Genomic DNA, 576716 nt, shown 5'->3' with positions numbered 1-576716 from the left:
TCCTCTCAAAACAGAAGCTGAAAATTGCAGAAAGGGAAGAAGGTGGTAAACAGCCACCAGACAGCAATCCAACAGTACGTTATCACGAGGAATAAATCATGATGTTCATTTACAGGAAGCTGAGATTTTGGATTTTCCTGTGCTTTTGAATTCAGGTGGCACTCTTCCTGAAAACAGAGCCCTCTCTTTCGAAGAGGATCAGCCCTTTCTCAAAGGTAGAGAAGTAAAGATGTCTACCTATTTCACAGAACCCATCAAAGAGATGCAGCAGCAGTAGCCACAATTAGATGAAAAGTTCCTCCCATAGTAGAAGGTCAGACCACTGTTGGGAAACACAAACAAAATCTTCTACAAACTCAATCATTAATAAAGCAAGTGAAGCTTCAAATATTTTGCAGCCAGTAAAGTGACATTGAACCTAAGATATTTTGGGTTTATACAGTTAGAAAGAGATCATCAATCATTCAGGAAAGATATCTCAGAGCTTCAAAATTAAATTCAGGATCATTGATGCTTCAGGCAAGGTATATGATCCCTCACCTGCTTTGGCAGAAGCCAACTATATGGAACACCTCTTGGCAATGAAGCACAGAGAAAATCAATGTGAACTGGATGCGTTTAAAGAAAATCTTCAATTCCTTTGCAAACTGCTCATTAAGAGGGAATTCAACAATTGCAAGTAGCTAATAAAATGTTATCCTTCAAAAAAAAGAGATCCTTATGTCTAAATTGGATCATGCGAAGATTCAACATGCAGAAATTGTCAACCTGCATAGATGATGTCTGGAGGCTGTGAACAAAAGGCATCAGCCAAACCCCAACTGGAAACACTCAAATTTTTCAGAGGTCAAATGTACAAGACCAACTATTGAGATTCTAGAGATCCAGAATGCCTTGGCAAGGCTTATAGTTGAGCTTCAGAATGAACTTGAATAGATTAATAAGAACTGACACAGTTCTACCTATCTCCACGAGACTACTGAACGAAAAGTCCAGCTGTTATCAGGCCAAATACTACAATCAAGCCTTGCAGGCTGCAGTTAGAAAACTTACAAAAGACTTACATGTTCTCATGCAGTTGACACAACAGGATATATAATCATGGAGGAATATACAGGGCACCAAGATCATGGTTAGCTGAAAAAAGACTTTCCACTAAAGTTAATGAGAGATGACGTAGGTGTCTGACAAAGAAAAGCTGGGGAGAGAGAAAAAGAACCTTCATTACCTTGTTAGGGATAAACTGCAGAATGAGATTGACTGTTCAAATAAGTCAATGAGGGAGGCTTTCAGAGGTCATTGTCTGCACCTCAGTAACCTCTCAATTGGAGCAAGTGTCAAAGTGATATGACTACCCACAGAAACAGAAGTATGAACAAGTCTTCAACTTCTTCAGGAGCGTCTTTATAATGCCCTTTGTTCTTTGTTTCCTCTATTCATTTCAACTGTTGACCATAGGGCAAAGCAAAAGGAAAGATGAGTGAGAAATTAATTTTTTTGACTTCTGTTTCAAGAGGATGTATTCATTCGAGTCCTGAAGTGTTCTGCTTTGATTCAGCTTTTTAACAAGTAGCCTTCACTAATGCTACATTCAAGTCTTCATGAGTGTCACAGCCCAAGAACTGGCCTGTGTCAAAAGCTGGCATTCCATTCAACTAATGTGTTCGCCCACTAAAGAACCAATGAAAGGACATGTTTGTCGCACACATCCTTAAAGAGAACAGAGAACACTGTTGAAGATCAGCCCATGACTGAAAGAGACTTGTAATAGAGACCTATAGAAAAGGTCCTTCAGTCCATCGCATCTGAGCCAGTCAAAAGGAATTGCCAAACTATTCTAATCCCATTTTCTAGCTCATCACCCATAGCCTTGTTTGCCTTGGCTTCTCAAGTGCACATCTAATGGTCTCTAAATGTTATGAGGGTTTCTGCCCCTACAGATAGTGAATTTTGGATTCCCACCACCAGCTGGATGAAAACGTTTATCTTCACATTTCATCTAAAACTCCTGTCCATTACCTTAATTCTGTGCCAACTGTGCCTCCTGATGAAGGGCTTATGCCCGAAACGTCGACTCCCCTGCTCCTTGGATGCTGCTTGACCTGCTGTGCTTTTCCAGCGCCACACTTTTCAACTCTGATCTCCAGCATATGTAATCCTCACTTTCTCTCATTGATTCCTCCACCATGGGAACATTTTTTTTCCTGTCTACCCTATCTATGCCCCTCATAATTTTATGCACCTCAATCATGTGCCCTCTCAATCTCCTCTGCTTGAAGGAAACAACCCCAGGCATTGTAAAACTCTCGAGCTGAGGCAACATCCTGGTAAATCTTCTCTGAACTTCTCCATGGCTATGATAATCCTTCTATAATGTAGATTCCAGAACTGAACACAATACTCTAGCTGTGACATAACCAACATTTTATACAGTTGCAGCATAACCTCCCTGCTCTCAAATTATATGCGTCAGCTAATAAAGTATACCACATGCCTTCTTAATCACTTTATTCAACTGCCCTGGTAATTTAAGGGACCATTGTACATGCACACCAAAGTCCCTCTAGTCTTCAGTACTTCCCAGTGTCCGACCATTCATCATGTATGCCCTTGCCTTGGTTGTCATGCCCAAATGTATCATCCCACACTTACTTGGATTGAATTCCATTTGCCATTGATCAGCCAATCTGACCAGCCTTGGTCAGATATCCACTTGTAATCTAAGTCGCTAATTACTTACTCCTTACTACTTATCACTGCATAATTTTTGTATTATCCACAATCTTACTTAGCAACCCTCCTACAGTCAAATCTAAATCATATGCATAAATCACAAACATCAGGGCCCCAATACTGATCCGAACATTTAGCCTCCACTTTGTGGAGGAAAATGATGGCTAAACGTAAAATCTGGCTGGGACTTGAGTGATCTGAGAGCATTTTAAATCAGAAAATCTATAAATATAAAATGCAAAAAATATGAATGGTAATGCAGTTTAATTAGCACAACTAAAGATAGATTTATTATGAAAATAAGCATTTTTGATCAGAATGCTTCATTCACCTATGAGTAAAATGATTTTAGACAACTCAAAATGATGTTAAAACTTTGTGCAGAACCATTTATTGGTTTCAATTCATGCAGTGGTCAGTTTATTAATAAATTAGAAAGAATGCATTTAAAAGGATTTAAAAGATGCCCTTAGCATCATGTGCTGGAAAGTACTGTTTAATTTTTGGAAACAAAAACAGAAATTGCTGGGAAAACACAAAAGGTATGTTAGCATCAATGGAGAGAAAGCAGAGTTAACGTTTCAGGTCCAGTAACCATTCCAGTGGACCTGAATATTAACCCTACTTTCTCTCCACAAATGCTGCCAGACTTCTTGAGTTTTCCCAGCAATTTCTGTTTGCTTTGAATTTCCATATCTGTGATTCTTTGTTTTTTTAATTTAGTGTTTAATTTTTGGAATCTGTTTAAAGAGCCGCAAGCAGGTACAAATAGCTGAAACATGTTCTGGTGTGAATTCATACAACAGCTGTAGACAGATTTGTAGGTGGGGACTGTTTCAAGTTAGATATTTTTAAATTGATATTGTTGTATGAAGGTGTTAATAATTTAACAAATGCTGGCTTGCTTAAGACCCATTATTTTGGTGAAACATATTAAAAAAAACAGAATTTAACCAAAACTCTAAGGGCTTGAATTTATTCTTGGCCTAAAAGAAGGAAGCTAACAACCTCGCCAGTCTCTACCTTCAGTGCTGACAAACACTTTGAAAAACACCCAGTCACAAATTCTCCTTTTTATCAGGAAATACTCAATGCCACAACACCAGGCAACATGACTTAAGTTAGGAACACATCAATATAGTGATCAAAAATCATGTACTCTGGCCACTTTTAGCTTAGTCCCTCATTGTCTCTGTAACCTCTTCCAGCTCTACAACTCATCCCATCCCATCCACTTGTCCCCCAACTGAACTCTCAGTTTCTCTAATTCTGGCCTCTTGTGCTCTCTTCCAGTTCCAATCTTCCTCCACCCAACAAATGGTAGTCTTTCCTTTAACCATCTGGACCCTATTGCCCCCTTCCTTTTCCTCTCTGGCTTTCTATTTCAGTTAAAACTCAGCTCTTTGATCAAGCTTCCACCGTCCACTTCTCCTAATATTCCTGCTTCGGCTTGTCATCCATATTTGTATGATTAGACTTCTGAAGTACAATGGCGCATTTATCTAGATTAGGAGCAATTGAAAAATACAATTTGCTGTTACTTCCTTTTGTAGCCCTGTTTATAATTGACAAACTTTGCACTTTATTTTCTATTCAGAAAAATTAACATTGACACTCATATACCTTTATTAAGGCATTATCTTCATCAAAAAAGTCTCTGGTGAACATTTTTATTTGATTTTGTCATGCTTTATTGTCTTGTAAGAACAGTCTAAAAGACCAATTGGCAACTAATGTGATCCGCCATTTTGACGGAGCAAATCAGCCATTATCTAAGTAAATGACAGAACAGACCATTCCTACAAAGAAAACGTCCTCTCAAACAATCTGTGTAACTCTGTGCGGTACAGTTCATGTTACTAATTTCCAAACCGAGACACTCAATATTGGCTAATGATCCATCAAAGATGAAATGATTTACAGGATTACAGGCACAGTGTGATTATAGGACAGAAGGAGCCCATCATCCTTGTGCCAGCTCATTGGAAGAACAACATAGCTAATCCAACTCTCCCCACTATCATCTAATTTCACTTCTGTGGTGAGTAAAAATTCCAGCACAATTCATTAGGATTCTATCAGCATAACAAAATATTAGTCTCAGTTCAGATTTCTTACTGATGCACAAATCTTTACTGTGAAGTTTTCAGCACCCCATTGTGATGTACTGAGAGGCCCAGATCTCATACCATATCTCTCCATTAAACCACAGTAGTGCCTTAAGCAGAAGATCTGATCTCCCACTCTGATGTCTGTGCACTGTGATCTCCCTGGTTCTTGTATTGGAATTCACAGGCTTTAAATTCCTATAATTACACGGCAGGCGGCATCTCACCTCCTGTGCTTCACTCCTGTGCAACGTTTGTGACCATCTGGTATGTCTGAGGATAACAACTGTGTGCCTTGACTTAAAGATTAACCTAATTATTCTGGCATTGATCAAATGAGAAAATGAAACTTTATTAGATATGTATGAAGCAGTTATTTAGTTCCGACAATGAGTTGGCAGACAAGTCCATAAATATAAGTTCCTCCGAACGATTGACATTTAAGCATTGGCCTCATGGACTTTCCTTCTTACTGTGGTTCAGTGATTAACATTCTTGTTAACAGAAGCTTGCAGATTCAGTTATCAGTGTGGACAGAAGCCAATAGTCTAGGTCAATGGTCCAGTGTGGCAATGACAAGTGACTGAATTTTCAGAGTGGCTGTCACTCAACTGAGATATCAAATCGAGGTTGTACATATGAGCCTATGAAAACTATTTGAAGAAAGCAGGGATTCTGAATATTGGCAATTCATGGGAGCTGGCTGTGCACAAATTGACTGTGTGTTTGTCTTCAAAAGTGTCATGACCACATTTCATGAATAACCAGTGTTTATAAAGTATGGAAAACCCTCAGGCCATGAAAAGCCTGGACGAAGTATATGTTCTCCCTTTACACAGTTCCCTTGCTTACTCTTTCAGTTCTAGTTTGTTGTGTGAGCTCTGTGCTTGCATCAACAGGAGGATTACAAATGGGAAATCATGACTCATGAACTTGATTGAGTTTTTTGAAAAAGTAACAAAGAGGATGGATGAGGGCAGAGTGGTGGACGTGATCGATATGGACTTCAGTAAGGCATTGGGCAAAGTTCCACATGGGAGATTGGTTAGCAAGGTTATATCTCATGGAATACAGGGAGAACTAGCCATTTGAATACAGAACTGGCTCGAAGGTAGAAAACAAAGGGTGGTGGTGGAGGATTGTTTTTCAGACTGGAGGCCGGTGACCAGTGGAGTGCCACAAGGATCGGTGCTGGGTCCCCTACTTTTTGTCATTTATATAAATGATTTGGATATGAACATAGTAGGTGCAGTTAGTAAGTTTGCAGATGACACCAAAATTGGAGGTGTAGTGGATAGTGAAGAATTGTACCTCAGATTACAACAGGATCTTGATCAGATGGGCCAATGGGCTGAGGAGTGGCAGATGGAGTTTTATTTAGATAAATGCGAGGTGCTGCATTTTGGAAAAGCAAATCTTAGCAAGACTTATACACTTAATGGTAAGATCCAAGGGAGTGTTGCTGAACAAAGACACCTTGAATTGCAGGTTCATAGCTCCTGGAAAGTAGTCACAGGTAGATAGGATCGTGAAGAAGATGTTTCGTATGCTTCCCTTTATTGGTCAGAGCATTGAGTATAGGAGTTGGGAGGTCACGTTGTGGCTGTACAGGACATTGGTTAGGCCATTTTTCGAATATTGTATGCAATTCTGGTCTCCTTCCTATCGGAAAGATGTTGTGAAACGTGAAAGGGTTCAGAAAAAAATTTACAAGGATGTTGCCATGGTTGGAGGATTTGAGCTATAGAGACAGGCTGAATAGGCTAGGGCTGTTTTCCCTGTAGCGTCGAAGGCTGAGGGGTGACCTCATAGGAGTTTATAAAATCATGAGGAGCATGGATAGGGTAAATAGACAAGATCTTTTCCCTGGGGTGGGGTGGGGGTGCAGAACTAGAGGGCATTGGTTTAGGGTGAAAGGGGAAAGATTTAAAAAGGACCTAAGGGGCAACTTTTTCATGCAGAGTGTGGTACATGTATGGAATGAGCTGCCAGAGGAAGTGGTGGAGGGTGGTACAATTGCAACATTTAAAAGGCATTTGTGTGGGTATATGAATAGCAAGTGTTTAGAGAGATATGGGCCAAGTGCTGGCAAATGGGACTAGGTTAGGTTGGGATATCTGGTCAGCATAGATTAGTTGGACCATAGGGTCTGTTTCCGTGCTGTACATCTTTGTGACTCTATGAGTTTATATGGAAATTATAATTTGAAGCTTCACTATATTTAGAGACTCAGGAGTTACCACTGATTGAAAATCTCTTTTATGGCTTCATAGGTTACATCGAGTCAGGCTGCCAACTCTGCTGCCGTTCCCTGGAGTCTCCAGCAATACAAGACTAATCGCTAAGATTCTACTCAGAGCTAAAACCTGGGCAAAATATCCTCGGGCAAGTAAGAAGGGCATTAAAAACTATGCTTTTCAAACTTACTTTCTTTATTAATTAGAAAATTGTTGATGTTGGGCAAAAGTTGTTTAATGGGTTGTAGCTGTGGAGATACAAGGTCATGTGATGAAATCTCAAGCATACACCAAACAAGTTTGCAATCCAAAATCCACTTTTCTAGATCAATAAATCTAATGATGATTCAGATATGCAATTGAAATCAAAACAAAAATTTAGTGACAATAGAACTTCTCCATTTCCCTAGCTCTTTCACCCCAACCAGCATTTCACTCTCCCCACATCATCAGTCTCTCATCTCTCTCTCTCTCTCCTCCCCACCCGTTTTCCCTCTCACTCTTTCCTTTCTCCTTCCTTATTCAAAACATGCTGCCATGTAATTCCCTATGGGATTATGGAAATAAAATAGTATTAGTCTGAAGATCATCAACTGATTTGTGATCAGAATGTCAAGTTGAAATGAAAGCATCTCTGACCTTCACAACCTTTGGAAAGAAATAAACGCCTGAACAGTTATTGCAGATAGCCACTGAAGCAATTGCCAAATTACTACTGACATACAAAAAAGAGTTAACACAACACATCGGTGAATAGTTAGAAGAAGGACCCGCTGCTAGGGGTAACAGGGAATTTACAATGAAGGCGGAGGCCATGCAATTATAATCTGGCCAAGCCCCACTGGACAAAAAGTGATTTGTTTGAAAGCTTCCTCTGCTCTGAGTAAATGTTCATGGTTATGCGCTCCTCAGATAGTGACAGCTTTGCAGATGTCAATCAAATTATCATCTATTTACTATTGATATGGTCATGTCATTTGAAATATTCCCTACGTTTCTGATGAAATTGGAAGCTCAGGTCTGCTGTGGAATTCACTCTGGTTTGCACTAGCTCTCAGGGTTGGGTAAACTGCTCTTTTGCAAATGTCATTGTGTCTGCTTACCATTGCTGGGAGGACAATCATCCTCCTCCCTCCAGCTCAGAGCCAGATGTGAATCTTCCAACTGTCAGGGGAAATGCATGGCAAATTTTAAATCCAGTTTCAAAAAAAAAAGTTGCTTTACACTGGTGCTTCAGGTGCAGGTGGTATAATAAAACAAGCTGAATTTGTTCTTGTTTGACAAAGGGCAGTCTTATTTAACTGCTTCAACAGGACCAGTACTAAGACTGGAAGGAAATTCTTTCTCAATAGCACTGACATTTCAGTTGAAGCACATAAAGGAATTGCAGCTCTCTGAGTAATTAATGAAAGTTTGCATCTCAGTGGCAGTCTTTGAATTATGTGCATGAGAGGGCCCACTGCATTCAATTACATCTCCAAAAGTTAGAGTAAGTCTTCGTTTGAAATCTGTGAGGACTCAGTACAGCACTGCCCCTCTGAAGAATGTGACTGTGTTTGTGTGTGTGTGGGCGTCTTGCTTGATCAGTACCCCATCCACAACTTTAAACATTCACTCCTTCCACCATCAACACACAATGGCAGCAGTGTGTACAGTTTAAAGATTACTCTGCAGCAACTTGCCAAGCATTCTTTGACAGCACCTTCCAAACCACGACCTCTACCACCTAGAAGGACAGTCACATGGGAGCATTACCACCTGAAAGTTCCTTTTCAATTCACAAACCATCCTGACTTAGAACTATAATGCTGCTCTTTCAGCATCACTGGGTGAAACTCCTGAAACCGTGTCTCTGACAGAATTATTTGTGGATGTGTACCACATGGACTGTAGCAATTCAAGAGGGAGTTGGAACCTTCTACTCAACGACAATGAGGAAGAAGCAACAAATGTTTCCTTAGCCAATAATGCTCATATCACAAGAACAAATATAAATAGTCTCAGCAGAATTTAATGCCCTATCCCTTGGTGAGCTGGGGGGACACTTAGGGTGTACTTCACCATTTTCTCAACTTGGCCCCGATTAAACCTCTAGTGAGAAGGCCCTTGATTATCCTTCACACTCCACCACTAGCCGAGCACAAAAGATGTCAATTAAAGCCTTTTTAAGGGCCCTTCCCTACTGCTGCTGCTTTTAACTCAGCAGCGTGCAGGCAGGTCACCATGCAGGACCCAAAAGGTGAACAATTGTCTGTGGGTTTCAGAGTTGGCGGCTGGTTGGTGTACAAAGGCACACAGATGGAGTGACCCAGCACTGGGAAGTGTGTTATGTTGAGACCCTGGCCTTGAAGCTCACTTCACTTCTACCTGTGCCCTCCAACCCCTTCTCTGCAATCCCTCCATCCATATAATCAGTCACTTGCAATCCTACGCTTCTGACTGTCTCAGCAGGGGAAACATGCACCCCAAAGTCCTTGATGAAAGAGATGGTCTGACCGTGCTCAGTTATGTACCTGAGCAGAACATAATTTAATAAGCCTACTTGAAAGTTTCCAAGACAAGGCTCTCACAAGCTATCCATCCAGTTGAGAAGACTCTGCATGAGTGAGTGACAGCATAAGTACATCCAATTGCATGTGCATGAATACTTGTACGTAGTATAGTCTATTTCTTGTTTTAACAGATGGAAATAGTTCCCCATGGAAGAAATTTAATGATGAAATAAATTTGATGTAAATTATAAGAAATTCATACCATGTTTGAGATTGAGCAACTTCAAACTTCAGGAATAAACAAACACTTGAGTTTTTAATAGAGCAACTATATCCGATATAACACCACAAATGTTACAGAAAACTCAAAACATGTCTTCATAATGTTCAGATGAAATATCATCTCTCTTTCTCCATAAATGCTGGTGGCTGCTGAGTATTTCAATCCTTTCCTGTTTCTATTTTTTCATGGAGTTGCATATCTTGATACAAGCAATGAACTGTTATCATCTAATTTTCTTACATTCAAGTGTCTTATACTCGATCTTGCCCTCTGATTTTTCAAGTGCTGGAATTACACACTCAAGTATTGCAATATTCAGGAGCCAGCCTTTTGTATTTCCTAAAATACACTCAAGATCAGCTTCCTTTTAATCCTCTTCTATGAATAAGATGAATTTTAAAAATGGTGGTCAAAACTATGAAGATTTATGACAGAGCAAAAAAGGAAAACTTATCTTTGGTAAAGGAGGAGACAATTTTAAGATAATTGCCAAAAATACCAGCAGAAATGCATTTAAGCAGTTTATTATTTTAATCGATAAGGCACAAGTCAGGAGTGTGATGGAATATTCTCCACTTGCCTGGATGAGTGTAGCATCAACAGCACTCAAGATGCTCAAAACTATCCAGGACAAAGTATCTCACATGATTGGCACCACACTGTTCCTTTCATCACTGACACATAATGGCAGCAGTGTGGATGATCTACCGGATGTATTGCAGAAATCTACCAAGGCTTCTTCAACAGCATGTTCCAAACCCATAATCACTATCATCGAGAAAGACAAGGGCAGCAGATACATGGGTACACCACCACCTACGTGTTCCCCCCCAAGTCAATCACAGACTTTGAAGTATATGACCATGTCTTCAATGTCGCTGCATCAAAATCCTGGAACTCCATCCCTCATGGCATCGTGGATTGACCTACACCAAATGGACTATAGTTGTTCAAGAAGACAACTCAACACTGTCCTTCTCACAGGCAATAAAGGATGGAAAAAATATACTGGTCCAGCCAGTGTAGCCTACATCCCCTGAATTAACATCTTAAAATCTGCAGTGCACACAGAACACAAAGTACTGTACTGAAAGGTTAGTTGAAGCAGATTCAATAACTTCAAAAAGGGATGGGATAAACATTTGAAAATGAAAATGATACAAGACGATGGGGGATAGATCAAGTGGGGGTGGGGGGTGGGGGATGGGGGGGGGGGGGATTATAATGGCCTGAGCACCCTAAACTATTTCAGAGGAAAGATGTTCACATCTGATCATTATTGATTGCTTTCTGTATATGTGCGGAAGTGAATTCCAAGTGTGGATAGGAATGTCAGTAGTTGGTTAGAACCCCTGGTTTAGAACAACATTCAGTTGGACAAGGTGCCCAAAGGTTGTCTTGGAACATTAACATAGAGTTGGCACCTTTAATAACCAAACCTGGCAGAAAAAGTACAAAACAAATGTAACAATCCAAGGAGAATGGGTCCAGACCACTGGGGGAAGATTCTCTCTCTCCATATCAGTTATCCCAAAAGTGGAACAATTTATAAAGAACAACTTTATCACTGAGGGAAATCTTTTCCCAGTATGCCTTCCTATATCAGTGCTCGAGTGTGAAGAGTTCAACTTTGTCCAGGTGTTTTGAACAACCATATAAATCACAATTAATGAATGGCTGTTCCAGTCATACCCTTTCGGAAGTGGGTCAGCACTCCCCAAACGTACTTCACATGGAAGCAGCAAAAAGAGACTTTAATTCAATGAGTCCAATCTCGGCTCAAGTCTGGGTCACCTTGATGAAAGATTCAAGCAGATACCAATCCCCTCTGGGTTTACTCCCAGATGCCTCTGTGTTTCCATTTAGAAGTATTTAACTGTAGCTTAGAATGGGCTGGGAAAACCATCATATTTTCTCCAGGTACAAAGAAGAGAACTCTTTTTGTAAATTGTCATTACACACCATTGATAGTTTAACAATAGATAAAAATACATATGTCTCTGAAAAGCCTAAAATTTACTGGTTAACTAACAGCATTCACAGCCCTACTGAAGTAATTCTATTCAGCTAATATTTCATAATGATTCCAAATTGCACCAAAATATTGTGCCATTTACAATTCAGCACCACTACAGTAAATGATTCTATAAAACTAATATGGAAACCATTAGACCAAACTTTTACTGTTTTCTGTGCTGTACATCTCTATGAATCAAAACACTGAAATATCTTCCTTTTTATGGTGTTTAAAACAATTTCTTCTCGAATTACTTTATTTCTCAGTTCTCTTTTTAAATGCAGGCAAATGAGAAATGACAACAGCATTGCAACATCACCTTACAAAGGGAAAGATGCACATCCATTTGATAATTTAATGTCGCTTCATATAAATGATGCAGTGAAAATCTTTATAATGTGATAATAGAGGGAAATAGTGGAGAAAAGTAATCCTACACTTAAGTGAAGAAAAGAAGTACACTTTCTGATGTGCCACTATGACATAATCACTGCTGCCAATATAATATGGTCTTAGAGCTGCCCTGGATGTTAGCTCATGCAACATAGTCCACGAAGATCAGGTTCTTATTGAAACAGGTGTCTTGAAGTTTATGAATAATGCTAGCAATTTACAGTGTTAAAACGTGACAGACTTATGCATTATCTGGGTTTTGTGCTCACTGATGTTACTGCACATTACATTCACTTAAATGACTGACTGAATGTGCTACACTGATTCCATTGTACTGAGAGTTTGACTGAAGGCGTAACAAATACAGTTATACATGAATGTCACGTGTTGTGATGTCATGTAACTGTCTTGAAGGTACACTATCTGTCTGGTCTGGAATCCTCACAATAACCCAGCACATTACGCTGCTGTGGTAGCAGACTCACCTGAGAATCTGAATCTTTGTGAGATCACGTCCCAGTTAACCACATAATCCAGGCTGACCATACTGATAGAATGCTGCACTGTTAGAAGTGTTATAGTATTGGAAGGCAGTGATCCTATGTAAACATGATTCAAACTGTCATGTGTTTCCATATCAGCCAGACAATCTTGCACTTCCAGGTTAGATATTCTTGCTGACAAATGCTTGGACAATGATGGAATTCGAAAACAATGACATTCAAATTCAATGTCTTTTGACATTGTAAAAGAAAAGAGACAATCTTCAATACAACTTATTTTCTAATGTGTCCAAGTGACAAAGTTAAAGGTTTGTTTTTGTATATTTTCCACAGATATCTGACTGAGGTGGGAATGGATCAAACCAATCCCTTGTTATCAATCCCAATTATCAACATCCTTGTTGCTGTATATCCTGCTAGGTAATAGGCCCAATAAGCAAATATTTGAGAGTGAACTTTTCAATGTGTTTTTACTGAAATATAGCCCAACAATTACAACCATGCAACATTCATATGTGAATGTTTAAATGCTGAATCATTTTTTTCCCATATTTTAACTGAGTCGCTGACTCATTTATCTAAAATTAAACAATTTAAGTAATTCCCTATGTATGAGTGATGAGCTGTCCTAATATTGCACTGATAACTTCTGTTAATATGAACAACACAATGTCTATCAGAACTCAGTATCTTTCAAAAGAGCGTACAACTTGATTAGACAGTAGTTCTGAGATGAAGTACAAAAAACAGCTTTATTGTTTCAATGTTTACTCAGTTATGAAAGATGGCAATGGACATCATCATTAAGCATTGTTTACTTGGGATACTACTGGCACTTGACAAAGCTTCAGAGTCATGAGAGAGGTTTTTATTAAAAACGGAATGTGTTCCATGGATAATCTAATCTGTGTTAGGAAATCACAGCTTCCATTTTACTTCAGTCAATATCTGCTAATTAAACATTTCTTTTAAATAAATATTTACAAAATGCAGGTATCAAATCTACTGAAACTCCATCTTCTTTGCTCATTCTTTAATCCATTCACTTGTTCATTCATTCACCCATTCACCAGCCATTCATAAGAACAGAACAAACAGGAAGAGGAGCAGCTCATTCAAACCTGGTATGTCATTCAATAAGATTACACTTAATAATTTTACTCAAATTGACATTCCTGCACTATCCCAAAATCCCTTGGTTCCTATAGTTTCCAGAAGACCTGTCTATGTCTGTCTCAAATCTATTCAATTACTGAGTATTGGCAACTCTCTGAGGTAGAGAATTCCAAAGATTCACAATATTTTGAGCAAAGATATTTCTCCCCTATCTCAATCCTCAGTGACTGATCCCTTATTGTGAGACGATTCTCCCTATTCTATATTGCCCAACCAGGAGAAACATCCTCCCCACATTTACTCTGTCAAATCCCTTAGGGCTTATGTTTCAGGTCGTGGATTTGTTCACCGAGCTGATGTGTTTTTCTGAAGACGTTTTGTCACTTCCTTAGGTGACACCGTCAGTGCGCCTCAGTGAAGGGTTGGAGGAACAGGCGGCACAGACCACTGGAGGCGTACTGATGATGTCACCTAGCGAGGTGACAAAACTGCAGAAAAACACATCAGCTTGGCAAACGAACCTATATCCTCACGCACAACCCAAGCTACAAATCTTATCAAAAACTCTAAGTTATGCTTCAATGAGACCACTTTCATTTTCTAAACTCAAGAATAAATATCTAATGTACTCAATCTCTCATCAGGCAAGCTGCTCATCTGAAGAATCAGTCTCATTGACTTTCGTTGTTGTCCTCTAAGGCAAGTATGCCCTCTCTTAGCTGACATAATTAAAACTGTACATAGTATTCCAGGTATGGTTTCACAAATGCACTGTACAATTGTAATGAGACTTCTTAACTCTCATATTGTACTCCATTGGTAACAAAAGCTAAACATATCATGTGCTTTCCTATTTAGTTGCTGCACTTGCATATCAAACTTAAATCAAAAGCAAATAATTGCACAAAGATCAGACAGAATGTAAGAAACAACAAATATAGATTAAAATGTTAATAAAGAGAAAAAACTGAGTATGAAAGAAAGCTGGCTTGAAATATTAAAGCTTAAAAATTCTATAGCTATTTAAAAAGTAAGAGACTATTTACAACTTGAGTATAGGTCTTACAGAAAGTGAGTCTGAGGAATTAAAAATAAAATAATTAAGAGATAGCGAATGAATTAAACTTGCATTTTGCATGTAGCATCCGAGAAATAGCTGTAAGTCAGGAAAAGCAAGGGAGAAAGGAACACAAGAAAATTACAATCACCAGGGAAGTGTACTAAGCAAAATTGCTGGGACTACAGGCTGACCAGTCATGAATTCCTAATGGTCCTTGTCCTATGGTCTTAAAAGACGTGGCTAGTGAGGTAATTGATGCTTTAATTCACTATATCTGGGGAATGTTGCATACAAAAAGAAAATAGAGAACACAACTTATCAGATCAGTCATGAGCTTATTGAATGGTGAAGCAGGATCAAGGGGCTGAGTAGCCACATCCACTCCTAACGACTATGCTTGTATTTAACTTTATCATTCCTGTCCAAGGACATCAACGGTCCTACACGAGTGCAAACATTGATGAATCTCTCAATCTTAAAAGTATTACTCTGATTTTCTGTTGTTTTCCCAAAATAGGTAATTTCACATTTTTCAACATTGTGTTGCATCTTCCATATATTTGCCCACTCAATTGATCAGTCTATGAACCCTTTTGCCTTTTTGTGATCATCTTAAGGTTCACTATATTGCCAAACTTTGATTTGTGAATACATTTCGATGTGCTTATTTCAGATTGTTGGTCTATCTTGTTGGTCTACATGTAACTGAACATTTTCTTTTTCTCATTACCAAATTACCTTTTATGTTTATTAACCACCACCAGTAAATCACACATGAGCTCCAACTGAATAGGCTTGGCAAGTACAATGCAAACTATCAAAGGTGAGGGAGAGGCTAAACAAAACTGGAGTTGGAACGGCAGATTGTTGGTCTAAATCATTAATGGCTGAGCCCCAGCATTAATTCCTGTAGTCCCGACTACTTGTAGCCAGCCACTTCAAAAGAGTCTAGTTTATTCCTATTTGGTTTTATAGCTGTTTACCAATCCTCTACCTGTGTTAATATATTACTTCCAATTCTATAAACCCTTATTTTGTGTAATCATCCTTTGAGTGGCACCTCATTGAATCATTTTTGAAAATACAAATCCACCTCATCCACTGGTCTTCCCCTTTTCTATGACCAGAAAAGTCTTAACAGAATTGAGGAGCATTACTTCTTTTTCACAAATCTGTGCTGACTCTGTCCATCATGTTGTGATTCTCAAAGTGCCCGGCTAACACATTGCTCATAATAGATCTAGCATTATATCCAATAATTGATGTTAGGGTACTGTTGTTCCCTGTTTTCTCCAATTAATTTGTGGAATAATAGGTAACCCATTGCAGACATGGTCTGTTCAAGCCAATTCGAGAAAATGAATATCAAGACACTCCATATCCCTGCAGCCAACTCTCTTTGACGGATCAGATTTTTGTTGACAAACCTTGCATTTGGTTTGTACTAGTACTTCTATTTCGTTAATACTGATTTCTTCAAGTTCTTCATTTTCACTGGACTTTGGTTCCCCACATTCTTGGAGGTTTGTACAAAGTTGTGTCATTCTCCACTGAGGTACTGTTACCCTCAGGCACTCCAGTTACTGTTCTGTCCTCAGGTTTGTCCAGGTCTGTATGTGGCATTGTTAGGTGCGGATCTTCAATTAACGTTGTCCTGGCACATTTGGTCTGATTGCCAAAAGTTGATTTGTATGTCTTGTCCACACACATGCATATGATGTGAAGGTGCCGGTGTTGGGGTAGACAGTTAAAAATCACACAACACCAGGTTATAGTCCAACACGTTTATTTGGAAGTACAGCTTTCAGAGCACTGTTACTTCATCAGGTAACTAGTGGGGCAGGTTTATAAGACACAGAATTTATAGCAAAAAAATCACAGTGACATGCAATTAAAAAGATATCTTGAACAAACCTAGATTGCTGTTAAGTCTTTCATCTATATAGTGTAGGAAGACATTCTAGTCTGTGCCACAATGATGACAGGTACCCACTTTTTGGCAGTGGCATAATTCCTCAGCAACATTTCTTGATCTTTTTGGAAAATGCTACACTTGGCTTTCTTCTCTCGTTGTAACACCGAATTCTGTTGTTTCCTGTCAGAAATATATTTTGTCATGGCTGGTTTCAGTAAAGCAAATACCGTGTACAATTGTCTCTTTTCCATGAGAAATGCGGGAGATGTTTGAGTTGTTGAATCGGCCATGTTCTGGTATGTTAACAAAAATCGGTGCAGTCTTTTGAATCATGATTGTTGTTCTCAAATTACCATGAAGAAATGTCTGAACAAACATTCCTGCCAAACCATTTATGACTGGGTGATAGGGAGCTGAATGGATATATTGAATTCTATTCTGCTTTATGTGGTCTGTAAACTCTTGTGATATCAACTGTTGACTATTATCACTAACAAGCTGTTCCTGAAAACCAAATCTCAATATTTAAATTATTTTCTCTGAAGATATTGTCTTCATCAGTACGTCTTCAAGCCATTTAATATGTGCATAAACCATTATGAAAAGCATTCCGTCTTCAAAAGGTCTGGCATAATCAATGTGGATACTTTGCCATGGGCTTTCAGGCCATTTTCTTGAGTGTAATAGTGCCAAAGGAAGTTGATTACAAACACTTGAGCAAGCTGCACATATTCCTACCTTCTCCTCAATTTCATAATCGAGCCCTGGCCATCAAAAAGCCATCACCTTCATTCTGACAATGACACAGTGACCTTTCTATGGTAGATTTAACACACGTTTCCTTAGCTGTGGTGGAACGATGATCGTCATTCCCTATAAGAAATCTCCTGCTTATATATATAGTTCTACCTTCAGTGTGATATACGGCTTTAGTTCTGGGGTTGTACCTGTGATCTTGCCACACAGTACCATGTCCATCACTTTTTATAGAATTAGATCACTTCTACTGTATCAATTCTTAACTTATCCTATCATTACCAGTGTAATCTAGTTATTCAAAGTAGAAAATGTTGACATTAGGGCAGTTTGTAGTTGACTCATTAGTAAAGGTAATCTAGAAGGCTCTTTCCCATGTAAATTGTTTGCCGATATTCAGTTGTACAAGCGTGAGCTAATGACGACAATGCCCAATTCTGCATATGATTCGCTAGTGGAGGAGACATCCCTCTATGAGACCCAAATACTGTGGTCAATAATCTGTGGTCTGTTAGTCAGTAAATTCCAAGTCATACAGTTATTAGTGGAATCATCTAAGGCCAACAATGATTCCTGGAGCTTCTTTCTCTTTCTATCACAGTGCATTCCTGCTTTGTTTAATTATCCTGTTATAAAAGCTGTTGGCTTCTCTTCACCATTGGATAAAGCGTCAAGAACAAATTCACTCAGTGGTGCTTCATACTCTAGTTGCAGTGGTAACTTTGGGTCAAAATGGTCAGGACATCGGACTCAAATCAACATTGTCATCATCAACCACTCATGAAGGAGAATGATTATGCACCTAGGAAATTCCATGTCACAGGCCGTGTCTTCTGTGGGTCCTTGTGTAGCTGATGAGCCTGATCACAAAGCTGAATCTGCAGCCACACATTGGGCAGGTGTTTCTGGAAGGTGGAAATGGTCCTTGGCCTTGAGATCATTGGCATTCCTTTCTCTGGTTCCTTTTCCATACTTCATCTGGCCAATGGGCGTTGAAAGAAATGCATCCCTTCATACAGGAATTTCTTCTTAACAAGAGTCTCCTATGCATTGACATCTACATTGTATTTCTTAAGGAAAACCTTCAGAGAGTCTTAAAATATTTCCTCTGTCCTCCTCTTGTTCGAGTGCCTTCCTTGAGCTCGGTGAAAAAGATTTGCTTTGGTATTGGAACGTAGACATCCAAAACACATGGCTGGCCCAGCAGAGTTGGTTTAGAATGATTATGGCCTCAATGCTGGTGCAGTTAGCTGCTTCAAGGACACTGATGTTATTATGCTTCCCTCCCAGCTGATGCAGAGAATCCAAGTCAAACAGCATAGATGGTACTTCCCAAGGCTCTTAAGATGCCATCAATACATAGTCCAAGTTGCATACCCACACAGAAGAATTAGATGAATGGCTCCCTTATACACAAGGATCTTGGTATCAGCACAGATGTCACAAACATCAAAGACTCTCATTCTTAGGCATTCCTGACTTAAATAAAGCCTTTTTGGCTGGTCCATTTTGGTCTTCCTATTTCCAATTCTTGTTTGGCATAACAAATTGTGCAATAACTTAAGAATAGTTGTCGGATTTGGGACAAATCTGCCATAGTAATGTAGCAACCCAAAAATGATAAGTTAGTTTACATTTTTAGGTGCTGGTGTCTCAACTTTGGCTATTACTTTTGCAAGTAATTACATAGTCCCTTAGTATTAATAACATGGTCTAAATATTTGATGGAAGATAGAATATTTGTCTTTCCTCACTCTTAAGCTATGAACTTCCAGTCTCTGCAGAGTAGCATGCAAATGGTGGTGATGCCCTTTTTCTTTCTTTCCATGACGAAAATATCATCTAGGTAACACTGGACTCCTTCTAATCCACTTAAAATCTGATGTATGACACATTGGATTAATGCATGCAGAAGTGTGATTCCAAATGCAAGTTTCTTGTATTTAAATAGCCCTATATGTGTTATAATTGTTAAATATTTTGGTGACTCAGGATCTACATTCATCTGGGAGGTATGCTTGACTAAGGTCAATTTTACTAAAATGTTGACCTCTAGCTTCTCCACCAAATAGGTCATCAATAAAGAGAAAATGATTTTGTTTAATGCATTGTACCGGATTAGTGGTGACTTTAAAGTCACCACAGATGCATACCAATGTATCTGTATTCATCATTGGTGTGAAAGACACGACTCAAGTATCCCATCTTGACCAGCCTCTCTAAGGACTTTGCAGACAGCGTTAATTTAGCCTTGCAACATTTTGCTCGATTCTCAACATTGATTTTCAATTTGATAGATGTCTTCTCCATGCTTCCCAGATCCCCATTGAAGACAATGGCATATTTATTTAGATCAATCAGCTATGTTCTCCCTCAAAATATTTCAAGTCTGTTGCCTAGATCTCAATTTTTTTCTTATTTTAAAGGTAGATATGAAGTAGATATCTCATGTGTGATGCAGCTGGTCAAACCACTTGGTTTTAAGCTAAACAGAGTTTATTTAAACACTACAGTTGATATGTATACAAAAGAACATGTAATTTAGAATAACTTAACTATCAGAAAATGTAACTGACCCAACACAGCAACTTAACTTAGGAGCTGTTCCAATTCCATAACGTCCCATAAGCATACCCCTTGGTAAAAGATAAATTCAAGCACAGGTTTGTACAGGCAGGAGAGATTTCAGAGAGAAAAATCAGTCAAGAATCATCTGTTGAAGCTTGGAACTTTTCTCTGCACTGCAGCAGCTTGTGCTACAGCTAAAACAGCAACTTCTCACTGTTACAACTAAAACAAACTCGAAAAAACCTTAACTGGGAGAAATGTCCATCCCCTGCTATTTTGAAATAGACATTTTGGCATCTTTACAATCTCTCTTGAAATAAACCAAGGACAAAATAAACTTTTTAAGTGACAGCATCATCACAATTCTCAGAATTTGCTGAGCGACTTATTTCATCCTAGTTGAGTTTGATTTTCTCTAGCCACCTTTTCTCAATAAAGATGTAAAATTTACTTTGATAACATTTAAGAACAAGTCTTCAGTCTGACCATATAACTGAACATTTGCATTGATACAATCTCTTAAAGGCATCACCTCCCATTGTACTTTCTTCATACAATTTTAGACGGATACATTACAATGTGACTCAGCTGCTTCTGAGGACTGCAGATGCTGGAGATTAAAGTCGAGAGTGTGGTGCTAGAAAAACACAGCAGGTCAGGCAGCTGGTCATGCTTCTGATATACATGTATCAATGAAACAGCTGCTTCAGTGTCCATCTCCATTCTTACCCAGTCCGTATTGGTTGGCGTCACCAATAATAGGCAAAAATGAGGACTACAGATGCTGGAGGTTAGAGTCAAGCGTGTGGTGCTGGAAAAGCACAGAAGGTCAGGCAGCGTCCGAGGAGCAGGAAAATCAACATTTCGGGCTTTTGCCCGAAACGTCGATTTTCCTGCTCCTCGGATGCTGCCTGACCTGCTGTGCTTTTCCAGCACCACACTCTCATCATCAATAATAGCCAGTATGTTTAATAACAACTCATCTTCAGACTGAGAGTCTGGGCTTTTCTCATGCCCTCATTGTACCATGTACATTTTGTTCCTATTCTTCAATTTCTGTTCTTTTACTATATCCTTTTTATGTTTCTTCCTCAAACATGCCTGTTCAACATGCCCTTTATGGCTGCAGTTTTTGTATAAGCTTCATATAGCAGCAATTTGCTGCTGTATGATTGTGTTTCCACGGCAATGCAACTTTGAGTTTGCATTGGTCCTCATCTCTCAGCCGCCATTTTGTGAATTCTCAAGTTCAAGTTTAGCTGTTGAGCTTCATGGCTGCTACTTCCATCAATACTGCTATTTGCAATGCTTTCTTTAAGTTGAAGTTCCTTTCTGTCTGTAATCTCTTTTGGATTGTTTCATATTTTAAACCACACACCAGTCTGTTTCTGATAGCAGAATTTAGAAACAACTCAAATGGATGTTAACTCTTTTCAAATTCCTACGAACTGGGAGACAGATTCACAACCATGCTGGTTGCATTTGTGGAAACTGAACCTTTCAGCAATCACTAATGCTTTCTGGTAAAATAAAAGATTCTGCAGGATTCCTAAAATTTCTTCAAGTTTTGGAAACTTGCTTTTCTGTCTGTACCAGCCTTCTTGGGAGGTTAAAAGCTTCTCCCCTCTCTATAAGTGGGTGTGGTGATTGTAACAAGGTCAGCCAGCTGTACATCATACAATATGGGTTCCCTATTTGGGGCTATTAACCTGGGAGCCCTGGCTGACATAAAAAGGAATGCTGACATGCTGATGCCTGACTCTGTATGAGGCAGTAAAACAGACAAGGACTGCTCATGCCCAAATAAAGGGTGACTTGGTGACTGGATATTGGCCTCTGAATTGTAATTTCAGTGGGAATACAGGGGCCACTATATCTGTTTCAACTTTGTTTACTTGAACAAAATAATGAAATCTGTCTATGTGGGAGTTCCAGCTTTCTATATTTTCATCTTATAGTCCCATAACATTTGTTAAGTGCCTGAGTAGCACAGCATACCATGAAAATGTTAGCATTACATAACTTACTGCTGTTTAAAAGTAAGCCGTCTATTTATTCCCAAGTGTACACCCCTAGCTCAAGACGTCCCCTCTATTAGGGTACTTGCTACTCCATGTTTCTTCAGGATGGAGTATGCAGTGAACTTTGTCTGCACTGTTCACCTCTTCCTGGGGTGAATTCTCTTTTTTAATGAAGCAGTGGATTGACTGGTGGATCAAATCAGGTTTATCCTCATCACCAGTTTTGTTCTTAAGTTAATTTCCAAGGAGGACTAGGAGGCCAAAGAATTAAACAGCAGGAGTTTTATTATTGCGGTGTTAACTCTACAGGCTGCAAGGTTAGGCTGTTTGTTCCTCCAAAATTGCTGATGATGTTGTCATTACTTCACATGACTGGTCTCTTAAAGTGATAGTCCACCATACTTACACAAAAACACAACAACTGCTGCTGTACTTATCAATGTCACAAATGATATCCTTTGTAACCATTACAAGATAAACTTTCCCTCCGTATCCTTTTCGACCTGTCTGCATTCTTTGACATGGGTGACCACATAATTCTTTTTCAATGCCTCACTGTGATTTAGATGGCTGGGTTTACAATGTGATTCTATTCTTAACTATTTAACTAAAGCTAAAGAATCACTTAGAATGGTTTTGCATCCTACTCTCACACTCGCATCTCACATTAAGCCACTCCCTATGTCTCAACTAATGTTGGTCTTTAACAATATAATCTGAAATCATGATGTTAGTCTTCACATGCATGCTGACAACATCCATCTCCACACCATCACCACTTCTCTCTACTGAGGATTCCTCCTTTTATGCTAAAATAACAGGCTACTTACCTGACATCAGATGACGATGAGCAAAAATTTCCTCAAATAAATATTGAAAAGGGTGATGCCACTGTTTGCAATCCCTGCTCCATACTCTATTCTCTAAGTACTGCCTCCAACTTCCTTCCACGTAAAGGAAAGTCTGTTAACAAACTTGATGTCACATTTAACTCTTCAAAAAGGTTCCAACTTCATATTCATGCTGTCACTAAGATCGCCTAAGGATTGATTCCATTATTCCCGATTGAGTGGCCTCTACTATCGTTGTGCCATGATTAGTTAGCTCATCCATCCTGAAGCCCTCAGTCTCATCAAGACCAGCTTAAAAAATCTCCAACCTGTTGGACAATTGCAAAGACTGAGGCTCCTGCTCTCTGTGTACCCTTACCTGTCTTCTCTCATGTACACAGTCTTATCCCTGAATACTGGCCAAACTATACAACCCCACTTAAAGGGGTGTGACTGCCTCCAGTACCAAGAATCCATGGACTTTGACCTTTTCCTGATGTGTTGTCGTGTCTGTAGCTCAGCCTTCAGCTCAAACACTTGCCACAGATTTGTTGGCTCTGGACAAAACCAGGAACTCCCACATGCTGCAACTATGACACATCACTGTCCGACCTATCAAAGCAAGAATCAATTCCCGAGGCTGACAAAATATCCAAAAACCTAAGGTGACAAAATACCTCCTTTCTTTGCTCTGCTAACTCCCTTAATCACTTAACTCCTGCAATAAACAGAGAATCACATAAAACAGCATTGCTTTCTGCCCTCAAGCTGTTACCTCTGTCTCCAAGGATCAATCCTTAGAGGTAGTTTCACACTATGTTCAAAAAGGAACATAGTGGTAATTGAGGACAGTATAGTAAAGGGCATGGACACTGTTCTTTGCGGCAACCAGTGCCAGGGTTCAACATGTCTGCTCAGGGCTGGAAAAGAACTTACACTGAGAAAGGATCCAGTCATGGTTGTGCATATAGACACCAATGACATGCCCAGGAAAAAGAATGAATTTCTGTATAGTCAGTATAAGGAGCTAGGTTACATATTAAACAGAATCTCAAGGTCATAATCTCAGCATTATTACCTGAGCCACATGTAAATATGTGTTGGGACAATAGGATCAGAGAAATGACTCAGTTTAAGGGAGGTGGGGAAAGAACAAAAGGGAACCTGAGGAGCAACTGGTTTACATAGAGGGTGGTATTCATATGAAATGAGATGCTGGAGCAAATAATTGAGGTGAGTACAAATCATTGATAAGAAAGGTTTGGAAGGATGTGGAACAAGTGCAAGGAAATGGGTTAGCGTGCATTGACATTTTGGTCAGCATGGACCAGTTTGGACTGAAGGACCTGTATCCATGCTGTTGGACTCTATGAATGCATGGCCACAGTTACAGTTCGAGGGGCACTGGCACTAAGACTCGGGAAAGTGGGATCTGTACTGATGAGACAGACTTCACCTGAACTGTGCTGTGAGAAATGTTTTTGCTGACCCCATACTTAGGCAAGTAGAGAAGATTTTAAACTGAATAGTGGGAGTAAGGAAACTTAAAGAGTCATGGCTAAATAAAGAAAATTATTAATATGTGAAATGACAAATAAACTGTGACAGGAAGGGATAGGGAATGTGAATTTAAGCATCAACCTACATGCAAGACTACAACTTACAAAGACAGTGTAAAAGGACAAAACTGAATGCTCTGTATCTGAATACACAAAGCATTCAAAACAAAATAGATGATGAACTGAGAGCACAATTGGAAATGAAAAAGTAAAGTGAGTTTTGAGAAGATTCGTAGCTCAGGTTGAGGTTCTGGATGTAGGTTTGCTGGCTGAGCTCGCTTTCTATTTATATGTTTGGGTTTTCTTGGGGTTTTTTTCTCCCAAGGAAACCTAAACATAGAAATAGAAAGTGGGCTTCACCACCAGTGCTTCAATCAGAAGCTCACTGAAGATGTTACCTAGTATGCTGATGAAACATCTGAAAATGAACCTCCCAGCTCAGCGAGCAAACCTACATCTAGATGAAAAGGTACAATCTGGTAACTACTACAAAGACAAGCTGCAGAATGTCGTAGATTCTAATCTGAATCTTGAAAAGTACAGGATATTTCGGAACTACAGGAAAACTCTAAGAGACAGACCCACCCTCTGTGGATAAACTGCAAGGAAAAGTATATATTTGTGAAACAACAGGTGGAAAGACAGAAAATTGAATAGAATGTAAAAAATAATAAAAAAGGATCAAAGCATGTAAAATAATTTTTTTTTAAAAAGAGTACGGAAGAAAGCTAGCTAGAAATATAAAAAGATGTAAGAGTTTCTTTAAATACTTCATGAAGAAAACAATTAGTAAAATGAGCTTTGGTCCTGTGGAAAGCAGGCTAGAGAATTAATAGTGGGGAAAAAAGAAAATGGCAGATGAACTGAACAGGTATTTTGCATCAGACATCACTGTAAAGGGGACAAGTAACATACTAGAAAAGCAGTAAATCAGGTGAGGTAAGAGAGGGAGGAACTTCGGAGAATCACAATCACCAGAGATGTGATACGGAATCATTTTCTGGAGCAGCACCTGACAAGAAGCCTGGTCCTCATAGGCCTCATTCTAGGATCTTAAAAAGAATAGTTAGTGAGACAGTTATAGCATAAGTTTTAATTTTCCAAAGCTCCCTTGATTCAAGGATGGCCCCATTAGTTTGGAAGACAGCAAAACAGGATGAAGACAGAAAGCAGGAAACTACAGGCCAGCTAACTTTATATTCATAATAGGGAAAATGCTAGAAGTTATTCTTAAAGAAAGCTACAGCAGAGCATTTGGATAAATTCAAGCTCATCAGGCAGATCAATACAGTTTTGGGAAAGGGAAAACATGTTTGACCAATTTATTTTCTTTGAAGAGGTAACATGTGTTGTAGATTATGGGAACCTGGTGGATGTACTGTACTTGAATTTCCAGATGGCATTTGATAAAGTGCCACATCAGTGGTTACTGTGGAAGATAAAATTGCATTGTGTAGAGGGTATCATAGTGGCACAAATGGAAAACTAGGTGGCTAACTAGAAACAGTAAATATGCATATTTTTCAGGTTGGCATGATGTATTGAGTGGTTTACCACAGGGATCAGTGCTGGGACTTGAACTACTTGAAATTTGTACACTTATCATATTTGCTAATGATACAAAGATAGATTGAAAAGTACGCTGTGAAAAGAACATAATGAGACTACAAAAAGATATAGATAGGCTATATGAGTGGGCAATGATGTGGTAAATGGAATACAATATAGAAAGATTTTGGCAAGAAGAACATCTTCTGAAGAAGAGTCATGTCAGACTCAATAAGTTATCTCCATTGCACTCTCCACAGATGCTGCCAGAATGACCAGGTTTCCCAGCACTTGTTGTTTTATTTGAGATTTCCAACATATGCCCTACTTTATGCTTGTATAAAATCTCATTGGCGAGAGATTACAGAGCTCTGAGGTGTAGAGGGATCTGAGTGTCCTCACACTTGTAGCACTAAGGCTTTGTGTGCAGGTACAGCAAATAATTAGGAAGGTTAACAAATCCTGAGGGGCCTTTATGGGGTAGATGTGGAGAGGATGTTTCCTGCTTTGGGAGAATCTAGAACAAGGGGATTACTGTTTAAAAAAATCATCATTTAAAACAGATGAGGCAAACCTTTTTCTCCCAGAAGGTCACAATACTTTGGAACGATGTTGCTGAAAAAAATGTACAAGGAGAGTCAGAATATTTTAAAGCAGAGATAGATATAGTGTTGTTAAGCAAAGGGTAATCAGTAGTAGGTGAAAATGCCTACCTCAGTGAGATTGCAATCAAATGAACCAGGATCTATATTCTCTCTAACTTTTCCTGGCTCTGCATGAACCTCTCAGGTCTGTGCATAGCACAGAATTTGAAGTCAATGCAGCCACCCAGTGAGAGCCCTCTGACCAGCTGTGCAGCTGTATAGCTTAGAGGGAACAATGGCCACGATCCCACTGAGTAGTGGAGCAAGCTCAAAGAGCTGAATTGCCTACTCGTATGTTCCTATTGCTCGACTTTGTTCATGACTCAGCTCATCTGCTGCCGAAACCCACTGCCTTCATCACTCGATAATTGACAATTGCAATGACTCCTGGCTGATCTCCCACATTCTACCCCATTCATTCAAACCTCTGTTGGCCAAGTGTTAACTCACACTAAGTTCTGTACATCTAATATCCCTGTGCTCACTGACCTACATTGTCTTCCAGACCAGCTCTGCCTTCATTTTAAAATGCTTATCCATTTTCTAAATTTCCTCCATGGCTTCAGCCCTACCTATCAGTGCAACCCCCTCCAACACCACAACTCTGAGATATTTATGTTACTTCGATACCGGCCTCTTGTGCATTCCCAATTACAATTACAAATCCAATGGTGACCATGTCTTCAATCGCACAGGCCCCAAGCTTGGAAAAAGCCTTTATACTTTTCTGCAGTGCTACCTCATTTTCTTCCTTTAAGACACACAACTCCTTGAAACCTATCCCTTTGACCAAGCAAAGGGCATTGTCAGGATGGTATTTGAGTCCAAAGCTGCCTCTCTCGAATTTTTCCTTTTGTAGAGATGTTCAGGGCTAATCTAACCACTGTAATCACTTAAACTGTTTACAATCAGAGGTTAAATCAGCAGCTGGCGCGAGAACATTGTTCTGGCTAAATTGAGCAGAGGATGCTCGTGCATTCTAACAATTGTAAAACAATTAGGTGTCCCCTTTTGAAACTTTGTGATCCCATTAAAGATCAAACGCTATCAAGCCTCCATAATTAGAAGAGGCAATGGTTGATTTAATATATAACTTGATATTAACTTCATGAATTCAGTACAATGTTTAAGCAGTTGGGATTCAATAGGTAGATGCACATGGTGTATTTGAGATCTCACAGCTATTTTTTGATCAACGCTGTTTTGTTCATGAATGGAATGTGAAGTGAAAACATTTCTGATCACCTAGGAACTTTTCCTGAATACTAATGGAACATTAATTTGCATTTGCACTGCACAATTAATGTACTGAAAAACATAATAGTGTTAAACAGACAAAAAGTTGATACTAAGCAACATAGATTAAGTCAATTGACCAAAAACATGATCAATGAAGTAAGTATTAAGAAGTGCCTTATGGAGAGAGAAAGAGAGGGATAGTGAGAGAGAGAGAGAGAGAGAGAGAGAGAGAGAGAGAAGTAGTTATACAGAGAGATTTAGGCACAGAATTCCAGTCCTTAGATCTGAGGCAGTGGAACTATAACCACCAACAGTGGACCAATTAACATAGAGTCATACAAGAGCCAGAATTAAAAGAGCACAGATATGTTGGAGGATTTCAGGCTGGAGGAGATTACAGAAGTAAAAGAGAACAAGGTCACAGAGATTTAAAAGCAAAAATGAAAATCTTAAATCCAAAGCTTTGCTGGGCTTGGAGTCAAGGTAGGTCAGTGGATGCAGATTTAAAGAGTGAGTGGGATACAGTGCTGTAGACACTGAAGCGAGGTCAGCCAGGTGGACCTTAGAATATGAGTTCACTGATTGGAGCTGTTAATCTTGTCCAATCAGGGAGCCCTGGCTGACAGAGTTAAAAAAGAGGTGTGTCAGATATTCTGACAATCTGAAAGCTGCCTTTGAAGGAGTTGGACCAGTTTCAAGGACTTTCTACATGTAAATAAAGGGTGACTTGGTGACGGGATACCAGCCTCTGTGGAGTTATTTTAAGTGCGAGTTAGGGCAAAGGCCACAGAGATTTAGGTGAGCACACATTCATGTTGAATGTGTTGCAAAAGAGAGGCTATGAGAGGATTTGTGAGTCTCAAAATAACAAAAGCATGGACTGACAGTGGGGTGGGTTTTCTTACAAGGAAGCTTGAAACAAATATCATGAAGGGTGTTGACAAGGTGGATGGTAAAAGGCTGTTTATTCTTGTGGGAAAATCTAGAAATAATGGTCATGATTTAAAAATATGGGGTCACTAAGTTAAGACAGAGATATGAAGATATTTTTCCACACAGATGTAGAAACATAGAAATTACAAGCAGGAGTAGGCCATTCAGCCCTTAAAACCTGGTTCTGCCAATTAATATGATCATGGCTGATCCTCTATCTCAATGCCATATTTCAACTTTCTCCCCACACTAGTTGATGCCTTCAAAATTCAAAAGAAGTCTTTCCTGAGCATATTCAGTGGTAGAGAATTCCACAGGCACATTTCCCTTCTAGAACATCTTCCTCATCATAGCCCTAAATGGTACACATCTGAGACTTTGTTCCTTGGTTCTAGACTCCCCAACCAGAGAAAACATCCTCCCTGTATCTTCTTTGTTCAAACAATCATAAGTCTTTTTAATTCTCTCCTTCAAAAGGTGGTGGAAGCAGAGTTGTTGAATATTTTCAAGGCAGAGGTAGATAGATCCTTAATAGGCAAAGGGGTGAAAAGTTATCAGGGGAATGCAGGAATGTAGAATAATCAAATCAGCCATGACCTTATTGAATGGCAGTGCAGGTTTGAACAGCTACATGGCCTATTGTTGTTTTTAATTCATATATTCAGGTGAGCCGCAGCAAGAGTTAAGGTGAGTTGGGTAGTGATATGGAGTTGGAAATAAGCAGTCCTAAGGATGGAGCAATCCAAATCAATGTCTTCTAATTGTCATTGGGCTAGGATCTCTTTGCATTGATAAGGACATTTTTCAGTTTTAATAAAGGATGAGTTGGCTTCTACCCTGCTAAGTTAGAGTAACATTTCTTGTAATCAAGCACACCAACAGGAAAGTTGTTTCTTTTGTGCCAGCTGACTGGAATGGGCATACAGACCAATCAGCCTATGATTAGATGAAGCCCTGAGATAAGACCTATCTTGGCAGACCTCACAAATCTGTCATAATGGAGCTTGACTACACAATGAAACACAAATTATTTTGTTCACATTCTCTTTTCTTCATGAAATATAAACCCATTAGTCATGCACATTTTTCCTTTGATGGGATTTGCCATGAATTTATCGATAAAACGCGTTTTTTGTCAGAAGTAATGAGAATTATTCTATCACGTGCTGGTTCATTAAAAGAAACGTGGCTTCAGATTCAAAACCTAAACAGAGAGATTAAGAGGCATATGAAGCATTGAGTTGGGTCTGAAATGAACACTTCAAATTCATTATTTTGAACAATGCCTGACTGTAGCTATGAAAATCATACAGGAGAGAAAACATGCATTAAATACATGGGATCAGGTCTTGTAATAAGCTACAAATGTACAGGTACTTATAAGTTTCTCTTTTTAAAACAACTGAAATTGGAATTTCCTAAAATTCCATTTTTCTTTCATTTTCTGCTGACACAAAACTCAATTTTGTGATCAACATTCATTTTGAAAACTTTTAAAATCCTTATTGCAATGTTAACACAAAACTGAAATAAAAATAATGAAGTAACGCAAAAAGTTTCATGATTTGGAGGTGCCTGTGTTGGACTGAGGTGTACAAAGTTAAAAATCACACAACACCAGGTTATAGTCCGACAGGTTTATTTAGAAGCACTAGCTTTTGGAGCACTGCTCCTTCATCAGGTGGTTGTGGAGTATAGTGCTTCCAAATAAACCTGTTGGACTACAACCTGGTGTTGTATGATTTTTAACTTCAAAATGTTTCAGAGAGTATGTAACTTTCCCTTATGTCAAAGAATCAGATGGAAAAATAAAGCTTCTCTAACAACCTATACTTATGTAATGTCTATAGTTTGTAATGCATTACAATGTATTTCTGAGGAAAGCAGCAACAATGCTTGATGGATAAATTTGAACTAAAAATGGTTTAAATTCAACAATAAATATCCTAATACACGAATGCAGTGTTAAGTTTCTCCCCTTTCATCTGAACTAAAATGAAATTAAATGGTTGCACAGTATATTCACTTGCTTGCAACGATTTCATAATGGATGTTACAATCCATGCTGGAGAGATGGGAAGGTGGTGGTTGATGTCAAAGGCACTCAGCACCTTCTCACAGGACTGGACATCAGGAAGGGGAGCCCTGATGAGAAACACTCATCTTCCCTTGCTGCTGACCCAATTGCACACCTTTCCCCAATCCCACCCCTTCCCCACATTACCCATCTGGGGCTTGGATTGCTCCATGATAGTGGGTCTTTGGTGCATGCCCTTCCAGCAGGAGCCATGCCCCCCATTGTGGTGCTGCTGAACACAAAGGCTGCTGGTCTTCTATTGGCCTGGAGCTCTCAGTTGGCATGACTTCTGCTCCCAATGCAAAGGCCTTGCCAGTGCCTGATCTTGTTCAGCAAGTCTTCCCGAAAAGAAGCAACACTAATCTCTCAAGAGCCACAGATTAGAGAATGTTGCCAAAGTGATGGGTAATGATCATGGCCTTACCATGACTTAAGTGTGAAGGGAACAACTGGAATATTTTGACATATACTTATCACCTTTAAGCCCAAAGCTATATATCCACTGATAGGCTTTCATGATTAAATTGCACCCTTTTATGTCAAAAAAACTACATTGCCACTCCAACATGTGAATCCAACATTTTTTTCTCCTAGCCTAACATTTTGAAATGTATCTAGGAAGAAGTATCAACAGTAAATTTAAAAGAAATTGCTTTCTGCAAACAAAGTTCTAAACAAAAGCTTATGCATGTAATCCAAGGACATATGCCTAAGTGCACCAAACTCACATGACAACATTGGCTGTTGGCACAATGATGAACAATCAAGCTACAGTCCCAGGACAAAAGCCCACTTCTTTTCTCTCTCTGTACAAGCCCAGTACACTGGCTCAATCATGCTATGCAACCATGCTATTTCACTTTGACCTTGCACGTCAACACCAGATAGCTTTATTTCCTGCATAATAATCTTGCAATTTTAAAAAAAAATTCAGATCCCTCAGTGACCTATCATAATAACAAAGCACATGAAATAAAAACATAAAATGCTGGAATGATGTAGTTGGTCTGGCAGCATCTGAGAAACAGAAAGCACGTGGACCTTACTAAAGAAAGAATATGATACACATTCTTAGACACTGCTGGACATTATAGAATTTGTGTGTGGTCAGTTTTCCATCATAATTCCAAATAAATGGAAAATTCATGGCAATGTCCAGAAAACTGAAGTTTGCATTTGACTTTGACATAAGATCTGGGATCACGCAGCCTCCTGTAAATAGCATTGGGTGGCTCTGCCACACAGTTCCGATGAACAGCCAGTGCCAACTTTGCCTGGAAGTGTTGGAATCTCAGTTAAAGGAGGTGTGTTATAGATAAGTATTATAGGTAAGTACAGATTGAAAACAATAGACAATAGGTGCAGGAGTAGGCCATTCTGCCCTTTGAGCCTGCACCACCATTCAATAGGATCATGGCTGATCATCCTTAATCAGTATCCTGTTTCTGCCTTATCTCCATAACCCTTGATTCCACTATCCTTGAGAACTCTATCCAACTCTTTCTTAAATGAATCCAGAGACTGGGCCTCCACTGCCCTCTGGGGCAGAGCATTCCACACAGCCACCACTCTCTGGATGAAGAAGTTTCTCCTCATCTCTGTCCTAAATGGTCTACCCCGTATTTTTAAACTGTGTCCTCTGGTTCGGCACTCACCCATCAGCGGAAACATGTTTCCTTCCTCCAGACTGTCCAATCCTTTAATAATCTTATATGTCTCAATCAGATCCCCTCTCAGTCTTCTAAACTCAAGGGTATACAAGCCCAGTCGCTCCAGTCTTTCAGCATAAGGTAGTCCCGCCATTCCAGGAATTGACCTCATGAACTTACGCTGTACTCCCTCAATAGCCAGAATATCTTTCCTCAAATTTGGAGACCAGAAATGCACACAGTACTCCAAGTGTGGTCTCACCAGGGCCCTGTACAGCTGCAGAAGAACCTATTTGCTTCTATACTCAATCCCTCTTGTTATAAAGGCCAGCATGCTATTAGCCTGCTTCACTACCTGCTGTATCTGCATGCTGTACCTTGTATTTGTATAAAACTGACCACAAACTTAAAACATTTCAAAGTGTTCTATAGTCATTTAAATGCTTTTGAGGTGCAGACACTGACAGAACGTAAGGAAGCATTGCCCCTAATGTGCATATAGATCTCATAAACAGCATCAAAATAAATAAACAGATCATTTTCTTTCAGGTGATTGCGGGATAAATATTGTTCAGGTCACCATGAAAACTCTTCTACGATTGTGGGAATTGGATCTTCCATTTCACATATTTAACATCAGGAGGGCATCACATTAACACTTTTCCCAAAAGAAGGCCCATTTAAGAGTGCAGCTCTCCCTCTGTACTAATTTTCCCAACTGCAACTATTGCAATGGTGGTGCAGGCTCAAAGGGCAGAATGGCCTACTCCTGCACCTATTGTCTATTGTTTTCAATCTGTACTTACCTATAATACTTACCTATAACACACCTCCTTTAACTGAGATTCCAACACTTCCAGGCAAAGTTCTCTTTGTACTGGTCCTCCAACAGTGCAGTACTCATTCAGCACTGTCCCTTCCACAGTACAGCACTTCCCCAGTTCTCTCCTTCAGCAGCACAACATTGTTTCAGTGTACTGTTTTGCCGATGGTTCAGCATTCCCTCAGTACAGGGAACCCGCCATATCCATGGAATTGTTTTCCGCAGTTTCAGTTACCCATGGTTTACCACAGCCCGAATATATTACAGGGAATGTTCCAGAACCAGGGAGCTGTCAGGAAGGTAAATTTCCCATTTAAATGAATGGGTTCACTCATATCCGTGATTTCGGACTTCAACAGTAGGTGTTGGAACGTATACTCCCCACTCCCGAGCACAAGGGGACTACTATACTACCCTTCCACTGGTGCTGCTCTCCCTCAATACTGAGTCTGAAACACTGCAGCTCTCCTTTAAGACTGTGGATCCTCAGTACTGACTGTCTGATAATGCAGTCCTCCCTCAGCACAGCTCCTCCAACACCTCAACACTCCGGTTTGATCTGTAGATTAACTCCTCCAGAAGACAACTTGCTGAGGGTAAGGTGGAGCATTATAAGAACGAAGATCAAGTGAAGCAGGAAAAGAAATGGAGACAAACTTTCAGGAGCAACCAAAAACAATGCAGAACTCTCCACCAACCTTCACAGTTAACAACATTTAAGGCCTTTGTTTAGGTTAAAGAGACTGTGCACAAGGGTTGGTGCAGCTATCTGCATTTTTCTTATAATTATCCCATGGTAAAAATCCTGTTAGTTGTGCCGCTTAGATAGCAAAAGCATCACTATGCCATCTGGAAGAAGTTTTACAGCCATAGGGAGAAGGCTATTAAAGATGACGCTTATGATAAGCTTCTAACAGAAGGAAAGTTTCTCTGTAGTTACCACAGTCAGACTTGGTACTTTTCTTGATGATGTTTATTGATTATGGCGTCTCTAAGATCTTAGGAAATGCTCTCCTCCTTGCAGATACTCTATAGTACTGACCCCCAAGAATACAGTGCTCCTTTCATCTGTCCCTTCAACAGGACAGTGCTGCCTCAGTTTCTGTGCAGTGATTCACCTTTTTTAGCCCGAGTCTAGTGATAGATTCCTTCAACTTAATCCACATCTACTTCAATGCCATTTGCAAACAGCACAGAATGCCCACTTTTTCTTGATGATTTCAATATTTTAGTTCACTGTGAATTGTTTGTTGGTCTCCTCTTCAGTTACATAATATTTAAACTAATTTTGTATTTATATGCTTCACATTGTTTACTTGTGTTTGTGACTTTAACGACTTTGTGTTATCTTCAGCATCAAATCACTAATGCAAACATAAAACACTAATAGTGCTGACACTATACCCTGGAGTATTCCACTCAACATTTTCTGCCAGTTTGACATTATTCCCCAAATAAGTATCCACAACTTCATATCCTCCAATGATTTCTTGACCACAGCCAGCCTTTACTATCAATATTCACCAATCAATCTTCACCAGGATTTAAATAGTAGCTTCATTGCAGAATTAACTTCTTTGGATGTCTGATCCATTGGTTAAAGAACTGAGTCCTGCTCACGGACATATTGATTCAACAACAACAGCCAAAAATATGCCAAAAACACATCACATGAAAGCCAAATCCCACTCTATCTTGTGTGGGAGTGTGCAAGATTCAGACAAGATGCCTGGTCCTCATATACGATCATGAAAAGAATAATCCCTTGAAATGATTATCACCTGAGATATTGGTTGCTTGGGTTACTGCCAACTCCAGTCAGAGTCATTAACCAACTTTTAATTATCAACGTTGGTTAAAAGTTGATAACAGTTTTTTGTTATCAAAACTGTTAACAGTTTTGATGATTGGGGTCCATATTGATCTTTACAACAGTAGCCTCCTAATCTTATAAAGGTGCTGCTGAACAGAAATTCTATACACATAGGATTACAAAAAGTACAAAAGCAGGCCATTTGGACCAACATGGCTGTGCCAATCTTTATACTTTACATTCACCTCCATCACTCCTTTTCATCTCACTCCATCAACATATCCTTCTATTCCTTTCTCCTTTCTTCCTCATTTTTTAGCTTTCCCTTAACTGCATTTACTCTATCCTAATCATCTTGACTGGTCATTATGGACGCATTCACTACTTCCTTCAGTGAAGATGTTTTTCCTGAATTCAATATTGAATTTACTAATGACTACTTTATGTTTGAGTCTCCCAGACTTTGGTTAACAGCACTAGTGGAAATATTATTGCCCATTCTTTCGTGATTATTGCACATAGTTTCCTTTGCATATTCCAAGTAAACTTAAGGGCCATCCAAAACTTTGTTCGCCATGTCGTAATTCATCAAATCCCACTCATCCATTTTCTTCTGAGATTGCTGACCTACATTGGTTCTCAGTTAAGCATCAGAGCAAATTTAAAACTCTCACTGTTGTTTGCAAATGCCCTGTGAACCTCCACAACCTCCCTGTTACCGTAATCTCCTCCAACCTTGTACCTTACAAGATGTCTGCGCACCTCTAATTCTGACATTATACACTACCCCAGTTTCAATCACATCATCATTGGGGGTCATGTATTCAGTTGCATGAGCCCAAAGCTGTGGAATTTCCCCCCAGTAATTCACCTCCTGTCTACTTCTTTGGTTCTTTAAAGATACTTCTTCAATGCTCCCTTTTTTGGCTATGCTTTTGGTCACCTGCACTCAGATTTTCTCACATGGCTCAGTGGTAAATTCTATTTAATAATGTTTCTGTGAGGCATCTCAGGTTGTTTTGCCACTTTATAAGGCACTAGATAAACACAAGCTGTTGTTGTGTGATTTGTAATTAGCTGTATAGCAGCTTGCTGTGATTTTAACTCCAGATAAAACAGTGGTGTTAAATGTTGTGGATGATTCCACTCAGAAGCAAGTGGGTACAGAGCAATTTCTCACTCAGTCTACAACTCTGAACAAACAGCCACAGTGGCAATCGCAAGAATTTGATTAAAGGAAGCTTTGTATGTTAGAAGGGACAGACTGTGGCTGTAATCACTCTGAATACTCACTGATTACGAAGGGGTTTGGAAGCACTAACATTTTTGCTGGACAAGGCAGCTGAAAGGGTCTCTGTGACTCTTGTACTACAAAGACAAAATCTCTTTCATTTTTATCTGTAGCTGGGAGGCTGTTGCAACATGATGTTTTGCTCTGTGTCACCAGTGTGGGTGTGCTGACTGAATGCCCCTCAGGCACAGCAGATTCAGGCTGTCACATCTAGTCACTGCTTAACAGGTCTAGAACCATACCTGTTTTGACAAGTATCACCCATATTCAGGCTCAGTGCCTGGTCCTGGCAGTAAACACATTAACATCTCAACAGCAGTGACTTTGCAGCAGTTGCCAAGTGGCAAAGATATTTGTTGATGTTGTAGAAACTAGAAGGAGTCAGAAAGCACTGAAGCACTTGAAGGAAACACTGATACTGAGCTTTTCGGGTATTGTTTTTGCTTTGCTATAGATTATTAAAATATTTTTTAAAATTTTTTTGTAATTGTTATTCTAATTGTGGGGCAGGGAGGTTGAAAAACTATACCAGATTCGATCTATTTGGCCAGGTTTAACCAACTGGAGGTGTCACCCGCTCCAAACATTCCGATACCTGATGTTTTTAAAAGGCATTTCCTCCCCCTCTTCTCATCTTGACTGCCAGGAAATTAGAAAAGCTAAGGAAGAACACACTTTAACATTTCACAGAGACAGCAATTGGCACAAATTGGTCAGGCTTCAAATACTTCCACCAAGTTAAGTGCTATGCACCAGGTGGCAGGATATTACTCTTTTTCACTTGGCAATTTATATTTGAGACTATTGGAGGAACTAAGTCAAATTGAACCTATACAAGTTTCCTTTCAAGCAGACATCTTATTTAATGTCATTTTGCAACTGAGTTATAGAGAAGATGAAGGAGGAAATGGAGGATATGGAGGAAATCATCCTTTCCCCTTCCACCCATAATACGTTTGGTGAGTAGATGTATTTTCCACATATCTCTGGACTGAAGTTGGACCCAGTTTCTCTCTAACTGCACTCACTGTGGTCAGATTTTAAATCAAGCTGGATTCACACCACCACTAAAATTCTCTGATGCCATAAATATTGCCACACATGGAAGTAATCCATCAGATTCCAAAATAATTACATTTCTGAAAAATAAAAACTGATTCAAAGTGAAAGATAGTGAACAAAATTGAGAACAGTACTGAAGAAACTTGCTTTTAAGATCCCTGAAAAATCTGCTAAGGCTTCACAAAACTGAAAGTGCATGAAACATATCTCAAAGCGTGGAACTGTGCCATGCAGATTTACTTTCACGATAGCTTTGAAAAAGCTCATGTCCTGTGATTCCCCACAGGGCAGAGTGCTGATCTCAATCGCAACAAGAGGCAAGTCCAGATGCTTTGTCACAAAGATGGTGGGAGGAAAATCATCTGGGCAAATCACGATGGAAAGTGTTAGCTGTGTGTAACATAGCTGGCAGTAACCTAGAGGCCAGCCTCCTGTACACTAAATGAAACCTGGCACAGAGGTGCTTAAAAAAGAATGCGGGGAGAAAGGAAAGCAAGAATAAATAAACAAAAACACAGATTTAGCAAAGGCACCGACAGGGTTACAGGGATTTTAGCAATAAACAATGCTTTAGACTGAAAACGAGAAAACCTGTTTTTACTTTTGTCCATTTTGTCAGGCTGTTTTTATTTTCGGAGAGGGGGGCAGCTTTAAAAATGGCTAGTAACAATTATCACAGCACTCCCATCTGCAGCAGTGGTGGTTTCAGACCTGTAGGCTATAATGAAAGGAGCGAGACATCACTGGATCAGTCCTCTTGGGCCCCATTCCTCCCACAGCATTACAGTGCTGCAGGCAAACTCCGCAACCAGGAGCAGGTGACAATACTGTAAGCCTCTCCTTAACTGTCTGTGTTGCATTAATATTAAGGCCAATAGCAGGGGACACAAATCCCCTGGTAGATCTGAATGCATTCCAAGGTTTCAGACCCACTGAGTGCAGTTAATCCCCTGCAGCTGGAAGTTACTCTCTATCATACTTATCTAATACATTTTTTAAAGGTTACTCACCGGTGACCAATATAACCTCGGTTTAAGTAGTTTTCACCACTTCCTTTTGCACCAACACCCCCCCAGCACCCCCCCACCCACCATCCTTGCAAATGAGACATTTTAACTTGTGGATTTGATCCTTAAGCTTTTAGAAAGCACAGGAATAGATAACAGCACAACTACAGATAATTGTAACACTGAACCGGTGAGTAGCAGAAAGATTTTACAGTTTCTAATGTGGCCATTACAGCGTTCAGACTTCAGAGAGAAAGAGGGGGAGAAAAATAAAAATGAAAACAAGTATGGGAAAGACAGAGAAATGAGAAGATGAAAAAGGGACTGTGGAACTGGACAACTCCACACCATCTTCTCTAACCTTTCAAAGCTTCTCCACACACTTTAATGTCCCATAGTGAGCATTCCATGGCTGACATCATCAGATCAGGTTCCTACTGAAGGGCTTTTGCACAAAACATCGATTTCTCCTGCTCCTCAGATGCTGCCTGACCTGCTGTACTTTTCTAGCACCACACTCTCAACTTTAATTTCCAGCATCTGCAGTCCTCACTCTCGCCTATCATCAGATCACACTCAAATCCTCCATCTCCTCATCCATGAGCATGTCCTTGATGCGTCCGCTGGTATCTTGGGGCCCGCCTGAAATCCTGTTCACAATCACTGAAATCTTTCTCCAAGTTGAGTATTGGTTTGCCATGCTATATTTCTTGCCATTTCTCAACCAAATAGTATGACCTTGGACTCCAGATCTCACTGGACCCCTTTGGCACCTTCTTGTATTTGCTCACATTCTTATATCTCTCTTTGCAAGTTATGATTGGTTATTGCCTGCTGAAGTGTTGCCTCCAAGCCTCATCTTCAGTAGTGATTTCCTCACTGAATTATCCTCTCTAATTCAGTGTTTGCACCAATAGACTTCATTTTGGCAATTTCAGCCAAAAATGTTCTAGCCCCTCTGACAGGAACACAGGGGCTCACAAGGCCATTCACTTACTCAAGAATTTCAGTTCAGTCATGGCTGATCTCTATCTTAACTCCATTTTCTACCACGGTTTCATAACCCTAAACATTGTTACACAACAAAACATTGTCAATCTTAGACATGATATTTAAATTGACCTCTAGCTTCAAAAATATTTTAGGGATGAGAGTTCAAGATTTGTGCTACCCATTGTGTGAAGAAATGCTTCCTGACATCACTAGTGAACAGCCTTATTTCGAATTTTAAGACTATATCCCCTTGTTCAGGACTCTTCCACCAGCAGAAATAGTTTTTCCTCTATTTATCCCTTCAAGGTTCTTTAATCATGTTAAAACCCTCAATTACATCACCCTTTAATCTTCTACATTCTTTTGACTTCTTTGATCTGTTATCCTTTCTGAAAAGCACCTACGCCAACTCTTCCAACTATATGTACAGCCATTCACTTAACCTCGCCATCTCAAAAAATCTCTAACACCAAAAAGGCCATTTCCAACCTCTACATGCTTTATTGTGCTATTAACATGTCTGTCTTCTATAAACTATCTACCATCATCCATGAAAAGCACGATCAACATCCCAATATCTTACCAATATCCCTGACCTTTACCGGTCTTGTCAATAGTCCCTTGCTTGTTTTCCTGATTGCTGTCATCATTCTATTCTTTGCTCATTTAAGTGGACTGTAGTCATTTAAGGAGGTGGGTCACTGCAGGCTTCATGCCCAGTAGGGATGAGCAGCAAATACTGGCCTTGTTGGTGATATCTGTATTTCATGGAGAAGAAAATTCCAAAGACTCAAACCCATTGAGTGAAGAAATGTCTTCTTGCTGCAGTCTGAAATCACCAATTCATTATTTTGAGACTGTGACTCCATGGTTGAGTTTCAGAGTTGACAGTACTTTTTATCGCATCAACCTATTCAAAATAATTGCCCAAACCAAAACCAATTATCAGCTGCATGATAAAAATTCAAAATTTCTAACCACACGAGCATTCAGCCCCTCAAGCATGTTCGACCATTTTAAAGCATGGCTGATTATCTGCTTCAACATTTTCTGAGGCTATCCAGACATCCTTTGCTATCATTACTGATGAGAGATCTAGCCAACTCTATGTTGAATATACTCAATGACTGAGCTTTCCTAGCCGGCTAGGAATTCCAAAGTTTGACTGTCCTCTGTGTGAAGAGATTCCTCCTCACCTCTGTCCCAAATGGCTCTGACACTGTGTTTTCTAGTTCTGAACCCCAAGCCAGAGAGAACACACTTTCTGCATCTAAACCAAACACTTGGCAAATTGCCAAGAGGTAGAAAATATAATTTATATTCTTAATAAATTAAATATACATTATATTGATTTATCAATGAGAAATAATAAAACTAAAAGAGACCTGACTGAATTTTTCTACTTCTTTTAACTTGTTAAGTAAAGTTACTTCTAAAATATTAAATTGAGATCAATGGAATTAAGATAATTTTATCAAATTTTCTAGTGATAAAAATGTTTCTAATAGTACATTCAGAATTATATCATTTTAGCTCTATTAGAAACAATAATGGTCACAACCATGAAAATTCTTCCTCAAACCAAATCATTATCTTTTATCATGATGTAGCTGTACCACTAAAGTAAGCTTGTTTGGAGCACAGTGATTTTTCTTTTATAAATATCATCATTTGAAACTCTAAAGTGTGGCATTTCATTCTCACAATTAAAACATGACTCTTTATTTTTATTAATTTTATTTAGATTCTTTTCACTTCTACACAATCCAACTGGAAATGGCTGGGGGCCACAGGCAAGATGTGTTAAGAGTTGTACTTGTTTCTGTAGCTATGGATATAGGCCCTTGTCCTAGAATCTCCAGCCATGGGAGGGAAGCAGCCTCTCAGCAATACCTTATCAAACCTTTAGAATTTTTCAATCAAATCATCTCTGATTCTTTCAAAATTGAGGGAATTCTGTTCTATTCATTCTTTTAATGAATAGAGAATTTCAGCTATGAAGAAAGATTGGTTGTGCCGAGATGTTTTCTTTGGAGTAGGGACGACTGAAAAGAAGATTTAGTTTTGGTGTGTATGATTATGCGAGGCTGAATTAGATTTAGCAAAGAGGTCACTATACAGCACAAAGATTTAAAGTGGAAGACTAGAGGGGAGATGAGGAATATTTTGTTTTCACCCAGAGGATGGTGAGGATCACTGAAATGATGGTAGAAGCAGAAACCCTCACCATTAGAAATAAATTAGATGTGCACTTGAGATGCTGTAGTCTACTGGACTCTGGACCAAGAATCTGAAGAGGAGATTAGAATGAATAACTCTTTCCACACTGACATGGGTATGACAATCTAACTGTCTTCCCTCTTCTACAAACTGTTCTATGTTTGTATTCATCTTTCCTCATAATTAACTTTCTCATCCCATGAGAATTTATCCCAAACCTCTTAGGGGTTAAGTAAGGAGATTTTTGTTTATGGTTCTAGTAAGATAGCAGTATGGAAACAATATGAATGGCCTCTGTTTTATTTAACTCATTTGTGTATTGTGCATGCTGGCTAGAGTAGATTTATTGCCTGAGAGAAAATGGTGATGTGCTGCCATTTTGAATCATTGCTGTCCTTGGAGTGTAGGTACACTCACAGTGCTGTTACAGAAGGAGTTTGAGGACCTCGAACCAATGACAGTGAAGGAACAGCAATATAGTTCCAGATCAGGATGTTCCAAGCACAGAAAATGCTTGAGAACCTCAGCAAGTCTGGCAGCATATGTGAAGAGAGAAACAGAGTGAACTTTTAGAGTCTGGAATGACTCTTCTTCGTAAATGATTCTGAGAATGTTGACAGTAGGGGGATTCAGTTGTGGTATAGTGACTGAATGTCAAAGGAAGCTGGTTAGATTATTTTTTAAGATAGTCATTGTGTGGCACTTATGTGCCATGGATATTACTTGTCACTTGTCAGTTTAAACCTGGATACTGTTCAGGTCTTTCTGCATATGGATATGAATGCTTCAGTAGCTGAGGTGTCATGAATAGTGTGAACATTGTACAATCATCAGTGAATATTCCCACTTCTGACCATACTATGGAGGGGTGGCCATGCATGGAGAGGCTGAAGGTGATTGGGTCAAAGACACTACCTTGAGGAACTCCTGCAGGAATGTCCTGTAGCTGAGATGATTGACCTTAAATGACCACGAAAACTTTCTTTGTAGTAGGTGTGGCTTCAATCTTTGGAGAGATTTCTCCCTAACTCCAGTTTATCTAAATCTCTTTAATGCCATACTCAATCAAATGTTCCCTCTAAGCTTCTCCAATAGTCTGCTCACAGTGATTGGCAGCTGATGTTGATAGCAGACTCCCAGTTGCTGCGCATGGACCTTGGAAGTTCACACAACTGAAAAAAAAGTTAGAGGGAACATTGGTCTCACCTCACCTCTAGACTTCAGCCCATTTTTTCATATGTATATCAAGACTGTAATGAAGACAAGAATTGAGAGATCTTGGCAGAACCCAAACTGAGCATCAGTAAGCAAGTTATTGCTGAGTAAGTGTTGCTATTAGCGACCACTTCCATGACTGAGATCAACAAGTGGGGCAATAATTGGCTGAATTGGATATGCCCCATGCATGAAACATATCTGGGCAATTTTACATGTTGTCTGGTGTATGCCAGTATCGGGACTGTACTAGAGAAGCTTAGTTAAGGATTCAGCAAGTTCTGCAACATGAGTCTTCTGTACTATTGCTGGAATATTGTTGCGACCCATTGGTTTTGTCATATTAAGTGACCTTCAGTCAGTATTTGCTACCACATGGAATTAATCAAATTGTCTGGACCCTGATATAGATCACCCACTGACATCCACGACTGAAATTGGTTGCATATGATTCAACGTTGTCTTTTAAACTGATGTGTTAGGCTCTACCATCTTGAAAGATGGGGATATTTGTGAAACTCCTCCTAATAGTAGCTTTATTATGCACCTCCATTCATGACTGGTACTGAATTATTTCTGTGGTAAAGTGGGAAGCACATTTTGGTGTCTACTGGGAACCTGTGCAAACATGTCATTGTCTGGAACACAAGACTGCATTTTGCAGTATTGGGTTGGGGGAGGGGCTGGGACTATGAGGTGGAACAAGCAGCTCCCCACCCTGAAAAGATAGTCTGTCAAAAGGCAGTACATTCTGAGGAAATCCGATTCGGCCATTGCCCCCATAATCTGTTATAATGGCACTTGGGAGTGGAAAGGAAGGTAGTGGGCCAAACATCTGAACTATTTTATATGCCCCCCCCCACCTCTGCCAAAACACACTGGAGGAGGCATGTAATATCCAGCCCATAGATGCAGAAATGAACAACATTCTAGAAGGCTCAGACTTTCCTTGTTACATTTTCAAGCAAACTCCTTCTGTAAGATTTTTCAGTTCAAAGGCCCTGGAATAGTATATGCCCATGTCTCAATATTGAGATGTAGAGCAGGCAAGAAAGTGGCCCACTGACAATGCAACTAGACAGTTAGTCTGGTGATTATTTCTGTTCCTGATTGATTATTCATGTCTTACCACAAACTGCTGCAGAGACCAACTGCTGCATCTCAACTTAGATTACATAACAGTGCACCAATAATCTTGGCACACTGTCCAGGAGCCCTTACTGTTCACCCAATTCAAAACCAGACTTGCAAGAGCTTTGAACAGAGCACAACATTTCAGCAGAGAGTTTAAACAGGTTTATTTTGCTCTCATTTTTTCTCCTCAATGTTCCCAACTCTCTTTCTGAACTGATCTTCTACTCCAAACACTGAGGTTCCCATGAGACCTTTGCTAAGAACTTACTGCTCCTTGTTTAGGTGACAACAAAGCCAAATCAAAGTTTTCTATGTCTAATCTAAGTTACTCCTAATGTATAATCACCCACATCAACTAGAAAACTCACCCACAGTTATTATTAGCAAATTAGAATGTCCCAGAAGTAATTGTCAAGAATACTCAAAGCCAAATGGTGGCTCACAGTATAGATAAATATAGTATATAGCAGAAGGTACTTTTAAACAAAAATATTTTCTCAAGTGTTTTGTCAATTCATATCCTAATATGATCTAAGAATTACAAAATCCATTCTTTTCAGAATTTGAGAAATTGAACTGCAAAACACTTAATTGCTCAGTTGTTTTTTTAGAAAAGGCAGTGAGCATACAGTCTTTTTCCATGACTTATATAAATGCATCTTTCAAGCTTTCAACAGCTCTTGATTTTCTTTTCCTAGAATGCAGTGTGTTGGATAGTAGCATCCTAGATTTAGAATTAGGTTTCCATTGAATTATTCAATCCTCGACCACTGTAGTGCCAGCATTATCCAGAGAGGAACCCGGCCAGAATCCATCACATAGTTTAGGGAACAAGCTGGCAAAAAAAATTAAGGAATAATTGGCAATAATTGCCAATGGGAAACAAAGGATGGAGAAAGAGCTGGTGGGGCACAATAAATGGGAGCTGGCTGTTGTGACAAGGGGAGGGAGGTGGTAATCATTAACCAAGGGAATGTCATTACAGAGAAGAACTGGAAAGGCAATAGAAAAACTGAGGAAAGCCACTGAGCAATAGATGTTATAGAATATATAATTTAAAGAGAAAAGAGATTGAGTTAATCCTGTTGAATTTACTGAAGTGCTGGAAACAGACAGTCCAGAAAAACAGATCGCAGCTCGGCAGCACAATGCAAAAACTAGCACAAGCCAAAATGGAGATTGAGAAGGATGTTGAAAAACTGCTGGATTTACACTATTCACTGCCACACGACAAGGTTGACTGCATGTAGCAGGTCTCAGAAGACTTTGACGAGACAAGCACACTCAAAAAAAAGCTTATTTCTTATAAAAATCTTAAATTCATGCCTGTATTCACCAGGGAGGGAGGGAGGCCATTGTTGAAGAGGGAGACGGGTTGAAGCAACCAATTCAAGTCTCCTCCTGCATCTGGATGGGAATTCAAATCCACAGAATGAAAATTAGCCCTCCATGTTGACATCTCAGTTTGTGGCCTGGGAAATGAAACAAAAGGCAGGTCTCCCCTCTGAAACAGGCAAACCACAAGAAAGCAAATGTATAATACTTTTACTGTCTTCATTTTGAGCTCTGTGGAGTGTGACTAGTCTGGAGGTGTTGAAAAATGAAAGAGAGTAATTCCCATGGAGAGCTAAGACCAATAGCCAAATAGTAAACAATATGATCAGTGCAAAAGGCCAAGACTATTGTCCCCATGTGGCTGCAGTCAAAATGTATTCCAAACATTTAGTTGTGTACAAATATCATTATTTCTCTTCTTGGAATTATTCTGATATGAAATTGTCTTAATGGTTCTCACTTTCACCTCATTCAATGAATATTCACAGAGTGGAAGAAATCCAAAATTTAGTTTTTAATGTGGAGACGGGGGTCAGTGACCGGAGAGCATGAACTGAATAGCAAAAGAACCAAAAGGTGTGGCAAGGAAAATTATATTGCACAGTGAACTGTTAGGATCTAAACTGTCTAAAAGGGTATTACCTAAAAGGATAGTGAGAACAGATTCAGTTTTAACTTGCAAAAAGGAATTGGATAAATACTAGATAGGAAAAATAAAGAACTACAATGAGGAAAGAGCAAGGGAATTTAAATTAGATAGCTCTTCCATAGAGCTGGCACAGGCGAATGGACTGATTGACTTCCTTCTGTGATGTATCATTTGCACTTTGACCAAATTCCATATCCAAAACATACAGTAATCTGTATCTTGCTGCTGCAGAAAAATTAATGCATTTTTTTAAGTAGACAATTCTGACAGGCTGAAACATTTCAGAGGCAAGAGTGGTTGAGTCACCAGTGCGTGGAATCATCCCCAAATTCAAATGCTGGCTCTCTTAAATATAATCATCACCATAAGTATTGATAGTAGACCACACAGAGTGAATATTGATCATTAACCAGTGTCTTGACATAATAAGCACCCAGAAACAACAAGTAACAGTGGGAATGCATTTGGCTAGCTGCCAAATAAGAGTGCCAGAGACAAAAAGAAATGCAGATGCTGGGATCCAAAGTAGACAAGCAGGAGGCTGGAACAACAGGGCAAGCCAGGCAGCATCAGGAGGTGGAGAAGTTAACATTTTGGGTATAACTCTTCTTCAGGAATCACCAACATCAGAAATAATACAAATTCAGGAACAGCAATGGGAGGGTGGTGCCGTCAGTATGAGGTTGTTTTCTAAACTTTTTGAAGACATTAAACATTCATGGCAGGCAAGGTAACACATATAATTTCGAAGAATCTTTGAAGATTACCACATAATCACATGGATATCAAGTGAGGAAATAAATTGCTTGTCCACTGCAGCTAGGTAAATTATGTGCTATCACTCCTCTTGCTTTCTGAACCATAGCTTCACTCCTTGAAGGTTGTACAGCTGCGTAAACTTATATCTTGAACAGCTCAGTCATCTAGATTGTAGAATTTCATAGCTGAAAATGTGTTGCTGGAAAAGCGCAGCAGGTCAGGCAGCATCCAAGGAGCAGGAGAATCGACGTTTCAGGCATGAGCCCTTTAGGGCTACCTGATCTCCAGCATCTGCAGTCCTCACTTTCTCCTATAGAATTTCATAGAACAGTGGAAGCCATTTGGCCCAATACATCTGTGCTATCTTTTTATTAGAGCTATCAACCAGGCCCACTCCCACTCCCCTTTCCCATAGCCTGCATTTTTTTTTCATTTCAAGTATGTGTCCAATTTCTTTTTGAGTCTGTTTCCATTGCCCTTTTGGACAATGCGATCCAGATCACGAACTGCAATGTAAAAGAAGAGTTTTGAAAATAGACACTGTGTGATGCTTGCTTTTGTGACAGATGGATTTAACTCTGAAGTACTGCAGGATGAGGAAAACTGATTGGTGCAAGAAACAAGATAAACAAAAATAAAATTATTTCAAAAATTAGAGAAGCTGGCCTCAATTTCCTCTTTGTATAAATGTTCTTTGGACTAATGGATGGAGATTATGTTTAGATCCAGCACAGGTGAAGATTGGTGCCTGGATTCCACAGGTTCATGACCCTCTGAGAAAAGTAGTTTCTCCTCATTTGTGTTAAATTCGTCACCTTTATCTAGAAACTATCATTCCAGATTGCCCCATGTGAAGAAACATCCTTTCTATGTCAACACTGTCAATCCCCTTCAGGATCTTATATACTTCAATTAGATCTCCTCTCATTCTTTTAAACTCCAGAGATGGCATTTCCAGAATCCACGTTGTAAGATGCTGAGCAATCTATTGGAACATAGGTAACAAGGCCAGTGTATTTTAAAACTTGCCTCCCCATAATTGTAACTCTTTTAAAAACAAAATTGCTCCTAAAATGCTACATGGATGACAATATTCCTGAAATGAACATTCTAACTAAAAATAAACATGTTTTGGATTGTTTAAAGCAATTTACACTTTGATTTTATTTCATTTTCCAAGGCTTGCAGATGTAAACATGGACTGAATTTTTTTATCAAAGACCTTTGTAATATTTGAATAAATCACAGTTACTTTTGGGCGGCATGGTGGCACAGTGGTTAGCACTGCTGCCGCACAGTGCCAGAGACTCAGGTTCAATTCCTGCCTCAGGCAACTGTCTGTGTGGAGTTTGCCCATTCTTCCCGTGTCTGCATGGGTTTCCTCCCACAGTTCCAAAATGAGCAGGTTAGGTGAATTGGCTGTGTTAAATTGCCCACAGTGTTAGGTGAAGGGGTAAATGTAGGGGAATGGGTCTGGGTGGGTTGCTTTCGGAGGGTCGGTATGGACTTATTGGGCTGAAGGGCCTGTTTCCACACTATAAGTAATCTAATCTAAGAACATATTCCTGAGATCATTAACACAATCGCACAGAATATGAGGTCTCTAGCTTACTTTGAATCACTTGAAGCATGACGCTCTATGGGATCTACTATTGCAACGCAGCAGCTTAATATTATGGGCGGCACAGTGGTTAGCACTGCTGCCTCACAGCACCAGAGACAGGGTTCAATTCCCGCCTCAGGCGACTGACTGTGTGGAGTTTGCACATTCTCCCTGTGTCTGCGTGGGTTTCCTCCGGGTGCTCCGGTTTCCTCCTACTGTCTAAAAATGTGCAGGTTAGGTGAATTGGCCATGCTAAATTGCCCGTAGTGTTAGGGGCAGGGGTAAATGTTGGGGAATGGGTCTGGGTGGGTTGCACTTCAGCTGATCGGTGTGGACTTGTTCGGCCGAAGGGCCTGTTTCCACACTGTAAGTAATCTAATCTAATTCAGGAGTTATGGATGGTAAGGACTCATGATTGTTGTTGTTAAAGTAAGTGAATGCTTCAACTTGGAACTCTGTTTCAAAGTTGCCAAGTTGCATTGGCAATTCTTTGAAAATTTCAGAGAATCATCATGAAGTAAAAGAAAATAAAAGAGTTGCATTTATATGACTTTAGAACAACAACAACTTGCATTCACAAAGCAGCTTTATCAGTGAACAAGGTAAATTATTAGACAAATTTTGACACCAACTATATGCAAACATTAGGACAGATAACCAAAGGTTTGGTCAAATAGATAGGTATTAAAAGGGGAGAGAGAGAGTAAGATGGAAAAATTTCGGAAGGGCATTCCAGACTTAGAACCAAGCAGTTGAAGGCTCAATCACTGATGGTGGAGCAATTAAGATCAGAGAAGTATACTGCTGTCAGAGGGTTGGCGATGATTGTAGAGATCAGGAAAGTCAAGACCATGGACAGAATTGAACATATGCAATATCCCCTCTAATCATTTGTTTGGTGCACAAACCTGCAAGGTCTCTGTGTGGCATTGATTTTCAAAACTGGAAGTTAATGTACTGGCATGCCAATCACCATAAGTGGAACCTCAGAGAAACCTCGGGGCAGCCATGGAGCTTAGAGGGAACGATGAACACAAGGTTCAGAATTTTAAAAACTGAGTCTTGTCTTTCTGGGATCAAAATGTAGTTTAGGGAGTACAGGGGTGACTAGGACTCGATGGGATTTAAGCTGCAGGCAGCACTTTTGGATGGGGAGTGCCTCAAAGTTTCAATGTCAATATAATGCCTTAGAAGTACAATCACTTCTATTGGATCCTGTCATAAAAGTGTTTCATTACTCAGACTGTTAAAAATTAGATATATTTCAGACCTACTGAATGCAGAATTCATACTAAATAATTAAACAATCTGCTTTAAACTGCCTCAGTACTGCCAAATTACATGGCGAGCTCATGTTCCTTCTCATTATCCTGCGGCCTTGGTCGGAGCGTATATGTGCCCATATATAGTGGCACCACAAGTCCTAACTAAATGAAAGATGATTTAGTAATTCCCCTGTCAATCACACATGGAACTGTCTGGGACTGATTTTAGGATCATAATTCGTATTCAGTAACCATCCTCCACAGGCTGAGTTTTGCTGAAGTACTAAGCTTGCTTACATCTGGAGACTTTGCTGTTCAGGTCATGAGTTCAGTTTGCTGAAGAGACTCTTACTCTTTTTTAGATAGACTTACTGCTGTGAAAATAGGCTGCTTTCTGCAAGTTCTGCCATAAATTGTCCCTTCGCTCATCCGCTACCCCTGCTCTCCCCCTCCCCCTCCTATCCACTTATGGGATTAGAGAGGAATTTTGCAGAGTACATTACACAAAATGGACCATTGACTCTCATCCCAACACCTCACTCAATGATGTTACGGCTGATAAGATGAACTGCACAGAAATAAAGAAGAACTGTCATGAATTCAACCAAAATTTTATCTCGCTAGCTTGTAAACAAGTCTGTTTTTTTTTCAGGAGGTGCTTATTTTGCTGACTTCTACAGACTTCCACAGTGATTGTGGGAAGAATGCAGCCTTGAAGTTCATGGGGGTGGGTAGGGTATTATTTCACATCTCGTCCCGGTAGGCTTAATTCTAAACCCTGCATGAAAGTGTGATTCAGGAACAGCATGTCATGTACTTTGGCATCTTGAAGTTATAAGGCTGTTGTTCACTAACACTATGGCTCATAATATAGGACTCACAGAAGCATGGGGATAGTGCGACAAGGAGACTGCTGTAAATTACAATCTGCTAGTGTGCCTTGACCTTTCAATGTCCCTCTGAGCCCTCCTGAAGGCAGGTATTTCAAGCTTTTACCTATTGCCTTGGTGACTAGTGACTGCGGTAACCAAGCACATGGAATGCAAAAGCTAGGAGAGATGGTTCTGTTCACAGTTTAATGTACTATAAACACAGCAGAAAGCAATGTTCCAGGCTATAGGCAGCCTGCAGCTCTCCTTTTCTCTGCTTGGCAGGGCCTACATTTCTTTTTACGCTCACACATAATTTCTAAGGAGCGTAAAAAGTTTTCACCAAACCAAGTGTCACAAAAATATTGATTTAAAGTAGCAAAACACACTGAAACAAGAATATTAACTGTAACTCTTTTGTTTTTTTTTCTGTTAAGTTTCCAGCAAATTGATGATCTGAATGCAAAGTAAATGAAATGTACTTGATCTGACTGTCCTTAATGTGCAGTGCAATGAGACTAGGATTGGCAAGATACAGGTTACGAGCACAAAAACAAACAAAAGTCAATTCTTCAATGCTCATATTGAGAATCTGGATAGCAAAATGTATTTGAATAGGATTTGAGCTACTTATGCTCTCTGCAATTCTGATTCCAGCAAAACTAGTGATTGGAGTGTGCAGCTTCCAGCATATCAATACTGCTTTTGACCTGCACTATATTTAGCAACTTTCAAACTGAACAATGTCAGTTTCTCAAAATCTGTACATTAGAATCATTGTATCACTCTTTCAAAAAAGGTTTAGATGCAAGATCAACAATCATGTTGAATTAAAGCTGATGTAACTCACAACAGTGTTGAATTCCATTCACAAATTCTCCAATAATGAAACAATCCATACTCAATGTCTGAACAATATTCAAACTTGGCTTAATAAGTAATATTTGTGCAACACAGAAGCTAGGCTTCAACAAAAGAGAACCTAACAATCTCCTCATTACATTCATTAGAATTGCTGAAACCCAGCAATCAACACCTTGGGATTGACCTTTAGCCAGAAACTTAATTAAGCAGTAATATAAATACTATAGCTGTAAGAAGGTTAAAGACTAGGGATTCAGTGGCAAGTAATTCACTTACTAACTTCCCAACTGCTGTCCAGCATCTACAAGGTACAAGATCAGGAGTCTGATGGAATACTCTCCACTTGTCTGGCTGAGTTTAGTTCACTCAAGAAGCTAAAATACCATTCAATAAGCTAAAATACCAGTCACTTGATCATCATGCCATCCATGACCACTAACATTCACTCCCTAAATGGGTGAGGAGATGATAGCCAAGTGATATTGTGACTAGACTATTAATCCAGAAACCCAGGTAACGTTGTGGGGACCTGGGCTTGAACCCCACCACGGCAGATTGTGGAATTTAAACTCAATTATAAAAAAAAAGGAATTAAGAGTCTATTGATGACCATGCAATCATTTTTGATTATCAGAAAACTCATCTGGTTTGTGTCCTTCAGGGAAGGCATTTGCTTTCCTTATCTGGTCTAGCCTACACGTGACTCCAGACTAACAACAATGTGGTTGACTCTTACCTGCCCACTGGGCAATTAGGATTGATTCTCTACAGTGTGGAAACAGGCCCTTCGGCCCACCAAATCCACACCAACCCTCTGAAGAGTAACCCAGCCCGACCCATTTCCCTCTGATTAATGCACCTAACATTGGGCAATTTAACATGGCCAATTCACCTAAACTACACATCTTTGGACTGCGGGAGGAAACCCACACAGACACAGGGAGAATGTGAAAACTCCACACAGACAGTCACCTGAGGCTGGAATCGAACCTGGGGCCCTGGTGCTGTGAGGCAACAGTGCTAACCACTGAGCCACCGAGCCACCCAGCAATGCCCATATTCTGTGAATGAATAAAAAAATCCAAAAAAAAGCTCATAGTGACAGAGGGTTTACCATCTCCAAAACACACTACAGCAATCCACCAAGGCTCCTAAACAGCACCTTCCAAGCTTATAACGCCTACCAACTAATAGAAAAAGAGCATCAGACTAATGGGAGCACCTGAAAAAACATGGCCAGTGTTTCTCCTCTCACTTCCTTTGAAGTCCTTGGATTTATATCCTTTGGTTCTGCTGCCTTGTCAACTCTAAGTACCAACAGTGTATCCAATACTTCTGCCCTATCAATTTTGAACCCTTCTGGTCCCCTCAATTGTCATCATAGCAAATCTCTCTCTCTTTGATGAAGAGAGATGCAAAAGTACTCATTTCACGCATCAGCCATGCCCCCTGCCTCCATATTTACACCACTTTTTGGTCCCCCTTGGGACTCCACCTTTTACTATTTATATGGCCAGAGATAACTTTGGGACATCTATTTATTTTGGCTGCTAGTCTTTTCTTATTATTACTTTTTGCTTCTCTTATTTGCTTTTTCATCTCCCCTTTGAAACTTTGATATCCCTCTTGGTTCTCAATTTTATTTTCAAAGTGACGCTTGACATGAGCGCAGTTTTTCTTCTTTATCTTAATTTCTACCTCCTTTGCCATCCAGGTAACTCTAGATTGCTACGTTCTATCTTTCCCATTTGAGTGAATATGCGTGGATTGAGCCTGAACCATCTCCTCGTTGCGCAATGGAACAAAATGCTGGAGAGCTGTGGGGAACAGAGGTGGCACACATTGTGATTTGCACCAGGGAGGAGAGCACTGCACATTGCAATTAGTCCCAGACTCTGCACCTCCCCAGGGACAGGAAGAGGACAGTCTTGAAACCATATCACCATGCCTTCATTCTCACTGGATCAAAGTATTATGGGTGGACCGACACCACATGGACTAAGGCACCTTCATCAGCACCTTCTCAATCACAGTAAAGGGTTAAGTATTAAAGGTTGGCCTTGACAGCAACACCAAAATCCAGAGAATCCATACATTTTAAAATAAATGATGGCGATAGCGTTGCAATGGGTGATACCGCTGTGGGATGGTATTGTCCTGGAGCTTGTATTGTGTTAGGAGGAGGGATGTGGGCAATGGAGCGAACTCCTAATTTAATTTTCTTTAACTGGGGAGCCAGCACAAAGTGTAATAAAAACAGCAATCTTATCTTTTGTTGATCTCAATCTTATTTAAAAAGTATCAAGATGCTTTAAGCAAAACGAGACGACGGTATCGCGTTTAACACACCATTGAAATTTTAAAGCGTTCCAAACTTTATTACAAAGCATTTGAATTAAATCCTTGGGATACTTTTAAGTTAAAAACACTATATTTCAAATACTTGTCGCTGTCGAAAAATCGGGAATAAGAAGTGGGGTGGGGGGGGGGTGACTTTTTATTTTAAGTGAATGGGGGGGGGGGGGGGGGAGGCGGGGGAGGTGGTCTTCTCAAGGTTTTTACAGAGTTCAAAACTAAAATTCCAAGAGAAAATATTGTGTCCCTGTGAAGTCAACCTTGTTGAAAGATAGCGGGGGCCTGTCGTCTCTGGGAAAAAAAAACAGGGGAAGCTTCTTCAGGTTTAGTGACATGTCTGCCTGTAGAGAATATGTCACTGCCTGACTTTATTAAACCAGATGCGAAATGCCCTGGGAAGAGGGCCGGGTCACTAATTAGTTCGCAATGTGAAGGGGGGGGGGGGGGGAACCTTTCTGATCCCGTTGACTTTTGTCCCCCCGCAACCTCTCCCCCCCCCCCCCCCCCCCAACAACCGCGCTGGCCCCAGCTATTTCTGTCATGCAACTTGAAAATCACTGGAGGGAAGATGATCGCCATAACAACCGCTGAAATGATCTTGTGGAATGCGTCTAGTGGCAGTGGAATAACCTGAATATGCGCTCCAGATGTGTCGACTGTCACAGAGAAAGTAAACATATCTGATGGACAAGGTCTGACTGGATGGCCCCAGCACTGACTCCGGAGAGTTGTATGTGTGTGTGTGAGAGACAGGGGTTGGGGGAGGGAGAGAGAGAAGCAGAGCAAGGAGCTAGAGTTAACAGTCACCCTGTGGACCTGAGCAGCCTGGCAGGCTGAGAGGGCGAGACTGGGACTGGATTGTTCCTTGTTTGTCCTCCTGTGTGGCCTCCCCGCGACTGTGCTCAGTTCCTTCAGGCGTTAGGTTTGGGAGCTAACTGGACTGAATGTACCGTGAAAAAGAATTGGGAGAGTGGTGGGGATCGTGAAGTTGCCACTTTTACACCACAAAAGGCATTCCCCTGCACACACACCCCCAGTTTGCGGGGATTTCAAGTTGCTGAATTTAAGGGTTAACACTTTAGCAGCAAAAATGTGTAGGCCAGGTGGTCTGCAATGCAAACGAGCTGGAATTTTTCAGTCACACAGAAAATGTTCGCCTTGTGCATAGAGACCGCACTCAGTCAGAACTGCCCGCTTCTGTTAGTCTATATTCGCTCCCATTTATCGAGACTGTGTAAAAGTATATTACACAGTAATTACACTATTTTATTTTTGTCCTAATGCATTTTGTGAACTAAATATATTTTCTTTTTACCATTATGAATGATTGTTGGCCAATAAAAGAGGCTCCCATCCTGTGGATCCCTGAAGAAGGCATTTACACTTGTGAAAGAAGGAACAATTTGTGCTGATATGGGTGTGTTCCTTAGGCATTCTCTTTGTTTTCCTTTTCCTGAATTTCATCTTCTTCACTCTACTCTGCCTCTTCCTGATTTTCTCCCCCAGTACATTTTATGGCTGTGGCCTCTGTGTTGACAAATGCCTATCCAGAACTTTTAAATTGGCAGAGGTGAAGAATGGAAGAAGAAAGTTGGAAGTAACTACCTGACCACCAGCAGCACTTTTCCCACAGTAACTTACCTTCCTGAATCAGTTAAGGGTCTTATCCTGCCACCGTTGTTATCCAGCCAGCAGCCGTCAAGGCAGCTACACTGAAAGCCAAACCAAAAACACTTCAGGGTTTGCTTGTGGGATTCGAGGTGCTGGACAACTTGGTGTCAGCCACTCAGCACTGGGAAGGGGAGGCTCACTGAGAACCATGGTGGAAAGTGAGGACTGTAGATGCTGGCGATTAGAGTCAAGATTAGAGTGGTGCTGGAAAAGCACAGCAGGTTAGGCAGCATCCAGGGAGCAGGAAAATCAGGAATGAAGGGCTCCTGCCCAAAACGTCGATGTTCCTGCTCCTTGGATATTGTCTCACTGAGAACCATTTCTTCCCCCCCTGCCAATTCTTCTATTGTCTCCAGCAAAGTTTTCCTTTCTACTCCATCCCAACCTCATGTACCTGTGGCTCGAGTACCTCTCTTAGGCTGGGCCTTCAATGGGTGCATTGCTGACAGCCACCAGAGGGCACTGTTCACAATGCCTCTGATTTGCAGCAGGCCACATGGATGGGATTTCCAACCCTGGGGTCCTTCACCCCAGGGAAAGCCTCTTAAGTACCTGAGTGGCACTTAGTGCACGAGGAGGGCCTTCTCGTCCTTGAAACAACAGGAAGCAGAAATCACCATTGACTAAACATAGAACAATACAGCACAGAACAGGCCCTTCGGCCCACGATGTTGTGCCGAACATTTGTCCTAGCTTAAGCACCCATCCATGTACCTATCCAATTGCCGCTTAAAGGTGGCCAATGATTCTGACTCTGCCACTCCCACAGGCAGCGCATTCCATGCCACCAGTCTCTGGGTAAAGAACCTACCCCTGACATCCCCCCTATACCTTCCACCCTTCACCTTAAATTTATGTCCCCTTGTAACACTCTGTTGTACCCGGGGAAAAAGTTTCTGACTGTCTACTCTATTTATTCCTCTGATCATCTTATAAACCTCTATCAAGTCACCCCTCATCCTTCGCCGTTCCAATGAGAAAAGGCCTACCACTCTCAACCTATCCTCGTACGACCTATTCTCCATTCCAGGCAACATCCTGGTAAATCTTCTCTGCACCCTCTCCAAAGTTTCCACATCTTTCCCAAATGTGGCCTAACCAAGGTCCTGTACAGCTGCAACATCACTTCACGACTCTTGAATTCAATCCCTCTGCTAATGAACGCTAATACACCATAGGCCTTCTTACAAGCTCTATCCACCTGAGTGGCAACTTTCAAAGATCTATGAACATAGACCCCATGATCCCTCTGCTCCTCCACCTTACTAAGAACCCTACCGTTAACCCTGTATTCCGCATTCTTATTTGTCCTTCCAAAGTGGACAACCTCACACTTGACAGGGTTGAACTCCATCTGCCACTCCTCAGCCCAGCTCTGCATCACATCTAAGTCTCTTTGCAACCGACAACAGCCCTCCTCACTATCCACAACTCCACCAATCTTCGTATCATCTGCAAATTTACTGACCCACCCTTCGACTCCCTCTTCCAAGTCGTTAATAAAAATTACAAACAGCAGAGGACCCAGAACTGATCCCTGCGGAACTCCACTTGTAACTGGGCTCCAGGCTGAATATTTACCATCTACCACCACTGTCTGACTTCGACCGGTTAGCCAGTTTTCTATCCAACTGGTCAAATTTCCCTCTATCCCATGCCTCCTGACTTTCCGCATAAGCCTACCATGGGGAACCTTCTCAAATGCCTTACTAAAATCCATGTACATTACATCCACTGCTCTACCCTCATCCACATGCTTGGTCACCTCCTCAAAGAATTCAATAAAACTTGTAAGGCAAGACCTACCCTTCACAAATCGGTGCTGGCTGTCCCTAATCAAGCAGTGGCTTTCCAGATACTCATAAATCCTATCCCTCAGTCTCTATTCCCTTTTTTGAACAGGGGCACAACATTCGCCATTCTCCAGTCCCCTGGTACCACCCCCATTGAGAGTGAAGACGAAAAGATCATTGCCAGCGGCTCTGCAATTTCCTCTCTTGCTTCCCACATAAACCTAGGATATATCCCATCAGGCCCGGGGACTTGTCTATCCTCAAGTTGTTCAAAATGCCCAACACATCTTCCTTCCTAACAAGTATCTCTTCTAGCTTACCAGTCCCTTTCACACTCCTCTTCAACAATACGGTCCCACTCGTTTGTAAATACTGAAGAAAAGTACTCATTCAAGACCTCTCCTATCTCTTCCGACTCAATACACAGTCTCCCACTACTGTCCTTGATCGGATCTACCCTGCATTAAATTCTGGTCTGGACCTAAGCAATTGTGTTGAGTCTAAAACTTGGGGCCTTCAATATAAAACAGACACTAATAATTCCAATAGGAAACTCAGGAGAAAATTCTTTGTTCAGTGAGCAGTGAGATTGTGGAACTTGCTCCCAAACGGCAGTGTTTGAATAATATATCCACATTTAAAAGAAAACTGGACCAACAAGTAATGGAGAAAGGATGAGAAGGATATCTACATATGGTGAGATGAAGAGGGTTGGAGGAGAGGGTGGGCTCACATGGATTATAAATACCAGCATAAACCAGATGGACTGAATGGCCTGTTTTACTATACAGTACAGCCCACATATAATTGGCTATGACATTAATCCTCAATTAGAATACACTGAATTTTTACTGACCATAAGGCCCCCTACAAAATGCTGAGACTTTCAAAGCTTCCAGCCCACCCACTGTAAGATTAACTTAATATCACAAGTTCTTATATGGTGTTGCTGCATAGTGTTTAGTATTATTACATCTGCTATCCTCCGAGACTCGGCCAGGCATTTTGCTACATGAAGCCTAATTAGAGATTTAGTGAGTCTATGCTCCCCATTATTCTGAATCCTACATAACATTTCTAGACGGTAACATGAGCTACTTCTTGTGATCTTTCTGAGATACAGTTGAAATATGACAGTGGTATCAGGATAATGGCATGTTATTTTTTCATACAGTTAAAAGGAAATGGCACTGAAAGAATCTTGTGAATCAAATATTCTGATGTGAACAATTAAAGAAATCTCCTGCCACAAACTATTCTGAACTCAGTGAATAACAGCTGAACTGATTTCAGTGTTTCAGTACTGAAGGTCCTGTACAGTGAAATAAACGTAGGGAACCCTAAAAGCAAATTCACAAGCTCTCAGGGTGAAATGGGAGTTTTCTTGTTGTCAGTCACTCAGCACCTAATGGAAGGACTTGGCATTGGGGGAAGGGGGGGGCCCACTGAGCCACCCCTCCCATCTCCCCATTCTTCCAAAATCCTTCCCACATCCCCACCTCCACTCTCACTTGCCAATGGCCCGGGTGCATTGCTGATCCTGGGCCTCTCCTGGGTGGGATTGCTGATCCTGGGCATCCCTGGATGCATTGTTGATAACCACCACTCCAGGTGGTGTTACCTGCAATGAAAGCTGCTGCACTCTGTTCAGGACTTTTGACCCTGGGGTCTTTGATCATAGATAATAGAGATAATTACCTGACTAATCTCCAAGCAAATTATTCTTCTGTCTCAATATCTTAACATGAGTTCAATTCATAAACAGTGGTGTAACATTGCTCTCAGGATCTCAATGTTTCAGGTGAAATAAAATATATGACTTGGAAGGGTCTGATGCAACATGGTATATGGAATAAAACATTGAACAATTAAGGTCCATATTTTGTGAACTCTGAACAGAAGAGGGAATTTCCAACAATCAATATTCAGAGCAGGGAGAGGGCGTGAAAAGCATGCAAACGCTCCACTGTGAAAAGACAAATAATTTCCAATCCTTGATGAGTGTACTTAATTGTACAAGTAATTGTAAAAGTTGAAGGCAGTCTAATTTCACCACTCCATTGCCCCCATTCCCAGTATGAGCCCACAGTACACTTTTAAATGGACAACTCCAATACCAAGGATTAGAATGATGAGATTGTAAAATAGGATGAGGAGAGTCAGTAATCACACAATTACTTTAGTTCAGAGTAGTTAAAGATTTCAAATGTTAACTTAGAGTTTTCTAAGCCTGTCCCCATTCTATGAAGCTCCCCTTTAAGTGTTCAATGCTATGGCTCAATCTCTAATATAATCTGAAAATGGGGAATGTACAGGGGTATTTGAAGAAGGCAGGTAAGGGAATGAAACTTGGTGAAATGCACCTTTAGAGAACCAGCAGAGGCACATGAGCAAAATGGCATCCTTTTATGCTGCGAACATTGCAATCATATGATTCTGTGATCACAAACACCTCTTTAATAGTTTCTCAACAAATAGTATAAAGCACTCACTTTGTCACTTGTTTCACTTGACACCATTCTTTAGGAGAAAATGAGGACTGCAGATGCTGGAGATTAGAGTCAAGAGTGTGCTGCTGGAAAAGCACAGCGAGTCAGGCAGCATCCGAGGAGCAGGAGAACCGACGTTTTGGGCACCTACAAATGGACCTCACCACTAGGGACATATTTCCCCCCAACTCCATCAGCATTTTGAAGAGAACATTCCCTCCGTGAATCCCTTGTCAGATCCATGCCCCCCCACCAACCCACACCCCATTCCCAGCACTTTCTACTACCACCGCAAGAAGTGCAAAACCTGTGCCCACACCTTCCCCATCACCTCCAGCCAAGGTCCCAAAGCATCCTTCCACCTCTGACAGAAATTTACCTGTACTTCCACCAATGTCATCTACTGTATCCGTTCCACCTGATGTGGTCTCCTCTACATCGGGCAGACAGGATGCCAACTTGCAGATCGTTTCAGAGAACATCTTTAGGACACCCGCACCAACCAACCCCACCACCCCATGGCTGAACACTTCAATTCTGCTCCCCTCCCCACCCCAATTCCATGAAGGACATGCAGGTCCTGCACCTCCACCAATGCCAAACCCTAACCACCCAACACCTGGAGGAAGCATGCCTCATATTCATGCCTTGGGACCCTGCAACCACAGGGGATCAATATGGATTTCACCAATTTCCTCATTTCCCCTCCCCCCCACCATATCCCAGTCCCAAGACTCCAACTGACATCACCCTCTTGATGTGTCCATCATTTTTCCCATCTATCTGCTCCATCCTCCTGTCTATCATCTTCTCCCACACCTTCATTTACCTATTGTATTTTCAGCAACCTTCCCCCCAGATCCACTCCCACCCATTTATCTCTCAGCCCCCCGGCCCACAAGCCTCATTCCTGATGAAGGGCTTATGCCTGCAATGTTGATTCTCCTTGTCCTTGGATGCTGCCTGTCCTGCTGTGCTTTTGCAGCACCAGACACTTGACACTATGTTGACAATCTAAGTCAGACTAACAATTATGCACCTGGATTTTTAAAAACAGCCTCTTATTTTGTGCTACACACTTTGAATTAGATTAGTAACCTTCGTGGTTCTGCTGGTAATGCGATGTGGTCATTGCCAATGCAGTCTAGCTCTGTGAGTTTAATTGTATTGAGTCCCAAAAATGGAATGCCATCAAAATTGAAAAGTGTAGGAGAGAAAATTAGGTAAATCAGGAGGAAGTAAATAAGGGGAAGCCAAATTTAAGATTTTTCAAGTGCTGTACATTGCTGCATGTTATGAATAAATTCACAGGTGAAACTCAGTTTTCTTAAATGTTGGAATTTGTGATAGAATTAACTTTGGAGATTGCTAGACCCTGAGGCAAACAATCACAGACTCCCTTCCCAACTGAGCAAGGAGTATTCTGCTTCTGACAGCAGGTCCCTTGTTGTTTGCAGGACCTCAATTTGATGGACGTGTCTCATATCTGCCTCAGTGGTGTCCATGATCAAAATTAAAAACCATCTCTCGCAGGGTAGCTTGCTAGTTTCAGTGGGTTGGTCTACTGCGCACAGTCACTTCCACAGCCTTGGTTAGAATCCAGCTCAAACTGATAGGAAGAGAGTTTGTTCTGGCAATAATGGACCCATGTGAAATGAATTTGGAAAGTCTGGATCCAGTTCCTAAGGGATCTGATTTAGAGCACATAACTGCTTATAATTCAGCTCAAGTTGGCAATTTCATTCAAACAGGCCATAAGGATGAGTGGTGTGTGAAATGGAAAAGTTCGCACTGGTGGTGTAGGTAGTGCTGCTCAGAGACTGAGGAAAGACACATTGCTGGGCAGAGCACAGGGAGTTTTATTGTGCAGCTGGCATGTTATAACTGAGCTGAATGTTCTTGATGTTAACACTAGGTGCCAAATGTGCAAAAGTACTCTATTCCCCAGTATTGCATCACTTATTTTAATGAAGTAAAATACCCTTCAATCTAATTTAGTCTAATCCAATCTGTTAGGTAAAAGTGGGGAAGGAAATCCAATTCATCCTTAGACATGTCCTGCTACATTATTTTTATATACTATTACATTTTATTCATATCTCTGTAACATTAACTTGGCAACAGTAAAACATTGACTCCTTCAACCAATGTTGGCCATTAACTACTTTATGGGATATACACATATTAAACAAACCTACTTTCCAATTTCCACAGTACCTGGATCACCTAGAACAATTTACACATGGATTGGAAATTCGATCTGCAGGGAAGCTCCTAGCTCTATCACTCGATTATGTACAATGGGCATGCGTTAACCCACTGAACCAGACACCTTGGCCATTGCAAAGACAAACAGCATTCTGCTGCATGCTGAAACAAGTGGCAATCACAGCTCCTCACCAACAATATGTCAATGCTATAACAGCATCAATGTAAACAAAAGGCACACTTCAGACATTGTAAATCACAGTTGCTGGGTTTTATTTCTGACAGGCACAGTTGCCATGTGTGGAACTATCCTAAATCAACCTCTCCATGCTGTGCCCCAGACAGGCTCCACATTGTGAATAAAGTCACTGATCCTATCATAATAAGTTGAGCCTTCCCCTAAAATCATTTTGGTGAAGACTCCCCTCTGCATGCATGGACAAAACCAAGATAGCTTCATGCATGCTGGTACACATTAGTCGTTCCTCTTTGTGACTGCCCTAAGCATGAAGCAAAGGTTTTATACAAGCTCAACAACGTAACATTTTACATTCTTTCAGCTGGGGAACTGAAACTGCCTGAACATAACTGCAAAATAAAAGCAAGAATGAGAGTCTGTTCATTGCCAAGGTTCTGGGATCAGGGCAGATATTGCAGCTGCATCAAGAGCATCAATTTAAAAAAAAACAGTGCATTGACACCCTGGTTGAACATTGTGGTGTAAATTGTGTGTACAAGTTTGGAATTGACACCAAAAATCCCACAAAGATGATTTCTCTAAACCATGCTCTTCACTGCCTAAATCTGATGAAAGATAAATAAGGTTGATGTGTGTTCATTGTTTTAATGTCTGTTTATCATTTCATGATGTCACATGGTGGCAACTTTCTATTTAGGCAGGATGTCATCAAGACAAATATTACAAAGCAATAACCTACTCTGTGGTAGGTCCGATTCTCCAAAGACTGGAAAGTAAAGTGCATGCCATGTAATTAGTTATGACATAAGGATGGACAAACAAGTTTTAATGTATATTTCCGAACAAACACCACCACAATTGTATGACATCTAGAGAGTGAAATATACCTTCAGAAGCACAGTGCACTTGAAAACCTGCACCTTCACTTATCTAAAACCTGACAGCACTAATGGTATCTCATACAGATTCAAATCCTAAGGGTTTTCTTTTCGCAATCTTTCACAATGTCACATAAAGCATCAGTCTGTAAACAATGGGTTAGAATTTTGGGTGGAGGGAGTGAAGGTAGAGAAACAGAGTGACTGAATAAACCTCAACTGGTGTAATTAACAGTAATTTATTAAACATTAATATAATTGAGACTGAAACGTCAATTAATTTTGGATATTGTGAAGTACAGACAGAACTGGTTACCAGCTTATCTGTTGTTGAGAAAATGTCTTGACTCTGCTCATTGTCAAGGCCTATGTAAAATTATAGTTAATTCACTTTTTGTAGGATGTACACAATTCAACACTAAGTTCAATATACTCAGAGAGGTAACAATATTGGTGCAATAGATTTTAGAGGGAGGAAATGACAACATTGCAGCTGTCCTAAACACAATATTTTAGTGTTCTCATGGGTATGATTGAGAGGCAATACAGGGAAAAAGATGTAATTTATTTAACATGTCTGTGGAATCTGTAATTATTTGTTAAACATTCTTATAATGATTTTTAAGATTTAATGATTTTAATTTTTTGGGGGATCTTAGAAAATACATGTCCATGTGACTGGGCACACTTGACCTGGAAGCAGCACCAACATGAAGAAAGTTAAGAAAGAAGCCAAGTAGCTAGCAGACATGAATGAAAACCACAAATAGATGAGTTAGAGGCTGTAAGCAATCGGTGCAGAGATGCAGGTACAAAGAGGAAGCAGATAAAGGCATAAAGAGAATTTGTGTCAGGAGAGAAAGCAAATTCCTTATAAAATAAAATTTCAAAACCTGGAATGCTGTGTAAAGATACCACTGAGCTTGGTATTTATATAAATGGCCAAACCCAGAGTCAGGGTATTGTTTGATGGTCAGTGGAAAAGGAACTCAGGAAGGCTAAGCCATCAGACTTGTTATAAACCAAGAGTGAGACATTCATAGAACTGTGACATGCTGTGAAACCTGTGAAACTTGAAGGACGAAGCTAGAGTCAGATAGGATGCGTGAATAAAAAACAGTATATGGCAGAAATATATAGTTATATACTGCCATATGGTTGCAGACATGATGTAGGGTGCTTGTGTATCTTTGTTGTATGGGCTATTTGAAATATGTGTTTTTATTTGCAATACCATTTGCCTGTCACTTTATGTTTAATTTACATTGGCTTTGATGCATGTTAAAGTTACAAAACATGAAATCTTTATTAGTAATTTATTCATTAGGATCATTCTACATATTTAGTTAATCTGCTTTGTGGTTCCCTCATGATGATTGTAACAGTAGCCATTCCATTAGATTTGAAAACTGTGTATACCACTCTGCTATTTTAAGATAGTAAGAGAGGAAATTTGGCAAATTACAGATTTGTTCATTTAAAATCTGATGTTGAGAAATTATTAGAGACCATAGTTAAGGAAAAGGTGACTGAACACCTTGAACTGGTTTGACACAGCTGGTACGGATTTGTAAAGGATAAATCATTCTTGATGATCATAATCAATTATTTTGAGGAGGTAACTAGACGAGTGAGCAGGGATTGTCAATGGATATTATTTATATGGACTTCCAGAAGGTGCTGGATAAAGTCTCTCAAAAAAAACAAAAAGGTAAAGTCATCAAATTCCCCAGAGGGCTACTTTCTCATTTGACAAAGACAACTGGCAATGATTTGACCTAAAGTTCACCACACCTTAGGTGAGGTACAAAGTTGAGAAGGTAGGACCTTCATAGTGACCTCAGTAGGAATTAACCTAGGCTGTTGGCATCACTCTGTATTGCTAACCAGCCATCCAACCAAGGGAACTAATCAATCTCCCTCATGAGGGCATAAGAAATTGACTATGAAAGAAAGATGGATGTGGAAATGAAAGGAAATTAGTGACCTAGAGAGAAAATTGGCTAAGCGGCAGAGAGTAGAGATTACAAGAGGTGCAATGAAATGCCAAGTGGTATCCCACAAGAATCTGTCTTGAGGAATCAATTAATCACCAAATTAATTGGCAATTTAAATGCTTGGATAGAAAGATCAAATTTGCTAATGACATATATGGGGGAGATTAGAAGCATCGTGGATGGAAACATACAATTTTAAAAGAGCTACTGTTGATCAAGTGATCAAATGTAATTCAAATTTGAGGTCATCCACTTTGGATCTAAAAAGGCTAAAACAAAGCAGTTTTAAATGGTGAAAAGCTATGAGTCAAGATCCAAAGAGATTTTGGAATCAAGAATGCAGCATATTAAAAGTCATGAATAGGCACAGACATAATCCAAAGGCTATTGTAAGGTTGATGTCCAATACCCACAGTAGTCTGCTTTTATTTGAGGATTTGAAACCTTACTTCTACAATACAAAATCTCAGTTAGTTTACACCTAGAATATTATGAATATTTCTGGCATCACATCTGAAGACAGATACTTTTGTCTTGCAAGAGGTGCAGCATAGATTTGTCAGAATTATACTTAGACTCAAGAACAAATTAATACAGACTGGAACTTAGCAGTTGAAATTGTAATTTTAATACAAGTGTTCAAGATATTTAGGAAAACAAGCAAGATAGATCAGGAAGAACTAATTCTGCTGCGTCTGTGCCGAGGGACAATGTAGCATTGTCTAAAAAATAGTACTAGACTTTTCATGACTGTAATTAGAAACACTCTTCATGTAAAGGATAATGAATTCTGGGATTCCCTTCCACAAATGGCAGTTGAAGGTCAGTTGTTCATTCTAAAATAGGCTGTCAGATTTTTATGAACCAAAGTTTGGGGGAGAAAAAGACAGATATATGGAAGTAGGTGACAGATCAACCATGATTTCATTGATTGGTGGAACAGGCTTGAGAGGTGTGATGGTTTCCTCCATTTCCTGTGTTAGAACATAGAACAGTACAGTAGAGAACCTTCAGCTCTTGATGTTGTGCTGATCTTTTGTCCTACTCTAAGATCAAACTAACCCATACACCTTTCATTTTACTATTATCCATGTACCTATCCAAGAGTTGCTTAAATGTCACTAATGTATCTGACATGTGTCTGTGTTCTCTGCTAAGGGTAGGATGTATTTGCTTCATACCTTCAGAATACTTTCCCCCGTTAGGGAATAATAGTGAAATGATGGAAGGATTAACAGACTGATTAACAAACTGATGAACTCTGTCAAGACAAATAAATCCATGAGTGAGATTAGAATCCACAGCTTCCAGCTCAGAGGCAAAGGCCCTACCCACTCAGTGAAAGGATCTACTAGGATGTTAAAATAGAAGAAACTTTACGCTGATGTTTTTTTTTTTGAAAATTCCAGGAAAGCAACAATCCTCATTCCAAGTACTGCCATCTCTCTCCTTGGTAGGCATAATTTTTAAAATTCAAATCAGCAAAATCTGAACAATTTGAAAGTTTGGTGACAAGTCCAGCCAACATTATATAAATGTCAATATTCTATCATTCTTGTGAACAAAGGCTTACAATGAGACACACCTGTTCAATAAGGTCACACACACACAGCAAATCAAATACTTAAGCACAAAAATTTCACACATTCTTAGTTTGTGACACTTATTGACAATGTTTCTCATTACAGCTTTTGGTTGAACTTGGTACATTGGCAATTTAGAGCACATTCCCTTCTAATATTCCACTGGAGGATGAAAACTCAAGTTCCCCAAGCCATCTCAACAGCTAAGGCTGAAGGGGTGGCACTCTGAGGAAGCAAGTTCAGTTAAATCACCTGTTGCACAGCATTGCTAAGTGCAGCACTAAGTTGAGCTGTATCGCTTAACCACTGGCATAAGAACAGATGATCTGGCTATTATGACTATGTTGTGAAAAGATTGGCTGCTGTGCTTTTTACATAACAACAATGACAGCACTTCAAAAATACCGCATTGACTGTAAAGTGTTTGTGACATGCTGAACATATACAAAGTTCCCTTGGAGCAGATTTCTTGTTAGTTTTATTATAAGTTGTTCTTTTATATGGAGCTGGAAAATGCACTGCCTACGTAGTTGACTGTTAAATTCATTTTTTTGTTCCTGGTTGAGATGCTGACCAGATCCTCGATTGTTGCTCAGCTCTCTCATTCGAAGCCTGAGATCAGTGGATTGGAATTTTCTTTAGTGACCACCATTCCTCTGTGGTGCAATAGGAGTGTCTTTGAAAGTTTATTTCCGACTCTGTGTAGGTCCATTTCATCTATGGAGCAACCTAGAAGTTCTTCACTGCCTCTAACCAAATACTGTAATTTTGGTGACATTTTCTTTTCCAAATCTGACTTTCAAATCTTCTTTAAAGTTGTTTTTCAAAGTTTCCTGCATCCTTCACGGCTGTGATAATGTTTCACATTTGAACAGTATAGCTAAGACAGATTACTGAGCCTTCAGTACGTTTGAACAACAACTTGTTTCTTAGATATTAAGGAACTGTAAACTACCATACAAGGTATGACAATCTGAACTGGAACTATGATGATTCTTCGAATCACAGTCTAATGTAATCTCTTGTATCACAGTAGGAGGCACTACACATACTGTCCCAGATATTAATTTTTCAAACCCTTATATAACATTCACTAGGAGAACACTCATGTCAACATAAAGGTAGCAACTTCTAGCACAGAGAAGTAGGCGTGTAATTGCAAAAACAACAAGCTTAAAATTACAATGTTATATTCTCAAAGGATATTTTCATTATTCAGGAGAACTACAAAGTTGATTAATTACATGTGCCTCAATAAATAAATAAATAATGTGGTTTGGTGTTTTTGCTTTATGACAATTTTCTAGTTTTGTACATCTCTCACGTCTGATGCAGTTTTGCTTTGTAAGCTTGGGAACAATTACGTAGTACTTGTGATGCTTTACTCAAGGTTCCATGGGCCTTTTATGCAACATAATCATTGATGGATGCTCAATCCTCATCTCTTATAACATGCTAATTGTGTCAATTATTTCAGAAACAAATATTCAATCCTTTCTGGACAATGAATGATAGAAAAACAACATTTGAGCATGGGTTTGAATAAAGCTTAGATATTGTAATATACTCTGTGTACTGTGCAGCTTATTGTCCATCCTCACTGAACCAGATCACAGAACCATGTTGGTATCATCAGGCAGTAAGCCATAGCACAATCAACTCCGCCAGTTAATGTAATGTCTCACTTTCCCAAATCATTGTTATTTGGTGAACGTTTGCAGTTAACAGTATAATAACTATGTTTCATTATGGTACTTAACTTTGAAACAACTTACCCAGACGGTAGGTTTCTGAAAGGCCCTAAATACAATCAACTCACTCGAATCCAAAAGCTCACCAATTGATTGGATAATTTGAATCTTAGAGAAAGTTTTCATGGGCCAATAAAGCTGTCACAAGGAGTAATTTATCCATTCATTTATCTCATATTTTATATAGTGAGTCTTTCCTTGCCTCTCTCAAGTTGACAGTCTGTCACAAAGATTCTCCATCAGATAGCTTTAGAGTAACATCGACTTATTCAACAACTTTCAGCTATCTGAAATATCGTGCAATATTGCTCTCTGTGGGTTAATATAATTTATTTGGTTTGACAAAACAATTTTGCTTTGTAAATCTGAGACCAGTCATGCAGAATTCTCTTCTGATGAGTGAATTCCTTCTCATTGCATGGTATTCCATTCAGGTAATATAAGGAGAACTGGAATAACTGGAATCTAAAAACAATTCAATAATACATAGCTTTGGCAAGTATTTCTTTTACTTGTTACAACATTTTAAAATTGTATTCAATTTTGGCTTTAATCACGATAATTTCGAGAAAAGGTTTAAACCATGACTTGCTGTACATATGAATACGATAACCAAACTATAAAAACTATTAATTTTTCAATAGAATATTCTCTTGGCATTGATAAATAATGTGAATTATATATTACATACTAAGTTTGTATAATGCCTCTGACCATGCTGTGTAATAATCAGTGTCAGAAATAGTCGATGAATGCACTCTTCTCAGCAAAAGTCTGCCACTGCATAAAAATTAAAATTAATATTTTCCTGACATTATCTAAAACTCAGTTTCTCTCAAACAGTCATGTTGCAGCTCTGGCATAAAGTGGTGTGATTGACAAGTACCTCACAGACAATCTTGGCAACGTTATAAGACAGCACATCTTAGCAGCCTTTTAACTAAAATTCCTGCACAGATCATTTGCCTTTGCAAAAACTCCTACGAAGCTCCTATTCATGGCCTCAGCCTAGCCCCATGTTGTGCACTTATCCCTAGGATGCCCTATCAACATGTGGCACATGTCCCTGACATACACAGAAGAACACCACCCCAGGAATGTGGTGTGCTCAACAACAGTGTTGACCCATTTCTTTTATGGTTGCTGAGATGTAACCAAGGAATCTAATAACTGTGACAGTGAGTCTTTGCTTTGTGCCTGGCTTCCCAGACAGTGAAGCAACACAGATACTAATGAAAGGTTAAATGAATAGGAATAACTGACAAGAGGTACAATAAAGAGCTGCTTTGGTAATCCACAGATGCTGAGCTGAGATCTCTTGGCTCAAACAGGGTGAGGACAGTGAATAACCGAGGCACAATATTTAAAACAGCTTGCTGCACACAGTCGCTTTTGTAATTCTACACATGTCTGGTCACAGAAAAAGAAACACCAGGATAGATATTTCAGCAGATTAGGTCATAAACACAGAGTCATGACAAAACCAGAATGCAACAAAAATGTATATTTCAATCCATCCTTTCATGTAAAACTAATCTTGGAAATCATATATAAGTCAAACACATTAGTCTTCAGGTTTTATTTTTAATTCAATGAATGTTTATTTATTATACAATTTTCATGTTTTGTTACCATGTGAAAATTTTATTTTATCCTGAAATACATAAGCATACATTTCACCTATTTGTCAATTTCAGGATGTCAGATAATAACAGAAATATCCTGACAACACACAGTATTACTACCTTGTCTTTTTGAAAGGGGAATTGTGTTTTTGTTTCACTGAAGTATGTTCGTACAAAAGTATTAAGTTAAAGGTGTGATCATTTGCTTGTTGCTGCTTCTGTTGAGCATTCGCCTTGGGGAGATGGGACATCAGGCAGTGTCAGCTTGGTGGTATAGTCCAAAGAAAGTGGTTTTGATACAGACATTGCAAGATAGCACTGGACTTTATTGTGTAATCGTAGTGTGAAATATGTTACAAGACACTTTAGAAGTAACCAGCTTTCAATTTATCTGTCATGTTCACACATTCAAGGCATAAAGAAAAACATGCTCACACATTAGTATAGGCAATAGAGGCATGATGGCATGAGCATATAATGCTTGTTTAAATAGTCAACTTGAAGCTAGTTTCATGAGATTTTCCCCTTTGTCAAATCTTCCAATTCTCTTAAACATCTCTTAACTTCTTAAAATGCTGGCTTCTGTCCTTTCGCTCCTGTATCTCGAAAACTTTCTTGATTTATGTATTCATTAGTTGAAATCTTCTATTTTAATTCCTATCAAGACTTCAAAAGAATCACACTCCCTGAACTCAGTCAGATTTACCAGTATTTCAGGTTTTTAAATCCATGGCTGGTATCATCTAATCATCACTTCTTCATGAACACTTATTCTCTCCTACTCATTTTAACTACGTCGTGTACAATATATCACCTCTTCATCAAAGTTCTCAATGAAATGAAATAGAAAACTAGGTTGCTGGATTAAACTGATAAATTCTTTAGAATTCTCACTTTTTACAAAGTATGACTGCAAAAGCTTTCATGTGTAATTGTTCAATGTTAAGAGTGTCAATATATATTCAAGGAGAAGCAGAGAGTATTAGGCAAAAATGAATGGAACAAAGTATATTAATGAGGTGAGATGAAGTTAAGTTGGAGGAGGAGATTTGTGTAAACACCAATTGGATCTAATGACCTGTATCTGTGCTGTAAAGTTCTATGTAATCTAAAAGCATGCTCCCAATAGACTGACTTCAGGCTGTATAGGCAAATGACTGGTTGGAAGACACATACCAGTCATTTATTGTAATGTGTACGTAACACAAGACTGGAAATGCAGAAATCACCCAGACTAAACACATCCAATCACAGTTAAAAATAATAAAATTAAATACCTTGATCAAAAGCTGATTGCTGTTTTTAAGGCCAACTTTTAAACAATAGAACTGGCATTTCTGTTGAAAAGCCAATAGTATTCAGAGTTTCAGAATGTTGCACTACAAGAATAGTAGGGTAGGGGTTCATGTGCCCAATTTTCCAAATATAGTACTTCAACAGTATCTGCACTGAATTTCAGGATAAAGGCAACAAGAAATTGGAACATCACCACCTCCAAATTCCCTTCTAAGTCTCACACCACCAGACATGGAACTATATATAGGTCAAAATGCTGGAACTCCCTTTACAGTTCTGCAGGTACACCTACACCATATTTTCTGCAGTGGTTCAAGGACCCTGCACACAATTAGGAGGGGGCATTAAACGCTGGCCCTCTACTCAACATCACTGTCAATGACTTTTCTTTAAAAATTGGCTGCTATGGGAACTGAAGGAATGAAGTTGGAGGAATTTTCCTCAGAGATAGGAATTAAAGTCAGCAAATATAGACCTGCAATGAAAATGGGTCAAAGGCATAAGAATTACAAAGTGATCTGTTTTAAAACTTCTGTTCAGGAACAGGATGGGGCTATTGTTTATTGCAGAGTGATTTCACCACTGTTGTACAATATTGGAGAGATAAAACTCTTCTAATTGTGATGGCTGGGCCATAGGGAAAGTGATTTTGTGTAAGGCTCAATCCGTTATCCGAAACTCTTTTGTAGTTTGAACCTTTACTGATCATGAAAGTGCTGATGTGAGAAATGGCATTATGGTACAACAGCGCAAGCAAGAATTCTTATGTGAAGAGAGGAAATACACAACTGACAAAGCAGCAAGAATTCAGCTTATGCCTAATCTGAAAACTTGAATTGATAATCAGTACAAAATAATTGATTTTTAAAATGCATTTATTTATTTAAAATTCTGGTCATTTAAGTTTGTTTGATTTTCAAGAAGTTTTATTGGCAGAATGAGAAAAGTACATGATTACACACTCTCTATAACTGTGATTAAAATATGATTAACTGTAGATCTGAAAAAATAAACTTTCTCTCATCATAGTTTTTCTTTGAAAGGGCACATATTTCTAATGTTTTAAAACCCGCCTATTAGTGATATGATTTACCTCTTCTCAACACGTTTGACACTTTAACATAACTAAATTCTGATTTATAGCTATGCCTGTCAGTGACAACATAGTGCAAATAAGGGAAAAAAATGACCAAAAAAAAAATCCATTTGCTTTTGCCAATTCAACAGGCTGAAACTGTTGACATGGCCTAGTTTTTTGCTGCAAAAATTGAGAAAAGGAAGAAATCTGTTGATTATATTGCTTCTTGGAGAGCGTACAACAGCACTTGTCTTGGCAGTTTTTCATTATTTTGTACAAATGAACCATTTTACAACACAAAAACAATAAAAGCCAAGCAGTGAACTTGAAAAAGAAAGATGTGTTGCTTTCAGAATTTAGGAAAAGCAAAGCTGGAGATTGGCAGAAATAGTGTGTGTTTACAAAGGGATCACTAAAAGAGCAATAAAACTACACTAAAGTTTTTAAAAGAGGTAGGTGAGAACATTATACACACCCAAACTATAATCTTCTAAATTTCCCTTGATTCAGGAAATATTCCTTTCAATTGCATTCTTTTTGTGCCACTGCCATTTATAAGAATGAGAGGGAAAACCACAGAATTGTAGACCTGTTACATTAAAATCTATTGTTGTGAAATTACCAGAGTCTGTAACTGAGGCTAGGATGATTGAATATCTTGAAACTTTTCAACTAATCAGATGGAGCCAATATGGATTTGTAAATGATCAAGTCTGATGAATTTGCTTGAATTTCATGATGTATGAGAATGGGGAATATCTATGGATATTAGTTGCATGGACTTCCAGCAAGCACTGGATAAATTATTCATTAAAGAATGTTGCTAAATGTTGAAGCTCATGGCATTAAAGGAAACTTATTCACTAGTTTAGAAATATTGATTGATGGCCAACAGGATTTGGGATAATGGACAGGTATTCTAAATGGCAGGGTTGCCATATGTGATTTTATTGGAACCTCAACTATTCACTTATTTAAAAACTCAGGTGGTCAAAATTTGGATGTCCAAAATTTGTCAATGACACAGATAAGCAGTGCAGCTAGAAACATAATAATATTACAGATATTAACAGAGTATGTAAATTTTGGCAAATGGATCCTCATATATGTAATTGTGTGATCATCCACTTTGAACACAATAAGGAGAGAAGCAGGCACATTTCAAAGATATGAAAAACTAGAAACAGTGCAGGCCCAGAAAGCTTAGGGATCTTCATACTTAGTGTATGAAAATATGAACAGATGCAGAAACAGATCAAATATCTTAAATGGGATACCGGTATCTGTATAGAGAATAACAAAATACAAGCAATTGGAGGACATAGTTCTGCCATTCAAAGCCCTGGTTGACCACACTTGTGGACAGTTCTGGGCTCCACAGCTTGGGAAGGATATATTGGTCTTGAAGGCAATGCAGCGTATATTTGCCAGATTAGAAGAGTTAAATTACACAGACATATTACACAAACTAGTGTTGGTTAGAAGAATCTTAGAAGAATAAGAGGTAATATTTCAAAGGTATTAAGGGGAGCAAAGAGGCTTGATGAAAGGAAACTATCTCCACTACTTCTGGAATCCATGGCTTGGGGACATCATCGAGAATTAGAGCTATGGTCTTCATGGAGTGAAGTAAGGTAACAAACAAAAGATAATGGAAATTTGGAATTATCATCTCCCATGTCAATTGAAACTAGATCAATTGTTAATTTTAAGTTTGAGATTGATTGATTTTTGTTCAAGAAAGGTATAAAAGGATCTGGAGCAAAAGTGATTATATAATAATAGAATAGAGATTATGCATGGTTTTCATAACTGGCAGCATGGACCTATGAAGCTAAGTACCCTCCTTCAATTTCTATTTTTGTAAAGCAAGAAAGGATAAAAAATAAATGGTGGGAGAACTGGGATTCAGAAACAGAATTCAGAGAGTTATTGCTGAAATCAATATCTGGACAGTTTTGACTTCTTCTCTCTAACCTTCATGGACTTGTTTTGCATGCATATAGTACACCATAATGCTTTTGTCTGTATTACTTGACGAAAATCATAATTAATGAATGTGTTTGAAATGACTGAGTTTAGATTATATTGCATCATCGGATGTGCCTCCAGATGACAAAACATTCAGCTGAACACATTGTAGCAGTCAAGGCGTCTGCTTTGCAGTTTTGGCAGAAATAGATGAATGGACTGGCTGGAAGCTATCCCAAAGCACCAATAAAAATCCTGAAATCTTGTCTAATGAAAATGGAATCTGTCTTATTCAGTCACTGCAATCCAGTGGGCCAGCCTAATGACCATGACTCCACACTCATGGCACAAAATCAAACTGCCATCCAGACTCTTACCTTCCAGGCTGGGCCAAAATGAGGCAATTTGGGTTGTTAAATGCAGAAAGCAATCATCAAATTGTTCCACTTCCAATCTGGTCGCACTGACCATTTTTGAAACATGATCTCAGAATGGATACGGGGGTATCATGTCCTCAAATGCAAGTTCCATTAATTCATTTATATCCATATTTGTTAAACTCTGGAATGAATAAGCATATGGCTGATTGATCAGCATCAGTGTCTCTATTTTAAAATAAATGGGAGCCCATGTATTTGAGAAAATGCAGGTTTATTATGACAGAAGATATCTTAATTAAGGAATTATGAAGGATGTGATTTGACATAAAATCAAGCTAGATATTGCACTAAATAGGAAAGATGATAAAAAAAATACAATATTCACATAAAATTGTGTAACTGCTTTCCCATAGCTTCAAATACTGTCCTTTTACAAAGGTAACATGTAACTGATCTTAATTCAACAAGAGCCTGTGGAAATACAGCATTAGGTATTATTATACCCAACTGTGAACAAATTATGTTGTTAAGCGGCTTATGTAGGTATTTCACAGTGATTGCTGAATCTATACATACTTTTTAGATTAGATTAGATTACATTACAGTGTGGAAACAGGCCCTTCGGTCCTACTCTGTCACACCTGCTAGCATATTTAAAGCTACGTCAGGAGCTCATTTTCAAAGCTTGCTTTTTTCATGAAAAGATGTCCGTCACAAAAGGATAAGCATTTTATTAAGTGATGGAGAGATGCAGAATAGACATTATGAGCAAGATTTCCTCACTTTTGGGCCAAATGTTTTCTCAGATTGATTCATGGCACCCAGTCTGCCATAGCTCATGATGAATTACTCATGCAATCTTCTGCTCTTGATTGCATTACATTTTTTTGATATGCATTCATGGGATTTGGACCTCATGCGCTGGTCAGCATTTATTGCCAGTCCCTAGTTGTCCTTAAGAAGGTGGTAATGACCTATCTACTTGTACCACTAAAATCCATGTGCTGTGGGTACACCCACAATGCCATTAAGAAGAGATTTCCACAATTTTAACTGAGCAACACTGAAAGAACAGTGAAACATGTCAAAGTCAGATTGGTGAGTGATTTGCAAGGACTCATACAGATGGTGACATTCCCATGTATCTACTGCCCTTGCCATTTCAACAGAAATGGACTTGGGATTGGAAAATGAAGTCTAAGGAGACTGATAAATTTCCTGAACCTGATGAGATCCATACTATGATGTCAAAGGAAGTAGCAGTGACCAGTGGTGTGCCACAAGGATCAGTGTTGGGTCCACTGCTTACATCATTTATATGAATGATTTGGGTGTGAACATAGGAAGTAAAACTTGCAGATGACAGAAGTTGGAGGCATAGTGGACCTCAGAGTACAATGGGATCTTGATCAGATGGGCCAATGCACTGAGGAGTGGCAGATGGAATTTAATTTAGGTCAATGTGAGGTGTTACATTTTGGAAAGCCAAATCAGGACAGGACATACACACTTAATGGGAAGGTCCTGGGGGGTGTTATTAAAAAAAAAGAGACCTTGCACTTCCTTGAAAGTGGAGTCACAAGTAGATAGAATATGCCTGTCTTTATCAGACAGTGCATTGAATATAGGAGTACTGTGAACAGTTTCAGGCCTTTTATCTCAACGAAGATATACAGCCATCGAAGGCAATTCAGGGAGGGTCATCAGGCTAATACCAGGATGGACTGTCTTATGAGGAGAGGTTGAGTAAGTTTCATCTGTACTCATTGGAGTTTAGAAAAATGAATGGCAACCTTATTAAAACATGTAAGATTCTTAAAGAACTTTACAGGTTAAATACAGAAAGGTTACCTGCCCTGTTGGAGAGCTTAACACCAGAAGGCATAATCTCAGAATAAAGAGCTGCATTTTTAAGACAGAGATGAGAAGGAATTTCCTCCAAGTTTTGTGAATCTGTGATATTCTTTCCAACTGATGGCTGTTGAGGCTGGGTCATTAAGTATATTCAAGGCTGAGATTAACCAATTATTTTAATCGGGAAGTGAATCAAAAAAATGAGGACAAGACAGGAAACTGCAATTGAGGACTTTCAGATCAGCCAAGATCTCATTGAATGGTAGAACAGATCCGACAGACTGAATGGTCTACTTCTGCTCCAACGCTTTATGATCATAAGGCCTCATGGAGCCTTGGTAAATTTCTGTACTGGAACCTCCAGATGGTCACATGGTGGTGGAGGGAGTGATGTTTGTGGGCATGGTGCCAATCAACTAGGCTGCTTTTTCATGGATGGCATCAAGCTTCTTGTGTGTTGTTAGAGCTGCAGTCTTCAAGGCAAGTGGGAGTATTCAATCACACTCCTGACTTATGCCTCTTGGATGATGGACAGGATTTGGGGAGTCAGGAAGTGAGTTATGCATTGTAGGATACCTAGCATTTGATCTGGTCTCATAGCCACTGTATTTATTTGGCTAGTCCAATTCAATTTCTGGTCAATCGTAACCCCAGAAAGTAGACAATGAAGGATTATGACGGTAACACCACAAATTTAAAGGACCAATGGTTAGATTGCCTCTTCTTGAAGATGGTCATTACACAAATTCTTTGTGGCACAAATGTTACTTGCCACTTTTCCACCCAAACCAGGTCTTGCTGCATTTGGGCTTGAACTGCTCCAGCATCTGAGGAGTCACTAACGATGTTGAACATCGTGTAATCATTGACAAATATCTCTGTCTCAGACTTTAGGATGGATTCAAGGTAATTGATGAAGCAGCTGAAGATGGTTGGGCCTCGGACACTACACTGAGGTACTCCTGCAGAAATGTTCAGGAGCTGAGATGACCAACCTCCAACAACCATATGAATCTTATGTTCCAGTTACAATTCCAATCAGGGCGGATTTTGCCCCTGATACCCACTGATTCCAGTTTTGCTAGGATACCTTGGTATCACACTCAGTCAAATGTGGCCTTGATATCAAGGGCAGTCACTCTCACCTCACCTCTGGGTTTCATCTCATTGCCCATATTTGAACCAAAGCTTTAATTAAATCAGGAACTCAGTGGTCCTGGCTAAATTGAAACAGGGTGCCAATACCTGCTAAGCAAGTACTGTTTGAGAGCATTGTTGATGACATCTTCCATCGCTTTACTGATGTTTGTGATTAGACTGATGAAGCAGTAATGTTTGAGTTAGATTTGACCTGATTTTGTGAATAAGACATACTTGGATATTTTCAATTATTTTAGGTAGATGCCAATATTGTTGCTGTTCTGGAATGCTTGGCTTAGGGCAATGGCTAGTTCTGGAGCACAAGTCTTCAATGCTATTGCCAGAATGGTGTCAGGGCCCATAGACTTTGGAATAACCAGTGCCTTCAGCTATTTCATGAGGAATGAATCGAATTGGCTGACCACTGGTACCTAGGAAGCTGCATACCTGTGGGACCAGGTTAGGATGATTCCTTGACTTGGCACTTCTGGCTGAAGTTTGTTGTGAATTCTTCCCTCTTACCTCCTGCACTGATATGCTGGGCATCATCATCATCATCATTCAGAATGGGGACATAAATGAAGCCTTCTTATACAACTAGTAGCTATAGTATCCTATTACTTGAGATGTGCAACAAGAGAACATTCCAGTGTTCAAGCCAGGAGCTGCTCTTTCTATGATTGTGGACATACACTGTGTTTTTTGTATCTAAGATGGTTTGTTTTTCAATTTGGGCTTTTGGACCTAAGACAGCATTGAAGAATGGTGACATTATTCACTTTTCATTGTACTCCTGTACCTCTGTACTTGAGTACATGTGACAATAATTCTAATTGTCTGATTCTAATCATATCATGCTTACCAACAAAGGAGGCCATGTCATCAGATGCAGCCATTCTGGACAAAGATAGCCATCTTGGTCAGTACAGTGTTCCAGGTTAAATGCAATGCACAGGAGTATAGGACGAAGATTAACAATCCTACTCCATAATGGAAGTGTCACTATCTACTCCCAAGGCCACTGTTCATTCTAACTCTGCACCTGCACACACTGTTCACCAAGGCTCATGGACTACAACTCTCACTATTTCATGGATCTTGTCCACTCAATAGCTCTCACCCACATCATCCTTCCAAACGACTAACTCTTCCTGCCCTCATCACATCCTGCTCAATCATTGAGCACACCTAACCTTGTTTTCTGCATCACCATGAAGTGTTATTCCATCCAATTCTGTTATACACATCTGTCTGTAGCGATTCAGATCAGGTTGACCACGTTAACTACAAGGGGTTGTTAACCTGGGCCAATGAGGCAAGCCTTGGCTGACCAATATAACTAGGAGATTACAGTCTCCTCAGCTCAGGATTGCCTTGGAGTTAACTGGTCATAGCTAGTGTCAGAGTAAATAAAGGGTTATTTGGTGCTGGTCCTGGCCTCAGGACAGTGAAATAACTGCACAATCATCTCATGGCAGGAATAATTGGTCCACCAATCAATGAGACATTGCTGTACTATGCAGCAGCATATCAACTCTCTTGACTGTTTTAAAATATATATCTTCACAAGCTGTCTCTTCCTCTGCACTAGAAAACAATGCAAAACACATATGTTGAGAGCTTCCAGGCAAGCGTGAAGTGTGTGAGTGCTAAGAAATGAAGTTAAGAGCCATAAGAGTGTTCTTATGCAGGTGTGCAAGATCCATGTGTCCCTATATACAGAATGATCTGGCAGGAGCATGCAAGTTGTAGATATCCCTGAGCACTGAAGTGAAGTCCTGAGGGGCTGAATTGATGTTTGAGTTGGTCTGAGAGCAGGTCTGACACTGGTTTTCTGATGCCGACTTCCGAAGATGAAATGTGGAGAACAGGGCTTGTGGAGAATGCAGGGATGATTTTTGGAGACCAAGTAGAATGAGGCCCAGAGAATCAAGCAGTGAGTTGCTGCTGCCAGATTGCCATTCTGACTTTACACTGGGAACAGTCACTGTCTAGTTTCTCAGGCAAGGATTAGAGAATTGGAAGCTGCATAGAAATTAGAGGAGTTGGGCTGTTAATGTGCTGCAAATGCATTAAAATAAGGTGTTCATCAATCATTGGTGAGAAACTGAACTCATTCTTCAAAATGTAAGGGGAAAACTATTTCTTGAAATTGAGAGTCTGATATTTTCATTTTTGCTATATTTTCCCACATTTCTCTCTATTGGTCACAGTAATCAAGGGAGTGGAAAATTCCACTCCACTTCAAAGATCAAATGTAACAAGTATAAACTTTGGCAATCTTATACCATCATGTATGTAATAATACTTAACAATATATAGGACTTTGGCCACTGCTCATGATGTCATGCATGGCCTAAAAAGATTTATTTTTGGTCTAAATCTCTGTACTAAATCATAATCTGGTTCAAACAAGGGATGCTTGGTTGGCATTGGAACTGGCAATAGGGGCTAGTTTTCAAATTTAAATTTGAAAAAAAAGTCAGTATTTTGATGCAAAATGCTGGTGTTGTTTAACTTTCATTTCAATTGTCTTCAAAAACTAATGCAGTAGAGCTCTTGCACAGAGCAAACTGAGCACTTGCCTGGTCCATTATGAACAGGCATGGACTTCAAATTCACTGCAGCTGGACCAAAAAGTGTTTCTTTTTTCTGAAGAGCTAGCAAAAATAGTACTTTTGGCACATTAAACTGTTAAAAGTACCTTATAGCTGGTATAAGCTTTATTTATTCTAGTATTCATGGACTAAAACTTGTGGTCTATTCCTTTCCAGTTTATATTTCATAATTATAATAAAACCTCTTCAATTTATCTGTTCTTCTTTTGACAGAACTCCAATTTGCTTGCACACTAGAATACAAAATGCTCTGTTTCTTCACATTAATACTCAGAAAAAGTCACTAAGTGTTCAGAAGCAAAACTGGTTAATTCAAAACAATTATTGTATAATTAAACAGACATTTTTAACATTGTCAAACTCAGAAGCTTAAAACACTATGAACTTGCTTTTGAAGCAATCTATATTGACTAGCTTCTTTCTGGAGTTGTCAGTATTAAAGATAGGTTCTGATACTCAAAATCAAGATAACTGATTACAAGCTAACAAGGTTTCACAGTTACCTTCATTTCTGGGCTGGTTTGGTCACAATAGAGTTTCTTTATTTTAAAAGATGTTATGCTGATTAGCATGTATAGTCTTCAGATTAACAGCAATTGTTTGACTTTTTAATGTTAGCATGATGGGATTTTCTGCAAAATTGTTTAGTTTCATTTAGTCACATTCACAACCTACTAGCTGAATGCTCTCAATTTTAAAACACGTAATTTATCTATTCTGTCCTTTAAAATTGAAGATTGGACACTTTATTCACTGTACAGTACATAGCTTGTCAAGGCACAGCAAATCATTGCAAATTCTACACTCCTGTCAGCAAAATAGTTCCATGTTATACTTACCAGGCTGAATATCTGTTTTTTGTTAATGAAATAAATCATGACAATCACCTTTGAGGCAATGATTGGCATTTACATTTATCTCTCAAAACTTCAGGATTAACTGCAAATCTCAAAAAGGTGTTAACAACAGATAGCCTATTTTGTTACACATGTTTTGGAATACACAACATTTTAGTGCAACTCACAACTAGACGTTTCCAACTGGAACAAGATTTCCAACAAGATTCTGGAAGGAAGTCCTGAATTCACTTGGCCAGTGTGTGATGGTGAAGATGTAAGAATTTTCTCCAAACTTCTAAACTAGTATTATTGGTTATGTGAAACAAATAAGGTATTGACAGCAAATGATTTGAAGATATTTCAAATGAAATGCCCTTATAAGTTTCATGTATTCTAAACTCTTTGTATATGGCTTCATAGTCAATAAGGAGCATTTGAATTGTTGTTATTGTATTATCCATATAGATGAATAAGTCAGTTATGTAACACATTACTCAAACAGAACCTTTATAATCTTAAAATAATCAACAAAAATGGATAATATTGACTACAATGAGCAAGGATCTAAAGAATTTCAGGTTCAACTTGAACAACAGATATATTTATTTGAAGAAACATGTTGCCTGGATTTTTACCACAATTCAGAATTATATATTGAATTCAGCACAACAGTACTTCCTTTCAACGTTTCAGTCATACTATCCAGATCCATAATTTGGAACATTGCCATAAAATATAATGTCCCTGATGTATTTTCTCTATAAAATTGCACCTAATCCGAGATGTTTTCAAAATAAATCTATGTAGATGGTGAACAAAATTGAAGTGGCACAATATTATTTTACCTTTGTGATTTAAGTTGTGACACTTCTTGTGCAATCAATTACATTATATACAAATGGATAACTTCCCATCTAAGTATCATCCTCATCATTTACTAACCACTTTTACTGCCTCAATAATTTCCCATCCACCAATTCGTAGTTATTTAATTTGAAACAATTGTTCTGAAACTATTTAGAAAGTAGTCACTGCTCTTCCAATTCAATACATATCTTAAAGGCTCTACAGTTAGTCTGTTTCAAAATGGACACTTCTTATTTTGAAAGAGTAATCTGCTGGATCTTGCCTTTCTAACAGCTGGAAATATTTACAAATTAAGCTTTTAATAGGCTGTATTGCTAAGGATGGGCAAGTTACTCTGACATCCATGTGAAATTTTGTTCTTCAGTGACTGTGTATTGTAATCCAGCATCAGTGACTGCATGGAAGCTAATGCATAATAACAGACTGCAAGGTTGGTGAAAGAATATTAGAAAGCCTTTTTTCTTTTGCTGTGACTGTTAAATGCTCTAGGTCTGACAAAGGTAGAAGAGAAGTAGTTTAGCTACAGTGCTATCTCTTCTCCCTCATGTAATAGTGGAGGAGAAAAAAAAGCAGATCAATTTGCTGGGGTAAGATCAAATGAAAAAATGAACCATGGGGAAAGAGTCAGGTCAGCGTGGAGAGAAAAGCAAACCTGTTCTTCATTAACTCAAACCCTCATGGGATGTCACACATTACCTGTCCACTGGCTTATTGAACTACTCAACCTGCCTCTCACTCCATTCTTCTGGGTCTCTGTGAATCACATCCTCCTGCTGCTGACAAGTTAGCAAGAGACTGTGGCTGCAACATGAAAGCGATTTTTTTTTCTTGTGTCTAAAACAGCCTGAATTTCCAAAGATGACACACCAACCACTCGTGATATGCCAAGATGAAATGGTAGGTCTGAGCTAGTCTCGAAGCTACACAGATAAAAGTAATCAAGTGACACCGGTGGAATGCAAATTGGCATTCTCAACTCCACCACTTACAGAGGCATGAAACATCTTTGACAGGAACCGCCATTAAGGCAAAATGTTGTGTTAAGCAACAGACACACATTCACAGAGTACCCAGCAGGCAGAAACATTTCACAAGGGGTGGTTGAACAGTTATCAAAAAAACAAAATGTTCTCTGTTGTCCTGTAAGGGTCTTCTGTCAGACAGAATGAAAAGCAATCAGCTGCCTCTCCAGGAAGGAGGCAAACCAAACTTTACAACAAACTAAACCTTATAAACTGTACATAGGGAGAGAAAGAAAAAGTGACACATGAGTGCAAGTGATACTCCTCAGCTGCCTCCACATGACAATTAGAGATCTCCTTCACTTCACCAATGGCTTTGATCACTGACATTGGACATGGCACATTAACAGAATAGCAGAAACATCAGCAAGATCTTACAGATGCAATCAATGCATCTCCTGTTTAATGCTCATTATATACCTCATAACTCTTGGAATAAAGGGAGTCAAGGAAAAACTAACAAACCGTCCAGAAAAGTGAATGTGTGGGGGGGACGGGGACGGGGTAAATAACATTAACTTTAGCACTGTCACAAACACACTATCTCTCTCTCTCTCACACACACACACACAGACAAAGGTACAGATACTTAGCACCTTGCTACTTTTTAAAAAAAGACACATTATCAAAATCGGAAATTAGCAAAAAAAAATTATTGAGCCTCAGGGAGAGATTCGTCCACCACCACCGACTCCCTCCCTCCCTCAAATATCACCCGAACCCCAAAACATCCTTTAAAGAAATAGGCCTCGCTTATTGAGAGGGGCGTCATTGGCAGAAACTTTGAACAAACTTTTTGTGACACATCGGCACGAGTAACAACTTCCAGGAATCAGATCAGTAATTCCAATAAAAAGAAAAATCAATCAATCAAGGAAAAATATTTACCATTTCTGCATGGTGTCCGGGTCTGAGGTCTCAGTGACTTTTTTTTCCCTATCTGAGAAGAGACGGTTTCACGAGAGAATTTAAAAAGTTTTTTTTTCAAATGAAAGTCTGTGGACAGATGTCGGATTTGAAATGTCTGACAGCAAACTTTGGGGTGAAAAGGGGAGAGGTGAGGAGGAGAGAGAGGCGAGTTCGCCCTGGCTCCAGGGACTGTTCTGCTTTCAGTCGATGTGAATCCTGCAGGTTTGTTTCTGTGGCTCAGATTCGAGTGCAGCTCCTAAACTCTGCAGCCAACACGGCTCGACCTGCCTCCTGCCCCGGCTCTGGGACAGCCTCTGGATCTGCTTCTGGCTCCGGTTGCAGAGACTCCGCTTTCGGGCTGTCATTCGAGAGGGATTTTTTTTCACAAGAGACTGAAAAGCTCAGTTAGCTCGGCAGCGCCTCGCCAAACGCTTTAGTCCGCGAAAGGCACTCAGGCGCTGAAAAAAAAGAGGTATTAGATTTTCTTAGTCGGAATTAGAGGAAAGTGAAGTGGCCCAAAGTGAGGAGGGCGGTTTCTTTTCATCTCCGTCTGTCTGCCTGTCTGGGTTTCGCCTCTCGTCACCGAGCAGCAGCTGAGAGACACTCAGGCACACATCTGGAAATGACAAGCGAGCCAATTCCCTGCCCTGCACTCACATCACCACTCGCACACTTACTCCACTCAGACCACATTCACACCAGGACTCATATTCACACTCACCTCACATTCTCAGTCAGACACACCCACAACAGATCTCATTTACCACAGGTTCACAATCAACTCACACTCACTTGAATTACATACCTATGGCATCAAGCCACACTCACTACGTTCACAACTAACTCACACTGGCTTAAATTACACACCTACTGACACCAAGCCACAAACACACTGTGGTTGCAACCAACTCACACTCACTTGAATTATATATCTGGTGACACCAAGACACACACCTTGATGCACTGACCACATTAGCACCCACTTACATTGTTCACATCAACAGCCATTATTAACATCATGCACACAAAAATTTCGATCCATAATTTATATATGAAAGCCTTCTCATATCAAATTTTAATGTAAAATTAGGGGTTGGCATAAATACTTATATATACTCACAGTCAATCTCCACCATATACATTTGGTGCAAAAACGTGTGCAAAGAAATTTCCTCAATTACAAGCATCTTCACACATTGTTTTGCATGGGGATATAAAAAGCAACACAGTCACAGAGTTATAGAGTCATACAGCATGGAAACAGGCCCTGTGGCCCAAATAGTACATGCCGACCTGGTTTCCTAAACTGAACGAGTCCCATTTGCCTGAATTTGGCCTATATCCCTCTAAACCTTTCCTATCCAATTATCTGTTCAAATGTCTTTTAAAATGTTGTAATTATACTTACCTCTACCACTTCCTTTGGTATCTTGTTCCATGCATCAGCCTACATGTGAAAGATTTGCCCCTCAGGTCCCTTTCAAATCTTTCCCCTCTCACCTTAAACCTGTGCTTTCTAGTTTTGGACTGCCTTACCCTCAGGAAAATTCATCTTATCTATGTCCCTCATGATTTTATAAACCTCTATAAGGTCACTCCTCAGCCTCCTACGATTCAGGGAAAGACATGCCAGCCTATCCAACCTCTCCAACTCAAACCTTCTAATCTCAGTAGCATACTTGTAAAGCCAGAAACATTTTTTTTCATGAAGCCACTTACCACTTCCATTTATATCATGAACACAAACAATTTTCATATTTTGAAACAGAATATACAAATGTCAAACTCATCACCTAAATAAAACATTGAATCACCAGTATGCACATTCTTTCACAAATAGCATCACAATATTCAATCCATGCAAAAACCCACAAATACACACTCACCCATAAATTGCACTACAATGTACTACCACACCACACATACAAATAAAAAGCACACCTATGTGCACTCATCTACATGTAACATTTGTGAGCATGCAATGAAAACAATGTCATAAATACCTTTATGCCTATATATAATCTTTCATAGAAGATCGATAGGTAAAAAAGTGCTGCTCATCTAATTCATTCTATGTATATTAGCACAGATTCATATCCATATAAACACTCAAATTTCTGAAGAATGCTGAATGTTGGGAAAATAAAGTGTGAATGCGAATTTAACCAAAGTGGTTTATTTATACAAGCAATTCTTCCCAGGAATAGAGGACAACAATCAAAGACTGCATGGCAGGGCACAGCATGTTGGGGATGATACTACTACAAAAAATTTCTCGCATCTCTTTTTATTTCAAATTTCTAGTGCCTGCAGTGTCTTACTTTTGTACAAATATGTCCCTCCTTGTCTGGTGTTGTGTATAATCTCTTTGTTAAAAAGGCCAGATGCTAGGAAGCATGGGGTACAAGTGACCTGTTTGTCTATGTGCTGTGCTTCATTGATTTAAAGGTCAGCAAGAGCCAGAACAGGGCTGTCTGAGATAATTGACAGCAGAAGGGCTGAACTCTTAACATGGGTCACTCAGATTGGTCAACAGAATTGAAGATGTTTCTTCAGAAATCAAAAATATAAAAGATAATATTTTTGATACCAAAGTTCAGTCTTTGATCCTCATTTTAGCTCTCGCTCTTTGACTATTTTAGATGTCGACGATGAAACTGCAAAGTTGGAAATATCTGGCAAAACGTATGTTATGGCTGTGCCAAACAGATGCACTCAACACAAGTAAATCACTTTGTTTTACAAGACTTCCCAAAATAGTGAGGTGAGATTTAAACAGCAAACTATCAGAACAGAGGATCAATTTACCCTGGAGAAGATGATCAAGGAGAAACAAGAAACAAGAAACTCTTCAGATTCAGGTCAAGGCTTATCACTTTGAAATCTCTGCTCAGCAGCCCTATGTTTCTAGAGAAAGGAAGATACCAAATCAGTTTCTAGCCCTGCATCATATTGTATGTCAATCATTTTGTCCAAATACTTAGAATTTCACAAAATTTTGACTTAATATTCTACCAGCAGCAATGGAGTTTATTTGAACCTCAATTATATATTTCAGAAAAGAAGAAGAACTTTAATGTCCTGGCTGATGATTTTCCCTTATGGCACCCAGCTGATCTTATTCAGGGGAATTAGTTGCATTTGGCTGTGTAATAAAAGTGGACACATTGGAAAAGCACTTCATTGATTGGGGAATGTTCTGGGATGAAATTAGTCCTCTATACTTGATGTCATTTATTCATTCACAATATATGGACATTCTTGGTAAAACTATCATTTATTGGCCATACCTAGTTGCACTTAGATGATGGGCCTTTTGCAGCACAACTAGACTAGATTCCCGACAGTGTGAAAACAGGCGCTTTGGCCCAACAAGTCCACACTGACCCTCTGAAGAGTAACCCACCCAGACACAAGTCCCTCTGACTAATGCACCAAACATTATGGGCAATTTAGCATAGCCAATTCACCTGACCTGCACATCTTTGAACTGTGGGAGGAAACCGGAGCACCCGGAGGAAACCCACGCAGACACGGGGAGAATGTGCAAACTCAACACACACAGTTGCCTGAGGCTGGAATTGAACCTGGGACCCTGGTGCTGTGAGGCAGCAGTGCTAACCACTGTGCCACCGTTCCACCCTTTCTCTTACCAATGTCTTGCTCTCTGACTTTAAAGGTCAATCAAACAGACTGGACCTCATCCAAACCAGTGTTAAACAAGGATGGCTGCTCTTCATCCAGAATGAACATTTGTGAACCAGTCAAAACACACCATCTCTACATTATTAGATCACTAGAGATGTATTGTAATTAATTAAACATTCTTAACAAATGTCATTTCAAACTACATTATGTCCACATACACAATACTAATTAACTTGCTCTTGTATAAAGCTGGCATGTACACAACAGGACAAGTGACTGCCTTTTCTGACTCTTCTCAGATTTTAACATAAATTACTTGAGCACGAAAGATTAGATCAATTGCACTATCTGCCATATTTATTTTGAAAATAAGTATGTACTGAAACTCCAACATCCTTTGCACATGCATGCAATAGCAAAATCCCTAATAGTGATAACATTGATTGTGCTTGTTCAAACAGAATTAACCAAATACAAATACCATACTCAAATCTTTTTATTAAAACATGCAAACACAAACCTACTATTTGAATATTTACTTAGCATGTTCTTATTGTGTTATTCAGCTTATTTGCTTCAATGGGATAAACTTTCATGTTGCTGGAAACACTCACACATACCTCTATTTCATATCAGCACACACATAACTGACACAGTGAAAGATGGAATACTGTATCCACATTACACCAGGAGCCTGTCAGAACGGACAAAGTACAACACAAGTTAGCGCCCATAAGAGGGAGCAATAACCATCCCCAAAATGAAATATACAATAAATAAATCAAGAGAAGGTAACAAGATAGTGTTGCGAAGACACTGCAAGAAAAAAGTGGAAGAATTGAACTGGAAGTGAAAGGAAATGCAGAAAAATTGATTTATTGCCAAACTATAGGCAATGAGGTCATCTTAAAAAAAACAAAAATAAAAAGAACTTTCAAAAGGTTTTTTTTTCTACTTTTGTTATTAGCAAAGATTCGTTAGATCCAGCCCCGGATCAGGTGTTGGATCGTCGACCTAAGCTAAATCTTGACCATTCTCTTCTCCCACTTAAGCTGGTCAAAACATCAGGTGATTGCCATTGTGTTTGTAATCGTCTCCGTGTGATTTTCTCTCCACCTGCTCCGCTCATGTACACAGAGGCATAAATTTACAGGCTGAGGAACTTTTAACATCAATCGAAGTTTTCGCTCAAGAAGAGGAAATAGAACTGGAATTAAAAATAAATATACATAAAAATAATGTTTCTGTAAAGAAGTTAAAAAGTTAGAGGAGTGAAAGCGGGAAAAATGTAAAAATTTGAAATCTTAAGATTTACAAGACTAAAATGAAACAATGTTATCTGTAAATTTAAACGAAGTGGGAAAGTGACAAACATAAAACTGTGAAGAAATTATTAGTAGGCGTTTTAACGGAAATTTGAAGACCAACAAGTTCAAAAGTAACTTTCATATTTGCATTTTTTTAGTTATGATTTAGGAGAGCGGCCTTCGATGCCACAGCTGACGCTGTTATTCAAAGATCTACGAAGGAACAACGAGAACGAAAGACACAGAACAGAAAATACAACTAAAAAGTGATGGAGACCGCTCTGAGGAAAGGAGTAGGTAACCGATTCTTCAGAAAGGCGTAGAACACACAGTTGTAATGAAGTGTGAGAAGTCAAACTACATGAAAACACCAAGAATTGAAAATTAATACAACTTGATCAGGAGATTTTCTTTGTAAAAGTATAAAGTAGAACCAATGATACTCAGTGAGAACAGTAACAAGTGGACAAAATTCAATACAGCATAAAGGACATTTAACTGACCAAGATTCGTCAAAGTTATTAAAAACGTCCAGTCACCAATTAGAATATTGTACTTGAAAGGGGAAAATCCCCCAAAACTATTTTCTAGGTAATAAACTTATTTTTCAAAACCAAACAGGAAGCTACCCATCAAAATCCACAAAAGCAGTAATAATTGCACTGATACGCCTGTCGATTGTAATGAAAGGTTAAATTATAAACGCCTCGATTAGTTTACTTATTGTGCTCCGCAAGGGAGAAGAGAGAGAGCGAGAGAATGAGAATACTGCACAAGCGAGTTTTTTTTAATCTTGAGTTCATGTAAGTTTAGGAGAAAGTGAGGACTGCAGATGCTGGAGATCCCCTCCCGAAATGTAAATTCACAACTACTTGGAAACAGTCGAAATATTTAAGAGCAATCAAACAACACTCAAAGATGGGTAAGAATTCCAAAAAAAAGTAATCAATTCGCCAATTCCTTCACAGTTCTTTGACACCATTGAAAATTGGATGCAAAAGAGAAACATCAGATGAACTATTTGTATCGACTAGCACCCTTTGATGACGTCTGATAATTCACTTCATCATTTACAAAGAAGTGTCTTTTTAAAACACCCAGCGAAGTGATATAAATGCTATGAACTGTTTGCAACCAGTTACCAGATGTTGCCTAGATTAACCCTCCAGCTCCCAGTTGATCTCCTGTATTTAAATGAATTCAACAGGCTACTCTGAAGTAGGCAATGTATCGATGGCATAAATAGTTTCATTTTACAGCGGGTGTGGTAGAGGTCGATTATCTTAATTGTTATTGTTCATTCATTTGTCAATCTCTTTCACTGGTGATTTTTGATGGCTGATAATGGGTTTTTTGGCATATTCTGGACAAAGGAATGGAGGAGATTGTTGTTACATTTACAGATGACGCAAAGGTAGGTGGAGGGGCACGTAGTGTTGAGAAGTTTAGGAGAAAGACTTGGACAGACTAGGAGAGTGGACAAAGAAGTGGCAGTTGGAATACAATGTGTGAAAGTGTGAGGTTATGCACTTTGGTAGGAAGAATAGAGGACTAGACTATCTTTTAAATGGGAAAGGTCTTCAGAAATCTGAAGCACATTGAGATTAGTTTTGGACCCGAAGGAAGGATGTGTTAATGTTGGAGGGGGTCCAGAGGAGGTTTACAAGAATGATCCCAGGAATGAAGGGATTGTAACATGTGGTGTGGTTGAGGACTCTGGGTCTGTACTTGATGGAGTTTAGGAGGATGAAGGGGAATCCGACTGAAACTTTCAAAATACTGAGAGGCCTGGATAAAGTGGCTGATGTTTCCACTAGGACTTGGACCTGAGGAGGAAAACTTCTTCAAGGCAGGCATCCTTGCAAGAGGATTCGCAGTAGGGTTAAAATCAACAAGGTAAAAACAATGACTGCAGATGCTGGAAACCAGATTCTGGATCAATGGTGCTGGAAGAGCACAGCAGTTCAGGCAGCATCGAGGAGCTTCAGCAAAATCGACGGTTCGGGCAAAAGCCCTTTTATTCCTGATGAAGGGCTTTGGCCCGAAACGTCGATTTTGCTGAAGCTCCTCGATGCTGCCTGAATTGCTGTGCTCTTCCAGCACCATTGATCCAGAATCTGGTTTCCAGCATCTGCAGTCATTGTTTTTACCTTGGACCCGAGGGCATAGTCTCAGAGTGAAGCGACGACCCTTTGGAACATAAATAAGGAGGACATTTTTCAGCCAGAGGGTGGTCAATCTGTGGAATGCAGTGCTGCAGAAAGCTGTGAAGGCCAAGTCATTGAGTGTATTAAGACAGAGATAGATAGTTTCTTGGTTGGTAAGGGAATCAAGAGTTGCAGAGGCAAGGCTGGAGAACTGGATTAAGAAAAATATCAGCCATAATCAAATGGTGGAGTAGACTTGATGGGCCAAATGGCCTAATTCTGCTCCCATGTCTTATATCCTTTTTCTGTTTTGCCACCAGCTGCTTGTAATGATGCAACAATGCCCTCACAATAAAGCAACCTCTATAGAAAGCCCTCTGTGTGGTTCAAAACCACACTCAATTCCATTCTTTTTGAAGATGTCACCAACAAGGGATATTATGTGTTTCTAATGTTGTAAATCTCTGCCTTCTTTGTTGCAATGCATAACTGTCTGGAAATGTACATTACATAAGCACATATTGATACCACACCCTCTCACAATGTTTATGTCCATATGTGAAACATTTTGATTATAATACTTTGTGATCACAGAAGAAGTGTTATGATTGAGAAAAATAAGCTTTCAATATGTTGATTAATTACTGGATGTTGTCTGCAGCACATTGGAGTCCCAGATATTCATGTCACTGACCTCCTGCAAAATAGGTATAAAAAGATATGGATTATTGCATGAAATATTATCCTGATAACAATTACAGGAGCTGTAAAATGCGCAGGATGTCTTGAAACAGTGAATGGTATTGTATTTTTTTAATCCTTGTCTCTCCTTGCAAGTTCATACTGTGAGGGAATATTGACAGTTATGATGTCTTACTGCAGTCCATAAAAGTAGCAATCTCTCTTAAATAGAACCATTCAGCTCCATACTATCATAGGTATGGGAGCAAAAGTAGGCTATTTAGCCCAGTCTACTCTGTCATTCAATGAGATTAAGGCTGATCTAGCAATCCTGAAATCCACTTTTTTGCCTTTTCCTCATAACCCTTGATTCCCTTTAATTAGAAGTAACAAATACAGATGAAGCAGAGGAGTTAAAGTCAGGGCAGAGTTGGATATGGCACCATAATTTTGAGCGGCCAGCCACAGACCTTTGCTACAGAAAGGGATGGAGTCTGTGGCTAGGAAACATATCACGTACCTGGGATTAAAAACAATGGATTCATCCTTCCTAATAGTTAACCAGAAGAAATTGTTGACACAGTGAAGTTGTTGTGAGTAGTGTTGGTCATATCAATGTACATGTACACCAATACAACATATTCAGAGAAGACATTGAGGAATAGCACACAATTAACAAAATGCAGATGAATACCAAGATGATATTTTGCACATTCTGCAGGAAAGTTGTTTGTGTATTTTAGATACATTTGAGCACTGAGGCCACATGGCACCGACATTACAGGTGCTCAGAGTGCATTTTCCATGAATTGGTAACAATTTCAGATCTTTGTTGGGCTAATAAATAAAGAAGTTGATTTGAAAAGTGAATTCACCACAGGTATTTAAAAAATGTAACTGTCATTCATTAAATCAAGTCTTATTTGATTATACATGTACAAATCTAGAATATGCATAGCAAATAATAGAAATCTTCCTACATCTTTATTTCTTGACATCACATTGTTGTGTTCTTTTCCATTATGACATCCAATACACTGATTTATAATGAGGAACATATGGAAACTTCTCGTTTTGATGGTAACAGCTGGACACTGCATTCCTAATATTATATCAAATGCTTTATGAAATGTTTATGCTATTCTTTTCCTCAGTAACTAAAATTTCTAATGTCAAAAGTTATGTAACCACAACTAAAAGATTTTTTTCACAATGCAGTTGATTCAACTTAACTAATGCATTGAGTTGTATTGTACAGGTTTTACTACAGACGTCTGTTGCTCTTAAAAAGCCACTGGATATTTTTGTGAAAAGCTCTGATTTTGTTTGCTGGCTCCATTAGATACATGGGAAGAGTTAACCATTTAGCCCCTTCAAGCCTGTGCTATTAATTGTGGTGTGAATCCAATTTTCACAGATGCATAGTCGAATTGAAAACTTTACTCTAATGTTTAGAGCTGTTACTTGAGTCTTCACAAAGAATTGAAGAAGATCCAAAAGGTGAATCTCCAGAAGTTTTAATCAGGTAGTGGGTATATGAGATTATTTTTAAAAGCAGGTATGTTACATGGTATGTATATATGTTTGAAAGACAAAGAAAATGACAAATCACACAATTATATTTGCTACAAATTTCACAAAGCATATTAAACCATCAAAGGGGTTGATGTATTCCCTCCTGCAGTGTGATTGTGCTGGAATGGAGCGTTCAGTGAAAACTCTAGAATCATTCCCCAATTTTGGAACAGGACCGTTTACTACATTATCCACAGCAAATTCAAACGGAACTCCTGAAATGCAATCTAGACTGAAGAATAGTTTAATATTTCTTTAGCTCCGATGGATGGTTTTGGAGAACATTATGAAGGCAGTTAATTTTTCTTCAGATTACCTTTGGGAAGCAACTGCCATCTTCTTCAACTATCAGCAAGTAATGAGAAAATAATCAAAATGACCAATTTGAAAGATAAGTAGATGAGAAACAAAGGAGCGGGAGGACAGGAGAGAAAGCAAATGAAAAAACTATCAGATAAGAGACCTGTAACAAGAGGAAGAAAATATTTGTAATGATGGAAGTTACAGCTGAACAGAGTTTCATGAGGTTTTTGAACAGGCTGAGAGTTGTATTGGACTGAGAAGTAGGGAAGAGTGTTCCTGAGTATGAGGTATAATGTTCTTTCACTTGATGGTGGTGAGTGAAGAGATGGTATACACCACATTTCTGAACTGAAAGAATATAGTGTGAAAATTGAAAATTAATAATGGGTGTGGTTACAAGCTAGAATGGCATGAGAACATGGTTTTTCAAAAAGGACCCAGAGTAGAAATTAATCTGATGAAGAATAAGGAGCTAGTAGAGGCCAGAGTGTGGTGCTAGAAAAGCACAGCAGATCAGGCAGCATCCGAGTAGCAGGCGAATCGACAATTCAGACAAAAGCCCTTCGTCAGGAATGAGCCCTCAATCCTGCTGAAGGGTTTTGTCTGGAACGTTAATTCTCCTGCTCCTTGGATGTTGCCTGACCTGCTGTGCTTTTCCAGCACCACCCTCTCGACTCTAATCTCCATCATCTGCAGTTTTCACTTTCGTCTAGCCACTAGAGGCTAGTGAGTCATTAGTGATAGGTGAACAAGGCTGAGTACAGATGGAATTTGGCTGCTAAAGTTCGTGCACAAAACGTAGGTTATGCAGGGCAAAACACAGGAGAAGGGATCTGAGAAAGCTTAGCTCAAAGGTTGATTGACTAAATGTTTTGATTCCAGAATATGTGAGGCGGGGTGGGGGAAGAAGTATCATTCTGTAATGGAAATGATGTTAGTGATTGCTTTGGAATTACTTACCCCCTGACAGGGGAGATATCATGATCCATAAGGTGGTTCTCCGATGACGAGTCTGAACTGAGAACCTTCATTATTAGAAGACCTTGAGGTTCTCGTTGGACTGATTGTGAGCAGAACTTGGAAGATTGACAATTGAGCTGAGCTGACATAGATTGATCTTTTTGATGGCTTTGACCTAAAACCAATTCAGTGACTAGACAACCAAAGCTGTGGCCTCTGCTTGTGCCCTTGCCTTCGGCCACAGGGTTCACAATGCAGTCTGGGTGACAGTGAAGAAGGTGGAGAAAGGACCTCCAGTCCAACAGACCACCTTCATGAAGAAAGTCCTCCTGGATTGCTGCCGTGTTCAAGTAACAGATATTATTTGTCTGCAGGATCTCCCCAGCGGGGGCTACTTTGACATGACCTTCTGGAGAATGAGGTAATGTGAGCATCTCCTGAAGGTAATTGAGGAGAAAGGAGGTGAGGGTCCCCTTTCTGTCCTTTCTGCAGCACCATAGTCCATTCTCCCTGCACAGAGGAGTCAGGTTGCTACAATTCATATGTAGAAGCCCCAGGTCCCAGCAGCAGATGTCTTGACCTTCCATGGAAAGTATGTACAGCTTGAAGGAGGCAACACCTTCAGAATCTGGACCGAGAAGCAGCAGGTCAAAGTCACCCTGATGGTGGGTGTTAATGGGAATATCCTCCACCCACCCTCCAACTTCGTGATTGGAGGGAGCCAAGGCTACCTGACATATGTGGGGCAGCCTAGAGTGTGCCGAATCTGTGGGAGGTCAGGACACATGGCAGCGGACTGCAAAGTGACCCTCTGCAGGAACTGCAAACCGGAGGTCCACCTGACTAAGGACTACAAGGAGTCCAAGAGCTACAACCTGTGTGGGGAAACAGGCCACCTGTACAAGGCCTGCTCAAGGGGGTGGAGGCTGGCACATTTACTCAGATGGCCAGAAGTGGCAACACAAACCATAGGACAGTGCATCCAAAGGACAGTAAGGTGCCTCCCTCCAGCCAGAAAACTGAAACAAGGTGCACCAGAAGGAGAGAAAGACAGGGAAGGAGGAAAAGGTAGTCAGTGCAGAGGCACAGCAACTGACCCAACCTTCACCTGAATAGACAGAGTTATTGGAGAAAGAGGAAATGAAAGAGGCGGGGAGTCGCTACTGGTGAGAAACACCACAAAAGAAAAACACATCAGTACTGCCCGGTTCCACAGCAAAATGGAAAGAGGCAGCTGAATGATGGACACAACTGCATCTGTTCTGATAATGAAGAAGTGGAGAGATGGGCACCAACAAAAAAGAGGCACAGCTCCATGGGGGAGAGGGCGAGGAGCACACCCCAACCTGGAAATACTGGACATTACAAGGGGCCCAGTGAAGCCCACTCTCCAACTATCATTAACCCAGGGGTACTTATTGCACCACAGCTCCAGACAACCAGAGCAGCAATGCTCCATGTAAGGATGAGAGCACAACAGTTCCTCTGCTGAACTCAGAACTGGACTTTCCTGGCTTTGTTCTCACCCCGACAACACTGGATCAGGGAAATCCCCCAAGGGAGGATCAAGATGGTTACCTTAGTGTGGACAGTGTCCAACAGTTCGCCCACACTATGGGGATGCAGAGACTCTTCCAGTGATAAGACTACAGGTGAACAGACGTTGGGTCTTTGGGTAACTTCATAAATTCTCAAGTTGCGTTTTAAGATTGTCTATATTAACATATAGAGTATTAAATTTACTATGTGGAGTGTTTCCATGTTGGCTTACCTGGCTAATGTCAAAGCAGACCTCCTGATTCTGCAGGAGTGCGGGATACTGCACCTTAGAGCTACAGGAAATGGCCAAGCATATGGACCCATGTGGCTTTGATTTGGCTGGGGGAAAGCGATTGCCATTCCTCCAGCCTAGGCCTTCTGCTCTGAGGAGGCAACTTCACCATCTCTGAAGATAAGGTGGTAGGGGGCGGGCTCCTCCTCGTAGCAGACGTTATGTGCAGAAACATTGCACTGAGACTAATTAATGTGTGCATCCCGGTGGTAAAGAGTGAGCAGCTGGCTGTCCTGCAGCAGCTCCCATTTGTGCTGGCAATAGCCAGGATGGTCATTCTGACTGGGGACTTCAATTATATCATCAACACAGATGAATGCTCCAGAGGGGCTGACAGCAAACTGGATGCTGCATCCAGGTTCCTGATAGAAATGGTTAAACTTGCCAAGTTGCACAATGTTTTCAGCACCCCTGCAAATGGAGCACAACATAGATACACTGGCTCAGGGCCAGTTGGGTCTATCCTGTTTGCGTCCTGCATGTTCTCCGTCACATCCACTGAATTGAAGCCTGTGGCCTCCGGCTGGCTGACTATCACCTACAGGATGACCAGTGAGCCAGCAAGAGAACATGGAAACTGAATGTGAAACTGTTGATCCCAGAAAACATTGAGGAGCTCAAAAGGGATTACACAGGTTGGAGAACCATGAAGTTCCTCTTTGAGTCTCCATCAGATTGGTGGGAAACAGTCAAGGGGAGCATCAAAAGGTTCTTTATGCTCAAAGGTGTTCAGAAGGTGAGAGAGAGGTGGGGAAAACTGTTCAAACTCCAGAAAAGCCTGTTGAACATACTCCTGTTGCAGAGGATGGGGGTCAATGTCACGGAGGATCTCCAGGAGGTGAAGAGCCGACATGTCTTGCTGTTTGCCTTGGAGGCCTTCAAGATAATCTTCTGGTCGAGGGTCCACATCCAGAACATGATGAGCTGTGCTTGTTGTTTCTTCCAGAAGGTGTACAGGGAAAGCTCTATGTTCAGTAGCCTAAAGGAAGAAGATGGCTTTGTAACATTATTTCAGTCTGACATCCTGAAGATCAACAAATCCTTTTATGCCAGATTGTATGACACGAAGCCCACAGAAAGCATGCCTCCAGTTGATCTTGTCCTCTATCACCGAGGTCTTAGACAACAACATTTGGAGAGCCTGGACCAGCTGTTATCTCTGGATGAGCTGACCAAGGCCCTTGAGTCTTTAGAAGAGAATAAACTTCCCAGAAGTAATGGCTTACTGGCTGAATTCTATTCAGCTCTATGGGACTTGATTGGCTAGGACCTGCTGGAGGTGGACAACAGCATGCTTCTGGTTTGGAGCATGTGCAAATTCATGAGGAAAGGTATCATCACCCTCATCAACAAGCAGAAAGGGAGGAATTTAGAAACTGGCAACTAATTTCACAGCTGAATGCAGACTACAAAATCCTGTCTGAGGTCATCGTCAACCAGGTCGGGTCTGCTCTGGGATCGGTGATTCACAATGACTAAACCTGGGCTGTACCAGGCAGGATGATCTCTGAGAGCTTCACACTCCTGAAAGAAGTTGGAGGGGGCAGGTGGATGCCTGTCTCATAAGCCTGGACAGGGAAAAGGCATTTGACAGGGTATCACACTTGCAAATGTGGGACGTGCTGTCCAAAATTGACTTTGGGGAGGGAATTCACAACTAGACCCAACTGCTTGACACTAACACCATTAATACTGTCTCAATCAATGGTTGGGAATCAGAAAGCTTCCAGATCAGATCCGGAGTCAAGCAGAGTTGTCCACTTTTTCCTGCCTTGTTAGTCTGTTGTACAGTGCCTTTTGTTGAGTCCATCAGGAATGATGTAAGTCTGAGAGGGGTGTGTATTCCCGACAGTGGAGGCTTGCAGGTCATCGCCTCCCTGTCCATGGATAACACTGCTATTTTTGACTCAAATCTGCTGACAGTGTGCATACACATGAGCATCTGCAACCAGTTTGAACTGGCCTTGGGAGCCAAGGTTATTTTATTTTATTCATTTGTGGGACTTGGGTGTCACTGGCTGACCAGCGTTGATTGCTCATCACTATTTGCCCTTGAGAAGGTGGTGGTGAGCTGCCTTCTTGAATCGCTGTAGTCCACTTGCTGTGGGTTGACCCACAATGCTGGTAGGGAGGGAATTTCAGGATTTTGACTCAACAACTGTGAAGGAATGGTAGTATACTTCCAGGTCAGGGTGATGATTGGCTTGGAGGGGGACTTGCAGGTGGTGGTGTTCCCAAATACCTGCTGCTCTTGTTCCTTCTATATGGAAGTGGTCATGGGTTTGGAAGATACTATCTAAGGAATTTGGTGAGTTTTTGCAGTGCATCTTGTAGGTAGTACACACTGCTGCTACCGAGTGCCGGTGGTAGAGGGATTGAATGTTTGCAGATGTAATCTCAATCAAGCGGGTTTCTTTGTCCTGAATGGTGTCAAGCTTCTTGAATGTTGTTGGAGCTGCACCCATTCAGGCAAGTGGGAGTATTCCATCACACTCCTGACTTGTGCCTTGTAGATGGTGGATAGATTTTGAGATGTCAGGAGGTGAGTTATTCGCTGCAGTATCCTTAGTCTCTTACCTACTTTTGTAGCCACTGTGTTTATTTGGTGAGTCTAGTTGAGTTTCTGGTCAATGGTAACCCCAAGGATGTTGACAGTGGGGGATTCAGTGATGTCAATACCATTGAATGTCAAGGGGCAGTGGTTAGAGTGTCTGTTATTGATAATGGTCATTGTCTGGCATTTGTGTAGTGCGAATGTTACTTGCTACTTGTTGGCCCAAGCCTGGATATTGTTCAGATCTTGTTGCATTTGAGCACAGACTGCTTCAGTATCTGAGGAATCGCAAATGGTGCTGAACACCGTGCAATCATCAGTGAACATTCCTACTTCTGACCTTGTGACAGAGGGAACGTCGTTGATGAAATAGCTGAAGATTGTTGGGCTGAGGACACTACCCTGAGGGACACCTGCAGAGGTGTCTTGGAGTTGAGCTGACTGACCCTCGACAACCACAACCATCTTCCACTTGCCTGGATTGAGACAAGAGCGAGGCCATATTCTTGGGAACTGGGCCGATTGATCTTTATCCCCTTCACTCTCGGGACCAATTCCCTGAAGGTGCTGAAGATATGCCCTGGCCCTTCCAAACTATATGTAAATTCTTGGGAGGAGCACATCATCAAGTTGAAGCAGGAACTGGGCTTTTGGAAACACTGGAGCCTTCTTCCACTTCATCTGGAAGTCGAAGATGGACCATGTCTGCAGGGACACCACGTGCAAAGCTTTGGATAAGGGAGGAAGAATATAGCCTGTACCAAACATATTCTTATGGCCACCACCCTATGCGACTGCATCAAACCACACTTAGATCCTTGGTAGACAAACACCAAGTGTCACTACATACTGAGGTTCTACCTGTTGCGAAGGATGGACGTGGTCTTATTGCCACAAAACGCTCCAAGTAGTTGAACCATTCTGTATCATAGAGTCATAGAGAAGTACAGCATGGAAACAGTCCCTTTGGTCCAACCCATCCATGCCGACCAGATATCCCAACCCAATCTAGTCCCACCGGCCAGCAGCAGGCTCATCTCCCTGGGCGGCATGGTGGTTCAGTGGTTAGCAATGCAGCCTCACAGCACCAGGGTCCCAGATTCAATTCCAGCCTTGGGCGTCTGTCTGTGTGGAGTTTGCACATTCTCCATGTGTCTGCATGGGTTTCCTCTGGGTGCTCTGGTTTCCTCCCACAGTCCAAAGATGTGCAGGTTAGGTGAATTGGCCATGCTAAATCGCCCGTAGTATTAGGTGCATTAGTCAGGGGAGATGGGTCTGGGTGGGTTACTCTTCGAACAGTCGGTGTGGACTTGTTGGGTCGAAGGGCCTGTTTCCACACTGTAGGGAATCTAATCTAATCAAACCCTTCCTATTCATGTACCCATCCAAATGCCTCTGGCAGTTCGTTCCATACACGTACCATCCTCTGCATGAAAAAGTTGCCCCTTAGGTCCCTTTTATATCTTTCCCCTCCCACCTAAACCTCTGCCCTCTAGTTCTGGACTCCCCTACCCCAGAGAAAAGACTTTGTCTATTTATGCTAACCATGCCCCTTATAATTTTGTAAACCTCTATAAGATCCCCCCTCAGCCTCCAACACTCCAGGGAAAACAGTCCTAGCCTGTTCAGCCACTCCGTATAGCTCAAATCCTCCGATCCTAGCAACATCCTCGTAAATCTTTTCTGAACCCTTTCAAGTTTCACAACATCTTTCCGATATGAAGGAGACCAGAACTACACGCAATATTCCAACAGTGGCCTAACCAATGTCCTGTACCGCCGCAACATGACCTCCCAACTCCTGTACTCAATACTCTGACCAATAAAAGAAAGTATACCAAACGCCTTCTTCACTATCCTATCTACCTGCGACTCTACTTTCAAGGAGCTATGGCCTGCACCCCAAGGTCTCTTTGTTCAGCAACACTCCCTAGGACCTTACCATTAGGTGTATAAGTCCTGCTAAGATTTGCTTTCACAAAATGCAGCACCTCACATTTATCTGAATTAAACTCCATCTGCCACTTCTCAGCCCATTGGCCCATCTGGTCAAGATCCTGTTGTAATCTGAGGTAACCTTCTTTGCTGTCCACTACTCCTCCAATTTTGGTGTCATCTGTAGACTTACGAATTATATCTCTTATGCTCACATCCAAATCATTTATGTAAATGACAAAACGTAGAGGACCCAGCACTGATCCTTGTGGCACACCACTGGTCACAGGCTTCCAGTCTGAAAAACAACCCTCCACCATCACCACCCTCTGTCTTCTACCTTTGAGCCAGTTCTGTATCCAAATGGCTAGTTCTCCCTATATTCCGTGAAATCCAACTTTGCTAAGCAGTCTCCCATGGGGAACCTTGTCGAACGCTTTACTGAAGCCCATGTAGATCACATCTACCACTCTGCCCTCATCAATCCTCTTTGTTATTTCTTCAAAAAACTCAATCAAGTTTGTGAGACATGATTTCCCATGCACAAAGCCATGTTGACTATCCCTAATCTGTCCTTGCCTTTCCAAATTCACGTACATCTTGTCCCTCAGGATTCCCTCCAACAACTTGCCCACCACCGACGTCAGGCTCACTAGTCTATAGTTCCCTGGTTTGGCCTTACCACCCTTCTTAAAGAGTGGCACGTTAGCCAACCTCCAGTCTTCCGGCACCTCACCTGTGACTCTTGATGATACCAATATCTCAGCAAGAGGCCCAGCAATCACGTCTGTAGCTTCCCATAGAGTTCTAGGGTATACCTGATCAGGTCCTGGGGATTTATCCTCCTAATGCATTTCAAGACATCCAGCATTTCCTTCTCTGTAATATGGACATTTTGCCAACTGCCCTTCATGGAGAAATTTGCAAAGAGAAACACCTTTGACCACAAGTCCATCAGGAAATGGTCAACACGTGACATCTTGAAACTCTGCGGGAAAAGTCATTTCACAGAATGCCTCATCACCAGAACTTTTGAACATGCACAATGACTTTGCTTGGCTAGTGGTGAGAAGGGCACCACCTGTGAGATCATTCACATACGCCCAACGTCTCTGCACAGTGCACATTGCCCTCAAAGTGGTTGCAGGGGGATGGGTGGGGGCGATAGCGACTGTCACACATCTCCTGCTGGAATGTGCCTTTGCAATGGGAGTCTGGAGAGAGATGCAGTGGTCTTGTCAAGGTACGTCCCGAGCAGCTCCGTGATGCAGGTGTCTTTGCTCTATGGTCTACATTTTAGCTCAGGTTGAGTTTCTGGATGTAGGTTTGCTCGCTGAGCTGGAAGGTTCGTTTTGAGATGTTTCATCACCATACTAGGTAAGATCTTCAGTGAGCCTCCGAATGAAGCACTAGTGATGTAGCCCGCTGTCTGTTTATATGTTAGAGTTTTCTAGGGTTGGTAATGTCATTTCCGGTGGTGACATTATTTCCTATGGTGATGTCATTTCCTGTTGTTTTTCTCAAGGGGTGCTAAGTCAATGTGTTTATTGATAGTGTTCTGTTTGGGATGCCATGCTTCCAGGAATTCTCATGTGTGTCTCTGTTTGGCTTGTCCTAGGATGGATGTGTTCCCCCAGTCGAAGTTGTGTCCTTCCTCATCCATATGTAAGGATATTGGTGAGAGTGTGTTGTGTTGTTTTGTGGCTAGTTGATGTTCATGTATCCTGGTGGCTAGTTTTCTGCCTGTTTGTCCAATGTAGTGTTTGTTACAGTTCTTGCAAGACATTTTGTAAATGTACAAAAGTTTCTGATTACACCATAGACCATCTGTGCACATCATATCCTACATTGGCTGAACTAGTTATTTCTCTCAAAGGTGAGTTCTGTTCAAGAATCAATCTATGAACTTAAATTGCACCCTGAGTTTGGTGATTGTGCAGGATCACTTCCCAGTGTTATTATAGTTGAAAGCTATGCCCATCACTGCTTAAGTGCAGAACATTCAAAGGTCTAACTGAATCCCTTGGATACAATATACACCCATTTACAATTTTCACAACCAAATGAACAGAGTTTTGAAAATCAGCATTAGTGAGGAGCTATGATACATTTAAAAGTGGTATTTGGCTTATTTAGCACAGTAGAGCAATGGCTATGTCATTACCTCTCCTCACCATGACTTGATGTCAGTAGCCTTATTGCATATAACAGTGAATATTTTGAATTTCAGATAAGGAAGTAGTTAATGGTAAAAATATAAAACTGACATAATTTTTTCAAAAAGCTTGGTTCTGGCTGTTGTTGGTTAGGTCAGCATTTATTCCAGCACCACTAATCCAGAATCTGGTTTCCGGCATCTGCAATCATTGTTTTTACCTCATTTATTGCACAACCCTAATTATCCTTGAAAAGCTAATAGTGAGCTACCTGCTTGAACTGTTGCACTCCACATAGTGTAGGTACACCCAAAATGGTGTTAGGGATTTCCAGGAATTTGTCCCCGTGACAGTGAAGAATCAATGCTATTTTTCCAAGTCAATTGTGTCTTGTAGCTTGTGGGGTGAACTTGCAGATTATGATGTTTCTATTCCATTGCTGCCTTTGTTCTTCTAAATATTAGAAGATTTTGGAAGGTGCTGTCAAAGAACCTTGGTGAGTGTGTCTTGTAGATGGTACACACTTTTGCCACCGTGCTTTGGTAGTAGAACTGGTGGATAGAGGGTGAGTCAAGTGGGCTGTTTTGTCCTGGATTGTGTCAAGCCCCTTGTGAATTGTTGGACCTATACTCTTCTAGGTAAGTGGAGAATATTCTAAAATAATCCTAATTTTAGTCTTTTAAATGCTGGACAGGCATTTGGGAGTCAAGATGGGTATAACTTGCTGTAGAATTCACAGCCTTTGACTTGGTCTTGTAGGCATAAAATGCCAATAGTTGGCCTACTTCAGATTCTGGTCAATCGTATACCTCAAGATGTTGTGAGGACTTAACTTACTTTACTGTAAGCTAGTTCAAAGAAAGAAAATTAAAAGAACTTTTGTAATTAAAGTTTCTGAAGTGTTTTGTGGTTAATAAACAAAGCAAATCGAAAATGGTCTCATTAGAAGCAAAACAATTGTAAAAACAAAAAAAATCACAGTCTTACCCTATGAAAGATTAGCTGCCTTGGCATTTGTGTTTATGAGTGATGTGTATGGATTATTGACAATAGCTGTTCCCTGTTATTACATTGTACAAGTTTATTCCTTTTATTGTGAACATTTTGCAAATTATACATGGGATGAATTTAGAAATAATTTGGTATAACAGTGCATTGTGTGTTATTGTGTGTATCAATCATGATAGTATTAGATGGCAGAGCAGGTTCAAATACCTATATTCCTACACCCATTTCTAATCTTCTTTATCTCTGCCAAAATGGATAATGATAATGGATAATGGATTGGACTGGGCTGACAAAGTTAAAAACCTCATAACATCAGGTTATAGTCCAACAGGTTTATTTGGAAACACTAGCTTTCAAAGTGCTGCTGCTTCATCAGGTGGTTGTGGAAGCTTTTCTCTTCAACCACCTGAGGAAGAAGCAGCACTTCGAAAGCTAGCGTTTCCAAGTAAACCTGTTGGATTATAAACTAGTGTTGTGTGCTTTTTAAATATGGATAAATGTTTGTTCCAAATCACTGATCAAAATCAGCAGAGTCATCAGATTTTAGAAGTATACATTCATTTTCAAATAAAGATTCATTTCCACATGACATATGCTACTATGAGTAAATAATTGTTATTTTAATCACAGTTTTTGCAGCATGGAAAGATGCCCTTCAGCCAATCAAGTCCACTTCACTTATCAAGCATCTATCTATTCTAAAACCTTTTACCAGCACTTTGGTTATAGCCTTTATGCTACTTCAAGTGTTCATCTAAATAGTTCTTAAATGTGTTGAGGGTTCCCATCCCATCACACTTTTAGGCAACGCGTTCCTGATATCCACAACCCTGTGCTTGAAAAGAAATTGCCTCAAATCCCTCTGACGTTCCTGATCCTCCAATGAAATAGGCCTTTGGTTGTTGACCCTTGGGGAAATTAATCTTGGCATAATCTATCCCCTCAGAACTTCATATGCATCAATCAGTGGGGCGGGCGCAGGGGCGTGGCCTGGAGGGATCCACGTGAAGAATTTGAATTCTTGGGCTCGGGGAGGGGGAGAGTGGGGCGTGGCCTCGTTGCCGCAAAGTGTCGCGCGTGAGTGTGATTCTGCTTTACGGGAAGCGGGCAGTTTGAACCAGCGGAGAAGTTGACGGAACGGTGGTGGGCTCGGGATCGTGGTCGTGACTGTAGAGCTGAGCCCCGGGCTCGGGCGCTGGTAGTGAGTGTTGATAAATCAGCCCGTGGATTTGTTTCCCGTTCCGGCTGTAGACTGTGCAGTATCACTCGGCATTGAGCCGGTTCGGTGTGACCGCGCGGGGCCCGTTGCCAGGGTAACCGCCTGGGTTAATAACGGTCGTTCTGCAGCCTAACCCGAAGGAAACTTGAACAAACTCCATCAAAGGACACCTGAAATGAGCCCTCACTGCAATAAACACTCTTGCAAATGCAGCCCTCCCCGCAATAAACCTCCATCAACTCCTAACTTGTGTAACTCTTACAATAAATCCTCCCTCATATTTTCTCCACAATAAACCTCCCGCAATTAAGCTCCATCGCAAACGAAATCCTGCAATAAAAACGTTCAGCAGCGAACCCCCCTACCACAAATACCCCCCACGTAACCTACCTAATGAACCCCGCAGCAAAAAACCTCGATAGTGAACCATCCCTGCAATAAACACTCCCACAATGTATCTCCTTCGCAATAGACCCTCCCCGCACTGATTAAACCCCATAGCAATCACCCCGCCACGACTTCCCCATTAACTCCGCCATATTAAATACACACATACATTCCTTTACTGCACACCATTATTCCCTCTCAACCAGCCGTAAAATAAACCCCTCTTGTATTAACGCACCTTGAATCCACCCCAGTACCATCCTCAGGTGCCCAATCACGCTGTTAATAACGCCCCCTCCAACTAACCGTGTTTTAAACTAGGTTTAGATTAGGAGTTGGCTTCAATTTCACATCTGCAATTGACGCTGTTGTTCACACGTGCGTAGTTTTCATTGAAATTCAACGATGAAAGATTGTTCTGGTTAATATTGACAAGCGTTCAGCTTCTATCTGGGTAAATCGTATTTTTGTTTACGTTGGTTAATGGTGAATGTAAACTAGTTGTTAGATCTTTTAACCAACCAATGCTGGCGATCACAGCGGGTCAGACGGAGAGAGCAAGTTTACGTTTCGAGTCTAGATGACCCTTCATCAGAGCTTTGGACGCTGTCTGACCCGTTGTGATCATCAGCATTTCTTGTCTTCAGTATGTAATCTAGCAATTGCAGTAATTTGTTCCTCCTTAGATCTTAAATCGGTGTCACACTTTCCGTTTTCTTTTCCAACATGTAATATCTTATTTCCAATAAATTTAAAATACTTCATGCAAAAGGCATAAACAAAGCGATGATATCATCTGTACCCTGCTCTTAAATTGCTCGTTTTGTTTGGACTTTGCAAGATATGACAAATTTCAGTACATGATTTTATATTTTTATTATGCTGTGCAGTTGTCTGACCTTTTCAAGGTTTTGCAAATTGAATAAAGAAGCAAATTCACACATGAAACCATATAAAATAGTAGCCATTTGGCCGTTTTAGCTTGTCCTGAAATTCACTAAGATCATGGGTAAATTTCTCCCTCAACTTCATCTCCTTTGTTTTGTCCCACACTCCTTTCAGGACTTCTGGCTTCAGTAAATATTTAGCTTTTTTAAGTGTAGTCTACCTGGTGTGACATTAATTGCTGGACTGAACTACTTTCCCTGCCTTTGGTAAATGTGTCTCTCTACTTTCTGATTGACCTGTGCTGGGTCTAATCAACTTTTGAATGGTCCCTTTGGAAATTTTCACTACTGCCTTAATCCTTAGATTTGATGTGTAGTGCTACATTTCCTAATTATTCATGAAATGCCTGAATTTTTAGTTTGGAACTAAGGGCCATTGTCATTCATCAGAATGTTGAGAATGTTATGACAACTTCAGACATTCTGTGGTTAAATTTCTAGTAGTCTGAAGAGTGTTGGATGGTGATGAAATAATCAATTTTTGTGAGAGTTAAGAGGTCTAGTCTAAGCTTCATCTACCGTCAGTCTGGGATGTCATAAGCAGTTCTTTAATTTGATTAGTTTGTTTATTACAAGTTGTTATTACTGGCTGTTGTAATTCTTAATCTCACTGCTCAGGTGGTGATTTTTCTTGACTTTTCATTCTGAAATTGAGCCCTTGGTGGTTTGCATGGAAGTTGTCCATCTCTTTTATTAATCTCTTTTCGGATAATGACTTCAGTTCATTTGTACAAGATGCCAATAACTTGCACAATCACTTATCAGATTATCAGGTCATTGCAACTTTCTGTAGCACTTGTAGGTTCCACATTATGTAATTTGTTTGATCTGAGCTAAAATGTTTATCCATCAGGAGCTGTGTAGCAGTCAGTGACTAGAAGTGCGCAATATTGCAAGTCTATTATAATTGAAGGGTTACCAGTGCAAGCTTTTGAGTTATTTCAACTGAGATGATGGCAGTTTGCATACTGCCAACCAGCTAGAAGTATTCATTTTTTTTCTTCCCATTGTATTGGACTGTCGGTTTAGTTTCTGCACTTGAGGTAAGCTTCATTCCATAATAGAGTCTCGACCTTACCTTTGGCTTGATTTTTGGTTCTTCGTATTGAGAAACCTCACATGGGTTTGCAAAACTCATGATATTATGTGTACCAATGAGAATGGTGACATTACACACTTTTTCTGTACCTCAGTACAAGCAACAATATTAAATAAATCAAATCATTCACTTGATATTTTCCTTCTGCAGTTATTGCTCCATGCCAATTTTTTACCTTGAGACTTGACAGTATCAGTCTGCTCTAGAGTGGAGAGTGGTTCTTCAGTAACATAGTTTCTGGAAATGCTGGACAATCTCTATAAGTTGTTTTTATTTTCAAGCAAAATACTTGCCTTCAAAGTGGTTCAGCTTCTTTCAGTTAGTGCACTGCTTAATTTCATGCTGGACATGCTACCTTGCCTTTTAAATGGTTTCCTCTAGAGCATTCAAATGCATAACAAGGTTTTGATTTTCCTGCTGAACTTGCCCTTTCTGTTCATCATTGACCTGTACTTGGTAAGCTTGGGTTGCCTCTCAAGCTTTGTCATTTCTTTCAAAAATATCTTTCAACTTATAATTAAACCTCAGAGCTTCTACACAATGTCAACAACGTTTTTTTGAGTAAGTTTCTATTTTCTCAGGTATGTTCTCATAGATGGATCTCCTCTTCCTCAGACAATCCCCTCTCATGTCGTCCTTCATTTGCCCAAGATTCAGCTAGATATATCAGTGTAGATACTCCTGCCTGTCAGTGAAGTTTAGAGTGCAACATGATTTGTAGCACACTTTGCCCAGAACTGATAAGAGTTACTGCTCTTATTTTGGTCGTCTTGTTCAAGTCTGTGGCAATCCCATAATTCAGTCATTCCGAATCGAAGAATTTCCAGTTCTCTCACTCACTCAAGTCTTTGGAAGAGCTAGTACCGAAATATTTAAAGCCCCAGTGACTCACCAGCAATAAGTGTTCTGCACCTAGTTAATGTTGATTGTTCTTTGCTATCTTTTACAATTGTTAGTACTCTTGCAGCTATCCAAATTCCCTCCATCCCAGCTAGTCACTCAATTGTTCCATGTCTTGTGTAAAATAGCTATTGCGCAATCCTTTGTTTAAATAGAATTATAACTGCCACAGAATACAAAGTACGGGTATTTATCTAAACATACGGCACAGAAGCAAACCTTTTGGCCTAGCCAGTAACAAAGTCATAGAATTGTGCAACACAGAAACAGATCCTTCAATCTAACTTATTCATTTTGACCAGACATCCTAAATTAATCCAGTCCCATTTGGCCCATAACCCTCCAAATCCTTCCTATTCATGTACCCATAAGATGTCTTTTAAATGTTGTAATTACACCAGCCTTCACCACTTCCTCTGGCATCTCATTCCATGCATGTGCCACTCTCTACGGGAAAAAGTCGCCCCTTTGGTACATTTTGAATTTTTCCCCTCTCACCTTAGACCTGTGCCCTCTAGTTTTGGACACCCCTACCCTGGAATAAAGACCTTGGCTATTCACCTTATCTATGCCCCTCAATTTTATAAACCTCTATAAGGTCACTCCTCAACCTCTGACGCTCCAGAGAAAATAGCCCTAGCCTATTGTGTCTATGTTTATAATAAAACAAAGAATTACAGATTTTGGAGATCTGAAACACACAAAACAGCAATTGCTGGAGAGATTCAGCAGGTCTGGCAGCAACTGTGCAAAGAAAGTAGAGTTAGCACTTCGGGAGTCTAGTCACCCTTCTGCAGAGCTAGAAGCAGCTAGGAAAGTGTAGTATTCATGCTGATGATGGAGGTGTAATGTTAAAAGATTAAATGAGGATATCTCTCTGGATATTATTTTAATATTAAAGGGTTAAACTGCACTGAGTGAACATTCTTATTGTGGGTGGGGACCACAGTCAGGCAGGAATGCGAATGACTCCCACAACAATTAGACAGTCATTTGTTACCACTCTCCTGCTATTATCAAATTAAACTATCATTCAATCTTCCATCCAGAAATACTTACTGGTCATCCCCTGAAACTTGGTATGTCGCATCGGCATTGTCTTGGGGAATTACTGAGTCAAAAAGTCATCTGCATAACGATCCCCCAGGATTGGAGCATTAGCATTTGCATTATCTCTGAGGATGATCTCATCCTGCTATTGTACCTGGGATAACATGTGACTGTGAGTGAGTGGGTGTTGTCTTGAGTGGCATGTGACTGTGGAGGAGTGACCAGAGCACCGTAAGCATTGTCAACTGACCTGTATAAAGGAGGTGTATTCCCTTTGTTCAGGGCCTTACTTTGACCCGACTACGCATGCCTGCGAAGAGGGTCAAAGGGAGTGATCTAGCTTATACAAGCTTTAATAAACTATAATTGTTTGAAGAAGTTGGTGTTTGCGAATTTCATCTTATGTATGAAACCTCAGGAAAAGAACCCAACAGGGGCAGTGGGTGAGAAAGCAAGGAGCAGACAGGTGGAGTAGAGCCCGGTGACATGGAGAAAGAAATAAGAAAAGTAGGCAGATAGTAAGCCAGGGAAGAAGAGAAGCTAGACAATAATTTAGACAATGACAGGGACTGTGAATGGCTGAAAATTGTTTGGCTATTCGAAAGCAACCCATGTTTTTACAGAAACTGGAGTGTGGAACTGTGTAATAAACATGGAGGGAGGTGTTCATGCTCTTAGATTATTAACTTGATATTGAGTCCTGAAGACTTTAATGTCCTTAAATAGAAGTTGAGATGTTGCTGTTCTGAGTTCTGAAGAAGGGTCACTGGATTGGAAACATTAACTCTGTTTTCTCTGCATAGATTCTGCCAGACCTGCTGAGTTTGTCCAATAACATTTGTTTTTGAATGCCAGCTATTATCCTGCTCTTAAGCCTTCACTTCTATTTCCCCAGCTAAACTTGAAATCATAGCTTTCTTTTCCTCTCTTCGTGTGCCAGAATAGTTTCCCCTTAATTACTATTATTCACTTTAACATTCCCTGTGGTAGTGAGTTCTACATGATCTCCACTCTTTGAGTGAAGTAGTTTCTTATGAATTTCCTTTTGCACTTCCTGATGATTATCTTAAATTGGTAACCTCAAGTTTTGCCTTCCTCACAAGAAGAAACATCGTCTCTGATTCCACTCTGTCAAAGATTTAAAGATTTCAGGTCATCTTTCAACATTTTTGAGCGAAGAGACTTACCCTGTCAATCCTTTCGTTTTCTATCTGTTTCTGATATCATCCTTCTAAATCAATTTCACCATTTTTTAAAAAATTAGATTAGATTACTTACAGTGTGGAAACAGGCCATTCGGCCCAACAAGTCCACTCCGACCCTCTGAAGAGCGACCCACCGAAGAGCAGCCCACCCAGACCCATTCCCCTACATTTACCCCTTCACCTAATTCTACGGGCAATTTAGCATAGCCAATTCACATAACCTGCACATTTTTGGACAGTGGGAGGAAACCCACGCAGACACGGGGAGAATGTGCAAACTCCTGAGGTGGGAATTGAACCCGGGTCTCTGGTGCTGTGAGGCAGCAGCGCTAACCACTGTTCCACCGTGTTTGATCTGTACAGCTTCAGTAACCCTTAATGCTTTTGCCTAACAAAATATCATCCATCACAGTTTTAATATTTTCCCAGATTTCAACTGCCCTTTTGTGTGAAGATGTTTTCCTGTCCTCTCCTGTAACAGCCTAATGGTAATTTCAGAGTTATGACAGTCCTGGCTCCCACACCAGTGAAATCTCTAATTCTCTCTACCCGATTGAAATCTTTAAACGTTTCAAACATCTCAGAGCGCTCATTCTTCTGCTTTCAGGTGAATGTACTTCACCTCATAATTTAACCCTTTTATTTGTGTGTATCAATCTGATGAACCGATGTTGTACTTTCCCTTCCAATTCAATATATCCTTCCTGAGATATACAGTACTGTAAACTGTATTTAGTATTCTGGATGTATTCTAACAAGATTTGCTGCAATTATCATTATTTAATTTTCATGCTTTTATTTCTGTGCATTTTGAAAAGGTGTATCACTAAATGGCTTCAATGCAGTGTGACCCTCAGCTGCTGCTGGAACAACAAGTGAGGAAACTCTCAGAAGACCTTGCTCAGTGTCAGGTGAGTTTGTTTGCTTAATGTGGTTGTTGTCCCCACTTTTGCATTTGATCAATTATGGTCCACTAGAGATTGAAATTTTGGGGTCTGTTGCCTTTTAGCTCATTGTTATGACCAAGTGAGAATCCCCAGTTTGTGCTGGTTTCAGACAAAATATTCCAGATTGTTGAGTTCCAGGGAAGGACGGATGAACTACTTCTTTATTCAATTGGTTGCAACAATTTAGAAAAGATCCCTTCCCTGTGGATGCTTTCCACCGGATTCAAATAAACGTATGTTTAAAAGGGCTGAAAATGTGTTGCTGGAAAAGTGCAGCAGGTCTGCAGCATCCAAGGAACAGGAGAATCGATGTTTTGGGCATGAGCCCTTCTTCAGGAATCCCCTTATGTTTAAAAGGGGACAAGTTAATTAACCAGCTTTCCAGAATTTACAAAAAGAGACTGCTTTTACTAAGTATTACATGTCAGAAGCAATTCATATATGTATAGTTTTAGAAAGAAGAGGCGAGTCCAAAAGGCAAGATTTAAAAAAAAGATTGTATAGATCAGTCTCTGAATTGCTTATAAACACAGGAGTGTAGGAACAGAAATAGGTCACTCAGTCCCTCAAGCCTGCTCCACCATGCATTGAGATCATGGTTGATCTGTGGCTTCACTCTGTATATCTGCCTCTGGCCAGTATCTCTTAATATCTTTATATCGTAATAGCTTAACAAAAATGTATTTGCCTCATATTTAAAATTAGCAATTGATCTAACATTCATCACTGTTTGTTGAAGAGAGTTCCAAATGTTTACCACCCTTTGTGTAGCGAAGTGCTTCCAAACATCTCTCCTGAAGAATCTGCTCCTAATTTTCAGACTATGTCCCCTAGTTCTAAAATCCCAGCAAGTGGAAATAGAGTCATAGAGATGTTCAGTACGGAAACAGACCCTTTGATTCAACTTGTCCATGCCGGCCAAATATTCTCAATGAATTTAGTCCCATTTGCCTGCACTTGGCCCGTATCCCTCTAAACTCTTCCTGTTCATATACTCATTTAGATGTCTTTTAAATGTTGTAATTGACCCAGCCTCCACCACTTCGGCTGGCACCTCATTCCGTACGCACGCTACCCTCTGCGTGAGAAAGTTACCCCTTAGGCCCCTTTTAATTTATCTTTATCTACCCTGTCTTTTCCTGTTAATATCTTGTAGACCTTAATCTTCTAAATTCTAAAGCAAACATGTGTAATTTGCATAATCTCTCCTCATAACTAAACCCCTGATATCCAGGTAAAATTAGATAAAACAAGATTGTGGCTGTTACTGGGTTGCACTGGTTGCATTGACGTTGGGAATTGAACAAACATTTTTTGAGATGTTTGGATTTTAGGCTCACTGAAGTTCCTTTGTCCAGATTCCATTTTTTAACTGGTTGGCAGCTTTTGTATGAGAGAATTTTTCTTTCTTTACCTGCGATGCGAGTGTACTTTTCAGATTGTGATTAACACAGCATACAAGACACTCTCAAGTTCCCTAACAAAGTAATATTAACACACAGACTACTAAGGAAGCTCTCTTTTAAACCCTCTTTTGTATAATTCTGTAAGTGGAAACCACAAAATGTCTGTAACTGATGGCTCTCAGGGTACGGCAAGGAATAGTCAACTTTCTCGTCAAGTCAATCTCTCTCTGAAGTTGATACCTTGAGGAGTCATATTCCTTTGGTCCCACAAAAATGACTTTTTGTTTCATTTAAACTAGCCTATATGTTGCCTGTTTTACTTAATATGTATTTCAATATGTAATTTGCTTTCCTGATAAACTATTTTTCAGATTAAAACGGGACCTTGATCATTTGGGCCAATGAATGAGCTGAGAAGTGGCAGATGGAGTTTAATTTAGATAAGTTTGAGCTGCTGCATTTTGGGAAAGCAAATCTTAGCAGGACTTATACACTTAATGGTAACGTCCTAGGGAGTGTTGCTGAACAAAGGGACCTTGGAGTGCAGGTTCATAGCTCCTTGAAAGTAGAGTCGCAGATAGATAGGATAGTGAAGAAGGCGTTTGGCATGCTTTCCTTTATTGGTCAGAGTATTGAGTAAAGGAATTGGGAGATCATATTGTGGCTTTATAGGACATTGGTTAGACCACTGTTGAAATATTGCGTGCAATTCTGGTCTCCTTCCTATAGGAAAGATGTTGTGAAACTTGAAAGGGTTCAGAAAAGATTTGGAAGGATGTTGCCAGGGTTGGAGGATGTGAGCTATAAGGAGAGGTTGAATAGGCTAGGGCTGTTTTCCTTGGACCGTCGGAGGCTGAGGGGTGACCTTAAAGAGATTTATAAAATCATGAGGGGCATGGATAGGATAAATAGACAAAATGTTATCCCTGGGTGGGGGAGTCCAGAACTAAAGGGCATGGGTTTAGGGTGAGAGGGGAAAGATATAAAAGTGACCTAAGGGGCAACTTTCCCATTCAGAGGGTAGTACATGTATGGAATGAGCTGCTGGAGGAAGTGGTGGAGGCTGGTACAATTACAACATTTAAAAGGCATCTGCATGGACATATGAATAAGAAGGGTTTGGAGGAATATGAGCAAGGTGCTGGCAGGTGGACGAGGTTGGGTTGGGATATCTGGTCAGCCTGGACGAGTTGGACTGAAGGATCTGTTTCTGTGCTGTACATCTGTATGACTCTATGACTCTAGTTATCTTGCTAATTTTTTTATATATCTGGTCAACCCTGAATATCAAATGAACATTTTTGTGACAAGTCAGTTTTCATTTTGTGTCAAATAAGTAATATTGCTTAATTCCATATGGACCATTCCTCTTGAATATTATGCAAAAGTTTTGTCACAAATACTTGATGAAATACAGAAAGGTGGCAAAGTAGTAAGGTTCGTAAAAGTAATAAGGTTAGCAACTGACCAAGCCCTAGTAGTTAACACAACAGATCTACAAAAATTATTAGAATGATTAAGGTGGTGCAAATTTACAGAGTTAAAATTAAACATGAAAGTTACAAAAATCAAAAGAAACAATGGTGGGTGAGCAGAGTTGAATACAAATGGTCAACAACTGGAACAGATATCTTAGTTTTAGTACCTGGGGAAATGAATTGTCCGAAGTGGTTACAACCACAAAGAAATTAGAGTTAGTACAGGTCAATCTTCTATAACGTGTATTTCATCAACATGATTTAGCTGTAATGCAATTGGTGACTTAGGGAACTTTTTTTAAAAATGTGAGCTCCTGTTGGCTGTTACGCAATTCCATCCCTGGCACGAGGTGTTGTGGTGCACGGAGGACTGGACTCTGCATCGACATCACATGGTCAGTTGGCTCGCGTGCTTTGTGATGAAGTGATTCATGGAAGTTATGGTGCTATACTCAGTAATTTTCAGTCCGGTTTTTTGCAAATCTGAGTTTTACATGAATATGGAAAGGCAAAGTTGCAAGAATGTTGACAGGAAGCATCCAGGTGAAAAAATCATGGGTGGTGACTAAAAGAAAGGCTATAACACTTGAACAGAAGCTAAATTTAATAAAGCGTTTCGGGCATAATGAAAGAGCATGTGATATTGTGATAAAGGAGTCTTTGCCATGCATCATTGGAGACAGTGCAGAAAGAATTAAAATCAGCTGCATTGCTGGAATAAGTCTGAGTGCTAACAAGTCTCTGAGATCACGAACAAAGGAACACAAGATGGAGTGACTTCTAAGTGTTTGGATAGAAGATCAATTGAGAAAGCAATCTGGGACCACCTTTCTCACCATAAAGCTGCTTGAGTCCCATTGTGAAGACCTCTCCACAGCTGATCTATAACAACTTGTTGCTGTGGGGGAAATTGAAGCTTGAGATAAAGACCGTGAAGTCCAGGCTGAAGCATCTCGAGAGCTTTCCAGTTCTCTTTTGTCTTCAATTTTGAAGGATGTTGAGAAGCAGTTGCAGCTCTTAAAGACAATGATTACAATGCAGAATGCAGCAGGATAGCAGTTTGTGACAAAGTCTTATCTGGCACCCTATGTACAGTTTCTTCATGAAAGATGGCAAATCAGCAAAAACTAGATGCCTTTTTTAAGTCAACCACCAAGAAACAGTCTGAGGGCAATGAACGATAGCCACACACTTCTGGACTAAGTATTTTCTTTTGTTGTAATGCTGCACCCAGAATTGAACCTGAAAGTAATGATGATGCTATTGGTGACCCCCTGCCCCTGTCCTAATACAGTACTGTAACTGAGCAAACTCAGAAACCGCTGAGTGTTAAATTTATTGCATTATTTCATTAAAATGTATAATTTTAACATTTACTTGATTATACTATCGTTTATGTTAGGCTATTATTTTTGTTTCAACTTTTACTGATATTTTTTGTGGTCAGCCCCAAACTGTGTTTTTCCCGTAGGCTCCGTTATTTCTATTACGCGATTTTTTGTAACAGGATGTCGCATGAATGCAATTACCGCATTATAGCAGAACAATTGTTACAACCAGTCCCTGGGTGAGCTTCCCCAATTTATTATGGTTCCAGATGGAATACTCCAAATAGCCAAGCAGTTGGGTGAGGAGGAATTAATTGGCTCCCTTTATTTACCTGCCCCCTCAGTTGGTTGCAACAAGATTAATTTAAAAAGCATTCGTTCCTTTGTGGATACCTCTCACCCAGATTAAACAAATTCAAGGTTTGAAAGGAGCCAATTTAACTAAGCTTTCTTGAATTAACATCGGAAGTATTTTAGTTACTAAACATTAGAAGAAAAAATAGCCAATGACACGCACACAGATTGAGGTGAGCCCCAAAAGGATAAAAGTTGCATTCTGTGAAGACTAGACAATGGGACGCTATGATCATTATACTGAGTGATATTGCTGCAGATATTGGTAGGCAAGCGGTAGATTTTGAGAAGCTTGGCTTTATTAGTCAGCTGATATTGGCTTGCAGCAGTCAGAGTGAGAGATTTTCTTTATCCTTTTTTATTTGTGCTACAGTGGTGTTTAATGACTGTCCTTCAGTTGTGACCTTCACAGCGCTTTACTTCACATGGACGGGTTGCCATTGGTTTTTAAATCTTGCATATTCCTGGATGACTAATATTTAAGCATGCCTTTCAGTTCGTGTCCACAATCTAGAATATAACCCACCGGCAATGTTTCCGACTACTAATTTGATTGCTTTGCACATCTGCCGTTTTAGTGCTCTCTCTCTCTCTATGAAGTTTCCGTGGCACTTGACAATTTGCAACATTCTAGAGGTTTACATTGAGAATCTTTCATTTGTCAGTGATCTCCATGCTTAGAAGTTCCATTAGCCAGGTTTGTCTTGCAATACAAAACACATTCGGCTTCTAATTCATTGTTGTTACACAATTGGAAAGCATGCATTCTGCAACTGTAAATAATTGCTCACTATAAGAATGACTGGAAGTTCGAAAGAATTAGCAAGACTAATTTGGGTTATCTTGTTGTTATGGGCAGAAATATGGACTGTGATTAAAGTGAGCATGCAAAGAATAGAACATTGTGAAATGTCCTGGAGAATTTAAGGTAGCATGGTGACTTAGTGTTTAGCGCTCTGCCTTACAGCATCAGGGACTCGGGTTCAATTCCAGCATCAGCCAACTGTCTGTGTGAGGTTTGCACATTCTGCCCATGTCTGCATGGGTTTCCTCCCACAGTCCAAAGATGTGTAGGTTAGGTGGATTAGCCATGCTAGATTTCCCATAGCGTCTGGGGATGTGTAGGTTAGCTGGATTAGCTATGGGTAATGCAGGGTTACAGGGATAGAGTAGCGGGATGAGTCTGGGTGGGATGCTCTTTGGAGAGTTGGTGTGGACTTGTTGGGTCAAATGGAGGGCTCTAAGGATGGAGTGGATCAATTGGAGAGAATACAAGCAATGATGAAGTTCTCAGATTGGTGGAAGGGGAAAGATCATTAATGAATATATAATCAAAACAAGGTTGCATTGGCCGTATTCTAATGCATGAGAAATTGATGTAGAAGCTGCTTGTTGAAAGAATAGGAATGCAGAGCAAGAAAGAGGAAGAAGATTATATGAGGCAACTTGTAGTTGTCACTGGGAGGCTCCAACATGTAACTAAGGGTGAAAGCACAAGACTGTGAAAATTGGTACAGCGAGCAGTGCGTCTGCTGTTCGGCAGATAAATACCATATAAAAACATAACTCTATTTCTCAACCGATAAGTAAGTTTGGGACAGTCTTTGCTTACTTACCTGCAAAAGAGAGATTTTTAGCCTACAATGTTTGCAAGACTGCTGACAGTTGATTTAATCTGTTATTTAAGATTGAGTTTTGTTCATAAAAAAAGTGGCAACTACTGATTACGATATAAGTTATGAACTGGAATTAGAACTATATCCCCTTAATCCCCTACATGCACAGACACCCACCCACAACATGAAAGACCAGTCTCTGCAGAGGTGATGGGTTTTAAAAATGAAAAGGCAAAACAGAAAATAATATTCGATGGGCCTGCAAAAACAAAGGATAAAATGTGATAACTTATTATGTCTGCTGAATTTCCTTTTGATGAAGCTGAATTCTGATAGTTGTAGATTGGAATCAGAACTGAACATTTATCATGTCCTGAGAGTCTTCAATGTTAACTTTGGATCCCATGAAGTCTCATAGCCTCCGGTCTAATATAGGTAAAGAAACCTCTTGCTGATTACTATTTATTACTGCCTGTCTTTGGCTGATGAATCAGTATTTATCCATGTTAAACAGCATTTGAAGGAAGTACTGAGGATGGCACTGGTGCAGAATGTACTCTGGTAGGATCTTTAATATCCATCAACAAGAGTGGTTTGCGAGCAGCAGTAATGACCAAGCTGGTCGAGTCATAAAGAACATGGGCGGCACGGTGGCACAGTGGTTAGCACTGCTGCCTCACAGCGCCAGAGACCCGGGTTCAATTCCCGACTCAGGCGACTGACTGTGTGGAGTTTGCACATTCTCCCCGTGTCTGCGTGGGTTTCCTCCGGGTGCTCCGGTTTCCTCCCACAGTCCAAAGATGTGCAGGTCAGGTGAATTGGCCATGCCAAATTGCCCGTAGTGTTAGGTAAGGCTAAATGTAGGGGCATGGGTGGGTTGCGCTTCGGCGGGGCAGTGTGGACTTGTTGGGTCGAAGGGCCTGTTTCCACACTGTAACTAATCTAATCTAATCTAAATAGCTGCTGGGCTGGGTTTGTGACAGGTGGGAAGAGAATCAACAAGATGGAAAAACATACTTGACCTTATTCTCATGCGTCTGCCTGTCGTAGATGCATCTGTCCAGGACAATTTTGGTGAGAATGAATACTGTACAGACCTTGTAGGAATGAAGTTCCAGTTTCACATGGAGGGAATGTTCCTTTGTATTATATGGCACCATCACCATGCTAATTGGAGTGGAAATCATACAGATCCGGTAAGTCAAACTTGGCATCCATGGAATAGTTATGGATCATCAGCAGCTGAATTGTACTGGAATGTAATCTGCAGCCTCAAGACCTGCATGCCCCCCATTTTACTAAAAGCATTAAGTTAAAGGATGAACTCTGTTTCAATGAAGAGAGCAGGATAACAAGCCAGGGGTAACACTAAGGATATCTATAAATGAGGTATCAACATGGTGAAGCTACCAAACAGGACTGAAATATGTTCGGTCTAGTTTTTCTTGTCGCAGTATGGATCTCAGCGATGGTGCATGGTCGTGAATTCTGGAAAAGCAAGTCAATGTGTCTGCATACTGATTGACGTGAGTGGACTGTCATCAGTGGATCAACTCTCATTCAATAAAGAGTGAAAGAGACATTGGAGAAACAGCTCCAGGCATTCATGAAAATGAGATGTCAACCTTGTGACTCTACAAAATCCGATGAGTGCCAAATAGCATACTCAGCAAGTGGTAGATCGAGCTCGGTCATTCCACAACCAAAGGAACAGATCTAAACTCTACAGCTCTGCCACATCCAGTCATAAATGTTGGTGAACAATTAAACAGTCCAATGGAGGAGGCGGCTTCAGTTTTTGGAGGTCAGTCATCTCAGCTCCAGGACACCTCGATGGGAGTTTCTCAGGGATGTGTCCTAAGCCATACCATCTTCAACTGCTTCATCAATGATCTTTCCTCCATTGGGTTAGAAATGGAGATGTTCTCTGATGAATGCCAAGTGTCATCACCATTTGCTTTTTTTCATATACTGAAGCACTATTTGCTCCTCCTCAAACACTGACATGGATGATATCCATGTTTGAGGTGACAAGCAGCAAGGAACATTTGGACTACACAAATGCCCGGCAACACCATCTTCAGCTGAAGAGAAACTATCAACCTTTGACATTCAATGGCGTTGCCATCATAAAGTCCCCTACTGACAACATCTTGGGGGTTATAATTGATCGAAAACTGAACTGGACTAGCCATATAAAAAATACTGGAACACCCTTCCCAATGGCATTGAGGTCTACCTATAACAAATGGACTGTAGCAGTTCAAGAAGGATGTTTATCACCACCTTGAGGGGATCTGGGAAGGGCAGTAAATGCTCATCCAGCCAGTGATGTCCATGTCCCGTGAAGGATTTTGGAATAGCGTGATCATCCTTCACTGCGTGCTGAATCAAAATTCTGAAATTCCCTTCTGAACAGCACTGTGAGAGTAACTATGTAATATGTACTGCAAGCCGTTCAAAAAGACAGCCATTACCATCATCTCAATCACAATTAGACATGAGCAATAAATATTATTGTTTGAAATATCTCCCATTAGTGTTCCTTCTTGTCATAGACTTTGTTTACGATGTGGCATGGTGGAATATCCTGACGACAACAACAATGCATCTTGTTTAATCAGTGTTCATAACTGGTTTGCTTTCTTCTGCTATCTGTAATGTCAACTTTGTTTTTAAAAAGGGTTCCATACCAATTGCACAGCAGTTAAGCAACTATTTTAAGAAATTCAAAATTGTTAATAAAGCCTGGCTTTATGTTTAGGTCAATTTGTCAGTTTCACTATTTTTTGATGTTACTGCTGATTGTTCAAGTGAAATCACAATATTTTTCTTGGATTAAAGCAGACTCATTTGAAACCAAATAATGTCCAAAGTTAACATGTAGCACAGACTGTTACTGTTAATTTTAAATTTCTGAAGTTCGCAGTACCACGTTAAAGATTACTTGTGGAATATATACAATGGAATGACTTATCACTTGTATTTATTGAATCAAATACAGGTGATTCTTTATTGATATGGTGTTGTTTAGAGTTGTTGCATTTAACCTAATAACTTTGTTTTAGAGTAGGAGATAATACTCATTGAAATACCAGGTGCAAATTGAGACTTGAATGAAAATAAAAGTATTATTCCAAGTATTAAATTAATCAATTACTTCAGCCCATTTTCGCACTGTTTTAAAAAAAACTTTTCTTTGTAGTGACTAAACAATTATTAACTTTCTAAGTCAAAGAATCTGTCTCTTCAGTAGCAATGGTTTTCATTTTGTTCTGCAGTAGCAAAGTAAACAGACATTATTGCAGTACTGTAATGATTTGTATATTTATCTCCATTCTTGTAACAACTCTAAAATAAGCATCTAAACATCAGATTGAATGTGTTAAGTCCTCGTTTGGACAAGTTGCAATGTCAGTGCTTACCAAACATTTGGTACATGAGAAGGAAAAGTGAGATTTAAGTTAAATGAATGACAGTAGCATCCATTACAATCTGAAGAGAAGAGCCAAGTGTGGAACTTGAGTATTTGCAGCATCTATTTCAATATTTGTTTAAATGATGATTGTCCTGTTATTTGCTGAAGTTTGATCCTCTTATCAACAGACAGGATGCAGATTGAATGCTATGCATAGCACAGACCCATTGCTTTCCATCTATACTTTTTTTAAAAATGTGCTATTTTTATTTTTGGCAAAAATATGCAGATTACATGACTTGAACAAGCTAAGTGGGGTGGCAGAGTGGCACCGTGGTTAGCACTGCTGCCTCACAGCGCCAGAGACCCGGGTTCAATTCCCGCCTCAGGCGACTGACTGTGTGGAGTTTGCACATTCTCCCTGTGTCTGCGTGGGTTTCCTCCGGGTGCTCTGGTTTCCTCCCACAGTCCAAAAATGTGCAGGTTAGGTGAATTGGCCATGCTAAATTGCCCTTGGTGTTAAGTGTAGGGGAATGGGTCTGGGTGGGTTGCTCTTTGGACTTGTTGGGCTGAAGGGCCTGTTTCCACACTGTAAGTAATCTGAACCTAAATCTATTTAAATTATTTTTCTTCATTTCAATCACTGAATGGAAGTCTCCGTGTTCTAGAGCTTGTTAACGCATAATTATGCTCAGGGAAATGACCTGTGCATTCATTTGTGTGTAATTTCTTCTGACTTGGAAGGTCATTCTCATAGATGTCTTATAAATTTAATGTTCAATTGTTCCCCATGTAACAGTCTTTCTTCCATGATGCCACGATGCTTATTCAATGCAGATTTGCACATTCTAAACACACACACTTGTTTTACCTTGGAATTCTTAAGCTGCATTATCCACAGTACAACCTCTATTCTTTAGTAACTTTGACCCTGCAATTTCTATGCAGTGGTGAAAAATATATTAATTGTGACTAATTTGTAATGACGCTTAGAGTATTGAAATAAAGTATATTTCAAGTCATTCATAGAATTTGAAAAATAACTTGTATTTTTATTCTTGGCATGATATGAAAGACATCATTCCTAAAATCTCTTTTCTATAAACGTCTATTCTTAAATGGATTTTATTTGTCTAGGATTTGTGACAAAACGTGTTTTTTTTTTGAAAAGGTAGTACAAATTATTGGTTGCCATTCAACAAATATTCTTTCAGATTTTTTTTCATTCATGAGATTTGGGCTTTGCTGGCTAGGTCAACATTTATTGCCCATGCCTAATTGTGATCGAGATGATGGTAATGGGTGTCTTTTTGAACGGCTGCAGTACATATGATATAGTTACTCTCTCTGCTTTTAGGAAGGGAATTTCAAGATTTTGATTCAGCACGCAGTGAAGGATGATTATACGGTTCCAAGTCAGGATGTCTGATGCTTGAAGAGGAACTTTGTGGTGTTGATATTGGTGTTCCAGGGTATCTGCTACCCTTATCTTTCTAGATAGTAAAGGTCACAGGTTTGGAAGGTTCTGTTAAAGAAGTGGTGTCATTGGTGGGAGGAGTGAATGTTCAAGACATTAGATAGGATGTTAGTCAAACCAGTTGCTTTGTTCTGGTGTCAAGTTTCACCCATCTAAGCAAGTGAATAGTATTCACCTACATTCCTGACTTGTCTTGTAGATGATGGACAAATGTTAAGAAGGATTGATGTGAGTTGCCTGCTTCAGAATGCCTGACTTCTGACCTGTTTTTGCAGCCGCAGTATTTATATGTGTGGTACAGGTCAGTTTCTGGTCAGTGGTAACCTGCAAATGTAGATTGTGGGAGTTCAGTGATGGTAGTGTCATTGAATATCAAGAGGCAATGGTTACATTCACTTTTGTTTCAGATCCTTGTTCCCTGGCATTTGTGTGGCATAACTGTTACTTACCACTTATTAGTCTAAGCCTAAACATTGTCTGTGCCTTGTTGCATTTGGATGTGTGCTGCTTCAATATCTGAGGAGTTGCTGCTGAGCATTGTGCAGTCTTCAGTGCACATCACAGTTCATCATCATTGATGAGCTTATGATGGAGAGAATGTCATTGATTAAGCAGTTAAAGATGGTTAGGCTGAGCATACTACATTGAGGAACTCCTGCAGTAATGTCCTGTAGCTAAGGTGTTTGATTTCCAACAATCACAATCATCTTCGTATTTTCCCTGAAGTATGACTTTAACTAGAGTAGAGATTTCCCCTTAATTCCCATTGACTAGGTTTTCTTGTTGCAATACTTAATCAAATGTTGTCTTGACGTCAAGGGCAATCATCTTAATTTCCCCTCTTGAATTTACCTCTTTTGCCAATGTTTGCACCAAGCTTTAATGAGGTCAGGAATTGAGTGGGCTTGGTGTAACCCAAACAGATCATCACGGCACAGGGTATTGTTGAGTATGTGCCTCTGCGTAGTTCTGTCAGTAACACCTTCCTTCGCTTTGTGGCAATTGGCTAGTTTGTTTTGTTGTGCATCTTGTGGGCAGGTTGTACATGGGCAGTTTTCCACATATGTTGGGTAGATATGCGTGTTGTAACTGGCATCTATCTGGTAATTATTGAAGATCGTATGTATATTTAATTTGACTGAATGCTGCTATCTGATCATGTCTGAACTTCGACACCAATTCTGTGTTCCTGAGAGGTTCTTGATTCCCTTTGACCAAAATGCACTGATCTCAACCTAAATATTTTCAAATCCATTACCCTTTTGTTTGACAATTTGTCCTAAGATTATGATGTTGAGTTCTGGATTTCCCCAGCAAGATTAAATAGCCTCTGAACACTAACCTTGTCAAACCGTCTCAGAAATTTGAGCGTTTCAGTAGAATCACCTATTTTTCAAAACTCCAAGACTCAGGGCCCATTCCATCCAGTCTGTCTTCATAGTGTAGACCTGTCATCGCAGGAATCAATCTGATCTTTTGTTATTGCACTTCCTTTAAGGCAAATAAATCCTTTTATTTTCTTCACAGATCCTGTGTGTTTTGCGTATTCCTGGCTTGTTCTATTTTTTATACTTGATTTTGGGTAAATTTGTGTTTACAATTGCTGAAGTTTGATTTGCTTTTACCAGCAAGTAGAAACAATGTAAATGCCACCTGTTAAAGCTGCTCATGTCATCTCTTCAGATAAGCAAGAGCCACATTGGTATTGAATGGTCCCTTAATTTTCACTTTTGTCCAGTCCTTTGATTTCAATGCATGTTGGTCAAAGAACAGATAAGATCAGGACAACATGTGACACACAACATGATTGGACCGTTCTTGGAATTGTTTTGCAATTTTTAAAAATTTTAAAAAATGAAATGTTTTATAATTACTTTGGACAGTACTAATTCTTATGTTTTCTGTGCAGGCTGATAAAGAATTTGTATGGTCATTGTGGAAGCGTTTGCAGGTGGCAAATCCTGATCTCACACAGGCCATCAGCTTGGTTCTAGAAAGGTGAGAGAAGTTTTCTGTTAAAGTTTAAGATGCACATATGTTGTTACTCTCAACAGCAAATTCATGGGGCCAAGGATTTAGCTTACCAAGCCAAACTTACAATAGTGCTACCTGTTGCACTAGCCCTGATTCTCTTAAAACAGATGCAAGTATGGTGGGGACCGGTTCAGGAGGAGGGAAATGCAGGCTTACAAATCAAAATAAAATCGTAGCATTGCAGAGATGGCCTGGAGCTGAGATGACTGACCTCCAACAAACATGGCCATCTCCCTATGTACCAGATATGAATCCAACCAATGGATAGTTTGCCCCCAACACCCATTGATTTCAATTTTTCTAGGGATCCTTAATGTCACACTCAGTCAAATGCAGCCTTGGTGTCAAGGGTTGTCATTCTCGCCTCGCATCTGGAAATCAGCTCATTTGCCCATGTTTGAGGTCAGGATCTACGTGGCCCTGGTGGAATGTAAACTGGTGTCAATGAACAGTTTATTGCTGAGCAGATGCTGCTTGATAGCACTGTTGATGACACCTTCCATTACACTACTGATGATAGTGTGGACTGATGGGGATGGTAATTGGCCAGGTTGGATTATCCTGCTTTTTGTGTACAGGACATACTTGGGCAATTTTCCACATTGTTGGGTAGATGCTAGTGTTATAGCTGTACTGGAAAGGTTGGCTAGGGGAGTGGCAAGTTCTGGAGCACAACTTGTCAGTTTTTTTTTGCTGGAATGTTGTCAGCGTCCATAACCTTTGCACTATCGAAAGCCTGTTTCTTGATATCATGTGGAGTGAATCGAATTTGCTGAAGACTGATGTCTGTGATAGTGGTGACCATTGAAAGAGTCTGTGATGGAACATCTACTTGTATTTTTGTACTTCTGTATTTTATAAATACAGTTTTATTTAATCTGTATAATAAACGTGTTCTTTTGCTAAAGGAATATTGACAACCCCTTGTGAATATGTTCTGTAACTGATACCACAGTAACCAAATTATAAAAAAAAGCTTATAATGTGACAAGCCAGATTTCATTTTGAGACCTGTCTTGTCCAGTATTACCATCAATTGGGTTCATACTAAAACACAATGTACGTATACAACACAACACCATCTCTGTTGACCTTTCGATTGACTCCAGATCATCAGATTGCATATCTGATCTCCAGTATTGGAGTTTCAGAAATTTTTTTTACTTACTGTTAGGTGATCTCCAAGGTAGATAGAGGTAAGGTGCTTCCCTGGTTGGGGAATCTAGAACCAGGGGCACAATTTAAGAAGGAGAAAGTGAGGACTGCAGATGCTGGAGTACCAGAGTCGAAAAATGTGGTGCTGGAAAAACACATGCCAGGCCACATCCGAGGAGCAGGAGAATCGACGTTTCGGGCATGGGGCATAAGCCCTTCTTCAGGAATGAGTCTGGTGTGCCAAGCGGGCTGAGATAAAAGGTAGGGGGGAGGGAATTTGGGGGAGGGGCACTGGGAATACGTTAGGTGGAAGGAGGTGAGGGTGATAGGCCGGAGAGAGGGGTGGGGGCGGAGAGGTCGGGAAGAAGATTGCAGGTCAAGAGGGCGGAGCTGAGTCTGAGGGTTGGGACTGAGATAAGGTGGAGGGGGGGGAATGAGGAAGCGAGAGAAAGCTACATTCATCTCATGTGGTTAGAGGGTTCCTAGGCGGAAGATGAGGCGCTCTTCCTCCAGGAGTCGTGTGGCCAGGGTCTGGCGATGGAGGAGGCCAAGGACCTGCATGTCATTGGCGGAGTGGGAGGGGGAGCTAAAGTGTTCAGCCATGGGGCATTTGGGTTGGTTGGTGCGGGTGTCCCAGAGGTGTTCCCTGAAACGTTCCGCAAGTATGCGGCCTGTCTCCCCAGTGTAGAGGAGATCACATCGTGTGCAGCGGATACAGTAAATGGTGTGTGTGGAGGTGCAGGTGAATTTGCGACGGATATAGAAGGATCCATTGGGGCCTTGGAGGGAGGTGAGGGGGGAGGTGTGGGCGCAAGTTTTGCACTTCTTGCGGTTGCAGGGGAAGGTGCCGGGAGTGTAGGTTGGGTTGGTGGGGGGTGTGGACCTGATGAGGGAGTCGCGGAGGGCGTGGTCTCTCCTGAATGCTGATAGGGGTGGAGAGGGAAATATATCCCTGGTGGTGTGTCTGTCTGGAGGTGGCGGAAATGACGGAGGATGATGCGATGTATCCGTAGGTTGGTGGGATGGAAGGTGAGGACCAGTGGGGTTCTGTCCTGGTGACGAGTGGAGGGGCGGGGTTCAAGGGCGGAGATGTGGGAACTGGAGGAGATGTGGTGGAGAGCGTTGTCGACCACGTCGGAGGGGAAATTGCGGTCTTTGAAGAAGGAGGCCATTTGAGTTGTTTGGTAGTGGAATTGGTCCTCCTGGGGGCGGAGGCGGAGGAATTGGGAATATGGGATGGCGTTTTTACAAGGGACAGTGTGGGAGGAGGTGTAATCTAGGTAGTTGTGGGAGTCGGTCGTTGTAGTAAATGTCTGTGTTGAGTCGGTCGCCCGAGATAGAAATGGAGAGGTCTAGGAAGGGGAGGTAAGAGTCTGAGACGGTCCAGTTAAATTTGAGGTTGGGGTGGAAGGTGTTAGTAAAGTGGATGAACTGTTCAACCTCCTCGTGGGAGCACGAGGTAACGCCAAAACAATCATCGATGTAGCGGAGGAAAAGGTGGGGGGTGGTGCCAGTGTAGGTGCGGAAGATGGACTGTTCACATATCCGACGAAGAAGCAGGCATAGCTGGGGCCCATGCGGGTGCCCATGGCTACTCCTTTGGTTTGGAGGAAATGGGAGGATTGGAAGGAGAAGTTGTTAAGAGTGAGGACCAGTTCAGTCAGTCGAAGGAGGGTGTCACTGGAAGAGTACTGGTTGGGTCGGCAGGAGAGGAAGAAGCAGAGGGCTTGGAGGCCTTCGTAATGGGGGATGGAAGTGTATAGGGACTGGATGTCCATGGTGAAGAAAAGATGTTGGGGGCCGGGGAAGCGAAAATCATGGAGGAGGTGGAGGGCGTGGGTGGGTGGAGGGCGTGGGTGGTGTCACGAATGTAGGTGGGGAGTTGTTGGTCTGAGGGGGACAGGACAGTGTCGAGGTATGCAGAGATGAGTTCGGTGGGGCAGGAGCAGGCTGAGACAATGGGTCGGCCGGGGCAGTAGGGTTTGTGGATTTTGGGTAGGAGGTAGAAACGGGCGGTGCGGGGTTGTGGGACTGTGAGGTTGGAGGCTGTGGATGGGAGATCTCCTGAGGTAATGAGGTTATGGATGGTCTGGGAGATGATGGTTTGGTGGTGTGAGGTGGGGTCATGGTCAAGGGGGCAGTAAGAGGAGGTGTCCGCAAGTTGGCATCTAGCTTCAGTGGTGTAAAGATCGGTGCACCAAGCTACCACTGCACCTCCCTTGTCTGCCGGTTTGATGGTGAGGTTGGGGTTGGAGCGGAAGGAGTGGAGGGCTGTGTGTTGTGAGGGTGAGGTTGGAGTGGGTGAGAGGGGTGGACAGGTTGAAGTGGTCAATGTCGCGGTGGCAGTTGGATATGAAGAGATTGAGGGCGGGCAAGAGGCCAGCACGGAGTGTCCAGGTGGATGGGGTGTGTTGGAGGCGGGAGAAGGGGTTGTCAGAGGGTGGGCGAGAGTTCTTGTTGAAGAAGTAGGCGCGGAGGCGAAGGCGGCAGAAGAAATGCTCGATATCTAGCCATGTGTTGAACTCATTTAAGAATAAAGGGGTGCCATTTAGAACGAAGATGAGGAGAATTTTATTTTAACCAGGAACAGTGACTCTTTGGAATTCTCTATTCCAGTGGGTTGTGGAAGCTCAGTCTTATATTTAAAGTAGGGGTTGATAAATTTTTTTGTCTATTGATGGTGTAAATGGTTATGGTGATAATGTTAGTAAAAGGCTTTGAAGTGTTTGATCGGCCATGATTGTTTTAAATGGTGGATTATGCTCAACAAGTTGACCTACATCCATTTCTGTGTTGCTGTGTAGTGGCAGAAACCACTGTTTTTGTTTCATGCCACAAATTATGCACCCTCGATACCCAACTTCATCTCCCAGACAACTATTGTCATGAAAGCAAAATACAGCAGACATTGGAAATCTGAAATGAACTCAGGAAGTTTGGAAATATTTAGCAACTCTGGCCCCATTGTGGAGAGGAACAGAGATATGTTTTAAGTCAAAAATTATCCTTCAGAGTTCTGAACAAGAGACCCATTTGACTCCAGATGTTAATCCTGTTTCTCTCTACATGGACTACTTATAATCTTGCAGTGCTATTTTTCTCCAAAATGAGCTTTAAATCACATAGCTGTATCACCAACAAGGCAGTTTACTTTCACCTTCGTATTGTTGCTCAGTTCTACCTCTCATGAGCTCATCTACAGTCAAGATTGTCATCCTTGTCTTTGTTATCTCAAAACTGAACTAATCCAGTGCACTCCTGACCAATCTCTCCTGTTCTACCTCCATAACTCTGGGATAATCTAAAACTGCTGCCTACACCCTAAATCTCAAACGGTCCCAAATTCATCTATCGCTCCTATGCTTTCTAACCTATACTGGCTTTTGATTAAACAATGCTGTGATTTAAAAACCTTCATCCTTCTTTTGAATCGTTTTATAATCTCACCTATATCCATCTATTTTCTCCTTCCCCACAATCCTCAGATATTGAAGGTCTTTAATTTTGGCCTCATTAGTATCCTTGATTTTTAGTCAATAGTAGCTGTGCCTTCAGCTACATTGGCCCTCAAGTCTAGAATTCCTTCATTAAACCTCTCTGCCCCTCGCTCATTTCCCTACTTTTAAGACATTCTTTAAATACTACTCTTATTTAACAAACTTGTATCGTAATGCCTTATTTTGTTTTGCAGTGTTCTTGTGAAGCAGCTTGGAACATTTTATGATGATAAAGGCTTGTTTTTATAACCATTTTTGTAAACTAAATTTTGTGTGAAAAGCACAAACTATTTTGTTCTTCAGTTATCATTTTTTTGATTCTCATTCTGAAGAGGAATGACAGATTTGTGTTAGGATATGTTTTGACAGGTACAGGCCAGCCTTGAGCAGCTATTATTCATTTCTGAACCCTAGTATTGAATGTTGGCTGTTATCAACCACCAGGGTTTAGGTTTTTGCTAGGCGGAGTCCAGATATATATTTTTCTAGTTGCAGTTCTATTTCAACTTGCATATCATAACTCTCCAACATGCCTGATTGTATGTTCTCTATCTAATCTATCTATTTATCTCATCTATCTCATCTATCACACACACATACCCAGACAAGTTCTCACCCAATTATCCTTCACTTATTAAATAAACACCACCTGTTCCTGTGTCCCACTTGGTCGCTAGCATTCCTTTCTAGACTCTTGTGGATGATAATGAGTATTTGCCTGAAGAAAGCATTGCAACCAAAATATGCCTATGTGATATTTATGCATTGGCAGTTCTGAATACAGGCGGATATAAGCAAAGATAGTCCATTGTGACTCTTTCATGTAAAACCTAATGATTTTTAAAAATGGTGATTTTTTTTCCAGGGACAAATGAAGAGAACTGAAAGAAAAGCATGAATTCTTAAAGTCTTTTATTGGACTTAACTAATATTTCATCCACGTTGATTAGTTTGCTAAGTAGTAACCAAATACAAGAAATAACGAAAAGGTATTTTTGCATTTCATAACTAAGTGAACCTAAATTTGCTTGTGCAACATCTTTATGTAATGCCATGCTTCTATCAGATGTGTAATATTACAGAAAAATTCCACAGTGATCCCTAGGTGAGCAGGTTATCGGTAAACAAGTGCTGCTTGAAGTCATTGTTGGTGGCATCATCTATCACTTTACTAATGATCAAGAAGGGTCTGGTGAGGTGGTAATTGCCAAAGTTGGATTTGTTGGATTACAGGACACATCTGGGTAATTTTCCACATGGTCAGGTAGATGCCAGGATTTGGGTTATGCCAGGACCACTCAGCTGCTGACTTTAGTTCAAACATGGACAAAAAAATGTGTATTTCAGAGGAGAGGTGAGAGTGACATCAAAGTTGCATTTGACCATGTCAGGCATTCCAAGCAAAAGTGGACACAGTGGGAAGCAGTGTTAAACTCTGCTCGTTGGAGTCATAGACAGCACAAAAGAAAACAGGTGGAGATTAGTCATATCAACTCCAGGATACCTCTGCAGAATTCTTGAAGGTAGTGTCCTTGACCCGACCACCTTCAGCTGCTTCATAACTGACTTTCCCTCCATTGTAAGATCAGAAGTGGGAATGTTCGCCATAATTGCACAGTTTTCAGCACCATGTGTGACTCGATAGATATTAAAGCAGTCCTTGCCTGATTGTATGAAGTCCTTGACACTATCTAGGTTTTTGGCTGGCAAGTGGCAAATAACATTCACACCACACATGTCCCCAGCAATTACTGTTTCCAACGAGAGAATCTAACTGTCATCCCTTAACATTCAATGGTATTATCATCACTGAATTCCCCACTGTTAAATCCTCAGGGTTATCATTGTACGGAAGCTAGGCTAACTATACAAATATTGTGCCTACAAAAGTAGGTCGGAAGAATAATTGGTCAGTAACTCACTTCCTGATGTCCCAAAGCCTGTCCACTGTTTACATGGTATATGTCAGGAGTGTGATGGAATACTCTCCACTTGCTTGCAGTTCCAACAACACTGAAGAAGCTTGATACGATCCAAGGCAAAGCACCTTGCTTGATTTGTACTATAACCATAAACATTAACCCCTCTACTACTGATGAGCGGAAGCAGCAGTGTTTACCATCAGTTGAACTGTGACAATTCACCAACAATTCTTATCCCATTCCAAATCCCCAACCACTTCAATCCAGAAGGACAAGCGCAATAGATACATAGGAACACCACTGCCTGCAAGTTACTCTCAAACCCACTCATCATCTAGACTTGGAAATATATCTTCATTCCTCTGTGTCACGGAATCAAAATTCTGGATTTACTTCGCTAATGACATGTATTTACCTAAATCAAGTGGACTGCAGTCATTCAAGAAGGTAGCTCACCACAATCTTCACAGGGCTATCTAGAGATGGGTAATAAATGCTGGCCCAGCTAGCGGGCATTCACATTTCATAATTGAATTTAAAGGAGCATTTGCATCCCCATTTTTCTCTGGCACTGCTCCCACATATAAGAAAGACTTATAGCTTGTTGGTGGAACCCAATCTATATTTAAGTAAAAACCGAAAAAACTGAGAAAGGGTCACTCGACCTGAAAGTTAACTCTGATTTTTCTCCACAGATGCTGCCAGACCTCCTGAGCTTTTCCATCAATTTCTGTTTTTATTTCTGATCTATATCTATCCCTGCATCCTTCAGAAACCAAATTGAGTGACTTGATTACTTTGAACGCTAGTTGATCCTGTTCTTGCTTTTCCTCTTCCAGTGGCAATAGCAACATTCTCTTGCTTGATGAGAACAGATGGAAATTACTAATTTCATATCTCAAACATGTCCTCTGCTGTCTTTTTGCCCTAATTTGGCACTCTATTCATTGGCAACCCTTTTCTCTTTATAGATTGAGCTATCTGCTACATAGGATGTTGTTCTGGATCAATTGATGTTTATGCTTGGAGGGAGTAGTTTGTGTTACTTTAGAAATGTCTCAGCCAATGTGGTTGTAAATAGTGGCAATGATGTAAAAAGGACAAGATTCAGTCAGCTGCATAATAAACTCACCAACCAGTTGATGTTTCCGTTCATGCCACCGGTATCATGGAAGTTGAGCTGATATCCCCAAGAAATGGGGTATATTTGAGGAAATGATTGGAGTCAAGGATGGATCATTGGATGTTCTTAGTAGATTGTATAAGAGTGAGAAGAAAATCCAGTGTTGTAGATCTCTTGGCTGTGATGAGTGGGAGAAATCAAGGGCAGCCCAATCTAGCTGGAAAATGGAACTGAGGATATTTGGCAGTCAAGATTGCAGAGAGATCAAGGTAGATGACCGATCATGGTCTTAGTTATTGAGCCACTCTTTTGGTGTTGGAAGTAATAGAAAAATGACAGGAGAGGTCAAGGTGGGTGTTTAAAGGAATGAAGTATGAATGGATCTGAGACACAACAACACATTCAAGGACTTTGGAGAAGTATAGGTGGTTTGGAGGGACAGGGATTGAGGTGGGTTCTTTTGAGCATGGTGGCTTTTCTGATGATGTATGATGGTGGTTTTGAAAGGAAGTAATAGAACCGGAGGAAAGGATGCTATTTATAATGTCAGTTAGTCTGAGGGATCAAGAAGGGATGTTGTTGGTTAGTGGTTTGTTGGAAAAAAGAATTAATGTTGTTAAGGTAAATTTTATGTATGAGGCAAGTTCAGATAGAATCCCTATTTTTACTAGAATCCCCACAGTGTGGAAACAAGCCATTCAGCCCAAGAAGGCCACACCAACCCTCTGAAGAGCACTTCATCCAGACGCCTCTCCAACCTATCCCTGCATTTCTCATGGCTAACAAACCTAACGTCCACATCCCTGAACACAATGGGTAATTTAATAAGGCTCATCCCTTATCCTTTGCAAAGACCAATTATGCTGCTGCTAGTAGAAAATGAAGATTACTTGGAAAGTAACCTGAAAAAACTTATCGAAAAGTTTATACCAGCATTGCAGAAAAAGCCTTTTGAGGAGAAGAGCACAGAACTCTTCTGTTTTTGTTTTTGAAAATTGGAACAAAAACTGTATGGTACGGCTAACCAGAGTGTGCCAAACGAGGGAGATGTGACCTGTATATCTTTTATTAGATAAAAAGAACAAAACTGAACGCAGTACTGCCGATGTGGTCTCACCAAGACTTGTAAAGTGGCAAAAAAAACTTCTCTACTTTTATATTCCTTTCCAATTTAAATAAGCACTATGAATTTTCTGCTCTCTTGAGTGGTGTTGGCAGTGGTGAGAAAGTTGAGTAAATAGTGAAAGAATTAAAAAATTAGAAACTTGACTTCAAGGAAAGCATGTTTGATTTTCCATTTAAAGTTTAAATGGTGAGGTCAGAATTTCACGAGTGACTACCTTATTTCTGTATATTTAGATCACATTATTATCCTTGGGGGTTGTTTTAACTCAATTGGCAGGATGGCCAGTTTGCAAAGCAATGTGATGCAGACAGCGTGGGTTTAATTCACGGGTTGATACCGTGAAGAACTCTACTTATCAACCTCTCTCCCCTCGCCTGAGGTATGGTGGCCCTTGGGTAAATCACCACCATTCATCTCTCTAATGATGGAGAGCAGCCTTTTGATCTGGTAAGACTATGGCGACTTGACCTGATGCTTTTAGCGCATCTTACCGATGCAGAAACTATATGATGCAAATTCCTGATATAAAAGTCAGAACGTTTACCTGATGGCAGTGGTTTGCTTCCTTCTCCATGCTTTTATTTAACCTTTCTTCACAAAAGCATTCCTGCATGCTCTATGGACATCACCTTCTTCCACACTTCATCCACACATATCAACCTGTTAAACCTCAGCTGGAGTATTGTGTATTATTTTGGGCGCCCCATAAAAGGAAATGTGTGAATGCATTAGAGAGAGTGTAAAAGTGAGAGAGAGAGAGTAGAACATGAATAGTTCCAGGAATAAGAAATTTCAGTGACAGGAATAAATTGAAGAAGTTGGATCAGTTCTCCTTTGAGAAAAGAAATCTGAAAAGAGATTTGATTGAGGTTTTAAAAGTCAGAGCGGGCTGGATATAGTAGATAGGGAGAAGTTGTTCCCACTTGTAAAAGGAACAAGAACAAGATATAGACTTAAATGATGTACAAAACAAGCAAGGATGATGTGAGGGAAAAAAAGAACTATTCAGCAAATAGTTAAGATATGAAATGTGCTGCCTGGAAATGTGGTGGAGGTAGATTCATTTGAATCATTCAAGAGGGAATTAGATGAGTATTTGGATGGAAATAGTGTGCAGTGTATGGGGAAAAAAGATATTGGCATTAGGTAATGATACTCGTTTGAAGAGCTGGTGCAGGCACAATGATCCAAATTGCCTCCTTCTGTGCTGTAATGATTCTGTGAGCCACCAGTCTCACCACTTCGCTATTGCCTGCTAGCGTCAATTCACATAGCACCTGCCCTTCAGGACTTTGCTTTGGATGCCAGGAGCATTTATGCCATATATGCTGCTGCCAGGGCACTTTTACGAGTAGGGGCAGATGCACATTTCATGTATCTGCACTGGAAACATCTTATGGCTCTTAGACTCCAACTGAGAAAGTAAGCTGTCAGCCTTTGTGGCTTACATTGTTTTTCAGAGCATAGGCTCTTCAATGCCTTAGTATCATACATCGCATTTTAACACTGAGGGAGAGACAGATTACATATTACAGTTCAAAGCATTGAGCAGTCAAGGGGGTGAACATGGTGCTAAACAGCAGTGTTGTCCACTGATGTTTCACTTATCACAAGTGTCAACAGTTTACATGGCAAAAAACATTGCATGTACTTCAACCAAATGACCATGACTGAAAGTTTAAAGGAACAAGCTTTAGTGGTCTGTCAGGAGATACTGCAACAATGCTGCGAGAGGTTTATATGATAACAGTCCAAAGTGTTGGGGATAGTCAGTCTTGCAGGTTAAGAGCAACCAGTTGGGCTACTGTGGAACCATTGATCCTGGAGCTGTGCTGTTCTCAGTCACGGTTGACATGCCAAGTCAATCTGTGGGGGTAGTTCACTATTGGTCATGGAGGTTTGGGCAATAATGGCCAAGGAGCTTATCAGGGGGCAATCTGTTGATTCCTGGGGAGAGTGGGAAACTCCAGTCTAGGGTTGCGGTTATTGGACTGGGTCATGGAAGGAATTAACACAGTAAAGAGAAGAGATTCAAGATTAAAAACTGTAATTTCATTGTATCGGAAGGGAGTGGTTTTCACAAGTCAATGTCTCTCTGTAGCCTCAGCATGGTCTTTCATTCCATCAACATTCAACTTATCTGTGACCAGTTCTGGGAGATGCCTTGATGCTGACATTCTAGACAAGTCTGTTGGGAAGTGATGGCTGCTGAATCCACATGTGGTTGATGACACCTTCACTGTATCGTCAGACTGACACTGAATGAAAGTGCGACACTGCTTAAGCTTCTGCCAGAGTGGAACAGACCGTGGGTTGTCTTCACAAGAGGTTTCGATGCCTGGACATCACCCTCAACAGAGATCATTGCTTGCATATAGCTTAGCAGGCTCCACTGAAATAAAAAACATCCAATGAATTGGCATTCTTCTGACTTGTCATCTCCATTTACATCTAAACTTATGCATTCACCCAACGTACGATTCTCCTTTGTTGTCTAAAGCAGGAAGTATACGAGGTGCAGTGCTCGTGTCCCCATCTCTGATCGGAACGTCTGGAGTCAGGTCCAGTTTGCGCTGCAGGCTTGTTATTAACATTTCTGAACAGGTTAATTAAAAAGATATAGTTTAAAGAAACATGGAATCTTGATTTCTAAAATTGTGTTTCTCGTAGGGGTGCCTTTATATATAGTATGGGTTTTCTAACATCAGGAAAATAATCAATGCCAATGTGCACTGTAACAAGGGAATAAAGATAAGTAAGTAGTTCCAAAGAACAAGACTGAATGAGTGCATGGATTAGCCTCAACTCCTGCATGCTACATATGCAGATCTGTTATTACAATTTAATCAGTTCAAATCATATTAGCTAGATATTTAAATTGAGCAACTCAAAAATAATATGAATAGACAATATAACATTCACTCAATCTGTACACTGTCATTACGAACAGTGATCAAATTACTACTTTCCATGCAATAGAGTACAGGACCATTAGTTATGTCTTTTCCCTATAAATGAATAACATTGGACTGCAATTGTCCTTTGCATGACTTCTATTTTAATTGTAAACATATTAGTCCCTTCAATTGAAAAAAAATTAGGCAATGCAGCATTTTTCTTTGCCAGCACATCTGTCATTTGAATGACATTTTATATACAGCTCAAGCAATGAAAATATATGCAAAGCAGGGTAAGGTGCTAGAGTGGGGCAGACGCCACCTAACAACACTTGCCATCAAATGCCACATCAGTAACTTATTTCTCATTATGAAATTATCCCTCAGTTATTCCCTTGCCCCTCTGACATCATCTTCAACTTTGAGGGACTCAAGCTCTTTCAGACACAGATTAAAGCAAATTGGCACAAATATCTTGGCCATTTGTCACCAAATTTATCTGATCTACATTAAGTTCTACTGAACTTCAATCTACTCTGCCAAGTCTGTTCACTGCTCTGGATCTTATGGATTTATTTTTCCACTAACATCCATCTAGTTAAACATCTGTGCTCTGCCCCTTCAAGCATCACTTTGAACAAATGCTAGTATGTGGTCTTATTGTCACAAACGAATGTCTGTTTTGTCAAGCCGCCCATGTTTGTCTCTACTTTCCCTTATTCACCAAGGCGATGCAGCTTCTTAGGTTCTTGCCCTTGTCCTAAATCTCTAGCCTTGAAGTTTTTTCATATGTCATTCAGAGTAGCATCAAATCGGGCCACCACAATTTGTTTTGTTGCCCTTGACATGAAGGCAGTATTTGACTGAGTGTGACGTGAAAGCCTTGTGTCACAACTCCGTGTGGGCAGTGTCAGGAATCAAGCCCCACTAATCTAGGAGTCACCACAGAAGTGAAAATGTAATTACACCTCTGAATTGCCCAATTCTACCTAATTATCTAGTTCAGATTAAAATAATATGCACACTTTTTCTATTAGCAGGAAAATTACTATTCCAAACAAATTGTCTTTAAGAAATGACATGAAAGAAACATGAATTGCTAAATTATAAATTTAAAACGTAACTCTACACTTTTTTAAAATTGCTATCCACATATGAACAGATAGAAAGATAGGAAAGACATGAATAATGTAAGAGAACAAGAAATTCAGAAAAACACAGTTTGATACCAAGTGTGAATCAAGATTGTGATAGCACACTTCCTACTTGGTTGGGATGAGTGCAGTTCCAATAACAGTTAAGAAACCAAACACTAGCCACAACCTTCAACATTCATGCATGCCGTTACCAGTATGTACAAGATGCACCACAGTAATTCACTACACCTTCCAAACTTTCAAATTGTACTACTGAGGATAGTGGTAGAGATAATAGGGACATTACAACCTGCAAGATCCCCTCAAGCCACACACTCCCTTTACCGGGAACTATGTCTTGGTTCATTCACTGTTGCTGGGTTAAAATCCTGAAACTCCTTCCTACTATGTGAACTGCAGAGGTTTAAAAAGGTGTCTCAAGAGTGCGTATGCTTGACACACCTTGTGAACAAATAGAAAAAAAAAATTGGAGATTATTTTTGAGGAACTAATGAACAACTTTTACATCTGCACTATGGTAGCACACTAGAACTCAAGCCACGCTATTCTCAGACCCATCACAAAAGTTAAAGATTTTTTTAAAAAGAGAATTCCCTAATTTATTTGACTTTCAGACCCAATTTACTGTGCTGTATCGTAATAATTGCTCAATTACAGTATTTTAACTTTGCCTGTGTGGGTTTCACAGTTTTCCAAGCATTCACCAGTGAAAGCAAAGCGATCAAGTGACACTTGAGGGAGGATGAAGACTTACGATCTGAATGTGTGCAAATGTTTTTTCACAGTACTTGTGCTGAGGGTATTTTACACATTTTGGAGGTGCTCTCAATGCCTAGAATTTCAGAGATCAAATTTGCATTTTGGAGCTGTGATCTGTCAGATTAGCTTGGGTGCTGCTTAGGCTGTATTTCTTTCGACATATTTATGAACATACGAATTAGGAGCTAAAGTAGACAACTGCTCCTGTGGCCTGTTCTGCCATTTGAAAACAGGTGTCATGAGACCTCCGAGGAGGACCAAGACAATCAACATTAGCAACAATCTGATGTTCATAATGGTGTTGTTTGGCAGAGAGAAGATTGGTGGAGAGATGCAGCTCACTGGCGAACAGACCTGGCACAAACAATCTAAAGGCAGAAGATAATAGCCTCTTTACATGTTGGAATATCACTGTCAGGTGGTGGCAAACATTTCTCGAATAAACTGTGTTGCAAAGTGAACATGATGCCTCTGCTTTCAAATGTCACCACTGTTATCAATGTTATTGTTTCTAGATCCTTCTAGGGCTCTTTGGAGGTCTCTGTGAGATTTCAGAGTTGGCCACCCACAAATGCAGAATTCAGTCTGTTCACCAGTGCAGTAGATTATGTTAGCTTTGCTTTTAAAGTGAAGGGATACTGTGTTTGCTGTTCTGGCCGATTCCCACAGTTGCAGGCAGTCGTGCCTTCAAGTGCTAATATAAGATAATACAATACGATTCAGTCTGTATGATATAAAAAAAATGGTTGGAGGCACTGGATACTGCAAAAGCTATGAGTCCTGACAACATTCCGGAAATAGATTAGATTACATTACAGTGTGGAAACAGGCTCTTCGGCCCAACAAGTCCACACTGACCCGCCGAAGCGCAACCCACCCATACATTTACCCCTTACCTAACACTACAGGCAATTTAGCATGGCTAATTCACCTGACCTGCACATCTTTGGACTGTGGGAGCACCCAGAGGAAACCCACGCAGACACACGGAGAACGTGCAAACTCCACACAGTCAGTCGCCTGAGGCGGGAATTGAACCCAGGTCTGTGGTGCTGTGAGGCAGCAGTGCTAACCACTGTGCCACCAACTGTGTACTACTGTGTACAATAGTGCTGAAGAATTAAGCTCCAGAATTTGCCACTCCCTAGCCAAGCTGTTCAGTACAGTTACAACACTGGCATCTACCCGACAGTGTGGAAAATTCCCCAAGTTTGTCTTGTACATAAAAAGTAGGACCAATCCAACCCAGCCAATTACCACCCCATCAGTCTACTTTCTATGATTAGTAAAGTGTTGAAAGATGTCTTTCAACAGTGCTATCAAGCAGCACTGCTCAACAATAACCTGCTCATTGAAGCCCAGTTTGGGTTTTGCCAGGACCACTCAGTTCCTGACCTCATTTCAGCTTTGTTTCAAACATGGACAAAAGAGCTGAATTCCAGAGGTGAGTTGAGAGTGATGGTCCTTGATGTCAAGGCTGCATTGAAGTGAGTGTGGTATCAAGGAGCTCGAGCAAAAGTGGAACCAATTGGACTCCGGACGCAAACACTCCAGTGGTTAGAATTTCTTTCTGGCACATAGGAAAATGATCATGGTTGTTGGGGGTCAGTTACCTCAACTCCAGGACATCTATGCAGGAGTTCCTCAGGGTTATGTCCTAGGCCTAAACATCTTCAGCTGCTTCATGAATGACCTTCCCTCCATCATACAGTCAGAAGTGGGGATGTTCGTCGATGATTGCACAATGTTGAGCACCATTTGCGATTCCTCAGATACTGAAGCAATCCGTGTCCAAATACAATAACATTCAGTTCAAGAAGGCAGTTCACCACACTTTCTAAGGGCAACTAGGGATGGGCAATAAATGCTGGCCAGTCAGCAATGCCCACATCCCACAAATGAATAAATAAAACACAGTGCCCATAGATCACTCAGCGACAGTCAATTATTGCAAGCCTACTCCTTCAATTTGCAGCTGAGGTGAAACCATAAAAAGTTATACATACAAGATTCCTGAGCAGCTGTCAAAAAGCAGTCCACACTGCTTAGTCTTTTCACTCCTGGAAGCATTTCTGTCTGTTGGCTAGGAACATGGCTGAAAACTCCTTTTTGAAACTGGGAATGAGACCCATAAGTAATTTGGTGATTTTAAAAAATAATTTATGGGATGATTAGGCCAACATTTGTTGATCATCCCTAATTGCCCAGAGATTGGTTAAGAGTACACTGCGTTGCTGTAGCTCTGGACTCCCATGAAGACCAGTCCAGGTATAGATGGCAGTTTCCTTCCCTAAAGAACATTAGTGAACCAGATTGGATTTTCTGACATCCAGCAATGGTTTTACAATCATTATTAGCCATTTAATTCCAGATTTTTATCAAATTCACCAACTGAAAGTGAAATTATGCTATCTTCCATGATGGGAATTGAATCTAGATCCCCAGGACATTACCTGCGTCTCAGCATTAATAGTCTAGCAATAATACCACAAGGCCATCACTCCCAATCTCCATGCCACCAGTATATGACCCACCAAATGTCTTGTAGAACAAGCCATTGGCATGATGACATTAACTTCATGTGCCTGACAGATTTGGAGGAATCTTTTGGGGTGCACTGGCCAGACTTTCCAGAATGTGCGCAGTGCATCTGGACCAATGATGGGCAGTCTGAGATTTGCAGAAGCAACATACAGAATTTCCTTGAAGGGGTAGAAGGTGTTGAAGAATGATGTGGGCAGAGGTGCATGTTACTTCAGGGGATGCCTTCATTTTGTGAGATTCATTGAGGACCTACTTAATGAGCACAGGCAAATGTCACTTCTCCACCTTATCCCTGGCAATGTCACTAATACAAAGCAACAAAACATTATTTTCACAGTTTCCCAGTTCACAGTTTCTTGGTGTCAAGCTCAAGTTTCTCTATTCACACCAAATAATGGAACAGTTCAGTTGCCCACAAAGAAGAATGGAAAATTAGTACAAGCAGTGCAGAATAATATTCATTTGGCTGAACATCAGACAGAAACTTAATAATCTGACAAGGTGTAACACACTCTTGAGCACACACTGATGTAACTATGTTTCTTCATTCTTTCCCTTCTTAGCACTTGTACATAGTACAAAGTATGGTTTGGCAGAGGTAGATCCAAGCTGTACAGTTGTTTGCTCTGACAGCTCAGATGCTGTAAGCTGACATTTGCACGGTTTTACAGCTTGTGTGAGTGCTGTCAAAGGTTTGCTGCACCCTGAAATGATATGCTAATGCAGTGCTGGGCTCGAGAGCCTCTGGCAGTTGACCGGCATTGACTTCTGGTTTGTTAATTGTATATCAGATGGATATGAATTGTATTCATGGAATCATAGAATGGTTACAGTACCATTCAGCTTGTCCATTCAGTATCAGCGCTTTGCAAGAGCAGTTAAGCCTGCTCTCTTTATGAACTCAGGTTCTTCTTTCTAGATCTGACTATTGGATGCCATGGGTTAATTTAAGAGTCATGTCACCCATGTGCCAACATTGTTGTATAAATTTGAGCCTGCTTTCTTGAAAGCTTACACATGAAAATGACAATTTAAATGCCTTGCTTGTGTATAAATTTGGCTTTTATTTATAGCTTAAGTTTTCTGTCAATGTTGTGTTTGCAGCTTATTTAAGTGGCTGAAAGAGACTGCTGGGCATCCCATTTGATGCACCATCATTGAAGGGTAACTTCATCCTGTGACAAGAATACAGTGCATATTTTGTTATTAATAGCACGTAGAAACACAGGAGATAGGAGCAGAAGGAGGCTATTCAGCTCTTCGAGCCCGCTACACCATTCATCACAATCATGGCTGATCGTCCAACTCAATAATCTAATCTTGCTTTTTGCCCCAGATCTTTGATCCCATCTGTCCCAAGTGCTATATCTAGCGGTCTCTTGAATCCTTTCAATGTTTTGGCATCAACTCCTTCCTGTGGTAATGAATTCCTCAGGCTCACCACTCTTTGGTGAAGAAATGTCTCCTCATCTCCATCCTAAATAGTCCACCCTGAATCCTCGGACTGTGACCCCTGGTTCTGGATGCACTCACTATTGGGAACATCCTCCCTGCATCTACCTTGTCCAGCCCTGTTAGAATTTTATAAGTCTATCAGAGCCCCCCTCACGATCTGAACTTGATTTGCTATGCTGTTTTCCTTTTCACAGTAGCAAAATACCTTTGAGTGATCAAATACAAATGATATGACAATTCGTCATGATTTACAATATTGCTGCTTTTGAGCAGTTATGTCACATATTTTGAATCATTATCCATTTTTGAAAGAAGCATGATATGATGGTAAGAAGTTTTCCCTGTAGTCACTTGGAAATGAAGTTATTATTTCAGGGTAGTTTTGGTAATTGGTATTTATTATGGACACAGTCATTTTGGAAAGCAGAATATATTTCTGATAATTAGAATACTTATTTGACAGTTTGTTAGTTTAATTTTGGAACCTGTTGTCACAAATATTTATCTTATCTGGATTTTGGTTGTATTCACAGAAGTTGGATACATATGTTTCCAACCACTCAAATATTAACCCTTCCCAAATTTATAATTTTGTACTGTGATTTATTAAACACTGCGAATGCTTTCTAAGTAAAAGCCTGCCTCACTGACAGCAGCTATTAAATCACCTAAAAACATGGATTAAAAGAGTAAGAGGTAAGAAAAATGTGTAAATCCTATGAATTTCTTTGCTATGTGTAAAGCTGTAGAATTAATCATAGAAATTAGAAACCTTATGCAACTGTTGGCAACCTGGCTGTAATGCTTGAGGAAATTGTGTAATGGCTGTTTTTGGCCATTTTGAGTGGAACTGCCGCCATGTTTTCATTGCAAGAACGTGTGTGGTGTAGAAAGTAATGACTGCAGTTAGGAAACATCTGTTATTTGACAAATAGCATGTGCACTATACCAGTACATTCCTGGCACCACCTGTGGGTCCATGAGACCAAAACTGTTCATTCTGATCAATGCAGAGTACTTAATTTCAATTTATTTTAAGAAGGGGAAAACATTTTTTTCTGATATCTGAAATTGAACATAGATCTCGTAGTCACTGTGGTGTGAATTTCCTATGAGTACGTTTTTAAATATAAAGAAATTGCGTTTTATCTTCGATCCCAAATGGAATAAGTTACAATCTGAAGTTAGTCATCTTGAAAAGTACAGAAATGGAAGGAAAGAGCTTCCCATCAGTTAGCAAGGGAATCTTCAAATTTTGAATTAACATAAGCTATTCTTTTGGACTGCTTTGTAGACATTCCTTGAGCATCGGCATTTTCAGTGGTCTAAAAATTTCGGAACTGTATTGGATGTTTTCCAAGACTACACACTCCACATACTTGAATACCCTCCATATAACAGTTGTATTGTAATTCTGTATTTATACTGGAGAACCACTTCCTGCAGCAGTGTTTTATACTGGCAACTGCTTCTCTACATTAGAAACTGTAGCATTTACCTTGCAGGCAGTTTAAAACAACCACAGTTGAGGTGCATGGTGGTTTTAGGGTCACCAAATGAAACTGTTAGGTCCATGCTTTCTTTGTGTAAACAAAGCAGTCAGGAGTGTTTACCCACTGTGGCCATGTTTCTAAATATGTTTCTAACTGCCTCAGTCTCTGGCCATGACATTAGCATTACTGGGATAAGGGTATAAGCCATTTGCAAGATCAAATTATTGCTGATGCTGAAAATCTGAAATAAAAGAATAAATTACTGAAAATGGTTAAGAAATCAGGCAGCATTTGACAAGAGAGAACTGTTATGTTTCATATTGATCACCATTTGTCAGAACAGCTACCTTGATTTAGTTAGCGATAAACAGCTAACATAAAAGCACCAAGGGAGTAAATGGTTTTGAGTTACTTATCAAAAGATGCTAAACTTCCTTCAGTTTTTGTTTGAGCTTGTAGAACATCAAAGTTGAAACTTTATTGCTGGAACAGCACAGCAGGTCAGGCAGCATCCAGGGAACAGGAGATTCGACGTTTCGGGCACAGGCCCTTCTTCAGGAATGAGCAGAGAGTGTTCAGCAGGAGAAGATAAAAGGTAGGGAGGAGGGACTTGGAGGAGGGGCGTTGGAAATGTGATAGGTGGAAAGAGGTCAAGGTGAGGGTGATAGGTCGGAGTAGGATGGAGGCGGAGAGGTCAAGAAGAAGACTGCAGGTCAGGAAGGCGGTGCCGGGCTGGAGGGATCCGGCTGAGACAAGGTGGGGGGAGGGGGGATGAAGAAACTGGTGAAGTCCAAGTTCATCCCCTGCGGTTGGAGGGTTCACAGTCGGAAGATAAGACGCTCCTCCTCCGACCGTCGGGTTGTTGTGGTTTGGCGGTGGATGAGTCCAATGACCTGCATATCCTCGGTGGAGTGGGAGGGGGAGTTGAAATGCTGTGCTACAGGGTGGTTGGGTTGGTTCGTCCGGGTGGCCCAGAGGTGCTCTCTGAATCGCTCCGCAAGTAGGCGGCCTGTCTCCCCAATATAGAGGAGGCCACACCGGCTGCAGCGGATGCAGTAGATGATGTGGGTGGAGGTGCAGGTGAATCTGTGGCGGATATGGAAGTTTCCTTTGGGGCCTTGGAGAGAAGTGAGGGGGGAGGTGTGGGCGCAAGTGTTGCACCTCTGGGCCACCCGGACGAACCAACCCAACCACCCTGTAGCACAGCATTTCAACTCCCCCTCCCACTCCACCGAGGATATGCAGGTCATTGGACTCATCCACCGCCAAACCACAACAACCCGACGATCGGAGGAGGAGCGTCTTATCTTCCGACTGGGAACCCTCCAACCGCAGGGGATGAACTTGGACTTCACCAGTTTCTTCATCCCCCCTCCCCCCACCTTGTCTCAGCCGGATCCCTCCAGCCCGGCACCGCCTTCCTGACCTGCAGTCTTCTTCTTGACCTCTCCGCCTCCATCCTACTCCGACCTATCACCCTCACCTTGACCTCTTTCCACCTATCACATTTCCAACGCCCCTCCTCCAAGTCCCTCCTCCCTACCTTTTATCTTCTCCTGCTGAACACTCTCTGCTCATTCCTGAAAAAGGGCCTGTGCCCGAAACGTCGAATCTCCTGTTCCCTGGATGCTGCCTGACCTGCTGTGCTGTTCCAGCAATAAAGTTTCAACTTTGATCTCCAGCATCTGCAGACCTCACTTTCTCCTTGTAGAACATCATGCAGTTTTACTGAAACTTTGACCACACAGTTACCAAGATGTAAATTTAAAAGTGTAATATGCAAGTGTTTTAGTTTGTTCGCGTTAATTAGAGAATAAGTTTGGCCTTATTTTATATTAACATGTGTCAGAAAGAAGATGAAGCAAATCACAGTAGTGCATTGTGAGAGAATTGAGTGTTACACATAAGATGCTTATTTTCACTTAAAACTTGAATTCACGTTTCATGGGATGTATGTCTATGCAAGCTATGAGATCATGTGTTTAGGCAATTTTGGTCTGTTCCTTATTAACATTAAATTGATTAGTCCTTCGAGGGGGTGTAGACTATAAGAGAGTTTCTTGAATAAGACCATAAGATATAGGAGCAGGAATAATCCACTTGGCCCACCGAATCTGCTTTGCCATTGGTTTCATTCTCCTGTCTTCTACCCGTAGCCCTTGATCCCCTAGTTAATCAGGAACCTATGTATCACTGTCTTAAAGACACTCAATGACTAGGCTTCCATAGTTTTCTACAGCAATGAATTCCACAGATTCACCACCCTCTGGTTGAAGAAATTTCTCATCTCAGTTCTAAAGGATTGTCCCTTCACTGTGGGACAGTGCCCTCAGGTCGTAGTCTCTCCCAATAGTAGAAATATCATCTCTACATCCACTGTTTCCAGGTCTCCCAGTATTCTGTAAGTTTCAGTTAGATCCCACATCATTCTTCTAAGTTCCATCAAGTCCAGACCCAAAGTTCTCGACCATTCCTCATGACAAGCCCTTCATTCCTGGGATCATTCTTGTGAACCTCCTCAGAACCCCTCCAATGCCAGTGCAATGGGGCAGCACGGTGGCTCAGTGGTTAGCACTGCTGCCTCACAGCACCAGGGTCCCAGGTTTAATTCCAGCCTTGGGTGACTGTCTGTGTGGAGCTTTGCACATTCTCACTGTGTCTGCGTGGTTTTCCTCCGGGTGCTCCGGTTTCCTCCAACAGTCCAAAGATGTGCGGGTCAGGTGAATTGGCCATGCTAAATTGCCCATAGTGTTAGTTGCATTAGTCGGAGGGAAATGGATCTGGGTGGGTTACTCTTCGGAGGGTCTGTATGGACTGGTTGGGCTGAAGGGCCTGTTTCCACATTGTAGGGAATCTAATCTAATCTAATTCTTCCTCAGACACAGTCCAAAACTGCTCACAATGTTCTAAGCGGTCTGACCTCTTACAGCCTCGGCAGTACATCCCAGCTCATGTGTTTTAGCCCTCTTGAAATGAATGCTAACATTGCACTTGCCTTCCTTACTGCCAGCTGAACCTGTGGAATTCTGAACTAGGATTCCTAGGTCTCCTTGTGCTTCAGATTTCTGAAACCTTTCCCCACTTTGATAGGAAGAAATGAGGCATGTTCCATTTTCTAAGTCCATAACCTCACACTTACACATTGTATTCCATCTGCCATTTCTTTAGCTACTGTCCTTCTAGAGCCTGCTCACTTCCTCAATACTACCTCCCCCTCCACTTTGTATCAACTGAAAACTTAGCAACAATACTTTTAGTTCCTTTGTCCAGATTACTAATGTACACAGCTAGTTCTGATATTATGCGATCGTTCAGTTCTCGTGCGATCTTGCGTTATAAGAAAATTGCGCAATAGCTGCGCCATTTAAACTACTGGGGTCAGAATCATGTTATAGCCAATACAGGTAAGGAAAGTTTGCATTCTACAAATAATGGTCTAAGTTCTTCAATCGTGTTAAAGCGAATTCGCATTGAAGAAACTTCGTTATTGCAGAACCGACTGTAATATGAGTAGTTGTGGTCCCAACACTGACACAATGGAACTCCATTAGTCACTGGCTTCCATCCTGAAAAAGGCCCCTTTATCCTCACTCTTTGTCTATTACCAGTCAGCCAATCCTCTATCCATGCCATTACTTTGGCCCTAACACCACGGGGTTTTATCTTATTTAACTTCCTCATGTATGGCACCTTGTCACAGGCCTTTTGGAAATCCAATTAGAACACAGCTACTGGCTCTCCTTTGTCTAATTTGCTCATTGCCTCCTCAAATAATTCTAACAAATTTGTCAGGTATGCAGCAGGATTTTGCAATTGCTTGGGAAGGTGCTATGCTAGGGTGAAAGAGTGGATGGACCACGGCTGCCGCCTGAGGGAATGGTTCCCATGGAATGCTGACATTGGAGATGAGGGAAAATGTGTTTGATGATTGTATTCTGCTTGAGATGTGGAAATGACAAGAGGATGATTCTTTGAATGTGAGGACATGAGGGTTGGATACTGAGAACAAGGGGAGCCCTATCCTTGAATATGGAAGGAGGAGAAGGGCAGAAGTACAAGGAAAGGGTTGGACATGGCTGAGTATTCTTTGCAGAATGCAGGGTATGAGGATGGATTTCTTATTAATGACACACCTGGTTGTTTTCAAAGATGGTAGAGATAGGCATTTGCTGAGGATGTAATAAGCACTGATTCTTAATTATCAGCTAGCAGTCCTTGATCTCAACTAAACAATCAGTTGGATGTAAAGCAAACTCATTTTGCAAGTTTTGGACTTTCAACTTTTAGAGCTCATGGATACTTTCTAGTAGCTAGGAGGCATGGAATGGCCTCAGACTAGGAACGTAAAGAAAGAGCAGTTATAAATGGAATATAAATAAATACACACTTCAGCTTGTTGGTCATAGTTCTTTCAAAACTAAGGATCCAAAGACGATCCTTCAATATATTTCAGCATTTCATGTCAGTTCAGTAGCCTAGGACCCTTTCTTAGGTTGATTTTAATCCAAGTTCTTAGGATTTACTTCATTAGTGGGATCAAGAATAATTTTGAGTATGGCATTAATAGGCCTGATGAAACCAAAGTCAGTGGCATTGATATTAACGCTGGACTTTTAACCCAGAGATCTAGGTCATGTTCTGTGGACCTGGGTTTGAATCCTGCTATGGCAGATGGTAAAATTTGAATTAATTAAAAATCTGAAATTAGGAGTCTAATGATGACCATGAATCCATTGCTGATTGTTGGAAAAGCCCACCTGGTTGACTAATGTCCTTTCGGGAGAGAAGCTGCCATCCTTACCTGGTCTGGCCTATCTGTGACTCCAGAGCCACAGCAATGTAGGCTGTAGGGATGGGCAATAAATGTTGGCCTATGCAGCAATGCCCACATCCCATGAATGAATAAAAAAAATACTGCTTTGGTTGGAATTATATTTAGCGTAAAGGAAAATAGTTGTGGGAAAATTATTTCAATATCACTTAGTAAATTTCTTGATAGATATTTTCAAACCAACCTGTTCAAAAATATTATAGTATATCCCGAGAGCAGGTGGCACATGAATCTGGGCGTACAGTTACTCAAAGTAGTGTCCTCGGCCCAATCGTTTTCAATCGCTTCATCAACTATGTTCTGACTTCCATGAAGTGAGAAGTGGGGATGTGCACTGATGATTCAACAATGCTCAATGTGATTCAAAACTCCTGAGACACTGAAGCAATGTTTGTTTGCAGCAAGACCTGGACAGCGATAATCACTGAACTTCCTACTACCAATATCCTGGTGAATTGGAAGAGCTATATACATTTTGTGGCTACGAGGACAGGTCAGAGGCAGGGAATCTTGCAGCAAAATGTTCATCTCCTGACTCACTAAGGTCTGTCCACCATCGGCAAGGCACAAATCAGTAATGTGATGGGATACAATCTGACATTCATTTCCTCCATCTATCTCAGACAATGGCAGCAGTTTGTACCATCTACAAGATGCACTGCCGTAGCTCACCAAGGCTGCTATAGCAGCATCTTCTGAACCCACGACCTGCACCATTGAGAAGGACAAGAGCAACAAATTAATGGGAATACAGTAACCATAGCCAGCAAGCTCACAGCCACATACCATCCTCGCTTGAAATTATTTACCACTCCATCACTGTTGCTGTCTCAAAACCATGGAGTGCCCTCCCTAACAATATTGTGAGTGTACCTGAATCCCAAGGGCTGGAGTTGTTCAACAAGGCAGCTCACCATCAATCCCTCAAAGGCAGTTAGGTTTGGGCAAACACCAACATTCCAGCCAATGTCACCCCACATTCCATAAACAAATAAATGAAAAAGAAAGCATGATTGATGTGTGCTATTGACCTATTATTAAAATTCATAAATCCATCGACTCATACAGCATGGAAATAGACACTTCAGTCCAGCTTCACGCTGACCATGTTCCCAAACTAAACTATTCCGACCTGCCTGCTTTTGGCCCTTATCCTCCAAATCTTTCATATTCATGTACTTAAACAAATGTCTTCTTAAAGTTGTAACTGTACCTTCAGCCACCATTTCCTCTGGCCGTTCATTCAACACACTATCCACTCTCTATATTAAAAATTGCCCTTCATGTCTTCCAATCTCTCCTTAAAAATATGCCCTGTACTCTAGAACTCCCCAACCTTATGGAGAAGGCATTTGCTCTTCATATTATCTATGCCCCTCATGATTGTATAACCTGTATAAGGTCACCTCTCAACCTCGAACCTGTTAAAAAAGGTTGCATCTATCCAGCCTATTTTTATAACTCGAGCCCTCCATTCCTGCAGCATCCTGGTAAATCTTTTGTGAACCCTCTCCAGTTTAATATCCTTCCGATAACAGGGCGACCAGAACTACACACGGTACTCCAGAAGAGGCCACATCAATGTGCCGTCCAACCTCAACAGGACGCCCCATCTCCTATACGTGTTTGTTTTACCAAAATGCAATAACTCACATTTATCTAAATTAAACTCCATCTGCCACTTCTCAGCCCATTGACCCAATTGATTAAGATCTCTTTGTAATCTTAGATAACTTTCTTCACTGATCACTAAACCACCAATTTTGGTGTCATCTGCAGACTTACTAACCATGCCTCCTATATTGTCATCCAGATTATTTATGTAAACGACAAATATTTAGCGCACAGACTAAAAGGCTACAGACCAAGGATTGCTAGACTTGATTCCTGATCTTTTCTGAAATAGTAAATCTCATTTGGGGCAATACAGAGGTCCTACAGTTAGGGTCTGCATTCCAAGAATAAAGAGGACGAAAAAATATTAATGGCTACGTCTCATTGCTATGATGGACTGCTCTCACAAAGAGCATGTGAATGAATATCTTTATTGCTGTGGTATCCAGTCAGTAGGATCATTTGAAGTGTTCATGGTCCACATTCAGAGTTGTGAGAATGCTAGTGTTTATGTAATTGTTGCCCTATCAATATCAATATCTTCAGAATAGAAACAGGAGAAAATTGAAGGAGTGGAAGGAAAACAATGTGTGAAAAATAATATATCCATTATGTGTTCGCAAAATCTCCTTAGGGGGTAGTTGGAGGGGGGTGAGGAGCTGTTACATTTACCTGTCACTTCATAATTTAATTCACATTTTCTCAAACTCTGAAATATGAAAAGTATCCTAGTACATATTTTGTGTCCGCTGAGCCTGCAAAAGATTCACCTCGATTGGCTCAATGTTTTTCTTTTCGAAAATGGCTGCTTGAGTAAAGTCGTAATTAAATACCTGGTGGTTTTTCGGAAAGGTTTCGGGTAACCTAAGGAGCCAAGGCCACCTTGCATGTTGACAAGGAAACAATTCCATGATTCTGCAAAGCCTGCCCAATTCCATTTGCCTTACTGGCAAAAGAAGAGGCAGAAATTAGAAGGTTAGAAATGAAGGAATCGTCAAACCAGTCTAGTTTGCAGAATGGACTGGATTGGTCATATCAATTGGTTTGCCTTTGTGGGGATTTTAAACAAATGGTAAACTGCTTTTCGCAGCTGGATAAATACTCAGTTCTTCACATAGAGCACTTATACACAAAACTGCCGGTGGTGCTGTCCTTCATGAAGCTAGACATGAGCCATGTGTACTTGCAATTTGGTTAGATGAGGATTCCCAAAAAGAATGCTATAATTGCTATCCATAAGAGTTTGTACCAACATATGAGAGTGTCTGTGCAATTTTTCAGCAGACTATGGAGAACATTTTATAAGGGTTACCCCAGGTCACCATTTATCTAGATGATAATAATCGGGAAGATCGATAAGGAGCATTTACAGAGCTTGGAAGTAATCCTTAGACATTTCTTCCAGGCAGTTGTATGCCTTCGACGAGAAGAATCTGTGTTCCAGGCACCCAAGTGACCTACTTGAGCAACAGAGTTGACGAGATCAGCTTACACCTATTGGAAGATAAAGTAAGGGCTTTCAAAGGTTCCCTGGCTCCCACATCTGTACCGGAGCTTAGATCTTTCCTTGGGCTGGTGAATTTTTGTGGAAAGTTCATACATAATATGTTGTTCATCCTGGCATCTCTGCATCAACTCTTAAAAAAAAAACCCTTATAAATGGTTATGTAGCCAAACCATAGCTTTCAGTTAAATGAAGAAACAGCTATCATCCTCTAAAGTGTTGGCATACTATGATCTCAAGCAAGATCTGGTATTAACATGTGATGCCTTCTGTACATCATTGAGGTAGATTAGCTCATAGGTAATCCAATACAGAGGGATGCTTAATAACGCATGTATCCAGCACTTTGGATAATGCAGTGCATAAGAATGTGTAGATAGGGAGGGAAGGTTTGACGGTCATATTTGGAGTCATGAAATTCCTTTACAAGTGTTAATTTGTACTAATAATGGACAACAAATCCCTGCTAGGTCTACTGAAAAAGAATAATGCAGTGCTGCCCACAACTTCAGGCCGAATTCAGGGGTGGACTATCATACTAAGTGCATATAACTATTAGTTGGCACATGTCCGGAAGCCCAAGTAGCAAATGCAGATGCATTCAGCCGCCTCCTGCTGGCAGATACACCACTAGTAGTACTGCCACTGGAACAGTCTGTAATGGTTTTAAATTTTCTGGCTGCAATTCCAGTCACAGCTATACTTTGGATGCAGGAAAACCTAGTCCTGGCTAAACAGAAACAGTTAGTGGTTAATGTGGAAACCAAAGGGCTATCACAACCAGAACTGAAATCTTTTTGGACTCTGAGAGACCAGATCATAGTAGAGGTCGGCATATTTTAATGGGGAGCAAGATTGATTGTCTCGAGGAAAGTTCACTGCCAGACACTGGCTGAGCTCCACCAGGCCCATCCAAGTGTTTCCAAAATGAAGATTTTGATGAGAGGTTCTGTCTGGTGGCCAGGATTAGGTGCAGACGTAGCCACATTAGCAGGGCGGTTCCCGGAGTGCCAACAAAAACAAAAATTACTGTAAGCACCTCCCCCAAAATTCATGGGAATGGCCGGGAAAACCCTGGGCTCTGTTGCGCATTGACTATACAGGTCCTTTCATGGGCTCAGTGTTCTCAGTCATTGTGGGCGTCCAGTCAAACTGGCTGGATGTGCATTGTTTTGGACCAGGCCAGACCCCTCAAAAAATTTCAAGAAAGTAGTCCGACCTTAATTTGCTCGTTGTTTTAAGCAGATGTAAAATGGATATTCCAAGAGACAGAGCAATGGTCAAACCGCTTAGTTTTAGACAAAACTAAATTTAGTTACAAGATTACCAAACGAAACACAAACAAAAGAGAAAATAATATACAATAACTTAACCTATCTGAAAACCCAACAGACTATTCTAACTTATTGATGATGTTCCAAATACTTACAACAATCCCCATAACCACACCTTGGCACAAAATCAAGCACAGGGTCTGACAGGAAAGATAGAGAAATGGCAGAGATTCAGCATGGAACATCTTCTTCCATGTAGCTGTTTCTGTGACCAACAGCCTGAAAACTGACTGACTGCTTTCAGTGAGCCAGACAGCTAAAAACCAAACCAAACCAGAGTAAAGCTGAGCAGGGAGAAGTGGCCACTCCCCTTTCATTGTACAAGTTTTTTTTCAACTTCAAAGCCTTTTGCCTGAAGCTGTATCCGTTAGCTATAATCAAACTGGCCCTAAAGCCCTTCAAACCCAGACTTTTTGGAATCACTGCTTTTATGACCTCTCTGAAAAGAAAGCCAAGGACAGCATAACCTTGTTAAAGGAACAGCATCGTCACAGCATAGAGTTCATTTGTCAAACACAGGGACAACTTAACTGGTAACAGATAATGGGTCATCGTTTACCAACAGGGAATTTGAGTATTACCAAAACTAAACTGGTATTTGTCATATAAGGCCAGCTCCATGCCATCCATCATCCAGTGGTCTGGCAGAAAGAGCAGTCCAAACTTTGATGACAGACTTAAAGGAACAGCTGACACCTTCACTAGATACCAAACTGTCCTAGTTCCTAATTGATTATTAGTCCAGCTCTTTTGCAACTGCAGGGATAGCTCCAGCCGAGTTGCTAGTGGGGAAAAGACTCCACACCAGGTTAATTCTGATCTTACTGGATGTGAGGGAGCAGACTGCAATGGCATCAGGAATGCCAATACTGGACACAAGACTCCGCTAAGCAAAAGAGACATTTTACTTCAGGGGACAAAGTTTGCTGTAGGAACCAAGGGAATGGCCCGACATGGGTAAGAGGCATGGTTGATGCAAGGTCAGGTTGACTGACAGATAAAGTTTGGGTCGGTGTGACGGTCCTGAACAAACTTGTGGACCGTATGAAAATTGCAAATTCGCAAACGATGCGGAACCAAAATGGGCCCAGCTGCTTGAGAGCCTTACTGACTGTTTCAGAACCCATGAGTTCTCATTCTGCACCAAGCTTTGAAGATACCTTGGAATGTGAGATGCTCACAGGCAGATGTCGCTGCCTCGATGCCTTTGCCGCCAGAAGAAGAGTATGAATTTTCTTTGAGATGCTCTGGGCATAAAAGCTGAGCTATTTTGCATCAGTGCCGCCAGTATCAGAGGCAGAGTTGGAGGAACATGACCTGATGTTAAAACGCCTCAGGAGGAGCTACAAAATAATGGACCAGACTCAGAGGGGGAAGAATGTAGTGATTGTAATGAGGTCAGTCAGATAGACCTGATAGAATATGAGCTCCCTGATTGTGCCTGTTAACTTTGTTCAATCAAGGATCTCTGGCTGACAGATAAGAACCAGGAGTGTCAGACATCCTGTTTACATTGAGACTTGGCTCTGAGGGAACTAGATCACTGTCAAGTACTCTCCACATTTAAATAAAGGGTTACTTGGTGATAGTAGACTGGTCCCTGGAGTTATTTTAGATACACTCAGTTTTCTATTGACAACATTGAAATGCTGACAGCAGTAGATTGAAGGAGGATCTTCAGTTCGGATTGAAATCCAGGTGGACATGCGTCTTTAAAAAGTAGCCACAGTTCAGTTTTTTAGGGCTTTTAAGATAGTCACAAACAATGATATTTGCAAACTTTATCATGTTTGCAGGAAATTTTAATTGAGAGAATGAGACATGCAGCTTCTCAGATTTTCTTCCTTACTGACCACTTTGGTGAATTCAACAGAAAATCATATCCAGAAGGGGTTGCTTGGCAACCATAATCATCCAGGCCCAATAACCTTTTCAAAACCTTTTTCCCAATAAGTAAGAATTGCAAATCTCATCTGTCATGTCTTTGAAAGCTCTGTTTGTTTTATCTCCAAAATTATGACTTAATGTGAAACGCAGGTAAATTCATAGGAACATAGGAGCAGAAGTAGGCCATTCATCCCCTTGACCCTATTGCACAATTCGGTGAGATCATGGCTAATCTGTGGCTTAACTCCAGCATCTGACTTTGGTCTGTATCTCTTACTATCTTTGCTTGACAAAAATGTAACTATATCTGGTTTAAACTTAACAACTGATTTAGCATTCACTGCTGTTTGTGGAAAACCATTCCAAACATCTACCACCCTTTGTGTAAAGAAGTGTTTCCTAACATCTTCCCTAAATGGACCGGCCGTAAATGTCAGAATATTTCCCTTAGTTCTAGATTCCCCAAACAGTGGGAATAGTTTACCTACCCTGTCTTTTGCTGTTCATAGCTTGTAGAATTCGATCAGAATAGCCCTTAACTTTCTAAATTCTAGACAGGACAGGTGTACTTTTGTATTATATCTCCTGATACTTAACCCCTGAAGTCCAGGTATCATTCTTGTAAACCTATGTTGTGCTCCCTCCAAGGCCAATATATCCTTGCTGAGATGTAGTAGCCAGATCTGTTTGCAATACTCCAAGTGAGGTCAAACTAAGGTTTTGTAGAACTGCAGCATAACTTCTGAATTCATACAGCATGGAAACAGATCATTTGGTCCAACTCATCTGTGCAAAACAGATACTCTAAATTAAACTAGTCCCAATTTCCATATCATTTGGTCCATACCCCTCTAAACCCTTCCTATTCATGTACCCATCAGTTGCCTTTTCAATGTTGTAATTGTACAAGACTCCACCACTTCCTCTGGCAGCTCATTCCATACATGCAGCACCTCTGTGTGAAAAAGGTGTTCTTAAGACTGTTTTATGTCTTTCCCTTTTCACCTTAAATCTGTTACCTCTAGTTTTGGACTCCCCTACCCAGGGGGAATAGACATTGTCTATTTATCCTATCTATGCCCTTCATGATTGTATAAATCTCTATCAGGTCACCCTTCAGCCTCTGATGCTCCAGGGAAAATAGCCCCAAACTATTCAGCCTCTTGAAATAGCACAAACCCTCCAACCTTGGCAACATCCTCGTAAATCTTTTCTTCACCCTCTCAAGTTTCACAACATCCTTCCTATAGCAGGGAGACCAGAATTGCACGCAGCATTCCAAAAGTGTCTTGTACAGCCACACTCCGAAGGTTAGAGCATGGTGCCGATAACGCTAAAGTAATGAGTTCAATCCCAACACTGACTAGCTGTAGCGTTGGGGTTCGCAATGGCAAGTTCGCACTTGCAAGGTATGTGTTTGTCTTTGTTTTTATGGCATGTGGTTTGTTGGTCTAGGTGTGTGATTCACACTTTGTGTCTTCTAGCATATGCAGACATGCGAGAGCTCCTGGGTTCAAATCCCATAAGAACTATAATTTCTTAGGGGAGGCACATTGGCTCAGTGCTTAGCACTGCTGTCTCACAGGGCCAGGGACCTGGGTTTCATTCCCGCCTCGGGTGACTGTCTGTGTGGAGTTTGCACATTCTCCCTGTGTCTACGTGGGTTTCCTTTGGGTGCTGTGGTTCCCTCCCACAATCCAAAGATGTGCTGATCAGGTGAATTGATCATGCCAAATTGCCCATAGTGTTAGGTGCATTAGTCAGGGATAAATATAGGATAGGGGAATGGGTCAAGGTGGTTTACTCTCCGGAGTGTCAGTGTGGACTTTTTGGGCCGAAGGGCCTGTTTCCATACTGTAGGGAATCTAATCTAACCTCGAACATGACATCACAACTCCTATACTCAATGCACTGACCAATAAAAGTAAGTTTACCAAACATCATCTTCAGTATCCTGTCAACCTTTGACTCCACTCTTCAGGAAGTATAAACCTGCACCCCAAGGTCTCTTTGTTTGGCAACACTCCCCTGGACCTTACCATTAAGTGTATAACCCCTGCCTGATTTGCCTTACCAAAATGCAACAAATAGGACGACTTTTTAAATATATTATTATTGACCTGGACTTAGGTGGATGGGGCACAATTTCAGATTTAGTGGATGTTACCATGCTTGAAAGTATTATGTAATCTTGATGAGGATTCTGATAGATGTAGATGGGCTGTGGAATAACAAAAAGAAATGGAAAGGTCTGAATTGATTCAGTTTGATAGGAAGAATGATGATAGGTATTATAAAATAAAGGTGCAGTTCTAAAGGGGGATCTGAGGTAAATGTGCACAAACAAATGGAGGTGACTGAGCTGATTTCAACTGTTAGTAAATATGGGACTTTTAAATAAATGCATTAAATACAAAGCAAGGAAGGTTCCATACAAAATGCTCGTGGCTATCAGTTTAGAGCCCCACCCTTTAGGAAAGATATAAAGACATTAGAGAGGATGCAGTAGAGATTAAGTAAGATAATTCCAGAGGTGAAGAATTTAAATGATCTAGAAAGTTTGGAGAAACTTTATTTCCTTGAAGTGAAGTGAGGTTTGAGAGGACATTTGATAACAGTGCTCAAAATGATAAGGGACAGGGGAAATCTTTTCCCACTTTTGAAGGAATTGATAACCAGAGGGCACAGATTTCAGGTGCTTAGCAAAAGAAGCAGTGGAGACATGAGGAAAATACTTGCTACATAGTGAGTGGTTCATATGTGGAATGAGCTGTAATGGAAGCAGTATCAATTACAGATATCAAAATGAATTAGACCATTATCTGAAATGGGTAAATAAAAAACGACAGGTCTACAAGCAAAGGCAAGGAAGCAGACCTTGGTGAATTGTTGCTGCAGAGAGACACTGCATGGCCATGATGGCTGAATAGCCTTCTTCTGTGCTGTAACCATTCTATAATTCAGTGATGAAATCATGGAATGATGCAAAAATGGAAAGGCCATTCTGCTCATCATATCTGTCTGGTTCTTTTGGACGAACTGCCCCCTCTCCTGTGATATCCCCTTAACTTGAAACTTGCATATTCTCAGATATTCCCTGTGATAAAGTGCACATCCAAAGAATCAAAGTTGCTCTTAGATGTTTCAAACAAGTAATTTGGGAATATTTTAAATATGCAAAACATCCGGAATAACTAAGTAGGCATAACTTTCGTGAGCTTTGAGAAGATTTGTAGCCCAGGTTGAGGTTCTGGATGTAAGTTCGGTTGCTGAGCTGGAAGGTTTATTTTCAGATGTTCTGGCACCATAGTAGGTAACATCTTCAGTGAGAGTTCGAATGAAGCACTGGTGGTGTAGCCCGCTTTCTATTTTTATGTTTGAGGTTCTTTGGAATGGCAATGTCATTTCCTGTTCTTTTTTCTCAGGGGTGGTAAATGGGATCCAAGTCAGTGTGCTTGTTGATACAGTTCCGGTTAGAATGCCATGATTCTAGGAATTCTCGCGCTTGTCTCTGTTTGGCTTGTTCTAGGATGGATGTGTTGTCCCAGTCAAAGTGATGTCCTTCCTCATCCAGATGTAAGGATACTAATGAGAGTGGGTCATGTTGTTTTGTGGTCAGTAGATGTTCATGTATCCAGGCGGCTAGTTTTCTGCCTGTTTGTCCAATGTAGTGTTTGTTACAGTTGTTGCAAGGTATTTTATAGATGACATTAGTTTTGCTTGTTGTCTGTATAGGGTCTTTTAAGCTCATTAGCTGCTGTTTTACTGTGTTGGTGGATTTGTGGGCTACCATGATGCCAAGGGGTCTGAGTAGTCTGGCAGTCATTTCCAAGATGTTCTTTGATGGAGGGGAGAGTGGTTGGGATTTCTGGATGTGTTTTGTCTGCTTGTTTGGATTTGTTGCTCAGAAATCGGCGGACTGTGTTCATTGGCTATCCGGTCTTTTTGAATATACTATATAGGTGATTTTCCTCTGCTGTGCGTAGTTCCTCTGTACTGCAGTGTGTGGTGGCTTGTTGAAATAATGTTATAATGCAGCTTTGTTTGTAGATGTTGGGTAGTTCAATATTTTGTTCGTATGTGTTGTTTTCCTGTAGACGCTGATTTGAAGTTCCCCATTGGGTGTTCTTTCCACTGTGACATCTAGGAATGGCAGTTTGTTGTTGTTTTCCTCCTCTTTAGTGAATTTTATGCCAGCAAGGGTATTATTGATGGTCTTGAAGGTTTCCTCTAATTTGTTTCATTTAGTGATGACAAAGGTGTCATCCACGTAGCGGACCCAATGTTTGGGTTGGATGGTTGGCACAGCTGTTTGTTCGAGTCTCTGCATTACTGCCTCTGCTAAGAATCCTGACATTGGAGATCCCATGGGTGTTCCGTTGGTTTGTCTGTACATTTTGTTGTTAAAGGTGAAGTGGGTGGTAAGGCATAGGTCCACTAGCTTGATGATACTGTTCTTGCTGATGAAGTTGGTAGTGCTTCGTGTATATGTCTTTGGTTCTTCTAATAGTGCAGTCAGTGTTTCCTTGGCCAGGTTGATATTGATGGATGTGAACAGGGCTGTAACATTACAGGAGACCATTATTTCATCCTCTTCTATCTAGTGTCTTTGATGGCCTTCAGGAATTCTTGGGTGGAGTGGCATGAGTCTTCTATGTGTTTTAGTCTTTGGCGCAGCTCCTTGGCCAATCTATAAGGTAGTGAGACTATGGGTCTGAGGGGGGCTTCTGGTTTGTGAATTTTGGGTAATCCGTAGAAGTGTGGTGTGCTGGATCTGTCTTGTTTCATTTTTTGCAAGTTGGTCTTATTTATTTCTCCAGATTTCTGAAGTCTTTTGAATAGGGCTGTGATTCGGTTCTCTAGTTGTGAGGTCGGATCTATCGCCACTTGTTGGTAAGTGTTGGTATCTGCAAATAGTGCATTTGCTTTCTCAATGTAGTCTCTTTGATTTAAGATGACTGTCAAGCGTCCTTTGTCTGCAGGTAAGATAACAATGTTTTTTATCTTTTTTTAAGTCTTTTTGTGCTTTCCTTTCTTGTGTATTGTGTGTGTTTCCTTCCTTTTTCCTGCTTAATGTTCGTGTGACTGCCTGTCTGATGGTTTGCTGGGTTTCTTCTGTGAGTTAGTTGTCTTTCAATGTTGTTTCTAATGCTGTTAAGAAATCTTTCTTGTCCGCATCCTGGAAGTTGTAATTTGTCCTCTTACTAAGACGGCTTTTTCAGTGTCTGTTAAGTTTTTAATCCATACTTCTGTGTTGTCAGTGTTGTTATTTTGTAGTTTTTTTCTGCAGATCCAGTTTTTTTTTCATTTTCTGTGTTTGTCGCTGTCTAATATCTACGGTTTGCTGTACTGTGTCTGTCCATTCATGATATGTTGCATTATGAGTAAAGATTTTTTGGTGCAAAATTTCCTGGTTGTATTTATGGAGTCTGTTGTGGGCATTATTAATTATTTCTCTAAGCATTCTGCTATAGAACTACAATAGCAATCATCCCAACATCCACAAATGAAGCTGCATTAGAACTTTATTTCAATGAGCCACCACATGCTGCAGCACAGAGAAACTACGCAGACCAGAGGAGAATCACCTATACAGTGTATTCAAAAAGAACAGGTGCTCAATGAACACTGTCTGCCAACTTCTGAGCAACAAATCCAGACAAGCTGACAAAACACGTCCAGAAACCTTAGCCACTCTCTCCTACATCAAAGACATCTAGGAAATGACTGCCAGACTACTCAGACCCCTTGGCATCATGGTAGCCCACAAACCCACCAAGACACTTAAATAGCAGCTGATGAACTTAAAAGACCCTATACAGGCAACAAGAAAAACTAAAGTAATCTACAATGTACCTTGCAACAACTGTAACAAACTGTAACTGATTCCTGATGAAGGGCTTTTGCCCGAAACGTCGATTTCGCTGCTCCTTGGATGTTGCCTGAACTGCTGTGCTCTTCCAGCACCACTAATCCAGAAATTGTAACAAACACTACATTGGACAAATAGGCAAAAAAACTAGCCACCAAGATGCATGAACTTCAACTGGCCACAAAGCGACATGACCCACTCTCATTAGTATCCTTACATATGGATGAGGAAGGACATCACTTTGACTGGGACAACACATCCATCCTAGGACAAGCCAAACAGAGACAAGCACGAGAATTCCGAGAAGCGTGGCATTCTAACCGGAACGCTATCAACAAACACATTGACTTGGATCCCATTTACCACCCCTGAGAAAAAGAACAGAAAATGAAATCACCATAGGAAATGACACCGCCAACCCAAGGAAACTCAAGCACTTAATAGAAAGTGGGTACACCATCAGTGTTTCATTTGGAGACTCACTGAAGATGTTACCTAGTATGGTGTCGGAACATCTGAAAACAAACCTTCCAGCTCAGCAAGCAAACCTACATCCAGGCATAACTTTATTGCTTCAGCACTTTGTTCCACTCAAACATTTCTCAACTGTAAAATCCAAAAAAAAGTCTGAAAATTAGATCTTAATGTATATAATTTTGGATTGAAATATATTTAGTATGTTGAGCCTTTTTATCAGAAGATTCACCAGAGATTGAGTGAATTTGAAGTATTTCAAAAATTCAGACTTAGACGGTCTTCTCACACATGACCAAAAAGGTTGTCATGAAGTTCACATTTATTTATAGGGACCACAATTAATCAGAAACATTTTTGGGAGATCCTAGCTATGTAATGTAAATGTATTTCTAGTTCTCTATTTTGTGCTACCTCTGGTACCCAGATGTTGTTGGGACAACTGTAACACAATTGAATGCTTCCTTTACTAAACCACAACAATGTGCTTTAATGTCAGCTCTAGAAGAACACTTTTCTATAGCACTAGTGTATCATCATTCCAGGTCCTGTCGCAATGAATTTGTTTTTCAGTTGCTTTTGTTCTTTAAACTACTATGCACGAGGCAGTGGCTGAAGATATCCAAATTCATTTTGTTGCATTGGTATGGCCAGTTACGTAATAATTTTCATGATTTTTTTAATGGATTTGAATTCATGTTCTAAAGGTTAAAAAAAAGTTTCTTTCTTCTCTAAAACATCATACCACCTTTCTCCCCACCCTCAGGGTGATCCATTTCTGATGAGATTTAAAGTCATAGATTCATACACCTTTTTTTTGATTAACAAATCTATAATAATGTAATTCATAACTCTTTCGAATACTGTGGGCAGTTTGGATCTATTGATGTAAGGAATTATTATAATGCATTTGAGGCAATTCAGAGGAGGTTTACTAGATTTGAACGACTTGTGATGGAATGTTAGACAGGTCGGGCTTGCTTCCATTGGAATTCAGAAGAGTGATGTTTGACTTGATTGAAGTGTATAGGATCTTCAATGATTTTGATAAGGTAGATGTTTCATCTTGTTGGGGTGACTGCAGGACGAGGGGGCATTGTTTTAAAGTTAGGGGCTATGTTTTAGCACAGAGAGAAGGTTTTTGTTTCTCTCAGAAGGTTGCAAGAGTTTAGAATTCTGCCTCCAATGAATCACTGATTGTTTTGAAGATAGAGGTAGATTGATTATTGTTAAAACAAGGGAATCAAAGGTTTTCAAGGATAGATCAGAATGTGGAATGTTGAATACAAACAGATAAGCCATGATCTTACTGAATGGGCTTGAGGGTCTAAATAGCTTAATTACGCTCATTTGTCATATGTTCTCATCATTCTATCTCTGTTACTTCCTACAATCCTCCAATCCTCCAAAATTGCCATGCTTCTCTATTTCTGGACTCTTGTACATCCCTGATTTCCATCCTTCCACTATTGTAGATGTGCCTTCTGCTGCTAAGTCCTTAAATTTTGAAATTCCTTTCCTGAATTCTACATCTCTTCATGAGCGTATCTGGGTCTAAAAAGTGCCATAACCACCACCCACCATTATGACGTCGTATGGAATTATGGTCAGAACATCTTAGGGTCTTGAAGGAGTAAAACATAGCATCTGGTATTCCTCACAGTCTCTGTAACAATGTCTATTCTATCAATGTAACTATTTCCTAACCTACAATAAATTGTATCCTGTTAGTTAAAAGAGACTTTTCTAGTTCATCCTGAAAGTCTTTTCTTTAGCACACCAGACCTAGCAGGTCATATAGTTCCCTATGCTTAGAGGATGTGGCAGCAACCTTCATCATGCACAGCAGTGCATTGGATGCAATAAATTTACATGCTCAGGAATTGTGCAGATTTGAGTTGACTGCATGTAGTCATATAGCACAGTCATCAGCAGGAAAAAGCTGAAGATTTCTTGTGCCTCTAAGGAAAAATACTCAGTGAATGGTTAGAATGTTTCAGATCTGGTAAGAAATGCAGTGCAAGAGGAGAGTTAGCAAATCCTTGAAGAAGGAAAATTAGTAACTTAAAACATTATGAGTAGTGGTTTGTGGGTGTAGTCCCAAGTTGGAGTTCAGTAATAACATTGCAACAGACATTGAAGGCGCAGTGATTAAAGCCTAAATTTCTTGATGTGCCATGAAAAAGCTTTAATATTGTTTTGTAATCTGAGCTGGAAAAGCAAGAAGGTAAAACAAATTAGTTACAGCTCAGATTGAGTCTTCCTTCTTTAACCATTTGGCTACAAAATTTGAAATAAAGACCCGTAAAAGAAATGTTAATTTGAGTTTGCAGACCAGGGGACATCATAAGGCAGATTTTACAATGATAATTTTGAATCTTAGCTTGGTTAAATAAGAACAGAAAGATTAGGAGACTTGATTCAGGCCTGAAAAAAGTCAGGAGTCATGAACTTGAACGACAGAAAGTGGGAATTCCTGATTTCTGTGAAGGACTTATGCCAGAAAAGTTGATTTTCCTGCCTTTCGAACTGCCTGACCTGCTGTGCTTTTCCAGCACCACACTCTCGACTCTGATCTCCAGCATGTGCAGTCCTTACTTTCCCATCCATGATGCAGGAATACTATGATTGAATAGGGAATAATTGATCCACACTTGAATCTGTGAAATTTTGAAAAATCCTCCATTTTAACCGTTAAGAGGGAGTAATCCTTTATTTTAGCCATAAAGACAATCCTCTAATTTAGCTGCAAAACATGGAAAAAATATCCATTATAGCAGCGGAGAGAAATAGAGCCAATATTACAGTGAAGTGCAAATATTTTAAGCAATAAACACATCAGGAAGCCATGACATCAGAAATAATATTATCAAGAAATTTAATTTTGGTGATGGGTGAACTAAAACACAAAATAGAACATAAAGTTGGACATCTTGAAGGAAAGAATTTCTGAGATGTGGAATAGCTTGAAAATTACATATTAAATCAGAAGTTGAACAATAAATGCTGATGTTTTAGCTTGCCAAGGGATGAATGAAGCAAAAGGTACTTTTGAAGTGGTACTGATCATTATTTTGATCGTTATTTCAACGTCAAAACTAATAAAATTCCTGATATGGCAAGATTTAATATGCGAGTTAAGCATCTAGGGAAATTTATAGATAGTCTCATTAATGATTGTTACAGAATAGTCGAGAAATGGGACTCAGGTGATTTAATGAGAAGCTAGTGTATTATACAGGACAGACATCAAGCACTAAAAGTCATTGTGAATGCTGTAGAGCAAAGACACTTCACAGGCACAGACTGAGGTGGTGCAAACATTGCCACCTGCAAGTTGCCCTCCAAAACACTTCCAATCCTGACTTGAAAATATATCACTATTCCTTGAGTGTCACAAGGTCAAAATCATGGAATTCCTTCCCTATGGCATTGTGGGTGTACCTACAGCACATGGACTGCAGTGGTTCAAGAAGATACCCCACTATCACCTTACCAAGGGAATCTAGGGAAGAGCAATAAATGCTGACCTAGTGACTGAGATCTATGACCAATGAATGAATATAAAAACATTTAATGACAATGAGCAGAAGATTGTATGAAAAATTCATCATGAGCCATGGCAGACTGGGTGTGCTGCCCAACAGACAGTGATGCCCACTTTCCACAAGTGAATTTTAAAACATCTATTAAAAATGAATGCTTTGTTTGTCACACACCGAGACACTTTCAGAAAATGTGCAGAAATGGGATGCAGTGTTAAGAAAGGAATAAATCAAAGAAAATAGTATATAACAGAAGAAAAACCAAAGAGAAATAAGTTATCCAAATAATATGAATTGGCAAGCTGATATTTACATTGATTGTCAAATCATGATGTTCAAGTTAGACACCAGGGTGAGTGTCACTATATGAGCCTTAGTTAAGAAAACAGTTTATAACCAACAACAATGTAACGATATGACCATGAAGCATATTACTTAATTAAAAATTATGATATTTCCTCTTAAGACAAGCAACTCTTCAAAATCGGGGACACCAAATAGTTGAAAACCAGTGCATACTTCACAATCAATAATTCTCACCCTTGAGTAGGAAACATGTCTTATTCAAAAGATGGAAGAGGTTAAACAACAGAGGCTAAGTAGCTCCTTGAGAATAACACCTTAAATTATTTAATGCATCAGGGAATTCACTGTTACGTTGAACAAAGATGCTAGACACTTGTGTTTCTATGCACACAGGAGATTCGGTATCCTTTAACGAAGCAGGTTAAGAAGCATTTTGAAAAAAATGACCAGAATAGGCATAATTTCTATTGTTATAAAAACAATTGAGTGGTGATTGGGCATTGTAACTGTACCTAAACCTAATGGTACATTTTGAATGTACAGTATATGACCAAGGCTATGGTGACAAATGTCCATCATATGTCTAAAATTGATGAGAGTTTGGTTAAATTATCCAAAAGTAGGGCTTTCCTGAAATCCAATACAAATAACGAATTCTGGCATGTTACATTGACCGAGCAGTCAGGATTACATAAATTAGTTTCGAAGAAAACTAATATTGGACTTGAAATGTTGGCTCTGTTTCTCATTTCACAGATACTGCCAGATCTGTTGAGTTCTTCACTTTCTAATTTTATATCAAAATTGCTTAATGTGAAGACCACTTTTTAAATTTCCTTTAAATGGCCTGTGGACAAATAAAGAATGAAACAATACAAAGAGGTGACTGCAATTTTCAATCACATGTTTACTGGGGGACATTGTGAGCTTTTTACATTATTGCCTTTTCTTGGAACAGAGACAACAAAAGGCAGATCAGAGATAATGGGTTCTGAGCTAGGGGACAATTTTTTGATAACAAGGTTTGATTGCCCTCTGACTATGTCTTCTGTAGGGCCAGTACAGCTGCAACATCGAGCATGCAAAGTGAAAGCATTAAAAATCTCTGTCTCTTTCTCTGTCTTGGTTGTGTGGAGGTATTAGAAAATAACCAGTAATAGCTAGCTGTCTTCAATTCATCTTTATCTGCAAATTCCTTGTAGAGGAGGAGTAAACTGCCTTCAGAGACAATGAAAGGACAAATTCTCAATTAGTGAGAGACTGAACTTCGGTCTGGAAACAGCCTAATGCCAATAGAAATAACTAAAAGGATTTGGATCAATGAAAAGAAACAAGTCAGCAACTCTTGTCATCTAGGCTGATGTGAGCAAACTGTGTCCCCCAATTTTCCTTTTTTTTCCTCCAACCTTAATGTCCATGACTTGTTTGTCTTTTGGCTGCAGTTTACTGATGAGTACTTCGACCAACATGCAATCAGTTCTGGATCTGAATATACTACAAAATTGCTGTGGTGCCCACAGTCAAATAGAGCAGCTAATTCTGGATTCAGGACAGTTTAATCAGTCCTGATAATGACTATGAGCTTCTATTGGGCACTGCTAAATTATAGACTTAACCTGCTCCAATGTGGTCTAGCACCAACAGAGTTGCTGAAGGGCAGGTAGCTAAAGATTCCACTTTCCATCCTATCCAAGAAATTTATGCTTTCAGACTATTAAAACATAGCACTGCTCCTCATTTTGTATTGTACAAATCAACTCCCAGGAGATGCTACCATGCAACATAGTTATCACATTTAAAACAAAGAAATGGATCAGAGATCTGAAAACTACGGATTTGGTAATCCAAGGAACTGCAGATCTGCGGAGACCCTGCATTGTTTATACTGTTGACAGGGAAGTATGAAGGCATCACAGGAATTTGATCCCCATTTCTGCCTTATCATCCACTAGTGGTCGACTGGGACAATCGTCACTGGGAACTTCATAACACAAGGGACCTACAGACTGTCAGGATGGTAATCAAAGTCCGCAGCCTTCTATTCCATATTAGTAGTCTTTCATGTCCAAAAAGTCCATGATTGTGAAATTATGAAGCTTACAGATCACCGTAATTTGTACATCTAGATATTTGGGATATGTGAAGGTGATAAATACTAGCAAATGTAATTTTCTGCACAGAAGCAAAATTTTAATTATGATGTAAAACTGGGGGAATGTTGTGTATTGGTCTGAGGCATGCTGTAAGTACTAAATAAAACAGAAAGAACTGCAATGCTGTAACTCAGAAACAAAAACAGAAGTTACTGGAAAAGCGCAGCAGGTCTGGCAGCATCTGTGAAGAGAAATCGGTTCTGAGGAAGGGTCACTGGATTCGAACTTTCTTTTCACAGATGTTGCCAAATCTGCTGAGCTTTTCCAGCAACTTCTGTTTTTGATGCAGTAACTTCTATCCAGATTATGCCATTTGGCAGAACAGCTTAGTATCTCAAAGGAGTGAGGTCCAAGAAAAATGGTGTACACAACTATTGGTTAGTTATTTTTTCACCATTTGTCTGGAACGTGTATATTCATTGCCCCTTGTCCCAAATATTCCATGTTTCTTTCATCTTTAAACCTTCACTTCCACGAAGTGGGGTGCTCTGCTGCCGAGGTACCTTTTCACCTTTTACTCCTGAACGTAAAAGCACATGTTGGACACCGGTCAAATAATGTCTCATTCTAAAATTCTCAATTTTGTTTAGTTCTTCTGTAACCTCCTCAAGCTCCATCAGCTCCTCAAGCTCCTCCGTTCAGTGCTTTTGACAATTCAGGCATCATACACATCGCCAATTGCCTTTATAGCACATTTGATGGTCATACCTCTTGCCTCTTGGCCTCAAAGCTAAATTCCTTCCTTAAATCACTCCATCTCACACTTGTCCCTTAAAGGCAGTCCTTATTAATTAACTCTTTAACCATGCATTTGGTCATCTGCCTGAGTGTCTCCTTTGGCTCAGTGTCAAATTCTTTTCTCATTAGATTCCTGTGAATCACCTTGGAGCATTTTAATACATTAATGTAGCGATATAAATGAAACTTCTTGTTGAAAGTTAGGACTAAGAAAGAAAGGTTTGGAAACTGCCTCCCACTCTAAGAATGCAATCACTGTAGCAATCTACGCAGGTCAAATCCCAAGGTGGAAATCAGCAAATCCCAACAAAGAGCAAAATAAATTACAGCATAGGAACAGGCCCTTCGGCTCTCCAAGCCTGCACTGATCCAGATCCTCTATCTAAACCTGTCCCCTATTTTCTAAGGATCTGTATCCCTCTGTTCCCTGCCCATTCATGGGGCGGCACAGAGGCCCAGTAGTTAGCACTGCTGCCTCACAATGCCAGGGGCCCGGGTTTGATTCCAGTCTCACGCGACTGTCTGTGTGGAATTTGTACATTCTCCCTGTGCCTGCGTGGGTTTCCTCCAGGTGCCCTGGTTTCCTCCCACACTCCAAAGATGTGCAAGTTAGGTGAATTGACCATGCTACATTGCCAATGGTGTAGGTTAGGTGTGTTAGTCAGGGGTTAATATAGGGTAGGGGAATGGGTTTGGGTGGGTTACTCTTCGGAGGGTCGGTTTGGACTTGTTGGGCCAAAGGGTCTGTTTCCACACTGTAGGGATTCTGAATGTATCTGTCTAGATACATCTTGTTGCTATTGTGCCCAATTCTACCACCTCCACTGGCAATGCGTTCCAGGCACCCACCATCCTCTGTATAGAGTATTTTCCATGCATATCTCCCTTAAGCTTTTCCACTCTCACTTTGAACTCGTGATCCCTAGTAATTGAGTCTCCCACTCTGGAAAAAACTTCTTGCTTTCCACCCAGTCTGTACCTCTCATGATTTTGTGGACCTCAAACAGGTCCCCTCTCAACTTCCGTCTTTCTAATGAAAATAATCCTAATCTACAAATCCTCTGTTCATAGTTAGCACCCGCCATACCAGGCAACATCCTGGTGAACCTCCTCTGCACCCTCTCCAAAGCATCCACATCCCTTTGGTAATGCAGCGACCAGAACTGTACGCACTATTCCCAATGTGGTTGAACCAAAGACTTATACAACTGTAACATGACCTGCCAACTCTTGTACTCAATACCCCGTCTGATGAAGGAAACCATGCTGTATGCCTTCTTGACAATTCTGTTGACCTGCAATGCCACGTTCAGGGGACAATGGACTTGAATACCCAGATCTCTCTGTACATCAATTTTCCCCAGGACTTTTCCACGCACTGTATAGTTTGCACTTGAATTTGATCTTCCAAAATGCATCACCTCGCATTTGCCTGGATTCAACTCCATCTGCCATTTCTCTGCCCAACTTTCCAACCTATCTATATTCTGTTGTATTCTCTGACAGTCCCCTTCACCATCTGCTCCACCAGTCTTAGTATCATCTGCATACTTGCTAATCAGACCACCTATAATTTGCACCAGATCATTTATGTATATCATAAACAAAAGTGGTCCAAACACTGATCCCTGTGGAACACCACTGGTCACAGTTCTCCATTTTGAGAAACTCCCTTCCACTACTACTCACTGTCTTCTGTTGTCCAGCCAGTTCTTTATCCAGTAAACTCTGGATCCCATGAGACTTTCTCCATTAGCTTACCATGGGCAACCTTATCAAATGACTTACTGATGTCTATGTATATGACATCTGTAGCCCTTCCCTTATCAAACAACTTTGTCACTTCCTCTGTATAAAGTATTTTCCATGCATATCTCCCTTAAGCTTTCCACTTTCACTTTGAACTCGTGACCCCTAGTAATTGAGTCCCCCACTCTGGAAAAAGAATTCTATTAAGTGCCGAACACTGATAAGCCCATTTTCTTCCAAATGGAAATAGATGCTATCCCTCAGTATCTTCTCCAGCAGCTCCTCTATCACTTCATTTCAAGGTCCGATTCAAAAATTAGTCCGGCCACAATTCCTTTCCCGACATTTCGGTGGCTCCTGCTTCCAGACGCTGAGTGTCATTCATCCCCCATCTCCTTTCACCACCTAACAACTCACCAACTTACTCATTAACGAGCTCACCGGCTCCTTCTGTCCCAAACTTCCTACTTCCCTCACACTCTCACATATGCTTTCACTCTCTACCCCCTTCCCACTGACATTTTATTTTATTATTAAGGGAACATGATTATACAGTTTTGGTGTATTGCAAGAAGTTGATGGATCGGGTGCTCTGGTTTGAATTTTAATGATAAATATTGAGTTCAAATGGCACTTAGTTGAATCTGTGGTTAAACGTGACAAAATTTGAATCAGTTATTCAGTCTTGTTTTGATGCAGTTTTTCAACTGGCAAAAAGGGAATAAAACTATCACTAATTATTCTGTAGACTGTTACTCAATGGATTTGAATATTTTAGTTGCCACCAGGTTTACTGCCTGTGATATTAGTGCCTGTTTCTGCAGTCTTAAATAATCACCTTCCTTTCCTTTACATTTTTCTTGTAATTTCATGTCCATTTATGCAACCAATGACATTTATAGTTTTCCAATGCTAGTGAGGCAGAAGGAGTAGGAAGTTTTCATTTCTCAAGCCAGTTCACTTTGAAGGGAATTTATTTTACGCAGTGCACAAACTTACAAATTAGCTTGAGAGCAGGCCACTTGACCTTTCAAGTCTGTTCCGCCGTTCAACAAAATAATGGCTGAACTTATTTTAACCTCAGCTCCACATCCCTGCTTATCCACAATAACCTTTAACTCCTATGTTTATTGAGAATCTATTTACCCCTGCTGTAAAAAAAATTCAAAGGTTTTGTTTCCACTGACTTTTGAGGAAGGAAGTTCTAAAGACATTCAACTCACCTGAAAGAAAACAAAATTCACCTGATTTATCTTAAGTCGGTGACCTGTTGGTTGGATGATTGGTTTGTGAAGCAGTGTGATGCTAACAGCTTGGGTTCAATTCCCATCACCAGCTGAGGTTATCATGAGGACTCTCGTTCTCAACCTCTACTGTCTCCAAAGGTATGGTGGCCCTCAGGTTAAAACACCACCAGTCATCTTTCTTTAATGAGAGAGCAGCCCTATGGTCTGTTAAAACTACGCTGTTTTGACCTGGCATAACCCCTTATTTTTGAACTGTGACCTCTGGTTCTAGGTTCTCTGACCAGAGGAAGCATTCTTTCTGTCTCAGGATTCTCTTACAATATGCAGTGGATACAATATGTTACCTCTGACATCATGAGATTTATTTGCTGCAACAACCTTTCATGTAGCAGCTTATCAAATGTGTTCGAAAAATTTAAGTTCATAATATCTACTGGTTCTCCTTTATCCACAGTACATTACTTTTTCAAAGAGCTCCAGTAAATAGGTTAAGGATGATTTTCCTTTCACAAAACCTTGGTGACTTCTGCTTGATTACCTCGAGTTTATTTAAGTACTAACATGATGCCAATAATAATAACAACTTCTATCATTTTTCCATGACAGAAAAACTGGCCTATAGTTTCCGGCTTTCTGTCTCCCTCTCTTGAATAAAGGAGTTATATTAGTGGTTAACACTGCTGCCTCACAGCACTGCGGATCCGGGTTCAATTCCATCCTCAGGTGACTGTCTGTGTGGAGTTTGCTCATTCTCCCCATGTCTGCGTGGGTTTCCTCTGGGTGCTCTGATTTCCTCCCACAATCCAAAGATGTGCAGGTTAGGTGAATTGGCCATGATAAATTGCCCAAAGTGTTCAGGGATGTGTAGGTTAGGTCAGGGGGAATGTAGAGTAATAAGGTAGGGGAATAGGTCTGGGTGAGTAAGTCTTCAGGGGGTTGTTGTGGATTTTTTTTAGATTAGATTAGATTACATTAGATTAGATTACATTACAGTGTGGAAACAGGCCCTTCGGCCTAACAAGTCCACACCGACCCGCCGAAGCGAAACCCACCCATACCCCTACATTTACCCCTTACCTAACACTACGGGCAATTTAGCATGGCCAATTCACCTGACCCTGCACATCTTTTGGACTGTGGGAGGAAACCGGAGCACCCGGAGGAAACCCATGCAGACACGGGGAGAACGTGCAAACTCCACACAGTCGCCTGAGGCGGGAATTGAACCCGGGTCTCAGGCGCTGTGAGGCAGCAGTGCTAACCACTGTGCCACCGTGCCGCCCACATTTGTTGAGCTAAAGGGCCTGTTTCCACACTGAAGGGATTCTATGATTCTCTGATTCTACATTTCAATCTAATGAAACCTTCCCCGAATGTAATGAGCTTTGAAAATTTAAAAGCAATGTAGGATTCTCCCACCTCTGCTCGATATAGGCAACAGCAAGCCAGTTGGGAAAATGTGAGATCAGAAAAATAAGATTCTTGATGTCAAAAAATAAAAGTTTCTTTCTGTGGTTGGCTTCCTTAACGGCGAGATGAAAATGTGGCTAGCGAGTGGCAAGAGGCCTATTTGCTTGCATGTCATTAGTATTTAAGCTTGCCTCATTTACATGCAGTTCCCTATGGTCCCAGGAGCTAGAGAGAAATGAAACCGCATCAATTCCTGAAATGAAAGTTAAAGCGGGTATCTTACGGGACCAGGAACCCCTGCCCACGGCATTCGACACACATCAGTCTTATCACACTCTCATGGAATATCTCTGACCTACTTCAAATGCATAAAAGTGGATGAATTCTTAGGACCTGATCAGGTGTACCCTAGAACTCTGTGGGAAGCTAGGGAAGTGATTGTTGGGTCCCTTGCTGATATATTTGTATCAGCGATAGTCACAGGTATGGTGCCGGAAGGCTGGAGGTTGGCTAATGTGGCACCACTATTTAAGAAAGATGTTAAGGAAAAGCCAGGGAACTATAGACAAGTTGAGCCTGACATCGGTGGTGGGAAAGTTGTTGGAGGGAACCCTGAAGGGCAGGATTTACATATATTTGGAAAGGCAAGGACTGATTAGAGATAACATGGCTTTGTATGTTGGAAATCATGTGTCACAAACTTGATTGAGTTATTTGATGAAGTAACAAAGAGGATTGATGAGGGCAGAGCATTACACATGATCTATATGGACTTCAGTAACAGTGTTCCTCATGGAAGATTGATTAGCAAGGTTAGATCTTGCTAATACAGGGAGATCTAGCCATTTGGATACAAAACTGGCTTGAAGGTCGAAGACAGAGGGTGGTGGTGGAGAATTGCTTTTCAGGCTGGAGGCCTGTGACCAGTGGAGTGTCACAAGGACCGGTGCTCGGCCTACTACTTTTCATCATTTATATCAATAATTTGAATGTTAAAATAGGAGGTATAGTTAGTAAGTTTCCAGATGACACCAAAATTGGAGGTGTAGTGGACAGCAAAGAAGGTTACCTCAGTGTGCAACGAGATCTTGATCAGATGGGCCAATGGGCTGAGGAGTGACAGATGGAGTTTAATTTAAATAAATGCGAGGTGCTGCATTTTGGAAAGGCAATTCATAGCAGGACCTAATGGTAAGGTCCTGAGGAGTTTTACTGAACAAAGAGACCTTGGAGTACAGGTTCATAGTTCCTTGAAAGTAGAGTTGCAGTTAGACAAGATAGTGAAGAAGGCGTTTGGTATGGTTTCCTTTATTGGTGAGAGCATTGAGTATAGGAGTTGGGAAGTCATGCTGCAGCTGTACAGGGCATTGGTTAGGCCACATTTGGAATATTGCGTGCAATTCTCTTCTTCCTATCGGAAGGATTTTGTGAACCTTGAAAGAGTTCAGAAAAGATTTACAAGGATGTTGCCAGGGTTGTAGGATTTGAGCTATAGAGAGAGGCTGAATAGGATGGGGCTGTTTTCCCTGTAGCGTCGGAGGCTGAGGGGTGACATTATAGAGGTTTATAAAATCATGAGAGGCATGGATAGGATAAATAGACAAGGTCTTTTCCCTGGGGTGTGGGAGTCCAGACCGAGAGGGCAGAGGTTTAGGGTGAAAGGGGAAAGATATAAAAGGGACCTAAGGGGCAACCTTTTAACACAGAGGGTGCTAGGGATATGGAATCAGTTGCTAGAGTAAGTGGTGGAGGCTAGTACAATTGCACGTTTAAAAGCCATCTGTATGGGTATATGAATAGGAAGTGTTCAAAGGATATGGGCCAAGTGCTGGCAAATGGGACGAGATTGGGTTGGAATATCTGGTCGGCGTGGACAAGTTGGAGCGAAGGGTCTGTTTCCGTGCTGTACATCTCTATGACTCTGTGACACTTAGAATCAGTTCCCATCTTCAGTGTTGCACTTTGGAGTACATGGGCGCATTTTTTTGTAATGGTGCTACCAGACCACTTGGCATGCTGAGCCAAACATCACATGGATTGGAGCAGGGTGTCCCTCAGGGCATCTTGTTTATTCTTTTCGTGGTCATTCAGTTTCTGCTTACTTGGGTGTTTATAACATCTATGCTACACCTTTCCTTACCTTTCTTGCTGCCTGATTTAGAACTTGGGCTGACAGTACTGAGGTGTTGCCTTGCCATTTTTTGTTAGGAAGCTTGTCAAGGTGTTGGACATGTTACTGTACAGCATCATGTCAATGTCACACTTACAGTAAGTTGCAATAACTTACATGACAAGCATTCTGCATGTGCTTCAGCAAAATTACCATGTCTTAAGCCTGAGTGGAAAAGTTCTTGGATTCTTCAATGGCAGCTTTAGTCACAGGAGTCTTGTCACAGTCAGTCAAAGGGAACTTCCAATCTCAGTCCAGGGGCTTGCATATGGACTGTTGGCTCACCTTCCACCCTACCAACCTTCGCATAAATCCGACGACATTTCTGCCACCTCCAAATGGATTCCCACTACCAGGGATATATTTCTCTCCCCACCCATTTCCGCTTTCTGCAAAGACCGTTCCCTCTGTGATTACCTGGTCAGTTCCATGCCCCCCAACAACCCACCCTCCCTTCATGGCACCCTCCCATACCGCCGCAGGAGTTGCAAAACCTATGCCCACACCTCCCCCCTCACCTCTATCCAAGACCCCAAAGGAGCCTTCCACATCCATCAAAGTTTTACCTGCACATCCACCAATATCATTTATTGTATCTGTTGCTCCCGATGCGGTCTCCTCTACATTGGAGAGACTGGACGCCTCATAGCAGAGTGCTTTCGGGAACATCTCCGGGACACCTACATCAATCAACCCTACTGCCCTGTGGCCCAACATTCCAATTCCCCCTCCCATTCTGCCGAGGACATGCAGGTCCTGGGCCTCCTCCACTGTCGCTCCCTCACCACCCGATGCCTGGAGGAAGAATGCCTCATCTTCCGCCTTGGAACACTTCAACCCCAGGGCATCAATGTGAACTTCACCAATTTTCTCATTTCCCCTTCCCCCACCTCATCCCAGTTCCAACCTTCCAGCTCAGCACTGTCCCCATGACCTGTCCAACCTGCCTATCTTCCTTTCCACCTATCCACTCCACCCTCCTGTCTGACCTACCACCTTCACCCCCACCTCCATTCACCCATTTGTATTCTTTGATACCTTCTCCCATCCTCCTATCTGACTTATCACCTTCATCTCCACCTCCATCCAACCATTGTACTCTTTGCTACCTTTCCCCCACCCTCCTCTCTGACCTATCACCTTCATCCCCACCCCCATCTACCAATTGTACTCTTTGCTACCTTCATAGGGGTGAGTGGACCTGACCAGGTAGTTACGGAGGGAGCGGTCTTTGCAGAAAGCGGAAATGGTTGGGGAGGGAAATATATCCCTGGTGGTGGAGTCCGCTTAGAGATGGCGGAAATGTCGTCGGATGATGCGGTTTATGTGAAGGTTGGTAGGGTGGAAGGTGAGGACCAGGAGGGTTCTGTCCTCTTCTAGTTCTACTGACAGTAATCCAACAGGTGATGAAATAAGCTGGCAAAACCTATATGTGTGTGAGTTTTTCAATTGTAATGAAGTGCAACCTGTGCTTTCAGAAGCTTTTCTTTTTCATTCTCTTCCCACTACATGCACTATGAAAGACAGTTATAGGCTGGCAGTATTTGACTTGTTATATTGCTGTAAGTGTGTTGCAAGTGGAAGGAATTCTATGAGGACCCAAAAATGGTGCGTATTTCTGCTGTCACTGAATACACAGTCATGTGAATGGTGCACCATAGGAGTTTGAACGTATAGAATGAGGTGAACTGCAGAAAATTGTGTGACTAGCTAGATTTCTTTTTCTAGTTTCAAATTCTTGATTTAATAATAGTTCAGTGCTATATTTCACCTGTCAAAGTTGGGCCATTTTTCTTGCAAGTTTGTTGATAACTGAAATAGTTAAACTCAAATTATTACTTTTGAGGCTACGTTTTCAGTGTGGTACTGAGCAGAAATATATTGCCATTAATGAGTGCCTCATGTTCTGAATAACAACAATTCAATCAGAACTTTGCCCTTCTATTTATTACGGTTGGTTATGATCGGGCTGGATCCATGTACATCACTGGATATATTATGGTTAATTTACTGAAATTATTTGAAACAATGTAGCATATGTTTAGGATCTGATATTTATTTGTGTGGGCTTTTACACCATCTTAGAATAGTACAAGTTAACTCTTTAGGTAGAGTAATTATTTTGTCTTAATTTCCTAATGCATATTCCGGTTTTAATGGCTAAAAATACTTAATCTCATAGTGCTGCATTGTGACTAATGGCTATTTTTTCTTGTACTGAAAGGGAAAAATTGAAAGCTGAGGCCAAGGACAGAAGAGTTTTAGAGATCCTCCAAGCTAAAGATGACAAGATACAAGAACTTGAGCAGGTTAGAAACTGGCGAAGCTGTTACTTGTCTTGGGTACTGGAATGACCACTAGTTAGATATTTGTACTTTAAAGAAATGTGTTGATTGTCCATTATAAAATATTGAACATTTTCTGTTTTGGGCAATTGGTATGAAGTGATATTGTGAGAAGTATTAACCTTTGGGTTACTGACCTTGATGCCTATAGGATGATTTAGATCTGAACAGGTGGATGACAAGTAACACATTTCAGGTTTAGTTGGGCACTTTCATATTTCTTGAATTTACAAAAATAGAGTTTTATGCCAAGAAAAATAACAAAAGTCTGTTAAAGATGGGGAAACACCTAGAAACTAGTGCTGTCTGGCTAAATTTTGAGACTGTTTTTAATCAATACAGCTTCATCAATCAGTTACCTTTTCTATTCCTTTTGGAGATTTTTGTATCTAATGCTGAATGAACAGGAATCACATTTCAGACACTGAAGTTATATTGGTATTTTATATTTTGGTCAGTTGATTCCAGTTTTTCAGAATGTTTCCAATACTTCACACATGAATAACCATGTATTTTAACTTACGTTCCCTTGCTTTTAATAATACCTTTTTCTCTTGCCTTCCTGCTTTGCCTTCCACAGGTTACAGATTGCAGGATGCCACTTTTCATTTTGACATGACTTCTGTTATTTCATCTAAGAATTTTTAATTAGCTTTGTATTGATGTGCACACTAAATTCCAAACACTAAGCTTTTATTCTTGCACCTCTTAACTTTTTAATCCTCATCAACCAAGGAAACCCCACTGGGTTTATGAAATATTTCTTGTCTATCTCATTATCTGCATTTCAAAATCTTTGACTCACATTGTCGAGTGATACTAAACTCCCACTAGATTACTGAATAAAACTTGATCCAAATAGGGATAAAACCAGCATTTTCAAAACCCTTTTAAGTAATTCTCCCCCAAGGCAATTAATTACATCTCTAAGCAGTACCTTTAAATCTTTTACAGGTGTTTTCAAAATCTCAAGAATACAATTGTGTTTTTCAAGTTGCTCAACAGATCAAAGTAAAATGAAAATCATTGTTTGAAATGCATGTTGTACCTTTAACCCCGTCTGAATTGAATTATATATAATTTAATGTAATTTATTCCATCCTTCAAGTAAAAGAAAGATGGGAATAAATTACATCAAAATATATAAAATATTACGGTGCTGAAATTTGAATTGTGTATTGATTACAATGAGAATTGGCTTTAATGACTAGTAAAATTTATAATTGCGTCACTGAGGTTGTAAGGATCTGTTTAAAAGGGTAATCTATACACAATATTTTATTGCCTATTAGTTGAAAAAATAAATAACAAAACTTCTGTGTAAAGAAAAAAGAAACAAAGAAACTAATTTGGTGAAGAACTAGGTTGCCTGGTAATATAAATCATGTTGCCTGGTAATATAATTAATGTTTTTAAACTGTGGCATGAATCTGACTTTTCTAATCTTCAACATTTAATTTTTGTCATGTGAATGCAATTTCATAATAACCCACTTGTTTGATTTTGGGTATGTTGTAGAAAGGCTACAATGTGTGTTCCATTCTTTGATAGTTTATGGCAATTCTAATCAATTATGTGGGTAGTAGCTACTTTCTAACTGGTCTTAATCCTGACAACTTGTGTGATTTCATTTTGATGTTATGGTTTTATAATTATCACATGGCCAGTTTTGACTACACCTTTTTGATTCATTGGAGATTGAAATATTTAAAATGAATGTTAAGATAGTGCAGTGATGCAGTGCCCAAACTCCTCATGGAATGGTAGCGCATGGATTTCTGTTCTTGATCCCTCATGTTGCAAAGCTGAGAATGGTGATTTAAAATCCAGCTTTGAATAGAAAATTATAGGTAGAATCCTTAAGACTGCTTTTAGATAGCTGTTGGTGTCTGGCTGTACTGCAGCGGTGTCAGGAGCCTAAAAGCAGGTTTTCAGAATAAGCTTATGGTTGGTGATGGTGTGAGGTTCAAGGTGAAACAAAGATAAAAGAAGGACATTTGCTCTTATGGGACAAAACAAAAACTTCTTTTAAATAAGTATGTTGACTACCTTTGCCTTTGCTGCATTTGATAGACCAGAAAAGATTTTAGAATGGAAGTAAATTTTGCTTTATATCAATGTGTATTGGTAACATCTAAATTTGCATATAATATTTAAAATCTGAGTCCAGAAACTCTGAGTTATGTTGATTTTAAGATTGAGAAAACTGTGGGAAATGTTTTATTTGTCCAGTTTAGGAAAGTAACTGGAACAATTGTGCACACTATTCGTTATGCTGTATAAATGTTGTAATGAGTTTGATACTGCTTATGGAATTAAATTACGTTCACAATAATTTGATGCCTTTTAAGCTACCATTATGGCAAATGTTAGGCACTGTTTTTGAAGGTAGAAAATAGAATTTTTAAAAAGTCATATTGCTGTATGGGGTCAATCACAGTTGTAGAGAATAAAAAAAATGTCTTTCCCATTTACATGTCATTCTGTTATAACGTTTGTTTCATTATTGCGAATTCGCTGTAAACGCGATTGACAAATTGGGGACACTGTTTCTATAGTTCGAACGTGCTTTGGCTGTAACACGATTATGTCGTCAACATTTGAAGTGATGTTTCTAAAGTGCAATTTTTCTGTAATGCAGAGTTGCACAAGAACACAGCCATTGTGTTATGGAAGAAGTACCTATATAATTTTCTCAATAAAATTTAATAGAAAATATATTTAAATATGTTCCATAAATATTCTTTGTCACAGTTGACATAACTCCACAACAGCTGGTGTCTGAGCACCAAGTCACTCTTTAGTTACATGTGGAAAGTCCTTGACACTGGTTCAGTTCCCTCAGAGCATGCTTTCAGAGTGTCAGGATGTCTGACACTCCTTTTTGTATCTGTCATCAAGGGCCCCTTGATTGGGGTTTAATGGCCCTAATCAGGGAACTCATTGTCTATGATATCCACATGACTGACCTCATTAAAATCATGACATCTCTCCCATTCTGGGTCTGAGGATATAGGCTGGTCCGTTTTCTTGTAACGCCTCCTGTGGCATTTTAGTATCGAGTCAAGTTCCTTTGACTCTGCATCAGATACGGGTGGTTTTTGGCACAGAGAAGCTCGCCTCTTGCATCTGAGCGGCTTGGGAAAAATTCGCTCACTTCTCTCAGTTGCAATGATGTTGATGCAGCAGCATCTGCTGTGTCCATCTCAGATTCAGTCTCTTTAATGCTTTATGGCTCCTACCCAAATGTTTTAGGTCACTGACCTTGTGTGGACCAATGCTCATGTCCATGCAGGGCCATTTACGTGGACCAAATTTTGTCTCACCTCCACTCCCTATCTCTGGCCTCGGTGTGGGATCACCTCCCCATTAGCAACCCTGCTGGAGCTTTCCCTGTAGTTGCATGAGGGATTGTCCTACAATCAAATAGGAAGCAGTAGGCTGTTTTTTTAAGCCTGCTGTCAAACTTTGGGCTGCTGTTTCTGCCAGGCCACTGGTTGATGGGTAGTGTGGAGCTATTCTTATATGTCAAATCCCATTTGACTTCACAAAATATTCAAACTCCCTGCTGGTAAACAATGGCCCATTATCTGTGACCAACACATCTGGGAGTCCGTGTATTGAAAAAGGTGCCACCAGCTATAACTCCTCGCAAACATCTTCATTTTGGAGACCCCTGGATAATCCTGGTGGAGTTCAGCCAGTATCTAGTGGTGACCATTGCTCTGGACAATCACAAGAGATATTGACGAGAAGTTAGGTTGGTGCCCGATTTGAATACAGACATAGCTGTGTTGGTGGGGCAGTACCCAGAGTGCGTACAAGGGCAAAACTTGTCGCAAGCGATTCCTCCACATTCATGGGAATGGCTGAACTTGTTCACACATTGACCTCGCAGGTCCTTTCAGGAACTCATTGTTCTTAGTCATTGTGGATGCCCAATCAAAATGACTGGATGTACATCAAGCTCATTCATCAAATTTGGGGATGGCAATAGATTGCAATGTTCTGCGTGCATCTTTTGCAATACACAGACTCCGATAACGGGCCATTGTTTATCAACAGGGAATTTGAATATTTTCTAAAGTTGAAGAGTAATCATCGTATAAGGATATCACAGATAATGGGCCATTGTTTACCAGCAGGGAATTTGAATATTTCCTAAAGTCGAATGGTAATCGTCATATAAGGACAGCTCCATCCATCCATCATCCGATGGCCTGGCAGAAGGAACAGTCCAAACAGTCCAGACTTAAAGAAACAGCCTACACCTTCATTAGACACCAAACTGTCCTGGTTCCTATTTGATTATAGGACCATTCCTCATGCAACTACAAATATAGCTCCAGCATTATTGCTCATTGGAGAAGACTCTGCACCAGGTTAAATCTGATCTTCCCATACCTGGAGTTGGGGGTGTAATGGCATCAGGGATGTCAATGCCAGACACAATACTCCATGAAATGTGAGTGATAGTTTACTTCAGGGGACGAAGTAGAAACCACAGGAATGGCTCTGCATGGACAAGAGGCATGATTAGCGCGAGGTCAGGTCCAAGTGAGGTACAAAATTGGGTAGGTGCAACAGTCCTGATCAAGCTTGTGGACCAGATGAAAGCTGCAAACTTGCAAATGGTGCAGAAGCAAAATATGTCTGTCTCCCTGACTGCTTTACTAGTTGTTCCACACCGAGTGGGCTCACCCTCTCCGTTAAACATTGGAGATAATTTAGAAGCTAAGATGGAATTGGTGGATTTTGCCTCATCGACATCTTTGCTGACAGAAGAGGGGAGTGAATTTTTTCCAAGATGCTCTAAGCTTAAGAGGTGAATTACTTTGCATTACACTCTGTCTGAGACTAGGACCTGAGGGCACGACCTGAGGAAGCTGGATCAGTATCAAGCTTAATCATGAATAAGTGAGATTTTATTAATAATTCCGTGGATGACACAAAAATTGTTTGTGTAGCATATAGTGAGGAGAAAACTTTATACTAAGGAAGGTATATCTGGTCAAATGGGCAGAGCAGTGGAAGATGGAGTTCAATCCCGAAAAGTTTGAATGGATGCATTTTGGAAAGATTTACAGGCAATAGCTTACATAATGAATTTTGGGAGCCTGGGTGTTCCTGAGGATCAGATACATGAAGACAAAAGGACAGGTGGATAGAGAGGTTAAGAACGCATATGGGATACTTACCTCTATTTGTCAATTCATTGAATATAAGAGCTGGAATGTTATGTTAGAACTGTTGCATAGAACACTGGCAATAGAGCCCCACTGTTCCCAGTGTCATTGCAACAGTTAAAAAAAATGTAAAAGTGTGCAAAATTTCCCAGTTTATTTGGATCTAGTTTGACAAAAAAAAACAAAGAACAGGTTTCTGTATTTAACAAGAGTAACTATTTATTGCAAATAAAAAGATTCTAGTGTTATGGACCAAGCCCGATCTCTCAAAACATTTTTTAGCAGGTAGCCCAGACCTGTAACTTTGCTATTTGTTTAGGTAAGTGTATGGTGGATATTCCTGGAGTGAATTAGCTGGTTTAACTGCCAAGTTGTAAACAAACAGAATTTATTTACAAAATTACGGAATGAAACACAAAAGCAGAAAGTAGAATACTGGATAACTTATCCAATCCATAAACTCGATAGACTATCCCGACTTAATGATGCTGTTCCAAAAATACTTTCAACAGTCCCAATAAACACATCCCTTAGCACAAAGAGTAAAAATGAAACAAATCAGGCTTATAGGATTGAAGTTACCTGGCTGGACTTGCCCCAGCAACCTTTCTTCACACACACTGCTGCTGAACTGAATCAAAAACTCTAAGCTAACTGAAGGCTCACGACACAGCTAACTGACCGCTCCCCTTTGATTATACTGTTTTTTTTTAAGACATGAAAGCCTTTGCCTGGAGGCATTATCTCTTAATGGTAAACAAAAAGGACCCCAATAAATCTTTCAAACCCAGCCTAGTTGGAGCCTGGCCAATTACCCCGCTCCAGGAAAACAAACTCGAGAGCATAGTGCCTTGTAAAAAGACCAAGATTGTGACACTAGCTATCGATAAAACAATTATGGACGTCAATATATAACTTCACAAGTTAAAACTTGAACCCCTTACAGATCTCTCCCTGCACACATAAGAGACCCACATTGACAGGAAAAAAAACCACCTGCCTGATGGACACAGAATAACAGTGAGAGGGCAGTTTAATGGTCGCTTCTTTTTGTTCTGATTGTCCTTTTCTCTTGTCAGGATGGCTGCCCCTTGATTCTTATTTTCCATACTTGCATTTGCTTGCAGAAAATACGGGTGGCTGTTCAGGTATACAAAATGTCTGTCTTTACTGGGTAAGAGCCACAGCTTAGAGCAACTGCTGAGGGAAAAAATGAATTGACATTCCTCAGTTTTATACTGCAGAGGAAAGAGATAACTGCTGTACTTGGGAGATGGCTTTTCCCTGACATTGATACCTAAGGGTTTAATTTACCTGGGAGCCAATCATATAGTTGTAAATAAGACCATAGTATAGAGGAGCTGAAGTAGACCTTTTAGCCTACTAAGTCTGTTCCACCATTCAGTGAGATCATGGCTGATCTGGTCATCGTCACCTCCACTTTTTGTGCCTTTACCCCATCACCCTTGATTCTGTTACTAATTAAAAATCTAAAATACTGTGTGCAGTTTTGGTCCCTTTACCTGAGCAAAGACATAATTGCCATAGAGGTTTACCAGACTGGAATGGTGTGACAATCTGATGAAGAGATTTTAGGAAATGGGACTTGTCTTCTTCAGTGGTTAAAAAAATGAGTTGTGACCTCATTGAAATTTACAAAACTGGTTAAATGGATAGACAGGCTTGAAGTTTAGATGGTTCCCCTGGTTGGGCCTGTTACAGCCAGTATACCATTAGACTGTAAAATGTGGGAGCAAAGAATATTCGATTTGAATCCACACTGCCATTCAATGAGTTCATGGCTAATTTTATAATCCTTAACTCCACTTTCCTGCCTTTTCCTCATAATCTTTGATTCCCTTACTGATTGAAAAATTATTCATCTCAGCCTTAAATATACTTTATGATCGAACCTCAACAGCCCTCTGTGGTAAAACAAATTCACAACCTTTGAAGAAATTCCTTCTCATGTTTGTTATGAATATGTAATTCCCTATACTGAGATTAGACTTTTCCACAAGGGGAAGCAACTTTTCTGCATTGATTCTGTCAAGCCCTCAAAGGATCGTCTTAATAAAGTCATTGAGTTAAGTGTCATGCAACACAAAAGAGGCCCGTCAGCCTATCAAATCTGCACCAACCTATCCACACTAATCCCACTTTCCAGCACTCAGCTCATAGCTTTGATTGTTATGGAATTTCAAGTGCTCCTTAATGTTCATTTTCAAGGCTGTGAGGTTTCCTGCCTCTATTACCCTCCTAGGCTCTGCATTCCAGATTCACACCACCCTCTGGATGAAAAGAAGTTTCCTTAAGAATTGAAGGATCCCTGGAAGATTATTACCAGTATATTCACTATCTCTGCAGCTACTTCCTCCGCTATCCGAGAATGAATCCTATCAGGTCCATAGAACTTGTTGGTCTTTTGCCTTATTAGTTTCCCTGACACTTTTTCTCGAGTGATAGCCATTTGTTTCCTTTTCTCTTTTTGCCTCATGAGTAATTTAGTAATTTTGGAATGCTGTTAATGTCTTCTACTGTGAAGACTGATGCAAAGTAATCTATTCACTCCTTTGCCATTTTGTGGTTCTCCATGATCATTTTCCCAGCCTCAATCTCTATGTCTCTTATGTTCACTTTGGCTTCTCTTTTCCTTTTGACACATTTAAAGATGCTCCTGCTTTTTGAATTGATATTAGATGCAGTTTTCCAATCAAAGTTTGTTGTCTCCCTCTTTATTATTTTCTGGTCTTCTTTTGTTGGGTTTTTAAAACTTTCCTAATCCTCTGATGCCCTACTAATCTTTGCCATATTATATGGTTTTTCTTTCAATCTAATGCTTGACTTCTGTCCTTTCTAGAATCCTTCTTATTCATCAGAATATGTCTTTGCAGACAGGAGATTTCTGTCATCGATAACTAGTCACTAGTCCACTAGTGACAAACAGTCACTTATTGCTGGTCGAAGCTCCATTTGTGCACAGCTGCTTAGCTGAGGCTAGTCATAGAGTCATAGAGATGTACAGCATGGAAACAGACCCTTCGGTCCAACCCATCCATGCCGACCAGATATCCCAACCCAATCTGCTAGCACCCGGCCCATATCCCTCCAAATGCTTCCTATTCATATACCCATCCAAATGCCTTTTAAATGTTACAATTGTTCTAGCCTCCACCACTTCCTCCGGCAGCTCATTCCATACATGTCCTGCATGAAAAAGTTGCCCCTTAGGTCTCTTTTATATCTTTCCCCTCTCACCCTACTAGTCTTTCATTGCTGCTTAAACAAGCAGTTATTTTTACACTTACAATAATTACCACGTGATGTGCTTTTGAAAATAATACTTGTCCAATACTTAGATTTTAAAACAGTTCTTTTCCCATTTTAATCTACAATAAAAAGGCCTTTATGCTGTATGGAGGCATAGGCTAGACTGCAGCTGGAGTGCTGTGTGCCTTTCTGGTCATTATGGCATGGAAAATATATGATGGCACTGGAGAGGGTGCAGAGGTGATACACAGGGATGTTGCTCAGGCTGGAATGTTTCACTTATGAAGAAAGGCTACATAAGTTAGGGTTATTTTTATTGGAGCAGAAAAGGCTTTTGGGGGCGGGGGGGGGGGGGGGGGTGCGGCTCATTAAGTTATGAAGGACATAAATTGAATTGCGAGAAAGAAACTTTTCCTGTTAGTCGAGGGGTCCTATCAGGAAAGGGCAGGAGGTTTCGAGTGAATTTTAGGAGAAATATTTTCACCCAGAGGGTGCTGGGTGTCTGGAATTCATTGCATGAAAGGCTGGCAGAAGCAAGAACCGCTACAATATTTAAGCAGTATTTAGATGAGTACTTGAAATGCTGTGGCATATCAGGCTACACGCCAAGTTTGGGAAATAGGATTCGAGTAGATAAGTGATTAATCTGACAGACTTGATGGACTGAAGGGCCTATTTCCGTGTTGTGTAACTCTATTACTATGATTATTATTCCATGTGGAAAATCTCTTCTGGTCTAAATTTACCTTTGTGGAGGGTCACTGAATTTCAAAGTAGTTTATAGAAGGTGAAGTGTTTTCAGTCATGTCCAAGAGCCATGATATACTCATGATGAGCAGCAATTTGTTTCTTCTTACCTCGTTCACTTGGTTTTTACTGAGCAAACTGAGCAACATAACACCAAAAAATGGTATTTACCCTTTAGCAAGATCCTAAATATTTAGATGGATTTAATTGAAAATAAATTCCATGTTTTACAAACTGAATTCAGGCCTCATTGGCATATCAACAGAGCAGAATCCCATATGGAGGTGTAATGTGTCCTTTCTTGCCATGAGATATTTTAAAATGCCTATTTATCATTTGTAAGATGCATACCATTCAGAAAAAAAAGATGCAATTAATGGCTCATTGATAAAACATAATTCAGTTCTTCCATACAAATTATTGTACATATGTTTAAATATGTTTACTTATGATACAATAATGTGCTTTATGTGCCATTTAATTCCTTTGTTGTCCAGATTTCATCAAAACAGTCACCTCTAGCTTTTCAATGGCAGGATAATTCCCTTATGTACATGAGAGTTTTACTTAAGAACATTTTTCATGCAAACTGTTCAAACTTCAGTTCCCTGTTGCATCAATTTTCATTTCAAGGTGTCAGCTGCAGTAGCACACAGTGCCACAGACCTGTTAACTATTACCAAGGGCAAATCTGATTTGAAAAAGCTTGTTCTTTAATTATTAATGTTTGAGTAATATTATGACTATCATTAGTGAAGTCTGATCTCATTTCGAAATGCTCCTATGTTCTTTTTGATGTCCTCAACAGCAGGTTAGATGCCAACAGAAGGAAATAAACAACCTAATTCAACGGAAAATTGCTGTCGATGACAACATTGCATCAGTGCAGAAGGAAGTGACTGATTTGAAGGAAAAGCTCAAGAAGAAAAGCCAGGATTGTAAGGTATATAGACTTATACATCAAGACCCTCACCAATTTCAAGTTTTGGAAGTTTCATTTTAGCTCTCAGAATTAAAGTTGTATTATAAAATCATATATTCCATGTCACCTTGCTGTCTGTTTTAACATTATTGTCCAAATTACAGTACAATGATTTTGGTCAAGGATTTTCAATTTTTATTTTGTTTCCGTTTGTATTCAAAAGTATTTGTGAACAAATTTTATTATAGGTTTGGCAAAATATTAGTAGTTTTTGGGCAGATATTCATATCCTCTATCCCAGCCACTAAAGCTCTGGATGCTTTGTGACATTCCAAATGACATTCTTACAAGGAAAAGTGCCTTAGGTCTAGAAGCACTTTAAAGCTTTGTGGTTTTATGCTGTGAGCAAAACTCTGAGAAAGCATGTTAAAAGCTCAGAATCTTAGCATTATAACTTTCTCGATAAATAGTTAATGATGGATATGGAGCAAAGAAGTAGGAGTGTGAAGATGTGGCTTCTCCTAATTAGATTCTGATGGGACTTGCATTATTAATTGATAAGGACAGTGCCTGAAAGATTGTATTTTTGTGGGTCTCAAGAATGGCTGGGGACAGCATCAAAGGCAGTTTAATCAATTAATGGGCTCCTGTAAATGTACTGTCATTAAAGCTGTCATTCAAGTAAAATATGCCCCTTCTACCTGCTTGAATGGAGACCAAAAAAAGGCAACAGGTTGACTTCACATGCCAACTACCTAGGGGTGCTCTGTGTACAAACCAAAAAAAAATGTTCACTTGTTAATTCACGCATTTGTTATTTGACCTATTTGGTGCACTTGCACACAGGATGCTAAAGAACGTGCAATGAAGGTTGAGGAGAAAACTAGTCTGCTTCTGAAAAATCTGGAGGAAGAAAAGCAGGGATTAAGCGTACGCTGCTCTGACCTGCTAAATGACCTGGAGAAGCAGGCAGCCCAGTGGAAGGAAGAGAAGTCTGACATTGACTCCAAAGTAAAGGTACGAGAAGGGACTCTTGGGTAAGATTTCACAAGATGCTTTCATCTGTATTGACTTCATGGAATTTTCTTTAATAACAGTCACATTGTCGAATGTACCCCATGGGCCTCGTGTTCATTTAAATTCATTCACTTAAAACCCATAGCTTTTAAAAAATTAATACTGCAAAGTGGAAAACCAACTGAAAATATTATATTAGAAATCACATATGTCTCATTGTTAATATAACATGGTCCCATTATCATTTCATCTTGACACAATATTATTACTTTCAAAGCAATAGAGACCTTCTGAGCTACTGAAATGTGTATCATAGTAACTTTTCCTCTTGACTTACCAGATGATTGAACTCCACATTCACATGCACAAAACTTAGTCTTAAAGGAGTACTAGAGCTAATGTTTAAAAGATAGAACCCTCTGTGGTTTACTCACAGACATGCTCCTTTGAAAAGCACAATAAATAATATCTATACTGCAGTGTTGTAAAGGAGCAAAGTTTGATGTTGCAATGCTTCCTCAAATTGAATTACATTTTAGGCAGGATGACTGAGGGCTGTACACAATGATATTTTGGAAATTATAGTGTAGCTATAGGAATTTACATAGGTAAGGAACTGAGGCAAAAAAACTGGAAGCATAATTTTATTTAGTGGTATATAACATAGTTGGACAGTGTATGCTGAGTCCATCAGGAAGGATGCAGGTCTGAGAGGGTGACTGTTCCAGGCAGCAGAGGCCCTCAGGTCAAGGCCTCCCTGTACATGGATGATATTGTCGTTTTCTGCTCAGTGTGCAGATTCATGAGCATCTGACTTTGAACTGACTTCGGGAGCTAAGATAAATTGAGGCAAGAGCAAGGCGATGTTCTTTGAGAACTGGACTAACCGATCTTTTATCCCCTTCACCATCAGGGACATCTCACTTGAAGGTTAGAGAGTCATAAAGACAGAGAGAAGTACTGCACGATAACAGACACTTCAGTCCAACCGTCCATGTCGACCAGATATCCTAAATTAATCTAGTCCCATTTGCTACCACTTGGTCCATATCCCTCTAAACCCTTCCTATTCATATACCCATCCAGATGGATTTTAAATGCTGCAATTGTACCAGTCTCCACCACTTCCTCTGGCAGCTCATTCCAAACATGCACCACCCTCTGCGTGAAAAGGTTGTCCTTTAGGTCTCTTTTATATCTTTCCCCTCTCATCCTAAATCAATGCCCTCTAGCTCTGGACATCCCACCCCAGGGAAAAGACTTTGTCTATTTATCCTGTCCATGTCCCTCATGATTTCATAAACCTCTATAAGGTCACCTTTCAACCTCCGATGCTGCAGGGAAAACATCCCCAGCCTATTTAGCCTCTCTCTATAGCTCAAATCCTCCAACATTACAACATCATTATAAATCTTTTCTGAACCCTTTCAAGTTTCATAACATCCTTCCGATGGGAAGGAGACCAGAATTGCACACAATATTCCAAAAGTGGCCGAACCAATGTCCTGTACAGCTGCAACGTGACCTCCCAACTCCTATACTCAATGCTCTGCTCAATAAAGGAAAGCACACCAAATGCCTTCTTCATTATCCTGTCTACCTGTGACTCCATTTTCAAGGAACTATGAATCTGTACTCCAAGGTTGCTTTGTTCAGCAATATTCCCGAAGACCTTGCCATTCGGAGAGGCTTGGACGTGCTTAAAAATGTGGGAGCAGCATTTCGCCAAGCTGAGGCAGAAACTGGGCCTTTGAGAGCACTGCTCCCTGTCCATTGCTGGTAAAAACACAGTCATCAGGTGTGAGGCACTCTCTCTGTTGTATATGATGCATCTCTGGCCCATCCCGAGGACCTGTGCTGTTGCAGTCACTTGATCTCTCTTCCACTTCATCTGGAGGTCTAAGATCGTCCATGTCTGCAGGGACACCATGTACAAAACTCTGGATAAGGGAGGAGAAGAACATACCCCAAACTGCAACCAAAAGAGAAAATGCTGGAAAATGTCAGCAGGTCTGGCAGCATCTGTAAGGAGAGAAAAGAGCTGACATTTTGAGTCTAAGTGACCCTTTGTCAAAGTGAAAAAAAAGGGGAGAAATAGAGAGGTTGAGAGAATACTAGGCTGAGAGAAAGTGAGTCATGGCTCCAGAAGCAAAGGTAGCAATAAAGAGGTGATAATGACAGTGCAGAGAGAGATTATAGGGAGATTAGGATCTTGAATGACTAAGGCTGAAGCCGGTGCTATGTGACAAAATATGTGGGGGATGGGGGAATGGGTGAAGCAGAGGCAAAATGGAAAACAGGGGAGAAGGGTAGCAAAGGGGGAAGAGGAGAGGAAAAAGGTGACGAGAGAGTGGGAAGCGAGAGAAAGAGAGACAATCAAGAAATAGGAGGTGCAGAACAGTGGAAAAAATATTTAAAAAATAAATAAAATAAATAAAAATAAAATTACGGAGCGGAATGAAAACAGAGGGGTCAAGATGGGATAATCATCATCTGAAGTTGTTGAATTTAATGTTGAGACCGGCAGGCTGTAACGTGCCTAGTCGGAAGATGAGCTGCTGTTCCTCCAGTTTGCGTTGAGCTTCACTGGAACACTGCAGCAGGCCAAGGACAGACATGTGGGCATGGGAGCAGGATTGTGTGTTGAAGTGGCAAGCCACGGAAGGTCCGGGACCTGATTGCGTACAGACCAAAGGTGCTCAGCAAAGAGGAGGAGATGAAGCAGTCATGGTCAAATGTAGTATCAATGCATTTGAATAAGATCCAGTTCCCAAATTAGAATCTATGTGGTTGGAGGTGAGAACAGAATGGGAACAGTGACCTTATTGTAGACCGCCAAATAATGGGGAGAAAAGAACATTTGTAGGGATATTATGGAAATCTAGTCAAATAGGGTTGTGATAGTTAGTGATTTTTAATTACCCTAGGGTGGATTGGGAAAACTGTAGAATGTAGGGCAAGGGAAGGGAGAAATTCCTGTAATGTGTGCTGGAAAACTTTCTGGAACAGTACATTCCTAGTCCTATCAGGGAGTGGTCTGTGCTGGATCTGGTCCTTGGAAATGAGGCAGGCCAAAGATTAGTGAAGGATAGAGTATGGCCCACAAATAATAAGGAGAAAGTGAGGTCTGCAGATGCTGGAGATCAGAGATGGAAATGTGTTGCTGGAAAAGCGCAGCAGGTCAGGCAGCATCTGGGGAACAGGAGAATCGACGTTTCGGGCATTAGCCCTTCTTCAGTTCTGAAGAAGGGCTAATGCCCGAAACGTCGATTCTCCTGTTCCCCAGATGCTGCCTGACCTGCTGCGCTTTTCCAGCAACACATTTCCATCCCACAAATAATAAGCAGGGTAAGCTATTCACTGAAGCAAAGGATATGGTAGAGGTACTAAATGAATATTTGGCTGTTGTCTTTACCACATTAGAACATAGAACATAGAACAATACAGCACAGAACAGGCCCTTCGGCCCACGATGTTGTGCCGAACATTTGTCCTAGCTTAAGCACCCATCCATGTACCTATCCAATTGCCGCTTAAAGGTCACCAAAGATTCTGACTCTACCACTCCCACAGGCAGCGCATTCCATGCCCCCACCACTCTCTTGGTAAAGAACCCACCCCTGACATCTCCCCTATACCTTCCACCCTTCACCTTAAATTTATGTCCCCTTGTAACACTCTCAAGATGATGATGATAATGGCCTAATTGAGAACATGGCTGTTGAGCAACTGAATTATATAATGTTAGATAAAGAAAAGGTGTGAAAAAGGCTGGAAGTCCACCAGGTCGAGACTTCAACAGGCCCAGATGGAATGCATTCTAGCTTGCTGGGAAAGTTAGAGAGCAAATAGTTGAGCCATTGACAGAACATTTTTAGGCCTTTCTGAAGGCAGGATTAGTCCTGGATTGGATGATTGCAAATGTGACACCATTGTTTAAAATCACACAATATCAGGCCATAGTTCAACAGGTTTATTTGGAAGCACTATCTTTTGGAACACAGCTCCTTTTTCAGGTGATTGTGGAGTATAAGATCGCAAGACACAGAATTTATAGCAATATTTTAAGATCGTAAGTTATGGAATTTATAGCACAGACTATAACCTGGTGTGTTGTCTGATATTTGATTTTGTACACCCCAATCCAACATCAGCATCTCCAAATCCTGAACATTGTGGTTAGCACTGTTGCCTCACAGTGCCAGGAACCCGGGTTCAATTCCCGCCTCGGGCAACTGTCTGTGTGGAGTTTGCACCTTCTCCCCGTGTCTGCTCCCGGTGCTCTGGTTTCTTCCTACAGTCCAAAGATGTGCAGGTTAGGTGAATTGGCCATGGTAAATTGCCCATAGTGTTAGGTGGATTAGTCAGGAGTAAATATAAGGGGGTGGGTTTCTCTTCGGAGGGTCGGTGTGAACTTGTTGAGCCGAAGGGCCTGTTTCCACACTGTAGGTAATCTAATCTAATCTAAATCTAAAGGGACAAAGGATAACCCTGGAAAATGCAGGCCTATCAATAACATTGGGAAAATTGATAGAGGCCATAATATGGGATAAGATAAATATACACTTAGAAAATAATAAGTTAATACTAGAGAGTGAACGTGGCTTTGTCAAGGGCAGGTCATGTTTGACAATAATTCTATTAGTTTTAAAATAGTGATAGAAAAGTATAGACCAGATCTAAAAGTTGAAGCTCTAAATTGGAGGAAGGCTAATTTTGACGGTATCAGGCAAGAACTTCGTGAAACTTGAAAGGGTTCAGAAAAGATTTACAAGGATGTTGCCAGGGTTGGAGGATTCGAGCTAGAGGGAGCAGTTGAATAGGTTAGAGCTGTTTTCCCTGCAGCATCGGAGGCTGAGGGGTGACCTTATAGAAGTCTATAAAATCATGAGGAGCATGGATAGGATAAATAGACAACATCTCTTCCCTGGGGTAGGTGAGTCCAGAACTAGAGGGCATTTAGGGTGAGAGGGGAAAGATATAAAAGAGACCTAAGGGGAAGCTTTTTCATGCAGAGGGTGGCACGTGTATGGAATGAGCTGCCAGAGGAAGTGGTGGAGGTTAGTACGATTGTAACATTTAAAAGGCACCTGGATGGGTATATGAAAAGGAAGGGTTAGAAGGGATCTGGGCTGGGTGCTGGCAGATGGGGTTAGTTTGGGTTGGAATATCTGGTAGGCATGGACAAGTTGGTTTAAAGGGTCTGTTTCCATGCTGTACATCTCTATGACTCTATGACAAGTTTAATTGAGTTCTTTGATGAGGTTTTTTGACATGAGCAATGGAAAAGAGTCATGTTGTGAATATTGTATATTTGGATTATCAGAAAGCATTTGAAATGGTACCTCATGGCATGTTGGTTATCAAATTAGAAATGTTTGGGATTGATGGGTCCTTTGCATCATGGATTAGAAGTTGGCTAAAAGATAGGAAGCAGAAAGTTGGTATAGATAGGCATTTCTCAGGTTGGAGACAAGTTGAAAGTGGTGTTCCACAGGGATCGTGTTGGGAGCTATGATTTTTCTGATGTATGTAAATGATTTGGAGATGAATGTGGAGGGTAAAATCTCTAAGTTTGCATATGATTCTAAGCTATGGAAAATATTGAATTGTGAGGATAATGCTGAGTAACTTCAGGCCAAATGGGCAGACACCTGGCAGATGTATTTCAATGAGGTAATGCATTCTGGTAGGAGAAACATGGAGAGACAATACAGGCAGATTTCACGTGCATGATTCTCTGAAGATGGCCAGGCAAGTTGAAACATTTGTTAAGAAGGTTTACAGGATCCTTGTGCTTACAAATTGAGGCATAGAGTATAAAAGCAAGGAAGTAATGCTAGCCCTCTACAAATCATAGATCAGACTATGTTTGGAGTATTGTGTTCCATTCTAGGTCACTTATTTAAGGAAGAATGTTAAAGCCCTGGAGAGAGTTCAAAGGAAATTTACCAGAATGATAACCAGGAATGAAGGATTTTAGATATATGGAAAGATTAAAAAGATTGGGCTTGTTCTCCCTGGAACGTAGAAGATTAGGTGACCTTATGGACAATTTTGACAGGGTAAAGAAGAATATTCTGTTTATACTCATTGGAATATCAGTAACTAGAGGTCACGCTCAAGATTGTCAGGAAGAGAGCTAGGAATGAGATAAGGAGCAACTTCTTTACTCAGAGTTGTTTGGATTTGGAATGCGCTGACTGGGAGTGTGATGGAGGCAGATTCCATATAAGGTTTCAAAAGAGAGTTGGACATATATTTTAAAGTGATGAAATTTGAGTGCTATGAAGATTGAGTTGGAGATTGGGATTGGTTGGGGACCTCATTTGGGAGTTAGCACAAACATAATGATTTAAATTACCTTCCGCTGTACTGCAAAATCCTATAATTTGATGTTTTGTGGTGTGATCACTGTTTTAAATGATTTTGAACAGATCTAGCATCGCAAAATGGGGCATTGTGGGCAACCAGCAGCAGCAAAATTATATTTAACCACAATCTGTTACCTTATGGCTTGGCATGTCCTCCTTTGTAACATTGCAATCGAATTAGGGGACCATTTCTGGTTCAATGAAGAATGCAGGAGAGCATGCCTGGAGCAGTGCCAGGGAAATCTAAAAATGAGGTGTCAGTCAGCCTATAAAAGGGAGTGTATTTATGTTTACATGCCCCTCACAATTTTGCAGCTGCATGTTGAATTTAAGTATGTAGTGATTGGAACAAGGTCAGCCAGGTGTACCTTACAGAATATGAGTTCCCAGATTGGAGCTGTTAACCTCGTCCAATTAGACAGTCTTGGCTGACAGGTGTAAACAGGAGTGTCAGGGGTTCTATTCAATCTAGGAGCTGGCTCTAAGCTAGCTGGGTAAGTGTCTTGTACTCTGTACATGGAAATAAATAGTGACTTGGTAACAGGATACCAGCCTTTGTGGAGTTAGTTCAAGTTAATACTTTGATAATGATACTTTGTATGCTTTGCGGAGCAAATCCTGTTTCTGTTCGAACTAAGGTAGACTATAGTCTTTGGTTCTCACATATTTTGCTCTAGCTGGTGTTTAGATTTTTCTTATGTTTACTTGCCTTTATTATTTCCTTGAATCTATTACCTTCCTTTTCCTTTTGGGATCACAAGAGAATTGCTGTGGACATTTGGTAGTAGGAACATCTCAAAACTTTTATAATAATTATGCACGATCTTACCATAAGATATTGAAGAAGAATTAGCCCATTCAGCCTTTTGAGTCTGCTCTGCCTATCAATCATGTCTGATTTATTTCTCAACCCATTCTCCTGCCTTCTCCCCATAACCCTTTATCCCCTCACTAATAAAGAAACTATCTATCTCTGTCTTAAATGGACTCAATGATTTGGCCTCCAGAGGTGTCTGTGGCAATGAATTCCACAGAGTCACCACCCTCTGGCTGAAGAAATTCCACTCTATTCAGGCTTCTCAGTATCCTGTAAGCTTCAATGAGATTTCCCCCTCATCCCAAAACCGTTCACACTATTCCAAATGTGTTTTATACAGCCTCAGCAGCACATACCTGCTTTTGTTTTCTATATCTGCTTCCCTACCCGTATCAACATTCCGGAGAGACTATTTCCTCTGCGACTCCCTCATCAGGTCCATGCCCCCCACCAGCCCATATCCCACTCCTGGCACCTTTCCCTGCGACCGCAGCAAGTGCAAAACTTGCGCCCACACCACTCCCCTCACCTCTGTCCAAGGCCCCAAGGGATCCTTCCATATCTGTCAGAAATTTACCTGTACTTTTACCAATGTCATCTACTGCATCCGTTGCACCCGATGTGGTCTCCTCTACATGGAGGAGATAGGATGCCTACTTGCGGATCGTTTCAGAGAATATCTCTGGGACACCTGCGCCCACCAACACCATCACCCTGTGGCTGAACACTTCAACTCCCCTCCCACTCCGTCAAGGACATGCAGGTCCTGGGCCACCTCCACCACCAAACCGTTACCAACCGACGCCTGGAGGAAGAATGCATCGTATTCTGTCTTGGGACTTTGCAACCACATGGGATAAATGTGGATTTCAACAGCTTCCTCATTTCCCCTTCCCCCACATTATCCCAATCCCAAGCCTCTAAATCGATTCTGCCCTCCGGACCTGTCTATCACTTCCTCCCGACCTATCATCTTCTCCCAACTATTGCTTTCTCAGCTACCCACCCCACTCCCCCCTCCCATTTATCTCTCAGCCCCGGCCCACAAGCCTTATTCCTGAAGAAGAGCTTATGTCCGAAACATCGATCCTCCTGCTCCTTGAATGCTGCCTGACCTGCTGTGCTATTCCAGCAAAACACTCTCGACTCTGATCTCCAGCATCTGCAGTCTCACTTTCTCCCTGTTGTTTTCTAGCCCTCTGCAAATGAATGCCAACATTGTATTGGCTTTCCTTACTGCCGATTGAACTGGTAAATTACCTTAAGGGAACTCTAGATTAGGACACTCAAGTCTCTTTGTGCAAGAGACTTCCGAAGCCTTTCCCCATTTATAAAATAGTCTACATCTTAATTTTGACCAAAATATGTAACCTTACACTTTGCCACATTGTATTCCATCTGCCATTTCTTTGCCCACTCACCTAGCATGTCCAATTCTTCTGCAGGCTCCTCACATTCTGAGCACTAGCTGACCCTCTTTGTATCATCTTCGAACTTAGCAACAATACCCTTAATTCCTTTGTCCAGATCATTAATATATATTGTGAATAGTTTTGGTCATACTAACCTCAGCATAACTCCACTAGTCACTGCTGCCATCCTGAAAAAGAACCCATTATCACTACTCCCTGCCTCTGTCAGTTGCCTAATCCTCTGTCTAGGCCATCACCTTGCCCTTAAAACCACGAGGTCTCATTTAGCAGTCTCTTGTGCAGCACCTTGTCAAAGGCCTTTTGGAAATCCAAATATATCATGTGCACTGGCCGTCCCTTGTCTAACTTGCTTGTGGTGTCTTCAAAGAGTTCTAACAAATTAGTCAACCATGACCTCCCCTTGATGAAGCCATGCTGACCTGCCCTATTTTAGCATGCAGTATCAAGTACTCAGCAATGGACTCTAAAGTCTTACCAACGAGTGAGGTCAGGCCTACGGTTTCTTGTCTTCTGTCTCCCTCTCTTATTAAGTACTTAAAGAGCCCCAGTTAAAATGATTGGACTAAAAAGTTACAAACCAGATAAGTGTTTTCTTTAATTCAACAAAATTTTCACTTGTGTGTACATTTGTGATACTTGTATAGACTTCCGCCCATTATTCTATACCATGTGTTGCAGATATGCTGTTACGTATGGATTTTTTGAACACCATTTTGAATGTTGAATCAGGTGAATCTCCTAATGAGTCAGACACTTGTAGACCACCTTCATTTTAATCTGTTGCATAGAAGTGGAGAATCACCAAATACAGAAGAGGCTCATCAAATCTGTACCGACTAAACTACTCCAAATCTATACTATTCCAGCTTTCCAGCACTTTGCCCATATATTATGACCTATGAATGTTATGACATTTCAAGTCTTCAAAATACTTATTAAAGATTTTTGAGGTTTTCCATCTCAACTTTCCTCTCAGGCACTTCATTCCAGATTCCCATCAAGTGTTTCCTGAAATCCCCACTAAATCTCCAGCCTTTCACCTTAAAATTATGCCCCCTTGATATTGACCCTTTAACTAAGGACATCTGTTTTCTGTTCACCCTATTGATGACCCTCATAATCTTGAACACCTCTGTCAGGTTTCATCTCAACCTTCTCTGCTCAAAAAAGAACAACCTAAGCTTATCCAGCCTTTCTTCATAACTAAGCTGCTCCATCCCAGGCAATATTCTGAATATCCTCTGCACCCCTTCCACTGCATTTGCACCCTTTCAATCATGTTACAAGAACTGAACTTAGTACTCCAGTTGTAGCTTATTCAAAGTTTTGTACAGCTTCAACAGAACCTCTCTGGTCTTATAATCTATGCTATGACTGATAAAGGCAAGTGTCTCCTATACCTTCCTAACTAGTCTTTTAAATTCTCCTGCCACCTACTGGCATCTGTGGAAAACCACCCCAAGATTCCTGTGTTTCTCTGAGCTTTCTTTGTCCTGCCATTCTTTGAATACTCTCTTGTCTTGTGACTTCCAAACTGCAACACCTTGTCTTTATGTTTAAATTTCATCTGACACTGAGTTGCTCATCTGACCAATCTATCGAGATCCCCCGTAACATGAGACCTTCTTCCTCACTGTCAATCTCTGGACAGTCTTTGTGTCATTCGCAAACTTACTTATCATCTGCCCCACATTTTCTTGTACATCGTATATCACAAAAAATAAGAGACTGAGCATTGATCCTATGGTACGTCACTGGACACTGACCTCTAGTCACACAAACAGCCGTCTACCATCACTCCCTTACTCCTATCACTCAGCCAGTTTTGGATCCAACTTGCCATGCTACCCTGGATCCCATGTGGTTTACTTTTTTTGTATCAGTCTCCCATGTGGGATCTTGCCAAAAGCTTTGATTAAACTTGTATAAACTATGTCAATTTCACGACCACCTTGAAAAATTCAATCAAATTCGGTGTTCTCCCCCTGACAAAATCATATTGACTATCCTTGATCAAACCTTGCCTCTACAAGTGGAGATTAATTCATTCCTTCCGAATTTACTCCATCTGTTTCACTACTACTGATGTGAGACTGAATGGTATTTAATTCCCTGCTTTATATCTGCCACTTGCTTGAAAAGTGAAACCACATTAGCTGTCCTTCAGTTCTCTAGTGCATCCCCTCTGGCCAGAAAGGAATTTAAAAGTTGGGTTAGAATCCCTGTAAATTCTTCCCTTGTCGCCCAGTGGCCTGGGTTACAACTCTGCTGGACCTGGGGATTTGTTTACTTTATAAGCCCACCAAAACCTCCAATACTTCCTCATCACTAAGCCAAAATGCTCAACAATTTCCCAGTTCCTCTTGCTGAATTCTGTATCTACGTACTCCTTGTCCAAAGTGAAGTCTGATGTGAAGTACTCATTTAAAACTTTACCAGTGCCCTTCAGCTCCACACACAGATTACCCCCTTGGTTCCTAGTGTGCTTTACTCTTCCTCTGGTTATTCCCTTCCATCTTGATGTACTTATAGAATATCTTGAAATTCTCCCTAATTTTATCCGTGAGTGTTTTTTCATGTATCCACTTTGCTGTCCTAATTACTTCATAGGGCCTCTGTTAATTTACTTCCTTTGTATCTGTTAAAACCTCTCTTTTCTTTCTTATGCAATCTGGAATATTCTTAGACATGCAGGGTCTTGTTGTTCTACATTGCAAATAACGTAGGAGTGTTCAGTCAGAAGGTAGGTCCCTTCATGCACACTTCCACAAAATATTGTCATGTTCTATTTGATGATCTGCAAATTTTACAAGACAGCTTGGGGATAAAATATAAAAATAGACTAGATTGAGATTCTTCAGCTTAAAATGAACAGAATGAAACATCAGTTCTGATTGTGGAGATGAATCAAGTCAGTCTGCGAGTAGTAGTAGATCTGATTTAAGCTTATTTATTCCTCTACACATCAATGATTTCTATTAGGCAATTGTGCAGCAAGTGAGCATTACCCTACAGTTCTGCCCATTCAGCTAAATAGGCTGCATCATGCCTATTGGATTCTGTGGTGATGATGAGAGAAAATTAAAACCGTACAAGAAATGAAGAGCAACCTTCAGAAGCACTTTGATGGCATTTGGGGCTTCATTTGGTTGTGGAAGCTTTTGCATAAGTGCAGTTTGAGGTTACATGATTAATAGTGACAGCAGGGGGGGGAAATAATTTTAGTGTAAACCGTTTCCCTATCCAAGCGAAGTGTTTTAAAATCAGTTAATAATTGCCTGGAAACAAAGGCATTTAATATTTGTTTCGCTTTCCATGTTTAAAACCCACTGTTTTGGACTTTGCACTTAATTGATGCATTATGAGCAGTATCAAATTGCAATCGTGTTGATCAGCATATGAATCTGGATGCTGTTCCAAATTAGTTATGCTTAGAATATTCAGTGACTCTCAAGTAAATACAGCATACCTTAATCAAGCTTTTCATTGATTGGACATGCTGACAGTCAAATCGACTAAGGCCTTTTCTAAATTTATCCTTCGTTACTTCATATATTGTGCTTGTCACTATTATTTCTTCCACGTGTAATACTTCATAATTATCTGTGCTAAATTACTGCTCACATTATTCAACTACAGATCTCAACAAGCTCATTCTTTAATTTCCTTCTAATTCAGCCTTTTTTGCTTTCTGGTACTATCTGCAACTTTAGCCACTTGTATTGAGTTTCTGTACCATGGCTAGTGATGGTAAATTTAAAAAAAAAATGCACTGATTCAGCTTCCACGTCCTGATATATCCTAACCCATTCTGCTGTTGCTTCTCTTATGAATGCATGTTATTTTCAGTCCTTTAACTGGTTTCTTGTGTTTTTTTATTTTATTCTGAATTTTCAGTGATCAGTTTAATTACTAAACATTGTTGGAGATTTGTCAAAAAGCTGTTATAAGTCATCACTTTTGGGGCATTTAGTTAAACCTGAGCAGCATATTTATATTACTAATGATCTTTCAGGTTTGATGAAAGTGATTCTGATCGACATGTAGCTGAAGTCTGGTCAGGACAGAGAAAATCTTGCACACAATATTTGCATGCAGAAGAAATTGTTTTTCTGACATTGAACAGGCATTTTAATATTGTATCTACAACCAATGGAATAGAGAAATAATAACATGAAGAATTCTGACATAATTAGAAAAGGTTGTTGCCAGGAATATCTGTTTTTTGATTTTATGAAGAAATAATGATCACATAGTGTTAGCTTTGAGGTTTATGTCAGTAGTCTCTCGACTTTTTTCACAGCCTTCCTTTGCGGGATGATATTTGGTCTCTATTCAGTACCTTCTCACAAAGGCAGTTGGGACTGCACGATTGAACTTGTATTTCACACAGGTGCAGTGTTGCAAAGTGTAACAACATATTTAATTAAATGTACGGAGGAACCTCGATTATCCGAATTTCGGATTATCCAGACAAGATTGCAAGGTCCCAATGTTTGACTAAACTGTGTTAACCGGCATTCGACTATCCGAACATTTGATTATCCAAACAAAATACTCCCAGCCCGAGGCATTTGGATAATTGGTATACAGTGTTGATTAAACAAGCTTTTTTAAAAGGTTGCTTTTATTTTGCTTATCAAATATATCATGTTGTATCTAAGGCCATAACAAATGACACTTTCAGAAATAATCTTCACAAATAAACTGTTGCTACACAAGAACAGCAGGCCTTGTCTTTTGGAGCTGATTAGTCTCCTTTGTGAAAATGTTCCGACTCTGCTTTATTGCAAATAATGGCTATATTTATTCTGTTTTTGTTTTGGTTATTTTGATACCAGTTATTGGAAGATGAGCTACAAGGAACCAGGAATCAAGTGAAAAACATGCACAACAAATGTAATGAGTTGTCATCTCACCTTGAGCATCAGCAAAGGGAACTGACTGTAAAGGATGGTGAAGTGATTAAATTGAGGCAAGTAGTTCGTTAGACCACTCAGTCAAATTAATTCAGTGTTGAGAAACCGAATATTGAAGTATAAACTGAAAATGCTAGAAATACTTCACAAGCCATGTAACATGTGTGGAGAGAGAAACAGAATTAACATTTCAGTGTTTTCATTAGAACCGTTTACCATTACTTTTTTTTAGTGTTGACTTGGCAACTACAAGGCATTTTGTGCATATCTGTTAGAATTTTCATCCATTCTAATAGTTGTAATGTTGTGTTTAACTTCTCACATTTTGGGAAGAAGCTGCACGACATCAGAAGATGTGTTTTTATTGTTGGTTGTGTTCAAGCACTTTGACAATAAGAGGCATTGATAATTTTCAGTCATTCAGTGTCTGGAATCAAAAACATTTCAGATTGGCAAAACATTTTAATTATTATTAAGTTTTGCAGAGCAATAGGAACACACAAAGACCTTGGTTAAAGGTTCAACGTGCTCCTAATTGAGCTTTATGTGACAGCATCTACATCTTGCCTGTACTGAAGCCATAGGATGAGTGTTGCATGTTTGAAAGGCTACTGAAAAATGGAAAACTCAAAAGAAAAAGCAGTAATAACTTGGCTGTTTCATTCATTACAATTTGTTCAGATCCAGTGCATTAATTTGTATAAAAAAGCTAGCACTCGCTGAGAAGTAGCATTATGTAAATGAGTTAAACCTGCAGTCAGATGTGATGAGACTATCTTTGATCAAATTTAACTATCGATTTTCATTGCAGATATTTTATACTGCTAATACCCTACAGCCAAACCATATTTTTATTATATTTATTCCTTTAAGAAGGTACTGACTGAATGTTACAGCATGTAACGAGAATGATGACTACACAAATGAGAACATGCATCTGTTTGTAGCTGAAGCATATGGACAATTATAATTCTCTTCAGAAATGGCATAGAGCATCATTCCACTCATTAGAGATTTATATGGAAATTGCTGTTACCAATCTTTTAACGTTGAAGCCATTCTAGATGTTGAAAAGCACATGAAACTCACTGATTCATGTTATAAGTGTTTAAAGTTATCTTTCTAACACCTCACCTCCACAAAATGTCTAATAATGCTAACTTTGGAAATTAAGTGTGTTTGCAAATTTCCAGATTGATGTATGATAAGTATGTTAATAGTTTAGTGTCAATGGTGCTTCTAATTAAGCATTGAATTCAATTCTCCAAAGACAATATAGTTTTTTGAAAGGGATATTGGGATTGACAACTTTATTATGGGTTTTTTTAAAGACGCAACTGGTTGGATAGATCAAGAAGAACTAGAAACTTTTGTATGCTGGCTTTACAGAAAGTATTAGATAAGGACAAGATTAATACGTAGTTGGGGCAGTATATTACCATGGATCAAGAATTATTTAATAGATGGGAAGCAGAGAGTAAGCGTTAAGATAAATGGGCATTTTCAAATTGGCATGATGTATCCAATTCAGTACTGCAGGGGTCAGTGCTAAGACCCGCAGCTATTTTTAGTCTATGCTGATGAGTTAGACAAAGAAATGGAGTAAAGTATCGACATTTGCTGACACCACAATACTGTCTGAGAATGAGAAGGAGAACACAAAGAGATTGCAAAGAGACATAGATTAAATGATTGGGCAGAAAGGTAGCAGGAGAAATATAATTCCAAGATGTCTGGGGTTATTCACTCCGTTAGTAAGAGTTTAACAATTGAGTTGGCATGAGTGCGCTATTGCTATAGCCCTCACCACTCCACAGTTGCAACATAAAGTAAAAATATTTTACCTACAACCCGATATGGCCAATCTTATGTTTTCTGAATATTAGATTGAGAATGAAGAGATACCTCAACTAGGTTTCAATGTCAAATTATCAATTTATTATAAAATAAAGCCAGTCAATGAACATATATAGTTCATGAATATTATATTCATAACATTAAAAAAAGCAGTGTTTACTCCTGTAAATAACCCAACACACATATGCACACACATTTTGGGTAAAGGGCAAAATGGATTCCTTTCAAAAATTAAGAATTTCAATAAAGACAAAAAGCACTTTTTGGCCAATGATGGTTATTCTTAAAGGCAAAAAGAATGAGACACAAACGTTCTGCAGTGTACATATGGTCAACTCACTAATCATGCCTGATTATCTCTGGGGTCTTGGCAGACACAACTTGCTCAGGAAATGCCATATGAAAAAGAGTTTCCAGTTACTCATCCAGAAGAACAATTAGGTTTCAGCTTGATCCCATAGCGTGGTATTTCAGAAACAGAAGACACAAGTTGAACAGCTTGTTCTATAGCAGACTTCCTTCAACTAAAAGTCCAAAATGCAAATTCAAAACCTGAAACACTGTTCAGACGTAACATCTGAAACACTTGATCATAAAATAGTCTCTGATCAAATTTTCTCTGAATTGAGCTCAAACAACCAAGAAAAGCAATTATCTGGAACTGTGTAGCCTTCAAGAAATGCCTTATTCTAATAAAAAAAGATATGTCTTTTCATTGACATTTTAAAAAAAATTATTGGTATTTTCACAATCTATCAAACTCATGTCCATAAAAATGATTAAGTATAAAGTGTCTTCATAACAGCAGAAAACCTGGCAGGGTGTAATCTGAGAGTTTTTTTCTCTAGCTTGGGAATTCTAGAACATAGGTGTACAACAATGTAGAGTGTTCGTCTATCTGGGAATAAAAGGGTATGGGAATTGGTGGGAAAGAGAAGTTTGAGCTGAAATGGCCATTTGGTCTATTTTTCTCTTTTTTATTATGTTATGAGAGTTTTTCATTTTTTGAATTGCATATTTAAATTTGGCACTGACAGCTTTCAAACATAGTAGCATTCTTATTTTGGTACTACTGAACTTCTGCCTTTCAATATATAAAATCGGATCATGCTAATAAACATATTTTTTCATTGCATCCGTTCTTGTAAATCAGATTGATCAAGGCCATCCATAGAGGAAGCTGTGAATTAGATAATGTAAAGGGTAAAGGTACAGTAGTCCCAGAAGACCACAAGGTTGCTCTCCCTATAGAGAGAGATCACTGGTGGAGAGTTTAACCTGGGAGTCACCATGCCTCAGGTGACAGGTGATGTTGAGAAAGCCGGATCTTCATTGTAACCTCAGCAGGTACTGGAATGAATGGGAGGTGATGTAAAAGGACTGCAGCCTATTAGGTTTTGTAGCTGGTATCTATTTGGGCCAGTCATGTTTAATATCTGTATGTTTCTGTCTTTTAATGTAGATGCAATAAATTGGACTAAGCATGAAGTTTCCTGTTCTATAATTGTGTTGCATTTTCAAACTAATTTTAATGTTAGAATCAGGCTTCAAAAAGAATTTATAGCAATCTATTGCTCAATGAGAAATTGCTAATATTGTAGAATGAACTTTGTAACACCCTGTAAATATGCGAATAAAAAGTTCTTTGTGGATAGATAGTCATCCAGTGAGTTGGCAATCTACCTATCCAACATCTGTTTTCACTTGACCATGACAATGTTTTGCTGGACCTGATCCAGGGAATCCTGTGTAATTGGGATAGAATTCTGGAAGTATGTTTCCTTCAAGTAAAACTGTGTCATAGTTGAAGACTGTTAATTGTGATGGTCTGGTTGAAACACAGTTGTCTCATTTATCAATTGTTCCATGTAAACAAAATGAATATAAACAGATTTAATTGAAACATTTTCCCCATATAAAGAAGTGTCCTTATTAACCATGTCATCATTTGTCATCAAGCATCAATTCTAAGAAAATGCAGCACTATTTCCTTCACATAGAACACATGAACTCACTTTGTAACCTGGTATTCCAGCCAATGTTTATGCCTCAACCACCATCACTGGAAGCAGATTATCTGTTTTTTGTGGAGTTTGCTGTGCATAAAATTTGTTGCCATGTTTGCTACATTCCAATAGTGACTATACTTAATTAGCTGTTGAACACTTTTAGAATGTCCTAATGTTGTGAAAAGTGCAATACAAATGCAGGTTCTTCCTTTTTTCTTCTAAAGATGACAATTGAATAAAAACTCCTAAGACCAACCAAAGAATCATTTTCTAGTGCATTTGTTGACAAAATACATCCACTGAAGAATACTTGTAAAAATACATAAACATATGTACAAAAATGTTTGTATTGCATGGATCTTAATGTGAGAGGATGCGTATAGCTCAACTGAATTTAAAACTTTAATTTTGCTGCCATCTACAGAAGTGATATAACCTCTAAGTTTGTGAATTAAGTCAGCTGTGAATGTTAGAATTTTACAAGGTTTGGTCACTGTGCACAGTATAATAGAGGGTGTGAAATGTTGAAAATGGTGCACCATTTAGCTTTAATTGGATTTGGTTTCAGATATTATTATGTTGTATTCCGGTTTTATGTGATCATCATTTTAGTAACTTTAATTAATTTATTTTCAACAATTTGATACTTCAGAAAGCAAAAAAAAAGTGATTTGTCAAATATTAAGTCATCTTAGATTGTCTGTGTTAAATAGCAGTTATGTTGTTTATATTCTTTGCAGAGTACAACAATTTTCATATGCAACACCCAAAAACAAAATTTGCAGGAGAAACTCAGCAGGTCTGGCAACATCTGTGGAGAGAAGTTTAGATTGTGAAGAATGTTTTCTCTCCACAGATATGCTGCCAGATGTGCTGAGTTTTTCCAGCAATTTGAGTTTTGGATCTCCAGCATTTGCAGTTCTTTGTTTTATTATGACAATAGTTTTGATTCGAGTTTGTTTATTCGGATTTTGTAAGAAAGGAGATGAAAATTGTTTAATTTAGAAGCATGCAAAGAAATGGATGCTATCTTCTACGGCAAGATGCAGTTGATTTTGTAATATTTTTAATATTGTGATGCGAGACACGACGAGTAAAAAATGATACCTGTCAAAAAATATTCTTGGCTATGTCCCTATATTCCATTAAAACATTTATCATAATTTGGAATATCCTGGAATATCCTTGTTTATTGAGCACATGATTAGAAGTAAAGAATAAAAAATTGAGAATTTTTTATATTTAAAATTTGTAGTATCTGTTGTGACATTTCTCTTAGTTTGGGACAATGTTGTTTCTGATGGTTATTGAAGTGCTTTGTAGTCAAGATGTTGGTTTGTAGAAATATATCAATTTCGCCAAAGAAATAGAATTCTCGTGTAATAAATGTGTCAAAAGTTAATGAAAAATGTATAGCTTCATGATTCCTTTCCAAAATACAGTACAAATATATCTTCTACAGCAAAACTTCATGAACATTGATGGACAGGTAAAGATCTTCTGCTTCATCCAACCTTCACCACATACTACTACAGCTATACATTGTGCATCATTATATAGAACTGTCACCCCACCTAAAATTCTCTATTCTGGGGAGGGGCAAAACTACAAATTAAAATCCCAAGATGGTGTAGGGGAAAGAAATCTGCAAAACATGTTTCTGACCCTCTTGAGTAATCAGAACTAGCCCAGGAGACCACACTAGTCCTCAATTTCTGGCAGTGCTGACCTTTTTGTAAGAAGGATCTGCATGCTAACCAGACATAGATTTTTTTTGATTATTCACATGATGTGGGCATTGTTGGATAAGCCAGCATTTGCTGTACATGCCAAATTGACTTGGAGAATGTGGTATTGGCCTGCATTCCTGAACAAATAAAGTCAGTGTGGCATGGGAGAACATCACAGTGCTTCCTGCAATTTCTTCAGTGTATAATGGAGGTGGTGCACAGTGCTGCCTCTGTGTGTCAGTAGTGAAGGAAGTAAATATTGAAATTGGTGGATGGGTTGCAAATCAAGCGGGCTGCTTTGTCTTGGACAGTGTCATGCTTCTCAAGTGTTGTTCGACCTATAATCAACGAGACAAATGGAGAGAATTCTGACATCCCTGACCTGTGCTTTGTCAACAGTGGAAAGCATTTGGAGCATAAAAAGGTTAATTAGTTGGTGCAGAATTTCCAGTCTTCGCCCTGCTATTGTGGCATGCAGCTGGTCCAGTTCAGTTTTTGGTCAATGGTGTCACCCAGAATGTTGATAATTGGTAATTCAGCAAAGATAATGACTTTGAATATCAAGAAGAAATGATTATATTCTGTCTTGTTGAAGATGATCATTACCTGGTATTTGTGTGAAGTGAATCTAAATTGCCATTCATCAGTGCAAGCTTGGATGTTGTCCAGAGCTTTCTGTTTGCGAATATGTAGTGCTTTAGTTTATGAGCTGTCATGAATGGTGTCAAACATTGCCCTGCCATCAGTGAAAATCCCCACTCCTGACCTTGTGATAAGAGAGAAAGTCATTGTTTTTGCAGCTGATAACAGTTAGACTTGGGGCACAATCCTGAGGAATTCCAGCAGAGGTCTGCTGGAGCTGAGGTCACTGACCTTCAACAATAGCAACAATATTCCGCTGGTTCTGGATATGTCTCCACACAATGGAGAGATTTCTCTCCTGATTCCTGTTGACTCTATGTGTAGTAAGTGCATTTGATGCCATTTTTTGTCAAATTGTGCCTTGATGTCAAGGGCAGACACTCTAAACTCTCCTTCTGGATATCAACTCATTTCTCTATGTTTTGATCAAGGTGTGAATGAGTTCAGGACTGAATGGCCCTGGTGGAACAAAAGTGATAGTCAGTGTATCAATTATTTTTCAGTAAGTGCTGCTTGATAGCTACTTACAACACTCTTCAACAATTTTGATTGGAATTTGTTTTGGACTTGTCCTGCTTTTCGTGGACAGGATATTTCTGCACAATGTTTCACATTGTAAAGTAGATGTAGGTGTTTAAGTTGTACTGGAACAGCTTGACGAGGGTCATGGCTAGTTCTGGAGCACAAATCTTCAAGACTATTGCTGGAATGTTGTCAAGGCTCATTGTGTTTGCAATATTCACTGCCTTCAGCTGTTGCTTCATAAAACATGGAGTAAATTGATTATATGAAATCTTATTATGTTTTCCAAGTCCCCTGAAATGGCATTGACCCAGATTATATGACACCTATCAGTTCTTTCCTCAGCCTCAGCTGTCTGGACCTTCTGTTTTTGATCAGCCTGTTCCTAGCTGCAGTTCATTGCAGTTTGTAATTTAAAAATCTTTCCTCTATTCCTATATTTTTGACAATACATTTGTTAATGAAATCTATTATTCCTGCACTAGTTAATACATACTACTGTAATATGATAAAATTGCTATCTGAGAGCCTTCTTCATTATCTGTGACAATTTTTTTCATCTTGATCAAAGTAACGTGAATGCTTTATAGACCAGCAATTGTTCTCCAAGTGCTTGCACATCTACTCTATTATGTCTCTTGGCTTTGAATGGACTCTGCCTTGATGTGTTACTATATTCTTCTTAGCTCAGGAAGGTACTGTGCCTTTATTTTGTTTCTGACTGACATGAGGAATTCACCTGGGAGTAACCTCCCTGAATCCCCTGCATTTTAATAGTTCTTCTTAAGCACTTTGGTATGTTGCATGTCATCACATTAATGAACTGAACCAAGTGGCTGCATTTTATTGGGTTATTCATATTCTATTTACATCAGAAGTCATGTCTTTATGGTAGAAAGCCATGGACTGAGCTTGCTGCTGATCACTTTAATGATGTATGTAGTATTGTCTGGGAAGTTAAAGGTTATGGCAAGCAGCCACGAAAGTGAAATAAGGCCACATTCAGATCATCCATGATTTTATCAGTTGGGGAGCAGACTTGATGGGCCAAATGACCTACTCTTTCTTATAATATTACGCATTGCAGTAAGAACATTAATGTGCTACTAGCAGATGTCTTTGATTTTACTGATCAGCCTCAGTTTGAGAATGAGGTGTAAATGCTCATAAAATTTGATTTGGTTGTTTCAAAAATTTGATGATTACCAGGACAAATTCATATAAAATGGAAGTGTGCTAGTTGTTATCTTGGACTCTGTCCCATCATTTTCAGTTTTGAAAAGATGTGAGATTAAGATGAAAGGATGTCTGAATGAGATTGGGTGGTTGACTGAAACATTTTCAAAGTTACTGAGCACAAGAGCAGCATGGCCAGCTGCCATATTGGAGTTTATCCAGTCGAGGTCAATGTGGTGATTAAGTGTCGGCATAGTCACAAGAAAAGGATGTGCTCAGAACGATTGTATCATTTAGTGTGCCTAGCAGCAACGAGGATAAACATCTGCACAACAAAATTATCTTTTAATGTATATTGGTCAGCTTCTAACACATACATTGATTTTCCAAAAAGCACCTAGGTTTCAAGCACTGGTTGATTTTCTGTTTGATTTATTATTCTACTGCTTTCCTGGTTCTTTGAGTTTAGTGACACAACTAATTATTATATAGTGAGGAACGGATTGAAATTTTATTTTTTGAGCTGCCAGTAGCGGCACCTTTTCCCTTATTTTAGATTATTAGTAAATAAGTAAAATACAATTCCAGCTCTATTATTCTACTCTCAATCATCTGCAAGGCGTTGGAAGGGGCCATTGACAGTGCTATCAAATGACATTTGAAAAGGAGCAATCTGCTTACTGATGTTCAGTTTGGGTTTCACCAGATTTGCTCAGCTCCTGACCATATTCTAGCCTTGGTCCAAACTTGGACTAAAGAGTTGATGCAAGAGGTTAGGTGAGAGTGACTGTCCTTGACATCACGGCCACATTTGACCAAGTATAGCATCAAGGAGCACAAGTTTAACTCGACTCCATGAGAATTAGGGGATTCGGGGCCAATCATACTCAACTATATCATTAGTGATCTTTCTTTCAACACAAGGTCAGAAGTAGGGATGTTCACTGTTGATTTCATAATGTTCAGAGCCATTCTTGAAGACTCAGATACTGGACAACATTCAGGCTTGAACTGTTAACATGGTAAGTCACGGTTGCTTCATACAAGTAATAGGTAATGACTATGTTCAACATGAGAGAATCCAGCTGTTTTTCCATGATGCTCAGTGGCGTTATCATGCTGAATTTCCCACTAAAAACATGCTGGGGGCGATCATTGAGCTGAAACTGAATTGGACCCACTGTGACACGAGTAAGGCAGAGGCTAGGCATGATGTGGTGAGTAATCCACCTTCTCACTCTCCAAAACCTGTCTACCATCCATTAGGCACAAGTAAGGAGTGTGATGGAATACTTTACATATCTGGAAATGTGTTGCTGGAGAAGCGCAGCAGGTCAGGCAGCATCTAGGGAACAGGAGAATCGACGTTTCGGGCATTAGCCCTTCTTCAGGCTAATGCCCGAAACGTCGATTCTCCTGTTCCCTAGATGCTGCCTGACCTGCTGCGCTTCTCCAGCAACACATTTCCATCTCTGATCTCCAGCATCTGCAGACCTCATTTTCTCTACTTTCATATCTGGCTAGTGCAACTCCAACAACTCCAACAACAAGCTTGACATCATTAGGGCAAAGCAACATGCTTAATTGGCACTCTATCTGCCATCTCCATTACTGACTCCCTCCACCATTGATGCTCCGTTACAAAGTTTTGCACCATCTACACGATGTGCTCACCAAACTCCTACGGACAGCACCTTCCAATTCCATGGCCGTCTTGTCATTGAGAAGGAAAAGGTCAGCAGATGCATGGGAACAATATCACCTGTAAGTTTCCTTCCAAACTACCTGCCTTTTCTGACGTGGAACCGTATCATTATTTTTTCACTGTTACTTGGTCAAATTCTGGAATAGCAATTTTCTCATAGCAATGTGGCTGTCTCTAAGCTCCAAAGAGAGCAGTAGCTTAAGAACATGCTCACTCCTCTTTATTCCGGCCCAATTTAGAATGGGCAACAAATTCTAGCCTAGCAAATGACATCCACATCCACTGAATGAATTTTAAGATAAGTTTGCCAACTAACTTATTTTTACAGAGTAAATGGATTCAACCCATTTTATATTTATTCTTTCCCAGGGTGTGTGCATCGCTGACAAGGCTAAAACTTAGCTCGTATGCTTAATTACCCTGTGAGTGTGTTAGTAAGGTACTTTATTAAAAACAATTGAGTAACTTGTGTAAGCCATTTCAGAAGTTTTTTGACTCATCCACTTTACTGTGGATTTGGAATCACATATAGGCCAGACAGGATGAGGGTGATAAACTTACTCAGGGAAAATGTTGCAAAGACGAATCTCATCCCCAATGTAGAAAGTTTCTTCATCACCATTACTGATATAGTACTTATATTTTTCTTAGATTTATTTAGTTAATTAAATTTAATTTCCCCAGGAGGCATGTCTCTGGGCTGTTATCGCTGATGTCTAGATTACTCGTTCTGTCATACGTCTGTTATGCTGTCATACCAGTGATTGATCAGTATTATTTCCCAAAGTGCCAAATATTTAAATATAATTTCTTACAAAATATTTTTCTATCTAGCATTTATACTTGCCTTTATCAGTGGTGGCATCAGTTGTAAGCACAGAGTGTTATGCTGGAACTATACAAAATTTTGATTAGACCACATTTGGAGTACTGTTTACAATTCTATATACCAATGGAGGAATCTGATTGCATTGGAGGAGTGCAGAGGAGATTTAACAGAACATTGTTGGGGATGAACAGCTTAGGTTTAAAGAGAGGCTGAATAACCTCGGTTTGTTTTCTTTACAACAAAAAAGGCTGAGAGGCGACCTGATTGAGGTGCATAAAATTATGAGGGATCTGGACAGGGTGGATAATTAAAGAGTCAGTAAGAAGGCAGCATCCCCAACCCAAGGAAAAAGATCTTTTGCTATTCACCTTATCTATGGTCAGCATGATTTTATAAACCTCTAAATGCTCACCCCTCAACCTCTTATGCTTCATTGAAAAAAGTCCCAGCTTATCCAGCCTCTCCTTATAACTCAAACCCTCCAGTCCTGGCAACATTCTGGTAAGTCTTTTCTGTCCCCTCTTCAATTTAATAATATCCTTCCTAAAGCAGGGCAAGCAGAACAGTACACAGTACTCCACAGGCCTCACGAATTCCACGTATAACCGCAACATGACTTCCCAACTCATAAACTCAGTGGTCTGAGAAATGAAGGCAATTGTTCCAATGACTTGTTTACTGCTTTGTCTACCTGTGATGCAACTTTCCATGAACGATGCATTTGAACCCCCAGGTCTCTGTTTGACAGCACTACCCAGGACTCTACCTTTTAAAACATGGACAAGCACTTGAAATATTATAATGTTCAAGAGAACGGGCTGTGCTGGAAAGTGGGGCAAGTGTAAATTGAGTAGTTTTGTTGGTGCTGATTTGATGCGTCTGTGCATGATTGCTTTTGTTTTCTGTGAAAGAAATTTTATTTTTTGCTGTTCAATAAATTATGCTCAATAAGTATATATTAGCCACAACTTTACATCATCACATGAAATTGAAACATATTTAGATCAGCATTGAAACTGTATAAACAAGACTTTGAAATACAGTCATTATGCTAACTACGTTAAGATAAACTTAAGTATATTGTAGAGGGCCCAGGACATACCAATGCACGTGCAATCTCGGATCTTGGAAATAACATGGTTGTTCCGAAAGATTTTAGAAAAGAAAGTCATGAATACAGTTTTGATTCCTTTTTTCAGAATGAGAATCTTTTGAGAGGTGATGAAGTACAATGGTGATCAATTAGAAATGTTTTTGATTGGTGTTTAGAGACTGTGAAATGTATTTGAATGTGTAATGTTATTTTGTAGGGCCTTTTGCTTAGTATTTAAATAAGTGTTAGAGCCAGAAAGAGATGTCAATTAGAGTCATTTTTTTTATTAGACACATCAAAAGTTTTCCTATCCAGCAAAAATTTTCAAAACATACTTTGTTCGGTGGAATTGTTGTGTTCCTACATCTACATCCACAACAAGCAATAATAGATTCTTTCAATAGCTATCTAAAATGTATGATTTTTGAATATTGAAGGAATAAAATCAATTCGATGCATACAATGTTTATATTTATGAAAGGAAATTAATTGACTTTCACTCGATAGTGCAGAAGTGTGTCTCTCTTTTCAGCAGTATGTATATGTCTCATATGCATCAGGACAAATGGAACAATACCAAATTTTAAATGGTCAGAACGATTTCTATTACAGGAGGTAGGCTAATCGACTCCAAATGGTTTTGCTGTGGAGAAAGTAGTGAGGACCAAGATGCACCCCAAGTTCATTGACAACATGTTCTGCTCCATGTCATTGTTTACCCTATCTTTGGCATCTCAAAATCTCCTGGACCTCTGGACCTGAAATGTACCTGGTCTAAATAGCTTAAAAGTTTGAAGAAAAGCTTAAGCAAGATGTTTCATGGTTCCATTGTGCAGTGGCTACGAGTGCCATTTTCCACTTATAGGATGGTGTGGTCAATGTAAATAGATGTTCTTTCTACCACACAATTAAGCAATGTCATGCATGAATATCCATGCCAGTGTGATGACAGGTACGCAGGCCATATATCCCAATGATTGAATCAAACAGCATGTTCCTTTAGTTGTTCTAAATAGGCACACGATACTCAAACATGCCTTACATGGAAAACCTAAAATCAAACAATCACTGTTAGTGCTGTCCCACAATTAGGCAGCAGTTGCAGAACCATTCTGAGTGAGATAACAGCTTTTATAATAACTGATAAGTCGATCAGTTGAGCTCAAATGCGGCTTATTTATACTTGTTTGAAATGACAGAATGCCCAGAGCACACGGTCCTCCCATGAATCTATCATATTTACTGTTTGCAGGAGACTTTTGGTTTCTCTACAAGGAAATTTTCACCTGGATTTGCCACTGGCCAATTGTTATTTTCGCATAGATATGAGTCGCGCGTGGTGACCCTGCAGAATTCCCATCATAGCACATTCCAAAGGATTTATCTGGGAAACTGAATTTTCCTCTGAGCAGTCCCTCTTTGGAACCCTCTGAAAGTCCCCATTTAAATTGGACAGTTCCGATGAAACTAAGTGAAGTAGCTATTTCGGAAAAATATGTAGTCTAACTCCAGAGTCATGACACAATATAGGTCATACATTGCACACACCCCCAACCACATCTCTCCCAGGCCCTTGCACAACCCCCACCTGACACGGCCCACAGGATATGACCTGACACTCTTTCTGGACACGATCATACCCTCATCCACTGCCTGACCTGATGCATCCTCTGATACCACTCTCCCCCTGCCAGCAGACCTGATCTCCAAACTTTACAGATCTGAAAACCTGCATCCACACCCTCAAAATGGATGCAATCTTCCCATCCATTCTGATTGAAATAATGCATCACTTGGCTTGCTACTTACATCCTGGCATCTGACCCACAAGGCACTCTACCTGCTATCCATTTAGCATCTACAGACCTGGTAACCTACACCTTCCACAGCTGTCACCTTGCCTCTTCCTTATATGGCATCCTAAACCTGTTATCCTGCACCCTTCTCAGTTGGCACCTTACTTACCTGGCACTCTAAAACCCTATTCATCTGGCATCATACCCTCCCAGCACCCTAACATCACATTTATGTTACCTATATAAAGCTTGACAGCAGCTGTCAACTTAAAATTTCTGAATACTGCAACAGCTGTGAAAACGTTTGTGGTTTATCTTGTTTGACAGTTCTGCTTTACAAAAGAACTGTCAGAATGGAAATTGGCTTTAGATTTTTGAGGTAGCCCTAGGCAGAATTTCCTCTCCGAAATGCAGAGTTTCTTTCTTCCATAAAATGAAGAATCTGAGTAACAATCTGCCAGAGATTGTGATTGCCAGTCTTTGGAAAATCCAGTCCTAAAATACTACATGAACAGAATGACCAGGAGATCCAGGAGGGACTAAAGTGCAGGCACATGACGTTCATGAACTGCAAGATTCACCAAAACCCAAAGGAAAGAAGGTCTACAAACAAATGTGCAACAAGAATCTGAAGAAAAGGTGGTGGGTGGAAGGAGGCATACAAAATTCAGCAACTCACTGACAGTCATGATGTGCATGAATTCTTCAGTACAGTCAAGACCACAATGGCTCTAGCACCCAAGAGCCTATTCCACTGAGAGCTGAGAATGCAGTGGCACTCATTAAGGACACAGGCAGTCAGCATTTGTTAGAAGAAACACTTTGAATATCTGCTCAACAAGAACTTCATCCTGAACCTGAGTGGTCTTGACTGTTTTCCACAGAATTCTACCTGCCACCATTTTAGAGAACCCCATCCTGTCATGAGGTTGAAAAAACTATTCAATAAGGTTGTCAGTGCGACCAGAATCCCTGCTGCAATATGAGAGGTAGGCATTCCTGGCACTCGAATCTGAAAAAAGGTTCTTGAGCTGTCGTAATTGTAACTATTTTCAAGAAAGGAGATAAGATTGATGGCAGTATTTACAGATTGTAGTATGACTGTCCACCACAGGGAAGATTATTGCAAAAATGGTCCTCAATAGCATCCTTCTGGTGGTTAGTTTCTACCAGAGTCACAATGTGCATTCCCCTATCAATAGCCTCAATGGACATAATCATTGAAAATGCTGTGAGCATTTTCAAACTCTATACATGGCCTCTTTGATCTCTACCAGCATTCCCCTCCCACACATATGTGCCCGTTATTTATTAAGTTCCATGGTGAGCTACTGGACAATGTGGATGAACTCTTATCGTTTCAAATTCAACTTTTTGCCACTTCAGTCTTTGGCTACCTGGGGAGCAGATTGTTTGATGATAAAGACCTTATATCTGGAACTGATTATGTCAGACAGAATGACATTGTAACTACATTTCTCTATGCTTTGGAGATATTGACAATGTACAGCCGACATATGGAGAGCTATCGCTTGCGATGTCTTTACAAAATGTTGCCAATTGAATGTCAGGATGAACACTCCAGTATCAGTGTTCTCTTTGCTGCTAGCATCTCCAGCACTGAGGCAATGACATCAGTTATGGTCAATCAGTTGCATTGAGTGAACCACGTTGTTCATATGCATGACACAAGACTTCCAAACAATCTCTCCACTCCAAGCTTTGGAGGAGGCCAGAAAAAATGCCTCAAGGACATCTTGAAAGACTTCCAACTCTTGCCCAAAACTTCCCAAATTGGAGAAGATGTATGTGACGGTCAACCATTTCAACCATCCCCAAAACATGCCTGGTGGAGGCCAAATGTGAACAGTGGAAGAAACGTGGGAAAACCTGAGTCTTTTACCCACCTTCCTCATTTACTACCATTTGCCTGAACAGTTTTCTGATGCGGCTTTGGACTATGTCGTCAACTGAGGAGCCACAACTATGGAGTGAGAAAAAATCCATCCTCAGCCTTGAGGAACAGCCTAAGAAGAAGCAAGAAGTGATATTCATTCATATGTAGGGGCATGTTTTCTGCAAGCAGAAAAAACATGACTTTTTAAAAAAATCATCTAGCATTTTGTGGAGTCTGTAATTCCTGCTTGCTTTCTCCATAGCAATGCTTGCTCAATCCGAATTGGCTGACCAATAAGTCAGCACTTGTTCGCCTATAGTGTTAATGTGGTCATTTGAAATTTAACATTTTCGTGTTTGTTCTGATGTATATGACAAAAAAAACTTCAGCAACATTTCTTATATTTCAACAATGTTTAAACTGAGATGGTAGCAGAAAATGTTTTGGTCATCCGGATAACAAGGCTGATGCCACATACTTGGATTGTTGAATTTCGGATTGGCCTTCCCTATTTTGCAACTGTCAGTTGTCTTTTTATCTTTTCTTTGCAAATAACAGGAAGGAGTTACAGGATTTACAGTGTTTATACAAGGAAAGCATTGAACATGCAGCCCAGCAAGCTGAGGTCATCCAGCAACTACAAGCCCTCAACCTGGATACGCAGAAAGTCCTGAGGAATCAGGAAGATGCTCATGCCTTGGAGTCTAGGTCTTATCAAAAGGTATGTGGTACAATTTGTATAAATAAAACAAATTTGAAAATGTTTAAGAATTATAAGGTGTTTGGCAAATCACATGATGGATTTTCAATTTCATAATATGGGGTTAATGTGATGGACAGATCACTTTTTTTATTGTAGGCCACATCTAATTTTTATTCCTTTCAGTTCATTGGAACTTGATCTCCAATCTGTTCATAAGATTAAATAATTGAACTCCTGAATTGATATTTTTGTAAAAACAGTATCTATTTTTAAAATAAGCACTTAAGTAATTCTAACTTACACCAACAATTATTTTGAGATCAGTCTGATGAACTGAACTTTGTTCTTGAAAGTTAAAGCAGCATGTTTTTGCATCCCTTTGAATTGTATTGTTCAAATGTGTAGTGGTTTTATTAGAGAGAAAGATAGATGGAGGCAACTATGTAATAGCTTTCTCTCTAACATTTCTAAAATTGTCCAAATTTTCTGAACCAAAGGATTAACATTATGCAAATACAAGCCAGGTGGTATAATATTCAATTGGGTCAATGGACTGAGGAGTGGCAGATGGAATTTAATTTGCATAAATGTGAGGTATTGCATTTTGGTAAAACAAATAAGGGCATACGTAGTTAATGGTAGGGTGCTGGGTAATGTTGTAGAACAGAGAGACCGAGGGGTTCAGGTACATAAGACTTTGAAATTTGCATCACATGTAGACAGGGTAGTTTAGAGGCTTGTGTTCATTGCTCAAACCTTTGAGTATAGGAGTTAGAATGTCATGTTGAGGTTGTACAGGACCTAGATGAGGCCTGTTCTGGAGTACTGTATACAGTTCTGGTCACCCTGTCATAGGAAGGATATTATTAAATTGGAGTGGGTAGAGAGAAGATTTACTAGAATGTTGGCAGGAATGGAAGGTTTGAGTTATAAAGATAGGCTGGATAGGCTGGGACTTTTTTCATTGGAGCGTAGGAGGTTGAGGGATGACCTTATAGACGTTTATAAAATCATGAGGGGCATAGATAAGGTGAGTAGCAAAGGTCATTTCCCTAGTGTGGGGGAGTTCAAAACTAAGGGCCATATTTTTAAGGTGAGTGGAGAAAGATTTAAAAAGGACATGAAGGGCAACTTTTTACATAGAGAATGGTTCGTATGAGGAATGGAATGCCAGAAGAAGTGGTGGATGCAAGTACAGTTATAACATTTGAATGACATTTGGTTAAGAATAGAATTAGGTTTTATTGTCATGTCTACTCAAGAACAAAAGTACAGGAGTACAGTGAAAAGTGTACAACGCCACCATTCACCAGTGCCATCTTAGGTACAAAAAACAGATTTCAAATGGTTTTCAAATTCAAACCAGAAACCAGTTGGTGCAGACGAATTGGACAGAAAGGTCTGTTTCCATGCTATACGACTTTTTGTTTCTGTTCTCCATGCAGTTTGGAATATGCTAAATCGGGATGATGTTTTTAGAGAAGCCTTTTGAGGCACCTCTCACTGAAGTGTACAGATATTGTACAGGCTTCAATTGTCAAACTATTCTTTTCTCCCAAGTAGAAATATATGTTCTATTCCATTTTCTTTGCTTTCATTAGACTTCATTGTCACAGTGACTTTAATGGAGACTAAAGTTGGATATGATATAAAAAAAGTGTTACACATGATCTTACCAGTTTCTAGAATTAAATCTCTATTGCACCATTAAATCTAATCTAAATTTAAGGTTTATAAAAGAACCAAAATGGAAAATCTTACCTGCGTGTTATAAGTCTTACCTGGTGGTCATGAAAGATTCTACATAAGTGATAGTTGTTCTCATTTTTTTTCTTTCACACATTCTCCCATTGATTATTTATTCTGTAAAAGGTTTCTGTCGTCTTGATCTCCAGCTGTGTGCCTGTGCTTTTGTCTTGATCTATCCTTGCGGTATTTTAAGAAAGAAAAAGACTTTATCAAGTGCTGACTTTTTTCCCTTGCAGGAATTATTTTGCGTATGATTCTCTTGTGTCTACCTGAATATTCTGTACTGATGATATACATTTTTATGTTAGCACTACAGTGAGCTGAACGTGCGATATGAAGCATTGAAATCCAGTGAGGCACAGCATCATCAAAGACACCTGTCCTTGACAGCTCAACTATATCAAAAGGAGCAACAGATAAACCAGCTTCTTGGAAAGCTACAGCAGGCTTTAGATTCTAAACAAACTGTGACATATAGGACTACTGCTGATTGTTTGGAGCAGGTAAGGTACTGGATGCTAATAGTAGGTTGTTGTATCTGACCAATCTAAAATATTAACAGGGTAGAAAATTCCATTGTGAAACGGTAGGAGTGAATGGCAAGTTGCAGTTGGAAAATCAGAGCAAACCTGTTCCAGACCTGCCTTTACTTTGGTATTTGCTGCTCTTGAGACCCTACTCTGGGATTTGAACAACAAAACTCTACCATATATGTACAGGAGTAACAATCTTCACGAACAAAGTAAAGTTGAAGAGATCAAGATATTTGTATGATCTTACATGTACATCTCTGTTCTGGTTAATTTTTGAGTTACTTAAAAGTAGATGAGATTTTCTATTTTGGTTCTTTTTTAAACCTTAAATTTAGATTATATTTCATGGTGCAAAAGTGATTTAATTCTGAAATGACACTGAAAAGCCAGAAGTACACTTAAGTTTAGAAAAACATTTTCAAAGAATGTTGCCAGGGTTGGAGGATTTGAGCTATAGGGAGAGGATGAACAGGCTGGGGCTGTTTTCCCTGGAGCATCGGAGGCTGAGGGGTGACCTTATAGAGATTTACAAAATTATGAGGGGCATGGATAGGGTAAATAGACAAAGTCTTTTCCCTGGGGTCGGGGAGTCCGGAACTAGAGGGCATAGGTTTAGGGTTAGAGGGGAAAGATAGAAAAGGGCAACATTTTCACACAGAGGATGGTACGTGTATGGAATGAGCTGCAAGAGGAAGTGGTGGAGGCTGGTACAATTGCAACATTTAAGAGGCATTTGGATGGGTAAATGAATAGGAACGGTTTGGAGGGATATGGGCCGGATGCTGGCAGGTGGGATTAGATTGGGTTGGGATAACTGGCCGGCATGGACAGGTTGGACCGAAGGGTCTGTTTCCATGCTGTACATCTCTATGACTCTATAATTCATTTCTGATAGAAGATATACCAAGCTGAAAATGGAGCTTGTTTACACTCGACAGAGAAATAGAGGTAAATGCAGAGAATCATAAGAGGTCTAGAGCACGGAAAAGAAGCCCTTTGGCCCAATGAATCTGCACTGGTCAAAAACAGGCACCTAACTATTCTAATCCCATTTCCTAATCCAGCAGTTGGCCCATACATACAAAGTGCACATCTAAATACTTTTCAGATTTTGTGATGGCTTCTGCCACCCATTTTGGCAATGTGTTCCAGATTCCCACTATCTACTGGGTGAAAAATTGCTTCCTCGCATGTCCTCTAAACCTCCTGCCTCTTACTTTAAATCTATGCCAACTGGTCATCGATCCCTCTATTTCTTCCTGTCTATCCCGTCTATGCCCCTCATAATTTCTCATCTCAATCATGACAAGGTGCTGGACAGGAGGCTGGTAAATAAGATAAGAGACTATGGAGTTCGGGGCAAGGTACTGGCATGGATAGAGGATTGGCTGACTGGCAAAAAGCAGAGAGTGGGAATAGAGAGGTCGTTTTCAAGATTGCAGCTGGTGACTACTGGAGTTCTGCAGGGATAAGTGCTGGAAGAACTATTCACGTTGTACATTAACAATCTGGATAAGGATTGTTGCTAACTTTGCAGATGACACAAAAAAGCTGGAACGACAGGTAGTGTTGAGAAAGCAGATAGGCTGCAGAAGGACATGGACATGCTTGCTGAGTGGAGAAAGAAGTGTCAGACGGGTTACAATGTGGTAAAATGTGAAGTTATGCCCTTTGATAGGAAGAATAGAGGCATAGACTATTTTCCAAATGAGGAAAGGCTTCAGAAATATGAAGCACAAAGGGATTTAGGAGTCCTTGTTCAGCATTCTCTTAAGGTCAACATACAGGTTTAGTTGGCAGTTAGGAAAGCAAATGCAATGTTTGTATTCATTTCAAGAAGGCTAGAATGCAAGAACAAAGATGTACTGCTGAGGATGTACACGGCTCTGGTCCAGCCACATTTGGAATATTATGTGCAAGTTTTGGCCCCGTATCTGAGGAAGGATATACTGGTGTAGGAGGCGTCCGGAAGAGGTTTCCTAGAATGATCCCAGGGATGAAGGACTTGTCATATGAGGAGTGGCTGAGGATTCTGAGTCTGTAATCCATGGACCTGAGAAGGATGAGAGGTGATCTCACTGTAACTGACAGAATATTGAGAGACCTGGGAAGAGTAGACATGGAGATGATGTTTCCACTAGTAGAAGACAACCCGAGTGCACAGCCTCAGACTGAAGGGACGACCCTTTAGAACTGAGGTGAAGAGGAGGAATTTCTTCAACCAGAGGCTGGTGAATCTGTGGAACACATTGTTAGAAAAGGCTGTGGGACTAAGTCATTGCTTGAAATTTAAGATAGAGATGGGTAGGTTCTTGGTTAGTAAGGAGATAAAGGGATTCTGGAAGAAAGCAGGAGAATAGGTTAAGAAACATGATCGAATGGTAGAGCAGACTCACTATGATGAATGGCCTGATTTTGCTTCTCTATCTTGTGATCTTATGGACCTATCTTGCTATCTTAAAGGACCAATGGACATGAACACCAATTTGCATCTGATCCCCTTTTCATCATCTGTTCCCTTGCCTTGTTTTTCCTGCTCAAGCGAATCACTTTTTACTTATTCAGATTGAATTCCATTGGCCACTGATCAGCCCATCTATATTCTCCTGCATTCTAAGCTATCCTTTTTACTAATTAGAGCACCGCTAATTTTCATATCTTTCTTGTATTCAATTTGAAATTCAGGTGTCATGAGCTAGGCTATAATTTATTGCCCATCCCTAATTGCCTGAAGGGCAGTGAAGAGTCAATCTCTTTGCTGTGGTTCTAGAATCATAAAATGGCCAGACGAGATAACAACACCAGTTTCCTTCCCTAAAGGCCATTAGTGAACCAGATGCATGTACCTGACAATCAACAGTGGTTTCATGGTCATCATTGAACTCTTAATTCCAGATTTACTTTCAAATTCCACAACAACTTGCATCCAGCTCCACAGAGCCGACTCGGATCTCTGGAATAATAGTCTAGCAGAGGCCACATTGAACTGTACTGCCACACATGGATTTGTCCTGACAGTGGAAGATCCTTGTCTGCGAGGAACTGCCGATGAGTGATGTGTGAGTCTAATGAGAGTACCATTGGGTCATCGCCTCCTGAATCATCCACAAACTTATGGATCAACCCTTCTTCATTCCCCAACATTTCCTGCAGAACCCCATTGGATACAGGCTTCCAGTCACAAAAAAACAACCCTCAGCCATCACCCACTGCTTCCTGGCACTTAGCCAATTCTGGATCCAAATAGCCAAATTTCCTTGGATTCCATGGGATATCACCTTCGCTGTTAGTCTCCCATGTGTGACCTTATCTAAAAGCCTTACTGAAGTCCAAGTAGACTCCATCGAACGCATTGCCTTTATCTCAGTCCTGGTCACCTCTTAGAGATATTCCATCAAGTTGCTCAGACATAACTTCTTCTTAACCAAACTATGCTGACTGTTCTCAATTAATCCATGCTTCTCCAGGTGTGGATTAATTCTGTTCCTCAGGTTTGCATCCAGTATTTTCCCCATCACTGAGGTTTGACCAACAGGCCTGTAGTTACCTGGTTGATCCCTTCCTCTCTCTTTTTGAATAATATGCCACACTGACCGTCCTCCAGTCCTGTATCACCTCCCCTGTGACCTGATAAGAATAGAACATTATTACCAGTGCCCCTATTATTTCCTCCCTTGAGTCACTCAACAGTCTGGAATATTTTTCATCCAGCTCAGAAATTACATTCTTTATGCATGAATGATGCTTGACTTAAGCTCATAGAAAAGTAGATGAATGAAGTAATCCTTATTATGGTGTTCACAATGGCCACTTCCACATGGGTCCAGTAATGAAGAATGGGAGTAGAGGATAAATAGCAGATGTATACAGGATAAGACAGTGTCAAAGGGGAACAACAGCATCTAAGCATTGACCCTTGCATAATAGACAATCGACTGCTAAAATCCTGTAGAGTGTAGAAGTAGGGCTGACTTCTGTGGAGCATGTGATTCCTGATGCGAGATCAGTACGTAACGTCTGGTACTATTAAGAGAACGAATGAAGGATGCATATAACAATATTGTAAGAAAATAATCGTGGTGGGGAATCAATTGGTTACATTGAGTGTTCTGGTGAGATCATTAAAACACTGCCTGTAGGGAAATGAATCATGGAAATCAAAAAGGTGACATTTTCTTGATGTTTGCTGATCCTTTCCTGGATCTGACTGCCATCCTCCTGGTATTTTTCCAATTCCTTTCATTTACCATTGTTCTTCCTCTGCCTTATCACACCCTTTCTGACTTGATCTCACTCTCACTGAGCTCCTAAGATAAGAATTATAGTTTCCTCCGCCACTTTTGCATTGTTTTTGACCTTCAAGACCTAAATGTTCCCTGATGGCCAGGCTGGTCATCCTTTCCTGGTATATCTGGGATCACCATGGACATCCAATCCGTCTACACCTCCATCCGCCATGACCAGGGCCTTCAAGCCCTCTGTTTCTTCCTCTCCTGACGTCCCCAACAGTACCCTTCCACTGACACTCTCATTTGTTTGGCTGAACTGGTCCTTGCCCATAACAATTTCTCCTTCGAATCCTTCCACTTCCTCCAGTCCAAAGGGATAGCCATGGGCACCCATATGGGCCCCAGCTATTCCTGTCTCTTTGTCGGCTACGTAGAACAGTCTATCTTGCGTAGTTATACCGGCACCACTCCTCACCTCTTCCTCCACTACATTGATGACTGCATTGGTGCCACCTCGTGCTCCCACGAGGAGGTTGAGCAGTTCAATTTCACCAACACATTCCACCTTGACCTTAAATTCACTTGGACTATCTCTGACACCTCCCTCCCCTTCCTGGACCTCTCCATCTCCATCAATGACGACTGACTTGACACTGACATTTTTTACAAACCCACCGACTTCCACGGCTACCTGGATTACACATCTTCCTACCTTACCTCCTGCAAAAATGCTTTCCCGTATTCCCAATTCCTCCACCTCCGCCGTATCTGCTCCCAGGAGGACCAGTTCCACCACAGAACACACCAGTTGGCCGCCTCCTTTAAAGACTGCAATTTCCCTTCGCACGTGGATGAAGATGCCCTCCAATGCACCTCATCCACATCTCGCACCTCTGCCCTCAAACCCCACCCCTCCAACCATAACAAGGACAGAATCTCCCTGGTCCTCACCTTCCACCCTACCAACCTTCGCATTAACCGCATCATCTGCCGACATTTCCGCCACCTCCAAACGGACCCCACCACCAGGAATGTTTTTCCCCCACCATCCCTTTCCGCTTTCCACAAAGACCGTTGCTTCCGTGACTACCTGGTCAGGTCCACGCACCCCCATCAACCTCCCCTTCCTCCTGGCACCTTCCCCTGCCACCGCAGGAATTGCAAAACCTGCGCCCACACCTCCTCCCTCAACTCCATCTAAGGCCACAAAGGAGCCTTCCACATCCATCAAAGTTACACCTGCACATCCAGCAATGTCATTTATTGTATCCGTTGCTCCCGATGCAGTCTCCTCTACTTTGGGGAGACTGGACGCCTTTTCGTAGAGCACTTTAGGGAACATCTCTGGGACACCCACACCAATCAACCCCACTGCCCCGTGGCCCAAAATTTCAACTCCTCTCCTACGCTGCCAAGAATATGTAGGTCCTGGGCGTCCTCCAACACCACTCCCTCACCACCCGACGCCTGGAGGAAGAACACCTCACCTTCTGCCTCGGAACACTTCAACCCCAGGGCATCAATGTGGCCTTCACCAGTTTTCTCATCTCCCCTCCCCCCACCATACCTCAGTTCCAACCTTCCAGCTCAGCACCATCCTCATGACCTATCCTACCTGTCAATCTTCCACCTATCCACTCCACCCTCCTCTCTGACCTATCACCTTCATCCCCCCCCCCCCCCCCCCATCCACCTATTGTTCTCTTTGCTACTTCTCCCCAGCCCCACCCCCCTCCCATTTATCTCTCCACCCTGGATGCTCCCTGCCTTCATTTCTGATGAAGGGCTTTTGCTCGAAATGTCGATTTTCCTGCTCCTCGGATGCTGCCTGACCGGCTGTGCTTTTCCAGCACCACTCTAATGTAGTCTCTGATTTCCAGCATCTGCAGTCCTCACTTTTGCCTGTCTTGAATTGTGTTTAAGTGCATTTCACTGTATGAACAAGTCGGTTGACCATTCAGCTTGCATCCCAAAGTGGGTAGTGCCAGCGGTGCGATCAGAATCTTGGAAGAAATATGTAAGCTTACTCTTTAAAAATAAAATATAGCTTCTTCCCCAGTTGGTTGTTGGATTTGTTCACACTACTGAACCTTGCCAGTATTGAAAATTATTTTGATATTGCCCCCATTGTGATATAGTTCCTGAAGAAGGGCTTATGCCCGAAACGTCGATTCTCCTGTTCCCTGGATGCTGCCTGACCTGCTGCACTTTTCCAGCAACACATTTTCAGATATAGTTCCATGTGGCAGCCAAACAACAGGAATCCACAAGCAGCAAGGAATTAAATGAGTGAGAGGATAATGTTTGCTTGGACATTGTGTGACTTTTACTCTTTCAGGAGCAGGGCTTTGGATCTCTAACCTTCAACTGACACATTGAGGTAGTCAATTGGGACTTTGATTTGATGCTTTATGCAGATGACTACATTTCCCTCTTGGCCAGCAGGGTAGGTGTGAATGTGGATTTGAGGTTACAATCAGATTACCCATGATGGACTAGACTCAAGGAGCTGAATGGCCTATTCATCTGCTTTTTCATATGTTTATATTCTTGCATGTTAAGGTGTGGTTTACACCTAAGCTCATCTCATTCTAAGGTGAGAGGTTTATAAATTAGACACTGATTACCTTACTGGCCAGATACTTGTTTGAATCATTAAGGTATCCTTGATAAATTTATAGAGTGTAGCCATGAGTTCCCAGAGAAAAAGAAAGAAAACAAATCTGGTCTTCTGTGATGAAAACCTTTTAAGAGTTTCAGTAATTGTGATGTAGATTTAATGAATCAGTGTCTTAATGAATCAGCTGATATTTCCATACTGTACACATGCATGCTTCCTATTGAAATCCTTTATGTTTGTGTGGGTGGGAGAGAGGACACAGAAAGGGCATCATATTTGATAAATATTTCATGGTGTTTACAGAAGCTGTTCAGTGGGTGTTTGAATGGTTGGTTATGCTTGCTCTATTGTTATTCTTTAACCTGCTTACATCAAAGGCACTATCAATATGTAGTATATTTTTCAACCATACCATTGTACAATGCACTTCCAATTACTAATTCATAGCATCTGACAGGGCAAATATATTCTGATCTGATTTAAAATTCATTTTCAACTTGACGGTACACTAATAATTTTAAATATTTTGGTTGTTAGAACTGTTTTTCGTGGTTAAGTCTCAGTAGAGGTCGACATTCTCACCTGCCAACTATTCACGTGAGAAATATAATCAGTTTTCAACCGGGAAACGAGGTTGCACGAGAAATGCTACGGATGGGAAATGCAGTTCCTGTTAGCTGACCTGTGGAGTCACTCAGCGCTGAGTCTACAGCCTATTATTCATTCTGCAAGCTGAAGGGATGCATTTAAAGAGCACCAGGTTAAAGTAAAAGGATAAAAGATAAAAAAATTTAAGAAGTCACAAATGGGATCAAAATACGGACATAATTAATGTAGAGCAGTACAATGTTAGCCATAGTTCTCCAGATCACTTTATCATTTGCCACCATTGTTTGTTTCATTATGTTGTTCACATTGCACTGAGGAGCTTTTTGCTAGATTTGACTGTATGAATTTGACTCGTGTTAGGGTGCTTCAGCTAATTGGGAAAGAGTGCTCTAAAAAAGATCAGTTCAGACATTTCTCTATATATTTGGGAAGCTTCCTCAAGTGTCAGGCTGTTGAAATTTGGTCTTGCTTGACGAGCAAACAATGGACCTCTTGCAGTCAGCAACTGTTCACGTGAATACAGCCTAGCAAGTGGTCCCCACCAGAAAATTAGGCAACTGCAGATAAGGGCAGCAGAAATGTATCCCTCACCCACGTTCTATAGTACACCAGAAAGTCATTGCTTTTCTGATCAATCACCTTCCACCCACCTGAAATGTTATAGTGAGATCAATGAATCAAGCTTGGTGATCTTCAGACTGCCTTGCTCAGTGAGGGGAGGCATGTCAGCCAGCTAGTTCAGGCATGCATTACTTCTCTGTATTTAAGTTGTGCCTGATGACTTTGCAAATCGCCGTCATTGTGGTTTTGTTTCTGCATGGTTCGAGATTCAGGGCCCTGAATGTTGGTGTTGTTGCTGCAAAATAGTTGTTTACAAAAAAAAAATACAAAATAAAGTATTGGGACTCTTGGGATTTAACTTAAAAAATTATAGCCAACTATATGTGAATTGTTCATGGGTGTTGTATAGAATGAATAGTTTTCTTGGAAGATGATGCTCAATCTATAGATGTTCCATATTTTGCAGAATTAGTCATTAAAATGTCACAATTTCTCTGTGATTAAAGCAGTTTAGAGATATTTCTGTTCATCTACTTGTATTGTGCATGTAATTTACCTTGATAGTTGTTAAATTTGTGACTACTATACACAAGGATATTGGTGTTGAAAATTGCCGCAAGTCCTGATTTTAAAAATTGGAAAATTCTTGCATGGGACATAGGCATCACTGGCAAGGTTGATATTTGTTGCTCAACTTTAATTATCATTGAACTGATTTCAGTTGACAGTTAAAAGTCAACCACATTGCTGTGGGCTTGGAGTAACATGCAGGTCAGACGAGGTAAGGATGGCAGATTTTCTTCCACAAAGGACATCAGTGAACCAGATTTTGCATGGTCACAATTAGATTAGCTTTTAATTCCACATTTTACTGAATTCAAATATCATGAAATACAATGATGAGATTTGACAGTCCCCAAAATTTTACCTTGGGAAGTTAGATGATTAGTCTAGTGTCTCTCAGACTCTGATATTAATAAGACGGTTACATCTTGCATGTGAAAAAAGGTCAAAATTAAGTATGAAACAGTGATAGCCAATATGACAAAAAAAACTGTCATGAAGTGTTATTATTTTAATTATATGAAATGAACAGCAGTGCAAAAGGGCTCCAGCAGATGTAATAAAATCAAAGAGTGTCTATATTACGGAAAGACATCATTCAGCCCATCGAGTCGGAAGAACATTTCACCCAGACCCAGCCCTCGATGCTATTGTACCTCTGCATTTCCCATAGCTAATCCACATCCGAACCTGCACATCCCTGGACAATATAGGGCAATTTAACTTGGCCAATCCACCTAACCTGCACATCTTTGGACTGTGCGAGGAAACCAGAGCACCTGGCGGAAACCCAAACAGACATGGCAGAACCTGAAAACTCCACACAGATGGTCACCCAAAGCTGGAATTGTGCCTGCTCCATGGTGGTGCGAGGCAGCAGTACTAACCACTGAATCATCATGCTGCCCAAACTTATTAACAATAAGTAAGATGCAGACTGCATTGCCATTTAATTGCCTGGCACTACAGCAGGTAGCTGTAATTTTAAATGCATAAGACCTTTTTTTTGTTAGCCATCTCAGATTGCTAATTTACATGCTGAGTGTGTAGAATGTATGATTTCATAGAAAAATATTTTATTCTCAACACCAATGAATTATCAGTCAATCTGAATTCATCTGCAACAATGACCTGCTATAATGCTCGCAAGCCATTTTATTGATAGAAATCTGCCAACCATTGCTAATTCACCTGCTGAATATGCAATTGGTGTGAACAGTGATATTGAGCAGAGAAAATTCATTCAGTGAATGTGGTCAAGATCCAAGTGGCAGTCTTTGCTTTTTCCTTTACAATGCTTTGAGTTAAACACAAGCAAAGATGTTAAATAGAACAGGACTGAAACATAACCTCAGTGAATGTCATTAAGTTATAAATACGGTGGTTACAAGAGCAGATGAGATGCTAGGAATACTGCAACGAGTTACTCACTTCCTGACTCCCTAAAGCCTGCCCACCATCTGCAAGGCACAAGTCAGGAGTGTGTTGGAATACTTCCCGCTTGCCTAGATGAGTGTAGCTCCAACAACACTGAAGAAGCTTGACAAAGCATCAAGGACAAAACAGCCTACGTGATTGGCACCACATCCGCAAGCATTCAATACCTCCACCACTAAAGCTCAGTTGTATGTATTTTCTACAAGCTGCAGTCCAAAACTTCGCCAAAGATCCTTAGACAGTGCCTTCCAAGCGCATGACCACACCATCTAGAAGGACAAGGGCAGCACACAGATGGGAGCACCACCAGCTGCAAGCTCCTCTCCAAGCCACTCACCATCTTGATTGGAAATTGCTGTTCCTCCAGTGCAACTAGGTCAAAATTTTGGAATTCCCTCCCGAAGAGCATTGTGGGTCTACCTACAGCACATTATTTGCAGAAGTTGAAGGAGGCAGCTCCCCACCACCTTCTCAAGAGCAACTAGGGATGAGCTGTAAATGCTGGCCAGCCAGAAATGCCCATGACCCATGAGTTAATAAATAAAACTGCAGTCAGTGAAAGTAACGTCATCCGTGTGGATTCAAAGAGAAATTGCTTTGAAAGCCTCTGCACTTAATGTGAAGGAGTCAGTCATTTTGACTGTTCTAGCCATCATAGCAGCATTAACACATTTAACATCCCAAACACTGAGGCAATGACAATCCTTGATCAGCTGAGATGGGCTAGGCATATCATCTGCATGACTGACACAAAACTCCCCAAGCAAGTGCTCTACTCCCAGCTCTGAAACAGCAGGTGAGCCCCAGGTCGACTGTGGAAGTACTTCAGTGATACCCTCAATGCTTCACTGATGAAGTGTGACATTTCCACAGACGCCTGGGAATCACTGGCCCAACACTGACCAAAGTGGAGGAGGAACTTTGCCTGGCTTCTGCCCTTGGGAAAAAGCAGAAGCCAGGCAAAAACAGGATAAGGAGCACGCTGCCACACCCAATGCCTCTCCCACATTTTCCCACGACCACCTTCTGCCCCAAGTGTAACAGAGCCTGCAGAAGCAACATCAATTTATACAGCCACCTATGGACTCACCCTTAGTGTGATAGAGTCATTCACATCTGCAAGCAAACAGTAAAGATGACCAATTTAGAATACCACCTTCCCCAATTCATCCCTATGTCGAACAGGCAATAGCTATCAAAGTCATAAATTCAACATTGCTGCACTAGTTTCTTATTTGAAATAGATACAGTGATGTGCATGTTGTACCTCAGTTAGGAGAATGGTGAATGGTGTAGAGAGTTAGTGGAGTACATTTACTACCATGACTGGATTTCAGTCTGAGGGAGTATTCTGAGGAAGGTTCACTTGGCATGAAACGTTAACTTGCCGAACTATTCTAGTGATTTCCGTTTTTGTTACAAAATGCAAGTCTTTTTATTCTTTGCAGGTATAATCATCGTTGAAGGTGAATTTGCATGTTGGATTGGCCGCAAGGCAAATGAATTCTCGTTTTTAAGACAAATAATTTATGCTAAATTTATACAGGGCATTGGTTAAGCTATGGTTGGGCTTTTGTGTGCTTTTCTGGGCAGTCCAATACAGTAAGGATTTTGGAATTATGGAAACTGTACAGCAAAATTCATTAGACTTATCAGGAATAAGAGGCTCTGGTCATGAATTAAGATATACTTGAAAGGGATAGAAAATTGTGTTGCTGTGGGCAAAGAGTAGGGAAGTGGTTTGAATTAAATAACTCAAACAACTAACAAAGGCCGGTGGGCTCATTGACCACCTCCTGTCCTGTAAGACTCTATGAAGAAAGGCTTCTAAATTGAGCTTCAGCGAGAACGGAGGCCTTGAAATTATAGGAAGTTTTGAAAAAATGCATAGTGAACAATTGTTTGCATTATTCTAGTTGGTGAAGCGATCACAATGACCATAGATTGAAGGCCAATATGCAAGGAACGAGAAACTAAGTTAAAACAAATATCACAGGGAAATCATTAGAACAAAAAAAATGCCTTGCTAAAAGTAACTATTGAAATAGAGACTATAAAATCAATTGAGAATGAATTGTAAGTGTTTGAGTAGGGAAAGATTCAAGAGGTCCAGGAATGGGCAGAGAGAATATCATTTCAGTAACTGTCTCTGGTGGAAAAGTTTATAGACTTGTTGGTTCAGTGAGCCTCTTTGACATGAGTTGAATAAAATGTCATGAGTTGCTTTTAACAAACAATGTTTATTAATTCTCCTATTCTGTTTCTCTTTTTACACTTTTATTTAAACATTCTAAATAATTTCTTTCTTATCTGTTTCTTCTTTAATCATACTCTAATAGGCTGAGTTTTTTTGGGCAAAGTGTTTTCTGGGTGACATGGTGAGTGTTCCACCTTGGTCTATGTCGACTTTTCTCATGCTATCATTCTCTCTTCAGCTCATTAATTATGCAGCTGGCCTCTCTGGTTGCGATCTCATAGAATTGTGCAGCAGGAAAGGCAGAAGTGCTCATCCAGATCAGGACTTTGCAACGTTCATGCAGCGTGTCATATTAAAATCCCAGTTCCACAGCCCTTCAACCATTGCAAGCTAGGAACTGCCATTCACACTGTGGTCCTACACTGTTATTCCAAAGTCAATAGCACAGAAAGGCATGTTAGTTCCTTCGTTTTCCCACAGGTATTTGGGATTGTTGGTGGATGGGGCTGTGGAAAGGAGGGCAGTGCTTTTCCCTGCTTCAGCAGCCAGAATGGATGGTGATAGAGGCCTGGGTCATGATAATATCGAAGGAGAGTCACATACAGCAGTGGAGAAGGAAGATTAATGATTTTTTTGAGCTCTGCAGTGGAAATTGCCACCATCTTTTCTATACTATCTCACACTCTAGGGCCTGCTTCTCACTCTAATTCTGTCATTACGCACTCAACTCATGAAGGCTGATGGACTACAACTCTCAGTAATTAATGCACCATGACCACACAATGCCTCTCACTTTCCCAAAATGACCAACCCTTCCTAATCTCTGTGCTTCTTACTCAATCTTCTATCCTGCTTATCCACCACCACTAATTACTGTTCGATCTACATTATACTAAATTATCCCCTTACACATTGCAGGAAAAATTGGCACATGCCTAGACCTGAATCAAACATTACCCTTGACTGATTGGAGTTACAGTCTTACTGATTGTAGTTGTCCTTGAGCCCAGTGAATACTACTCCAGTTGCCAACTGGTTGATGCATATGCAAAGTGTTTTCCTTGTATGCTGCTGGTACATGATGTAGGTGTGATATTATCATAGCAATTTCTCTACCCTCTTGACTATTCGGTGAACTGTGAAAGCTGCCTATCTCTTCCACTGCACTTAACAATCAATGCTTGTCACAGAGACTGGCAGCCTCCAAGTATGCAAAAATATAAGCTATGAGCCATTAGATGCATTCTATGCTTGTTGCCTGGGATGTGTGTGTATCGCGGTAGGTAAAACAACCTGGCAGAAGCATGCAAGTCACAATTGCCTATGCTTGCCAAAGTGAATTCTGGAAGGGCTAAAGTGAGGCTCGTCTGAAAGTGGCCATAATAATGTGGTAATGCTAATGATGTTGCATTGCCCAATTTTCTGGTGGAAGAGGATGGTGTCCATGGAACATGCAGGGAAATTGTGATGAAGACACAGTTGGATGAAAGCTTGGAGAAGCAAGTGGTGAGTTGCTGCTCCAGGTAACTGCTCTGACTTTCATATTGAGTGTTGGTTCCATCCAGTTTTTCTGGGAAGGAGTGGAGAATGGGCAGTGGCATAGAAACGAGGTGAGATTAACTTGTAATGGGTTTGTGAGTGCACAGAAACATTTGTATAGTTGTTGTTCATTAGTGAGATTCAGAACTTGCTCCTTTAAATGAAGGCAAAGATCAATGATCTTTTTCTCAATGATAAGAATCTGAGTTTTACATTTTTGCTGTATTTTTCCAACTTTCTCGCCATTCCCCAAACTGCTTGGAGGAGAGTAAAATTTTGGCCTTGGCTTCTGTTGGCAGGAGAGCTGGCTTTTAACAGCTTTCTAAAAAAAAGTATGTACATAGAATACTTGTTTTAGTACACTAAAGTAAATTTTACAGAATTTTGTGTTGAAATGTAACTGTGTGAACTTGCACATTGCTGGTCATTGCTGGTTCTCTTTCGCCTGTAACATGTGTGCAATGACTTATAGAAAGCTGAACCATTATCATTGGAAATCATGGGCAGGATTTTTCAAGTGGTTGCCATCTGAAGAATCAGCATGAAATGTTAATTGACTGGAGACTGGGTTTCCTCCCCTCACTTGGGTGGAGGACTGCATCAGATAGATATTGACCATTCTGATGGTTGGCAATTCTGTAGTCCCAGATATGCCAATGGCAGCAGTGAGTAACACTGGCAATATAGGTGCTCCCCAGATTGGGGCCAACTAACTGCAAGGTGTTCACAGAGAAGTAAGGGAGGCTTTGTGGCTCAGCCACGAGTCAGAGTGCGGTTTGTAGGAAGTGGAGAACAGGAGCTTCACAAAAGCCTGGATGGGGGTATGGAGCACCTTTGGGCAAGTAGTCCTCAGGTTTGATTTGCACCCAATGTGGAAAAGGTGTGCTTAAGGGCCATGTACCCTCCCCACTTCTTGCTTGAAATCCAAAAAGAGTGGTCTGTCAGGCTACCCCACAGCCCCTGAGCTAATTCTGCCAGCCTTGAAATTGAGACCAACACAGGAATCAGCCTTCAAGCCATCTGTATTTTACGACTTAAGGGCCTCAATTGTTGGGAGAGTTGATGTGCTGTCCTAGGCTGTGCCCACCTCATGTGCAACAGATTGAAAAAGAAGGTAATTTTAATAAGCTGCTAATGGTTGCAAGAATTATCTTTGTCACTGCCATTGACACGTACTTTAAATGTCTGTGATTTTAAATGAAACACAATTACTAATATGATTCATCTGAATAAGATATAGCTACATTACAAGCTGAACAGAATTTAAGATAATTGTATCTTATTTGTTCAAAGTGGTTTTTAAAAGCACATTGTGTTTTGTTTGTAAATCAGAGAAACTGTCATTGGATTGGCACAAGGTTTTATTTTAGATTTTTTTTCATGCTATTAACTGCAGTACATTGCTAGGAAATATCTTTGCTGGGGAGTGACTGATTCTGTGTTCCACTACACTGCTCATCAGCAGAACCCAAGACAATATGTTGCAGTCCAGCATTTCAAATAGATGAATAAAATCTGAATTAACTAAATCTGCTTTTTATGGCTCAAGTGGTTTCATTAGACTCGAGCACTCTGCTACAGTCTTTAATGAATGCATGCCATATGCTTTAAATGTTCTGGTCAATAGCTGATAAAAAAAATGCAGTATAATAAAGCCAGGAGAAAAGAAGATGTCCTTGTGATAGGCCTCTGTCAAAGGAGTTACTTTAAATTCAGTAACTACTATCTAGACAATATGGCTTGCAATTTATGACCCAAAGGTAGTCATACATTATTGGAATATAGCCTACTGAGCTTCACATTACACAGATGTGAAGCCCTGATTATAGTTGCTTCATAATTAACAGTGATCAGATTTGTTTTGTGGCATAAACGGTGCATGTGTAGAACATTAACCATGGCGCACACTCATTCAAATTCAGCTCAAGGGCTCCGTGGCAGACGGGTCACGAGCTTCAGGGAGTAGAAGCACCAGCTCCTCCATATGTTCTTGCTGCATCTTACTACAACTACGAGTGCAAGATAAGTTCCCAAAAGAACCAAATCGTGTTCTGTAATTACAGCACCACTTTCTGCAGGATAGAAATGAGGAAAAGCTAAAACACTCCCTCATCAGATAATTTGTAAATTACTTTACATGGCGGATGCCTAACTCTGTTGGTTTCAACTGCTGAAATTATAAATAATTGTAACAGATGTGGCAATATGGCTGGCCTCCAATAAATGAGACCCTTGATAATATAGCCGACCCTTTGACAGGCCAATTTAATAAAATGTGAACAAAATCTTCTTACTAATAATTTATCATCCTGTTTCCCTATTGGACAAACTTAATTACCCTAGCAGTTAACAAGGTCACACCCAGATGCCAACCTCTGCTACAGTTTTGATAATACAATCAGCAATTGAGGGGTGATGAAAGCTTTGTTGTTTTTTCATTACCTGGCGTCAGATAAGCACAGGTGGCTCAGCCTTACTCGTCAGTTCTTAATAATTATAGACTATTACGGAATGCATAGTTAGCACATTGAAGAGTGCACATTAGTGTTTTTTTTATATGACTGAGGTGCTAACTTATCAGGGAGCATATCCCATGTGACAACAAAACTTGTGCAATATTGTATTCTGCATTGGAAATGATATACAGTTTTGAGACAGTGTAGGACTTTAGTTTTGGTTGATTTCCTTTGATTTGACATTCCAAAAGTTAATGCATCCGTGATGCATTTAAGTAAAAAAAAGGTCATTGCTTGAAGTAGTGTGAGTGAACTTTGAGGAACATATGTCAGCACAGCTTGCTAAACACAACTATTGTATATTGGAGATTGGAATTTTGCAACAGTAGAACAGCTAATTCTTTCTTCACCCAGGATCCTTTTATTTGGTTTACCTTGAAATACTAGTTATATCTAGTGCATGTTTGCTATAGTCTTTGAAACAAATAAATGGATTGCTGGCTGCAGTTAAATATCTGAATAGTCCTTAGGGGTTTGGTTCCCCTTCTTTGACTATATTGGCTGCTTTGTCTGCACCATAAGCAAATTGTGACTTGTGCAGTGAGTGGAAGGAGACTGAAACTTTAATTGTTTGCAACTCTAAAACAAGTCCATCTGGAGTAGCAAAATAGATCCTTTCTTTTTATAGAGCAAACACCAATATACTGTACTTAAAAATATTTCGCTTGGTTCTTCAACCTGTGTTAATTTCATCAGGGACTAGTTGTGGGTGTTGCAATTGCATTTTACATATAAAAGCTGAAAATTAACATAGTTTTGAGACTTGTCAAATAAATTCAGAACTGTACATACAAACTGAAAAATTTGTAGAGTTGAAAATAACATTTTGAAAATTTAAGTTAATAAGCTGGATTGTTCTTCACAGCTTCACTGGGCATTTATCAGGATTTATATCAGAACAGATTTAGTTGGCTCATTATGAACTCGGAGGCTTTAAGTAGAGAAAAGGAAACAAGTGAGGGAAAATTGAAAAAGTTGGTTTGATTACTTTTCAGCAAAAGATTTATTTACAAATAGAATTATGGCATTTGTTGGTTTAGAATGTGTTGAATACAACTATAATATCATTGCCTCCGTGGCAACATTGATAATATTGATTGAAAGTGAAGATGATCTTGATGAGGCTGAAAATATCATTAAGAAATCTGGGTTTATACAATAGGTATTAAAATACAATTAAATACAAATAAATTTTTTTAAAAACTCAACTTGAAGATAAATAGCCAAGGAAAAGAAAGCTAGTATTGAACATTTTTTGACCACAGATTTAAACTAGTCATTCTACAGTCACTGAATCTACTAGTCTTCACTGTGGTAACGTCAGAACTTCAAAGGTTGATTTAGTTATTCACTATTTTATTTTGTGACTGGAAATCATGCACGTCCACAATGTGTGAAGATATTACATAAGAAATTCCAGATGCTATTCCTTGATGATTAGCAGTTCAAATTATCAAATGGTGAACAATCAAAAACATAAATGGCTGGAAAAACTCAGTAGGACTGGCAGCATCTAAGGAAAGATAACAGAGTTATTGTTTCAGGTCCACAGACCCTTCTTCGGAACTGGACATGAAACTTTATCTCTGTTTTCTCTCTACAGCTGCTGTCAGACTGCTGAGTTTTTCCAGCAATTTCTGTTTTTGTTTCTGATTTGCAGCATCTGCAGTTCTTTTGGTATTTCGTTTAAACAGTGAAGGGGTTTGGTCCACATAAAAAGTAATTAATGGATATTTTTGGGTTAGGGTATTCGGATTTATGCAATGAATATCTAAACTAATCATGATCCAATTGAACAGCAGAACAGAATTGAGGGACTGAATAGCCTCCCTTTAGTAATATTCCTCATGATCAACTTGAGGTTTCCCATGTGCTTTTAGAACTAAATTGGGTACATTTAGACATAAATATGAAAAAAAAGTCCTCATAAATACGCTGCATGCAGTGATTTATGTTTAATAATGGTTTAAGGGTTTCGGGTTTTCCTGTACTAACTTGGCTCACCAAATAAATACATGAATCAAAATATGTACTGCAGCTTCAGTTTTGGATATATCTGTTTTTTTTTCTTCTGTATTCCTCAAACATGAAAACATTTTTGTGAATGTATCAATTGGGCAGCAGTTTGCGAAGACCATAAATCTTCATTAAGAGTACAATATATTTTAAACCAATTGTTAAAAATATCTTGGGCTTTGTTATTTAAAAAAAACCTGCAACCAAGTTGATTTTCAAAGGAAACCTTTGAAACTACATGGTGAAATAGCTTTTGAATTTTTTTGCTTCACTCTACAGTTTGAATTGATTTGTATAATCTAATTTTGGCAGTAAATTGTATAATATCTCATGTCCTGTTTCTGTCTCTCTGTCTCCTGGTATGTATCCAAAGTGATTTGCATGGCCTGGTCAGTGAAATCCTTTTATTTTGTTCAACCATCAGATGCACCATAATTCCTCCAGTGATTTAGAGTACCTAGTTACGACTCAGAGGTCCGAAATAAAGTTATTGAAGGAGAACCTGAAAGAAACAAGTGGAAAATTAATGGAATGTGTTGCTGATGACAAACTGCTGAAGCTGACGTTTGGTACTAGAGAACGGAAAAGGCAGAAGGTATCCTTTATGTCACTGCGTTCGGCAGTGGTCTACTGAAACAGTATTCTAAAGTATAGTTTGTAGATCTCGGATTAAGGAAATTACTGTTTGTGACTAGCAGTGCGTGTATGTTACAAATGTAGACTTTTTTACTGCAATAATGTCCTTTGTGTCTGTTTCCATTGCTTGTCACAAAAAACAATAAGCCTGTGTGCATCATTATGTAAGGAAAGATTGCATAGGTTCTTTTTTTTTCCACATAAATTAAGACATCATTTTACTTGTTTGGTGAGGTCTGTATATTGTAACAATATGCATGAATTTTATGTTAGGAAAAGCTACTATTTTATCTACCGTTGAAGGACCGAGACTAATTATAATTTGACTTTGTCTATTATATTATCCATTGGGGGACAGTCATGCTTTCTGGGAATAATTAACTTATTTTACTCAACGGATTTGCCCTCGGTGTTTCAATGGTTACTTAGTGCAATGAAAAAGATTTCTTCCTGCTGTTTCTGTAATAAACATTTTATGTAATATTGTACATAATAGTATTGGAAGACATTGGCAATTGTTAATAGCTGGGAAAGAATAAGACATAGCTGAATAAGTGTCCTGTAATTTTGCATGACGTCTCAATTTATTCATTCAGTATTATGACTACTTGTAGTACAACCTTATTAAAGTAAGAATAATTGTGTTTATATAATCCGGCTAAACTCTTGAACACCTCTGTATACATGCAAGAGGGAGCTGGGGAATCCTAATTAAGAGTTCACTTCAACACTTGCATTTATATAGTGCCTTACAAGGTTGCTGGATGTCTCAGAATGCTTTGCATCTTGTGATGTATTTTCGAAGTGTTATAAAAATCTAGAAAACACAGGATCCAATTTCTGCGCATGTAAGCTGTCACAAGGAAGAAACGGATGAATCTTGGCCATGACCTTGCTCTTTTATGTGCACATAAGACAATGAGTGTGGTCTCAATTTAACATCTATTATGAAAAAAACCTGCATCTCCGACAGGGAGTGTTAGTTTCTAGCATTGAATTTGAATCCACAACCTTCTGACTCCAAAGCATGATTGATTGACACCAGTGTAGTTTTTTTTGTAGAAATTGTATTGCCAGATACCCATGTAAACAAAAAAATTCAGTCAGCAAGTACAAATATTAAACAGTTTGCTTAGATATAAATGCAAAAGAGAAAAGCTTAGGGTTCTTCTATAATTCAATGCTAAATTTTGTAATTACCCAAACCCTACTAGTAAATCAAGCTGAATTGTACATGCCAAGCTAGAAAAATATCCAGGATTTGGAGGCGCCAGTGTGGGGCTGGGGTGTACAAATTTAAACATCACACAACAACAGGTTATGGTCCATTGGCTTTATTTGGAGGCATTAGCACTCAGAGCACTGCTCCTTCTGTAGGGCAACCACCTGATGAAGGAGCAGCACTCCGAAAGCTAGTGCTTCCAAATAAACCTGTTGGACTATAACCTGATGTTGTGTGATTTTTAACTTAAAAAATGGTAAAAGCTGAATAGCTGTTTTAAAGAAAATTGATGCAGCCCCAGAAGCTGAGAATTCAATAACAATAACTCCAAGACATATGTAAACAAATGGTTACACGGCAGAAGGAAGGAACAATACAATGTATCTCGTTTAAATGGTTGCCAACCATGGCTGAGACCAATTGGTAACAGTTGATCTTGATTGTCATCAGTTGACTTCTCTCTAGTTGGGGACATACCGTGTTCATAGTACTCTGGTTGGCTAGTATTGGCTGGAAATGGATGTCACTGATTATTGTTAGCTTGGCTATTATTGCTGGTTGGAACTGACTGACACCATGTATTAAATGAAGTTCTTAGGATTTTATTTAATTGCTTACCATATATGATTTTAAGCTTTGTAATTTTGATGAAGTCAATACGTGAACAATGCCAGATGTGCCCTCAATGACTTAAGCCTGCACATTAGCTATGAGCTTGTGTATAGTTTGGAAAAACTCAAAGGAACCAAAAGAAACACATTGCTGAGTTTCACACTTTTACTGGGAATAAAATGGTGTCATGTGTGCAGTTCTGGGAACCACACTATAAGACAACAATGAACGCACAGGAAAGAGTACAGGGGCGACACGGTGGCACAGTGGTTAGCACTGCTGCCTCACAGCGCCAGAGACCTGGGTTCAATTCCCGCCTCAGGCGACTGACTGTGTGGAGTTTGCACATTCTCCCCGTGTCTGCGTGGGTTTCCTCCGGTGCTCCGGTTTCCTCCCACAGTCCAAAGATGTGCAGGCCAGGTGAATTGGCCATGCTAAATTGCCAATAGTGTTAGGTGAAGGGGTAAATGTAGGGTTCTGGTGGGATGCCCTTCGGTGGGTCGGTGTGGACTTGTTGGGCCGAAGGGCCTGTTTCCACACTGTAAGTAATCTAATCTAATCTAAAAAAAAGATGTTTAAAGAGTGGTTACAGGGATAAGAAACTTCAGTTATGTGGAAGATTGGCGACTTTGGGACCAGTCTCTGCGATGAGATGAATGGAATTTTCAAAATCAGGAGTGGTCTAGATAGAGTAGATAAGGAGAACTTGTTCCCCACTTGTAAAACGATCAAGAACTAGAGGACACACATTTAAAATAATTTGTGAATGTTGCAGATGTGGTGTGAGAAAAAGAATGTGGTGGGTCATGATCAGCTGAAGCATTCAGGAGGGTATTGGTTTGTTATTTGAATTGGTACATGGTATGGGGAAAAAAACGAGAATAGTGCTAACTTACAATGCTCATTTGGGGAGCCAGTTCTGATCTGATCTGATGGCCAAATGGTGTTTCTGGCACTATGGTTCTGATAAATGAACCAAACATAATAAAAAAACCCTCAAAATGTGAATGCACAAACTTAATGATTCATGAATGCCCTTGGAAATCAAATAAATAAACAACTTTGTTCACAAAATCTGCTTTCAACCCAATTCATCTCCAGAAAATATTAATTATTGTTGAGATCTTGTGTCTATATTGGATAAATGGTGTTTTCTTTGTCTTTTATCACCCTGGATACTGATAGTGGACAAGCATGGTGGCAGGTACAGTGGAGAAAAAAATTAAGCAAGGTTTCACTGAATTTGTTCAGCAAAGCAAAAAACCTTCCAATCAAATTTCAGGAAAATCTCAATTGAGCCTGAGTAAATCAACATGAAATTTGTCTAATAAATTAACTACTCTGAATAGATTTTCACTTTATATTTTTCCACAAATTCCTACAAAGGAAATGCAAATACATAAACATAAATTCCTTAACATGTAACTATATACCTGTAGAGCCATATAGATGGTTCATCATAATAAAGAAATTGAGAGAGTAAAATTCCAAAACAGCGGCACAGTGGCTCAGTGGTTAGCATTGCTGCCTCATGGCGCCAGGACCCAGATTTGATTCCAGACTTGTCTGTGTGGAGTTTGCACATTCTGCCTGTGTCTGTGTGGTTTTCCTCTGGGTGCTCCAGTTTCCTTCCACAGTCCAAAGATGTACAGGTTAAGTGGATTGGCCATGCTAAATTGCCCACAGTATCTGGGAATGTACAGGCTAGGTGGGTTAGCCATGGGAAATACAGAGTTACAGGGATAGAGTCGGAGAATAGGTCTGTATGGTTTGGTATAGACTCAATGGGCTGAATGGCCTGCTTCCACACTGTAAGGATTCTATTCCCACACCAGCAAATTGTAATCACACAGCCTTCTGCCCAATAAGTCTAGGCAAATGTTTGTAATTAACATGCACCTGTATATCTGTTGAACCTTATGCATGGTGAATTGTGATTTGAAATCTTTCTCTCATTGCCTCCAGGAGCAGATTAACTAATGATGAAACTAATTGTGTTCACCATCTTTTATGTGCAAGTGATACAGCAGTTTTAGTGCATGGGACAGTTACGTGACTAAAAGCAGAAATCAAACGTTCGCCATCTAAGATGTATTGCTGTGCAAAAATGGCATCTCACTATCAATCTTACCATTAAATTGCATTGAATGGTGCAAGGTTTCTCTGTATATTTTCTTTCCTTCAATCTTTCATTGGCTGTTGGTGTCACTGGCAGGATTTGTTTCTACTTATTAATTGCCCTAATGACTGGGCCATTTCAGAGGGCAGTTAGGAGTCTCATGTAGGCCAGACCAGTTAAGGTTGGCAAATTCATTTCATTGAAGGATATAAATGAACCAGATAGGTTTTTATAGCAATCAATGATAAGTTTCATGGTTATTATTATTGAAACTAGCTTTATGTTCCAGATCTCTTAATTGAATTCAAATTCCATCAGCTGTCGAGGTGGAATTTGAACACATATCCCCAGAGTATGAGTGAGTGCTTCTGGTTTACTAATGCAATGACATATCACCCCTCTCATCACACGCAGTCGATGTGAACTAAACTGGCCACAGAAAGTTAAGTCTTGTTTGTTCTTCATTGCCCTTTTAATGATATGATGGGCATTAAGAATTACTGGTCATCCTCTCTGGTATTGTAAGTTAACTATTGCAAGCAAGAAGTCTTATTCCTTCAGGTTTTAATTATTGGAGTTTTTAATAATGCAAATGTTAATGTTTAAATTTATATATTTGCATATATATGCATTTTTATATTTACTTAATTTATTTTCTCTTCCTCATTCTTTTCTCCATTTTATTTTGTTGAATACTGAATATTGAATGCATCCTAATAAAATCCGAAATAACTGTGGATACTGTAAATCAGAAACAAAAATAGAAATTGCTGGAATACCTCAGAAGGATCATTGGACCCAGAATGTTAACTTTGATTTCTCTCCACAAATGCAACGAGACCTGCTGAGCTTTTCTGGCAATTTCTGTTTTTGTTATTGAATTCACCCCGTCTAATTTAAACTTGTATTGTTTATTTTACCTTGCTTCATTCTGACTGGTTACTTTGGCACTTTGGTGCTTGCTCTATTTACTGATTAGCCAAATACTTTGTTTCATACGTTGCAATGCTGGTAGCTCAATGTTTTGAAAAGTTAACTTAAAATAAATTAAAAACCTGATTGTGGCAGGGTAAGCCTAATGAAAGCTACAATGTAGATGCCTCACCCCAGCAAAATCTGGACTACATTTTATGGTGCTTATTTATTTATATATGACAAAATCCTTACATATTGTTCTGCACCTCAGATTAATTGTGCTTGTCTGGGTGTTTCTTTTAAAACTTGATGTATCATGCATTTAAGACAAAACATTTGGCTTGGTGCAATGATACATTTGTTAGAAAAATAATTCATTGTATTATGGATGACCTGTAAATTTTACAAAATTAGGAAACAAACCAGAATTGTTTCCAACTGCGTTTGTTTCCATGCTTTCTTTTACTTGAGATATAGCAGACCTCATAAAACTACTTGATTCATTGTCCCGGGATTTGCAATAGGTGGGAATGGGCTGCTGTGATTATGAATGGTCAAATAGAGTAGTCTTAGAAGTATAATGTGTGCTTTTTTTTGGGGTGGGGATTAGTGCGTTAACAGAGTAAAATTTAAAGGACAATGCTAGGTGGTGTATGGTGATTACCTAACTACTGGAGCATCATAAATGGCTTGATTCTGATCTATCCATTGTCTACATGCACAAGCAGGGATCACTGGATTGCAATTAGGAGCATAAATCCTGCCAGTTTTTTCTTGATCTCTTACCAGTAAAAATGCTGAGGTTAGTTTTTCATCTTTTTACTGTAATACAGCATGATCTAAACCAGGGATGTTCCTGCTTTTATTACATTGTACTATGTTGCTAATTCATCAAGGAAACCAGAGAGAATTATTTCTGCATAAATTTTAATTTCTGCCTTCATAATATTTCACCAGTGAAATTTGATTTGGATTCAAAACTGATTTGAAATGCAGGAAGACTTTTTATTTGACTGATAATGACCATTATGTTCTACCAAGTCTCAACATTGCATTATATAAATCTTACAAGAAGGTCCTAATGCTTGAAGAACAATTACAGCTACGATGCCTATAGTGTTGTCAAATGTATAAATCACCTCTTTTCAGATACAATTCCATGAAGGAAACTTAATAAACATAGGAGAGAGAGAGATACTGAGATAAGAAGTGAGAAACAGAAAAGATACGCTAGACTTGTTTGCAAGCCTGTTTAGACCAGGGACTTTTTTTGTTTTAAAGCCCCCTGCACACTAGAATTATGTATATTTCATGGACCCTCTCTAACATAGCAACATAGTGTTTTTGACTATATTAGAAATTCACTAGCAATTAAGTTTATTTATTTTTCATAATGTGAAACTTGTTGCCTTCAATAAACAAAGTTCCTGAAAGGAGGTGGAGATATGTGCAACATCTGCAAGTGAAATCCATGCTGAATTTTCATCCTGCTTCAAGTTGGGTTAGGATTGGATCACTGGATATGACAGTGTGTTGATTAGACTGATGATATTGACAACCACACCAGACCTCATTTCTCCAGTTGTCGGTTATTATGACTGGAGTGAAATGAGCCTGCTGAGACTTGATGACACCTCCTTGACAATACAATTCCTTAATGTTAGCCATGACACTCTGGTGCTAAATGATAGTTTCTGGTTCTTCTTGTCAGTGTGGAGCTGAGCACTAAAATGAAGTGCTGCTAGCGTAGATTGTTGACTAAGGGCTTAGCAATAAAAGACTTTACCTGGATACTGTAATCATTGGTGATCCATATACTTTTTTTAAATTACAGAGACAAGGAGTTTTGGGAGAAGCCTCTGAAAAATCTGCTTGTGGGCCACAGATTTCTGGTTGAGAACTTCTGGGTTGGATCACTTACAATACTGTGCACAAATCTGGTTTCCATATTATAAAAAGGATGTGAAGGTACAAGATAGGTGAGAAAAAAGATTTTAAAAGTGATGCCAGAACTGAGAGGTTATAGCTATCACTAATATTGTTGAAGAGGTGCGTGAGTGAGATATACAAGAGTCATTTCATCTCTTGTGAATCAAAATTTAGAGGCTATAAATGTAAGACAAATACTTATAAATCCAACAAGGAATTCAGGAGAAACATCTTCACCCAAAGAGCAGTGGGACCACATGAAGTGATGAGGTCCCTGGCATACATTTAATGGGAGTACAAGAGGAAAGAGATGAGAAGGAAGAAAAATAATAATGCGCTAATTATGTGAGATGACATGAAGGATGCTCGAGTATAAGCAACAGCACAGACCAATTGGGCCATATGGTTTCTGTCAGTGCTGTAAGTTTTATGTGATTATCCAAAAAAATTTAATTTACACAGCATCTTTAATGAAGTAAGGTCACAGCAGTTCAGAAGAGCAGTATATTAAAAAAAAGGACACTGAATCATACAAGATGTCCAGGCTGAAGGACTGGAAGCTTGGCAAAAAAACTTGTTTTTATGTAAATAGTAAAGGAAGAAAATGTGAGAGAGGTCTGGGGAGGAATTCCAGAGTTTGGAGCCCAGGCAGCTGAAGACATGGTTGCAGTTGTAGTGGAATGAAAATTGAGGATGTTCACGAGGCCAGGTTAGGAGGACTTGTAGAACAGGAAAAGATTATGGAGACAAGGAGGGAGGAGGCCATGAAAAGATTTAAAAATGGTGGCACTTTTGAAACAGAGGCATTGCTTCAGTGTAGGTCAGTGATTACAGGAGTTCTTTTATTAAGTAATTTTAATTGTTTTCTTCACTTAATATTTTGTTAGGTCTTTTTGTGCTAATCGCCATCCTCAACTTAGAGGGGTGACAATTTGCTTCCAGGCTTCTCTAAGTTATACCATGGAATTGGTCACGGTGAGGAGGTTGTATGTTCCATTCTATTAAGCATCTTAAAGTGAATGAATCTGATAAAAGAAGACATTAAGACAGTTTTGTACTAAAGGATTGGTTATTACCAATGGAACTAAGCACAACAAAATACTCAAAATTATTAGAAGTGGCTAGGAAATATTTGATGTGTAATTTGATGTCAGACATTTGTAGCAAAATATAATTTCTGTTAATTCAGTTGGTCATGGCTACACTTCATTGTGCTTGATCTTTTAATATGAGGTTGACCTTTGATGGTTAGGTGACATTCTCTTTGCTGTATTTAGTTATTCTATTGTTAAGAAATGAGCGCAATTGTGAAGGATGTGTTCAAGGTGGTTTTCCCTTTTTTGCAACTCATTATTAAAAAGACCAATTTTACTGTTTGATACATATGAGCAGCTATACAGCCAGTTGGTGAAAGCCAAACCTTTTCCAAATCAGTCTACAATAACAGAACTACATAACAATTGGATTGTCAACTAAGCTTCTCTTTTGATAGTTAGCTTTACTGCTCACTACAGAACCTCATTTTACATTTCCGAGAGAAAGTCATGTGTTATCATAGATACTGTGATGCAAGAAAACAAGTGATGCATGTTAACATTTTTAAATACTTTACCAGTCCTAATTAAAATATAGTACAGCTGCCACCTACATTTTGTCAAAACTGTTTTCACAATGAATAGCTTCTGCACCGTGGGCGGCACGGTGGCACAGTGGTTAGCACTGCTGCCTCACAGCGCCAGAGACCCGGGTTCAATTCCCGCCTCAGGCGACTGACTGTGTGGAGTTTGCACGTTCTCCCCGTCTCTGCGTGGGTTTCCTCCGGGTGCTCCGGTTTCCTCCCACAGTCCAAAGATGTGCAGGGTCAGGTGAATTGGCCATACTAAATTGCCCGTAGTGTTAGATAAGGGGTAAATGTAGGGGTATGGGTGGGTTTCGCTTCGGCGGGTCGGTGTGGACTTGTTGGGTCGAAGGGCCTGGTTCCACACTGTAATCTAATCTAATCTAATATCTTGGCATTAAAACTCTTCATTGAATCTGCAAAGGGCCCATTTATCACCTTGTATACTTCTAACAAATAGAGATTATTATTTAATTGACTTTGGTTTGGAGGGATCTACTTACAGCATCGTTGTATTCTCATGCTCAAAAGCCTGGCATTTGTGTTATTGGGTGTTCATCACGCTTTCTTTATCTAAAACAATTGATTTCAGATAATTCATCCTTCTGCATGCTATAGATTTAGAAGATACCAAGACTCAAATTAATTTACTGACATCTGACCGTAATTTAATATTTTGATAAGGTAGCACAGACTCTTCTGAAGTAGAAATAACAATTTCAATCTAGTACTTGACAGTTATTCTGATTTAGTGGATACCCTCACTCTCACTTCCAGTCCCCACTCATTGCTTTTTGTGTCTTCCCATACAGTGAACAATCTCATGTTTGTGGAGAGAGCAGCTTGCTCCTAGCTAATGCCTGTGTTCAAATGATTGTAAAATCTGTGAAAGAAGTCCAATGTTGGTTAATCAATAGTTTTCCATTTCAGAGAGCAACAAAGTGTAGCTTCTGTTTGCATCTTTCTTAACAGCTTGTTCAAGGCCGGAGACTTATAACTTTTAGTCATGGTATATCAGACACTTGGAATGTTATTGCAGAGAGTGCATGCTATGGGACAGCTGTCTCATGTTTAGGATCAAATTGCTTGTCTCAAATATGTTTATCTCAGGATGATTCTTCCCATATTTTGGCTAAGTGTCAATTTGGTAGCATTTCAATCCTGGCAACATTCTTCACACAGCTCACTGTTGCTCATCGTACTAATTATGCACCTTGCCTCCATAGCATAATTTTCGCATGATATTGCACTTTGCAGAGGCAGAAGTATTCACTGGTGCTTGGATCTTCTATTGTTCATGCAATGGGCACCAAATTTGGACGCCAGCCAGGAAACATTTGAAACTCGAGGCCTTCCTGTTTTTGTATGCGATTTGAAATCACATGGCTGAGAAAGGCAAACTGGTATCCTGCTTCCCCAGCAGGGACCTAGACTTCCTAGTGGATGAGGTGTTGGAGAAGATGTTCATTCACTTTCTCAGTACTGTGCCAGAGGAGATCATCACACCAGACATGACTAACTTGGTCTGAAGCAGCATTGTAAACACTGGAAATTTTATTCTCCCTTGACTGAACTGGGGAATGGACTATCTTAAAACCAAGGACTATGGAAGAGATTGCTGTGCATTTTAAAAGCAAGCTACTAAAACTCATTTTAAGTAGCATTTACGCTGCTGCTTTGTTCAGTCAGTTGTTTCCTCTAGCTAGGATTTGTTTATTTGTAATAAATAGCAAACCTTGTTAAGTAGAGAAACCTGGTCTGTGATTTTTGCATACCTGGGTGAAAACAGACAGGTAAGTTCGAGACATTTTGTGTACTATGATAAAATCTTGCATTTTTGTGATGATTCTGGGAATAGTGTGACTTGATTTCCAGAATACCATCCCAGTGAGATTACCACTCAGATCACTTCAAAGTCCATTGTGCATAAGAATTTTCAGCAATGCAGTAAGAATGGAGAAGATGGTAAAAGAGGGGGAGGTGTGGCATTGTTAGTCAAGGACGGTATTGGCGAGTTTTGAGAAGATTAGTAGCTCAGGTTGAGGTTCTGGATTTAGGCTTGTTCGCTGAGCTGGAAGGTTCATTTCCAGACGTTTTCTCACCCTACTAGGTAACATCTTCAATGGGCCTCTGGGCGAAGCACAGTTGATAATTCCTGCTTTCTATTTATACATACATCACAAGGACAGACGTTTGAGGACTCATCCATTGAAGGTAGTATGGGCTGAGGTTAGAAACAGGAAAGGAGAGGTCACCCTGTTGGGAGTTTTCTATAGGCCTCTGAATAATTCCAGCGATGTAGAGGATTGCAAAGATTATTCTGGATAGGAGCAAGAGTAACAGGGTAGTTATGATGGGGGACTTTAACTATAGTTTGAGTACTTTAGATGGGTCAGTTTTTGTCCAGTGTGTGCAGGAGGGTTTCCTGACATAGTATGTAGACAGACCAGCAAGAGGCGAGACCACATTAGATTTTCTAATGGGTAATGAACCTGGCCAGGTGTTTGATTTGGAGGTAGGTGAGCACTTTGGTGATTAGATTAGATTCCCTAGTGCCCAACAAGTCCACACCAACCCTCCGAAGAGCAACGCACCCAGACCCATTTACCCCTGACTAATGTACCTAACACTATGGGCAATTTAGCATGGCAAATTCACCTAACCTGTGCATCTTTGGATTGTGGGAGGAAACTGGAGCACCCAGAGGAAACCCATGCAGACTTGGGGAGAATGTGCAAACTTCACACTGACAGTCACCCAAAGTGGGAATCAAACCCAGGTCCCTGGCGCTGTGAGGCAGCAGTGCTAACCCCTGAACCACCATGCCGCCCCTACTTTCGCGATGGAAAGGGATAGGTATATACCGCAGGGCAAGAGTTATAACTGGGGGAAAGGCAATTATGATGCAATTAGGCAAGATTTAGGATGCATACGATGGGGAAGGAAACTGCAGGGGATGGACACAATTGAAATGTGGAGCATGTTCAAGGAACAGCTTCTGTATGTCAATGATAAGTATGTACCTCTCAGAGAGAGAAGAAGTGATCGAGTGAGAGTGCCGTGGTTTACTAATGAAACTGAATCTCTTGTCAAGAGGAAGAAGAAGGCTTATGTTAGGATGAGACATGAAGGCTCAGTTCGGGCGATTAAGAGTTACAAGCTAGCCAGAAAAGACCTAAAGAGTAAATTAAGAGCCAGGACGGGACATGAGAAGTCGTTAGCAGATAGGATCAAGGAAAATCCTAAAGTTTTCTATAGATATATCAGGAATAAAAGAATGACTAGAGTAAGATTAGGGTCAGTTAAGGACAGTAGCGGGAAATTGTGTGTGGAGTCTGAGGAGATAGGAAAAGTGCTAAATGAATATTTTTTGTCTGTGTTCACATTGGAAAATGACAACATTGTCAAGGAGAATACTGAAATACAGGCTACTAGACTAGATGGGATTGAAGTTCACAAGGAGGATGTGTTAGCAATTCTGGAAAGTGTGAAAATATGTAAGTCCCCTGCACTGGATGGGATTTATCCTAGGGTTCTCTGAGAAGCCAGGGAGGTGATTGCAGAGCCTTTAGCCTTGATCTTTATGTCATCATTGTCTACAGGAATGGTGCCAAAAGACTGGAAGATAGCAAATGTTGTCCCCTTGTTCAAGAAGGGGAGTAGAGAAAACCCTGGTAATTATAGAATAGTGTGCTTTACTTTGGTTGTGGGCAAAGTGTTGGAAAAGGTTATAAGAGACATAATTTATAATCATCTAGAAAGGAATAAGTTGATTAGGGACAGTCAACATGGTTTTGTGAAGGGTAGGTCATGCCTCACAAACCTTATTGAGTTCTTTGAGAAGATAACCAAACAAGGTCATGATGGTGAAGCCATTAATGGTGTGTATATGGATTTCAGTAAGGCGTTTGATAAGGTTCCCCACGGGAGGCTATTGCAGAAAATACAAAGGCATGGGATTGAGGGTGATTTAGTGATTTGGATCAGAAATTTGCTCGCTAAAAGAAAACAGAGAATGGTGGTTGATGAGAAATGTTCATCCTGGTGTTCAGTTACTAGTGGTTTACCACAAGTATCTGTTTTGGGTCCACTGCTGTTTGTCATTTTTGTAAATGACCTGGATGAGGGCGTAGAAGGATGCGTTAGTAAATTTGCGGATGACACTAAGGTCGGTGGATTTGTGGACAGTGTGGAAGGATGTTGTAGGTTTTAGAGGGACATAGATAAGCTGCAGAGCTGGGCTGAGAGGTGGCAAATGGAGTTTAATGTGGAAAAGTGTGAGGTGATTCACTTTGGAAGGAGCGACAATAATAAAGAGTACTGAGCTAATGGTAAGATTCTTGATAGTGTAAATGAGCAGAGAGATCTCGGTGTCCATGTACATTGATCCCTGAATGTTGCCATCCAGGTTGATAGGTTGTTAAGAAGGCATACAGAGTGTTAGCTTTTATTGGTAGAGGGATTGAGTTTTCAGAGCCACAAGGTCATGTTGCTGTTATACAAAGCGGTGGTGCGGCCGCACTTGGAATGTTGTGTACAGTTCTGGTAACCGCATTAGAGGAAGGATGTGGAAGCTTTGGAAAGGGTTCAGAGGCGATTTACTATGATATTGCCTGTAATGGAGGGAAGGTCTTATGAGGAAAGGCTGAGGGACTTGAGACTGTTTTTGTTAGAGAGAAGAAGGCTGAGAGGTGACTTAATTGAGACATATAAGATAGTCAGAGGGTGAGAAAGGGTGGACAGTGAGAGCCTTTTTCCTCGGATGGTGATGGCTGGCACAAGAGGACATAGCTTTAAATTGAGGGATAACAGATATAGGACAGATGTCAAAGGTAGGTTCTTTACTCAGAGAGTAGTAAGAGTGTGGAACACCATGCCTGCAACTGTAGTAGACTTGCCAACTTTATGGGCATTTAAATGGTCATTGGATAAATGTATAGATGAAAATGGAATAGTGTAGGATAGATAGGCTTCAGATTGGTTCCACAGGCCGGTGCAACTTTGAGGGCTGAAGGGCCTAAACTGCGCGATCGTGTTTTATGTTCTAATGCTACAAGAAGGCTAAGTATCTACTCTCTGCTAATTCTCACACACTCCCACCAAGGCTCATGGTCTACCACTTTCTATGTTGCAGGCAGTAACTTCCTTCATTTCTTGCCCTCAGCATTTCCATTCACTTGCTTGGGATTTCACTCCACCACTACTCACAGCTGTGCCAGCAACACACATTGTTTATTGCAGGCGAATATAGCCAACAAGAAGGTTGAAAGGGCCTGTGTGCTTGACAGGGTGACCAATGTTTGTTTCCTCACTCGATGTAAGGAGAAAATCCTTGAGCTTGTGGGAAAAGATTGTGACAGCTTGGAGATGCTGAGACCTCTATATCCTAGCCAACAATAAGATTTATTGTGTTGTGTTGTGCTGCTCTCCCATTATGATCACTGAGAATGTACTTTTAAGAAACTCAAACTTTCACCCCCTTGCACAATTTGATCCCTTTCTTGCTCAGTTGCATCCACACAGCATCCAGCCACAAAAGACCAGCCCTTCCAGATATCAGTTCCTGTTCCATCTTTGAGGAAGGGGACACAGATGTCTTCAAGGATGAACTGCCAAGACTGTCTTCTGCACCCTCCACCAGCTAAGAAACTTTCACTTTGGAGTGAACTTTTCCTGGATGAAAGTTGAGAGCACATTTTGGTGAGCATGTCACTGCCTTGTTTTTGCAGCAGGCCAAATGAGAAAGGCCCTACGTTACTGAGACTCAGAGGACTGCCAGAGACCTGGCATCTACTTATCCCAAGCCAAAAGAGGATCTGCATGGTGTCACCTATTAATATTCTCGTGAGAATGCACAAAAATACAGGAGTGGCAGGCAGGTTTGTTAGAGACATGCTGTAAACTGCATATAAGGTTGGAAGAATCCACCAGCATTATCATTACCTTGCTGGCTCTGGCTTGTAGACATCTGTCTAGTTCCACGGTCAAGTTAGCAGCTTTCTGCTAGGCTAGTGAAATGCTCAGTGGATGCTGGAGTTGCATGCAGACCTGCACTGCATTGCTTTCGTAAAAGTGGAATGAGGAATCTTGACCTCTCTCCAGATATCTCTTTTAAGGAGATTGGGTGGTGCCATCAGGCATCCACATGGAGGAGGAGCCACCGACAAGTTCCCTGGAAATTTTGTTTCAGGGCACTTCAGAGTTGCCTAATTATTCCACCTCTGCTTTGTCTGCAACCTCCTACCTTGTTGAAGTTGGTGTTGAGGAGGGTGAGCCAACACCTGGGCAAGACATTCTCAGAATACCTATGTCTTCCATCAGCCCTGCTGCACAAATCTTCAAGGCCAACAGGCCCCATTTGAGGGCAAGCTCCCTCCATTCCAGCTGTGGATCTCGGGAATTACAGCTAGATGTAGTGAAAGGACAAGGATAAAGGAAACATTCTGAGAGCAGACAGGTGGCACGGGTGACACTTAATTGTAAATAGAATATCACCTTTGTAAATATATTGGCACTTGAAATCATTGACTGTCATTTCAGCTGCAGCCACATGAATGAAGTTACAGAAGCTACATAAGTACCATTGTTCAAAGTCCTTCTTAACAAGTGGCTTGATAGCAGCTTTGAAATAGAAGGTGTCGCTGAACTCCAGAGTACAGGACTGAAGTGCTGAACTATATAATCAGTAAGTCTGTTGTGCCATGATGGTGTGCTTTGCCAAATCTGACTTCTGTGGATAGAGGGTGCAGGCGACAGCTACCAGTGAAGTGCACTCTGAGACATTGGAGAATACTGTCAACATGGAGACCCAGAGGAGAGGCCTGGTGAGCTGCAGCCACAAGGTAATTGCTCTGACTTTCCAGCTAGGAATTGGAACTGACTAGTTTGTTATGGTGCCTGGGTGTAGAGCAATCTGCATAGATGTGAAACAAGTTAGGTCACAATGAGATACTAATACATGGAAATAGGATCTTTGCCATCTCGCCATTGAAACCTTAAGTGGAAAACCAGACATTTGTTTTTTAATGTTGAGAGTTTTATTTTTTCAGTTTTGTTGTATTCTTGATATTGTCCATATCATTCAGATGCTGGGAAAATTTTGCCTTATTTTATTTTGTTACTGCCCTAATCACTGAAGCCTAGCTATTTATTGTGAACCACGTGTTTTTCATGGTTAAATTTTGTTTGATAGTGAAGACAGTTCCGTGGAGATTCATAATGGCAGATTACTTCATAGACAAACATACATTTTAGCCTTTAGAATATTTTAACATTGGCCATTATGAATGCAAAATATTGTTTATCCTATCTACTCATAACTCTAAGTGAAAGTTATTTTTCACTTCCATGGGTGGGTAAAAACCATGGGAAGACAGAATCTGGCTGTAAAGTTATTGAGCTTGATGTTGAGTCCCAGAGACTGCAAGGTCCCCAAATGGAAAATGAGATGTTGTACTTTGAGATAGCGTTGAGCCTCCCTGGAACACTGCAGCAGGCCTTCAACAAAAATATTAGCTATGGAACATGATAGCGTGGTGAAATGGCAAGAAATTGGATGCTCTGCGTCATTTTGTGAACAGAATGTAGGTGTTCTGCAAAGCTGTCACACAGTCTGTGTTTTCTCTCCCAAATGTCATAGAGCCATACAGCACCAAAATAGATCCTTTGGTCCAACTGGCCATGACAACCAGGTTTCCCAAACTAGTCCCATTTGCCTGCATTTGGCACACATCCCTCTAAACCTCCACTATTCATTGCCTGTCCAAATTTTAAAAAATGTTGTAACTGTACCTGTATCTACCACTTCTTCTGGCATTTTATTCCACATATGAACCACCCTCTGTATGGAATAAGTTGCCCTTCAGGTCCCTGTTAAATCTTTCCCCTCTCTTAAAACTACACCCTCTTGTTTTGAATTCCCCTACCCTAGGGAAAAGACCCTTGGGTATTCAAAGAACAAAGAAAGAACAGCACAGCACAGGAGCAGGCCCTTTGGCCCTCCAAACTGGCATATTTTGCCCTTCCATATTAAAACTGTCTTCACTTACAAGATCATATCTCTATATTCCCTTCCTATTCATGTATTTGTCCAGGTGCTTCTTGAATGCTGCTATTGTGTCTGCTTCCACACCTCCTCTGGCAACGCATTCCAGACACTCACCACTCTTTATCTGAAATACTTGCCTCGCATATCTCTTTCAATCTTACCCCCTCACACCTTGAACCTGTGTCCCCTAGTAATTGACCTTTCCACCCTACTTCCATTTGCCACTCTATCTATGCCATTCACAATCTTATAAACTTCTGCTAGGTCGCCCCCTCAATGTCATGCTTTCCTGTGAAAACAAACCCAGTCGATCCAACGTTTCTTCATAGCTAAAACCCCCCACACCGGGAAACATTCTGGTGAACCTTATCTGTACCATTTGCAAAGCATTCACATCCTTCTGATAGTGTGGTGACCAGAACTGTCCACAATATTCCAAAGTGTGGTCTAACTAAAGTTCTATAAACCTGCAGCGTAACTTGTCTATCCTTAAACTCAATGCCTCTTTCAATGAAGGCAAGAATGTCATAGGTCTTCTTTACTACCTTATCTTCCTGCGCTGCCACCTTCAGTGATCTGTGGACCTGTACACCAGATCCCTCTGCCTATCAATGTTCCGAAGGCTTCTGCCATTCACTGTATAATTTCCATACTACATCACCTTTCATTTGTCTGGATTAAACTTCATCTGCCACTTTTCTGCCCTTGCCTCTAACTGATCTATATCCTGCTGTATCCTTTAACAATCTTCCTTACTATCTGCAACTCCTCCAATCTTTGTATCATCTGCAAACTTACTAATTAGCCGAGTCACGTTTTCGTCCAAATCACTTATTCACTTTGTCTCTGCCCTTCACCTGATTTTATAAATCTCTATAAGGTCACCCCTCAACTTCCTACACTGCAAGGAAAAAAGTCCCAGCCTATCCAGCCTCTCCTTATGACTTAAGCTCTCTAGTCCTGGTAACATCTTTGTAAATCTCTTCTGCATCCTTTCCAATTTAATAATATCCTTCCAAAAGCAGGGTGACCAAAACTATATGCGGCATTCCAAAAAATGCCCTCAAAGTGTCCTGTACAGCCACAACATAACGTCCTATCTCCTGTGCACACTACTCTCATCAATGAAGACAAGCATGCCAAATGCCTTTTTCACCACCCTGTCTACAAGGAACTATGTACCTGAACTCAATGTGCAGTTTTACTGGAGAAATCAGATTGGTAATGAATCACAACAAAAGTGGAATACCTTGCCCACTAGCGAACAGGCAATTCTGGATTTAGTGTTATGCAATGAGGCAGACTTGATAAGGGAGCTTAAGGTGAAGGAACCCTTAGGAGACAGTGACCATAATATGTTAGAATTTAGGCTGCAATCTGAGAGGGAGAAGGAAAGGGAATCGGCTGTAACGGTATTATAGTTGAATAAAGGCAACAACAGAAGCACGAGGGAGGAGCTGACCAGTATTGACTCGAAAGCAGGAAAGGCGGTGGAACAGCAATGGCAGGAGTTTCTGGGAGTAATTCGAGAGATACAGCAAAATTTATCCCGAGGGAAAAGGAGCATACTAAAGGGAAGATGAGGCAATGAAGGCTGACCAGGGAAGTCGGGACAACATAAAAGCAAAAAAGAAAGCATATAATGTAGCAAAGGGCAGTGAGAAGCCAGAGGATTGGGAAACCTACAAAGACCAACAGAGGACAACAGAGAAAGAAATAAGAAGGGAGAATATTAAATATGAGGTTAAGCTAGCTATTAATGTGAGGAAAGATTGCAATCGTTTATTTAGATATATAAAGGGCAAAAGAGAGACAATAGTGGACATTAGACCACTGTAAAATGATACTGGAGAAGTAGTAATGGGGAACAAAGAAATGGCTGAGGAACTAAATAAGTACTTTGCATCAGTCTTCACGGTGGAAGACGCAAGTAATATCCCAAAAATTCAAGAGAGTCGGGAGGGGAAGGTGGTCAGAAATGAGTACAGTGGCCATCACCAAGGAGACGATGCTAGAAAAAACTGCAAGGTCTGGAAGTGGACCAATCACCTAGACCAGATGGACTACACCCTAGAGTTCTGAAGAGGATAGCTGAAAAGATAGTGATCTTTCAGGTATCACTGGAGTCGGGGAAGGTCCCAGAGGTTTGGAAAATTGCTAGTGTAACCTCTGTGTTTAAAAAGGAGAATAAGGAGGAAGATGGGAGGTTATAGTCGATTAGCCTAACCTCATCGTTGGTAGGTTTTGGAGTCCATTGTGAAGGATAAGATTTCTGAATACTTGGAAGAGCATGGTAAAATAGGGAAAGTCAGCATGGTTTCATCAACGGTAGCTCATGCCTGACATCTGTTGGAATTCTTTGAGGAAGTAACGAGCAGGTTAGAACAAGGAGATCCAATGGTTGTATCTATCTGGGCTTCAGAAGGCCTTTGATAAGATGCTACGCAGGAGGCTACTGAGTAAGGCAAGGGCATATGGTGTTAGAGGCAAGATACTAGCATGAATATAAGATTGACTGTCTGGCAGAAGGCTGAGAGTGGGGATAAAAGTGTCCTTCACAGGATGGAAGCCAGTGACTAATGGTTTTCCATAAGGGTCAATGTTGGGACCACAACTTTTCACTTTAGACATTAATGATCCAAATGAAAGAACTGAGAGCATTCTGGCTAAGTTTGCAGATGATACAAAGATGCATGGAGGGGCAGTTCGTATTGAGGAGGCAGGAAGGCTGCAGAAAGACTTAGACAGGTTAGGAGAGTAGGCAAAGAAGTGGCAGATGAAATACAATGTGGGAAAGTGTGAGGTCATACACTTTGAAAGGAAGAATAGAGGCAAGGAGTATTTTCTAAATGGGGGGAGCATTCAGAATCTGAAGTGCAAAGGGACCTGGGAGTCCTGGTCCAAGTTTCTCTTAAGGTAAACTTTCAGGTTGAGTTGATAGTTAGGAAGGCAAATACAGTGTTGTCATTCATCTTGAGAGGACTAGAATATAAAAGGAATATACTTCTGAGCCTCTGTAAGGCTCTGGTCAGATCACAGTTAAGAATATTGTGAGCAATTTTGGGCCCATACCTCACAAAAGATGTATTGGCCTTGGAACGAGTCCAGAGGATGTCCACGAGAATTATGTCAGGAAAGAAAGGCTTAACATATGAGGAACGTTTGAGGACTCTGGGACTATACCCGATGGATTTTAGAAGGATGAGGGGGCAAACGGCTTATAATTTTCCATCTTTTTCCTTTCTCCTTTCTTAAGAAGGGGCTTAAATTAGCGATGTTCCCTCCATTATCTCTTTATTTGATTGAAATTTACAGATTACTTAATGTCCTGGATAGAGTGGACGTTGGGAAGATGTTTCTGTTGGCAGGAGAGACGAGGACCCAAGGGCACAGCCTAAGAATAAACGGAAGACCCTTTAGAATGGAGATAAGGAGAAACTTCTTTAGCCAGAGAGTGGTGAATCTGTGGAGTTCATTGCCACAGAAGGCTGTCGAGGCCAGGTCATTGACTATATTTAAAATAGTGATAGATAAGTTCTTGATTGCCAAGGGGATCAAAAGTTATGGGGAGAAAGTGGGAAAATAGGGTTGACAAACCTAACAGCCATGATGAAATGACACAGCAGACTCAATGGGCCGAATAGCCTAATTTCTGCTCCTATGTCTTATGGTCTAACTCCTAGGCCTCACTGTTCGACAACACTCCCAAGGGCCCTACCATTAAATGTGCAAGTCCTGTCCTGGTTTGTCATATCAAAATGCAACACCTCGCATTTACTAAATTAAACTCTATCTGCTACTTCTTCGCCCATTAGCCCAGCTAATCAAGATCCCATTGTATTCATAGATAACCCTCTTCACTCTCCACTGTAGCACCAATATTGGTGTCATCTGCAAACTTGCTAATGATGCTTCTTATATCCTCAACCAAATCATTTGTATAAATATCAAACAACTGTGGTACTGGCATTGATCCCTGCAGAACACTACTGGTTACAGACCTCCAGTCTGAAAAAGAACGCTCTACTACCACTCTTTGTCTCCTATCATCAAGTCAATATTGTATCCAATTGGCTAGCTCTCCCTGGATCCCATGTAATCTGACTTTACCAATGGTCTGCCATGCGGAACCTTGTTGAAGGCCTTGCTAAAATCCATGTAGACAGTGTCCACATCTATCTTCTTGATCACTTCCTCAAACAAAACTCAATCAAGTATGTGAGACATGATTTCATGTTTCACAAAGCCATGCTGACTATCCCTAATCAGTACTTGCCTCTCCAAATATGTGGAAATCCTGTCTCTCAGAATCCTCTCCAGAACCCAACGTTAGGCTCACCAGTCTATAGTTCCCTGACTTTTCCTTGTAACCATTCTTAAATTAAGGCACAAAATTAACCACCCCCTAGTCTTTCCACACCTCACCCATGACTGTAGATACAAATATTTGTATTAGTTGCCCAGCAATTTCTTTCCTAGCTTCCTACAATGTCCTGGTATATGCTTGATCAGGTCTTGTGGACTTATCTACATTTATGTATTTTGAGAATTCCAGCGCCCCTCTTCTGTAATTTGGACTGTTCTCAAGACATCAGTATTTATTTCCCCAAATTCCCTCGCTTCCATGTCTTTCTTCACAGTAGTCATGATTTGGAGATGCCAGTGTTGGACTGGGGTGTACAAAGTTAAAAATCACACAACACCAGGTTATAGTCTAACACAACCATCTGATGAAGGAGCGGCGCTCCAAAAGCTAGTGTGCTTCCAATTAAACCTGTTGGACTATAACCTGGTGTTGTGTGATTTTTAACTTTCTTCACAGTAAATACCGAGGTGAAATAATCATTTATTATCTCACCCATCTTCTGTGATTCCACACATAGACGATCTCGTTGATCTATTGGGTGCCCTTTTCCCCTTAATGTTTTTGTATTGGTGATGGTATCCTAGTACCATATTGTGAACAGCAATTATAGTAGACTAGATTGAATGAAGTACAGGTAAATCACTGCTTCACCTGGAAAGTATGTCTGGCAACTTGGAGGATGAGAAGCGAGAAAGTAACCGTTAGGTATTACACCTTCTGCGATTGCATGTAAAAGTTTTGGATGTAGGTTTGCTCACTGAGCTTGAAGGTTCATTTCCAAACGTTTCGTCACCCTACTAAGTAACATCTTCAGTGGGCTTCAGGCGAAGCACTGCTGAAACTTCCTGCTTTCTATTTGTATGTTTGAGTTTCTTTGGATTGGTGATGTCATTTCCTGTGGTGATGTCACTTCCGGAACTTTTCTCAGGGGGGTGGTAGATGGGGTCTAACTCAATGTGTTTGTTGATAGAGTTCTGGTTGGAATGCCATGCTTCTAGGAATTCTCGTGCATGTTTTTCTTTGGCTTGTCCTAGAATGGATGTGTTGTCCCAGTCAAAGTGGTGTCCTTCCTCATCTGTATGTAAGGATGCTAGTGAGAGAGAGTCATGTCTTTTTGTGACTAGTTTGTGTTCATGTATCCTGGTGGCTAGTTTTCTGCCTGTTTGTCCAATGTAGTGTTTGTTACAGTCCTTGCACGGTATTTTGTGGCATACAATTCACTAAAGAGGAAGAAAACAACAACAAACTGCCATTCCTAGATATCACAGTAGAGTGAACAGCCAATGGGGAACTTCAAACCAGCGTCTTCAGGAAAACAACACAAACGGACCAAATATTGAACTACAGAAGCAATCACCCCAACATTCACAAATGAAGCTGCATCAGAAAATTATTTCAACGAGCGAACACACATTAGCACAGAGGTACTATGCAGAGCGGAGGAAAATGGGTACCCAATGAACACAGTCGGCTGATTTCTCAGCAACAAACCTAAAGAAGGAGACTATACACGTCCAGAAACCGTAGCCACTCTCCCCTACATCAAAGCCATCTTGGAAATGACTGCCAGACTACTCAGACCCGTTGGCATCATGGTAGCCCACCAACACACTAAAACAGCAACTAATGAACTTGAAAGACCCTATACAGACAACAAGCAAAGCTAATGTAATTTACAAAATACCATGCAAAGTCTGTAACAAACACCACATTGGACAAACAGGCAGAAAATTAGCCACCAGGATACATGAACACCAACTAACCCCCCAAAAAATGACTCTCTCTTACTAGTATCCTTATATACGGATGAGGAAGGACACCACTTCAACTGGGACAACACATCCATCCTAGGGCAAGCCAAACAAACACACGCACGAGAATTCCTAGAAGTGTGGCATTCCAACTGGAACTCTATCAACAAACACATTGAGTTAGACCCCATCTACCACCCCCTGAGAAAAGGAATTGAAGTGAGATCACAACAGGAAATATCATCACCACAGGAAATGACATCACCAACCCAAAGAAACCCAAGCATATAACTAGAAAGCAGGAAGTTTCAGCAGTGCTTCTCTGAGGCCCACTGAAGATGTTACCTAGTAAGATAACAAAACGTCTGGAAATGAACCTTCAAGCCCAGTGAGCAAACCTACATGCAAAACCTCAACCTGAGCTACAAATTTTCTCAAAGCGTGCACGTAAAGCTGTTGAGGGGTGTGAGGAGAAGTTGGAAATAGAGGAGGAGTGGACCAGAGTGTCCCTGAGGGAATGATCCCTGCAGAATACTGACAAAGGAGGGAAGGTGAATATGTATTTTGTTGTGTCATCCTATTCGAGGTGACTTAAATGTCAGCTTACAATCCTTTGGATGCAGAGGCTGGTTGTGTAGGAAGTGAGGACCAGGGAGATCGTATCATTGTGGGAGTGAAGGGGAGAGAAGGAGTGAGAGCAAAAGTGTGGGTGATGGGTTGAAAATGACTAAGGACCATGGTAACGTAGTTGAGGGAAAAGGTTAGACATTTCTGAGGCCCCCTGTGGAAGGTAGCATCATCAGAATAGGTTGCAATTATGCCTGCAATTATGGGGTACATGGAACTTTCCTTGCTCCAATCTGACTCAGGTCCATCCTCATACCTCTTTCTCCAGTATGTTGATGACATCCATAGTGCTGCTTCCCTTTCATTCTGAAATGGAAATATTTATTAACTTCTATTCCAATTTCTACCCTGCCCTCACCTTCACCTTGCCCATCTCCTACTCCTCCCTTCCTTTCCTCGATGTCTCTGTTTCCATTTCTGGGAATCGGCTGGTCACCAATTGCCTGTACAAACCCACCAATTGCCACAGTATCTGGAATTTACATTGTCACACCCTGTTTCTTGTCAAGACTCGATTCCATTCTGCCAGTTCCTCCGTCTCTATTGCATCTGTTCTGTTGATGTCACCTTCTGCAGGATGGACCTCCGAAATGTCCACCTTTTTCCTCACACAAAGATTGCCCACTACCATAGCCATGTTTGATTCATCTCATGCAATTCCGGCCTCACTCCACTTCCCTCTCACAACAAGGAGAGGATCCCTTGGCTCCTCATTTTAGCGCTCCACCAGCCTCTGCCATTTCTGTAAACTCCAAGAGGATTATGACCAGACACATTCCCCTCCCCTCCCTTGACAGCCTTCTGCAGGAACCATTCCCTGCAGTGCACTCTACTGCACTCCTGCTCCAATTCCAACACCTTGTCATGACACTTTGCCATGCAATCATGGAAAGTGTAATACCTGCCTGTTTACTTCCTTCCTCCTCACCATTCAAGGCCCCAGACATACCTTCCAGGTAAAGCAGTGATTTGCCTGTACTTCATTCAATCTCGTTTAATTTATTTGCTGTTCACAATGTGGTCTATTCTACACTGGGGACATGAAATGCAGATTGAGTGACCACTTTGCAGAAAGCCTACATTTTGTCCACAAAAATAATGCAGAGCTTTCAATTGACTACCACTTTAACATACCACCGTGTTCCCTGGCTAACATTTCTGTTGTAGGCATGCTGCATTGTTCCATCAAGCCTCAGTACAAGCTTAACAACTCCCTCCAGGACTCAACATTGAGTTCAATAACTTTAGAGCCTAATTCCACCCTTCTCTGCTTTTCACCAACCCGGTCCTGTTATGATATGGGTTGCTTTTAGCACAGTCATCGATTCTCATTATCACATTATCACATTAAATGGGTTGCATTCAGCAAAGCTTGTCCATTTTCTCCAACCCTTAGCTTTTATTATCATTTATTAATGTTTATTATTTTTTTCTTTTGTGCTGACCTTCCATTCATAATCACCTTGTTTGCCTACCCCTTTCATGTCTCTCTCTCACTCTCTCTCTTTCTGTCTGTCTGGGCTCCACCTCCTCCTATCCACTCACTAATCCACCTCGCAACCATCCCAAACTTCAGTTTCAGCATAAATAACACTTTTTCCGAGCTGCTCATAGTTCTGTTGAAGAGTCAATGGACTTCAAATGTTAACTCTGCTTCCTTTCAACAGATGCTGCCAGACCTGCTGAGTTTCTCCATAATTTCTGGGTTTTTTTGCACTTGACAAATTATCTTGCTCTCAAATTTTTTGGGTCCTCATGTTTATTTTAATTTTCTGGTTGTCTCCTTGTTCTGTTGATTCTATTTCCCTGACACTTCATCCTGGCAAGTTGGAGAGTATGGGGGTCTTGACTGAGCCAGATGGAATAACAACATATGTTGAATTCAACTAAATGTCAAATTAAGGTGCAGTGGATGTTGGTGGATAAGGTGATGTTTGAAATGTCTCCAAATCAATCACAATAGTTGAGTTTGACCCATGTGCTGAGTGTAATAGTGAATTGCATATATGTGTGGTTGCCATCTTTCTCAATTACTCTGTAAGTTCTGTTTTGTGTGGCTTGTCTTAAACTCCTGTGTGTCCTTGCAACATAGCCTTTATTACCTGTTTGGATCCTTTCTGCCCAGTTATAGGATACCCTAAGTTATAAGATACACATGCATTTGTGAGTTGAGAAATTGAGACCGAATACTAATATGATTATAGCTTAACATGGCTATAAAAAGGTGTCAACTTATATGTCAAGTTAATGCAAAATCATGAATTTTGGGACTGAAAATAATCGGCTGTCTTATATGTTGGGTCAACCCATCTGCTGTGATTTATGATAATTACAGGCATTCATTAATTTAGGAGTTGGGGGGGTGGATGGAAAATTGGTTCATGATGTTTATTCCATTTTTTTTGAATATGCTCAGTTCACTTTATGTGAATGAGAATTCTTTGGAAGATAATCAAGTATGTTGAGTGTGTTCATGGTCCTTTGAAGTGTTTTCTCAGGGGCTGTTTTTATTGAACATGCAATTTAAACCAATAAACATTGTTTTCTTTGCATAAGTTAGATCATTGAGGATGCTTTAGGGACAGCATCCTGTCTTTTTCATTAGCTGTTTGAAATTTCCTGCACTTCACATTTTCTGCCAGCAATGATATCTATGACTTGAGTTTTGTTTTTGCAAGTATTATAATAGTAAACATAGGCCATTGATTTCTAGCATCCATCGTCTGATTTTCATTTCTGAGGCATTCATGGAGTGAAGTACCATTTTAAAAGAGGGCAAGTGCTCACGTAAAATGGCTGCTGTGATCACCTGATAAGTTTGAGCGAAGCCGATGAAGCCATTAGTGAAGAAGAATCAATATGAGTCTAAAATAACATTGTTATAAAAAACGGTGAAACTTAGATTTGTATTTCCTGGTTCTTTCACACATTTCTGGAAGTTACATATTAGGATGAAAGCTACCTGCAGATCATCCAGCTTGAGAGAAAAAAACATGTAATTCAAATGAAATATGGAAAAGAGATATGAATTGTCATTTGGTTTTACAGAACTTGAGTATTGCTGAAAAAATGACATATTTTGTTGAAGATATTTGTTTTCCGCTCAGAGAGATCTACATCAAAGAAAACCCCTTGGCCTATCCAATCTGTACCAGTCAAAATTACCTAACTATGCTAATCAAATTTTCTAATACTTGTGACCAATAGATTTGTCTGTCTTGGCATTGCAAGTGCAAAATTAAAAACTTCTTAAATGTATTGAAGACTACTTACAAGTATAAAAGGAGAACAAAATTTATGGTACATGAGAGGAGAATGCTGATTCTTGGAGAATAGGATCAGGTTTGTATCGGCGTAGTTGTGAAGAATGCACCAGTTAATGAAGATTGACAGTTAACTGTCAAATTTTATTTTACGTTTTGCACCAAGCAGATTGACTCAGATTGGTCAAAGTGTTGTCTTAAACAACAAACCAGACAATGTCTGTCAGCTATTCTGTTGATTTGACACAAACAGTGTGTGTCTGTATTTTGTCTGACTGCAAGGGACAGAAACATCTGTATTCACGTATGTAGCTTCCAGTACCCGCAAATGTTCCACCCTTGTAGATAAAGCCTGAGCCAACCTATAGGATACTGGGTAATGTCTCACTCTATATTGTCCAAACTCATGAATGACCTTAAGGCTATCACTGTTGGTCCTGAAAAGTGCCCAGTCTATTTTAGATTATCTCAGATGTCTGAGGAACAGGTGAAGTTCACTATTTTGTGTTGCTACTATGCAGTAACATCAGGAATGATGTTTGCTACTAAAAGCATGGTGTCATCAAGCCGAAAGTTAAAAATCACACTATATCAGGTTATGGTCCAAGAGGTTTATTTGGAAGTACTAGCTTATGGAGCGCTGCTCCTTCACCCACAGCCACTTGATGAAGGAGCAGCGCTCCGAAAGCTAGTGCTCCATATAAACCTGTTGGACTATAACCTGATTTGTGTAATTTTTAACTTTGTACACCCCAGTCGAACACCAACATCTCCAAATCATCATGCCTAAAGAAATTCTGCTTATTATACAAATGAATAATGTGGTATATGAACCAAACCAACCAGAAATTGCTGGACAAACTCAGGAGATGTGACAGAATATGTGAAGAAAAAAATCAGAATTAATATTTCAGGTGCAGCAACCCTCCTTCAATGCTAGAAACAGTTAGGGAAAGGTGTTTCGTATACTGCTGGGGACGGGGGATAAAATGAGTGAGTGGATAAGTGGAGACAAAACCTAGAGAGACAGAACAAAGGATAGGCAAAAGTCTTGTATTTAAACACAGCTTTATATTAACTGTTAGTCGTAATACGCTGGTGCATTCTCCTACATCTTTACAATCAGAACCCACTTGCCAACCAATTGGCATTTTCTTCTGATAGAGTATAAGTGTTATTTTCTCTTTACAGTGGTATTTGTTATAATGTCCAGATAAGTGCAAGATGAAATATTTCAAACAAAACCTCATTTTCAGCACCATGCAAATATAAATTGATAACAATCGCTGTTAGCCTTTCTTTCCTTGTCTCCCACAACCTTAATATAAGTGCCCAGTGAAAGAAACAACTTGGGGCAACAATCATTCTCTAACAACACAAGATCCATCAACTTTGCCACTGCTGTAGAATGTGACTTACTAAGTAAACAATTAGCCTCAGATTTAAAATTCAACACCTCCAAGACTCGTGACTTTTTTTTAAACAGCGTAACCTTTTCTTCCTGTTCATAATAAATACTTTCTCCTTCTTGAACTTACTATCTATACATTTTGCAAGAGCCAGGTCTTTTTATGCTTGTGTTTTTAAAACTTCTAGACTGCAAGGAGGAAACTTTTTAAAAACTGGGATTTATCAGGATGGCTGTATAACTCACAGCAAGGAATTTGATACCTGTTGTGGACTCTAATTTTTTTGTGTTACAAAGTGTTCCTGCAAGGGACAGGTAGTCAGGAACCAAGGATTTCTTTCTAAGTTAATCTGATTGGTTCCCAGTTAACCGAATAGGTTGAAACTAGAAACAAATTACAGAGACAAGATACCCACAGAAAAAGAAAGACCTAGAAGGGTGTGCTGTTCTCTCCGGGTAGAAGCTTTTTGTTGCCTGTAGTAAAAACTTTATTTTAAAACTGTTACTAGTTCAAAACCAATTACTTTTCCTGCAGTAGTTTCTGGGAGCTGTGACTTTTGACCTGATAAATCAAAGACTTTTCCAAATGAATCATTCACTCGGAGGAAGATAAGGAAGAAGAGAGCCTTGCAAGCCGATGTAGGACCTTTTCATCATTGTAACTGGGAATCAAAGAGCACTGAATTGACTTTCTAATTTTTTTGTACCACTGGCAATAATCTATTTTCCCTCAGTGTTTGGCTGTGTCTGTGTATTGAAAGGGGTAATTTATGTGGAGATTAGAATTTTAGTTAGTTGTGTTCTATGATAATGGTTTATATTTGTTTATATGTATTTGTGGTTTTATGACTTGTAATAATTTTTGTTTAGTACAAAAACCTAGTCCTTGATTTCTATCAGCATTAGTCTATAGGGCAGATAAATTGGAACACTGTGTGTATCTTTAAAATAAAATCACCATTGGGAGTGACACCAGGAATAGTGGGGCTCAGTTTATGGCTTGGCACCCCAGTGCATTGTAACAGTGTGTTTGTATTTGTTGTTGCATTTTTATTATTTTTTTGGAGTTAGTAGGTAATAAACATCCTCTTTCTTGTATTCAAAGATACCGTGAAATTTGGTCTAGTTAATAACATCTTAATTGAAGCATGGAAGCTGTGTGTTTTAAGGAAAATTAAAACAAAAATTGTTTTGAATAACCACGATAGAGTTGAAAAGACATGACCTGATTTTCCTCTCTTCACCTGGTCATATCAATAAGCAAGTGACTTTTTTGAGCACTGCATCAATTTTCAACCCGTAGGTACAGTAATTTTTAGAATTTTATTTGTCCTAGGAAGAATTCCAATGCTTTACCTCAGCAGTTCAGATGCCTGTCAGTGGACAGATATGTTTGATTAGATTAGATTACTTACAGTGTGGAAACAGGCCCTTCGGCCCAACAAGTCCACACCGACCCACCGAAACGCAACCCACCCAGACCCATTCCCCTCCACCTAACACTACGGGCAATTTAGCATGGCCAATTCACCTAATCTGCACATTTTTGGACTGTGGGAGGAAACTGGAGCACCCGGAGGAAACCCACACAGACACGGGGAGAACGTGCAAACTCCATACAGTCAGTCGCCTGAGGCGGGAATTGAACCCGGGTCTCTGGCACTGTGAGGCAGCAGTGCTAACCACTGTGCTACCCTGCCGCGGTATAAATCTGTGCAGATCGTGAACATTTAGAATGCAAATGAATGTGCCTGTTTTTGACAATAAAATAAAGTATAATAATCGCTTTAAAAGAATGCATCAACTATTAGATGGTCTTCTGGTTCTTTGTATGTGTATTAGCATGTGTATGTATACAGCAAGAGTTGTTAAAGGAAAGTCAAAGGAATAAAAGGCAATACAATATGCTGAGTAGATCATTAGACTTGATGGTTATTTCTAATGTTAGGAAGAGATGCAATGGTCAATATTTCACATCTATACATGCCAACCTTAAGTCTTCTTACCCAGTGAAATAAATGTCACAAAACCACAGAAAAATAGAAAATGTTGTGATTCCATCTCTGGCCCCATTTACACTGTATGTATATTTTGACCAACGTCTTGGAGCTGGTGCATTGAATGATTTTTTTACATTTTAATGGCCACGATGATTATTTGGAAGGAGTCATAGAATCAACATAGCGGAAAAATCTCACATTTTTGAATAAAGAAGCATTCAAGTCAGGTCCTTACTAGTCTAGAATGAAAACATATAAATTAGGATGAGGCAGTTACAGATTAGATTGTGTCGATTAACCTCATATGTTTTTTCAATGTTAATTTGTACTGTATAGATCGAGTGTTAGTCAATAACAAATTAAGATCCCGAAAATATCAGAAGGGTGACAAATTAACATTTTGGGCATGCGAATGATGTTGTGCTTGAATACCTGCCAGATTCACCAAGGGATCTCGATTTAGAAATTGAGCCAGTCTTGAGAGCCTTGGCTGATTATGCCACTTACTGCCGGCTTAAGTGTGCTCTTGAAGAACTCCACCTATGTGGGTTTTTCAGGAAGTGCTAGAATGTAAGTACTCAATGAGAAAATACAGACCCCAAAGTAACCTTTTTGCTCTGGGAAGAACATTTTTAAATAAAAGCTTCAGAACAACTCTTCAGAAGTCTACAGTATAAACTGCATGGACTTCAAGGATTTTCCTAAAGTTTCCTTCATAGAGTCATACAGTATGAAACAGACCCTTCAGTCCAACCAGTCTATTGCCGAACATAATCCCAAACTAAGCTAGTCCCACCTGCCTTCTCCTGGCCCAAATCCATCTGAACCTTTCCTATTCATGTATCCATTCAAATGTCTTTTAAACATTGTAATTGTACCCCCATGCATGACATCCTCAGGAAATGCATTCCACATGCAAATCGCCCTCTGTGTAAAAAACTTGCTTCTTAAGATTTTTTTAAACCTCCCCGCTCTTCCCCCGGTTTTGAAATTCTCCATCTTGGGGAAAAGGCAACTACCATTAACCCTATCTATCCCTCTCATTATTTTATAAACTTGCATATGGTCACCTCTCAACCTCCTATGCTTCAATGAAAAAAGTCCCTGCCTACCCAGCCTTTCTTTATAATGCAAACCTTCCATACCTGGTAACATCCTGATAAATCTGTTCTGAACCCTCTCCAGCTTGATAATATCCTTCCTGTAGTGGGGTGACCAGAACTGAACACAGTATTCCAGAAGTAGCCTCACCAGTTCCCTGTACAAAGCAATGAAGACAAGTGTGCCAAACGCCTTTTTAATCATCCTGTCTATATGTGAAGTGAACTTTAAAGAATTATCTACCTGCACTCCTATGTCCCTCTGTTCTACAATACTACCCAAGGCCCTACAGTCAATTGTATAAGCCCTACCCTTGTTTGTTGTACTGAAATGCAATATATCACATTTATCCAGATTGAACTCCATTTGCTATGTTTCAGCCCATTGACCCATTTGATCAAGATCCTTTTGTAATTTCAGAAAACTATCTTTGCTGTACTATGCCACCAACTTTGGTGTCATCTGCAAACTTTCTAGCTATGTCTTCTATATTCTCATCCAAATCATTTATAGAAGTGACAAACAAAAAAGGACCCAGAACTGATCCCTGTGGAACACCGTTGGCCACAGGCCTCCAGTCTGAAAAGCAACCTCCACCATTACTCTCTGCCTCCTGCCATTAAGCCAATTATATATCCAATTGGCAAGGTCACCCTCAATCCCATGTGACCTAACTATAACTGAGTGTAATTCTGATGTGACAAGGATATTGGCTTATCTTTACCTGCAATGTGTTGTAGATTTCTCATTGCAATATTATAGGAAGAATATTGTAGAATTAGACAAGATGTGGTCATATGACTGATATTTGTCATTAGCCTTCTGGGCTCATTGGAAATGTAATCTTGTTTACACTCTGGAAGACCCACCAAAGCTGTTATTGAAGTATTCTAGAATTAAAGGAATAGGCAAGTGTAGCCTTACATTTTATAATCTGACCTTGACTTTTTACCATGGTCTTAAGGAGTGGCACAGGATGAACGTTTGAAAGAGTAAGTTGAATGGGCAGTTTGTATTAAACTATTCTATGTATAAGTGATAAATGTTTGAAATGGGAATCTTGGGATGTTTCAAAATCAAATCACAGCCTGATCAGTGAAAAAAAAGGCTTTTTGGGGTAAAGTGGAAGATCCTGCTGAGCTCAAGCAGAACCTCAACTATGGTAGCTGTATAGTTACTTATCAGCTTGGAGAAGTGCCACTTGGAATCTTTCCAGTATCTTGCCTTTATAAGATTCACACTGCAGATAGTGCTCGTATGTGAATACTCTTGCCAAAAGGGCAAAATTATGAAATTCAGAAACAGCTGGTTGATATTCTGACTGAACAACATTGTTGCAGCACAAGTTCTAGACCATTGGGGTTTTAAAATTAACTCACTGCCAACTGGGACTTCTTCTAAATACCACATTTCAAAATTCAGTAACCAAGAGGAATGCTTCTTTAAAATATTTGAATTTTGTGCTCAATATGTGGGATGCACATGTAAAAGAATCAATCTCTCTTTTTCAGAAAACTAGTGTTAGCAGTAAGCAGATCCATACCAGCGATAGTTTAGTGAGATATTGAATAAAGCTGTCCCTTTCTGCTCCAACATTGTATGTCTGGTGTATCCTCAAAAGAGAACACTAACTAGACCGATATTACTCTGATAGAAAGATGTCATATTTCATTTCATAAGAAGACTCTGATATCTATGAATTTTCTCTGTCAATTTAATTTGCAGTCTGCTGACTGTGCATCACCCAACTAATTGATTGCATGGTTCAAGCATCCATAGTTAATATCTCGGTAAATACAGGGTAATACTATTGTGAATTTACTTCCTTCTTGAGTAATTTTATTGGAGAGGATCTCTAAAGTCCACCGGCTCTTGTTCGGTGGAGGAATGACTGATCCATTCATTTAGGGGCAGGATTAAGGAAACCCCCAAAGTGTTCTGAAACTTATGTTAGGAACAAGGGGATGGCCAGAGTGAGGGTAGGGCCGATCAGAGATAGTGGAGGGAACCTCTGTCTGGAGTCGGAGGAGGTAGGGCAGGTCCTTAATGAATACTTTGCTTCAGTATTCACTAGTGAGAGGGACCTTGTCATTTGTGAGGACAGCTTGAAACAGGCTGTTACACTCGAGCAAGTTAATGTTAAGAAGGAAGATGTGCTGGAAAGTTTGAAAAACATGAGGATAGATAAGTCCCATGGGCCAGATAGGATATACCCAAGGTTACTACAGAAAGTGAGGGAGGAGATTGCTGCTTCTTTGGCAATGATCTTTGCGTCCTCACTTTCTCCTGGAGTAGTACCAGATGATTGGAGGGTGGTGAATGTTATTCCCTTGTTCAAGAAAATGAATAGAGCTAACTCTGGAAATTACAGACCAGTCAGTCTTATGTTGGTGGTGGAAAAATTATTGAGAGGATTCTGAGAAACAGTATTTATGATTATTTGGAAAAGCATAGTTTGATTAGAGATAGTTAGCATGGCTTTGTGAGGGCAGGTCATGCCTCACAAGTCTTATTGAATTTTTTGAGGCTGTGACAAAACACATTGATGAAGGTAGAGCGGTGGATCTGGTGTAAGTGGATTTTAGCAAGGCATTTAATAAAGTTCCCCATGTCAGCTCATTCAGAAAATAAGGAGGCATGGGATACAGGGAAATTTGGCTGTCTGGATATAGAATTGGCTGGCCTGTAGAAGACAGAGGGTGGTAGCAGATGGAAAGTATTCAGCCCAGAGCTTGGTGACCAGTGGTGTTCCACAGGGATCTGTTCTGGGACCTCTGCTCTTTGTGATTTTTATAAACAGCTTGGATGAGGAAGTGGAAGGATGGGTTAGTAAGTTTGATGATGACACAAAGGTTGGTGGAGTTGTGGATATTGTGGAGGGCTGTTGTAGTTTGCAACAGGGCATTGACAAGATGCAGAGCTGGGCTGAGAAGTGGCAGATGAAGTTCAACCTGGAAAAATGTGAAGTGATTCATTTTGGAAGGTCAAATTTGAATGCAGGATTAAAGGCAGGATTCTTGGCAGTGTGAAGGAACAGAGGGATCTTGGGATCCACGCTCATAGATCCCTCAAAGTTGCCATCCAAGTTGATAGGGTTGTTAAGAAGGCAAATGGTGAGTTGGCTTTCATTAGCAGTAGGATTGAGTTGAAGAGCCACGAGGTTATGCTGCAGCTCTAGAAAGCCCTGGTTAGACCAAACGTGGAATATTGTGTTCAGTTCTGGTCGCCTCATGATAGGAAGAATGTGGAAGCTTTAGAGAAAGTGCAGAGGAGGTTTACCAGGATGCTGCTTGGACCGGAGGGCATGTCTTATGAGGAAAGTTTGAGGGAGCTCAGGCTTTTCTTATTGGAGCGAAGAAGGATGAGAGGTAACTTGATAGAGGTGTACCCCAAGATGATGAAAGTCATAAATAGAGTGAATAGCCAGAGATTTTTTCCCATGGCGGAAATGGCTATCATGAGGGGGCATAATTTTAAGGTGATTGGAGGAAGGTTTAGGGGAGATGTCAGAGGTAGGTTCTTTACACAGAGAGTGGTGGGTGTGTGGAATGCACTGCCAGCAGTGATAGTAGAGTCAGATATATTAGGGCCATTTAAGTGACTCTTGGATGGGCACATGTAGGTTAGTTTGACCTTAGAGTGGGATAAAGGGTCAGCACAACATCGAGGCCTGAAGGCCTATACCGTGCTGTACTGTTCTATGTTCATTCAGATGTTAGAATAGCTAATTTTTTCCCAAAGTTGAAGACAAAATCAATTATTTGTGAGGTTGCTAATGCTTCAGGAGGTGAGAGCCTATGGCAGCAAGCAATCTCTTTTTCAAATCCTACTGATGAATGAGTTTTATTTAATTGTGAAAAGTACCTTTTTAATTTTGACTCGTTTTCTTGAGGGATACGATTTACACTTGAAGTGCTTTTATTTATTCTGTTTTTTTTGCCAGGCAGTTGCTTGGTTTGGGCATGCATGCTTTGAATACACGCCTTGTATTGAAATAGCCTGGTTATTGCCACAATCTATTGAGATTGTATTCCAAAAGCTTTGAAATATCTTTACTAAATCTTCCAGTGCTTGAAATTTCATGTTGATCTTCTGCTTTTGTGAATTATTTAGTTTTGACTGATCTACTTGTTGGAGAAGTATAACATGACTGGATTTGTGTCATTTCCAGTGAAGTAATTCTGTGAAAATGGTACATTCCTATGTATTTCCAGATATTTTGCATTTAAGTCAGAATTTATTTAGTAGTGAGTGAGAACTTACTCATGCAGTGGTGCTTGGCACTTAACATGTAAGTATATCTCTCATAGTCTGAAAACAATGTTTACACTTTACCATTTCCTGCATTCTCATCTGTGGCTGTGCGATGAGTTGGTGTGGATGGCAAACACTGACACGGTTGCTCTTTGCTGCCTCGCAGCACTGGAGACCCAGGTTCGATTCTAGCCTTGGATGGAATTTGCACGTTCTCCCATGTCTGCAAGGGTTTCTTCTGGGTGCATCGGTTTCCTCCCAGAGTCCAAAGATGTGCAGATTGGGCGAATTGGCAATGGTAAAGTTCAGGGATGTGGAGGCTAGGTAGGTTAGCCAAGGTAAATGTGGAATTACAGGGTACGGGTAGGGACTGGGTCTGGGTGGAATGCTGTGCAGACACTCTGTGCGTACTTAATGGGGTGTATGGCCTTCTTCTGCCGTGTAGGGGTACTATGATTCTATGATGTATCCCATAAAGCTGAACTGGATTTCACACTGATTCACTGATAATTTGTTTGGTGCAAACGGTTAAAATCTGATATTAATTTTGCTAGAATGTTAAATTATTTAAATATAAGGGCTTTCTGGCTTAGAAGTTTGGCATGCTCATTCAGATCCTGGTGCAATGTTTGATTGTGGGGAATTTATAGGATGGGTACAGTTAAGCAGATGTGACACAGTGGGGTGACACAAATTCTGAAAGCCTTTTGAAAGGCTCTGAGACATGTCAGTCTTTTCATGGCCTTTGCCATGGTTACTAGCGGAGTGAGTTGAGATAAGATGGACAGAATTAAAGGGAAAGGATGCACCTGCTGGTATCAATAGAGCAAACAAACACTGATGCTCTGTAAGAGATGCACTGAAGTGACTGCCATGATTGTTGAATCAAAGTCAGTCTGTATGTCAGTCTATATCAAAAGTCTCTACTGTTGTGTTCCGAGCATATGGCAGAAGCAGATTTTGGGTTACAGCTATACTCATTGTCCTTGTCATGTGGTGCATGTTAGGAATGAAAGTCCTCATGGCAGATGGCACAACCAAACATTACATTTGCAATACATGTCATTTGTGGACAGTTAGCCAAGCCTAATCTTGTTGGGTGTAACAATGGTGGATGCACCCAATGAGCTGTGGTTTGCTAATCTACCTTACATGCTACCTTGTCTAGTAACACAAGCTGTGGTTGAATGTTTCTGGGGAACCACAGTCAGGTCTTCACATATATCTGTCCCTTTGGATGTGCTGTCCCAGGCTGTTTTAGGAGTTGCACTTTCGATACGTACTAAACGGCTGCTAAAATATGTTATGCTCACTGTCTTCTTACATGCAAGAGTGTGGGCACTTGTGGATGGGAAGAAAATGTCTTTTGTTCACATAAACCTGTGTGACATTCTCCTTTGGTGGTTCTCTTTTCCTTACAAGCTTGTCGGATGTTAAGACTTTCTCTGGGAAAGTAATGGTGCTGGGGGCAAACAAACTCAATTCAATTTTCACAAAGAAAAGTGATACCTGGAAACTGTTCAGTTGATCTGCATACTGCACTACCCAATGTCTCACAACCTAAGAAAGCCCATCTCTGATTTTTTTTGTTTTGAAAGTGTCACTGACCTGGCATAAGTACATTGGAAAAACAGGGGAGGAGGTAATATTCCTTCAGTTTCACACTTTGTTGGCAAGTATTAGGCTCAGGTGAAAGGAGAATTGAAAAGAAAAGAGAAACCAGAGTGTACTAAATGACCAAGGAATGGCAGTTGGAAGAGGAAAGCCAGCTGAGCAGATAACCTTACTCTTCAGCAATCACCTGTCAACATCATATAGATGATTGAAGTGTAATGATGATTGCACAAAGATTTGCACATTGTCTTTTTATTTTCTTAATTTACTAGTGTGGCTATCTCTCCCTTCCTTCCAGCCCTTACTTTGCTTTCTTTACATTCCAAAAAAAGTTTTGAAATGTGGAATTTATTGTAGTTAGCATTACTCTGCTTTGAAAAGTTTGTGCAACAGCCAGGAACAATCAGTTGCAGCACTCTGATGATTCAGTTTTGTGCCACTGTGGTTGGCTAGTGGACAAAAAATAAATAAAAGGTTTTGATTTTCTGACGTGTACTGATATAGATCAGAATTTCCAGTACACTACATGAATACAGCTGAAAGTTATTTGAGGCCTCTTTTACTTAAAAACAATAGTAAATACCTTGTATAAAAAATAGTGCAATCAAAATTAATGACTGAATTCATCTCATGCACTTAAAATGACTGGATTTTGGTTTGGAACTGATTACAGCTAATCTTAAAACATCCATAACTTTTGTGTTTGTGTTGTGTGCAATATTTCTATAAATATTCTATTTGCTCGTTTTTGCAGAAAATGTGAAATTAAACATTTTGTAGCAACTGCCTTCAATTTCTATATGGACGTTTTTTGAGTTTCATTTCAAATTACAAATATTTATTGGTTGAAGTACCAATGATTCTGGATTAGTGGTGCTGGAAGAGCACAGCAGTTCAGGCAGCATCCGAGGAACAGTACTGCTCCTTGGATGCTGCCTGAACTGCTGTGCTCTTCCAGCACCACTAATCCAGAATTTGGTTTCCAGCATCTGCAGTCATTGTTTTTACCTGAAGTACCAATGAACTGAGTGTGCAAAAGTTGCTGAATGCAGAACCTCTTGCTCTTCAAGGGACCATTGCAAATTGTTTTCTTGTTTTAAATTAGAAGAAATGTGAAAGACTGAAAAGCTTCACAAATATTTTTTAGATGGCTGCAGGCTCTCAACACAAACTGTGGAGTTTGAGCTGATTTCACACTTTAGCCTTGTTATGTGCCAACATCAGGAAAGTTAAAAAGTGGTCGTAACCTAACTAAAACATGCTATGTCAATTTTGTATTGCTTTTTGGTTTTAGGGATAGAAGGGATTGAAGCCTATGGGGTCAATTGTCCTCTGCCATTGGTGCAGGCAAGCTAAGATATAGAGACTGTCAGCAAGCTGCCAATGCAGCTCTGAAAACTGGTTGAAAAATAAGTTTTAACAGTTGGTCAAACAAAAATCAAAAACATTGTATTAGTAATAGGAGGAAGAAACTTTGAAAGGATGTTCCCCTTTTAAGAGCACCATTACATAAGGAGTTTACTGTAAACTGGCTCAAAATAGGCTTACAAGACAAATAACAGCATTTTCATGAAATTGAGCTCAGCACTGATATTTATAGAATTATGGAATCCCTGTGGTGTGGAAGCAAGCCATTTGGCCCATCGTGTCCACACTGACCTTCTCAAAAGCATCCCACCTGGACCCAATATCCTACCTGATTCCTGTAACGCTGCATTTCCTATGGCTAATTGACCTAGCCCTGTACATCATTGAACACTATGGGCAATTTAGCATGGCAAATCCACCTAACCTGCACATCTTTGGACATTAAACATGTATTTTAAAAGAAATTCTGTATTCCTCTTGAGGCAGAAATTTTCCAGTGTAGTTCCAAACCAACAATGCAGCCAGTCGGAGAATTGCGAGGCAAAGGAATCCGACCAGAAATGGGTTCAAACGCTGAGACTCTTTTTCTCTTGGATATCCGTTGTTGGCACATGCCTAAGTGAATCTACTGTTTGGTGTATAGTTTGGTTACTTAGTGGAGACATAACCATAATTGAATATTAAAAATATTCGTACCATGTTTACTCATGAAAAATAATTGTGACTTGTTATGTGAAAGAAACAAGGTTTCTATTTTCTGACTATTTCTGACTCTTGAATGATTTTTCAAGCTCCCCACAACAATTTACAATCAGGATCTTTGTCGATCATATTGGATCTTATTGCTCACTTTTGTGGTTGATTTGGTTTAGACAATGCAGTTCTCAAAGGAACAATGAAGGACTTGCTTGGTGTCTTTTACTTGTGTGCTGTTTGAATACACATGCATAATATTCACTATATATGCATTGTACAAAAGGTTTTGTATGAAATGTAAAATCTGGTAGTTATCGTAAAATGATTGAACTCTGTCATAACTGTGTATTTAATGAAATACAGAGTAAGCTTGAATTATCCAGTGCACAACATCACTCCTGTACAAGATTAGTGAGGGCAATTTTCTATCAATATGAAAAACATTTAGCTGTTAATACTTTAATTGTGAAGTAAAGCAGCACTGTCCAATACATGTGGCTAATTGCATTTTTATTTTATTTTTATGAATAAAACACTGTGATGGAATTCCTTATCAGTCATCTTAATGCACATTTACGCAAAGTGTATCTAAACTATATTCCTGCTTCTAAAAAGGTAAACTGAAAAACAACTAGCGTAATTCTTTTTTAAATCACTATGATGGTGTTGCTTCTTTGGTTGCTCGGATTTTAAAAAAAAAATATGTATTACACTGAACATCAACATCACCAGCGTGCACAAACGACTGGGTGAGTTGTGATTATGTTCAGCTTGATCAATCAGAAAAATCACTCCAGATCTGCAGGAGACTGAAAGCCCACCCACTAATGAGCAGCTGTAAAAGAGCCACTAGAACAACATGTGAGCAGCATCCAAGCACATTCTGAAAGGAGAACGGAAGATCACAGATGTGGAATGGGAGGCACACACAGTGTGAGTGACTGAGTGTGTGTATGTGTGTTGCAAAAGCTAAAGGCTCAATGAATACACTTGAAGAAAAATAAACATTTAAAAGGCTGACACCCAAACTGCAAGAATAATCAGGAAAGAATGAATAGGTTGATAGTTGAATAAAATGAATATTTCTAGAAAAGAGAAGATTGAGGAAAGATCTATTGGAAGTTCTTTAAATTTTGAGAAAAATTGATACGGTTGACACAGAGTGTTTTCACTTGTGGACAAATGGAAAACTGGAGGCCATAATAAAAAAACAATCCGATTGGGAATTTAAAAGACATTTCTTCACCCAAACAGTGGTGAATGATTGATCTATTGGAGTGAGCTTGCAAGGAGTTGCACTGTGTCGGTGCTTTCTTGAACCTTTTTGAGGATGTAGAACTTAATTCCACAGGAAGTGGTTGAGGTGAGTAGTACAGAGACTATATTAACATATGAAGGAGAAGAGAACAGAAGGTTATGTTGATGGAAATCAGAGAAGAGTACGCTGGAGCAAAAATAGCAAAAAGGAATTCTTCAGCAAATGTAAACAGTGTCATGTTTCACATTGAATGGTTAAAGACATTTTATTCAGTAAATATGTGCACATGCAGTCCAATGATCTGTGTTGTGTGAAAGGTATTTTATGGTGAAATGTGTACTTGTGACTGAAATACTGCTGCTGTAGACACACCTGCAGCTGATCAGCCTGTTGTTTTATTGGGAAAAACTAAAATAAAGTATATAGCCACCTATTTATGACCAGATTAAGTATCTAAAGTCATATAGCAGCTTTGTTAACTGAAGTTTCTAGATTATTATTTCCGCCAGGAAGAAGGAAACATTTTAAATATGACACGTCGATGTGAGATATCTGATATTTTGCAGTCCTGGTAGGAATTACACTGGTCTGTAGTTTTGTGGACATCATTGCATCAATTTTGTTATGTTGTTGTATTCAGATTTATTTAGTCCTACTCTCTAGGGCACCAGATGCCCCCTTCCCCGCCCAACCTTTCAGGTGAAAACATTTCAAAGGACGAAGGGAATCCAGTTTCCCACTTGTTCACTATTATCCTATAATATCCAAATTTGGACCCTGATAGAGCAATTAGAACAGCCTGTATCTCCTATTTGTAATGAGCCTTTCTGCATTTCTGTGTCTATAACCCATGAGCCTTCCCTGATGGGAGATCATTATTCTGGAAGAAACAATGTAAATGTAAATGAATATACTCATTAGTGAGTTGCAGAGAAGTCTTTAGTGGTAACATGGTTATAATTCAGTTTGTTATTCCTTTGGTATTCTATATAGAAATTTTATAATCATTATTAGTATTCTACAGTGCTTGTACTGGAGCTAAAATGTTATGCCTATTTAAATATGTCTATTTAAAGAGGGCGCAGGAACAGAGACCATGGGAGTGTATATACACAAATCTTTAAAAGTAGCAGGCAAGTTGAGCAGGCTGTTTGAAAACCGCTTCTCAGATCCTTAGTTTTATCAGAAGGAGTAGAGTCAAAAGTAAGGAAGCTATGTTAAACCTTTATAAAATGCTGGTTAGTCCTCGGTTGGAGTGTTCAGTCCTGGACATTAAATACTTTATGTCAAGGCCTTGGAGACGGTACTGAGGAAGTTTGCGAGGCAGAAGGGATCAAGGGATTTCCATTGTTTGAAGAAGCTGGTTTATTTTTCTTAGTGAGGAAAAAGTTAAGAGGAAATTTAAGAGGAATGTTCAAAATTATGCAGATTTGACCAAAGAAACAAGGAGCAACTTCCAGGCACAGAATGGACAATAACATAGGATTTAAGATGAATTGATAAATCACCAGAAGCCCACAGCAGTTGTTAGGATCAAAAATGGCTGTTCAACAAGGTAGTGAAAGCAGGTGTAATTGTATCTTTCCAAAGAGAATTGGATATATAGCTGAAGGGAATCATTTGCAGGGTTGTACAGAAAGGACAGGAGAATGGGATTCATTTGACAGCTGTTCAAGAGGTGGCACAGGTGCACAGTGTTGAATGGCCGCTGTCTGTGCTGTGCCATTCATTAATTCTATATGATTCCACTGGTCTGGCAGTAACCATGTCATTTGCTCTTTACTGTAGGATCTGTCTGTGAAACGTTCCAGATCTCTATCTCCAAGGAGCTGTACTGGAGAAACAGAGGAATGGATAAAATTAAACAAAACAGAACAAAAGATTGAGAGCCTTGAGAAACTTTTAAAAATGAAGGTATTGTACAGTATATGGTAAACACTTGATTATTGACTATTTTAATACATGCCACATTGAGTCAGTTATGCTCGAAGTAGCTATCCCGTTAATTAGTTCCTGTTCATTGGAGCAATGCATGAAATCAGAATTCCTCAATATCAGGCTTCCTTTTAAACAATCATATGGTGTTGTGTTTTCTATTTTCATCATGTTCAGCAGAACCCTATAAAATAAACCTGGACTAAACCACTGCTTAAAAACAGTCCAAATTATTTTATCTGACCAGATGGATAGGAGGTCAAAGGAGCTGGCAGTTGCTGGTTTTAGCCTCCAAAGCTGAGCAGGGGCCACTGACACTGTCCTGAAGCTTGGTAACCTTGTATATATTGGGTACTAATATTATCAGTGAGATTTGTCTGCAATTTCTGTTTGCAAGCTGTGAGAGACATACTCACCTGGAGGGTATACGTTTGAAAGGAAGAGAAACCTGATGCTGGAAGAGGCTGGGTTTTGAAGTATTATTTATTTTTCTTGTTGGGCTAGGAGGCAGCAGGATGATTGGACCTCCTTAACACAAATTTCCTGATCCCCTATTCGTAATTTGCAAGATCCCCACTCGCTGATTCTGTTTCCTGACTGAGTACCTACATTCTCCTGTGGAATGCCTTCCATATCGATGGAGAATGGTTAAGAAAGATATATACTTCAGTGTTCTTATCCCACAAATAGTGTTCTTCTCACGCCTGTCATTCTTTTTGTTGTGTTGCACTAACATTAGTTGATTGTAAGACTGATTTGGAAATTAATTCATTGGACAATGTGCCTTTGTGACGACATTTGGCAAAGTTTTGAATATTTTGGACTCATGTTTTCAGCACTGTTGGTGCCATTTTACTTTCAGACAGGCAAAGCAGGTGCTGTGCTTCAGATGCTGACTCTGCCAAATGATCTTTTGGTGGACGTGAGAGCTGGTACCGTCTGTTGGAATTATGCAGAGCAGGCAGTTGATGTCGATGCTGTCATCTTTGATCTGAACACTTGAGCTGATGTTAACAAATTCATAGTTGAATGTACATTGATATTCAGAGAGGAGGCCCCCAATAGCAGTATTCAAAGGGATCATCAACTGTTTTCTGTTTAGCTACTGATCGATTTCTTCTGCTTTCTGTTGCCATTCTGGTTGTTTAACTTGCTGAAGTCTACAAGTAATGGTATAGCATTTGTTGAAGGACTTTGTCCTGTTTTTAGTGATACAGCACAAATTATTTGCTCTCAGATATAAATGGTAATTTGTATTTCTCTTGTTCTCTAACACGAAGGAGAGAATAAGCAGAGGTAACACAGAGTAGGACATATTGCTGGAAGAGGAGATGAAATAAGGATCTTAGCAGGAGGCTATATCTGCCAACAATGTTCTGTACATATTGCTTCCATTTGAACCTAATTGAGGAGTGGAATCTCAAATGTCTTTGGTTTATCAAGGAAGATCTCCCTGCAATCTGTTGCCTGATGTAACCACAACTGCAGTGTCAGAACAGGACAAATATGGCATTACCAGTGGTTGTGAAGATAACTATGCCAAAGAACTTTTATTTGTCTGGCTGCTTCCAGACGAGACCTGGAGATATTGCCAGATCTCTTGACTTGCCATCATTGTTCCATAATAGAGGCCACAAAGGCTCGGTATTTCATGACAGCTGAATACAAATGCACATATGACTTTGGAAGAGTTTGAGTTTACCAATTTATTGACAGGCCATTTACTGTATGCTGAGAGTTATGCTGTATGGTACCCTAAAATGTACTACACTGGAGAGGATTCTACTCACTGAAAGTACAGGTAATGTGCAGTCATACATTAGGTGTTATGTAAGTCACTGCCTAGTATCCTGGCAATTGTCATGATACCTTCATTCTGCAACAGTTGATGCACATTTGAGCCATCATGACAACCGACAGTTGGTTCCTGAGGAACAAGGGCTAGTTGCTGACTAAATGATTCAATATTTCTGTTGTGAAACTTTCACTTGTAGGTAGTATGTATATACAGTATGCCTTGCTGTTGTGTGTAATGTAGTGATTACAATGTTTTTGCAATCTGACTGCTGTGGAAGATCCTTGTATTTCTTCATGGGGTGTGTACTATTTGTTAAGGATTGCTGTGTGCTGCACAGTCTTGCGACTGAAAGGGCATAGTCCTCACCATCTAGAATCATAAGAAATTTGAGCAGGGATAAGACATTCAATTCCTTGAACGTTCTGCATCTTTCAATAAGATCAGGGCCAATTCAATTGTGGCTTTAACTCCACATTGATGCCTGACGTCATAATGCTCAATTCCCAACCAACACATCATCTATCTAGATGTAATCAACTTAGTGCTAATGAGCCCAACCCCAAGTTCCTATTCACCAACAGTGATACATCTTGGGCAGAATTTTTGTTGGCCAGACGGTTGCTATTGAAATATGGATGGGAGTTACACATAGGAGCCCTCCAGAAGCCCCATTTAGCACGTTCCAAAGGAATTGTTCAGGAAGCTGAGTTTTCTGCTGGGCAGCCTTTACACTAGGATCCCTGTAAAAATCTCCCTTTTAATCAGAGACTTTGGAGAAGTCTGATGAAATAAAATAGTGCTAAGGAAATGTTAGTCTATAGAATACATAGTATAACTCTTGAATGATTATTAAGCAGGCTCCACGCTTATCTCACACACAGCAACTACTTCTCCCCCAGACCACTTACACCTCTGCATCTCCCTCCCTGCGAACAAACCCTGATCCGGCACTCTCTTGCTCCACCCAGACCCAACTCCTCATCACCCTGCAGAATCCAATATCAGATCTCACCATACCACGACATGACCCAATCCAGCCACCAAACCCCCGCGGGCCCCTGCCATTGGAAACAGACCCAAACAGACTTCTGTCTCCGTCCTCCATCATTCCTGACCCTTGGCCATTCCTCCTCTCCCCAGCAGACCCAATCGAGCCCTCCCCTCACCCCGGCAAACCAACTGATGTGTTGGAGCACAGATTACTAGTGTGTTGTTACAGTCTGCAAGCCCCTTTGCACACTGGTATCTGCAGTTATACTGGCAGCAGTCTGAGCTTGCATCATCTCAACGTGAGTTCCCAAAAGCTTTTGCTGGTGCTGCAGTGGAAGCAGAGACAGCATCTATCAGATCCTGCATCATGGTCCAGGTCTGCAAGTGCTCTCATGGAGTCCACCATCACTTTCATGCAGGAAATCTCTGTACAAAGCCCAGTGCCAAAATGGCACTACCCTTCTCCATGCTCCTTGATATTGACAGCAGGCTGTCTGGCATGACTGGCAGTGCACCTGTCACAACCACATAAGAGGCATGGCTTCAGAGTAGTCTGAACTAAGAATTTATATCTGTGTTTCAATTTAAAAATAACCAACACAGCTGTATGTTTTAATGGAAATAAAAGGTTAGTTTATGACTCAGTTGTTGCTAATGGCAATGATAGAAAAAGGTGATATAGTTATGAGCTAAAATACAGAAGATAAAAATGAGATCTGTATTTACTCCACCTGGCTTGCTTAATTTTCTTTTGTGAAGAAAGCTAATCTGTTTTAAAATAGACCGAACATGTTTTACAAAATGGCCACCAGAAACTAAAAATTTCCTTTTTTTATCAGAAGAGAAGGACAACAAACTTTAAGTCAGATTTAGCATTGCCTCTGTATTTAGACAATTGGAGGTTGCCCCCAAAGCTGGACTGAGCAAAACAGGTTCTGGGAATGAATGAAAAGTGCTTTGTATCACTGCTATGACACTGTAGGTTGTGGATCTTGGTAACTTTCTTTAAGACAACAGTCTTGTCTTTTTGTTGAGAAGCAGTTGCTGTTTCAAGGTGTCTCCCTACATGTATTCTGGGTAATCCAGATGGAGGACGGGAGAAATTTCTGGCTGTAACAGGCTATTCCTTTTTTGAGGTATTTTAGGTGTTGAGATTATTTCCTCAAATTCCAGGAGCAGCAATTACTGTTTTATATGCTGTTGCATTGTTTTGGAAGTTTGGAGGGAAAAAAGCCAAAACAATGGCACTTTTAAAAGAGAGAGGGACAAACAAAGGCAGCACATTGTCAGGTCAGTGCAGGAGAGATAAAGAAACCCACACTGCTAACTGACACAGCAGTGAACCTGTGCAGTTACTGCCTTTGCTGTTGAATTCATGTATTGCTGGACATTGGAGTGCATCCAGGAAAATAAACAAACAGTGAAGTTCACAACTGATCTTGGGGGAACCAGTTTGGCAGAGGTTACAGCACAGAAACAGATACGTGAATAGTTTTAAGTATAGCCTTGCTGTAAATCTACAATAGTGAGTAGAGTGGGTTCTTTCTTGATTATATGTTTATTTGAGATACGTCTCTTGATTAAGTTTAAAAATATAAAGTATAAATATTAAGCTAACCTCGAGCAGTGTTTTGTAGAGGAATAAGACCGTGCTATTTACTGGGTCTGTTGATTGGAAGAAGCAAAAATGGCCCTCAGTAGAGTGATATGTTCCTCTTGTGGGATATGGGAGTTTAGGGAGAGTTTATGTGTCACTGAGGAATATATTTGCAATAAATGCCGTTAGTTGCGAATCCTATCAGATCGAAGGGATCAGTTGAAGCAAAAGTGAGAGGCAATGAGGAATTTACAACAGCAAAGGGGTGTGAAGAATGGCAGTTATAGGAAGGGAGAAAAGTTGCAGATACAGTCACATAGATGGGTTAATTCCAGAAAAGGGAAGAGAGGTAGGCAGGTAGTGCATGAGTCTTCTGTGGCAATCCTCATTTCAAACAAGTATGCTGTTTTGGAAAATGTAGGGAGTGATGGATTCTCAGGGGAATGTAGCACAAACAGCCAAGTTTCTGGTACTGACACTGGCTCTAATGCAGTGAAGAGTACATCGGATTCCAAGAGATCGATTGTGTTAGGGGTCTCTGTAGTCTGAGGGACAGACAGATGTTTCTGTGGCCAGCAGCAAACAAATCAGAATGGTGTGTTGCCACCCTGGTGCCAGGACCAATAATGTGTCAGAGAGGGTGCAGAGTGTTCTCAAAGGGGAGAGGGCCCAGCAAGAGGTCATTGTCCACATTGGAACCAATGACATAGGAAGGGAAAAGGATGAAATTCTGAAGGGAGAATATAGAGAGTTAGACAGGAATTTAAAAAGGAGGTCCTCGATAGTAGTAATATCTGCTACAAGCTAGTGAGGATAGAAATAGAACGATAGAGCAGATGAATGCATGGCTGTGGAGCTGGTGTATAGGAGAAAGATTCACATTTTTGGATCATTGGAATCTCTTCTGGGCAAGAAGTGACCTGTACAAGGAGAATGGATTGCACCTGAATTGGAAGGGGACTAATATACTGGCATGGAGATTTGCAAGCGCTGCTCGGGATAATTTAAACTAGGAAGGTGGATGGTGGGACCCAGGGAGATAGTGAGGAAAGTGATCAATCTGAGACTGCTGCAGTTGAGAAAAGGAGCAAGTCAAGCAGTCAGGGCAGTCAGGGACAAAGCAGAGAACAAGATAGGATTGATAAATTAAATTGCTTTTATTTCAATGCAAGAGGCCCAATGCATGGTTAGGAACGTGAGACTGGGATGTCATAGCAATTACAGAAATGTGGCTCAGCCATTGACGTGACTGGCAGCTAAATGTTGCAGGAAACAAATGCCACAGGATGGACCGAAAGGGAGGCAAGAGAGAAGGGAGAGCTGTACTGAGGGAGGATATTCCTGGAAATAAATCCAGGAAAATTATTTGGGTGGAACTGAGACATAAGAAAGAGATGATCACCTTATTGGGGTTGTATTATAGACCCCCTCGTCAGCAGGAAATTCAGAAACAAATTTGTGAGGAGATCGCAGTCATCTATAAGAATAATAGGGTGGTTATGGTCAGGGATTTTAACTTTCCAAACATAGACTGGGACTGCCATAGTATTAAGGGTTTAGATGGAGAAGAATTTGTTAAGTGGGTACAAGAAAATGTTCTGATTCAGTGTGTGGATGTACCTAGGCGAGAAGGTGCAAGACATGACCTACTCTTGGGAAATAAGGCAGGGCAGGTGACTGAGGTGTCAGTGGGGGAGCAGTATGGGGCCAGCGACCATAATTCTATTCGTTTTAAAATAATGATGGAAAAGGATTGACCAGATCTAAAAGGTGAAGTTCTAAATTGGAGGAAGGCTAATTTTGACGGCATTAGGCAAAAATTTCAAAGGCTGATTGGGGGCAGATGTTCGCAGGTAAAGGGACAGCTGGAAAATGGGAAGCCTTCAGAAATGAGATAACGAGAGTGCAGAGACAGTATATTCATGTTAGGTTGAAAGGAAAGGCTGGTAGGTGCAGAGAATGCTGGATGACTAGAGAAATTGAGAGTTTGGTTAAGATAAAGAAGGAAGCATATGTCAGGTATAGACAGGATAGATAGAGTGAATTCTTAGAAGAGTATAAAGGCAGGAATATACTTAAGAGGCAAATCAGGAGGGCAAAAACAGGACATGAGATAGCTTTGGCAAATAGAGTTAAGGAGAATCCAAAGGGACTTTACAAATATATTAAGGACAGAAGGGTAACTGGGGAGAGAATAGGGCCCCTCAAGGATCAGAAAGGCGGCCTTTGTGTGGAGTCGCAGGAGATGGGGCAGATACTAAACGAGTACTTTGCATCAGTGTTTACTATGGAGAAGGACATGGAAGATATAGAATGTAGGGAAATAGATGGTGACATCTTGAAGAATGTCCATATTACAGAGGAGGAAGTGCTGGATGTCTTGAAATGCATAAAAGTGGATAAACCAAAGGTGTACCCTAGAACTTTGTGGGAAGCTAGAGAAGTGATTTCTGGCCCCTTTGCTGAAGATATTTGGCATGACGGTGAATACCCTTGCCAACTTTTATAGGTGTTTCATCGGGAGCATTCTGTCTGGATGTATCACAACTGGCCCCTTGACTTGTCCGGACTTGTCCGACCTGCCCAGCTCCTTTTCCACCTATCCACTCCACCCTCTCCTCCCTGACCTATCACCTTCATCTCCTCCCCTACTGACCTATTGTACTCTATGCTACTCTATCCCCACCCCCACCCTCCTCTAGCTTATCTCTCCATGCTTCAGGCTCTCTGCCTTTATTCCTGATGAAGGGCTTTTGCCCGAAACGTCGATTTTGCCTGTCCTCGGATGCTGCCTGAATTGCTGTGCTCTTCCAGCACCACTGATCCAGAATCTGGTTTCCAGCATCTGCAGTCATTGTTTTTACCTCACTACCTAGTATGGCAACTGTACCATTCAAGATCGGAGACAGTTACAGAGAGTGGTGAACTCAGCCCAGACAATCACAAAGGCCAATCTCTCATCTACAGAATCCATCTACCAGGGCTGCTGTCAAGGAAAGGCCACCAGCATTCTCAAAGATCCATCCCACCCTGGCAATGTTTTTCTACAACCTCTACTGTCGGTGAGAAGATACACAAGCCTGAACACACGCACCAGCTGATTTTGAAACAGTTTCTACTCTACTGTTGTTAGAATGCTGAATGGACTCACAAACTGTTAATATTCAACAATACCTTTTTTTTTGTTTTTGCCACTGTTTACCTGTTATTTACTTATCTATGCTCCTTAACTCTGTGATCTGCCTGTATTGCTCGCAAGACAAATGCTTTTCTCTGCACCTTGGGACACGTGACAATAAATTCAATTCAATTCAATTTGATTGAGTTTTTTGAAGAAGTAACAAAGAGGATTGATGAGGGCAGAGTAAGGCATTTGACAAGGTTCCCCATGGGAGACTGATTAGCAAGGTTAGATCTCTTGGAATACAGGGAGAACGAGCCATTTGGATACAAAACTGGCTCGAAGATAGAAGACAGAGAGTGGTGGTGGAGGCCTGTGTTTTTCAGACTGGAGGCCTGTGACCAGTGGAGTACCACGGTGCTGGGCCCACTACTTTTCCTCATTTATATAAATGATTTGGATGTGAATATAGCAGGTATAATTAGTAAGTTTGCAGATGACACCAAAATCGGAGGTGTAGTGGACAGTGAAGATTACAACAGGATCTTGATCAGATGGGCCAGAGGGCTGAGGAACGGTAGATGGAGTTTGATTTAGATAAATGCGAGGTGCTGCATTTTGGGAAAGCAAATCTTAGCAGGATTTAGCACTTAATGGTAAGGTCCTAGAGAGTGTTGCTCAACAAAGAAACCTTGGAGTGCAGGTTCATAGCTTCTTGGATGTAGAGTCGCATGTAGCTAGGATAGTGAAGAAGGCGTTTGGTATGCTTTCTTTTATTGGTCAGAGCATTGAGTATAGGAGTTGGGAGGTCATGTGGTGGCTCGACAGGACATTGGTTTGACCCCTTTTGGAATATTGCGTGCAATTCTGGTGCCCTTCCTATCAGAAGGATGTTGTGAAACTTGAAAGGGTTCAGAAAAGATTTACAAGGATGTTGCCAGGGTTGGGAGGGTTTAAGCTATAGGGAGAGGTTGAATACTCTGGGACTGTTTTCCCTGTAGCGTTGGAGGCTGAGGGGTGACCTTATAGAGGTTTATAAAATCATGAGGGTCATTGATAGGATAAGTAGACAAAGTCAGGTGGGTGAGTCCAGAACTAGAGGGCATAGGTTTAGGGTGAGAGGGGAAGGATATGAGAGACCTAAGGGGCAACCTTTTCATGCAGCGGGTGGTATGTGTACGGAATGAGTTGCCAGAGGAGGTGGTGGAGGCTAGTACAATTGCAACATTTAAAAGGCATTGGGATGGATGTATGAGGAGTGAGGGTTTGGAGGGATACGGGCCATGTGCTGGCAAATTAGAGTAGATTAGGTTGAGATATCTGGTCGGCATGGATAACTTGGACCGAAGGGTCAGCTTTCGTGCTGTACGTCTCTATGACTGGATAGTTCTCCAAAAATTGCTGTTTTCAGACAGTTTTATCGCAGTCAAACAAAATGAATGCTCATGTTAATTTTGATGAGTTTGTATTCCACAGCAGATATGTTGGAATTCCTTGTGATGTCCTTCCTGATGCCTGGTTGACATTACAGAAGCATTATAATCTTCACATCTTTTGAGGGTTCTTTGGACCATCCTAAAATCTTTGAATTATTTGATGAGCTTTTGTGGTTGCCTCTTAAGAGAACACAGACTGATTGTCTACTTTTGGCTGCTGCTCAGTCCACAATGAATCTTTTGGTTTCTAGTAGCTACTTTGTAAGACTCCTTATGTCCATTTTAAAGAAGATTAGCTTTCTTTACAAAATATATAGTAAACTAGTACTAAATATTGCCATAGCCTTACCAGACTAGAGGACTACTCTTTCATTAGTGGGAGCTGACTGTTGGTGTTTTAACCTGAACGTTACCATGCCTCAGGTGAGGGGAAAGGTAGAGAAGGAGAATCCTTCATAATAACCTCAGCTGGTGCAGGAAATGAACCAATGCTTTTGGCGAAACTCTGCAACATAAACCGGCTGTCCAGGCAACCGAGCTAACCAACCACCCTTAATATTATAACTACACTTCCAAGACAGGCCAGACGTTTCAGGATGTCAACTTACCATCCTTCTTCTGTATGCTATGCATTTGAAATCCTTACTGAAGTCCTCTGTAGCAAAACTGTATGTAACCTTGCTCTCTGATTAAATGTTTCCTGTGTTATCATGATTCCTGCCCTGTCTGCAGGTCACCCATTTCTTCTGTCTCACTAGGTGTAGATTCTGCTTCAATCTTCTAATTATATTCAATATCAGTGTCCGATGGGATTTTTTCTAACTGCTTTCCTTCACCACCTCTGTCGCTGTTTTTGGATATCTAACAATGGAGAACATAGTTGGGATTATCTAGAAAGAATTTTATTTTAAAATTATTTTGGAATGTGACCACCTGTTAAGCCGGTTTTTGTTGTTGATTCCCCTTGAAAAGCTGGTGATGAATTACCATCTGAATTGCTACAGTCCATGTGGTGTAGGGACATCCACAACTCCAAGACTTTGATCCAGTGGTAGAAAAGAAATGGAAATATTATTCAAAGTCAGGATGTTGTGTGTGGCTTGGAGGAAACCTTGTATGGTGGTGCTAATGAGTATCTGCTGACTTTTCTAATTGATCGTGGTTGCAAGTATGGAGAATACCGTTGGTGAGTTGATGAGATACTGCAGTGAATCTTGCAAATTGCATAAACTGCTGCTACTATATGTCAGTGGTGGATAGGATGCTAATTAAATGGCTGCTTTGTCCTGGATGGTGGTGAGTATTTTGACTGTTGTTGAAGCTGCACTCATTTGAGCAACTAGAATGTGTTCTGTCACATTCCTGACTTGTGCATTACACACTGCACTTTAAGGAGGCAGGATGTGAATTAGTCGCAACAAATTTTCTAAACTCAGACTTGCTTTGTAGCTACTATATTTACGAGGCCTGTCAAGTTCAATTTCTGTCCAATGGAAAACACGGAATGTTGATAGTGGGAGATTCAATGATGGTAATGCCACTAAAAGTCATGGGGCAATGGTTAGATTTTTTCTTGGTTGAGATGGTCAATGTCAGGCTCTTGTGTGGCAGGAATTTACTTCTCACAGCATGAACATTGTTTCTTGCTGCACATGGACACCAATTACTTCAGTATCTGAGAGGATGTGAATGGTGCTGGACATTGTGCAGTCATCAGTGAACACTCCTACTTCTGACTTTATGATCGAGGAAAGGCCACTGATGAATCAGCTGAAGATGATGGGGCCTAGGACACTGTGGGATTCAGGACCAACAAATACAACTATGTTTTGTGCTAGGTATGACTCCAGTCTGTGAAGTGTTTGCTGTCTGATTCTTCTGAGACCATTGAGACAGAGGTGAGAAGAATTTTTTTCTGAGAGAGGGCCATAAGTCTTTAGAACTCTGTTTCCAGCACCTTCTGAGGAAAAGTGTCCATAAATAATTTTAATGCAGACGGGTGGCACGGTGGCTCAGTGGTGAGCTCTGCTGCCTCACAGCACCAGGGATCCAGGTTCAATTCCCGCTTCGGGTGACTGTCTGTGTGGAGTTTGTACATTCTCCCTGTGTCTGGGTGGGTTTCCCCTGGGTGCTCCGGTTTCCTCCCACAATCCAAAGATGTGCAGGTCAGGTGAATTGGCCATGGTAAATTGTCCATAGTGTTAGGTACATTAGTCAGGGGTAAATATGGGGAATGGGTCTGGGTTGGTTACTCTTTGGAAGGTCGGTATGGATTTGTTAGGCCGAAGGGCCTGTTTCCGTACTGTAGGTAATCTAATCTAATCTAATCTAAATAGCTCCTTCATTAGTAAGGAGATAAATGGCTATTACAATAGGTGGGAAAGTGGAGCAGATTAGCCATGATCTAATGGAATGGTTGCTGAGTGGTCTACTCCTGTTATTTATAAATTTTCTCAATTGATTCCAATTGTGTCTTGCATTCCTGGTGCATAAAGAAAACAAGAGAGATATGGCAACAACATCTGCTATTTGTAAATCAGAAGTGATTTTGGAATGAGGGCGAGCCCACATTTGAGAAGGAGGATATAGTGTGAAAATATCATCATCTTCAATGCTTTAACTTCACTCCTGCTCACAGCACCAATCAGGGTCACTCCACTTTTTTGTGTTCACCACCTCCATTTGGATTTGAAGATGTGCAGCCATGCTCAACTCTCTGGTTAGCTGCTGCTGCTTGCAGTTGTTTGACATCCAGTTCTTCCTGAAAGTAGAACATATAGCAATAGTTATTTTAGGGTATGCTTGATACAGTTGTCTCTGCTGAGTGGCCGATTTTGTGTGTGCAGGCTGTGGGTTGTGGGTCGGAGGCTTGTAAATGCATGATGGTGAGGTAAAGCCATGAATGTGCGATACGAGTTCTGATTTATAAAGATTAAAGTAGAGTGAGTAATAGGGGTGTGATGCATTGTGCAGGAACTAAGACTGTGCAGTTGATAAAATATGTCGTATACAGTTGAATTCACTCACTTTGCTTGGTGTGTGAACTCACTGAACATCTCGTTGCATCTCAGCCAAGTCCCTTGGGCTGAAGACCTCGGATTGATTGCCACAACTACTTTGTTCCACTACACTCTGAGAGTTTGGAAGGTTTTCTGGTTTCCTTTAGATAAATTGCATATTTGTTCCTCTGTACTTCTTGATCACAGTGTTCAACGCAGGGTGACTTGAACATACTGCCTGAATTGGACACACACATTGTGCTCTCATCATATATAGCGATCCCTGCATCAATTTTTGGATCAGAATGAATTCACAGAAGTAAATCTTAAAAGTTTCAAAACCTAATCTGCCAAATTGGACAGAAGTCTATAGCATTGTTAAAATCTGCATCCCGTCCATTCGTCCACTTGTTAAGCACAATGTACAGATTGAACAGTTTTTACTGTAATTCTGTTCAGGATTGATCAAAGTCCTCTGGCAAAGAACATCAGTGAGCTTGGAAGAAGCCAACATAATTTTGAAGTGCATTTTTCAATGCTTAAATGGTTTTATTTAAGTAAAAATCTTATATTTTCTATCAATCATTAATAGCTTGTAGGTTTGGCTGTGCTAATTTGGGTCCTGATAGGAACATAAGAATATTGATGTAGGAGCAGATCTAGGCCATTCAGTTCTTCATGCCTACTCTGCCATTCAATAAGATCATGGCTTACATGATTGCAGTATTAATGTCACTTTTTTGTCTCCACCCACCCCCAAAACTCTTGACAGTCTTGTCTATCAAACATCTTTGTAATTCAGCCTTAAATAAATCCAATGATGTAGTTTTTGCTGTTCACTGGGGAATGGAATTTAATAGACTAACAACAGTCTGAGAGCAAAACATCTCCATTTTAAAAGAGAGAACTCTTATTTTTAAACTCTGTCCCTTAATTTTTTGTTTCCTCCACCAGAGGAAACATTCTCTCACAATCTACCCTGTCAGGTTCCCTCAGGATCCCATACGTTTCAGTCATATCAGCTCTCATTTTTGTAAACGACAATAGTTAGAAGCCTAATGTTTGAAACTTTCTACATAAGAAAAGACTTCCAAAGATAAGTTGCGGACCTTCTCTGAACTGCTCAAAAACAATTAAGTCCTTTTTCTGGAAAGGAGACCAAAATTGTACACAATATTGAGATGTGACCCAAAGATCTGCAGTAAAGTTTTTCTACTCCTAAATTCCCCTTGTAATAAAAAAAATTATTAACTTCACAATCACTTCCTGAACCTGCATAATAACCTTTTGTGATTCATATACTAAGAAATCCAGGTCTCTCTGTACCTCTGAGTTACAGAATCCCCCTCCATTTAAAAGTAGTAACCTGTTTTCCAATCATCCTTGCCAAAATGGGGACATCCACATCTTCTCATTCTCCATTTACTGCTCCTTTGCAGACTCACTCACTCCTCTTGATGATTTAATTTCTAATCATTGATTCAATGGCAAATGTATCTCCCATATTTCCAGTCCCCATTTCCAAGTGATTGGTGTAGATTGCAATTTCCCCCTGTACTAATCCATGTGGCAATCCACTAAGTACAGTTTTCCAAACCAAAAATAATCAATTGAACCCTCGTCTGCTTCCAGTTAACTAACCAATCTTTTATCCATGCTAATATGTTACTTCTTACACCATGAGGTTTTATTTTCAGTAGTAGCCTTTGATGTGGCATTTTATCAGATGCCTTGTGAAAATCAAGGTAACCAAATCTTCAGGTTCCTCTTTGTCCACTTTATTTGTTACTTTGATTTTTCCTAATCATAGACTTCAATGCAATTTTCTTTTCCTGAAATCATGTTGGCTCTTGCTGACCATGTTGTGATTTTCTAAGTATTTGGTATAGCCTCCTTAAGAATGGATTCTTATAATTTTCTAAGGGAAGAAGCCAGGATAACTGGTCTATTTAATTAAATTAATTTTAATTTTAATTTAATTTAAATTTAAAATTTTTAATGCTCTCAATGTTGTATCAACATTTTATCCCACTCTAAGATCAAACCAACTGACATTTTTCAGGAATAAAAGAATGACTAGGGTAGGAATAGGTCCAGTCAAGGATCGTAGTGGGAAGTTGCGTGTGGAGGCTGAAGAGATTGGGGAGACACTGAATGAATACTTTTCGTCGGTATTCACTCAGGAACAGTTCATTGTTGCTGATGTGAATACTGAGTCACAATTAATTAGAATGGATGGCTTTGAGGTATGTAGGGAAGAGGTGTTGGAAATTCTGGAAAGGGTGAAAATAGATAAGTTCCCTGGGCCTGATGGCATTTATCCTAGGATTCTCTGGGAAGCAAAGGAGGAGATTGCAGAGCCATTGGCCTTGATTTTTATGTCCTTGTTGTCTGCAGGAATAGTGCCAGAAGACTAGAGGATAGCAAATGTGGTTCCCTTGTTCAAGAAGGGGAGTAGGGATAACCCTAGTAACTATAGGCCGGTGAGTCTCACTTCTGTTGCGGGCAAAGTCTTAGAGAGAATTGTAAGGGATAGGATTTATGAACATCTGAATAGGAATAATGTGATCAAGGATAGTCAGCATGGTTTTGTGAAGGGCAGGTCGTGCCTCACAAACCTTATTGAATTCTTTGAGAAGGTGACAAAGGAGGTGGAGGGTAAAGCGATAGATGTGGTGTATATGGATTTTAGTAAGGCGTTTGATAAGGTTCCCCATGGTAGGCTACTGCAAAAAATACGGAGGTATGGCATTGAGGGTGAGTTGGAGGTTTGGATTAGGAATTGGCTGGCTGGAAGAAGACAGAGGGTAGTAGTTGATGGTAAAGGTTCATCTTGGAGTGCAGTTACTCGCGGTGTTCCGCAAGGATCTGTTTTGGGACCATTGCTGTTTGTCATTTTTATAAATGACCTGGAGGAGGGGCTAGAAGGCTGAGTGAGCAAGTTTGCGGATGATACGAAAGTCGGTGGAGTTGTTAACAGTGAGGAAGGATGTGGCAGGTTACAGCGGGATATAGATAATCTGCAGAGCTGGGCAGAAAGGTGGCAAATGGAGTTCAGTGTAGGTAAGTGTGAAGTGATTCACTTTGGTAAGAGTAACAAGAAGATGGGCTACTGGGCTAATGGTCGGATACTTGGTAGTGTGGATGAGCAGAGGGATATTGGTGTCCATGTACACAGATCTCTGAAAGTTGCCACCCAGGTAAATAGTGCTGTGAAGAAGGCATATGGCGTACTGGCTTTTATTGGTAGAGGAATTGAGTTCCGGAGCCCTGAGGTCATGTTGCAGTTGTATAAGACTCTGGTGCGGCCGCATCTGGAGTATTGTGTGCAGTTTTGGTCGCCATACTATAGGAAAGATGTGGAGGCACTGGAACGGGTGCAGAGGAGGTTTACCAGGATGTTGCCTGGTATGGTAGGAAGATCGTATGAGGAAAGGCTGAGGCACTTGGGGCTGTTTTCATTGGAGAAAAGAAGGTTTAGGGGTGACTTGATAGAGGTGTACAAGATGATTAGGGGTTTAGATAGGGTTGACCATGAGAACCTTTTTCCAAATATGGAGTCAGCTATTACGAGGGGGCATAGCTTTAAATTAAGGGGTGGTAGGTATAGGACAGATGTTAGGGGTAGATTCTTTACTCAGCGAGTCGTGAGTTCATGGAATGCCCTGCCAGTAGCAGTGGTGGACTCTCCCTCTTTATGGGCATTTAAATGGACATTGGATAGGCATATGGAGGACAGTGGGCTAGTGTCGGTTAGGTGGGCTTGGATCGGCGCAACATCGAGGACCAAAGGGCCTGTACTGCGCTGTATTTTTCTATGTTCTATGTTCTACGACATACCCTTTATTTTACGATTATCCGTGTGCCTAAGAGTTGCTTAAATGACCCGAATGTATCTGACTCTATTACCTCTACTGGCAGTGCATTCCACGCACCTACCACTCTCTGTGTAAAGAACCTACCTCTGACATCTTCCCTAAGCCTTCCTCCAAACACCTTAAAATTATGTCCCCTCGTGATAGCCATTTCTGCTCTCGGAAAAAGTCTCTGGATATCCACTGTATCTTTGCCTCTCATCATTTTGTACACCTTTATTAAGTCACTTATCATTCTTCTTTGCTTCTATGAGAAAAGCTCTAGTTCCTTGAACTTTTCTTCATAAGACATGCCCTCCAATCCAGGCAGCATCCTGGTAAATCTCTTCTGCGCCCTCTCTAAAGCTTCCATATCCTCCCTATAATGAGGTGATCAGAAGTGAACACAGTTTTCCAAGTGTGGGCTAACCTGGGCTTTCTAGAGCTGCAGTTTAACCTCATGGCTCATAAAGTTCAATCCCACTGCTAATGAAAACCAACACACCATACACCTTCTTAACAACCCTATCAACTCAGGTGGCAACTTTGAGGGATCTATGGACGTGGACCCTAAGATCCCTCTGTTCCTCCACACTGCCAAGAATCCTGCCTTTAACTCTGTAGTCTGCATTCAAATTTGACCTTCCAAAATGAATCACTTCACACTTGTCCAGGTTGAACTCCATCTGCCACTTCTCATCCCAGCTCTGTATCTTGTTAATGTCCTGTTGCAACCTACAACAACCTTCCACACTATCTCCAACTCCACCAATCTTCATGTCATCGGTAAACTTACTAAACTACCCCTTCCACTTCCTCATCCAAGTCATTTATAAAAATCATGAAGAGCAGAGGTCCCAGAACAGATCCCTGTGAAACACCACTGGTCACTGAGCTCCAGGCTGAATACTTTACAGCACATCCTCCATCTTAAATCAACCTGTTCGAGCATATCAGCCTGTTTCATGTTGTCCTCACAAACAACAAGGTCCCTCTCATGAATACTGAAGCAAAGTATTCATTAAGGACCCCTATCCTCCAACTCCAGATACAAGTTCCCTCCACTATCCTTGATCAGCCCTAACCTCCCTCTGACCATCCTCTTGTTCCTCACATAAGTGTAGAATGCCTTAGGGTTTTCCTTAATCCCAAGAGAAAGTGAGGACTGCAGATGCTGGAGATAAGAGTCGAGAGTATGGTGCTGGAAAAGCACAGCAGGTCAGGCAGCATCCGAGGAGCAGGAGATCGATGACTCAGGCAAGAGCCTTCATCAGGAAGGGCTCTTGCCCAAAACATCAGTTTTCCTTAATCCTACCCGCCGAAGCATTTTCATGCCCCCTTCCAACTCTCCTAAGTCCGTTCTTCATTTCCTTCCTGGCTACCATGTATCCCTCTGGAGCACTATCTGATCCTTGCTTCCTCAACCTTAAGTAAGCTTCCTTCTTCATCTTGACTAGATGTTCCACATCTGTTGTCATCCAAGGTTCCTTCACCCTACCATCCCTTCCTTGCCTCAGTGGGACAAACCTATCCGGCACGCTGCAATTGCATCCTAAACAACCTCCACATTTCTGTCATGCATTTCCCTGAGAATATCTGCTCCTAATTCATGCACCACAGTTCCTGCCTAATTGCATTGTAATTCCTCCTTCCCCAGTTGAGTACTTTCCCATATTCTCTGCTTCTGTCCCTCTCCATGATTGTAGTAAAGGTCACTGAGTTGTGATCACTATCACTGTAATGCTCTCCTATAATTAACTACTTTTTGTCTTTCTCCTTTCTTGAATGACAGTGCTATATTAGCTATTATAATCTGCTGCAATACTTCCGGAATCTAATTAATTTTGGAAGATTATAACCAATGTCTCTACAATCTCTGCAGTTACTTCATTTAAGACCCAAGAACTCTTCCCATCTGAATCTGGGCATTGTCAAACTTCAGGTCTAATCATTTCCCCAGCTCCTTTTGCTAAATTTCTCCCTCCCTTTCAGTTGTTTGCTTTATTTGGGGATTTTAAAACAATCTTCGACAGTGAAGAAGCCTCCGTCATTGCACAGGTTTCTATTATCAATTTACTCAAACTCTCTCTCAAGAAGAATCAGCATTCACTTTTGCAACTGTTGCCTGATTTAAAACTTGTAGAAACTTCTTTTATATAATACTGGCTGGTTTTCTCTCTGGCTCTGCTTTCGCCCTCTATTATTTTCTTAGTCATTCTTTGCTGGTTCTTAAAAAAAGTGCCCAGTCTTCTGATCTAGCATGAACTTGACATTATTATACATTGTGTGATATGATGCTTAATTTAGCATTATCTTTTAGTGGATGCAACCATACCCCTTGCCAATGCTCAATGGAAACGTTACCTCTAATAGTCCATCTTGGTTGCATAGCAACCCAGAGTTTGTTGCTCAGGTCGAGAGCAAGTTGATTCATTTAAGTTACCATGTGTAGTCATGCAAAAAAATTGAAAAGGGCTGAGTACTTAAATGAATGGACTATGCACAATAAAAACTTATGGGGAACCTTGGCCAGAACCCCGTGCTTAAATAATTTTTTTGCATGACATCATTATTGCATTGCTCCAACAACTGCTGAAATTAAAAACTGCCATTACATAACATAAACTTTTTTCAAGAATCGTGCTTTACCTTGATGTCTCATACTGAATTCACTTTCTGTCAACCTATTTAAAAGTACATATGTATATGTCAGTTAGTGGCACTGTTTTCAAGTTTCATATACGGTATTTCTGTGTTCCCTTTATTATCCTTTTTTCAATCTTTCATCACTTCAGCGTTTAATATGGCCATTGCAATACTTTAAAAAAAACTGACAATGAAGAGATATTTCTTTGCTTTTAGTGTTCATAAATTTATGAATTGTGTTCAGAGATGTAAGTGACTGTCATTTATCCATCTTCAAATTCTGATACAAAGAAAGTGCATTGTTGCCAATCTGATAACATTAAACTCTTGCCTTGCCAAATTAAGTGAAAACTAGGGCATTACAAGACAATAACAAATTTACTGTATTCGTCTTTCAGTCTATGATTAGTAAGACAGACAGCAGATATCAATACTATTAATATAGATCTTTATGAATTTGATAACTTGTTCTATTTTACTAAATCATCAGACTGTTTTGACTCTCATTGAGACCACCTGCAGAATAATTTATTTTGAAATCATACAGTACCATTGATTATTAGGTTGTCTTTAATTGTGTTTAATTGTGCTTGGGAAAATTAATGATAACAAATCAACTTGCAGTTGTTCACATAGGTGTCATTAATTTTGAATTAAAACTGGTTGTTTACTTATCATAATGAAACTAGACAGACTTGGTCCAGTTTATAATATATTAGGTCAATGAGAACACTGTTTCACTGATTTAAATAATTGTGCTGTTGCCTTTAATTTCCTGCTTAGGACAAAGAGAATGAGGAATTGAAGAGAGCTCATGACCAGCGACTGGAGCGTCTACGAGCTTTACAGAGCAGCTATAGAACGCTTAAGGGCCAATTAAAGAACCTGGAAGGGGAACAAATCAAGTAAGAACATGCAAACTTTTGGTTCAATTGAAAATGACTTGATGTTTGTATTCTGATCTTTGATTTATTTAGCTCTGGCAATGAATCTTGCCTGAAAGAGAAACCTTTGATTCAATTTAGATTATTGTACATAAAAGAAAAATGCAAATGCAGAAAATTTAGAATAAAAAAATGAAAATTCTGGAAATATAATGAATGAACACAGGCTATATATATAGGCTTTGCAAGACATGCAAAAAGATTTATTTGAGATACTGATTGTCATGTACCCCTTTTTGCTTATGTTTTCATTATGCTGTCTTTATTTTGCCATATTATTCTCAACGTTCATCAACAAGGCTTACTTACGAATTAGCTGTTTCAGTGTACCTGTCAACAAAGTAGGAAGCGGAAATTATAAAAATGCCAGTAAAACATTCTTCTTTGTGTGTAATAAAATAAAAATGGTAAATATTCTTCAAATCATTTAAATTATATAATTACGGAGCCAATACTTTTTTCTAAACTCTACTCGGTACTGGATAAAGCTAAACCAGTCATGTGTTCGAAAATAGGTGATATACTGGTTTGAACCCTTCAGGGACCAGAGATAGGATCTAGCACAAACAGATGGCTCAAAAGTCTCCTTTTTGTTTGATTACTGTTAAGGATTCTAAGTTCCCAGTGGAAACAAGTCTACAGTGCATAATATGCACATAATTCAACAATAATTGGACAATAGGATAGCTGGTGCAGATAGGTGGCACATATCTCTGAGATTTGGTTTAATTTTAACATTTACTGGGGTAAAACTATCCTGCATTTAACTTATAATATATGGACCCAGCCATGTTTGGCTGCATGAAAGAAAACATCCCTAATTATGAAACTATTTATTCTCATATAAAATACAATATTTATATTAAAATATGTCAAATAGAGTTTTCCTTTTCCACATTTTGGATAAACAATGCAAGGAATTTATTTTACTTGCAGATTTGCAATGACAAAGGTGTATTTTAAATGTTCCTGTCAAACATTTGAATAGGATCTTGGCATTAGATTTTAGTTAAGAAAATTGTAAAATGTTAAAATGGTTGTTTGGTTTCAGAATTGTTTGTATAATATTTGTAGGGCAATAATGCTATTTGTGTTTGTATACTAAATTCTGGTGTAATTCTTAGGAACTATAGAGATTAGAAATATTTTTCTAACCCTGAAATCTTAATGTTGGGAAAAGGAAAGAACCTCTCAATAATCCCATATTTGTGGTTTATATCATGTTCCAGAAATAAAAGCGGCAAAAGCAAAATACTGCGTGCTGAGCCCTGGCAGTTGCGGCAAGAAGACTGTGATGGTGTATGGAATGAACTAGCATACTTCAAACGGGAACACAGAAAGCTATTGACTGAAAAGTGAGTTTCTTCTTTTTTTGCAAATTTACACATGCAGAGCCATATCACTTCCGTCTGATCTTCTGCTGCTTAAATGCCACACAGAGGAATTCCTTGCAAGGATAAAACAGGCAAACTTCTTTTATCAAATAAGCCAGTCTCTTCCTATCAGCTGTAGTGACAAGTTTAGTAGTGGTAACAGTATCTGTATAATGTGATAGGGGGATTGTGTTAATTAATGTGGCTCTCATCTGTTGGAGGTGTCACTCTTCATTAGCCTGTATTTTGCACACTGCCGTGCTTCATTTGTTGAATAAGGTGGTGAGGGGATAACCTAGCCAGCCGTGTTCGTTTGATCTCCTCACTACATACGTGATATAGAAGGCCTCATCTCTCTCTGTTCCCTGCTCTGTCCTGCTAATCCCAGCTGAGCTCATTATGATGTAGCCTTGCTGCCTCTCTTGGAGCCAGAGCTGTCCAAGCTAATTACTGGTAGCAGCAGAGCTAGCTGCTAAGGGTCTGGTGCACATCTACTAACACGGTCCTTGGTACTGACCTGGAGAGAGCACAGGGGAGTCACTTTCTTCCTTGCTGTGCATAGGCTGTCCTCAGGGGTTAGCATTGATCCCTTCATAGAGCTTTCAAGTAGTAGTGAGTATTAAATAAAGCATTAAAGAAAACGTGTATTTTCTGAACTAAATACACAGAATATTACTTTGATATTGTGGTTTTTGGTCCCTTAAAAGAAATTCAGTACAGGTACATTTTTTCAATGTAATGTATTTTGTTAAGACAAAATAACCTAAATTAATAAAGGCAATAATCAATAAGTAGTATGCAAGAAATATAATCCATGACTTTAATAATTCTAAAGGAACTATGAACTTAGTTATTATTTGTAACTGGTGTGAAAAGCATTTGCAGCTTTCTGTAGGTTAAAGGAACATTGTTGTCTGGCAGTTTTTTTTACATTCTTTAATTTCTGGCCTGAAAGTTATCTGATCCACAATCTCAAATTTGATGCAAGACAGTAAATCTCCACTAGTGAAGTACAATTTGATGGTATATTTGTTGTAATATTACACCTATTAACTCATGCATTTCTAAGATAACTGGGAGGATACTTGTTCATTGCCTTATTTTTGTCTTAAATGTTGCCTTTTAACTTTTAAGAAATAAAGCCTTTTTATGCACCGAGCAGCAGTAGTAATCACTTCTGACAAGTTAGTTGTATTTTCGTAATACTTGTAAATAAAAAATGCAATTTGCTACTTCTAAACAGACTAGAAGTAAATTTTTAATAACATCGTACATTGGAAGTTGTAACCAAGGTAGTGGAACATTTTCTCTTTGAACTCCCAAAACAAGCATAGAAGATGATGTGCTTGTATGATAAAATTTTTAAAAAATGATAATCATTTCCTATGGTAGCAGTCTGACGTTAATATGCCATATATCAAATATTCACAAAAGCATAATGTCAGTTACTTTACACCACTCACATTACTGCTGAAAGCATTACGATAATCTTTTTATTCAGCATTATGTATTACCCTGTACGAAAATTCCACAGAGAACACATAAGTGACAATGTCAGTCAACAAATAAAATATACTTTAGAAGGCAGTAACAGAATCACATTATCGGTACAGTGTCAGCTTCCACAATGTATGTTAAGCTATGTTAAGCTTTTGCATTTTTATACACAAGGGGCAGCCTAATGGATATCTCATGGATATGAGATTATAGTTGAATTTTACCTTAACAAAACAGATGGATCCACTGCATCTCTAACAGTTTTTGTAGTTCAAATAGTTTATTCTAACTGTTTGGTTCAATAATAACAAGAAAACAGCTGATCTTATTTGATCAAGGCTACAGTTTTTTTTTGCATTTCATCTCATCTTTCCTCTTCTGTACACAATGGTTTTTACTCTATTAGGTCTGCTAACCAATACTTCTCAAAGCTGCCCTATACTTCAGTACTGCCACTACCTATCATTGCAATACAAATGAAACAATTAATCAAAGAAGAGAATAATTACCCTGGACACCAAAGTGGCTGTTAAGTAGCCAGTACGTGTGCAAAATGGACTGGCGATGTCAGCTGGTAACAATGGCCTTCAGGATGTGTCTGTGCATGTGCTACTCCTGTCACCATGTCTGCACACTTTCCCTTTATTTCATCAAGAAGTAGCATTTTAACCATTTGCAGCCAAACAAAAAGCAACGTTTTTCAAAGTTTAAGACATATCAGCATATTTCTCTGGCAACTAGGATTTGTAAGCTGATGTGTGTTCAGTGACTACGTGTGTTAAGTACTCCATTCCTTCAAAAATGCTTCAGGATATCTAATGCTCATGACAGATGCAGTGTAAATATTTTCTTTTTCCAAATATTTTAATTTTGTTGAATTATAGGATGCGAACATTTATTGACTATCCCCAACTAACCTGGAGAAGGTGGTGACAAGTTGATGCTCTAAATAGATAGTTTGAATAGAATTTAGACCCACAGTACTGTTAGGATTAGATGTTAGGTGGCAAATGCGGTCAATGCCACCTATAGGTTACGCCAACAGTGTGCACATGTGAAGAAGATGACTTTGCAATTTGAAGTGAAGAAAGAGGCACAGGCAGATTCCAAGATGGCACAGCCCAATGTTCCAGCTGGATGTGATCCAAGACTCGTGAAGCCTAGGGATGACAAAGGGGAATAGAAGGGTGTTTGGAGTTGGAAGTTTACCGTTAAACAATCAAGACAATTGGGTGTGGGCAGTGATAGCCATCTCCTGGTGCAGCTCCCCTCCACCCTGCTTTGTCTGCAGGATATGGCACTCATGCACTGATGAGAGCCCACTCTCTCATCTGTGCAGTGACCCTACTGCATTATGGATAATCACACTGTTGATTTTATTGCGATAATTTGATATTAATAAATTGCATACTTGACAATTTCACTCAGAAGTCGTTGAGAGTTAATTCCATTGCTTTGAATCTTGAGTAATTGATAAAGGGCCTTATGACAATCCAATAGTTTCCAAGTCACCATTGCTGAGGCTAGCTTTATGTTCCAGACTTATTTAATCAATTGAATTTAATTAATAATTTGTTGCGGTGGATTGTGAACTTATCCCTGCGTTATTAAGCCTGGTCTCTGGATTATTACTTAAGTACCATAATCACGTGCTATGGTTTGCTAAACTTCCAAGATGAAAAATTCATTCTCCTTACAAAGCTCCATGATTTCTTGTATATTCAGATAGCAGAACAAAGAGTGACCTTCATAATCTCAGGATTTCCCAAAGGATTTTATGGCCAATGCGCTACTTTGGAAGTGTAGTCACGGCTTAAAAATAATAATTTGTGAGTTGTGGGTATTGCTGTCTCGACCAGCATTTCTTGTCCATCCCTAATTATACTTGGAGGAAAATTCCACAAATTTTACCCTAAAATAATGAATGAACAGCAATATAATTTTGAGCCAGAATAACCTGTGACTTGGAGGGGATCTTGGTGGTGTATGCAGGTATTTGCTGTCCTTGTCCTTCTAAGTGTAACAGGTTGTGGGTTTGGAAGGTGCTGTTGAAGGAGACTCTGCGAATTACTACAGTCTATCTTGTAGGTGATGTAATTACTGCCACTGTTTAACAGTGATGGAGGGACAGAATGGTGAATGTACTGCAAGAGGTGCCAGTCAAGTGGAATATTTTTCCTGGATGGTGTTGCTTATCTTGACTGATGCTGGAGCTGCACTCATTCAGGCAAGTAGAGAGTATTCTGTTGCACTTCTGCCTTGTGCCTTGTCAGGTAGAATTCCTCCTGGAGGCACAGTGTTTCCATGGTAGATCAAGTGCAGGGTTTTGTCAATGGATGTGACAGTGTGGTGATTCAACTATTGAGTTGCAAGGAAAGATTGGTTAGGTTCTATCTTGTTGGGGATAATCATTGACTGGTATTTGTGTGGCGAGAATGTAACTTGCCACTTATCAGTCCATAACGAGAGTGTAGTGCTGGAAAAGCGCAGCAGGTCTGGCAGCATCCAAGGAGCAAGAGAATCGACGTTTCGGGCAGAAGCCCTTCATCAGGAAGATTTGCTGTGCTTTTCCAGCACCACACTCTTGACTCTGATCTCCAGCATCTGCAGTCCTCATTTTTGCCATTTATCAGTCCATGTCTGGCTGCATGGACTGTTTTTGTATCTGAGGAATTGTGATTAGTGCTAAAGTTGGTGCAAGCATTGTGACAGCCAATTTGCACACATCATGCTTGCACAAACAGCAATGTGATGGTAACCAGATGATAAACTTAATTTTACATTGTTTTGGCTTGACAGGTCTGTTGTATGAGGAGAGCTTGATTTGATTGGCCCGTATTCACGAGAGGAACGAGAGAGGCCATGATTGAAACATATAAAATCCTAACAAAGCTAAATAGATTAAATGCAGTGAGAATGTTTCACCTGGCTGGGAGTCAAGAGTTAGGGGTCACAGTTTCAGAATGCTGAGAGATAAGTAACATTTCTTCACTCAGAGGGTGGTCAAGCTATGGATTTTTTTTTATCATAGAGCACTGTGGAGGCAGGTGACCAAGTGCATTCAAGAAAGAGGTTGATACATTTTTCTGTAATAAAGGCATTAAGGTGTATGGAGAGGAAGCTGGAATATAGTATTGAGTTAGAGAATCAACCATGTTCATGTTGAATTACGGAGCAGGGTCAACTGAACAATTGACCCACTTATGTTCTTAGTTTCTGTGTACTATAACCTAACTATCGGAATAGCTCATCGCATGATACCAAAGGCAAATGGAGAGTATTTTGTTACCTTTTTAGACACAGGCTATTGTAATGCCTTTTTCCTCTTTCAGTTAAACAAGACAGATCCCCATCTGTCACAGCTTTATCCATTGATTTATCAATGTAACTTCTCAACTTTCTACTCCAATTTGCATTATTTAATCTGCCTCTTAATTGGATACTGTCAGCAAACCTGGCCATATTACACTCTTTCATCACCAAAACCATTTTTAAATATAATAAAAATTAAAGGCCAAGTACAGATCTCTGCAGGCCACCATTCGTCACATTTTGCATTATTTCTACTCTCTTCCTCCTGTCTCCCAACTTTGTCTCCATTTCTGTGACTGGGTGTGACATTTCATTCATATATCTGTCACCAGACTCCCAAAATAACTGGTCTTCTTGGAAATCTGTTGTGGCAGACGGCTTCCTGGCAGATAGCAGAAATGCCTTAGGAATGTTCTCAAAGAAAACCTGTAGACCAAATATCCTGTCAATTCATAGAAGACTTTATTTTGTGACCAACAAAAATAGAGAAGATTCATTTGGGATGGTGCCAAACACATTGAGAAACTTCATCGAGGGTGTACAGAGGTGAAGTTGAGACAGTGTAGGGAGTGCACAGACCTCCAACCACCTTATCTACCCCATCCTTCAAGCACCATGTCAGAGTCTGCAAATTATGAATTGGATTTTTAAGCCATTTCAGAGGCTTTGTATCAGAGTGGAAGCAAGTCATTCACCGTCCTGAAGTTTAAATGTGAAAAGACAATTTTCAGAACAAAAAGAGATTATAATCTCTATACTACCTTTCTTTATAAAGCTAATATTTACGGATTGACTGGTATTTGTGGGCATTTTCTTGTTTTAGGAATTCATACTGGAAAATTTATCCAATTAACCACCTAAAGTAATGGAATTTGTCATTGTGGAAGCACTGAGCTTGAAGTCTCAACTTCTGTGTTGCAGAAAAAGAATCAAACATCAATAACTTAATTTCAATATAACATTATTCTCACGTGACTTCTCTACCCACTCTCACTCTTACGTCAGCCTCTTAGATTGTTCCAACGTTGTTCACACTAACCTTGAGTACATCATCTGCTGTTTTGATCAGGCATCACTTGCATTCCAATCTCAAAAACAAACAGAGGATAACAAAGAGAGAAATAAGGAAGGAGAGGATCAAATATGAAGGTAGGCCAGCTAGTAATATTAGAAATGATAGTAAAAGTTTCTTTCAATACATAAGAAACAAACGACAGGCAAGAGTAGACATTAGGCCACTTCAAACTGATGCTGGAAGCCTAGTGATGGGGGATAAGGAAATAGCAGGAGAACTTAATAAGTACTTTGCGTCAGTCTTCACAGTGGAAGTCATGAATAATATCCCAACAATTAAAGGGAGTCAGGGGGCTGAGTTGAGTATGGTTGCCATTACAAAAGAGAAAGTGCTAGAAAAGCTAAAAGGTCTTAAAACTGATAAATCTCCTGGCCCTGATGGGTTACATCCTAGAGGGAGGTGGCTGAGGAAATAGCGGAGGCGTTGGTTGAGATCTTTCAAAAGTCACTGGAGTCAGGAAAAGTACCAGATGATTAGAAGATTGCTGTTGTAACCCCCTTGTTCAAGAAAGGATCAAGGCAAAAGATGGAAAATTATAGGCCAATTAGCCTAACCTCGGTTGTTGGTAAAATTCTAGAATCCATCATTAAGGATGAGGTTTCTAAATTCTTGGAAGAGCAGGGTCAGATTAGAACAAGTCAACATGGATTTAGTAAGGGGAGGTCGTGCCTGACAAACCTGTTGGAGTTCTTTGAAGAGGTGACAAGTAGGTTAGACCGGGGAAACCCAGTGGATGTGGTCTACCTAGATTTCCAAAAGGCCTTTGATAAGGTGCCACATGGGAGGCTGCTGAGCAAGGTGAGGGCCCATGGTGTTCGAGGTGAGCTACTGGTATGGATAGAGGATTGGCTGTCTGACAGGAGGCAGAGAGTTGGGATAAAAGGTTCTTTTTCGGAATGGCAGCCGGTGACAAGCGGTGTCCCGCAGGGTTCAGTGTTGGGGCCGCAGCTGTTCACATTATATATTAATGATCTGGATGAAGGGACTGGGGACATTCTAGCGAAGTTTGCCGACGATACAAAGTTAGGTGGACAGGCAGGTAGTACTGAGGAAGTGGGGAGGCTGCAGAAGGATCTAGACAGTTTGGAGGAGTGGTCCAGGAAATGGCTGATGGAATTCAATGTGAGCAAATGCGAGGTCTTGCACTTTGGGAAAAAGAATAGAAGCATGGATTACTTTCTAAATGGTGAGACAATTCGTAAAGCCAAAGTACAGAGGGATCTGGGAGTGCTAGTTGAGGATTCTCTAAAGGTAAACATGCAGGTTGAGTCCGTGATTAAGAAAGCGAATGCAATGTTGTCAATTATCTCAAGGGGGTTGGAATATAAAAGCACTGTTGTGCTACTGAGACTTGAAAAAGCTCTGGTTAAGCCCCATTTGGAGTACTGTGTCCAGTTTTGGTCCCCTCACCTCAAGAAGGACATACTGGCACTGGAGCGTGTCCAGCGGAGATTCACACGGATGATCCCTGGAATGGTAGGTCTAACATACGAGGAACGGCTGAGGATCCTGGCATTGTATTCATTGGAGTTTAGAAGATTAAGGGGAGATCGAATAGAAACTTACAAGATAATACTTGCCTTGGAAAGGGTGGATGCTAGGAAATTGTTTCCGTTAGGCGAGGAGACTAGAACCCGTGGACACAGCCATAAAATTAGAGGGGGTAAATTCAGAACAGAAATGCGGAGACATTTCTTCAGTCAGAGAGTGGTGGGCCTGTGCAATTCTTTGCCACAGAGTGCAGTGGAGGCTGGGACGCTAAATGTCTTCAAGGCAGAAATTGATAAATTCTTGATGTCACAAGGAATTAAGGGCTACGGGGAGAATGCGGGTAAGTGGAGTTGAAATGCCCATCAGCCATGATTGAATGGCGGAGTGGACTCGATGGGCCGAATGGCCTTACTTCCGCTCCTATGTCTTATGGTCTTATCATTTGAGTTTTACAATTTCAGATCATAACCTCTGCCCCCATAGTTTGAGTGATAATGATAGATGATTCTGTTATTCTCACTTAAACTTTCTCTACAGACAAATTTTTCTTGTTGCATTACCAAGCATTTTGCTTTGCACTGTCAATGTCATTGAATCTCAACTGCCTTCCCATTGTTCTTTTATTCCCTTCCTACCTACCTCTCTCTGTTTTTAAAATCTGTTACACACTTTTTTGTTCCAGCTTTTCTGACAAATCCTTGACCTGAATATTAACTCTGTTTCATTCTCCATTTCCATTCTCACTGTCTGATCTGGTGAATATTTCCAGCATTTTCCATTTTTATCATGATAGTATCTAGACTCATGGAGCAATTGTGATGAATTCTGTCTTTTTTTTTGAGATCCAAGATTTTAGATCAGCAAAGCCAAAAAATGGAAAAAACACAAAGAAAGATTGTGGGATGTCAAGCTCTTGAACGATAAGCAGAAAGAAGAAGATACCTATAACTAACTTAGGGCTTCATTTAAAATTGTCAGCCAAACTCAGTTTTAGATCTTTGCAGTCATGTCCTGGTTGAATTTTGTTGTAACCTAATGGTATTACATTTCGAGTTTAATGAAATTTAATCGAATTAAAGGGATTGCTTAGTTAATTTCTTTTTATCTAGATTGCTTGTGGGTGTTGAGACTAATGAATGTCCTTTGCCTTTGGAGAGCAAAAAAGAAGCAGATTATTGCAAGAGGCTATCTGAAACGAATATGTAATTTATGAAGATACCTTGGCTATGTTGAGCAGTTTTGAACTATAAAGATAGATAACATGTAAATTTGTACAATTATTTACTTGGTGTAATTGCAGAAAAAAAGTGCTGCAGATTCCCTGTTACATTATTCATAGTGAATCAGAGTTAGACTGCTGAAAGCAGAAGGAGGAATACAATGCACATTTCTATTGAAGTAATCTGGAAAGAATCAAAAACAAAATTCTGCAGATACTGGAAGTCTGAGATTAAAACAAAAAATACTAGAAATACTTAGCAGATTTAGCTGACTTTTGGAGAGAAAAGCAGAATAAATGTTTCCGGTCCATGACCTTTTATGAGAACTGGACCTGGAGCTTCAACTCTCCCTGTGTACAAATGTTGCCAGACCAGCTGCGTATTTCCGACATGTTTTTATTTCCGATTTGCAATGTCCATGGCATTGTATTTCTGTGTAGGCATTTATTGCTCTGTCAATTCTCTTTGAATTATATCACCTTGAACAAATTCTGATCTTCTGTCCAGTAAACTTTCAGTTTGTTTCTTCCACTGGGTTCACTTGCTGTTTTGGTATTGCTGTTTGATGAAGTATCAATTAGAACAGTCACATCTCCTTCCTTCATAGTTGCCTCCTGTTCCAAGTTTCTCCACGTGAATGATGACTGAAATTCCATCTTCTGTGTTTTGCATTTGCTAATAAATACATACCTCCTCGGCTTTTCTGTATTCCTTGAACCTTTATTCCCCTGCATCATAAGATCCATGTTCAATGCTATGCAACCTCGCATACACCTGCTTGACTTCTCTCTCTTCAGCTGTATCAATATTGTTTTCATCTGCGGTTTCATTTCATCCTTTACCTCATCCTGTGCTTTAAATAAAAGCACTATTTGTAGCTTTCACGTCTGAATGATCATACATTGGTTCCCAGTTAAATAGGTCTCAATTATAAAATTCTTACCTTTGTTTTCAAATTCTTGCAAAACCTCAGCAATCCCCAGCCACAACACACTGTATATGCCTGCAATCCCCTCATCCTGGTCTCGTGAGGATCCCTGGTTTCAATTCCTCTGTCACAGCAGCTGCCTGACCTCTTGAGCATTTAGAGCAAATTTTATTTCAGATTTTCAGAATCCACAGTATTTTGTTAGAATCATAGTCATAGAGATGTACAGCATGGAAACAGACCCTTCGGTCCAACCTGTCCATGCTGACCAGATATCCCAACCCAACCTAGTCCCACCTGCCAGCACCTGGCCCATATTCCTCCAAACCCTTCCTATTCATATACCCATCCTAATGCCTCTTAAATGTTGCAATTGTACCAGACTCCACCACATCCTCTGGCAGCTCATTCCATACACTTACCACCCTCTGCGTGAAAAAGTTGTCCCTAGGTCTCTTTTATATCTTTCCCCTCTCACCCTAAACCTATGCCCTCCAGTTCTGGACTCCCCAACCCCAGGGAAAAGACTTTGTCTCTTTATCCTACCCATGCCCCTCATAATTTTGTAAACCTCAGCCTCCGATGCTCCAGGGAAAACAGCACAAGCCTGTTCAGCCTCTCCCTGTAGGTCAGATCTTCCAACCCTGGCAACATCCTTGTAAATCTTTTCTGAACCCTTTCAAGTTTCACAACATCTTTCCGATAGGAAGGAGACCAGAATTGCATGCAATATTCCAACAGTGGCCTAACCAATGTCCTGTACAGCCGCAACATGACCTCCCAACTCCTGTACTCAATACTCTGACCAATAAAGGAAAGCATACCAAACGCCTTCTTCACTATCCTATCTACCTGCGACTCCACTTTCAAGGAGCTATGAACCTGCACTCCAAGGTCTCTTTGTTCAGCAACACTCCCTAGGACTTTACCAGTAAGTGTATAAGTCCTGCTAAGATTTGCTTTCCCGAAATGCAGCACCTCGCATTTATCTGAATTAAATTCCATCTGCCACTTCTCAGCACATGGGCCCATCTGGTCCAGATCCTGTTGTATTCTGAGGTAACCTTCTTCGCTGTCCACTACACCTCCAATTTTGGTGTCATCAGCATACTTACTAACTGTACCTCTTATGCTTGCATCCAAATCATTTATGTAAATGACAAAAAGTAGAGAGCCCAGCACCGATCCTTGTGGCACTCCACTGGTCACAGGCCTCCAGTCTGAAAAACAACCCTCCACCACCACCCTTTGTCTTCTACCTTTGAGCCGGTTCTGTATCCTAATGTCTAGTTTCCCCAGTATTCCATGAGATCTAACCTTGCTAATCAATCTCCCATGGGGAACCTTGTCGAAGGCCTTACTGAAATCCATATAGATCACATATACTGCTCTGCCCTCATCAATCTTCTTTGTTACTTCATCAAAAAACTCAATGAAGTTTGTGAGACATGATTTCCCACGCACAAAGCCATGTTGACTATCCCTAATCAGTTCTTGCCTTTCCAAATATATGTACATCCTGTCCCTCAGGATTCCCTCCAATACCTTGCCAACCACTGAGGTCAGGCTCACCGGTCTGTAGTTCCCTGGCTTGTCTTTACCGCCCTTCTTAAACAGTGACACTACGTTTGCCAACCTCCAGTCTTCCGGCACCTCACCTGTGACTATTGATGATACAAATATCTCAGCAAGAGGCCCAGCAATCACTTCTCTAGCTTCCCACAGAGTTCTAGGGTACACCTGATCAGGTCCTGGGGATTTATCCACCTTTTACCGTTTCAAGACATCCAGGACTTCCTTCTCTGTAATATGGACATTTTGCAAGATGTCACCATCTATTTCCCTACAGTCTATATCTTCCATATCCTTTTCCACAGTAAATACTGATGCAAAATATTCACTTAGTATTTCCTCCATTTTCTGTGGCTCCACACAAAGGCCGCCTGGCTGATCTTGGAGGGGCCCTATTCTCTCCCTAGTTATCCTTTTGTCCTTAATATATTTGTAAAAACCCTTTGGATTTTCCTTAATTCTATTTGCCAAAGCTGTCTCCTGTCCCCGTTTTGCCCTCCTGATTTCCCTCTTAAGTATACTCGATTTCATTTTAAGTTATGTTTCAACTATACAGAGTTAGTCTCTGTATGTCATTCCATTTTGGGCAATGTACCTCAGCGTGGCATATTAACATAAGAAGTTGTACAGCAGAGATTCAAAGCTGTGATCACTGGACGAGAAGGATTAAAACATGACGACAGGTTGCATAAACCTAGGCTAAATTTCTTTTGATTTTAGAAAAGTGAATATGGATTAATTACGTTAGATGCAGAGAAGCTGTTTCCTTTGGTGGACAAGAACGGGAGGGCAGAATCCGAACATTTGAGTTAAGCCATATAAGAGTAAAATGAGGAAATGCTTCCTCAAAAAAAAGATGTAATTGAAACTTGGGACTGATTGTGAATGCTTGTAGTCTTCACGACTGAGATTTGCAGTTTTTCTTTTGGGTAAGGGTGCCAAGGGATGTGGGTTAAATGGTTTTGAACTGCAAATCAGCCATAATCAAATTAAATGGTGGATCAAGGCTAAAGGGGCTGAAGAGGCAATTCCTAAAACTGAGTTTTGTTTGTCTGCTCTGTGTATCACTTTGACATAATTTGTGTGTAATGGTAAAACAATAATAGCAACTTGTATTCATAGAACATCTTAAATTTAATAAAATGTCCCAAGACACTTCACAGGAAAATATAACATTGAGTCAAATACAGAGGTGTTCAGTCATATCACTAAAAGGTTGACCAAAAATATTTGTTTAAAGCAAGAAAGTGACACAGAGAGGCAGCAAGTGTAGGACTGAAATTTAAGAGCTTGGCTATCAATAGTTATGAAGTTGGACAGAGTTGACTTAAGTGATGACATGGATATGTGGTGGAGACTCAATCTGGGATTGAATATGACTCCAGGGCTTAATCACAGAATGTTGCTATAGTGAGGAAGAAAGGAATCGTTTCAGTCTTCACAGTATTTAATTGAGCAAGGTTTCTGTTCATTAGTGATAGAGGTTGCATGGGTGTTGCGATCATTTTTTATTTGTTCGTGGGATGTTGGGTATCACTGACTAAGCTAGCGTTTATTGTTCGTCCCTAATTGCCTTGGAGAAGCTGGTGAAGAGCTGCCTTCTTGAACTGCTGCTGTGTTCTGCTTGTAGGTAAATGAACAGTGCTGTTAGGAAGGGAGTTCCAGCACTTATATCCCATGACAGTGAAGGACCAGCGGTATAGTTCCAAGTCAGGTGATATGTGACTTGGTATGGAATTCCCTTCTTAATGGCATTGTGAGTCAACCCACAGCAGGTTCAAGAAGGCAGCTCACCACCACCTCCTCAATGGCAACTAGGGCTGAGCAATAAATGTTGGCCAGTCAGCGACACACACATTCCAAAAATGATTTTAAAAATGTGGCAGAGTTTGTTGTTTTGAAAAGTGCTGCCTAAGGATCCTAGGTGAGTTAGTGTACCACATCTTGTAAATGTTGTACATTGCTCCCATAGAATGAATGTTGAAGGTGGTGGATGGGCTACCATCAAGCAGGTTGCTTTGTCCCAGATGGTGTTGAGATTCTCAAGTGTTGTTGGAGGTGCACTCATTCTATCATTTGTAAATTGTGCCTAGTATCTGGTGGATAGGCTGTATGAGACATGAAGCAAATTACCTATTGCAAAATTCCTACCCTCTGACCTGCTCTTGTAACTGCAGCACTTATATCATTGGTCTGGTTTAGTTTCTGGCCCATAATAACTCCCATAATATTAATAGTGAGGGTTCAGTGATAGAAATAGTATTGTACATCCAGGGGAGATGGTTAGATTCGCTACCACAAAGTGCAGTCGATGCTGGGACAGTGGCTAAATTTAAGGACGAGTTAGACAGATTTTTAATTGCTAATGGATTGAAGGGATATGGAGAGAGAGCAGGAAAATGGGGTGAGGAGCATATCAGCCTTGATTGAATGGCGGAACAGACTCAATGGGATGAATGGCCTAATTCTGCTCTGATATCTTATGAATTTATGAAGATTCTGTCTTGATGGAGATGATCATTGTCTGGAATTTGGTTATCCATGCAACACTGGAAGAGACAAGAGCATTGCTGATAATGCAGATCTGGATGTCATCCGTGTACGTGATGTGTTTTCTCATGGTGTTGTCAAGAGTCAAGATCTCGATGAAACAAAGGAGTGAGCCAAGGGTAGATCCTTGGGGGATATAAATTAGGAAATGAAGTCACTGTTAGTGATTATTTGACTATGGTTACATTGGTAAGAATGGAACTTGCTGAGAGTCGTCTTGCATAGCTGTGTGACAGTGGAGAGAGATTGGAGAAGGATGATATGGTCAGTCACATCAAAATCTGCAGACAGCTTGAGAAGTGGAGGAGGGAAAGTTTACCTTTCCTACCATCACAAAGTATGTTATTTGTTACTTTGGTAAGAGCTGTTTCAATACTACAGCAGAGGTGGGAATCTGATTGGAGGAATTCAATATTGACCTTTCTGAAAGATGGACGTGAGCTTGGAAGGTAAGGCAGCATCCGAGGAATTGAATTGAATTCAATTTATTGTCACATGTATCGAGGTACAGTGAAAAGCTTTGTCTTGCAGATCACATAGCTAAATAGCATAGATAAGTAAATAATAGGTACACAGCAGCAAAACAAAAACACAGGTACAGGTAAGTGCTAAGAGTTTGTGAGTCCATTCAGTATTCTAACAACAGTAGGTAGAAACTGTTTCGAAACGGCCTAGTACATGTGTTCAGGCTTCTGTACCTCCTCCCCGATGGTAGAGGTTGTAGAAAAGCATTGCCAGAGTGGGATGGATCTTTGAGAATGCTGGCCGCCTTTCCTTGACAGCAGACCTGGTAGATGGATTCTATAGATGGGATAATGACCTTTGTGATTGTCGGGGCCGAGTTCACACTCTCTGTAACTGTCTCTGATCTTGAATGGTACATTTGCCATACCAGGTAGTGATACATCCAGACAGAATGCTCTCGATGGCGCACCTATTAAAGTTGGCAAGAGTATTCGCCGTCATGCCAAATTTTCTCAGCTGCCTGAGGAAGAAGAGACGTTGTCTACATGAAGAGTCCAAGAAAGCTTGTTGTTGATGACCACTCCCAGGAGCTTGACACTCTCCACTTATTCCACCTCTGTGCTGTTAATGTGCCGGCGGGGGGGGGGGGGGGGGGGGGAGGTGGTGCGATAGTCAATAATGAGTTCCTTGGTTTTGCTGGCATTGGGAGTGACGTTGTTCTCAGTGCATCATTTTCACAGGTCTTCCACTCTCATCTACGGTCTGTTTCGTTGCTATCTGAGATTCAACTGACTATGGTGATGCAATCAACGAACCCGTAAATGGCATTAGTCTGGTATTTGGTGATGCAGTCATGAACATACAGCGAGTACAGAGACTCCAGTGTTGAGTGTTAGTGAGGATGAAATATTGTCCCCAGTCTTCACTGATTGTGGTCTGTGTGTCAGGGAATTGAGGATCCAGCTGCAGAGAGTGGGGCTTAGTCCGAGATCACAAAGTTTAGTAATCAGTCTCAAGGGGATAATAGTGTTGAAGGCTGAACTGTAGTCGATAATTAGGATTTTTACATGGCTGTTCTTGTTTTCAAGATGATCTAGGGAGGAGTGAAAGGCAAGTGATATGGTATCTGACATGGATTTGTTGGTCCGATAAGCAAATTGGAGCCGATCAAGAGTAGTGGGGAGGCTGGAGTTGATTAATATCATTCAAAACACTTCATGACCATCAAAGTTAGGGCCACCGGGTGGTAGTCATTGAGACATGCTACATGACCCTCTTGAAAGAGGCAGGGACAGTGGCCTGCTGCAGGGAGAGGTTGAACATGTCCGAGCTGACCTCTGCCAGTTGATCTGCGCACACTCTGAGTGCATGACCTGGTACTCCGTCTGGTACCATCGCTTTCCTTGGATTCACACGAAGGAAAACTGATCTGACCTCTGATGCAGTGACTGTTGGGATAGGTTTGTTAATAATTGTTGGAATAGGTGTTACCTCTCCACCAAAATTCTGCTCAAAGCGAGCATAGAAGGTATTGAGATGATCTGGGAGGGATGTGTCATCCTCTGCTATCTTGCACTGTCTCTTTTTAGAACCTGTGATATGAGTCCTTGCCATAGTGGTTGGGTGTCGGTCTGGGTCTCTGGTTTGGATCAGTATTGGTCCTTGGCTGTCTTAATGGCTCTGCAAAGGTCATACTTGGATTCCTTATATTTGAGTGGGTTTCCTGATCTGAAGGCCTCACACCTGGTTTTTAGCAGGCTCTGTATGTCCTGATTCATCCAGGGTTTCCTGTTGGGGAACACACAGATTGACTTCCTCGGTATGCAGTCCTCCACACACTTGCTGTTAAAGTCTGTGATGGTGGTGGCCTTCTCGTCCAAGTTACCTGCGGACTGTTTAAACATGTCCCAATCAGCTGATTCCAAACAGCACAGGAGTTGATGCGCTGCCTCCTCTGACCAGGACGACACCCTTCCTCCTGTAAAAATGCCATCTCTCATTCCCAATTCCTCCACTTTCGCTGTATCTGTTCCCAGGATGACCAATACCACTATAGAAAATCCCAGATGGCTTCCTTCTTCAAAGACAGCAATTTCCCCCTTCCACATGATTGACGATGCCCTCCAGCATGTCTCCTCCACTTCCTGCATCTCTGCCCTTGAACCCCACCCCTCTCAACACAACAAGGACAGATCTCCCTGGTCCTCACCTTCCACTCCACGAACCTTCATATACATCACATCACCCTCTGCCACTTCTGCCACGTACAAAGAGATGCCACCACTAGGGAAATATTCTCCTCCCCCCCATCATTGTTCCTAAACGACCATTCCCTCTGCGACTCCCTTGTCAGATCCACGCCTCATACAAATCCTCTCCCCACTCCCCACACCTTCCTCTGCAACCACAGGAAGTGCAAAAATGTACCTACACCTCCCCCCTCACCTCTGAGCAAGGCCCCAAAGGATCCTTTCACATCCAACTGAGATTTACTTTTACCTCCCTAAAGGTCACCTACTGTATCCGTTGCATCCGATGTGGTCTCCTGTACATCGAGGAGCCACAACGCCAACTTCCAGGTCATTTCAGAACATCTCTGGGACACCTTCACCAACCAACCCCACTCCCCCATGGCTGAACATGATTACTACCCCTCCCACTCCTCCAAGGACATGCAGGTCCTGGGCCTCCTCCATTGCCAAACCCTAACCACCCGATGCCTGGAGGAAGAAGGCCTCATCTTCCACCTTGGGACCCTGCAATCACACGAGATTCATGTGAATTTCACCAATTTCCTAATTTCCCCTCCCCCCACCTTATCCCAGTCCCAAGCCTTCAATTTGGCACTGCCCTCTTGACCTGTCCATCGTCTTTCCCAATTATCTGCTCCACCCTCCTCTCCGACCTATCACCTTCTTCCCCACCTTCATCTGCCTTTCACATTCCCAGCTACCTTCCCGCCCCAGCCACACCCCCCCCTCATTAAACTGATATATGAATGAAAGATGTGGATGCTATTGTAATAATCACTGTATTAATTTAGTATTGAACAGTTTCATTTCATCATGATTTGCATTTATGTGTTATCCCTTCTCACCAAGTGTCTTACATTTCTGTAAATTATTTGAGATGCAGTGACTGTGTTAGAAACAAAAATGCAACCGTTTCGCTGCGATCTCACCAGGTAGTGGAGAAAATGTTTAAGGTGATGGCTTTTTTTGTATTGAAGTGTGGGTCAGTTTTCAAATAAAAACACGTGTTGCTATCTTATGTCATTTTTCTTGTGCCAATTTAAATGCTATGATGATTAGGAAATTAATACTTTTCTTGTGTGTTGTAGCCTTAGGTTTAATGGAGCAGTGATAATTGTTGAAGATATTTGTGAGTTGTTCTAATTCTGCTTCTGAGTGTATTAAAATCCCCATATGTCGACACAATACAAAGGCATTATTACTATGCGATTGCATCAATTAATGAAATTAGTGACAGCGAAAACCAAAACATGGCCCTGAAAAATTAATAAATAGTCCTTAAAATATTTCAGAAGGAGCCCTGGTGTGTGCCTTCATCCCAGAACGAAATCCTGTGAAGTAGGAATCCACTTTATTTCGATACTGAATGATCTTCCATTCATTGCAAAGTTACCTAGGAATTTGGAGCAAGGCTGAAAAATTGCATACAAATCAAATAATGTAGAATTACAGCAGATCTGACAGTAACTGTACAGAGAAAAACAGAGCTAAGGTTTTGAGTTCAATGTTGATTCTTTTCAGCTGACAGACTTTAGCAGTTGTTCTTTCATTACTCTTTATGTTGCAAAATAAAACACAATGCTATTAGAAAACCTATGCACAATCTTGTGGATTTTAGTATTATAAAATTGTTTTTTCTATATATACTTCAAACAAAAGTTCATCTCTTATTTAATGGCTGAGCAAACGTTTTTGCAGCACACCACTGATGACATCAATAAATGTTTGCCAAAATCTCCTGTTTTACTGCTGTCCAGATGTTTGCATTGAAAAGGAAACATATTAATCCACAAGAACTGATAAATGTTCAAAGCATTTAGGAAAAACAACAGAAATGGGTTTTTTTGCACATTCCTTAGTGTGAATTTGTGACAAAATGATTCAGCCTGTCAGTAAAATTAAAAATAAAGCACATTACTTGCACCAATGAAATTTGATCACCTTGCATCTGGAACACTTCGCTTACTGAGATTTTGAGTCAAGGAGCTACAACTGTGAATTCCCACCAGTCCTCCAAACATTTTTGTTGAAGTATGTGTGAAATAAGTGCTGTCTGGTGATCTTATCAGCTCATCTGTTTTCTGCTCCATGGTTATAATAGTATTATGGGTAGTTCATAGGGGACCAGGGTAAGCTCGCATCTCTTGAGGTTGTCTATTTTCCTTGTCCCAAGTAGGGATTTTCTAAAAAAAACCTGTCTAGTGAAACAACTAACTTCTATGAGCATGACTTTTGTAAAATGTGTAACATTACTTGGTGATGGTTCTACATACAAGTGTATTGTACTTTACTGAAGTTACAACTTAAAAGGGAATCCACAGTACTTTTTTTTAGTAAAGGTCAGAACCACCTTTCACCATGATATTTCAATAATTTGTATATTCCTGGTAACATGTGCCTTGTTCTTTGATTAAAAAGTATAGAATGCCAATTATTTAAGTATACTAATATTCTACTTACAATACATTTTATATTGGAACTGAAATTTATTGCAATCTCTATTTACATTTGATCAACTAACCAAGATTGAAATAAAAGCATGGTTTTGTAGGGTAATCACTGTTGTCTAAGTATAGTATTGTGTGCTTGTATCCCCCAACCAGACAGTAGGGTGCGCAGATACATGCTTTATCTTGCCGAAAAGAAAGACATGTTGGCAAAGTTTATTATCTTACACTCATCAAGACAGATGAGAGAATGCCAAATGTCATGTAAACTGTGCAGTTTACAGGACAGAAGGGATGCAGATGGATTAGGTTTGACAAGTCGAATCTGATTGACCATTGCTTGGGAGAAAACAATGGGATGTCCGAGGATATCCAAGCTTATAGTTCCTTATTGCTTTCTCCACAGCCATACCTTGATAATCAGAATAGATGAGTAACTAATCAATATTTCTTTCTCCTATGATACGAATTGTGGTGATCATTTGAAATTTGATGTTCTTGCATTTGACCTGAGCAGTATGAGGCAACATGTCTGTCTCCTTAGCGATATATGCTTAATGTGATATATTCTGGTGAGAGTCATGAATGTGAATAATATTCAAAAGAAAAACTTCCTTATGAATTGTTGAAAAAAGAGAAAAGCTTTTCGATTTATACTTATTGTGTCGACTTTAACATGCTATTAATACAAAGGGAAAGCAACCTTTTAATACAGTATAAAAAAGAATTCTGATTGGATGCCACATGGACTTTGATTGTAGAGATGTTGCTGTAAAGAATGCACCAGTTGGATGATGATTGACGTTTTGTGGCCAAGCTTTCATTGATAGTTAAGCAAGAGAGGTTGACTCAACTGGTCTAGCTTTTATCCTGAGAAATGAACCAGAGAATGTCTGTCACTTGTTTTGTTCAGTTTGCTTTCTGTCTACAAAGAACAAGGTACTGTGTCCTAATATATGTAGCTTTGAGTTTATTTCATTAATTTTAACTTGATTGTCAGTATAATTCTTCATACGTTCTGGATTATTTAATAAGTTTTATCCAATCACAGAATCACATGGATTTTGAGTTTTGTAAGGACAGACTGGTCAGGTTTTATCTGTATCTTACTTATTACAACTGCTGAAGGAATATACTGTATCAAACATGGGATGGACAGCCTAAATTCCTCGCTCGCATCAACCAGCAGTGAAATTCATATCACATATTACATGTCTGTGTGAGACGTAGAATGGCCTTTTGGCTTGACAGCAGCATCTTGTTAGTGGTGAACATAATCTGTATTGCTGGAATATAGTAGCAATGTCAAACAGTTTCATCTGTTGTTCAAATGTTTGGGATACTTTCCTCTACACATTAATGTGAGGGAGACCAGGCACTTTTCAGGACCAAATGTGATGGCCTTAAGTCTGTTCATAACTTTGTATGAAATACAGTGGGAGATTATCTGGTCAGAGGAGCTATTCTCCTGCAGGAAAGCTTTGATGTGCCCTATTTCAGTATCAAGCAGTGAAAAAATGGCTTGTGCTTTATTTACAAGGTTTCTGCTCAGGCCAAATGTTGAGCTGTAGAGCCATAGGAAACCTAATGTGTACATTGACCAGTGAGGATTGGCTTGTAATAGATGTAATTCCAGCCGATTTCTCAACTAGGACATCAAGCAAGGGGAGCTCATTTGCCTGCTTCATTTCAAAGCTAAGGTTTAATGTAGAATGGAGCCCATTAAGGCATGAAAGGATATTTGAAAATACTTCTGTCTACAGCAAGCTTATCTTCACTGGTCAATAAATGTGCAGGATTTCGTATGGTTTCACACACAACCTTTGGTCTGTCACTTGTGGTCATGAAATTGAGCAGCATCTGAATAATGTGGCCTGTGTAATGGAAATAACAATGATATTGAGAGTATGAAGTCTATTTGCAAGCAGAGTCTAACAGATCCTTAAAACCTTGTAAAATATTTTCTGCATTGATTACCATCATTTTAAAAATTATCAGAATTGGAGCATGTACCAAAAATATCAGCCATGCCATATATATTTTTATTTTGTATACTATGCTATTCCAGCATAATTTGGATAAGAACTTAAGGTTCCTTGAACTGAGGTTATCTGAACAATTGTTGAGATTTAAAACAGAGCCAGCTTCCATTTCACTCACTGCTTGAGAATAATTTTATTCTAGCACCAGGTTTCTCAATCCTCCTGGCCATGGATGTCTTGGACAACATGGTGAAGAAACATAACAACCATTATTCAAAATTAGCAGTGACATGAATTTATTGGTGATTATAGTGTCATAGAATCACATAGAGTTACAGCATGGAAACAGACCCTTTGGTCCAACTCATCTGCGCTGACCAGATACCGTAAACTGATCTCGTCCTATATGCCAGCATTTGGCCCATATTCCTCTAACCCATTCCTATTCATATACTCATTCAGATGCCTTTTAAATGTTGTAATTGTACCTGCCTCCACCACCTGCTTTGGCAGCTAGTTCCATAAATGCATCACCCTCTGCGTGAAAGGGTTGCCCCTCAAGTCCCTTTTAAATCTTTCCCCTCTCACTTTAAACCTGTGCCCTCTGGTTTTGGACTCCCCTACCCTCAGAAAAAAAGATCTTGACTATTCATGTTATCCATGCCCTCATGATTTTATAAATCTCTATAATGTCACCCCTCAGTTTCGGCTACACCGGGAAAAAAGTCCCCGCCTATTCAGCCCCTCCCTTTAGGTCAAACCATCTAATCCTGGCAACCCTTTTGAGTTTAACAACATGTATCCTATAGGAGGGAGCCAGAATTGAAAGCAGTATTCTAAAAGTGTCCTGTACAGCCACAATATGACCTCACAACTCCTATACTCAATGCACTAACCAATAATGGCAAGCATGCCTAATGTATTCTTCACCACCCTGTCTACCTGCGACTCCACCTTTGAGGAACTATGCACCTGCTCCACTAGGTGTCGTTGTTCAGCAACACTCCTCAGGGCCCTATCATTAAGTGTATAAGTCCTGCCTTCACAAAATGCAACAACTCATACTTATCTAAGTTAATCTCCATTTGTCATTCCTCAACCCATTGGCTTATCTGACCAAGGTCCCTTTGTTCACTGAGATAACCTTTTTCACTGAACACTATACCATCTATTTTGGTGTCATCTGCAAACTTTCTAACCATACCTCCTATATTCACATCCAAATCATTTATATAAATTCTTTATCAATTTAGCAGTTTAATTTCTGCCTATGCAGGGGTCAAGTTCTGCCCATTAGGGGTCAAGTTACAAGTGTGTGTTGGAAGCCCAGAGTCTCCCACACATATTGGAATTTGGGCATGTGATCACCTGTGATTTTCTATCCACTGAAATATACAAGGTCAGTTTGTCAATACATACCCCATAATGCAAATGTCTATATCATAAATTTTCTAGTAATTAGTAGATAATACAAAAAATAGGCTGTCTGCAAGGAAAGGGTATTGTGTCCTGATGAAGGGCTTTTGCCCGAAACGTCAATTTTGCTGCTCGTCGGATGCTGCCTGAATTGCTGTGCTCTTCCAGCACCACTGATCCAGAATATTGTATCTTAATATATTATCTTCTCATCGATTTAGTGAATCTTAAATTGGTTTTCAACATGTTTGTTCACACAGTCGGAATTATTTAGCAAACATTGTCCAATCACGGAATCACTTTTGTTTTGCGTTTTATAAGGACAGATTGGAAGGGTATGAACAGTACCTTGCTTGTATCTTGCTGCAACCATTTGAAATCCAAGAAGAAAATGACACGGACATCTCTCATGCAACTTTGGTATGCAGATGACAACGCTCTCTCTACTCTTTTGGAAGAAAGCTTTCAAGCCTCACTTAAAGCCTTCACAGAAGCATCCGAAAGAATTGGTTTAAGCCTTTACCACCCCATTTACCACCCCATTCCCAGTCAAAGTTCCAGTCTTTCCTTCCATTAAAATCAATGGAAAAATTCTCCCAAATGTGGAATGTTTACCCTACCTGGGGAGCCACATCTCAGCTAAAGCTGACATTGAAGTGGAGGTCCAACACACCATCCATGAATGTCATCTTTTTGCGCCGAAGGATAAGAGTCTTCAATGACAACCACATTCATGGTGACGCTGAGAACCTCATGTATAACGCAGTCATCCTTCCAGCTGTTCGATATGTCTCAGAAACTTGGACTATGTATAGACACCACCTCAAGGCCCTCAAAAAATACTATTAATGCTGTTTGAGATGGATTCTCAGCATCAGCTGGGAGGACAGGAATACTAACATTAGCATCATTGAAGGCACCAGTGGCATCAACGTCAGGGCCATGATAATTCAAAACCAAGTTTGCTGGGCTGGGTACATGTCTAGATACCTGAGATCTGTGCCAACACAAATTTTCTTTGTCCAGATCATGGAAGACACTCAAACAAGAGAAGGGATAAAAAAGCATTTAAAAGATTCCCTAAAGACTTAGCTCAAAAAGTTCAACATTGACATCAGTGCAAGGCAAGCCCTCACTCAGAAGAAAGTAGAATGGAGGAACCTCCTGTGTGGAGGGACACAATTTTTGAGAATATCTCTTGGAGATAGAAGGAACCGAAAAGGAGCCTCAGAAAGGAATGCCAGTGATTTCAAGTCCAAAGACAGACTACACTTATGGAAATGCCTAGCAACACCAATGGTGAGAGATGCAGCTCTCGGATCGGGTACAAGGACCCACAGAACCCATGATCACTGACATAGAATTTCCTGAGTGGACTTGTTAATAAGTGATTGCTGATGACTGACAATAGGCTGTGTCAGCTGACACTGCCAAAACATTCTAATTGTGCATGCTCCCTTTGAGAAATACCCTGCCAGTAAAAAATATAGTGACTAAGTAAGTTTAACGAAATAAGATTTTGGTAGTGCAGAACTTAAAACATTGTTAGAAAGAGACATTTTGTCTTCCACACATCAGAATTGAAATACAAGAAAACCAAGCTTAGGAAGGAAAGAACACATATGGGATTATGCAAAATGATAAGAGTGCACTGATTGGTTGGACATTTGACTTGCTTGAAGATGCAGTTGGAGCAGTTAACATTTTAAAAGTTTCAATTTCATGTCTTCTCAGCTCTGTTTACTAGAGGAAATATGTCAGATTGGCCTCAAAGTGATAGTTTTAATTTTTGAGTATGCAAATGCCACTCTGATAAGATGTTTGGAGTTTATGTTTATGATTCAGGTGGAGGCCATTCAGCTATTGAACCTTATTGGCAGAGAAACGTTATCCAGTTTAATGCTACTATTTAGGTTAGTACTATGCCCTGTTGGTTACTACATGCCAGGTGCATATCCAAATAATTTATATTTGTGATGAGGGTTTCTACCTCCACAAACCTTTCAGACAGTGAAAAAAAACCTCTTCAATGTTCCCTTTAATCATTTACCAATTACTTTAAATACTCTGATTGTTGACCTGTCTAACCTCACTATAGGACCTCATTTTTATACACCTGAATTTTACATCTCCCTTTAGCTCCCTCAGTTTCACAGAATACACGAGGCAAAAGTGAGGACTGCAGATGCTGGAGATCAGAATCAAGATTAGAATGGTGCTGGAAAAACACAGCAGGGCTGGCAGCATCCGAGGAGCAGAAATATCGACATTTCGGGCAGGAGCCCTTCCACAGAATACACCCCCTGTCTAATCAAGCTTTGCTCATAGCTAACATTCTTAATTTCCCAAAGAATTCTCATAAATAACTTGTAAACCCTGTCCTGTGTAATCACATCCTTTTTGTATTGTAGTAGTCTTAACTGTACATAGTATTCCATCTGTGGTCTAATGGGTTTCATACGGTTCTAGCATAACCTCCCTGCTTTTATACTGTTTGCTACAGCCAATAAAGAATATCCATGTGCCTAATTTGACTTGCCTCTATACCTGTCTAGTTATCTTCAGTAATCTATGGAAAGCATTCCAGTATGTTTCATTTCCTGTACACTTCTCAGAATCTTTCCATTATTATGTATTTCCTTGTATTGTTTGTCCTCAAATACATTACCCCATAATTCTGCTAAATAATGGGAATTATACTTGCAAGCATAACGGTTTCCATTTATGAAACATTTCTAGATGTGATTGGTATGAAAATGATCACATGTTATTATTATTGATAAATCAGCTGTTCTTTTTAATATTGAGAAACTTTTCAGTTTTAGCTCTTTGTATTCACAATCAATTATCAGCTATTCAGTTATTTTCCTATTGTGCATGTTCTCATTCGTTTGATTTTGTTTCAAATCTCAGGTAGACCTTAGTTTTGTGATTTAGTATTTGGGAGCTGTTTTTACGACTGCTAAGAAACAGATCTCTTTGTCATCTTGCAGTATGAACCTTGGTGAAGAGCTGGACCAGTTGAGGGTGCAGTCTGCTACGGACAAAGTTACCATTCAAGAACTGTCCATATGCCTACAGCGAGAGCGAGAAGGTGGGGATCAGAATAGAGTTCAAGAATTTGAATTATTTGATATTCGTGTATTTAAATTACACCATTGCATCATCATATATTGTTTACAACTTATTGGTGTTTGAACCTTTGTAGTAGGTATTTGAAATAATGGGATCTAATAGTGTGGCTGACTTGTGTAACACTATTGTTTAGTCAACCAATTACATTTTAAAAATTTATTGATGTTGCTGGCTGAGTCGGTGTTTGTTGCTTGGGCTAGAAGGTGGTGGTCAGCTGCCTTCTTGAACTACTGCAGTCCATGTGTTGACAATACTCCCATTGTGATGTTACGGAGCGAGTTTCAGTATTTTAACCCAGTGATGATAAACAGTGACATTTTCCAAGTCAGATTGATGTGTGATTTTCAGGGGACCTTGGAAATGGTGGCATTCCCATGCATCTCCAGGCTTTGGCATGGGCTTTCTAAGTGAAATAGGCAAACTGTATTTGACCAGGCTTTGGTAAGTCTTTGTAATGCATCTTGTAAGTGATATACAGTGCAGTGGATGCACTGGCTTTATAAAGGGAGTAAGTAATTACGGTGGTGGTTTGTGGGCCCACCTTGCTGGCTGTTTTAATTTCGATTATGTTGATCTTCTTGAGCACTTTGGAGCTATATCCATCCAGGTAAGTGTATTGTACTCCTTCTGATCTATACCTTGCATATAGGAGAGAAGTTTTGGAAGGTGTGTTGAGTCACTTGCAGCAGAATACTCAGTTTCTGACTTGCTTTTATAGTCACATAAGAAGTAGGAGCCGACAAAGACCACTTGGCACATTAAGCTTGTCCTGCCTTTCAGTATGATCATGGCTGACTGTTAGCTTTAACTCCATTTTTCCACCTGCTCCCCATGTCCTTTGATTCCCTACGGTACCACAAGTTTGTCTGAAATAAATGCAGGAATTGTTGGAGAAACTCAGCAGATCTAATAGCATCTGTGGAGGGAGAAGCAGAATGAACATTTCAAGTCTGATCTGAGTTTTGTTTAGAACGCTGCAGAATTTTCCTGTGCCTCAGTCTTAAATATGCACAGTGATGGAACATCCACAAACCTTAGAGAGTGATGATTCCCAAAATTTGCTACAGTTTGAGTGAGAGATTTCTCCTCATTTCAAACCTAAATGATCAACCACTTTTCCTGAGGCTGTTCCTTCTTATTCTAGTTTCCCAACTCAGGGAAACAAATTTGCAGTATCTAACACAGTTCCTATACTGGTCCAGGTTTTTTTTGCTGGCGATGTTTAATATCAAGAAGTGGTAGTTAGATTTCTCTTGTTGGAGTTGGTCATGTCCTGGTACTTTTGTGGTAGAAATACTACTTACCACTTATCAGCTTAAACCTGATTGCTGATCAGGTCCGAAGAATAGTTACATTGGATCAAAATGCTAACTAACTGTATCTCTCTTCACAGATGACGCCAAAGCGGCACGGTGGCACAGTGGTTAGCACTGCTGCCTCACAGCGCCAGAGACCTGGGTTCAATTCCCGCCTCAGGCGACTGACTGTGTGGAGTTCGCACATTCTCCCCGTGTCTGCGTGGGTTTCCTCCGGGTGCTCCGGTTTCCTCCCACAGTCCAAAGATGTGCAGGTTAGGTGAATTGGCCATGCTAAGTTGCCCGTAGTGTTAGGTGCAGGGGTATATGAAGGGGAATGGGTCTGGGTGGGTACGCTTCGGCGGGTCGGTGTGGACTTGTGGGGCCAAAGGGCCTGTTTCCACACTGTAAGTAATCTAATCTAATCTAATCAAAACTGCTGAATTTCTCCAGCTCTTTCTGCTTTAATTTCAGATTCCCAATATCTGCAGTATTTTGCTTTTACTTGCTACATGTGGGCATGACTGTGCTAGTATCAGAGGATTTGGGAATGTAACTGAATATTGTGTGATCATCAGCAGCATATCTGATCTTGTGATAGGTGGAAGGTCATTGAAGAAGTTTGAAGATAATCCTGCCTTGCATACTGTGCTGACGGTCTGCTGCAGTGATGCCCTGAGAGTTAAGATGATGGGCTTCTTCGAATCACAACTCTTATTGAGTCATAAAGTCATAGAGGTCTATAACACATCAACCTTTGGACTATTAAGTCTGCACTGGTCAAAAGAAACCCACCTAACTACTCTAATCCCATTTTCTGGCACTTTGCCTACAGCCTTCTATGTCGTGGCATCGCAAGTATGTATCTATATTCTTCTGAAATGTTATGAGGGTTTCAGTATTTTAACCCAGGCAGTGAATTCCAGATTCCCATCATCCTCTGGGTGAAAAAATTAATTGTTACATTCCCCTCTGAACCTCCTGTTACCTTAAATCTATAGCCCCTGATTATTGATCCCTCCACCAGGGGGAAGGTTCCTACTCATCTACACTATTGGTGCCTGTCACAATTTTATACATCTCTATCATATCCCCCTTTGTCTCTTGATTCCAAGAAAACAACCCCAGTATATCCAATATCTCTTCATAACTAAAACTCTCCAGTACAGACAATCTTCTCTGCACTCTCACCAATGCAATTATATCCCTCCTATAATGTGGATTCCACAACTGCACATAATGGTGTAGATGTGGTCTAACTGTTTTATGTGGGTTCAGCACCACCTGGGTGCAACAGGAGGCAACAGACAGGAAACTATAGGCCAGTTAGCCTGACCTTGGTCATTGCTAAGATCTTAGAGTCCATTATTAAGGATGAGATTGTAGAGTACTTGGAAGTACAGTCTCCTGGCTGCTAAAACACAGAAAGGTTGCTAACTTGGCCACACAGAAAGGAATGCTGAATACAGTGGCTAAGTAAAACACTGAAATCACAAAACATATACATCAGACATAATGCAAACACAGCAGCCAGGTGCTAATGACATTAGTATAAATGGCAACAGTTATTCTGGACGGACAACAAATTGCCCACTAAACAAAGGAGAGCCCAGACAAAAAGGCACCGGAAAACCATCGAAAAGGTATAAAAGCAGGATTCACTTGCATACTTCTCTCTTGAAACTACTCTTGGAATTGTCTGAGGCCTTCTGCCAAGACCAGCTGACCATCCAGAAAAAGATGAAGAAAGCACCTTTACAGAGTCAGAGAGGGAGAGCAACAGTGTCAGTCTACAAGAGACTTGGGAAGTATTGTAATCTTAAGGGACCAGATAGTATTAAAGATTAGTTTAGTATTAAAGATTATTGTAACTTTGTTCCTAATAAAGTTGGGAGTGTTTTGTACTGGTGTTTTGTATTCGATGACACAAAAGGTTGGTGGAGCGGTGGACAGTGTGGAGGTCTGTTGTAGGTTGCAACGGGACATTGACAGAATGAAGAACTGGGCTGGTAAGCGGCAGAAGGACGTTGACCTGGAAAAGTGTGAAATGATTGATTTTGGAAGGTCTAATTTGAATGCAGAGTACAGGGTTAAACGCAGGATCCTTGGCAGTGTGGAAGAACAGAAGGATCTCGGGGTCCATGAAAATGTATCCTTCAAAGTTGCCACACAAGTTATTCGGGTTGTTAAGAAGGTGTATGATTAGTTGGCTTTCATTAGCAGAATTGAGTTTAAGAGCTGTGAGGTTGTGCTGCAGCTCTATAGAGCCCTGGTTAGATCACACTTGGCATCTTGTTTCAGTTCTGGTCACCTCATTATGGGAAGGATGTGGAAGCTTTTGAGAGGGTGCAGAGGAGATTTACCAGGGGATGCTGCCTGGATTGGAGGGCATGTCGTATGACGAAACGTTGAGGGAGCTAAGGCTTTTCTCATTGAGCGAAGAAGGGTGAGAGGCAACTTGATAGAGGTGTACAAGATGATGAGAGGCATAGATAGAGCAAATAGTCAGAGACATTTCCCTGGGCAGAAATGGCTATCACAAGGGTGCATAATTTTAAGGTAATTGGAGGAAGGTTTAGGGGAGATATCCGAGATTGGTTCTTTACACAGAGAGTGGTAGGTGCGTGGGATGCGCTGTCAGAGGTGGTAATAGAGTCAGATACATTGGAGGTATTTCAGCGGCTATTGGATAGGCACATAGATGTTAGTAAAATGAAGGGCATGTGGGTTAGTTTGATCTCAGTGTGGGCTAAAAGGTTGGCACAACATCAAGGACCAAAGGGCATGTACTGTGCTGTTTTGTTCTATATTCTATGTTAGTACTGGCTTGTGTTCATATTGATTTGACTGCTTCGGCATTATGAGACACCTGGGCAAGTTCATTCATAACATTCTGGTCGGAGTTGTCTAAATTGTTTTAACAAGAGATTGGACAACAATGGCCAAACAGAGTTGTATCGGCATGGCTTTGTCAAAGGGAGGTCATGCATGATAAATCAGTTAGAATTCTTTGAGGAAGTAGCAAATAAGTTAGACAAGGCAGAGCCAGTGGATGTGATATATTAGGATTTCCAGAAGGCCTATGATAAGGCGCTGCACAGAAGGCTGCAAAATAAGATAAGAGCACATGATGTGAGGGACAGAGAACTGACATAGATAGAACATTGGCTGATTGGTAGAAGGCAGAGAGTGTGGATGAAGGAGTATTTTCCAGGATGGCACGAGTGGAGTTCCACAGGGATCATTTTTGTTATTTCACATTGTTTGTTGACGATCTGGACAAAGGAACTGAGGCCATTATTCTAAGTTTGAAGATGACACAGATATAGGTGGAGGGACAGGTAGTACTGAGAAGGCAGTGAGGCTGCGGAAGGGCTTGAATAGGTTAGGAGATTGGGCAAAGAAGTGGCAGATGGAATACAATATGGGAAACTGTGAGATTATGTACTTTGTCAGGAAGAATAGAGGTGTGGACTATTTTCTAAATAAGGAACGGTTTCGGAAATCTGAGGCACAAAGGGGATTTGTGAGTCCTATGTTCAGGATTCTCTTCGGGTTAACAGGCAGGTTTATTTCATAGTTAGGAGAAAGTGAGGTCTGCAGATGCTGGAGATCAGAGCTGAAAATGTGTTGCTGGAAAAGCGCAGCAGGTCAGGCAGCATCCAGGGAACAGGAGAATCGACGTTTCGGGCATAAGCCTGAAGAAGGGCTTATGCCCGAAACGTCGATTCTCTTGTTCCCTGGATGCTGCCTGACCTGCTGCGCTTTTCCAGCAACACATTTTCAGCTTATTTCATAGTTAGGAAAGGAAATGCAATGTTTGCATTTATTTCAAGAGGGCTAGGATACAAAAACAGAAATGTACTGTTGAGGCTCTATAAGATTCTGGTCAGACTGTATTCAGAATGTTGTGAGCAGTTTAGGCCCTGAATCTAAGGAAAGATGAAGTTCACAAGAATGACCCCAGAGATCAAGGGCTTGTCATATAAGAAGCGGTTGAAAACTCTGCATCTGTATTCGCTGTGGGGGGATTTGATTGAAATTCACAGAATAGTGAAATGCCTGGATAGTGTGGATGTGGCGAAGATGTTTCTCCGAGTAGGAGACTCGAGGACCCGCAGGCATAGAGTGAAGGAACAATTCCTTGGAACTGAGATGAGGAGGAATTTCTTCAGCCAGAGGGGGGTTAATTTTTGGGACTCTGCCGCAAAAGGCCGTGGAGGTCAAGTCATTGAGTGCATTTAAGACAGGCTAGATAGGTTCTTGATTAGTAGGGGATCAAGGGTTAGAGGGAGAAGGCGGGAGAAAGGGGCTGAGAAACAAATTAGTCTTGATCAAATGGCAGAGAAGGTCAATGGGCTGAATGGTCTAATTCTACTCTCTATACCTTATGGTCTTAAACTCTATACATAAGTTAAGAAAGGCTGGAATCCCATGCGCCATCTTAACCACTTTATCTACCTGTCCTGCTACCTTAAGGAACTGGTAGACATACAGACCAAGGTTCCTCTGATCCTGGGTGCTTCCCAGAGTCCTACTTTTCATCACTTTGGTCGGTTATAATTTTAAGGAGAATGAAATGGAGAATGGTTCAGTGTTTTTGTCGAGAAACTGATTTCATCTGCTACCTATCAAAATTGTTTCTCGATCTTCTAACTGCTGAGGAATATAAAAGTAGTCTTTTACTTGCTATTGCTATTATATCTGAAGATGTTTTAGAATGTTCCAGGTTTGAAGTCAGTGAGTGAATATGAGCTATAGCTTGGTATAACAAGTTGAGGTCACAAATATAAGAACTAAGATGCTGTTTGCTTGACAGATAGCTGCTTTGATCTTTGGGATGACAGGGTGATCTACTGTCACAGCTACTCCATAGAGAACCTCTTAAATTGCAGATTCCTGATTTGCTTTTGTTTTATTTTTAGACAAAATTGAAAGTTTTCAGTAGCCTAATTTGCAGCAGGTATTGTGCTCGTGCAGCTGTTGTGAACTTAATGCTTTAGGACAGTAATGAATAGCTCATTTGCCAAGTTAACCAGTTGTCAGCATTAATGGGATCTTCAGAGGGAAACTGTTTGTTGTTAGTTTTATCTTAGTGAGTGCCTATAACCAGAGAATGAAAGTTGTCTCTACTTATTAAGTTATTGTGTCACTGAATACTTTTACATAAAAATCCATTTACAATTATTACTCCAGTGAGTTACATTGAGCTATTACAAATTATGGAGAAAAAATGGGCATTGAAACAATGCAATGTCAAACTGAGAAGCATTCTTATTATTGGCAAGTCAATTATAGGTGTTTCGATAAAGTTTCTTGCTATTGTTTACTAATTGTTCCAAACTAGAATTGTGAATTCTCTCTGCACATGAGGCAAGAGTCTAAAACAGTGAACTTTGGTCTTTTACACTGTCTTGTGAGCCTTTTATAAACAAACCATTTTGATCTATAGTGGAGCTGAGACCTCATGTTCTTGATGTGATATTGCTTTCCTGATATAAGTTTGTAAAGACAAGATTTTATTGTCAAAGAATCCAATCATATATTGTCAAAAACAGCAACTGAATCTATCCAACAACATCAAGCCACTTTAATGCTACAACTTTAACATTAGTGCATTACTATGAAAGGTACATTGTAAATCTGGGGTCAGGGCTTTAACTGACTCCAAATTAAAGTGAAGGGGGACTTCCTGAATGAATGAATCATCGGTATGTACCTAAGTCCAGAGTAACAATTCTTCAAATTAGCATTAGTGTTAAGCAGGATCATTTATCACTGAAATTGCAGTTGTTTTGTAAACGTTGTTATCGAGTCATAGAGATGTACAGCACGGACACAGACCCTTCGGTCCAACTTGTCCATGCCAACCAGAAATACAAACCCAACCTAGTCCCACCTGCCATATCCCTCCAAACACTTCCTATTCATATACCCATCCAAATGCCTTTTAAATGTTGCAATCGTACTAGCGTCCACCATTTCCTCTGGCAGCTTACTCCATATACATACTATCCTCTGCGTGAAAAAGTTTCCCCTTAGATCTCTTTTATATCTTTCCCCTCTCATCCTAAACCTATGCCCTATCGTTCTGGACTCCCTCACCCCAGGGAAGAGACTTTGTCTATTTATCCTATCCATGCCCCTCATGATTTTATAAACCTCTATAAGGTCACCCCTCAGCCTCTAACACTCTCGGGAAAACAGCCCCAGCCTATTCAACCTCTCCCTATAGCTCAAATCCTCCAACCCTGGCAATATCCTTGTAAATCTTTTCTGAACCCTTTCAAGTTTCACAAGCTCTCCTTGGCTTAATGCTGCTCTCTAACCTACATATTCTTGCAACTTAGTTTTTAAGTTGTTCATTTTTGTCAAAAAGCCAATGTTCTGTTATCAGCAACTTATTCCTCCTCTCCTCTTCTTTGGAACATTAACTTTTGTTGGATTAAGATTGCATCGGTGCTGCTATTTGCCCTTCAGTAGGTTGTTTCGTTGGCCATTTTTCACACATTTGTGTAATAAGGGAATAGAGGTATGGTACTACATCAGATCTGAGGCTGTCCTCACTAGATATCCATGAGCGCTCTTCGAGCAATGAACCTCAAGACTAATTATGAGCTGGAACCTGAAAAAAACCCTCTCACTTTCATTAATTAGAATTATGTGACCTTTAGTGTAAACTCAAATCACCATGAAAGGCTTTTTTAGCCTTGGTATAGTGTTTAATCCAAACATCATCACTGACAGTGCTAATCTTTCTCAGGTCCGCCTGAAATGTCCTGGTCTGGGGCCTGGCATTACAACTCGAAGATCAGAGATGTATCAAATAAATAAACAACAAGGTTAAAAGATTTAATATGGAAATTAAATCACTATCCTCATTACAAATTCCTCCATAGCTATGCTAGTTCTTCTTCAACCTAGTATCGTTTCCCATGCACGTACCTATCCAGTCTTGAGGATTGAATTGAGATTTGACCAATTCTGTAGGGAATGGAAAGAACAAGTGCTGCCAGTGCAATGAATATGACAAATATACCAACCTAGACTAGGAATGGGTAAAAGGAAGTCGCAATCAGACCATTACAGAGACATGACTAGTTGCAGGTATAAACTACAAATTCATTCAAAACAAGGAGACTATACTATCTGGATTATACAAAGTGAGTACGTCATGCTTTATATTTTGAGACATTTTCTGTACTGAATGAATATTATCTCTAAAGCAAAATATTGCAATTGCAAATATTGAAAATTTGAAATAAAAGCAGAAAATTCAGGAAATGCTCCACAGATCAGGCATCGTCTGGAGAAAGGAAACAAATGTTTTCAGATGATCTTTTGTCAGATTGTGAAGACTTACAGATCTAAGTTGTTAATTGTTTCTCTCTACATGGTTGTTATTGGACATGCTCAATATTTCCAACGTTCTCTTAAAAGGATGAGCACCATAGTCCATGTTGACTTTTCCCATACAAGTGTCTGCTGTTCAGTTCATTCATTGTGCAAGAGCCTCATCAGTGCCCTGCTCATTATAATTGTGTGGAAGAATGGAGAAATGCTACATTGCCATTTGTGTTGTTCATATCTTGGGTACCATATTTAGAATCCAGCTCCACAATACTTCAGATGTTGCTAGCCAGGAATCCTTCAATCTGACAGTGACCTGGAGAACCTAGAGGACTTGTTGATTGAGGGAAGGGCAATGCTGTTTCTTTCATACCGCTATCACCTTGTGGAAGCCATGCCACCAGATGCAACCAACCTGGTCGAGATGTGATCAGGGTCAGTGCCATGTCCCGAGTTTAAAGAAACACCTAGCAGAAAAAAAAAGATTATTGGCCTTTTTAACTCCACAAGGGTAAGTGCAACCATCTTCTCTCTGCTTTATCACATTCAGAGGACCATCACTCCTCAACCTGACTCAGTCACTGCACACACCTCTAACTAAAGCTCAAAAACTCTCAATGCTGCTTGCAGTATTCATGTGATAGCAGAACAGCATAACACAGCAAAGTTTGTTTGATGTTAGCTCATGGAGGTTTTGACAGTACAGGAGTGTTTGTCGTTTTCTCTTGCAGTGTGTTCTCCTTATAAGAGGTAAGGAGCCAAATATCTGCCAATTCATTGCCACTTTTAGCTCTTTCAGACTGGTTGTGAGCGATTTTTCCTGCATCAAGACAAAGAAAGAGTTTGAATATTGTGGAAATGGACCAACAAGCTTCAATAGTGATGCAGAAGCAGGAGATTGGATGTGTAGAAAGCACAAAGAGCATGAGGGGTTAATAGTTTGGGAGGATGAGATGGGTGAAAGCCATTGAGTGGCCATTTTAAAATGCTAATTCATGGGATGTCTCTGGCTGAGTCACCATATACTTCCAATCCCGCAGGGTCTTATGTTGCATTGATAGTGATCCTACCTCTGGACTAGGTGGTCTTTGTTCAAGTTCCAGCTGCTTCAGAGGTGTATTAACATGTTAGAACAGGTAGATTCAAGTAGCCATAATCTCAATTCCTAGTTGTCCTTGAGATGGTGATGATGAGCTGCCTTCTTGAACTGTTGATGTCCATTTGCTATAAGTAATGCTCCTAGGGCAGGAGTTTCAGGATTTTGATCGAGCAACACAGAAGATCTCCCAAGTTTCTGCAGCCTTCCATCCTTCTAGATGGAAGTGATTGTGGGGTTAGAAAGTGATGTCTAAGAATCCTTGGTGAATTTCTGAAGTGCATCTTGTAGATAATAGACAGTGTTACTACTGAACATCTGAAGTGGAATAACTGAAGGTTTGTGGATGTGCCAGTAAAGTGGGATGCTTTGTCCTGGATGGTGTCAAACTTCTTGAGTGTTGTTGGAGCTGCACTCATCCAGGGAAGTGGGGAATATTTTTTCAGACTCCTGAAATGTGCCTTATGGATAGGCTTTGAGGAATCAGTAGGTGAGTTACTTTCTGTAGGATTTCTGGCCTCTGACCTGTTCTTGTAGTCACTGTACTTATATAACAAGTCCAGTTCAGTTTTTGGTGAACACGAGCTTCCAGGATGTTGATAGTGGAGGATTCAGTGATGGTAATGCCATTGACTGTCAAGGGGATATGATTAGATTCAATCTTGTTGAAGATGTCATTGTCTGGTCCTTGTATTGCGCAAATGTTCCTTATCACTTGTCAGCCTAATCCTGGATATTATCCAGGTCCTGCTGCATTTGGACACTAACTGCTTCAGTAAGATCTGGACAATATCCAGGTTTAGACTGTTAACATGAAAGTGCTGCATTTGGCCAGCAATGAGAATGAGGCTTGTGGCGATGCCCAGACCTCCATGAGCAAACACCAAGCAAGTCTTACTGTGTTTTGTTGTGGTAACTCATTCGAGACATGTAGCAACCCAGAAATTTCCTTTCAGAACAACAAGATGTCTGGCCCATCGAGGTCCTGCTTGACAGTGATGCTGAAGCCTGCAACTGTCCAAGCAAAGGATGGCGAGCCAGCTTCTGGGCAGCAAACTCTGAGCAGGCCTGGGCCTTCTCAATCCAAATACCCCTGATGAGGACCCACCAGGACTTCCTGGCTGACTGCAGTGCAGGCACCCTCCACCTCAGCTGCAAATGTTGCAGCTTAGATATAGTGGAAGAAAAAATAAAATAAAAACTTATTGTAGACACATAGGTATCACAGGTGACACTTCATTGTGAATAATCCTGCATTTTTATAAATTTTTGTTCATTGACACTCTTGAAATGACCACTGTAGTCTCTTTGTAGCTGTCAGATCTGAGAGACACCTGTTTGACATATGAGCTGCCTGTTCAGACATCCCAGGGATGAAGGAAGTTGTACTGGACAAGCAATGCTCATCTCTCACAATCAACTATCTCCTTGCTTGCAGATAGCCTGAAATGACAGGGATCTTTGAACTGTCATGTTGATGACTGCAACCAAGGTATTACACATTAATGTGAACAACACAAAGGCCAAAATTATTGTGCAAGGATTGTACTAGGACCTGGCCAACACACATTTTCCACCTCACATAATCTTATGAGTGTGAGGATTGCATCAGTGATGATGCACCACATCTCTGCAAACATGGTGCCTTCCATCTTTCAGCTTTACAAGGAGGCACACTGCTGTTCAAAGCTGGGTAGTGAATAATTGGAAATTTACATCTATACTTTCCCTCATAGCATAAAGCACTGTCTCTCACATAGGTTAAATACCGTCCTGAAAGATTAGCAAGTATTTCAGGGCAATTTACCAATCTACATGAATTCTGAAATATTGAAGATTAACTGATGATGGAAAGAAAATGCCTCAGGCCCCACCCTGCTGCCTATCAAGATGGATGGCATGCATTGCATTCAAGTTCTTTATACTGACTGAAGTCTTATAATTTAGCTCATCTCAGTGTTATGCCATGTGATTGCCCTATCTCACTGACTGCTGCATGCTCCTGAATGGTAAGGAGGAACTGTTAAGAATAGTAGATATTTTAAGATAGGATCAGCAGAAGTTACAATGCATACAAACATATGGGGTAGAAAATATTCATTCATTAGTAGAGAAGTTCAAGAAGTGCACAAATAACAGGTCCATATGTACTGTGGACTGATCAGAGGCTTCTTGCCATGTAACCAACAGAAAGTAACACAATGAAAGGAAGCACAAACCCAGCTCTTTCTTCCTGGAAGTGGGTTTGACACTTGATAGTACATAATACTGTCATGGTCTCTTGGATGTTTCTCCAGTGCAATGTCCTCATCCTCAGAGGGAATTCCTTATTCCCCCATTTTGTCCATGGCACCCCTCCTTTGTCAGTTCCAATTATGAAGAGCCCAGCATATTACATTGATGCAGGACACTTCTTCTAGGCTATACTGTAAAATGGTACTCGTGTGGTCCAGGCGCTGAAATCTCATTTATGACCCTGGTTGAAGTATAAATTGCACTTTATCTCCGTTCTGCATAAGTCTGAGGATTTTATAAAGGGGTTGCCTGTCATGAATGGAAGGCATAGCCTTTGTCTCCGATCAGCCATTCTGATCCTGAAGACATTGTAAGGTGCATTCGCCAACATGCAGACATCATTCTAGCTCCCAGATACCTGGTGTACACTTTCAGAATCTGGCATCTAGAGTCATGGATGAGTTGAATGTTGATGGAATGCAATCCTATTTGGTTGATTAAGTCCACAGGTTAGGCTCAAGCACTTCCAAAATAATGTAGGTGCAGTCTCTTGCGCTCTGCACCTGGGAAAAGCCGGTGGTGATGGCGAATCCAACTATTTAATCATCTTGTTGTGAGGAAAGATTATAATCTACCATAATTGGGAATAAATGACAATTTATAGAATAGAATCCATACAGTGTGGAAACAGGCCATTTGGCCCAGTCAGTCCACACCAACCCTCCGAAGAGTAACTGACCCAGACCCATTCCCCTCCCTTATTACGCTACATTTACCCCTGACTAATGCACCTAACCTACACATTCCTGAATACGATGGACAATTTAACCCGGCCAATTCACCTAACCTGCACATCTTTGGATTGTGGGTAGAAACCGGAGCACCTGGAGGAAACCCATGCAGACACGGGGAGAATGTGCAAACTTCACACAACAGTCACCCGAAACTGGAATCAAACCTGGTTCCCTGGCAGCAGTGCTAACCTCTGAGCCACCATGCCATCCTTACTCCTGACTTGCTGGATGCATTTGTGATCAAGAATTGGGAGATAATGCACAGGTACCCAGTTGCCACTGGCCTAAAAATTCAAGATGTAGAGGTGCCGGGGTTGGTCTGGGGTGGACAAAGTCAAGAATCATACAACACCGGTTTATAGTCCAAAGATTTATTTGAAACCGCAAACTTTCGAAACCCCCGCTCCTTCCTCAGGCAGCTAATGAGAGAGAATACATTGAACACAGAATTTACAGTAAAAGATCAAAGGGTCTTACAACTTACGCAAATGTATTGAACAAAGCTAGATAGCTATTAAGTCTTTAATAAGTTAGAATGGAAGTGCAGGTTTTGATTGAGTAATATGTAAATCCCTGCCCCATGATAACTTAGGTTTTGTCAGAATAAAGGTGACACCTTAGGTCAGACAATGCATTTTAAGTGTGAGGCCATATTTCAAGTCTGCTTCTGTCTCATCCTGGAGCCAGACTGGTTTTATTAACCTGATAAAAATTCGAGGCAGCTGTGATCTTGCTGTGCACGTGGTCATTCATTCCTTCTGAGTGCATTTCACCTGATGGCACATTTCCATGATCTTTAGTCTCTGTCTGCACTGATGCTTGACAGCTGGGGATAGTAACAATGAGCTGTACAGTTGCGAGGTTTGATTATTCTCCTGCACCTCCTTTGTGGATCTTCACCTGCTGTTTCTCCCTCTGGAGGTATGCAGGAGGCACTGGTTCTTGCTGACCCTGCTGAGCTAGGTGATGATGTTTTAATACATATCTTTGTCAATGCTGCCATCTGATTTATGCAGGACCACAGTGTGCTGATTCCATTGCATAAGACTGTCAGATAACCTGTGGAGAAATGTGAGAAATAGGCATTAGACCACTAAAATTAGCCCTGATTTCTCATAGTAGTGGTAAATCGCAAGACTAGTAATCTAAAACCGCAGGCTAATGTCCTGGGGATATGGGTTTAAATTTCACCATGGCAGATGGTGAAATTTGAATTCAACAAATACAAATCTGGAATGAGAAAAGCTAGTCTACTGGAAACCATGTAACCACTACCAATTATTTGTAAATCCTGTCTGGTTCACTAATAAATGTCCTTTGGGGGAGGGAAATCTGCCATCCCTACCTGATCTGGTCGACATGCGACACCAGATTCACAGAAATGTGGATGACTCTAATCTGATGAGAGGTGGGCAATAAATGCTGGCTTAGCCAGCAGTGCCCATACCCACACGAATAAAAACAAAATCACAATGAAGCCTCAAGTTATAGCCTCACACATTGTGACCTGACGACTTCATGCTGGGAGAAGGAGCTATTTAACATTGCACAGATTTGTGCATGAGGCAGCTCTGAAGTGTCAGGTGTGAAAATTGATTCAGAAATGGCAAAGTCAAGTGAGATTTTCAAGCAGTGTCTGCATAGCCTTGAGTATCTGATGTGACAGGGGGCCAACTAATACAAAGTATGTAGCGTACTTGATGACGTGAGCTCATAATCTGTCATTGTCATGGTTGCCAAAAGAATAACCTTTCAATTTCCAATCAAATTTGATCTCAGAAGACATTACAGAATCAGCGGAGAGATGATTAATACAATTGCTGCTAATACAATTCAATAAAAATCTTATTTTCAGGTTTTTATTAAATTCAAATTCCACCATCTGCTATGGCGAGAATGTAACCTGGGTTCCCAGAACATTCCCTAGCTCTCTGGATTAAGTCCAGTGATAATACCACTAGGGAGTTGCTTCTTATTAAATAATATTAATAGCTATTAAGACCATTAATAGCTAAACCCCCAGGAATGACTGTCCACGCCCGCAATGTGTTGGGAGGGCAGCCCCGACTAAGCACGGTCCATCCTCCAGATGAATATCTCAGCAGCATTCCCACTGATGTACCTATGATTCTCGTTGTGCCAGACCAATAGGATTTCCCGTGGCCCAGATCCTAACAACAATTATCTTGGACTCTATTCATATGAGAATTAACTGATCATCGTCAACTCCTGAATTGAGATCAGATGAACTCTTTGACTTAGTGTTGTCCTGACTAATTATTTCTATCCTTCGCTCCACTGAGGACTGGTGACTTTCAGCCAGGGCATTTAGTGAAAGCTCAATGCATTATGTTTGTTACATAAGCTGCTGGCATATTTTGTGGATGTGACATTGACATAGCCCAGTGACACAACAACCTCTTTGACTGTTCAATGCTCTGAACAGTGTTGAATTCCCTCCTTCTCCCTCTACGCAAAATCGCAATGCAAATAACAGAGGCTGACAGCTTTAAAGTCAGTGCAAAGTGAGAGAGAATGCTAATGAAGTAAGCTGTCCTCTATCATGCTTTTTGTGGATGCATAAGATGCATTTGTGTGTCTATTCGTGCAAAGTGACCTGGTAGAAGCAGGCAAGTCCTAAGTCTCCCTGACCTCCAAAGTAATATATCCTGAAAAGTCAGAGTTGGCCACAATGGTGTGACAAGGCTCATGGTTTTGTGATTCTCACTTGCGTTGACAAAGTGTGCAAAAACATTGTGTCTGTGCAGAGAAATGGTGGTTACTGTGGAGTAGGATGAAGGCCCAGAAAAGGAAGCAATGAGCTGTGCTACCAGCTAATCACTGTGACTTCCATGTCAGGAATTGGCGCCATCTTGTTTCTTGGGGATGGAGAGGAGAATCGAAACTATAAAAAAGTTACATGAGGTTAGTTGTGAATGAGATGCAAATGCGGATAAGATCGTCACTGCTTATTAGTGAGATTCAGAATTTGCTGTTTAAACTCGAGGTGAAAATTGGAAATCTTTTTCTCAACATTTGAAATGTGATTTTTTTCATTCTCATTGTACTTTCCCAAATTTCTCACCATTGCTCATGCTGCACAAAATATAGGAAAATCCCACCATGTATCGCTGTTGTCAAACATGACCTGTTATTAAAACTTGATATTGATGGCTCTTGTTAATCAGATTCATCACTAACTTTTCACTAATTTAAGCACAAATTTTTTGTGTTGAACGATTTTGCCAAATGATACTCCATTAACTGGCTAATAATAAATTAGTCTGTTCCTCTGTTTTTTCTTGAATAGTTGTACAATTAGCTACCTTCTGGTCTCCTGGTTTAGTTTGTGAATGTTGGAAGAACAAAAACTATGGCTAGAGTCTTTGCTATTTCTTCTTGGACTTCCTTCACAGTGTGCATGCCAAAACAACCTAAGAATTTCTGAACTTTGAGTTGGATTAGATTAGATTACATTACAGTGTGGAAACAGGCCCTTCGGCCCAACAAGTCCACACCGATCCGCCGAAGCGCAACTCACCCATACCCCTACATTTACCCCTTACCTAACACTACGGGCAATTTAGCACGGCCAATTCACCTTACCTGCACATCTTTGGACTGTGGGAGGAAACCGGAGCACTCGGAGGAAACCCACGCAGACACGGGGAGAACGTGCAAACTCCACACAGTCAGTCGCCTGAGGCGGGAGTTGAACCCGGGTCTCTGGTGCTGTGAGGCAGCAGTGCTAACCACTGTGCCACCGTGCCGCCCACAAGTATTCTATTTGTTCTTTTTCCAAAGCCAATTCCTTTTCTACAGATATGTTTAACAATATTGAATAATTTATGTTTTTATATGTGTATAAAGCCCTTGTTATTATTTTTGTATATCTTTATTTTAATATTTTCTTTTAGCCTTTCTAATTTCTCTTTTAACCTCCACAGAAGTTTCATTAGGACTCCCATGTGATCTGACCTGAATCTTGTGTCTTTCACATATGCCTCATTTATGCTTTTCTAATTGTTCAGTAGGTGGATTGAGAAACATTTCAGTCAGACAAGGTTCCAATGTGAATTGATAAGCTGTGCAATTTACAGACAGCAAGTGAATACAGAGAAACAATTGCAGCAAGCCCCAGTTGCTTCACTCAATTTCATTATTCTCCTCAAAAATGAGGAAGCAACTTCTAAATAACAATAATCACTTGTATTTACGTCATACCTGTAACAAAGAACAACAGTCTACAGTGTTTCTCAGAGGAAGAATCAAAAATAGGATGCTAAGTAAGAGAAGGAAGTATTAGAATAGGGTGATCTGAAGCTTGGTCAAAGAGCGAAGTGGCCATGTGAATTAAGGAAGGGAATCCCAGAACATCCATGAACCAATCAAGAATAGTGTGGTGGGAGATATAGTTGTTGAAGAAGGCAGCTGGTCACGAAATGGTGAAGACAGAATAAGATAAATACTGTGATGGAAGGAGGTTTGTGGAAGATGGGGGATAGGTTGGCTAAATCAGAAACAGCTAAGCCCCAGTTGGATTTCTAAAATTGAAAGCTGAGAGAGAGGTAGCAGAAAGTGAGCAATGGAGGAGACATTGGAAGAGAATGCTCTGATTAGCGATATCAAAAGCTGCAGCATAGTTAGTGATTTAATGCCTTTGGGTTGCAGTAACAGAGAATAATAGTTGTGAATTTTAGTGTATTGAACAGGAACAGAAACCTGATCAGAGAGATACAAATACAGAATTTCAATATGAATGAGCACTGATTTAGGAGAAGCAGCACATTTGAGGTCTTTGGAGAAGAAAATAGATTGGCAATGATAGTGTAGTTGCAATACCAGAGGGGTCAATGTGACTGTTTGAGGAAAGTAAAATGCTTTGAAAAAGGGGGAGAGCAGAACCATTTGCAATGTCCCTCTCCATTTCTTGGACTGACTTATTTTGACATTATCTTACTTCCCAGACAATGTAAGACTGCAGAAAATGATTTGCAACAGATTTTAAGATGGCAGGCACATTGACAGTCATCATCACTGCTCAAACTGTCCCCATCGTGGAAGACACTTACAGACCTGACTGCAGAAACTGTACAAGGTTGAGTCATGATCTCTTTGGGGAACAACAGTCTGTGCATGCAGGTTTCTTCTAACATACATATATGATTGTCTGACCCTGTAAACATGGCTGGCAATGTAAGGATAGGTCCTAATTGATCTCCTAGGGTCTAACTGTACATGTCTGGCATTCATCCTGTTATTATTCTCTTCTAAAACCAGTAAATGCATAGAGATAGCCATATCTATTACTCCTGTCTAAACAACACACGATATGCTCAGTAAGTTCCTTTCTCCAAAACCAGTACAGAAACAGAGGAGCAATGATAGTGAAGAATAAAATTGGGGGAAATCTGGCTCACCTGCCCTCCTATTAAGGTATTGTGTGTTTGGGGAACAGTTCAGGCAAAGTCCAGTTTTTCCATGCATTTAATGAGACTCAGGATTCAACAGGAGTACAGGATGTAGGACCGACAAATGTTTCCAGCTAAGCAGGTCCCACATCAGTCTGTCACAACATGAGCATATTCTTGTCGCACAATCTGGCGGAGGGCAGTGGAGATCACATTTACAGCTGCCTGTTACATTCAGCAGAAATGAAGTATTCCAGTTTTTATTTTGATTGGTGAGTGTATTTGTGAGCTGAAATAAACTGAATAGAAATGGCACACGAGCAGTTGATGTGTAAAATACCAAGAGGTCTGAAACCTTCCTGGTATACATGTCAAATGCAAATCATAGCAGACAGAAGAGGCAAAATTGGAACAGTACAAAAATTAAAACATCTTACTTGAGCAAACAGTTCTTTTGGGTTAATTGTCCAGTATCTGAGATTTATTACAATGACTGAGTTATGTTGCCAAACTTTTACAGTCTTCGTATTATTTTAATTGTACGTGTATAATGTTGGTGTAGAAGCACAGGAACTTCTTGTCACATCAGCATTACAGATAAAACTTCAACAACAAAATATACTATATTTTGGACTTCATAGTAGCATTTTGTAACAAGGCCGTCTTTGCTCATCCTAGACTTCAAATGTACACAAATAGGTCTTTTCCCATCTCAAAAACTGATAGTATAATGATTCAACTTGAAGTTTAGTATTGACCAGCCTGATCCCACATATCATAGTGTCTGTACTGTTTGCTGGAGCCTTGAAATCAGTTGCCTATATCAGTGAGAAATTGATGGGAAGGAGCCTCATTTTTGAATGTGTATTATCGGGATGGCATTAGGTCATATAGAGTATGTGAAGAAAGAGATTTGCAAATGATGTTTTGTGGGAACAGGAGTTGGACTGATGTCCTTCCTGGTCTCCCTAAATGTGAGCCTTGAAATGTCTGACACTTGGACTGCAATAATTCAAGAAGATGACTCATCACCATCTTCTCAAATGAAGGGCTGATGAAGGGCTTTTGCCCGAAACGTCGATTTTACTGTTCCTCGGATGCTGCCTGAACTGCTGTGTTCTTCCAGCACCACTAATCCAGAATCTTCTCAATGGCAATTAGAAATGAACTATGAATGCTGATCTTGCCAGTGATACCCCCAACCTGTGAATAAATTTAAAATAAAATTGAGTGGGTTGAGTTCCAAATTGCTATAATTCCTTTAATTAACCTACAGAAATTACCTTACTTGTACTTGAGGTTTCTCTGTGAACATAATTTGAATCCTTTTATCACTGATGCTGGCCTGCTAACCTTGGGCTGTCTTCATTTCAGGTATGGTGGCCTTTGAAACAAATTAAAGTGAATAGTTTGAAAGTATTAATATAATTAAATGTTTTCATGTTTCTGTATACATATATAATTGACAGGATGTTTTGGAGCAAAAATTCAAAGTTGTAGGAACCTTTGAAGTGTTATTCATTTGTTCTTTTGATGTTGGAAGTGTGGTATTTTGGTTGTTAGAATCAAAGTATGGAGTGAATTTTAGAACCTGAGCAAGTCTAATAAAGAAAATGCTCGTTCATTTTTGCCTAAACCAAATAAGGGTAATCCTGATAACTTTCAATATTAGAGCAACCTTTTGTTGCTATGAAGAAATCAGGGTGAGATTTTATTGAGAATGGGAAGCCATGGGTCAGATTTCAGTGTGAAAGACAAGATGAGGTGATAATTCAATAGAAATCGGTGGCCTGGCCAAAAACTCACAGAATATTTTCCTCTAGCCTTTTCAGAGACTATGGTCCTGACCTATTCCCTGCCCATAATGTCCTTGAGAGTGCCTACCAAAGCAGGCAGGATAGTCTCTGACTGTTGTCTGCTCTCTGGCCAATAACTAATTCAATCCACAATACGGAATGCAGTCATGAAATGCAAAGTGACAGAAGGAGATTAAACAATTATGTAATGTCCTGTGTAGTGAATGACAAAAATATTTCAAATATTAAAAGAAATTTGTAGAATCATAGAATATTACAGCACAGAAGAAGACCTTTCAGCCCATTGAGCCTGCACTGGGTTTTTTGAAGAACGGTTATTATTTCCACTCTTTGTCTCTTTGTAGCCCAGCAATTATTTTCTCTTTAAAATATTTATCCAATTTTCCTTTTCCATACAATCAGGGAATGTATTCCAAATCTTAATCATGCATTGCTTAAAATAAAGTTCTTCCTCATATTGCCTCTAGTTCTTTCTTTTTCCTGATTCATTACGTTTTTTTTCATTTTGTGATGTTCTTATTATAAAAATGGTTACAGTATGCTTGTTCAGATACAGCTATTGTGCAACATAGAACTACTTTTGTGACCTGAAAAACCTTTTGACACTTGTAGCAAAATCTGTGCCTCTCTCCATTGATTTCTGTGTTTTGGTGCATTTTACTGAAACATTTCATAAACTTATGAGCATTTTATCCTGTATATATTTCCCTTCCTTGTGGGCACAAGTAGAATTTTAACTTGTGTTTTTCTTACTCATTGGCTCTTTCCAGGTACTTTTAGAAACCAAAAGAGGCAATGAGAAAATGACGCTAACAATTTGAGAAAAATCATTGTTTTTCCATGAAAATGACTGTTCTGTGTCATAGGGGCTTAATGAAATGTTATTATTCATTCCATTCATAGAGCTCCTTATCAGACTTGATGGAGATGAAGGAATGAAATGCAGCACACCCAAAACCAGGACCAAAGGGAAGTTGGAGCAGTCATTAAAAAAGGTGCAGGAAACAATTATAACATTCCTTGGAGATAATATTGTTGCACAAATGTTAAAGCTGGCTGCATTAGTTTATTGAAGATAATAAACTTTTTTTTTTCCAGAGCACAGCACCACAGGTGGTGAATATATTACACTTCACCTTTTACCAATGCATCTTACAATACACAGATTTCGGTTTTGTGAATGCAAATACAGCTATGAACCACTGAAATTTCTGTATGCTTTTACTAAATTTATAACCATGTTAAAAATATTTCTGAGGTTTATGCTTTGTTTAGAAAGCTACCTCTTCATTTTTGTAAACATATTGTACCCAGGGGGTTAACATAATACTTCTACCTTAATAAAGTGTCCTAGGTGTCATTGCAGGCCCATTAAAAAATACGCAATCAGTCACATGAGGTATGAGGGTGGATAGCCAGAATGTTGATCAAAGAGAGAGATCTTAAAGACTGTCTTTGCAGCAGAAAATGAGGTAGAAAGGTTCACAAAAAAATCTGCAGAACTTTGAACCTATGAAACTAAAGGGATAGCTACCAAAAATGGTGCAGGTAAAAACTGGGATGCTCAAGAGACTAGAATTAGACGTTAGTGTACAGAGATCAGAGGCTGTGAGACAGAGAAAGGTAAGACTGGAGGGTTTTGAAATCAAGGGTAAGAATTTTAAAATTTGGGGTGTTGCTTAAGATAAAAAACTATAAGAAATAAGAACAGCTTGCAGCTGTCAGCCTGTTCCAATTCCCAACTGATCAAGAAGCTGCATGTATCAGCCTTTAATGTACACAAGCTCTCTGTCTCCATAGCTCTCTGTGGCAAAAAAGTCCAAAGACTGTGAACCCTTTTAGAAAAAAAAATTCTTCTCACTTCAATCTTAAATTGGCACCCTTTATCCTGAGACTATGCCCTATGATCCTAGACTTTCTCATGAAGGGAAACATCCTCTTAGCATTTACACTGTCGAGCACCTTAAGAATCCTACATATTTCAATGAGATCACCGAAACTCCAGTGAGTAGAGACCCAACCTGTTTAGCTGTCACTCATAAAACAATCTCTCCATACCAGGGAACATCCTAGTGAATCTTGTCGGAACTGCCTTCAATGAAATGATATCTTTCCTTAAATAAGAGGACCAAACTGTTCGCATTACTTCAGATGTGGTCTCACCAATACCTTGGACAGCTGCAGCAAGACTTCCCTGTACTTATGTTCTAAGTTCCTTGAAATAAGGGCCAACATTGCATTTGTCTTAAATAAAAACTTGAAAGAACTGCAGAAGTTGGAAATCAGAAGCAAACACCGAAATTGCTGGAAAAGCTCAGCAGGTCTGGCAGCATCAATGGAGAGAAATCAACGTTAACGCTTCAGATACAGGTCTGAGGAAGGATCACTGGGCCTGAAACGTTAACTCTAATTTCTGTCCATAGATGCTGCCAAACTTGCTGTGCTTTTCCAGCAATTTCTGTTTTATGATTCCATTTACCTTCCTGATTACCTGCTGCACCTGTGTGCTGGCTTTCTGTGTTTCATGCCTTTCCCCAAGTTTTCTGCAGTTTATATCCACTTAAATAATACTCTGTTCTTTTTGTTCTCTCTTCCAAAATGAGCAACTTCATATCTTCCAACATTATATTTCATTTGCCAATATTTTTGCTCATTTACCTAACCTCTCAATATCTCTCTGTAAACTGTCTCCCTCAAGCAATTTGCCTTTCCATCTATTTTTGTGCTGTCTGCAAGTTTGGCAATAATGTGTTTGCTTCCTCCCTCCAGGTCATTAATGCATATTGTAAACAGTTGTGGTCCCAGCACTGTTCCCTGTGGATCACTGGTTATAGGTTGCAAACCTGAAAAAGTATCTTTTATTCCGAAATGCTGTTTCCTGCCTGTTAGCCAATTCTGTTTCCATGCCAACATGGTACCTCCAACACCATGGGCTCTTATCTTACGACTTAACCTTTTATGATGTACCTTGTCGAGTGCTTTCTGGAACTACAAATACAGCAAATCCACTGGTTCCCCTCTATCTTCGCTGGTTGAGCCTTCCTTGAAAATCTCTAATAAATTAGTCAGACATGACTTCGTTCTCATGAAGACGTGCTGACTCTGTTTGATTAGATTATGATTTGAGTCTGTATAGGTTCTCAAGAACAGAAATGATGGGTGAATGGGACTTGGCGCAAGTTAACATGCAGCAGTAGTGCTTTAAATGTCGTCAGGTTTACAGAGGGTATTTATTTAAGGTGAAAGTGAGTACTGCAGATGCTGGAGATTACATTCGAGAGTGTGGTGCTGGAAAAGCACAGCAGATCAGACAGCATCCAAGGAGCGGAAAATCGACGTTTCAGGCAAAAGTCCTTCATCAGGAATGAGGGGTGGTGAGACAGCAATGATTGTCATTGGGTAAATGTAAAACTGACACAGGTGGAATCGTCTACAACTGCCTGGAGTTTTTAGAAATACAGATGGTGAACCGCTATTTGGTGGGAGGCTAAAATTAAGTTTCCTGGTGGCGTTAAAGTTTGGTATTAAGTTCTCAGAACCTTTCAGTTGGATCGGCTTTAGTGGGTCATAAATACTCATTAACACCCCAGCCTGCTCGGATTATGTTCAGGGCACAATCTTGATAGGCAAAAATAGGTTAATCCACAAAACTGACTATATACATATGTGTTGCAATACCTGGCAGGGGTAGATTTCTTTGTTGAAGGTCTGATGAGTAAAAGCTTCTTTAATATCTCGGCTCTTCTATAAACAAGTCACTCAAATGCTTATAGTTTAAGAGAAGCCTGACCAGATCTACAGGTTTTGAATAGTCTCAGTCATATATAGTGTTGCTTGCGTAGTGTTGAAGGGTGAAACCTCACTGGGTTCATCAACCTGCCCAAATGAGGCAGCCACACTGACTGATGTCAGCAACCTTGACCTGGGCAGGAAGTGGAGTTTAACCCAAAGTAGGGCTGTACTCAAAAGAGAGGTCAACTTGAAAGGTTCTGATAAAGTTGGTTGGATAGAAGAGAATGGTAGGGACTAGAACTTAAAGGGCATGATTGTCAAGAACACTGGAAGACTCATAGGAAATAAAGGAAGGAAAGTGATTTGCAGAGGGGAAAATCACTGACAGGGATAAGGGTGACAAGAAATTGTGGAAGCTGCATACTGTGGGTGGGGAACATATTGAGGTAATTAGATGTGCTGGAGGAGAGAATGAACAGTTGAATTGAATAAGGTGCAATTTAAGGCCAACGCTGGAAATGGGGATCTGGATGGCAGTGGGATCAGGAAGAGGTAATGAAAGGGCTGGTAGTCTCAGGAGGACATTGAAGAAGGACAGAGAAAGCATACTGGAGAGAAGGCCATCTGTAGTGGTGGTAGGAGGGAAAGTGTAGTGTAGAGAAAGTGAATGAATCAAATGCATATTAACAATGACCACCTCACTCCTCAATCAGCTTTCAAATGCAGAGAACGCATAGTACAAATGGAAGGGCCTGGCATCTGTTCCTGCACAGTACAAACACACCCAGCTGAAGGAATTGAAACAGAAACTGAAAAATATTATTGCATGAGCGTTCATTTGAAACCTTGGCACTGAACAGAAGCACTCCCTGAAGAATAAAGGCAAATAAGCTCTATTATCTCCCAACACCAACTTTCCAACGATGTTCTGTGATTTAAGGGAGGCAAAGGCCAGTGGTATTATCGCTGAACTGTTAATCCAGTGACCACCTAATGTTTCTGGATCCTGGATTTGAATCCTGCTGTGGCAGATGGTGTAATGCGAATTCAATAAAAATCTGGAATTAAGAGTTCCCTGATGACCGTGAATCCATTGTTGATTGTTAGAATCCTGAGAATGAATGAAAAAACAATTCATTTAATGCTTAAGTCTGAAAAGGGCACCTAAGATTCAGCAGCAGTTGTGGTGGTGAGGATGTGTTGTTCCACTTGCAGTCATACAGTAACATTTACAGGCCCATGTACCTGAGAGTCACGGATTTAGTCAGGAAAGCCAAGTTATGTATGCTGTATATTCCAAGAGTGTAGATTTTTTTTACAGGGAATAAAGAACACCACCAGAAGTCAGATTGAGCTAAATGATGAGTGAAGGAAAAGCAATGACTATGGATGCCATTGCCTACATCTGCCAGCTCCTGTCAACAAATCTGCAATCAGACGGCTTGAGAGGCATCAGTGTGCCTGTTGTGCTGAAGATTACAGCAGCATTGAACTTTCCGGTCACTAGGTCCTGACAAACCTGAACTGGGGACATGTGTGGCATCTTCCAATTGGTAGCTGAGAATTATATTTGGGAGTTTACTGATGCTCTTTACAGGAAAGCAACACAGTTTGTCCAATTCATTGACTCAAAGAGCAAAGGTGCCTAGGTTTTGGATAGCTATTGCTAGGTTCCCACATATACAAAGGGCTATTGATTGCACATGTGCAGCAATCAGAGCGCAATGGCATTATCCATGCAAATTCCTAAACAGGAGGGATTTCACTCCATCGTGGTCCAATCTGTTGTAACCACAGACAGCAAATCTTGCAGATGTGCTGTCACCAATTAGTGAGCTGCCTCAATGCTTATATTCTGAACAACTCCCAGGTTCCTCAACTGTACACTGATATGCATGATCTCCAGGGCTATCTTGTGAGTGACAAGGACTAGCCCCGGAAAGCTTGGCCAATGACCGTGAAGAAGGGCTCATGCCCGAAATGTCGATTCTCCTGCTCCTTGGATGCTGCCTGACCTGCTGCGCTTTTCCAGCAACACATTTTCAGCTTTGATCTCCAGCATCTGCAGTCCTCACTTTCTCCTCAAAGATTTTAACCTACTGCGAATCCTCTTGCAAGGATGTCTTCCTTGAAGAAGCTCTCTTCCTCCCTCCCCTCATTCCTGAAGAAGGGCTCATGCCCGAAACGTCGATTCTCCTGCTCCTTGGATGCTGCCTGACCTGCTGCGTTTTTCCAGCAACACATTTTCAGCAGCTATCATTGAAGAAGCAATTTGCCTTCAAAAGATGTGCTTCAATTACCAGGACTGCCCAGGAGGAACCTTCTAGTACTCATTGTACAGGACCTCTAGAAAAATAGCAATGAAAGCAGAAATTGCTGGAAAAATTCAGCATGTTTGGCAGCACCTGTGGAAAGAAAGCAGAGTTAATGTTTCGGGTCCAGTGTTCCTGGGTTTTGTTTCTTTTGTCTCTAGAAAAGTGATTGCTGGCCTCAAACTAACTTAATGACAGAATGAGATCTTAGAAGAGAGAAAGTCGAATATGCCACCAGTCTCTTCAGTCAAGGAAGAAAGAGAGTTTGGTGCTGAGTGACTCAATGCTGATGGTGATGATGATTTTGAAGAAGCCAGTGCAATATTCCGACAAGATAGGCAGGCCTGAGAAAACCAGACAATGGCTGGATTTGAGGGCGAATGACTTTGCATTAACATATGTGGACACTCTGCCCTCAAAGGCATGTTTCCTTTATAGCTTAAAAATGTTAAGATACTTTACCATGAATTGTAAGTTAATTTGTTATCTTTACACAAATAACCCCTCCTTTAGTTTCCTGGCCAGTGCATCAGGGTGGAGTTTTGATTATCTGATTGGGGCTGCACCTAAATGACACTCACCTCAACTTGCAAGGACATTCATATACTACAGAAATGTAGTGGGGCTAAACTTTGCTGATTGACTCCTGGAATCCAAACATGTAGCTTAGGTTTCCACTCTGCAGAGGTTTTGTACCTCCCAGAGGGCTGCAGAGATTGACAGCCTCAGTGCTCTTTTCACTGCTCCATATGCTGTGCATTTGAGCATGAATAATGATCATGGCCCCTCAAGGTAGTCTACAAGAAAAGCATAAATAGTCAGAATGAGCTGACAGAGGTGAATAGGCAAGCAGGGGAATGCCTGGTAGAGCTGCCAGGGATTGTGCTCAGAATGGAGCTAAAGGCACCTTCCTCATCCCAGGCGCAAAAGTAAAGTTCTTTGGCTCCGGTGGCAGGAGTGACTTATGAGGGACTGTAGTGGTAGTGGGACCAACTTCCAAGGGCCTGCGGGGGCACTGAGACTCAAGGCTTTGGAGAGGGAGGCCCACTTATTTTACGGTTACCTCATGTAGAGAAGACTTTTTGATCTGGATGTTTCCCCTTTCCTTCATGGCTCTGTTTGTTTTCGCTTTTCTGCTTTTTCTTTAGTTTTGGTTTTTGTATCTTAGATTTTTTTTGTATCTAGATATAATCATAGAGCTGTACAGCTGGAAGCTGATCAGATAATCAAAACTCCACCCTTTGGTCCAACTGGTCCATGCCGACCAGATATCCTAAATTAATCTCATCCCATTTGCTAGCGTTTGGTCCATATCCCTCCAAACCCTTCCTATTCATATACCCATCCAGATGCCTTTTAAATGTTGGAATTGTACTAGCCTCCGTCACTTCTGGCAGCTCATTCCATACATGTACCACACTCTCCGTGAAAATGTTGCCCCTTACGTCCCTTTTAAATCTTTCCCCTTTCACCTTAAACCTATGCCATTTAATTTTGGATTCTGCACCCCAGGGAAAAGACCTTGTCTGTTCACCCTATCCATGCCCCTCATGATTTTGTAAACCTCTATAACATCACCACCCACTTCTGACGCTCCAGAGAAAACAGCCCAGCCTATTCAACCTCTCCCTATAGCTCAAACCCTCCAAACCTGGCAACATCCTTGTAAATCCTTTCTGAACTCTTTCAAGTTTCATAACATCCTTTCTATAACAGGGAGACCAAAATTGAATGCAGTATTCCAAAAGTGGCTTAACCAACGTCCTGTACAACTCCAACATGACCTCTTAACTCTTAAATTCAATGCACTGACCAATAAAGGCAAGCATATCAAACTCCTTCTTCACTGTCCTGTCTACCTGAATTTGGATTTTGTACCGAAGATGATACCGGTGAGTGGCATTTTTATACACTCTTCACTGTATTCCTGTATCTCTGTACTTGAGTGCACGTGACAATAAAACATAATTCTAATTCTGTCACCTAGCTAGTATAAGTGAATGATTCCATGATTCAAACAAGAGAGTGCAGGTCCCTGTACAAATTTGACAGGTACAGATTGTTCGGCCAGACCTGCCTCTCAACAGTGTACGCCATCCTTTCCGTGGAGGCAGTCACACATTTGCATTCAGGAGCTATGTCCTCAGCCAGAACTTGAGCAGAATCCTCTGCCTTTAGCTGCACTCTGCACACAATCTCTGGCACCTCTACCAGACAATCCCCTGTTTGCCTATTCATCTCTGTCAGCTTATTAGTGGCCCCATGCAGAGCCTTATCATCTGTGCTGGGGGCAGTGGTCTGTTCTGCAACAGTTCTCTCACGTAACAGATCTCAGCCGTTTCTTTCTCCTTTAGCTGTGGGTTCATGTCAGTGCTGTGCTAAACAATGTACCGAAGATGGTCTCTGTGCTGGTGGAGGGAAAGAACAAGGAACTAAGGCCTTGACAATTCCTCCTCAGTGATGTACTCAGTGGAGCTGGTAGAGGTGGGCCTGGAGACTTGGTCTCCTTTTTATATTCTGATCTGGAAAGGAGCTTGGAGATTGCATAGAAAAACATGAAGATTTGTTAGTACTGAGAACCACAAACCTTACCAAATGTTTATTTGGGACTCTGGTACATGAGGTGGAGCAGCAAGCAATAGATTGGAAGTTTTCTCATTCAATGGCTGTAGAAATCTAATCTCCCCTCCAGCACAAGCCTTGTCCTGCCTTGTCCCTCAAGGGGGGGCGAAAGTTTTATGTCAGATAGCACACCTCCCCACTCCATCCCAAGGCATGCTTGTGCTTTTTTTTGCATGTTCTTTTCCCACAGGAGACAATCATTCATGGGTATGTGAGCACGATTGATACAGATAAAGGTGTCAGTCTGCAAATCTGTGAATGACCATGTGCATTGAGTGAGAAGAATGTGGTATGAGGAATGTTAGGAGCTAAAGGGTTCTGAATGCACATGATTCAGAGGCGTCAGAGATCTACGCTTAATGAAAAACAATAAAGCATTATATGATGATATTGATGCCTGAGATATCTGTGAGGTGTTCATCCTAAAGCCAAATTTATATTTTTGCCCTTGCAAGCCTTTAGTGAAAAGCTATTGGATGAGGATGAAGAAAAGTAATTGAGCTGATGGTGCCTGAGTTGCTGAGTGTTGTAAGCTCCTCTTATGTTTTAAATGTGAACCCTATTAGACGTGTGAGAGGACACTACTGCTATGATGCACCTAGTGCTACATTGATTGCTGCAATAAAGTGACAGATATTGATTGCCCATGAGATATTGACAGAAATGCCTGGCATCTTATCTTGTGCCTGACAGTCTTCTGTGGTGACAACCATGCAATGCTAATTCACACTCAAGAAGCATGAAGCATTGAGTAGATAGTGTACCTGGCAAAGAGCAGCAAATCTTTCAGCCTCTTGCAGCACTGGAGCCAGGTTCTTTTGAGCCATCTTTCAACACTCGCCTTTGCAGACACTTATGTCCAGGCAGCCTTCATTAGTTAGGATGGCCTGTAGTTGCTATCTTTAGGAAAAGGAACTTTTGCTTCTTCCTGAACAGTCTTCAGAAAATTATCTAAGGAGAGGTATCTGAAATGTGGTACTACTTATGCAGCTTGACATCTTCAGTGGTGGGTGGAAGTGATGAACAGAGGTTGAGGGAGGCTCTTGGATTGCAGAAAGTGGAATGCTTTCTGATTGTCTTTTAAATATAGCAGCTGGAATTTGAAACTTGGAAGCCCTCAGCAGGTGGGTAAAGGCAAAACTTCCTGCCCATAGGATTTGGTGTTTTACCTGTGTGCATATGTAATATGAAAGAAAGTGATTGTGTGGAAAACCCAACCTTCTTCAAATGAAGTGCTTCCACCTCCACACCTAGTCGAAAACGAAATGCAAGATTCCACCCTATATTTTCAGATTATGTCACCAAGGGAAAACATGTAGATGAGAAATATGAGCATTTTAAAGAAAGGTCCTTGGAGGACACCAGAATTTCAGAGCAGGAACTGGAAAAACAGCCATTGCAGGCAGTTCTCTGGTTATGATTAGTCTGATAAGAATGAAGCCAAGCCAGTGTAGTCCAGACATTGGAGGAAGGTGGTGTCATCAACCTCGCCAATAGATTTTTTTGAGAACTTGTGGATGTACAACACTTAGATTTCCAAAGGCTTTTGCTAAGGTGCTGTATCAAAGGTTATTGTAGAAAATAAGAGCTCATGGTGTGGGGGGGAATATATTGGCATGGATAGAAGTTTGGCTGGATAACGGGAAGCAGGGAATGTAAATAACTATTTTTCAGGTTGAAAAAATTAATGAGTGGTGTGCCACACAGATCAGTGCTCAGATCTCAACTGTTCACATTTGATGTAAATGACCTGAGTAGATTACTTAAATAAACTATTTACACTGGTTGGGGATTCTAGAACTTGGAGGCATTTTCTTAGAATTTGACCAGAATATTCAGGAGAGATGTTAGAAAGCACTTCTTCATAAAAAGGGTGATAGATGTTTCGAACACTCTTCCACAAATGGCAGTGGATTTTGGGTCAAATTGATTTTAAATCTGTGATATGGATAAATTTTAATTAAGGAAAGGTATTAGGAACATAAAGGGGGCAAAAGTAGACATATGGAATTAGGCCACAGATCAGACATGATCTCATTGAATGGCAGAACATGCTGAAGAGATTGAACGGACAGTAGATATAGCTGCCAAGTTTGTAGATGACACAAAATAAGTAGGAAAGTTGCGAAGGGGATTCACAAAGGTTTAAAAAAAGGTTGAGTGGGCAATATTTGGCAAATGGAGTAAAATGTGGGAGAATATGAAATTGTCCATTTTGGCAGGAAGAATAACAAAGAAGCATGTTTCATAATTATGGGAATTTGCAAAGCTTTAAGATACAGAGGGACCTAACTCCCCTTGTGTTTAAATCACAGAAGGTCTGCAGGTAGGTAAAGCAAATGCTTTGGAATGTTAATAGAATGTTATTGTTTAACACAAGGGAGTTGAATACTAGGGACGTTATGCTTCATTTATACAGGGCACTAGTGAGACTGCAGTGTGCAGTGTTGGTCACCTTATTGAAAGAAAGATGTACATGCTGTCATGATCCCATCTGATGTTATTACTGGACAAGTCACTTTCCAGACAGAAATCTAACTTGATCAATCATAGTTTATTTTTAGTTTTGACAAGGTGTTCTCTTGCTGAAACATAAACATGCAGTGTTGCAGATTTTGTTTTAACAATAAAACAACAGTTTGTTCATCAAAGAAAGAAAATATAATGGAATAATCCATACTGTTTACTTATAGCGCAAATTCAAAAATTTGAAATACATGTAAAAGTATTCTCCCATGAATCACCAAAGACTACTTTACAAATTCCAAACAACAAAAAAGCTTGTAAATTAGGCAGAAGGAACCCTGGTACAACTGTGTGGAGTTTGCACATTCTCCCCGTGTCTACGTGGGTTTACTCCGGGTGCTCCGGTTTCCTCCCACAGTCCAAAAATGTGCAGGTTAGGTGAATTGGCCGTGCTAAATTGCCCGTAGATTTAGGTGAAGGGGTAAATGTAGGGGAATGGGTCTGGGTTGGGTGCTCTTCGGAGGGTCGGTGTGGACTTGTTGGGCCGAAGGGCCTGTTTCCACGCTGTAAGTAATCTAATCTAATACTTACAGAAAAAAAAATCTTTTCCTCACACCTCATTAGGCTTAAGGTAATTGTGACTTTAACTCATAGATGTAACTTCTTCCTGGAGCTATCATACACCTGAGCTTAAATCTTCATCTTTCTAATCTAAAACTTCTGCTTTGGGACTATCACTGATTTTATAATCTAGGGTAATCTAATTTTACGATATTCTCTCCTTCTTAGGATCTCTGTGTTGTACAATCATCTTCATACAAGGACTTCACAGAACTGCTCAAAACAAAGTAAAGCTTAAAAAAGGCCTCTACTCTCAGCTATGGGTGTTTCCCGTAGCTTAAAACACATCCCTAAGTCTAGGAATTTCTGACAGACCCTAAAGCAGAAAGGTTGACCTTGCTAAGTCGAAAATATCCTGGGTAAACAAAAACCCAATAATGTTGCCAAAGTAGCTCTCACAAGCTGTTTTAAAATAAATCAGCATGGCTACAGAAATACTAGTAAGTTAATTAACTTTAGGCATCTATATTTCTAATTTTAGAAAACCTATATTTAACTAACTCAAACCTAAAATAAGTATAAACATATACATAATTCACACAGTTTATATTGTAATGTGTTGGAAACAGTTCAGAGAAAGTTAAGTAGACTAATACCTGGAATGTGTAGGTTGTCTTATCTGAGAGGTTATGTAAGCTAGACTTGTTATCTGTTGGAATTTAGAAGTAAGAGGCAACTTGAAGAATACAAAATCGTAAGAGGTCATCTCAGGGGAACAAGATCTTTCCTCCACTAGGATAATTTAGAACTAGGGATTATACTTTAAAATTCTAAGGTCATCCAGCTAAAGCAGAGATTAAAATTTTTTTTCAAGAGAGTCATGAATCTTTGGAAATGTTTTCTGAAAAAATCGTGGAATCAGTCTTTGAATATTTTTAAGGCAGATATAGAAGGATTCTTATTAAGTGAGTAGTTAAAGTTTGTCAGGGAAAGGTGGGATGTGTTCTTGAAGTTACAATCATATCTGCTATGACCTTACTGAATGGAAGAGCAGATCAGAGACGTTTTAGGGTTTACTGCTGCTCCGAATTTATATAGAGACAAATAAACTCCAGATGCTAGATTCCAGGGTAGAAAGGTAAGAGACTAGAAGAACACAGCAAGTCAGGCAGCATCAGAAGGTGGAGAAGTCAACATTTCGGCTGTAACCCTTCTTCAGGACTGGCAGTGTATGTGTGGGGAGCTGCACATAAAGACGGTGGGAGGACAGGGTGGGTGAGGTGGGGATAGGTGAACACAGAGGGTGTGACCTGGTTGGTCAATGGGAAGAATGGATCAAGTTAGTAGCTAGAAGGAAGGGTCAGTCAGAGGAATGGAAGGGTTAGGGGAGGGGCTGGGAATGGAATCATAAGATGGGAATTGGGGTTACTTGAAATTGGCGAACTCAATGTTCAGTCTTCTGGGCTGTAAGCTGTCCAAACGGAAGGTGAGGTGTTGTTCCTCCAATTTGCAGTTTGATTCATTGTGGCAGTGGAGCAGGCCAAATATGATCATGTCGGAAAGGAAGTGGGAAGAGGAATTAAAATGGGTGGTGACTGGGAGGTCAGGTTGGTCCCTGCGGTCTGGGCTGAGGTGCTCAGCTAAACGTTCCCTTAGTTTATGTTTGGTCTCCCCGATGTAGAGAAGCCCACATTGGGAGCACCAGATACAGTAAACCTGGTTGGAGGGGATGCAGGTGAACCTCTGTCTCACCTGAAAAGACTGTTTGGGGTCCTGAATGGAGGTGTGCCAGCAGGTTTTACAAATTTTCCAGTTGCAGGGGAAGGTACCTGGGGATTCGGAGAGGGGGGTGTTTGAAGGGGACAGTGGTGTGAACCAAGGTTTGGCAAAGGGAACCATTGGTGTGTGGATGTAGGTGGGAGGTGCCTGAACCAAAGGGACAAGGATGGATCTTGGGGAGCAGGTAGAACCAGGCAATGCGGGGCTGGGGAACTATGAATTTGGAGCCAGTGGAGGGGAGATCACTGAAGGTAGTGAGGGCACAGCCAGTCCGAGTGATTTTGGCCTGATGGTCAAGGTGGGGTCATGGCCAAGGGGGAGGTAGGACGTGTTGTTGGAGAGTTGGCATTTGGCCTCTGTGACGTAGAGGTCTGTTCTCCAGACTACCACCACTCTACCTTTGTCAGTGGGTTTGATGGTGAACCAGATGTTGGTGTGGAGAGAGTGGAGTGCTGCTTGTTTGGAGAGGGTGAAGTTGGAGTGGGTGAGGGGGGGGGTTGGAGAAATTGAGGTGGCCGATGTCACGTCGGCAGTCAGCAATGCCCGAGACCTCTTCATTGCTGACTGCCGAACCCATCTCGTCCTATCTCGGCTCCATCTTTTTCCCCTTGGTTCAGGCACTTCCCAGTTATATCTGTGACACGAACCATGCCCTCCATTACTTCAGTAACTTCCAGTTCCCTGGCCCCCAGTGCTTCATCTTCACTATAGATGTGCAGTCCTTATACATTCTATAACCCACAAGGATGGTCTTTAGGCACACAGCTTCTTCCTCTCGAACAGACCCATCCAGACCCTCTACCAATACCCTCCTCTGCCTTGCCGAACTAGTCCTCATCCTTAATAACATTCCCATTTCTTCCAAATCCAGGCGATGGCCAAGGGCACTTAGAAGGGCCCCAGCTGCACCTGCCTCTTTGTCGGCTATGTTGAACAGTCCCTCTTCAGTACCTACACAGGTACTGTGCCCCAACTCTTCCGCCATTATATCGATGACTGCATTGGTGCAGCATCCTGCACCCAGGTTGGACTGGAACAGTTAATCAACTTCACCCACAACTTCCACCCCACCCTCAAATTCTGTTGGTCCATCTCAGAAACCTCCCTCCCCTTTCTTGACCCCTTGATTTCCTTCTCTGGTGATAGTCTCCAGAAGGATGTTTACTATAAACCCACAGACTCTCACAACTATCTGGACTACACCTTCTCCGAACCAGCATCCTGCAAGACCTCGATCCTATTCTCCAAATTCCTCCACCTCTGCCGGACCTGCTTGGACGTGGAGCCATTCCACTCCTAAGCATCACCTATTTCGAACAACGTGCTTTACCCCCTCTGCCATCCAGACAACCCTCCACTGCACTGCCTCCATTCCCCACTCCACTGCTCTAACCCTACCACTTTCCAAACGCGGTAAAGACAGGGTCCCTGTTGTTCTTACCAGTCTCCTCATCCAACCTCTTATCCTTAAACACTTTCGCCAACTGCAACTGGACCCCACCACCAAGAACACCTTCCCCATCCCACTCCTCTCTGCCTTCCGCAAGGACTGTTCCCTGCGCCAATCCTTGTTTCGCGCCACTCTTCCCATCAAACTCCCCGAAATCTCAGATACCCTCCCCTGTAACCGGAAAAGATGCAAAACCTGCCGGCACACCACCCTCTTCACCTCCATCCAGGGCCCCAAACAGTCCTTCCAAGTGAGACAGACTTTCACCTGCATCTCCTCCAACCTAGTTTACTGTATCCAGTGCTCCTAATGTGGTCTTCTCTACATCAGGGAGACCAAACATAAACTAAGGGAATGTTTAGCTGAGCATCTCAGTGGGCCCACAGGGGACGACCTGCCTTCCCAGTCACCACCCATTTTAATTCCTCTTCCCATCCCTTTCCGACATGACCATCCTTGGCCTCCTCCATTGCCATAATGAATCACACTGTAAATTGGAGGAACAACACCTCATCTTCCACTTGGGCAGTCTAAGCCCGAAAGATTCAACATTTAGTTCGCCAATTTCAAATAACTTCCCTTCCCATCACCTCATTCCCTTCCAGCTCCTTCCCCTTCCTTCCATTCCCCTGACTAGTCCTTCCTTCTAGCCTCCAACCAGATTCATTCCTCCCATCGCCCAACCAAGTCGTACCCTTTAGCTGTGTTCATCTATCCCTACCTCACCACCATGACCCCTACCACCTTTATATGTAGCTACCCTTAAACACACCACCAGTCCTGAAGAACGGTTACACCCGAAACGTTGACTTCTCCACCTCCTGATACTGCCTGGCTTGCTGTGTTCTTCCAGCCTCCTGCTTGTGATCCTAATTTGTATGTCTGTATTCTGGAGTCATCAGCATTCAACTTCCACTTTGGAATAAATCATTGCTTTTCTCTTGAAATGTGTCTGTCAATTTCTGTTGATTAGAATTGGTTTCTTTATAAATTCAAGCACTCTCAGCAAACTCATCCAGTGTCCAGATTCTGACGAGCAGCTTTTTAGGTAAATTAGATGCTGGATGACTCATTGCCTAAAAGGATGCATCTCTGCTACAACTTTGATTGAACACTCTTCTGTGTGCCTCACAAAATAAGATCAAAATTTAAGTTGAGTGTGGAGCACTGATATCATATTGCTGTTCCTAAAGCAGCAGTCAAGTCAGCTTCAATATTAGTTTTTTCAGGTCCTTGTATCTTTGATCATCTCCATATCTTTATCACCCTATCAAAATAATCCCAGTACACAAGAAAAATGCCAAATGGTTCGCTTTTTTTTTTAGACAATCTTTATCCATTCTGAACTATGTGTGATTCGAGATCCACACCAGTGTCATTAACGTTCATCCAACATGCTGAGTAATCCACCAAGTTGTCAAGAAGGCAGCTCACCATCTTCTTAAGGGCAGTTCGGAATGTGTAAGTGCTGGCTTTGCCTTTGATGCCCATAAACTTGGCAATATTGAAAGTAATTATAGATTATTGTTTTGGAAATGATCAATAATCAGAAAACAGTGTTTCTCTATGAAGAACCTCAGTTAAATTATCATCCAGAGCGACTTCACTCTTTGCAACATGATTAATTTTGGGTAATATACCACAAAAAAAAAACTGAATACCATTATCGTCTTTTGTGGATTGAGAAATAGATGGCCATTTTAAACTTGTCTATTCTTTCCCAAATCTTCAGGCTTCATTCAGCCTTGGCTATGTCTGGTTTATGTCAACTTTGGATGTTGGCCAGGGGTTAATTACTCTCTACCTCTTAAAAGGTAGATTCTATTCCAGTATAAATTTATTACTCAACAATGGTACAAATCATTGAATTTTTGATATCAGCTGATTAAAATGCTAATTTTCTTTTCTGCAATAAGCAATTCCAGAAGCCAGAACTTATTGATGTTTGACCTTTGTTGGCTTCTTGACTGTTCAGAATGACTTTCATTGAAGCCAAAAGGAAAATGATCAGATGTCAGTGAAGACTGACTACCTGACCAGGAAAAGGGATCATGAACCCCCCCCCCCCTCCCCCCACCGCCTCATTTCTTTGGTTGTATACACATTTGGCTCGACAATTACAATGCTTGTATAATCTCTCAACATTCTTTTGTGTCTGTAAATTCTGCCTTGAGCAGGAAAAGCATTGTTTTGTATTTTCTCACCTAGTGTCTTGCACAGATAAAACGCACAGGGGACCATATAGATTTTTTTTCAAAAAATCTCAGGCATTTCTTGATGATGTGTAATATATAGTTAAATTAGAGGTAGATCATGTTTTGCTCATGACCTTTTCAGAAGTTGCCAGTGTCAGATAACTCTGAACATTGTCTCATTACACAGCTGTGCAATTCAAATTGGAAATACGTTCTGAGGGTTTTGAACTTATCCCCAGTCTTCTGGTTTTAATCTGAATGCAAACACTGCACTTTTGAATTTTTTTTTACTTCTACCTTCTTCCTGGTACAAAAAACTTCATACTCAGTCATCTCTCATTTCTTGCTTAACTTTCTCATGCTGACTAAGTTTAACTTATTCTTTCTACCATTAGCACTGGTGACAGACCGGTTAGCCAATGGTATGACAAGTGGTGGATCAGTTGATATTTCCTTTGGGTTCATGGTACTAAGAATAAATAGGAACAAGACCCTATAAAGGCTATTCACCCCTCAATCCAACTTTGCATTAATTGAAATAATGTTGATCTGTACTTATTGGCTCCAGACTGCTAGCGAGCTATGAATCCAATCAATCTTTTCATCCCAAACTGAACCAAAAAGTGTTGAACTTCAGAATCCTGCTTAATATCCTTATGGATTGATTCCTCAATACTTTCCAAATTTTCTTTCATTTTTCCACTCTTCAGACATCAATTAAATTCTCAGTCCATGCAGTATAGTAGTGTAGTGGTTGTATTACTAATCTCGTAATCCAGAGACCTAAATGAAGTTATCCAATAAGTGCATACTTTAAAACCCATTTTGGTAGTTGGAAAATTTGAATTCCATGTAAAGTCAAAGTCTCGAAATAAAATTCTAGTGTCACTAATAGAACTATAAAGCTGTGTGATAGAAGGGGTATTATATATATTATATACATATCAAGTCCCATAAAGAACATATATATATATATATTTAAGACATTTATGGGATTTGGATTTCAGAATAAATGCAGGTGAGGTTTGATTCTTTCTTTAAAAAGACAATGTCAGGAAGTCCTTCTGGAGCAGTGATTAAATCTAATATTTTGTCAGTGAACAGGTGACCTTCAAGTGTTTTAATTTCAAATAATTTAGGATCAAAATTTATTTTAAAAAATTCAATTCAAAAGATATGAGTGTTGAGCTGAACTGTTTAGTTTCTTTCCTAGAAACAGTTCATGGAACAAGTTACTTCATCCTAAGAGCTTAGTTTGTGAAACTACCAAGTCAGGAAAATTTGTTTAGAAATCTGCAGGTAATTAGAACTGCAAAAGATTATTCTTTCAGATTTGAAACAAGTTCACATCAACAGATTGGAAATGACTCATGAAACTGCATTCACAGTTCACAGTAAGGAACCTATCAAAATCCAGTTAAATTCAACCCAAAAGAGTTGAGAGAAGGGTACCATTTCTCTGGATTTGAATCTCTGCAATTGATTGTGTAAGAAAACAGGTTGAAACTTTGTTTACTGTGTGTTGTAAGATCATTTGACTTGTAAAAGCTTGCTTTTTTAAAAAAAATATTCTTTTTGTGCAATAAATATCTGTGTTAAAGAAAATCTGCTACTTCATGTGAATATATCTCAGTGTCTAAAAACCGTGTTAACTAACTAAAGTTTTAAAGAAACAAGGCTTCATTTCTTGTATCTTCAACAGTAGTGAGTATTTTTGTTGTGCATTGAGCTCTATGTTTTGATGTTTCTTTTTAATCAGTTCTGTCAGTGGTCACTTTTCCTTCTTGAAAGGCAGTGAGGTAGAACTTTCTCTGGTTAGGCATCTCTCTGCTCTATTAAAAACAATTTCTTGAAATACAAGCTCTTTTGTGAATTCTGTCTGCAGCCATTGTGTTTCTTTAGGTTTTCTAATATTAGGCAAGATTCTGTGTCCAATATGTGCAAATTTGTGATGTGTAAATCAAAATGGGGAACGAGGGTTCTCACTGTCTTTGTTTATCTCAAATTGGTTTTATGTCTTTATCATCCTGTGGCCAGGTGATTATTGTGATCATTTTAGATCAGTAATGTTTTTGAAACTATTTTAGTCCATGGAAGACCTAGGAATCACTTTGCAATCCCCACAAACACTGATTACTTCCAAAAAGGGATTTAAATTCCCACTGACAAATTCAATGGATCATGCAATAAGATTTGACATGTTAATACTTTTACTTCATTAGATTAGATTAGATTACATTACAGTGTGGAAACAGGCCCTTCGGCCCAACAAGTCCACACCGACCCGCCAAAGCGAAACCCACCCATACCCCTACATTTACCCCTTACCTAACACTATGGGCAATTTAGCATGGCCAATTCACCTGACCCTGCACATCTTTGGACTGTGGGAGGAAACCGGAGCACCCGGAGGAAACCCACGCAGACACGGGGAGAACGTGCAAACTCCACACAGTCAGTCGCCTGAGGCGGGAATTGAACCTGGGTCTCAGGCGCTGTGAGGCAGCAGTGCTAACCACTGTGCCACCGTGCCGCCCACTGTAATGAATTAAAATAAAATTGATATTTACAAATCACTACTTAGTGAACAAATGATACATTGAACTACAGAAAAATTATTGGCCTTTATTTTCCTAAAACAAGTGAAAACCTTGCAGAACATTTGTATATTATGCTGCACCTTTCACAAGGTAGCCATTACAGAAACAAGTTCAAAGATATTCCCATCTTCCAATTGGCCTGTTTCACTGAATCATAATGTCCAGTGTCTGTTGTTTCCTGCAGTCTACTGCAAATCCCAAACCAATAAATTGCAATTTACAGCAGAATGAGCTTCATCTCATTCCAGTGACTCCTTCCCCCAGCTGTGCTATGCCAGTGTTCTGAAAACTCAACAAGTCTCAACTTTCTGACCACAGAATGGGGTCCCACCAACATTTGCCTGGCAGCTAGTAATGAACAACTACTGTGGATAATAAGAGCAGCTTCCTCTCTAGGATAATAAGTCTGCATACAGCAAATCAGCTATTTCTTTCTTTATGTCCTTGTATGAAAGCTGCCAATTAATTCACAATCGGACTTGATCTTGATCTGATAGCAACTCGCTCACCATCAAGCAGATAGCAATAGGCTTACCATCAAGCAGAACCAGTCAGAAGCCATATGTCAATTTCATGTTGAATCAAAAGGCAGTAGCCATCTAATAAAATCTTGCATGTGGCAAATTTGTCATTATCCGAAGCACATTGCTTGGAGAAGTCACCCTTACTAACTGGTATTTGAACCCAGAACCACAGACTAGTGATGGTTTTGTTTGTGTTGCTGACTGTGATTTCTCATAGACACGACATTCCTTATAACACAAGGACATGTTATGATTTGTTTTCTTTGGGTTGTATGCGGATTTGTAATAAATTTTCCAGTGTATTATAGGAAAATGGCAGCAAAATGACAGATTCAAGGTGTAAAAAATTTGGTGCACAAATGAAAATCCATTACAGCATCCTAGAGTCAAGCTGTGATATATAAACTATGTTTATATATGTTCTTCAGTGTCACCCAAAATAAACTTTTACTGTATGTGTTTTCTGCTACAGATGAGTAGCACATATTCAAATAAGCTTCAAATCACTGTATCATCCTTCAGTAGAGAAACGCTTTTAGGCATTAATGATACATTGGAGCTTTATTATGATTGCATTTCTTTTCTTGAATATGAATAAGATTACACTGAATAAAAATGTTCAAAATGTCGCATTCTTAGAATGATTATTTCATTGCAATACGTGCAGCATTTATCGGTTTTTTAAAAAACTTATTCAGCTTTTTATCTTATTAAGTATCAAAGGCAGAATATACCTGAGTAGGAGTCACATTAATCATAGTGAAAATAAAACCAAAGTTATAACCTGACCAAGTAAGTAATTTCTCTAAAATGTACCCATTGGATCATAATGGCCATGGCTAATGACTGACTACTAAATGTTGAGATGGCTAAGACAAACCAAAGTAACATGTAAATTAGAATTCTCTGGAGTTTTACTGAATGTATCTTTTATACAAGATGTGAAAATCATTCCCACTTCCGAGTTGTAGAAATTTAGAAGATCAAGTTGAACTCACCATAAAGGGGAGGAAATAGAGGATGATGAAGAAGCCTCATCTGAAAGGCAAGAGATGAATACTGATCTGCTTTTCTGTGGCCTCATAGTACAACTATGTTCTCTGACACGATTAGGATTGCTCTATTATGTGCATAGCATTGGAAAATGAGATCCTGTGGTCCACAAGAGATCAGTTAACCCACCAACGCTTTTACTCTTGAATGCCCATCATAAAAATAAAGGTTTGGATTTCTATAGCTTCTTTCATGACCTCAGGGCCACCCAAACACTTTATAGCCAATTAAGTACTTTTGAAATGCAGTCACTGTTAGTAGTCACGAGGAAGCAAGGCAGCCAGTTTGTATACAACAAGCTCCAAAACAACACCAATCTGATAGTTTCCAAATAATCTGCTTTAATGATATTGATTAAAGAAAAAAGAACACAAGGAAAACTCACTACTCTAAATTGAAATAATGCCATCTGACTGCTAACAATTGAGACAGCATCAATGCAATGCCTCAACCAATAGGTAGTAGCTCCAACATTGCCATTACCTTTGACTCCTTCACTACTGGATCTCTGACAAAGCAACACTCAATCAGCAATGGGGAGGCAAAAGCCTAGTGGTACTTTGGCTGCACTGTTAATCCAGAGAACCAGGTAATGTCTGGGGACTCAGGTTTGAATCCTGCCACAGCAGATGGTGGAATTTGAATTCAGTAAGTATCTGGAGTTAAGAGTTTAGGGATGACCATGAAATAGCTGTCGGGTAAACATCTAGTTCAGTCATGTCCCTTAGGGAAGGAAGCTGCCACCCTTACCGACTGTGACTGCAGACCCACAGCAAAGTTGTTGACTCTTAACTGCCCTCTGGATAGGGTAATAAATGCTGGCCTAGACAGTGATGCCTTCATGCCATGAATCAGTTTTTTAAAAAGTAACTACCGTCCAACAATGCAGTGCTCCCTCAGCATTTTTGATATTGCAGGACTTCAGTACTGATCTCTGACTGAAGCACTCCCTCATACTGCCCCCTGACAGTGTAGCACACCCTTAGTTCCACCCCTTCAGCAGGACAGCACTCCTTCAGTAATGCCCCTCCAACAGAGCCATACCCCCTAGGACTTCCTTTTCAACATTACAGCTCTTTGCACTGCTTTTCTGACAGTATGGTGCTCCCTCACTACTGCACCTTTGACAATGGAATGCTGTCTCATTGCAAACCCTTTGAACAATGTAGCAGTCCCTCAGTGTTGCCCTTTGACAACATGAAGCTTTCTTTGGACTGCACTGCTGCTTCAGCCTGGATTTTATGTCTGCCCCGTGACCTTCTGACTTTAAGAAAAGAGTGCTACCCACTGAGCCACAGCTAACAACTCTGATATATTCTCTTTGATGTTGTATTTCACTCCAGTATATTAATGATTCGATTATTCTAAAATCTCCAAGTAAACAGTAATTCTTCGAAAATTTACTTTAAATTTGAGTCTAAATTTATGTATGCTTGTCATTACCTGGCTGGGTTTCTTCTAATTAATTTTCTGGATTCTGTACCATTCAGTACTTTGGAAATTTAACACTGAGGTCTCCTGCTGTTTAGATCATAGAGTACAATATTACTGTATCTCATAGTTCATCCAATTTACACTTGGGGCCAATTGTGTTTGCCCTCATTTGGACCTTATCTGGTGCAATATACTGTTTTTGATGTGCACTGTCCAGTTTGTATGTGATGCCCCAAAGGTGTTTTCTCAGGCCTGAACCCTGTTTGCTGAAAGTAGATATTGAGAACGTGCTGAACTCAGCAACCCTTGTAGAATTCTGAAATAGCAAGCTTTACTTTGTAAATGACTCCTTATAACCTTTGTTATAATTCTACACTCCAGTATTCTCTTATATTTTAATTGTTTCTCCATAGCATATTAATTTTGAAGATCTAATCTCTCTGCTCTTTGGGTTTTCCACTGTATATATCTGTCACTTTTTTTTAACCCTATATGGAATGGTTTACAATTGTCATTAATAAGTTATATTTGCAATTTGTTTGCTTAAATATAAAGTAAACTTCTAAAGGAAGTGTTGAGGTTTTAGGTTCTAATGTAGCTGTTGGAAATAAATGGAGCTGGAGTTGATCTATCATTGGGAGATCTGAACTTCTTTACAATAACTTGAAGCAGACTACATGTTGGAGTGCAACAGTCCATTTGCAGACCTGGTGGATAAATTTCATCATTTTGGCCTGACACTGCAAAAAAGGTTACTATTTATAAACAAATTCAACTGCTTGCCTCCTGGCAGCCAGTGGAAATTTGCAGAGCTTCCTAAATATTTCTACAATGACTTACAGAAACCAATACCTGTATTTATAAAGCACCAGTAAGACAGTAAATCTTCACAGGAATATGGTCAAACAGTCTTTGATACCCAGCCACATGATGCGATGTTATGGATGTTGACAAAATGTTGTTAAAACAGTGCATTTTGAGGAGTAACTTAAACAAGAAATCTGAAGGAGTTTACAGGGAAAACTCCAGAAGTTGAGGCAGAGGCAATTAAAGGCTTAGCCCACTCATGGTAGAGTGATTAAAATTTGGGATGTTCAAGAGACCAGAATTTGTGATCCTGGAGAGTTTTATGGCTAAGGTGCTAAGAGAGATAGAGCCTAGTGAAATGTTGGAAGAATAAGAAAACATGAATGAGAATTTTTAAATTAAGTTGCAATTGGACCAGAAAGTTATTGTACATCTGAAGAGATTTAGCATTTATTTTGGTGATTTGGGAAGTGAACCTCGTTTTTGAGAAGCTGAAACAATTGTTTTTTATTAATTCCATGGTAGGGACTATGAAAACAATTTGCAAATAATTAAATGTTTGGGCTGAATAGTGCTCCAGTTTCAGACGAGTAAATTGGTGTTGTTCACAATGAAGTGACATTGGCCATTTTCAGCAGTTTATGTTGCTTCTCTGGTGGGTATGCTGATTTCCTGCTCAGCTTACATCAGAAATCTGGAACTGCACTGAAATCGCTGGTTTTCATTTGAAAGCTTGGCCTGTGTTTGTCAGTAATAGTTAAGAGTGGTGACTTAAATGTAGCTAATTGAACATATTGAGTGGTGTTGCTTTATAGTGTGTGCTTATTAGTTTGTAGTAAGTTAGGGAAATCTGATCTGTGAAAAGCATTCAATTATGTTGAAGTAAGAAATATAAAATGTTAGATTTATCAAATAGAATCACTTGCAAATACTAATTTGAATAATTCAGTTTTCACAAATTGTTTGTATCAGGCATTTTATTTTTGAGACATGCATGAGTTTGATGGAATTGAAAATTTAGTTGTTTCTGTCTGATCAGCTGAGTTAGTTTGCATTGGGCCAGCAAGTTGAAAATATGCTCCACCTTTATTGTGTTCAATTCACATTTAGTATTTTAAAAGTACATTTTTATTAAGTTTCATAGATTTTGAGATCCTCTTGCATATTCTGAATCATGGAGCCAGGAACCTGTGACACAAGATTACTTCTAATTTCACACTAGTGTATTTACTGTCTTGAATTGAAAAGTTAAAATCCACACATAGTGTGGTTTTCTGCCAGCAAACTATTTATATAATTTTGAAATTGGCTGTACATGTTACATACGCAGAACAGTTTTAAGTTCAGTTTCATATGTATTATACATCCCTTGTGGCTAGCTATGTGAGTACTGGGGTCATCCAAAGTATTTCTTTGTGCAGAGCATGTTTTCATGTCTGAGAAAGGTTATATTTAATTTGCCCTTTTTTCTTCCTGAATTAACAGCACAAATTCCAAAATAGACTAAATATGCCGCTGATATCTCTGTAGCTGGAAGCTGTTGATTGTATTTTGTAAATTGTGCATTAACTTGTAGGGAGTAATTTAGAGGAGATAATACAGTTGTGTGCTATTGTAACGAGTGCCATATGGTCAGGTAATGAAAGCTGTCACTGCATTATCTCACAATGACGAATATAATGTTAAATATAATAATGTACAGCACAGGAAATGCTCATATTCATTTATGTTTAGGAGGAAAATGTAATTGAAATAGTTTGTGCACTTCATGTCCAGGAATGTCAAAGGAATTATTTTATTTCATCATTTGCAATATTGAAGAAGCACTGTAATTTTTAGAAAGTGTACATGTTTTATTTCCAGAGGTCAGGTAAAACTGAAAAACACAGAAAAATATTGCCTTGGGTCAGACCTTGAAGGCATTTTGTATGTATTTCTAACTTGTATTCAAAAAGACAATAATATGATAAAATGTACAGTTGTGCAAAACTGACAGTGCTCAGGTGTTAATGTTGAATGTATTATATTGCTGAGCTTCCTGACACATGGAAATTTTGAATAGACTGAAGCTTGAAATGTATTAGCATCTTTTTCTTTGTATTCTTTAGTGTAATAGGCTGTTAAAAGTTGACAGCAGCAGTGAGTAGCATTAGAGACTGTAGCCTCTCTTGTACAAGTAATTTAAGATGAGAGATCAGTCAGAATATAATCTTCATTTTTAAGTACTTAAATGTAATTCTGCATGAGCCCTATAGTGAAAAATTCCTGAACCCATTATATACTTGCAAAATTTTACAGTATTGTCTTTTAGGACATTCAATTTAGGAATAAAAGTTTTGCTGATTAACTGTTAAGTTATTCCACAATAAGAAATGATATGAATTTATTTCATTTGAAGCTGATAAAAATTATTTGTGATATAAAACCATCTAAGAGTGCATAGCTCTTTTAGTCCATTTTATATTAAATTTGTTGGAGAGGGAATTCTTATTTTTACATTGCAATCTCCTTATTAAATTGAGAAGTGTTATAGTTAATGAAAAAATGTTAACATTTTCATAAAAATAGACAGTCCCATTGAAGACTAATTAAACATATCATCCCTCTATTGATGTGTCATTTGAAGGTTTGTTGTACATGGCTGTCCTCCCCTTGTACAATCTACACATCTCTTATTGAGCATGCAGGACTCCATTAGCACCAGTTTTTAGTTATTTCAGCATTGCATGGCTGTGGTATATCCTCAACAGTTACCTTCAATTTGTCCATCTCTTTTAGTGTTAATTAAGCATCTCCCAGTTCTGGATACCTGTTTTTATAGAGCAATGAATATATTAAAATCAGAGACCCATGATGGAATTGAAACCTTGATGCTATTTTAACTAGGCAAAATGCAGTTGCTGAGCAGTATCCAATCTACCCAATAATCCCTTGCAGGATTGGCTTTAAAAACTGTCTGGAGCAGAATTTAGAGAGGGTCACAAGTGCAATCATTTGGATTAAAAGAATCTATGTGCTTTTATGAAGATTGCATTTCACATTTTAACTTGTTTGCCTTACTCCCTGATTTTCAGTTTAAGGGTATGGCGTCATTACGTTTTTAGTCAGGATAGACAAACAGGTGAAGGAGCAGCTGCATCAAAATCAGAACAAGGTGGGAAAATTCAAAAGGGAGGAACCATCATCTGTGGTCAATTAAAGAAAGTATCAAACTTAAGGAACAAACAAAAATGAGTGACAGGTCAAATGATTGTTCCAAATGTAGTAAAAGCAGAGAATGATTAAAAGACTTCTGAGTTGGGGGGAAGGGAAAGTGAAAGCGACAGGGAGTATGGAGTTAAGTGGAAAGATAAGTAGCAGGATAGCATGTGTGCAGGTGGATTTAAACTTGAGGCAGACTGGGAATGCAGCAAAAGGGAAGGATAACTTAGGACATCTTATGACTTCCAATATCTCTAATGATAAACTTAGCATTAAGGCACTTTACCTGAATGCTCGTGGCATTCGTAACAAAGCAGATGAACTAATGGCACAGATCATCGTAAATGAGTATGATGTGGTAGGCATCACAGAGACGTGGTTGCAGGGGGGTCAGGACTGGCAGTTAACATCCATTTCAACTTATCGAAAAGACAGGGAGGTGGGCAGAGGGGTCGGGATTGCCTTGTTAATTAAGAACAAAATTAAATCTATGGCACTGAATGACATAGCGTCGGATGATGTGGAGTCTGTGTGCGTGGAATTGAGGAACCACAAAGGCAAAAAAAACATAATGGGAGTTATGTACAGACCTCCTAACAGTGGTCAGGACCAGGGGCGCAACATGTACCGGGAAATAGAGAAGGCATGTCAGAAAGGCAAGGTCACGGTGATCATGGGGGACTTCAATATGCAGGTGGACTGGGTAAATAATGTTGCCAGTGGATCCAAAGAAAGGGAATTAATGGAATGCTTACACGATGGCCTTTTGGAACAGCTTGTCGTGGAGCCCACAAGGGAGCAGGCTATTCTGGACCTAGTGCTATGTAATGAACCAGACTTTATAAAAAATCTTAAAGTAAGGGAACACTTAGGAAGCAGTGATCATAATATGGTAGAGTTCAGTCCGCAGTTTGAAAGAGAGAAAGCAAAATCAGATGTAATGGTGTTATAGTTAAATAAAGGTAATTATGAGGGCATGAGAGAGGAACTGACGAAAATAGACTGGAAGCAGAGCCTCGCGGGGAAGACAGTAGGCAGGAGTTTGTGGATATAATTGAGGATACTGTACAGAGGTTCATCCCCAAGAAAAGAAAGATTATCCGGGGAGGGAATAGACAGCCATGGCTGACAAAGGAAGTCAGGAAATGTATTAAAGAAAAAGAGAGATCCTATAAAGTGGCCAAGAGCACTGGGAAATCAGAAGATTGGGAAGGCTGCAAAACAAACAGAGGGTAACAAAGAGAGAAATAAGGAAGGAGAGGATCAAATGTGAAGGTAGGCTAGCCAGTAATATTAGAAATGATAGTAAAAGTTTCTTTCAGTACATAAGAAACAAACGACAGGCAAAAGTAGACATTGGGCACTTCAAACTGATGCTGGAAGCCTAGTAATGGGAGATGAGGAAATAGCTGGAGAACCTAATAAGTACTTTGCGCCAGTCTTCACAGTGGAAGACTTGAGTAATATCCCAACAATTAAAGGGAGTCAGGGGGCTGAGTTGAGTATGGTTGCCATTACAAAAGAGAAAGTGCGAGAAAAGCTAAATGGTCTTAAAATTGATAAATCTCCTGGCCCCGATGGGCTACATCCTAGAGTTCTGAGGGAGGTGGCTGAGGAAATAGCGGAGGCGTTGGTTGAGATCTTTCAAAAGTCACTGGAGTCAGGGAAAGTCCCGGATGATTGGAAGATCACTGTTGTAACCCCCTTGTTCAAGAAAGGATCAAGACAAAAGATGGAAAATTATAGCCTACCTCGGTTGTTGGTAAAATTCTAGAATCCATCATTAAGGATGAGGTTTCTAAATTCTTGGAAGAGCAGGGTCGGATTAGAACAAGTCAACATGGATTTAGTAAGGGGAGGTCGTGCCTGACAAACCTGTTGGAATTCTTTGAAGAGATGACAAGTAGGTTAGACCAGGGAAGCCCAGTGGATGTGGTCTATCTAGACTTCCAAAAGGCCTTTGATAAGGTGCCACACGGGAGGCTGCTGAGCAAGGTGAGGGCCCATGGTGTTCGAGGTGAGCTACTGGTATGGATTGAGCATTGGCTGTCTGACAGAAGGCAGAGAGTTGGGATAAAAGGTTCTTTTTCGGAATGGCAGCCGGTGACAAGCGTTGTCCCGCAGGGTTCAGTATTGGGGCCGCAGCTGTTCACGTTATATATTAATGATCTGGATGAAGCGACTGGGGGCATTCTAGCGAAGTTTGCCGATGGTACGAAGTTAGGTGGACAGGCAGGTAGTACTGAGGAAGTGAGTAGGCTGCAGAAGGATCTAGACAGTTTGGGAGAGTGGTCCAGGAAATGGCTGATGGAATTCAATGTGAGCAAATGCGAGGTCTTGCACTTTGGAAAAAAGAATAGAAGCATGGATTACTTTCTAAACGGAGAGAAAATTCGTAAAGCCAAAGGGATCTGGGAGTGCTAGTCGAGGATTTTCTAAAGGTAAACATGCAGGTTGAGTCCGTGATTAAGAAAGCGAATGCAATGTTGTCATTTATCTCAAGAGGGTTGGAATATAAATGCACCGTTGTGCTACTGAGACTTTATAAAGCTCTGGTTAGGCCCCATTTGGAGTACTGTGTCCAGTTTTGGTCCCCACACCTCAGGAAGGACATACTGGCATTGGACTCACGGATGATCCCTGGAATGGTAGGCCTAACATACGAGGAACGGCTCAGGATCCTGGGATTGTATTCATTGGAGTTTAGAAGATTAAGGGGCGATCTAATAGAAACTTACAAGATAATACATGGCTTGGAAAGGGTAGATGCTAGGAAATAGTTTCCGTTAGGCGAGGAAACTAGGACCCGTGGACACAGCCTTAGAATTAGAGGGGGTAAATTCAGAACAGAAATGCGGAGACATTTCTTCAGCCAGAGAGTGGTGGGCCTGTGGAATTCATTGCCGCAGAGTGCAGTGGAGGCCAGGACACTAAATGTCTTCAAGGCAGAGATTGATAAATTCTTGATGTCACAAGGAATTAAGGGCTACGGGGAGAATGTGGGTCAGTGGAGTTGAAATGCCCATCAGCCATGATTGAATGGCGGAGTGGACTCGATGGGCCGAATGGCCTTACTTCCACTCCTATGTCTTATGGTCTTATGGTCTTATTAACCAGCAGGAGGATAGTACAGTGTGAAAAGAAGCTAGCTTGGCATATAAAACAATCAGGATGAGTTTCTACAGGCATTTAGAAAAGAAAGAGTTAAGTAATTTAAGTGCTGGTTCACTAGAACATGGGAGTGGTTTAATTTTATTTGTCGGATGTGAGCATAGCTGACTTAGCCAACATTTATTGCCTATCACTAGTTTCTCCTGAGATGAAAAGTGGATTCTTCCAGTTTATTTGCTATATGTAAACCAACAATATTGTTGGGAATGGTGTTCTAAGATTTTGATCTCGTGACACTGAAAGAATGGAGATATATTTCCAACTTAGGCTGGCTTGAAGTTGGTGGTGTTCTTACATATTAGCTGCCCTTGTCCTTTCAGTTGGTAGTGGTTGTGAGTTTTGAATGTGCTGTCTAAGGATTCTTGGTGAATTTCTGCAGATGGTTCATACTAGTGTCCCATTGAGTGTCAGTGATGGAGGAAGTGAATGTGGTGCCAATCAAGCAGGCTGCTTTGACCTGGATGACATTGAGTTTCTTGAGTGTGCTGGACTGCACTCACCCAGGCAGAATTCATTCATTCATTCAAGAGAATTCCATCACATTCCTGACTTATGCCTTATAGATTGTGGATAGGCTTTGGGGAATCAGGAGGTAAGTTACTCGCTTCAGCTTTCCTAGCCTCTGACTTGCTCTTGTCGCTGCAGTACTTGTATGGCTAATCCAGTAAAGTTTGGTCTTGCTTGGCATTTGTGTGGCGTAAATGTTATTTGCCTCTTGTCAGGCCAAAGCTGGCTATTACTCAAGCCATGTTGCATTTGGGCATGAACTGCTTCAGTATCTCCGTGGATTTGTGAATTGGGTTGAACACTGTGCAATCTTAACCTAAATCTCTACTGCCAATCTTATGATAGAAGAAAAGTCATTGATGAAAGAGCTGAAGATAGTTAACCCTCGGATACAATCCTGAGGAACTACTGCAGTGATGTCTTGACCTCCAACTACTGCAGTCAACTTCCTATGTGCTAGGTATGTGGAGAGCTTTCCCCCAATTTGCATTGACTCCAGCTTTGCAAGAGTTCCTTGATGCCGCACTCAGTCAAATGCAATTTTGATGTCAAGGCAGTTACTCTTGCCTCACCTCTGGAATTGAGTTATTTTGCCCATGCGTAAACTGAGGCTGTGATGGGGTCAGGAGCTGAGTGGCATTGGTGGAACCCAAACATCGTGTCAAAGAACAGATTACTGTTAAGCAAATGCTGCTTTTAGCACTGTAAATGACAACTCCTATTACTTTCCTGCTGATCGAGACTAGACTGATGGGCATTAATTGGTGGTTTTATTTATCCTGTTTTGAGTGTACAGGACATACCTGGGCAATTTCCAACATTGCCATTTAGATGGCAGTGTTATACCTATACTGGAACAACTTGGCTAGAAACATTCAGGTTCTGGAAAACAAGAAAGTCAAGGTCTACAGGAATAGGGAACCCTGGATGACAAGAGATATTGAGGCTTTTACCAGAAAAAAGGAGGTATGGCTCAGGTATAATCAGCTGGGATCAAAGGATACCCTGGAAGGTATATAGGGGATACAGGAATTTACTGAAGAAGAAAATCAGGAAGGCGAAAAGAGATAATGAGATAGCCTTAGCTGAAAAGATTAGGGTGAATCCAAAGAGGTTCTTTAAGTATATTAAAGAAAAATGAATAACTGCAGAGAGAATAGGACCCCTGAAGAACCAAAGTGGACGTATATGTGTAGAACCGCAGGAGATGGGCAAGGTTCTCAATGAATATTTATTTCTCTGTGTTTACTGTGGAGAAAGACATGAAGACTTGGGAAGTTAGTGGTCATATCTTGGGGACAATCCATATCACAGTCGAGGAGGTTTTGAATGTATTAGAATTTGATGAAAGTTGATAAATCTCCTGGTCCTGACCAGATATATCCGAGAACACTGCAAGAGGCAAGAGCAGAAATTGCAGAGTCTCCAGCTGATACTTTTGCATCTTGGATGAGGTCCCAAAGACTGGAGGATAGCAAACAATGACGGTGAGGATACGTGCTTGGAAGCACATCTCAGCATCAAATGTGACACCAAAGGTTGAATATTTATGTCCCCACTACATGTGAGGGCATATAAAATAGGTCAGATGGATAGAATACCACCTTCCCACACATCCCTGTGCTCAATCCTTAATACAAAAGGTGCATGTTCACTGAAAATGGCCATCAATTTACCGTCTGCAAATAAAAAGGGGTTTATTCAAGGAGGGCTGCAAAGAAAACCTGGAACTACAGACCATTAAGCCTAATATCTGTGGTGGGTAAGTTACTTCAGAAGATTCTGAGAGATAAGATATACATGCATTTGGAAAGACAGGGTTTAATTATGAGTAGTCAACATGGCTTTGTGCGTGGGAAGTCATGCCTCACAAGTATTTTACAGTTCTTGGATCAAGTGACCAGGAAGGTTCATGAGGGAAGAGTAGTAGACATAGTCTGTGTGGATTTTAGTAAGGCCTCTGGTAAGGTTCAACATGGTAGGCCTCTCTGGAAGGTTAGATCACATGGAATCTAGAGGAAGCTGGCAAATTGGATACACAGTTGGCTTAAAGGTAGGAAAAAGAGGGTAATAGTGGAAAGATGCTTGTTAGACTGGAGTGCCTCAGGAGTCATTGCTGGGCCCATTGCTGTTTGTTATCTATATCACTGAATTAGATGAGAATGTACAAGGCATGATTAGCAAGTTTTCAGATGACACTAACATAGGCGATATCGTGGACAGTGAGGAAGGTTATCAGAAATTGCAACAGGAACTTGATTAGCTGGGGAAGTGGGCTGAGAAATGACAAATGGAATTTAATATAGGTAAGTGTGAGGTCTAGCATTTTGGAAAGTCAATTCAAGGTAGAAGTTTCATGGTGAATGGGTAGGGTCTAAAAGAGTGTTGTGTAAGAGGGACCTGGGAGTTCAGATGCACAGTTCTTTGAAAGTGGAGTCACTGGGAGACAGGGTAGTGAAGAAGGCTTTTGACACACTGGTCAGGCCATTGTGTATAGAGGTTTGGAAGTTATGTTGCAGTTGTACAGGATGTTGCCAGAAATTTACACGGGTGTTGCCAGGACTCAACAGTTTGAGTTGTAGGGAGAAATTGGACAAGGTAGGACTTTTTTCTTTAGAGTGTAGGAGACTGAAGTGCATAAGGTCATGAGAGGCATGGATAGGGTGAATGCACTCAATCTTTTTCCCAGAGTTGGAGAATTAAGGGCGAGAGTGCATCAGTTTAAGGATACAGGGAAAGAATAATATGGAACCTGACGAACAACACGTATAGAATGAGTTGTTTGAGACAAGTAGATTAACAATATTTAAAAGGCATTTCGACAAATACTGTACATGGATAGGAAATGTTTAGAAGGATCTGGGCCAGTGCAGGGAAATAGCGTTAATATGGATGGACATTTTGGACAGCATAGACCAGTTTGGGCTAAAGGTTCTGTCTCCATGCTGTAGGACTCTGTAACTCTATTACTCCAACACTATTGCTCACATGTTGTCAGGGCTCATCGCCTTTTCAATAACCAGTGAGTCCAGCCATTTCTCAATACTGCATGGAGAGAATCGAATTGCTTGACAACCAATACCTGTGATGCTGGGAATATTTGGAGAAGGCCGAGATGGATCATCCACTCAGCCCTTGGTCAACCATGCAGTTGCAAATGCTTCAGTTTTACCTTTTGCACTGATGTGCTGGGCATCTCCATGACTAACGATCGTGATGTTTGTGGAGTCACCTCCTTCAATGAATTGTTTAGTTGTCCACCACCATGCAGGATGAGATGTGGCAGAATCACAGAGCTTCGATCTGATCCATTGATTGCAACTTGATGGAACTGAGGGCTCTCAACTCTGGGTCCAGTTTAACTTCATTCTCAGGTCTATAAAGAGATAGCTACTGAAGTAGTAGATGCATAAGTATGCATTTTTCAAAATTTCCAAATTCTGGAAAAGTTCCATTAGGTGTGAAAGTGGCCAATATATAACCCCTGTGTTCAAAAAGTAGAAAGGCAGAAAACAGGCAAGTGTATGCCAGTTAGTTTGATGTTTATGAGTTAGAATTGATCATTTTAAAGATTATAGCTGCACACTTAGAAAAACTCAAGGTAATCAGTAAGAGCCATCTTTGTCAAAGGGAAGTCATATTTAACCAATTTGTTGAATTCTTTTGAAGAAGTAACACATACTATGGAATAAAGGGTACCTGTAGGCATACTATTCTTAGATTTCCAGAAGGCATTTGGTAACATGCCATATCAAAGATTAGTGTGTGGCTGGCTGGTTAGCAGAAATCAGAGAGTATGAATAAATGGTTTTTGTCTTATTGGCAGCCAGACCCTCCAAGGTCTATGCTGGGGTTTCAATTTTTTGGAAATTTACCTCAATGACTTTGATGATACGAGCAAAGGCATGGCAGCTAAATTTGTGAATGACACCAAAGTTTGTGGGAAAATATATTGTGAAGATGACATAAGGAGAATCCAGAGGAAATCCACCCAGACACGACAAGAATGTGCAGACTCTGCACAAAGACTTGGCCAAGGCTGGATTTGAACCTGGGTTCCTGGTGCTGTGAAGCAACTATGCCAACCACTGTGCCACCCTGGTGCTGAACGATCTTGAAAAGCTGGACAATAAAGGATGTCTTCTCTGATGAGCAGGGCACTGTTTTTAATTGAGCATTGCTTCTTCAGGACAGCAATAAGAACTTTTTTCTCACAGAAGACTGTGTGACTTTAGAAGTCTCTGAGTCAGAAGGCAGTGCAGGTGAGATCATTGAATATTTTTTAAACAGAGGTGGAGAGATTCTTGTTAGGCAGGGTAATTAAAGGCTATGGGGTAGATGGAAATATAGAACTCAAATATAAACAAATCATCTATTTTGATTAATGGTGGAGTAGGCTCAAGGGAATGAATGGTCTTTTACTTGTATTTTGTAAGTTTTAAAGTATCTGTATAACATAATCAGTGTGGAAGTTTGTATGCAAAAGACTTATCCTGATCACAGCATCTGTACTTACCTCAATCTCAGAGGAGCAGTGTGTTCGAAGAATGGGCTTCACCAGGCATTCTGTTGCACATTAATGCAGCCTTCAGCAGCAAGAAAGATGGCTTTACCACTGCCCTAATCCTTTCTTGCCTTTAGGTTTGATTCAGGTTGTTATGCGAGATATTTTATAGGTATCTCCAAATTTGTGATATATTCTGTTTTAAGCATGTTACCAATGGCCTTTTAAACACAGTCAATCAATGCATAACTTTCCCAATAGATGCTAGAAACCAGAGTGAGGGAGTTCTGTGAATTGCCGCAAAATTGTTTTTCTCATTTTGCTAGTCGAAAGACGCTACAATCAATTTCTGTACCCCTTTATACCCTCCATTAATGAAATCGGCTAATACAGCACAGGAAATAGGCCCTGCACTTTGTGGGTCTTACAATTTAGTGAGGTTCTACTTAAAATGATGGAGAATAAGCATCCTGATATTTCAAACTAATCTTAAAGTGATTTGTTTCCTGTTTCAGATTAACCAATTTGAAAAGAAGCTGAAAACCATTCAGAGGGATGCCAAAGACCTGACAGAAACGAACGAAGAATTGATTCAGGCCAAAGTTTTATTGCAAACTGCCTACAGCAAACTTCAGACTGAATCTGACAACCAACTTATTGAAATAAGAGAACTGATGAAGGCAAATCAACAAATTATGCGAGAGAAAAATGAGCTGGCTACAATGATAGAAGAATTGAAAACAGAAACTTCCTCTCTAAAGAGGCAAGTAGCGGACAGAACAAAACTAAAAAATGAAAATAAGGATTTATTATGGAAAATACAGGAGCTACAGCAAGCACTTGAGTCTAAGACTGTTCCCAGCAAAACCAGAACTGCAGAGAGAGCAGGGAGTGGCAGCTGTGCGTGCAAAACAGTGGGCTACAACCCCAGAACAAAAAGAAGGAAAAACATTTCCCTCAAACAGTACCAGCGTTTTCTCAACCGATCCATCAAGGAGATGAGCAGAGTCTTTGAGCACTTCAATAAGGATGGATGGGAAGATGTAACTGGAGCCAGGTATAGTTCTCATTAACCTGACTCTGCAGATGGGACAGTGTGGATATGAAAACTGTAAGCAAATGGAGATTGGATTTCATATACTGTCGATTTCATATTCAAGGAAAAAATAATCCTGTCAGATTTTTGAATAGTCATGGGATGTCTTGCTTCAAGCTTATTGACTGAAATTTGCATGTGAAATTAGCTCCAACTGTATGAAGTTTTGAATTAATGCCAGGAAATCCAGAATAAGGCAATGCATGATTTCTTTCAGTGATGCCATTTTCATGCAGTCATGAGGCTTGAAATTGACAGTTTGGCAGGTTGATTTAATTTGCTGGCCCTTTGCATATTCACCACTGACAGCTAAGGATTCCCAGGCAACCCTGCTAAGTCAGTTTAGTTATCTTGTGACATGTCGATCCAGGAGGAGAAACCAATTTTTTTCCTCTTAATTTAGTTAGATAAATTTTGAATGACCTATTTCAGCTTGCTACCAGATGCTTACAAGCTGTTTAACATCCTTTAAATTAAGAGCTATCCACACTAATTATTTCATGTATGTTTTATGCACAGTCATTGAACTAATGTTAATTGAATGATGGCTGAAAATGAGGTGTTTTGTTATTAATTTTCATTCAGGGGGTATTTACAGATTTTTTTTGCATTAAGAATGAAATTCCTTATTGCTCTAAAGCTTCATTCCTTCAATAAAAAATATTTTTCCACTATATTTTTATGCAAGTGACACCGAGGAGACTGCTGCTGAGAGTCTGGGAGAAATGATAGCAAAGACGACTCAGGAAAGGACTCCACCAGCAGCAAGAAATCCGGTAAGCAGGAAATATTTCAATGGAGACAAAAAGCTGAATTTAGTCAGTGATTAATGTTAAAATTGGACTAAAGCCCCTAAAGAGACAAGCTCACCAATTTGTAGGTAGTATACATACAGTGGTAGATTTTGCAGTGTACACTTTTGAGAAATTAACAGGAAATTATGTGTGAGCATTATGTAAATATATTAACAATACCTTAAAATGTTATAGATTGCCATTTTTGTAGCTCAGAGGCGTCTGTTTGGAAATCAGAATATTAATGACATATGGAGTTTATTTAAAACTTAAAATCATTTTAAATAATCTGCAAACATGTGTCTATTAATCCAAGTTGAAGCATTTGTTTATCATCTATTAACATATATAATGTTTAAGATTCTGAAACTTTCTCACCAGATAGTTCATTTAACATTATAATATAGCAAATCTACTTTTTATGGTGGAATTTTTGTAATTTGTTTGCAATAAATGATGGATGACCGCCATTATAATGGTATGGTAATTATTCGAATGAAACAGTAGTTTTGCACTTGGCAATAAATAGTATGATTAGTTTTGGCACAAATAACTGCTGAATGCTCAGAACAATGTGATATATGTTATTTGCTGCTTCCAAGAGTCTAATAATCAAATAACTTGGGTTATTAATTTTTAGTTATGAAATAATTTACTCGTCATACAGTATTTACAACGAATGTTGAGGATAAGATAGGAGATTTTTACTACCTGTAGCACAACAGTCTTACCTTCTTTGCACTTTTTAATGGCTGATTTCTTAATTATTCCTTAATTCTTTATCTTCTGGCTATGGGAACATTTCAAAAAAATTTGTTCCAGAAGTCTTTTCCGAATGAATGTTTTAATGCAAGATCCTAATAGGATAAAGTGACATAATAACAAAATGGAGGTGGAGGAAGATATTTGTAAGAAAGAACAAAGAAAAACAAGAGGAATTTTATTTGCCCTGAAATAACCTGGCAAGAAGATGTAGTAAGAGGGATAGAAGGAATGTAGGTCTTACGGTGTAATCAGGTAATCAGGACTCCTTTCTTTCAGAGTACGTGAAAAGTCCTATATTAGAGAAACTTCTTTTGGATCTTGCATTCAATAATGAACCAGAACAGACTTAAGAAGAATTGCAAGAGTCTCGGCAACAGTGATCATAGCATAATAAAGCTTTGGCTAAACATTGAGAAGGAATAAATAAGACAGAGACCTGGTTGAGAAAACATTTTTAAGGGATACAAATGGCACTAGACAAATTAAATTGGAAACATTTGTTACCAATATTTTTATTTGCAGAGTGAAGTTGAACAATTATATATTTGGTTGTAAAGTAATAAGATGAGAAACAAAGCATCCAAGTGATTTTTAGCTGTTACAAGTACTTTACTGCTTTGGTTCTTAATGATGAAAGATGTGTAAGTAAATGTGAAGTACATCTGTCTGCATTGTATGTACCTGTGAGGCATCTTACGTAAAATATATGTATGTATCCAACACGGTGTGTCATTGAACCACACTGTACATGCCGAGCAGAATTAAAAGGACACAGACTTGAACTCAATGAGTCAAACATATACACATCATTAAAAGCAGGCATTATTTTCCATGACCCAAGGTGTATTGTACTTGAGTAATAACTACTTTTACTTAAAAACATCTTTCGTACTTTGGAGTAACCGAGTCACAGTCATCAAAGTCACACGGGGAGCTGTTCCATCCGGGACACATGCATCCAACAATGGAGAGAGGCCATGCCATGTTTTGTGAATTTTTTACCATCTTGCCACAGAAAATAATTGTAAAATGAGTTGTTTGAATGTAAAAATCATTTGTTATAATAAAATGTATTCTTATAATTTAACAGATGAACTTAAAATTGGATGATGCCAAAATAATGAGCTCAGTGCTGGTGTTGTCTCCTTAAAGATAAAGAAGTGAACTTTGTATTTTATCAGTAAAGGTATCACATCCATTAGAATGTTTTGGAAAGTTTCTAACCCCTGTTGCTCAACAGCTTGTATATCATAAACATTCCATACTTGGTGCTGAATGCAGAGAAATAAGGGTTGACATTCACTTCGACTTGGACAGAAAGCTAAAATAAGCTTTTGACAGATTTGCCACAATGCAAGAGGATGGTTAAAAGTTTGTTTAAATCAAGCAAAATGACTTGTTGCCTGAGAAAGCACAGACTTTTCAAGATTTTCAATAATGATCATCCATATTCATGTAGAAGTTGAGTTTCTAAGATGAACTATTTAGCCAAAAGGAAGCGTAACATGGTTGGGGTTGACTTATTCACAAATAATAGTTTCAAGGGGTTGAAATTCAATCTTTCCCATTGTCTTGCTATTGCAGAGTTGCCACGTCTGATGCTGTAACTTCAAACTCTGTTCCCAGATTTATCATACAAATAGTACAATAAAGTGCTAGCTTTGAAATCACGAGGTGAATTTTCTCAGCTCCTGAATACCATGGGCATTAGTGAGTCAGTTGGGAAAATATAGCGAGATGGGAAAACCTAGATTCTTAACGTCAAGAAAATAATTTTGATTTTCTGTATGAATACTAAGAAGATAACCTAACCAGTGAGTGGTGGGAGGCCTATTAGCATACATTTGCATCTCATCTTCACCTATTTTTGCATCATTTATATGCAGTTTGCTATTCTGCTATATGGCAGAAAAAAGCTGGATAGCAACAGTTCCTGACATGAGAGTCAGAGGGGGTTCCTGGTGGCTTGAACTCGCCACTTGCTTCTCTGGACCTCTACCTTGGTCAGCAGTTCCAACATAGCAGGGCATACTCCATGGGCAGAGACCAACTGCATCCACTGTCCATGGAGGACAAGCACCAGCCTCACCACAGCATCATGGCAGCTCTCCAACTCACTTAGAATACAGTTATTCATTGAAATGCTCACCAATACCTTTCATTGTCATGGTGGCTGCAAGATCATTTTGCAAACAGGGACAAACGCCATCTCATGTATTGAAGTAGGGCACATTTCAGGGCTGTTGACTTGCTTTCTTAGCGCTTACTCATTTTGCACCTGTTTAGATGTTCATAGCATTTCTTCTTTGACTTGCCATGCCTTGCCTTTTTGTGCCTTCCCATGCTGTTTAGAATTTATGGTACTTTTTCTTGTCTTGCCTTTAAGCACAGACACAAAGCCAAGTGGTTTGTCATGGTTGTCAGCAGTGAACAGTCAAGAGGATGGACATGTTGCCATATAGCTGTATGGTGCTGTGCTATATTAATGTCACATCTACTACATGTGCCAGCAGATTATGTAACAAATACAGTGACAAAAGTCACAGGTATTATTAGGGGACTGCACTGTGGTATAGACGTTCGGGAAGTCAATTCCGGTGTGGATAGGACTCAGGAGAGGGGTGGTGGTGGAAAACTCTCCCTCAATTGGAGCCATACCTGGCACAAAGGAAGATGGTTGTGGTTCTTGCAGGTTAGACATCTCAGCTCTAGGACATCACTGCAGTTATTCCTCAGAATGATCTCGCCCAGGCATCTTCAGCTGCTTCATCAATGACCTTCCCTCCATTATAATGTCAGAAATGGGGATGAATGTTGATGATTGCCCAATGTGGTTCCCTTGTTCAAGAAGGGGAGTTGGGATAACTCTAGTAACTATAGGCCGGTGAGTCTCACTTCTGTTGTGGGCAAAGTCTTAGAGAGAATTGTAAGGGATAGGATTTATGAACATCTGGATAGGAATAATGTGATCAAGGATAGTCAGCATGGTTTTTGAAGGGCAGGTCATGCCTCACAAACCTTATTGAATTCTTTGAGAAGGTGACTAAGGAGGTGGACGAGGGTAAAGCGGTAGATGTGGTGTATATGGACTTTAGTAAGGCGTTTGATAAGGTTCCCCATGGTAGGGTACTGCAAAAAATACGGAGGTATGGCATTGAGGGTGAGTTGGAGGTTTGGATTAGGAATTGGCTGGCTGGAAGAAGACAGAGGGTAGTAGTTGATAATAAAGGTTCATCTTGGAGTGCAGTTACTAGCGGTGTTCCGCAAGGATCTGTTTTGGGACCATTGCTGTTTGTCATTTTTATAAATGACCTGGAGGAGGGGCTAGAAGGTTGGGTAAGCAAGTTTGCGGATGATACGAAAGTCGGTGGAGTTGTTGACAGTGAGGAAGGATGTGTCAGGTTACAGCGGGATATAGATAAGCTGCAGAGCTGGGCAGAAAGGTGGCAAATGGAGTTCAATGTGGGTAAGTGTGAGGTGATTCACTTTGGTAAGAGTAACAAAAAGATGGGCTACTGGGCTAATGGTCGGATACTTGGTAGTGTGGATGAGCAGAGGGATCTTGGTGTCCATATACACAGATCTCTGAAAGTTGCCACCCAGGTAAATAGTGCGTTGAAGAAGGCATATGGCGTACTGGCTTTTATTGGTAGAGGAATTAAGTTCCGGAGTCCTGAGGTCATGTTGCAGTTGTATAAGACTCTGGTGCGGCCGCATCTGGAGTATTGTGTGCAGTTTTGGTCGCCATACTATAGGAAGGATGTGGAGGCACTGGAACGGGTGCAGAGGAGGTTTACCAGGATGTTGCCTGGTATGGAAGGAAGATCGTATGAGGAAAGGCTGAGGCACTCGGGGCTGTTTTCATTAGAGAAAAGAAGGTTTAGGGGTGACTTGATAGAGGTGTACAAGATGATTAGGGGTTTAGATAGGGTTGACCGTGAGAACCTTTTTCCACGTATGGAGTCAGCTATTACGAGGGGGCATAGCTTTAAATTAAGGGGTGGTAGGTATAGGACAGATGTTAGGGTAGATTCTTTACTCAGCGAGTCATGAGTTCATGGAATGCCCTGCCAGTAGCAGTGGTGGACTCTCCCTCTTTATGGGCATTTAAACGGGCATTGGATAGGTATATGGAGGATAGTGGGCTAGTGTAGGTTAGGTGGGCTTGGATCGGCGCAACATCGAGGGCCAAAGGGCCTGTACTGCGCTGTATTTTTCTATGTTCTATGTTCCATTCAGCATCATTCATGCCTCCTCAGATACTTAAGCTGTCCACTTCAAATGTAGCAATACTTGGACAATATCTAGGTTTGGCTGACAAGTGACAAGTAATATTCATGCTGCACACGTGCCAGGCAATGATCTTCTCCAAAACGTGAATCTAACCATTAGCCCTAGTTATTCAATGACATTCCCATCACTGAATCCTCCCACAATACTCTGGGAGTTGCCATTGACCAGAAACTGAACTGGGCTGTCCATTTAAATATTGTGGCTACAACAGCAGGTCAGGGGCTAAGAATACTGCAGTGAGTAACTTACCTCTGCCATCCCAATGCCTGTCCATATTCCACAAAGCATAAGTCAGGAGCATGAAGGAATACTTCCCAATTGCCTAGATGTGTGCAGCTCTAGAATGTAAGGAAATAGATGGTGATATCTTAAAAAATGTACATATTATAGGGGAGGAAGTGCTGGATGTCTTGAAATGCATAAATGTAGATAAATCCCCAAGACCTGATCAGGTGTATCCAAAAACCCTGTGGGAAGCTAGGGAAGTGATTGCTGGGTTTTGCTGAGATATTTGTATCATCGATAGTCACAATGAGGTGCCGGAAGACTGGAGGTTGGCTAATGTGGTGCCACTATTTAAGAAAGGTAGTAAGAACAAGCCAGGAAAGTACAGACCAGTGAGCCCGACGTAGATGGTGGGCAAGTTGTTGGAGGGAATCCTGAGGGACAGGATGTACATGTATTTGGAAAGGCCAAGACTGATTAGGGATAGTCAACATGGCTTTGTGCATGGGAAATCATGTCTCACAAACTTGATTGAGTTGTTTGAAGAAGTAACAAAGAGGATTGATGAGGGCAGAAAGGTAGACATGATCTATATGGACTTCAGTAAGGCGTTTGACAAGGTTCCCCATGGGAGACTCATGAGCAAGGTTAGATCTAACAGAATACAGGGAGAACTAGCCATTTGGATACAGAACTGGCTCAAAAGTAGAAGACAGAGGGTGGTGGTGGGGAGTTGTTTTTCAGACTGGAGGCCTGTGACCTGGAGAGCCACAAGGATTGGTGCTGGATCCACTACTTTTTGTCATTTACATAAATTATTTGGATGTGAGCATAAGAAGTACATTTAATAAGTTTGCAGATGACACCAAAATTGGAGGTGTCGTGGACAGCAAAGAAGGTTACCTCAGATTACAACAGAATCTTGATCAGATGGGCCAATGGGCTGAGGAGTGACAGATGGAGTTCAATTTAGGTAAATGCGAATTGTTGCGTTTTGGGAAAGCAAATCCTAGAAGGACTTATACACTTTATGGTAATGTCCTCGGGAGTGTTGCTGAACAAAGAGACTTGGAGTACAGGTTCACAGTTCCTTAAAAGTAGAGTCACAGTTAGATAGAATAGCGAAGAAGGCATTTGGTATGCTTTCCTTTATTGGTCAGAGTATTGAGTGCAGGAGTTGGCCGAAACGTCGAATCTTCTGTTCCCTAGATGCTGCCTGACCTGCTGTGCTGTTCCAGCAATAAAGTTGCAGCTTTGATCTCCAGCGTCTGCAGACCTCACTTTCTCCTGCAGGAGTTGGGACGTCAAAGTGTGGCTGTACAGGACGTTGGTTAAGCCACTTCTGGAATATTGCATGCAATTCTGGTCTCCTTCCTATTGGAAAGATGTTGTGAAACTTGAAAGGGTTCAGAAAAGATTTACAAAGATGTTGCCAGGGTTGGAGGATTTGAACTATAGGGAGAGGCTGAAAATGCTAGAGCTGTTTTTTCTGGAGCATTGGAGGCTGAGGGGTGATCTTATCAATGTTTATAAAATCATGAGTGGCATGGATAGGGTAAACAGACAAAGTCTTTTACTTGAGGTGGGGGAGTCCAGAACTAGAGGGCATAGGTTTAGGGTGAGAGGGGAAAGATATAAAAGAGACCTAAGGGGCAACATTTTCACGCAGAGGGTGATACATGAATGGAATGAGGTGCCAGAGGAGGTGGTGTAGGGTAGTACAATTGCAACATTTAAAAAGCATCTGGATGAGTATATGAACAGGAAGGGTTTGGAGGGATATGGGCCAGGTGCTGCCAGTTTCTGGCAGGTGGGGCTAGATTGGGTTGGGATATCTGGTCGGCATGGGTGGGTTAGACCAAAGGGTCTGTTTCCATGCTGTACATCTCTCTGATCACTTACGTTACTGCTGTTTTAAGCTCCTTTGAAACATCAGGGAATTCTAATTCATTCTTGACCTTACAGCCTTAATCTTCGAGGAGAAAGTGAGGGCTGCAGATGCTGGAGATCAGAGCTGAAAATGTGTTGCTGGAAAAGCGCAGCAGGTCATGCAGCATCCAAGGAATAGGAGAATCGACGTTTCGGGCATAAGCCCTTCTTCGTCGATTCTCCTGTTCCTTGGATGCTGCCTGACCTGCTGCGCTTTTCCAGCAACACATTTTCAGCTTACAGCCTTAATCACAATTCTAAAATAAAAGCAAAACCATGTTACTTTCTCTGCTGCTATTATTCAAGCTGAGTGCTCAAGAGCTGTACATTATTATCAAAGGTAACTACTTCTAAATAGCCAAGAGACAATGATATCAAAAGCTGGTGTGTGCTTGAATTGCTTGTAAATGTAACCAATACATTTATTGAAAGTAACTATTTTCAGAAGTGTGCATCTGGGCATTTAAAAACTACATTCCTATCCCTAGTTTGTTTCATAAGAGCTTTAACAGTTGAAGTAAGTGAAGAACAAGCCTTTGCCACCATTCAGTATTCTTGTGGTTAATCTTTGGCTTCAAAAACACTTTCCCGTTGTCTCCTTATATCCCTGAATTCATTGAAACACCAAATACGTCAGTCTTAAACAAACATAGGAATTCAGAGCAGGAATAGGCCATTCAGCTCCTCAAGCATGCTCTTCAGTCAGATTGTGGTTGGTCTGATTATAACCTGAAATCTGCATTCCCACCCTCCCTATTGTTTCACCTTTTGATTAATAAGAATCTACCATGTGCATTAAATATATGTAACGACTCTGTTTCCACTATGAAGACGGTCCAAAAACCTCATGAACTGAGAATAAAAGTTTTATCTCATCTCGGTTTTAAATGTCTGTTCTATGATTTTTAAACCATGACCCCTATTTATGGATTTCCCAATAAGAGGAAACATTCTCTCTTCATCTATTCTTGCAAAACCTCTCAAGAACTGTAATCATGTAATCTCCTACTTTTTCTGAACTTGAGCAGATACTGCTCTAGCTTGTCCGCATAAAACAGCCCTCCCTGACTATGTATAAGTCTGGTAAACCTTTCTTGAACTGCCTCCAATGGTGCATCTTTCCTTAAATAAAGTGACCAATACTGTCCATCATACTGGGTGGCACAGTGGTTAGCACTGTTGCCTCACAGCGCCAGATACCCGGGTTCAATTCCCGCCTCAGGCAGCTGACTATGTGGAGTTTGTACATTCTTGCCATATCTGTGTGGGTTTCCTCCCACAGTCCAAAAATGTGCAGGTTAGGTGGATTGGCCATGCTAAATTGCCCGTAGTATTAGGTGAAGGGGCAGAGTGTGGGGGAATTGGTTTGGGTGGGTTGCGCTTCGGCAGGTCAATGTGGACTTGTTGGGCCGGAGGGCCTGTTTCCACACTGTAAGTAATCTAATACTCCAAATGTGGCCCCACTCTTTGGTTTCAATTTATCCTGTTGCCAGCCCCACTCCCTCTGCTGAGGCCCGATCCTGAGCCTCAATATATCCTGTTGATGCTCCAATATCTCTGCTCAGTTAAAGTTAAAGTTTTGGAGTCCTGATCCTGAGCCTCATTTTATCCTGTTGTTGACTCCCTCTCCCTGCTCAAATAAAGCTGAAGATTCAGATGCAATTCCCATTTTTAATTAAAATTCTGTGGGAAGCCTGTAGACTGCAGGGATATATAGATACGTAGGGTGAGGGACAAAAAACAAAAAAATGGAATATAATGTTGGAAGTGTGAATACCATGTATAACTGAAGCATAACTTCACCCACTTTTATTTTCAGTCTGAAAGTTTTCAACAATGAAGCATGCACAATTCACTAATGGAGAGAATTCCACGAATTCATAAACGTTCTCACTACAGGCCAAAGCAATCAATCCCTTATCCTAAAACATGTTCTACATTCTGCAGCCAGGGAAGCAACTTCTATGCCTATTCTACCAAGCCCCTTCAGGATCATGAATATTGCAAACAGATCATCTATCATTCTTATTAACATCTTTGAGTATAGACCCAATATTTTAGCCTGTCATCATCAGACAATACTTTCATTCCCAGAAACCAATCTAGTGAACCATTGTTGTCTTGTCAAAGGAATTATGTTTTTCCTTCATTACAGAGACCAAAGCTGTTCAGAGTAATTCAGATGTGGTCTCACCATATGTTGTGCAATTGTATCAATACCTTTGTGTTCTTCAGCAATTACAGGAATTTCTGAATACAATCCATGTAATAAAGGCCAACATGCCATTTTCTTTCATAAATGCTTGTTGTTCTGTGTGTTAACTTGCCTTGTCACTGTGTGTATGTACCCAAACTCATCACCATGTATGAGTTTTCATGCCTTGTTAAAAAAAATTGCTAACCAAAATGAATGAACTCACACTTCCAACATTATACTCCATTTTTTGCTTTTTGCTACTCACTCAACCTATTGATATATCCCTGCTGCCGAGCAGCTTCCCATAATTAAAAATGGGATATATTGAGGCCCAGGATCAGGGACCAGCAAAGGGAGGGGAGTCAGCAACAAGGTAAATTGAAGTCCAGGATTGAAGCCCAGCAGAGAGAGTGGAGTTGCCAACAGCATTAAACAAATCTCAGGAAAATAGTGTGTTGATTGGTTTGGTATTTTAAAAAGTATAAAGGTAAAGTCACCATAGACCTCCTGGGCATAGGGCTGTTCTCTCATTAGAGAAAGATGACTGATGGTAGCTTAACCAGAGAGTCACTACGCCTCAGGTGAGGGGAGAAGTTGAGAAGGAGAATCCGACATGGTAACCTCAACCATGTGCAAGTTGAACCCACAATTTTGGTTTTACTCTGCACTGGAAATCATCTGTCCAACCAACTGACCGAAGCAAACCTCAGGAATTTTAAAAAGTGTATTTTATTTTGGCAGAAGGGATTACCTGCAAAGTAACCTGAGTAAGTACAATTCAAGGCTAATATAATAAAACAATATTAGTAAGCAGATTAGGGTAAAGGAAGCACACAATTAGAATAAGGTCAATAATAGTTTTCTTATGTAAGCATAATTATTTTAAAATAAAGAGAATGAAGAAGAGGCATTAGCAGTCATAGCAAACCATAGCAGCTTCATGTTGTGAAATACTGCTCCTGTACTATGTGGCAAATCATGGAAGGTTTAAGTGTCCTTGGCCACATGTGCAGGAAATGCATCCCGCTGCAGCCCCTGGCGAACAGCATTTTGGAGCTGGACACTGCGGGTGAATTCACTGTGGAGCATCCGTGATGCTGAGCATGTCATGGATAACTTGTTCAGTGAGATGGTCATACCGCAGGTGAAGACTGAACAAGCAGAAAGGGCATTGGTGACCACGAGGCAGAGTAGAGGAAGGCAGGTGGTGCGGGAGTCCCCAGTGGCCATCCTCCTTTCTAACAGATATGACATTGGGATACTGCTGGGGAGATGACTATGCAAAGGAAAGTAGTAGGAGCCAACTTCACAGCAGCATGGATGGGACTGCTGCGCAAGAGGGGAGGAAGAAGAAAAGCAAGGCTAGAGAGATAGTGGATTCAATTGTAAGGGGAAGGCTGGTATTTCTGCTGCCACAAAAGAGACTCCAAGATGGGATGTTGCCTTCCGGGTGCCAGGGTCAGGATGTCACTGAACAGCTGCAGGGCATTTTGTTGGGGGAGGGCAAACAGACAGACAGAAATCATGGTTCATTTTGGTATTGATGACATAGGTAGATAAAGGGATGAGGTCCTGCAAGCAGAATTTAGAGAGCTAGGAAGTAAATTAATGAACATGACCCAAAAGGTAGTAATGTCTGGAATACTTACGGAGCTATGTGCAAGCAAGTATAGAATAAGGAGGTTATCCAGATGAATACGCAGTGGAGAAATGATGTAGGAGGGAGGACTTAAGATTTCTGGAACATTTGTATCATATTTGAAGGTAGAGGATCTGTACAAGGTGGACAGGTTGCACTTCAATCTGAATAGAACCAGCATCTTTGTAGAGTGGTTTGCCAGTGCTGTTGGGAGTGTTTAAGCCAATAACTTCAGATGCTGGAAACCAGATTCTGGATCAGTGGTGCTGGAAGAGCACAGCAATTCAGGCAGCATCCAACGAGCAGCGAAATCGACGTTTCGGGCAAAAGCCCTTCATCAGGAATAAAGGCAGAGAGCCTGAAGCGTGGAGAGATAAGCTAGGGGAGGGTGGGGGTGGGGAGAGAGTAGCATAGAGTACAATGGGTGAGTGGGGGAGGAGATGAAGGTGATAGGTCAGGGAGGAGAGGGTGGAGTGGATAGGTGGAAAAGGAGATAGGCAGGTCGGACAAGTCCGGACAAGTCAAGGGGACAGTGCGGAGCTGGAAGTTTGAAACTAGGATGAGGTGGGGGAAGGGGAAATGAGGAAGCTGTTGAAGTCCACATTGATGCCCTGGGGTTGAAGTGTTCCGAGCGGAAGATGAGGCATTCTTCCTCCAGGCGTCTGGTGGTGAGGGAGCGGCGGTGAAGGAGGCCCAGGACCTCCATGTCCTCGGCAGAGTGGGAGGGGGAGTTGAAATGTTGGGCCACGGGGCGGTTTGGTTGATTGGTGCGGGTGTCTTGGAGATGTTCCCTAAAGTGCTCTGCTAGGAGGCGCCCAGTCTCCCCAATGTAGAGGAGACCGCATCGGGAGCAACGGATACAATAAATGATATTAGTGGATGTGCAGGTAAAACTTTAATGGATGTGGAAGGCTCCTTTAGGGCCTTGGATAGAGGTGAGGGAGGAGGTGTGGGCGCAGGTTTTACAGTTCCAGCAGTGGCAGGGGAAAGTGCCAGGATGGGAGGGTGGGTCGTAGGGTGCGTGGACCTGACCAGGTAGTCACGGAGGGAATGGTCTTTGCGGAAGGCGGAAAGGGGTGGGGAGGGAAATATATCCCAGGTGGTGGGATCTTTTTGGAGGTGGCGGAAATGTCGGCGGATGATTTGGTTTATGCGGAGGTATCGCAGGCTGTTAAGTGAGGCAAGGGAGAAAATAGCAGGGGCACTGACAATAATTTTTAATTTCTCTCTGGCCATTAGAGAGTGCCAGAGGACTTGAAGACAGCTAATGTGATACTGTTATTTAAGAAGTGTGCAAGGGATAAACCAGGAAGCTATAGGCCAGTTATTCGAACCTCGGTGGTGGGGGAACCATTCAAAGTAATTTGGAGGGACAGAATTAATCTGCATGTGGAGAGACAGGGATTAATCAAGAACAATCAGCATGGTTTTGTTAAGGGGAAATCATGTCGATCAATTTGATTGAATTTTTCAAAGAGGTGACCAAGTGTGTGGATGAGGATAATGCATTTGACATAGTCTACTTGGATTTCAGTAAGATTTTTGATGAGGTTCCACGAGAGACTGAGAGCAATAATGAGAATCCTTCGAATCCAAGGAAATATGGATAATTAGGCACCGAATCAGCCGAATGGCCGGAGGCAGAGGGTGATGGTGGAGAGATGTTTGTGTGACTAGAAACCTGTGTACAGTGGGCTTCGACAGGGATCAGTTTTGGGCATTTGCTGTCATATAATATAAATGATTTATAATTGAATATAAGAAGGCTGATCAGTAAGTGAATGTTACAAAGATTGGTGGGGTGGTAAATGGTGAGGACAATAGCCTTAGATTACAGAAGAATAGAGGCTGGCTGCTCTGATGAGCTGCTCAGTGGGAAATGGAATTAAATGAAGACAATGTACATGACAGGACAGACAATGTAAGGGAATACATGATGAATGGTAGGACCCTGAGAGGAAGAGAGGGACATTAGCGTGATGTCTACCAGTCCCTTAAGGTAGAAGGACAGCTAGGTAAAGGGGTCAAGAAGGCATATTGGATACTTGCCTTTATTAGCTGAGGCACAGAGTTTGTGTGCAGTTCTGAAATCCACATTATGGAACAGATGTGATTGCAGTGGGCAGGATACAGAGGAGATTCACCAGGATGTTGCCTGGTCTAGAGAGTTTCAGTTATAAAGAGAGATTGGACAGACATGGATTGTTTTTCTTGGAGCTGAGGAGGTTGAGGGGGTCATGATTGAGATGTATAAAATAATGAGGGGTATAGATAAGGTAGACAGAAAGACAGTTATTCCCTCTGTGGAGGGATCAATAACCAGGTGGCATTGATTTAGGTAAGGGGCAGGAGGTTTAGAGGGGATCTGTGGAAAATGTTTTCTCTCAGAGGAAAGTGAGAATCTGAAACTCAGTAACTGTCAGAGGCAACAAAATTCATAACATTTAAGAAGTTTTTACATGTACATTTGTGATACTAAGGCATATAAGGCTATGTCTAGTGTCTGAAAATGGGATTAGAATAGTTCAGTGGCTGACTTTGACTGGTACAGACTAGATGAACCAAAATGCCTTTTTCTGTATTGTAGATGACTGTGATGTATCCTGTACACATATCCTTACCTAGTTATTACTCACCCACTACCCCTGCTTCACCTAAAATTTATACTTGATCTCAACTTTTCACATGTGATGGCACAGGAATTTAATTAATGTATTGTTGGTTTGGTAAAGCTTCAGCCTCCTGACCGCAAAATTCCAGGTAAGTGCTTGTGAAGTCCCCAATATCAAAATCAAAGACTTTCAAGCCTGCCTTTAAAACGAAAACAACTGCCAAATAAGTTTCCACTTACATAGGAATTTACTTAAAAATTATGGAGCTCAAATTGTAAGTTTGTTTTCAGATGTTTCATCATCATCATGTAACATCTCCCGTGAGCATCCGGTGAAGGGCTGGTGTTATGTCCTGCTTGCTATTTACGTGTCTTGGTTACTTAAGGTGGGTGATATAATTTCCAATTCTTTTTCTCAGAGGATGGTAGATGAGATCCAAATCAATGTGTTTATTGATCGAGTTCCACTTAGAATGTCAAGTCTCTAGGAATTCCCATGCTTGTCTCTGTTTAGCTTGTCCGAGGATGGATATGTTGTCCCATTCATTCATCCTAGGACAAACTAAAGAGAAACACGCACGGGAATTCCTAGGGCCTGGCATTGTAAGCGGAACTCCATCAATTTGGACCCCATTTACCATCCTCTGAGAAAAGGAACCGGAAATGATATCACCCACCTTAAGAGACCAAGACACATAAATCGAAAGCGGGGCATAATGCCAGCATTTCCCTGGAGACTCACTGATAATGTTACCACGTATGGTGATGAAACATCTGAAAACATTCCTTCCAGCTCAGCGAGCCAACTTACAACCTGAACCTCAATCTGAGCTACAAATCTTCTCGAAAACCACAATTATGGAGCTCACTTTGTCTATTTTTATTTGCATATTGTTCAGAGCTCTTACATTCCTTGTTGCTTATATTTATTTAGGCATGTTCTCAAGAAAAGAAAAAGCAAAGAAATCAGTGGCTGAGAACAATGAAAACTGAAACAAAAATTGCTGTACCACAATTTCATTCAAAAGGTATTTGATTTATTCTATTGTGATTTGGTGGTTGTTGCAAATTAGAAATATCCAAAAACTTAAATAATTGATTACATTTTTATCAAAATGTATGTTTTTGTAAAATATGTTTCTCCAAAGAATGCCAGGCAATGTTAACTGGAAATAATTACATAAAAGCATGGCTATCAGTTGGTACTACTCTCGCTCCTCAGTTATTGATCAAGGTTCTAATTTCAAGTCCATTCAAGACTTGAACACAGTAATAAAGGCAGACTCTCAATTACTGTACTGAGAAAGCACAGCACTGTCAGGAGGTCATGTTGCGGCTATACAGGACATTGGTTAGGCCACTCTTGGAATATTGCGTGCAATTCTGGTCTCCTTCCTATTGGAAAGATGTTGTGAAACTTGAAAGGGTTCAGAAAAGATTTACAAGGATGTTGCCAGGGTTGGAGGATTTGAGCTACAGGGAGAGGCTGAACAGGCTAGGGCTGTTTTCCATGGAGCGTCGGAGGTTGAGGGGTGACCTTATAGAGGTTTACAAAATCATGAGGGGCTTTTTCCTGGGGTCAGGGAGTCCAGAACTACAGGGCATAGGTTTAATGTGTGAGGGGAAAGATATAAAAGAGATCTACGTGGCAACCTTTTCACACAGAAGGTGGTACGTGTGGAATAAGCTGCCAGAGGAAGTGATGGAGGCTGGTACAATTGCAACTTTAAAAAGGCATTTGGATGGGTATATGAATAGGAAGGGTTTGGAGGGATATGGGCCAGGTGCTGGCAGATGGGACTAGATTGTATTGGGATATCTGGTCGGCATGGACGGGTTGGACCCAAGGGTCTGTTTCCATGCTGTACATCTCTATGACTCTATGAGATATACTTCCTTGGCATCTTGGTTTTAAATGAGGGACCCCTTATTCTGTAACTATGTTGAGCTTCCCCCATTACAGGATGCACCTGCCAAGCCCCCTCAGAATATTGTATATTTCATTGAGCTCACCCTTCATTCTTCTAAATGCTAATGATTAATGGCCTGACATGTTTAACTGTTCTTGATGCAAACTCTTTCATCCCAGGAATCAGCCTACCAAATTTCTTTCAATTGCTTCCAATGCCAGTATGTGCTTTCTTCAATATAGAGATCAAAATTATACACAGTATTCCAAGTGTGATCTCATCAGTCCCAACACCCTGTAGAGTTGTAACAAGATTTTCCTACTTTTAAATTCTAACCTCCAATAATAAAGGCCAAAATTTCACTTGCCTTTTTAATCACTTTCTGGATTTGCACAGTTGCATTTTGTGTTTCATGCACAATAACACCCAGATCAGTTGTGCTGTCCTTTATTGGAGTCACACTTGCTTTAAATTATAAACTGCCTTTTGATTCTTCCTGTCAAATTGTGTTTGGGGAACACAGTGTTAATGTCACTGGGCTAGTAATCTAGAACACTCGGCTAATGATCTGCGAACCCAGGTTTGAATCCCGGCATAGCAACTGGTGGAATTTGAATTAATAAAAATTTGGAATTATAAGATAGCCAAAAGACTACTGTGTAACCTATTGTTAAAACCCATCCAGTTCACTACTATCCTTTAGAGAAAGAAACCTGCCAACTTAACTGGTCACCCTGGATATGACTCTAGACCCGCACAACGTGATTGTCTCTTAACTGCCCTGTGGACAATTAGGATGGCTAATTAATGTGGGACTAGCCAGTGACACCCATATTCTAAGAAAAAAGATGACCTCACATTTCCATCATTAAACTCCATTTGTCAAATTTTTCTCCACTTACTCAAACTATTGATATTCTCTCTGCAAATTCCTTATGCCCTCATCACAATAAGCCCTCCCATCTATTTTTGTATCATCAGCAAATTTTGATACATTGCATGCGGTCACCCAGCTCCCTTTGCACGTCTGAGCTTTGCAACCTCTCAGCATTTGGATAGAATATGAATTTTTTTTTAATTCTTACTGCCAATATGGACATTTTCCATTTTCCTACATTTTACTCCATTTGTCACATCTGTTCCCTCTCAATTAACCTATCGATATCTTTTGTAACCTCTATGTATCTCTTTACAACTTATATCCCTACTTAGCTTTGTGTCATCAGCAAATTTGACAACCATACCTCCCATCACTTCATCTCAGTCAGTTATATAAATTGTAAACAGTTGATGTCCCAGCATTTGTTACATCTTGCCAACCTTAAAAAGAATCGTTTATATCTACCCTCTACATCCTTAGCCAGCCAATCGTCCATCCACACTAACATGTTATCCCTTATACCATGAGCTTTTATATTCTGCAATAACCTTTGATGTGGCACCTTATCAAATACTTTCTAGAAATCTAAGTGCAATCAATCCATCATCACCTTTATGCAGAGTACATGTTAGTCCTCAGAGAATCCCAGTTAGGTGGTCACGCATGATTTTCCCTTCTTTGAATCTATCCAAATGCCCTGCTCCAACTTTTTAAATAATAGCTTCTAACATTTTCCCTTTTAGAAGTGTTAAGATGGCTTGCCTGTTGTTTCTTGCTTTCTGTCTCCCTGCCTTTTTAAATATAGGAGTTACATTTGCTATCTTCTAATGTAATGCAACCTTCCTCGAATCAAGGGAGGTTTAAAAAATTAAAATCAATGCATCAACTGTCTAATAAACCAGGACTTTAGAATGAAGTCCATCAGGATTTAGACTCTTGTCAGTCTGCAACTCCAACAATTTACTCAATGTCAGTTCTGTGCTGATTGTGATTTTCCTGAGTTCTCTTCCATTTCCTGATTTATTGCTGCTTCTTGGATGTTATTTAAATGTTTTATAGTGAATACTGATGCATCGTACCAGTTTGATAGACTTTATCTTTTCTTGTTTTCCAGTAATTTTTCTCCATTCTCACTTTCTATGGGACCGTGCACAATTTGTTAATTCATTCTCTTCTTTCAACATATATAGAAAATAATCTTATGTTTTTATATTTCTGGTTAGCTTTCTGTCATCCTCTAATTCTTCATTCTTCATTAATTTTTTTGTTCATTCTTTGCTGTTTCTTACATTCTGTTCAATCTTCTGATCAGTTATCTATCTTTGTACAATTATTTTTTTAAGCTTTAATACTAAGCACATTTCTAGTTAACTAAGGATAATGAGCCCTTCCCCTGGAAATTTTTTAAATATTTGAATATCTATTCTGAGTATGCTGAAATATCCCTGTAATGTCTGCTACTGTATTTCTGTTGACCTATTCTTTTACCTAATTTGTCAATTCACTTCAATTAGCTTTGCTTCCATGCACTTATAATTCACATTATTTAATTTAAAAAAAAATAACCTTAAGCCTATACCTCTGTACCTCAAACTAAATGTAATACTCAATCATTTTAAGGTTGCTGCAACCTAAGTCTGCCTTTACTATGAAGTGATAATTAATCCTGTCTTGTTGCATGATACCAAATCTAGTATAGCTTCTACTCTGGTTGGCTGCAGAACATGCATATCTCAGAAACTCTCCCGGGAAAGTATTATGAACTCCTCATCTAGACGACCTTTGCCCATCTATCTTTTCAAATTGATATGTAAATATAAATTTTGCATGTTTATTGCTGTGCCTCTCCGACAAGCTCTCACTATCTTTTCAGTTGTGCTCCACCCTACCGTGTGTTACTGTTGGGGTGCTGTTCACCACTCCCACTAGTGAATTTTTGCCTGTATTTCTCATTTCTACCCAAACTGTTTCCACATCTTAGTTTCCTGAAATTAAGTCATCCTTCTCTTGTCATTATTAGCTAACAGAGCCAGTCCTCCACCTTTCCTTAAGTTGCTGTCCTTCCTAAATGTTCCTGATGATTCAAGATTCATGTCCAAATCAGTATCATTCTACTATCATGTGTCAGTTTATCTATTTTGTTTTGAATACCCAATGCACGTAGATACAGGGCCTCAGAGTGAATTACTGCAGCTGCTGGAATCTGTACTGAAAATAACAAATGCTGGAGATCACAGCAGATCAGGCTGCATCAATGGGGAGACAACAAGCTAACATTTCGAGTCTAGGTGACTCTTCATCAAAGCTGATGTCAGATGCAGAACCTTTTGTTCTATCATTCTGCTCTCTAACTTGTAACGTTTCATTCTATCTTACAGTTGACCTTTGTTCTTTCTGTCCCTTTCTCTCATGGTCTGTTTATAATTTCCCATGTCAACACCTCTCTCTTGGCCTTTACTTGACTTTTATTCAACAAAAGTTTGACAAATTTGATCCCTTGCCTCCAGTATTCAGTTTAAAATATTATCTCGTCCCTTATGTATGTGCAACACCCAGCACAATATAGGTGTCGACTTCCCATCATTACAGATTCCCCTTACCCTCGTGCTGGTGCCTGTGCTCCATAAACCTGAACCTACTTTTCCCAGTTTTTCAGCAGTTTTTCAGCCATGCTCACTTACCACTTAGTACTTTAGGATTGTGTGCTTGAAATTGTTGAGTAATTTAGTACTATATATTATTTTGGACGAATCTAATTTAATTTTTAACTGGTAGTTGACATTAAATTGAAATCTCCAGTTCAGTTTCTGTAGGTGTCAGCCTCAGGCAGTGTCTTATCAAGGCCTTGAGTGTAGCAGCTTAAGATCAGTCTGTTTTTATTCATTCATGGGACATGGGTGTTGCTGGCTGCGCAGCATATATTGCCATCCCAGATGACTTTGAGAAGGTGGTCATGAGCTGCCTTCTTGAACCGTTGCAGTCCACAATGATATTAAGGAGGGAATTCCAGGATTTTTAACCCTGCGACAATGAAGAGACAGATATATTTCCAAGTCAGATGTGAGTGGCTTGAAGAGGAATTTGTCGGTGATGGCGTTCCCTTGTATCTGCTGTCCTTGTTCTTCTAGAGGGAAGTGGTTGTGTGTTTGGAAGGTGCTGTCTAAGGATCTTTGGAGAACTTCTGCAGTGCATCTTGTTGATAGTACACACTGCTACTAATAAGCGTTGGTGTTGCAGGGAGTGGATGTTTGTGGATGTGTGCTAATCAAATGGGCTGCTTTGCCTGGATGATGTCAAGCTTCATAAATGTTGTTGGGGTTGCACCCATCCAGGGTGCAACTCCTGACTTGTGCCTTGCAGATGTTGGACAGGCAGTTTTGGGGAGTCAGGAGGCGAGCTATTCACTGCAATATTCTTTGCGTTTGAACTCTCTTTTAGCCACTGTGTTTTTATATGGTGAGTCCTGTTGAGTTTCTGGACAATTGTAACCCCAAGGATGTTGATAGTAGGGATTCAGTTCACCACTGAATGTTAAGGGTTGTTGGTTAGATTGTCTATTATTGGAGATGGTGAGTATCTGGCATTGGTGAGGTGTGAATCTTAGAATTTTAATTCTAATTTAAGTTTGTTTAGAAAGCAGCTAAAACTGTTTCCTCATTTTGTGAATTAGCCAGCCCTTAGTGGCGCCATGGCTTAATTGATTAAAGCACCTACCTGGTAAACATGCAATCTAAGGTTCAAATCCCAGTGGTTTCTTCAAGGCTCTTTTGTAGTGCAGTGAGGGTGTCCTTACTGCTCCAGGGGTCTGTAATAACACCTCTGAATCGGTTGATTAGAGAAATAGGTTAAATAAAACAAAATCAGCTTGCCCTTTTGTTCTAAAAGTTATAATATTAACGAGCAAACTCAGTTTATCTGAGGGCTGAGTTCTTACAATAATTCAGCCAGGAAGTCTGTTTTCTTCTCTTTTGCACAAAGCTAATATAGTTTGTAATTGACATTAAACTGAAATCTACAGTCGATTGTCTGTAGTTGCCAATCTGAAGCAGGGTTTTATCAAGACTTCAAGCAAAAGAGCAGCTTAATTAAGAAGCAGCTGAAACTGGATCGTCAACGTTTGTAAGCTTGTCTGAGAGGCAGACAGTTACCCGACTTCTCTGTACCATAATAAAGACACACCTCTTGAGCTTGACTTGTCTGATTTGGTCAGTGTTTGGGGATAGGAGAGTGTGACTATGAGTGAGGCGGATAAACAGACCAGAGGATATGAGCACAGGAATCTCAACCTTTGCAATTGTCCAACATCTTCAAAAGTATTTCATTGACTCTAAAGTGCTGTGATCATGAAAAGCACTATGTGGATACAATTCATTTTTTTGTGATGTATATGATGGGCTTCTAATGCTGCCATTACTGTCTAGCATATAATGACAATCTCTACTGAAGTTTTTTTTAAATATGATTAAGTACTCTACACTATGCAGGTTGTTCATTTTCTTAGTGAAGGTATATTTCCAGCTTTAGTGGTAATATCTCTGAAATTTTCAGTATAATATTTTTCTCTTTTTGTAAAAATCTACTTTGTAAATTTAAGCCACTCTGTTCCAAGACTCTCCTGGCTTCTCTCTAGCTTCCACTCTCCATAAACTTTAGCTGACTTAAAATTATTTTACCAACACACTAACCTGCTCTAAGTCCCAATAACCTGTCAGCAATGTTTTCATTGACCTATGCTGACTCCAGGTCTCCAATGTCCCAATCCTCTGTTAAGATCACTCAGTGCTCTCAATTCCCTTATCTCTGGAGCCAGTTGGAGCTGTGGAGCCCCTACAACAATGCCTTCTTCTCACTGTGTTGTCTTGTTTCCCCACTTGTCTCACCCATCTTTGATAGTTGTTCCATTAGCTGTCTCAGGTTAGAGCTCTAGAGTGTGCTGTCAGAACCTCTTCCTTCTTTTTTTCCTTTGGGATGCCTCTTAAAATCAAGTACTTTCAGGTTAGAATCCATTATGCAGGTTTAAACTCAGTGTGGAAAATAAATCCCATCAGACCATCTCAGGTTCTAAATCAGGTTCAGTAAAATGAAAAGAATTAAATTAGAAATGCAGGAAAACAAAGTATGCAATCAACATTTTTAAAAAGAATGGCTGACTGAAGTTTCAATCTCAATAAATAATGGATATGTCCCTTTCAGAAAATGACTGAAGGCACAAGCAAAATGAAGTACCAAGGCAGATGAAGGTTAAAATTATTATCCTGATTTCAAACCACTTAGGACTGCTGATCTAATTGTTTTTTTAGAGAACAATACACTTTTTATTGTAGTATTGAGACTCTGTTAAATCTATCTTGCTAAATTTGGCAACATGATAATGCAATCTTTTGGATACAAATCAATTTCCTGCATTTACTTACCACAAAACAATGGTCCTAATTTTTTAATCCCTTTCATTAATCAAAATAAGAAAAATGTGTTCACTGGCCTCCACCAAGGATCTAACTTTTTTGTGTGAAAATTATCATATCCTTCCACTAACCTCAGCAGTTGTTGTTTGGACATGTTTTGATTTATTATTGTCACCTGTACCTAAGTACAGTGAAACATTTTGCATTGTGTGCAATATAGGCAGATTGTAACAAATTAAGGTAATGGAGTGATTGAACAGAGTGAGGAATACAAAGTATGGCTGCAAAGAAGGTGCACAAAAAGCAAGGCCAACAGTAGATTTAAAATTTGAGAAGTCCATTCAGAAGTCTGATAATAGTGGGGACGAAACTGTTCATGAACCTGTTGGTCCATTTATTTAAGCTTTTGTATCTTCTACCTGACAGAGATTGGAAGAGATTATATTCAGGATAGGAGGGGTCTTTGATCGTGATGGCTGCCTTTCTGAGGCATTGAGAAGTGTAGAGGGAGTCAGGGGATGGAAGGTTGGCTTGCACGATGGTCTGGATTATATTCACAACTTTCTGTAGTTTCTTATGGTCTTGGGAAGAGCAGTTGCCAATCAAAGCCGCAAAGCATCCAGATAGAATGCTTTCTACGTTGCATCTATAAAAGTTGGTGAGAGTCCTTATGAACATGCCAAATTGCCTTCGCCCCCTGAGGAAGAAGAGGAATTGTTGTGCCGTTTTGACTGTCGTATCAACTTGGGTCCAGGACAGATTGTTGATGATCATCTCTCTTAGGAACTTGACATTTTCGACCATCTCCACCTCAGCTCCATTGATGTAGATAAGGGTGTGACCTCCTCCTTGCTTCCTGAAGTTGATGATTAGTTCTATAGTTTTTCTGACATTGAGAGAAAGATTGTTATCTTTCCACCACATCACCAAGCACTGTATTTCTTTCTTGTATTTTGTCTCATCATTGTTTGATATCCAGCCTACAATGGTGATGTTGTCAGTGATATTGTAGATGGAATTCAGACAAAATATGTCCACACAGTCATGAGTGTACAGGGAGTATGGTAGGATGCTGAGTACACATCCTTGCGGGTTGTCGGTGTCGAGGATTGTCAAGGAGGAGGTGCTGAGGGAGAAGCAGAGACCTCTTGCTCAGAGTTTGGAGATTAGCTTGGTTAGAATTATAGATTTGAGGGCAGTTTGTTGGTTCCATAAAATTATGTTGGTCAGGTGACTTGCTAATTGTATTACATATTGCTACCATCTTATTGGCAAACACACCAAAGAATCAATCAGTGAAGGGCTTTCCTATTGCCTTTTGCTAGTGATCCATGAATTGGGTATATTTTGATCGCATGCTCAAAGTAAGTTCTTTCCACACCTTCTGTACTTGCTATTTTAACGGTAGCAATAAAAAGCACTTCATCTGCTTTGGCTCCTAGAGTCTTTTTCCCAAACAAACTCTTTCCTCCTCCTGATGAGTACTGTGTGATTATCTCAGTGGTGTGCAGAAGATCGATCTGCAGAATAAAAATACTGCCTACCTTTCTTTAAGCAGCATTCTCCATACATCAAACTCCCATCTGGCCAATCCTTCTGGCCTTGTACTCAGTGTAAATAATTGATGTCTCAGTAAATGGCTTAAGGCAAAAATAAAATGATGCGCCAAGATAGAGCTCATACATCTATACTGCATTGACCCAAGCTGGGTCACACGGAGATACCTCTGATACACTGCCACAAGACATCAAAGAAGATTTTGTGTTTTTACCCATTAAAAAAAAACTCTTGACTCCTCCAGCAGTATGTGGAGAATTTACATTTGGGGAGTGGAGGGCTGATGGGAGACAAACCTCCCAGGTATCTAACCTTTCTATGATGTATGGTCTACATATTTATAAACAACAGAAACACTAGTTTGGGTGGAATCATGTAATGATGCATTTTTATATTAATCAAATACTGTTTTGAGAAGATGATGTGTCCAATTAGTCAATTAGAATTTATCACCAATGTGTGTATAAACAAAGCTGAAGGATTTGATCGAGTATACAAGATGTACAAGCACAACATAACACACTACCAGAGTTCAAATGTAAACAGTATATACAGTCAGTGCAGTTGAGCCAATATATAACAGGTGAAATTCTACCTTGAAAAATATGATGTTTTGCAGACATTAGTATAAAGAAGTGCACTTTAATATGTAGTAGGTGTAGACAGAATTAGAAAGATACTTTTGAGTAATAGATTATTAGTCTCTGGAAAATGCAGAAATGCAGTTGATAAAATAAAAGAAATGTTGTTATTACTTTTTGAATAGTAATGCTGCCAAGGGTTACACAGGATTCTGTATGCGCCTGTCAGTTCATATTTATACATATCTGGTTTTTACAGTATATGAGCTGAAAATGTGTTGCTGGAAAAGCGCAGCAGGTCAGGCAGCATCCAGGGAACAGGAGAATCGACGTTTCGGGCATAAACTCTTCTTCAGGAATGAGGAAAGTTTGTCCAGCAGGCTAAGATAAAAGGTAGGGAGGAGGGACTTGGGGGAGGGGCGTCGGAAATGTGATAGGTGGAAAGAGGTCAAGGTGAGGGTGATAGGTCAGACTGGGGTAGGGGCGGAGAGGTCGGGAAGAAGATTGCAGGTTAGGAAGGCGGTGCTGAATTCGATGGATTTGACTGAGACAAGGTGGGGGGAGGGGAAATGAGGAAACTGGTGAAATCCGAGTTCATCCCTTGTGGTTGGAGGATTCCTAGGCGGAAGATGAGGCGCTCTTCCTCCAACCGTCATTTTGTTGCGGTCTGGCGATGGAGGAGTCCAAAGACCTGCATATCCTTGGAGGAGTGGGAGGGGGAATTGAAATGTTGAGCCACAGGGTGGTTGGGTTGGTTGGTCCGGGTGTCCCAGAGGTGTTCTCTGAAATGCTCCGCAAGTAGCCGGCCTGTCTCCCCAATATAGAGGAGGCCACATCGGGTGCAGAGGATGCAATAGATGATGTGTGTGGAGGTGCAGGTGAATCTGTGGCGGATATGGAAGTTTCCTTTGGGGCCTTGGAGGGAGGTGAGGGGGGAGGTGTGGGCGCAAGTCTTGCACCTCCTGCGGTTGCAGGGGAAGGTGCCGGGAGTGGAGGTTGGGTTGGTGGGGGGTGTGGATCTGACAAGGGAGTCACGGAGGGAGTGGTCTTTACGGAATGCTGATAGGGGAGGGGGGGGAAATATATCCTTGGTGATGGGGTCCGTTTGGAGGTGGCGGAAATGACGGCGGATGATGCGCTGTACATGGAGATTGGTGGGGTGGTAGGTGAGGACCAGTGGGGTTCTGTCCTGGTGGCGGTTGGAGGGGCGGGGCTCAAGGGAGAAGGAGCGGGAAGTGGAAGAGATGCGGTGGATGGCATCGTGGACCACGACGTGGTCGACGATGCCCTCCACCGCATCTCTTCCATTCCCGCTCCTCCGCCCTTGAGCCCCGCCCCTCCAACCGCCACCAGGACAGAACCCCACTGGTCCTCACCTACCACCCCACCAATCTCCATGTACAGCGCATCATCCGCCGTCATTTCCGCTACCTCCAAACGGACCCCACCACCAAGGATATATTTCCCTCCCCTCCCCTATCAGCATTCTGTAAAGACCACTCCCTCCGTGACTCCCTCGTCAGATCCACACCCCCCACCAACCCAACCTCCACTCCCGGCACCTTCCCCTGCAACCGCAGGAGGTGCAAGACTTGCGCCCACACCTCCCCCCTCACCTCCCTCCAAGGCCCCAAAGGAAACTTCCATATCCGCCACAGATTCACCTGCACCTCCACACACATCATCTATTGCATCCTCTGCACCCGATGTGACCTCCTCTATATTGGGGAGACAGGCCGGCTACTTGCGGAGCATTTCAGAGAACACCTCTGGGACACCCAGACCAACCAACCCAACCACCCTGTGGCTCAACATTTCGATTCCCCCTCCCACTCCTCCAAGGATATGCAGGTCTTTGGACTCCTCCATCGCCAGACCGCAACAAAATGACGGTTGGAGGAAGAGCGCCTCATCTTCCGCCTAGGAATCCTCCAACCACAAGGGATGAACTCGGATTTCACCAGTTTCCTCATTTCCCCTCCCCCCACCTTGTCTCAGTCAAATCCATCGAATTCAGCACCGCCTTCCTAACCTGCAATCTTCTTCCCGACCTCTCCGCCCCACCCCAGTCTGACCTATCGCCCTCACCTTGACCTCTTTCCACCTATCACATTTCCGACGCCCCTCCCCCAAGTCCCTCCTCCCTACCTTTTATCTTAGCCTGCTGGACAAACTTTCCTCATTCCTGAAGAAGGGCTTATGCCCGAAACGTCGATTCTCCTGTTCCCTGGATGCTGCCTGACCTGCTGCGCTTTTCCAGCAACACATTTTCAGCTCTGATCTGCAGCATCTGCAGACCTCACTTTCTCCTCAAAGACTTTTACAGTATATGACCAACTTTGGAAATTGTGCAGAGAAATGAACAGCATTTTTGAAAGGAAGATGTTAACCAGAATAGAAAGAGGCAAAGGTAGTTAAACCCAAAAGATGATTTCAATTTAAGCTAGAAAAGAAGGGTCAATACTACAGATATTTAAATTAATGAGCAATAGTTTGAATATTATGCCTGCATTTTGTCAAACTTCCTGTGTGTGTTTTTAATCATTAAGGTTTCAGGACATAGATTTTTCAGATTTGTTTGTTTTATTTTTATCTCCAGGTCATTGGTTTCACAGACCCCTGTACTTCCTCTAAATAGTCATTATTCAAGTATGAGCGTTTGCCGTATTCCGTTCTGTCACAGGGAACACGTGGTAGGCACAAACCTAGTAAGCCCACATTTTATTGACACTGATACTCAACCTGCCCCAAGAGATACTTTTCAATAACACAGATTAAACTAGGTGGGAATAAATGTGTTTGAGTGCTGATATGAGCTGTGTGATAGGACAGCGATGAACAAATCACTCAACATATCGAGTACAGATACCAGTAGTTTGTGGTGTATAAGTTGGCCCAGAGTAAAAAAAAGAGCCCATTTTCTTGGTTTCACAATTCACAAATAGGCTTCTATTTTGCATATAGCTTCCCCCTCACAATTGATTTTGCTCAGAAATATTACACTTGTATTCGGCCTCAATTTCTCACCTCATATGTCTGTGCATTGATTTAAGCAAGTGGTATGGACTGTGTTGCCATGATAATGTCCACACACATAAATCTTTTGGTGGCAAATGACAAATCAAAATGGATCTTTTGGCGTGAAGCATAAAACTGGATTCAAGCTAAGCATTATGACATTTGCTAACGTTGAAATAATTATGCTGCAGCGAAGGAATTCAGAGTTAGTGAGAAATGATTTGAGAATGCAAGAAGAAGGAATCCTCTTTGAAGCGATGCCAAGACCAGATGCACCATGTGTACAGGGACCAGCCACTGGTACCAGCATGTATCAAAATGGATTTTATAAAACTGCCAAATTAGTTTCCTTGCCACAGAAATATAATGTATGTACCAAATCAAACCCTGTAAACCCTTCATATGTCCTGTAAAATCTTAATGTAATAATTAATTGGTGCACTTACTTTATAGATCAAAATTATCCAGTGTTAGAACAGAAGACCAAGATGACTCAGAGGCTACCAAACAACCTCAATATACCAAAATTTACCTGTTTCTAGTAATTAATCAAACAGTGCCAAAATCATCAATACCCATTGTCTCATTGGCAATTCACCACAAACAATTTTATGCTAAACAGATTCAAAAACAGTTCTGATGAAAATTGCTGGACGCAAGATTGTAAATTTTATGTGCTACGAGCTCGCATAGTCAATGCAACAAAATTAAAAGGCTGTGGTAATTTTCAAGCATAAACATGTTGAAAATCTGTTAGGAGCTTTTGTGCATGGTTATGATAACATCTGGATAGATGAGAATTGATTGATAATGTGTATAATCCTGATGACCTATGCAAAGAATGTAGTTTATTAATATGAGACATATTCTGATCCCATGTAACCAATAAGGTCAAGAGGTTCCCACAAATAAATAACATTCTTATCACAGTGTTTAAATGTAGCTTTGTGGAATTAACTCATTCATTAAAATGTATTGCCTGGATTTAATTTGAATTGACTTTTTTTGTACACTTTAAAATGGTGACCAACTACAGCAAAATAAGCCCAGGCAGTTCACATTTTTTACATGACCTACAAGTTCACTTTTTTTTGGATGGATTTTCTGAGACTTTAAAGGTCGACTTTTATATACCTTGATTTACTGTAACAGGTCCTTTATAGTGGTTTCATGCACTCACTGAACGCATTATATATTACAACTTGCATGAATACCATTGTTGATTGTCCGATTCTTTGGGAAAATATGTCCTCTGACAGTTTGGTAAATATTCTCTTCTATTGCTCATTGTTGCTGCCTGTCTTCTCTTGGCTGCCAAAAGTTTAGCTACTGTGCAGAGTTATGTTGTTCAGTGATATTTGAAGCACTCCCCAAATTAATCCTGACATTTGTACCTTGGCTCAAGAAAATCAGTGGTCTACTCCTTATGGACTCAGATAGCAGTACAGACATTGCTTTTTTATTAGCAGTTCAGCACTGACAAAACTTTCTGTTTTGGTGACAAAATAATTTTATGAAAGTAAGTAGTATGATAGAATGTCAACACTAAGGTTGATGGAATCCAAGTTAATATGAGTTATGCCTTAGCTTTATGTTGCTCAGATCATATTTAGAATAGCATTTTCAATTTTGGGAGCAAATATTTAGTTATTTTGGAAATGATGCATAAAAGAGAGCCAATGCAAATCCCAAATGCAGAGGAAATGATTATGAAAGAGGATGGGAGAATTTTAAATATTGCATTCACAAACATGTTGACTTGTACCTGCAATGAACTATGAAATTTTCACTAATTGGGATTCACAACAGTTACGTAAGTACTTACTTTTTGCAACACTAAATGAGCATAATAATTACTTTAATGGTCAATTGAACAGCATTTTTGAATGCAGGGTTTCCAGATGTATTACATTGCTAATTGTTAGTTATAGAAATGGGTTTCTATGATCTTGTGGTTTGCCAGCAATTCACTCTCATTACCCACTCTAAATAGCCTGCCTTTCAAAGGTGGATGCGATTAGCTTACCATGTCAACATCAAGAATAGGACTTCACTGTTCAATGATGTTTCAGAAATAGCCTCTATTAGAATACAAATAACAGTAATATTAGTTTTCTATCTCTATGGAATAGAACATTCAGTGATGTACTCTAAAAATATTCTCTGAGATCTGATCTCTATCTTTTAGCATTATGCAGAAGCAAAAGATAAGCCTGTGTCAAAGTTAATGTTAGAAAGGTTGAATTATTAGGAAAATTTATAGATTTAAATTAAATTTTAAATTCTTTGTAGTAAAAGCAGAACCAAAATGAAAGCTTTAAGAAGTAACTGAATAGATTATTGTGGAAAGGAGAATGGGATTGAATGAAGGATTGATAGATTATTGTTCTGTTCTCAACTTAATTTAATTATGGATAAATAGGATTATCTTCTCATAATGTAAGATGGACAACACTTTTGGTAATAATTTGCAAAGCAATCATAAGTTCAAAATCAATACACCTCAACAATGTATGCTCCTCTCCTACCAAGATACATAGAGCAGATGTCAATATAAGCAAGGAAACATCGTCCAGAAAGACCTCAATGAATATTACCTTCAAACCAGACCCTAAGTACAAAGATAAGTGTGGACATAAATGGTTAAGGAATCTGAGTTCTTTATCTTTTGAGATTATGGAGTTTATCCAATTGGAGTTAAATGACATTGTTTTGGAGCTGTATTGGTTTGTGTAAAATTAACATCGAAATTGACTGAAACTATCACTCCTGGTTATTGAGCACCATCAAGAATGTAACAAGTTGGAAATTTTACCTATTTATTTTGGGAAGGATTTTAGTTTCTATTATGGCATTGATGCAAGGTTACATTTTGTTTACAAAGAATTAATTACAAATTATTATAGCGTGCTGGACCCCATTAAAAGGAATTTTGGATGAAACAAACAGAAAATTTTCCATTTGCACATATTACATTAATTTTCAGATTGTACAGGATTATTGATCCCAATCAATGACCGTTCACCCTTTAAATGCAACAATGCACTCAGAAGGGCACCTAGCTTCAAAGATGATCATTGGTTCTATACCCAATTAGGAGGATTTCTCATTCTTACTGGCAACGTTGCTTCTGACCATGCTAATCGTTAACACACAGCAGAGGATGGGAGACATTGAAAGTCATTATGTCTCTCTTTCTCTGTCCCATTTGCTTTCTTGTTTGCACTCTCTCTCTTTCTTGCTCTGTATCTTTCTTGCTGTTTCTAATTCTGAAGTGAGATGTAAAAACATACAGCCTGAAGGAGAAATGATTGATTCTAGTTAGTCCAGCACTGCAGAGTTGTGTCTGTGTTCATGCCACAATGGGTTCGTTGGTCATTTAACTTATTATGAAATGTGAAGTGGCAGGGAATTAGTTAATGAGCATATGAAAATTACGTGCTAGTTTTTCATATTTGGTCTCATCTCTTCATAGTCTTCAGTCTGGTCTTCAATCCAACCTCCAAACTGATAAAGTACATATGAAAACACATGCAATATCATATAATCGAGTGCACATTACAAACTTAGGGTAAATGTGCCTTAAATGTTTCCCTAAAATGGAATAGCGATCATATTAAACATTAGGACATCAAAAGGATTGATACCATTTGAATCATGAATATTTATGTGAGCAAAACATTCCTTTCCAGTGATGGAGAATATTTGTATTAAAGCATAGACCAGACTATAGCATAATAATGTATAAAAATGAATCTTTTCTTTGAGTCTGAAGAAGGGTGTCTGGACTTCAAATGTTAACTCGGTTTCTCTCTACAGATGCTACCAGCCCTGTTGGGTTTCTCCAGAAATTTCTGTTTTCTTTTGATAAAATGTCATGCCTGACCAGGATTCTGAGAGATTGTCTGGGAGAACGTGGGAATCTATACAGTAAAAGCACCTCCTAGCATCCCTAATATTACAATTTTTATAAGAGCAATGCACTGTTAATCAAGCTCCATGCCTTTTAATATAAATGTGTTGATTCAATCACCAAAATGTCCAATTTATTTACTTTAGAATGAGCATCCAAAATAAAAGAGACTTTCATCAGGCTTCTTTAATGAACTCAAATTTATCTGTTTATTTAACACAAAATTTATTCTTAAAACAAATTGGAAACACTGGTTAATACTGAACTTATGATCTGGAATTAGAACTATAGTGCCTTAACCTCAAATACAGCCGAATTCACACAACACAAAAACCAATAGTCTCTGCAGAGAGTAGATTTTTTTTCAAAAGTTAAGAAGAAACCACCTCTGTTCCAAAAATCTACAAAGGATGGAATTTTTGGCTTTGGATGCCCACTGGGTTTCTTGCTGATGAAATTGAAATGCTGACAGTTGTAAACTGATCTTCAGTTCAGATTGAAATCAAGAGGCAAAGTGGCAAGAGTTCACATTTTATGATTTTAAAAGTAGTAAGAAATATTGGTGTCTGGAAACCTTTTTCAAGTTCTTAGAAAATTTTGAGAGACGGGAAGACTTACAGTTCGAGGCGTTTTCTTTCTTACGACTGCTTAGATTTATGAAAACAGAAAACTAAATCCTGAAAAGATTGCTGGGAACCATCAGCAGAGAGCACCCAAAGTTTTTAGGAAACCAGGTTTTCTGGCAATTAATGGCCACAAACATAATTTTTTATCTCCTTAAAAGCTTTGTTTGTTTTCTCCCCAAAATAATTTGATTTCTGTATGAAGTAGGTAAGCCACCTTTGACTTAAACTATTAACTTCACTTCCAAGAAAACACATGGTTAAAAATTCTTTTCAATCCAAAAAGTGACCAAACAATTCCATATATTCCAGTTATCCACAAATGTTTATATTTGAATTCCCAACACAAGGTTATGATACTTCATTACCTTGAAGGTCATCACATGAGCAACATGGCTGTGTAATCTGACTGACACAAAAGGGGCAATGTACTCCACATATGTAAATCAGATTAGTTAATAATGTCAAGAGAATTTCTTTGATCAGGGATGTTCATGCTGATATCTGTGCGATACTAAAGTTAGCTATATTCATAGTATTGGTAGTTCTTGCAATCATGTTTGTTATAATTTGGTAGAAGAAATTCTTTATCTAATATCTGTAGAAAGGTGTTTCTGTAAGGGAAAAAGTGAGAGTTATAGAAATTAGGATTGCATAGTTATTCAAAGTTAAAAAGTCACACAACACCAGGTTATAGTCCAACAAGTTGATTTGGAAGCACTAACTTTCAGAGCACTGCTCCTTCATCAGGTGGTTGTGGAGCATAAGATCGTAAGACACAGAATTTATAGCAAAAGTTTATAGTGTGATGCAACTGAAATTATATATTGAAAAAGACCTGGATTGTTTGTTAAGTCTCTCATCTTTTAGAATGACCACGTTGGTTTCAGTTCTTTCATATGTAAATCCGAGAACTTGTTTTTAAATTACATTCTCAAGTGAACTTTAACAGTATGTGTCAATTCGGCCCAGATAATGCATTGAAGGTGTGAGGTGCCCTGTGTAAGGCTGTCTGTGCCCCAATGTTCAGACTGATTCTATTTCTAAAAAATGGACTTAGAGAATCTTACAATGATTCATGCAGTTTTTTGAGCAAAATAAAGTGTAATTCTGCAAGTATAAATTCACCCCACAAACTTATATATGTGTGCGTGCGTGTGTGTTTAGGGGTATGAGTGTTTGTGAGAGTGTGTGTGTGTATGTCTATGTGTGTGAGTGTAAAGAGGTATACGTTTGTGAGAGGGTGCGTGTGAGGGTTTGTATATGTGAGCATATGAGAGAGAGCTTGTGTAAGAGAGTGTGTGTTGGGGGTGTGTGATGCAGTACAGTGGGGTCACCTGTAGTGTGGCATGAACCCAAGGTCCCAGTTGAGGCCATCCCCATGGGCAAAATTTCACATTATGGTACATTGCTGATATTAGATAGATAATGAAAAGGTTGGTTGTAGAGATAGGTTTCAAAGTGAATGTTAAAGAAGAAATGAGAGGTATTGAGGTTTGGGGAAGGGGTTTCAGAGCTTTGAGCCGAAGGCATGGCCACTGCTGATGTAGTGATAAAGATCAAGGATGTTCAAGAGACCAGAATTAATGTAGTGCAATTAACTCAAAGTCTCATAGTGATGGAGAAGTTACATAAGTAACAAAAGACAAGGCAGTGGAGGATACATAATGATTTGAAGAATTTTAAAATTGAGCCGTTGATGGACTGGAAGCCAGTAGGGTTCAGAGAGCATGTATGACTTAGTGTGAGTTAGGATGCAAGCAGCAGAGTTCTGGATGAGCTCACTTTTACAGAGAGTGAAAGTTTAGAGGGCAGCTACGAATGCCCAGATAAAGAGCAGTATCGTGCACGAGTAAAAATGATAAGGATATCTTTTTGAACTGAAACTCTAATCTCTCCTCTTCCTTTCAGTGATAATACATTCATAACTTCCAGTTACTGACCCTGAAACGCGTGGAATTATTTTGTTCCCATTTCCCTCGTCAAAAGTGAAAGTGCCAAAAGGAAAGTGGAACCCATGTGTATGAATTCTGTACTTGTGATGCTGTCAAACTAGCAGTGCAGCCACTGCATAATCATCTTCAAAGCATCTTCTCTGCTATTCAGCTCAGTGCAACTAATCTATTTTTTGATTTCACTCTTAGATGCAGATTGATTGTGAGGGTTTTCTCTTCATAGCATGTACCATCGCCTTGAGAGTCCATAAACTCATTGAAATACATCCTTGGGCTGTCTCCGCTTTCTGCCCCTCTGCAACATCATGTAACGTCATGAGTTTGATTTCAGCACCCAGCTCTACCTTCCTATCATTACTCTTCAGCTCCATTGTGTGCTATATGATTTATTCTCCTGACTTAGATACGTCATAAACATTTCCAGTTTTATACTGAAAAGAATCAGGCCATTTTGTGTCTATTCAAAACTCTACCATTGCCACCAATTTCAACTCCCTCTTCAGCTAGTGCCACAGAATAATCCAGCCTGCTTACATCTGTGATCCCCTGTTTGACATTGATCTGAGCTTGCCACACTTTATTCTCCCTCACAAGTCAGTTTATTTTCGCTTTGGTAATATTGCTTTCTTTTACTTTAAGATCTGCTAGCTGTTTCTCTATTCTCTGCAAAGTTCAGCTTATTTGAGACAATCTCCCTGTATCCTGTTTATAGAAAGGAATGCTTGTTTATCATACCTATCCTCAAAGCTTTGCATTTGTTCCCAATTCCTCAACATTTCATTTTTAAAATTCATGTTTAAATTCATGCAAATTATCACCCCTCCCTTTCTGTAACTTTACGGAGCACTCTAATTTCAACCCTTTAAATGTCTTTATTCCTTTGATGTCAATACTATCAACTCCTGTTCACCATTCATGCATCCAGTAGAACTGTACTCTTAATTGTGAAGATCCCAGTCTGGAACCTCAGTCACATCAAGCCCTTCTACCCCTCTGTATCCTTAAGACTAATCTGTTTGACTTGGATTTACGCTATCCCTTATAATCTTTCCACCTTTGGCCATTAGTTACGCCGCTGTGAACTACTTGTGGACTTTTTCCGACATTAAAAGTGCTATCCAAATTCAAGTCCAAAGAATGTATTTTTTAATGGGGAGATTAATGTTTAAGTAATGGGTGATTTAATATTTAAAGAATCAAATAATTTAATTGCAGCTTTCAAAGTAATTGACTGGAGAATTTGTTATGAGTTTCTTTACTTTCATTCTTTTGCATTGTACTCTTTTTATTCCTCTCAGTATCGCATGTTGGATTTTTTTTCAGCTGTGGAGAATGTTGAGTCCCTGTTGGAGAAAAATAACTTGTTTTCAGATGTTTCATCACCATATGAGGTAACATCATCAGTGAGAATCTCTGGAAGTGCTGGTGGTATGTCCCGTCTCTATTTATAGATCTTGGCTTCTTAAGGTGGGTGATGTAATTTCCGGTTCTTTTTTTCAAGGGAAGGTAGATAGGGTCTAAATGAATGTGTTTATTGATGGCGTTCTGGTTAGAATGCCATGTCTCTAAGAATTCTCGTGTGTGTCTTTGTTTCATCTGTCCGAGGATGTGTGTGTTGTCCCAGTCAAAGTGGTATCCTTCTTTGTCTGTATGTACAGAAACTAGTGACAATGGTTCGTGTCTTTTGGTGGCCCATCGGTGTTCATGTATCCTGGTGGCAGCTCCGTTTGTGGGTGTTGAGGTGATTGTTTCTGAAGTTAAGTATTTGGTCCGTGTGTGTTGTTCTTCTGTAGACTCTGGTTTCTCATTCAATGACAAAACCGACAAACAAGTTAATGGAACACCTAACATCACCAATATCAGGGCTCATAGTGGAAGCAGTAATGCAGAGACTTGAACAAGCTTCCCTCAAGTATCCACCCCAAACTTGAGTCCGCTACGTAGATGACATCTTTGTCATCACAAAACGGAACAAATTAAAGGAGACATACAACACCATCAGCAATATCCTGACAGGCATAAAATTCACAAAAGAGGAGGAGAATGACAACAGACTCTCATTCCTAGATGTGGCAGTTGAACGTACAGTTAACACAGAGCTTTAAACCAGCATCTACGGTAAAACAACACACATGGACGAAATACTTAACTTCAGAAGCAATCATCCTAACAGCCACGAACGGAGCTGCATCAAGAAATTATTTCAATGAGCTACATCATACTGCAGCACCCAAGAATTACAAAAAGCAGACGAAAAATATCTATACAACTTTTTCAAGAAAACGGGTACCCATAAACACAATCTGCTGATTATTCAGAAACAAACCCAAACAAGCAGACACAATGCAACCAAAAACTTTAGCCACATTACCTTACATCAAAGACATATCAGAAATGATTTCCAGACTACTCAGACCCCTTGGCATCGTGGTAGCCCACAAACCTACCAACACACTTAAACAGCAACTAATGAACCTAAAGGATCCATTAGATACCACCAGCAAAACAAGCATCATTTACAAGATACCATGCAAGAACTGTAAAAAAAACACTACATCAGACAAACTAGCAGGAAACTTGCTACCAGGATACATGAACACTAACTGGCCACCAAAAGACATGACCCACTATCTAGTTTCTATACATACAGACAAAAAAGGATACCACTTTGACTGGGACAACACACACATCCTAGGACAGGTGAAACAAAGACACGCATGAGAATTCTTAGAGGCATGGCATTCTAACCAGAACACCATCAATTAAACACATTAATTTAGACCCTATCTACCTTCCCTTGAAAAAAAGAATCGGAAATTACATCACCTATCTTGAGAAATCAAGACCTATAAATAGAGAGACAGGACATACCACCAGCGCTTCACCAAAGATCTCACTGATGATGTTATCTTGTATGGTGATGCATGTCTGAAAACAAACCTTTAAGCTCAGCGAGCTAACTTAACATACTTATCATCAACCTGAACTACAAATCTTCTGAAAAATCGCTAATAGGGGAATAGTGTTTCATATTAATAACATCTATTTTCTTTGTTTTAAACTATAGTGAAGAAACAGAAGACTAGAATGCTTGCCCTACCAAAGCAAAGTATTTCGATCATTGCCTTACAGCAGCGTCTCATATCACTGCAGCAACAAATTGCTGTTACTCAGAATGGAAAAAAAGCAGCCTTAAATGCTGTCAATGAACTGAAGCAGAACAATCAAAAATTAACAGCCCAGTTGACTTCGGTGAACCAGAAACTTCAAGTCAACAAACAGACAATTCAGGTATGTTTAAAGTTAGGTATAGATTGAGTGGTTACAGCTGTATGATAATAGCAGTTTGGAGCTGTGTATTACAGTGTTACAAGCTATCTGGTCCACCAAGCTCAATGCTATTATACTAATAGATCATGGTCCTGTATACTGATTTACTGTGCTTATCCAAATCAATATTAACATTTAATCATGCAATGTATTGTATAATATGTAATGTAAATTGAAAAACTGATACAGCCTTCACTGAAATTAGATCCTGTTCAATCACTGGAAAATTATGAAGTCTCAATATTATGGCTGTAGGACATTGCTGTGAGCAACACCATCTAGTTCCAAGATGTTCATATTCTTTGGTATATAGTAAATTTTGTGGATAAATGACTGAAGTCATTAATAATGTTTTTGTTTGATTTAATTTCATAAATTAATTCAGAGTTTGATAAGAGGAACATTACTTTCAATTGGGACTTGACAGACTCAATAATCTAAAATAAAACAGTTCCCTAAATAGTTTTACCCTAGATTTGTCTTCCCTGGAAAAACCAAACACAGTTAAAGTGAGCAAACAAATGTAATTGTCACACTAACTTGTAAAGGAGAGAATATGTCAAAGGGAAAATGTTTAATACGCAGACTATTCTCATTGAAAATAATGACATTCTTTGAATATAACATGCAGAATCCAGACAAACACTTTCTGGTTTCTTTCTGCATTGTCTCTCCCAAAGCATCTCCACTGAGTGTTGGGTGCTCTCGGATTGGATGGTCTCGGATTCAGTTCCAGTCCATAACAAAGCCATGATTCCCAATATATTCTGTTGAGTAAATTGGAGACCTTTTTGTTAGCAGAGCAGGGTCTATTCCAGTGAGATCCGTAGAGGTAAGCATTCAAAATGCTGACAAATAGTTTTTCATTTTCCATAGAAATGTTGCACCTTGAATGTGAAGCTACTGTACCCAAAACTTTCTACGACTTCAAATTATGATAGATTTTCCTGTCATTTCGGTGAATGCTTGGTGACAACGATGGTCGGTTGTTCATCATCAATGTTGGAGTTGTCTCATAAATGGCCTTGAACAAAATCTTGAGTTGCAGATCCAATTGCAATTATTACATGTGATGTCACTGTACAATGATGGATGAAGGCATTGGCAGTGGAGCAAGCTCGTTTATCCTACAATAACTTTATCCTGTTTTCAAATTTTGAGATTGTTTTAAGGCAGAGGTTTCTTTCTTTTATATATTGATAAAATGTGGTCTTCGCTGACTGCGCCAGCATGTAATACTCATCTCTTGATACCCTTAAGAAGGTGATGGTGAGCTGCATTCTTGAACAGCTGCAGTTCATTTTGTACAGGTAGACCTGTATTGCTGTTAGGATTTTGACCAAGTGAACTGAAGGAACAGCAATATATTTCCAAGGCAGGACAGTAAGTGGCTTGGTGAGGAGCTTGCAGGTGATGTTCCCATACATCTGCTGATTTTGTCCTTCTAGATTGTAGTAGTTGTGGGTTTTCAAGGTGCTGTTGGAGGAGCCTTGTGAATTTCTGCGGGAATCTTTTGGATGGTACATCAATGGTGGAGGTGAATGTTGGTAAATGTGGTGACAATCACATGGGTTACTTTGTCCTGGATTTTTAAAAATTCATTCGCTTTTGGGATGTCAGTGTTGAGAAGATGGTGGTGAGCTACCTTCTTGAATCGCTGATGCCCATGTGGTGTAGGTAGACCTACAATACCCTTCGGGAGGGAATTCCAGGATCTTGACTCAGCGACAATGAAAGCACGGTAATATTTTTCCAAGTCAGGATGGTGAACGATTCGGAGGAAAACTTGTAGATTATGGTGTTCCCAGGTGTCTGCTGCCCTTGTGCTCCTAGTGGTATGGACTTGAAGGTGTGTCTAACGACCTTTGGCAAATTTCTGCAGTGCATTTTGTTGATAGTACACACTGCTGCTACTGAACATCGGTTTTGGAGGAAATGGATGCTTGTGGGTATGGTGCCACTCAATTGAATGTTGCTGGAACTGCACTCATTCAGGCAAGTGAGGAGTATTCCATCACACTCCTGACTTGTGCCTTATAGTTGGTGAACCAGCTTTGGAGAGTCAGGTTATTACTCATAGCCTGCTCTTTTATCCATTGCGTTGAGTTTCTGGTCAATGGTAATCCCGAGGACATTGATAGTCGGGGACGGAGAAATGACAATAACGCTGAATATCAAAAATTGATGCTTTGATTCTTTCTTTTTGGCGAGGTTCGTTGCCTGGCACATGCATGGGATGAATGTAACATGAGCCATGATTTGGGCATATAAAATCAGAATATTCCTCCTTCTGGCTAGCAGCCAACCAAGGGTAGCAAGAAGTGGTTGCCCAGAGCTGACTGTTTTTGAGGCACCACATTCATGACTTCACCTCTGCCCACAGCTCTAAACAAGATTGGCATGTGAAGCCAAGCAGTAGGTGTTAGACAGGGTGAGCTTATTTGAGATACTGACTATATATGACTTTGTGCAGATGAAGAGCATTTTGACTTTCTTAACCACCCTTTCTCTTCATGACCCTTCTATCTCTACTTCAAAGTATAGCTGTCACACAACTGTTGCACACTGAAGTTGAAAGTTGATTATTTGATGACTAATGAAATGGTTTGTGAATGTTATAAACATTGAAATGCTGAACAAATCTGGCAGCACCTATGAATCATAAGGAAAAGTTCAGATTAAAGATTAATTCCCATTAGAATTAGAAGTACTTTGAAATGTGACCATTTTGAATCATAGCAGGGAAAAAGAGAATAGACCAAAAAGGAAAACCTTTGGGAGAGTGGGAGGCAAGAGAGACTCAATTTCAAAGCACAAGAACAATTGGTCAAGGAAAGGAACAAAGCATCTGTCTAGAGGAGTCATAGATGAGAACAGGGGATCAGTAGCAACAATAACCACGAAAAAAACCCCAAAAAAGTTAATAAGAAAGAAAGTAACTGTGGAAAGTGGTTATGTTTGTTGACCTCAGTGTTGAGTCTGCAAGTCTGTGAAGTTCTTAATGAAAGATGCTCTTCTGGATCTCAAACTTATGTTGAACTTAGAGTCATAGAGATGTACAGCACAGAAACAGAACCTTCGGGCCAACTCGTCCATGCCGACCAGATATCCTAACCCAATTTAGTCCCACCAATCAGCATGTGGCCCATAGCCCTCCAATCCCTTCCTATTCATATACCCATCCAGATGCCTTTTAAACGTTGCAATTGTACCAGCCTCCACCACTTCCTCTGGCAGCTCATTCCATACATGTACCACCCTCTGCATGAAAAAGTTACCCCTGAGGTCATTTTTATATCTTTCCCCTCTCACCCTAAACCTACGCCCTCTAGTTGTGGACTCCCCCATCCCAGGAAAAGACTTTGTCTATTTACCCTATCCATGTCCCTCATGATTTTGTAAACCTCTATAAGGTCACCCCTCAGCCTCCCAGGGAAAACAGCCCCAGCCTGTTCAGCCTCTCCATATAGCTCAAATCCTCCAATGCTGGCAATATCCTTGTAAATCTTTTCTGAACCCTTTCAAGTTTCACAACATCTTTCCAATAGGAAGGAGACCAGAATTACATGCAATATTCCAAAAGTTGTCTAACCAATGTCCTGTACAGCCACAACATGACCTCCCAACTCCTGTACTCAATACTCCGAACAATAAAGGAAAGGATACCAAATACCTTCTTCACTATCCTATCTAAGTTCTGCTAAGATTTGCTTTTCCAAAATGCAGCTCCTTGCATTTATCTGAATTAAACTCCATCTGCCACTTCTCAGCCCATTGGCCCATCTGATCAAGATCCCGTTGTAATCTGAGGTAACCTTCTCTGCTGGCCACTACACCTCGGGCGGCACGGTGGCACAGTGGTTATCACTGCTGCCTCACAGTGCCAGAGACCTGGGTTCAATTCCCGCCTCGGGCAACTGTCAGTGTGGAGTCTGCACATTCTCCCCGTGTCTGCGTGGGTTTCCTTCGGGTGCTCCGGTTTCCTCCCACAGTTCAAAAATGTGCAGATTAGGTGAATTTGCCATGCTAAATTGCCTGTAGTGTTAGGTGAAGGGGTAAATGTAGGGGAATGGGTCTGGGTGGGTTGCGCTTCGGCGGGTCGGTATGGACTTGTTGGGCCGAAGGGCCTGTTTCCACACTGTAAGTAATCTAATCTAACCTAACCTCCAATTTTGGTGTCATCAGCAAACTTACTAACTATACTTCTTAAGCTCACATCCAAATCATTCATATAAATGATGAAAAGTAGTGGACCCAGCTCCAATCCCTGTGGCACTCCAATGGTCACAGGCCTCCAGTCTGAAAAACAACCCTCACCACCACCCTCTGTCTTTTACCTTTGAGCCAGTTGTGTATCCAAATGGTGAGTTCTCCCTGTAATCCATGAGATCTAACCTTGCTCACCATATAGGTCACATCTACCGCTCTGCCCTCATCAATTCTCTTTGTCACTTCTTCAAAGAACTCAATTTTAAGTTTGAGAGACATGATTTCCCTCACATAAAGCCATGTTGACTATCCCTAATCAGTCCTTGCCTTTCTAAATACATGCGCATCCTGTCCCTCAGGATTCCCTCCAACAACTTGCCCACCACCAATGTCAGGCTCACTGGTCTATAGTTCCCTGGCTTGTCCTTACCACCCTTCTAAAATAGTAGCACCACGTTAGCCAACCTCCATTCTTCCGGCACCTCACCTATGACTATCGATTACACAGATATCTCAGTAAGAGGCCCAGCAATCACTTCCCTAGGTTCCCACAGAGTTCTAGGGTACACCTGATCAGGTCCTGGGGATTTATCCACCTTTATGCGTTTCAAGACATCCAGCACTTCCACCTCTGTAATATGGACATTTTTCAAGGTGTCAACATCTACTTCCCTACATTCTATATCTCCGATGTCCTTTTCCACAGTAAATACTGATGCAAAATACTCATTTAGTATCTCCCCCATTTTCTGCGGCTCCACACAAAGGCTGCCTTGCTGATCTTTGAGGGGCCTATTCTCTCCCTAGTTACCCTTTTGGCCTTAATGTATTTCTAAAAACCCGATGGATTCTCCTTAACTCTATTTGCCAAAGCTATCTCATGACCCCACTTTGCCCTCCTGATTTCTCTCTTATGTGTATACCTACTGCTTTTATACTCTTCTAAGGATTCACTCGATCTATCCTGTCTATACCTAACGTATGCTTCCTTCTTTTTCTTAACCAAACCCTCAATTTCTTTAGTCATTCATTCCCTATACCTACCAGTCTTTCCTTTCACCCTAACAGAAATATATTATCTCTGGACTCTCGTTATCTCATTTCTGAAGGCTTCCCATTTTCCAGCTGCCCCTTTACCTGTGAACATCTGCACCCAATCAGCTTTTGAAAGTTCTTGCCTAATACTGTCAAAATTGGCCTTCCTCCAATTTAGAACTTCAACTTTTAGATCTTGTCTATTCTTTTCTGTCACTATTTTATTTCTAATAGATGTCGCTGGCCCCGAACTGCTCCCCCACTGACACCTCAGTCATCTGCCCTGCCTTATTTCCCAAGAGTAGGTCAAGTTTTGCACTTTCTCTAGTAGGTACATCCACATACAGAATCAGAAACCTTTCTTGTACACACTTAACAAATTCCTCTCCATCTAACCCCTTAACATTATGGAAGTCCCAGTTTATGTTTGGAAAGTTAAAATCCCCTACCATAACCATTCTAACTTCATTGGAACAATGTGATTTGTATGATGGATCAAGGACTGAAAGTTCAGAGAGGGAGTGGGATGGAGATATAAAATGACAAATGATAGGGTCATGCTTTTGGATTAACTGATCTGCAATCTCCCAGTTCACATGTGATATACATAGTTTAGAGGACACTGCTCCATGAGTCATGAGCACAGTGACTAAATTGAAATAAACAGCAAATAAATTGAATGAAGTGCAAGAAAGTTGGTTTTTCTCTGAGAAAGAGTGTTTGGAGCTTTTGATGGGAGGAGAAAGGAGGTTAAAGGGCTGCATCTCATGCACATGATTGGATACATTCTGTGGGGTGTTAAGCATGATAGAGGAGTAGCCCAGGGTATCGTGGAAGAAACAGTCTATTCAGAAAAGAGAAATGTATTTGTGGCATCGAGCAAGAGGGTGAAAGTGGGGAAAGAGATCCATTGAATATATGTGTGCTGGGACAAGGAGAACCCAGAAACAGTTTTTGGATGAAGGGGAAGAGGGCAGAGCAGAATTGTGGGGAATGGGATTGTCGCAGTCAAGGGCCCTGTCAACCACAATGTTGGAGATGTGGTGGGGTTGTGGGTGCTTCTTACTTGAAGATAAATTAAGAGATATCAGTATTTATAGGTGATTGAAACATCAAAGCAGATGTGATGGAAATGAAGAAACTGGGAAAATTAAATAGAGTCTTTCCAGAAAGTAGGTGTGAGAAAATGTATTGAAATAATTGTATGATTCCGAGGAAGGTCAGTCTTCCACAGGGACCGTGCCATTCACAACGCCCTAGTCCACTCTCTTCCATCACTCCAAGCATTTCCTCACTTCTCATGTGATCGTAGAAGTTGTATCATAGGACATTACAGCGCAGTACAGGCCCTTGGGACCTCGATGTTGCCTATTCCATTATTGTCCATATGCCTATCCAATGACCATTTAAATGCCCATAAAGCTGGCAAGTCTACACCTGTTGCAGACAGCGTGCTCCACACGCATACTACTCTCTGAGTAATGAAACTACCTCAGATATCTGTCCTATATCTATCACCCCTCAATATGGAGCTATGCCCCCTTGTGCTAGCCATCACCATCCGAGGAAAAAGGCTCTCACTGTTCACCCAATCTAACCCTCTGATAATCTTGTATGTCTTAATTAAGTCACCTCTCAGCCTTCTTCTCTCTAATGAAAACAACCTCAAACCTGCAGCGTTTCTTCATAAGACTTTCCCTCCATATAACGCAACATCCTAGTACATCTCCTCTGAACCCTTTCCAAAGCTTCCACATCCTTCCTGTAATGCAGTGACCAGAACTGCACACAATACTCCAAGTGCTGCTGCACCAGAGTTTTGTACAGCTGCAACATGACCTCATCGTTCCGAAACTCGATCCCTCTACTAATAAAATGTAACACACTGTATGCCTTCTTAACAGCTCTTTCAACCTGGCTGGCAACTTTGAGGGATTGAGGTACATGGACACTGAGATCTCTCTGCTCATCTACACAACCAAGAATTTTATCATTCGCCCAGTACTCTGAATTCCTCTTACTCCTTCCAAAGTGAATCCCCTCACACTTTTCTGCATTAACTCCACTTGCCACATCTCAGCCCAGCTTTGCAGCTTATCTGTGTTCCTCTGTAACCTACACATCCTTCAATTGTTTTGACCTTAATGTCATCCGCAAATTTACTAACCCATCCTTCTACAACCTCATCCAGGTTGTTTAAAAAATGACAAACATCAGTTGCCCCAAAACAGTCCTTGTGATACACCACTAGTAACTGAACTCCAGGACAAACATTTCCCATCAATCACCACCTTCTGTCTTCTTTCAACGAACCGATTTCTAATTCAAACCGCTAAATCGCCCACAATCCCATGCATCCGTATTTTGTGCAGTAGCTGACCATGGGGAATCTTATCAAACGCCTCACTGAAATCCATATACACCACATCGATGACTTTACCCTCACCCATCTGTTTGGTCACCTTCTCAAATAATTCAATAAGGTTTGTGAGGCATGATTTACCCTTCACAAAACCATGCTGACGATCCCTAATCAACTTATTCCCATCGAGATGATTATAAATCCTATCTCTTGTTACCTTTTCCAACACTTTATCCACAACTGAAGTAAGACTCACTGGTGTATAATTACCAGGGTTTTCTCTACTCCCCTTCATGAACAAGGGAACAATATTTGCTATCCTCCAGTCTTCTGGTATTATTCTTGTAGACAATGACGACATAAAGATCAAAGCCAAAGGCTTGGCAATCTCCTCCCTAGATTCCCAGAGAAACCTAGGATTAATCCGGCCTAGGGGATTTATCTGTTTTCACAATTTCCAGAATTTCTAACACCTCCTCCTTGTGAACCTCATCCCACCTTGTCTGGTAGCCTGTTTCTCAGTATTCTCCTTGACAACATTGTCTTTTCCATTGTGAATACTGACAAAAAATATTCATTTAGCCCTTCCCTTACTTCCTCTGACTCCATGCAAAACTTCCCACTACTGTCCTTGATTGGCTCTAATCTTACTCCAGTCATTCTTTTATCCCTTGTATACTGATAGAAAGCTTTAGGGTTTTCCCTGATCCTATCTGCCAACAACTTCTCATGTCCCTTCTTCACTCACCTTCGCTCTCTCTTTAGGTGTTTCCTGGCGATTGTAACTCTCAATTGCCCTAACTGAGCCTTTACATCTCATCTTAACATAAGCCGCCTTCTTCCTCTTGACAAGAGATTCAACTTCATTAGTAAACCACGGCTCCTGCTTCCTCCCTGACTACAGGTACATACTTATCAAGAATACATAGTAGCTGTTCCTTGAATTAGCTCCACATTTCAATTGTGTCAATCCCCTGCAGTTTCCTTCCCCATCCTATGCATCCTAAATCTTGTCTAATCGCATCGTAATTTCCTTTCCCCCAGCTGTAACTCTTACCCTCCGGTGTATACCTATCCCTTTCCATCACTAAAGTAAACATAACTGAATTGTCGTCACTATCACCAAAGTGCTCACCTACCTCCAAATCTAACACCTGGTCAGGTTCATTACCCAGTACCAAATCTAATGTGGCCTCTCTCCTTGTTGGCTTGTCTACATACTGTGTAAGAAAACCCTCCTGCACACAATGGACAAAAACTGACCCATCTAAAATACTTGAACTATTGTATTCCCAGTCAAAACCCTGTCACTCTCACTCCTATCCAGAATAATCTTTGCTATTCTTTCTTCTAAATCTCTGGACCTATTTGGAGACCGATAGAAAACTCCAACAGGGTGACCTCTACTTTCCTGCTTCAAATCTCAGCCAGTACTGTCCTTGACTAACAATGCCAAACCCCCACGTCTTTTACCATCTTCTCTGTTCTTAGTGAAACACCAAAATCCCAGAACATGCAACAACCATTCCTGTCCCTGGTCTACCCATGTCTCTGAAGTGGCCACAACATCGAAATCCCAGCTACTGACCCATAGCTGCAAGTTCACCCACCTTATTCCAGATGCTCTTGGCGTTGAAATAGACACACTTCAAACCAACGTTTTGCTTGCTGGTGCCCTCTTGAGACCCTGAAACATTATTTCAGACCTCCCTACTCTCAACCTCCTCTATACTTGAAATACAATTTAGGTTCCCATCTCCCTGCTGAATTAGTTTAAACCCACCCAAAGAGCATTCGCAACCCCCCCCCCGGATATTGGTACGCTTGTGGTTCCAATGATGACCATTGTGTTTGTAGAGGTCCCACCTACCCCAGAAAGAGCCTCACTTATCCAGAAATCCAAAACCCTCCCTCCTGCACCATCCATAGCCACATGTTCAACTCCTCTCTCTCCCTATTCCTTGCCTTGCTAACACGTGGCACAGGCAACAAACCAGAGATAACCACTCTGTTTTTCCTAGCTCTAAGCTTACAGCATAGCTCCCTGAATTTCTGACTTAAATCCCCATCTCTCTTTCAACTATGTCCTTGGTGCCTATGTGGACCATGACGTGGGACTGCTCCCCCTCCCCCGCAAGGATCCCAAAAACACAATCAGAGACATCACGAACTCTGGCACCTGGGATGCAACACACCAACCATGAGTCTTCCTTGTTCCCACAGAACCCCCTCTGTTCCCCCTAACTATGGAGTCCCCAATGACTAATATTCTGCTCCTCTATCCCCTTCCCTTCTGAGCAACAGGGACAGACTCTGTGCCAGAGACCTGTGCCCCGTTGCTTACCCTTGGTAAGTCCACGCCCCCTCCCTCCCCAAAGTATCCAAAACAGTATATTTGTTGTTGATGGCCACAAGAGATCTCTGCACTGCCTGCTGGTTCCCTTTCCATCACCTGACAGTAACCTATCTAGCTTTTTCTTGTACCTGAGGTGTGACCACCTCCCTAGGACTCCTCTCAATAACCCCCTCCACCTCCCGAATGATCCGAAGTTCATCCAGCTCCATCTCCAGATCCCCAACGTGGTTTTTGAGGAGTTGAAGTTGGGTGCACTTCCCACAGATCCAGTCAGCAGACATACTCGTGGTGACCCTTACCTCCCACATGCTGCGGAAGAAGCATTCACCTGCCCTAACCTCCATCATCACTATTCTAAATTCCTGACAAGCCTACTGAAAACTAAAAGAGAGAAAAAAAAGTCCAGTCGCCTTATCAAACACTTGTCCATTCCTACTTTCCCCTCACTGTCCAAGGCTCCAAACACATCTTCCATGTGAGGCAATGTTCTACTTGTCGATCTTTCAGTCTAATCTACTGTATTTATTATTCACAACGTGATCTCTTTTATATTTGGTGAAACCAAACAGGCTGAATGCCTACTTTGTGGAACACCTCCACTTTAGCTGGATGTATATTCCGAACCTTCCAGTTGCTTGCAGTTCAACAGAGCTAACATTTTGTTCTTGGCTTGCCATAGTGTCCCAACAAAACTTAACACAAGCTGGAGGCACAACACCTCATTTTCGGTTTGGGCATTCTGCAGCATCTTGGATCAATACTGAGTTTTATAACTTCAGAGTATGACCTCTGTTCTCATTTTCCTTACATGCCCCAACTTTTCCAGGCTGTATCTTGTTGGCTTTGCTCTCAGCATAACAGACCCATTTTCTGCTTTTCACACTTAACATTTATATCTATTTTACATATCTATCACTCCTTTACCACCATTATCACTACCTTTGTCTTTTGCTCTGGGCAGCCTCACAATCTCTTCCACTTTCTCTTCTTCCTCCACTTCCTCTATCACAAGCATAAAAACCATAATTTCACAGCTCTCGTCAGTTCCAGGAAGAGTCCTATTGGACTCAAAACAGGAAGACAGCTAACAATCCGCATACATGAACATCAACTAGCGACGAAACGACACGACCAGCTATCCTTAGTAGCCACACACGCAGACAACAAGCAACATGAATTCGACTGGGACAACACCACTATCATCGGGCAAGCCAGACAGAGAACAGCCAGGGAATTCCTAGAGGCATGGCATTCATCCACAAACTCCATCAACAAACACATCGACCTGGACCCAATATACCAACCACTACAGCGGACAGCTGAAACTGACAACCGGAAGCGGCAGGGACAGACCACTATAAACACCGGAGGAAACATCAAAGAAGCGCTTCGCAGGAGGCTCCCAAGCACTGATGATGTCGCCTAGCCAGGGGACGAAACGTTTGCAACAAAAACTTCCAGCTCGGCGAACAGAACCACAGCAATTAACTCTGTTCTCTCTCCACAGATACTGCCAGATCTAGAGTTACTCCGGCACTTTTTGCTTTTATTTCAGATTTTCAGTCCCTTGTTTTCATGCACTATTGTTTGCTAAGGATAAGAGCGAGTCTGAATGTTCTGCTGTGTCTAGTCCTCTAAGCGATCATACTTCTATCCCTTGTACATCAAGCCAAACCTCACCTTTGGTTTTCCTCTGACAGTGAACCTTGACCTTTCACTAATTTTTCCCCTATCTTTGCAGATCATCAGAAACAGGGTCATTTTCACAAAGGATGCTTGATGAAAACCAGAGAATGCTAGAAATACCAAGTAGATCCTGTAGCATATGTGAAGATAAAAAGAGTTAAATTGTCAGATTTGTGAGCTTTTGGTAGATGTGCACTTGTGGTTTTCTTTGACACCATTTTTGTCCTATAGCAGATGCAGAAATCCGATTGAATACTTGGAATGTTTTGTAATCAGTGTTAGTGCAGAAGAAAAAGTGGTTGAAAAGAATTGGGGTCTTGTGTCTTATGAGAGAAATAAGGACATAATTAGATTAAACAAAAAAAAGACTGGGGATGAAAACTCAATTGAACACATAACTACAGGAATGGTGCAGGAGGGAGGGATTCAGATACCTGGATAATTGGAGCTAAATCTGGGGGAGGTGGGACCTCTACAAATGGGATGGTCTATACCTGAACCCAAGGAGTACCAATATCCTGGGGGATAGATTTGCTAATGCTCTTCGAGGAGGTTTAAACTCATTTAGCGGGGGGATGGGAACCTGAATTGTAGCTCCAGTGTGCAGGAGGTTGAGAGTAGTGAGATCACAAATAAGGTTTCAAGGTCACAAGAGCGTAACAGCAGGCAGGAAGGTGGTTTGAAGTGTGTCAGGAGCAACCGCAATAAGGTGGGCGAACTTGCAGCATGGGTTGGAACCTGGGACTTCAATGTTGTGGCCATTTCTGAGACATGGGTAGAACAGGGACAGAAATGGTTGTTGCAGGTTCTGGGGTTTAGATGTTTCAGTAAGAACAGGGAAGGTGGTAAAAGAGGAGGAAATGTGGCATTATTAATCCAGGTTACAGAACTGGCTCAAAGGTAGAAGACAGAGGGTGGTGGTGGAAGGTTGTTTTCAGACTGGAGGCCTGTGACTAGTGGAGTGCCACAAGGATCGATGCTGGGTCCGCTACTTTTCATCATTTATATAAATGATTTGAATGTGAGCATAAGAGGAATAGCTAGTAAGTTTGCAGGTGACACCAAAATTGGAGATGTAGTGGACAGCGAAGAAGGTTACCTCAGATTACAACAGGATCTTGACCAGAAGGGCCAATGGGCTGAGAAGTGGCAGATGGAGTTTAATTCAGATAAATGCGAGGTGCTGCATTTTGGAAAAGCAAATCTTAGCAGGACTTATACACTTAATGGTAAGGTTCTGGATTAGTGGTGCTGGAAGAGCACAGCAGTTCAGGCAGCATCCGAGGAGCAGTAAAATCGACGTTTCGGGCAAAAGCCCTGGTAAGGTCCTAGGGAGTGTTGCTGAACAAAGAGACCTTGGAGTGCAGGTTCATAGCTCCTTGAAAGTGGAGTCGCAGGTAGATAGGATAGTGAAAAAGGAGTTTGGTATGCTTTCCTTTATTGGTCAGAGTATTGAGTACAGGAGTTGTGAGGTCATGTTGCGGCTGTACAGGACATTGGTTAGGTCACTGTTGGAATATTGCCTGCAATTCTAGTCTCCTTCCTATTGGAAAGATGTGGTGAAACTTGAAAGGGTTCAGAAAAGATTTACAAGGATGTTGCCAGGATTGGACGATTTGATTTATAGGGAGAGGTTGAACAGGCTGGGGCTGTTTTCCGTGGAGCGTCGGAGGCTGAGGGGTGACTTTGTAGAGGTTTACAAAATTATGAGGGGAATGGATAGGGTAAATAGACAAAGTCTTTTCCCTGAGGTGGTGGAGTCCAGAACTAGAGGGCATAGGTTTAGGGTGAGAGGGGAAAGATTTAAAAGAGACTTGAGGAGCAACTTTTTCATGCAGAGGGTGGTACGTGTATGGAATGAGCTGCCAGAGGAGGTGGTGGAGGCTGGTACAATTGCAACATTTAAGAGGCATTTGGATGGGTATATGAATAGGAAGGGCTTGGAGGGATATGGGCCGGGTGCTGGCAGGTGGGACTAGATTGGGTTGGGATATCCGGCATGGACAGGTTGGACCAAAGTGTCTGTTTCCGTGCTGTACATCTCTATGACTCTATGACAGCATTATGGTGGCAGAAAGGATTTTTCATGAGGACTCCTTAACTTCGGTCGTATGGGTTCAGGTTAGAAAAAGGAAAAGAGAGGTCACCCTGTTGAGAGTTTTCTATAGCCCTCCAAAATGTTCCAGAGAATTATAGGAAATGATTACAAAGATTATTCTGGATAGCAGCAAAAGTAACAGGGTATTTGTTATGGGGGACTGGAAATATTGACTGGAAACGCTATAGTTCGAGTACAGAGGAACCTCAATTATCCGAACGACACGGGCAGGGAGTATTTTGTTTGGATAATCAAATGTTCAGATAATCCAATGCCGGATAACAATTTAGTCAAGCATCTGGACCTTGCGATCTTGTCCGGATAATCTGAAATTCGTATAATTGAACACCAGGTAATCAAGGGTCCTCTGTACTTTAGATGGGTCAGTTTTTTGTTCAAAGTGTGCAGGAGGGTTTCCTGACACAGTATGTAGACAGGCCAACAAGAGACGAGGCCACATTAGATTCAGTACTCGGTAATGAACCAGGCCAGGTTTTAGATTTGGAGGTAGGTGAGCACTTTAGTGACAGTGACCACAATTCGGTTACGTTTACTTTAGCAATGGAAAGAGATAGGTATATACTGCAGGGCAAGAGTTATAGGAAAGGAAATTACGATGCGATTAGGCAAGATTTAGGATGCATATGATGGGGAAAGAAACTGCAGGGGATTGGCAAAATTGAAATGCGGAGCTTGGTCAAGGAGCAGCTAATGTGTGTCCTTGATGAGTATGCACCTGTCAGGCAGGGAGGAAGTGGTCAAGCCAGGAAACCGTGGTTTAGTAAAGAAGTTGAATCTCTTGTCAAGAGGAAGAAGGAGGCTTATGTAAAAATGAGACATGAAGGTTCAGTTAGGGCACTTGAGAGTTACAAGTTAGCCAGAAAGGACCTAAAGAGAGAGCCAAGAAGAGCAAGGAGGGACATGAGAAGTCTTTGGCAGGTAGGATCAAGGAAAACTCCCTTGATCAAGGATCAAGGTAGGTATGCCAGGAATAAAAGAATAATTAGAGTAAGATCAGGGCCAGTCAAGGGCAGTCGTGGAAAGTTGTGCATGAAATCAGAGGAGATAAGAGGGGCGCTAAATGAATATGTTTCATTAGTATTCACGCAGGACAAAGAAAATGTAGTCGAGGAGAATACTTGAGATACAGGCTATTAGACTAGATAGGATTGAGGTTCATAAGAAGGAGGTGTTAGCAATTCTGGAAAGTGTGAAAATAGATTAGTCCCCTGGGCCGGATGGGATTTATCCTAGGATTCTCTGGGAAGCTAGGGAGGAGATTGGGGAGCCTTTGGCTTTGATCTTTCTGTCATTATTGTCTACAGGAATAGTGCCAGAAGACTGGAGGATAGCAAATGTTGTTCCCTTGTTCAAGACTGGGATTAGAGACAATCCTGGTAATTATAGACCAGTGAGCCTTACTTCAGTTGTGGGTAAAGTATTGGAAAAGCTTATAAGAGATAGGATTTATAATCTCAAAAGGAATAAATTGATTAGGGATAGTCAACACAGTTTTGTGAAGGGTAAGTTGTACCTCACAAACCTTATTGAGTTCTTTGAGAAGATGACGAAACAGGTTGATAAGGTTAAAGCAGTTGATGTGGATTTCAGTAAAGCATTTGATAAGTTTCCCCTCGAGATGCTATTGCAGAAAATATGGAGGCATATTTAGGATGCATAGGATGGGGAAAGAAACTGCAGGGGATTGGCAAAATTGAAATGTGGAGAAATGATTGAGGGTGTTTTAGCAGTTTGGTCAGAAATTGACTGCTTGTAAGAAAAAGTGGGCGGTGGTCATGGGAAATGTTTGTCCTGGAGTTCGGTTACTAGTGGTGTACCAGAAGGATCTGTTTTGGGGCCACTGCTGTTTGTCATTTTTATAAATGACCTGGATGAGGGCGTAGAAGGATGGGTTTGTAAATTTGCGGATGACACTAAGGTCAGTGGAGTTATGGACAGTGCGAAAGGATGTTGCAGGTTACAGAGGAACATAGATAAGCTGCAGAGCTGGGCTGAGAGGTGGCAAATGGAATTTAATGTAGAAAAGTGTGAGGTGATTCACTTTGGAAGGAGTAAGGAATCCAGCGTACTGGGCTATTGGTAAGATTCTTGGTAGTGTGGATGAGCAGAAAGATCTCGGTGTCCATGTGCATAGATCCCTGAAAGTTACTACCCAGGTTTATAGGGTTGTTAAGAAGGCATATGGTGTGTTAGCTTTTAATGGTAGAGGGATTGAGTTTTGGAACCATGAGATCATGCTGCAGCTGTACAAAACTCTGGGGCAGCTGCACTTAGGGTATTGCATACAGTTCTGGTCACCGCATTATTGAAAGGATTTGGAAGCATTGGAAAGGGTGCAGAGGAGATTTACCAGGATGTTGTCTGGTATGGAGGGAAAGGTCTTATGAGGAAAGGCTGAGATACATGAAGCTGTTTTCGTTAGAAGAAGGTTGAGAGGTGACTTAATTGAGAGATACAAGATGATCAGAGGATTAGATAGGGTGGACAGTGAGAACCCTTTTCCTCGGATGGTGATGGCTAGCACAAGGGAGCGTAGCTTAAATTGAGGAATTGATAGATATCGGACAGATGTCAGACGTAGTTTCTTTACTCAGAGAATAGTAAGGGCATGGAATGCCCTGCCTGCAACAGTAGTAGACTCTCCAACTTTAAGGGAATTTAAATGGTCATTGGATAAACATATGAATGATAATGGAATAGTATAAGTTAGATTGGCTTCAGATTGGTTTCACAGGTCGGCGCAACATCAAAGGCCAAAGGGCCTGTACTGCACTGTAATGTTCTATGTTCTGTGGATGCTAGAAATCAGAAACAAAATCAGAAGTTGCTGGAACACCTGAAGCTCTGAAGAAGTATCACTGGACTCAAAACATGAACTCTGCTTTCTCTCCACAGATGTTGTCAGACTTGCTTAGTTTTTTTCAACAATTTTTGATTTTGTGATGTGATTAGGCAGTCTTGGCTGCGGTGGATGCTTAGGGGTAGAGATACCAGGCAAGGTTGGAGAGATGGCTGTATATATTGCTAGGCAAGTTTGCATGGATGACAAGGTTCAGTGGAACAGTACATTCAGAACAGAATAGGATGGGTAATGGAGATGAAGGTTGTATTCACTGTGGCTGATGACTTGCTTGTGAGGGAGGAAAAGAAGTAGACTATATTGAATAGAAACTTAATACATGGTTTGGGTTGGGGAGGGGTGAGAAAAAGGAATTGTTGTAGAGTCAGTGACGATTTTAGTGGAGAGCCAAGAGGGGTGGAACAAAGTTAAAACATTTGAAGGATAAGAAGTTACCAAGTGTGGCTGATAAATAATTGGAGAATATAATTTAATGACATCTGCCTGGACACCCTGGTAACCAATTATTTTTCTTGTTAGTACTCTTACCACTGTTGTTGCTGATTTTCAAGCTTTGAGTATGTGATTGTTTTGCTTTAGTTTAATTTTACCATAGCAAATAAACAAGAATTAGTGTTGAACCGTCAATAAGAATAGAGATTTTTATGGTTTGTCTACATAAAAAAAACCTCTGTATTTCATAGTCATTCTTTCACCTGATCATAAATCTGAGATGTAATTGTGTGCCATATAAATACCAAGACTTTCTTTTATGCAACACTGATGTGTTGCAACTGATGGAATTGAACTTAAAATTGAAAAGAGTTATAATGATTCTGAGACAGATGAATTTCATTAGATCAGAATTTTGAGTAAGAGGAGGAACAAGATGATATTTCGAGTGAAGGGTTCATTTTCCTTAAATCTGGAATACACTTAATACAAACTGACCCCTGAGTAATGAGCTATTTGTGTGAAAGTAGGTGAGAAATACTTCTGGTGCCAGCTCCTAGTGAAATCCCAGAATACATCATCTGAGCCAGTGTTGTCCTTCATCCAGTAGCCAGACTAAACAACCAGTTTGAATCACACTTCATTAATATAGCAAGCCCATGTAACATTTAAAAAGAACTGTGTGCTGGAAGCTTTTACTCATGATCCAATTATGACAGTGATTTGTGAGATTTAACCATCTCTTTTCTTTGTGCACATTAATACCATACATAGGTTTCACATGGTAGCCCATGGCAATATTTTCAGTATACAGGTAGAACATTACCTTTCGAAAGAAAATTCCCTGTATGGCTCATTTTTCATGTATGAATTTGCCCAGTGAGGATTGTTACTGTTGAGCACATTTTATATATTTGTAGTGGTGACCTTCACTCCTCCTGTCTATTTAGGGACAAAGACCAAAGGTGAGAGCTGTAAGCACTCCCATAGCATACTTATCCAAAAGCATTCCAGGAGTGTGTGAGGAATATCTTTTTCAGGGTTTTGTGTTTGTTCTAGTAGCAAGCTGTTTATTTTTTAGAACACAGAGTCAAGGTAGCTTTAAACAAAGTCATTGTACTTCTTCCATAGCCATTTTAAAAACTTGAGTGACAGGTCCTGAAGGAAGACTCCTGGAAAATATTCAAATTAAGTAGACTGTAAGAGATTTGTTTTTCTAGTTCTTAGCATCTGTTTATGAAGAAAAATAGCATGGTAATATTAGCTGGCCTTTGCAGTTTGGTAGTAAATTCCCATTGGGATCAGCTTGGGTTGTAATTGGCCTCTCTGTAAGTCTGACAACAAAGGCGCCGACTCCCCTTTACCAGCAGTTCTGGAGATAGTGTAAATGCGGCAATCCTTTGAGTCTTAACTGTGCAGATCATATCACAACTATTTACTCTATCTTGGGACTTCCTTATCTTGACACAGATTAATTATCAAATAGACGTTCAGAATCACACTCAGACACTGATCAGGATACAGCATCAAATTTAATAATATTAAAGAAATCACATCTTGTCTGCTGTAATGGACTGATAGGCTGGAAGATGATTATAGCTGCACAGCACAAAAAAGCCTGTGACATTCTATACTCAACATGTAGTTGAAAGCCTGCAGTTACTTTAGTTCTGAGTTCTGGGTGTTCTCCTTGGATTTATGGTACACTTTAGCTTGAGGGTTTTTAACTGGAAATGCAACAAATGTAACTTGCCATACCTCAAAGCTGCTTAAATACGTCTAATGTGGAGCTATGGCTTTGTTCCTGTGCACTTCATGAAAAATCTATAACCTGCTCTTTCGGAAGATATTCCAGAGGAACAGCATTCTTGCTGGGCTGCATCTGTTCACAGCTAAAGATCATCAAAAGTTAAAGTAACATGAAATTACATTTCAAAAGATAAACCAGAGTGCTGTTGAGTCTTTTATGGGCCCACAAATAAATATGGTGACTAATTCTTGGAGTCTGGCTGTCACCTTGTGTGACTAAATGGATTTAAAATTCTTTCAATTTTATGGCTGGGCTCAGAGGGGAATACAGTGAAAGAGGGATTTTGATGGTTTTGAAATCCATTCTTTTAAGGTTGCTGTTTGCTCACAGCTGTAGTAACTATTGTTTTGAGCCTCCATGAGCTAGTTTAAAATCAGGGCCATGCAGCCTTTGCTCTGCTATCCACCCATGTTCAGTTGTTTCAAAGCTCTCAGAATAGCAGTAATTTGAAGAAATACAAGGGAGTTTGGCTGCACTATTTTCCAGGGAAAATCAAAATCATTGATAAAATCTTAAATGATGCAGAGCAAGAAGAATTGCCTTCAATGAGGAGTCTTGCATGTGTATTTATTAATTTTAAATTACAGGTAGTTCTTTGTTCAACAGCAAGGGAATTTGCAGTTTTGTTTTATTTCCAATAATTTTCTTCCGTAAAAATCCCCCAAGATAAGTGATAACTCTCGAGTCTACCAGTAAATCAGTTTTGAGGAATAATTTCATAATTTCATTATTGTGTCTTCCTTTTTTCAGATTTTTACCAATCTGTTGTTTGAAGGGTTAGACAAATATTGTAACCTGTCAGCATGATCAATCAATCATTCATAAAATTTGCTTCAAAAAGTGTTAACACAGTATTTCTGGACGTATTTAAACCATGTACTCTATCGCCACAAGTTGCTCCCAACACTGATAAACTTGTCATTACCTGTGATTGATAAAGGTGTTATATGGCTCCTTAATTATGTCTCACACAACCCAAGTTTGGAAGAGCAAAATCTATAACTGTACTGCAGGATGCTTTTTTCAGAATTTAAGTACAACGTAACATAAATGTGATTTACTGTCATCTTTATCATAAACTTGTGGTTCATGTTTATGGAGGGCGTGAATATCAGTGACAGGGCACCAATCAAAAGTACTTCTTTGCCCTGGATGGTGTCAAACTTCTTAAATGTTTTTGAAGCCACATTCAGTCTAATGAGTGATGAATATTCCATTAAATTTGTCATTTGAACCTTGGAAGAAGTTTGGAGGGTCAAGACATTTCAGACTGGAGGCCTGTGACCAGTGGAGTACCACAAGGATCGGTGCTGGATCCTCTACTTTTGTCATTTAGATAAATGATTTGAATGCGAGCATAAGAGATACAGTTAGTAAGTTTGCAGATGACACCAAAATTGTAGGTGTCGTGGACAGCGAAGAGGGTTACCTCAGATTACAACAGGATCTTGACCAGATCGGCCAATGGGCTGAGAAGTGGCAGATGGAGTTTAATTCAGATAAATGCGAGGTGCGACATTTTGGGAAAGCAAATCTTAGCAGGACTTATACACTTCATGGTAAGGTCCTAGGGAGTGTTGCTGAACAAAGAGACCTTGGCGTGCAGGTTCATAGCTCCTTGAAAGTGGAGTCGCAGGTAGGTAGGATAGTGAAGAAGGTGTTTGGTATCCTTTCCTTTATTAGTCAGAGTATTGAATACAGGAGTTGGGAGGTCATGTTGTGGCTGTACAGGACTTTGATTAGGCCACTGTTGGAATATTGCGTGCAATTCTGGTCTCCTTCCTATTGGAAAGATGTTGTGAAACTTGAAAGGGTTCAGAAAAGATTGACAAGGATGTTGCCAGGGTTGGAGGATTTGAGCTATAGGGAGAGGCTGAACAGGCTGGGGCTGTTTTCCCTGGGAGGCTGAGGGGTGACCTTATAGAGGTTTACAAAATTATGAGGGGCATGGATAGGGTAAATAGGTAAAGTCTTTTCCCTGGGGTCGTGGAGTCCAGAACTAGAGGGCATAGGTTTAGGGTGAGAGGGGAAAGATATAAAAGAGACCTAAGGGGCAACTTTTTCATGCAGAAGGTGGTACGTGTATAGAATGAGCTGCCAGAGGAAGTGGTGGAGGAGGCTGGTACAATTGCAACATTTAAGAGGCATTTGGATAGGTATATGAATAGGAAGGCTTTGGAGTAATATGGGCCAGGTGCTGGCAGGTGGGACTAGATTGGGTTGGGATATCTGGCCGGCATGGACGGGTTGGACCGAAGGGTCTGTTTCCATGCTGTATGTCTTTATGACTCTATGACTATGAGGACATCCATAGAAGAAAATCTTAATTACTTCTCTGTTGTAGTCTCAGTGTTGGTACAGCTTCTGGTCAGCTTGGATGATGTGATGATTAGAAACTCATCAGTGCTGAGTAAGTCAAGACTTTTAGTTCAATCTTCCTTTGTTAGAGATGTTCAGTGATTAGGATAAAGTGAAAGTTACATGTCACTTCTGTGTCTAAGAATGGGCTACCTCATTCACTGAAGGCTTGTGAATTGGAACTGAAACCTATTAAATCAGCAGGAAATATCCGCAGTCTTGATTTTGTAGCAGAAGAAAGATCATTGATTAACCAGCTGAAGATGGTTGGATGGACATTAACCTGATTAACTCTTGGAGTGGGTTCTCAATCTCCAATGATTGGCTTCTGACAATTGCAGCCATTTTCTTTTCAACTTGGTATGATTTTCTGATTTAGCTTAATTTTACCTGAGCTTCTTGTTGCCATAGTTAATGGAATGCTGCTTTAATGTTAGCAGAAACATCCTAGCCCTCCATGGACATTCAGATTTTCTGTTGATGTATGGATCAAGACTATGGTGAGATCAGGAGTCAGATATTTCAGCTGGACTTTGTACTGAATGTGGCGGGTTGGTTTGACTCAGTTAGCTGGATGGCTGGTTTGTGATGCCGAGTAATTCCAACAAGATGGGTTCCCGCACTATCTACCCCCCCCCCCCCCATACCCCATCTCTCTCTAATGAAAGTGTAGCCCATTGGTCTAGGGAGACTGTGGTGCTTTTACCTTTTTACTGAGTATAAGTCAGCCAGGGTATAAGGATTGTTGTTTAGTAGTTGTCACTTCACAGGATATTTGATGATATTTTGAGGTTTAATGTTTTCATTAGGTTAGCATGACAAGGTAGTATGGGTTAGATTTGTCTCGCTAGTTTTGAGTCAGATGCAGCAGCACAGATTTTGTGTTCATGCCATTATCACAGTTACAGTAGAATAACTTAGATCAGAGGAGAGTTGGATGTGGAATACAGATTACAACTGAATATTATCAAAACTGATAATCTTCACTTTGCTCATGTACACTGAATGATGCGATATGGTTGACTGTTAACTGCCCTCTGAAATGACCTAGAGACTAAATGACTTAGAAAAAAGGCAATTAAAGTTGGCAACAAATGCTAGCCTGTCAGAAATGTCTGCCCCCACATAAGAACAGAGAATGAACTGAATTGCCTAGGTTTTGGCAACTATTTTTGGGAACCTTAACAGGAGACAAGGATTGAAATTTAATGGGCATTACTGGCTAAGTAAGCATTTCTTGCTTATATCTAATTGCCTAGAGGGTAGTTAAGAGTCACCACATTGCTGTGTATCAGGAATCACATGTAGGCCAAACCAGGTAAAGACAACAGTTATCTTCCCTAAAGGGCATTAGAAAAACCAGACAGGTTTTGACAATGGTTTCATTGTCATCACAAGACTGTTAATTCCAGACTTTTATTGAATTCAAATTCCACCATCTGCCATGGTGGGATTTAACCTTGGGTTCCCAGAATATTATACAGGTCTCTGGATTAATAGCCTTACAATAATGCCACTAGGCCATAGCTTCCCCAAAGTGGGCCATGTTCAGTTACAGAATGGTTACAGCACAGAAGGAGACCATTTGACTATCATATCTGTGCTAGCTCTCCTTCCATTAACTACCCTGATTTATGTCACCATTTTGAACCTGATAGTGTAGGAGTGCAGAGCTTTATTAACATTTGATGGTGGTGAGTCAAATAGCTGTGTCATTAGTCCAATGAAGACTCAGAATCCAATGTGTTTCATGATTCATGTTGATAGTTCTCATGAACCAATATTCCAATTTTTAATCTGAGATGAGCTTTCATCCTCTGTAATGCCAAGAGTGAGTTCCGGGATAACTCAAAGACTTCATCGCATTTTACTGTCAAAATAAAGTTTATTCTATTTCTCCCCCCTGCCACAATGTAACACAAACAGTTCCAGGACATGAGTAATTTTTCACCATGTGTCCATCCATCAAGGATAGTCCTAAATTTCAACAGACAGCCCACCCTCTTTTAGGGAATAGAGGAAAAGGCAGTTGTGAATCATAGTCAAACCTAATGCTGACCTCAGCAAATGTCCAGCTATATTTACTTCTAAAATTGGTCACTGAACAGTAATCAGAACTTCAGACAGCTCCGAGGCAATGAAATGGACCAGGAATTGAGATCACCTTTGCATTTTGACTAGGAATCCTAATTAGCTCCTTGGCAGCAACCAGGAACTCAGGTATATTAGTAATGATAGGAACCTTAACAATCACAGCCTTCACGTAATTGAAAGATCAGCCATTTTGGTAAAGATTGGAGATTAAACTTGAAAGCTTTTCTGATTAATTCAATTTAGCACCACACAGAGTGGAATAACCTAATTAGCTATGGGAGGAACCTCATTAAAAATTTGGTCCTCACTTACCACATACTTAGCCTCACATCCAAAGGATTATAAGCTGCCATTTTCATCACCTCCAATGGGGTACCACAACCAGACACATACTCCCCTCCCCTCCCTTGTCAGCATTCCTCAAGGACTGTTTCATCCAGGACACGCTGGTCCACTCCTCCTTTATTCCCAACATCTCACACTCCCACAGCACTTTCCCATGCAATCAAAGAAGGTTTAATACCTTCCCATTTATCTTCTCCCCCTTCACCATCCAAAGCCCCAGACATATTTTCCAGATGAAGCTGCAATTTACATCTGATTCATTCAATTTAGTCTCCTCTTTTTGTTGTTCACAATGTGGTCTCTTGTATATTGGGAGACAAAATGCAGACTGGGTGACCGTTTTGCAGAACATGGACTCTCTATATGCAAAAACTACTCTGAGCTTCCAGTGACCTATCACTTCAACACACCACCATGTTTTCTGCCTGACATTTCTGTCCTACGTCTGCTGCAGCATTCCATCGAATCTCAGTGCTAACTCAAAGAACAATGTCTCACTTTCAGTCTGGGGACCTGCAGCTTCTAGGACATGATATTTGAGTTCAATAACTTGAGAGCCTGATTCTGTTCCTCCATGTTTTTTACCCAACCAACACCCAATCCTGTAATGACATGGTTGCTTTAAGCACAGTCACCTATTCTCACGTACCACATGGCCCATTATCACATTATATGGGTTGCATTCAGCTCAGCTAACCCATTTTCTCACTCTTAGCTATAATTATCTCTTATTCAGTTCTTCTTTGCCATGGCCTGCTATTCATTCTCTCCTTGCTTACCTACCCCTTTCATATCATGTTCTGTCTGGGCTCTGTCTCTACCAATCTGCTCACTTCAGCACCGCCTCTCTCTATCTCTCACTTACTCACATGCTGTCTCTTTCACACACACATACACATGTACACACACATTTCAGTGTCGTGAGTGTGGTGCTGGAAAAGCACAGCAGATAGGCAGCATCCGAGGAGCAGGAGAATCGATGTTTCAGGCCAGACCCCTTCATCAGCTTACATTAATTCCACTTTTTCCTACAGTCTTAGAGTTCTGATGAAATCATTGACCTTGAAGTGTTAATTCTACTGTCTTCCCATAGATGCTGCCAGACCTGCTCTCTATAGTCTAACCTGCTTTAACCTCCTCAAAGAATTCTAACAGATTTATTAGGCATGACCTACCCTTGATGAAACCATGCTGACTTTTGGTACAACAAACAAGGATAGGGACTGTACAAGTAATGGTAGGGACTTGGGTAGTGTTATAGAACAGAGGGACGTAGGGGTTCAAGTACATAATTCTTCAAAATTTGTATCACATATGTAGAAGAACCTCAATTATCCGAACAAGATGGGCAGGCACTATTTCATTCGGATAATCGATTTTAGCTTAAACAGGGAAGCCATACTGATCTAACGCTGTGCTCTACTGGAGAATTTGTTTAAATCTATAATTTTAATGAGTCTGCCATTTAAACAAACTAATCTTTGTAATCTGCAAATTACAAGTTAAAATGAGAAGAACTAAACCCTTACCATGAAATCCCAGCATTAAACAAGGTCCCAGACAGCTTCTACAACTGCAAGACCATTTACAATATCAGTTTCTGGGAACAGCCTCGCGATAGAAAGACAGAAGTCCTGCCTTGCGCATGCATTTAAGTTCTTGGCCTTTTTTTAAAACGAATGGCCTGGTAAAGTGCTGGGAATACAGAGGTACTGTAAAACACTTACTTTTGGAAAGGGCTGTGTAACAACCCTTACCTAAAAAATATCTAGTCCCTGATACTTGAGCTGCTTGTGTTTCTTTGTTTGTGCCAGCATTTTCATATCTTCTTCAGTAGAGTAAATCGAATACACTTACCTCGTTGATGTAATGTTTTTGCAGGACCTTGAAATCTTCTTCGGATAATCGAGGTTCCTCTGTATACAGGTGGTTAAAAAGGTGTTTGGCATGCTTTCCTTCATTGCTCAGTCCTTTGAGTATAGGAGTTAGGAAGTCATGTTGAGGTTGTAGAGGACATTGGTGAGGCCTCTTCTGGAATACTGTGTCCAGTTCTGGTTGCCCCATTATAGGAAGGATATTAATAAGCTGAACAGGGTTCAAAAGGGATTTGCTGGAATGTTGCCAGGTTTGGAAGGTTTGAATTATAAAGAAAGACTGTATAGGTTGGGACTATGTTCATAATGAGGAGCATAGATAGAGTTAATGGTAGTTGTCTTTTCTAAAGGATGGGAGATTTCAAGACTGGGGGCACACTTTTAAGGCGAGAGGAGAGAGATTTAAAAAAGACATGGGCAAATGTTTTACAGAAACGATGGTTTGTGTGTAGAATGAACTTTCTGAGGAAGTGGTGGATGTGGATACAATCACAATGTTTAAAAAATATTTAGATGGATGCATGACGAGGAAAGGTTTGGAGGGATATGGGCCAGGAGCAGTCAGGTGGGACTCGTTTAGTTTAGGATTATGTTTGGCATGGACTGGTTGGACTAAAGGGTCTGTTTCCATGCTGTGTGACTCAATGAACAACGTAAATAAGAAGACAATCTTCAAAGTTTCTAGGGTGATGATGAAATGTTGTCACAAGTAATGAAGCCCTTATGATAATTTCAAAATAAGAAAACATCATTCAATCTTTAATAAGACAAAAACAGAGACTACTGCTGAAACTCAGCAGGTCTGGCAGCATCTATGGGAAGACAGCAGAATTAACACTTCAAGGTCAATGATTTCATCAGAACTCTAAGACTGTAGGAAAAAGTGGAATTAATGTAAGCTGATGAAGGGCTCTGGCCTGAAACATCGATTCTCCTGCTCCTCGGATGTTATCTATCTGAACGTCCAGAAAGCCTTTGATAAGGTGCTACACAGGAGCCTACTGAGTAAGATAAGGGTCCATGGTATTCAAGACAAAGTACATGTATGGATAGAAGATTGGCTGTCTGGTCGAAGGCAGAGAATGAAGATAAAAGGGTTCTTCTCAGGATGGAAGCCAGTGTCTGGTGGTGTTCCACAAAGGTCAGTATTGGAACCACAACTTTTCACTTTATGCTTTAATAATTTGGTTGGTGGAACTGAGAGCATTCTGGCTAGGTTTGCAGATGGTACAAAGATAGATGGAGGGGCAGGTAGTATTGAGGAGGTGAGGAGACTGCAGAAGGACTTGGACATGTTAGGAGAGTGGGCAATGAAATGGCAGATGAAATACAGTGTGGGAAGGTGTGAGGTTATGCATTTTGGTAGGAAGAATAGAGGCATAAACTATTTTCTAAATGGGGGGACATTCAGAAATCTGAAGTGCAAAGGAACTTGGGAGTCCTCGTCCAGGTTTCTCTTAAGGTACACTTGCAGCTTGAGTCGGTAGTTAGGAAGGCAAATACAATGGTGTCCCTCATCTCGAGAGACTAGAATATAAAAGCAGGGATATACTTCTAAAGCTTGGTAAAGCTCTGGTCAGACCACATTTATAGTATTGTGAGCAATTTTGGGCCCTATACCTCAGGAAGGATTTATTGGCCCTGGCATGGGTCCAGAGGAGGTTCATGAGAATGATCTCAGGGATGAAAGGTTGAACATACAAGGAACTTTGAGGACTTAATTATTATACTCGATGGAGTTCAGAAGGATGAGGGGATCTGATTGAAACTTACAATATACTGAATGGCCTGGACAGAGTGGACGTTGGGAAGATGTTTCCATTGGCAGGAGAGACGAAGTCCCGAGGGCACAGCCTTAGAGTAAAAGGAAGAATCTTTAGAACAGAGATAAGGCGAAACTTCTTTAGCCAGAGAGTGATGAATATGTGGAATTCATTGCCACAGAAGGCTGTGGAGGCTAGGTCATTGAGTATATTTAAAATAGATAGGTAAGTTCTTGATTGCCAAGGCGATCAAAGTTTATGGGAAGAAAGTGGGAAAATGGAATTGAAAAACCATTTCAGCCATGACTAAATGGCAGAGCAGACTGGCCTAATTTCTGATCCTATGTCTTATAGTCTAAAATGCAATCCCTTGCATTTATCCAGATTGAGCTCCAACTGCCATTTTTCAGCCCATTGACCCGTTTGATCAATATCCCTTTGTAGTCTCAGATAATCTTCATCACTGTCTCCTATGCTACCAATTTTGGTGGCATCTGCAAACTTACTAACCATTCAAAAGTTTCCTGTACACATTTAACAAATTCCAAGCCCTTAACACTATGGCAGTCCTCGTCTATGTTTGGAAAGTTAAAAGAAGTTAAAATCTTCGATCATAATTTTTTCTCACATATAACTGAGAACTCCTTAAAAATTTGTTTCTCACATTCCTGCTGACTACTGGGGGCTCCATAATACAATCTCCATAACATGATCATTCCTTTCTTATTTCTGAGCTCCACCCAAAGAACTTCCCTGCACTTACTCCAAGGATATCCTCCCTAAGTACAGCTATTATGTTAGCCCTAATCAAAAATGCCTCCTCCTCTCTTGGTCTTCTTTCTATCTTTCCTATGGCATCTATACCCTCGAACATTAACCTGCCAATCCTGCCCATCCCTGGGCCATGTCTCTGTAATTGCTATGACATCCCAGCCCCATGTTCCCAACCATGCTCTGAGTTCATCTGCCTTACCTGTTAGGCCTCATGCATTGAAAGAAATATAGTTGATGAGTCTCTGCTTTGTTCCCACCTGCCCTAACTGTTTGACTTGTTCCTTTCCCAACTATACTAGTCTCAGACTGATCTCTTTCCTCAGAGAAAGTAAGGACTGCAAATGCTGGAGGTTAGAGTCAAGATTAGAGTGGTGCTGGAAAAGCACAGCAGGTCAGGCAGCAAACAAGGAGCAGGAAAATCGACGTTTCAGGCAAAAGCTCTTCATCAGGAATTCCTGATCTCTTTTCTCACTACCCTGGGTCTGAACCCTCCACCTTACTAGTTTAAATCCTCCTGAGCAGCTCGAGCAAATCTCCCTGCCAGCACATTAGTCCCCTTCCAATTCAGGTGCAATCTGTCCTTCTTATACAGGTCACTTCTATCCCAGAAGAGAAATGTTCATATTACAGACGAGGATATGCTGGATGTCTTAAAAAGCATAAAGGTGGTTAAATCACTGGGACCTAATCAAGTGTACCCTTGAACTCAGTGGGAAGCCAGGGAAGTGATTTCTGGGCCCCTTGGTGAGATATTTATGTCATTTATAGCCGTAGGTAAGGTGCCTGAAAACTGGAGGTTTGCTAATGTGCTGCCACTATTTAAGAAAGGTGGTAAGGAAAAGCCAGGGAATTATAGATGGGTGAGCCTGACATCGGTGGTGGGGAAGTTGTTGGAGGGAATCCTGAGGGTCAGGATTTGCATGTATTGGAAAGACAAGGACTAATTAGTGTCAAGGTTAGAGTGGTGTTGGAAGAGCACAGCAGGTCAGGCAGCATCCGAGGAGCAGGAAGGACTGATTAGGGATAGTCAATGTGACTTTGTGCGTGGGAAATCGTGTCTCACTAACTTGATTTTTTTGAAGAAGTAACAAAGAGGATTCATGAGGGCAGAGTGGTGGACGTGATCTATATGGACATCAGTCAGGCATTCACCAAGGTTCCTCGTGGGAGACTGGTTAGTAAGGTAAGATCACATGGAACATAGGAAGAACTAGCCATTTGAATACAGAACTGGCTCAAAGGTAGAGGACAGAGGGTGGTGGTGGAGGGTCACTTTTCAGACTGGAGGCTTGTGACCAGTGGTGTGCCACAAAGGTCAGTGCTCAGTCTACTGCTTTTTGCCATTTATATAATTGATTTTGATGTGAACATAGGTGGTACGGTTCGTAACTTTGCAGATGACTCCAAAATTGCAAGTGTAGTGGACAGCGAAGAAGGTTACCTCTGAGTACAATGGGATCTTGATCAGATTGGCCAATGGGCCGAGGAGTGGCAGTTGGAGTTTAACTCCGATAAATGTGAGGTTCTGAATTTTGGAAAGGCAAATCAATCCTTAACAACTTAATGGTAATGTTCTGGGTAGTGTTGCTGAATAAAGAGACCTTGGAGTGCAAGTCCATAGTTCCTTGAAAGTGGGGTTGCAGTTAGATAGATAGAATAGTGAAGAAGGCATTTGGTATGCTTTCCTTTGTTGGTCAGAGCATAGAGTATAAAAGTTGGGAGGACATGTTGTGGCTGTACAGGACATTAGTTAGGCCACTTTTGGAATACTATGTGCAATTCTGATCACCCTGCTATAGGAAGAAAGTTGTTATACTTGAAAAGGTTCACGAAAGATTGACAAGGATGTTGTCAAGATTTGAGCTCTAGGGAGAGGCTGAATAGGCTAGGACTATTTTCCCTGGAGCGTCCGAGCTGAGGGGTGACCTTAGAGAGGTTTATAGAATCAAGAGGGCATGGATAGGGGAAAATAGACAAGGTATTTTTCCTGGGGTGGTGGAGTCCAAAACTAGAGGGCATAGGTTTAAGGTGAGAGACAAAAGATTTAAAAGGGACCTAACGGGCAACTTTTCATGCAGAGGGTGGTGCGTGTATGGAATAAGTTGTAAGAGGAAGTGGTGGAGGCTGGTACAATTACAACATTTAAAAGGCATCTGAATGGATTTGTGAATAGGAAGGGTTTAAATGGATATGGGCCAAATGCTGGCAAATGGCATGGATTAATTTAGGGTATCTGGTCAGCATGGATGAGTTGGACCGAAGGGTCTGTTTCCATGCTGTACATTTCTATGACTCTATGCCTTCTATATTCTCATCCAAATCATCCATATAAATGACAAATAAAAGAGGACCCAGAACTGATCCCTGTGGGACACTGCTGGTGACAGGGCTTCAACCTGAAAAGCAACCCTTCACCACTCTGTCTTCTGCCATTAAGCCAATTATGTATCCAATCCGCAAGCTCGCCTCAATTCCATGTGATCTAACTTTACTGATTAGCCTGCCATGTGGAACCTTGTCAAAGGCTTTACTGAAGTCCAAGTAAACAATGTCTGCTGCTCTGACCTCATCAATCTTTTTGGTAACTTCCTCAAAAAACTCAATCAAGTTTGTGAGACACGATTTTCCTTGTACAAAACCATGCTGACTATCCCTAATCAGTTTTTGCCTCTCTGAAGGCCCATAAACTCTATCTTATATAATCACCTCCAACAATGTATCCACAAAGGAAGTCATACTCACATGTCTACAGTTCCCTGGTTTCTCCTTATAACCTTTCATATACAAAGGTACAACATTAGCCACCATCCTTTTGAGCGACATGGTAGCTTAGTGGTTAGCACTGCTGTTTCACAGCACCAGGAGGTGGATTCCAGCCTTGGGTGACTGACTGTGTGCATTTTGCACATTCTCCCTGTGTCTGTGTGGTTTCCTCCCATAATCCAAAGATGTGCAGGTTAGGTGATTTGGCCATGCTAAATTGCCCATAGTATTCAGGGGTGTGTAGGTTAGATACATTAGTTAGGGATAAATGTAAGTAATAGGTCAGGGCAATGGGTCTGAGTGGATTACTCTTCAGAGGGTTGGTGTGGACTTGTTGGGCCAAATGGCCTGTTTTCACACTGTTGGGATTCTATGATTCAGTCATCAAGCACCTCATCCATAGTTATAGATGACGCAAACATTTCTGCAAGGGGTGTCACAATTTCCTCCATTACTTCCCTCAATGTTCTGGGATACATTAGATCAGTTCTTTTACCTTCATATTCTCTAAGACCTCCTGAACTACTCCTTCTCATAAGATCCATTTACTAAACTTAGAAGCTTGTTCACAGATATGTGCACAACAACATGCATGTGAATATTAGTTTCGAAAATGGAGCAATTTTAAGAAATCTATACTAAACTAGGTGAGCATACTGGGTTTATTGATTTGTGAGAAACTCTTTATGTTAGTTATATTAAAAGCAGAGCTGTTGAACTAAGTGAGAGGAAAGAGATATACTTTCAATGTTTTCCTTTTCAGTGGCATTTATACATCTGTACACTTATCCCAATACATTTACACTGAAAAAGTAGTTGAAACCTTTTATGGTTATTGTTATTCAAAGAGGACCTTTATTTGTGAATGAAACTCAATTTTCCAGGCATCAGTGAAAAAGGATTAGTGACTGTCTGTAAAGCTGTGCGTTCTTGCCCATCAACGCACAGTGAAAAGCATAAAGATTTTCTACAATTGTTTAATTTATACATACTGATCATTCTGCTATTACGCATGTTTCTTTAACATTAATTCGCTTTAACATGTTTCGTGAATTGGAGGCATTGTTTCTAAAGTGCAAGGTTTTTAAGCATGTATTGGTTAGAACGTGATTCTGGCCTCAGTCTTTTAAGTGATGCTGCAATTACATGATTTTCTTTTAAGACGGGATTGCACAAGAATGGAACTACAGTGTTCTAGCAGAACTGACTGAATATGCGTATATTAAGCTGAGACATGTGAGCTGCATCAATCATTTCTCAGCTTAATCATTTAACTATTGTGCATTCATTTATTGAATCTTATGTAATTCCAAATGCACCCTTCCTTTTTCTCACTATGGATGCATGTGCCATCAGCTATCAAATGTCTGAAATCCTGCCTCCCTATCTCCCTCCAGTCTCAAGATTGTTGTTAAAATTCACCATATTAAACACCCTTTTATCTTCTCCTTTAACTCTGCAAAGGCCCTTGAGATTTTTGGTTTTGGAGTTTGCCAAAAGGCCAAAAAAGCACACTTATGGAGTCAGATTCAGAGCACTACAGAAGGAGACCATTTAGTGTGTGTAGAGAGGTTAGCATGCTGCTATTTTCTCAAACAGTAACATAATTGATGGATTCACATGACATGAACTGAGGATAAAACCCAAAATGTTTTATAAAAATTTTTGAGAATAATAATGTTATTGTATATGACACCCTTATACCTATTTTCTTCTTGCTTGTTTCTTTTGTTAATTGTAAGTTTCTAGCGATATAATTAGCATGCAAAGGATCCTCAGATTCCTCATTGATGTTATTGAGTACCTATTACAAAGCTTTGTGAAGTAGGCATTTAAAGGATAACTTTAATGTGCATTGACAGGAATGTAGGAAATAGGAACAAGAGTAGGCCATTTGGCCCCTTGAGCCTACTCTATCATTTAAGCAAAGCATAACTGATTTACCTCAACAACATTTTCCCAGTCTATTCCCTTATTTCTTGATATCTTTAATATATCAAAATCTATTGGCCTCTGTTTTGAATATACCCGATGACTGACTCTTCACAGCCACCTGGGTCAAGAATTTCAAACATTCCCCACCTTCTGAGTGAAGAAACCATGTCTCATCTTAGTCATAAATACCCAAACTCTTATACTCACATATTGTTCCCTGAGCCAAGGAAACAGCTTTCCTGCACATATTCAAAGTTAATAAGGTTCTTGTACGCTTGAATTAGGTCACTTTTATTCTTTTGTATATATATTTTGGAAATGGTAATCTTATATTTCAGAGATTGGGGTGGTGTACCTTCTTTGTACTCCCTCTATGCCAAGTGCATCCTTGCTTCTGTAAGTTGACCAAATCTATACAATATTCCACGTGCCGTATAAAATATAGTAAGTCTGCAGGTATCCAATCTACATCCACCCTTTCTAATAATTTTAAATGTTTCTATTAGATCATCTCTTATTGTTTGAAACTCTGCAGAATATGCATCCAGTTTCTTTAATGTCTCCTCATAAAACAATCCTGCATCCAGACATTAATTTCTATTTAAACTCCCTTTATGGAATGTATATCTGTCCTCAGATATGGAAACCAAAACTGTAACAATACTTCAGGCATTGCCTCATTTGTAGAACTGAAAACCCCTTGAAATGAATGCCAACATACCATTTTCCTTCGTAATTGCTTGCTGTAACTGCATGATAACATTCAGGTTCCTTTGGATATCAATTTTCTTACCGTTTCAAAAATGTTCTGCCTTTTTGTTTTTTTTTCTGACAAAGTGGATAACTTCACATTCTTCCATATTATATTCCATCTGCCATGTTCTTGTCCACTCACTCAGCCTATGTAAATCCCCTTTAAGTGTTTTTGCAACCTCCTCCTAACTCTCACTCCCATCCAGTTGTGTCATCAGTAAACTTGGAAATAATAGTGGATCCTCACATCTAAATTATTGATAGAGAATGTGAATAGTTTAGACTGAAAAGTTGTTCCTTGTAATGACCCATCAGTTACAGATTGCCAACCTGAGAATGACTCATTTATTCCTGTTGTTTGCATTCTGTCTGTTCACCAATTCTCAATCAAATAGTATATTACCCTAAATCTCAAATCTGTAATTTTGCTGACAAATCTCCTACGTGAAAGCGATATGAATAACCAATTACATTATATCCACTGTTTCATCCGCACTCCCCCCCCCATGCGATATTCTTTTATTTTCATCCTCAAAACCCAAACAGATTTGTCAAACTGGATTTTTCTTTCATACATCCTGGCTGACTCTGCCAACTCCTAATAGGTGTGACCTTCCCTGTCTCCCTCCTTTGTTACCAAATGGAGTTACATTGGCTACCTTCTAATCTTTAGGAATAGCTTCAGAATTGGTATTTTGGAACCTGGCTACAACATATCCACTACAAGCATGTCTTTTGACGGTCTGGCATATGGATCATCAGCTCCAGAGTTCTATCAAGTTACATTCTCATTAATTCCTCTTGATTACTAAAATCCCTTTTTTCAGTTCCATTTTCTCACTAATCCCTGGGTTCTCTGGTATTCCTGGATTTTGTTTATGTTTCTCCATGTTGATAGACTTGGTGTGTATTTGTTTAGTTTCTTTGCCACTTCCTTATTCTTTCTTATGAGGTTTCTTGTTTCTTGTATTGAGTCCACATTTTTCATCTTTTCATTTTTACATACATATGTAAGCTTTTACATTTCATTTTATGTTTCTCACTAGATTAGTTTTATGAGCTATCTTCAATGTCTTCACCGGTTTCTTGGTCCTCCTTTGCTGAATTCTAAAAATGCTCAGGCTTGCTGCTCTTTTTTTGGCACCTTTACAAACCTCTTCCTTTGCTGAAGTACAATTTTTACCTTTTCTTCTCAACTTTGTTTGGATGACTTTTCCTGATAGAATTAATAGCTCAAGGAATGTAAATTTGTTGTTAACTATATATTCTATAACTACAGTTATTGCCTGTTTACCATCATACATTTTAATGAAGCTTCCTAATCTACCCCACAAATTTGCATCTCATACCTGTGTAGTTTTCTTTGTATAGATTTATGGCCCTTATTTCATTTTTAAACTTAATACAAAATTATGTTATATTAAGGTCAGTTTTTTTTAGATGTTTCAGAACAAGATTATTGCACAATATTAGGTCCAAAATAACCCATTCTGTGATAAGTTTCTGAAATACTGGTCGAAAAAAACCATCTTGAATGCATTCTAAAAATTTATTTTCTGCAGTGTTTGTGATAATTACATTTCATCAGTCCATATATTGATGACCCCATGATTATTGTATCCTCCATGTTGCGTGAATCTGTTATATCTTGATTTATACAATGTCCTATATTACCATAACTGCTTGATCAACAACTCATATCGATGTTTGCTGCCCCTTGATGTATCCTAGCTCCATCCAAAATGATTCTACATCTTGAACATCCAGTCTAAGACCCTCTCTTTGTAATGTACTGATCTAAATCTTTATTACACCTCTTTTGCCTTTTAGCCTGTCCTTCCTATATGTTGAATACTTTTGGCCATTCAATTTCCAGCCTTGGTCACACAATAGCCACATCTCCATAATGACAATTGGATTATACCTGTTCACTTCCATTTGTGTTCTCAATTCACCATCCTTGTTGCGAATCTAAGCATTCATATAGGGTGCTTTTAATTCTGTGTTTTTGTTTAGGAGGAGATACTGATGTAGTGCTAATGCCATTGGATTTGTAATCCAGATACCGAGGTGAAAGATCTGGTGACATGGCAGCTGATGAACTTTAAATTCAATTAATAATTACAGAAAGTGAAAACTAATGTCAGGAATCGTGGCTGTGAAATCTCCATTAATTGTCACAAAAAGCATCTGGTTCAGGAATAGCCTTTAGGGAAGGAAATCTGCCATCCTTACCTGCTCTGATTTACATGTGACTCCAAGCCCACAGCAATGTGGCTAATTCTCTGCCTCTGAACTGGTCACTTTCACTCAATTCAAAGAGTAATTAGGGATGGGCAACAAATGCTGGCCCTGCTGGTGGTGTCCATATCTCTTAAAGAGTAAATAAAGTTAATTTTGCAATCTGTAGCATTATCTGTAAGATTATCCCTTCCTGTTACATTCAGATGAAGATTTTTCACTTGCTAACTTACTGTATTACCTTGACCTCCATTAATTTATCACATCTTAGCTCTCTTCATGTTTCAGTTGAAGCCCTCTCTCCTATGCTTATTAAATGACTCCTTATAAGATGGCGTGTTACTCAGGCATATTAGAGTCATAGAGAGTCGTAGAGATGTACAGCACGGAAACAGACCTTTTGGTCCAACTCATCTATGCCAACCAGATATCCTAACCCAATCTAGTCCCACCTGCCAGCACCTGGCCTCTATCTCTCCAAACCCTTCCTATTCATATACTCATCCAGATGCCTTTTAAATGTTGCAATCGTACTAACCTCCACCACTTCCTCTGGTAGCTCATTCCATATCTGTACCACCATCTGTGTGAAAAAGTTGCCCCTTAGGTCTCTTTTATATCTTTCTCCTTTCATCCTAAACTTATGCCTTCTAGTTCTGGATACCATCATAACATCAGTAGAAATCACATGAACGTTCATAAATATAATTCCAACTGAAATAAGGTGCAGTGCGAGAACCTCAAAGAAAATGTCCTGTTCCTTTTCCTCTTATTTACCACTTTAATAATTGACAGTTGCTTCAAATCCCATCATATGCAATATGTTGTAACCAACATTGCTTTAATGTGAAGTCAAAGCTCAGATGCGTGAAACAGCTTTTCACCTTATAAAGGTAACTAATGGTAGCATTATGAATTTTGTTCTTTACATTCAGTTGCTGTTAAGCTCAGGTCTTGCCTGATACTGTATTTTAATAGCTGTTTGCAGTCGACAAACGCTTCAGTATTATCCAGCTTATACATGCAGGATTCTCTAGAGCTGTCGTTGCTGCCTGAGTTTTAGGTTGATGAAACAACACAGTGCACATATTGATTTGTGTGTCTCTTTGCTGGGCCAAAGTTTGTCTCTTTGCTGGGCCAAGTGTAGCAACATTTATCCAGGAATTTGTGAAATGTCACTTGGATTGTGTTGTGGAGGTAAACTGAGCAAAAAAACAGCATCGGAATGGAGAATCCTTGTGGAATTAGATATGACCATCTGATCCTTAAATCTTACCACTGTCCATCTAAGTGATTTGGCAGCAGGAATGCCTTTTTCTTCTGATTTTAAAGTGGCAGTCAGTGTATCATCAATCAGAGCAATGTTTAATATCAATACAGAGTAGTATACTGTCATACTGAGGTTTAATCTATTTTTGCACATTCAGACTTGCATTATTAACTTCACAAAGATTTAGTTTATGTTCATCGCAATACATTATTGTGGACATGTTTGTGTTATGCCCCAGCTATTTACATACATTGCGCACTTCCTCTTAAGGATACTTAGTATATTGCTTCCAAACCTATTTATACGAATTTCGTTTGTACGCTCACGAAAGACAAAATACTGTTCAAATTATACTGTGTATAATAACATCATTCCATCTCATAGAAGGACAATTATAGGAGTAGTATAGGACTAGAGGATAGAAACAAAAGGGCTCAGCAAACAAGTTTTACCTCAGCAGTACAAAACTGGCAAAAAATTGTATTTGGGGACTGAAAGATCTTGGCCTTTAGCAACTACATAATGTGAGGAGGTGAATGCAGGAAAAGACCTTTTGATGGCAAATATTTATTCTTCCAGTGTGCTCGTTTCTTTTTTGTTGAAAAAATTCATTAGTTAAAGGGTTTGATCATGGAATGGAGGAGTTGCATTAATATCTCTGCTATTTCATCTCAATATCTTGCATTTCAGGTTCTTTTTGTACAATTTATAGTTAGAGAAAATAATATACCACTTATACTCAGTTTAACCAAAATTATCTGTGTTTATATCACAAACGTTCAGAAATGCAATAGGAGCTATAAAACACAGTGCAGTCGATATTATTTCAACTTATTTATTGATTCAGTATTCTCTTCACTTATTCAAATGAAAACGCAACTAGTTTCCTTTATAGTTTGGAGGAGAAAATGCCCTTTTGTGAACACTTCTTTGCTAGCATTGCATCTTAAATGGTTTGTTTATGTGGTCAATTACACCAAGATCCAGCAGAGTTGTAATCCAGTTTCAGCTTGTTGGTGATGAACCTATCCTGATTACATTGGGATCATTTCACAATCCAAAAGCCACAACCATGACTTCAGCCCTGCCTTTCAATAGCCTCACCACGCCCCCATTGTTTATTAGTCCTTTATTCTAAATTTAGTGAATTAATTTTGAACCAAACTACTTGTTTAGAATAAAACTCTGCTATGTTGTTGTCAGAAATTGTGCGCTATTGTTTCTATGGACTTGCATTCCTACATTGCATTCTGTGTGAGTAAGTTACCTTTTGACATGTCAGAACTACTTGTTGCAATAATTGGGAATCACTTTTTCAGCAATTATGCTCTGACTCTATTTCTGTGTTACCTATTTATGATCAAATGAATGGAATATGTTGTGATGTTTAACCTCTCTACCACTGGTAGAAGACCAGACAAGCGAATCTGAGGAAGGGGGAGAGTGCATGTGGGTGGGAAGATGAGGTGGGAGGTTGTAACTGCCAAGTGTGAAACCAGTCTGGTGAGTTACTGCACGATAGAACATTTCAAGAAAATGTTTAAACATTACTGTTTTCACCAGGGTAATTTCAGTCATGCAATCAACTACTGAGCACTTAGCTTTCACAAAAGGTTTTGGCAATGCTGCAAATAAACAATGTACAAACAACTGTCTGGCCTGCTTTGGGTGGAATAAAGGGTCAATTATACATTTACTTTAAGAGTAGCTACTAAACATATACATAAGGAGCTATGGTATAGTGACATGGAATCTGGATCCTGAGTCTCTAGCGTTCTTGAAGAAGTCATCTCTTTAAAGGTCTTCTATAATTATATTTAATTAAGCCTGTTAATGTTCATAAACAAGAGAGTAGAGCTCATCTCACTACATGGTAGCAGGAATTTTTCACAGGTTTTGGGATCCTAATGTAGTGACCAGAGACAATGCCAAGCCTGCATTTGCCAGCAGCAAAACTGGTTCAGCAAAACTCCTAATTGTCCATATTCAGTTTTACTGTCTTACTAATGGTTTCAGGTGGAGTCCTGATGCTGCAGACGCAATTAGAGTGCTGGAGTCTCAGCAACCTCACTGGAAGAGATGAGCCTTGCTCCAGCAGCAAGCAGAATGTGAAGTGTCTCAACGTGGAGGCTCCCTCAGTAATCTGCACAATATCCGAGGAAATAAAGAAGATGTCATTTGGCAATTTCATTAATGGTGGAATATAACACTTGAGTCAATGCAGTAACAGGCACCATTGGCCTATTGTTCAAATGTTTTAGGTACTTTGCCTTTTTAGAGAACTACTTTATTAGACTGGGTACTTTTCAGATCTGAATCTGAAAGCTGTTGATAAGTGTGCATCTTATGTAGCAAACAATGATTTGATTAGGATAACCAGTGTCCAGCAGGATAGCTTTGTTTCTGTACTGATTTGACAAGCTGAACACTTGTCTCTATTTAGCTGGGTCTCTATTTACAAGATTTCTGTATCTGTAGCATGTGAAACTATAGGAACCCCAGAATATACACAGCAATGAAAGTTGACTTGTGATATATCGTCATGGAGAACCCATGAGGCAATTTCTCAACTAGTATATCAAGGAAAGGATATACTCAAAACTGAATTCAGTGTGGGATGTAGGGTTTCAGTTTTTTAAGGAAATTCTTGCATGTGGCTATAGATTGAAAATATGCATGGAATAGGCATTAGGACTCATTGCATTACCATTGTGTTTCTCACTGAAACCAACAAAAACATTACTGAGCACTGGACTTAGAGGGGATGCTGTGGCTGCACCATCTATTTGGGAATACATGGTGTAATTAAAACAGAACTCAATTGTATCAGTGGTTAAATTCATAGGTTAAGTGAATACTAATTCAGAAAACAACAACACACATAGATTGCCATAGTAAAATATCAGATAAACTTCATAGAAGAATCGTATAGAACAAAAGGTATAACAGTAGATGTACTTAGCTTTACAAATAATCAATATTTTAACAATTATGGTTACTGTGAGGTTTTGTTGAATTTGTCTTGTGATATAAGGGACTTATTCAAGATAGAAATTTGAGTGTACTCCAGGCATGTACTTTATTGGAGTGACATATTAACTGTACATTCCAATGTTGTTTTTTTCAGAAGTTTATCTGCAGCACGTGTTTAAGCAAATAAAACCAGATTTATGACTCCAGAGACTAACTTTGTGTTCGCCATGTCAGACAAAGTTGTTTGAACAAGATGTTCCGCTACATATAACATAAATAATGATCCTTTTGTACACATTAATAGGATGTTGTCTTGAGATCCTGTAAGAATTTTGACATTTTTGTTCTTTTGAAGGGTAGGTCTTAGTCTTGTAATTTGTCGATCCATTGGGAATGTAATTATGGTTAATTGGTAAATAAGACACAAACAATGCTGAACCAGTGTTGTTTACTCTGTTAGTACCTCATGCAGTTTACATTCACATAATTCACATTTGCAAAGCTAAGAAGTTTACCATAATTGGTTCTTATTAAATCTAATTATATTCATCAAAAATTTGTATTTCGCAAGTAACTAAATTGTGAAATGATATTTTTGGATAAACATTAACTTGAAAATGAATGAAAGTTCTTAAGTTCTATTTTTACTTGCACTTATGCTTTAGATTCACTTTCCATAAAGAGAACTGTTCCTCAGGAACTGAAATTCACATTGTTTTTCCTACCTTGTAATGGCTAACATAATTTAAATTTAATAATTAGCTCTGAACTATCGTAAATGCCCTATTATATATATATAAAAAAAGAGTAAGCAAAAGTATTTAAATTCCACTTTAAATGTAGGACCAAGATAATTAGACAAAAAGCATGAAAAAAGTTAGCTTTTTTCATGTTGGAATTTTATTTTTAGTGTTGTGATAGCTTAGGTTAATATATTAAATATACTCCTAATGTTTAATTGATTTAAACACTCAAGATGACCATTATTTTCGATATTTCAATGTGGCTGAAAAATTGCATTATTAGATGGCAGGCTGAGCATTGCCGAGAGTCTAAAGGATTAGATTCAAAATTAGTATATTTTTCTATTGGTGTATTAGTATTAGTTTTTGTATTAGTGTATTGGTGCTACTTGGTGTATGTTGGAATGTATGCCTACGACCACAGCCTAAAACATTAAAGTGACTTAAATTGGTTTTCAAACTTGGTTCAGTCAGATGGTTAGTTTTCACCTCAGTGAAAATAATTTATTTTCTATGAAATAAGTCCTCATGCTGTCACAGTAGGAATTTTGTATCCGTCTCATGACAATATAATGAAATGATGTTTCTTTTGGTTAGTTGATGACAATCTAAAAATCTAGACTTTTCCCCACCAGAATGTTCCTTTGAAAGTTTTATATTCACCTGAAATGTACCAAATGATATAATACATTCAATATAAGTAGACATAGCCTTTTGTTTGTTATTACTTTGAGCGTTTCTGAAATTATTGGGCATTCCAGTTGGCTTTAATCCCTTTGATCATTGTGAAAGAAGGAAATATGTGCACACAACTAAGAGACCAAAGAGACAACACTTGAAATGTTTAACTGCTGGTTAACTTGTATTTTATTCGACTGTAATCAAACACGCAAGTTTGAAAAATCACAGTGCTAACTTCAGAATTTGAAGACTTGTATCTGAATTTCATCCCTCAATGAATGAAGGCATGCAATTTTACACTGGCATGTCACCTCTCTGGTTTATCCCATCCCTGCTGCTTGAGACACATGAAGAGTGAGTGAAAGTTTATGGTCAGCAGCTATGCTCCAAACGAGTCTGCTTTGTGCACCTATGGAGGGATTCCTCCACTATTCTGGTCATAGCTGCAAAAGTCTCTTTTAATTTTACTTTAAAACCGTTGGAGAAAGGTTACCTCCAACTTAAGGAACCTGCCTACTCCCTTACTTACATTCTGCGGTTGGTTCTAAAGTGCAAGGCCACTCATTGGCCTACTTGCTATCCTTAATTGGATAGTGAACCTGCTGACTGGCCATTCATTGGTCAATTGGGGGAAAATCACACGTGAGTGACTGATCTCCAAGCAGTGTGGGTTTCTGAGCCCTATTTAAGCTTCATTGTTGTGTTCTGAAGCCCACAAGAGAAATGATGGCATGAACCGAAATTCTGAGTAGAAGCTACACTTTACAAAGGAGCTAGTGTATTTCATTTGGCCCATTCAGCTTTCTCTGACATTTAGTCAGGTCGTGGCTGATCTGTTTGTAGCCTTGACTCCACTTCTTTGTCTATCATCCATACCTTTCTTCGTAATTATGAACAATTCAGAATTAACTAAACAAAATTGATGACATGGAGCAACAGGCACAAATTACTTTCCAAAATTAAATTAACTAAGGGCATTATTGACAGTACATTGCCTATGAATTGATAGTTGGAGTTTTCGATATTGATCTCTAAAGTGGTGCAAATAATGTAACTAGTGTCATCGGCTTGAATACAGTGTTGAATGCAGTGTTGAATACAAATTAATTAAAGGATACAATTAATTAATGAACTAACTGGAAGCTGTTAGGTTTTCTATCCTGGTTCAGAATTGCTTAATTATATGGCAGTGCTGCTGAATATTATAACTATATAATCAGATGTTATAGATTGGCTATTTTAGACTGAGGAAAGAGCTTGTATAATGATTTTTTTTAAAAACTGTTTAGCAGTTCACTTACGAAGACCAATTAATAGGGTGCAATATTGTGTAGAGATCCAGATTGTAAACAATGTACTAGATGGCAATATTGTTTATTTAATGTGCACTTTATGCTGGGGACCATCTTTGTGCTTTGCAGGACAGAATATAAATCAACTTTGATTATTTTTTATTGATGGTTGCTGAAATTAACTCTATTTTTTATCAAAATACACTGCTCAAGGGAGAAGCAATGAACTTCATGAGCCAGTTCTTATTTTCAAACCATCGCTTACAAAATTGAATGCTGCTTTTCTGCAAATAGTTCATTACAATTTGGCCACTTGTCCTTTCTTCATACACAAGCCCGTAAAATATGTAACACTGAATGTTTGGAGAAATCAAATGTTTTATCACATAGACATAGTTGAAAGAGGGATAGGATTGGCAGCTTAATGTTCTGGGAAATTAATATTTTAGCTGAGACAGAGAAGGAAGCAAAAGAGGTGGGGGAATTGCATAATTGATTAGAGAGCATATCACAGCTGTGTTGAGGGAGGAAACTCTGGAAGGATCTTGCAGTGAGGTATTATAGGGATAGAATAGGAAAGGTGCAATCAAAATGCTGGATTGTACTACACACCACCCAGCTGCTAGCAGGAGATAGACGAGGAGATATGTAGTCAGATTCTTGAAAGATGTGAATAGGATTACAGGGTTGTTGTGATGGGTGATTTTAACTTCCCCCACATGACTGCGACTCCCTTAGTGCTGAAGGTTTGGATGGAGAGCAATTTGTTAGGTGTGTTAGAAGGGTTTTTTGAAACATAATGTGGAAAGTCCAACGAAGGAGTGGGCCATATATGACCTGTTACTGGGAGATAGATTCGGCCAGGTGATCAGAGTTTCAGTGGGGGAGCATTTTCAGAATAGTGACCATTATTCCATAAGTTTTTGAATACTTACGGACAAGAGTGGGTGTTGGATGAAAGTGTTAAATTTGGGAAGGCTAGCTATAACCGAATTAGGCAAGAATTGGAGAATGTGGATTGGCAGCAGTTGTTTGAGGGTAAATCCACAGTACGGACAGGCCTGTTCCTGTGAAAATGAAAGACAGGAATGGCAATATTCGGGAATCTTAGATGACAGGGGAAATTGTAGCTTAGTCAAGAGAAAAAGGAAGAAAACTGGAGGCAACTAACAACAGACAAAGTCCTTCAAGAATACAGAAGGAAGGAGCTCAAACAGAGTTAGAAGTGCTTAAAGGGGCCATGAAATGCCCTTGGCCAGCAAGGTTAAAGAGAATCCCAGAGCATTTTATACATATATTAGGAGTAGGAAAGTAGCTAGGGAAAGTGTAAAGGAGGGAGGTTATGTGTGGAGCCAGAGGGAATGGGTGAGATCCTTACTGAGTACTGTACATCAGTATTCACCACATGAGGGATGCTGAGATTAAAGAAAGGTATGTTATTAAGCTTAGGCAGGTCTACATAACGTAGGAGGAAGTGTCCTGAAATATATTAAGGCAGACAAGTCACCAGGGCCAGATGGGATCTATCCTAGGATACAATGGGATGCAAGGAAGGAAGTGGTTGTGGCCTTAACAGCAATGATATTCCTTTGTATAAGAAGGGAAACAGAGATAATCCAGATAATTACAGGCTGGTTAGCCTGACATCAGTAGTGGGGAATTTGTTGGAAAAGATAAGAGATACAGGGTTTATTCACATTTGGAAGTGAATGGGCATGTTAGTGATAAGTAGCTTGGATTTGTGCAGGGAAGGTCATATATCACCAATTTGATTGAGCTTTTTAAGGAAGTGACAAGAATAACTGATGAGGGAAGGGCTGTGGATGGTCATTAGTAAGGCATTTGATAAGGTATTTAATAGTCGCCTAGTACAAAAGATGGAGTATCATGGGATCTGGGTGTGCTGGCTAGTTGGACACAGAACTGGCTTGGTGATAGAAGACAGAAAGTCACGGTGGAAGGGTGCTTTTCAGAAAGGAGATCAGTAGCTAGTGGTGTTCTGCAGGGATCAGTGCTAGGACCTTTGTTGTTTGTAATATACATAAATAACCTGGAGGAAAATGTAAGTGGTCTGATTAGTAAGTTTGGAGATGAGACCAAAATTGGAGATCGGAGGACTGTCTTAGGATCAAGATATAGATAGATTGCAGCTTTGGGTAGAGAAAATGGTAGATAGAGTTCAGTCCCGACAAATGCTTTTTGGGAGATCAAGTTCAGGTGTGAATTATACAATAAATAGCAGAGCCCTTATGAGCATTGACATTTAGAGAGATCTGGGTGGCCAGGTCCACACATTCCTGAAAGTGGTAACATAGTTAGATAAAGCGAAGAAGGCATACAGCACACTTGCCTTCATTGGCCGGGGTATCGAAAATAAAACTTGGTAAATTATATTACAGCTGTAGAACACTTTAGTTAGGCTGCATTGGGAATATTGCATGCAGATCTGGTTGCCACACTTACCGCAAGGACATGGATACTTTGGAGATGGTGCAGAGAAGGTTGACCAGGATGTGCCTGGTCTGGAGGGTTTTATGTATGAAAAGAGGTTGGATAAACTAGAATTGTTTTCAATAGACAGAGGAAAGCTGAGGGGTGACCTGATAGAGGTCTATAAAATAATGAAAGGCATAGACAGGGTTAATAGTTGGAGGCTTTTCTCCAGGATGGAAAAATTGACTACAAGAGGGCACAAGTTTAAGGTGAGAGGGGAAAGTTTAGGAGAGAAATGAGGGGAAACATTTTCACACAGAGGGTAATGGCTGCCTGGAATGCAATGCCAGTGGAAGTGATGGAAGCAGGCATGTTTCCAGTGTTTAGGGCATTTCTTGATAGACACAAAAACAGAAAGTATGGGCAATTAGTAGCAGGGCAAAGCCTATTAAGAGTATTAACTTGTCTCTGGCCGCCTGGCTTTTGGAAGCTGAAGTGGTGGGCAGATCGGTGTGTGTACAGCAAGAACAGGGGTCTGCTGTTCAACTATCAGAGATCGACTATCAGAGATCCATCGCCAAAGGATCATCGGAAGCAATGAAATAACTGTCAGAGATGCACATGGAGAGAGAATGATGATTGGGATAACTGTCAAGAGATTCTGAAAGAAACTATGATTCTGTACTGTCCTCCTCATGATTTAACAAAGTTTTGTGTTATCTGCAAACTTTGAAACTGATCCCTGCACATCAAGATCTCACATATATTGGGAGAAACAAGGATCCTTGCAGAACATCAAGTCAAACCTTCCTTAATCTGAAAAATACCTATAACTGTTCATTTCTGTTTTATACCACTCAGCCAAGTTTGAATTCACATCACCACTGTCTCTTTCAATGATGCTATCATTTTACTCACAAGTCTGTTTGTGTCATTTTGGAAGTCTTTATATACCACAGCAACAGCTTTTTTCTCATTAACCTCTCTGTTACCTTTTCAAAAGTGAGTTACTTATCCATTTACAAATTTTCTGTCACCATACACACACACGCATACAGTCAATATTCATAACATGGCTGTATATGCCATTTGAACCATAGTAAAAAAGCTTTGAAAATATTAATTTACTTTACAAAAAGACAACATTTGGGAACTTTCTGTTTTTTTTTTGTAAATTAAGATTTTATCAGTTTGGGGAATGTAGGTTAAGCTCATTCTGATGAATGCCACATTACTCTTGGAGCCACACGTTTATATGTAACTGCTTTTGTTTGCTTCGTGATTTCAGAATTCTGTTGATAACTAACAATGTATGAATGACAGCCTCTCTAAGATGAGTGATAGTTCGTATGACTGTGCTATTTTACCTAACGGTGCACAGAAATTGTCAAATAACATCATACAAGTTTATGATATTTTACAAGACTTTGTAATTTCATAACTGCCCACCTTCAGTTGTATATATATTAACTTTATTTCTGTATATTTGCAAAATGTTGTACTTTCATGTATTTATTGATAAGACCATAAGATATAGGAGCAGAATTAGGCCATTTGGCCTATCATGTCTGTAACACCATTTGATCATGGTTGATATGTTTTTTAACCCATTCTCCTGCCTTCTCTCTGTAACCCTTAATCCCTTCCCAATCAAACCCTATTCATCTCTGCCTTAAATTCACTAAATGACTTAGTCTCCACAGCCCTCTGCAGCAATGAATTCCACAGCTTTACTACCCTCTAGCTGAAGAAATTCATCCTCATCTCAATTCAGAAAGGTTGTCCATTTACTCTGAGGCTGTGTCCTTGAGTTCCAGTCTCTACTACTAGTGGAAACATCTTCTCCATGTCAACTCCATCCTGGCCTCTCAGAATTCTCAAAGCTTTAATGAGATTCCCCCTGTTGCTGATCCTTCTGAACTCCATCCAGTACAAATCCAGAGACCTCAACTGCTATGGCAAGACATTCATCCCTGGGACCATTCTTGTAAATCTCCTCTGGACCTCCTCCAAGGCCAGCACATTCTTCGTTAGTTAGAGGGACCAAAGCTGCTCACAATATTCCAAGTGCGGCCTGACCAAAGACTAATGTAAGTCTCAGGCAGTACAACTCTGCTCTTATATTCTATCCCTTTTAAAATGAATGCCAACATTGCATTTGTCTTCCTAACTGCCAACTGAATCTGTATGTTAACCCTAAGAGAATCCTGAACTAGAACTCCTAATTTTGTTTGCGCTTCAGATTTCTGAGACCTTTCCCCTTTTAGAAAATCATCTACACCTCTATTCTTGCTACTAATGTGCATAACCTCACACTAACCTCAGCCTAACCTCTATCAAGATTTTCTGCAGCCTCCCCACTTCCATAATACTACCTGTCCCTCAACTTACCTTTGTGACATCTGCAACTTGGCAACAATGCCCTCAGTTCCTTCATCCAGATTGTTAACGTGTAGAATGAATAGTTGTCCCAACATTGACCCTTATGGAACTCCAGTAGTCACTGGCTGCCATTCTGGAAAGAAATGAGATGTAGATATATAATGTCAATGAACATCTGGTTGAGAATTATTTTGCATAGGCTTTCAAAACATGAGATGTCTGAGGTCGTGGTCCATTTCTTCTCAGTTTGCTCATTTTCAGTAAGCCATTCAGGACTCAGATGAGGAAGAATTTCTTCACTCGGAGAGTTGTGAACCTTTGGAATTCTGGATCACAGATACTATCAGGGCAGTACATTAAATATTTTTTAGAGGGAGCTGGACTCAGCCCTTGCAGTGGTATGCAGAGAAAGTAGGAATGGGATAATTAAATTGCATGATCAACCCTGATCATATTAAATGATGTTGCAGGTTTAAGGGGCCAAATGGCCTACTCCTGCACCTTTTTTTTATGTTTCTGTGACTTGCATCATATACCCTGGCCCTTGTCCCTGTAACTTTAGCAACAATATATTTCCCAGTAATCAATGATTTATGGACTAATGATTTTAAATTTTGTCTTAAATTTTCATATGTATTTACTCAAATTGTCTTTTGGCTGATAAGCTCATTAAAAAGTAATTAGCAGGAATTGTTAGAAAAAATAGTGTTATAAATTTATAAATTGTCTAACTACAAATTGTTTTCATGTTGAATTGTGAGAACTGCAATGGTTAATTCCTCTTGGATGACTGTCATTATGTATTAGACGTACAACTAATGCCAAAAACTGGACAAAAGCAAAATCAAACTGCCATTTATAAATCAAAACACTGTCCATTATGAGTAATAACAAATACCAGAGACTTTTCAGGGTTGTAATCTAATATATGAGTTTACATAGTAGTTGTGAAGTGCTCAAGATTTAAATTTGTGGTTTTCAACTCTTATGGAATCATGCCTTACAGTCAGTGTCGTTGCTCTTCATATAGCATTGCATAAAATTCTAATTGTTTAATCATACTAAAATGCCTGCTTGTCATAAATATTATTGATGTTTGATGTTGGATAAGACCATATGCCCTCTGTCAAAGCTGAGATCATTGGAGAGTGTTACTTCACACATTGAAGCCAAACACACCAACAAATTTCAATTAAAAGCAACATTTGGTTTACTCAAAATTAGATCCAAAAGTAAACATGAGCTATTTGCCACATTCTTGTCATCTTATTATAAATATTACATTTTAAAAAGTAAGCATAAGTCTGTCCTCTTAAACACAAATGCATTATTTTTTTGTATAAACCACAGAATTTACAAAGTCTAAGCCAATCCTCTACACTCAGGTCAGCTCAACATTTTTATCCACTGAGTGGCTGAACCAGATGGTCCAGGAGCATCCCAGGGGCCACAATATTTGATATTAATCAAGGCAGGAAGAAAGTACTACAATGGCACTTACTGCTGCTGGGATAGTAGAGGTAAAATTCACCAATTTCCAGCTGCTGCTTGACAGCCATCACCTCCCCTGAATGCGTTTGGAGTGAGAGTACGCCCTTCATTGTCTTGAGCCTGCTCCACCATTGATAAACTCATTACAATATAATTGTGGTCTCAGCTCTACTTTTATGGCAATTCCCAATAACCTTTGAGTCCCTTATTGATTTAAATCCATCTAATTCAGTCTTGAATTTGTTCAAAGATTCCACTTCCACTTCTCTCTAGAAAAGAGAATTCCATAGATCAATGTTCCTCTGAGTGAAAAGAAAAACATCACCTCAGTCTTAAATAGGAGATGTCTAATTTCTAGAATCCCCCACATGAGGGAAATTGTCCTCTCAGCATCCAGTCTGTGAAGTCCCCTCAGGATCTCAGATGTGTTAATATGGTCATCTCTTATTCTAATAAACTCAAATGGGTGTAGATCCAAACTGCTTATTTTTTTTTATGGGATAACCAGTCAATTGAACCTTCTCTGCACTGTTTCAACTAAATTATATTGCTTTATAAGTAAGGAGAATAAAATTATTCATAGTGAGCGGTTTGGTATCCTTAATTCACCAATATTCACTGACAAAAGTTATTACATGAGAAATGTTCTCCTGGAAAATCTTACTATTATGAAATACTGTGGAGCCTATACACAATGTCCTTTATTATAAATATGTTAATATATATATAGTACATATTGAATATAATATCCTTTTGCCATTTTCAGTGGTATGCTTATAAATTAGTTGAAATAAATGGAGAGTAACAACAGTAGTCTGCAGATATCTCTGCAAGATGTTTGTTATTGGTATTTCTTCAATTCAGTGAGCAAGGTTGAACATAATTTTCATATTCACGACAGGATGAAGTTTCATTTCCAAGATGTTTTTCAGACCTTCCTCATGACAAACCCTTGCGTTTTCAGAGGAAACCCAGATTAAGTGGCATTAGCACCGTAGTTGCCACACTCTACAGCACACAATCGGGAGAAGCTTCAAAGAAATTTCATAGGAAATAGGAACAGATATAGGCCATTCAGCACTTAATCCTGTTTCATCATTCAGTGATATCATGGCTGATCTGTAGTCTAATTCCATATAACTGCCTTTGTTTCATAACCCTTAATATCTTTGCTTAACAAAATTATATCTTTCTCAGCTTTAACATTAACAACCAATCTATCATCCATTTGTGGAAGAGAGTTCCAAAGCTCTATCAACCTTTGTGTATAGATGTATTGCCAAGCTTCTCTCCTGAAAGGGCTGGTCCTAATTCTCTGACTATGCCTCCTAGTTCTAGAATCCCAATTACAGGAAATAGTTTATCTTTATATACCCTTCCTTTCCTGTTAATATCTTGAAGACTTTGATTAGGCCACCCCTCTACCTTCTAAATTCTAGAAAAATCAGGCTTAATTTATATAATCTTTACTCATAACTTAACCCCTGAATTCCAAATATCATTAGAACATAGAACAATACAGCACAGAACAGGCCCTTCGGCCCACGATGTTGTGCCGAACATTTATCCTAGCTTAAGCAACTATCCATGTCCCTATCCAATTGCCGCTTAAAAGTCACCAATGATTCAACTCTGCCACTCCCACAGACAGCGCATTCAATGCCCCCACCACTCTCTGAGTAAAGAACCTACCCCTGACATCCCCCCCTATACCTTACACCCTTCACCTTAAATTTATGTCCCCTTCTTGTGAACTTATGTTGTACTCCCTCCAAAATCAGTATCACCTTCCGAAGGTATGGTGTCCAGATCTGCTCACAGCACTCCAAGTGGGATCTAATTGTGGTTTTTTTATATCTGCAATATAATTTCTGCATCCTTGTACTCCAGTCCTCTACATATAAAGGCCTGCATTCCATTTGTTTTCTTTGTTTTAAGTTATAATTTGGAAGCTGCTTCTCACATTATAATCATGAGAAATGCAACTTCTAACATCTATGAATTTCCTGAAAATCCCTGCGGTCACAGTGCATTCTATTGGAATTGCTTAGTTTCAGAAAAGTGGGGTTTTAATTTGGGGAAACAGATAAGGCGAGATTGGTAACTTGGTTAAGGCTAATTTGGAAGGAGTTAAAAGTGTAGAATATGAGAGTTTCTGAATTCATAAGCACAATGTCCCTCACAATAGGGTTTGCAAGGAAGAACAATAACTTCTGTCATTCCTGGGTGCATTCATTCTTAGTGCTTAACTCCACATTATAAATGACGCCAGTACCTAGCTCAACATCAGCATGAGTCTCAGTGCCCAACTCCATGGTAGCAAGTTATTAACCTGTCCCTCAAATGGATTAAAAAAGTATACTGTATATTAGTCCAGCAAATCACTTTGATAAACCAGCTTAATATTGTTGCTATTTACTTAAGCTAATCAGTAGTAAAAATATTTTAGCAATGAATACGATGAAAAACTTAAATCTGTTTTCGTCAGAGCATTAAGACAATAAACACTACAATTTCAAAAATAATCTACTTGTCCAAACTTTTCTTTCCTTATAGGTTTCCTTGTGTCATTCCATTTCTAATTAGAGTTGCAATCCCATAATCGCTGAAGGCAGTACAGGGTACCATTTACATTCATTTCTCTTCAATCTTCTGTTTTTATGTATGGAGAATTATGTCTTTACTTTGTTCTTACTCAAATGGATGGTCTAATTGAGATTAGTAATTCAACTTGCAAAGTACTACCTGTGGAAGACTATCCTCCGCCTAAAGCACTACAATGTACTCTGTTACTTCAGTGTTGACACTGCCTGGTTAAATATAATTTGTACTCTTTGTATAATTGTATTGCAAATTAGATTCCTTTTTAATTACAAATATTTTCCACCAACAAACAGAAGTTAACATTTGACCTCACGGAGCTGCAGCACCAGAAGGATGCACTGGACAAGAAACTGAATCAAATGGTAGAACAACAAGCTCTTGTCACAAGGTCAGCAGATGAGAATTCATCGTTAGCTTCCAGTCAGGCTCTGAATACTCCAGCTACACCTCGCAAACCAATAGAAGTAGAACTGAAACACCTGCAGAGTAAATTGAAGGTTAGAAGTCAAGTCATTCTCTATATATCTTTGTCACTGTCAATTTTCAGCATGTTTTCTGATTTTGTCATTTTGATCAAAATGTTTGTTGGTAACTCTACCATGTTGAAATTTAAAAACCACACAACACCAGGTTATGGTCCAACGAGCTTACAGAGTGCGGCTTCTTCATCAGGTAGCTGTGGAGCAGGATCATAAGACACAGAATTTATAGCAAAAGATTACAGTGTCACACAACTGAAATAATATATTGAACAAACCTAGATTGCTGTTAGGTCTTTCATCTCTTCAAATGGGTTGCAGGTTTTGGTTCATTAATATGTAAATCTTAGAACTTCTTTTAAGTCATATTCTCGAGATAACTTAAGGTTTTATTAAAAAAAGGTGACATCTCAGCTCAGACAATGCATTAAAGTTGTGAGGTTAAAGTCTGTCTGTATTCCAATCTTGAGTGAGACTGGTTCTCTTTCCAAAGTAGAAATTTATACAATGTTTCATGGATTGACTGTCTGTACTGAATGTCTGCAGATTGTGTGCTTTTTGCAAAATAGAATGCAAATTCACCCCATCGACTTATATGTGTATGTGCTTACATGAGAGAGAGAGTGAGAGTGCGTGTGTGTGCTTCGTAGTGTGTGTGCGTGAGTGTGATGGAGTATAATCCTGTGAGAGTGAGTGTGCAGGGTGTATGTGTTTGTGGTGTTTGAGAGAGAGCATGTGTATGAGAGGAGGTCTGCGTGAGTGTGTGTGTGTTGTGAGAGAGTGTGTGTATAGTGCAGTGGGGTCACCTGTAGTGTGATGTGAACCCAAGGTCCCGGTTGAGGCCAGGCAATGACCATCTCCAATAAGAGGAGAAAGTGAGGACTGCAGATGCTGGAGATCAGAGCTGAAAATGTGTTGCTGGAAAATCACAGCAGGTCAGGCAGCATCCAAGGAGCAGGAGAATCGACGTTTTGGGCATGAGCCCTTCTTCAGGAATGAGGAAAGAGTGTCCAGCAGGCGAAGATAAAAGGTAGGGAGGAGGGACTTGGGGGAGGGGCGTTGAAAATGCGATAGGTGGAAGGAGGTCAAGGTGAGGGTGATAGGCCAGAGTGGGGGTGGGGGCTGGAAAATCACAGCAGGTCAGGCAGCATCCAAGGAGCAGGAGAATCGACGTTTCGGGCATGAGCCCTTCTTCAGGAATGAGGAAAGTGTGTCCAGCAGGCTAAGATAAAAGGTAAGGAGGAGGGACTTGGGGGAGGGGCGTTGGAAATGCGATAGGTGGAAGGTGAGGGTGATAGGCCGGAGTGAGGGTGGGGGCGGAGAGGTCAGGAAGAAGATTGCAGGTTAGGAAGGCGGTGCTGAGTTCGAGGGATTTGACTGAGACAAGGTGGGGGGAGGAGAAATGAGGAAACTGGAGAAATCTGAGTTCATCCCTTGTGGTTGGAGGGTTCCTAGGTGGAAGATGAGGCGCTCTTCCTCCAGCCATCGTGCTGCTATGGTCTGGCGATGGAGGAGTCCAAGGACCTGCATGTCCTTGGTGGAGTGGGAGGGGGAGTTGAAGTGTTGAGCCATGGGGTGGTTGGGTTGGTTGGTCCGGGTGTCCCAGAGGTGTTCTCTGAAACGCTCCGCAAGTAGGCGGCCTGTCTCCCCAATATAGAGGAGGCCACATCGGGTGCAGCGGATGCAGTAAATGATGTGTGTGGAGGTGCAGGTGAATTTGTGGCGGATGTGGAAGGATCCCTTGGGGCCTTGGAGGGAAGTAAGGGGGGACGTATCCTCCACTCCCGGCATCTTCCCCTGCAACCGCAAGAAATGTAAAACTTGCGCCCACACCTCTCCCTTTACTTCCCTCCAAGGCACCAAGGGATCCTTCCATATGCGCCACAAATTCACCTGCACCTCCACACACATCATTTACTGCATCCGCTGCACCCGATGTGGCCTCCTCTATATTGGAGAGACAGGCCGCCTACTTGCGGAACGTTTCAGAGAACACCTCTGGGACACCCGGACCAACCAACCCAACCACCCCGTGGCTCAAAACTTCAACTCCCCTTCCCACTCCACCAAGGACATGCAGGTCCTTGGACTCCTCCATCGCCAGACCATAGCAACACAACGGCTGGAGGAAGAGCGCCTCATCCCAACCACAAGGGATGAACTCAGATTTCTCCAGTTTCCTCATTTCCCCTCCCCCCACCTTGTCTCAGTCAAATCCCTCGAACTCAGCACCGCCTTCCTAACCTGCAATCTTCTTCCTGACCTCTCCGCCCCCACCCCCACTCTGGCCTATCACCCTCACCTTGACCTCCTTCCACCTATCGCATTTTCAACGTCCCTCCTCCCTACCTTTTATCTTCGCCTGCTGGACACTCTTTCCTCATTCCTGAAGAAGGGCTCATGCCCAAAACGTTGATTCTCCTGCTCCTTGGATGCTGCCTGACCTGCTGCGCTTTTCCGGCAACACATTTTCATCTCCAATAAGACACAATCTAACAAGTGCCCCTTGACATTCAGTGCTATTACCATCACTCTATTCCCCACAATTAAAATCTAGGAGATTACCATTGACTGAACTTGAATATTGCAGTCAACAACTCACTTCCTGACTCCCCAGAGCCTGTACACCATCCATAAGTCATAAGTCAGGAGTGTGATGGAATACTCCCCACTTGCCTTGATGAGTACAGTTCGAACAGCACTCACAAAGCAGCCTATTTGATTAGCATCACATCCACAAACATTCAGTAACTCCACTACCAATGCTCAGTAGCAGCAGTATACGCCATATACAAGATGGACTGTAGAAATTCACCAAAGATCCTTAGACCTTCCAAACATACAACCACGTTCATCTGAAAGACAGTCACCAGATACATGGGAATGCTACAACCTGCAAGTTCCGGTTCAAGCCACTCCCCATCCTTACTTGGAAATATATTGAAATTCTTTTAATGTCGCTGTGTCAATATCTGGAATTCCCTACCTAACAGCATTATGGGTCTACCTACAACAAATGGATTGCAGCAGTTCACCGCCTTCTTGAGGGCAACTAGGGACCGGCAACAAATGATGCCCCAGTCAGAAAATGAATACAAAAAAAATCTAATCTAATAGTAACCATCCAACCTCTGTCAATTGTAATAAAAACCCACCTGGTTTATTAATATTTTTTAGGAAAGGAAATCTATTATCCATACCCAGTCTGGCCGACATGTAACTCCAGGCTCACAGCAACGTGGTTGACTCTTAAGTGATCTCTGGGCAAATGGGTGTGGGCATTAAATGCTGGCTAAGCCAGTGATGCCATTACCCCATGAATTAATGTTTTTAAAAACTACCAAGCAATGATTTGCTTATTTATACACTTATATATCTTCTGTCTACTTTAAGCAACTCAGCCTGGTTATTACATTTCTGTATTAGCACAGTATATTCTCATGACACATCTCTCCCAAAGAAAAAGCATTTTGGAAATTGCTTTGCAGAAATTGAGTGGAAGTCACAACTCTCGAAATATACATGGAGGCCCTCTCTATCTCTTTCTCATGAGCTCTGTCACTCGCTCCCTGTGTCCATCTCTTTAATGCATTGCCTGAGTCTGAAGTACAACTATCCTCCAGAAAATGTTACAATTGCCATCAATTTTCCTCCAAGTTTCATGAATGGTACACAATACCTTTGTAGAAATTGAGTATAGAAATAGGCTGTTCCGCAAAACCTCTGTGTGAATAGACTGTTCTGCAAAACCTTTGTATATGAGCAGTATCTTAAACCATGTGACTGCTGTGTTCTTGTTACCCTCTTTCTCCTTGTCTTCAACCACTCATTGAATGTATTTTTAAATGTTGACGTGCTTCATTCACTAACTGTAATGATTCCTCATCCATTTGTCTAAAAATGTTTTTTCTACCATGTGCCTAAGTCTCTTATACATATTTTCTTTTTCCAGATCCCTTTTAACCATAGAAACAATTGTTTCTTTCTATATTTTCTCACATTTCCATAGTTTTAAACAGCTCACACTTAAATGAAAAACTTCCCATGTACTTTAAACAAGTGAAAAATAAGTAAATAACTTATACAGTCATCTTTTCTAGCTAAACATGAGTATAAAAGTAAAAGGTAACATGGAACATAAACCAAAATGTAACATGACTACATTTGCATAAAAACGACAGATCTTGAAATGTAATAGGAATTTCCATCTGGAGAGTAGTTAATTGACCTGAATTAACTGCAAATGTTAGTCAAAAATTAAAAGGCATACTTTCAGATCTAAAAAAATTACCATTGGAATAATTTGAAATAATAAAAATTGGATTTTTTTAAACAAGCATTCTTTTTTTTAATCCAAACTAATTATTTATCTTTCTTATGCAGAATGCAACAAATGAGATTTCAAAGCATTTAGCTATGAACAAAACTCTAAAAGCTGACCAGCAAGAAAAGGATGAACAGATTCAACAACTGCAGGAAAGGTAGGAATGGTTCTGCAGTTTGTGTGTGGCGCAGCCTAGTGGTTGCCTTTCTTCAAAGAAACGCCTCCATTTAGATAAAATAGTTATCTTCGGTATGTATTCTAATTTACATTAATTTACAATAAAAGTGTGCAATTTGAAGCACTAAAATTTAGAAATCACGTATATGTTATGTTTTATTTTAAATATATTAATTGCAGAACAACAATTAGTCTATTTTTCATCTTGGATACACATAATTTTTGTGAATTTTAAAAAAACATAACGATTTTATTAGCAGCACCATTACTTTCATGATCAGCTAAGTACATGCGATTCTCGGTAATGAATAGAACAGTTAAACTTTTGGTGCCACTTCAAATTAAATAAATGCTTCTGTTGCTGGCAAGGTCAGCATTTATTGTTGATCCCCAATTGACCCTTGTTGTGAGGGACTGCTCTTGTGAAGGCACAGTGCTGTTAGGTAAGGAGTTCAATGATTTAAATACAATGATGATGAATGAAGACCAACAGATATGCAAATTCAGATCGTGTGTGATTTGGTTAGAAGATCGGACAGAATGGTTTTCCCATGTATGTTCTGCCGTTTGAGTTGCTGCAGACATCGTTTGATGGTACATACTGCAACCATAGTGTGTCAGTGATGGAGGGACAGAATGTTTAAGAACAGGAGAAATAGGAGCAAGGGGAGGCCTTTTGGCTCTTCAAGCGTACACTGCCATTCAACAAGACCATGGATGATCTGCCGCAAGCCTCAACTCCTCTTTTGTGCCAGTTCAGAATAGCCATCAAGTCCATGATATTCCAAAAAATTATTTGCTTCTTCTTTAAATACTTAGTGACCAAGCCTCCACAAGTCTCTAATGCGTACGATTTCAGATATTCACTAACTACTGTAAGTAGAAATCCTTTTGCATCTTAGTTTTAAATTCTGTAACTATGTCCCATTGTTTGAGATTGCTCCACTATTGGTAACATCTTCTCAACATTTACATTGTCGAGCCCCCTCAGAATCTTGCATGTTTCAATAAAGCCAGCCTTCACTATTTTAAACTCTGATGAATAAAAACCTAACCTGATTAGCCATTCTTGATAAAGACAACCATTTCATCCCAGGAAGCATACTAGTGAATCTCTGTTGTCCAGTCTTCAGTGCCAGTAAATCCTTTTATAAATATGGTGACCAAAATTGTACAGTAATCCAGGTGATGCCTCACGAACAACCTGTACAATTCTAACATGTTTTTCACTTCTAACCTGTTTGCAATAAAGACTAAAATTCTATTTGCTTCCTTAATTAATTGTTGCACCTACATGCTCACGTTTTGTATTTCATGCACAAGAACATGCTGATCCTTTTGTGCTGAACGTCTTTGGAGTCTCTCTCTATTTAAATAATAATCAAGCATTTGATTCTTCCTATCAAAGTTCATGACCTCAATTTCCAGCATTCAACTCTATCTGGTACGTTTTTGCTTGCTCACTCAATCTGTCTATATCCCCTTGAAAATTCCTGATGTCCTCATCACAGCATTTCCTCTCACCTATTTATGTCTCATCAGTCAATTTGGATACATTACACTCTGCCCCTCCTCCAAATCATTACAAAAATAATAAATAATTGAAGCCCCAGGAACAATCTTTTTGTATCTCCACTAGTGGTGTCTTTCAAACTGAAAACACTCATTTTTACCAACTCTCTCTCATTTATGTGTTAACCAGTCCTCAATTCATGCTACTATATGAACCACCCCCACCCCAGGTCTGTCAGCTCTAATCACATGCAATAACTTTTTTATGTGGCACCAAATTGAATGCCTTGTGAAAATCCCAATACAGCATCTATTGTTTCCCCTTTATGAACACTACTTATTATATAGAGTCGTGGAGATGTACAGTACGGAAATCGACCCTTCTGTCCAAATCATCCATGCTGACCAGGCATCCTAAATTAATTTAGTCCCATTTGCCAGGGCTTGGCCCATATCTCTCTGCATCCTTCCTATTCATATGCCCATCCAGATGCTTTTTAAATGTAGTAATTGTCCCAGTCTCTACCACTTCCTCTGGCAGCTCAGTCCATACACGCCAGTCCTCTGGTTCTGGACTCTCCCAACCAAGGGAAAAGATCTTGTCTATTTACCCTATCCAAGCCCTTAATGATTTTATTAAGTTACCCCGCAGCTTCCAATGCTCCAGGGAAAACAGCCCAAGCCTATTCAGTCTGCCCCTGTAGCTCACGCCCTCCAACCCTGACAACATTCTTGTAAGTCTTTTCTGAACCCTTTCAAGTTTCATAACATCCTTCTGTTATGACACGGCGGTGAACCCTTCTGTTAATTAAACCAAACACCCAGAAAAGCTCACCTCACCTGGTAATCTGTTAAAATATGAGTGACAGAGAACTCCCATATTCCACTATTTGAAGAAAGTAATATCAATTTATTCTTTAACTCTAAAAGTGAACATTAAACAACAACTCTTTACAACCCTAAGCCCCTTTTCTCTTAACTGCTTATTATCTGCCTCCAACTCTATAACAATACACAGTTCCAATAAAAAAAGTTATTAAAATTTCATCAATTTAATTTCAAAACCATACAGTGGCTGTCATCTCCAGTATTTTTCTTCTTTCAGCTGAAGATCTCCTTGGGTCATCCTCTTTCTCTTTTACTGCGAAGATGTTTCATATGAAAAATGTACCTTTGATAGAGAGTGTTTTTTTGAATGGCAGTCTTTCTCAATCGCAGTTATTCTCTCGATGGCCGAGTTTCAACAAGCCTGTTTCTTTTATACCCCCAACATCGATTCGTCTCATTGGTTCAATGTTGGCAAAAACAATAAATTCAAACTCGTTGGGTTTTAGTAACCTTGGGCATAATTTAAACTGGTTAAATTTGAATTGTTGTCAAAACAGCAACCAACTCAGGTATCTAATTCACAGCCAAATGTTACATATTTTCAATTTTCCAGTGCACTCTGAGACTGCTAGCTAGTCATCACAGGTGCTTGTAAGCTTTCAGTTCAGAACAGCATTTGGCGTCTCTTAAAGGTACAGTACACGCCTTCAACTTCATAAGACTTCCTATGGGAGGGAGAGCAGAATTCCACACTATATTCCAAAAGTGGCCTCACCAATGTCCTGTACAGCCGCAATATGACTTCCCAACTCCTAAACTCAATGCTCGAACCAATAACGGAAAGCATATCAAACACCTTCTTCACTATCCTATTTACCTGAGACTCCACTTTCAAGGAGCTATGAACCTGCACTCCAAGGTCTTTTTGTTCAGTAACACCCTCCAGGACCTTGTCATTAAGTGTATAAGTCCTGCTCTGATTTGCTTTTACAAAATCCAACACATCACGTTTATCTAAATTAAACTCCATATACCACTCCTCAGCCCATTGGACCATCTGATCAAAATCTCATTGTACTCTGAGCTAACCTTTTTGGCTGTCCACTATACTTCCAATTTTGGTGTCATCTGCAGACTTACTAAATATACCTCCTATGTTCACATTCAAATCATTTATACAAATGACAAAAAGCAGTGGACCCAGCACGGATCCTTATGGAACACCACTGGTCACAGGCCTCCAGCCTGAAAAACAACCTTCCACAACCACCATCTGTCCTCTGCCTTTGAGCCAGTTCTGTATCCAAAAGGCTAGTTCTCCCTGTGTTCCATGTTGTCTAACCTTGCTAACCAGTCTACCATGAAGAACCTTGGTAAATGCTTTACTGAAGGTCAATTAGATCACATCCACTGTTCTGGAATCATCATCCTCTTTGTTACTTCTTTAAAAAAACTCAATCAAGTTAGTGGGACCTGATTTCCCATGCACAAAGCTATGTTGACTATCCTAATCAGTTCTTCCCTTTCCAAAAAATATAAATCCTGTCCCTCAGGATTCCCTCCAACAACTTGCCCACCACCAATGTCAGGCTCACTGGTCTATAGTTCCCTGGCTTTTAAATAGTGGCACGACGTTAGCCAACCTCCAGTCTTTCGGCACCTCACCTGTGACTATCGATGATATAAGTATCTCAGCAAGGGGCCCAGTAATCACTTCTCTAGCTTCTTACAGAGTTCTAGGGTACACCTGTAGATTTATCCACTTTTATGCATTTCAAGACATCCAGCACCACTTCCTCTGTAATATGGACATTTTTCAAGATGTCACCATATATTTCCCCACATTCTATAGCTTCCATGTCCTTCTCCACAGTAAACACTGATGCAAAATACTCGTTTAGTATCTCGCCCAACTCCTGTGGTTCCACATAGGCTGCCTTGCTAATCTTTACTGGGACTATTCTCTTCCTAGTTACCCTTTTTTCCTTAATATATTTGTTAAGTCCCTTTGGATTCTCCATAACCCTACTTGCCAAAGCTATTTCATGTCCCCTTTTTGCCCACCTGATTTCCCTCTTAAATATACTCCGACTGCCTTTTCACTCTTTTAATGATTCACTTGATCTCTGCTGTCTATACCTGACATATGTTTTCTTATTTTCTCTTAACTAAAACCTTAGTTTCTCTCATCATCCAGCATTCCTTACATCTACCGGCCTTGCCTTTCACCCTAACAGGAACATACTGCCTCTGGACTCTCATTATCTCACTTTTGAAGGTTTCCCATTTTCCCTTTACCGTCCCTTTACCTGCAAACATTTGCCCCCCCCCCGCCCCATCAACTTTTTAAAGTTCTTAACTAATGCCATCAAAATTGGCCTTCCTTCAATTTAGAACTTTAACTTTTCGATCCTGTCTATCATTTTCCATTGCTATTTTAAAACTAATAGAATTATGGTTGCTGACCCCAAAGTGCTCCCCCAATGATACTTCAGTCACTTGCCCCACCTTATTTCCCAAGAGTAGGACATTCTCTGGTATATACATCCACGTAGTGAATAAGAAAATTTTCTTATGCTCACTTAACAAATTTCTGTTCACCTAAACCCTTAACACTGTGGCAGTCACAGTCTTATGTTTGGAAAGTTAACATCCCCTACCGTTACCACCCTATTATTCTTCGAGATAACTGAGATCTCCTTACAAATTTATTTCTCAATTTCCCACTGTTTTTGGGGGCTCTATAGTGTAACCCCAATGAGGTGATCATCCCTTTCTTATTTCTCAGTTCCACCCAAATAACTTCCCTGGACGTATTCCCAGGAACACCTTCCCTAAGTGCAGCCATAATGTTATCTCTTACCAAAAATGACTCTCCCCCTCATCTCCTTCCTTCCCCCCCCCTGCCGCCCACCTTTCTATCCTTCCAAAAGCATTTGTTTTCTGGAACATTAAGCTGCCTGTCCTGTCCATCCCTGAGCTACCTCTCTGTGAGCACTATGATATCCCAGTCCCATGTTTCTAACCATGCCCTGAGTTCATCTGCCTTCCCTGTTAGGCCTCTAGCATTGCAATAAATACAGTTTAATTTATCAGTCCTACCACATTCTCTGTTTTGTTCCTGCCTGCCCCAACTGTTTGACTGGCTCCTTTTCCCAACTGTACCAATCTCAGACTGATCTCTTTCCCCATTAATTCCTTGCCCCCACCCCTGCCACCTTACTACTTTAAATCCTCCCCAGCAACTCTAACAAAGCTCCCTGCCAGTATATCCGTCTCCTTCCAATTCTAGTGCAATCAGTCCTTCTTATACAGGTCACTTCTACCCCAGAAGAAATTCCAGTGAACCCTTTTCCCCTGCACCAGCATCTCAAATATGCATTTATGTACTCTATCCTCCTACTCCTACCCTCAGTAGTTCGTAGCACCAGGAGTAATCCAGATATTACTATCCTCCAGGACCTCATTTATAAATTCCTTCCTCACTTACTAGATTCTCCGTTCAGAATCACATCCTTTTCCTTCCTATGTCATTAGTTTCAATGTGTACAATGACCTCCTGCTGATCCCACTCCCCTTTGAGAATATTCTCCACTCTCTCTGAGATATCTTTGATCCTGGCACCAGAGAGGCAACGCACCATTCTGATTTCTCACTATTGGCCGCAGAAATGTCTGTCTGTGCCTCTGACTAAAGAGTCCCCTACCACAATCGTTCACTTGGAACCTGATGTACCCCTTGTTATATCAGAGCCAGTCTCGGTACCAGAAACTTGGCTGTTTGTGCTATGTTCGCCTGAGAGTCCATCGCCTCCTACAATTTCAAACAGCATAATTGTTTGAGATGGGGTTAGCCACAGGAGACTCCTGGACTACCTGCTGCCTCCCTCTACGACCTTTCCTGGTGGTAAGCCATCTACCTGACTACCTTAAAGAACTCTAGCAAATTTATCAGACTTGATTTCCCTTTCACAAAACCATGTTGACAATGTTTGATTGCTTTAAACTTGTCTAAATACCTTGCTAATTCTTCCTTAATTAATGGACTCTATTTCCTCAATAACAGATGTTATGCTAACTGGCCAATATTTTCCTGCTTTCTGTCTCCCTCTCTTCTTGAACAGGGGCATCACATTAACACTTTCCCAATCTGCTGAAACCTTTTGGAATCCAATGAGTTTTGGCGTATTTCAACCAATACCTCCATCTCTATCTGCAGCCATCTTGGGCACCCTTGGATGCAGGCCATCAGATCTTAGTCTGCCATCAACGCCATTAGTTTGTCAGTTACTTTATGCCTTATGATAGAGACTGGTAAAAAAAATTGTTTGTCCATTAGCACCTTAGTTATCTAGTATCTTTGGGATATTTATAGTGTCCTCCACCTTGAAGACTGATGCAATATATTGGTTTATAGTATATACCATTTCCCTGTTTCCCAATATCAGTTCTGCAGTTGCATACTCCACGGATCCCATACTCACTTTAGCAGTTTCTTTTTTTATATATATATCCATAGAAGCTCTTGTTTTTATATTTCTTGCCAATTTATTTTCATAATTAATTACCTCTCTCTTTATTAGCTTTTAGTCATTTGCTGCTAGTTCCTTAAAAATCCTAATCCTCCTACCTACTACTAGTTTTTGCTGCTTTGAATGCCTTAGCTTTTGATTGGGTACTCTCCTTAATCACTTCTATTAAACATGGGTGATTCATCCTTTTCATCGAGTCCTTTTCTTTACTTGAATAAACTTTTGCTGAAAATTATGGAATATATGCTTCATATCTGTCACTGCTCATTCACTGACCTTTCCCTTAGTCTATTTTCTAAGCACACTTTTGACCGCCTTTCTTCATACTTCTGTAATTCCCCTTATTTAAATTGAGAACACTGGTTTGAGAATTGATTTGTTCTCACTCAAACTGAACTTGAAATTCTGCCATGTGGTGACTACTCTCCTGGAGGATCCTTCAGGAATAACCACGCTCCTCACCTCCGGATTCAGATCTTCTTCTGCATGTGAAACCAGGCTGCAATAGCTCTAGAATGAGGTGGCCCTGGCAGAACCCAACTGAGTGTCAGTGAGCTAGTTGTTGTTGAATAAGTGCCATTTGATACCATTGTCCATACCTTTTAATACTTGAATGGTTATTAAAAATGGACTGGTAGATTAGTACTTGGCTGGATTAGATATTGCTGTTTTTTGTGAACAGGACCGACATGGGCAGTTTTCCACAATGACACATCCTAGTATTGTAACCGTACTGGCACAACTTACTTAGGGATGAGAAATATCTAGAAATTTACACCAAAGGAGGAGATCATTAGTCCATCAAGCCTGTGCCAGTTGATTAAGCTATCCAACTTCATTCTATTTCCAGCTGTTTGCACTAACCCTCTAGGTTACAACAGAACTTTGCAAAGATATTTTGAGGGTGATGCAGTTTCCTGCCTCTTTCACCTGTTAGGTACTGTTTCAGACCCCCACCATTCTCAGGGTGAATGGTTTCATGATAGCATTGTATTGGATCAGGAGACATCTCCAAGTATTTTACAGTGAATGAGGCTTCTTTTGAGGTGTAATCACTGTTGTAATCCATGTGGCAGTCAGCCTGCTCATGACAAACTCCTATAAACAACAGAGTGATAATGATCAGATAAACTGCTTTAAGTGATGTTAACTTAATTAAAACTAAAACTCAACCCTGAGAAACCCACCTGGAAATAACCTTCCAGTCACAAGAAAATCAATCATGACAAAGCTAGGTGAGCTGAGAGTTATGAGAAAGATGCAAAGAGACTGCAAGGGTTTTAGGCACAAGTGGAAATGGGCAAAATCATGGCAGGTGAAATGTAATGGGGAAAATTATCAAGTTATTAATTTTGGTAAGAAAAAAAGGAGAGAGCTGAATCTTCCCAAAATTAAGCGTCAATTTGGGGAATTTTCATGGAAGACTTCTCTGTGACCAACAGCAGCTTTTCTTATGTACTCTTATGGTGCTCACCTTATTAAAAATGCTACAAGCCTCCATGGCACTACTTTCATACTATCTTGCATTCAACAGCAGCAGAAGTGCTGGCCAGTGCCAAGATCTTTCAGTATTCCTACCACTGTCACCATATTTAGGATCCAACTGTGTACAGTTCAAATACTGCAAGCCAGGAATTGCCTATCACAGTTTGAGTAGGTGAAGAATTCAACAGGAGATAGCTGATGAAGGAAAATTGGCACACCCTACTTTACTGAAAGGAATATGGAATTCCTGTTCGATAGGATAATGGAACTGCCGTAGAATCAGATGTCACATACTGTCAGCCTGGTCAAAGTTGCCATCTGGGTCAGTGCAGTGTCCACAGTTGGGAGGAATGGCCACCAATTCCTAATCACTCCCTTGGGACAGCTTTTTTCCAGTGGTACCAGTGCTAACAGTTATGTCAGCCACTTTCATCTCACTCAATCCCTTAACTTATCATTGAAGGCAAAAATGGCCATAATAGGACGGGCAGGAAAGTGGCCCACATTTATCTGCTTACCTCCTCCATTGGCAGGAGAGGACCATGACCACTCAAGACCTCCCGTGGTGAAGTCCTGCACTGTTTTCCTATTATCACAATGAACATACTCTTAACATGCTCAAACTTTCACCCTGTTACACAGCTCATTTGCTATCCTGTCTTCTGCAGAAATGAGCAGCACCCTAACAGCCCCTATCATATTGGATCCAGTCCCTCCAGTCAACATCATCTCCTTTGAGGAAAGTGGCAACAATCCCTCAGGGGAAGCACAGGCAAAGTTTTCTCCAGCATCTTTCACTAACTTTTATACTGACACCATGATAGGTTTGTTCGCTAGATCAGATGCTGAAGCATATTCTTTTGGGCACACACCACTGGCACATCACTGCAGTTCGAAGAGGAAATAATGCTCAGATCGCTGGCACTCCGAAGAGTGCTGAAGATCTGGCATTTGTTCAGCTCTAGGCAGGAGAAAACTTCAGGGTGTTTGTCATTAAGAACATCAATAAAGTGTACAGTATCAGCAAGCATGTTTGGCAGAGACACTCAGGAAACATAATCGCAGGTCAGAGGAGCCCACCAACGCTATCTGTATTGTGCTGGCTCCACCACGTATGTGTCTGGCTGTCTGCCTGGAAAGCTTGGCAGTTGCCAGAGGGAGCGCATCCAGCAGAGCTCTTATGGGCTTCTGAAAATGCATGAAGATCTGCACTTGATTGCTTTGGCCATTGGTGTTCCAACACCAGCAGCAAAACAATGAGTGAACCACGAACAAAGGGTTTGAGTGCTATGAAAAGCAAGCTAAGAAGCCAAAGACACACACTGTTCCAATGCATGAGATGGGTGTCTTTCCTTGCACACAAAGCAGCCTGGCTCTATATTGCCACGTAAGGTACAGACTTGATGGGCCAAAAGACATCTTCTGTCCTATATGATTCTATAATGTGCCAATGAGCTACAAAATGCAATATTCAAGCGTTGATCTCTGCCAGATATGCTTTGATGGTTTGGTACTGATGCCATCTGTGGATAGAAGGTACAGGTGGTCGTTGCTCACAGTACCCTAAAATGTTGGGAAATGCTGGCCCAGTTAAAAGCTTGGAGAAGATATCAGGGAGGTGCAGTCACCAGGTAATCACTCTGACTTTGACACTGTGAATTGATGCCTTTTGGTTTCTCTCAATTATTTAGGATAATAGCAGCCTGCATGTAAAGGAAACAAGATTAGATCATAATCGGATGTAATACATGCAAATGGGTGCCGTAATGTTCACTCGCAAGATTTTCATCTAGTTGTTGAAACCTTAAGTGAACAATGGGACTTTTTTTTACCAAATGACAAAAATCCAATTTTTCCTTGAACAAAAAAAAACAAGGAACTGCAGATGCTGGAAATCAGAAACAAAATGAAAAATTTACAGAAGGAGGGCCACTGGACTGAAACATCCACTCTGCTTTCTCTCCACAGATGCTACCAGACCTACTGAGAATCTCCAGCAATTTTGGATTTTGTTTCCCATTTTTCCTTTCTCGCTTTAGTTGCCTGTTAGCTTTGCTGTTGCCTACGTCATTCAGGGGCCATGTATATTCCACCTAGTGTATTTGTTGAATGGTGAGAAATTTTGAACAATTGATTTCTAAAGGAACCTAGACGTCCTTGTTCACAAACTATTGAAAGCAAACATGCAGGTGCAACAAGTCATTAGAAATGTAAATGGTATGTTGGACTTTATTGCTAGAGAAATTGTGTACAATTTCTTACAGCAATTTGTTGAGACCACAGTTGGAATATTGTGCAGTTTTGGATTTCTTACATAAACAAGGATACATTAAGCACAGCAGGAGTGCAGCTAAGGTTCCCGTGATACCATGTTTGTACTCTGATGAGGGATTGATGAGACTCGACCTGCATTCTCAAGAAATTTGCAAGAATGGGAGATGATCTCAATGAAATGTGAATAAATTCTTAAACGGCTCAAAGGGTATGTGAAGGAATGATGCGTGCACTGGCTAAAGGGTCTGGAACCAGGGGATCCAGTCTTAGAATAAGTGAAAGACCATTTAGGACTGGAGATGGGGAGGCACTTCTTCACTTAGAAGATGGTGAATCTTTGGAATCTCTACCTCAGAGGGCTGTGGAATCTCAGTCATTTGTGTTCAAAACAGAGATTCATATATATCTAGGTACTAAAGATATGAAAGATTTATGGGGGTAGCCTGGAAAAGTAGCATTGAAAAAGAAGGCCAGTTCTGATATAATTGAGTTGTGGACCCTGGCGCTGAATGACATGATTCTGTTCCTGCTCCTGTCTTCTATGGCAAGACACAGGATGCATTCTGAGTGGGTGATTTCAAAGCCCATTACAAAGAGGAGTTCAGCAACTCTATTATTGACCAAGCTGTTCAAATCCTATATGACACTGCTTATGGACAAGGCCTTTGGCACGTAGTGACAAAAGTAACGAGAGGAAAAGCAGTCTTGATTTCATCCCCACCAATTTGCCACAAATGCATTTCTCCATGACAGTATCAGTAAGAGGGACCTTGCACAATCCTTGTGGAGACAATCCTTGTGGTCACACTGAAAATAGCCTCCATCGTGTTGTGTGGAGCCATCAATAGGACAGACTTCAAACAAATCTGGCAACTTAAGACTGCCCAGCATATCCCCTACTCTATTATTACCGATAAGCAAGGAGATCAACCCTGATTCATTAAAGTGCAGGAGGGATTGTCAGGAGCAGCCCAGGTATACCTATAAATGAGGTACCAACCTAGTGAAGTTACAAAACAGGAAGGACTACTTGCATGCCAGATAGCATAATCAGCAAGTGATGGATGTGGCTAAGCTGTTTTACAGCTCATGGATCAGATCAAAGTTTTGCAGTCCTTCCACATTCAGTTGTAAATGGCTGTGGATAATTAAACAACTCATGAGAGAAGGAGATTCCACAAATATCCCTATACTCAATGATGGGAATCCAAGCCCAATAGTGTAAGAGATAAGGCTAAAACATTTGTAATAATTTTCAGTCAGAGTGCCGAGTGGATAATCTATCGCAACATCTTACAGTGATCCTCAGCGTGATAGATACTAGTCTTCAACTAATTCGATTCACTCCATGTACTTTCAAGAAATAGCTGGAGGCACTGGATGCTTCAAAGTCTATGGGTTCTGGAAACATTCCAACAATAGTACTGAAGACCTGTGCACAGAACTTGTTGTACACGTAGCCAAGGTGTTTCAGTACAAAACTGACATGTACCAACAATGTGGAAATTGCCCAGTTGTGTCGGGTACACAAAATGCAGAACAAATCCAACATGGCCAATTACTGCACGATAAATCTACTCTTGATCATCAATTAAGCAACGTTTGCTTAGCAATAAACTGCTCATAAGAACGTAAAAACAAGGAGCAGGGCTAGGCAATTCAGCCTCTTGAGCCTGTTGTTCCATTTGATATGATCATGGCCTCTTATCTTGGCCTCAACTGAACTTCCTCCCCACTCTCCAATACCCTTCAAACCATTATTAATTAAAATCTATATATCTCTGTTTTTAAATTCACTCAATGTCCCAGTTTCCACTGAATTCTGAGGTAGTGAATTCCACAAATTGGTGGAATTCGAGAGAAGTAATTGCTTCTAATCTCTGTTTTATGTCTGCTATCTCTTATTCTATAGCTATGACCGCTTATTCTAGATTGCCCCACATGAGGAAACATCCTTTCTCCAAGTATTCTGTCAATCCCCTGTATCATTTTATATCTCATTCAGAAGTCCTCTCATTCTTCTAAACTCTGGATATTACAGGCCTAAACCGCTCTCTCAGCTTAAGACAAACCCCTCATCTCTGGAATTAATCTAATGAACCTTTTCTGAACTGTCTCCAATACAACAACTTACCTCCTCAAGGGGACCGAAAATGTGTGCCGTTTTCTAGGTGCAGTCTCATTAGTGCTCCGTACAGTTGTATTTTTATACTCTATTCCTTTAGCAATAAATGCCAAAATTCCACTTATCTTCCTTATTACCTGCTGTGCCTGAAATTTAGCATCATTGATGCTTAGTTGGGGTCTGCCAGGGCATCTTACTCCATACTTCATTTCAGCTCTAGTTCAACATGAATTTCAGAGTAAAATGATACTAACCGTCCTTGACATCAAAGTCTCATTCAACTGAATATGGCATCAAGGAGTCTCAGCAAAATTAGAGTTAATATGAATCAGGAAAAACTCTCCACTTTTTAGAGGTATACCAAGTACAACAAAAGATGGTTGTGATTGTAGGACGTAAGTTATCTCAGTTCTAGGACATACTTGCTCAGGGTATTATCTTAGCTCCAACCATCTTTAGCTGCTTCTTCAACATTGTAATGTCATAAGTGGGGATGTTCTCTAGTGATTGCACAATGTTCATTATGATTCACAATTCCTCAGATGCTGGAACAGTCCATATCCAGAAAGAGCAAGAGCATAAGTCAAATTCCAGTTATTCCTCTTCAATGGCAATTTGGGTATAACTAGACCGAATGGGCAGCAGTGGTTCAAAGGCGGCTCATCACCACCTTTTCAAGGCTAACTAGTATGGGCAATTAATGCTGGCCCAGCCAATGTTGTGTACATCAATGAATGAATACAACAAAATTCCTCTTTCCTATAACTTCCTGCCTCTAATCCAGTTTAAGATCCAAATTGCCCATGGACCTTATCAACTGTTGATATTTTTCTTCTCAAGTATGACAGAACCTAATCAACAGGCTTCCTAAACTCCTTATCAACGACATCAAGCATCTTCATCAAATCTCCTAGTTACCTGTTCAAAACATCAATCAAATTAGTCAGCCATGACTTTCCCTAATCAAATTAATACTTTCTGTCCTGAAATAACCTGCGACTTAGTTTGTACTGCCCCTCAGGTTATTTTCATAGATCCGTGTTAATGACGTTGGCATGACTAGCCTGTTTGTACCAGGTGTATCCCTTCATTCCTTATTAAACAATGCTACAACATTGAAGTATTCCTGCTCTCTGACACCATATCTGTAGCCGGAGAGGATTGGAAAATTGTGGTTAAAGAGTGCAATTTGGAATACATGTCCTTTGGACTTGGCAATTATGTACTTTCAAAGTTGCTAACGTTTAATATTTTCTCTTTTATTTAATGTATATTATTCAGTATATCACAGGTATCCTCTTTACATTGTCTGCATTTTCTACATCTTGTGAAAACATATGCAATATATTCATTAAGAAAAACATTAAATTGTTCAAGAAACATGTACTGTGATGTAGGAATTCAGTGGCCTTTTCCAGTTGGCTGAACTCCACTGTCAAACAGTAATTAAGCAACTAATAAACTATGATCAACTTTAGCCATAGCAAAGATGTAATATACTTAAGGTATGTCAAAAGCTTCCAAATACTTTTCAGAAGTTAAATGTTACATGGAATAATTGTATGTCACATTAGGCCAGCCATTGATATTCTTTATGAATTAGTATCAAATCTTATTTACAGGAACAGCATTCGGTTAACAGGTGTGAATGATCAGTTAGATTAACATTTTTGATTTACACTGTGACATCAAGTTCTGAGCCTTGAGCATCTCCCTTAAATTAAGTATGCCATTGAGGCTGCTTGGTTGCTGAAGTGTTTGAAGCTCAAATTATTTTACAGATCTCCAATAACAGCAATGTATGAGTTTGCACGACAGCATTGATTTTATGTTCAGATTTTAGAAGCAAAAGGAAAAAGCATGCAGGCTGGAAATGTGACACATATAAAACAGAAACTGCTGGCAGAAGTAATTCAGCCCAATGTACTGGGAAAGTGAGGTTAATGTTGCAGGCGCTTTCTGATTTATAAACTTCTTTTCCAATATTTATGATTTTTAATGAAGATTGATAGTATAAATACTGTTTTCCTATTTCTCCTTTTTAATTTAAGCTTTTAGCTTTCAAATACTGTTAATTAATTAAAATAAATTATTTAATATAGCCCCAACAAATTAAAATCCATTCACTACACATCAATTTATAGCAAAGCATACTGATGCCATGCATTCAGTCAAAAATTACTTTTTGGAAGATTAGTAGCATACATTTTATCACATAATATGGAGTTCACCCTGGATAAGTGCAAAATGATTCATTTTGGAAGGTCGAATTTGAATCCTGAATATAGGCTTAAAGACAGGATTCTTGGCAATGTGGAGGAACAGCAGGATCCTGGGGTTCACATACGTAGATTCCTCAAATTTGCCACCCAAGGTGATAAGAAGGCGTATGGTGTTTTAGCTTTCATTAATGGAGAATTGAGTTTAAGAGCCGCGTTTATGCTTCAGCTCTAAAAAGCCTTGGTTTGACCACACTTGGAATATTGTGTCCAGGTTTGGTCACCTCATTAATAGGAAGGATGTAGATGCTTTAGAGAGGGTGCAGAGGAGATTTACCAGGATGCTGCCTGGAATGGAGGGCTTATCTTATGAAGAGAGGTTGAGTGAGCTAGGGCTTTTCACACTTGAGAGAAGAAGGAAGAGAGGTGACTTGATAGAGGTGTACAGGATAAAGTGAGGTATAGATAGAGTAGATACCCAGAGTCTTTTCCCCAGGGCAAAAATGGCTGTCACGAGAGGTCATAATTTTAAGATGATTGGAGGATGGTGTAGGGAAGATGTCAGTAGAGTATGGTGGGTGTGTGGAATGCACTGCCAGCAGTGGTAATAGAGTCAAAGACATTAGGGACATTTAATCGGCTGCTGGATAAGCATATGAACAGCAGTAAGTTGAGGGATGTATAGGTTAGGTTGATCTTAGATTAAGATAAATGCTTGACACAACATCGGGGCTGAAGGGCCTGTACTGTGCTGACCTGTTCTATGTTCTATAATGTAGTTGAATGATTATGCACTGCATTGTACACTCTCAGAAAAACCTCAAATACAAGGTTCTGACAGATTTAATTTCACCTGGCTGAAGTGTTTGTGTGGTCCCAAAGCTGTTGCTGTTGCTTTTAATCTTGAAAACATACTGTGAAATGAAAGATCCATGTGTTTTAAGTAACTTCTAACAAGTTCAAGGGAATGAAAAGTACATATTCTATTCAAATAACAGCTCACATTGTGATCTGCTCTGTTCTGTCTGATAGGAACCAGATTCAAAAGTAATCAAAAATAAATTGGATAAATACTTGAAGTAAAGAAAATTTACAGGCAGTGGGGAAAGAGCATTGAAATGGGTCTAATTGGTTCACTCTTTCAAAAACCCGTCATGAGTACAATGCTATATTCTTGTATGTAATTATTATCAAATGCTTGCAATAGTATGCCAGAAAGGCTTCAATAATCAACATAATCCTACTTTCTGTTATGTTCTCATCAATTGCAGAAATTATGTCACTTTTCAAAAAGAATAAAGTAAGCTAACCTGCAGGCTAGCAATGAAACATATTCTTATTTGGACCAAATAAGCTTATAGCCAGTTTTAACCCTGGATCTTTTCCCTTTCCAGAGAACACTCTCACAATTTCCTGCAGCCCATTTACTTCCTTCTCCAGTGATATCTTTGTGAGCAGTCTTTGATTCTTACCTCTCCACAGCAATATTTTCCCAGGAAATCAATACCCTTTAAAACAAATACAATAATCTAAGGATTACATTCTGAATTTTTGAACCTTTATGCCTGTGAATGGCAAGAACACAAAACTTCAGACACCCAATTCCTGTTATTTTCTCATTGGTTTTCTATTTTTTCTGTTGTAAAGGTCTAGCCTTTTAATCATATGACCCATATGACAAAGCCATGGGACCCACACTGGGGCATGTTGAATATCATGTTAGTTCTTAAATGGACATTCTACTCTCCCGTAACTCTGTTTCATAGCTTGTCAGCATTTTCTTCCCTCAGGACCACATTTTGTTGTCAGCTGTATCCTAAAATCTTCAATTTCACCTACGTTTAATTAGTTCTGACTGGTAATAACTACAATTGCCTGAATTGATCTGACTTTGTGAAACAGACTCTAGTTGAACGTTAGTTCAATGATGATAGAGTGAATTTTCTCCCTCTGGCATAGCCAGGCAAAGTAACACTGATTTTCCAGGCCTGACTTACTTAAATCTTTGCATTTCAGAGTCATTTGTATTGGCTGTTTCATGATGTTTATTAAGTTTTCAGTTAATTTTGAGAGTGGTAAGAATTGAAATCACATGTCTATTTTGTAATTAAAGATGATACAATGTCTGGGATTTTAAATGAAGGTTGTAAAATGTCTGTCTAAAAATGTTATGGTTCTGCAAGAGTGGCTGAAGCATCAAGGTATGAGACAGTTTAGCTCTGGAGTTACTTTTGTTAATATCTAGGTTACATCCCATTAGGTCCAGGGGTTTGAATGATATTTTGCCCATTCATTTCTCTAGCACTTTTTTTCTAGTGACATTGATTGTGATTGTATTTATTTCCTCTCTGTTTGTTTTAAAATGTTGTTAGTGTCTTCTACCTTGAAGTCTAATGCAAAGTATTCAATCAGCTTCTCTTCCATTTCCTAGTTCCCCATTATTATTTTCCCAGCATCATTCTTTAAGGGGCTTATGTTCACTTTGGCTTCTCCCTTCCTTTTTATATATTCAGAAAAACCCTAGCTGTCTATCAATACATTAGATTGTCCAATTATGATTCTTGCACAATGCTCAAATAACCTAAATGATTGTAAGTTTGAAAGAGTTACAGAAGCAGGGAAAGGAGAATCCACAGCAGGAAAAAAAAGATAAGAATTTTAAAATCAGGGTGTTGCTTATCTCTCAGTTATTGTAGGCCATTGAGTATAGGAGTGATGAGTGACTAGGACTTGGTCTCTTTCAGGTTTGGGCAGAGGAGCTTTGGATGAGCTCAAGTTTATGAATGGGTAGAAGATGACCAACAGATATTGGTAATTATTGAGTGTGGTAACAAGAAGTTGTGAATAAAGATTTCTCCAACAAGGAGCTGAGGCAGATATGGGCAATATTACAGAGCTGGAAGTATAGAGTCTTCCAGGTGTTAGTGGAGAGGGTAAGAGGTTGTAAACTTGTATAACTAAGCAGGCCATCCTCCAAATGGATGGACATGTAGGCACATTATTTATAGTTCAATAGTTTGCACCAATACAAGAACATTCTATGTCCTTTGAGTTCCCAGTGAGTTATGCCGTGACATTATGTCATTGTTGAATTATATGTTATTGGTAAGAATTAACTTAATCATTCAATTCACTCTTTATTCAAATGAATCATGATTCATTATGAAGAATTGCAGTTTATGTGGTAGAAATATATTTAATTCTTAGAAGCTGATTGCAGGTTTTTTTCAACATTTTAATATTTTAATCTTCTCCCTCAAATTTCCATTCTGAATGGTAGGCTATCTCTTGTTTTCAGTTAAGTTCCTCAAATTTAGATGTTTATTAATATATTATACACATTAGAAATGTGTAATTTCTTGTTACACCCTACAACTCAAATCTCAATGGATAATCAGAACATTGAACTTACCAAGTGGGTATAATATTAAAATAATTTGTCTGAAGCTTATTATGGTTTTCAATCATTCCTTTGTGTTATCACTATGGTCATTGTGAGGGAATCTTGAACTGGAAAGTAGGACAGTGTTCCACTTCTGGAACCAAATGCCAGCATCAAGCATAACCTAGCTGGGTGTTTGAAAGCACCCCACATTTCACTGTGAGAACAGTGCACCTACCTCCCATGTGGGCATTGTGAGGAAAGCCTGAAGGCAGTCTGAAGTCTGTCTGATTAATATTGAGAGTTAATGCCAAATTAATGATTAATTTATACTGTGGATTCTTGACCCTTGAAGCTGCTTTGAGATTGCAGAGCTTGTTTCTTGAAAATATCTTTCAAGCAGTAGTCACAATTGCATGTTTATTAGAGCAGTGTTTACTTTTTCAGTCAGGTTGTAGAAGGGAATGGCCAATGATCAACTTATAAGTTGATGGAAGTATGCACAGAACACAGTTTTCAAATGCTTTACTTGGTTTTGAAGAATTCATTTGAGAAATTTAATTGGACTGCACTGATGTATGAGCCATGGGCACCCACCATCCCCAATAATATAGCAGAACAGTTACTGCAGCTTCCAAGAATGTAGGACTTTGTTTTATCTTCATATCTTACCTTGTGCCTAATTTGTATAATACTAATTCTACATTGACCGGATTGCTCTTTATCCTATTTATGGCTAGTTCTTTGACTAACAGGCCTTGTGGCAAAGGGATTTATTGGACTATATATCTGAACACATTAAAAATGTAAAATTTAATGAAATATATTTCCTTTCCTTAAGGGATAACATCAATTTAAAAAGAACTTCACCCATAAAATGCTGCTTGAATCAACTATGTACATTTCATATGTTCATTTCATGTGACTCATTTTCATGGCAAAATCTTTTATCTTTGTTTGACAGCAAGGAAACAGTTTTTAAAAGCTTATTTCAAATTGTTGCAGCACAAATAAAGGGATTTTTGGAGGTGTCACACTTCAGTTTAAAATAATAAGTAATAGGAACAGGAGTTGGCCATTTGGTCCCTCAAGCCCGCTCTGCCATATAAGATCATGGCTGATCCGACAATCGTTGCGTTCATTTTCCTTTATTCTTTATTTCTCTACTGATCAAGAATCATATCTATCTCAGCTGTAAATGTACCTCTGCCTGCGTAGGATTCTGAGGCAAGATGTTCCAAAGACGCACAGGTCTCTGAGAGAAGAAATTCCTACTCATCTCAACCTTAAATTCATGCCCCTTTGTTCTGTGACAGTGCTGCCTAGACCTAGACTCTCCCATGAGAGAAATATCCTTTCAAGTCATATATTAATTGCATGCAAACAAATTATGTGGAATATAGGTACATTTATAAAATGAAAAGTATTATATTCAAACATGCAGAAGCAAAGTTCTGTGGATGCTGGAAATCTTAAATGAAAACAAAAATTGATGGAAATACTAAGCAAGTCAGAAAACATGTGAGGAGAGAAAGAATTAATATTTCAGGCTGATGATCATTCATTTTTCTCAACGGATGCTATTTGACCTGCTATTTCTACCATTTTAGGTTTTAATAGACAAAAGATTGTTTGATTACTTGCATATTTTTTCCACATAAATTACACATGCACTCCAATTGTTATATAAATATTGATTGTGTTTGTATCAATTTTGCAAAAATATTTGTAAGTATTACCTGAACTTGTCTTTAGCATGTTGGATTTTAACTTTGTTGTATTTCTCTGCAGGATTGGACGTATGGAAAGAGATATCAGCATGAAACGACAGCTAGTGGAAGATTTTAAGTTAAAACTGAAAACAAATCAGGACAATGATAAAATGTATAAAGGATTGTTGGAAGATATGGAAAAGAAGGTAATTGTTGTTATTAAGTTTCTTGATTTAAAAATTGGGCATTTTTTTGGTTTGCTCAAAGATGCAAGACCATATTTTAAAACTTGCCTTGTAAGTTTAAACAAAATCTTTTCTGCAATCATTTGCCATAATGAATGGTGTGATTTAGTTCCAGATGTGAGCATAAGAGGTACAGTTAGTAGGTTTGCAGATGACATCAAAATTGGAGTTGTAGTGGACAACGATGAAGGCTACCTCAGATTACAACAGGATCTTGATCAGATGGCCAATGGGCTGAGAAGTGGCAGATGGAGTTTAATTCAGATAGATGCGAGGTTCTGCATTTTGGGAAAGCAAATCTTAGCAGGATTTATACACTTAATGGTAAGGTCCTAGGGAGTGTTGCTGAACAAAGAGACCTTGGAGTGCAGGTTCGTAGCTCCTAGAAAGTGGAGTCACAGGTCGATAGGATGTTGAAGTAGGTGTTTGGTATGTTTTCTTTTATTGGTCAGAGTATTGAGTACAGGAGTTGGGAGGTCATGTTGCGACTGTACAGGACATTGGTTAGGCCACTGTTGGAATATTGCGTGCAATTCTGGTCTCCTTCCTATCGGAAAGATGTTGTGAAACTTGAAAGGGTTCAGAAAAGATTTACAAGAACGTTCCCAGGGTTGGAGGATCTGAGCTATAGGGAGAGGCTGAACAGCCTGGGGCTGTTTTCCGTGGAGCATCGGAGGCTGAGGGGTGACCTTATAGAGGTTTACAAAATTATGAGGGGCATGGATAGGGTAAATAGGCAAGGTCTTTGCCCTGGGGTCGGGGAGTCCAGAACTAGAGGGCACAGGCTTAGGCTGAGAGGGGAAAGATATAAAAGAGATCTAAAGGGCAACTTTTTCACACAGAGGGTGGTACGTATATGGAATGAGCTGCCAGAGGCAATGATGGAGGCTGGTACAATTGCACCATTTAAAAGGCATTTAGATAGATATATGATTAGGAAGGGTTTGGAGGGATATGGGCTGGGTGCTGGAAGGTGGGACGAGATTGGTTTGGCATATCTGGTCGGCATGGACAGGTTGGACCGAAGGGTCTGTTTCCATGCTGTACACTCTATCTATCTATCTATTTCCTCTGTTTTACCGATCTTTGTCATTTCGTTATGGAAAGTGCAAAATTTAAGATTGATAATTCCCTCGGGCCAGACCAGATTTATCCTAGGTTGCTCCGGGAGGCGAGAAAGAAGGTTGCTAAGCCGCTGGTGAAGATGTTTGCTTCCTCACTCTCCATGGGGGGTTGTACCAGAGGATTGGAAGGAGGCAAATGTTGTTCCTGTTTTCAAGAAGGGGAATAAGAAAATCCCTGGTAATTACAGACCAGTCAGTCTTACGTCTGTGGTCAGCAAGGTTTTGGAAAGAATTCTGAGGGATAGGATATATGACTCCTGGATGTAGATTTGCTCGCTGAGCTGGAAGGTTCATTTTCAGACGTTTCATCATCATACTAGGTAACATCTTCAGTGAGCCTCTGGACGAAGCTTCCAGCTCAGCTAGCAAACCTACATTCACAACCTCATCCTGAGCTACAAATCTTCTCAAAACATGCTAGGATTTATGACTATTTGGAAAAGCATAGCATGATTAAAGGCAGTCAGCATGGCTTTGTGAGGGGCAGGTTGTGCCTCACAAATTTTATTGAGTTCTTTGAGGAGGTGACGAGACAGGTTAACGAAGGCCATACAGTGGATATGGTGTATATGGACTTCAGCAAGGCAATTGATGAGGTTCCCCATGGCAAGCTCGTTCATAAAGTCAGGGAGATTTGTCTGTCTGGATTCAGAATTGGTTGGCTGACAGAAGGCAGAGAGTGGTTGTAGATGGAAGGTATTCTGCCTGGAGGTCAGTGGTGAATGGTGTCCCGCAGGGCTCTGTTCTTGGACCTCTGTAGTTTTCATAAATGAATTGGATGAGGAGGTTGAGGGGTGGGTTAATAAATTTGCCGATGACACAAGGTTTGAGGTGCCATTGATAGTATCGAGGGCTATTGCAGGCTGCAGCATGACAGAGACAGGATGCCGAGCTGCGCTGAGAAATGGCAGATGGAGTTCAACCTGGAAAAATGCAAAATTATGTATTTTGGAAGGTTGAAATTGAATGCTGAATATAGGATTAAAGACAGGATTCTTGGCAGTGTGGAGGAACAGAGGGATCTTGGTGTTCAAGTGCATAGATCCCTCAAAGTTGCCACCCAAGTCGACAGAGTTGTTAGGAAAGCATATGGTGTTTTGGCTTTCATTAACAGGGGGATCGAGTTTAAGAGCCGTGAGGTTTGCTGCAGCTCTACAAGACCCTGGTGAAACCACACTTGGAATATTGTGTTCAGTTCTGGTCGCCCTATTATAGGAAAGATATGGAGGCTTTGGAGAGGGTGCAAAGAAGGTTTACCAGGATGCTGCCTGGACTGGAGGGCTTGTCTTACGAAGAGAGGTTGACTAAGCTCGGACTTTTCTCTCTGGAGAGAAGGAGGAAGAGAGGTGACCTGATCGAGTTATACAAGTTAATGAGAGGGATGGATAGAGTCAATAGCCAGAGACTTTTCCCCAGGACAGGATTGACTGGCATGAAGGGTTATAGTTTTAAGATATTAGGAGAAAGGTATAGAGGAGGCATCAGAAAGTTGTAAATGCATGGAATGTGTTGCCAGCGGTGGTGGTGAAAGCAGAGTCATTAGGGTCATTTAAGCAACTGCTGGACATGCACATGGACAGCAGTGAGTTGAGGGGTGCATAGGTTAAGTTATTTTGTTTTAGATTAGGAATAGTCCTCGGCACAACATCGTGGGACGAAGTGCCTGTTCTGTGCTGTACTTTTCTATGTTCTATGTTCTAAAATATAGGACAATCACATAATCAGAGATGAGAAAGATTGGAAGCAATTTTCCCAAAGCTATTCTTCTGGTTGGGATCGTTCCTACTGGCAGGAAGTATAAGGCCAAGGGGAGAAAATATACTGGCCATAGATTACAGTTTACATTCTACGATAATTTGTAATAACATACCATTTCAGAGCTATGAAATTCTGTTTAGTTTATAATTAATTAACCACACAATATTTGATAGAGATCCCAAATCAGGTAGTGTGCTGCAGTTGTAACATATGGGAATTGTGGGAAGTATTGCAATCCCAGACAAACATCTTCAGCAATTCAGTGGCAGATGGGGTTTAATTCAGATAAATGCGAGGTGCTGCATTTTGGGAAGCAAATCTTAGCAGAACTTATACACTTAATGGTAAGGTCTTAGGGAGTGTTGCTGAACAAAGAGACCTTGGAGTGCAGGTTTATAGCTTCTTGAAAGTAGAGTCGCAGGTAGATAGGATAGTGAAGAAGGCATATGGTATGCTTTCCTTTATTGGTCAGAGTATTGAGTATAGGGGTTAGGAGGTCATGTTGCGGCTGTACAGGATGTTGGTTAGGCCATTTTTGGAATATTGCATGCAATTCTGGGTATCCTTCCTATCGGAAAGATGTTGTGAAACTTGAAAGAGTTCGGAAAAGATTTACAAGGATGTTGCCAGAGTTGGAGAATTTGAGCTATAGGGAGAGGCTGAATAATCTAGGGCTGTTTTCCCTGAAGCGTCGAAGGCTGAGGGGTTATCTCATACAGGTTTATAAAATCTTGAGGGGCATGGATAGGGGAAATAGACAAGGTCTTTTCCCTGCGGTTGGGGAATCCAGAATAGAGGGCATAGGTTTAGGGTGACAGGGGAAGGATATAAAAGGGACCGAAAGGGGCAACTTTTTAACGCAGAGGGTGGTACGTGTATGGAATGAGCTGTCAGAGGAAGTGGTGGGGGCTGGTATAATTGCAACATTTAAAAGGCACCTGGTTGGGTAAAGGAATAGGAAGTGTTCAGATGAATATAGGCCAAATGCTGGCAAATAGAACTAGATTAGGTTAGGCATGGGCGAGTTGGACCGAAGGGTCTGTTTCAGTGCTGTACATCTCTATGATTCTATGACTCTGTGCATCTTGAGGAAATGTGGATCAGAGTTGTTGACCTGAATTCTGAGTGCGGATCTTGTGAGGAATCAGGAAGAAGATAGGTTACCTGAACCCTTTGAGTCAGAAGGTAGTCATACTGTTGAGGTAGTCGTGCAAATCTGGTTATTGGTCATATGATGGAAGGTGTAACTGAAAGTCCGCTAAATAAGGAGACTCCAGATGCCATTTCTGGAGGAGTTTTGACATTTGCCCTTTTCAAACAGTTACAGTGTTCTCATTGCTTGTGCGAATGAGGACAAAGTCTACAGGGTGGATGAACAAACTGAATAGCACCAAAATACATGAAACCTGTGGGTAGTGAAAAGAAATGTTGCGGTGATGGAATATTTTTGGGAGGGGAAAAATGGTTCCTGCTTGTCACTAAACAAATAAGTAAATGCATGAGAGTATTCAGGAAGTAATAAATCCAAAGGTAATATGAGAAATGCTGAGGCTGTTGTCGGCAGAGTAGGCCGGGAGGAGACAGAAATCTTAACAAAGTTAATGGGGTATTAGTGATGAGGTGATACTGGGAAGAAAAAGATACATATCCTGTATTTGTGTGAAACATTCACAATAAATACTTGAGTAATAGTTCATGTTGAAAATATTGGTTCTGATATCATAGCCATTTTGAACAAAGAATAATTTGGTAATATGAAACTTTAGTATTGCTTGAAAAAATACACTTTGTCGAAACATTTCATCTTGCATTCATCAGGCCAAATGGCAAGAAACGTAAGGGGAAAACAACATTATACCCAATGAGAGGAGAGTTGGTTGGGAAATTGACTGGGGAAACAACAGTGTAGTGGTATTGTTGCTACATGTGTAGTCTAGAGACTGAGGTAACGTTATGAGAATCTGGTTCCACATTCCACCATGGTAATTTCACAAATGAATCGAGCAACAACTTGACATAGTCATACTCAAGGAATTGTGTCGGTCTTCAAGATTATCACATAACTCATTATGTCATGACCTATTGGCAGAACAGACACAGCACAATGGTATACAGTCAGGAGCGAGTTGTCCTTTGAGTCGTTAACATTGAGTCTGAGACACATGAAGTCTCATGAAATCAGGTGAAGAATCTGGGATTACCACTTAATTCCCTTCCCTCAGCTGATGAACCAGTACTCCTCCATGTTGAACACCACTTGGAGGAATCACTGAGAGTGGCAAGAGTGCACAATGTACTCTGGGTTGGGGTAGGGTCTTTAATTTCTGTCACCATGCAAGGCACAGCAATACCATTACTTAGCAAGTTGGTCACGTCCAAAACACATAGCTGCGAGATTGCTGCAAGTGGTGAGGTAAAAACAAACTTGACCCCATCTTCACCCATTTGCCTGTGATGATGTATCTATCTATCCATGATAGTGTCAATAGGAGTGACCACCACACACACTGTGTGGAAATGAAGTTCTGTCTTCACGTTGAGGATACCCTCCATCATATTGTGTGGCATTATCATTGTGCTAAATAGGATGGATGTTGAACAGATCTAGCAAATCAAAACTGGACATCAACAATGTGCTGTGTGCCATCAGGAGCAGCAAAATTCTATTCCAATATAACCCATAACCTCATGGCCCAGCATATCCCCCACACTTTCATTGTTGTCAAGCCAATTCGGGTTCAAAGAAAGGTGCAGGAGTGTATGACAGGAACAGCATTAAGCATACTTGAAATTGAGGCGTTAGTCTGGTGAAACAATAACACAGAATCATTTGTACATCATACAGCATTAGCAGAGAGATAGATGGAGCTCAGTAATTTCACAGCCAACCCTGATCAGATTTAACATCTGTGGCCCTGAGTCATCCAGTCCTAAATGTTGGCAGACAACTAAACAAGCCACTGGAGGAGGAGGCTCCACAAATATTCCCATGCTTAATGATGAGCGATCCCAGAAAATCAGTGCAAAAGAGTGCATTTGCAACAATCTTAGCCAGAAGTTCTACTCCTCCAGAGGTTCACAGCTTTACAGGTGCCAAACCTCAGCCAATTCGATTCACTTCACGTGATATCAAGAAACAGCTGAAGGATTCTGTGAAGTGTGCAGGCCCTGACAAAATTCTGTCTACAACAAGTACTACAGTCTAGCCTTACCCTGCCTCAAGCTGTTCCAGTGCAGGAACAATGTTGGCATGTATCTAGCAATGTGGAAAATTGCCCAAATATATCCAGTATGCATGAAGCAATGCAAATCGAACCCAGCCAATTACCAGTTTATCAGACTATTCTCAATTGCCAGTGAAGTGATAGAAGGAGTCATCGACAGTGTAATCAAGCAGCATTGCTTAGAATAACCTTCTTACTGGCTATCAGTTTTGGTTCCACCAGAGTCACTGCTTCTAACCTTGTTAAGAGCTAAACTCCAGAGATGAATGGAGTGTTTGCCTTGACATTAAAGCAGGATTTGACTGACTGTGGCATCAAAGACCCTCAGTAAAATCAGAGTCAATTAAAATTGGTAGAGGAGCAGGGGAGATTCACCGCTAGTTGGAGTTACACTTTTCACAAAGGAAGATGGTTGTCATTAGAAGTCAGCTATCTGAGCTCCAGACATCACAAGAGGACTTCCTCATGCTAGTGTCCTAAGCCCAACCTTTTGTATGTAGCTATATATCGTGGCTATTACAGACCAGTCCATTAAACCTCATTGATGGGTAAGCTTCCAGAGACAATTATTACAGATGGTATTAGTTGATATGTAGAAAACAAGTGGGTTGATTAGGAAGAGTCAGCCTGGATTTCTAAAGGGGAAATTGTGTTTGGTTTGCTGAAGAGGTATCAAAAAGGTCGATGAGGGTAATGCTGTTGATGTGGTATACATGGATTTTCAGAATGCAAATGATATAATGCCGCACAACAGACTCGTGGGCAAGGCTAGAGGTCACAGAGTAAAAGAGTCAGCAGCAGCTTGGATTCAAAATTCACTGAGTGGTAGGTAACAAGAGAGTAATGGTCAATGGATATTTTCAGGCTGGAGGAAGATTTGTAGTTGAGTTCCCCAGGTTCGACAGTGGGAACCTTGCTTTTCCTGATGTGGATTAATGATCTAGATCTTGATGTGCAGGTGACAATTTCAAATCTTGCAGATAATACAAAACCCAGGAAGAATTGCAAACTGTACCAAAGACAGCATAGAACTCCAATAGAATAAAGATAAGTTGGTGGAGTACGCAGATAGTTGACATGAATTTCAATGAAGAGAAATGTGAGATGATGCATTTTGGTAAGGACAACATTGAAGTAAAATATAAAATAGGGGCTACAATTCTTAAGGGAGTGCAGAACAGAGGTACCTAGGAATATATGTGCATACATCGTTGGAAGTGGGAGGATAGGCAGAGAGAGTAGTAAGTAAAGTATACACTATCTTTGCCTTTATTAATAGGGGCATACAGTACAAATGTGATAAGGTAATATTGAACTTGCACAAGACACTTGTTAGACCTCAGCTGAAATATTGTGTACAGTTCTAGTTGCAACCTTAGAGGAAGGGTGTGAATGCATTAGAAAGTTTTTTTTTGGTAAAGAAGCAATTTTCAAGAAAATTCCAGGGATAAGAAACTGCAATTATAAAGATGGATTATACAAATTACGATTGTTCTCCTTGGAGATGAGAAGGCTAAGATGAGATCAGATAGAAATTTTCAAAATAAGGAAAAACTGCCCCCCACTTATAAAAGGAGCAAGAATAAGAGAGTATCGATTTAAAGTGATTCGTAAAAGAAGTGAAGGTGATATGAGGAAAATCCTTTTTCACTCAGTGAGTAGTTTGATTGTGGAATGCACTGCTTAGAAGTGTGGAAGAGTTGGATTTAATTGAGCCATTCAAACAGGTGTGGACAGTTATTTAAATAAAAAAAATCTACAAAACAATGGGAAGAAAAGCAGGAAATTGGCACCCAGTATTGATGCTCATTTGAAGAGCTGGTACAGGGACGATAAGCTGAATGGCCTGCTTTTGCACAATAAAACTTCAATGATTCTGTGAAGAGCAGATCAAGTCTAAGAAACCTGCAGTGTATGTGACTCACCTCCTGCCTCCTCAAAGCCTGTCCACCATTTAAAGGCACAAGTCAGGAATACTCTCAACTTGTCTGGTTGAGTACAGCTTCAATAACACCATCTCAGTCAATTTACACCACATCCACAAACCTTCATTCCCTCCACTACCAGTAGAGTTAAGAATGTAAAGAATCACTGCAAATATTCACCAAGGTTCCCTAAATGCACTTTCCAAATCCATCACTATCCAACACAAGGACAACAGATGCATGGGAAGGCGACTACCTGCAGATTCCTCTCCATGCCCTCACCATCCTGACTTGGAAATAAATCACTTTTCTTTTAATTCCACTGGGTCAAAATCTTTGAAGTCCCTCCCAAACAGCATTGTGGGTCCACCTGCACCAGATGTTATTGTTATGGGTTATGTAGCTAACATAAGAAGTCGAGGGTTATATGAAATAAAGAGAAAAAGACTGATGAAGTTGCCAAAATAGTAGCAGACCTAAGGATTGGAAGGACTTTAGAATACAAATGAAGTCCAAGAACCTGATAAAGGGAGAATGGAATATGGAAGTTAAAGGGGAGGAGATGATCTAATGGTATTATCGGTAGATAATTAATCCAGAGACACAGCTTAAGCTCGGGGGACTCAGATTTTAATCCTGTCATCAAAGGTGGAATTCAAATTTTTTTAAAAATCTGGAATTAACTAATGATGACCATGGAACCATTGTCAACTGTCAGAAAAAAACTCATCTGTTTCACTGATGACCTTTAAGGAAGAAAGCTGCTATGCATACTTGCTCTCGCCTAGATGTGACTCCAGGCCCATAGCAATGCAGTTGACTCATAATTGCCTTCTGGGCAATTAGAGATGGGCAGTAAATGTTTGCTGTGAGGGAGATGACGAGTGCATTTGAGTGCATTTGGATAGACTTGATAACTGGACAAGAACATGGCAGGTTGAATATTATTTGGAAAAATGTAAGGTTTTCTACTTTTTTACTTTGATGGAAGCAACAGATGTACAGATTATTTCTTAAATGCTAAGATATTAGCAAGTGTACATGTACAAAGGGATCTGGGTTCCTCATTATTCCAATGCACTTGGAAAAGTATGCCGATGCTCACGTAACACGACCTTTGTCGGTCACCACAAAAGTTAATGATTTAATCAAAGTATGTCAAGTCCCTGATCTACCTGCCTGATGGAATCAGGTTAACAGAAACACTGACAGCTTCCTGAATTTAACAAGATCTACTATTTTTTACATATAAGTAAACTCTCATCATAAGCAGGCAGCTTTGAACAATCAACATATCACTCTACTAATTAAAAATCTAAGTTCCTTTTAAAATTTCTGCACAAATATACAGGCATATATAGACAGACAAAAGACATTGGTTTTATGGGTACAGGAAAGGAATACTGGCAAATATAGTTCAATAGCATCAGTTCACAGTGTCCATTGAGGTGTTCTTTTCCAGGATTTCCTGTTCTTCAATGTTCTTTCTCCAGGTCTTTTCACTTCCTCACAGGAGGCACAGGATAACTTTTAGACCAACTACAAAGTCTCTTAGCTACTGGTTATGGTCAACAACTTACAGTAACTGACTGTAGAAAAACTGGCTTTCTTCAGGTTCCATGTATTTTTACTGCACAGAGGGAACAAACACACACAACTGCTCCAAGCAGTCTGAAGGCTTGCCTTGAGATCATTCACACCCACAAATGTACCTGAGTAACAATAATATTCCCAATGAGGGACTGCAGCACATGTTCACAAGATTTGTTCCTGAGTTGGTAGGCATGTCCTATGAAGAGAGATTGGGGAATCTGGGCCTGTGTTCTCAAGAGTTTTGAAGATTGAGAAGTGACCTCATTGAAACCTACAGAATACTTAACAAGACAGATAGGTTAGATGACAGTAAGATGTTTCCCCTAGTTGGTGAATTTGAAACCAGAGGACATAATTCCAAAATAAGCGAGAAACCAACTAGGACCATGATGAGAATTTTATTTTGCTCAGAGTGTTGTGAATCTTTGCAATCCTCTACCACTGTGGAAGCTTAGTCATTGAGTATGCTTAAAGTCGAGGTTAACAAATTTATAAATACTAACAATGTAAAGGAATATGGAAAGAGTGCAGAAAAAAAGGCACAGGAGTAGATGAATGGTCATGATTAATTAAATGAAAGAGTGAAGCAGGCTCGATGGGCTGAATGATCTATACTCCTGCTCCCGTAATCCTGGAATTTAGAAGAGTGAAAAGTCATCTTATTGAAACTTAAATTTTTTAAGGACTTGACTGGATAGATGCTGAGAGGTTTTTCCTCAACTGGTGTGTCATAATCTCAGAGTAATTAATTAGGCATTTAAGACTGAAGCTGTGAGGCAAGATGTGGATGCTCAGTTGTTGAGGGTATTGAAGTCAGAGATTGATGGATATTTTGATATGAAAGATATCAAGGGAAATGAGGGTAGTACAGGAAGATTCTGAGGTAGAGGATCAACCATGAGTTTAGTAAACGGTGGAATAGGCTTCAAGGTTCAACTGACCATGTTCTGCTCCTATTTTGTATGTGAGTACATACTGTGATATATGCCCTATGGACAGAAAGCATCAACCTACAAATGGAAAGGGGAGACAATGAAGGCTTACCATGACAACTAGGGTTTAGAAAAATGTTTATGTATAGTATGAAGAAAAGGATGTTTTAGATTGGCTCTTGACCACAAACGTATAAATACTTTCAGTTCGAAACAGAATTTTAACATAGTCGCCGTCCTACATATCATTCAATCATTACAACTCGGAAGCTAAATAGCTGTGTTGTACCTCAAGGATGTATATATCTGTACTGGGATTAGGGAAGCCACTAAGAACCTCAGGTTCAATATTGATATTCATTACTAATACATGCAAACTCACAAGATGTAGACTCTCATTTTGAGCCTTAAGCTACTGCTCTGAAAGACTATATTGCTCTTACCCCATTTAGATTCAGAATCAGAGGACTATATGTCGGCATAATAGATATTCTATCTTACTGTGATCTCTGCACATCCTAGATTTCTAACTAAAGTAGTATCAGAATTCTGTTTCACTCAGTGCTACCTTTTAACCCTGCTCCATACAAGTCTAACGTTTCACCGATGTTAGTCAGATACATTTTGTTTCCGACTATTACTCAGTTCGTGTCTCCTGAGCCTAAAACCAAGGCAGGCATCGCAGTGATCAAGCCAAAGCATTCTACACATGCAACAGATAAAGCACATTTACTTCAGTTAGGTGGCACTCAAAAGATAACTGCAGTATAGCTGCTTGTGTGATTATCCATACACACATATGCACCATTCCCGATGAAAAATCTTCAGATTATTTAGAATTATGCTCTCCTAATTTCAAATGTGTGAGAAATCTAGTAAAAATACTTGTATCATATCCAATGCTGAATGTCATATAACAGCATACTATAATAATTTTGTTCATGTTGGCCAGAGATGACATCTTCAGTTAGTGCAGGTTTTAGGCTGTCAGCTGACTGCAAAACCTGATATTTAGCTGTATCTGGAAGCAAATAACAAACTGACCTGAAGGATGATTTTCTTTATTCATTTGCTTTCGGTTCTTATTTTTGGCCATTTGTGGCTATGTCTGGCTTTGGCTTTGTTATGCCGTCATGAATCAACTCTTGCCACATTCTCCTGTAACAGGCATTGTGCCATAAAGCAATATCTTTTGTGACCCTGTTTTGCCAATGCTCTGTCAGTGTAGCATTTATGTTTTATGCTCAGTCATTTCTATAACAATTGAAATGCAATAATTCTGTTGCTTTAGTAAATGAGAAGTTATATGTTTGATTTTTATAAAGGTAAGGATACTGACTGAAGAAGGTTCTACCAGAAAGGCACTTACAGAGTCACTAAAGCAAAGACTTAATGTTGTGACAAAAGAAAAATCAGCCTTTGAGGAAATGCACCATAAAACCACTGGAGAATTGGACAGAAAGGTAAGGATGGTTGTACCCCTGCCTAGTTAATCAGGATGTAGAATTTGAAATTTGAGAGCAATCACCTACATAATATTATGACAGAGGCAAATTATAATTATCATTCGGTGATGAATTTGGAGTCTGAAATAAACTTAATGCAGGGCAATCCTCTGCTGCAAAACCTTGTCTGATTCGTAAATACATAATTGAATGAATCCGTTCTGATTATTGTGTAATTGAAAAAGCTTTGATTTTAACCGTTCAATACTCAAACAAAAATTGCTTTTGTCTTTATGCTAAGGCAAAGTCTGATTGAAAGTTTTTCTAAATTGAAACAAAACTTGCCTTGCATCTCTTCAGGCTACTTGCCAACCTGAAACCACAAAATCTCATATCTACTCATAAGTCTGCAACATCTCTGGTGGATCTCACTGGGAAATTGTCCCAATAAGACTGAGCCATAGTTCACCCCAGTCCTTTCTAACAGCTTTGTCAGGACTTATGGACCTCAGCTATCCTTTAAATCTTGCAGGGAGTTGTCATTTCTCCCAACCTGGGGCTTGGCATTTGACAAGAGGCTGTTAGACTGAGGAATATCTGTCTCCAGATGGGCTGAAGTGAACCTGCCAGATGTGGGATAGGAAAACCAAAGAACGCAATTTGGAATGAATTAAATAAAATTAGTCTGTCTGCATAGGCTTTTAGAGTGAATTTGTGGGGCTTGGCACAGGAACCTGAGTGGATCTTTCAACTGACTCCTAACATGCTACCACTATAAGCTCCTTATTTATCCTTAATGACAATGCCTGTTATCTTTATTCACTTAACTAATTTCCCGTTCAAAATATGTAAATTTGTTCTGCTACCCTTTGGAAATGGGAGGAAAGGAAATGGATAAGTCTGGTACTCCATTGGAGCTCATAATAGATTTTGAGTATGTGACAGATTTATTCTTTTGCAGACCACATTATCACAATGTGCCAATTGGCTGTTTGTAAATGTGTTGAAACAATAAAACATACCATTAATAGAGTGCTCATCACAAGTTCTTCCACATATCTTAATTTTCACAACCCTAAAAACATTTTAGATTCTCACTTTCTCTAAAATGAGCAATTCAAACATACAAAAGAAATTCCAAAAGGAAATACTGTAATATTTGCAGTTATTCGGAAAGATCAAGAGAATGGAATTAATTGGATAGCTCTTTTGAAGAACCAAAACAGGCACAATGGGCCAAATGGCTTCCTTGTTATGCAAAGAGATTTGTAAAGAAGTGGAATTCCACAACATTTTTGTGAATGCCATCCTGTTGCCTATACCCATTAGAATCATTAAGTTTGTAGTATAGAATGCTAATTTTCTCTGGTATAAAGTGTAATAAAATCAAAGCCATGTGCTTTATCATCAAAAAGAAAATCCTGCCTTATTGAAGTCTGACATATGGGAGTTTCTTCCCAAATTTGATTCTTTCTGATTATAATATAATCTTTTCAACATGCATAATGTAGTTTAACAAATCTTCCTTTTTTTCACCTTAATTTTCACAAATTTGATAACATTTTTCTGTCAGCCCATTTCTTTTGGATAATTTTCAAACAGCCTCTGTATTATGCACAGTTATGGTCAAGTGTGACTATACAGTTGCCTCAAATGCTAAAGGCTGCATGGATCCTGAGTGTGATGCTCTGTTATATTTCCAATCTTTAATGCATTTAAGGGTCTGTTGTTCTCCATACAAATTGTTCTTGATTTGTTTTATACCTATGCATGTACCACTTGCATTATTACAGATTGTCAGCATAATTCCTGCCATTCAGACCTTTTTTCTAACAATTGCTCACTCCACAGCATGAGTATCAAACTTATTGATGTTCGTAATGATTAAATAATTCAATAACCGCTGGAGAAGCATTAAAGGATTGTTATTGCAAATACATTGTGGTTCCCTGCTATGTTTTTGATCTTTCTCTTCAAATCATACTCTTGCAAACTACACAATCAAAAGCTATAATTTCATTTAATTGGAAGTTAATTAATCGGGCAGAAAAGCAAAAAGAGGATCACCTTTATTGTCTTATTACACTTTTAATCTTTCTACTGATGATTCATCAATGTTGTTGCATGTGTGTTACTTAAATATTTATCTTACATGCATGTCTATTTTCTTTCCATGAATTCTAGAATCAGAAACTGAATGATCTTAAAAGGAAAATGATTGAGGCTGAATCAGCAATGACGGAACTGGAGTTAGCAGCATCACAACAGATGCATGGACTGGCCATGCAAAGTGAACAGGCTCTAGCAGGCATTCAGAAGAAACTCACTGTTGCTAATGAAAGAGTGGATAAATTTATTACATTCATAAAGGTAATATTCTGATGGAATATCACAGACTTACAAAATTAAGTTTCTCTCTTCACAAATGCTGCCAGACCAACTGAGTATTTCTTGCATTTTCTGTTTTAATTTTAGATTTCCAGCATCCTCAGTATTTTGTTTCTGTATTAATGTAACTTGCTGCCTCCATGATTGAAGCCATAGTGCATGTTCATTTTAATAGATGTAGGTATAAACCAATTTCCAGTTTCTTTGGAATTACCACAATTAATGTTATGTTTCTTTCTAATATTAATATTCTTACAACTGAATTCAAGTATCTCAACAGAGTTGCTCATATAAAATACTTCAAGTATGAAATCAAAATTTCACAATTTGAGTTAAAGTAAATACTTTTATAAGAACACATTATATTAGCAAAAAGGCTTGTAATTGAAGCTATTCTTTCACTTTGTGATGGTTGAGAGCCATAGTGGTGTTGGTTTGTTGACTTAAAATAATGTAACCGTCCATAAACACTTCTAATCAAGTCAATTATTCCCCACATTCAACAATGTATAAAGAGCTCAATGACATGCAAATTCATTACTAAAAGACTGTAGCAGTTTATAGATTCATCTTCATTTTTTTTTGTTTGAAGGCATACTTGAGATTATTCTAGAAGCTTGTTTTCATTAACTCAGTTATCACATGAAAATAAACAGAAATTTGATGCATTTGTAAAACAGAGAGAGAAAGCGACTGAGTTTATTTCAGATAAATTGATGCAAGTGATCTATATGAATGCATTAAATCTGTGATGGATAGACTTAATACTCAGGAGTGTTTAATCTTCTCAAATATTGATCATGACTGGGATTTCTTAACAGCGCTGCAAGCTTTCAGTCCCCGTAACTTGAATACTACAGGTTCAATCTTAATGCGCTCTTTTCAACAAGCAGTATTACCAGTGATTAAAGATTTCTGAATGCAGCTGTGCCAGAGGTAGGTATGTGTTGGTTAGAAGAAATGAGAAAGAATGAATTGCTAGTTTCTATACTTCTACCTTTCTTATTACCAAAATGAGATGAAAAACATCAAGAGATCAGCTCACTATGTTGCTTTTCAGGAGAAATTTGAGATAAATTCAGTTAATCTCCATCAGGATTACTTGGCACCTGGGATTTGGTCAAATTGAATCTCCGCACACACCAGGCAGAATTGTGGCAGTGAATATCTATTAAGTAGTAAACAGAATAATAGGCTTGGGTGGCTGTTAATGAACTGGATGGCTTAGATCTTGCTGTTTGGGGGCAGTCTGCTTTGTTAATAGGTAAACCTGGGACTGTTTTGCCCAGAGCTACAGTTATATCTTATTTTGTTGGTAAAGAAGCGGATTCATAAAACTGGGTCAGACTGCAAATGAATATGAAGAAAAGAATTATTTTCTACTTGAGAATTATTGACTATTTCAATAGTACAATCTTTTAGTTGTCTTGTGAGGAATGTTCAAATGACAGTCTAGTTGGGAAATATGAAGAAATAAAGTTTAATTCATATTTCACACAATTTAAAACCATAATTTCATAATTTGTTAGACAATTTGCATTATTAGAGTATAAACTTTATGTTCTATCATTCAACTAGTTAAATAATAAATAAAGCAAATTTTGTGTTCCCCTGAACAATGTGAATGAAATTATTACCTGTTTGTTGTTCCCTGCTGTGCCTTTATGAAATGTCCATTTCCACATCAGTCGTTGTAGGACCTTTCAGAATGATGCTAGAACACTCTGTCTCTCTGTCTTTTCAAGGCAAGTGAACATTTTTTTAAAATATATGTTGCCACTACAGGAAGCATGGATCTCAAAACAAAAATCCAAAGCAATAAATTTATAATTTAAATGAGCAATGATGATCAAACGAAAAGAAAATATGGAGATGAGAACCAACCTCTGATTGGAGGTTAAAATATTCTCATTTGTGCTGTACAAAAGGCTCATGGTTTACATAGGACCCTTCATCAAGCCACATTGTGGCCCTGGCCTGCGTAGGATATAGGAGCAGTCGGAAGCAAATCAGCGCCTCAAACCTGTTTTGCCTTTTCATTAAAACATAGCTAATGTGTATCACAACTCCATTTAACATCCTTGGTTGAAAATCCCTTTGTACCCTTACCTCACAACAATCCCTAGTGAGTACAGTTTTGGGATTTTTAACTGACCCCACTCTCAATGTTTTGGCTTTTTGGGACCATAAATTACAGTTTTTCACAACCTTTCTTCTGAATATATTTTTATTGAAAAATAGCTTTTTTTAATATTACAACAAATACAAAACAATACAATTCAAACAATACAAAGAAAGAACATAAAAAAGTAAAAAAAAACCCTCGTACAAATATATAGATATATATAGAAAATATATATTTAAAAAACCCAACTAACTATTTAACTAAATAAATAATAACCAACATCAAACTAATAAATAGTAATAACTCAACTCAGTCAAACAAAACACTCATATGTTCGCAGTTCCTCCTCTCTGGATATTGGACTGGTAAAGCACAGTCGTTACAGTTATATAAAAGCCTTTATTAGTGTGGCAGATAAATCTGTGTCCAGGTATTCCAAAAAGGGCTGCCATGTCTTATAAAAATTCTCAGTTTTGTGGTGTACCATACCTGTGAGAAAATCCAAGGGGATATGTTCCATAACAATCTTCTGCTAATCGAACAGGCCTGGGGGGTTTTCGGATCCCAACCAAGTAAGATATTCTTTCTTGTGCAGAAAGTGAGGATGTTGAAAAGTTTTTTGTGATGCGCATCTGCAAGGAACAAACTGAGCAGGCCAAGAAGAAGAGAGACCAGGTCCTTCTCCACCCTTACACCCAAAATCCATTCCATTGCACCCACCACAGCCCTCCAGTATGTTTGAAGCCTACCACAGGACCAGAGACAATGGGTAAAAGTGCCGGTACCGACCTTGCACTTGGGATATGTTGGAGACACCCCTGGTTTAAATTTTGACAAAAGGTCTGGAGCCAAGTGGACCCTGTGGGGAATCGTCAACTGTAAAGCATGGGTCCTATTGCAAATTGATACCTTTCGTGCATTTTCCCAAGTATCCTCCCATACCTCTGAGGAGACCTCAACACCTAGCTCTCTCTCCCATACCCTGCAGAATCAATCAAACTCAACTGAGGGGGCACCATCCAATTGATGATATAAAGTGCTGACAGAAAGTGTACTCTTAGCACTGAGCACCCTCCTCTCTATGTCGGATTTGTAGGGATCAGTCAAAAGTGTAGTCTTTTTTTGAATAAAATCCCTAACTTGAAAAAAACAAAAGAGGTCCCTGTTCGATAGCTCGTATTTCCGGGCTAACTGATCAAAAGACATCATTGTGTCTCCCTCAAATAAACTGCCCATGCAAGACACACCCCTAGCTGTCCAATGTTTGAATCCTGAATCTATCATCCCCAGTTGAAACTCGCCACACCCACTATACGTGTAAGTGAAGATGTTTTGCCAGTATTGCCTTCCATCTGCTGAATTGCCCTTCAAGCTTTAACAATTGGGTTATGGCAATATTCCTGAACTGTCCCCATTTTGTCCAAAAACAGCAAGCTAGTAAGGGGACACCCTGCTTGGGAAGTTTCGATATCTAACCATATTGAAAGAGGGTCCCCTCAAGTCCAAGCACTCACGTTGGATAAAATCAAGCTTTGTTAGTAGCTTTTAATGTCCAGGAGATCCACTCCCCCCAATCTGTGAGGCAATTGCAATTTAGCTAATTTAATGAGGGGCCGCTTACTACGCCAAATAAAAGAGCTGAACCAGTTGTTCAGTCTCCTGAATTTTTGCTTATCGAAAATCGGGGGAGTATCCGTATAGGGTGTAACAAACAGGGGAGAATATTCATCTTAATAAGTACTATCTGACCCAACCACAAGATCAGAAGCGCCTCCCATCTTTGATGTCTTGTTTGATTTTGTCAAATAATTGAATAAAATTAGCTTTGAACAATCGATCCAGAACTGGAATAATGAATATGCCCAAATACACAAAACCCCCCCCTTGTGACCAGTTTAATGGGAATCGACATTCACCCTCAAGACCTAGCACCTTTGGAAAACCACCCATAGGTATAGCCTCTGATTTAGCAAGATTAATCTTGTACTCCGAAAAGGCGCTAAACGCACTGATGCATTATATCAGGGAAGGCACCGAAACTGCTGGATTTGACAAAAAAAAGTACACCTCCGCATACAACGAAATCTTGTGTAATTTTGACCCCACTTTTGGAGCTGATCTATTGGGATCCCTATGAATGGCCTCCGCCAATGGTTCAATCACCAATGTAAAAAGCTCACTACCCTTTTAATCCCTTAACTCAAGAGAACCTATTCAACTTATGTTCTAAAAATGTGACATTTTTAGAACATAAAACAGTATGGCACAAAACAGGCCCTTTGGCTCTTGACGTTCTGCCAACCTTTTATCCCATTCTAAGATCAAACTAACCTACATACCCTTCATTTTACTAATATCCATGTGCCTATTCAAGAGTCGCTTAAATGGCCTGAATGCATCTGACTCTACTACCACTACTGGCAGTGCATTCAACGCACCCACCACACTCTGTGTAAAGAACCTACCTCTGACATCTCCCCTAAACCTTCCTGTAATCACCTTAAAATTATGCACCCTAATGAGAGCCATTTCTGCTGGGGAGAAAAGTCTTTGGCTATCCACTTTATGCCTCTCATCATCTTGTACACCTCCAGCAAGTCATCTCTCATCCTTCTTTGCTCCAATGAAAAAAGCCCGAGCTCCCTCAACCTTTCTTCATACGACATGCCCTTCAGTCCAGGCAGCATTCTGGTAAATCTCCTTGCATCCTCTCTAAAGTTTCCACATACTTCCTATTACTGACTTGGCCAGAACTGAAATACAATATTCCAAGTGTGGTCTAACCAGGGCTTTCCAGAGCTGCAGCACAAACGCGTGGCCCTTAAACTCAATCCCCTGCTAATGAAAGCCAACACACCACATGCCTTCTTAACAACGATATCAATTTGGGTTGCAACTTTGAGGAATCTATTGACGTGGACTCCAAGATCCCTCTGTTCCTCCACACTACCTAGAATCCTGCCTTTAACTCTGTAAACTGCTTTCAAATTTGACCTTCCAAAATGATTCACTTCACACTTTAGTAGGTTGAACTACATCTGCCACTTCTTAGTTCAGCTCTGCATCCTGTCAATGTCCTGTTGCAACCTCCAACAGCCCTGCACACTGTCCACAACTCCACCAACCTTCATGTCATTGGCAAATGTACTAACCCACCTTCCACTTCCTCATCAAAGTCATTTATAAAAATCCAGGAGCTAAAAGGAATAGGCCATTTAGCCCTGCTGTTCAGTGAGATCATGATGAAACAGCAACCTAATGTTCTGAAGTGAAAGGTGGATAAATATACCCTGACTAACCTTGAGCAGTCTGCAGGAGCACTTTTCAACTCAGGCACATTCCACAGTGAGATAGACAAAGGGGACAAAAGTCAGAGATGGTCCAACACAACTTTATTGAATAATTTAACAAGGAAAACTATATTTATCAGACTACTATTGTACTTTAATTAAACTCTACCAAAGTCTACCAACTGCTTCACAGATCTCTCCAGTAAAAGGTCTTAAGTCTCAAAGTTAACAGTTTCAAATATACAGTAGCTATCTACTTCTGACATAGTTGAAAATCACACCGCCAAGTTATTGTCCGATAGATTTATTTGGAAATACAAGTTTTTGGAGTGCTGCTCCTTTGTCAGGTAGCTATGGGGCAGAATCATAGGACACAGAATTTATAGTAAAAGGTCAAAATGTTATACAACTGATGCGATGATAAGCTTTCAAGTATTCGCTCCACCCTATTCACAGATCCCTAATACTGTACTGGAACTGTTGGCTGAAAGAACCAGTAATTCACATTCAATAACACAAGGACAGACTTCCTCAGTCTTTGGGGTAGGCTGTCATTGATTTGAGCTTACTCTCTTGTCTAGAGCTGGTTGTAGCCTTTGGGTCATCTCACTGAGGTGGTCTTTCTGAAGTTGCCATTGAAGAAGATGCAAAAGTAGAGTGAGCTGGGGCTCCAGATTGACCGCCTTATCCTTCTCTTTGTGCCCTTCTCAAAGATTCTGTGTCATGTGTCCAATATTAACATCAGGCAGGGGCAGGAAGATCGAATGAGGTGCCTACTTCCCATATTTGGAGATGGCAGAACATGGTTTTGAACCTTCAGCTGTTCTTATCATGCTGAACTAGGTGCCAACAAGCCTGTGTAGTATTCTTACAAAGCAGATTCACTGGAGGTGTCAATAATGGTTTGTTCTGAAACATTGTAGCTGTTAGCAATTGGCCAGGCAGTTCCAGACTTGTCTAGTTTTCATGGAAATTGATTGTCTGCATGAATATTGTTTGTTCCAGGTCTGCAGATTGCAGAATCCGGCTATGTTTTAAATTGGCTTCCATGTTGCAAGTTTTTATCCATATCCGTGAAAAAAATGTAAATATTTCTGTAACAATCCTGAAGGTCATGGGTCACCTGGCCACACTAATATCCACCTTTGTCTCCTCAACTCAATAATATTTAATTACTGGTGGCATCTCAACAATAATTATTTTAAAGAGTCATCTGTGTCTCGTGTTGAAACCAGTGACATTGGAAGAAAAAGAATGTGTTTCTGAAAATTGTTTTGATGAGAAAGACATAAGTTGAAGAACAGAGGATTTTCAATCTTGTGCTGATAAGTGATAAGGGCATGCACCCCACAACAATGCCATTGCTGAATCTATCACTCGCAGCATCCAAGGGGTTAACTCAGATGGAAGCTGAACTGGGCCATCCTACAAATACCATGGATACAAGAGCAGATAAGAGACTGGGAATTCTGAGATGAGTAACTCACCTGCTGGCTCCCAAAGCCTATCCACAATCTGCAAGATACAAGTCAGGACCAAGTAGTCTGCTTGAGCAGCACCCCTTCGACCAAATGCATCTACTTAATGCAAGGAGTATAGTGTGTAAGGCAGATGAACTTAGGGCTTGAATTAGTGCCTGGGAATATGATGTTATTGCAATCACAGAGACTTGGTTGAAGGAAGGGCATGATGATAGGCAACTAAATGTTCCAGGATATAGACAGGACAGGAAGGGAAGTAAAAGGGGGGGTGGAGTTGCATTGCTGGTCAGGGATGATATCACGGCTATGCTAAAGGAGGACACTATGGAGGTCTTGGGTAGTGAGGCATTATGGGGTGGAGCTGAGAAATAAGAAGGGTGCAGTTACATTGTTGGAGCTGTATTACTGGCCTCCCAATAGTGAGTGTGAGGTAGAAGAACAAATAGGTAAACAGATTATGGAAAGATGTAGAGGCAATTGGGTAGTGGTGATGGGAGATTTTAATTTTTCCAACATTGACTGGGATACACTTAGCGTCAGAGATCTGGATGGGGTAGAATTTGTAAGAAGCTTCCAGAAGAGTTTTCTAGAACAGTATGTCAAAGTCCGACAAAGGAAGAGGCCATATTGGACCTGATACTGGGGAACGAGCCAGGAAAGGTGGGAGAAGTTGCAGCGGGGGATTTCTTTGGGAACAGTGACCACAATTCTATAAGTTTTATAATACTCGTAGATAAAGATGAGAGTGGTCCTAAGGGAAGAGTACCAAACTGGGCCGAGGCCAATTATATCAAAATTAGGCAGAAGTTCGGAAATGTGGATTGGACACAGCTATTTAAAGGGAAGTTCACATTTGATATGTGGGAGGCTTTCAAAGATAGGTTAAAGATAGTGCAAAATAGGCATGTCCCATTGAAGGCAAAGGATAGGAAGGGCGAGACTCGTGAACCGTGGATGACAGGAGAAATTGTACGACTAGCCAAGAGGAAAAGGGAAGTGTACATAAGGTTTAGGCAGCTAAAACAGAACGGGCCCTGGAGGAATATCGGGAAAGTAGGACAAGTCTTAAACGAGGAATCAAGTGGGCTAAAAGGAGTCATGAAATAGCTTTAGCAAGTAGAATTAAGGAAAATCCCAAAGCATTTTATTCTTATATAAGAAGCAAGCGGGTAACTAGAGAAAGGATTGGTCCATTAAAGGATAATGAAGGAAGGCTGTGTGTCGAACCTGAGAGAATGGGTGAGATTCTGAATTATTACTTTGCATCAGTGTTCACTGAGAAGAGGAACATGATAAATGTTGAAATTAGAGATAGAAGTTTGATTAGTCTGGATCATGTTGGCATAAGTAGGAAAGATGTGTTGGGTAGGCTAGAGGTTATTAAGGTGGACAAATCCCCAGGACCAGATGGGATCTCTCCCAGGTTGCTGAGTCGAGAAAGGAAATAGCTGGGGCCCTGACAGATATCATTGTGGCATCCTTAAATACAGGTGAGGTGCTGGAGGACTGGAAGGTTGCTCATGTTGTCCCTCTGTACAAGAAGGGTAGTAGGGATATTCCGGATAACTACAGACCAATGAGCCTGATGTCGGTGGTGGGAAAGTTGCTGGAGAGGGTACTGAGAGATAGGATTTATTTATATTTGGAAAGGAGTGAGCTTATAGGGGATTGGCAACATGGTTTTGTGCGAGGGAGATTGTGCCTTACCAACTTAATAAAGTTCTTTGAGGAAGTGACCAAGTTGATAGATGAAGGAAGGGCTGTTGATGTCAAATACATGGACTTTAGTAAGGCATTTGATAAGGTTCCCCATGAAAGACTAATGGAGAAGGTGAAGTCACATGGTGTGCAGGATGTTCTAGCTAGGTGGAAAATGAACTGGTTGAGCAACAGGAGACAGAGAGTAGTAGTTGAAGGGAGTTTCTCGAAATGGAGAAAGGTGACCAGTGGTGTTCCACAGGGGTCAGTGCTGGGGCCACTGTTGTTTGTAATATACATAAATGATCTGGAAGAGGGCACTGTTGGTATGTTAAGCAAGTTTACAGATGACACGAAGATTGGTGGAGTAGCAGAAAGCATAAAGGACTGTCAGAGAATACAGGAGGATATAGATAGACTGGAGAGTTGTGCGGAAAAGTGGCAGATGGATTTCAATCCAGACAAATGTGATGTGATGCATTTAGGCAAGTCTAATTCTAGAGCGAATTATACAATAAACGGAAGAGCCTTGGGAAAGGTTGATGGGCAGAGAGATCTGGGAGTGCAGGTCCATTGTACCCTGAAGGTTGCTGCACAGGTGGATAGAATGGTCAAGAAGGCATATAGTATGCTTGCCTTCATTGGACAGGGTATTGAGTATAAGAGCTGGCAAGTCATGTTAAAATTGTACAAGACATTGGTTCTGTCGCATTTAGAGTACTGTGTACAGTTCTGGTTGCCACATTACCAAGAGAATGTGGATGCTTTGGAGAGAGTGCAGAGAAGGTTTACGAGGATGTTGCCTGGTATGGAAGGTGCTAGCTATGAGGAGAGGTTGAGGGGGCACCTGATTGACGTTTACAAAATCATGAAGGATATAGACAGGGTGGATAGAGACAAGCTTTTTCCCAGGGTGAAGTATTCAAGAATGAGAGGTCACACTTTCAAGGTGAAAGGTGGAAAGTTTAAGGGGGATACATGTGGCAAGTACTTTACAAAGAGGGTGGTGGACATCTGGAACGCGTTGCCAGCAGAGGTGGTAGAGGCAGGCATGGTAGATTCATTTAAGATGCGCCTGGACAGATGCATGAGTCGGTGGGGAGCAGAGGGATACAGATGCTTAGGAATTGACCGACAGGTTTAGACAATACATTTGGATCAGCTCAGGCTTGGAGGGCCGAAGGGCCTGTTCCTGGGCTGTAAATTTTCTTTGTTCTAAGTTAAATAATGATACCCTCCACCACTGCACCTGCAGTATTCAAGAAGGCAGATTACCCACACCTTGTAAAGTGGAAGTAGGAATGAGCAACAAATACTTGCTTAGGCACGAACACCCACATCCTGTGAAAGAATAAAAATATGTTGGTTTTCTTAATCACTTGTTGCACTTTACCATATCCTCCTCCACGTCAATATTTCCTTTTCCAAGTTGCTTAGGCTACATTACCCAGGCTGAGCAAATTTACTGAACATCCAAGAAATAGTTGGTTGGGAATTTCGGGTGGAAAGCACTCCAGATAGTTATCTGAGCACATGGACCACGAAGCGCATTGAACAGGAATGCACACTAGTGCATTTTGGGTGCATGGCCAAATGAAACATTTGAGGAAATAAAGCTGTCAGGTGGAGCAGGCAGGCCACAAACCTCTGTCCCAAAATATTTTAACCCAGTTCTGGCTCAAAACAAATTTTCTTTAGCACATTCGACTCTTTTGCTTCAATTATTAAAGGCAGCCAATAAACATAAAGCAGGAATCATGTATCTACTGCCCTTGTGCTTCCAAATGGTAATGGTTGTGGGTTTAGATAGTGCTGTTTTAGGAATTTGAGTGAATTTCAATCATGAATTATTCCTGTTCCTTCATAATTCATTTCAAATCCAAATCTAGTACTTTCAAATTCCATAGTTAGTAAAACTGATTCTAAATTATGAACTCTAATAATAAATATTACTACTGATCAGTCTAGTTTATTCCCTTCTATATTACTTATTCTTATCCATTGTATAACTCAATATTACCATGATCTCTTTGATTTAAGATACTCCTTTTCATACTCCTATGCATAATTAATCACATTTCCATCTCTCTAAGTTACTAAGAAAAATTTCATTAATCTTTGAAATGATTACGCTCGTCTTGGTTGTGGGTAACAATTGCCACAACATCTGAGCTACATTTAACATGATTCCAGTCGCTTTTGTGTCCACCTTCTCCTCATTATAAATGACTGTGTCCACGTTATCTTCCATGTAATGTCACATTGTGCAATCACAGTCTAATTGCACGAATGGTGTTTGCTTGTCTACTACTGTGAGCTTATCACCATGCATTTATTTTCTCTCGGCTTGACCATTCCAATGCATTTGTGACCATCGTCTTACTTTCTATCCTCTGTAAAGTTGAGGTCATGTTCTAACTTATATTCAGGTCCCATTCACCCATCACCTCTGTGCTTTCTTATTTACACTGGTTCCCAGTTAAGCAACATTTTGATTTCAAAATGTTCATCCATCTTTACAGTCTATAGCCTGTATCACTGTAATCCCCATCAGCCCTATCACCTTCTGAGATACTTATGCTCCTCCAAGTTAAATCTGAAAATCTGAGATTTTAATTGCACACCCTTTATGGTTATGCCTTTGTCTGTCTGGGCCATAAGCTTTGAAATTTCCTCCTTAAACCTCCACAACTCTTTACCTCTCTCTCTTCCATTAACAGGTCCTGAAAATCAACTGTTCACCCCTTCTAGTATCTCCATATATGGCTCAGTTTTAAATTTTGTCTTATAATACTTCCTCTGAAGCACCTTGGGGTGTTTTATTACATTAAATGTTGTATAAAAAAAAGTTATTAGAACATTTAAGATGAGCATCCAAAGGGTATGTATAAAGCAAATTACTGAAGCATAAAATGGCTTCATTTTAACATGTAATTTAAATAAAATCTGTACACCCCCCTGATTTATAATGCTTTTCCATAACCCTTATTCCAAAAGCCATTAATTTATGAATTTGTATTCAGGGTTGGTAAATTGCTACATTTTCTCTAATTTTCAACAAACATTATCTCCCTCACTGAATCCTGCTTACTTATCATTTATGCGTATGACTAAACAGCATTGACTGCCCTTTCCCACAATCCAAAAAATTCAAAACTGCCCCTTCTGTTCTAGAGATCATTCCATATCTCACCAGACCTCAAAACTGTGCTTTATTACTCTCGCCTGCAAGCTTTCTTCTTTTCAATAACTGAGCCATTAAGGGAGTTGCCAGATTGAACACCTCAATGGAAGCGTGATTCCTTTGTGGGAAGGTAATAACATTGGACTAATCGAAGGCAAATCCGCTCCAGCTCTGCAACATGAAGAAATGGAGCTTTGAAAGGATTGCTGGGCTCAAACATTTATTTGCAGCTTCAGTTGGTGCCTGACATCTGACTCTGCTCAATGGCCTTGTAACACTTCATGGATGCTCCTCCTGGACCTGCCCAGAGAATCTCATACAGACTGTGCACAACAGCTCAGATTATTGCCTGAGGAAAGGCACCTCAGGCAACTTGTGATTTGCAATGAAGAATGCCTGTAGCATTAAAGGGAAAGTGGGTAATTCAGTGATTCAGGACTTGGATGTGCAAAAGAACTAATCAGCCAGTATCATCTGACACATTCTGTGCTTGGAAAAGCAGAATCTGTCTATATGAGCAGGAAGGTAATCTCATGCATTAAAGATAATAAAAAATGGATTCTACGAACATTTTACTAAAATTTGATCATTATTCTCATACATCATGACTTTGGAAATTATTTGCGAGCAGAATAAAGAGTTAGAAAGTAATCTGAGGCTGTGCTCTTAAGCATGATTAGGAAAGCAATCCTTTCAACAATACATGTTCAGATATCCACAAAGGACCTAATGTATGTAATTGTATGTGTAAATATATATTTCTTCCTGTTTGCAGTAATGCTAGCATACTTTTAAAAATCAGAGTTGTCACTTTCAGAATGCCTTGTATTAAGACTCTTTTAAAATTTAAATATGTTGTTCTGACAAGTCGCACAGAGGATAATTTCTTCTAAGACACAGGGAAGGAGGTAGATCCAATATTGAATTTTGTGTCTGTAATAGAACTTAGCTGAGAACCAGAATGAATCTTGACATTGAGAAAGGTCATATTCAGGAATGAGGTTATACCAGCTTTTCAGTAAAGCGGGTTGGCGATAGGAAGATTTCTTTTCAGAACAGCGAAGCCTCTCAGAAGTCTGAAAAGTTATTAAAATGCTGACGGATAATTTGATTTAGCTTTTTGCTTCATATTTCCATCCTCCCTTTCCAATTCTTTATATTTTGCAGACCAGTCAGCTTTTTCCTTTATTTGATAGCACCATTAAGGTAGTAAGGATGAGAACTCCTTGACAATTTCAGTGGCAATGCATGCTTTGTACAAGGGAGACAAAGTCACAAATGCTAGATGCCACATCATTTCCAATCATGTCCTTTGTGTTGACCTTCTTAGAATGGAGGCACTAACAGTGTTGAAGTTCTCCTCACAATTGGTGTCATTTGATCCTAGAAACAATAGCTATCTTTTGCAACCAATTCTCTGCCTTTTTAGTGTGAATTCTGCCAGATTCTTGCTAGAGTTGAAGTGGGAAGTTTCAAATTACTATTTGTATTTTTATGTCAAATATAATTGGACTGAAATACTTAAATGAGGCACTTTAGTGAGAAAAAGCTATTACATCAAGAATTAAATATGATCTTCTTTGCAGTATGTCTTGTATCCCTGTTATTTCCTTTGTGATATCAGAACCTGTCCTCAGGCATAAGGAGAGCTTCATCTGCAGAGTAAAGGTAATCTGCCTTTCTCTGATTCTGTCTAATGGAACTGCCCCAGTATAGATTCCATTGAGCTGGTGACTGTGAGGGATGGAGAGACTGAGCATATATACTGCAAAGTCCTACTCATGGCAATTTCTGAAATTCATGCTTCTCGAAGTTGTAGCTGATTCAGAAAGGAATGGTAATAGTAGCTATATATAGAGTACAGCTCTCACATAAGACTTTCAGTCAAAGGAGAGACTTGAAGCAGCTTTGACAATGTTGATCACATTCTAACGACACGTGTCTTTAGCCATTGTATATTCACTGAGAATTACTGAAAGATAGAAAAGATGTGAACTTTTAGTTGCCTTAGCACCATCTCTGAGTCTTAAACCACCCTTGTATCCTCTCTGGCAATGATCTGTGTGTTGCCTTCCTTCTCTAATTGTATAGGATGTTCTATGTTAGAACAGGCAATGTGAATTACCAAGTTAGCTTTAGTAACCATGAGTTGTAGTAAAACTTTGGTACTTGCATGTAGTCCATAATGGCTATTATTAAGCAAGTTAGAACAAATTAAACCAATTATAAGAAATTAAACCACCTTAAGGAGCATTATGACATAAATCAAATATTCAAATTTAAATTACCTGTCACTCCTGCGGCATCTCTTGGCCAAGGAAGGCCTTGAAAATACCTCTGGGCACTGTGTGCTCCCTCTCCAAGGACACCTAGGCACATAATGGCCTTGCTAATAAGTGACTTCAACAAACAAGTTAATCTAGTGTATCCAAGGATGGGAATGAAGGAATAATTCTAAATGAAAACTGGAGCTTTAAATGTCACTGTGCTACTCACAGCTCAATAATAACTCATAAAGCATTTCAACAAACTCATAATGGGCCAGGATAAATATACTTAGTATTGTTTCTGTGCATTTTTACATGTAGCTTTTTTATTCACTCGTGGGGTGTAGATGTTATTGGCTCAGCCAGCATTTATTTCCCATCCCTCGTTGCGCTTGAGAAAGTGGCAATGAGCTGCACTCTTGAATCGCTGCGTTGTGGTGTGGTGCAATGCCTTAGGGAGGGAATTCTAGGAGTTTGACCCAGCAATACTGAAGGAGCATCAACATATTTCCAAATCAGGATGGCAAGTAGAGGGAAACTTGCAGGTGGTGGTGTTTTCAAGTATTTTCTGGTGTTGTCTTTTTAGATGATAGCGGTTGTGGGTTTGGAAAGTGCTGTATAAGGAGCCTTGGCGAGTTTCTCCTGTACATCTTGTAGGTGGTTGCATCTTGCTGCTGCTGCTCCTGTGAATCAGCGATGAAGAGAATCATTCATTCCTAATTTCTCACTAACTTGCCTGGACTTGAATTACTGCCCATCTTCTCTGTAATTCTGTATTTGATTTCTCCAAATAGATTTCGTCTAAATAGATTTAAATAGCCCTAACCAAAGTTGCAAATGACATCCTGTTATTCTGACTTTGGTGCATTAATTTGCTCAATCTCTTTAACCTAACTGTAATGTTTCACAGTGACCACATCATTCCACCTTCTCCCGTAAATGTCAAAGGGTCTGCTCCTGTATGATTCCACTGTCATTTATCGAGTTGTACCAGCCTATCTCCAGCTATAGTTTCTCTTTCTCCCCACCTGGGTTATCTCTGGAATCCTGAAGGATCTATCCTTGGTAATCTCTACTTCGCATCCATGTTACCCCTTGCATTACCTTCAGACATTGGATTAGCATCTGCACAAACATTTTGGATACCCAGTTACTCTTTCAGTCAAAGTTTCTGACATCTGGAATTCTGACATTCATGTAGCTTGATATCCAATCTTAGGTGAGTTTCACTTCCTTCCAGATGTTGAGAAGACTGAAATCTTGGTCACCACCACAAATGCCATATTTTCCTCATCCATTCCTGTCCCCAATCACCCATAACATCAAACAGTAATCTTGACTTTCTGTGGCCTTGAATATTTTTAAAATTACTTAAAAATAGAAGTTGACAATGAGACATGTATTAACATAATCAGAATTGAAAGGATGCCTGTTGATAAAAAAAAATACACATTTTGGAACCATTAATGACAGCCTTCCAATGACATATAAGTGTGGCATCAAGATAGACTAATGAATGCTATATCCTGCACCGGCACTGCCAAATCTCTGCAGATCTTTTAAGTTTTCACATCTCAAAAAAAATTATTCATTGTCACAAATACAGGCTTGCAATTGGAGTTGCATGTTCGGAGTACGAAACTGATGAAAAGGATGCTCAAGGCCCTTCTGTAGAAGATTTGACAGTTAGTGAGCGTTTTTGAATGTGCTTAAGACTGTTTATATAAAAAGTCCTAGCACTGCAATGCAACTGTTTTATCATAGTAACAGTCTGAGCTCACAATTAAATCATTAATTACAAATGATTATTAAGATTAATTGTTGGCTTTACCACACATTCATTTGGGAAGACAGACCAGCATTTTGATGCTACTGTCATCCTAAGCACTGTATTAAACTTCAGTAGTTTAAAACGTGCCCTATGGTCAAAATTTTATTAGAATTATTAGACAAGGTTGTCAAGAGTGGAAGTTACTGTCAAGTGCCAGGTTTAAGTTGCTTTGGGGCAACTGTCATTAAGCCGAGTGAACAACACAAGAATAAGGAAGCCATTTGCTTCGGGAATATCATCTCCCTGTGAACTCTCCACAGACTAATGTAGGAATACAATGTGGTCAAGTTTTAATTATATTTATTGCAGTATCTCTTAGAAAAATTATTACTTCAATCAATAAAGTAAGACAAAGAAACAAGGCTAATGTGCTGTAGGCTGTTGAAACTGTTATAGTTCTGCTTAGTTCACACATGTCTAAAAATATGTCTACTCCACCTAATGAGAACAGTCTTTAACATATTGCTAGCAGTCCTGACACACCTTTTCCAGATGTTATGCCACATATGTGCCTTTTATGTATGTTATGGTGTGCAGTAATTATAAGCCTTAATATTTGAAAACTAACAAACCATGAATGAACTTGATCTGTGATCACAATTGGAATTTAACTTTAGATTAGTCTTTGCACTCCCTTCAACTCATCATTAACAGTAAAGCTTCCCTCCCCAAACTCACTCCTTCAATAGCGTTTTTTTTTTAATCCAACTCTTCAATCCTTTTCTTTACTGGCTTGACACTGTTTTATTCACTTGTGCATGTAAACCTTAATCAGGTGGGCAAATGGGCCAAGGAGTGGCAGATGAAGTTTAAATTACATAAACTAGATAAATGAGGTGTTGCATTTTGGTAAGGTACACCAAGGCAGAATTTATACACTTAATGGTAAGGTACCAGGAGTGTTGCCAAACAAAGAGGCCTTGAGGTGCAGTTTCATAGTTCCTTGAAAATTGAGTCACAGGTAGACGGTGGTGAAGAAGGTGTTTAACATGCTTGCCTTCATTGGTCAGTGCATTGAGTGTAAGAGTTGGGAAATTATGTTGCAGCTGTTCAGGACAATGGGTTAAGCAATTTTTGAAATACTGCGTTCAGTTCTGTTCTCCCTCCTATTGGAAAGATGTTGTGAAACTTGAAAGAGTTCAGAAAAGATTCAAATGACTGTTGGCAGGGTTAGAGGGCTTGAGCTATAGGGAGAAGGCTGAATAGGTTGGGGCTATTTTCCTGGAGCATTGGAAGCTGAGGGATGATCTTACAGAGGTTTATACAATCATGAGGGGCATGGATAGGGTGACTAGTCAAAGGCTTTTCCGCAGAGTAGGGGATTCCAAAACTAGAGGGCATAGGTTTAAGGTGAGAGGGGAAAGATTTAAAAGGGACCAGAGGGGCAACTTTTTCGTGCAGAGGGTGGTGCACTTGTGAAATGAGCTGCCAGAGGAAGTGGTGAGTCTGGTACAATTACAATATTTAAAAGGCATTTGATGGGTATATGAATAGGAAGGGTTTAGAGGGAAATGGACCAAATGTTGGCAAATAGGACTGGATTAATTTAGAATATCTGTTTGGCTTGGATGCATTGGACCAAAGGGCTGGTTTCCATGTTGTACTTTTCCAGCGCCATACTTTTTTGATCTCTGTGTGAACTGATATGGCATTTTTGAAAATTGAAAATGATATGCAAATTTTCTTCTGTGCTTCCTGCAATTTAACAAATTATTTTGGAGGTTGATTTGGGCTGTAAAGTTTCAATTATGCATCTTGTACATAAGTATCCCACAGTTTGCGATCTAAATTTTTGTTTAAGAAGGTTCCTGCCAAACCAGCATTCTAATGGGACATGGACTTTCTTTGTCAGCCATTTCGACTTTAAAGTTCGATCGTTGTTCCTAATTTGCCTAGTCGTAAATGCAAGTTGAATAAGTAATGAAACACTGGGGAGCACCACTGATCCACAGTGACAATACTATCCCAGCAGAGCGTGGGCGCAGTGAACAGAATAAATTGACGAACCTTTGTTTTAAAAAAAACTGAAGATGTAATTGAAATACATAAAAATTCAAATTGAAGGATAATTGGAATCGTACATAAAAGGATAGCTATACTATTTTAATGCATGTGTTTAATTCAAATTACTGAATAATTTATTCAAATTGAACAAGAGATGATCTTGAATCATCAGATATGTGCTATAAGTAAAAGGAAGTGAATTCAGAGGAAGACAGTAGCACACTGCGTATGGGCATAAGCTTAGGATACAATTTCACACCTGTGATACCTTATGTACCTGTGTTTCCAATCTTAGCTGTATGCTTGTCAGTTTATACTATCTACAGCTGGCTTGTCCAGCATGTGCCGTGGGGGCTCGGAATCCAGCCCTGCATGACTTCCAAAGTGTTGTGCGGACCAGTAGGTAGAAGCGACAGATTAGCAAGGAGCTGCTCCTCTAATCACAGGCCATTGAGTCACCAGTGAGTCTATCTGCAGCAAGTGTGGGAGAGAAACACTGTATAACTGGAGGAGCTGTGAACTTCTCTTTTGTTTTCATAGTTTGGTGAATTTTGGAAGTTGCAGTTCTCATCAGCCCATGGCTGCGTTCTCTCTCTCTCTCTCTCCTTCGTCCCCACCTTTTGCCACCATACTGTCATTCTCTTTACCTTTGGCTTGGTCGTGCTGTCATCATCCTCCCCTGCAGATGATGGCCCCCTAAAGGAGGACAGGGGTTAATATAGGCGAGTGAACTGTGGAGCAAGACCAGAGTTACAGAAACAGAACACATCCACCCACTTGGACAGCTCGAGCCTCAACAGATAAAAAAGTGGTCCTGCTGCCTTCACAGTCATCCCCATATTCATCTAATGTCATATGAGTTCTGTTGAGGCCAGCTCATAGTGTCTGCCAATAGATGAACACACGTGTTGGTGTTACCTAAACCCAACTCTTTAGCTCAGCTCTCATCCCACCCCTTTCCCTGTGATGAGGACTTTGGGTCTAATCTGTCTCCTTTTTACTCTGTTTCTTAAATAAAAAAGACAACATCATATTTTTTGAATGGCTCTGCTACTTGGTACTTTGTGATTGTTATTTTTATTATTTAAACTGTCAACGTACAGCTTTACTGTGGATTTTTGTTTTAAAATTGATGTTTATTATATGCCAAACCTTATCTGACTGAAAATTGCTATCAGCCCCTTGAGTGATGGAAAATTGAAATGTGTGCTTCAGATGAAAGGATTGGCTGATTGTTCTCAAGAAACATCAGTCTATCTTATTGAGTGATTAGATTAGATTCCCTACAGTGTGGAAACTGGCCCTTTGGCCCAACAAGTCCACACTGACCTTCCGAAGAGCAACCCACCCAAACCCATTCCCCTACATTTACCCCTGACTAATGCACCTAATACTACGGGCAATTTAACATGGCCAATTCACCTAACCTTCACATCTTTGGACTGTGGGAGGAAACCGGAGCACCCGGAGGAAACCCACACAGACACGGGGAGAATGTGCAAACTCCACACTGACAGTTGCCCGAGGCAAGAATTGAACCTGGGTCCCTAGCGCTGTGAGATAGCAGTGCAAACCACTGGCCACTGTGCATCCACTCCATCTTGTTTCATTTCCACTAAAGCCCTCCATGATTTTTTTAATCTTTCGGCTTTAGTTGTTCCAATGCAGCCCTGACCAGCCAAAGCCAAATGCTTATTTTCACCCTTTCCTATTTCTCTAATGTCTTCCAACCTTATAGCTCTGAGATACCTGCAATTCACCAATTCTGGTCTTTCCAGCTTCTTTGATTTTAATCAATCGATCCTTGTTGTCTTCAACAAATATAAGGTAATGCATTTTGGGAAGTCTAATTCTGGAGCAAACGATACTGTAAACAGAAAAGCCTTGGGAAAAGTTGATGAGCAGAGAGATCTGGGAGTTCAGGTCCATTGTACCCTGAAGGTGGCTGCACAGGTGGATAGAGTGGTCAAGAAGGCATATGGTATGCTTGCCTTCATTGGACGGGGTATTGAGTATAAGAGCTGGCAGGTCAAGTTAAAGTTGTACAAGACTTTGGTTCGGCCACATTTAGAATACTGTGTACAGTTCTGGTCGCCACATTACCAAAAGGATGTGTTTGCTTTGGAGAGGGTGCAGAGAAGGTTTACAAGGATGTTGCCTAGTATGGAAGGTGCTAACTATGAAGAGAGGCTGAGAAGGTTAGGATTGCTTTCATTAGAAAAAAGGAGATTATGGGGGGACCTGATTGAGGTCTACAAAATCATGGTATAGACAGGGAAGATAGAGATAAGCTTTTCCCCAGGGTAAGGGATTCAAGAACGAGAGGTCACACGTTAAAGGTGAGAGGTGAAAAGTTTAAGGAGAATATACACGGCAAGTACTTTACACAGAGGGTGGTTGGTGCCTGGAACGCATTGCCTGCAAAGGTGGTAGAGGCAGGCATGGTAGATTCATTTAAGGTGCATCGGGAAAGATGGGAGCAGGTGGGAGTAGGTGGGAGCAGAGGGATACAGGAATTGGGTGATAGATTTAAACAGTGGATTTGGATAGGCTTAGGAATTGAGCAATAGGTTTAGACAGTGGATTTGAATCAGCTCAAGCTTGAAGGGCTGAAGGGCCTCTTCCTTGGCTGCAAATTTTCTTTGTTTCTTTGTAACAGTTGAAGATATGGAATTTCCTGCCTAAAATCATCCACTTCTCTACCTTGCTTTCCACTTATCCAAATATACACTTTTGACAAAGCTTTTGGTGGCCTATCATATCTCTCCTTATGTGCTCAATATTAAATAATGACTAGTAACATTCCTTTGCAGCACCTTGGAACAGTGTACTACACATTAATTCCTATACAAATATCTATTGTAGTTGGGTCAATTTCCTACATTCAATCAATTTATATTCAGAGCAAGAATGACAATGGGTCATCATTCTACCACTGTCTATGAAATAATTCTTGACATGGAATTTGGTGGTGAGCCACCACCTAAATGTTATGTCTTGACATGCCTATCTGTGTGTCTGTTCCAGTTTAGTCCAGTCCAAGCCTTTGGCTGTAATGCCTACCATTCCTTTTCATTATCATTGCCTTTCTTTTCCCCCTTCCCTCCTTACTTGGAATGTGTAATTAAAATGTGACAAATTTATATGGACAATTTTCATGATGTATGTGAATGCAGGAATTTATAGCAGCAACATAATGACAAGGACAGAATACGATACTAAAAGAAAGGACAGAATTATGCTTCTGTGTTCTAATCCTGTTATCTCCAAAGCTCTCGCAAAGAAGTAACTTGGTATTGGCACTTCATTTGGTAATATTCCAAAATATTGAGCAGCCATATAATAAAAATGTAGAAGCATTCATATTTTTCTGGTGAATTTGTTAAGAGGCCAAGTCTGAGACCAAGACAAAAATGTATTTGTTAAGTATCTTTTTTGCCTACTGATGCAAACAAGCAATTAAAAGATTAAGCATTAAATTTGGAATGTAGGGCTTTACTTACAATTATACTGAATGTGCAGGACAGAGGCAAGCAATTCAGTTTAATTGCTCAATGCTGGTCACTATGCTCCTCTGGAGCCTTCTCCCACTGTATTTTCTTAATCTCGTTCTTTAACATGCTTATTCCTTTCTTCCTCGTCTAGTTTTCCTTAAGTGGATTTATTTGCTTCAAATACTCCCTGTGGATACAAATTCCACATTCCAACTACTCTCACCGTACCATCTCTCTCTCTCTCAATCCTTTTAAGTCTTCCTTAAGACCTATCTATTTGAAAACACCTTTTTATTCTAAGAGTATCTCCTTTCACCTAACCTCGACTTCTTTCCTTCTGTCTCTGGGACATTTTGTTAAATGCAAATTGTTGTTGAACTTCCAGTTCAACACTTAAAATTGTACATTCCTGTATAAATAACTTTTTGATTATTTTTAATGACAGACTTTAGCCAGTGAGATGTGCAAAGAAATTCAAGACAGAAGAACCCAATTGAAAAGAGCAAAGGTGAAACATATCAGCCATGAAGGTCTTTCAAAAGAGTCTATTAACAAAGCCCAGTCCATGGCAGCATCCATCCTGAATATTTCACAAAGTGATTTGCAAGATATTTTGAATCTTGAGGATGAAGTGGTAAGAAATATTTTTGCACACCTATTCTAAATAAAAGTGTTATTACAAGTGAATATCAAGTGGATGGAAATTGTGATTTCCTTTAAGACACATGAATGTTCAAACGATTGAGAATATCCATATGGATGAAAAGCTCAGTACTGAGTTACATCAAGTTAGTGAGTATATATGATTTTGAATATGAGAGCATTGTCCTTTCATTTTGTGAAGTTACAGCTTACGTTATTTTCTATTTGCCAATCTTGCATTATTTAGTTGCAACTGTTCAGTTTCAACACATGCACGTATATCTACAAATGTCCCATGTGAGCTCTCAGAAAACTTGACTAACTACAAGTTAGCAGATTGAATTAAGGTGGCTGCTACTACGGCCTTCACATGATTAATTCTTTGCATCACATTTGATTTGTTCCTCAGTTGTTGTATGGTCCAGTTTGAAGTCTTATTCTGGCGGCATTGCCAGAAATCTTGGTATTATTGTTAGACAGATGTTCCAGAGATCCAAGTAATATTCTGCAGACCTGCGTCCAAATCCCGCTATGACAAATGGTGGAATTCGAATTCAATAAAAATCTAGACTGTGAAATCATTGTCAATTATCAGAAAAGTCTATCCGGTTCACCTATGTCCTTTAAGAAAGAAAATCTGCTGTTCTTACCTGGTCTAGTATACATGTGACTCCAGCCTTCTCTCACTGTATTTTCTTAATCTCATTTGATGACGTAGCCTACTCCTTTCTTCATCATCTAGCTTTCCTTAAATGGAATAATTTGCTCAAATACTTTTTGTGGACACGTTATGGTTGATTGGTAAATGCTGTCTGGACAATTAGGCACGGGCAATAACTTGTGGCTTAGCCAGCAACACCCATGTCCCTTCAACGAATAATAAAAATAAAGCTGCTATAGTCTTTTCATTAAAGCATTTATACCATGGTCTCCCAAGGGTTGTCTGAACATGAAGGTAGATAAAGAGTCATCAATTTCTAGTTATTGCTATGCAAGAATTATTCTTTGTAAGAATGCAAGTGCTCTGTGTGCATTTCAGCATTTTAGTTACCTAGGGATACTGAAGATATTACTGTGGGAAGTTGTGGGGGGGGGGGGGGGGGGGTGAGGGAGGTGGGGGAGGTGTTGGTGTGTAAACAACTAAAAGTACAAACAAAAAGAACCAACATTTCTGTACCATCTTCATATGCTGTAATAATGCTGCAATGCATATTCCAGCAGATAAAGCATATGAAGTGCCCTTGTGACCTTGTTTTAATTGTGAAGACTGTGTAGAAAGAGACAGCAATTACAATTGCGTAAAGAAGACATCAACCTCCAATGGTGCTGCACAGCCTGCAGAGGGGGAAGCAACAGGTAAAGATCCACTAAGTAGACAGAGGAGAATGATGAGATCCTACATCTATAGCTTCTCTGTAATTTTTTTGTAAGTCTGATAGACAGTGCAGGTGCTGATTAAGGATGTCCTGGGCCATCATCACTGAACCATGTCATCTGTTGATGCAAGATTTGTGCTCAGAAAAAGTGGGGACCATCCATCCCGGTTATTGTCAAAGTCACAGCTCCCCTCAATTGTTGATGATCTGCTCCAATTCAGCCTGGAGTTGAGCCACTCTCCCCATTAACACCCGCGGTACCTTCCCCTGCAACAGTAAAAATGCAAAACCTGCTGGCATACCACCTCCCTCACCTCTGTTCACAGTCCTTCTACCTGAGGCAGAGGTTCACCTGCCCCTCCTCCAACCTAGTTTACTGCATCCAGTGCTCCTGATGTGGTCTAAGGAAACATTTCACCGAACCTCTCAGCCAGGCCTGTAAGGACCAGCCTGACCTCCCAGTCACTGCCTATTTCAATTCCTCTTCCCTTTCCCTCTCCGACATGTCCATCTTCGGTCTCCTCCATTGCTACAGTGAATCAGACTGCAGATTGGAGGAATAATAGCTTATCTTCCGCCTGGGCAGCCTGCAGCCCATATGACTCAACATTGTGTTCTCCAATTTCAAATAACCTTCCCACCCAACCCCCATCTCCCTTTACAGCTCCACCTCCTCCCTTCCATTCCTCCTACCAACCCTTCCTTCTAGCTACCAATTATATGCATTCCTTCCATTAACCAACCAGGTCGTATCCACCACCTGTATTCACCTATCACTACCTGACTGTTCTGACCCTCTCCCCGCCCATAACCCTCCACTTGATTGACCTACCATCCATCAGTTTCAACATTCACTTCCTCCATCACTGAGTTGTGACAGAAGTGTGTATCACCTATAAGATGCACAGAAGTAACTCAGCACAACCTTCAACAGCATACATCAAATCTAAGAGTTCTGCTACATAGAAGGACAAGGGCATCAGATGCATTGGAGCATCACATGTGCCCCTCGAAACCACACATCATCCTTACTTTGATCTGTTTCACCATTACTTCACTCTAAGGTGTACTTAGTGCACTATGGACAGCAGTGATTCAAGGATGCAACTCACCACAACTTTCTCAAGGTCAGTTAGGGATGAATAATGAATATCAACCGAGCTAGCAACCCTCAAATCACCTGGGCAACATTTGCTAGGCAGCAGAGAAAAGCTGAACATTTCCCATCTTAGCAACCTTTGGCAGACAGGGTCAGCAACTCAGAGGACCTGGAATGAGCTAATTCCATCAGCATACAATCAACAACCTCTGCACTTGTTTGGCCACATGTATCAGGTGGTTGGTGGCTTTATACCCACAGACCTTCTGGGCAGAAAACTGACCACGTGGTCACAACTTTCTTATCCATACCTCTACTACAAGGGTATCTGCAAGTGAGACAGAAAGGTGGTTGATACTAAAACTGACAACTGAGGCACATGTGACTTCTGAAGGCTGACTATTCAGAAGCGTGTTGCAAGAGGCAAACAGAAACCCTATTTGGCATGAAGAGGACACACAAATCAGAGGTTAGCAAGTTATATATCTTCTTAGCCCATTGTCTGCCTTTGCAGCAAAGGTGGTGGAAACTGCATACTAGATTGTAACCCCTGAAGCACATCATATGATGCTTAACACAGAGTTGCCCACCATAGTGCAAACCATTAACTTATGAGAAAGATGATTGCTGACACTGTTACAATTCTTACTGTATAATCTGCTGTGGGATACTGTAGTCCTCAGCTGTGTTAGATGACTGTTTTGTATTTGGATAACTGCTTCCACTTTGCACTGTTACATATTCACCCACAAACTATGGCTGTAAATCTTCCGTGTCTCTGATTGGTTTTCTGTTGGCTCCTCATCAACAACCAAGCATCCCTAATCTTTCATCACTAAGGCTGTTGGGATTGGTCCCCCTTCCAGAGTGTTAGCAGTGGTGGGTTCCTTTGCTGAAATGTGACAATAATACTCTAATTCTAAATAAAAATCTAAATCTATGTCTCACCTTGTTCCTTCTTAACCTATGGGGATTTCCTTCATGAGAGTGTTTATCTGATTGTCTGATTGAAATGCTGATTATGCTTGTGCTGTGGTAAGTAGTGTTCTTCATGTGTACCTTGTAGAGCACTGGGTTCCCTCTGCTGCACGAAGAGCAGATGGATCATTATGAATGCATAAGCAGTCTTGACCATCTGTACCACAGTGAGATCTAAGACCAGAAAAGGAGAAAACTCTTTTTTAATGAGTCTCCTGTAAACAGCGCAATAAACCTGTTTTACACTTCTGAAATAACTCCAATAATGTGCGAAGTAATAATTTGATCTTACAGCAGTAATTTTAATGTGAGCAAATTTTCATTTCCTATTGTTAGTTTTTTATTGTAAGATAATTTCAGGTTTTGAAGTGAATAATTCATCTTCCATCAGTTTCTACATAAAATGTTTGACAAAATTATGTCAAAATTGAGGTATTACAGCTACTACATTATGGAAGATTGAGCACACTGGGGCTTTTTGCTTTAGAAAAGGGAAGATTTAGAGGTGATCTGATAGATATTTTAAAAATTAGGAATGCTTTCAACAGGGAAATCAGGAGCTGAATCTTAACTTCCAAAAGTAAGGAGTTTGTCATCATGTTAGATGTTCAAGTGCAAAAAATATGAAACAGGAACCCAACCTGCCATCTTCCAGTATGATGGAAATGGGACAAGGAACAGGCACCAATCTGCTGTAGAAGCAATTTGATTTTTAAAATATTGTTATAAATATGCATACCTCCATTCTAACAATTGCCATATTCTTACTTTCACCAGACAAGTTTCCCAGGCCTCAGGAAACCAGAAACAAAAAAAGAGATGAGAAGGACAGTGCAAAGTGCCTTTCCAGCTCTGCTTTTGTTCAGTAGATCAGGAGCATTTCTTGCTGTTTCAACATGCTATGTAATAAACCACCACACTTTCTGCTCCACCTTTGAACATCCTAAGCCCCGACCTTGATGTTTGACACCCCTCCACTTTCTATAATATACTAAAACCACGCAACCTCTTTCCTAGCAGCACATTTAACTAGCAGCATGAGGCTACAGTGCAGAATAAATACAAGATAGTTACTATTAACATTGTAGAGAGTTGAGGAGGAAGTTCTTTATTGAGATTGCTTAAAATGTGGAGATCACTCCCACAGGAAATGATTGAGGCAAATAGCTCAAATGCTTTTAAAAGGGAAATAGATGAGTAAGTGGAAGAAAAGGCTGAAAGACTGAAATGAATTAGATGGAATGCCATACAACCCATGTTGTACAGAGCTGCATGGTCAAATAACCTGTTTCTGTAATGTTGCTATGTAATGACAATTGAACAAATAAGACTAATTTTAATAAAATACAAGGAACATCTTAACATTATGCCATCTTTTATTTACCTATAGGAAGCAGAAGAAAATAAAAAAGCTTTGCAGAAAGATCAGTGTTGGCTGGCTGAAATACAGAGGATTCTGGAAGGCCAGGTATTGAAGCAACTTGTGTGTAAACAATTCTTTCATGCTTACTGTAGTCTAAAAATAGCAGGAAACATGTAAAGCTCACCTTATATGAAAAACATCACAGTAAAAATAGTATTTCCATAAATTTAAATATACAACATACAGAATATTGAGTCAAAATGTAATTTAAAAATTACTCTTATATTTTAACTTTATTCAGAAATTACTTCAGTGTTGTTTCACAGTCCAGTTTACAAATTTACCAATCTGCAATGATTTTTATTGTGTCTAGGTGCCATAACTTCACAACACATTCACTTAAACTTACTACTTTAATGTGTGGATCATTTCACTGGCATAACTAATTTGGAAGTGAAGGAGATCTGAATTATTTATTTATCTTAAACCAAACTTTACGAAGTTAAACATTGACTTCATTGTTGCATCTTACTCTGTGAATGCCAAATCTGCTTGGGAATAAAGATGCGATAGTGCAGATATTTGATAGCAGGGTGAATCAAACAATACAAGGCTGGTACTTCCAAAGTTCTATTGCATCAAATGAGCTGGTCCACATAGAAAGCTGTAGAAGCAGGTCGATCCCCAGTAGTAACAGAAATAGAACCATATGCAGAGGCAAAGGTAGTCATGTGTTACAGAGCAGTACAACTCACTAAGGCCAGCCACATGCATCGATCTGTGCACATCCTTCCTTGCGGTTGGGGAAAGTAAGGCAACCAGAAGTTCAAGTTCTGAATTTTATTGTGAAACCTTATATTTGTGCTGTTGTCTTCATGCCATTCCACATCACATGAAATCCTGAAGTACATTTGCAGAATTGCGTCAGAACAGCAATGTTAGTGCACTACTGCAGAGGTCAATTTGTATATTTTCTTTGGGTATTGGGAAGATGTATATCTAAGATGAAAATACTGTGGAAATGCACATATAGCACTGGATAGAGACAAGTATATGTGAAATATTACAACAGCTGTGGTACCAATTAAAACAGAACATCTCTTTGCTTCTTGCATCTCTCTTTCTCTCTTTCTCAGTCTCTCTCTCTTTCTCTCTCTCTCTCTCTCTCTCTCTCTCATTCTTCCCTTGCCGAAACTAAGTGGAGGAATGGGGAGGAGTGATTAACAGCTTGTGATCAGACTCTGAATGTAAATATGTTTGAGAGATCAGACAAACAATTGTATTTTGGTAGCACTTGAGTGATCAAGGATTAGCAAATATTTTCAATGAATTCATTATGTCCCATGGACATATTCCTGGAACAATCCTAAACACCATGTCCACTATTAGAATATAATTTCTAGGGGAAGTTCATAAGATTTGAAGAAATGTATGATCAACAAATCACTGATGAACATACTGAAGATGCTGAAATATTATAGCATTGTTATGGCATAGAAAGAGGTTCTTTGACCATCATTTCTGCACTGGCTGTCCAAATGACCATCATGGCTTACCTTTTCCCCTCTTGCACAATGTGTTTCTGTTTAAATAATCATCCAATGCCCTCTTGAATGTCTCAATTTAACCTGCCTCCTCCACATTTCCAGGTAGTGCATCATGAACTCAAACCTCCCAATGTGTGGCAAATGTTTTCTCATCTTTTATTTGCGTCATTTGCAAGACACTTTAAATATGTGCTCGCTCATTGATCTTTTTTATGAGTGGGAGCAGCTTCTCCCTGTCTACTCTATCTAACCTGTTCGCTATTTTGAAAACTGCAATCAGATCACCTCTTAGCCTTCTTCTGTTCAAAGAAAACAGTCTCAACCCCTCCAATGTGTACTTATAACTGAAGTTTTTTATTCCTCAAATTGTTTTTGTAAGCGTCTTCTGCACCCTCTCTGATCTGTTCATATCTTTCCTGTGGAAAATGTATAAATCTTGGGTTCCAATGATTTCCTGAAGGCGGCCAGTAGGACATGTGCAATTTTAATAACTATTTCACTCATTATTTATAGGCACAGGTGGGATGCAGGTTAGCTCAATTGGCTGAGTGGTTGACTTAAGATACAGAGTGACATCAATAGCAAGGGTTCAATTCCCACACTGGCCAGGATGCAGGAGAGAGAGAGAGAGCAGCTCGAGATTAAAAGTTTTCATGGTTCCCCTCGCAGAATGTGGGTGGGAGCTCATGCTGAATTAAATTAACCAAATTTAAATGAGCCTGGAGAATCTCCTAATCTGCAGTAGAGGGAGGACCTCCAGAAGAAACCTTCACTATGAGTGATAGTTTTAAATAAGACATGTCTAACCTGAGAGAGAAATGAACAGAAGTAAATCCCCAGCAGCTGAGAATCACTGTGGCCTTGGTGGCGTATATCAAATAACTACATCAGGGATAATGTGAAGTATTCCTCTGGTGTGAGTTTTTTGGTTGTGTTCAAGATAAAAGGGAAAATTGTAACAAACCCAACCTCTCGATACACATCATCTCCCCATTTCCTTCTGTTCTCAATTTCAGTTAATCAGAAAGCTTTGGGTTGAGATTTCTATGACATAAATCCCTTCTTCATCCATTACAGTTTAGAGATATGAACAGGAAAAGACAGATTAGATAAAGATAAACTATTTTCACTGGCTGGGGATTCTCGAGCTAGAGATATATTCTAAAAATTAGGGCCACACTGTTCAGGAGAGATGTTAGGAAGCATTAATGAGTCGTCAGTGTTTGGAAATCATTTCAATAAATGGCAGTGGATATTCCATCAGTTGTTAGTTTTAAATCTGAGAAGGATACATTTTTATTAAGCAAAGATATTGAGGGATAAAGGCCATTGGTAAATATGGAGTCAGACCACAAATCAGCCGTGATATCACTGACTGGTGGAACAGGTTAAAAGCCTGAATGACATGCCTCTGTTCTTATGTTCCTACAATTTGCTCTAATATTCCTCCCAATATCATGGTCCACTTTTACAGCTGTAACTATTCAGCTACACACTCCACTGTTCTGAATCTGCATCAGTCTTCATATTCTGCTGATACTCAGCATCCTGTTAGATTACCTTAAAAATCCACTATGCCATCACTCAGATTCTTTAGAATGTTTCTTTAAAAACCTACCTCTAACTGCACGACTAGTTTTGTGTAATATCACCCATTCCATGCAAAGCCTCTTTCTGTTTCCCTTGTGAACTTCTCAGGGTTATCAAGATATAAATGCAATGTGCAATATGTGTTGTAGAATAACACTGCAGTTATCTGACACGTATAAGGATCATTCTTTCCAATGGCGCATTCTTGAGTATAAATTTTAAAAAGGAAAGAATAAGGCTGTTTTCAGCATAATAGTTGTATAGATAAAATTACTATCTCTCCAATAATAATATAAATTTGTGCCAATATAAAATATGTGTAGGAACAAGGTAGCTCAAGCAACACAGTATTATTAGTTGTTTATATTCAGCAATAAATTAGAATACCTGAAGAGTGGTTCATAGCTTTGTGACCTTTTCCAAGGGATTCGCTTGCAGTCAATTCATGTTTTCCTCACAGCTGGACAGCTGTTTATTACCATGTCTTCCTGTATTCTGCGCAATATTTTCTACAGAGACTGTGCACAGCTTGTTAGTGGGAACTGAATATTGATTTGGAATCCTGTCGATGCAGAAAGAATGAAAAAATGTCCACTAGAGACCTCGCAAACATATTCCTATTGATATTTCCGTGCTGAGTGGAAAGCTGCACACTTGATGACAAGGCTGAGACTGTCTTGAATCACAGGCAAATCCACAGAGATTCCTGGTGTGACCTCTGTGTTTCTTTTCTCTTATCAGTTTCCAAGTTTTTTTTTCTTTATTAACATACTGTCTTCGGGAATACTGTGTCTGTCACAAGTGATTAAGGACAATCAATTGACATTTGGTTATTCCAATTTGTCCGTGGTATTAGTCTCTTGATGTGAGTAAGGTCTGAAGCTGAATTGAGGTAAAACTGTGCATGACTTATTTTATCAAGTGTTGGCTTTCTGGGGTTTAGGAGGGGCATTATCAAGGAGGTGAATTCTTGTTTATGAATTTCACCATACTGCTGCCTTAATGTTTTATAATTTGATTTCATCTTTGCAATGCCAGAAAGCCATTGAAGTCACATTGTATTGGTAGCATTGGGATGTACGTGTGCACACGCTCCACATTTTTATAAAATCTAATCTTTGAATGTGAACTCCAGTAGAGGACGCAGTATATATTAGTTTCTGTCAGTGTCTTTGTATTTTATTCTAATGCAGTATTCATTTCAGGCTGTATTAATGGATTTAACTGTAACATTGATTTGAGGGGAGTAATTTTCCTCTTTTGCTGTGATAACTCACCCAATTGTGTGCCAGTTACAATGTCAAGAGCTGACAGGTGAGTACGGGTGGGTTTCTCGGCCAATCACTAGTCTTAACACTGGTACCTAGAGTCACCAGAAATTGTTGGCAAATCAAAAAATCTGTAGCCATTGACCTTACGACTGCCGGCCGTGGCCCACGCTCAGGTGATCCAGCGATGAGGAAAGGAAAAGGGTTCTGGAATGTTAGAGAAAAGGGCACGGGGTGGTTTTCAAAGTTCATCCTTTGCTCCCCATCTATGCTTCCAGTTGCCTCCAGATTGAGGCGGGTGGAGGCCCCTTCCAATAATGTAGACGCAGGTCCTCCCTGGTTTCCTAGTCAGAAAGCTAGCTACCTTTCTCGCCAGCGAGAACGCAAGGAATTGGGGGACTTAGTGACTTGAGACTCTTGGGTGATTGTTAATTGACTAATTTTGTTTTGACTGGTTGTTTGTCAAGAACGTTTCCGATGAACCTTTTCACCAGAACTTGATAACATGGCGAAAGGGGTGGGTATCTCATCAGGGCCAGTTCACACATTTATTTCTCCTCTCACCACCTCTCTTGCCAACTGTGGGGGGTGCATATTCCACCCATCGTGCCAAAGCTCCAAATTTGAATAATCTATAGAATGTGATGGTGCAGTTTTCTGATGAAGGGCTTATGCCCAAAATGTCGACTCTCCTGCTCCTTGGATGCTGCTTGACCTGCTGTGTTTTTCCAGAACCACACTCTCAACTTTGATCTCCAGCATCTGCAGTCCTCAATTTCTACCTGCATTTCCATAAAGCCTTAGAATCGCATTGTTGAAGTTTTATATCCTACTTTTGTTACTTTGTATTGTATTTTAAATAGCATGTTGTTTACTACATAAATATAAGGAACAACTGCTCCATACCCCTTGTTCTTGAATGTGATGTTGACTCCCAAATCCATGCAAATTTTACCTGAAATGTTAAATGCTGGTTATATTCTTAACAATTCAGTCATAATCATGGAACCACTTGTAATGTGAAATCATTCTCTACCCACACTGTTACCTCTTGTCTCTCTCAAGAAATACAAACCCTCTCAGTTCACACTTATATACTCCCTTCCCAGCAGCAGACATACTGACACCACTTAGATCTAGGTTAGAAATCACACAACACCAGGTTATAGTGCAACAGGTTTAATTGGGAGCACTAGCTTTCGGAGTGCCGCTCCTTCATTAGGTGGTTGTCAACCACCTGATGAAGGAGCGTCGCTCCAAAAGCTGATGCTTCCAATTAAACCTGTTGCACTATAACTGGGTGTTGTGTGATTTTTAACTTTGTACACCCTATTCCAACACCGGCATCTCCAAATCATCACTTAGATCTAATTCTCCACCACCTCTCTTTATCACTCTATTGTCCAACAGCTAGTGTAGCAGAAATTTTATGCAACTAAACATCAGAAAGATCGAAGCCATTATCTTCAGTACCCATAACAAACTCTGTTCTTTCACTGCCAATTCCATCCCACTCCCTGACAACTGGCTGACGCTAAAGCAGCCTGTTTGCCATCCTGGTATCGCATTTGATTCTGTGATGACCTTCAAAATACAGAGTTGAGCCATCGTTCAGAAATCTATTTCCACCTTTGTAATATCACCCAACTCCACAATTGCCTCAGCTCAGCGGTTGCTGAGACCCTCGTCCATGCCTGTTATCTCAACTTGGAGAAAGTGAGGACTGCAGATGCTGGAGACCAGAGTTGAAAAATGTGGTGCTGGAAAAACACAGCAGGCCAGGCAGAATCCGAGGAGCAGGAGAATCGACGTTTCGGGCATAAGCTCTTCTTCAGGAATGAGGCTGGTGTGCCAAGCGGGCTGAGATAAAAGGTAGGGGGGAGGGAATTTGGGGGAGGGGCGCTGGGAATATGATAGGTGGAAGGAGGTGGGGGTGAGGGTGATAGGCCAGAGAGGGGGTGGGGGCGGAGAGGTCAGGAAGAAGATTGCAGGTCAAGAGGGTGGTGCTGAATCCGAGGGTTGGGACTAAGATAAGGTGAGGGGAGGGGAAATGAGGAAACTGGAGAAATCTACATTCATCCCGTGTGGTTGGAGGGTATCCGGGTACAGCGGATACAGTAAATGATGTGTGCGGAGGTGCAGGTGAATTTGCGACGGATATAGAAGGATCCATTGGGGCCTTAGAGGGAGGTGAGGGGGGAGGTGTGGGCGCAAGTTTTGCACTTCTTGAGGTTGCAGGGGAAGGTGCCGGGAGTGGAGGGGTGTGGACCTGATGAGGGAGTCGCGGAGGGTGTGGTCTCTCCTGAATGCTGATAGGGGTGGAGAGGGAAATATATCCCTGGTGATAGGGGTGGAGAGGGAAATATATCCTTCCAATCCTCTCCACTTCCTCCAAACCAAGGGAGTAGCCAACACATCTCCTCCACTTCTCGCACCGCCGCCCTTGAGCCCCGCCCCACCACTCGCCACCAGGACAGAACCCCACTGGTCCTCACCTTCCACCGCACCAACCTCCGGATACATTGTATCATCCTCTGTCATTTCCACCACCTCCATACAGACCCCAAACCGGTATCCGCTGCACCCGATACGGTCTCCTCTACACTGGGGAGACAGGCCGCCTACTTGCGGAATGTTTCAGGGAACACCTCTGGGACATCCGCACCAACCAACCCAACTGCCCCGTGGCTGAACACTTTAGCTCCCCCTCCCACTCCGCCAATGACATGCAGGTCCTTGGCCTCCTCCATTGCCAGACCCTGGCCACACGACGCCTGGAGGAACAGCGCCTCATCTTCCGCCTAGAAACCCTCCAACCACACGGAATGAATGTAGATTTCTCCAGCTTCCTCATTTCCCCTCCCCCCACTTTATCTCAGTCCCAACCCTCGGATTCAGCACCACCCTCTTGACCTGCAATCTTCTTCCTTACCTCTCCACCCCCACCCCCTCTCCGGCCTATCACCCTCACCCTCACCTCCTTCCCCCTATCGTATTCCCAGCGCCCTCCCTCAAATTCCCTCCCCGCTTGGCACACCAGCTTCATTCCTGAAGAAGGGCTTATGCCTGAAACGTCGATTCTCCTGCTCCTTGGATGCTGCCTGGCCTGCTGTGTTTTTCCAGCACCACATTTTTCAACTCTGTTATCTCAACTTGACTACTTCAGTATACATCTGGTTCGTCTCTTACATTTAATCTTCCATAAACTTAATGTCATCCGAACTCTGACGCTTATGTCTTAACCAGCACCACATCCCAATAACCCATCATTCCTCTGCTCACCAGCTCCCAATTTAGCAACACCTGAATTTCAGAACCACAGAATAGTTAAATACAGAAGGAGGCTTTTCATGTCTGCACCTATTTTCTGTGGAAGTAATTTATCTGGTGTCACTTTCCTGCCTCTTCCCTGTATTTGTGCGCATTCTTCCTTGGTAACAATCCAGCTTGTGTTTGGATAATTTGGTTGAACATGCCTCCACCTCACCCAAATTCCAGGTGCTAATCACTCACTCCATGAAAAAGTTACTTCTCGTGTCACAATTCTTTCTTTTGCCAATTGTGTTAATATTGTGTTGTGATTATTCCACGAATAGGAACAGTTTCTCTCGATCTAGTCTGTACAGGCCCCTCATGATTTTGAGAATCTCTATCAATCTTCTCTCAACCTTCTCTTCTCCACCTTCACTGACCCATCTACATAACAGAATCTTCTCATCCCTCATACCATTCTCATGAATCTTTTCTGTACCCTGCACCTTTCACAAAGTATGGTGCCCCAAACAGGTTGTCATTCATTCATGGTATGTGAGCATCTCTGGGTAGGCCAGCATTTATTGCCCAGAATGCAGTTAAAAGTCAACCATATTCTTTTCGGTCTGGAGTCACCTGTAGGCTAAACTCTCAACCTGTCCTGCCACCTTCAATGCTTTAAGTCCATTTATCCCCAAGTACCTTTGCTACTCTATCCCTTTACAATCGTAACCTTTATTTTGAATTGTTTAACATTTTTCCTACCAAAAAACATTTATCTACTTTTAACTTTCAGATTCCACATTAGTTTATAACACCAACCTGTGTTCTTTTGAAGTTCTACATTATCTTCCCCATAGTTTACAATGCATTCAAGTTTTTTTATCAGCTGCAAATTTTAGAATTGTGCTCTGTACACCAAGATCTAGATCATTAATATTTATCAGAAAAAGCAAATTAACCCCTGAGAAATTCCAGCAGAAACTTTTCAACAACCAGAAAAACTTGTATTGACAACTATTCTGTTTCCTTTCACTCAACCAATTTCATATCTACGTTGCTGTGTGCCTTCTGTACTATGAGCTGTAACTTGCTTACATGCTTGTTGGGTGTTTGTCAAATACCTTCTAGGAGTCTGTGTATGACACATCAACAGCTTAACCTTCATGAAGCTCCTATGGTACCTAATCAAAAAGTTCCTGCAAGTTATTTGAGCATGATTGCTCTTAACAAATCTATGCTCAATTTTCTTAATTATCCCACGTAAGAAATAGGAGCAGTCCACTTCAAACATAAAAGAGCTTATTGTTTTACACCAGTGGGGAGAGAGCCTTAGGGCAGTCCAGGGACCTTTCCGCCGAACAAAAGAAAACATGCAGTTTAAATACAGTTACTTAGCCCATTTCAGCTGGCTGTCATTTAACTACTCAGTCAGAAATCACACAACACCAGATTATAGTCCAACAGATTTATTTGGAAGCACTAGCTTTCAGAGCACTGCTCCTTTGCCAAAAGCTGGTGCTTCCAAATAAATCTTTTGCACTATAACCTGATGTTGTGTGATTTTTAACTTCCACCCCAGTCCAACACCGGCTCCTCCACATCATTTAACTACTCATCCGATTACCTGGGAGTCTTAACACCATGTGAACGCATGATCAGACCCTTCCCTTCAATCCCATGATGAATACCAGCCTTTGGACCAGCTTGGTATGGAGGTTTCTATCAGTGTTCCACAAGGCTGTACTTTAATAACAGCCTCTACACAAGCAACTACATCTACTTGTGTTCTACAGGACCCATTGTATACATTTGGCAAGATCCTTTGTGTGTTATCTTAATCTAGTTACCTTGAATATACTTCTATGAAGATGGCTAATTACTTTAGCTTGAAATTTAACTTTAAACAGCAGACTATGGAAGCTGCTATTTCAGCTAAAAGTCTTTCTTAGCCATTTTATGTAAAACCACTTTCAGACATCTTATATTGCTTCAGCTATGAACAGCCCTATGACTATCATCAGACTTTTGAAATGGAATGAATATTGTGGATATTATGGACAAATATCAACATGGGAGGAGAGTTTCTTTTTATTTTACAGTGTGGACTCAAAAATTGTACATACCTCTCTGGGCCCTACAAGAAAAACTGATCCAGTTTCCGAAGAATGAGCATCTTCTGTTCTTTTCTTGGGTGGCAGCGGACAATTTGTGTGCTGATGAGGCTAGATAGTGAAAATTGCCATTGGCAGTTGTGAGACTAACTTAGTCACTATTAAAATCAATGTTGATGTGTTTAATATGAGATGACGGCATTAGTTTACAATACTTGGCACTAACACAATAATCAAGTTATATCAGACAGCATACAAACAATAGTTTGTTAGCAACAGCCAAACAAGAGATCCTCAAATCCAGTGAGCAAAGGCAACAAGGTCAGTCTGAGCAGATTCATTTGATTAGGATGGTGCAAATAATATAAATTCAATAATTCAGAGAAACAACATGGCTTTAGGTCATTGTCCAAATTATCTCAATTCTTATGTTAATAGATAAAATAAAATCCAAAGTTCTTGGTTGCTTGCTTTTATGTTTTAACAGCTTTTTAAAACGATTTTTCGTTCCAGTGTATGAAATGATGACAGACCCATAGCTCTATATTTGAGCTGTGGGATTTAAACTATAGTAATACAAAATTGTATTTTCATGTATATTTAAGAGGAATATTATTTCAGAAGGGTAGTAAAACCTGTTGTATTAATAATAAATGCAAATTTGTTTGACTTCAGAAACTCTTAGTTGGGTTAGTTCTAGCAGCACAGGCGAAATCTATATCTGTCAAAACCTGCCAAAACTTGATTAATTAATAAACTTGTAGTATCTGGACAAATTAACAGATTGACTTGAGGAAAAATGTGATAGGTTAGATGTTCTAATAGCAGATATTAATAAAAATGGGTTTTGCAGTATTATAAAAATCAGTGCATATTTATTCATGGACCAATTTAAAAATTATTTTACGCTATTTAAACTGAAATCTTTAAGTGGCTTTGGGCAACTTGTTGAGATTCATAAAGTGATGCTAAATAGATTGGTCTTTCATCTTACAGTACATGTGCTGTAATAATGATTAAAGTTTGATTGCTATGGCCCTTTAACAGACACTGATAAAGGCTGCTTTAATTTAAAGAATCTTCATATTAGGATACATTTATTTTCAAAAATTTGGAACTGCAACGGCAGTGTGATGAATTCATAAGACAAAAGCTAAAAAGCAATCCATTGTTGAGCATGAAGCAGCATTCGCTTCTGAGGTGAAACAATCTCCTTTTACCTCTCCAATTATTTTAAGTAAATCAAGATCTTGATAGAAATTGCATTAGTATGTTTGATTATGCAGTCTAAGATATAGTGTCTTTCTGTGCCACTGAGTCCAGAATCTCTGAGGTAATTGCCCAACAGTATTGATTTAATTGCCTAGGTTTATTTGTGGAATCCTAATTATTGACTGGAGGAAATTTAATGGAGCAGTCTTTATGAAGATTGGGAACCGCCGCTCCTGCTGTTGGACATAATGTACTGCATCATGTCCCTTTGGATTATATTGAACCATCATTTTATACCTTATTCCACTATGACAACACAATAACATTTAAAAAGTCATCCTCCTTATTTTCTAATCACTGATCTATCTTTCTTTACTGGCAAGTTGGAAGGTAGCACAGCACCAGTTGTGATCTTAAATGTTTATACTCTATTGCACTTGGGGAAAATTTTGAATTCAGTGTGAAAAAGATGTCCACCCATGCCTTATTACAGATAGGAATTAGACTTTTGAGAACTGTAGTAGCATCTTTCTTATCATTTTAAAACTGTGGTAAAGTTAGCTGTTCATTTCTGCAGTAACGTTTAAGTTAAAACTGTACGCATTTTCAAGAAAATTGCATTGGAGTGGTGAATTTAAAAATTCTTGGTTGGATAGCTTGTGTGTATTCAAGATAGCAGTGTGCTATTTCAAACTCTCTGTGCGAATAACTTGGAGAGGATACAAGAGTGGTTTATTAGGATGATTCCAGCAATGAGGGATTGCAGTTAGGTAGATAAGCTGGAGAAGCTGGGTTAGTTTCCCTTTGACCAAAGAAAGTTAAGGGGAGATTTTATAGTGGTGTTTAAATTCATGACAGCTTTTTTTTTCAAATAAATAAAGAGAAGCTGTGTCAAGTGACAACAGGACACAGATTTGACCTAATTGACAAATGAACCAGAAGATGTACGTAGGACAACATTTTAATGCAATAAGTGGTTTTGATTTGGATTGCACCTCCTGGTAGCATGGTGGCACAGATTCAATAGCAGCCTCCAAAAGGAAATTGGATAAATAATTGAAAGAGAATAAACTGCAGGCGAAAGAGCAAGGGAGTGGGACTAAATGGATTGCTGTTTGAAAGGATTTGTGCAGACTTGATGGACTGAATGGCCACCTTGTTTGCGAAACGATCCTATTATTCCATGTTTAACTACACATGTGCAAACTCTGTGGCTAGAGCAAAATTTATTGGTGGTGAGTATTAATAATCTTTATTATTCCTGTTGAAAAATTCAGGCCCACGTATTACAAATAGTAGTCACTAAGCATTGTTATCGCTGGTGAAAATATTGCATCAACTGTGACTACATCTAACACAAAACTGATATCGATTGAAATCTCTCGGCTATTGGCTAAAAATCATTTTTTTTGGTTGACTAGAGGTCTCAATGGTTAACCATGTTAAGGTGCTAATAGTCAATTCAAGGATGTTCCTGTTCTAAAATAATGAAGAATGAATTTCCCAGTGTGTTTTCGCTGTAAATCTGTCTTGTTTTGTTAAATAATAAATTCTATCTCAATGGTTTATGCAGAGGAGAGATTAGAACTATTTACTTCACATTGCTGTTATCTTTCTGAAGATCCGGAACCAGTGATTTCACCCTCTGGAAATTGATCACAAACAAGAGATCAATAGACATAAAGCCATTTTGTGCTACAATGGCTTTGAAGTATTAGCTCACAGAAGGAATGCAGAGAATGCAGCAGCAGGACCTGGGGATATGGAATTGTTGTTTGAAGAAATCAAATATTTAAAAGAAATTTGACAAAATAGGTGAATGGTTGATTATGGTGAAGAAAATAAAACTGTTTTTAGACTAGATTAGATTCCCTAAAGTGTGGAAATAGGCCCTTTGGCCCAACAAGTCCACACCGACCCTCTGAAGAGCAACCCTCCCGGTCCCATTTCCCACCGACCAATGCACCCAACACCATGGACAATCTAGCCTGGCTAATTCACCTGACTTGCACATCTTTGGACCGTGGGAGGAGACCAGAGCACCCAGAGGAAACCCACGCAGACACGGGGAGAATGTGCAAACTCCACATGCACAGTGATCCAGAGGTAGGAATTGAACCTGGGTCTCTGGCGCTGTGAGGCAGCAGTGCTAACCACAGAGTCACCCTGCTACATGAAATCACTTCTGGGGAAACTGGCATCAGAGCTAAATGTTGTGTGTGACAGAACCATTATTGAGAGAAAGCATATAATTTCATATCCCATGACAGCAGCTTACAGGGTTTATTGGGATCATGCATGACCAATATTCATCCCTCAAACTACATCACTGAGGCAGATGATCTAGTCAGAATCATTGCGTTGCTTGTGGAAGCTTGCTATGTGCACATTGGCTACTATGTTCCCACAATACAATGGTGGCTGCACATCAAAAGAACTGAATCGATTGTGAAATATTTTTGAGACAACTTGAGGAGGAAAAGAATGTTATCACTGTGGCTGTAGAGGTCATAGAGATGTACAGCATGGAAATAGACCCTTCGGTCCAACCCGTCCATGCTGACCAGATATCCCAACCCAATCTAGTCTAACCTGCCAGCACCCGGCCCATATCCCTCCAAACCCTTCCTATTCATATACCCATCCAAATGCCTCTTAAATGTTGCAATTGTACCAGCCTCCACTACTTCCTCTGGCAGCTCATTCCATACACGTACCACCCTCTGCGTGAAAGAATTGCCCCTTAGGTCTCTTTTATATCTTTCCCCTCTCACCCTAAACCTATGCCCTCTAGTTCTGGACTCCCCCGACCCCAGGGAAAAGACTTTATCTACTTATCCTGTCCATGCCCCTCATGATTTTGTAAACCTCTATAAGGTCACCCCTCAACCTCCGACGCTTCAGGGAAAACAGCCCCAGCCGGTTAGCCTCTCCCTATAGCTCAAATCCTCCAACCGTGGCAACATCCTTGGAAATCTTTTCTGAACCCTTTCAAGTTTCACAACATCCTTCTGATAGGAGGAAGACCAGAATTGCACGCAATATTCTAACAGTGGCCTAAACAATGTCCTATACAGCCACAACATGACCTCCCAACTCCTGTACTCAATACTCTGACCAATAAAAGAAAGCATACCAAACACCTTCTTCACTATCCTATCTACCTGCGACTCCACTTTCAAGGAGCTATGAACCTGCACTCCAAGATCTCTTTGTTCAGCAACACTTCCTAGGACTTTACCATTAAGTGTAGAAGTCCTGCTAAGATTTGCTTTCCCAAAATGCAGCACCTCGCATTTATCTGAATTAAACTCCATCTGCCACTTCTCAGCCCATTGGCCCATCTGGTCCAGATTCTATTGTAATCTGAGGTAACCTTCTTCGCTGTCCACTACACCTCCAATTTTGGTGTCATCTACAAACTTACTAACTGTACCTCTTATGCTCACATTCAAATCATTTATGTAAATGATAAAACCTAGAGGACCCAGCACCAATCCTTCTGGCACTCCACTGGTCACAGGCCTCCAGTCTGAAAAACAACCTTCCACCACCACCCTCTGTCTTCTACCTTTGAGCCAGTTCTGTATCCAAATGGCTAGTTCTCCTTGTATTCCATGAGATCTAACCTTGCTAATCAGTCTCCCATGGGGAACCTTGTCGAACGCCTTACTGAAATCCATATAGATCACATCTACTGCTCTGCCCTCATTAATTCTCTTTGTTACTTCTTCAAAATTGTGAGACATGATTTCCCATGCACAAAGCCATGTTGACTATCCCTAATCAGTCCTTGCCTTTCCAAATACATGTACATCCTGTCCGTCAGGATTCCGTCCAACAACTTGCCCACCACCGATGTCAGGCTCACTGGCTTGTCCTTTCCACCCTTCTGAAACAATGGCACCATGTTAGCCTACCTCCAGTCTTCCGGCATCTCACCTGTGACTATTGATGATACAAATATCTCAGTAAGAGGCCCAGCAATCACTTTTCTAGCTTCCCACAGAGTTCTAGGGTACACCTGATCAGGTCCTGGGGATTTATCCACTTTTCTGCGTTTCAAGACATCCAGCACTTCCTCCTGTAGTATGGACATTTTGCAAGGTGTCACCATCTATTTCCCTACATTCTATATCTACCATATCCTTTTCCATGGTAAATACTGATGCAAAATACTCGTTTAGTATCTCCCCCATTTTCTGCGGCTCCACATAAAGGCCGCCTTGCTGATCTTTGATGGGCCCTATTCTTTCCCTAGTTACCTTTTATCCTTAGTGTATTTGTAAACACCCTTTGGATTCTCCTTCATTCGATTTGCCAAAGCTATTTCATGTCCCCTTTTTGCCCTCCTGATTTCCCCTCTTAAGTATACTACTGCTGCCTTTATACTCTTCTAAGGATTCACTCGATCTATCCTGTCTATACCTTACATATACTTCCTTCTTTTTCTTAACCAAACCCTCAATTTCTTTAGTCATCTAGCATTCCCTATACCTACCAGCCTTTCCTTTCACCCTGACAGGAATATACTTTCTCTGGATTCTCGTTATCTTATTCCTGAAGGCTTCCCATTTTCCAGGCATCCCTTTACCTTTGAACATCTGCCCCCAATCAGCTTTTGAAAGTTCTTACCTAATACCGTCTAAATTCTGGTCTATCACTATTCTTTTCCATCACTATTTGAAATCCAATAGAATTATGGTCACTGGCCCCAAAATGCTCCCGCACTGACACCTCAGCCACCTGTCCTGCCTTATTCCCAAGAGTAGGTCATGTTTTGCACCTTCTCTAGTAAGTACATCCACATATTGAATCAGAAAATTTTCTTGTACACACTTAACAATTCCTCTCCATCTAAACCCTTAACATTATGGCAGCCCCGGTCCATGTTTGGAAAGTTAAAATCCCCTACTATAACCACTATTATTCTTACAAATAGCTGAGATCTCCTTACAAGTTTGTTTCTCAAATTCCCTCTGACTATTAGGCGGTCTATAATACAATCCCAATAATGTGATCATCCTTTTCTTATTTCTCATTTCCACCCAAATAACTTCCCTGGATGTATTTCCAGGAATATCCTCCCTCAGCACAGCTGTAATGGTATCCCTTATCAAAAACGCCACTCCCTCTCCTCTCTTGCCTCCCTTTCTATCCTTCCTGTAGCATTTGTATCCTGGAATATTAAGCTGCTAGTCCTGCCCATCCCTGAGCCATGTTTCTGTAATTGCAATGATATCCCAGTCCCATGTTCCTAACCATGCCCTGAGTTCATCTGCCTTCCCTGTTAGGCCCCTTGCATTGAAATAAATGCAGTTTAATTTATTAGTCCTACCTTGTCCCTGCCTGCCCTGACTGTTTGACTCGCTTCTGTTCTCAACTGTCCCTGTCTCAGATTGATCTATTTCCTCACAATCTCCCTCGGTCCCACCCCCCTACCTTACTAGTTTTAATGTGGGCGGCATGGTGGCACAGTGGTTAGCAGTGCTGCCTCACAGTGCCAGTGACCCGGGTTCAATTCCTGCCTCAGGCGACTGACTGTGTGGAGTTTGCACATTCTCCCTGTGCCTGCGTGGGTTTCCTCCGGGTGCTCCGGTTTCCTCCCACAGACCAAAAATGTGCAGCTTAGGTGAATTGGCCATGCTAAATTGCCCGTAGTGTTAGGAGAAGGGTTAAAAATGTAGGGGAATGGGTCTGGGTGGGTTGCGCTTCGGCGGGTCAGTGTGGACTTGTTGGGCCGACGGGCCTGTTTCTACACTGCAAGTAATCTAAGTAAATCTAAATCTAAGTCAATCCTCTCCATCAGCTTTAGCAAATTTCCCTGCCAGTATATTAATGCCCTTCCGATTTAGGTGCAATCTGTCCTTCTTCTACAGGTCACTGCTAACCCAAAAGAGATTCCAATGATCCAAAAATGTGAATCCTTCTCCCATACACCAGCTCCTCAGCCATGCATTCATCTGCTCTGTCCTCCTATTCCTGCCCTCACTAGTTCGTAGCACCAAGAGTATTCCAGATATGGCTACTCTCAGGGACCTCCTTTTTAAATTCCTGCCTAACTCTTTGTAATCACCCTTCAGAATCTCAACCTTTTCCCTTCCTATGTCGTTGGTTCTAAGGTGGACAATGACCTCTTGCTGGCCCCTATCCCCTTTGAGAACATTCTGCACCCTCTCTGAGACATCCTTGATCCGGGCACCAGGGAAGCAACACACCATTCTGATTTTTCACTGCTGGCCACAGAACCATCTGTCTGTACCTTGGACTAGAGAATCCCCTAACACAATTGATCTCTTGGAACCTGACGTACCCCTCGTTGCATTAGAGCCAGTCTCAGTACCAGAAACTTGGCTGTTCGTGCTGCATTCCCTGTTTTTCCAAAACAGCACACTTGTTTGAAATGGGTATAGCCACAGAAGTCTCCTGCACTAAGTGCCTACCTCTCTTACCTTTCATGGAGTTAACCCATCTATGTGACTGTATCTGAGACTTTCCCCTCTTCCTATAACTGCCATCCATCACATACTGTTGCTGTTGCAAATTCCTCATTGCTTCTAACTGGCTCTCCAACCGATCCATCTGATCTGATAAGATTTGCAGCATTTATTGCAGATATTATCCGCAGTAACCCTTAAACTCTCTTTAAACTCCCACATCTAACAAGAAGCTCATATGAGTCTACTAAAGACCATTTTTTGCTCCTTCATAATCTACAGACCCAGAAAATAACACTGTCTTATTCCTCTACAAAACACTGTCCCAGGTTAAATTAATAGTTATGGCTTATATTTTAAGTTTAATCAAGAGACATATCTCAAAAAAGATATAATCAAGAAAGAACCCACTCTACTCACTACTGCAGATTTTCTGTAGGCCACTTAAAACAATTAACTTATCTGATTCTGTGCTGTGAACTTCACCCAAACAGTTCCTCCAAGATCAGTTGTGAATTTCACTGTTTGTTAATTTTCCCAGACACACTCCAATGTCAAGCGATACGTGAATTCAAACAGCAAAAGCAGTAACTGTGCAGATACACTCTGGTGTCAGTTTCTTTCTGTCTCTTTCTCTCTCTGGAATTTGGGGAAATCACCTCCAGCACCTAAAATACCTCAAAAAAGGGGCAGCTGTTACAGCCAGAAATTCTTGCCATCCTCCATCTTGGATGATCCAGTGTGTGAATTCATTTCTATTCCTACTTCTCCATGGCTCATAACAAATTTTAACTTTAACCAGGTTAATAGTATGACCAATTGTCTCGGTTTCAGATTATATCTGAGATAGTAGAGCAATGAATCTTTAGGTTTATTTAGTCAAGCATAACAAATTTATTGCAAACAGAACTTATTCAGGCAAACCTGCAAAGACTATTGATGAAAATGTGCCATGGTAGATAAAATTATATTATAACATTGCAAAATTAATAAGAGACAAATATAGAAACAAACAAAATATGGTTGAACACCTAATTGAATGCATGAAACCGCAAATGCGATTAAGACAGATCACATAGATTTCTCAGCAATGCACTCCCCCTTTCCCTGAAGATGTTAGTGACTTTGTAAGTCACCAAATGTGACAATAACTGTGCAAGGGATTCCCAATATTCACTTTTGACAAGCTGCATTGAAACCCCCTCATTGGCTACTCCATCGACTGCTTCAATGAAGTGCTCAGTTTGTGTATTTCACCTTTCTTTCCTCGGTCCACATTACTCTGGATTCTGAAACCTTTTTCACACAAACTGTAATCTTCATCAAGCTTTTCCTGAGTTCTGCTCTGGCTAAGTTGCACAAACAATTACTGCTTACTGCTTATGGGCTTTCACTTCCAAATTTAACTGTACTGAAATATTAATCATGTGCGTGCTTCTTTTGAGCTCAATGTCTAACATATAGTTGCCAACTAATTCTTAGAACTTCTACCAGAGTTCTGACTACCCAAGCTTGCGAACTGTTCTTGATTTCTCACTGAGCTCAACTACACAAAACCAGTGTTGTTCAGTTGCCTTCTCAACAATACAGTCAAATACTTCTTTTCTATGCAGAGTCTGCTTCTTCTCTGTCTGCCTTCTAACTCCAACTGGCTATGACCTGGCAACTGTTCTTCAAAAGCCCCTGAAATATTTTCAGTGATTTATTGAAAACCACCCCTCTTGCCAGGCAGAACTAAATGAGGCAACTCCTTGAAATTAACAAGGTAAAAACAATGACTGCAGATGCTGGAAACCAGATTCTGGATCAATGGTGCTGGAAGAGCACAGCAATTCAGGCAGCATCCGAGGAGCTTCAGCAAAATCGACGTTTCGGGCAAAAGCCCTTCATCAGGAATACCTTTATTCCTGATGAAGGGCTTTTGCCCGAAACGTCGATTTTGCTGAAGCTCCTCGGATGCTGCCTGAACTGCTGTGCTCTTCCAGCACCATTGATCCAGAACTCCTTGAAATTGTTTGTCCCTGAATATTACAGCATTTACCATGTGCTGGCTCCAACAGATCAAATTGTATCCAATAAAAAAAACTTATTGATATTTTAAAGTTCAACATTGATCTGCTTTTAAGTGAGATCTTTTGATAAATTTTACTTTTCCTAAAACATTTCATACTTATTGCTATCAGATGTAGCCAACTAAATTTTAACCTAGCCTTTTGACAGAGGTGTATTCCCTGAAATGTTACTCAATCTTTGCTTTTTTTCAAATGCTGACAGATTTACTGTGAATTTCAAGCAGTTTCATTATTTTTGTGGTAATTTCATAAACCTTGACTTACTAAATGACAGTCAAAACCATTTGGAATGAGAAAACAATCTGTGGATTTGTACTGTTTGCCCCTCTTGTTATTGTTTGTTGACAGATATTAACGATGATTAAAAATAAACTTTACTGGTTCCCTCGCGGTAATGCTGTACCACTTGATATCATGGCTAGGTATTTTTTCAGGATTTATTTTACAAGCTCATAATCAGGAAATTTTGCAAGAATTTGATCCATACATCTTAAAGACAAATATCAGTACAGACAAAATATCATGCACCAGTATTTCTTTAACACAAATATCTCTACCACGTGATGCCTTATTCAGGGGATTTAGAAATATCCTGGATATTGAAAATGAAGAAAACCTGATCACATTGTACCTGGAATGCTGAAACCTGTGATCTCTTCCAACAAATGCATTTCAAAAGATTGTAAAACTTTTCACAATATTCACTGAATCAGCAAGATCCTTTTAATCTTTTACTTTCATTAATTGAATATTATTCTAATTGTGTTGTATTTAAAGATACTCAATGCTGTATGATGGTTAGAGTAAAATATGAGAGTTAATTTTGTTTACACATTGCTTTTACTGCAGAAATATTAAATGTATTCAGTTATTTAATGTAAGAGACATTCGGTTATGCTTTTTTATTGCAAAGTGTAAAGTTCAGTAAATGGAGGTCAGTCAGCAACAAATGTGATGAAAAGGCTTAATGTGGTGAGTAAAATGACTTGTATGAGTTTAGAATCAATAGGTGAGAAATTCCATCAGAAACAGTTGAACAAAAGTTCATGCATGTTCATTTTTGAAAATCAGTGATAATCCTGTATTTTTAAATACTGTATTTTTAAAAGATTGAGGTCAGCATAAGTATTATATACCTGGCTTTATTAGGTTTTTCTACAAATGTAGTCCCAATACTTAACTGGGATTTATAGATTAATTAGTCAGAAATATTAAAGCACTAAATTCTTACGGACATTTTTACAGGAACATTTTGTTCAGAATAGAAAATCTTGAAAACCATTTTCTTGCTTTTTAAAATTAAACAGAATTTATTGATTAAGAAAATTTCACGAGAGATTTTGGAATGAATTTGGAAAACTGAAACATTCTTTTGAAAAGCATGTGAAACTCCCTTGTGATATTGCAAGGTTTTAGAAAGGGACAGATTTTTCTATGTGTCATGCGCATATCCCAATTATGATTAATTACGTTGTTTTTTTTTAAACTGGCACTATTTTAAAAACATATTAAGTAAACCCTGGGAATCCTTTCAGCCATTATGGTGCAGTGCACAAATAATTAGAACTTGTTAGCTATATCAGAAGCTTTAAATGTATTTTAACTTTTTGTTAAACTACATATTGAAGATTGTGTTAATTTATACTTTGTTCAACGTGTATTCGAGTGATTAAATATTTCACTAGAATTATAGATAAAGCTGTACTAATCAAATTTCTAAATGTTTCAGCACAGCGGTATTCAGAACTTAAAAATATCAGTTACTGTCTTATGTAGAACTCATCAGACATTGGCATTTAGCCAAACAAATCACCTTGTACCCTAATGCAGCAAGGCCTGAACAACATTCAGGTTTGGGCGACTAAGTGGGAACATTTGTGCCACACAAGCACTAGGCATTGATCAGTTACGATAAGTCTAATCATCTCTCCTTGATACTCAATGGCATTACCCTCATCACTGAATTCTCCGCCATCAATACCCTAGACTTACCATTGACCAGAAATTTAGGTGGACTAGCAGGTCAGAGCCTGGCAGCTGAATTTTCATGGAACTGTGCAGACTGCAAAAACTTTTAACCATGGTGAGCAAGTCCAAGAAGTCCTACTGATGTTTGAAACAAATTCCATTTATTGATGGGGGAAGGGGGCAGGGCTTGATTGACAGAAGAGGGTAAACCTAAACTCAGCAGGATTATTCCAATTTAGTGTTGGTTTCAAACAAACCCCATCTTGGCTGTTGCTAGGGCCTTAACCTGCAGTGTTGGAGTGACAAATTTGTGGAGCTGATACAAATGGTGTTGAAGGGCTGATAAGGTCTGTTTAACCTTTGTGATCTGAAATTTTCATAAATCCCCTTCTCTTTACATTGTAAAAGGAAAAGCTCGCTGCAGCTGGAAGTGATTTTTTTTTAATTTTCAGAATTGTTTTGATTGATTACCCAACAGATATAGTATCTGTATGAGCAGTTTCAATAGTTCTTTGCTGACATTTTCCTAAGGGCTATTCATGGTGAATGGATGGCTGAGTTTCAAAATCCATAATAATCTCAGCAGGATGCTTTGAATTCTCAATTGGATTGCTAGTTTAAGTAGATTATTAAATGATTAGCAAACATATGTTTGTTTATTTTAAGACATTAACCACTTGAAATGTAAAAGTTTTAATACTGTCATGATTTTTTTTCCACTTTCATTGTATATTCCCTCCTTTTGTGCCATTGCTCATATTGTACCAATGAGGAAAATATTCTGCCTGTTGTCTGGACTGGGAAAGAATTTTTTTTTAGACCTTGCAGAAAATAAAGTACCTTTTTGAAAAAAAAAGTCTTTGTTGCATGTGGGCGGTGATGGGGAAGTCAATATTTATCGCAGACCCCTAAATGACTCTGAAGAGAGTGACTGTAAGCCACAATCTTGAACCACTGAAGCCCATGTGAGCATAAGAGGTATAATTAGTAAGTTTGCTGATGATACCAAAATTGCAGGTGTAGTGAACAGTGAAGAAGGTTACCTCAGATCACAATCAGATGGGCCAATGGACTGGAAAGTGGTAGATGGAGTTTAATTTAGATAAATGTGAGGTGCTGCATTTTGGGAAAGCAAATCTTAGCAGGACTTATACACTTAATGGTAAGGTAATAGAGAGTGTTGCTGAACAAAGAGACCTTGGAGTGCAGGTTCATAACTCCTTGAAAGTGGAGTCGCAGGTAGATAGGATAGTGAAGAGGGCGTTTGGTATGCTTTTCTTTATTGGTCAGAGTATTGAGTACAGGAGTTGGGAGGTAATGTTGCGGCTGTAGAGAACATTAGTTAGGCTACTGTTGGAATATTGCGTGCAATTCTGGTCTCCTTCCTATTGGAAAAATTTTGTGAAACTTGAAAGGGTTCAGATAAGCTTTACAAGGATGTTGCCAGGGTTGGAGGATTTGAGCTAAAGGGAGAGGTTGAATAGGCTAGGGCTGTTTTCCCTGGAGTGTCAGAGGCTGAGGGGTGGCCTTCTAGAGGTTTATAAAATTTTGAGGGGCATGGATAGGATAAATAGACAAAGTCTTTTCCCTGGGGTCAGGGAGTCCAGAACTAGAGGGCATAGATTTAGGGTGAGAGGGGAAAGATATAAAAGAGACCCAAGGAGCAACTTTTTCACTCAGTGGGTGGTACGTGTATGGAATGAGCTGCCAGAGAAAGTGGTGGACGCTAGTACAATTGCAACATTTAAAAGGCATCTGGACGGGTGTATGAATAGGAGAGGTTTGGAGGGATATGGGCCAGGTGCTGGTAGATGAGACTAAATTGGGTTGGAATATCTGGTCGGCATGGATGAGTTGGACCAAAGGGTCTGTTTCTGTGCTGTACATCTCGATGACTGTTAAGTCATGAGTTCCAGATTTTGATCCAGCAACAGTGAAGGAATGCACAATGGCTTCAAATCAGGCTGTTAGGAAGGAACTTGCAAGTGGTAGTGTTATTTCTCTCAGCTCTGAATAGTGGGAGCAATATTAGATTTTTAGAAATTTATTTTTTATTGTCTTCACATGGTTACTCAGGTCTATCCATGGTGTACATTGGGTGAGCTGACACGGTGGGAGTAATGGGGACATAAGCTAACAATCAGTTGGCTTAGGGGGCATGAGTGGCCACGTGGAATGAGTTAGCAAAGAAGGTACAAGATAGCATGTATAAGAGGAATAAGCTGGTATTGAGTTGGCATGGAAGATATTACAAACAATGGAAGGTGAATTAGGATGATGAAAGCTTGAGGGTCGAATATCATCTAAAACAACTGGATTGTGTCCCAGAGAATGTAGAAGAGAATTTGACTGCATGAGTGCAGAGGTCTTGCTTTTATTGTATCGAATGGTGCGACTGCATCTGGACTATTGTGTTCAGTATTCCCTGAAGAAAAATGTACTTGCCATAGAGTAAGTACAACAAAGGTTCACCATTTGATCACTGGGATCGTTGGATTTTTTTCGAGAAAACTTAACCAAATTCTTTGGAGTTTAGAAGCATGAATTGAGGCATACTGAGTTCTTATAGGGCTCAACAGGATAGATGCAAGAAGGATGTTTTCTGTGGCTCCACTAAGGGAGATGTTCTTCCTCATCACAGGGTGGCACAATGGCTCAGTGGTTAGCACTGCGGCCTCACAGTGCCAACTACCCAGGTTTGATTCCAGTCTCGGGTGACTGGAATTTATACATTCTCCCCATGTCTATGTGCGTTTCTTCCAGGTGCCCATAGTATTTAAAAATGTACAGTTCAGATGCCTCAGTTAGGGGTAAATGTAGAGTAATAGGGTAGGGAAATGGGTCTGGGTGAGTTACTCTTCAGAGGGTTGGTGTGGACTTGTTGGGCTGAATGACCTGTTTGCACACTGTCGGAATTCTTTTAATTCTAGGTTAATCTTTGGTATTCAGTATCTTAGAGGGTTATGTAGGTCTTGGCATTGAGTATATTAAATAGAGATTGATAGATAATGGTGTTGAGGTATAAGTTTAGCTGGATCTGATTGAAGGGTGGAGCATGTTTTATTAGCCAAATGTCTTACTCCCCTTTTTTCCTAAGTTCCCTCCTGATAACCTGACTTAAAGGAATATTGCATTCCTTTGCAGCCACAGGATCAAAATCCTGGAACTCACTACCTGTCAACAACTATGAATGTACCTACACCACATGGACGTCAGTAGTTAAAGTTGGCAGCTTACTACCACTTGCTTTGGAGTCATTTAGGAGTATGCAATAAATGTTGACTTCTCTGTAATTACCCACATGACGTGATTTTCTTTTTTAAAGGTACTTTATTGATTACTTTTCTGTAAATTCTAGAAAATTTTCTATCCCAGTTAAAAGAACAGGCAGAACCTTTCCCTCCCTGGTGCAGCATAAACATTCACTTTATTGCTCAAGTGGACGCTGCCAAAACTTGTGGATCACTTTGTTTTTCTCGAGCATGAGTTCTTTAGTATTTTGTTACAGGCAGCCAGCGTCTGCAACATGCATTTTGTTTTAGAGCAGAGATCAAAGCTAGCAGCTTGTAATGGTGAAAAGTCAAGGAATGGATATGCTGCTATGTGACACTATGCTACAGCACATCATACCTGTAACAATTTACATGGCAAGCACTGCTTTCTCTCCACAGATGCTGCCAGACCTGGTGAATTTCTCCAGCAATTTCTGTTATTTTTTGGTTTGCTTTCCTCCAAGTCTAAAGAAAATACCTCCTTAAAAGTGCAGTCCTGAACATGGAAGCTGATATTTACCGGGGTACAGATCTGCTGGTATAATGGAATCATGTTTTCATCTTGTTTTGTCCTTTATAAAAGGTTAAATGATGTCACTAGATAAATACAGCTTCCAACAGTGACCTAAATGTGTCTTCACTATTTACAAAGCTTGCATGAGAAAATGCCAAAGTGGCCTTACAAAGCAGCTTCTGTTGATTTTTCAGGATATTCTTTAAAAAAAACTCTTTCCGAGTTCCTTTTTCGTTCCAAGAGTTTAGAAATAGAATATTGTCACCAACAAAGAAGACATGATGAGTGTTTTACTTGTGCCCCTTCTGACATGGCTGCTTGGTATTATTTGTGATACTTCTTTCAATATGTTTAACATTATCTGTTTAAGGAAATGATATGTGAGCAATTCAGCTTCGAGCATTACATCCTAAAGAGAGATAAAATGAGAAAAAGAGCTTCTTTAACTATTGTGGGCAGTGCAAGCACACAGTAAATATTCAGAATGGCAAAGAACAGGAGAGTGAGTAAATATTCTTAAACCTTCCAGTGAAAGTAGCATCTATGATGCAATGGAACATCAGTGTAATATTCCCTTGCACAAAGCCACACAGCATAGCAATGCTACAAAGCAATATGTGCAGTTGACCAAATCACTCAGAAAATATTAGCAGTAAAATTTAAACTTTTCAGAATCAATACATTATAAATATACTTAGTAGACATTGAAATGCTGCCATTTGTTCCATGCCAGTTCAGGAAGGAACTCGGGATAAAAATATCTTTCCTTTAGTCCCAGTGAAGAATTGTAGATGTATTCAGCATAGAAGGAGGCCAAATGTTATCTGTGACAACTGAAGACAGTTCTTTAGCCTTGTCTACTTTTTACCTCTTGATCCATAGCTCTGCAGGTTACAACACTTTGAGTGCATATCCAAGAATATTTTGAATGTGACGAGGGTTCCTGTCTCTTTCGCCCTTCTACACAGTGATTTTCAAAGGCCAGCATTCTCTCCTTATACAATCTTTTAACAAGGACTTCAAGTCTGTTTGTTTGGAGAACAATGTAATGAAAGGTACTGCATCACCAAAAACTGATACCAGCAGCAGTCAAAAATGAGATAAAACATATTGCAATGTGATGCACTAAGAAGAAAATACCTTTTTCTTCTCCCCACCACCTATACACCCACCTCTTGGTGGATGTGACTGCGCCTCCACCAACCGCCCACCATACATCATCCCGATCTCCCCTCCCCCAAACTACACAGCAATTAAATCTTCTCAAATGATGCTGCAATAGTGCAACAGATCTCCTTCTGAATTTGCTGCACTTTTACATTCTATGGTCAGCTATCTCAATCCCAGTGCAGCCACCCCTTTTGTTCATATAACACACACGCGCGCACTGCTATCTTTACAAGGGCAATCTTTTTTGAATTAAAAGCAAATCAAAGATATTATTGTCAAGGTATTTTGATTTCAAGCATTGCATAATTTTCATGATCAATTAAAAGAAAACAGAATAATATGATAGCCTTCTCACAGCTGTTGTTCTACTTAACCAGTCAATGATAATTGCAAACAGTGTCAAGAATATAAATATAAATAGCACAACTTGTGTGGAAGAAAAGTCTTGTTAACACATTATTTTCAGGAACAAAGAGCAAATTACTGTAATGCGGATGTGCCCTGGAGACAGCAGTAACACACTTTATTGATTTGGCAAGTAAGGATGAATAGCACTTGAAAGATGAAGTGTTATTGCAAATCATGCCATTAAGAAGATGATTAAACCAGGAATAGTTCAATAAGACATGTACAGTAAGCCCAATAGTGGACTTACTTTCATTCACTTTTTATTGTTGTTTTTTGGACTCTTTCATACAGACCATGTCAAGGTTATGTTATAATTCGTTACTGCACTGAAGCCTTCTGCTAGGAAGTGATGAGTGTTATTTGTGATTGATATGGGGAGAGTGAGCAGGTATATAGCAATTGTGGTCATGTTAATGTTGAATACGGAACTTAATGAAATTCATTTCTCCATCTATAAGTCGTTAGCAAGAGTGACTGTTCTGAAAGGTATTAGGAATGGAGTGTAACCCCAAGACAGAACGTCATATGGAATTAGTAATATTGTCATCTATAATGTGGAACTGCTGCTTTCTGGTGTTATTTACTTAAGACTGTTGCCCTCTGGAGGTGATTTAACAAATAGAATTTTGACTTCATATTTTAGTTTCTAGTTTAATCTGAATGAATTTCTGTAAATGTTACAGTTGACTTTTGATTTTATTTTCAAGTTTAAGGAAAAATGTTATTGGTTTACGAGAGTTGAATTTTGTTTTTGTATGATAGAGTTATAGAAAACAAAAGGTTTAGAAGGGTGAAGGGGTGACTTAATTGAGGTTTTAAAATTAAGAAAAGTTATAGTATGGTAGATACAGAGACGCTATTACCCTTGGTCAAATAATTCAGAGCAAGGGACATAATCTTATAAGTGGAGCTAGCCCATTTGGCAATGAAATCAGGATACATATTTTCACACAAAGGACAATGGAGTAATAGTATTCTACCCTCCAGTAGTCTGAGAGTTCTGGAAACAGGATTTTTTTGTTGGACGACAAGATTTCCTGCGTCATCATCTGGTTGTGCTTTGAGGAACTGATGGTTTCCTCTTGACCCTATTATGCTAACTTGTCAAAAACAAAACACATTCTTTTTGCTCTAGTTTTGTGTTTTTCATGTGCTTATCCATACTTTTACTATATCAGTTGGAGATGGAAGCTAACGCTTTCCAGTTATTTGCCACTATACTGGAATCTTGATCCATATTCCACATAATTATTGAAAACAGCAAATCCATTTGGAGGTCAGTGCATCATTGATTCTTGGAGAGTCATGCAGCACAGAAACTGATGCTTCGGCCCAACTCTTCCCTCCCAACTAGATTTCCTAAACTAAACAGATCCCATTTGCCAGCATTTGGCCCACATGTCTTTAAACCTTTCCTCTCCACGTACCTGTCCAAATGTTTTTTTTTAAATGTTGTAATTGTACCTACCTCGACACTTCCTCTGGCAGCTTGTTCCATATACGTGCTACTCTCTATGTGAAAAGGTTGCCGCCACGTCCCTTTTAAATCTTTTCCTCTCACCTTAAACCTATGCCGTTTTGGTCTCCCCTACCCTGGGAAAAAAACATTGGCTATTCACCTTATCTATCCCCCTCATGATATTATAAACCTGTATAAGGTCACCTCTCAGTCTTCTACACTGCAAGAACAAAAATCCCAGCCTATCCAGCTTCTCCTTATAACACAAATCTTCCAGTCTTGGTAACATCCTTGTAAATCTTTTTCACACCCTTTCCCGTTTAATGACATCCTTCCTGTACTGCAGATCATGAGGCGAATGCTCATCTATAAATTCATAAATCTTCAGTTCAGACTGTTAAGTGATAAAGTTTGGCATTTCAGTATTTTTCCCATTTGAGTGTTCAATGAGACAGTAACAGTAGGGAATAAATTTGGTTTGCTGGATATGTGTTATCCCAGTTTCTGATTATTTTTCTCTTTCATTCACCAGGCTTTGTTATGTGCTACTTGCAATAAAATAATAGCTCAGGAAAGTAGAATAAACTTCCTTCCAGACAAATAAGTTTTTAAGTTTTTGAAGCTTGTAGTGTTCCAGAGAGCATCAGCCTTTTTTTACACTTGGTGAATATACAGAGACTCCCCAAAGCCAACTCACCAACTAGTCGGCATGCATCAGGACAGTGATGAAATACACTCTACTTGATTGTAGTAAATCCCCTTACTTACTTAAGGAGGAATGTACTTGGAGCAAATTCCGAGGAGGTTCACAGAATTGATTCCAGAGATGAGGGCTTTGTCAAATGAAGAGAGGCTAAGCAGTTTAGGCTTATACACTCTAGAGTTTGGAATAAAGAAAGGAGATCTAATTAAGATATATAAGATCATAATGGAGATTAACAAAGTAAATGTGGAAAAAAAATGTTTCCTCACATGGGGCAATCTAAAATGAGAGGTCATAGTTTTAGGATGAGGAGTAGCAGATTTAAAATAGACATGAGGAGAAACTACTTCTGTCAAAGAGTTGTGACTCTGTGGATTCCCCACCCCAGGTTGCAGGGAATGCTGGGACATTGAGTAAGTTTAAGAAGGAGATAGACTTTTTAAAAAAAATTAATATGGATTAATATGGAGAGTGGGCAGAAAAGTGGTGTTGAGACCAAGATAAGTTGCCCTGCAACAACTCACCAATGTTCCTTCAGTAACATCTTTCAAAGTTGCAATTTCTACCACCTAGAAAGATGAGGACAGCAAATACATGGAATACTAGCATATGCAAGTTCCACTGCAAGCCACACACCATCTTGATTTGAAGCTATTTCACTGCCTCTTTGTTGTAGCTGGGTCAAAATCCTGAAGCTCACTTCCTGTTCCTACATTCACAAGGACTGCAGTGATTCAAGAAGGCAGCACACCACACCTTCTCCAGGGCAATTAGGGATGAGCAGTTGTAATACCCATATTCCTTTGAATAAGTATTATCATGCATGATTAAAGAAAAATTACATTCACCAAGGAGGTTTGTACTGGATAAGTTGTTGGACACGTGGGCTGACACATCCCTGGGTGCTAGCCAAGTTGATCATAGGGTTTTAAAAGAACTGATTAGTGAGGGAGGATTTTGTTTAAAAATTCCAAAATACAGTAGATCAGGTTGAAGGTTCCATTTGACATCAGATTATCAAACATCAATATAATCAGACAGAGGCAACCTAGTTTTTGAAAGGCAAATCATTTTTATCCAATTTATTGGAGCTCTTTAAGGAAATAACATGTGCTGTGAATAAAGATTAAGCGGTGGATGTACTATAATTAGATTTCCAGAAGGCATTAGATAAGGTGCAATAAAGGTTATTGCAGAAATAAGAATTCATGGTGTAAGAGGCAACATATTGGCATGGATAGATTCACCTAGATTGACTCAACATTTTTCAATGAGAAAAGACTGCCCGAGTGCAGTTCTAATTAAATATCCAGAAGATTTTCAGCAAGTTCTAGGGACTATCAAAGGAATCAAGGCCACCTTGCATGTTGACCAGGAAGCAATTCCGTCTGTATGGCCCACCCAGTGCCATTTGCCTTACGGACAAAGGTAGAGGCAGACATCAGAAGGCTGGAAAGTGAAGGAATCAACAAACTAGTAGAGTTTGCGAAATTGGCAGCACTGGTTATGAAGATTGACAGGTTGGTTCGCCTCAATGGAGATTTAAAAACAAATAATAAATTGCTTCTCGCAGCTGGATAAATACCCAATCTCTTGTGATTTATGCACAAAGCTGGCAGGGGGCCTGTCCTTCATAGACATGAGCAATGCAAACTTGCAATTGCAGTTAGAGAAGAGTTCCCCAGATGTATGCTACGGTTAATACTCAAAAGGATTTGTACCAATATATAAGACTGCAATTTAGGGTATCATCAGGCTGTGCAATTTTTTAGTGGACAATGGAGAACATTTTACAAGGTCTATCCCAGGTCGCCATTTATCTAGATGAAATGCTTATATTGGGAAAGACAAATAAGGAGCACTTGGAGAACTTGGACATAGTCCTCAGACATTTCTTGCAAGTGGCCATATGTCTTAGATGGGAAAAATGTGTTCTAGGCATCCCAAGTGACTTACATGGGTTAGAGAGTCGACAAGACCAGGTTTCACACATTGGAAGATGAAGTGAGAGCGATCAAAGGTACTCCAGCTTCCACCGGAGCTTAGGTCTTTACTTGAGCAGGTGAATTATTATGGAAATTTGATGCGTAACCTGGCCTCCAATCTGGCACCTTTGCATCAACTCTTAAGAAGGGTCAGCTTTGGAAATAGTCACAAAAATCAAGCAATAGCTTTCAGAGAAGTGAAGAAACAGCTCTCATCTGTTGGCAAACTGTAATCCCCATTTAGATCTGGTACTGTCATGCAATGCCTTCGCAAATGGCATCAGGGTAGTATTAGCTCATAGGTGGCCCAATGAAGAGGAATGCCCAATAGTGTATGCATCCAGGACTTTGCTAATGCAGAGCGTAAATATACCCAGATAGAGAAGGAAGATTTGGAGGTCATATTTGGAGTCAGGAAGTTCCTGCAATACTTTTACAGATATAAATTTGTAATAATAACAGACCACACACCCCTACTTAAAGGGGATAAGGCAGTGCTGCCCATAGGTTCAGGCTGAATTCTGCAATGGGCTCTAATAGTAAGTGTGTATAGTTACAAGTTGGAACATTTTCCAGGAGGCCAAGTAGCAAGTGCCAATTCATTGAACCGCCTTTGGAAGATACAGCACCAATGGTACAGCCACTGGAAGCATCCGTAATAGTTTTAACTTTCTGGACACACTTCCAGTCAAAGCTGACAATATCAGACTTTGGACGCAGAAAGATCCATTCCTGGCAAAACTGAAACAGCTGGTGGTGATGGGGGAAATCAAAGGGCTGTCACAACCAGTATGGAAACCTTCTTGGACCCGGGGAGATCAGATCAAAGTAGAGGATGAAATATTAATATGTGGAGCAAGAGTGATTGTCCAGATATTGGCTGAATTCCAGCAGGGTCATCCAGGTGTTTCCAAAACGAAGATGTTAGTGAGGACTTGTGTCAGGCGACCAGGATTGGATGCAGACATAGCTGCATTAGTTGAGCAGTTCCCAGAGTGCGAACAAGGACAGCCAGCAGCTCACACACAGTCTTGGGAATGGTCAGGTAAATGGCCTGGATTACACATCAACAATGCTGGCCCTTCATGAGTTCAATGTTCTTAGTCATTGTGGATGCCCACTCAAAGTGGACAGATGTGCATAGTGTTCATTTGACAAACATGGGGACAATGATAGAAAAACTGCATTTGTCTTTTGTAGGACATACGTTCCCTGAAGCATTGATCACAGCTATCGGGCCATCGTTTAACAGGGAGTTTAAGTATTTCTTAAAGTAGAATGGTATTTGACATGGAAGGGACAGCTCCATGCCATCCATTATCCAATGGCCTGGCAGAAAGAGCAGTCCAAACTTTGAAGGCAGGCTTAAAGAAACAGCCTACAGCTTCAGTAGATATCAAACTAACCTGGTTCCTATTTGATTATTGTACCACCCCTCAAGCAACTACAGGGATAGCTCCAGCAGTGTTGTTAATGGAAAGAAGAGTCTGCATCAGGTTAAATCTGATCTTCCCTGACCTGGGGAGTGGTGAAATGGCATCAAGAATGCCAATGCCAGACACAAGGCTTCACTAAGCAAGAAAGACAGAATACTTCAGGGGATGATGTTTGGTGTAGGAGCCATGGGAATGGCGCTTCATGGGTAAGAGGCATGGTGGACATGAGGAGGAGCTAGTGGATGTCATTTATTTGGACTTTCAGAAGGCTTTTGATAAGATACTTCATAAGAGACTAGCATGTAAATTTAAAACATATGGGATTGGTGGTTGTCTACTGACACGGATGGAGAACATGTTAACAGACAAGAAACAAAGTGTAGTAACAAACAGGCCTTTTTTCTGAGTGACTACTGGGATATCACAAGGATCAGTGCTTGGACCCCCAACCATTTAAATACGTATTAAAGATTTGGCTGAGAGAACTAAATGTAATGTCTCCAAGATTGCAGGTGACACAAAGCTGGGTGGGATGGTGAACTATGAGGCAATAACAGAGATGTTTCAGTGTGAACGGTTAAGTAAATATACATGGTAGAAGAAGTATAGAGCCATAGAGATATATGGCTCAGAAACAGACCCTTCAGTCCAACTCATCTATTCCAACCAGATAAGCATTTGCCAACATTTGGCCCATATTCCTCTAAACCCATCCTATTCATATACTCATTCAGATACCTTTTAAATGTTGTAATTGTACCAGCCTCGAACCACTTCCTCTGGCAGCTCAGTGTGCATAAATATGAGGTTACTCACTTTGGTAGCAAAATCAACAAGGCAGACTATTAACCGAGTGGCAGTATATTGAGAAAGGGAGAAGTGCAATGAGACTATGGTGTCCTTATATGCCAGTTGCTAAAAGTAAACTTGTATGTGCAACAGTCGTTGAAGAAGACAAATGGTATGTTGGCCTTCACAGTGAAAGGATTCAAGTACAGGAGTAGGGATGTCTTGCTGCAATGGTACAGGGCCTTGGTGAGACTACACCAGGAATATTGTATGCTGTTTTGGTCTCCTTATATGAAGAAGGATGATCTGGCTATGAAGGAAGCACAACAAAGGTTTACAAGACCAATTCCTGGTATGGAAGGCCTGATGTATGATGGGAGACCAGATGGGTTAGTATTGTTCACTGTTCATAGACAGTGCGAATACAGGAAGGATGTCCCTGATGACCTGCAAGTCCAGAACAGTCTGAGGATACAGGCTAGGTCATTTAGAGATGAGATGAGGAGCGGTAGCTTCACCCAGAGAGTGATAAGCCTGTGAAGTTCTCTGCCACAGAAATCAGTTGAGGCCAAAACATTGCATGTTTTCAAGAAGGAGTTAGATATAGTTTCAGGGCCAGAGGAGTTCAAAGGGGAGAAACTTGAACGTGGTACTGAATTAAATGATCATATTGAATGGCAGTGCAGGCCTGAAGGACCAAATGGCATATACCTGCTCCTATTTTGGGCCACTTGAGTTCTGAAGAAGGGTCACTGGAGAAAAAACATTAGCTCTGCTTTTTCTCCATGAATGCTGCTAGAGCTCGTAATTTTCTTCAGTAATTTCTGTTTTTGTTTCGGATTTCCAGCATTCTCAGTTCTTTGCTTTTTTTGGTTGGTAGCATTCTCACTAATTCTCTACCTTCCTATGCAGGTTTCTGAGATCCATATATGTCAGTGACTTTCAGAACCAGAAGTCAATGTTATGAGCTACGCTAGCACACCATGCATGGACCCAAAGAACAACTTGCATGGAACAATTGGTTGTCTTATGAACAAAGGTTGAGCAGGCTAGGTCTATATCTGCTAGAGTTTAGAAGATTGAGAGGTGACTGAAACACAAGTCTTGACAGCTTTGATATGGAAGGATATTTCCCCTTGAGGAGGAATTTAGAACAGGGCCCACTATTTCAAAATAGGAGCCACCCATTTAAGATAGGAATGAGAAGATTTTTCTTTCTTATAGAAGTTCAGAGTCTTCAGAACTCAACTGGAGGTGGAAGCAGTTTATTTGAATGTTTTTAATTTGGGGCAGATCGATGTTTGATGAGCAAGAGAAGGTGAAAAAAATTAAGCAGCAGGGGGACTGTGAAGTCATCAAATCATCCATGACTTTATAGAATGTTGTAGTAGGCTAGAGTAGTCAAGTGGCCCGCTCTTGCTCATAATTTATGCGTTTGAATGCACATACTTTGTCTGGCTTATATCTGACTCCAGACCATTAGCAATATGGTTGACATTTAGGAATGGGCAACAAATGCCTAGCCTTATCAGTGCCACCACATCCCATGAAAGAGTAAAGACAAAAATAAATGAAAAGTGGTCTGTCTCAATTTCAGGATCAACATTTTTCAGATGACCTGGAAGTTCAAAACTTTAGTTTGCAAAATTGATCTTGGTATTTCCCAGAGCAGGATGCATCCTCAATGAAGAATGCCAGATCATGTTAAAGGGGAAGCTTTGAGATATTTTCCCAAGGCAAAGAAGTTTAAAATACCAAGACAATTATTAATCCAGTGGGATGAGCCACTGATGTAGGAAGCATAGCTTTTACTTTATAACATTCTGCAATGATGAGTTTTAGTGATTGATCATAACTTTTGCTTTCTATGTTTCTTTGTTGTGAAATAAATCAATTTCGAGACTTGTACTGAATCATAATCAAGTCTAAGAAAATGTTGAATAGCATAAGTGAATATGAATAATGGTGCTTCCATTATGTAAAACTTTATGGGGAACAAAATTCCGATTTGTTCTCACATAGTTTTTACGTGCTGGTAAAATTAATGTGGGATGATTTCTGTGGCTCCATTATTTCATTTGATTAAATTTTAGAATTCTTGAAAGTATTGGAATGTTCATGCAATTGAGACCACTTTTTAAAAAGTAATTAGATAAAGCATTTAGATAACTTGCAAAGAGATATTGTTGCAGCATTTAAAATGTATTGAGAGCCCGCCATGGAAATGAAGTATGCCTTAGTGGCCAGCAAGTATCTTTAATAACTGACTTACTGAAAACACCTGGGAACTAAAATCCTTCAGGATCTTTGTAAAAAATAATATGGTTGTACAGATTTACATAATTATAATGTAAGCTAATTTAGGACAGAAAATACAATTCCTCGTCTTGCATCAGAATCTTAGCAATGTTGATGGTGGTAAAGTTCTAAAATGCATTGAAATGTGTAAAGTTTTTCTTGAACTTGATAGGACTAGTGTGGAAGGGCTGTTTTCCCTTGTGGGAGACTCGTGGACCAGAGGCATAATTTCAGACTAGGGGATAGCCAATGTATGACAGTAATGTGGAAGAATGTTTTTTCTCTCAAAAGGTAGTGCATCTGTGGAATTCGTTATCACTGAGAGCTGTTAAGACTCGGCAGTATATTCAAGGCTGAAACAGTAAGCAAATCAATAATTATGGCGAAAAGACTGGAATGTGGAATTGAGGATCATCAGATCAGCAAATGGTCTAATTGAATAGCGGCACAGACTCAATGGGCAGAATACCCATCTCCTGCTCCTATAACTTATGGTCTAACTTAAAGTGTTGTCGTTTTGCACTTCACTTGTTGTCTAATTATTATCCTGAGACAGACTGTTGCATTTGATTGCATTAAGTAGAAATTGAATTAAGTGAATTTGCAAAATGTGTTGCTTCAATGCATTCTCTTTATTTTTCCAGCTTCCTTGTGTTTCAAGTTTAATAGAAGCAATGCTGGAAAAGATAGCAGAGAAAGAAAAACTAGCAGAAGAATATGCCTTGCTCTCAAAAGAAGTAAGCTGAAAGCCTTATGTAATTCCATCTGTGGCTGATACGTTACAAACAAAACCAAATCCCATCGTGTAATTAGAACACACAGAGGCTTTGTAATGTTCTACATTATTTTAACATTTGATTCTACAAAATAAACAGAAAAGAAATTGAAACGTTTTTCATTAGACCTTGTGTTGCTTCTAATAAAAAGCACATCACATAATAAACTTCATAATAAAACACAATCGTTTACATCCCCAAATCATAACTGAAATAATTTATCAGATTTTTCACAGATAGTAAATATACAATAATCATTTAGTCATTCAGAACTTGAATATTGCTTTTCTTCAGCAATTATCCAATATGCAAAACATTTAGTAATTTTTTTGATCAATCTTCCAAATGTGTTGTTTAATTCATGCTGCTTGGAATTTAGTAAAGACCCAAAAAAATTAATTTGTTCAATAAATGTGTTTTTACTTAAATATTTATGAGTGTGGTTTTACTTTTAAATCAAATTAAGGTGTGGTTAATAAATATTTTACCATAGAATTTAATTACACTTAAAATGTACATAATAGCACTGAATAAAGTTTACAATTTTCTGTTACTCATTTTTCTCTACAAAACAGATTTACTATGCTTTGCAATTTTTAATAAAGTTTTAAATAAAATTTGTTCTGCCTTTTCTGTTCCATTTTTCATGCAAAAGCTGAATTATTAAGCTAAATTATGTTATCGTTCTGAAACTTATTTTTGGCTTCGGTTGCTAATTTGACTAGTTATGAAATTGTTTTCCTTATTGTTCTCTTTGTGTTAGTTAATGAAAGGAATATAATACTTCCATACGCAGCTATATACATGGATATTTCCCTGCAATGTGCCATTAAAACAGCAAAAATGAAGCATGTACCTCATCACTCTCTAATAAGCAGTGATGAGGTAGATATTTAACTAACGTTGTTATGTTAAGTAACATAATCTCTTCCAAGGGAGCATCATAACAGTTCTAATAGATAAAAATCAATTAGACCTCACAGATTTGATGTTGACCTCAATTTTTTACTCTATTATTCTTGCTTTTAGAACCATTGAAAAAGTCATGTCTTGTTGAACGTGGTGTGGCTGAGTTGGTTTAATGGCTCCAAAAACTTGTAACTACTTCAGAATAACCTCACTGATCATGAAAAGTGGATTGTTATATTTGTGGAATATCAAATTTCTTTATTCCATGATGAACAATCCATTTATTTTTTTAAAAGGCAAAAAAATTTATCA

At 40.2% G+C, this 576716-nt stretch overlaps 2 protein-coding genes across 5 annotated transcripts in view; one reads left to right on the top strand and one right to left on the bottom strand.

Annotated features, from left to right (window-relative positions):
* bnc2 (basonuclin zinc finger protein 2) overlaps nt 1-84621 on the bottom strand; it is a 568898-nt gene extending 484277 nt beyond the window's left edge. For both annotated transcript variants that reach the window (XM_043717596.2, XM_043717632.2), the window contains exon 1: nt 84086-84621. In XM_043717596.2, the coding sequence (XP_043573531.1) occupies nt 84086-84096 (11 nt within the window). In that variant the 5' untranslated portion in view covers nt 84097-84621. The remainder of the gene's footprint in view (nt 1-84085) is intronic.
* Nucleotides 84622-105321: 20700 nt separating this feature from the next.
* Nucleotides 105322-576193, top strand: cntln (centlein, centrosomal protein). Of its 3 annotated transcripts, none has more exons than XM_087995382.1 (27): nt 105322-105412; nt 111837-111929; nt 124952-125040; nt 177263-177347; nt 187395-187529; nt 188355-188525; nt 201991-202128; nt 217887-218045; nt 220085-220279; nt 239022-239192; nt 281190-281315; nt 300561-300682; nt 301951-302076; nt 327295-327395; nt 348338-348429; nt 382868-383409; nt 384137-384224; nt 398836-398929; nt 420811-421034; nt 473005-473208; nt 477574-477671; nt 497839-497965; nt 509886-510023; nt 512190-512375; nt 534213-534401; nt 539253-539330; nt 575364-576190. In XM_087995382.1, exons 2-27 carry the CDS (start codon nt 111849-111851, stop codon nt 575463-575465), a joined length of 3861 nt encoding a protein of 1286 aa, XP_087851508.1. In that variant the 5' UTR covers nt 105322-105412; nt 111837-111848; the 3' UTR covers nt 575466-576190. The 3 variants fall into 3 exon arrangements, with proteins under 3 accessions (XP_087851508.1, XP_087851513.1, XP_087851524.1); XM_087995387.1 differs by having other exon boundaries at nt 105355-105409; nt 575364-576193; XM_087995398.1 differs by lacking the exon at nt 105322-105412 and adding an exon at nt 106088-106271 and having other exon boundaries at nt 575364-576193.
* The last annotated feature ends 523 nt before the right edge of the window (nt 576194-576716 follow it).

The sequence above is a fragment of the Chiloscyllium plagiosum genome, unplaced genomic scaffold, assembly GCF_037043375.1.
Source record: "Chiloscyllium plagiosum isolate Xiang-an unplaced genomic scaffold, Cpla_swu_hap1 HiC_scaffold_2, whole genome shotgun sequence".
In the NCBI taxonomy this organism is placed as follows: Eukaryota; Metazoa; Chordata; class Chondrichthyes; order Orectolobiformes; family Hemiscylliidae; genus Chiloscyllium; species Chiloscyllium plagiosum.
The sequence above is the reverse complement of the archived record's forward strand: the minus strand, read 5'-3'. Positions and strand labels throughout refer to the sequence as shown.

Bases quoted from the DNA above. Each gene is read 5' to 3' on its own strand.
- cntln (XM_087995387.1), top strand. From the start codon at position 111,849: ATGGCTTCAATGCAGTGTGACCCTCAGCTGCTGCTGGAACAACAAGTG. The intron at 477,672-497,838 runs GTAGGAATGGTT...ATTTCTCTGCAG, and splicing joins ATTCAACAACTGCAGGAAAG to GATTGGACGTATGGAAAGAG. The intron at 497,966-509,885 runs GTAATTGTTGTT...ATTTTTATAAAG, and splicing joins TGGAAGATATGGAAAAGAAG to GTAAGGATACTGACTGAAGA.